Below are 576,716 nucleotides of genomic sequence, written 5' to 3'. Positions count from 1 at the left end.
TAACAGAAGTTAAGTTTTCTTGCAAGGACACATAATCTCATCCCTCAGCAACTAAACTAAATCAGACCAGATTCAGTCAGTCTGATATCAGTCACGTGACCCAGACAACTTTCAGTCAGTCACACACAAGCACCCAGCACTTTCTACATATATATATATATGCTTCTTTCATGGGCAACATATGTTTTTCCTTCTCAAGGGGCAGGAGTGGGGGAGCGAGTGGGGGTTGGTGCTTATTCAGCAGTCCCAAAAGTGACTGGCACAACCCTCTGGCAGCGCCTGCTAGGACCAGTTCCTGGACAACGGCAACTGCGAAGTCAATGCTCAGGGCAGGGGCAGCTCTCGGAGACCCCTGCTTACCCAGGGTGACAGTGCTGAGTGCCTCTGGGAGCGGTGCAGTGTGAGGGAGGGAGGGAAGCCTTCGTTAGCCTGGCAGCAGAGGCTGTGGGGATGGCCTGGCCCTTTAAATCAGCTGTGCCACTGGCAATTGGCCCATTTGATGGTTGTATGCCCTAGGCTGCTGAGCATTTCTAGTCCCGTGTGGTCTAAGAGAGAGAAAACTAGAGGAAGAGACAGCTGCACAAAGCATCCGGATGGATTTAAAGAGCATGCCAAGCACTGGATCCATGGCCCACCCTCCACAAGCTGGCTGTATGCCATGACAAAAGGGCACAGCACTGAGCCACAGTGCCTTGATCAGCTGGCTCAGTTCTCAGGGCTTGGACGATGGGGGCTAAACATTGAAGCGTGGACATTCAGATTTGGGCTGGAGCCTGGGCTTAGAGACCCCATGAGTGGGGCAGCTCTCAGAACCTGGGCTGTAGCCCCAGCGCAAACATCTAGGCTGTGTCTATATTAGCAAGCTCTTTTGAAAGATTTTTCGAAAGAAGGGGGCTCTTTCAAAAGCTGCCATGGAGTGTCTATGCACAAATAGTCGTCTTTCAAAAGTAAATTGAAAGAACATGGTGCTTCTTTCAAAAGGGCTCTTCCACGCCCATTTCAGGAAGAGCTCCCCCTTTCAAAAGCAAATGTGTAGATGCTCCACAGGGCCCTTCTTTCAAAAGATCAGTCCTCATGGCACCTGATTTTTCGCTCCCCAGCCTGTTCTTTCAAAAGAGCAGGGGCTGTGTGGACTCTCCCTTTCAAAAGAACAGATCACTCTTTTGATCCACTTTTTTGTGTGTGGACGCACTCGTTTGAAAGAAGTTCTTTCAGAAGTGCTCTTCTGGAGGGGTTTCTTTCAAAAGATCTTTGTAGTGTAGACGTAGCCCTAGACTGCAATTTGATAGCCCTGCAGTCCCTGTCCCAATGGCCATTTCTACACAGGCCACTTTCTTTGAAAGTGGCATGGTAATACACAGCCCGAAATATGCTAATGAGGCGTGGATGCAAAGTCCCCGAGCCTCATTAGCATACGGTCATGTGATTTGGAATCTGGAAGACCATTCTTCCAGACTGCAAAATGCTGTTTAGAAGAGTGGCCCCTGGGGGGGGCGGTCTTCCGGAAGGAAGTCCTTCCAGAGGCCCCTTCTTCCCAAAAATTTTTGGGAAGAAGGGCCCTCTGGAAGAAGGCCTTCCTTCCAGAAGCTCCCCCGGGGCCGTGCTTCTACACGGCATTTTGGAGTCTGGAAGAACGGTCTTCCGGACTCCAAATCACATGACCGTATGCTAATGAGGTGTGGGGAATTTGCATCCACGCCTCATTAGCATATTTTGGGCCGTGTATTACCGTGCCGGCCTGTGTAGAAATGGTCGATGAGTCTGAGCCAGCTTTTCTGGGGCAGCCGTGGCCTCATCAAAGGTCTTATATCAGAGTTTAGCTGTATCCTGGACAGAGATGAGCTAGGAGAGCCAGTCATTTAAATCTTTATCATTCAGTTTGCCAAGATATATATATATATCGATAGATAGATACAGATATAGATATATAGATATATATTCAAGTTCAAGTGAACCTCCATCTGTCTGCTGCTCCCCTGGCATCTCTGCTGGAATGAAGGCAAAACCCACAAGTTGCAGCTGTAGGTTTGTCTTTCTTGGCTGCTTTCCCAAGATTCCTCCATGGATTTCAGGCTGAGCAGCTGGCCGCCTCTCATGACAGAAAGTGCAGTTCAAAGCCTATACAACTCATTTAAAAGGGGCGGCACACATTCTCATTTATTGTCTTGGAAATGATGCTTTATCAACCTAAATTGAAAGTACCACAATTCTCCAATGCTTCCACAGCAAAAAAGAACTTATTAAACCAAAAAAAAGGTAGAGTTACAGGAAAGTCAAAATGATTAACGGGTGTCATTCCAAAATACTGCAGACCTGTTCCACACAGTTTATAGAGAAGGATAATAAAATGTCTATGATATATGTGATGTGTTAGCTAGTTACCAGCCACTTCTATAGATGGATATAGTGGAAATTTTTAGTTCTTTCTGTCTCAGAAAGTTGCTGAGCCTCAGAGGCCGGAGCCTTATCTGATGTGAATCAGCATAGCTTCCATGGTTTCAATAACACCACACTGCTACATGGCAGAGGATCTGCCTCCATGAGGTTTTGGGGTCAGCTCAAGAGTGTGAACAGCTTACTTCATGAGTCTGTTGCCACAGGCCTGCTGACTGGTAGAGATGCTCTTGAAACAAAATCACAGACCACAAAGGGGCCCAAATGATTGTGAAAACTTGGCTCCACCACCAAAGTTGTGCCTTCATTGAGGCTTACACCTAACCTTACAGTTCAGCAGCATTGGGCCTGACAAGGAGGCGCGATGCCGTGATGTCAGAAGTCAGAAAGAGGAGCCCGCTCAACACAGCAGATAGGAAAACAAAGGGAGACTAAGAGAGCAAGAGTTCAAAAAAGCAAAAAACCTGTTGCATGTTGAATGAAAGATGAAAGGAGAAATAGATAAGAAATAAAGCCAGAACAAGGAAGGTGTTGTAAGTCTCTCCCTTGCTGACTGAGCTAACCTTGTTATCCCCACCCTTGCTCTGGCTTGTTTATACCTGGCCCTGCAGATTTCCAAGACCAGCAGCTGAAGAAGTGAGTCTGTGCTCACGAAAGCTCATGCTCAAAACTTTTCTGTTAGTCTATAAGGTGCCACAGGACCCTTTGTTGCTGTTACAGATCCAGACTAACACGGCTACCCCTCCGATACTAATATATTTGGTGCTCCATGTCATTGAAGAGTTCAGATGAGCCTCAGAGGGTTAGTATATTAGTGACGGGAATGAGGCATTTAGAGCAATGTAAAGGAACTCTTTGCTAACTGTTCGCAGGGGATACTGAGGGCAGACACCAGAGGCAGATACACAACTGAGGAGAAGTTAAAGCAATAATGAGGAATGTGAGGTCATGCCAGAACAGGTGAAAAAGGAATCCTACTCCATGTAGAAGGGACAAACGGGGACGAAAAAATGCATTTGATACAAAATGTGAGGAGAACTGGTAGCACAGCAGGACAACGAAATGCTCCATTGGAAATTAGAGGCAAAGCACTCTTTTGCAATCAGTTTGTGTTATGCCTGTATTTGAAAATGATCCTGGAACTGCTGTAGCCCATGGGCCTGATTCACCATAGTGTGACCTCAGTTTTATGTAAGGGTCATTCAGTGGATCAGGCAGTGATGAATGAGGCTTTTTGACCTCAAAAGTCTGGAGGCTGACATCTAATAAGGCTGGCTGGAGGCCAACCAGAGAAATGCAGTTAGAGTAAAAAATAAGATGCATGGATTTAGAAATGACAATCATCCCCAAAATATCAGATAAGCTCTCATTAGCTGCGTCTACACGTGCACGCTACTTCGAAGTAGCGGCACCAACTTCGAAATAGCGCCCGTCGCGGCTACACGCGTCGGGCGCTATTTCGAAGTTAACTTCGACGTTAGGCGGTGAGACGTCGAAGTCGCTAACCTCATGAGGGGATTGGAATAGCGCCCTACTTCGACGTTCAACGTCGAAGTAGGGACCGTGTAGACGATCCGCGTCCCGCAATGTCGAAATTGCCAGGTCCTCCATGGCGGCCATCAGCTGGGGGGTTGAGAGATGCTCTCTCTCCAGCCCCTGCGGGGATCTATGGTCACCGTGGGCAGCAGCCCTTAGCCCAGGGTTTCTGGCTGCTGCTGCCGCAGCTGGGGATCCATGCTGCATGCACAGGGTCTGCAACCACTTGTCGGCTCTGTGGCTCGTGTTGTTTAGTGCAACTGTGTCTGGGAGGGGCCCTTTAAGGGAGCGGCTTGCTGTTGAGTCCGCCCTGTGACCCTGTCTGCAGCTGTTCCTGGCACCCTTATTTCGATGTGTGCTACTTTGGCATGTAGACGTACCCTCGCAGCGCCTATTTCGATGTGGTGCCGCGCAACGTTGAAGTTGAACATCGACGTTGCCAGCCCTGGAGGAAGTGTAGACGTTATTCATCGAAATAGCCTATTTCGATGTTGCTACATCAAAATAAGCTATTTCGATGTTGGCTTCACGTGTAGACGTAGCCATTGTGTCTGAAGAGAAGACCTTTAAGCATGGGTGGAGGTTGCTGTGGGTGTAATTTACCTGACCTTCAATATGGCACAAACAAATGCATTATAGTTGCATTTATATAGTTACTTTTCATCCATATAATACAGTGAAGCACTTAGAAAAAAACGACACACCCCCACATGAAAGCTGCATCTCTGACAAGTGACCAAATAACTAGTTGGGGATGAACTATTTGAAGAGCATACTAGCTCAGAGACAAAAGACTGGTGTTTCTAAAGGAGGCAGCAGGCTTATTAGGGCCCAGGGCTGTATACACCCATCCCTTATTTAATGAGTACTTTACTTATGAGTACTTGCTAAAATGAGGAACATATATACCTACCTTAATTCACTATAGCCGCGTCTACACGTGCCGGCTACTTTGAAGTAGCTGCGCCAACTTCGAAATAGCGCCCGCCACGTCTACACGTGGCGAGCGCTATTTCGACGTTGACATCGACGTAAGGCGGCGAGACGTCGAAGTCGCTATCCTCATCAGGAGATGGGAATAGCTCCCTACTTTGACATTGAATGTTGAAATAGGGCACGTGTAGCCCATCCGCGTCCTGCAACATTGAAATAGCGGGGTCCGCCATGGCGGCCATCAGCTGAGGGGTTGAGAGACGCTCTCTCCAGCCCCTGAGCTCTATGGTTGCCACATGCAGCAGCCCCTTAAAGCTCCCCGCCCCCTGCCTTCCTGTGCAGGAAGCTGAGAGAGCGTGCAGGCAGCAGCAGTAACACGCAGCCAGCCTGCATGCCTCCCTGCAGCCCAAAGACACCCCCCCCACTGTGATGGCCGCCTTCCAGCCCCGCAAAGCGCCCCCAGGGCACCCCCCCCCAAGGGGAGCCAGGGCTCCCAGCCTGGCAGCCAGCCCTGGAAGAGGCAGCTGGGCCCCTCCTGGACGGAGGCCGAGATCTGGGACCTGCTGGGGTTCTGGAGCGAGGAGGAGGTGCTCCAGGTAATGGGGAGCAAGAGGCAGAACGCGGATGTGTTCACTCGGCTGGCCGAGGGCCTGGCCACCCGGGGTCACCCTGCCCGCACTCCTGATCACATCAGGAGTAAGGTCAAGGAGCTGCGGCAGGGTTACGCCCGGGCCCAGGATGCAGCCAGCTGATCTGGGGCTGCACCCGCCACCTGCCCCTTTTACAGGGAGCTCAGGGAAATCCTGGGCCCCCGGCACACCTCCTCCCCTCCGGCCACTCTTGATACCTTGGCCGACGAGCCTCAGCAGGGCCCCGGAGGTGGAGTCTGCCCTGGAGGCAAGCCCCTCACCCCAGGGCCCCCCCAGGAGCCCATCCCTGGGATGCCGGAGGAGGAGGAGGGGGAATCCTCCTCCAGCGACGGGGGGGCTTCACATCATCCTGGCTTCCTGGAGCTCCAGCAGGGTGTCCGCCCAGAGGGTGTCCCCCAACTGTGGGAGCGGACCGTCAGGTATGTACCCCCCCCGGTGCGCACCCTCGGGGTTGAGGGGCAGGGACAAGAGACTTGACCAGGGCCCTCCACACGCCCAGATTACCATGGCCCCAAGGACAGCAGTGGCATGTCCCTCAGAAGAGTGCATCAGCCCCTGCCCCCCGCAGCATGACAGTGCCATGCCCCATCCCTGGGGATGGGGGGAGCGGAACCTAGGGTCCCCCGGGGGGGGGGCGGGACACCCATCAGCAGCAGCAGCATCTCCCAGGGACGGGGATGGGGAACCAGCAGCAGAGGGGTGGGGGGACAAGGGCCACGGCTCAGGGGCCACACTAACGGCTGTCTCCACGCTTCTTCCCCCTCCTTGTGTTCCACAGTTGCACCATCGGAGGGCCTGGAGAACACCGGTGAGGTGTCAGTGGTCCCGGAGAGCCCACCGGGGCCATCACTGCAGGCCAGCCCCTCAGCGGAGGACCGACCAGCCCCAGGGCGGGGCCGATGGCGGACCCAGCACCACCACCGGACGGCGACGGACCCCCAGCTGCTGGCGACCCTCTGGTGACAGCTGGAGGTATCAGAGCAGCGCCTGCGGGTGGACGAGCGGTGCCTGCAACTGCAGGAGCGGGCGCTGGCCTGGCACCAGGAGGCATGGGGGGCCTTTATGCGCACTTTTGAGCACATAGCAGACTACCTGGCCCCCAATGCTGTGCCGGCCGCTGCTCTGCACGCCCTGCCTGCTCCACCCGCCGTCCCACCGCCGTCTGCCACCGAGGGGCCTTCCACTGAGGGGAACCTGGGGCTGCTGACATCCGCCGGCCATATCTGCCAGTTCTCCCAGCCCCCAGCCAGCCTCGGCCAGGGCTGAGGCCGAGGCGAGGGTCGTGCCTGCCAACCCCAAGTGCTGGACAGTAGGGGGTGCGGGGCCCAGGATGTGGCCCCCCCTCCCCCTTTGTACATATCCCCATTATTTTGTATATAGTTTGTATTAGACCCCTGTTATTTTATGATACCTGCCCCCGCATGTAAATAGTTCTCCCCTTCCTTGTGTTCCACTATTTATCATATAATATATATATATATATTTGTAGTAATAATATGAGAATTCACCGTTTTGTGGTTTCAAGAACAGCAGGTCTATTTTTATTTGCAAGAAAAGTGGGGGGGGGTGCTCTTGGGTGCTCTGTGGTGTGGGCGTAGGGGCAGGGAGTGTTGTGGAGGATGTGGGGGTGGGGGGACTGCCAGTGTTCACCCCACGGCCTGGTCAAAATGGGCCCACAGGGCCTCCCAGCCCCGGGTCCCCTCGGGGTCCACCTGGCGACTGGGGGCAGCGGGTGGCTGCACGTCAGCCCTGCCAGCCTCCACAGCCCAGCCCTGAAAGAATGCCTCCCCCTTGCTTTCCACCAGGTTGTGGAATGTGCTGCATGCGCCCACTACCTGGGGGATGTTGGTGGGGCCTGCATCAAGGCAGGTGAGAAGACACCTCCAGCGCCCTTTGAGGTGGCCAAAAGTGCACTCAACTACCTGGTGCGCATGGTTCAGGAGCGTGTTGAAGTGCTCCTGGCTGGCTGTGCATGAGCCAGGGCCGGAGGGGGTACACCGCGTCTGCAATGACGCAGAGGGGCATGGTGGTGTCCCCCACAGGGATCTCCCGCTGGGGGATGTAGGTCCCCACCTCCAGCCGGCGGCACAGGCCCGAATTCCTGAATACCTGGGCGTCGTGGGTGATGCCAGGCCAGCCACCATAAATGTCCAGGAAGCGGCCCCGGCTGTCCACCAAGGCCTGGAGGACCACCGAATGGTAGCCCTTCCTATTGAGGAAGCGTCCTCCGCTGCGCTCCGGAGCTCAGATGGGGATATGGGTCCCATCCAGAGCCCCAAAGCAAATGGGGAAGCCCAGGGTGGCAAACGCCGCGATGGCAGCATCCGGGTCCCCAAGCCGCACGAGCCTGTGGAGGAGCAGGGCATTGATGGCGCGGACGACCTGCAGGGGAAGGACATGGGAGAGCACCAATGAGGGGTGTGCAGGGTGTGTCTGGCCCTCCCCCCCACCAGGGCTCCCCTCCCCGCCAGGGCTCCCCGCCACCCCCAGGGCTGCCTCCCCCTCCCCGTGGGTCCTCTTACCTCCATGAAGACAGCCCCGACGGTGGCCTTGCCGACGCCAAACTGCTGGCCCATGGATCGGTAGCTGTCTGGAGCGGCCAGCTTCCAGACAGCGATGCCGACCCGTTTCTCGCTGAGGGCTCGCCGCATGGTGGTGTCCTGGTGCCTCAGTGCAGGGGCGAGCCACTGGCAGAGCTCCAGGAATGTTTGCCTGCTCATGCGAAAGTTCTGGAGCCAGTGGTCATCGTCCCACTCGCCGAGCACCAGCCACTCCCACCAGTCGGTGCTCATGGGGTAGCTCCACAGCCAGCGGCGTGTGCGGCGTGGGGGGGGACAGCAGGGTCTGGGGTTGCTTCCTCCTCCCCTGGGGGCAGCTCCTCTTCCACAAATAAAAGGTGATCAGCTGCCTTCTGCATGGCATTAAGCAGGGCAAGCACTGCTCCTGCAGGGGCGGCTGGGTGGACCTCTGGCTGCTGCTGCTGTTGGGGGGGTCCGTAACTGCTTCGCTGAGGTGTGCATGCCTGTGGCTCTGCAGACCGCGTGCTGTGCAGGCTGAGTGTGTCTGGGAGGGGCCCTTTAAGGGAGCGACTAGCTGTTGCCCCGGACGTGCTAGTCCGCCCTGTGACCCTGTCTGCAGCTGTGCCTGGCACCCTCATTTCGATGTGTGCCGCTTTGGCATGTAGACGCTCCCCTGCAGCACCTCCTTCGATGTGGTGCTGCCCAACGTCGACGTTGAACGTCGACAACACCAGCCCTGGAGGACGTGTAGATGCTATTCATCAAAATAGCTTATTTCGATGTCGCTACATCGGAAATAAACTATTTCGATGTAGCATTCACGTGTAGACGTAGCTTATATGAGTGAACTTCCCCCTCTTCTATGAGTGGGGTCCCTGGCTATGTGGGCAGAGAGATCCACAGCTGGAGCCATCTCCCTCCCTTCCCTCAGACATGCAGCTGTCTGACAGCCCTGTGGCTGTGGGGAAGAGAAGGAGAAGGCTCTTAGCCTGGTTCTCTCTCCTACAATGGTGGGAACATGAAACTGACCAGCCATCAGCTGATCAGTTTTCCGGCCCCACAAGCCATGGGGAGACTGGAACCAGCCTGCCCCTGGTTCTCAGCTTCTGCCACTGGTGGTTCCTGGCTCCACTCCCCTTGCAGGAAAATTCAAGTTTTGCAGGGGTTGCAGGAACAACCCCTGGGTAACTCCAGGGTTTACTGTATTAGACCCCCCGCCCCATCCACTCCACAGACCTCACCCTCAGTCAGGTTTTAACTGCCCTCCCTCCAGTCCCAAACTGCCTCCAGGCTTAAACCTGCCCAGCAGCCCCAAACCTCCCCCAGCATTAGACTCTGTCTGCAGCCCCAAACTTCCCCCAGTCTTAGGACCCCCCCACACATCCCTCAACTGCCCCAGCCTCAGACACACCTCCTTCTCCCGCAGCCTCTTCACCAGGACTGCTAGGCTGGGTGGCTCCCCCAGCCCTCCTGCTCCCAGCAGTTAACTCCAGTGTTAAGGTTTCAGCACCTAGGCATAAGGTAACTGCTATCCCTAGTGGTAGAGATAGCTGCCATCTCCAGCAGTTATCACTATTGGAGTGTCTGAGGCTGGGGCTGTTGAGGGATGCGTGGGGGGGTGTCTAAGACTGGGGGAAGTTTGGGGCTGCAGGGAGAGTTTAAGGCTGGAGGAGGTTTGTGGCTGCTGGGCTGGTTAAAGCTTGGAGGCAGTTTGGGACAGTAGGGGGCAGTGAAAGCTGACTGAGGGTGAGGTCTGCAGGGCAGCCGGGGGGTCTAATTAAACTCTGGAGTGACCCAGGTTTCAAACATCTTCAGAGCCAGGCGCAAACGGTACGTTGCAAAATGCAAGATGAGTGGTGGGAGAGTGAAGCTGATGAAGTCCAATACTACACTGCCACCAAGAACTCCAAGACGTTCTTCAGTGCTATCAAAGCTATATATGGACCTTCAAAGCCAAGTACTACACCTCTCCTGCCTGCAGACGGCACGACCCTTCTGAGCAAGAAGAACATCATCAACAATAGGTGGAGAGAGCACTTCAGCAACCTTCTCAACAGACCCTCCATTGTCAACTCTGTGGCCCTAGACCAGATCCCTCAAACCCACAATAGACAGTCTTGACCTGCCCCCTACAATGGATGAGGTCAAAAAGGCAATCAGCCAGACCAGCTCTGGCAAAGCCCCTGGGATGGACAGTATCCCTGCTGAAATTTTCAAAGCGGCTGGACCAGTGTCACTTGAAGCCTTTCACAACATGTTGATCAGCATCTGGGAGGAAGAAGACATGCCCAAAGGATGCTTCCTAATTACGTGAGGGGAACTCTCATGAAAATTGCACTAGGAATTGTCTTTTGCTGGAAGACTATACAACTATGCAGCTGAAAGAAACTGTTAAACGTTTCAGAAGGGCCCTCAAAAAGAGGACAGAATGTGCAGCTTCTGCTGGAGAAGATGGTGAAACTGAACTGTCCAGTAAATGACTATTTATCAGTCATGTGCATGATATTCCAGTTGGTGGAAGTTTTGTGTTTGATTTCATCTTTCCCCTGTGTTCTGCCTAACTTGTGCCTATCAGTTTAGATTTAATGTGGGCTGGATATAAAGAAGCATTACTTGTGGGAATGGTAATTTAAAAATGCAGCTTCACCCCAGCCTCTCCTTCAAACAGCCTCTGTATTAGTTCTAGAAAGATTTACTGCACGAAATGGCAGTGAGACATGCTGTTAAGGGCCCAATTCTGATCTCAAAGTGTTATTGTACGTTCAGAGGAATTCCACCAAGGACAGTGGAGTTACAGCATAGGAAGTGGGACTGGATTCAGTCCCCAGTTGGTCAGGCAATTTGAACAAGAGAAATGCTCTTAGACATGTAGGTCTAGATTCTGCTCTCAGCTGATTCTCATTAGCTGACACCAAGGCAACCTAGTTGATGGCAAACTAGAGCTATCTGTCTGCAGTTAGTCAGCATCAATCTTAACCAGATATCTCCTGCAAGACTTATCCAGCTTTAGAAACAGCTTAATAAAGCACATCTATCACTTTTTCCACGTTGAAGGTAGGCCAGCTCTGTCTTCATTTAACTTAAATATATCTTAACTACGATGCTCTTCCCCTAAATAGCCATGTCCCCATCGATCTTTTATAAAGGCTAAGTCTTTTAGAACTCATTTCCTCTGTTTCCCTGTCCCCACCATCCCCACACTCCTGTGGCTGAAAGCAGTTTGTCCCTCCTGCCCACAGACTGTAAAAAGGCAGCTAATGCCTCCAAGCTGCTGCACACTGACATAACCCAGATGTCTCCTGTCCCTTGGCTACTTCATGGGCAGAAAGGTGTGTTTCAGTTCAATGAACGTGTCTGGGGTGCAGTGGGGATGCCCTTCTCTCCAATTCTACATCTGTGGCTCCAGTAAGGCCTCCCACAATTGTAAGCCCTGGTGGATACCACTCCCTGAACTCCTGGTACTGTACTGTGTCCCTTGGGAGCAGAGAGGAAGTGGGGGCACACAGAGAGAAAATGTTGCATCCCCTGAGGAGACAGGTAGAAGGTTGCTTCCCAGACTTCTTCTGGGATAGTGCAGGTCCACAGTGCCTGCTCACTCCTTGCAGGCAGATGAAACAAAAGAGACCTTCACTTCAGCAAAGGGGTCTATGTAACTAGGATGTTTGGGTGCGGGTGGGGGGTGGAAATCTACAGTAGTCCCCCGAGTTACATGAGGGTTGCACTCCTGTGTAACTCAGATTTTGTGCAAGTCAGGGGGGAGCTGGGAACCAGGCAGCAGCCTGGCTCTCTACTCCCCCAGGCGTGCAGGAGCCGGGAAACTGACCAGTGCACCAGCGCTGATCAGTTTCCTGGCTCCCAGAGTGGTGGGGAGCAAGGAACCTGGTTCCCGGTACCCCACTACTCTGGAAGACAGGCATGGCTTCTCCCTGTCTTCCCCCAGCAGGGGTAGCCAGGGACTGGAACAGGGTCAAAATGGCTGTTAGCTGTAGCTGTAGGTAGTAGCTGTATTTGAATAGTTTGGCACCAGAGATAGAATGTAGCGTATGTATGCAGAGCAGGGATTTCCAACAGTTGCCAGCTGGGCAGTTTCCAGTTGCATGTGTCTATTAAAGAAGCCATTTGCAGTTTCTTAACACTGCTGCCTCAGGCAGATATCTCCAGGTAGTCAGTTGTGTCCAACGATGACATCTTGAGCTTGCACAAGCTTGTTGGTTGTAGACTTGCATGTGGCTGAGGAGTCCAAGCCTTGAGCAGCATGGGCGTTCACAGTGGCGGCAAGGGAATTGTCCTGGCTCTGTCTGTGCAGCAGCTGCTGTTGCTTTCTTCCTCTCACAAGCATCAATAAGGCGTACGCATCCCTGCTCTTCAAAGTTGTCATACGCATGTCGTATGATAGCACGCCAGCCTGTTTGGTCTTTTGCATGCTGCTCTAGCTGATCTGGTTTTAAACCAGCAAGAGCAATGTTAGACTTCATGCAGTCTTTATACCTCTGGCAAGGCCTACCTTGATTCCTTTTGCCCTGGGAGAGGTCACCGTAGAGGAGTTGCTTAGGGATTCACGACTCCTCCATTCGTATGACGTGCCCTGTCCAGCGAAGCTGGGCTTTCAGAATCACGGCTTCAATGCTTGTGGTTCCTGTTCTGTCAAGGACTTCCAGCTTCGTAACTCTGTCCTGCCATTGAATGTGTGGTATTGACTTCAGGCTGCGTGTGTGGACGCGCTCCAGCAGTTTTATATATTTTCTGTACAAGGTCCAGGTTTCACAGCCATACGGGAGACTGGTTAGGACTACAGCCTTGTACACTTTCAGTTTCATGGACTGTCAGATATTGTGCTGATTCAACACTCGTGGTCTCAGACGTCCTAGTGCCCGGCTGGCCTGGCAGATTCTGGCACTGATTTCTTTGTCAAGGGAGCCATCATTGGCTATCACACTGCCAAGGTACTTGAACTCCTCTACTGTTTTTAACTCTGTTCCTTCAATAAAGGTTGAAACGGGGAGAACAGCAGATCCGGGAGCAGGTTGAAACAGTACCTCGGTCTTCCTGGGCTGATGGTCATACCAAAGAGGTGAGTGGCATCAGCAAACTTGTTGACAATGAGCTGGAGATCAGATTCCTTGTGTGCCATAAGTGCACAGCCATCAGCAAAAAGGGCTTCAAGGATGAGCCTCTCAACCATCTTGGTTTTAGCATTCAGATGACGAAGGTTGAAAAGTGACCCATCAAATCTGTATTTTATGTAGACTCCGTGGTCCAGGTCCCTAACTGCCTGGCTGAGCATGCACGTGGAAAAGAGGTTGAATAATACTGGGGCCAGCACGCATCCTTGCTTTGCACCATTGGATATCACAAATGCATCTGAGGACTCACCATTTGAAAGAACAAAGTCAGTCATGTCATCATGGAACAGGTGTATGAGGTTAACGAATCGTCTCGGGCAGCCAAGTTTTGACAGGATAATCCACAAGGCTTCTCTGTTGACAGTGTCAAACACCTTGGTCAGGTCTATAAAGACAGTGTACAGATCCAAGTTCTGTTCTATACACTGTTCCTGGACCTGATGAACAGCAAAGATTATGTCAATAGTGTTGTGGCCTGGGTGAAAACCACACTGTGCCTCTGGTAGGTTCTCCTCTGAGATGCTAGTGATCGGACGGTTGAGTATGACTCAAGCCAAGATCTTCCCAGCAGTACAGAGAAGGGAGATGCCCCAGTAATTTCCACAGTCAGCTTTGTTGCCCTTGTTCTTGAAGAGCAAGATGATTGTGGCATCCTTAAAGTTTTTGGGCATGTCTTCTTCTTCCCAGATGCTGATCAACATGTTGTGAAAGGCTTCAAGTGACACTGGTCCAGCCGCTTTGAAAATTTCAGCAGGGATACCACTCATCCCAGGGGCTTTGCCAGAGCTGGTCTGGCTGATTGCCTTTTTGATCTCATCCATTGTATGGGGCAGGTCAAGACTGTCTATTGTGGGTTTCTGAGAGATCTGGTCTAGGGCCACAGGGTCGACAGTGGAAGGTCTGTTGAGAATGTTCTGAAGTGCTCTCTCCACCTATTCTTCTTCTGTTCTTCTTGCTCAGAAGGGTCATGCCATCTGCAGACAGGAGAGCTGTAGTACTTGGCTTTGAAGGTACATATATAGCTTTGATAGCACTGAAGAACATCTTGGAGTTCTTGGTGTCAGTGTAGTATTGGTTTTCACCAGCTTTACTCTCCCACCACTCATCTTGCAATTTGCAAAGTGCCGTTTGCGCCTGGCTCTGAAGGTGTTTGAAATGATCATGTTTGGAGACTGAGGACTGATCATTTTGCCATAGCAGAAATGTGTTCTGTTTTTCGTCTAAGATCTTCAAGATGGCCTCACCATTTTCATCAAACCAGTCTTGGTGAACTCTCTTTTTCAGTCCTAGTGTTGACTTGGCTGACTCCATCACCAGGGTTTTGAACCGGTTCCACTCTTGTGTTGGGTCTCCAGTCAGAGTTCCATGGGACGTCAGCACTTCATCAAGGCAGGCTGTGAATTTCTCACGATGACCCCTATGTTGCAGCTTCCCGATGTTGAAGGAGGGTCTAACAACCTTGAGCTTCTTGCGGTGCAGTGGTGTGATGTGCAGCATCAAGACTGATCTGCCGAGTCTATGATCAGTCTGGCACTCGGCTCCCTGCATGGCCCTGGTGATCTTAACATCTTGATTATCCTGCCTGCGACTGATGACATAGTCAATCAGGTGCCACTGTTTTGATCTCAGGTGCATCCATGTGGTCATGTATTTATTGGCTTGCCTGAAGAGAGTGCTGGTAATCGTCAGGTCATTTTCTGCACACAAGCTCAGCAGAAGGTGGCCATCGGTATTCATGTTACCGACACCATGATGCCCTAGCACCCCTTTCCAGTTCGTACAGTCCTGGCTGACCCTGGCGTTGAAGTCACCCAACAGGAGAAGTTTGTCACTGGGGGAGTTGCCTGGACACCCCATACACCCCCAAAAATGGCTATTAAACATTCATATATGCCATATAATTTTCCTTATAAATGCAGGTCACATTTCGAACTGCAAGGCTGACACTGCCAAGTAACAGCCTTTTAAAATGTGTCATTTTGTTTTGGCTGCCCCTCAAATCCTTCATCAGAATTATGAAAACCAAGGCTTGGGTTAAACTTTTCAGTCCAGGAGTCAGAGGATGAGAGGATGAGGACAGTTTAACAACAGCTCTTGGTGAGGTATATAGCTATGAACTCTTCTCCTGCTAATGGTAGTTGTGTGGCACATTGTCACAGTTGGGAAGGCCAGGTGGGAGGAGGAGGCTGTTTACCTTAGGCTTGGTAATAGGCCCACTGAGTCAATATATGGTACGGTATCACCAACCGTACATGTTCAAAAGCCATGACTTAGATTCCTCTCTGACACACACATATTATGAGATCTTTTTTTTTTAAATATTCAGCATGTGTGGGAAGGGTCTTCTTATTTTTGAGCCTTCAGGCTGCTAGTTTTTCTTCACAATGAGGACTATCACCTTTCTTTTTTAAAGGCAAGCTGATTCTCGCAACCTGCCATGATTGCAGGAGCGAGAGCTTTGCGGAAAATCTCTTAACATGAAAAAAAACTCAGCATAAACCTGAGCTCTCCTGGCCTCATAGTCACTTGGGCTGGTGCAATAGATTACCTGCCTTTGTTGATGTTCACTGCTGGAAATTACCCTGACCCTCCCATTCTTATTGTACACCTTGGTAAGTGCAGAATCCCATGGTGGCTTTACATACCCCTCTATCTCATGTACCCTGTACACCTGGCTGAGCTGATTGTTCATGGGAGTTACACTTGCTTTATGGGCTTTTGTATCTTTCTTTGAATGTAGTTGGGCATTTAAGGCCAGAAGGGCCTGCTAGAGCATCATATCCGACTGTCTGTGTACCACGGGTCACTAAACCCCATTTAATTACCCCCCGTGTTGAGCCCGATAACCTTCATTCACATTAAAGTATCACAGTCCTCAAGAGACTAAACCATTGTGTGTCACTGGCAGGGACTAAGCAGGACTGAAGTGCACCAGTTCCCAAGACCCTGGAACGGCAGGGAATTGATTTGGTGAGAAATACCGGGATGCTGACACTACACTAGGAAAGCAAAAGAATGAAATCCAAGCCCATTTTTTACAAAATGTCTACAGCTAATTCGCTGGCCCTGAGCCAGCTACTGCAACAATCAGGCTAGAAGAGTCAGAGTGGCTGCCCCAAACCCCTACCATGCCCCCACCTCCTTCTTCCTTTGGGTTTAAAGCTCTTTAGAGTATTTGATCCTATGCTGTTTCATCAGTAGTTTTGCTTTGACTTCTCTATTTCCTTGCCTCTGTCTTGAGTACCTCCTACCCTCTCAATAGTTTCTCTGTAAGGCAGTATCACCTCTTAGATCCAATAACCAACAATACAATAACTAACATAAACAAGATTATGGGGCAGCTCCTCAGCTGGCGTGAACCAGTGGCAGCCCTCTCAAGCGTCTTAGGTTTCATTTTTCTACGTTCCAGGTGAATCAGCCTCTCGTGTTGGCAATACCACCGTGGGCTTCAAATGGGGTCAGAGAGCCTCCAAATTACACTGGTGTTGACAAATGACTGCTCTGAGACCTAAATGCTAAAGCTCCCCTCTTTCACTGCCTGTTTCGATTTTTGTGCACCTCAGAGCCCAGCTGTGACAATGTTCCACACAAACAACTGTCGTTAGCAGGAGAAGCGTACATAGCCATATAACTCACCAAGAGCTGCCCTCAAACTGCCCTCAATCTCTCATCCTCTCTGTACACTTGCATATCTTTACCTTCTATTACAACTAAACTGACCAAAAAGTTACAGAAGGCTACAACCGGGACTGGAAGCAGTGTCTCTCATGGGACAGACCCAAGACATCACCATACTGGCTTTCAAAATGGCTGTGTCAAATCTACATACTTAACTGTCCTCTAATCTAGCCATTACAGTGTACCCCTGTCCTGTGTTAGAAAAAGAAACCAGGAGTACTGCCCTACATCAGTCCACAGCTAATAAAGAGTTCTGTAAACCACTGGGAAAATGTGCGCACGGTTCCCCTCTAACGGCTGATCTATGTCCAGGACAGTGCACTGAAACGATAGAAGGCTGTGCTGCAGCTGTGAAGATCAAGGGTTCAATGCATTTTTGTTTTTTCCCACTTTTCTTTTTAAACAATGGGTTTATGTAATTCACACAATAAGCAAACATCCTTTCACATCCACGGGTTTGACTGTTAACAGCCCTGTCAATTATTGTACAATGTGCGATGAACCACAGCTGCCTCCCACATCAACTATTTTTCGCACACTCCTGTTTCTGTCATATCAGTAAGATGTGCGGGTTGACAGGAATGATTGGTGTGGCCCCGCTCAGTCAGCAGAGCTCAGCTGATTTACGTCAGAGTAAATGATGCATCGGGGCCAAGGACGTAGTGAGTCAGGCCTGAAGACTGGTCTGGTGAACCCCAGTGGAAGTTACGCAGCGCTATTTAAAAAGAGTAACACCGGTGAAGATGCAAAGTCAGAGCAAGAATGTAGTGCGGGCGTCAAGACCAGAGTCTGTTCTCAGCGTAACACCAGGAAGTCAGATACATGTGCTGCACCACTAGTGGAATTTGAGTTGTGTGATACACAGCCAGGCCCTTTTTAGCTTGTGGCTGCCTCTGGGGTCCAAGGAGAGGTTTCCAGGGAAATGACAATAAAGCCCCAGACTATAGTTCCTTTCTGAAGAGACTTCAGCAAGCGGTAAGGAACTATCCCCATCCACTGCTGCCTGTGGCCCACACAGTCCTTCTTATTCCCCCAGGGACAGACTTCAGATTGATGGAGGGCGGTTTGTAGGGTCTGCAGGAACGTGTGGCAGGGAAGGGTGCTGTGGAGCCAGAGGGAGGCATGTGTATGCAGCGGGACCCCTCTGTGCATCTGTTTAGAAGGGCTAGTCCCACCCTGCACATGTGAGTGCATCAGCTCTTGGTGTTAGTGGGAGTCCTTGGTCAGCTCTTGGGAAGTTGCAGGATGTAGCAATGATTAATATGTGTCTGTTTACTCATACTGATGCCATATTGCTCGTATACCACCAATACGCATATAGAGAAACCTTTATTCCGTGCGATAATGGGTCACTTAAGCTGTCTCCAATGCAGCTTCACCTCTGAATGGATCAGATACGTGGGCATCATATGCATTCATTGTACTGCTATTACTGCAATGCTCTTTGGAAACAAATGTATCACTGCATTTCCTGCAATTTGTGCATCAATGGGGAGAAAACCTCAGTGCCAAAGAGGCCATGGAATGGATGGGTACCTCAGAAATAACACCCTTCCACACGGGCAGCACTATTAGGTCTGGCAGCAGGGCTTATGTGCATTCAGATCTGAGCCAGGCTAAACTTTTTTCTCCCCTTTCTCTGGCTCACCTCCATTCTTATCAGCCGCTCTCTGGCCTAAATCCCAATCCTCTGTCTATTTACCACACAGGTGTTGTCTGTCTACCTACTGCCCTGGTGCCATCGGCTGCCTTTATCTCAGCTATAGCTAACTCAGCACGTTCCTCTGTACGCTGGTTGCTATGGTTTGAGGCAGTCTGCCCTGTCCAAAAGCCATAAAGTGAGATGCTTTTGTAGCTTTAGGGTAAATATTGCCTCTTTCTTTTCTCTGTCCACTGCATCCTCAAAATTCACAGGCGCCTCCTCCCATGACAGCGTGGCCTGAACTTGAGGGCACAGTCATGTCCCCCTGTGCTCTAGCCCATTGGACGAAATCTTGAAGGGTTTTGTTCACTTGCACATTTGTTCACTTCAAAGGGCTGGTCTCAGCCAAGTAAGCTTAACCAAGCTTGAGCTGCCCCGTTGTCATATTGTCAAGCTGGAACGGCCAGCAGTCCCCTTATCACAGGTGGGAAGTGGAGGTAAGAGAAAGGAATGGCCATTGGAAGACTGCGGCTCATACACTAGAGTAGGGGGTAAAGACAGAACCTAGTTTAAAAGATAAATGAAGGGAAGAGTATTAGACAAACCAAAGACTCAACCCCGCCCCTGAAACACCTTTAAAGATGACTTGGCAGTGCCCCTGCCAGCAGAGATGAGAGTGATATTGTCTTTCTGTACTCCAGTGGGAGGGTTAATTCTCTCCTTCCGCACTCCGACCAGCTCGGTCTCATCCAAGAGCCTGCATCTCTTCCTGCAGCCCAGCCGCAGTCTGGTAAGAGCGAGTGAAGGTAGGGAAAGCAAACAGAAGAGAAAGAGAGATAGGTTGAGTGGGGGTGAGCTTTTGAAGAGGGGGCAGGCTGGAATGGAGCTTTGGGGCAGGGAAAGGCCTCACAGAACAAGTGGGTTTGTGTGATTAGACAGTTGCAACCCTACTACACTGCCTCACCTCCCAGCCTTGGTGTGGGGTGGTAGAGGCAGAATGGAACTGGTAGGGACTAGTGCAGCTTATGTAGGGTGCCACACCAGAACCCAGGAGGTACATAAGGTGGTTTTAACTTGCCCTGGGCCTACATGCAGTCACGTACATCACTAAGCTGTATCTTCTGTGCTGTGCCTCTCCCTAGGCGTCACAATGCGGCAACACTCTTTTGTTCCTCTAGTTAAAAACATGCAAGAACAGATTCCTGGCAGAGATTGCATATCAATCATTATAATGCCCTTCGCCACCTTCTCCTCCTTCCCAGAACGGAGCCCCATGTCACTTTGGATAACCCAATTATTTTGAAACACTTGACAGGAAGGAGCAGCAGAATACCAAGGAGGCATTCAAAGGTCACACGGTGGAAGTGGCATTTCTGTAAGCACGCACTGCACGCTAAGGGAACCTCGCTGTTTATATTACACCAGAAGATTTTCAAAATTAATTGTAATCAAAGAAGAAAAGTCCCATGAGTATGGCTAGTAACAGTACAATAAATGCATAGCCCTCTTACGTCCCTTTGGGTTATTATTTGCTGCTGCAGACAATGGGAATGGAGATTCACAGTCCTCCGCCTCTCCTCCCGGCTCTGTTTCACCTCATAGAAGTTGCATAGCTCTTATGGAAGTTGGCTATAAAGCATCGAATTTCTACCCTCCCACTAAACGGTGATGCATTTTTTTCCTTACGCGCTTCCTTCATAGCTATACCAGTCACTCACTGAGCGACAAGGGGAGTAAGCTAATCTCTAGTAGTGAACCAACTTTTGTTGGTGAGAGTGACAAGATTTTGAGATTACACAGGGACCTGGAGAAGCACTCTGTGGAAGCTTGAAAGCTTCTCTCTCTCACCAACATCCACTCTGTTTTTCTAATGTCCTAGACCCAACACAGTTACAAAAATGCTGCATATATCAGTCACTCAGGCTATATCTAGATTACAGGGATTTGTCATCAGAAGTTTGTGTCGGAAGATATCTTGCGACAAAACTTCTGTTGACAGATTGTGTCCAGACCACAAAGTAGATTGAAAGAGTAATTCGCTCCGTCGACAGAGAGCAGCCAGACTGCCCAGCTGCTCTACCAGCAAAATGTCTACCCAGAATCACAGCAGACAGGGTTACAGGTCACAATTTCCTTCTGGGAGTCCTGGTGAGATGTGTCCTTAAAGGGACCCCCGCCTGCCTCCAACACCCATTTCCTGCCTATGCTAAGGGTGTGCCTACCTCCTTACAGGACAGCACCGCTTGAGCAGGGCTCCACATCTTTCTGGGAGACAGCTGATTCCAGGAAGCCATGCCACCAGAGCAGCCCCTGGGCTTGTGCTGGCCTCACACAGAGATGCGGCAGCAGCTGCTGCACCTTCTAATGGCCATCATCCTCTTCCTCACAGAGGGAGAGCCTGAGACCACCCACAAGGACCTTGCCATGGCTGCAGGATGGTCACACCATCACCCACTCCCCTGGGTGCACAGCTGGATCTGGAGGCACTGCACCAGTTATGAATGGTGGGACTGGCTGGCCGGGGGGCAGTGAGATGACCAACAGTAGCTTCAGAACTTCCTCATGAGGAAGGATATCTTCCCAGAGCTGTGTGCCTGGCTCGCCCCCTCCAGAGACAGCACACATGGCTGTGGCCCGCCATCCTCCTGGAGAAGGAAGTCACAGCCTCCCTCTGGAAGCTCGCCACCCCCAACAGCTACTGTTTGGTGGGCAACCAGCTCAGCATGGGATAGTCCACTATCAGGGTCCCCCTCCTGGAGGTAAGGAACTCACGGGCTGCCATCCCTGCCCAGGGTGTGGGGTGTCCTGTCCAAGGTGGACCCTCAAGAAGCAGGGTTGGGGGTATGCAGCGTAGGGTTGAGGTGGGAGGGGAGTCCCATCCCTCGGGGACCATGCCACCCCACCTTCACACAGCCCTGATGCTGGGGGGTTGACCTCATGGAGGGGACTGGAGGGCTTGGGGGTGTGTGGAAGGGACCAGAGACCTCCCCCCAGGACACAGGGACTCCCTCCCTCAGTCTCTGATGTGTATGTTTGATCCCCTCCCTCTGCAGGGCATGATGGCCATCAACACTATCCTGCTGCAGAGGGTCACCCATATGGGAGACGAAGATGAAATTATGGACAGATTTGTGCCCTGGGGTTCCTCAGCTGTGTTGGGGCCATCCATGGGACCCACATCCTAGTCCACGCCCCGGAACATAGCATAGCCAAGTACATCAACCACAAGGAATATTTTTCAATGGTGCTGCAGGCCCTGGTTGACCACTGAGGCCAGGTCACAGACATTTACGTCGTGTAGTTGGGCCAGGCACACGACATCTGTGTGTTCTGCAACTCTGGCCTGTGCTGGAGCATGGAGGTGGACACATTCACTCCCCACCATGAGCTGGCGGTTGGGGATGTTCAGATGCCTCTCTGCATCATGGAGGGATGCAGCCTACTCCTTCAATGCTGTGGCTGATGAAACTGTACACCAGCCAGGAACTGTTCAGTGCCTGCTTCAACCAGACCAGGATGCAGGCTGAGTGCCCCTTTAGATGCCTGCTCATTCATCTGAATCTGGGGGCAGCACAACGTACACAAGCTTGTGGTGGCATGTTGTGCCCTGCACAATATTGTGGAGGGGAAGAAGGAAGTCTTCTGGGGCGGGAGGCAGATGCCGGATTCAGAGGCCACGTGTGTGAGCAGCTGGGTAGAGATGCCATCTGCCAGACTCATCAGAACAGATCCGCAAGGCCCTGAGGGAGAGCTTCTTCCATGACCCGCATTACCTCTCCCCCAGTAGGGGCCTTGGGCACACAGCCCTATCCCATATTCGCCATGACCCATCCTTTTGCCCCCTCCACCCTCCCTCAGCTCAGTCGTTTTTGTCAACAAATCCCTCTACTCTAGACATAACCTCACTGAGGGCTCTTGTAAATGAGTCATGGCAAATTCAAGAAGCAAACCTTCTGGCTTCACTTGCAATATGTTTCTTTGTTACTAAGTCACTGATTGCAAACATTATAAAGCAAGGAAAGTATCTCTTAGGTTTGGTATATGTCTGAAAGAGCAAACTGAAAAAAAAATTTAGCTGCAAATTCTTTTATATTGCTTAGACTATGAAAGCGTGGGGACTTGCAAAGAAGCAAGTGGTAATAAAATGTCTTAGGTAAAATTTTCGGAAGTGCTTGATTTCCATTTTCAAAATAGACTTTGCTAAGAATAATGGCATTCAGTAGTTATCAGAATCAAGCTGTGTACATGTACATGAGTCAAGCTGCATACATGTACATGTAATAGGTGAGTGAGATTCCTGCACCACTTCAACCCTAGGGTAGAATTCAAAAAAAAAAATCTAAGCAACTTAGAAGCCCACTGTGACAGACCCTTCCCATGCTTCATGGAAGATGGGTTGGGACTATAAATATCCATAAGATAGAGATTCTCTGAACAAAATATGGCTTGTAATCTATCATTTTTAGTGTTTGAATCTGTGTACCATATTTTTGTGCATATTTTGTTCATCTATGTGAAGTTGGAAAGAGGAAGTGTATGTCTGTTTACAGTTTCAAATGTGTTAATAACAGCCATTACTAGAGTTCTGGGAACAACCCAAAGGGCAGGGTTATCTTCACTCATGACTGAGAAATCAACCTGATGCCTTATTTGTCCTGTAGGCCTGGGAGGTAGTTGATCAAGAAAATCATGTGACCATGGCACTTGGTACAGGGCTCCATTTTGGGACTTCAGGTTTGTTGAGTTTTGGGTTTTTTTTCCCCATTGGTAGGAGCTTATTTAAGCAAGAGGAATCTTTCATCCCCTTTTGTCTTCAGCCTGCACCTTTTGGTGCCTAAATCCTTTAACAATCTCGCCTTTCATACTCTGTCTCATTGAAAATCAAATAAGATTTAGATTTCTAAGTACCTAAGCCATTTTTGAAAATGAGACTCGAGTGGTGGTACTGTGTTTTAAAAAAGTGGGTTATGCTTATTTAAACTAAATTCCATATTCCCTCAAATAAAAAATGGGTTAACTCCATTTACTAGTGTTTACCTTTCCTTTTACTACATTGCTGGATTTATACAGAAAAAACTATATGCTTTCGAAAATTTTACCCCTACTCTCCAGAGGACTGTCGATGAGAGTCAGACAGACACCCGCAATTTGTGTCTGTGACAAATATTCCCTCAGGTTGTCCAATGGCTATGCTAACTCTAGATTGGCTGGCCTATAATAAATTATGATCCATCGTTCAGTAAGTTTATAAAAGTATTAATCAGCCATTCGCTACATTTCACATGCCGAGGCTGTAACTTTTATAAGGTTGGTTTTCCTGAAGACAGCTGTCATTTCATTCAATTGACATGGAACTCTTATCACAGAGAGCATAGTTTTGACAAGAATCTGAACACAATAAAAGCCCCTCTGCAATTTTTTAAATTGTAAATGTACCCCCTCAAATTAAAAAAAAAAAAAAGAGACATAAGGGTCTTTCCCAAAATTAAAATAACTTCCTTTTTCATAAACATTTCGGTCAATAAACTCATGTGTTAATAAGCAATCAGAAGTCACATAACAACCTTTGCTTTGATTACAACAAATATGAATTTAACTTTTAGGTATATTTAATTAAATATATTTTCTACATTTGCAACATGTTAGACATTTAATGAAGACCTCTGCAATCTTAGCAATTACATTCTTATAATACATTCCATTTGTTTACAAATACATGTTTCTTAAAATAGAACTGTGCCAAAGTAACAGCTATATCAGAAAATACTATAATGATATGTGTATATAACCACAGAAAATAATGTTTGGCAATGCAAAAACAAATAATTTCAGAAAGTCCTTTGTAAACATAAAAACTATTCACAGGTCTGATGAAATTTTATATATGTTTCTCATAAACTTTAAAACATCGATTACATTAATTTTCTTATATTATGTCTCTCAGGATGCATCTCTACAGCAAAGTTATTTCAGAATAACTGTTACTATTCCGAAACAACTTTAAAAGCATCTATACAGCAAATCCACTACTTCAAAATAATTTTGAAAGAGCAGATGGCTTATTTTGAGCTCTGTAAACTGAATTCGATGAGGAATAGCCTATTTTGAAATAGATATTTTGGAATAGGGGCCATATAGACAGGGAAATAGGGTATTTCAAAATATGGGGTTGCCAGCCCTATATGTATGGATACTGTATTTCAAATTAGCTATTTCAATATGCGTTTTTGGCTGCGTCCACATTACAGAGATCTCTCGAAAGAAGCTCTTCCAGAAGATCTCTTCTGAAAGAGCTTCTTTCGAAAGCGTGTGTTCACACAGGCTGGTCAGCTGAGTGGTTGTGGGGGGCAGGGAGGTGGCCCCGGGTCCTGAGTCAAGTTTGAAAAGCAAGCCTGTCCCATGGTGGTACTACTTCATCCTGGGAAAAGTATGCCCTTCCTTTTGGAGCCCTGAAAGTTCTGCCTATCTAGAACCGTGGCAATGCCTGCATAGCTTGTCATGCCAATGAAGCATAATTAAACTGAATTTAAAGAAACTGAATTGATTGTCAGAGCCTGTTTCTTTGCAGGAGAATTATTACATTGATGTGACCAGAGCTGCATATGTATGTGTTGGTGACAGGGTAGTGGGAGGTAATATGCTAATACCAAATACGGTATTTGCTTCCCCTTCCTGCACCTTATTTTGCCTTTCTGCTGTGTATAGCAGAGACCTCAGTCTTTTCAAAATGTTGATATTTAATATCTATTTATTAGACAATGTTAAATCTCTGCTAGCTGGAGAGTGACATAAAGTGAATACTAAATCTGTCTATCTAAATAGATAGTCTCAAAGGGGTAGCTGCAGGGCTTTTTTTCTGCTGGAATGCAGCGAAACAGCATTCTGGCACCTTTTTTCTTGGCAGTGCCACCACCATTTTGGAAGGCAGCTGAGCTGAGCTCCCTGTTCGCCACATGTGATGGCAAACAGGGCAGCTGGGGGTGCACCCGTGAAGCGTCCCTCCTCCCACTCCGCATGTGTGGTTCCTCCAGTCCCCATGTGGCTTCTGTGGCGGGAGCCATGTGGCTTGGTCCCAGAGGCCAGGTACGGTTCCGGAGGCCCAGTGTGGCACTTGCATGACTCTGGTGACCCAGCGCACCTCTAGCTGGAGCGGCCCCTGCAGCGACGGGTCAGTAACTCACCGGCATTCACTTGTGGGGAGAGAGGAGGGCTGGGGGTACCTGGCTCTGGGGAAGAGGGAGGGCGTTCATTTAGAGCAGAGAGGGTGCCTGGTTCTGGGGGTGCCTGGCCCTCGGAGTGCCTGCCTCTGGGGGGAGGTGGAGGGTATTCATTTAGAGCGGAGGAGGCACTGGGGCTGCAGCGGGGGGTGACGCCTGGGGGCAGCTTGGGCCCCACCGCTGGTCTGTAGCTTTACCAAAAAAAAAAAAAAATCCAGTCCTGTAGCACCGTACAGACTAACAATTTTTTTTTAATTAGGTAATGAGCTTTCACAGGCAAGACCCACTTCATCAGATCTGAGGTGCTACAAATAGCTTGTTTTCTTGTGTATCTAAATATATGACTGCTTATGACTGCTTAGTGATAGCCCTTCAAGCAATTGTGAATATAGTTAGTAACTACGCTTCTAAAGACTCTTTCCAGTGTATGCAATACACATACACACACACTGCAAGGGCTCTCCTGGGGGGAGGATTTACCTTTCCTCTAGCTCTGTGAAAGGGTATTCCGACTCTCCATATGGTACATTAGCTGCTTCAAGTTCAGCCCACAAGTCATATAGTTCAATAGTCTGCAAATTCCCCTTGAGATTCTAATACCATGGCCTGCATTCTGCTGAGCTTGCACCAATTCTCATAGTCTAAGGAATCTCTAGGCTAAATCCAAAACTGCCAGTCCCTGGACCACGATTCTTGAAGCAGACCTTTACGGTTCTTGCAATACTGATTTTTTCAACACGTCAAGCTCTCGTGTCTTCTTATAAACTCATATCTTTCCTCTTGCATTCTGTTTGTTGACACCAGGTGTATCCTGCCTGGCTGCTTGCCCACAGCAAAAATCGCACAAATAGGTTCAAACAGGCAATGAACAAACCATGCTCTGTTTCTAGGTGATTCTGTCCTGTCAAGATGAGTCACGCCACCTGGCAAGGCTGCACAAAAAGTGCCCCAACACAGACCCCAAAACTAGGTATCCTCTCTGCTCTTTCTTCCCCTATTTACACAACAGAATGCTGTGAGTCAAGCCTCTCAGTATAGACACACTCCCTCTTCCATGCCACAACATGGTACGTTTGGGAACAGCATTATGGAATGCTGCCAGTGAGCTGGGCCTCATTCTGCAGTCCTCATGGTTACACTGCTACCCCCACAAGTTTTATTAGTATATTTAAAAAGCAATCAAATCAAATCACTTTTTTTTTAGTTAGAGAAAATGGTCGTGATTATTAATTGGCCTGCAGCAAAAATAATCTACTCTGCATTCAGTTCCAAGAAATCAATAGTGTAAGTGGTCAAAAAGAAGGGTAAACATGAGGTTAAAGAGGTACAGCACATATTGCCAATACAACCCCGATTTTCATGTTCATCTGGAAAAGGGAGAACGGAAACTATTACTACATACTTCCAACATGAGCCTCCTGGAGTCTCTTCTAGGCTGTCGGTTGTATGAATGAAGCTGGAAGTACACAGTTCAATAGGCATCTTGATTCATGCTCCTTTAAAGCAGAACTCCTACACTGTTGGGACATGGTGCAATACATTGCAGATGTGGGGTTTGATTCATTTTCTATCCTACAAATAAAACTACTACTATTTTTGTGCCCTTACTTGCTTGTACTGCGTACCAGCACCTTGTCATCCACAGACATGGGACTGGCTGGGGGTGGGGGTCAGGGAGCCAGCTGCATACTGGCTCCTTTTTTTTTCTTTTACAGAAAGGGCACCGAATAAAACCGATTAATGATCACATAGTAGCTCAGTAGGTAATAGCTAGGTTTCATCCTCAGCCCATCCATACAAAAACAAATCCTTCCCTTTACATACAGTTTTACCTTCTATTTACTGCAGTTTATCTGCAAAGTGGAAAAGGTTGGGCTAGCTTGGATTATGAAACCGAAGCAAAGCACATTTCACGAGTGAACGTTAAATAATGATCACTATGTAGCCTTGAAAATGTCTGACTATAAGCACATAAGAAAAAAAAGAAAACCAATGCAAGAGAGAGGAGATAAATTATGGCTGACAATAGGAGGTGAGCTGCACACTCTTTGAGAAAAAAACTAATAAATTAAAGATGACTTATGAAGGTTTTCTTTTTAGTGGGATAAATTCCGCAAATTGTCAGGTAAGTAGCTGCAAACTCCAGCCGCTCGACTGTTACAAGCATGGAGGATATTTGCCTCAGACTTGCTGCTTCAGTTTGCTTATGGATTTCAGACTCGACAGTAAAAACAACATATATATATATCATTGGGCTGTTGCTTGTGGTAAAGTTTGTTTCCCACTCAGATTTTCTACGCATGGTTTGACAAGAGTGTCATCTGTGTGGTGTTTGTACTTTAAACTCTACCCGGGTAGCTAACTGTGGTCGCTTATTATCCCCAGACACAGCACCTTATATCAAAAACCCAAACCTTTACTCACCAGATAGGAATCTATAAGAGGTGAAACTGTTTTCCAGTGGCGTTATGCTCATCTAGACAAGGCCACTGTGCTACGCCCTTCCCTTAGTAGATCAGCTCACCATGTCTCACAGAACTGTCTGCCCCTGCTCGGCATGCCATTTTATAACAACTGTGACTGGATACAAACAGAGATGTCCCAGAAGGAGGGCTGGGCCTGGAGCAACCCTCCATCAGTGCCCTATGCCCCTCTCAGTACCCTGGGCCCCTCCCCTGCCCCCTCAGCCCATCCCCCAGCAATGGGGCCAGGGGATTAATGGGGCCGGGGCTGCAGGCAGCTGCAGAGAATCTAGGTGCAGCGGGCCAGAAGGGCAGTGCAGTGGGGTGGAGTAGGCTGCAGCTCCCACTGCCTGTGTGGTGAGTGTAGGGGAAGAAGGGGGAGTGTGTTCTGCGGCTGCTGCCACACCACACAAGCCCTGGCCCCAGGTAATCCCCCAGCCCTGGGTAGTCCTCCCTCCTCCCACCCATAGGATGGCTGGGTCAAGTACATGGAGCCCCCATAGAGCTGTCCTACTAACGGGACAGCTCTGGATACAAGAGAGTAGACTCGGGCCCCCAAATACAGGCCTCAGCCACTTGCACTAAGGAGACCTCATTTAACAATGAGCTACTGCAAAACAAAACAGCAGAAATGTAGCACTTTAAAGACTAACAAAATGATTTATTCGGTGATGCGCTTTCTTGGAACCAACCTGCTTCTGCCCCACAAAAGCTCATCTCTGAATAAATCATTCTGTTAGTCTTTAAAGTGCTACATTTCTGCTGCTTTGCTTTGTTGGAGTACAGACTAACACGGCTACCTCTCTGTTACTATTCAATAAGCTACTGGTAAGGTGTAGAGTTACCGAGGAAAAGCCACTAGAGGGAGCCAAGATCACATGAACCAAGCCAGCATACTACTTGAGCATTTTAGGAGTTTTAGTCGCTACCATATTCTTCCTTTGATTTTAAATTATTGTAAGGGAATCCCATATCTTTTGATTTAGAATTAGCTGTTTTTCAGATATTATTATCCATCAACATTTTCAAATAGGGTGCTGCCTACAATCTCTCCTCTGCCCAGATGTTCACAGTGTGTCCTGCGTCATAACATCACTGAATCTAATCCAACAGCTATCCTACTCCACAGGATTTAGAGCAATATTACAATTTGTTAAAAGATAGAAAGACTGAATTAGCTCCTGATCTTTCAATCTATGGGACAGATCATATAATACGGCTTACTCACAGGAGTAAGGTTGCAAAATGGGACCCTTACTGCTTTCTTTGGGACCATCCAAGATTTCTTTTGAGTCTTTTGATTCTTATATGTGTTGTTATTGTTTTATTTGCAGTGGCAGTGCCCAGAAGCCAACCAGTGTGGATGAGCAAGAGTTTACTTACAGACAATCCCTTTTCCAAATATCTTTAAAATTGTTAACTGATGTAAAAATAGATGACACAAACAAGTAGGTTGAGGAAGGAGGCAGAGTAGATGGAATAACCAATGTAATAGGGTATGTGCATTTTTTAGTCATCCATTAATCAAAGTTGCTATCAGCCTAACCATAATCAGATTGCAGTAACTGGTAGATGTTACAGAAGCGGTGAGTTTTGCAGAATGCCTTGAAAGAAATAGTACAAACATTCCTAATAGAACTCTGTAGAAGTTTGTAACATAGCCTGTGGAAGTAGCATCACCACATCCCTGGTTTTACTTAATTCTTCTCTATACTCACTCAATAATAGCACTGGCTTTTTGGCAGCAGTGCTGAATTATGAAGGCTCAGTTGTTTTTCTGTTTTGGCTCACACAGACTTATTCCTTGTCCATAACAAAATGCTTTTCCATCAGTCAGTTCCATGGTATGTAAATGAGGCCTTTTAAAAATTCATTTTAATGCTAGGCCCTGAAAACCCAGAGTCAGAAGAGGTTCTGAGAAAGGAAATAGAAACAGATGTCTGAGAGAAAGTTTTCAAATGAGCAGGTATGGCACCAAGTAGATATTAACAAAAAATAATGTTAGGGTGTATGTAACTGATACTGTGAGGAAATAATACATAACAAAGGCAAGAGAATGTTACAATAACATAAGAAGTATAGGAATAAACATGAAAATATTGCCACATGGGGTTAAGGGTAAGATATGACATCATTTCAATATTAAATAACATAGATGCTTTTGCTTAGAATAAGGTTTCAATTCACAATCCTTAGATTCATAATAAACACGACAAAAATCCTGATTTTGTTGTTCACAAAAATTAAATCAGAATGTCTAACATGTTCTTGGTGGGAGCAAGAGACAATTATCAAAAAACATAATAACGAAGAGCCTTGAATTTGACTGAAGTACTGTAGTTCCATAAATACATATAAGTTCCTCGATGCTTATTCATAGTATTGAGTATATAAAATCATCATGAATGCACTATTTATGAACTTAGTAAGGCTTTCATAAATGAATAATTTTCTGAAATACTCTTTATAAAGCCAACTCCCTCATTACCTTAAACTACAGTATACATTAAAGGGCATGTATCTTCTGTAAGCCCAAGGAAATGCTATACCAAAGCTGAAGAAAAGTAATACCCTTAGTTATTTGGATATAGCTGAACAAGAGCTGGATTTTGTCAGTGTTTTGGCTAGCTTGTGATGGAACCTTAGTGAAAGGAGTTTAAAGAACAAAAGAAAGAACACATCACCAGCTGGCTTCATAACAGACTATTCCACAACACTGTGAGTTTGTTGTAGCATAACCAACAACCTACAGTTCTTGAAGGACATATGTCTCCTCTCATGGCCAGCCGTTCCACAGAATGCTGCCACTAGGCCTGTGTGAACCCTGTGGGGTTTGGCTCACATGGGTTATACAAGCTGGACCATGAAGAATTTGATTCACTGGGACCAGCATTTGACCAACTGCTCTAGCATTATATAGTGGTCCAGGTTTATATACCACCCAAACCTCCACACTATCCTCCTGACCATCAGCTTCCCCACTCCCAGACAGCTTCCTCTTTAGTATTAGACATGTCTGAGGAAACGGCCGTGTGCACACTTCCTTGCTGGAGCTGAGTGCTCTGGGATCTTCAAAGGCTGCAGTGTGTGCTGCCCCCAGCAAGACTTTAGGGCATCCACCTAGGTTTTTAAACCATGCTCATCACTACTGGCTTTCTCTCATCCTGTGAACCTCTTCCAGAGGGAAAGAAGACCCCCTAATCACAGGGCAGTGACAGCTAGGAAATAGGCCTGTACTGCTGCAATCCCATAGGAACTCAGCCCAAGCGTAAAGCCCCCGTAACTATTAGCCTGGGATTACTAGGGGATGATTGGGTGTCAGACCGAATGGCCATGCTACACTGTGTTAGAAATGGGCCTGAGCTACCAGACTCAAGTTCAGATTTAAACCTTTGTGAAGTAAGCTGGTCTTTAGAGCTGTACTTTTCGTGCAGGTCCATCTCCTCTAGCTATAAATAAGTCACAAATGTACACAAAATGAGCCTCTATCAGAGCTGACTGTGGGCCCTGAATTTTTAAGCCTACCCAAGTTTTACATGTTCGGTCTTGAAGTGTGTTAACATTTTGGGTTGGGGAAAGGATGAAGAAAGGAGGTTGTGTTTGGGATACGGTATTGTCTACTGGGAGGTTTCCTCAGTGGTGGACCACCACCCACAGGAAAGTGTGGGTGGATAAACCTCTTCTGTACAGGCTGTTGAGTGAACAGAAATATTCCATTTACCCACACAGCCAAGATGCAGACGGTGCCAGAGTCAGCCAGCAGGGGGAGCCAAAGGCAAGAGTCCAGCTTTGCTCCTCCCAGCGGGTCACTAAAGAAGAAGGGAGGTTTAGCACCCCAGCATGGCTAGAGCAAAACAGGGTTAACCTTTAACGCACACCTAGCCTTGCCCAGATCATGTAGTGAAGGATAGATATAAATGTCCTGGTTAGGAAGAGGGGTTCTGGGGCAGGAAACGAGTTCTTAGTGGCGGGTAGACAAACTCTTTTGGAGGGGGAGAGAGCAGGGCTGCCAGCCCTCCTGGATTGGCTGAGAGTCTCCTGGAATTGGCCTTGGTCCCTTAAAGGTGCAGCCCAGCAGGACTAAGGCAGGATTTTTACCTGCCTTGGCTCCTCATGACTCAGGGCAGGAAGGGCAGCCAAGTGGGTCTCTGTCCACTGCCTCTCTCCCAAGCATTGGGTCTGCAGCTCCCATTGTCTGGGATCCACAGACAACAGCGTCAGCAGTGGCAGCCTACAGAACCTTCTGGCCACATGTCTGCCTAGGAGCTGGAATGCTGGTCACTTCCCAGGAGCCTGAAGCCAATGCCACCTGGCCAGAGCCCTCACCCAGCACAACCTCCTGTGCCCCACCCCCCTTCCCCAGCCCTGAGCCCCCTCCTGCACCCACACTCCCTCCCAGCACCTACCTCCAGAACCCCCTTTCTGCATCCCAATCCCCAGCTGACCCTAGAGCCCTCTCCCATACTCTGATCCCCTCAGACCCAACCTCCAGCCCACATCCCCCCAAACCCCAGCCCACACTCCAGCCCCTTCATCAAACATGTCCTGGCTGCCCGGCAGCATCAGCTCCCTCCGCAGCTCATGAAATACATATTGCACAAAAATGGCCAAAACACTGTCGTTGTGTCCAAATTCCACAATCCTTTTCAAAGGATGGCAGGGTACAGTGGGTCATGGGAATAGAGGGATTTTTTGTGGGGCGTGAGGGGCTTTTTTACGTCACCGTCCAAAGCAAAGTTTGAGGCTATACTTGCTTACTAGCAAGCTGGAGAGCAGAGGGCTTGGTCTTTTGTTTGTGCTACATTTTTTTTGTTGTTGTTTTATATTTATTAGTCTGTGATGCCTTTTTTATTCTATGATTTGTGTTAGCTCCATTTTGTCAGGTGCCTGGAACTGTAGAGTAGGATGCATTAGAAATAATATGGATGGCCCATGTTTTAAAAATAAATCTGACAAAAGGCACAATTTTAGTTTGATCCCAACAAGTTTTTTTAATAAGTATGCAGTTAAAAAAAGTAGAAAAATAACCTTGTTTTTTCAGTCTAACTGCAAAATTATGTTCCTTTTTTGGGTTGGAAAAGGGCACATCATCTGAAGTAGTAATTATATGCAGCTGTTATGCAATTGTTCATATTTCTATAAAAGACAGCAAATGGAGGTGTTTCTGGAACATTGTTATATGGCATGCACCTTTTGGCAAGAACAACAGTAGCTATTCATCTGGAGGTAAAAGTATCCCAGGCAGATTTTTGAACAGCCATCCCTGAAATGGATAAGGTGGAATTTCAAGTTTTCAACTTGTGGTAGAAGGCATTGCAATGGTATAGGCATAAACTTGTGTCAGTTCTACTTATTTCCAAAGTGCTGCAGTCAGAAAACACACACACCACCTCAGAATAAAGTTCAGGACTTAAACCTCAGAGATGTTGAGCACCATCAAAGTCTCACTGGTCAGCAACTCCGCTGATTTGTGATGGAGGTGTACAGAGAAGAGCAGTCCTGCAGCTGAGCAGGGAGGTACGCATGGGTAGTGTACGCACATGTTTTGTTTTGCTGGAGGAACGGAGCGTGCAATGTTGTGCTTACTGAACAAATGGATGAATTCAGCCCTCTCCCTTCTGATTTTGAAAGACACCTGTGTGATGGAAACAATGACTGTCTGGTGCTCAAGGCAGTCAGAAGATGAGACTGTGCAGACAATGAGCAGCCCCTTTGCACCAGGGAAAACCCTGCTCATGCTTTGTGGGGGCCAAGCCAAGGGACACTCTCTGAACCATCCTCCAAGGAGTGGCCATACAGCTGAGTCACCACTTGGGTGGATCTCTCCAACACCTCCAGCTCAACACACCTCAGGCCAGCCTGAGGTCAGATTTTGTGCCAAAGGAGAATAGTTGTGATCCTGGGACACACACTGGGATTGACCTCAGGTAACTGACCTGGCTTAGATGTGTCAGTCCTGGAGAGGGTTTGCAGTGGAGTATCCTGACCTGAGAGAGTTGTCTGTCTGTTACCTGTCAGCCAGGTGCACCAGGTCAGCCAGCCACTAACACATCTAAGCCCAATCCAAGCCTTCCAACAGGTGCTGATTTTTCTTTTTTCTTGGGGGTGCTCCAACCCCACTTTACCCCCACCCCTCTGCAAGTCCCCACCCTCATTTCATTCTGCCTCACTCCAATTCTTCTTCCAGCGCCCTGCTCGCACATTGCTCCCCAGCCTCCCCAAACAGCTTCTTCCAGCCACCAAAGAGCTGATCCATGGCAGTGCCGAGCGGCCCTGGAGCATCCACAGTGTGTGCCTGTACCTGTGCCTTTCCCTGGCGTTCCACAAGGCAGATCCCTGCTTGCCTGGCTGACTTCTGAAAATCCCTTTCTGGGGGGCCTAATTCTCCCTAAACATTGTCTTGGCAGCCCAGACAGCTGGGTTGGAGCTCAAATTAAGTACTAGAAAGGACATTCAAATTTTGGATTTGAATATGCCTCCAAAAGTCTGAAGGCTTTTCCAAACCACTGATGTATGGATGTCCCCAACAACTGCTCATCTCTCCACGTAGGTTATTATTATGTGCATTATGGTGGTACCTAGAGATATCCTCAAAATCCAGGCCCTGATTTTGCCAGGCCGCATACACGTAGCTATTCTTTCCCTGCCCTGAAGATTTCACAACCTCTGTACACCAGTCAGACAAAATGTGGAAAAAAGTAAATGAGTTTTCATCTAATTTTACTGCTGAGAAACAGAAAACATAAAGGACGTGCCCAAGGTCGTACAGGAAGTTAATGCCAGCAACTAAACCCTAATCTTTTGCAGCTCACATTTGATACCTATTCCCTTAGGCTGCGTCTACACTTGTATCCCTCTTGTGAGAGAGGTAGGCAAATGAGGTAAATTGACAATGCAAATGAGGTGCAGGTTTGCATATCTGACACCTCATTTCCATATTCTTATGTCAAAATAGCTTCTTTCAAAATAAGACAACTTGTGTAGACACTGCTTTTTCGAAAGTAAACCCCATCTTCGAAAGAATCCTCCTTTTATTAATGGGAAGGAGTCTTTTGAAGATGGGGTTTACTTTTGAAAGAGCAGTGTCTACACTGGTTTTCTGCTTTCGAAAGATGCTATTTCGAAATAAGAATATGCAAATGAGTTTCCAGATATGCAAATCTGCAAATTATTTGCATTTTTAATTTGCCTCATTTGCATACCTCTCTCGAAAGAGGAATGCAAGTGTACACAGTCTTGGGCCATTTCTACACAGAGCTAAAGATGCTAATGAGGCATGGCTGCAAATTCCCTGCGCCTCATAAGCATAACGTCAAATGATTTGGAATCCGGAAGACCATTCTTCCAGACTCCAAAACACAGTGTAGAAGCGTGGCCCCTGGGGGGCTTCTGGAAGGACGTGCTTCTTCCAGAGGTCCTTCTTCCCAAAAATTTTTGGGAAGAAAGGGCTTCTGGAAGAAGGACTTCCTTCCGGAAGCCCCCCCCAGGGTCTTCACTTCTGCATGGCGTTTTGAAGTCCAGAAGAAGAGTTCCAGAGTCCAAATCACATGACATTATGCTAATGAGGTGCAGGAAATTTGCGTCTGTGCCTCATTAGCATCTTTCGCTCCATATGTTAGCATGCCACTTCTGAAGGAAGTGGCCTGTGTAGAAACGGCCTTAGTATCCTTACGGTTCACATCGCCATAAAGAAGTGGTTCCCAACACGGAGTCTGCAGACCACCAGGGTAATGCAGGGGGTCAGAGAAAAAAAATAAATAAAAATGATCATAGAAAATAAGTTTTAAATAAATTGAAAACTTACAATCAACCATTTGTTGTGATGAGATGTGCAATCGAATTGTTGTGATTTTGGAAATGAGTATGCATCAGTTTAAAGATTAATTATTTACATTTCCTTTTTCATTTAATGACATGTACCTAGTGGCTAGAATTGGCTGTGATGAGAGTGGGGGTCCCTGAATGGTTTGGGGGTGTGAAGGGGGGTCTGCACTAGTGAAAAGGATGGGAGCCACTGCCAGAGAGCATGGGTTGGCTCTTGTCATTACAGGAAGAACTTCTGTCTCTTTCCCCTTTGGCAGCTGTTAGGCCGTTTCTACACAGGCCACTTTCTTCGAAAGTGGCATGGTAATACGCGGTCCAAAATATGCTAATGAGGCATGGATGCAAATTCCCCATGCCTCATTAGCATATTTCGGGCTGTGTATTACCATGCCACTTTCAAAGAAAGTGGCCTGTGTAGAAACGGCCTTGGTGCCTTCTGCATTTGACCTGTTTTTCTTCACTCTGAATCCTGGGGCCTTTTATTGGCTAGTAGTAGTCTATGATCTTGCCCCCTGTAAGTAAACCTGTGGCCTAGTCCTTGCCCTCCAACTTCTATTGCTGGGGAGAGGTTTCCTCGTCATGGATCAGCTTCACTGCAATATTTTCATATAGAATTAGGCTTGAATATTGGCTCAAAGTAGGAACATATTTTGAAACATGATGTTTATTGGTTTTAAATTGACAGGAATGTTGGCAGCATGGTTATTTGGTTTTGTTTAGCTGACTGAATTGTGCTTCCCTAATATGCAGAGTAGAAGGCTAGAGAAAACAGTACAACTGATGCATATAGTAGCCCACAAAGAAAATAAATGTTAATACAAAAGGGTCCACACACTGGGACTTCGTACAGTGCTAGCCATGACTATGGACCTAAATGCAGCAGGCGGCTGTTACAGTTCATCGGCAAAGCCTACTCATTTTAATTAATCTTTGGGGAAAAAACATTTCACACATGTATAGTGCCTTTGAATTTTCTGCAGCATGAGCAAAAATAATAATAATATAAAAACAACCCTGAGTGATCCCTAGTTTTTCCTTATTTTACTAGAATTGTGCATAACTACTTGCATTGAAATTCTCAGCTTTATTTATCATGGGATAAAGTCTGTCCTCACTGCTGAGTCTGAGCAGCAGGGATCATTCCATGTCCATTGAAGAACTATAGTACTGGGGCACTCAGAGCACGTGTCATGGGTAAGAAGGGGGTACTTGTTTAGATACCTTCACAGAGAATGCATTGTTTTGAGGTTTCCATGGCTCACACTCCCACTGACCTGGAATTGCCCAGAATGCTTCACTGGAAATAGCACCCTCCCATTCAGGCCTGGGAGCACAAGACATGTGCTGTCTCACTTGTTTCATTCCATCTTTCCTCAGCACTGTTTCCCCTCAGAAGTTCATAACTGGGTCTATCATTTCCAAGTGTCTTCTCCTAATCTGTAGCTATGATCTGAAATGGGAGAGCTGGCAAGAGACATGGGGCAGAGGACATGATTTACCACTCAAGCAATTTGGTGCAATCCAAAGGCAAAATGGCAGCCTCTTCAGAAGCACACGTGTGAACCGCATGTTTGAGTCTTAGATCGGCCGTAACTTAGGGTAACATGGTCGGCCATAACATGGTAACACTGTGATACCAATAACCATGGGGAGCTCTCCAGCCAAATGGAAAAGTCAGCCTCCTGGCTCAGTGGAGGTCAAGTGTGTTTCTAGAGTGAACTGCATATTAATGCAGAGATTGTCTCACTGATAGCTCCTCTCTTGTTTGCAATTGCACATAACTACCCCCTGAAGTATTGCAGCTGCTGTCCTGGCCATACAGAGCTGGAAAAGTACTCTTAGCTACTTGTGCTATTTGACCCTCTGAAATCAACAGTGGGGATCCATTCAACAGCATCTTCTCCAGATGTTATCCCCAGCCAGCAAGACAACATCACTTGTCTTCTTGGCATGAATCTCAGCCAACAAGCTACCAAAGCCTCAGTCTTAGACCTCAGGCAACCTAAGAAGTGGCATCATAATGAACGGATGAGTAAGAGAAGCAGGGCTAAATCACCAGGCTCGTTGAGCATTATTCTCTCAGGCACCTTTCCAACCCTCCTCCCTGGTCCTGAGGTTGGCCAAGGCCCAGTTCACCTCAATATAACTTAAATCAGTGCTCCAAGTTACACTTGCAGAAGTGGTCACCGAGAGCTGACTATGCCAACTTCAGACCATCCAGCACTTCTACATCTAGAGAATCGCCAACTGCTTCTTTGGGGCAGCTCTCTGGCTGTTGTGCTCCCATTTGGAGCCAAGCATCTGGCATTTCACTCCAGTATACAACACCAATCAGTAGCTTTTCTCCTTTCCAGTACCATGCTATGAAATAGACAAAACAATGAAGGCGACCCTTTCGGCATGTCTGCAGTCAATCCCTTCTCAAGTCATCTACAATAGGTTGACCTTAACTTTCTGCCATTATTTTTTGCCAACTTTTGGCAACTCTGATTATCAGTGTGGTTTAGTTGGACAATGGTGATATAGGTGCTGATTGGAACAGCAAAGGAGACCACCAAAGCCATATTTAATCAAGAGGACTGATGCAACATTTAATCTTATTTTAAAAAATTAAAAAAAAAACAAACAAAAACAAGTCTTTTACCTGGACTGTGACTGCCTTGGAAGCAAAGTGCTTTTAGCTTTATCTGGTTTGTGAGGATTTCACTGGAATCTTCACTAAAAGTTAATGAAACCTGTTTCAAGCAATAGCTTTCCTTCTAGGAAGAAGTATGCCCCTAGAAAGACAAACAGGAAATACTGGCACATGGATGTTTTCCATGATCATACAAAGTAATACAAAAAAAAAACCTCAGAGATTAAAAACTTTTCTGTCAAACACCACTCTCCTTCCCATTTAGGACATAAATAATTAACACAAAGGAAGAATTTAAAAGATGGATCTAGGTCATTTGAAAAGGTAAAGCAAATACCTTCAGCCATTTTCCTAGTAATTTAGCAGTCACTTCAGAAGACAACATAAAATTTACACCTTTAGCAGCAAAAAAAAGTAAGGTAATCTTCTATCAAAGGAGTCATCTTCTGTACATTGCCTCATTGTGGGTGTTTTTTCCTTTCTTTTATCCCATCTCCAGGTGTACCAATCTTGCTGTGCAATGGAATAATTAACTGCCGGGTTGCAAAGGAAGGTGATAATTTGCAGCACATTCTCTGCTTAGTTTCTTTAGAGAATTTAGTTGGAAAAAACCTCAGTTCTTCTCAAATGCAGTTTCAAATTTTGCTTAATGTCTTCTACTTTCATATCAGGAATGACTGATTTCCTTCCATTTTGTTTAAAAATAAACTGGTCTGGCCTTTGTACATTTCAATCCCTTGGAGAACACTTTTCCTGTAAGTGCTTTAGCAGATTTCAGACCAGTTTGTGGTATTCATTGAAAAGTGACTAGTAAATGCTCTTCATGTTTACTGTTATCATGGACTGACAGATGATGGGTTTGGAAAGGACCTCTTGGGTCATCTGTTTCAGCCCAGTTTGGCCATTTTAAATACATAGATCTAATCTCAGCTCAAATATGAGTAGTAAATTTATTTTTTAAGCCAAAACTGTTTTATCATCTGATTGCCTTTACCAGTGAACATAATGGCCTCATTCCCTACTCCAGTACACTCTTTTCATATTGGCTTATTTGATCTCAGAAGAATTATACTGGAATAAAACCATCTGGAGAGGGTCCAGAGGAGGGTGGCCAAAATAATTAGGGGGCTGGAGCATATGACCTATGAAGAAAGGTTGTGGGAATTGGGACTGTTTAGTCTACAGAACAGAAGACTGAGGGGGGACTTGATAACAGCCTTCAATGTACTGAAGGGAGGTTGCAAAGAGGCTGGAGAGAGGCTGTTCACAGTGGTCACAGATGGCAGAACACAGAACAATGATCTCAAGTTGAGGGTGGGAAGGTCCAGGTTGAACATTAGGAAAAACTTTTTCACTAGGAGGGTGGTGAAGCATTGGAATGGTCTACCCAGGGAAGTAGTGGAGTCTCCATCCCTGGAGGTGTTTAAGTCTCGCCTTGACAAAGCCCTGGCTGGGCTGATCTGATGAGTTGGTCCTGCGTAGGGCAGGGGGCTGGACTTGATGGCTTTTTTAGGTCTCTTCCAGCTCCATTGTTGTATGATTCTATGATTCTATGATAATGAAGGGGAGACTCATGGTATAATTGTATTACTTTATGTCTGGTGCTAAATGAGTGCCTTTATGAAGAATCTATTAAATCATTAAGTCCTTACTCCTGTTGTTTCTTCTTCATCCCCTTTACTAGGTTAGGGATGGATGGGGAAAAAAAGAAAGGTTTGTACCTCAGCAAAAACAATGTGACTTCAGTGCATCTCATAGGCAAAGAACTATCCAGGTAGAGGCGTCAGGCCAGGTGTACAGAAGCATTTAGACACCTAAAGATTTGGAGAAGCACCTAGTGGAATTTATGACAACACCTAAGTGAGTTATATGCATAATTCCCATTGACTTTGAATGGGAATAAGCTGCATAACTGTCTTTGGAGCTGTCATAGATCTCACTAGTAGCCTATCTGCATCTTTAGGCACCAAACCACCTCTGTCAATGCAGTCCCTTGTGACGCCACAATTGTCTTGTAGAGGATCCTCTGTGAATTTCAGCCTCTGTAAGAGAGTCGCCTTGTAACATCCCATTCTGTGTTCACACAGCTCATCCTGGATATTTTTACGCACTATTTATTTATGAGGTCTTAAAATGTACTTTATAAGTTCCTTTAGTTATAAACCACAGCAGAGTGTCTGAAAGAGGTGGCAATTCTGAACATGATGGATGAGGCTCCTCCCACCCCTAGCTCCCACTGGTCTGTTAATGAGGAGTCATTTGTTAATTTTCTCAGATAAAAATGACAGACAATTACCATTCTTTTCATCGCAGGCAAACAGATTCCTCTCAGAGCTTGCTGGCCCTCTTTTGATAGCAGGGATTATAAAAACTGGCACTTCAATGTTGTCTCTCTTTCAGAGCTTTTCATAATTTATCCTCTGCTCCTTTGAATTTTTTGTTTTTTCCTTTTCTTGAGGGTCAGCTCATTTTTTTATATATTTGCCCGTTTGCTGCTTAGAATACCGAGTCTGCATTTCCTTCCTGATGATGCTTTAAAGAAGAGGGATGATTTTGCTAACATTTTTTCTGGAAATGTTTGCTAAATTGGTGAGCATTTATTATTTAAACAAGTCTGTGTCAAGGAACTCAGTAGGTTTCCTTTTGCTTCTGATTATTTAAATGGAGATGAGGAGGGTTATTTCAAGTGCATTCAGTGTACATGGTACAGTGCTTCAGCTAACACAAGCCCACACTGGACCAAATGCTCAGTTGTGTTAGTGTTGGTTTGTGCTTTTCCCCTGGCACAGGACGGCCCTAAAGTGAGTTGGCTAAAGTTCTGGAAGATTTTCCTTGGGTAATAAGATGCTTGGGTGTTGCAAAACACTTGGCACTGAGTCTATACAACTCACCACAGCTGGTGCAAAGCGCATGACCATGATTCTTGTACCTACTGACATTCAGCTGTCGAAACAACCCCTTAAGGTCATAGATGGCACAATTTAGAATAGCCTAAAGGCTGCTCTATATTGTTTCAAGGAATTGGCCCAGTGCACAACAATTTAGAACTGAAGGACAGCTACATTAAGACCATTTTGAATAACTATTCCCATACACTTCCTCAAGCTTAGCCAAGTACTCCTTGGCCACAATCTGGGATCTGTTCCACTTGTCCCACTGTGACTGAATGCTGCCGCTAAGGTCTCCCTTCCACTCTGTTTGCAAAAAATAAATTAATTTTAGAGCTCACAAAAGGTGCCGGACAGAAAGTGAATGACTCACTTTGCCCACAGATCAGCTACAATAATCAATAACCTGTGGTTGCACACAACAGATGCCATCATCAAAACCTCAGCTGCACATTAGATCAGATCCTATGCATTGAAATCAATGGCAAAGCTTCCACTGACTTCAGTAGCGCAGGAATGGGGTCAAACTTCGTACTGGGTATACAATCTGTAACTCCAAAATTGCAAGCCCTTGAGCCAAAGGACAATGGCTGCGAGCAAGGGAACTGATAGGGATTAAACCCACTCAGGTTAGCTGCTAGTGACTTTCATGGGTCAAGTTTGATATCCCCTTCAGCAATGCACAGTAACATACACAACTGGGCCTTGCAACACCAGAGCGGGTCACTTAGTGGACACTTATACTGATGAAAATCTCCTTGAAGGATCAGGGCCTTCACTCCTACGTTAGGACCAGCAGAATTAAAACATCTTTTGCACACTACCTGGCTAGTGAACTGTGCAAGTTTCTCCTGTTTGTTTACTCTTTGGCATCTCATCTGAGATTGCCAGTAAGGTATCTGTCTGTTCTCGTATGGACTCCTACATGTTTGGGGCTGGACTAAGCCCATTTTACAGAGACCATCAAATAACTGTCAGGTGACAACAAACTCTTCCAGCTGGGCCAGATCTGAACACGGGTCCTAGACTTTAGATAAGACCTAAATAGGAACAATCCCTATGTTTGCACAATGGGACCCTGATCTGGACTGGGGCTTCTGGGAGCAACCATAATACAGGTTGAACCTCTCTGGACCAGTAACATCTATGGTTCAGCATGATTTTAGTTGACCACACCCATGCTAAGTGGACAGCCAGCTAAGTTTCTTGCTGTTCCACAAAGTTTGTTTCCAGACTTCAGTCCTGGCTCTCAGTGTTCTGTGCTGTTATTTAGCTGTAATTTACCCCTAAATGTCTTCTAGGAGCCCAGTAAGCAGCATAGAGTGTTGGTAACGCTGCTAGACAATACTGACCACCCATGGCAAATTCCCAGGGTCAGGTCCGAAGGGTGCCAGACTAGGAGAGGGTCTTACACAAATAAACAAAACAAAAATAAATATATCATGATAAAAGTAAAAAGCAATGTGGAAGATTATATATTTGATCAGAAACCACTGAGTCTTCCAGACCCCAATCTTTATATTACATACTGAGGCAACATAATGCTGCAAAATCTGTATGTGGAGTTTTTGTAAATCTGTTGAAGAAAAGAAATCCCCTATCCAATGCATAAGTTCAATTGTTTTTGTCCACTATTCAAACCAATCGAATTATACTCTTTTTTGAAACACACCTTTTTGCTCATCTTCACCTTGCAGACCTGTCAGCAGGTGACCCAGTTTCAGAAAGGTGGTATGCTCTGAGGCAGTGAGGGGAAATGTATCCTTTTGTAAGATAAATGGTGGCTACCTAGGCAGTAAATCAAAACCAGTAAGACCCCAAATGTCAGAGAGGATGTTGCTCATTGTTAGCACACTGGGAATTCTTTTTTTCTCTCAGTTGAATGATTTCCCACCCTCTCCCATCCCCAACCCCCACCCCTCCATTCCCTATCCAAATTCATCTACTTCTCTTACATATCCAGGTGGTAGGCAAATACAAAACTCCCCATATTTACAGAATCAGCAGAAGCATACATGCTCATACTTGCTTCAAACTAAAACATGCAGAAGCTGCAGACATACAATGTAACAAGGTGCAAAAATTATTCAGGGTCAGATTTAATTTAGGAGTAAAAATGTGAACTCAATTAATCTGTGTTAGAATACACTGTCCCCTGCTCCCCGCCTCAGCTGGATCTTGACAAATCGTGAGGAGATTAAACATTAAACAGTTTTCTTAATCTGTGTTCTATAAAGAATAATTAGTCATGACTTTCAAAGAAAACTGTTCCCTTTTGCAATGCGCATATATTGCTGTGCTGTTTCATAGTGAAGCTGTTTTAACTAAAGCTTAGTACTATGCAGACAAGAGGAACCAGGAGAGAGGTTCATATCTGACATGTCTTGTGCCTGGAGACTATTTCTTGCACAGGCAATGAGCTGGTGAATCACAGAAAAGTGTTCCCTATGCCTAACTTCTGTGAATTTAAAACCAGAGTGGTCACTTAAAGCAAATGTCAGATGATTAATTCCTTTCTTTCGCTCTGTAATTCCTAAGTGGCATTTGGTAATCACACATGGCTCCATCTCATAAAATATTGATGTCACAAGCATTTATTGCTACAGCAATCAGAGGAGGGAAAGGTTACTGTCTATGTATGTGCACATTCATATGTATGACTTCTGCCTATTCTTTGTGTCTCTCCCTTTGATTCTTCAGCACATGAAAAAGAATATGTAGAATCTAGCTGAGCACCAGCACACAGGGAGGGGAAGGCATTCCGGGTTAGCTTGCAGTCTTACCACAATGGCCCAGGGAGGGCAGGGGGTAATCCCAGCTGGGGGCTCTGAAAAAAGGCAGCCTAAAAATGATTGTTTAAATTTCAGCTGTTCCTTGGAGAATGTCGAGACCGTTTTTTAATGTGCTGGCTCAGACTGGTGAATGCACCAATGCACTATTATTTATACAGGTTTCTTTCTTCTCCTACTCCCAGGCCATGTCTACATGGGCATCTTCTGTTGACAGAACAGGGCTTCTGTCAACAAAACTCTCAGAGTGTCTACACAGCTAAGGAGCTCTATTGAGAGTTTGTCGACAGAACTGAGCTCTTCAGCTGGCAGTTATACCTCTCCCTGGTTATATCTACACTAGAAGCATCTGTCTACAGAAGTTACTGACAGAAGAGATGTTCTGACAAAACTTCTGTTGACAGATTGCATCGACACAGAAAAGCGGATCCATCTTTTGATCCGCTCTGTTAACAAAAGGGCCCCTGGAGTGTCTACACAGCTTTATTGTTGAGAGTTTCTGTTGACAAAATGCATTTTGTGTGTAGATGCTCCACGAGTTTTGTTGACACAACCCCAGTTTTTGTCTACAAAAGTCTCTACTGTAGATGTAGCCCTCCCATTCAAGTATCACTTCTCTGCTGACGATGTTTGTCGACAGAGTGCCCATGTAGACAGGTCCGTCGACAGACGGGGCTTCCAGCAGCCAGGCAGCCGTGTTTGCAAAGCTGCCATTCCGCTTCCTGTCACTAGAGGGCAGTGCAGTCTGGCAGTTCTCTGTCGACAGAGCAAGCTGTGAGTATATGCAATCTGTTGACAGAGGTTCTGTCAAGATTTCTGTCACCAGTGCCTTCTGTCGACAGAAGCTGCCCGTGTAGATGTGGCCCCAGTGAACACAGGGTAAGGTGAACCATCAGGGAGCTGTCTCAGTCTCCCTGATTCTGTGTCGGCCTAATCATTGAATGATTTAAAGCAGCCTAAAGGCTGCTCTAGCCTACAGCACTTGCATAAGGGCCCTAAAGACCTGGATCACTGTAGGACTGGCAAAAGTGCAGTGGATTTACGTCCCACCCTGGTATGTTTCTTCTCTCTCCTTTAATACCCACTATGCTTTGGAGAGAGAATGGGGCTATGGAGCCAGCTGCACTGGTTTTACACCAGCAGGAAGGTGAATCTGTATGCCACTGATGATTACCCCTTGTTGCCTTAGTGTCTCCTGAGCAACACAAAGAACCCTGACCATGATGGTTCTGTCCAGGTACATTTATAATAATGCATACAGTAGCTTGAATACTTGCTCATTTATTCATACCCGCAGCCAAGGAGGTACCCAACTTTGCACATCTTAGGGCTGTCTAAGCAGTTTGGTCTGTGCCACAAAGATTGTTGACGATCCTGCCAGACTTGAAATGGGAGTGTGACCACACTGTAGAGAGAGTGAAAATAAACTTCCATTAGCAGCATGTGATAAATATAGAATTAGAAATAAGCAACTGTTAATTTGTGGAAAAGTAAATGTAAAAGTAAACCCATAGTTTTGGGGGCTAGCAGCCTGGCTGCGAATGATCAAACTCCAGCTGTTTCATTACTGTGAGTTACCAAGGGGGGAAAATACTTTTAAAACAAAACCACGTGTGTGAAGGCCTAATCCATAATTCATGGAAATCAATGTCTTTCCACTGAATTCAGTGGCCTTTGGGTCAGGCCCAGAAAGCAAATTTAGCTTTCAAAGAGTATTTATGTAATTCACTATTATAAACCTAGACAAGCAACAGGAAGGAGGAGGACAATTTCCCTATTCAACTTTAGTCCTGACATTTTTAGTTCTGGACCTAGTCAGAGAGAATTTTGTTATTGAATTCACTGAAACCAAATAGAGGCCGTTATCAATGCACCCGGTACATGAAAAAGAGCAGGCAAACTTCTTAAACAATATAAGCGCAAACAAATGCATGTACCACGTGTACCAAGTGGACAGAACTCTCAGAAACAAAAGCTATTTAAATTCCTACCCTTCAGGGAAGTCCTATAGAACTAAGCAGAAAATCATAACTTTTTTATGTGCTATTTGGATCATTCAATATATTTTAATAGAAAATTACATCCTTTCTACAGAATACAATATTCTGGCTAAAATGCATAGACAAGTTATCAGTCTATTAAATTCAATATGCTTTTAGAGTAGTGTCCATGAAGCCTACAGATTAAATGCCAGTCACATTCAATAGGAATTTTCCATAAGGACAAATCAAAGCTTCAAGACAAAGGGGCACTTGTTTCTTTTATCTGGCCTTCGGCTGTAGTTCTGCTGTGCCTCTATAATGGCAAGTTAGCTTCAGCCTATGGACAGAAGGGGCCTGCACTTTTAAAAGTCCTGCTGGGAGGATTTATTTTTAGATGTTTTGTATCCTTGTTTCCAGAGTTGTCTGTCCAGGAGTTCAATCAAATATTGTTAGCGAAACCATAAAACAATAAGAAGCTTAAAAGTGCCACAAACTCCCAAACTCCCCTGTTAAGAGGTCTGGTCCTGCAAATACACTGGCCCCATTTTAGTTCTCAGTGAAGGACATCATAAAACCACCCCCTGCAGCCCAGTGGGCCAGCTTACCTCTATGATGTTCACTGCTCTGCATTATGTTCTGCTTTATTCTATTCATCAGTCATGCAAGGAACCTACAGGTTTGTATTCTGGAAGACATTGGGTTTAGCAGTTACTATGAGGCTCCAGAAACATAAACTTTGACAAAGAGTTATGAGGAACTGCAAGTAGAAGCACAAAAAACTCCCAAGCAGTCCTGTAGCATCTTACAGACTGAAAAACATTATTTATTAGGTAAAGCGCTTTTGTGGGTAAGATGCACTTCATCAAGTGGATCTTACCAATGAACGCTCGTTACCTAATAAATAAAGTTGTTAGTCGTTGATGTGCTGTAGGACGGTTTGTTTTTTGTTTTTTTGTTGTGGAGCTACAGACTAATATGGCTACCCCCTCTGGAAGTAGAAGGTAAGGGGCAGTTTGGGGAATATAACGTCAACTAACCACAGGGCAGGAGCTGAAACCAGCTTCTGGAAGTTTCTGGATGAAACCTCTGATGGCAAGAGTGCCATAGCAATGAACTGACGTATGAAAATGGGATGAAATCTTAGACAGACTAACCTATAGGAAAAGGTGAAGAGAGGAAATACAAGTAAGGCATAAGGAAAAAAATCCCTGTTGATTATGCATTAGACATGGTGGAGTCAGCTTAACATATTATGAATGTAGCATCCCAGGGAAGCTTAGAGGTGTAGGTCTTGGGAGAGGCCAGAGTGATGGCCATTGGGGAAGATGAAGAAGGTGAGAGTAATGAGGAAGATAATGGCTAACATCCAGGTTGTTCTGCAAGGGATGTTGTATGGACTTTTCAATGTACTTTCTGTATTATCTCTAGCTACCTGACTGAGTTAGTGTGTGCAACTTTACTAAATGTGTAAATGAATTATTTATTTGTAAATATAAAAGAGTTCCTATAGTGTAAGAGTTGCACCTGTGTGCATCGGGGTTCCCAGTCATAGAAGAACTGTAATAATTTAACTGGCCCTGATCTCAGGACAAGGCCTGTCAACCCTCAGGCTACGTTTGCACTGTGGTTTTTTTTTTTTTCCAAAATACATTATTTCAAAATGGCTTATTCTGAACTCGGTGCTGTCCAAACAGCACGAAAGTTTGGACTACGGGGCTGTTTTGAACATTCTGTTACCCTTCTCATAACAAGAGGTAGTGGAACTGGAATAGTGCACCCAAAATAGTAGTGCTATTTTAGGCACCATGAAAAGCTGTGGCGTTGCTATTTTGGGATACCTTTGTATCCCAAACAGCACCTGCCATGTAAACATAGACTAAAATTGGTATATGGGCATCTCAGGCTATACCCCGCCACAAATAGGCACCATTCAGCATGACTGCAGCTCTTGGATGAACAGAGGCCCAAGAATGTGCTATTGCTCAAGGATGTTACAAGGCAGGAAGGCGATAAATTTACAAAGCTTTTCAGGGATCTCCACGCGGTGGTGTTGCGTCACTAGTGGATTTATGTTTTTACCTTGGCCTTTTAAGTAGCTTGGGCTCTGTTTGTGACTGGACAGCAGCTGCTGCGATAGCAAAATAGTTGTATTTTAGGGTCATGCAGTACCGATGGCTTGTGTGTGGCTATAGCCAACTACCTCAGCACCAGTGGAATTTCAAAATCAGCTGATGTTAAACACCCAGAGGGCAGTTCACATCCGATAATTTCGAGGGAAATTAAATTTCGGCCTTGTCTTTGCATGGAGCGTTCCGAAACATTTTAAACCTAATTAACTGGAGTTATATTTAAATTATAAATCAAGATTTGTCTTTGGTTTTTAAGAGGTATCTTCTGTGCGTCTACACTCTGAGAGCCATGTACATTTGCCTGTATGAAGAGTAGGAGTGGTTATGAATTCCTTCTACACTAACAGGTGGTGAAGGTGATGCCAGATACTGCAGAAACGCTATTTTGTCCCTTAATGTGCAATCCAATATTTGAGTTATGAACTGAATAGCACATGGTTTCCCAAACTGAGGGGTGTACCCCCTGGGGGGGCGTGAAGAAATTCCGGGGGGGGGCATGAGGTGACCCAGCCCCAACCCTGTCATTCCCCCACCCCACCTGAAGATAAAGCCGGCCTTTTCTTCCAGCTCTCAGCTGCTGCCATTTTACGTGGGTGACCCGGCGCAGCTGCAAAAAAAAACAGGCAGCAGGCGAAGACCCACCTGCAAAGGTGAGCAAGTGTGAATTGGAGAGGGGAGGGGAGGAGGAGAAGAATGGAGTTAGATGGGGGGCTGGGGGTACCTGGCTCAGGGGAGGGAGTGAGAGTCGGGGACTGGGGGTTCCTGGCTTTGGCGGAGGGGAGGGACTCAGATAGCGGGTGGCGGGGATTGCAGGGTTTGACTCTCCAGCCCAGTCATTGTGGGGCTTGGGTGGCTTGGGCTGATAGCTGATCCTGGCAGTGTGGGGCTTGGGTGCAGTGCTGAGCCCTGGCGGCTGGCAGGCAACTGGATCCAGCGGCTGCAGGGGGGTGGGCGGGTGGCTGGTTCTGGAAGTGTGGGGTTTGGTAAGCTCAAATGGGCGGCTCTGGTCGCACAGGGATTAGGTGGGTGGGCAGCTGGGGCTGCACCAGTCACCTGCAAGGGGCCAAGAAAAACTATTTGTGCTTATTTTTAATTTTAAATAATATTGTTATGTCAAGTTTTTGTGTTTATTATAAATTACAAATTGACTTTTTTGTTACAGGGGGGTTGGATGATGGTAAAGAAGAGATGCGGGGGGGTGAGGGTTTCTCAAAAATCAAAAGAAGGGTGTGATGCCGAAAAGTTTGGGAACCAGTGGAGTAGCAGAACAATTTAGATATTGTCATGATAGATCTTTTCCTCAAGCTGGTGCCTCTTTTTGGCTGTGTCTACACATGTCCCCTCCTTTTGGAGGGGGCATGTTAATGAGGCAGGTCGGAAAATAATAATGAGGTGCTAATATGGATATGCAGTGGCTGCTTGACATGATGGTGGCCAAGTGCAATTCGAAAATGCCATTTTTGAAACACATGCCACCCATGTTGACAGGGGGCCTTTCAAAAGGACCCACTACCTTCAAAAGCCCCTTCTTCCTTCTGGGTTTTAGGAAGAAAGGGCTTTCAAAGTCCGGGGGGTCCTTTCGAAAGGCTCCTGTCTACACAGGCAGTGTGCATTCTGAAAGGGGCACTTTCGAATCGTGCACGGCTACCGTTATGCTAATGAGGTGCTGCATATTCATGTCAGAGCCTCATTAGTGTCTTCCAAATTGCCTCATTACCGTGCCCCTTCAAAAAGGAGGGGGCAAGGGTAGACACAGTCTTAAGAGTTTCCAATTGCTTTGCATTTAGCATTTCCTGTTATTAACTTTTACTGAGCACAAACACATTTTAGCAAGGCACATGTCTGGCATCCAAAATCCAAATTTTCTCATGCATAACTGAAGAGACCCACTTTTTCCTGTTAAAATCTCTAAACTTCTAGATCTGTGAACCAGTTGACATGAGAACATTTTCTGTCCATTGCAGTATACTGTTGTGCTGAACAATAACGCTCCACCAAGGGAACAAATGTCTACACCCAGTTTCTATGACCCAGCACAATTGGCAAAATCTCATTCCTGAGGTTGTGCAGTTCTTGAAGTGATGAGGCCAGACATTTATTTATTAATTTAATCAGCTGAAAAGTAGAAAGGCTTGAGTTATGACTTTTGCTTTCATGATCTTTTAAAAGCTTTTACTCTTCTCAAAGCACAGCTGATACTTCTCAAAGCATTACCAATAGTAATAATTAATAAAATTACTCTAGGCTGTTATCATGCTGCTGCTTTACATATTGTTATTACCGAATATTTGTATTGTGGTAACAGCTGGCAGCCCCAGACAAGCATCAGGCTGTATTGTGCTAGGCATTCTGTACACACAGCTAGGTGCTGAATCAAGAAAGCATTTAAGGCAGATGTTGAAAATTAAATTCCTGCTTAAGTGCTGGAATAGCAACTGCCTCCAAAAACCTTACAGTTCATTAGATTCTTTACACTATGGAATGACAACTCATCTCGTCCTACAGAAAGAAGTATAGGAAGGCATGTGAGTCGGGGTGAGGGGACCTATGAGTTTTCCCTTTCAGGGTTTTTCCTCAGCTTATCCTCCACTGAATAGATAAGAGAGATTACCTGACCCCGTCCCCGCTGTCTCTGACATCTTGGGACCAACACAGTTAAAACAATGTAAAAGAAGAGTTAAGTATTCCACCTGCTTTAAAAGTCATTTGTAAACAATGGAAAATGAAACACCAAAGTTAAAAAAGTCAATGCATTAAAATGTTATCTCTATTCAGTCTACTAAAACCCCAACTTTTATGGACAAGCAATGTGTTATGAACATGGACACTCAGCGTGTACAACCTTTCTGCAAATGATGAGAAAATAGAGCTCTGTGAATAACTGATGTTTTAGCTGGCTGACAACATCAAAACAACCAGCAAGCAATTGTTTCAGGTCAACCCAGAAACAGAAGTTTTGGCAAATCAAAAAGTAAAAAGTTGTGGGTTGAACAAAATGTTTTGTTTAGCTTAGTTTCATTTGGATTCTGAGCTTTTTCAATATTGGTATGAAAAAAAAAGTAAATATAAATGGAAGGCCATTTCAAAAAGAAGTCAAGTAGAAAAATATCAAAAGATTTAATTTCAAAAATAATACAAATTTTCAAAATGCTTTGCTCTGCCTGAGTCTACTCTTGCTGCTGAAAAAATATTCCAGTTGAAAAAAGTCACCCAGCTTTACTAGCGAGGGTAAAACAACACTGGCAAGTCCAACACTGATGATGATGTAGGGTCAGAAGCATGTATCGCTTGTTTTTAGAGGTATGTTGGTCCATTATTGGTAGCTCTATAGAGATAGAAAGGATGCTTCTGCACAGCACAAAATTAGACTTTGTAACATTGCTTAATGACTTCTTTGTTTCGGTCTTCACTGAGAAGTCTGATGAAGGAATGCCCAACACAGCAAATGCTAGTGGGAAAGGGGTGAGGTTAGAAGTTGAAATAAAAAAAGAACAAGTTAAAAATCCCTTAGAAAAATTAGATACCTGCAAGTCACCAGGGCCTGATGAAATGCATCTTAGAATGCTCAATGAGATGATAGAGGAGATATCTGAGCCTTTATCTATCATCTTTGGAAGATCATAGGAGACCGGAGAGATTCCAGAAGACTGGAAAAGGGCAAATATAGTGCCCATCTGTAAACAGGGGAATATGAATAACCCAGGAAACTACAGGCCAGTCAGCTTAACTTCTGTGCCAGGAAAGATAATGGAGCAGGTAATTAAAGAAATCATCTGCAAGCACTTGGAAGGTGGTAAGGTGATAGGGAACAGCCAGCATGGGTTTGTAAAGAACAAATAATGCCAAACTAATCTGATAGCTTTCTTTGATAGGATAATGAGCCTTGTGGAAAGGGGCGAAGTGGTAGATGTGGTATACCTAGACTTCAGTAAAGCATTTGATACCATCTCACATGATGTTCTTATCAAAAAGCGAGGCAAATACAATTTAGATGAGGCTACTGTAAGGTGGGTGCATAACTGGCTGGATAATCATACTCAGAGAGTAGTTATTAATGGTTCTCAATCCTGCTGGAAAAGTATAACAAGTGGGGTTCTGCAGGGGTCTGTGTTAGGACCGGTTCTGTTCAATATCTTCATCAACGATTTAGATATTGGCATAGAAAGTACGCTTATTAAGTTTGCAGATGGTGCCAAGCTGGGAGGGGTTGCAACTGCTTTGGAGGATAGGGTCATAATTCAAAATGATCTGGATAAATTGGAGAAATGGTCTGAGGTAAACAGGATGAAGTTTAATAAGGACAAATGAAAAGTGCTCCACTTGGGAAGGAACAATCAGTTTCACACTAGACTGTCAAGGAATGACTACAGCAGAAAGGGGTCTAGCAGTTATAGTGGACCACAAGCTAAGTATGAGTCAACAGTGTGATGCTGTTGCAAAAAAAGCAAACATGATTCTGGGATGCATTAAAAGGTGTGTTGTGAACAAGACACGAGAAGCCATTCTTCTGCTCTACTCTGCGCTGGTTAGGCCTCAGCTGGAGTATTGTGTCCAGTTCTGGGCACCGCAGTTCAAGAAAGATGTGGAGAAATGAGAGAGGGTCCAGAAAAGAACGACAAGAATGACTAAAGGTCTAGAGAATGCGCCCTATGAAGAAAGGCTGAAAGAATTGGGCTTGTTTAGTTTGGAAAAGAGAAGATTGAGGGGCGACATGACAGCAGTTTTCAGGTAGCTAAAAGGGAGTCATAAGGAGGAGGGAGAAAACTTGTTCTTTTCGGCCTCTGAGGATAGAACAAGAGGCAATGGACTTAAACTGCAGCAAGGGAGGTTTAGGTTGGACATTAGGAAAAAGTTCCTAACTGTCAGGGTGGTCAAACAGTGGAATAAATTGCCAAGGGAGGTTGCGGAATCTCCATCGCTGGAGATATTTAAGAACATGTTAGATCGATGTCTGTCAGCGATGGTTTAGAGAGTACTTGGTCCTGCCACTGGGGTAGGGGGCTGGACTCGATGGCCTCTAGAGGCCCCTTCCAGTCCTAGTATTCTATGCATCTGATGAAGCGGGTCTTTCCCACGAAAGCTTATGCTCCAAATCATCTGTTCGTCTACAAGGTGCCACAGGGCTTCTTGTTGTTCTCCAAGTTTAAATACAGTTTAACAAAACAAAATTATAAATGTACTATCTAGCACAAATGTAACTTGTAAACAAGAGTAATGGCAGAGCACAGTACTGTACCAATCAGTGCTTTTCTGCTTAATTACCAACATAATAGGTAGTCCGTCGTGTCCGACAATGACGCCTTGAGCTTGCACAGGCTCGTCGGCTATGGACTCGCATGTGGCTGAGGAGTCCAAGGTTTGAACAGCATGGGCGTTCACAGTGGGGCAAGGGAAATGTCCTGGCTCTGTTGGTGTGGCTGCTGCTGTTGCTTTCTTCCTCTCACGAGCATCAATAAGGCGTACGCATCCCTGCTCTTCAAAGTTGTCATACGCGTGTTGTATGAGAGCACGCCAGCCTGTTCGGTGTTTTGCATGCTGCTCTAGCTGATCTGGTTTTAAACCAGCATGAGCAATGTTGGCCTTCACGCAGTCTTTATATCTCTTGCGAGGCCTACCTTGATTCCTTTTGCCCTGGGAGAGTTCACCGTAGAGGAGTTGCTTTGGGATGCACGACTCCTCCATTCATATGACGTGCCCTGTTTAGCGAAGCTGGGCTTTCAGAATCATGGCTTCAGTGCTCATGGTTCCTGCTTTGTCCAGGACTTTCAGGTTCATAACTCTGTCCTGCCATCGAATGTGCAGTATTGACCTCAGGATGCATGTGTGGAAGCGCTCCAGCAGTTTTATATATTTTCTGTACAATGTCCAGATTTCACAGCCATACAGGAGACTGGTCAGGACGACAGCCTTGTACACTGTAGCTGCGTCTACATGTGCAAAAACCTTTGAAAAAAGAGGCCCTTTTTCGAAAGAGCGGGTGGAGCGTCTACACGTACAAACTCTTCTTTCGAAAGAAAACAGAAAGAACAGGCCTCCGAAATCGAAATCCGAACCCCAATCCCATATCAGGAAGATCTCTCCCTTTCGAAATAATAAATCGAAAGAGTACATGTGTAGACGCTCCACAGCCCACTCTTTCGAAAGACAGGTCCGTCATGGCGCTGATCAGCTGGAGTGTGGGGCCGCTCCAGCCAGCAGCAGTGGGACTCTATGGTCCCTGCTTTCAGCTGCCTTAAAGACCCATGCACACAGGAAACCTGTGGCAGGAAGCTGAGAGTGTGCTCGGAGCAGGCTGTACACGTGCTTCAGCCACACATTCGAGCACCATCATGGCCAGCAGGCAGCCCCCCTGCAAGCCCCACGGCCCCCCCCACTGAGCCCTCCACAGCCTCCCATGGCTCCCGGGGGAGAGAAAAAAATGAGCCCCCTCCTGGATGGAGCAGGAGCTGCGGGACCTCCTCGGCCTCTGGCACATGGGGGGGGAAGCGGTAGAATGCCATCGCCTTTGCCCGCCTGGCCACAGGCCTCCAGGCCCCAGGCCACCCGGAGCGTACCTTGGAGCAGGTACGCTCCAAAGTTAAGGAGCTCCATCAGGGGTATGCCGGGGCCACGGACCAGGCCGGACACTCCGGGGCAGGTCCAGCGACCTGCCCCTTCTACCGGGAGCTCCCTAGTATCCTGAGGCCCCAGGAGAGTTCCCTCACCACCGCCTTCCTGGACACCTCTGGGGAGGAGCTGCAACCGCCCGAGGTGGAGGAGCAGCCCGGATCAGGGACCATGGACTGGTCGAGTGAGGAGGAGGAGCTGACTATCCTGATCTCCTCCCTCTCCTCCAGCCAGGCAACTGAGGCCCGGGCATCTCCAGATGTTGCCGGGGAACCCTCTGGTACGTACAGGGAGGGGCGCACATACACCGGGGGGGGCGCAATACAATGGCTAGGCGCCCACACATGGGACCGCTGGTCCCGGGCCGTACACAGGCCAGCCCCCACATGGGATGGCACATCAGCCATGCCCAGCACCCACCCTCAGTGGACAGAGCTGTAAGCCGCGCAGGGGTGGCAGCTGGTTGGTGCCCAATGGCACCTGGGGCCCACATACTGCAGCCTGGGAAGGGCCTCCTGCAGGAAAGACCCCAGAATCACACCCAGGCTGGGAGGTCCGGTCTCGGGGGGGGAGGGGGGCGCAGGTCGGTGCTCACTGGGGGGATCAATGTTCCTTGTGGGGGTGGGGACCCCATGGGGTCATCTCGGGCAGGTACACCACGGCCAAGTCCCATCCATTTGGGGCACACTACTGACACGCTCTCCTCCTCTCCACTCAGCCACACCATCCGGGGGCCAGGACAGCCCTGCACCGTCCCTCGTGCTGGACAGCCCACCAGCAGCTCCTGTCCGGGCGCCACCCCAGGCAGGGCGCCATCAGGGCTGTGGCCAGAGGGCCCCCTGGAGACCCGAGGAGGACACAGCCACCCAGCGGCAGGCCGAGGTGGCCGAGGAGCACTTGCACCTAGCCTGGGCCAACATGGAGAGGCGGAGGGCGGCCTGGGATAGGATGCTGGACATGCTCCAGGGCATTGGCCAGGCCGTCTGGGATCTCACTGCCACCGTGGCCCGGCTCCTGGCCCTCCAGACGACTCCCAACCCTGAGCCCGCCCCTGCTGCCACCCCTGAGCCCGCCCCCGCTGCCCCCCCGAGCCTGCCCCCTCTGCCACCACCAGGCTCACCCGCCGCCAGTAGCTGCCGGTGGTACCCACACCTTTCCCCCCCACACCAGGGACCCCACTTCTGGGGGAGCAGGGGCTCCAGTGGCCGACAGGGCTCGCGGCCCAGCACACCTGCCCCAGAATGAGTGCCCCTCCTCCCTCTTCCAGGTTACATGCCCCCCTCCCCGCTCCAAGTTAGGTTCCCCCGTATGTAAATAGCCACAAAGCACACTTTTTTGGATAAAGTTTGTTTATTGTTCACCACCCCATGCTGTGCTCCTTGGTGGATGGTGGGTGGTGGATGTGTGGGTGCAGTGCTGGTGGGGGTGGGGGGTGGCAGGGAGGGTGGTTGACAGATGTGCGTGGGATGTGGGTGTGCATGTGGGTCAGAGGAGGCCTTCGGCAAAAGCCAGCCTGAGGGCCTCCCAGATGTGGTGGTCGTCCTGGTGGGCCTGGAGAATTGGGGCGGTGCTTGGCTGCTCGTACAGAGCACCATCCGGAGGGCCCCCCCCACGGGACATAGGCGTCCCCCTCTCCCTCCACAATGTTGTGGAGGACACAAGAGGTGCCCACCACCTGGGGCACACCGGGGACCCCGACCTCGAGGCATATGAGGAGACACCTCCATCGCCCCTTTAGGCACCCGAAGGCCCGCTCCACCACATTGCGGGCATGGCTGAGGCACTCATTGAATGCTCCCGGGTGGGGTCGAGGTGTCCCATGTAGGGCCTCATGAGCCACGGCTGCAGGGGGTACGCTGCATCTGCCACCATGCAGAGCGGCATGGTGACATTCCCTGCCACTGGGATCTCCCTCTGGGGGCAAATGTGCCGGCCCCCATGAGGCGGCAGAGGCCAGAGTTCCGGAACACCCGGGCATCGTGGGTGTTGCCAGCCCAGCCCACGTAGAGGTCCGTGAACTGTCCCCTCGCGTCCACCAGGGCCTGGAGCACCACCGAATGGTAGCCCTTCCTGTTCACATACTGGCCGGTGCTGTGTGGCGGGGCGCGGATGGGGATGTGCGCACCATCCAAAGCGCCGACGCAGTTCGGGAATCCCAGGTCCTGGAAGCCAGCGACAGTGTTGCCCACATCCCCCAGGCAGATGACCCTATGCTGCAGCATGGCATTGATGGCCCGGACAACCTGCAGAGGGGGAAGGGGGACACATGCTCTAGTGCGGGTGGGGCGGCCGTCACCCCCCACCTCGGGCCTATCCTGCACCCCTCCATCCAGCCCCTGGCCCGTGCAGCTCCCGCCCCCCTCCCATCCAGCCCCTTGCAAGGGAGGGTTCCCCTTGCCCCAGCCCCACCTTACCTGCATAAGGACAGCCCCGACAGTGGCCTTGCCCACCCTGAACTGCTGTCCCACAGAGCGGTAGGAGTCCGGGGTGGCCAGCTTCCAGATGGCAATCATGACCCGTTTCTCCAGGGTGAGGGCTGGCCGCATGCAGGTGTCCTGGTGCCGGAGTGCGGGGGCGAGCCGGTGGCAGATCTCGTGGAAGCTCTGCCTCGACATGCGGAAGTTCCGCAGCCACCTTTCCTCACCCCACTCCCCTAGCACCACGCGCTCCCACCAGTCGGTGCTGCTGGGGTAGGTCCAGAGGCGTTGGGGCACCCGGGGGGCGCCTGGCGGTGGCCCAGGGGGGGAAGCCGCATGGCCCCGGGGGGATCTTGCAGCCACCCGATGAGCTCAGGGGCAGCTGCGGCGAGGGTGCACAGCACTGCCAGCAGGGCGTCCGTAATGACGCCTTCCGCCAGCAGGAGCTGTCTCTGGGCTTCCATGAGCATGAGTGAGTGGGCTCTGCCGGGCAGGAACAGGCTGGGCAGCATTCAGCTCATGCGGAGGGGAGGGCAGAGGGAGGGGCCCTTTAAAGGAGGCGACTGTCTGCTGCCCCAGAAGGGCTTGTCGGCCAGGGGACCCCATCTGTGGTGTTTCCTGCCTCCCTTCTTTCGAAAGAGGGCTTGGAGCCGTGTGGACGCTCTCTGTCGAGAGACCAGGACAGCACTTGGAAAGAGCAGATCGGAACGCCCATCTGAAACATGGCGGCGGCTGCTGTCTTTTGATCACCTCTTTTTCGAAAAATGAACTTTGATTTTTGCCCATTTGAAAGGGCGCTTATGTGTAGATGCAGCTTGTCAGTTTCATGGACTGTCGGATATTGTGCTGATTCAACACTCGCACTCTCAGATGTCCTAGTGCCCGGCTGGCCTGGCAGATTTTGGCATTGATTTCTTTGTCAAGGGAGCCATCATTGGCTATCACACTGCCAAGGTACTTGAACTCCTCTACTGTTTTTAACTCTCTTCCTTCAATAAAGATTGAAGCGGGGAGAGCAGCAGGTCCCAGAGCAGATCGAAACAGTACCTCGGTCTTTCCTAGGCTGCTGGTCAAACCAAAGAGGCGAGTGGCATCAGCAAACTTGTTGACAATGAGCTGGAGATCAGATTCTTTGTGTGCCATAAGTGCACAGTCACCAGGTCTTTGCTGTTTGTCAGGTCCAGGAAAAGTGCATAGAGCAGAACTTGGATCTGTGAGCTGTCTTTATAGACCTGACCAAGGCGTTTGACACCGTCAACAGAGAAGCCCTGTGGATTATCCCGTCAAAACTTGGCTGTCTGAGAAGATTCGTTATCATACGCCTGTTCCACGATGACATGACTGGCTTTGTTCTTTCAAATGGTGAGTTCTCAGAGCCATTTGAGATATCCAGTGGTGTGAAGCAAGGATGCGTGCTGGCCCCAGTGTTATTCAACCTCTTTTTCACATGCATCCTCAGCCAGGCAGTTAGGGACCTGGACCACGGAGTCTACATAAAATACAGACTTGATGGGTCACTTTTTGACCTTCGTCGTCTGAATGCTAAAACCAAGATGCTTGACAGGCTCATCCTTGAAGCCCTTTTAATTACCTACATATGATAATAAAAAACAAAACAACAGTTTAAATACAAATGCATTGTGAATTTATCTTATGACATGTTATCCACGTATAATACTCTACAACGGTTTGTACATACAAAAGCTTTGACAACGGATTTGTTTACCCTTCTTTGGAGAATATCCATGGTCCAAAAAATTCCATAATCCAGTATAACCTATTTCCCAAGGTTGCCAGATTATAGAGGTTCAAGCATACATCCATCGTCACACAAGCCCAGTCCTCAGTTAAACCCACAGGGGCACACCCTGGCAGCTGTATGGCTTCCCGCTGTTTTCAGAGCAGAACTTGCACAGATCTGATGGTTGGATTGGAATTTGGTGACCAGTGTCTGCTTATCTCCTAATGCAAAATTTGGGTTTGGACAAAAGTACTTGCTCCAAGTCAGAGTTAGTGCATCATTTTCTTTAAATCAATAAACAGTCCTGGGGGTAGTCTGCAATTTTACTATGGCTCCACCTGCACCAGTTGCAGGATTCCCCAGGGACTACACAGAACTAAATGTGTGCACGTGTAGACACAGGCTCACTCTCTTCTTTTCTTATGCAGGAAATGGGGTTCGAAAATTACCATCACAAAAACGAAAAGCCTATTTTTACGTGTAATTGAAATTTCTGAGCACTAACAATTTCAGAAACAAACTAGCTTTGGTGCTTTAAATTCAGCAGATTAGATGCTTTAGAATCGGCAGGAAATGTATTGATTTTTTCAGCAAGTGTTCTATGAACTAGACAGTACTATTTCATAACAACAATCACAGTCACACAGGCGTGGTAGTACTCAGAGATGTATCACCACCAGCACCATAATTTCATGAAATTCCACCTGGCAGCATACTACACAAGCTCAAATACCACCCTGACCCCACCCCCAAAGTTGGATTTTCTTGCCTAATTATTTTGTTTTTAATCTATCTTTATTTTTGCCCTACAAGCAGTTTGACCTCAGAATAGCTACCTGGTATCATGCATGGCCTGCCTTCATTGTTTCTCTGCTTTTTCATCCTTCGGTAACAGAGAGAAAGCCGTGCTCATCTATAGTCTATGAAAACAAAAAAGCAGCCCAGTAGCACTTTAAAGACTAACAAAGAATTTATTAGGTGATGAGCTTTCGTGGGACAGACCCACTTCTTCAGATCATGCCTTTTTAAAGAGGCATGCAAATGAGGGAAAATGCAAATGCAAATGAGGTGCAGATTTACCTATGAGGTGCCTCATTTGCATATTCTTTCAAAAGAAGAAAAACAATGTAGACATGGCTCTTCTGAAAGTAAACCCCATCTTCAAAAGAACTCCTCCGTTGGGAAGACGGGTTCTTTCGAAGATGGAGTTAACTTTCGAAAGAGCCGCGTCTACTCTGCTTTTCTTCTTTTGAAAGAAGAATATGCAAAAGAGGTGCCAGATGTGTACACCTGCACCTCATTTGAATTTTCAATTTCCCTCATTTAAATGCCTCTTTTGAAAGAGGAGTACAAGTGTAGACACAGCCAAAAAGTGTTCTTTTAAAAGGAAAAAGAAAGAAAGTGGCGCTCCTTCTGAAATTGCTCTTCCTTTACTGTTTCAGGAATAGCACCTCCTTTCAAAAGCTTCTTTTGAAAAAAAAATTTGTGTAGACAATCCACAGTGCCCTTCTTTTGAAAGAGCAGTCCTCTTGGCGACTGATTTTTCGATCCCTGGCCCATTCTTTCGAAAGAGTGGGGGCTGTGTGGATGCTCTCTTTCTAAAGAGCAGATCACTCTTTTGATCTATTTTTTTGTGTGTGGACACACTCTTTTGAAAGAAGTTCTTTCGGAAGAGATCTTCTGGAAGGGCTTCTTTCGAAAGATCGCTGTAGTGTAGACATAACCTTATTGTTTTAAGTACCCATCTGCATCATTTAATTCCATCACTTCTAGTGATGCATTTATGTTGCTATCCAATAGTCCAGTTCTGGTCCCAATACACAATGGTCCTTTACTTCACACTGTTGAAATCAGTAAGAGTCTGTGCATGAAAAGGTACTGCCTTCCCCAATTCAGAATGACAGCTTCAGGTTCCCAGTTAGCATTTTGACATAAAGAATCTTTCAGGTTCTAACTGTACCATTCTCGTGTGAAACTTTGGCAGCAGAGTTTTTTACCAGAGTGAGTGTAAATGAAGAACAAGAAAGTTTGCTTGTCAGAGTCTTCACCAGGAATCCTCCTTGCAGCTTATTGAGCTGCTCAGAGAGCAGATGCTTGAGTATTTTTCATTGATTGCCCTTGCCACTTTGCCCATACCACAAGCACAGCGGTATCTATCAGAGGTCCCATTCAATCTGTCACATCCCCTCTCCCAGGGAATTGATGGATTAACTGCAACACTCATCTTGGCTTAATGATGATGTAGCCAATAACACCTGAAGTGAAACAGAAAAGAGGCAGCGGTGACCCAGACTCTACTGAACCACAACACATTTTTATTTATTTTTATGTCATTGCACTATTGAAGATATGCCATTACCTATAGCTGCTGCCCCTCAAGATTGCTTATATGTACATGCTTTATGTTTGTCTTGCTGGTTTTGTAAAGGGTCAGCTAAAGAGGAAATTCACACTGATACTAGAAATCCAGCTCCCTGTATCTATATTACACTGATGCCTGACAGTAACTTCCATGAAACATGTCCAAGTCTGCATTTGTAAGACAGTAATTCCAGGCCAGATCCTCTTTTCCCTTACTACATGCAGTGGTGCAGGGCCCTGCATCCAAGTTAAGCACTGAGTCAGATACAGCCAGAGAAGTTACTCCAGATTTATACCAGTATAAATGACAGCTGTGCTGGGCCCTTGGGGCATAAGTACCAGTCAGGATTCAGTTGTGTGGAACAAGCCAAATCAGACAGGTGTGAGTCCCAAGCACAGTAGGTGAGTGGGCTGGAATGATGTGATTGGCAGGCTGCCTGTCTTGTGCTACCCAGCCTGCAGAGGCCAAGGAAAAGCTGCTCCCAGACACAGTAGAAAGCACTTTTGACAGGCAGGACTAAACCCAGAATAACTCCACCAGAGACAAGAAAAATGAACACTCAAGCTGCCCAGGCTACCACAGAGAAGATAGCTCAGGATCAACTACACCCCTGAAAAAGGGAAAAATGTTTAATTTCTGTTAAATAACCCATTGAAAACATTGACTATATTGAAAATATTTCAAACGTCATAACGTTGAAGCCCGTTTAGACCATTTTATATATATATATACTCAGTTGCATATAGATCACATATTTATAGACAGGTAGTTTTCAAACTGTATCAGTAAGAAGCAAAATGGAGCAGTGAGCCAGGTATAGTCAATATATGAAAGATACATAATAAAAATCAATCAGAAAAATATATGCCTCAGGGGGCAGCTCCTGACCTGTGTAATAGCCCCTTTGGTTCTCCGTGTGAGCTTTTTACAAATCCATATAGAAGGAGTGCATAATTGTGCCAGGGTTGAATCCTGCCACCTCTGGGCTTGGCAGTTCATAGCCCCGGTGCCTCTGGGCTTGCTGTCTCCATTGTGAAAGTTAAAAAAACAAAATTGCTCAAGCCCCGGCATCTAATTGTTTGAGCCCAACTCCTGTATGTAAGTATGTGTGGATCCCACCCACCTCCAGGCCAAAGGCACAGCCAGCCTCTCATATTCTAGTCCCAGCTTACCATCTCATGGACTTTACTTTGTCTGGTACTAAAATAATAAACCAAACTTCCGGTCAAAGTTTCTCTGCAAACTTTGCCATTTTCTACAGCATCTGCTACATGATCTCACTGTCTTGCAGTCCCTCATTCTCTCTGCCCACTAGGATAAGCCAGCCCCTCTTATAGCTTGGTTGGCGCTAACAAGGATTCACCTGTCAGAAGTATAATTTGATAGTAGTTACATGCTGCTTTCATGCAGGATTCAAACATTTAGCGTCAGGGTGACTCAGAAGAGGCCAGCATTCAGGGCTAAGAACTTCCCATCCCATTACACTGAATGACAGAAATATCACTCTTGGATACACAGAAACTGTTTCTGAAGCATTAATCCACGGGCTGCTACACTGGTATCAGGAGTAATAACCAAAGTCCTTAAACCTACCTCTCATGGTTTGATCCTCCTCCCGATCGAATCCACGCGCCTCACTCATGATCACGGTTGTCACGGCACAGTGCTTAGCCTTTGCTACGTGACAAGACAGAAGCCGAGCAGGCCACAGGAGGCTATACTCTGTGTAATTTCGGAAAACATAAACATGTACCCAAACCCAGCCTACCTTCTCCTCTCTGCTATCGGCTGTAAGGAACAGCACCAGCAAATGTTAATCATCCGATCCATCTCCACCTCACTTTTTCTGAACCTACTCGAGTACTCTCTGTCCATGGGCTGTGCTCTACTGCTGGCCATGCACATCTGGGATGCCCCTCCAAATAGTAAAGCAGCATGGGCCACATTGCACAGGGCCCAGTTCCGCCTCTCCTGAGCCCTGCTGGAACTGAAATTCAGACTTGGTCCACAGACAACTTGGCCTTCTTCACAAAGCCGTACAGTAAACCCTAGGTTTAATGGACCCTGATATAATGGACTGCAGGGATAATAGATGTTGTCTGCCAGCCCCCCTGCCACCCTCAAATAAATGCCGGAGACTCATCGGAGCTGCCACTGGGAGTGGAGGAGCTGCTGGAATGGCTGGGGCTGCCGGGTTCGCTGCAATGGCTGGGGACACCAGGGCCAAGGGAGCCGGGGGGTGGGGCTGTGGTGGGGGCACAGGAGCTTTCCTCCCCCAGCTCTGTGTGCAAGGAGTATGTTGGCACTCAGCTGCCACTGCCTGCAATGATGCTGAGCAGCAGCCATGGTGTGGGAGGATGCTGCCTGCTGGCAGGCTGAGGGTGGCCACATTCTACCTGCACACGGGTGGCTCGGAGCCATGGGCTGGAGAAGCCGCAGCACTGAGAGCTGCAGGACGTGGAAGGAGCCAGGCTGGCATTCAGCTCCTCTCCTGGTAATTGGGAGAGGGAGATGGAGGTGTGAAGAGGGGAAATGGGGCAGGAGGGGAAAGGGAAGAGGGGGACAGAGGACAGGAGTGAGTGATAGGCTGGGAAGGTCAGTGCATCGTCATATAGTGTAACCACTCGTATATAACAGACTTTTGGCATTAACAGGCACCCCTCCCCCCATTAGTCTGTTAAATCGAGGGTTTACTGTAGTTAGAGACCTAACCCTTTCCCACCGTCTTTTCACCACCTACCAGCCAACTGCACTTCTTGTATCCTCAATTACTTTTTAGGGAAGTTTAACTCATTTATGGTGTTCTGGAAGTTGAGATCCCTTCTGTATCTGTAAGCAAGACTTTGAGGAAATTTCAGGCTTACTCATCATTATAATTCATCCACTGACCAAAGTGGGGGGGGTGTGGGGAGGGATAGTTCAGTGGTTTCAGCAATGACCTGTTAAACCCATGGTTGTGAGTTGAATCCTCGAGGAGGCCATTTAGGGATCTGGGGCAAATAGATAAAAAAAAAGGTGGGGGGACAGGCGGAGCTGGATGGTGCTTGGTCCTGCTAAGAGGGCAGGGGACTGGACTCCATGACCTACCAATATCCAGCTCCATGAGATGTGGATCTCACTCACTGTATGTACTATTGTACCAGGTGCTTTTCTAGGGCATAAGGACCAAAATTGCCTGCCTAAAGATTTGATAGTCTAAATAGTCAGAAGAAACTCTGTAAATTCTAGCCTGGGTTTTACATGGGACCCAGGACAGACTAGAACAGGACAGTCTGTTAGCTTCACTTAGTTTCAGGTCAAAAAGAGGCCAGGCCAGGCCAGCCGTATTTAATAAACCTACATGTTGCATCAATTAACATAAAGTTTTATTGTGCTAATTAAATATTTTCCAGTAGCCTCCTCAGCCACGCTCAGCACCTTAAATGTGCCTGACCTTTGGCCATTGTGAACAAGCTGGGAAAATGGGCTTCTCATTTCCAGGTGTTAAGTACTGGCCCCTCTTCAGAAGAGGCTTTTATTGAGAGCACGGAAATCACTTTCTCTAATAGCACGGCACAGCACCTATTCTTGTTTGTCTTTCTGCATCTCAGATTCTAAAGCCTAAATTGTATCTCATTTCCTCTCCTCCAGCTCTTCTGTCCACCTGAAAAGGAAACCTAGCCATCATCTAACAAAGGCTCGTTCTATTTTTGATGAGCCCAGGGAGAAAGCTAAACGGCAGAGCTAATAAAAGCCCAGCAGCCAGTCAGAACAGATTCTTTGCTTTTTTTTTAAAAAAGTATTCACCATATTCTGATGAATGCCAGCCTTTCCATCTCTGAACTACACAGGGGTGCTGACCCACACTGCTCAACTCAACAGACAGCAGTTGTCTTCCTGTTATTTACACCCCTGTAAAGCCACCTGCTGCCTTGACCTCAGATACTCATTAGAATGTGACTTAATTCACAACATTTTGAAAAATGGACTTAGATTGATGCTATAAATGGTTAGTTTCCAACCTGTTGGGATTCAGGACCTACTCTTAAACCTTGAGGGTCAACCCAAAGACTCCTAGGGACACTCCCAGACCCAGTGACCCCACACAGAAGTGGGGTTCAGCTATACAGTAAAAGCCTGGTTACCTAGCACTTGGATAACCGGCATTCAGCTAATTAGCATGCCTGGCCGGAGGCTGGCTGACTGGCTGGGGCCAGTTGCCACATGGCTGGCTGGCTGCTGAATGGCTGTGGGGAAGCAGAGCGGATCCAGCTGCCTGCTGCCTGGCTGGGGACGATTCCAGATACCCAGCCAGATGTGAATGGCTGTAAAAGTGACTGGGGAGGAGAGGTGGGGCAAGTTGAGTCTCCCCCTCAAAAACACAGCCACCCTCCCATGGCCCCTGGGGAGCAGAGGGTAATAGGTGGGGAATTTGGAGGCCTGGAAGTGAAATTGGCAAATTGAGAGGCTGGGCCAGGACTTGGGGAGCACGGGGGTGCGGCGATGCAGTAGGGATGGTCGGACATGGAGACAGAGGGGTTGAGGTAAGGAGCAGTGAGCTGATAGCTCTCCCAAGCACACATGCCCCAGCCCCAACACAGCACATGGGAGCAGCTAGTAAAGATGCAGAGGGACAGGGGTTCCTAAGGATCACATGGGGAGCGGGGGCAGGCAGAAGGGATTGGCAGTGAAGTGAGGGAAGATCCAGCCACTCCTCGGTGGAGATGGCTCAAGCAAAGGAGCTGGTCTAGTTTCCCTCCTGAGGGTGGTGGAGGGCCTAGACTGAGAAGTTCCCTGCTTGGTGCAGAGTGTAGCAACCTGGAGGTTAGCTGAGGACAGGACCATACAACTCGGCCTTTTACCTGACGTCCCACAGAGTTCCACAGAAAATTATAACCTTTCCCCAGGCTTTTGGATCATCTCATAGAACATAACAGAGACCCCCTGTCCCTGAGACGGGGTTTTGGAATGCAGCAGAGAATTGAATCTCTCTGACATTTTAAAAGAATGATTTTCACAGAAATTAGCACCATTTCCACAGAATGCTGTTAACTCTCTTTAGATGTCTAGGAGTTTAATCCCTATTAAAATCTATAGGAATTGTACACATACTTCACTATCACCGCTGCAAATCTGCTGATTGCCCAGCCCACATCCTCTGGAGGTGCCCAGAGTATTAGCCCGGTGGTCCTTTAGCGACAAGTCTGGTCCTGCAAAGCTTTCTCAGCATGGCAATCCTTGCTCTTACTTGGTGTCTCATTGTATCCGGTAATAAAGTCTACAGGAGCTTGTCTGTGCCAGGCCTAAGTAAAAATGGAGTGAGGATTTCAGGGCATAGCCCACAGACACGAATAGGGGGTACTGATGTGGTTAAAGACTTTGGGCATGAGGGACAGGACTGGCCTGGAGTTTGAAAACACAACTACAGCCAGTGGTTACATTAATCATGGTTACAGTCCAAATCTGTTCAGAAACTGTGGTCGACGCTTGCTAGGAATACGAAGTACACAGTAAGGATTCCGGCAGCACATTTGCGTTCTTAAGACGCCCCTGCCCACACTGAACAAACGTATTCTAGCTTCGCCATGCTCACCCACAGCTGTCAAGGCAAGCTTTGTCCCCACATGGACAGAGGCAGCAGTGTCTGATGTCCTCAGTTTTTCCCCAAGTGGAGGTACTGACTGAGGAGTGACATGCAAAAATGCTGTCCCTGAGTAGGAAGCCAGGGTTTTTAAAATAAGGCCCAGAGCCTCACGGGTATGCAGGCCCTGAATACCTTTGAGGAGCTAGGCCCAAGAGCCTAAAGTTAAACTCATAAATTGAAATATGAGGCACTTAAATAAGTGGTTTGATTGTCAAATGTGCCAAGCACCCAGCAGATGCCACTGGAAGGTGTCAAGTGATCCCACTTAAAAACAAAAGGCTATTTATTGAGGAGGCTAAATTTGTGTTCCTGTTTCTGTAACTCTCGAGCGCAGTGAGCAAGCACAACGTGGAATATAATCACACCCTCAGCTGAAACCTACTCCTTTTGCTCTTCTTCTCTCCACCTTTCCCTCGCTTTCTGTTTTGATTGCTGCTAACTTTCTGTCACACATTGCTCAAGCTTTTGATCACGTGTATGTGTTCTGATGGCACTGGAATGCAGGCATCCTGTCCAGTCACCTGGATTTAACGTTGACTTTCTGGAGCTCTGCTCCTGCTGCCGGAAAATACACTCACCTTAGTTCCCGTGAGCAGCTTCTTTGACCCCTCCCTCCCCAAAAAAATAGTGACTGGGCTTCTCAAGTCTGGCTCAGTGCTCAGGAGCTTCAGTGGAAATAAGCCACACACAAACATTGGGCCAGATACAGCTAGACTGGAAGGGGAGAATTTAGGCAGGGATTGTTTTCAAATATGAAACATTCCAAAACTTGGGTGCCCTGAGATATTGTGGGGTTGGTTTGTTGTTGCTTTGGAATTCACTTTGTTTTCTTGCTGTGTAGTATGTGCCACGGTAATTCAGCTGCAAGCAACATGTAGCTCCTCTTCCTTCCACACAGTGGAGAATTAGATCATACCTCTTTTCACAAGAGCATATACATACAGTCTTCCTGCCCTTGATTAGCATGATATGTTGGGGAAGAGTTACACATGACTGTTGTAAAGGAAAACCGTGCCTTGGTGATCTATTACAATTTGTAACTGCCGGGGCGGGGGGGGGGATGTTAACAAACTTGTGGTCAAGGGTGATCCAGTTGATATCATTTACTTGGACTTGAAAGTCTTCGATAAAGTCCCTCACCAAAGACTCTTACGCAAAGTAGGCAGCCATCGGATAAGAGGGAAGGTAATCTCACAGAGCAGTACCTGGTTAAAAGATAGGAAACAAAGGGTAGACAAAATGGTCACTTTTCACAGAGAAGAGATGTAAATAGTAGGCTCCTCCAAGGCTCTGTGTTGGGACCAGTACCGCTGAATATACTTTGTGAGGTAACCAACTTTGTACATGATAGTTAAGTCCAAAGTTGACTGCAAAGAGCTACAAAGCTGAGCTCACAAAATTGAATGAACAAGTAACAGAAAGGCAGGAGAAATTCAACATTACTATATGCAAAGCAATGCATATAAGAAACCATAATCTCAACTCTATGGGGTGTATCACTCGATAAACAGCCCTGTTCTGTGCATTGTCTCTGCAGCAGCTGGTACTGACCATTGCCAAAGGACAGGACACAGAGCTAGATGGACCCTTGGTCTGATCCAGTATGGCCATTCTTATGCTCTTTTTATCAGCTAGAAAATGTCTCTCTTTCTCTTTCACAATAGGTGGGTAGTCTGTTACTTATGACCTCACTGAAATATCAAGTGAACGCACATTTGGTTGAATATGATATTGCGCTGTTGGTGTTTCACTGTTCGCTTACAAGTTGAATCAAAAGAACGATTAAAGACAGCTAGAAAAGTACAGATTTGCTCTTTAGCATTGTCATCTGGATATTATTTTCTGATTACAAACCAAACTCCATAGACCTGTCTTTAACTGGGCTTCTCTTATGCACTTCATCATTTTGCAGGCCCAATCCTTGTCACTTAGGGCAAGAATTCCAGATGTGCTCTGCACTGGCCTAGCTCCATTCCCTTTAGATTCAGTGGGGGTTTGATCATTAACTTCAAAGTGAGCAAAAGTAGGAGCACCATGAATACTTTTAACAATCTCACTCGAAATGTCCATGCATCTGCAAAACTGGCACTGCGGCACACAAGTGAGCCTACAAAAAGGTAAGTACAAAAATGGGGTTGGATTTAAAAGTCTGTTGGTATCACTTCCTTCCCCTGACATGTGCCCTAATCTTGCAAGACCCTGTGTGATGCTCAGCAGAGATTGCAAGTGCTTTATAAGAGCCTCACAACACCCCAGTGAGAAAATTGTGATAGCCATTGCAGAAGCAGTCACTGGCACTTCTCGGTTCCCCCGAGTAGTTTGCCCAAAGGCCCCACTCCCAGTCCCCTCCTTCCTCCACAGCCCCACCCTTGCTCCGCCCTCCCCACCTCCCACCTTGTCCCTCCCTTATGCCACTTGCCGCCTGCCACTTGCTGCTCTCCACCGTCCCACCAACTCCTTCCTGAGCTGCCCAACAGCTGATTGGTGAAACCACTGAGCAGCTGTGGCTTGGGGGTTCTAAGCACCTGCTATTTTTAACCTGGTGTGCTCCAACCCCAGACTACCCACAGAGCAATATGCAGATGAAGACACCTGTGGGAGACGTCTTTGAACATGGGGGCACTATTGCACTGCAGCCACCACATGGTCCTTGATGGATAGAAGGCCCAGGTTCACTGGCATGGGATCCACTGGGAGTGGATCCATTTGGAGTTTCCTGTCTGCTGCAGCCTTCATCTGCCTTCACAGAAGAAAAGAGCAGCAAAAACTGTCCCACGCCCCTCCAACAACTACCAACACATCCTCTTTTTGTGCTAAGCTCTGCAGCTCCAGAATCCGGCTGGTCAGCCGTCAATGAAGTCACAAATAAGAGGGTGACATGAAGACGTCCTACTTGTGATCGAGTGATCACCAAGGAGACCCACAGAGATGACAGTTACGAGAGTAGCCAGTTAATTTTACAACTGGGGAGAATGAGGCATGGAGATACTGTGGCTCAAATCCGGGAAGGCGTTTAGGCGCTTAACACCCTTTGAGTTCAGTGGAATTTTGCCATGCAAATACCCTCACGGGTCTGGGCTCGTGTGACTTATCCATGTGATCACAGTGAACCAGCAGCAGTTCTTGGCGCAAACCCTCAAAGTCTTGATTACTGGGTCCTGGCTGTAGCTGCTAACCCTTATAGCAACGCGTCTCAAAACTGGGCCCACAGCTCTAAGCCCTGGAGTTTAGCTTGGATGAGCTAATCAGAGACTAGTGGAGGGTGCATGGCACCTCTCCATTTGGAAGGAGCTTTTCAAGCCCGTTCATGCCAGCTGTGAATGAGTTCCTCTTTGCATTCCATTTCATCACAATATAACGCATTAGGAATCTCTTTCTGCTAATGGAGTTATAGGAACAACAGTTGAAAGCCAACAGTGTTTAACACTTTGCTGGGAGTGAAACCAAATAGACACTGAGTTATAGGAAATATTAGTAGCAACGGTATGTGTGGCTGCTGGAAAATGAAATGAAAATGCATTTGCTGTTACCTGCTATGATACACAGTAATGTTAAGTTACTGTCAGTTCTGACAGAACCATACAACACATTCTGTGAGGCTGGGATAGCATGAAGTGCATTTATAAGTGTTGTTTTATGAGTTGATTATAGATGGTGTAGTTCGATGTAGTACCACTTCACTAGCCCTGGTTGGGCGCATGGATAAGATGCAAGAAATGTGCACAGCAGAGAAATACAATTATCTAGCAAGTGTCTGGCTGGCTATTCCGCGGTTACCATTGCTGAAGTGCTGCTGCCCTTTTTCATGCCACTCTAATGCAAAGCTTTTCAGGCTGATTGCAGAGTCTCTCCGCTGGCTCTGCTTACAAGTGTTTATTGGCAGAGCCCCAGAAATTCCTTTGGGATGCCATTTATCAGGCTGAACTGACCTGACAAGCTGGTACAGAACGAAGAATACAATGTTAAGCACCCTGTCAGAGTCACTGAGCCCTGAGTCTATTTCACTGTCAGCACTGGACCTTTGGAGACAGTCTAGTGACATCAAAGGAGTTACCTCTGATTTACCCCAAAGTGAGTGAGGTAGGAAACTAACCTACAGTGTGTCTGACAGAGGGGATGGGCCTCCCACTGCTCTCTCAAAGTCCAATTTAGGGTGAACATGCTGCATTAACTCCTTACTCAGCATCAAAGGGTCAGCGAGTAGAGCGGGTGTGTGGGCGCATGAACTGAAACCTATTTCCATATACCTGTGAAATGAAACTCCCACATTACACCCACACAATGCACAGCCGGCCTGTGGGTCTCTTTGCCTGTGGGTGTTATTAAGGCCAAGATTATAAGAGGGCACAAAAAAGAACTAGATGAATTCGTGGGGAATAGCATTGTGGGCTATTAGCCAGGATGGGCAGGGTATGAAATACTATGCTCTGAGTGTCCCTAGTCTGTTTGCCGGAAGCTGGGAATGGGCCACAGTGGGTGTATCACTTGGTGATTACCTTCAAAAGCAGCAAGAAGTCCTGTGGCACCTTATAGACTAATAGATATTTTGGAGCATAAGCTTTCGTGGGCAAAGACCCGCTTCATCAGATGCATGAGTGGGGGGCCGGGGGGAGTTTCAGTGGAGGGTTTAAAGAGGGTGTCTCAGTCAAGGGGAAGGACAGAGTTGACAAGGTCGGTTCAGTCAGGGAGGATGTGGCCCATTATCAGTTGCTAATGTGGAGGTGTGAACATCAAGAGCAGAGAAACCGGGTTTGTAATGAGCCAACAACTCCCAGTCTCTGTTCAATCCTTGGTTGATGGTGTCAGATTTGCAAATGAATTGCAGCTCAGCAGTTTCTCTTTGGAGTTTATTTTTGAATTTTTTTTTGTAGTAGGATGGCTACTTTTAAATCTGTTACTGAGTGCCCAGGGAGATTGAAGTGTTCTTCTTACAGGTTTGTGTATGTTACCATTCCTGATGTCTGTTTTATGTTCACTTATGCTTTTACGTAGAGACTGTCCAGTTTGGTCAATGTAAATTGCAGTTGGGCATTGCTGGCATATGATGGCATATACTATATTAGTAGATGTGCAGGTGAAAGAGCCTTTGATGGTGTAGTTGATGTGCTTAGGTCCTGTGATGATATCGCCGGTGTAGCTATGTGAGCAGAGTTGGCACCGAGGTTTGTTGCAGGGATTGGTTCCAGGTTTAGAGTTACTGTGTTGTGGTCTATAGTTGCTGGTGAGGATTTGTTTAAGGTTGGCAGGCTGTCTGTAGGCAAGGACAGGCCTGCCCCCCAGCATCAGAGTGGGGGATTGTTGTCCAGGATGGGTTGCAGATCACTGATGACGCGCTGGAGAGGCTTTAGCTGGGGCTCTATGTGATGGCCAGTGGTGGTCTGTTGTTGGGCCTCTTTTGTAGCAGGTGGTTTCTGGGTACATGTTGGGCTCTGACAATCTGTTTCTTCCCTTCCTTAGGTGGGTATTGTAGTTTCGGGAAAGCTTGGTAAAGGCCTTTTAGATGTTTGTCTCTGTCTGAGGGATCAGAGCAAATGCAGTTGTGCCTTAGTGCCTGGCTGTGTACAATGGATCGAGTAGTGTGCCCTGGATGGAAGCTGGAGGCGTGTAGGTAAGCATAGTGGTCTGTGGGTTTCCAGTATAGGGTGGTATTTATGTGACCATCACTTATTTGCACAGTAGTATCCAGGAAGTGGATCTCTTGTGTGGACTGGCTGGGAGTGTAGAGTCTGAGTAGACAGAGAGTCCCCATATCCAGATTATTACCTGTTCTGTTCATGCCCTCTGGATACTGTGCTAGACTCAGTATGGCCATTCTTATGTAGATTGAGTGCCGTAAATAAAACATGGCCTTTCGTTGCCATAACTACACATCAGAGTCAGCTGTGCTGAACTTTCAGTATTTTGTGGCAAGTAATTAATATTTGCACACATAACTAGCAATTACAGTGAACATTTTTTGTAAAGCTTCTTTTTTATTAAGTAAGCTATTATCAGCTTCCTCACATCTCTTAGGATATTGTCTGTCAATGAGTGCTGGAAACATTAACATAATCTACGCTATGTAAGAGCTGTCAGGAACGCACAGATGTGCTCAGTCACAGAGGCTGTCAGACACATGTTAAAACTCAAAGTGAAACTGCCAGCATATCCAGATTAGTACTATGAAACCTGACACAGCCGAGATATCAGCCACCAGAGGTAAAATTAACTATTTGTCTGATCCCCAGTTTCACACCTAGTCAAACATCTCACTCAAACAGTCAACGGGAATTTGGATATAGCACGATGCTCTACCTTTATAAATCTCTGCTCATGTAAGCAGAGAACGCAAGTACTTTGGCGGATAGGATTAAATTTCAAAGCCGTCTGGACAAACCTAAAGAAGGGATCTGAAGCAAATAGGATGAAATTCAAAATAGACATAGGCAGCATACTCCACTTGGGAAGGAACGCTCAGTTGCACGAGTGCATGGAAATGGCTGTCTAGGAAGGAGTACTGCAAAGGGGATCTGAGGATCACTGTGGATGACAAGTGAAATACAAGTAGACAGGGTAACACTTGCAAAAAAAGCAAATGCCATTCTGGGTTGTATTAGCAGCAGTTCTGCAAGTAAGATACAGCAACTAATTCTTTCATGCCACTTGGCACTAATTAGGCCTCATCTGGACTAGGGTGTCCAGTTCGGGATGCCACGTTTCAGGAAAGAATGTGGACAAATTGGAGAAAGTCCAGAGAAGAGCAACAAAGAAAATAAAAGATCTGCAAAATGCAACCTCTGAAGGAAGATTGAACAAAAAATTGGTTTTGTTCAATCTGGAGGGAAAAAAAATTGAGAAAGGACATGGTCACCATTTTCAAGTACATAAAAATGTTGTTACAGGAAAAAGGGAAAAATGTTGTTCTCCTTAACCTCTGAGGCTAGCAATAGGTTTAAATTGCAGCAAAGGCGATGAAGGTAAGGCTTTGGGAAAAGCTTCCTGTCAGGCTGGTTAAGCACTGGAATAAATGGCCTAGAGGGGTTGTGGAATCTCCATCACTGGAGGTTTTTTCAAAGCAGGTTAAACAAAAGCCTGTCACGGACAGTCTAGGTCAGAGGTTTTCAAACTGTGGGTAGCGGCCCAGTACAGGACTGTGGAATGTAAGGCACTGGGTCACTGCACTCAACACCCAAAGACCCTGGCAGGCAGATAAAGCTGGGTCATGACCCACACTATGAAAACCATTGCTAATCCCTAGCAGGTCAAGCAGCACATGGTGTCCTGGAACCGGCCAGCAGCAAGTCTGGCTCCTAGGCAACGGGGTCCATGGGGCTGCAGAGTACCAGCTCTGCCCTTCCACTGGTCAGTCGTTGGCCTATGGGAGCTGGGGCTGGGCAGTGCCTGCGGTTGAGCTGGAATGGGCAATAATTTTGGGTGGGAAGCCACCTAAGGAAGTGGTAAGCAGGCCCGTCCTGAAGAGTTTTGGTGCCCTATGCAGCCCAAGCACTTGCAGGCTCTATCCCCAGTGGAGTGGAGGCAGTGATGCCATGGGGTGGGGCTCTGCTCTAGGCTGTGTGGGCAGGAGGTGTGTGTGGTGGGGAAGGAGACAGACAGGGAGACTCTTGAGGGGAGCAGACCTGCTGGGCAACACAGCTATCTAGAGCTGTGGGCTGGCAGACGTGGGTGGGAGAGGACTGGGTCACGGAGACTGGGGGCAACAGGGCCAGGAGGTGGAGCAGATGGCTGGCACAGGAGGATTGGGCCCGCTGGAGCCGGCACTGCCTACAACCGGTGGTGGCCTGAGATATACACGTCATAGGGCATGGCTAAATTAGGAGCACCATTGGCGCCCCAAAATTAAGGGTGCCCTACACAGCCCCATATCCCTAAGGACGGCACTGCTGGTAAGCCATCAAGGGACACACTCTTCTGCGATATTAATGGAGGACGTACAAGGTCTGGGGTGGAGGTTGGGTGCAGAAGGGAGCTTGGGTGTGGGGTCTGGGGGGGCGTTAAGGAGCGAGTGGTTTGTGACCTGGGACAGGGGATTGGCGTGCATGAGGGAGGGGATACAGAGCCCAAACAGGGACTGTGACCTGGAGAAGAGGTGTAGGAGGGGGTACAGGATATGGGGGTGGAGTTATGACCTGGGGCAGGGCTGCAGGGATTTGGATTGTGACTGGGGTGCAGAGGATTTGGTTTATGTGGGGAAGGGGTTTAGGAGAAGGGTGGTGGAGGGTTTGGGTTGTGACCTGAAGCAGGGGTGGAAAGGGAGCAGAGAGTTGTGGGAAGAGAGGGGCTGGGCTGCCAGTGGCAGTTGCTGATGGGGAGGCACTTACCTGGGCAGCTGTCGGCCGGCAGCCCAGCAGGCTCCTCAACCAGGCTTCCTGCCTGTCACACCCTCACATGTTGCTACGAGCAGTCGACTGCAGGGGCCATGTGCTTCTCTGAAGGCTGCAAGCCTGAGGGGAGGTGGGGAGGGGTACTTCGTATGCTCTCCATCCTGCAAACGGGCAGCTCCCATTGGCTGCAAACTGACCGATGGGATCTGTGAGTTGTTCTGGGGACAGGAGCAGTGTACAAAGCCTTTTCCTCTGCTCCTGGGATTGCAGCTTTCAGAGAAGCACATGGTCCCTGCATTGGGCACCTCTGAGTGGTGTGTGAGGGCAGGGCCAGCAAGCAGCCTGGCTGAGGATCCTGCTGGGCCATGGACTAGAGCTGGCAGGCTGGATCTGGTCCACAGGCTGTATTTTGCGTGCCCCTGGCCTAGGAGCTGAACCTGATTGTGGGGTATAGCACCATCCACAGTGCCAGGACAGGCAGGAAGCCTTCCTGTGCACTGCTGCTGGCTCGGAGTCACTGGAGCTAAGCTGTTTCCCCGCCCCCACCCCGTGCCCCAATCATGAGTCCCCCCAGTCCCAGAGCTCCCTCCTGCACCTTGTCCTTGGCCCCACCCCAGACCCTGCATCCTCAGCCCTGAGCCTGTATCCCCCCCTGCATCCCAACCCTCTGACCCAGCCCTGAGCCCCCTCTCACACCCCAAAACCCTGTTCCTCAACTTAGTTGGGTTGCAGGCCTCAAGAATTTTCTTCAGTTGAGTCTCCAGAAAGAAAGTGCGAAAACCTCCGGTCTAGATAATGCTTAGTCCTGCCTTGAGTGCAGAGGACTGGACTGGAGGACCTCTTGATGTCCTTTCCAGTCCCACCACTTCTATGAGTCTATGATCCTCTCTCCAGCATCTAGACAAAGTATGACAAACTATTCCCCAATCTCATACAACAAAGCACCAGTTATAATCTGGTATATTGTTAAATGACCAGGAGTCACTGCCAAAGGCAGAGCAGTAGAGACACATGGGAATGGACAGTGGGTCTAAGGAAAGTTGACATACTGGCCATAGTTGTTTACTGCATAGTACCTGCCAGAAGGTTCCTCTGTTGTGCACTCAAGTTCCTACCCCATGCTATAAAGAGGTTAAAGCTACTTTTAAAGAATGTTAGAAGAGAGGCTAACGTTGGCAAAACAATTTAGTTCTGGTATAACGGTAGTATCAGGAATAGCGGAAAGTTGAAAGTTTAGACGTAATAACAAAATTAACACTCATGATTCCCATAGTCTCTGAGTGCCTCACGAATTGAATGCATTTATCCTCTGTGGTGTAGGTACTCTAGGTACCGCTATCAATAGCATTTTGTGGATTGGGAGCTCATGCCCAGAGAGGTTCAGGAAGTCTGCTGTACACCAGCAAATTGGTTCTGGGTCTTAGGACAGCATTGTAAGCACTGGCCCATCCTTCCTCTCATTTTAGACCCCTCAGAATTAAATATCAATAAATGTGTCCATTTAACTCTGGTATTTGAAAGTAAAATTAACAAACGTTGTTGTTCAGCCTGTGACTATTATTGAATAGCTTTGTTGTCTATTCCTGTTTCCACCCCAAACGTACTTCAGCTATTTCACTTGTTTCCTTGTCCAATGGACCATGTGCACTATTGAGCTAAACATTTTTCTGAGGGTGTTTTTCTAGGTCAGGGCTACAGTTATTGACAAAAAGAGCAAGGTAAAGTTCACTCAGCCTCTCACTGAAACTTGTAACTTCCACAGACAGACTGCTGGCTCTGGCGTGTCATAAACAAGCACTATTTATTCATTTCACCATTCAAATGAACTTATCTGTCCATAGTTTAAAATGATGATATTGCAGCAGAAATTAATTATTTGAAATATCTAATTGCTGTAATAACACGCTGTAGCCAGTGAGTGGGATAATCATGTTCAGCACTTGTGCAGCAGTAAATTAATGAGGATTAGATATTAGCAAGAGCATCCTTATGATGCTCTTATGGAAACAAATATAGTCCATCGGTTCATACTGTATTTATCTTTATCAATACCCTTGCCTTTTTGCAGATGGGTGAAACAGACACGGAGATTAAGTGAGAAAATCAAAGCCAGCACTTGGGAATTTTTGGAGCCTGGTCCCACGCTGTCTCTCACATATATGGACTAGGCAGTGACTATCAATTGATTCATTATTGTGCTGCATAGCTAATTCTCAATAAATGTGCTGCTAGTAAGATGGTATTTAAAATGGCCTGTAATCTCATATATCTCCTTTTCAGTCTGCATGGCCAGTCCAGATAGCCTTTCTGCTTATAATTTCTGACCTAATACTCTTTCCCGCATACCTAAAGTTTCCACTCAAGTCTATCAGTTTGCTTGCTTCACCATATCACACATCTGCTCTTTCGTCATTGTCCTTCCTACTACAACCCTGGATTTCTCTTTACAGCTTGTCTCCAACCTCACCAGCTCTTGCATTGTTCTCTGCAATCTATCTCCCAGAGCCACCTTCCTCTCCTGCTAAGCACACCAAACCCCCACCTTAAATCCTTCCAGTGGTTTCTTCTTACCATACCAGATTCAGCCTCCTCATCCTAATAGCCGCGTCTACACGAGCTGGCTACTTCGAAGTAGCCGTGCCAACTTCAAAATAGTGCCCGCCACGTCTACACTTGGTGAGCGCTATTTCGAAGTTGAAATCGACGTACGGCGGCGAGACGTCAAAGTCGCTATCCCCAAACAGGACATGGGAATAGCGCCCTACTTCAACGTTGAACGTCGAAGTAGGGCACATGTAGACGATCCGCATCCCGCAACATCGAAATAGCGGGGTCCGCCATCAGCTTGCCCTGCACAGCATGAGATCCACAGAGCCGACAACCAGTTACAGACTCTGTGCACACAGCATGGACCCCCAGCTGCAGCAGCAGCAGCCAGAAGCCCTAGGCTAAGGGCTGCTGCATGTGGTGACCATAGAGCCCCACAGGGGCTGGACAGAGCGTCTCTCAACCCCTCAGCTGATGGCCACCATGGAGGACCCTGCTATTTCGAAGTAGTGGGATGCGGATCGTCTACACACGCCCTACTTCGACGTTGAACATCGAAGTAGGGCGCTATTCCCATCTTCAGACGGGAATAGCGATTTCGACGTCTCACCGCCTAACGTCGATTTCAATGTTGAAGTAGCACACGGCGCGTGTAGACACGACGTGTGCTATTTCGACGTTGTGCTGGCTACTTCAAAGTAGCTGGCTAGTGTAGATGTATCCACAATGTTTGTTGGCTTCAGTATGTCTGTGGTACTTCTCATGGTATGATTACACTGTGCATCCTCTAGCCTAGTGTGGACAGAGTTTAACTAAACTGGAGCACAGTATATGCCAACTGAGTAGCAAAAAGCAAGCACCAAAGTGACCCCAGGTGACCTATCACTCCTTAGCTCAGTAGAGTTCCTTTCTGAGTTCTTTCACTGAAATGGTGTTAGTATGTGAACGTGACACAAAGTGTGACCCCTGAACATACTGGCTTTGAATCCGTTACTGATCATTCAAAAAGATGCTAAGCTAAAGTATAATGGAGTATAGGGGAAGAGGAAGCATGTTGACACAGTACTTGGTTGCTATCTCCATTTCTTGCAACAGTCACCAAAGGCAGTTCAACTTGTCTTCAATCTTTTGGCAGCCTCAGTCCCTTGAAGTCAAGCAGATACCCTTAGTGTACAGGAACCCCTAGGAGATGGCATTCACTAGCATACAACAATAAAGTTGGTGCAGCACCAAACCCTGTGGAAGTTCATTCTTCTGCACTCTCCAGTTGCTGGTTTTGCAGCCCAGAGCAAACAGAAGATGTTTGCTCAGAGCGTCCCGCTAGGAGGAACGGACAACTCATACAGCAGATGAGCATGTGCCTAATAAGCACAGCTGTCAGATGAAAAAAGAGTTCCCATGTTCTTCTTCAGTTGAATCCCACCCTGAACGTAAGTTAGTGGTATCAGTGTTTCAGTTTGGTTGGGGAAACCACCCGATTATCACTCAAAAGCTTTTCTTTCATGGGCATAATTTTCAGTGGGATCATCCACTGCAAGAACTGGTAGCTACAGCCCAGGGGTGATACTGAGCTTCTGCTGGTGGCTAGAGAGTGGTATTTACCTACGTTTGCTAAATCTGTCACCTGGGGTTTTCATCATATCTTGGTTATGAGGATCTCCTGTATGATGCAGAACATGAAGCTAAGACAGTTTTGGTGATGCAATGTCAATGCTTCAAGCTTTCCTGATTTTCACTGAGTTCAGTGTAGGGCGACCATATCTTACTGTCCCTGTGAGGGGAGGGAAGGCTCCTCCCAGCTCTGTCAAGCCCTGAGGAGCTGGGAAGGAGACAGTAGTTGCTGGTGGTCCCCGGGAGCCTGGGGAAGTGGCAGCCGCCAGTGATATCCTGGAGCCCTGGGGAAGCTGCAGCTGCCAGACGCCCTGGGAAGCAGCAGCCACAGGTGTTCTCTGGGAGCCCCAGGGAAATGGCAGTTGCCAGTGATCCCCCTGCTTCCCTGAGGCTTGGGGAAGTGACTTCTGCCAGCAGCGGTGCCTGCCAGCTGCTGGCAGAAAAGGTGGGAGAGGGCCCAAATACGGGATAATTTACCCCGTTCCAAAAAATAAGTCTGGATGCCTTTTTGGCATCCCAAATATGGAACCGTCCTGCCCAATACAGGATGGACGGTCACCCTTGTTCAGTGACTTTTCTATTTCTTCCCTAGAGAACGAGTGGAAATGTTCATCTTGATCAAGCAGGGGTTATTGCTTGTACTGACCCCTCTCTTTTGTGATTGACACCAGGAAAATTTTAGCTTTGCCTGTTTTAGCAATTTTGGTCAGGGATATGGTGATGTTGTTTGGAGCAATCTTCTATTGACATTTATTTGGTGGGTTTTTTTCGTAACCCAGGCTTCCTCGTGATTGTCCACGCTTTCTACTTTTTCAAGCACTGCTGCCATCAAACCTCACATCTTCCTGTTGTACTGAATCTTGTCTCTTGTTTGGGCTGCAACCTCTTTGGTGTAGGGAAAGTATTTTATATTTGGTGCAGCTCCTGCAAACTGTTACATCTCTAAAGCCAAAGGACTACTCATGTGTTTAGCTTTAAATATATGTGGAACTCTTTGGAGGACCAGAGCTGGTGATTGTGAAGTGCATTGTAAATTATTAGCAACATATACACATAATCTTATTGTAGTAGATTTCCTCCTCTATTGGGAGGAAATAAATAGCCGGTACACATTTTGAAATACCAATTCCTTTAATACAGATTTATTTGGTGATGAGCTTTCGGGGGACAGACCCACTTCTTCAGATCCAGTGGGTCTGTCCCACGTAAGTTCATCACCAAATAAATCATTTTGTTAGTCTTTAAACTGCTACATTTCCGCTGCTTTGTTCTGTTGGAGTACAGACTAACATGGCTACCTTCTGTTACTATTGAATACAGATGTTTAATTACTGCAAGATGGTTTTATTAAAACCTCCCTGTGCTTCTAAATGACCAGTGATCTTTCTACTAGTGTACAAGTCTCACTGTGGGAACTACTGGTTAAAGCATTAGCTTCCATGGACTTGATGACAGACATCTGATTATGTCTTTGATCCATGTCAGACAAGAGCACATTTCTTGTTCAGGTTAATGCAAACATTTTGGACATTATGATAGATTTGACTGTTGTAGATGAGCAATAGAGGAGAAGGCCAGTGTTTTTCCTTTATATGCCTAAGCTAAAGTTCCAGAATTTGTTTTGTTGTTTTATTTTGTTTTAACAAGTGAAGAGAACCGACAGCTTTGCATACGGGAACAGTTTCACTGAACTGTAAACAGGAGATGCTTGAAAGCTTGTCACACAATCTCCTGATCAGGAGCGAACAAACTGCAAGCCTCCAGCTCCAGAGGGCAGACACACACACGGTGTAGATAAAGTTAAAATATTGTTCCTGTCACTCATTTACTAACTGACGGGCTAGTGAATGGACCCTTCTTCAGACTCATTATTAACATAAGCATGGGTGGATTACTAGACATTTTCCTGAGTAGGCGTTAGCCAATGGAACAAACACCTTCACAATGCATAACAAAAGTCTGCTTTTTATTTCAATACCACAAAGAAAGACTCAGTGAAATCCCTTTCATCTTGTGTGCATGGCTGGGGCAGCAGCTTTTACCTCTTCCTCCAACAGCCAGGTAGGTTTTGCACACAGTGCAGTACAATAGGTGTACATCCTGACATACAAGGCTAACAATTCCATGTCTGATGTCTGAACCAGACTGTACAGCCAGTATATAACAGAAGCCACTTCAAGGCAGGGGGTGCAGCAACTCCTGTTCCAACAGCTAGGCTAAGTCTACACGACCACATAAACTTGATTTTATTAAATTTGATTTGATAACGCTGGGTTTTATAAATTTGACTTTGAGTATCCTCTTTTCCCATAACGTCAAGTCAGTGCAGCCACACTAGAGTGGCCAATCATCAACTGTTGCAGCAGTGCATTGTGGAACCTATCCCACAGTTCCCTCACCCCTGCATTCTGTTCTTCCCCGCCAGGCCCTGCTGCATCCCGTCCCCCCCCGCCCCCCCTCCCACTGGCAGCCCTCACCCTGCTGAATGGTTCCCGGTCCCTACAGATGGTGGGAGCTGGGAAATTGACCAGCACTGCTGTGCCTGGCTGAGGGGAACCGGGAGCCAGGGGTACAGCAGGGAGCCAGGTGCTGCTCTGGTCAGTTTCCTGGCTCCCGCAAGAAGCCAGCTGCAACAACGCCCGTCTGCCTCTGGAGGCTAATGAATTCGATTCAAAGACATGGTGCTTCCACACTGGCCTTCAATGAAACTGTTTAATTTGAACTTGACAATACACCCACCCAGTTCCCATGATATTATGCTATCGATATTAGTGCTCCCTAAAGCGACCCAATGGCATTTATAGGGAAGACAGTCACTTGGCACAATCAAGCTAACTGCCTTAAATGCAAACTGATCTTGTAGTGTAGACATAGCCCTAGGTGCTCATTCTTCCAACGCCTTGCAGGCATATTTTGCATGATTTTTGGCAGATGCATTCCATCCCACTAACAGACCGATGTTATGTCTACACTAGGCAAAGTAAGTCGACCACAGATACGCAATTCCAGCTCCGGCAACTGCACAGCTAAAACTGATGTATCTGTGCTTGGCTAACTTGGCTGTCTATACTGGGTAAGTCTGATGGGAGAGTTTATCCCATTGACCTCCCTTACGCCTCGCATCTTGTGTGGAGTACAGGAGTTGACTGTGACCCCTGAGAGGTTGATTTTACATGTCCATGTTAGGCACACGAAATTGAACCCTGCAAGATTGACCCTGAGTGGGTTGATCTTCTGAAGTAGCCTAGATGGGTAACCAAAGCCATAATTCATGGTGTGATTTTTAACCCCCCTCTGCACTGAGCAACAGCACATGTTGCATGACGCAGGAAGAGCCACTTAATTTGCAGAATATATCAGATGGTTATCCCCATAGTAGAGTTAGTGGAATGCTGCTTTAGTGGATGCCACATACAAAAAGCCCTACTTCTAGTGATTGTACCTTGCCTAGGATTGATGAATCATATTGGTTTTCAGTAAAGCAGCATGTGATGGTGGGAGTCTCTTCAAGGTTATTGCTGTGAACACCTGCAAAAAAAAATCCTCAGAGACTGATACAAAAACCCCTAAACTCCCTCCCCACTTCTCTCAATCTATCACTAGACAGGGATAAGGTGGAGGGATTGGAGGGACAGAGAGATTCATTTTACTCAGCTGTTCATGAGAGTGTGTTAGAAATGTGAAGCATGTTAGATAGTGCAACTGGAATGATAGGAAATAACGTTAACAGAAATTCAGCTGCACACAAGTCCAAAGTTCTACTTCAATATCAATATTTTGCCAGAGGACTTTACACACTGAAATGTTCATTATATGCTGAAATAAATGCTGCAGCACAGAAAGGTGGAAGAAACTATTTTACTAGGAGGGTCATGAAGTGATGGAATGGGTTCCCTAGGGAGGTGGTGGTCTCATCTGAGAACTGTCTTTCAAAATTAACAGATTGCACACAGGCAACATCCTATCAAAGTTTGTCACTTTATGCTCATGTTTCTTAAAGATAACTCAGTATAGGTCAATATCAAGGAGAGTAGGGGGAAGAGGTAGCTCAGTGGTTTGCACATTGGCCTGCTAAATCTAAGGTTGGTGAGCTCAACCCTTGAGGGGGCCATTAGGGATCTGGGGCAAATAGTTTCCTTTTAAAAAAAGGATGGGGCTTGGTCCTGCCAAGAGGGCAAGGGACTGGACTCGATGACCTCCCAAGGTCCCTTCTAGCTCTATCAGACATGTATCGCCCTATATTTTGTAAACATTTCTACTGTATTTTGTTGCATTTTTCTTGTGCTATTTAATCTTTGTAGAATTATGTGAGTCCCAATAGAAATAAGAACTAGTTTTTAAATACAGTGGGAAGAAAATGAGTACTGTAAAAAGCCAGAGACGACTCCTCTCCAAAGTAGCATAGCAGCAAAGGAGGCATAATTATGCCCATAACAATACCGTAACCTTTCACTTTACTACATTATAATTTACATGCCAACAATATCCTCTGCATTAGGCAAGGCCAAATGGGAATAACAAAAAATAAAACTGATATTTTTTACTGCTAAATAGTGGTAGAGAAATGCTGCAGCTCCAGTTTAAGTACTGGGTCAAAGGAAATGAGCCCTCGTTTACCGTCAACAACCAAATTTGTGCTAACAAGTATTGGACGGCTATGACTTCCTCCTGCTCCCATTTTACCACATAACATACACCTGAGACCTGCTACTCATTTATTGTTCTACCACTACTATGCTGGTTTGGCCTGTTCTAAGGCCATATTTTAAAAATAAATTGCTAGAGTCTTAATGCTCTTAGAATCATAGGGTTGGAAGAGACCTCAGAAGGTCATTGAGTTCAACCCCCTGTTCAAAGCTGAACCAATCGCTACTAAATCATCCCAGGCAGGGCTTTGTCATGCCAGGGCTTAAAAAACCTCTGGAGATGGAGATTCCAGCACCTTCCTTGGTATCCCATTCCAGTGCTTAGCCACCCTCCTAATGAAAATGTTTTTTTTTCTAATATCCAATCTAGACCACTGCAACTTCAGACCATTGCTCCTTGTTCTGTCATCAGTCAACACTGAGAACAGTCTCTCCATCCTCTTTATATCCCACCTTCAGGTAAGTGAAGGCTGCTGTAAAATGACTACCCCATCCCCGGCACCACTCTTATCTTCTATAGACTAAATAAGCCCAAATCCCTCAACCTTTCCTCAGAGGTCATGTGCTCCAGTTCTCTAATCATTTGTTTTCACCATCCACTGGACTCTTTCCAGTGTGTCCACATCCTTTCTGTAGGGGGAGGCTCAGAATTGGATACAATATTCCAGATGTGGCCTCACCAGTGTTGTATAAAGGGGAATAATCACTTCCCCAGATCTGCAGGCAGTGCTCCTACTAATAAAGCCCAATATTCCACCAGCCTTCTTGGTTACAAGGGCACACTGTTGATTCACATCCAACATCTCATCTACTGTAATCCCCAGGTCTTTTTCTGCCGACCTGCTGCTTAGCCACTTGGTCCCCAGCCTGTAGCAGTGCTTGGGATTCTTCCCTCCCAAGTGCAGGACTCTGCATTTATACTTGTTGAACCTCATCAGATTTATTTTGGCCCAATCCTCCAATTTGTCTAGGTCACTCTGGACCCTGTCCCTACCCTCCCATGTATCTTCCTTTCCTCCTAGTTTAGTGTCACCTGCGAACTTGCTGAGGGTGCAGACCATTCCCTGATCCAGGTCATTAACACAGATACTGAACAAAACCTGCCCCAGAACCAACCCTTGGGATACACTGCTTGATACTGACCTCCAACCAGACATGGAGCTGTTGCTCACTACCTGTTGAGCCCAATGATACAGCTGGTTTTCTATCCACCTTACAGTCCACTTATCCAACCCCTTACTTGTTTAACTTGCTGGCAAGAATACTGTGGAGACTGTATCAAAGGCTTTGCTAAACTGAAGGTATAGCACATCTACCTCCTTTCCCATATCCACCGAGCCAAAGCGAGCAGTCAGATTGGTCAGGCATGACTTGCCCTCGGTCAAAACACATTGACTATTCCTGATCACTTTCCCCTCTTCCAATTGCTCCAAAATGGAATTCCTTGAATAGCCCCTCCATGTTTTTTTCCCAGGGACTGTGGTAAGGCTGACTCGTCTGTAGTTCCTCAGATTCTCTTTGCCTTTTTTAAAGATGAGCACTACATTTCCTTGTTTCCGATCATCTGGGACCTCCCCCAACCACCATGAGTTTTCAAAGATAATGGCCGATGGCTCTGCAATCACATCAGCCAACTCCCCAAGCACTCTTGGGTACATTAGATCCAGCCCCATGGATTTGTGTATGTCCAGCTTTTCATAACAGCACTTAACTTGCTCTTTCCTCACTGAGGGCCACCCACCTCTTACCCATACTGTGCTGCCCAGGGCGGCAGTCTAGGCCCTGAGCTTGTCTGTGAAGACAGAGGCAAAAAAAGTATTGAGTGCTTCAGCTCTTCCCACATCATCTGTCATTCAGTTACTACCCTCATTCAACACCTGCCCTAATGACAATCTATTTATACTCTTCCCCTTCTTGTAAACTTCCAGTTTGTGTTTAAACACCACGACTTCCCTGGTAAGCCAAGCTGGTTACCCATCATATTTGATTTTCTTACTGCACATCAGGATGACATGCTCCGGTGCCATCAGTAAGGCTGCTTTAAAATACAACCAGCTCTCCTGGGCTCCTTTCCCTGTCTTGTTAGTGCCCCAGGTGATCCTGCCGATCAGTTCCCTGAGGAAGCCAAAGTCTGCTCTTTTGAAGCACAGGGTCTGTATTTTACTGCTCTTCTTTCCTCCTTTGGTCAGGATGCTGAACTCGACCATCTCATGGTCACTGTTACCCAGGTTGCCACCCACATCTATTTCCCCTTCCAATGCCTCCCTGTTTGTGAGTAACAGGTCAAGCTGAGTATGGCCCCTGGTTGGTTCCTTCAGCACTGCTAGGTCACAATAGCTGAGCTCGCACTATCCATGCTGTCTTCCTTCTGAGAGGCTCCTTAGCTGTTGTCCTTATCATGCCCTGAAGAGTGAAGGGGAGAAAAGAGAGAAAAACAAAAATAAAAAAAACAGCCCCCCAACATCTGTGGAGCTCCCACAAAGTGAACTCCCAGGCAAACTCCCTTTGCTAGCTGCATCTCTGTTTGCTATTCACTCAATTCACATTAGCTGCCTTTTTGTATAAAGCTGCTGGCTGGAAGCAGGTGCCCTGGCTCGAAGCCTTGCCTCCAATCCACCTGACACTCCCAATTCACGCTTTGAAAAGTGTGACTGTTTGAACACAGACAACCAGATGGTCAGACGGTCTGTGCAAGTAGCACCAGGCAAACAAATGGTCATGGACAGACAGGCACTTGGATGCTCATCCCACCAGTTCACAAAGCAGCCCCAATCCCCAGTGCCACAACCTGCAAAACAGGAAGGGGAGGAAAAAATCAAACCAGTGTAAGACAGGTTAGTGTTATCTGTACGATTTACATTTAATCAGGACGAGGTTTTATTGAGTGTGGCACAAGCTTGGAGGCAAACACAGCCTCTTCCCCAGAGTTTATGCATGCAGGCTCCGATTCTGCAAGCACTTGGTCACTGGCGTCCCTGGGACGGGTCACCTGGGTAAGGTGATGCTCATGTGTCTAGGCGGGAGTAAGCCCTCGCTTCTATTTCATTGCAGCCCTGCCCCAAGTCAGGGGCACCAAGTCTTAGTTTTTTGTGGAGCTTCTGCAAGTTCCCATCACTAGCTGCCATCATGAGTGGTGAGTTGTATGGGCCTGTGGTGTTCATGCGCCACCGACATTCAGTAACGTGGGCCCAGGCCCATAGATGTTCGGCTTCTATTTTCAAAGCTGGACTTTCCCTAGGATGGACCGTGGCAACCACCCCAGACCCTCACTGTGGGCGCCCCACACTTCAGTGGGATGTTGGGCCCAGGGCAGCCTAGCGGGACTAGCTGAGGACCTGCTGCTGACGGCAATGAGCAATATGGCACCAGCTCACCTTGTCCCACTCCATCCTGCTCTGCTGGCCCCTGGTGCTGCTCAGGGGAGGGTGGGGTAGCTGGAAAGGGCTGAGGGCTTTGGGGAAGGTGTGGAATAGGAGCAAGCAGTGGGTAGAAAGTGGCAGAGCAGGGGTCCCAGCAGGGGGGAAGAGGTGGAGCGGCGGTGAGCCCACTCATCTCCCAGGACACCTTAGACCCTCCATCCCCCTGAAACACGAGACCCCAAAAGCACAGGGCATGGAGCAGTTGCCCCAGTCTGTCCTATGGACAGGATGGCTCTGCTTGAACCCACTCTTTTACCGGCAAAAGTTATATACCATGGTGCCCGTGGCTGCTGTCACACCACCACAATTCCCAGGAAGGGAGGAGGACAATGCTAGAGCAGCCCAGGGAGCTGGATGCTAGGCCAAGAAAGCCCCAATGCAATGCTTGTGGGACTAACAGACCAAGGGGCTCAGGAGCATCTCTTTACCACTGAAGAGAACAAAGGACTAGATTCTGCAGCTCTACATGTGTGCACTTTTTTTTTGGTAGGATTTGACCCAGACATTCCAGGTGGAACACGAAAGGAGTGATGAATTTTCCAGCCAAGTTTTTCAAGTCAGATGACACAGCAGATATAGTTTAAATCATGATTTTGTACTATTCATGGTTTTTCAGGTGGATCTGTCATGACTTAGAGTAGGGCCATGTCGCAAAAAGTGCTTGAAACTTGTTAAACACCGAGGAAAACATGGTCTCTGTAGCTAAGCACCAGGGGAGCCACCATCTTTAACCTCAAAGAAAGCAGAAGGAACAAATAGCCAATGCCTCTCTTCTGCATTTTTGCACTGCTTCTCAAGTAATGTCTAAAAATATGTCAGTAAAAATCTGTGGCCTTTTTCAAGTGCCGTCTGGCAGATGGGTAAAAATAATTTTGTGTCATTACACTTGCAAAGGATTTCACTCCTCAGGATTAATTCAGCCTGCCCTTCTCTTGTGCAGGGCTCTTCATTAATCAGAAGAGGAGGAAGGTGAGGGAAAATTAATGCCATGAAATACTGTGAGTCTTCTTAATCCAGAAGGGAGAACAGGCTAAATAAATGTTTATGCTCCAAACAGGGTTGCCAACTGTCAGTAAATTTATGGACAATCTGTGAAAGATCAGCTAAAATTTGCCATGTCGCTAAAGCCCATAAAAAATTGAGGTGTCTGTAAATTTTGTAAAAAATGCAATAAAATTTCAAAAAATAGCTATTATTCTATGGCAATTAAATTTCTTCTGTCCTGCATCAGACATTTTACCACGGAACAGCAGAAATTGGACGTTTTAATTGTTTATTTAGCTCAATGATAGAGGTCATGTAATGTGAATCATGTAACGGTATCTACATTACCCTGCCAAGTTAGTGTCAGCAGAGTGGCAGCATGACTAACCAAAAGGAAGTGAGTTAAAAACATATCGCTCTTGTGATGTATGAATGACAATGATCACTTTTCACTTTGGGCCATTCATGTTGTCTTAATATAGCATAAAAATTACATCAGTAGAAAATTTGTCCGTACATTTTTCCCATTTGTGTCCATAAATGAAATGTCTGTGGGTTAGCAACCCAGGCTCCAAACTCTGTCACAGCAACAACATGCATGCTTTAGTCTCTGTTATGTCTTCCCACATCTAAACAAGGCAGCATCAGCTTTATGTCGCACTGGGAGAGGGAGAACATTTACACATTTAATCTGTTTGGGGCAGGGACTGTCTTTTTCGTTAGGTGTATATATATAAACACACCATTCAACCTGTGTTACCCATCCCGCTCTGTGTCCAATCCACACTGAAAGTGTGACTATTACAGCTCCCAGCTATAGGCCGTGGCCCTTTAGTATGATGTTTTTAGCTCTTCAGAGCCCCACTTGAATTCCAGGTCATGACCCAGATGACACTCTTGCCACTACAAGGCGAGCAAAATCAGGCCTGGTTGCTTGAATGGGTGTCTAGGTACTACCTCAAATCAACTCAATCATGTTCATTACTTTAGCCATGCACTTCAAAAGCAGATGTCCAGAGGGGAGCCATTTTAATGGTATGTGAAATGCGGGCAAATATACTAAAGCTGGAAGAGGGATAAAGAGAATATAATTCTGGTATATCAGGAGACACTGGAGGGCTTTGGTTACATGGGAATTCTGTGGTGTGTGTTTCTGACGGAACGCATGGAGAGCTCAATAACTAAGTCCCGAAACACATACTGTGCAGTTTTCCTAGCATGTAAATGGCCACTTTCTCCTATAAACATGGGCATGCTCTCACTGGATAGATTTCCAGCCATCTCCCACTTGGACAGGCTTGAACAACCATCCAGAATTGTCACATTTTTGTCCTCAAGCTTTTCAGCACCAGCGCCCTGGGGAGAGGTTTGAAACAGATCGAAGCATTTATAACTGTGATCCCATCTCAGAGCTTCAACGTGGCTCAGGCAGATCTCAAAAGTCTGAAATAGGAAGGAAGCCTTGGGCAATGACCTTGCAGTGCTAAGCAAGATGGCTGAGTAGACCCATGCCTGGCAAGGAGAACTGAGTTGGGCAGCTGGCTGAGTCTCCTGAACAAGAGCTGTGTTGTCCCAGCCAATGGACCAGGCAATGAATTACCGGAACCTACTAGCTCCTGAGATGGGCCACAGTAGCCATCAGTTACAGAGCATGTTTGGGACGTGATTTCATACTGAAAAGGAGAAATAAACACCAAAAAAGGGACTTCCTAAATAAAATCCATGTATAGTAAATAGCATACACAGCTTTAAAGCGTAAGCAGGAGTGTGGCTGTCTTCTTCACTCCTGGCTCCACCAACCCATGGACTGATACAGTGATTTACTCTCCTACTTTCCCTATGTGCTTTTGCAAAACCATGCATTATTTTGTCTTCGTTTCAAGGGCTTTCTATATTAGCTGCAATGATGATTTACAAGGGATGTACTGTGAACAGTTTCTCCTGTGAACAATAAAGTTTTAATGAAACCAATGAAAATTATCTGAATTTGGAAAAAAAAACATTTAATTGATCTACAAAAGAAACTGCACAAAACTTTCATGAATGCAACAGTACAGATAGAACTGAAAGTGCAACATTAAGAATGTTTTAAATACAAGCTGGGGGCTGAAGTTACACATGAGTATAAATTTTGCCTTTAGTTCGTCTTGTCCTCATGATCTTTGGGGCTGAGTGAAACATATCAAAATTCTCAGGGCTCAAAACGGCTGTTGTTCTAGGGGCAAGTATCTTTAGGGCCTAGTGGTTAGCTCTCAGAACTGCAAGGAATACTATCATGGGGATGGAGTAGATAGGCATTCCTGATGGTCCCAGTAGACAGTACTGTGTAGGGAGTGAAAAACATGACTGGATCCCGAAGTACAGTAGAACCCTGAGATACACACATTCAAGTTGTGTGCCAGCTCAGGGTGATGGGCAGCTTGTGCCTGTCTCCAGGCTGCCCACCACTCAGGACAGCTGAGAAACTGACCAGCCCTACTGCGCTGGTCATTTTCCTGTCTCCTGTGAATAGTGGGTAGCCCAGAGGCTGGCTGGTCAGCTTCCTGGCTCCCCATGAGTAATGTGAAATTTGACTTACGTGGGGTTGTGCGGGAATGCAACCTCTGTGTAAGTTGGGGGTCTACTGTATGGAACTGCAGAGCTTGTGGCCTAGCATGGATTTCTTTTGCAGGAAGACCCTGGGGTTTAATATAACTTCCACAAGTTGCCAGTACTTCTCTCAGAGTTTTTTTCTATGCTCTCTTTTGTTGTGGTAATGCTGTCCTTAGCCACATCCCTACTTTCCAGGCTACTGAGGCAATGTCCTTGGCCATTGCCATGATGTCCTGGGATTGCTAGATTTCACTGAATCATCAGGAACAGCTGTCACCTGGCTTTCTTTCTGTGTTCTTTAACCACAACCTCCTGAGCATTTCTGTTCCCCCACTCTTCACCCTCAGGTTAACCAGCCTGTCAGCAGTAGAGGCCCAGTCCTTGATGCTCTAGCTGGTGCAGGTGCTGGGGCTGTGGGAATAGGGAGAAAAAGCCACTTATTGTTCACATACCAGATTACTTATTTTCCTTAAGTATATGTGTGTATACATTACCTCCCTGAGTTTTGTCCCATTCTTTGGGGGAAGCTCTGAGATGTTGAATTGTCTGCATATAAGGAGAATGTTGCGTGAATTTGGATTTCAGTGTACATCTGCTTTCATGTTACTGAGGTTGGGTGTGGTGGTCAGACCCATGTTCCAGGTTTGCTCTAGCAGTCTGATCTGTAAAGTACTATGCAACAGTTGTTGGAGACAGGCAGAAACTGGGGAGCAGTAACTTCAGGTCCATGAACAAGAGATCAAACTAGTTTAGTACCAAGCAAAACAAGCCTATTTCACTTTGCAGGAGGACCCCAGAGTTGCTGATAAATGGCAAATTGACACATAGCTATGGGCTGTGTTGTGTGTATACAAGTGTTTTCAAGTAGGATTGGCTCAATGTGATCCAGGTTAAAATCCCCGGCTATGTCTAGATTAGAGGGATTTGTTGAGACAAGTTTTTGTTGGAACATATCTTGACAACTTCTGTTGACAGATCACAGCCAAACTGCCAAGCAGATCGCAAGAGGAAATAAAAAGGAAAGTCCTCCCTTACAAATGCAACAGTTCAGTGGGTTCTCAAACTTAAACCTCATTTCCTATGGAGTATTGAAGAGTGGCCTATAATAATGATATCTACAACCAATACAGATTTTGAACTTGTATTTTCCCCCAAAATGTGAAATCTAGGAGACATTTGATGAAAATAATAAAAACATTTTTATTTTTTTTCAAATAATGCAGAATTCATCTGTGGGACTCAATTCCGTAAGATATCACTGAGGCCAGGGGCCTTTCAGGAGTCAAACATAGGACCAGATAAATTAATAACAAGAGCATTCCAGTAAATATTTTAAAAAAACAAAACCAAAGCCCAAGAGCTTTGGGAGGGATATAAGCTAATCTCTGTTTAGGAAATGGAGAAAAACTGTCTCTACACAAGGCATATAGTTATTTACTGAGTAGTTTTATACCTTGCAGCAGCTGGCGCTGGCTATTGCCAGAGACAGGATACTGAACTAGATTAAACATGGCAGGTCAGATCAGGTCTGATAATTACTATGTTTCCCGGTCAAATCACTATTGCCCAAATGTCACCACCACTCTTGAGCTTTTTAACCTGTACCTGCTTTGACTCAATTCTCAAGTCTTCTGCACTTCACACAGTATCCCCTTTTAGGTGAGACCCCAAAGGGTGTGGGAGTTTCTCTGAATGATATTCTTCAGAACAGTCCAAGGTAAGATTTATCAAGAATGGGAAGAAAAAATAATTGAAATGTAGCTTTGTATGACACAGCTTCTCCTACGCTCTGGAGAAATTAAGCCAGGTTTGATACACTAAAATCGTTCACACTGATGAATGATACATCCTTCTGTTTTATCAGAGAGCTTTCTTTTCCCACCTGTCATTTTCTCAGAAGACAACTCACAAGCACTTTCTTGTTGCTTTGTCCCAGGGTCCTCAATGCCTCTCCTTCAATGCCATGCTCGCTTGCACCTTTTACATTCCTTTAATATCCTAGAGCTGCTTTAATACTGAGACACTATTCAAAGAATGGTTTCCCTATATGTGGACCTCAGCACCATTCTCATTCGCAAAGTGCATTGTATATATTAAATTCTTCTTATGCTTGTTGACCTTGTTTCCCCATTTTCTTACCTTCCAAATAATTCACTGATGGGGTACACACACCGTAGGTCAACTTTCAGTCCATTCCCTCTTTTCTCTGACTCCAACCCTACTTGCAATAATTTGCTAAAACCCAACTTTCTCTTGAAGAAAGAGGATGTATTTTCTCCCTTATGATGAGCCCCTCTGATAAAAAAAAAATTGTACTTTTGGACCTTTTAATTGAGGGAAGTCCCTATGGACTACCTTGCATAGGAGGTCAGACTAGTTGATCACACTGATCCCTTCTGACCTTATAATCTATGAATCAAGTCTTTATGAAATGTACATAAGAGATATCACATCCCCCATGCCACTTACACACCATTTTACACATGAAAGATTAGATAAACTGCTCTTCTTTATTATGAAAACTTTAATAAAGTTAAGTTACATTTGATTGTTTCATTTTCATTCTAGATGTGCCGCTGTACAGTATTAATCACTACACAAAGTTAAAAAGAGAAATCTGAATGGTTCTTCTCTTACAGATCCTCCTTCAATTTACATTTTATTTAGCGACTATTGAAAATAACATTTTAAATGTTGCAAAAACTTGAGGTGCATCAGTTCAAACACTGAAGGGTTTGTCCTCAGGAAACAGTAGCATTATTGTCAGCAGGAGGTTAAACTGCAAGTATTAGTAGGACCAATCAGTGCATCAGATTGTGACATTCCACTTTCTCACAGACACTTAAAAAAGCTCACTGGAATACATGACTTATAATGGAAAGGTCTAGTGCTAACTTCTTAGCAATCCACTCAGGGTTTATGATATACGAGCATTGGTAACTGATCTAATTTTATTTATAAAGGGGTAAAGGGACAGCAATATGCAGTATCCCTGTTTACTTTTCATACTTAGAGAGAATTGCTCAGACTAATCCAAGCTATATGGTATCAATAACAGACTTCAGCAATTCACAGGTCTGTAATTAGAGTACTAAGGATATCAACATGATCCCTTTGTGTCTCCTCTGAATACCCAATGTGTGTAAAAGATGTTCAAATCTCTTGGAAACGGTAAGGAGTTCAATATCTTCAGTAATCTTCAGGGATAAGCTGAGATAACAGCATGATGGCAACTCACCTCTGAGAATGAGCATACATATTTGTTCTCCAAGTTTCAGTAAATCATTTAGTAAAATATAAATAAAATACATTTCACAGTACATCCAATTTTGTAGTGAAGCTGGATGAAATTAATGGATGGATTTCCTGACAAACATTTCACGAACTATAGACATAAAAAGTGACTTTAGATTGGGATGCCCTCTTCCCCAACATTACATGTGACTGCAAATCTTGTACTGTGCAAAGCAAGCAGTAGACAATTAGGTGCCAATCCAGCAAGCAGATAGGCACATACTTAATTTTATGCTTGTAATTAGTCTGAGACACTTCAAAGGAAAAGTTCATGCAAATGAAGTAGATATAAGCAGCGTTTCCCAAAGTGTGGTACACACACCACTGGTGGTACGCGAAAGGATTTCAAAGGGTTTGTGTCAGAAAATAAATTACTAAGAATCAGGAGATAAGCACTGGGACTGCACTGGGAGAGGGTGTACTCTGATGAGGCTGAAGTTTGGGAAACACGGATTTAAAGGATCAGGCCTTTAAACAGTAAATAACTTATGGCAGGCAAAGAAAGCCATAGGGAAAGCACTTGCATTCTGACTATCATGAAAGAATACATGGGTAGAAGATAGGAATGATGGGGAGAAATGAATTGTATAAAAGCCCTTTCCCACTTGGATCATTTCTGTTAAATGATGAAAGCAGCAGGGCAGGCCCAGAGCTCTTCCTTAACAAGATTATATCTCAGCTATAAAGACAATTGAAGGGGCCATATTTTGCTAGAGTCCGTACATGAGGGACATCTGCATGGAGTTATCAGAACAAGATGCAATCAATGGGACATTTAGGCACCTACTGTAGTCCCAGTGGCCACATTACTGCAAATTTCTAGCCTTTCTATCCCAGCGTACACTGCCACAACTCCTATCACACAGGCACTGATAGTCTCCAGGAAATTTATATTGCGTAAGTGTTGCTCTGAACTCAGAACATTAAAATAAAGAGGAAAGGAGCTTTGATGAAAAGAGGGAAATGAAAAGTGGAAAAGATTACAGCCCCAGTGTCACTATGGGGCAACTTCCAATGATGTTATGAGTGGAGAAAAGGGAGCTAGAATCCCCTTCATACACCTCATTCTGTTCGACATTTTCAAGTTCATTCTCTGTAAGTCATAGACAATATATTATGTCCCCTAAAGGCTAAACAGGATATTTAATAAAGCTTTTATTTTCTGTTTAGTCAGAGTTAATTAGTACATATTCCCTCAGGAGAAAAAAAAAAAACTTTGAATTTTGTTCCATTAATTGTCTAAACTTCAATCATGTAAACTGATGCACATAATTCCAGGACAAGGAATTTAAAGAAATATAAATCTTAGCAGCCTGTGAAAAGGGAAAAAATTGAGAGGCAGTTTTGTAATGTACAAAGATAAACCAAATATGAGCCTATTATTTTGCAACCCTTCCTTCACACACGCTAACTTAGCCCACTGTTTTAATACAGTTTTGGAACAGATTGTGGTACATCTTGCTGTCTTAAAAAACAAAACAAACACAACAACAACAGTACTTGATGCTTTCAGGTCATTCAGCTAGAGTGCAGTTTTTGTGTTTGTAATTGTTCAGCACTGCAAAGTGCACAGAAAGGACATGAAAGTTGTACATTCTTAAAGCTGTCAATAACACTAAACATATGTGACAGAGGGATCAGCGAACTGGAAAACCTCCTGATCGTACAAGTCTTCTGGTAACTCCTCGTCTCCATCAGCAAAAAATGTGGGGAATGGAAGATTTTTATTGCAGTTTCGGTAAGCAGGCAAATTTGTATCTCTGACCTAAGTGAAAAAAATTTAATAAATCAAAGGGATGATTCAAAGATAGTAATAGACTTAGCCCACAGGAAACCACTCTTCTTAATTGTATGAGGGAAAAAAGCATTCAAGTTACACTTATTTTTCTAAAGAATTTCATGTCTGGTCATTAGTTAAAATTTCTGATAATATCAGCTCATTAATCTCATATTTTGTGCCTGAGCCATCAGACTCTGAAAATTTTAATTTAACCTCTGTAGCTTGTTATGGGATGAATCAAAGGCAAACGCTAAGAAATCAGAGGAAAAAAAAATACTCTTACGGTTTCACACTTAAGTCAATCTGAATATTTTTACAACCACATTTCAAGGTTAGTAAAATCTAAGATTAATCTAACAAAGATTAGAGAATTATGTCTGTATCTGCTTTTCTCTAGTGAGAAAGGTCCCCACTGTACCTGTGAATTTTTTTTTAAATGGGAAGATACAATTCTAAAAGTAGAAAAGAACTAGAGAGCCATGAAACTACTTTTTAGATCATCTTTTTTAAACCAACCAGATTTTAAATTGATTGTGTCCTTTGAAATGATGAACAACTGTACTTATTATTTCAGAAATTCAAGTTCTAGACATGGGGTTTAACTTTTTTTTTTTTTTTTTTTTTTTTTTTTTTTTTTTTACACACTTATCTAAACATATACCTTTATACAAATAATCACAAGAATTTTGGCCCTTGATTTAATACAATCATCAGTTATCGTTTGTCATTAACCCTCTGACAACCAAAATGCTAGTCTGAAACTACATTTACCAAAAGCGGATAAAATTATAGTATTGTTTAGATTTTTTATTCGATACACAAAATGTTTGTTATACGATATTAAAACGTAATTAAAAGCTATCACCATCAATTCTTCCAGGCTCAGAAAAAACTTGATGTCTTTTGTACTTAACATATAGTAACTGAGTAACAAAGGAAGTACAAACCCAGCTCTGCTAAGTCACATACAAATACAAGGTAAATATCTATATAATTGGAAGACGCAAGAACCTATATATTTTCTAAAATTGCTCTTTAATATCTAAGAAATGTATTACTTGATATCCCCCAGCCGCTCACTCACTTGCACATGCAATTCTGGCAACTCATGTGAATTGTATGCTCACATGCAAATGAGCAGTTAAATGCAACTGGCTATTTGCATGTGCAAATCTGGTCATTATGCATCAATTAATATTTTTCTCAACAAATTAGGAAGACACTTGGGCACAGAACAATAGAACTGTAACAGTGGAGGGACCTTGAGAGGTCATTGAGTCTACAGTCCTGCCATGAGTGCAGGGGTAACTATCGTCTCTAGGGGTGTATCTACACAGGCACAAATCTTCGAAATAGCCATGCTAATGGCCATTTCGAAGATTACTAATGAGGCGCTAAATTGAATATTCAGCACCTCATTAGCATTAGGACACTTTCGGCCCCGGCACTTTGAAAGCCCTGCTTTCGAAAGCACGCGAATTGGCGCAGCTACACAGGGGTCCTTTCAAAAAGGACCATCACTGATCGGAATAAGGCGATTTCAAAAGGTGCAGGGTCCTTTCGAAAAGGACCCCCACGTAGCCGAACCAAGTGCTTTTGAAAGCAGGGCTTTCGAAGCGCCGCGGCGGGAAGCATCCTAATGCTAATGAGGTGTTGAATATTCAATTCAGCGCCTCATTAGTAATCTTCGAAATATGGCTATTTCGAAGATTTCTGCCCGTGTAGACACAACCTGGGGGTGTGTCTACACTTGCTCTTTCAAAAGAGGTATGCAAATGAGGTAAATATAAAACGCAAATGAGGTATACATTTGCATATTTAGCACCTTGTTTGCATATTCTAATTTCAAAAGAGCTTCTTTTGAAAGAAAGCCAGTGTAGATGCTGCTTTTTTGAAAGTAAACCCCATCTTCGAAAGAATCCTTCTTCCCATTAAATAAAGGGAAGAAGGATTCTTTCAAAGATGGGTTTACTTCCAAAAGAGCAGCATCTACACTGGCTTTCTTCTTTCAAAAGAAGCTCTTTTGAAATTAGAATATGCATATTAGGTGCCAAACATGCAAATTTATACCTCATTTGCATTTTCAATTTACCTCGTGTGTGTCTCTTTTGAAAGAGGAATGCAAGTGCAGACCCACCCTAGATCTTTGTCCTGCCGAACCCCCTTGCCCTCCCCACCTGTTAACATGCTATAAAACTCAAGGCTCCCTTGGGCATAGACACAGTCTGAATTCTGTTTTGGGGAGGACAAGGGCTAGTGGTGCTTTGGTCAGGTCTGGGCAGCAGAGTCCAGCGTGGGAGTGCCTTCTCCACCCCCAGCTCACGTCAGCAGGCCACCCACTTGTCTGGGTTGTAGGGAGAGGCAGCCAAATGAATGAAAAAAAAATGTATTTTTATATAAAGACTCAAAGCAGGGACTCAGCTCAAAGTTTTTGAAAATTGCTCAGGGTGCAGGCACAGAGCAGATAGGAGATACGCAGGCAGGGGTAGCTCAGGAGTACACAGAGGGATGGCTCAGGGTGCAGGGAAAAGGATAACTAAGGGCTGTGTGCCAGGAAGGCTCCCACTGCAGTGGCTGCTCCCCAAGAGGCCCACACCTGAGCAGTTCTTAGTGGCTGTATGAGCAAAGGGACTGGGAGCTGAGGAGCATCTACACTAGAGCACATGGGGGAATGCCATGGTTGCCCATTCCAAGACACCACCAGCTAGAGGGACATCTGTTCCACATTGTTCGGTTCTGGCTTCTCACCTACAACCTGGCCAGAGGACTGGGTCTCCGGGAAGAGGGGTGTGCGTATGTGGGGAAAGGAGGTGAGAAGGGGAGAGGGAGAGAAGAAGTGGAGCTCTACCTGGACTGCCACATGCTCAGTAAGGCACTACAGTTTGGGGACTGTGCTCTCCCAACTGTGCCCATGGGCAGGGCTTCTGCTTGTGGAAAGCACCAGGGAGCCGAGCTTCAATCCCATGCAATTACCAGCTTCAGCCAGGGGAAGGGAGAAAAGCGTTGGCTTCAGTCCCGCACATCTCCTGGCTTTGCAGGAGCACTGCCTTCAGCCCCCCTGACAGAAGGGAGAACTGAAAGGGAATATGAAACCCGAGATGAGAACTGCTGCCTTAGACCATCCCTGAAAGGGGCGGTCTAACCTGCTCTTCAAAATCTCCAGTGATTCCATAACCTCCCTCCGCAATTTATTCTAGTACTTAATTAGTTTTCCTAATATCCAACTAAAACCAGCCTTGCTGCAATTTAATCCTATTGCTTCTTGTCTTATCCCCAAAGGTTAAGAGCAATTTTTCTCTCTTCCCCTTCTAGCAATCTTTGATATACTCGAAAACTTATGCTCCCTCTGTCATCTCATGTCCAAACTAAACAAATCCCATCTTTTTCAATCTTCTCTCAGACCTCATACTTTCTAGATCTTTAATGATTTTTGTTGGTCTTTGGATCTTCTCCAGTCTGGCTACGTCTTTCCTAAAATGTGGTGCCTAGAACTGGACACAACACTCCAGACTGATTAGAAAAGGCTCTCTCAGTTTAAAAGCAACAAGAATTCATTATGTAAGTGATATAATAATTCAGCATTCTCAAAGTTCCCGGCAGGATATCCTCTAACTCAGGGGTGAGCAAACTGGGGCTTAGGCCCCTTCGCAGTGGAGGGGGGGGATTTTCTAAAGGGGGGGGGCGCAGCATCCATCTCATTAAAAATGTTGAAATGTTTTACTGTTTTTGTTTGTGTACACATATTTATATACCGATTAATAACATTTTTGCATCTTACATACCTATTTTCTCACACATGCCGAAAGGGGTTTTGGTGTTTTTTTCATAAGAACATAACCTAAATTTGTCAGTTTGGATTACATTAGACAGGTTGGGGGGCCCCTGCTAATTGCAGGAACAAAAAGTGGGGCCTGATGTAAGAAGTTTGCTTGCTCCTGCTCTGTCTCAAGTGTCACGTTCAGAACTATTTTAAAAAAAAATCATTTTGAAAATTGTTTTTTTGTTCCTTTATATATTTGCTTTAATTATGTTGATGCCCCACACATCTCTCTCTAATGACACAAGTCAGACCATAACAATTTATGACAATATCTGCAACCTGATATTGAGGCTTACTGGTGAATTTATTTTAAACTAAATGTGGACATTGACTCTGCTAAGGCTCACACAAGTTTAACTTTATGCACTGAAAGCAATCCCATTGTCTTCAGTGGAGCCACCTGAAGTGTGTAAACTAAGCACATACATAGGTCTTTGCAGAACCAAGACCCAAATTTATAGAACAGAAAACTTGTAAAAAGGCTACAGTGAAAATGCTTTTTATAATGACCTTTCTACACATGATTTTTTTAAAGTCTAGTCTGACATTCCAATCTTGGAGGAAAATAACTAAGTAAGACATCAGTTGAGAAATATTTTCCACATGCCCAGAGATTGTACGAAATTGATGATAAAAAACTGGTATCTCTGGAGAAAAAGGAACTACATGCTCAAAGGGAATACAATCTCATTTAAAACAAACCTCATCATTTACATTACTATATCTGGAGTTATTTCTGAAAACTGTAATAACCCCCTTCATCTATGGAATTTAACTCAATTAAGCAGCATATTGCAACAAAGATAAATATGCCCAGCACAGAGAGTAAACTTGTTTTTTTTACTCCCCTCTTTTATAACAGATCATGCAATAACTTTAGTAATAGGAAGCCTGGTCTCAGTTGACTGGAACACATAAAACGGAACCAGTTGTTTATGGCAGAAATTAAAGGAGAGCAACCAAAATCCTGGCCTGAACAATCTGATACCAGCTGACACATCTTGACAATTCTTTTCTGATAGGAAGTTATTACTTTACTCAGAATGCTTGACACTACTTTAGCTCCCCGCCCCCAAGTCCCCCAGAGATTTATGGGTAGATTAAAACATTTTAAAAAGGATATTAAGAATATTCAAGCAGTACATAATTTGCTGTCAATATTTTTAAGAAAGTCACTCCACTAAGCTTATGGAATTCACTGGTTAAGCATCTTGAACCAGAGTTTCTGAAATGCTAAGCCAGCTTTGAACAACGCCAGCTTCTTCTGCAAGAGCAGAGATAATGCTATATTCATTTTAATTTATTCAAGTAATGCAGTTAAATTACTAGCTCACTCAAAGTTACGAAACCTACTGAGAGTTGAAAAATCATGAAAACCTGTTATTTTCTACTTCTAATGTATGAGGAAAAACTAGGCGTGAAAGTTCTAAAATCTTAATGGACAAGGTGACCTGAAAGTTAAATTCATTGCCTATAAATTTTATTTCCTTTGTTTCGTAAGTTAGTTTTAAATGAAAAATGTTTTCATAAGTTTTATGTAACAAGCACATTTAAGGTAATTTTAATTAATAAAACAATTTTAAAATGTTTTTGTGCATTTAACTGAATTCCAATTTCTACCCAAATGCAGCTTGAAACAAACCAAAAATTAAACCCAAAAACAATCTAGTAAATAAGAAATGCATCTTTTACTATTTTAAATGAAAAAAGACAAAATGAAGAATCTGAACACATGACTATTAAACAATATGATTTCTCATATCTGTATGAATATAGCAGTTTATTCTCTTAATTAGAAAAAATGTCAGCTGATATAAACCAACTTACTTTGGTAAAATAAAAAGAACAAATGAAAAGTTAAGATTACAATAGATAATACAAATCAAGGCTTCCCATTTGCTAATTTATTATTAAAATTTAATTATTTAAATCCAATCCACCATGACAGAAAGCCATGTTGGGACCCATACCTAAGGGCTTGGCTACAGAGCAAATGCTTTGTTGGTATAGCTCTACCAGGGGTTTTCCCTGGTGGAGGCACTCTTAACAGAGGAGCTTGAGGCACAGTAACACCATCTCCGTAAACTACATTACCTACGTGGACAGAAACATTGCTCTCTCAGCATAGTTTCATGAAGGTTGGGGTTTTACTGGTACAGTTAAAATCATGGGGGGGGGGGGTGGAAAGGGGAGGAGGAGAGGGATGAAGTGGATGTAGTAGATGTGATTTTTCCCTACCCTTCCTTCAACCCATGCCTATATCTGCTATGGAAAACGATACAGTGAAGAAAAAGCCTTAGATTTAACACCCTATGATAGAAACTGCAGGCTCGAATTTTAGTTAGGAAGTGACAATAACTTCTTAAATGAAAGGAGTTTCCAGGATTAAAATGCAATTTTCCTTGCTACTGAGTCAGGAATTGGTTTCTCATGTCAAACTGGTGCTCATGAGAGACTCTCTTAGGTGGGCTTGGAATTACCTGCTGTTACAAAGGATGGGTTTTTGCACAAACGGTTGCTCCAGGATGTCATATTTCTTTTCTGCCCCATACTTCACACTGTTTTCCAGTCACACAGAAGCTCCACCATATAGCTATGAAAGCTGCAGTGTGAGCGAATAATGATTTGCATTTTATGTCTTACTAGAAGATTTAGCAGGCATTGTTCAGGTCCTTAACTCAATTTTTGTTTTTTTGGAAAACAATGAAAATGTACATGCTTCATTTAAATCACTGCTCTGCTTTATGGACTATCATTATGAACTGCTTTGAATTCCAAGATGGTAAAGGGAATTTAGAAACGGATGAGCCACTTGTATCAGCACATGAATATTCAGTTTTATTTTCTACTGAAAAGTTTTAAATCACCTTTTCTTTTTATCGTAGTATTTAAGATCTGCTCCTAATTGTTGATTTGTAAAACATTCTCAAATCTCTGCCCAAATAGTTCTGTTTGGACTTAAGACATTTATATGCAGAATATAATTTTAAGTGGCATTTTGCAGATAGTTTCTTTTGTGTATTCAGGTGGGTTCTTATGAACTGCTGTATGTTTCAGAGAGACCTTTGTGCTTTTCAGCAGAATGCAGCGATACAATTTTTCTTTAGAACACTCTCTTTGGAGATATCACAGGTTCAAGGAACACGAGCCACATTTGATGTAACAACTGTTTTCCTTTGATTTGCTAGCTTAGCCAACACCAATACTCCTTTTGTGTTCTCTTTCAGCATTTCACATTCAGCTTTTTCAACAACAGTGAGGTGATTGTGCAAGTCTTGCTGTTGATGTCATGGTATTGTTTCTGTTTGTCTTTAAAAGGTTGTCTGGTGGATTCTGTTCTAGGTATGTAAAATCAAGGAAGGAATTTAAAATTTTTCACTTTCTGGATGTGCTTAGCTGTTAAAAGGCAATGTTATGATTCTCTTTTCAAGAGGGCCTATCAAACTGTTTCTTTCACGTTCATAAGAAGAGAACACAGAGGACTTTAAATACTATGCTGCTGAATGGTACACTAAATCACAGACTAAAACAAAAGAATTAGCTGCATACTACAGCAGACACATGCTATTGTAATTTAGGTATAAGTTCCAGTAAAGCACTCAAGACCCAGACACTAAGGGACAGGAAGAGCAGCCTTAGGATATCCTGCCCGAGTAAAAATGGCAAGAAAGAAGAGCCAACTCTACATCTTTTTTGTTCTTCGCTGCCCTGTGAAGTAGCAATGCAGGAACTCAGCAACAGCATGCTTCAAGGTGGAGACTGATCTATCTTGGGAAATATAAATATCCAGCAGGCAGAAAGACAGTGGTTCAGAAGACCACAGACTAGACCACCCTCCTCACAGCTTCCTGTAGCCCGACCCTTTCTCTACAGGAGGCATCCTGTTGGGCAGGCAGCCTACAGACTGTGCATCACTCCCCCAGGGGGCCCAGCACACTCGCTCAGGACTCCATGAACTCCATCACACGCAAAGCTCAGTTGGTTAAAGGATCGATACCTTATTTATTTTATTATTTCTATGTATTTATAGCAACAGAGACACTGCCTGAGCGGGTGGGGGTGGGAAATAACAGTAGGGTCTCAGCATTCGCGAGGGTTTGGTTTTGAGAACACGCAGGAATGTTGAATTTCATGAGTACCATTTTACCCTGGCTGCAGGAGTGGAACTCGCTGGGCTCCTGGGCAGCAGTGGGGAGAGAAGACTGGCAGCGGGGCTGTGGGGAGTCGGTTGGTGGCTGGGCCATGTCCCTGGCTGGAGGCAGGGTTGGGCACCCAGCTCTATATAGGCCAGGCTGGGACTGGCGGCTGGTGCTGTGGGGCATGTCAGCACTGCCACAGCTGCTGGAGCAGGACCCCCACCTGGAGTGATGGTCAGCAGGGGGCTTCAGCAGACCCCAACAGAGGGGCCGGGTGAGAGACCTTCCTCTGGTGGTACCACACCGGAGAGTCCGGTGTCCGCAAATAACTGAATTCGCGAATGTTAAACTTGCGAATGTCGTGATCTTGCTGTAGGATGCAATCATGCAACTGAAGACCATGTCATAATAGATACACACAAAGGAGCTGAACTGAGGCCACCATAATCCTGGCACATCCTAATTTTTGAGTGCTTGACTTTGCAACCTGATGGTAAATTTAACGTAAAAAGGGAGGAGGGTTTTGTGTTTAAGACACATACAAATTGGGACTTCAGGCCACTAACCATTAATTCTTCTAGCGGGAAAAGTGATCAGCCCAATCATATATGGACAGATTAAACCGCAAGGCTTGTCTGATTCTTGTTTTACTACTTACATGCTGTGGCCTTATCCCATGAAGTGCTGTGCAGGTACAGGGTCTGCTTGCACGAAGCAGCTTGTAGGATTTGGGCCTTAATGGCTTCCTTGATGCTCATCTAATGAACCTTTAACAGCCATTATCTTTATAGATTATAAAGAAGGAAAAACGCCATTCTGATGCTCTAGTCTGACCACCTGTACGATACCTCCTTAAAGCCCATACCTTGAAGGTCTGCTACAGCATATTATTTTTAAAGACACCCATACTGATGTAAAGATTTCACATTATGGAGAATCCACTACATCCTTTACTAACTCAGTTACTTTGGTCAATCACCTTTTATTTAAAAAAAAGAATTGCCTCTCGTGTATCAGTCTAGCCTTAGTTTCAAACCCAGGACTACAAAGGAGCATACATCCAAAGCACACACTCCACTACTAGAGTTACATTCAGCATCTTAGCAGACAGGTATAGGTCTAGTTTGTTTGTCATTAGAACTGCTACTGTAACATTTTTATGTACATTACAACACTCTTTGTAGGCAAGGTACTGTTCTCCATTAACTGAATTCTACTGGGTCATCCTACGCACAGAAAAATATCCAAAGCTTTGATTCACAACGGCTGTGTCTGTACTGGGAACTAACTTCAAAGTTAAGCACTACATCGAAGTAGCCAGCAGAGAGTCTATACACATTTTCCCTTATTTCGAAGTTAACTTTGAAGTAGGGAGACCAACTTTGAAGTCCTTACTCCATTCCCAGGAATGGAGTAGTGCCCTGCTTCAAAGTTTAACTTCAAAGTAGGGTGTGTGTAGATGTTCTACTTCGAAGTAATCAACTTCATAGTTATTTTTGTAGTGTAGACACATGCTGTGTTTTCTACCCGAGATTTAAGAACTGTTCCACGGACGATAACAGTACCAAACACTAATATCCTGTTAGCTTTGAGTAACCAGTAACACTTAGGTGATATAATTTAATTTAGAAGTGATCTCATGTCCCTCTATTTTGCATTGCTAACTACAGTATTATACTTCCATTTTACATCTTTTGTCTTTTTTTTTTAAACTGAGGAGTGAATATAATAGTTCAGACAGACATGAAAGGGTTTTTACATGCAGAAAGTTAAAACTGGTTGGGTTAGGATTTTGTCATTAAGTCTATAAAACAGAAAGGTAATGGGACTTTGCAGCTACTTAGCATATTGTATATATACATTATTCATGAACTGTCAAGCTTAGTTGACAATATAAACAGAAATACAATTCAATTTCAGATATCCAACAGCATAAAATACTTAAGCATCAAATTTGATGCCTATATAGGAACTGATTAAGTCATGCTCACATTTGCAGTTTAATAGGGCTCCAGGCTACATCAGTGCTAGCAACTACAGCAAAAAAAAAAAATGCAGATGGTCTGGGAAGCAGAAAACTTGTTTTAATTACACAAAGTACATCTGCAATATCTTTGCTTTTGTTCTCACTTTTCTGAGTGAAAAGGCTCACTTGGTAGAGAGTTGTGGCTATAGCAGTGACAGAACACACAATTAACTACTATATCACTCCTAGCCTTGTAGCATCCTTAACAGAAGAACCATGAGGGATGCCCTTGCAATCCCATGACCAGGGGTCAGCAACTGAAATCGCAAAAAGGGTCATTTTTTTAAATTCAGTTACAGAAATCAATACTTGAAGAGCTGCAATGCACAGGAATACAAGTCTGTTCTTAATAAATAACATCAAACCCTGCTTTTTATCACCCCTATTTTAAGAATGGCTCCCACAGATTGAGTTGTATCAGTTAAAAAGTTAAGTTACCCCCATCCCCAGGCTTAACCCACCTCAGCCCCCAAATCTGCCCCCACCTCCAGGCTTAACTCCTCTCAGCCTCAAACCCTCCCCCAGCCCCATCCCAGGTTTAACCCCTCTCAGACCCAAACTCCCACTCCCAGGAAAAACTTGCTTCAGCCCCAACCTCAACCCCAGGATTAACTCACCTCAGCGCACGCAGCTCCCCCGCTGCTGCTCCCCCCCTCACCACTGCCCCCTTCTCCTTGCTGGAGCGGCGCAGCTCTGGCAGGAGCAGGCTAAGCTGCGCCCTCCCCACAGCTCTCCTGCAGACTTAGCGCTTCCCCCACATGCAGCATGGGTGACACTGCCTGCCCTACTGGCTTTCTCTTCTGGGATTCCGGGCTCTGCTGTGGCTTTCTCCTGCACGGCTTCCTGCCACAGCTGACAGCTCAGTGCCTTTGGAGGCTGCCGCTGCTTAAACAAAAAATCTAAATTCAGTTGGTTTAATGGCAGGCAACTGAATTTAGTTTTTCTGTTTGAGCAGCAGAAGCCTCTGAAACTGTAAGAGGAGTCAGCGGCAGCAACGCTCAGAGCCGCAAGTGGCTACATGCAGCTCTGGAGCCACAAGTGGCTGACCTCTGTCATGAGGCATCAAGAGGAAACAGAAAATTGAATGCCTGAGTCATGCAGCCTCTCAAGAATAAAAAAATATTAGGAGAAATGCACTTTAGAGTACCTGAACCACCTTAACTTTGCACGGTATCAGTACAGGCAAAGTTCAGGTTGTTCTGGTTCCTTAACTGTGTATTGTTTAAAATACTGGGATTTCTCAATTCTGAATTTCCTGATTTACAATACTTTGAGATAACTGCAACATCCCAGCAACATTTTTAAACTTAGATTGGGTTAAATTTGAGAGTATCTATCAGCAATAAATGTAGGTTTTTGTTTTTTCCCTTAAAATATGGCATATCTAGAGGTTTCTATTAACTTTACCCTCCAACAATGGCAGTACAATTAGAGTTCATTACTTTTTGAATTGCAAAAAGATAAGACAATTCCTTCTTCTTAAACCTATGTTTGAGGTTTGCTTATTGTTTGCAAAAATCCATGCTTTCACTATGTGATATTTTAAAAGTAACAGTATAGTAAGTACAAAGGCTGTTGATTAATCACAGTTAACTCATGAAATTAACTCAATCACAAATAAAATGTGAGTATCAATTGAAGTGTGTAAAATATTTGTGGATATTTTCCCATATTATTAAATATATTTGATTTCAATTACAACTCAGAATCTGAACACACACTGCTCACTATATTATTTGTGTATACCTGCACCGTAAAAATGATAGAAGAAATAGTATTTTTCAATTCACGTCATACAAACACAGCTGTGCAATATCTTTATTGTGAGAGTGCACCTTAAAAATAATTTTTTTCTTACATAACTGCACTCTAAAACAAAATAATATAAAACTTTAGAGACTACAGTCTATTCAGTCCTACTTCTTGTTCAGGAATCAGTAAGAGAAACAAGTTTTGTTTTCATTTATAGGAGATAAGCCTGCTCACTTCTTATTTACGCCACCTGAAAGTGAGAACAGGTGTTCACATAGCACTCTTATAGACAGCACTGCAAGATATGTACTTGCTAGATGTGTTTAGCATTCTTGTCCTTTTAGTCTTCAACCACCATTCCAGAGGACATATGCCCACACTGATGATGAGTCCTGCTCAACAACAATCCAAAGCAGTGTGGACCACCACAACTTCATTTTCATCATTGGAGTTAGATGCTACCAGCAGAAGGCTGCTGATCTTCCATGGTGGTTTGCGTTCTGCAGTTTGTGTAGGCTCCAAAGTAATATACCATTTTATTTTTCAATGCAGTTCTCTTTTATACACAATTTTACATTCATAAGTTCAACTTTAATGATGAAGAGATTGTACTACAGTAGTTGTAATGGAGGGAATAGAAAAATACCATTTCTTTGGTTTTTACAGTGTAAATAGTTGTAATAAAAATAAAGTGAGCAGTGAACACTATATTCTATGTTAAATATATTTAAAAATGTAGAAAACATCCAGAAATATTTAGATAAATGGTATTCTCTTATTGGTTTACAAAGCACACAGTTTGTGATTAATTTTTCATCACTTGACAGCACTATAAAATATATTATTAAAAAGGAAATACAGCTTAATGCATAAAGGATGAACTAGGAACTACAAAACAGTAAGAAAAAAGGCTGGTAATTTCCCTTAAAAGATAACAAATTAACTAGTGTACAGGGCAAGGGGGAGAACTTCACCATCTCGAGCTCCTAACAGAAGAGATTCTGCCTCTTTTCTTCTCTATTATATCTATTGAACAGCCAATAGTTCTAGTCCCTGTATATCAGTAAAAGAATAGGTATTACCTGAAGTAGGTTGCTTCAGTAATCACACAATCAGTTTGTAACTATTCAAACTCATGTGTATCAGAAAAGTTCTTGTATTCTTGCTTAGAAAATTTTTGAAGTATCTTCTTGCATCTAAATAAGGATCCCAAGCTTTTCTAGCTGACTGGAAAAACTACTCTGTCAAAGTTACTTACTGGCATGGCTCAGTGTGAAGCGTAAAAGGTAAGCCCCTTTCTAATTAAACCAGGAGTGCATAAATATTCTGTTTTAAGACTTTGCTGTTTTACCACTGAAAATAAGACCTGAAAAATTCAAGTGATTAAGTCTTATTCTGGACCTACTGTGGAAACACGGATCAAAAAAATTATCTATAAGATGCACTACGAAGTGGTTTAGTGGTTGCCAAGCAACAGATATGGGCTCTGGAGCCCTGTCTGTCTCCTCTTCTCTTAAGAAAAAATGTTACTATTATGTTCTTCTGTACTCTGAACTCAGTGAAGCGGGGGGGGGGGGGGGGGAGGGGGACGCGGCGGCAGCCACCAAGTAGTTTATTCTCATTCAATAGGGCCGTTACATTTGGGTTGTAGCCGAATCCAAAGCAACCTGTAAAAGGTGTGACCCAGGAAGGTGATGTTTGTATTATTTGTACTTACTGTATCAACTAAAACAGTGGTTCTCAAACTTTTTGGTCCACAACCCATCCCACTCAATACAACCCTTTCATGGACCACCAGCCAACCACCCATGATGACAAAATGTATTTGCTTATCTCTAAATACCTTAAATACTAAATTATTCACATTAGGCTACTTGAGCACAAAAACACTAATATGTAGCTATAATGTAAGGGGGTTTATATTTAGATCTTATTGTGTATATCATGTCATTTTACCAAACTTAATTTTAAATAAAGGAAAATATTAATTTATGTTTAAAAAAAAGAGTATAGTAGCATTGCCTTTATTTATGGCCAGGGTGGGGAACCTTTTTTGCATCTCAGGTCACTGACCCACGAGGGGGGAGGAATCAGTCATGGGCACACAAAGGTGAGAAGCAAAAAACAAAACCAAAAATGCATTAATGTTTACTGATGTGACCCCCAACTGAGACACCGCACTCTGCTCAGGCTCCAGCCCCATGGAGAGCACAGGGTAGGGAAAAATCAAAGTGCAAGGCTTCCCACAGGAGAGATTAACTTTTCTGTTGTACTGAGGCCAGTAGATGTTGTGGGGCCTAAAATGAGGGGTTTAGTGTGTTTGAGGGGGCTGCTGGAGAGTGGGATAGGATGGAGGTGCAGGTCCTGGCCAGGAGAGGGGTGCAGGGTAGACCACAGAAGTGTGCTAGCAGGTGGTGGTCTAGGCAGGAAGGTGTCTGGGCAGGAGGGGTTTGGGGTTCTGGGCAGAAGGGAGAGTGCAGGAGGGGGTTGGCAGTGGGGAGTGAGGGCAGGAGGTAGCGTGCAGGAGAGAGCTAGGGGTAGGGATCTGGATGGCAGAGAAGGTGGCACATGGGGGCTGAGGGTGGAGAGACACAGGGTGGAACGGGGAGCACTTACCTGGCTATGTGCGCCCCACCACTCCCAAGCATCACCCCCTGCCCCGTACTGCTTCCATTGGTCGGTCAATGGGAGCAGCACTGAGAGCCTCCCACAAGCAATTTCCTGCACTACCATTCTCACCGCTGCGGGAAGGGGGAGTGGCAGCGTGCAGAGCTGCTTCTTTTCCCCATGAGCTGGATCCAGCCTGCGAGGCTTGGGGCTCCCTCCTGCAGCAGGAAGCAGCGCTGGTGCTCCAACCTCACAGTGTGGGGCAAGCGGCTGGAGAGCCACTATGGGCTCCCCACTGCAGAGGATGGAGAGCCCTGAACCCACGGCCCACCTGCAAAGTGGTTGCCAACCACTCGTGGTGGTCCACAGACTGTACTTTGAGAACCACTGAACTGTGCTTTAGTGTCAAACTAATCAGATATTGAATGCCAAAAATAAACATTTTAAAAATACTAAATTTGTAGTATTTATGATTGCAATGACGTTAGCGTGAAACAGTTCTGAAGTGTGAATTGGCCCTGTTCTTCTCAATCTAGTGTTGACCCTGAAGTCTAATGTCTTGAAAAGATTGCAAGTACAACATGTACTTACTTGCCCAATTCACAACATGTACCTGCAGACCAGGCCCAGCCAAAGACTTTGCATAGCTCAAGGCAGCATGCTGACAGCAGGCTGAGCATGGGGCCCAAGGCAACCATCTTGCTGGACTTGCTTGCTGCAGACGTGAATCTTGATGGAAGTTAAGGTTATTCCTCTGCAACTTACCGTATTTTTAAATTCAAGTGTGCAGTTACATGTAATTTGCATATGATTAACACAATCTGCACACAAACTTGGATATTTCCACATGTAAATTCCCAAAAGAAGGAAAAATATCAAAGCACTCCTAAAAAAAAAACTTTGCTTCACATTTTCCCAGAGTAAGACACAGTAACATTACTAACTACATAAGAGACATTTTACCTTCGATCTTTATACGCGCTTCCAACCCACATCAGTAGGTGTCATCTATCATGGACTTACATCATAAAGTATAAAAGAAAAGTCCTTTTCTAATTAAACCAAGGATTCAGCCTGAAGACTGAGCAGACAGACTTTGGTGAAAATCTAATTCAGTGGTCTATTGACTGAATTTGTCATCAGTGAAACAGGTAATGTAACAAATTTCTATCCACTATCTGTAGAAGCTACTTAGAGTGAAATCTGACCTTAAAGTTGACAAAAGCCTGTTGCTAGCAGAAAACAAAATATAATATGCTGTTTCAATATCCTCATAAAACAAGGATTGAAGAGGAAAAGAGTCTTACCCCATTTTTACTGCCCCCAGACATTTACTGAAGATACACTGTTATTAAAACAAGACAAGACGAGATGAGACGAAAGCAGCTCTCTCTATAAAACCAGAGCTGGAACCTTGTTACAGTTTATATAGGCTGTGGGAAGTAACCTCAAAATGTTCTATACTGATCTAATAAAATTGTTCTGGAATTGTGTGCACAACAATAAGGGATGTACTGTCAAACTATACAAGGAATACTGATGACTTTCTAATATGTTTTTCCCCTAAATAGAAGGATTTCCTTTTTTGTTTATAGAAAGCTGAATGTTCTTGATTGTATGGTTTCTCAGCAATCTGTACCTCTCATAGGCCCATACAAATCCATCCAGCACACCAGATCTCAACTGCATGCTTGGGGCCGAAGAACTCCATGGATTGAAAAGTACCAATTATTATAACTGTTCTCTAGTTCACAGTACCATGTACATTTCCTTTAGGATTATTTATATATTAACATTTTCAGCTTTCTATAGCTTCTGAATGCATCTTTAAAGAAGAGATTGAAAAATATAACACCCCTGCACCCCTGGCTCGGTCAGTTGCTACATTCAGACATGTCCTTTCAACGTAAGTGAGCATCTAGAGTATTTTATCCTAGTAAAATCTTTCCTGGCAAGTACTGGACTAATGAAAATAAAAAAAAAATATATAGCCTTTCAGGGTGACAGAACTGTGTTTCTTTGAATTATGATTTAAAAAATAGTTTTCAGTATAAAAAAATTATACTGCTAAACCTATTGTAGCATAGCAATAATCCACTGCTATGTTGTGCATTCATAGGCAACTAGAGAGCCTACATGCCTTCAACTGCCTAATGAATATCCTGCCAATGCACAATTCTGTACAATTAATCACAATGTGAAAACAGTTTTTTAAAAATTGAAAACCAAAAAATATACTACAACAGTATTATAAAGGCTAAATGAAAATAGAAAGTATTGTAATGTGTTTCTCTAACTATTTTTATTACTGTACAGTATTATCACTTTCCTTTCCCTCACCCATGTTTTCTCTCCACTGCATACCCAACAGACTAGCTGACTTTTAGAACGGTCTGTAGCCCAAGCACCACTAACCTTCCTCAAAGGAAAAACCATTAAAACTATTTAATCCCTTCTAATTTAAGAATTATAGGGAGTAGAAGATTTGCACCAAGATCAAGTGTGGAACATCAGGTGGAATTTTCAGGAGTGCCTGGATTCTAAACTTCCGGGAGGACTAACAGATTTATAGGAGCATAAGATTTTGTGGGTAAAGACCCACTTTGTCAGCTTATGCTCCAAAAATTCTGTTAGTCTATAAGGTGCCACAGGACTTCTCATTGTTTCTGCAGACACAGACTAACACGGATATCCCTCTGATACTTACTTCCAGGAGGATCGACCCAGAAAGAAAAACTGATGCACACGCGAAGGAGAAGAAAGGGCAATGAGAAGTTATTTTTTCCCGTCACAGAAAATGAAACATATTCCTTTTAAAATGAGGGAGTTAATGTCTTTCTTTTTTAAGTAAGCAAGTAGGTATTTACACTGGTCCACAAAACAGTGAAGTATGTACCACAAATTCAATGCCCATAATAGAACTTGTATCAGAAACATCAACCTAATCACAATATTTAAACCTTCTGAATTATTAACATCAAAATTTGTCAAGAAGTGGATTATTTAATTTCCTCTGTTGCTGCACACTGGAAGTATATATTGCATAATAACTAACAGTTGTCCAATTGTTATTGCTCTCTCTCTGGTCAATGATCTTAAAGGATGTGTCTGCAGAAGTATAAAACACCTGCAGTCGCCTGGGTCAACTGAATTAGGTTTACAGGTTCATGCTCTGAGGCTGAAAAGAGAATGCTGTACAGACATCTGGGCTTGGACTGAAGCCTGAGCTCTGGGACCCACTCGGATGGAGGATCCCAGAACTCAGGCCCTGGCCCAGATGTTTACACACTGATTTTTTTAGCCATACAACTTAAACCCCATGAGTCAGAATCAGATGACCCAGGCCAGCTGTCAATATTTTACTTCTATTTATACACCCCAAAGATCCTTGGGCAACATCAGGAAGAAAAGCATTAAGACAAGTCCATTTTGAAAGAGCCTTTAAAGTCAAGTGGGTTCTAACTTGCCCATGCCCTGTCTTTTATTTCACTATTATGGTTCATAGAATTATGTATGCATATTTGAAATACACATGTTCAAACTATTACAGGTAAATCAGACTAGATCAGCACAACGGCCCATCTAGCACTGGAACCCATGAACCCTGAGAAGTTCTCATGGGAGTTTGAGATTAACTCCTTAAAAATGCTATAGAAAATGGCAATATTCTGTGCATGTTAACTGGGGGGAAAAAAAAAGTCCCATAATAATTAGCTGCCCCAGTTCCACCTTTACTGCTCTTCAAGGAAGCAGCTCAGACGAGAGACAAAAAGACAGAATTCCAGCTCCTGCTTGATCAGTCTCTTGACTGTAAATATACCAGATTGCTCTGAATCTGATGCCAGTAGTAGTAGGCATCCTTCAGTCTATGTAGACTATGGATCGCGTCCTTCGTAGTTCCATTTGGGATCAATGAATCTGATGCCAACTGTACTTGATTCACGATCAGTGCAGCTCTTAGAACAAATACCATGACAAGCTCACTAACAAATCCAGCTGTTCAGTTTAATAGTGATAGACCAAAATGCACTAGATCTAAGTGACTTCTTAGAGAATCGTATTCAATATGTGTTAATGTGCTGCAGGCTAAAAATCAATAGGCATTTCCATCTTTCCAAAGCAAAAAAATTCTGAATAAGAGTTTATCATTATCTCTAGTTATTCAATAAATGAAACAACTTGAGAAACAAACCTACCTTTACCAAACAATTTTTGTGACCCGGGACAGAACCATTTACATAAATAATGTTGTGCTTTGTGCTGATCCTCCACACCTGCAAGATGAGAAAAGCATTGAAACTCAAAAATTTTATTGTGGCTTCAGGATGTTTAAATTACTACTGATAGACAGTTAAAAGTTGCTCATAAGAAAACAGATGGTTAATTTAAGACATTCTGCAAAGACCCAACATTGTTATCAGCATCTTCAAAAATGATCCACAGATGTGGATAACAAAGTTCCCAGATGATGAGAGTGGGGGTGGGGGGGGGGGGAGGCAGTGCCTGCAGAGAACAATTCCTTGCAGCACACAAAGCTGCTCCCTCCCCACACCAGGTACAGCCCATGGGCTGTATAAGGCCTGTGGATTGCCTTGACTGGGCCTGAGAGAGTTTGCCCCTCCCCCCTGTACTGGGGAGCTGGTACCAGTGCTCCAGCTACTGTGTCCCTCTGCCCTGAGCATCACAGGCTGGATAAAGGGAAGCTGCAGGCCAGATCCAGCCCACGGGCTGTAGCTTCCTCATCCCTGTCATAAAAGGTAGGAGAATGTATCTCAGAAAATACTGTATATGCATGCAAAAGACAAGCATGCCCACATTCAATGCCCAAATGAATCACAAAGGCTATGTCTACACTAGCCCCAAACTTCCCATCTGCTCATGGGAATAAGGGAACTTCGAAGTAGGCAGGGTCCTTTAGAAAAGGAGCCCCATCAGGACAAGCTGCGCCAATTTCGAAGTGCCATGGCCACCCGCATGCTAATAAGGCGCTGAATATGTATTTCAGCGCTTCATTAGTAAACTTCATTAGTAAATTTGCATGGCCATTTCGAAGTTTGGGGCTAGTGTAGACACGGCTAAAGGTATTAGCAGCAGCTGGGAATCTGGGGAGAAGATGTTGAACTGAGCCTTTTACGTTGTTTGACTAAAATGTTGGGGCAAGTTTAGGACAAACTTAACTTTGAGCTTGTACCTCCCAAAGGTATTTGGCGTGTTAACCACTGAAGTCAATAGGAGCCTGTCCATCCACTTCAATGAGCCTTCTATTGGCCCTTGAAGCACAGATCTCCTCCAGCAACCATAATTTTACTTGAGTCTCTCTTCCCATTATAGTGAGAGCTATAGCAAAAGCCTTGTGAGACAAATTAGCAGGACAGGCAAGTGTCATGCAAGTGTTATTGCAAACACCTGCTAATTTTTAAGCACTTGTGAAAATGCAGAATTGAACAACTTCAAAACCTAAGTTCTCTACATAACCACTGAGAAAGCACAGCAGACAGCAGCAGCACCAACTTCTTCCCACCACAACACTAAAATGCTTCCTGTACTACCTAAAGAGGTCCATCTGTACCAGTGAGCATGTCTTTGTGCCCATGCAGTGCTGTGAACCTGTGTACACCAGGAACTTGTCTGAGAAAATAGCCTCATTTAATGCAGAGTAATGAACAGCCATCAGACTGTAAGAACTACTTACACTACTGACCTGTCTCTGAACTAGAGATGATGAAGGCTCAAAGTGGTCAGCTAGAAGCCTTCACAAATACTTTTCCTGCCTACCTTGCAGGAAGACAGTGAGGAATACACCACATGAACTGCAGCTTCACCTAAAAGTCTCATCCCACCTCCAAAAACCCAAGCCCTTAGGATGCGTGCAAATGTGGGAGCGGATTAGGTGCCTTCTTTTAAAAGCTGCAAGGTAAGGAAAGACACCTGATGTTTGTATGGTTTTGGCTTTCTCATGATGCAGTTATGCTGACCTAATCTGACTTCTGACTGAAATTATATTGCATTTTAGGGTGTTCCCCCTTTTCAGTCCAAGCAGCTAGTCAAAGACTGTGGCCCCAGAGATGTTCCAGCCGGGAGCAGAAATTGACAATAGTAAAGTACTTCTTGATGCAGTTTATTTATAAAGAAAGTACAAAGTCTTGTGTCACTGAACACAGAATTAATAAATTTTTTGTGCTCACAGCACCAACACCCAAAAACCTTTCCCCACTTTTCTTCTAGGATCAGACACCACACTCTGAGATGCTCTGTCTCTCCATTCACTGTGTTCTCAGTTTCTACATCTTGTGCCTCCCTTTTCTGATCCCCTCCATGCAAAAACAAAACAAAAAAAACCTAAAACACAACACTCAGCAAAAAGTGGATGGGTTGACATGCTGTTTTTTGTCTTTGGCCATATCTACAGCAGAGAGCTTACAGTGGCACAGCTGTACTGTACTGCTCTGTTACTGGGAGAGAACTCTCCCACTGACATGATTAAACTACACCCAATGAGCAGCAGTAGCTATGCCCACACATTCTCTACTTTATTTAGCACTCACCTTTAATCCAAAAGCTGTCCTGTAGATATTACCCATTTTCCCAGGCATTTTCTTTCCACGGAAAACTTTGCCAGCATTCTGTGTCAAAACAGGGACAAAAGTTACTTATTTACAAAAGGTATTGTTGTAAATTGAAAGGGGCAGGCTCACCAACGCAGGAGGTGGACTCGGTTGACGAAAGAAGGAAGGAAGGGGCAGTTGCCACAGGGCCTGGTGTTTCAAAATGGCCCCTTTGAAAGGACATAGCAGCGCTGCTCCACTGCTTCATGCAGCTATGTGCGGGAGGGTGCCCAGCGCCACAGTTTGAGCAGTGCTAAAATCGAACTGCCCCAGGCCCCGCCATTGGCCCGGTCCTTTCCAGGGGGTAGGGGTGGGGTGGGCACAGAGCTGGGCCCCCTTCTCTCTTTGCTTTGGGGCCCACGATGGCTATGGACCATGCTGGAAAGGGGTGGCAATTGTAAAGCTTATTGGAAAAGTTCATGGAGGTACGGGAAATCACAAACAAACAGAGAAAGCTATATTTGGTAACACACACTTGACTGACACCAAGAGAAATACATAGCTTTGAAGATCTCCATTGCCCATTAGCATTTGTAAATGCCTCCTACTGGTGTACAAATTTGTGAGTTAGCAGAAATAGTGTTGACTCACTACAACACAGCAAGCTGAGACTTCCAATGCATCACACAAATATACTGTCAAGATACACTGAAACAATACAGGTCTTCCTGCCTTGACAAACAGGTTTCCAGATGCAAGGCAAAACGCTGACCTCCATTTCTGCCCTTTTACACTAGGTAAAATGGTCAAAGGTGTGTCGCTAAAAGCCCTCTAAAAAGAGGATTCCTCAGCCACAAACGCAGCGAAGGCACATTTAAGGCTGCTTTCCAAAGCCCCTTTGATAAATCCTGGAGTAGCAGGTGTGCCAGATAAGCCATGAACCCAGAAAATCAACTCTAACAAGATTAACAGGGGATCTGCCCGTATTCAACATTTAAAACAAAAACTACTGTAAAAATTGTCCTTAATTGATAGGCAAATATGATCCAGTACCATGAAAATCACTTTGCCCTGGTCATCTTATCTTCACCCTTTACTTCCTAGTTTCCCATCCTAGTTCTATTTGTGTTATGAAATTACAGAATTACAAAAATCCAGGTGAAATTCAAAATATTCACATAAAGATTTGCTTCAGGTTTCTTAATTATTAGTATTAGCAGCTAAACCAAGTGTTATATTGCTATAAAAATCAAATTTTCCAGCATTGTAAGTGTTATCAACTTATGCAGTATATGCAATACTGTCATTTTTTGCTTGCAGTTCTCTGATGTGCCATTAATGGTTTCATTCATTCTTCTGAAGATTTTTTTAACTCATTCCAGGAAATTAAAAGAGATAATCATGTCTCAGTGAAATGGCTTTGTTGGTTTCAGCTTTAGGTCCCTTGCAGACAAATAACACAATTGTTTCTGATACGACTACTTCGTTTGGTCCCAGTGACATGCCAACCTCACAGGTCCAAAGTTTCTATACTAGATACATGTAAATGTTATAGTAATTAGAAATCTTTTAACGGTAAGTACAGACAAACTATTTATGGAATGGACTCCATAATAATGAGGAAGCATATAAAGAAATCAATTAGCACACTTTTTATTTGGCATTGAATGCCATAGTTTCAAAGATTTGTTAAATAAGGACTATACCAGCTAAAGTCAAAAAGCCAGCTGAAATTCCCCTGTAAATCCTTCAAGTCAAACTGTTAGCTGAATCTTTGGAAGAAAAAGCAAAATGCCAAATGCTTTCCAATCTGACATCAAAATTTTTGGCATGTCAGAATGGTTACATAAATGAAATTATAAAGAGATTAAAGACGCCTCTTAGCGCTGATTCAAGAGTGGATTTTATTTCCTTACTTTCCTATAAAATATTTTAAACAACATCTACTAGCTAATTAAAAATTTATAAACAATATTAGCTATTGCGCACCAAGATCTAAGCAAACCACTATTGCCTCAGATTATGAAAAAACTTCTACAGAAACTTCATTCCATACATTGTCCACTATGTAACTCTTATGTATTTTTCTCTGAAGCATTAGGTGCTGTCATACGGGGTACTGAACTAAATTCTAGCACAGTGGTTCTCCAACTTTTTGGCTTGTAGCCCACCCCTCTCAACAGACCTTTTTGCGGACCACCAGCCCATCACTGATTATGACAAAATACCTTTGTTTATCTTTAAGTACTTTAAACACTAAGGCTGTGTCTACACTAGCCCAAAACTTCGAAATGGCCCTTTTAAAGTTTGCTAATGAAGAGCTGAAATACATACTCAGCGCCTCGTTAGCATGCGGGCGGTCGCGGCACGTCGAAATTGACGTGGCTTGCCGCCGCGCGGCTTGTCCAGGCGGGGCTCCTTTTCAAAAGGACCCCGGCTACTTCGAAATCCCCTTATTCCTAACAGCAGATAGGAACAAGGGGATTTCAAAATTGCCAGGATTCTTTTGAAAAGGAGCCCTGTCTGGACGAGCCGCGCTGCAGTGAGCCGTGTCAATTTTGAAGCGCTGCGACTGCTGGCATTCTAACGAGGCGCTGAGCATGTATTTCAGCTCTTCATTAGTAAACTTCGAAATGGCCATTTCAAAGTTTTGGGCTAGTGTACACATAGCCTAAATTATTGATATTGGGCTACTGGCTATAACATAAGGGGGCATATACACCTGGTAAGAAAGCAAATAATAAAAGTCAAAATAATTAAACAGATTAAGCACTTTAACTTTGTTAGTTTACCAAACTTCGTTTGAAATTTAAAAAAAAAAAAAAAAAAAAAATTATGTCCAAAAAAAGGGTTTCAACATTGTCTTTATTTATGGCAGGGATAAGGAACCCTTTTTTGGGTCAGGAGCCACTGATCTACAGAAAAATCAGTCAGGAGCCACACAAATGATAGGCAACCCTCCACCACAACCCCTCGCCCCTCACTGATGTGGTCCTCAACTGAGATACTTCACTCCCTGCAGCTCCAGACCCACAGTGTGGGAGGGAGGGGGTGGGGAGGAGGCAGGGAGGACCAAACTTCAGGGATTCCACCAGGAGAGATTAACTCCTTTGGGGTCCAGGGATTAGTAGATATTGCGAGCCACCTCCCCAGGTATATAAATGTTACTACAAATACACAAAAACACTAACATATTTCAACATTTTTAATGAGATGGATGACCATGAGATCAAGCATCAGATCGTACTGCACCCTTCCTTACAAAATTACATGCCCCCTCAAGGGGCCCCACACCCCACTTTGCATACACACCTGAATTAGAAGGATAACCAGTCTGTTTTAGCAAGTTTAGATACTGTGAAATGGTTGTTTTGAAACACACAACTCTTCTTCCCCACTAAGCGCTGCTGCAAAGAATGGTAGTAGGGAATATCTAAAATGAGATACAGTAGACCCCTGACCTACATGATTTCAACTGACATGTTTCTTGCAATAATGTGAGTCAAAATTGTGAGTGGCAGGAAGCCAGGAACCAGGCAGCAGTCTGGCTCCCAGCTCCCCTCCACTTGCAGGAGCGGGGAAACTGACCAGCGATGCTGCACCTGGCTCTGGGCTCCTTGCCACTCACAGGAGCAGAGAGCCAGGTGCAGCCAGGACTGGGGGACCCAAACGCAGCAGGGCTCCTCTCCCACCCAGTCCCGACTTACATGAAATTTTACTTACACATGTAGGTTGCGTTCCTGGGCACCCACGTAAGTCAGGGGTCTACTGTACATGAACAACAAGAAGTTCTGTGACACCTTATAGACTAACAGATATTTTGGAGCATAAGCTGTCATGGGCAAAGACCCGCTTCGTCAGATGCATGAATGGGGAGAGTGGTTCAGAGGAGGATTTAAAGAAGGAGTCTCCTCTGAACCCCCCACACTCATGCACCTGACGAAGCGGGTTTTTGCCCACGAGAGCTTATGCTCCAAAATATCTGTTAGTCTATAAGGTGCCACAGGACTTCCTGCTGTTTTTGAAGATACAGACTAACTCGGCTACCTCTCTGATACTGTAAATGAAGTTCAACTACTTACAGAGTTGGATATTGCCCCAGGTCTTCTGTGTGTTTTAGTTTGTCCATGGCTGGCAGGTTGGCCTTTAAAGCCCCACCTTTTCATGACTCCTTGAAATCCTTTACCAATTCTGAAAATAAACAAAGCTAAATTAAAAATTGCTTTGAAATTGATTACAAAACAAAGTTTCTGGCAATGGTAACTACAAGTCCAGTCTCCCTCATGATCTTTTAGCTTAAGTAACACTCATCAACCAAAACACAGTCTTAATCTTAACTGATTATATCCTATCACTTGTGTTGCTTTGGGGCATCAGAGGAAAGTCTGGGGGACCAAAGAGGAAAGTCAGCTAAGCAAACGATTAATTTAAATCAACGCATGTTTTTTGCTATGCTGGCCCTCATCTCAATACTGTAAACTGTCACTGATAATGAGTTTAGAAACAGAAAGAATGAAAGCTAAAACTGGTAAATGAAATGGAGACCTCATGTGAGAACACTACAGAAAGGAACCCTACATCTCAAGTAAGAGCCTGGAGGGCTCTATGCCAAGCGAACAAAAAAAAAAAAAAAAAACAAAACATTTTCGTTCCCAAACTATTGTACCACACAAAAAATCAGCTCCTGAAAATGCAGTTATAAACACCAGTGAAAGTAATTCAAAAATGTTTACATCATCAGATCTGAAATGAAGCAAGAAATATAGTCTAGAAATTAAATATTTCTAGTGGTCCTTTCTTTAATCTTCTCTAATCCAAATGCTAATTTTACACACCTTCAAGTCCACTTTTACACAGAGCTCAAAAGACCATGTGGTCAGATTTCAAATGAAGAATCAATTCTTTTTACCAAAAAGGAAATGGAACTAATTTGTTTAACCATCAACATGTTACTGTCCGGAAGCTTTTGGAGAAAAAGGATACACCTTTTTAGCTTGAAAACAGATGCATTACCTTTTGTTCAATCAATAAAAAGGATCATAACACAACCTCTAAATGAGGTGGAGAACTCTGAATGATGCCTTCCCCATCACCCCTTTATACGAACACTGACAGCTGTTTACATTTCTTCTTATGCTTTGGAATCCAGAGTTAGGATTGTATTTTATGCTAATGGTAAAAACCTGTGAGCACAGTGTAGATTTAACATCCAACATACGGCCATATATGGCAACTTAGTTACAGTTTGAATATAATACACTTTATTCTTAAATATAAAACTGTTCTAAAATCTGGCTTATGAATTAAATAGGCAGTTCTCGGAACAGAAAATCACGTGCACTATGTATTTACTCATCAATGTATTGCAGCGATAATGTACAGGACCTGTGGACGTGTGCCAGATATAAAGAGGATAAAATTTCAACTATATTAGAGTGGAAAAAAAACATCAAGAGATACACTCATTTAAATTTAGTCCTTATAACTACAGGCATGCACTTTTCATAGCCCTCAGGCAAAAATATCCAGCAGCTCACAACTTTGTTTGGCGAAAATTTACACAGTAACAGTTTTTGTTTTGTTTTTTTTATTTCTGGTACAAGGAGGCAACTTCAGAATATATTTGTAATGATATTAGATTGAGTATCTCTCAATTTATCTTTATTCTGCACCAATGTTAGAAGAACAGCTGAGAATTTTTGACTTAAAAGAAACACAAGGATTGGGAATACTTGAAGACTCGCACGTATGTACCACAGAAGTTTTCTGTTCTTTTCTTAAGGCATATATTATGTGTTATTGACAATGTTTCAGTAGACCACTTCTGGCATCCTAGTAGGGCTTAGTAAATATCCAAATACGAAAACAGCTAAGTCTCACTGTAAGTCAACAGTGACTACACAGAGATCGGAATCTAATTTTGAGCAGCAGAAATACATTAATAAAAACCAAAATTCAACAGCTGAAAGAACCAGGACCAAAGCAAATGGTCCTGTCAACTTCAATCAAGCAGCATAATCGCATGGGTTGTAAAACTGAATATTCATTTTAAATATTTCATCCAGAAAGACAATAGTCTGCACACAAATTATTTACTCGGCTGTAAAATGTAATTTTCAAAAAATAAAAATCAAAAAGCAATTCCACTGGGGGGGCAGCACTTCAGGAATAATAATTTACACTGGTCCAGTGTCTACCAGAAGACACGTTTTCAGCAAGTGCTGCTTGTATTATGGGATAATGTTACTCATATTTAATAATTTATCCAGTGCACTAGAGCATACTACACTCATCTATCTTTTGCTCTCAGTTGTAATCTAATTGTTTCCTTATGTGTGTACAGTAAAGGCTGGGTTATATGGAACTGGATAACCGTCATGCTCAATTAACTGGCATCTGCTCCGCTGGTGGCCGGTGCTGGGTAACTGAGCATATGACCCTGGGTTTGGTGGCTGCAGGGTCAGCTGCAGGGCCAGCAGAAGTGGCAGCAGAGCCAGTGGCTGGCTGCCATGCTGGGGCCAGCAACAGTGGGGCTGGATGTCTGGCTTGTGGCAATGGGAGTGGTGCCAATAATCCCACTCCACTAACCAGAACATCTGATTATCCAGCACCCAGATCCTTGGGGTGCCAGATAACAGAGTTTTTACAATACATTACTTTGAACAACTGTTCCAATTTTACAGTAATTTTAGTGAATAGAGAGGAAACATGAACTGACTAGAGAGTAGTGTTCCGATTCATTTTAAATTGCTAGTGTGTTGAACTGGAATATGAAAATATTCTCTACACTCATCCCTCACTATATGAGCACAAGTGGTTCCCAGCTTTCTGCTTGTAGGCGAAAACTCATATAAGGGACATTAAATTTCCATTAAAATACACGTGAATGTCTTTGATTGGGTCCTAGTGCTCCTATCTTGGCAAAGGAGTGGCAGCATGTAGCGCTGCTTTTGAAAGGTAAGTGAACCTTGGGTATGGAGGGAAGGGGATGGGGAGGGTTAAAGTCTGGTGGCAGTCTGGGGGCCATGAGCAGGAGGGAGGGTTAAAACCTGGTGGCGGGTTGGGTCTGTGGGGATGATGGGGGGGGGGTGGGAATTAAGGCTGTGGTGGGTTGGGTCCATGGGGTGAATGGGAGTTCAGGCTGGGTCCAGGGGGAGGTGTGGGGTTTAAGGCTGCAGCAGGTTGGGTGTGTGGGCCGGCAGTGGGGTCAGGCTGCATCAGGCGGCGTGTGCGGGGCCAGCAGGGGGGTCAAGCTGCAGTGGGTTGGCACCACAGAGTCAGCGGTGGGTTCTGGTTGCAGTGGGTTGGGGCCGTGGGGAGGGGCGTTAGGCTTGTATTAGCAGGGGGAGTTCACTCATCCAGTGAACAAAGGTAAGTATATGCGTCCCTCGCTTTCGAGGGGTGAGTGTATTCATCGAAATCTGAAAAATCCTTCTCTTACACAGGCTAAAGTAAAATAAATTCTTCTAGTTTCATAATGAGACAAGATATGCGTTTAGGGCATTGAGGTATAGCATGGCTCTTCCATCAGATCTTTTGGCACTGTGAAAAATGGAATGGAGACTTCTTTATTTCTTTGCAAGGACAACTTACCTTATAGCCTTTCTGGGCATAATGGCTATGGTTACACCACAGCACTCTGTCAACAGAAGTCACTGTTGGAAGAGATTTCCTGACAAAACTTCTGCCTACAGAGTGCGGCCACATATAAAAGCCAATTGGAAGAGCACGCCACTCTTTCGACAGAGTGGCTGGCCTATCCAGCCGGCTGCTCTCTCAGCAAAACAGGCACCGGGGAACACAGCAAACAGGGCTGCCCATTGCTCTGAATGCTCTGTCCATCAAGAGAAGTGCCCTTCACCCCCACCCTGCCAAGCGTCCACATAGCTTGTTAATTTAAGAGTCTGCAGGTTACAGCTGAAATAAAAGTTTAATAAAACCTTTACACTTTTCTTACGTGTAAAAAGAGGTTCAAAACTGAAGAGTGATGGTCAAAACTGAAATTATGTTTTACCCTCAACTAGGTACGTGTTCTCTCTTTTCCAAGACACTCTCATAAATCTACTGAATTCTGGTTTCCAGTTCCACTGAAGTCGACCACGAAAAAACAATTTTTAAACTATACCATAAACTTTATGCTATATTAAATGCAGATATGATCATATTCTAAAATGCAAGCAACTTCCAAATGACAATCACTGAGTGTGTAAACCAAAGCATTTTACCACATTAAACAACAAACAAGACAAACAAAGAAGCTAATGAAGTCCAAAATTCACTTTTTTTTTTTTTTAAGTAATTTCCGCAAAAAAAGAACCACTCTTGCTGCTGTCAAAGAAGAAAAAACATGAATGATGGCAAATTTATTTTTCTGCAAATACAATCTCTGTAAAACTAATATTGAAAAAACATGCAGCCCATTCGTTTCACATATCAGATCCCAAATGCATCAGGTAATTCTCTATTCACTAAAGTAACTAGCAAACTTCTAACGGCAGTTCCAACAATTTCAAAACTTGCAAACATATTCAAACTATTACTTTATGGACCAGATTGCTGAGAAATAGTGCAGAGATTTTTGATTGCTTTTTATTGTTTCTACTCCTTCACTAAGACGGAAGGTAAGATTGCACCCTTGCAATAAGTGCTTTTCAGATTAATTGCAAAACAAAGAGCTTTTTAGACTTAGACTTAGGTCTGCCTGTGCGTCTGGGCACATCAGGCAACAGTGCTCTCCAGAGCACTTTTCAGAAGAGAGCTTTTTAGAAAAGGAAAAATAAGGTTTTTCAAGATCTGTTAGATCTCAGAGTGCACTAAAATGCAAGCAATTTTAACATACTGAATTTTCAGTATTTTCCCACAACAGCTTATTTTTGAATTTAACTTTGTCAGGGATGAGAATAAGATTCATGGTAGTACTGCATACTATTAATTTGGTTTGCTATTAAATTTGAAGAATTATATTCCACAACGTTCTTTAAAAAGCTAGGTTAAAAGGAACAATTTCTCTAAAAAGACCGTAATTTTACATATTTTTATTAGAGTAGGAAGTGTTATAGTTACAGATATAATTTAGAGACCCTGAATTTTGGTACACCAATTACGGAGCATTTTTCAGTAACGGGGAAGAACATATTACTATAAAAATGTTAATGGCTTTCCACCAGCTGTAAAATACAATTGTATCTGCCACAACTGGATTATACAGTACTTAGGGATTTTTTCTTTAATATTGGATTTAAGACTCAACGGTCCTTAAAAGTATTGTGTATAAAGCTCTTAGTGAGCATAAAATACATTTTTTAAAAATAACAAGCTTACATGAAGAACCACGTATTGGCAAAAATTCTAAGGAACTATCAGTTTAAGTTTGTAACAGCATTAACTGGAATGCTGGAAAAAATACCCAAGCACAACAGTCACTGGCATTCTTCATCACTTTCAATTCGCAAACTATCAAAATACACAAAATTTATAAAAAATACTTGTTGAGTTTCCTTGAACTTTGATAAAGTAGGAACAACCTCTGTGAAGGACTAAGATTCTAAAAGCTATGCAAGAATGAAAAATATTTTGCATAAAATAAGTCATCATGGAAAACAAGGCACAGTAAACTCTTTCATAACTGGCATTCTATCATCCAGAACTCTCAAATAACCAGCATTTTAACCATAAATAAATTTTAGTTACGTTTTCCGTAAGTTAAGTATGGTGAAAGTAAATACAAATAAATGCAGCAAATGCAGTATAAGTCTGTAGCGTACAATATTGCTGTTGCTGGTAAATAAAGTATTCTGCATATATTTTTGGTTGTTTCTTCATATCTAATCTTATTTTTCTTTAGTGTTATGCATTGCTAGGTATACATCTCTATTATCCAGAATATTTGAATATCCGGCAACCTCCTGGTCCTGGGGCTGCTGGGTATGGAAGAGTTTACCGTAGATGGAGTATGTACAGAAAAAGCATATGGAAGGTGCGAGCTGAGCAAGAGAGTGAGAGGTCCTAGTCACAAGAATAACAGCAAACTATGGGTTAAACCTCTCTATTCCAGCACCCTTGAGACCTGAACGGTGCCAAATGAGAGAATTTGCTGAACCACAGGAGGTCAATATTGTCTAGCAGCATTACCAACATGTATACTACTTATTGGGCTCTTACAAGGCATTTAAGGGCAAATAGGAGCTAAATAAATAACAGCACACAACATTGAGAGCCAGGACTAGTGGCTGTAAAACATACTATGGGACCACAGAAAACTTGGCCATACCCATAGTAAGTGGACAGCTAACTAAAATCATGCTGGACCATGGATGATGCCTGATAAGAGTGTGCCAGACTAGAGATGTTCAACCTATATAGTTTTCCCCCAAAACAGAGTAGACACAGCAATTCTATTCATTATGCTACTGAGAAGGGAAGTGTGCCATTCCATCACCTTACACAGATACCTGAATTCTTGTAAAAAATGTCATAGCAATGACATAATTTGGCCTACATGCTGACAGAGTAATATTTTCTATAACAGCTTACAGTAGTGTTATGTGAGAGATGCTCATTGAACTCACTCTCATTCTCGAGGTTTTCCAGAGTCGGGAAGAATCACTGCCATTCCAAACTCCACTTGCTGCAGAAATATTTTTAATGACAACATGAAAGACAGTGAACCTTGATTTAATGGACCTCGATATAACGAACTTCAGAAATAATGGATGCTGTCTGTCAGCTCTCTCAAATAATGCTGGAGACTCACCAGAGATACCGCTGGGGCATCTGGGGCCATCGGACATAAGAGTGGCCACCACGGCGGCTGCGGCCACCGGGGCCAGAGGAGACGGGAGGGGTCAAGGGAAATGTGGCGAAGTGCAGGAGCTCTCCTTCCCCAGCCCTGTAGGTATAGAGCACATCCGTGCCCAGCCGTCACTGCCTGCAATGTCACTGAGCAGCAGCCATGGTGTCGGAGGCTGCTGCCCACTGGCAGGCTGGGGGCGGTCACACTCTACCTTTGCACAGGCAGCTTGGAGTCATGGGCTGGAGGAGCCAGAGCACTGAGAGCTGCAGGAGATGGAAGGAGCCTGGCCGGCATTCAGCTCCTCTCCTTGTAACTGGGAGAGGGAGATGGAGGTGTGAAGAGGGGAATGGGGCAGGAGGGGGAAAGGCAAGGGGGGGCAAAGGACAGGAGTGAGTGATGAGCTAGGAAGATCAGTGCACCATCATACAGTACAACTATTCAGATATAATGGACTTCCAGCATTAAGACACCCCTTCCCCTCATAAGTCCATTAAATCGAGGTTTTACTGTAGCTATAAACACATACAATGTAGAGTTTGTGTTTCCAGTCAGCGTTTCCAATCACCACGCTATCCTGGACCTTCTCAATCTAACAGCATGGGGAAGGAAGCATTACAACTCATTAGTAACCAGCATCTCCAAATCTCTTTCCATATTCACAGGGATCAACAATCACTATTATTATTTCTAATACTTTACTGCCCAGGAGCCCTATTCATGGACCAGAACCCCATTATGCCAGGTGCCGAGCAAAAAAAAAATCTATGTCCTAAAGTGTTTATACTCTAACTACAGGACAAGAGATAACTGTCAGATATGCATCAATGAGGAAATACAAATAAACAATGAGAAACATTGGTCAGTGTGACAAACCGTAGTCCCTGTTCACTAAAAGTGGTACCGTATGTTAAAGCTAATCCACATAAAATTGGAAGCAGGCCTAGCCAATTCAATTATAAATCCCATAGAACCAGCTTGGTGTAACTGGGTACTGACAGACATCTGACCTAGTTAAAGTAAACTGAAGTTTTAAATTAAAGCTAACTATTTCTCCCAGGACAAACAATTTGCATACCCAACACTATATAGCTCATGTATATTCGTATCAATGCATTCTGGCCATCTAAACAGCTAGTGGCAGCCCAAAACATTGTAGGCATTTTTCAAGAAATCTCCTTGCCCCCAGGAGCTCAAAGGTTTCCAGGATATTTTTATACCATCGTTCACTGAGCACTGCACTTATGAACGGTTGTTGAAGACGCACCCATTTAAAAAAAAACAACGGAAAAAACTTAGAATGAAACCAAAAGGATGGGAACATAAATGTTTTGGAGGCAATACTGGATTAAACTGAATAGAAGTAAGAAAGAGAAGTAAAGTGTATAAAGGGGAAATTGAATGCATTCAAAGTTAATTTAATGTTAGCCAGGGGGCCATGAGGCAATCTAATGATAAATATATAGTTACAGAGAAAAGGCCAACACAGATGAGCAAATGCACAAACACACAAAATAAAGGTAAAAAGAGGTACAGGAAGGAATTTATAATACATCAGATACAGAGGAGAACTGAAAAGATTACAGAATCACAGAGAGAACAAAATATGATAAGAAAACAGTTTTTAACTACAGTTAAGAATTTAAGTGTGATTTCTATACTAAGAGCTATATATAGAAGTTATGTAAAGACTACCAACAGCAGCCCTATTTTAATTAATTTAGCTAATTTTTAAATGGTGTCAGGCAAATAACTAGAGGCCAAAGATATTCTAGATTGCAACTCATAACTCTGAAGGTGGGATAGATCTGTTCCAAAGACTGAAGGAGGCCTGGAAACCAGTTCTATATTTAGCTTCCTGGTACTTCTAAGTAGCGTATAGGAAGATAAACTGTTAAATTGTAATAGGATAATTAACTTGCTCTCACTTCCACAAAAATTTTTTTCCTACATATAGATTTAAAAAAAAAAAAATACTGCTGACACAGTTATGGCACATAACACCATTATTAGATAGCAGCTTTGTGTACCTTGAAATGTACTGTTCCCTGGATCCTTGCTGTCTGGACATTTAGGACGACCCTTTCACTTCTTAGAAATTATTTTTAATTAATAAAAAAAAAGTACTCGGGGCTTTTACTAAATTGTTCTGAAAACAATCATCACCCATGTTCATTTAATGTACTGATAATTAAGTGCTTTGCTTTGTAAACAACCTGCTTTGTTCATAGAGCTAGTACTCTAAGATAGACACAGAGGTGACTTTAATATGCTGCCACGCCCAAACATAACACAAGCAAGGACTTACTTTCCTACTTATATCAAAATTTGATTCCAATTGATACCTCACCTATTATGGCCTAAAAGACTAGACATTCTAAGAGATTTATCTTCATGTACTGTCCAAAATTGGTAATGTTTATGGATGTTATAGGTATAAAGTTTCCTTTTTTTCCCTCCTTTTTTTTTTTTTTAAAGGCTAAGACCTGAGTTTACAAAACCAGTATCTACCCCCCCATGTACACATACTTCACCATTTGCTGCAATCATTACACATTTTGGGCAGGTGGGGGGGCAAGGAGGTTCTACAAAGCAAAAACAAAGGCTTGTTTACACAGGAAAATTGACTGGCATAGCTAAAATGGAATAACCTATTCTGTTATAGCTATGAAAGAGTAACTCTCCATGTGGGTATTATTCCCAAACAAAAATTATTTTTTCAGAGTAAACTAACTGCATAGAGAGTTAATTATTCTAATACAGCTATAGCTTATGCCACTATAGCTACTCCATATAGACAAGCCCTGAATTATAATGCTTTGTATTTTCAAATCATTGAATATTAACCACTTAAATCTCTCAACACTCCTATGGAAAGAGTTTGGGTTTTCCAGTTCACAAAAGGGTAAACGAGGGTAGAGACAAGAACTGTAGTACATCATGACACAAATACACTTTATGAAACAAGAAGGTTGGGAATTCTTGTCTAGACCAGCAGAAAAGTATGCATGTCACAGAAAGGATAAAACTGAGTTTTGGTAGCAGGATCACTATCATTTGAACCATAAACTGGCATCTATAATGGTGTGAGAGTAAACCTTTCCTCCCACCCTATAATGAAAGGAATATTGATGCTTGTTAGCAAAGAAGAAAGCCTGGTATGCGGGAAAAAAAACGAACAGACTCCATACTGTAGCTGTCTGGTATCCCTACTGCTCCCACACACTGCATGTTTATTGAAAATGCTGCCACTGGGATCATCCTCTAGCCTCTATATCAGATATATTGCTACTGACCACTAACGTCACTCTGCCAGCAATGGCAGCCTTGATTGCCCACTTATGAGCTTGTTTTTCAAGTACTGCTGAATTTTCTCCCATTGCCCATACGTGGGAAAAATTCCCCATCAATTATTGTAAACCTCCACTTTCTCATCTACAAAAACTACCTTTCTGCCCTAAAGCTGCCAAATTATTCATGTCTGGCATTAGGTAGGAAAGTGCCAAGCAATGACCTCAGTTTTTCTGCTAATCATCCTTCTAACCCAGGGGTCTGCAACCTGAGGCTCTGGAGCTGCATGCAGCTCTTTAAGGACTTCTTTGTGGCTCATGATGCTATAATTGCAAATTAAAAACAAAACAAAACAACAAAACTCCTCCTGATTATTTTCAATAAATGGTGAACATCTAAAAGCCCAAAAAATGAACACATATCTAAATACCAAATGATATGTGATGTCAAAACATTGGATAACTCCCCCCAGCATCCTTCACAGACAGAAGGTTCTGGGAGTGAAAGTCAGGAAGACAGGGTATAAACACACATGTAAAGTCTGAGGAAATAGAACATGTAAAAAATTTGTGAACATCTTACAATAAACATGTATCACTACAAATCATTGTGTGTGTGTTGTTCTTAAAACATGGGCTCCAAAAACTTTGATTTGATGTTATTTACTAAGGACCATCTTGTATTCACATGCATTGCAGCTCTTGAATTACTAATTTTTTAACTGAATTAAAGAAAAAAAAGGCTCTTCTTGCTATTTTGGTTGCCAATCCCTGTTCTAATCTGCCCACTTCAGCCACAGTGTGTGTTTCATCCAATAGTTATACCCCACCTGTCACAACTGAGAGTGCATTCAGGCAGCAACTGTTGTCTTTGTTACGTATCTGCACAGTACAGTGGTTCCCAAACTTTTTGGCATCATGCCCCCGCACCTCTTCTTTGCCATCATCCAACCCCATCTTTTAACAAAAAATCCAATTTCTATTTTAAAATAAACACAAAAACTTGACATAAAATGTTATTTAAAATTAAAAGTAAACACAAATAGTTTTTCTTGGCCTCTTGCAGGTGCCAGATGCAGCTCCAGCTGGCTAGCTGCCTGAGTCCCATCCCAGCCACCAGATTTGACCACGACAGACGCCTATCAGCCTGAGACCTGCGCTGCCATAGCCGTTCACCCCCAGGGCCAGCCACCCACCCATTTGCCAACTGCCTGAGCCCCGCGCTACTGGGACCAGCTGCCTGCCCACCAGCCACCTGTCCCAGCCATAGGCCAGCTGCCAGCCCAAGTCGCCTCAACCCTGCAATGCTGGGGCCAGCTGCCCAAGTACTGCAATTACCAAAAGACAGCCAGCCACCCAAGCCCCAGAAACCACATAAGTCACCCACCCGAACTCCTCCCATCCCACAAATCCAGGCACTACCAGACCCCCGATCTTACCCCATCCCCATCACCTGAGTCAGGAACCCCCAGCCTCCCATCTAATCCCATCCTCCTCCTCCCCCTCCCTCTCCCCCCCCCAGAACCCACACTCACTCATCTTTGCAGAAAGCAGCTAGCTGCCCATGGGTCTTCACCAGCTGCCTACATTTTATAGCGGCTGTGCCAGGTTGCCCATGTAAAATGTCTGGGGCTGAGAACCGGAAGCAAAGGCCAGCTCTTTCTTCAAGTGGGGAGAATGAAGAAAAAGGGCTGAATCAACTCATGCCCCACCTGGAATTTCTCCACGCCCCCAGTTTGGGAAACCTTGCTCTAGCATCATGGCAATATGCAAGAAATGTGCTAAACCAATGAAACTTTTACAAACAATCATTTGTACCAACTAAAACAGCCCTCTTTCATGTTTAGGTATGATGATACAGCTAAATTTCTCTAATAAGAATAGAATGGGGAAGTCAGTAAATAGTGATTGTGATTAACTATACAATTCACCTTTATATACTAAATTAGAAATGACTGGCATAAACCCAATTTTCACCTTTTTTTTTAAACTTCATCGACTCTGAAGTTTCTCACAAATGCTTTGCTGCCAGAAAAGAAGTTACTTGACACTTGAGTTTGTTTTGTTTTTTAAATAGGCGGAAGTCTGGCAAGAAGTCTGTGAGATATTGAGGGCAGGATGAAGGGAAAATAAAAGATTGTAACTGTCTGAAATATATCCAAACAAACTGGTGGTATGCAATCAACACAGTTTAGTTGATTTGGTTGCTCTGAACAATAAGAGGTTCCTGTGAATATTTTTTGGAAATCCAGGATTTGTGAATCTTTTGTTCTACTGAACAATTCATGTATAATTTTATTTTACTGAACGTTTAACTCCTCTGGAGGAGAATATTAAAAACATCTGCAACTGAACTACAACAAGCAATGGTGCTACCTCACATGTGATTTACATTAGTGTTCACATCATGCATATCCATTCTCTGTCGTCTCTCCATTTACTCTTCCTCTCTTGCAATGTTTTTGTAAGACTCCACTTCTCCCCTTCCCAGCCTGAAACCGTTTCCTAACAAAAGTGTTTTTCCCATTATATATTTCATTCACATATCTTTTTCCTTATCAAGTTACTCTTCTGAAGATTGCAGCAGTCTTTAATCATAGAAAAAGATCCTCTGGCCCCACTGTACACTGCAGTTCACCTTAATTAGAAAACCTACATTGGAATTTGACAAGAATTGTGAAGAACTGCAAACCATATAAATTAAGCCTAACTCATACCCACAACTATCTTTGACCTAAACTCACGAGAAAACATTACACTGAAACACTGATCACCTTTAATATAAATAGTGATACACCCTTATACTATCCCATATGAATGAATGTATCATCCACCTAACCTCAATTATCCTACAATTCATTTTTTTTTCCAACCTATCTTTGCCAACAATTAGGCTGGGTCTACACAGGGCTCTGCTCAGCGCTGCTGCTGGTAGAGCTATGCACAGTGAGCTTCTCAGGATTGCAAATGGCTGCTTATTTGCACATTCCCAAAGTTCATCAGACTTAGTGTTACGACAACAAAGAGAAAATTAAAATATCACATATCTGAAAGGAAAATACAACACATTATAAGGTTAAGAACCTACGTTTTGGCAGTGACATCCACAAACTGCCCTGGGCGGAAGTGAGCTGCATACAGCGGTGTACCTTAAAAAGAAAGGGAATAAACCATTCAAATAAGTGCTGAGACATGAACCATTATCTTGTCATGATCCACAATTGATAAAGAAACTAATTTACAATAGGATTTTTTTTATTTAAATCATGATTCTTTTACAAATTGGACATTAATGCTGAAAGTCCATTATATCTGAATGGTTATATTCTGTGACGACGCACTGACCTTCCAAAATCATCATTGTCCTGCCCTCCCCTTCCATTCCCCCTCTCCTGTCCCTTTCTTCCCCTCACTCCTCCATCTCCTTCTCCCAATCACCAGGAGAGGCTGAATGCCAGCCTGGCTCCTTCCACCTCCTGCATCTCTCAGCACTGTGACTCCTCCAGCTCCGAGCTGACCGCACGATGGTAGAGCATAGCCGCCCCCAGCCTGCCAGTGGGCAGCAGCCTCCAATACCACGGTTGCTGCTTAGTGCCATTGCAGGCAGCAGCAGCCAGGCACCAACATACTCCACAGACACAGGATTAGGGAAGGAGAGCTCCTGAGCCCCACCACAGCCTCTCCCTAACCCCAGCTCCTCTGGCCCCATTGGACCCCCTTGCCCCAGCAGCCCCAGCCACTCTGGTAGCTCCTCCTGCCCTGGCAGTGGCTCTGGAGAGTTTCCAGCATTTATTTGGGTGGAGGGAAGGCTGGCAGACAGCATCTGTTATATTGAGGGTTTACTGTATTGAAGTTTCCACTTCATGTATCTGACTAAGTAGGCTTCAGCCCACAAAAGCTTATGCGGAAATAAAGGTGTAACTGTTTAAGGGGCCAAAGACTCCTCGTTGTTTTTGATAATTAACTTATTTATACAATTTCACTCTAAATGTTCAATACCAAATAAATTCTTAAATTATCTTTACAAAGCCTCAACTTTATTTAAATCGTTTTAAAAACAAGATCAGGTTATTTACAATCACTCTACTCTACCAGTATCAGATTTGTCAGTGAATTGGGATGAGGATGATAGGACCCTCTAACTAAATCACCAAGCAGAAAGAATACCTGAATTATATATTTATACTACCTTAAGTGCGTATAAATGTGCTGGTCCAGGAAAAAAAAAAAAAAAAAAAGAGACAGACCAACTAAGGCATACCATCAAAATAAGAAAATTGGAGGATACTGCAGTAATGTTTTTAGTAAATATTTAGGACTCTGAATGATCTTAACCTTCAACCTCTGCTTCAGTAACCTGATCACACTTTCTCCATATACCAATGAATAGCCACAATAAACTCTAAGATCTGTTCATAAACCCTCTACTGGCTATGAAAGCCATATGTTTTAAAAAGACCGGTAGGAAAGGTTTTAATAAAACCAAATAGGTCTTCTATCAAAATGCTTAAAGCAAAATAAGCCACTCAAATTTACATACTAATGTAGAGTGAAAAATTTTAAAGTTTTTATGAAAGGTAAATCTCCATATCTTACAGTAAAACAAAACTTCTCAATGGAAATAAATGCCTAATTTTGCTGAATCATTTCTGCCTCAGATAATCTGAAAGAATGGCATTTCAAAAGGTAGCTAATCTTAACAAAGGGAGCGCAGAGTAAAACAGCAACTTTCCCAACCTTCTGCAAAATATTAATCATGGTGTCCTTATAAAACTGTCAAAGTCCTTTAGAGAAGTGTAATCACATTCACTTTAATGTTGATTTGCATTCTAGCCAGTTTGAATCATACAAATTTTCTACGGGGTGAAACCGATCTGCTGCAAAAGAAATGCCAAAAGAAGACAATTTTGTTCTCCACCCACAGAAACCAAAAGCCAATCTCTATTTTCCCCCTTTTCAAAGATTTGATTTGGCCCCAATGATAGAGGGGGTAACTTGTTTTTAAATTATTTTTCCTACCTAAAAATCTAAATTCACCTTAAATGTCCTCTGTTTATGTAAGTCTAAACTAAGATTAACTCATACATGTAATGTTTTCCAGCTCAAACAGATTACCTGGTTTAATTATAGCATTATCTGACACCTTAAATGTTGAAATTTTCTGCTTTCGTGGTACTCCAGCTTCTCTGAAAATCTCTAATGCTGACTCCGGTTTCTGGAAGAAAAAGCACCCAAAAAACAAAACAAATTCAGTGCACACCAGAAAAATGTTTACATCTGTCAACACTAATTAAAAAACAAGTATATATTATATTTTTTACTTTTCAGGAAATCTTTAAACTTTATATTTAATTACTGTAGCTTCATTTCTCCATGAACTTCGTATTTTCCATTGTTGGTTCTCACCTGACCCATTAATCTCATCATGTGCTCACTGCATATTTGGACTGTGTCACTAACACAGAGGCCTGTTAAAACTTCCCAGACTAGGAGGGTGGAGCCAGTCATTTTTTCCCAATGTACACAAATATTTATTATCGCTTTTTAACTTTTTTTTAATACATTTTAACTAATGTGGAGTATTTTAAAGTGTAATCTTTCATATCATTATAAATACACAGTTGTCTTAATGATACCTTTCTACAGTGCCACAATATGTATGCAGCGTTAGACTCTAAATCCCATAAGAGGCATAAGCTAAGACCCCGATCCTTCAGAGATGTTTTTAAAATATTTAACTATGTAAAAGTCAACATTCCACTGAAGCAAAGGGGGCTTCACACAATGCAAGGATCCACTGCATAGTCAGAGTATGAACTCCAAAAATAAAGTTTTATGCACTTTTTTTGTTTAAAATATACCAAATTAATCTCACTGACAAATAATCACCGGTTACAAATTAGAGCTTTTATTTTAAGCGGACACATTAGCAGCTGTCTTTTAGAAACATTAACCCTGAAAGAGTACCAGACAAATGGAAACCAAGCATATGAAAACTGAAGTTGAGTGTACAGAGCGGTTCAGCTGAGGTTTTTCTTCAAATGAAACCTCCTAGAAAGCAATTTAAACAACTGATAGCAGTGTCACACACGAATAATCCCATCTATGAGGGGGTCACTTTTAAAATGTTTTCTGACATTATACTTTCCTTAGTCAAAACACTTCTTTGAACTTTCAGACAAATCGATCTGGACAGTTAAGGCTATTTAGCTTCATTTGAAAACTCTGGATATTCTTCATGATTTTATTAATAATTTCATGTAAATACATTTTATAAGAACAGAAAAAACATATTACTCTTGGTTAGAAACCAACTAATAAAATGTATTTGACTTCTAATTCATTAGAGGTCAACTATACAAATATCTTTATGAGAATAGACACCTCCACTCATGTTGGAATGCTAATACAGGGTTCAGCAATCCATTATTAAAAAAAAATTACTGACTTGTATACAAATAGTAAAACATTTTAAACAAAGATTTTTAGAATAATCATGAATAAGCTATACAGTTTTCCCAGTTTTCCAAATATAGTTGTATTGGTCTGGTGATAGACCATCTGTGTCTTGAACTACAGTGCATGCAAAATAGGTCTCTCCTTTATCAGATGTATTTAAGATAAGGAAGTAAAATCCCATTTAACTGGTTAACCAGTTCCAAGTGTAAATCAGCATCCCTGGCCATGGCACTGCCACAGATGGTTGGTGGCGGGGGTGGGGAGAGAAGTGTGTGCTCCAGCATAGTCAGAGCAGTTCTCCATCCTCGGAGGCCTCAGGTGCGCTCCAACCTCAAACTAGGGAGCCCATCTTTGAAGTCCTCACTCCATTCCTGGGAATGGAGTAGTGCCCTACTTTGGAGTTAAACTTCGAAGTAGGATGTGTGCAGATGCTCTACTTTGAAGTTGCTAACGTCAAAGTTATTTTTGTAGTGTAGACACAGCCCTTTATGTTTGTGCCTCTTAAAATATATTTCGGCTTTTGCTTTTCTTTGTCACTGTTGGTAAGAACAGTGCTGGAATGTTTTTTCATCAGCTCCTTGCAGATTTCTCTTCTGATGGATATTTCATGGACTACTAGATCTAGATTCTCAGAGTTAAGTTACATTTTCCAGTTTTCTGTCCTTAATCTTTTGTTTTGCACTGAAGAGCAGTTTAAATTTGACATGTGATTGCTTGAATCCTGTATTTTCTATTGTCTATGCATTTTGTTACTGAGTTAACCAAGAGGATACTGTTGAGCAGCCAAGACTACCACACGTGCATTCCCTCACCATAGCGCTTCCCTGGTGCACCATCAGAAGTTTGATTATTTTATTTAGTTTTGATCTAATATAGTTAGGAGCCTGGGTGTAATTTCACTAACTGCAAAATATTTCTCTAGGAGGGGAAATGCACCAGAGAAAGATGACATGGAAACTGAAGTGAACATTGGTGAGATGCACATATGCAAACATTAAATGAAACGAAGATCTCTCAAAATATAAACCTTTTGCCCAAAAAACTTTGCAGACTTACATTTGGGATTTTGGGTAGACTCCCTACTAGAAAAAACTGAAGTTCAAGCCTTCAATAAACAGAACTGACCTCCAAATAAGTCACCTCAACGCTTTTTTATATTTATTTGGATCAAACAGACATGATCTCAAGAACAATGCAAAGGGAAGCGTGACACTGTTTTAGCACCATAATGAAGCACAAATATGTGCTCTTTCAGGCAAGCCCATATTTTGTATCATTGTTAAATCTTTTTCCATAGGTTTGAGAAAACTGCTAAATTGCTTCAGCCACTACAGATTGACTTGGACCTCTATATCAGGCATCTTGAGCTACTGAACAGATCAGTGGTTTGTGACACGCACAATAAGCTACATTCATAACTGCGTACAGTACTTTAATTTTAAAGTTTAACTCTTCTCTCAGGAATACTATATAAACAAATGACCAATCTAATAAAACAATAGCAAAATTAAACCCAAAATGAATAAAATGGGATGCAGTGGCCAATGAAATTATCCAAAGGATTATCAGTTAAAAAAGGACCACAGTAACTGTCCTATTCCAGTGGTTTAAACTTGAGGCCGACATCCCAAATTACACCCTATGCAAGTTTGTAGAGCTAAGCACCTGCTGCTGCCCCCATCCACTGCTACTGCATGTTCCCATTTCCTGCAGTTCCCTCCATTACCAAGAGAATATTGTGAATCAAAGCAGCATTCGAAAGTACAGCCTTCTACCAATTGCAAGGGGCAAATAAAGCTAATAGTGTTGAGTTCTCTCCCCAGAAGAGATTTTGGGGAAGCCTGAAGTGAAGGGAGGAATATGAGAATGGAGCCTTCCTCCTCTCCGTCCCTCACGCCTCCCAAAAAGTCCAATGGCATGTGAGTGTATGAAGGTGGGTGAGAAACAAAGAGGAGCCCCAGAAACATGTATGACTGCAGACTCACCTTTGATTAAAATTCTGTTAATATATCACTATTCTATTTGAAAGCATTTATAATTAGCGAACCTTAAAAATATAATTCTAACCAGGAAAAGGAAATACTACACTTACATGAAAAGGAGATGAGTTTTTACCTCCAACGATTAGAGTAGCTGTTAGTCCATTATACTCTTCCTTTGGTGTGTACTTCAAAACATGGCAGTCTTTCACCTTAAAAAATAAATCACAGTAAACAGGGTCTGAAAACAGACACCTGCTCATGTTCTAATTTAGATTCACAATACATATTAAACAACATGAGCAAAGTCACAGTGTCTACTCCATTTCATTTGTCTAATAGAAGTTCAAAAAAGAGAAAACTATTTAGAATGAACACACCAGAAAGCCTAATAGAATAAACGTAGGTAATATAGTAATCTTGAGTAAATCCTAAAAGTAAAATTATTTTTTTTTATAATTATGAAGTCATCTACTACATTAGCACAACTATCACAACTTTAGGTAAATGCAGAATTATCTAATACACAGGTTAAAATAAAGTTTCTATACATCTGTTTGAAATTATCCAAAAGTACAAAGTTTGGTTTAAAGTTATAAAAATACATATACCAATAAACTGCTGCTGGAACATGCAAAGGCAGTGGAAAACTGGCTTCAACAATTAGGCCTTTCGTAGGACGTCATGCATGGCACAAAGCTGAAAAAACTGCTCCTCGCCAAAGGCACTTAACCAAGAGTCCAGGAAACCCTCAAAGGGCCACGCTCAGGCTTCAGGGGGTTCCACCAAGAAGGGCTAGCATCAGATTTAATTGGACCCAGGGCAGAAAGCCAAAGCCTCGCTGGATGCCAAATGGGGGCGAAGCTCAAAAGGACCTGATCCTTGTTACCCAGGACAGAAGAGAAAGCCTTAGCATCTTAGCTATGCGAGGGCCCCTGCGGCATGGGGCCATGAGAAACTGCCCTGCTTTTTACCACCTAATGCTGGTCTTGACTCTTGTATTCAGAAGAGAAGTTGTGGTGGCACAGGAAGGCAGTGGAGTTTTACAGCGTGTTGGGGAGGCCTCAAAAAGATAAAAGGTTGAGAACCCCTCACATACACCACTTGTCCCTGCTTCATCCTTGTGGAGGTCATTACTACTTTTGTAAATTAGAGCAGCTCTGAGATTACTGACCATGGATCAAATCAATTCCCAGTTACCTCTAGGTGTGAGGAGCCAGAAAGAAGAAGAAAAAAACCCATGCCCATAGTGTCCCTCTCAGTTGTACCACAGGTTCCTGGGCACCTGACAGCCCCTGCCCTGAAAAGTTTACCATCCAGGACACAGAAGAAAGGATGCCCTAAGTAACCCAGAAGTGTGAAGCTTTGTGGGTTTCCCCCTTAAAAATCCTTCTCCCCAGTTGTGTCTACATGGGCACAAGTCTTCAAAATAGCCATACTAATGGCCATTTTGAAGATTACTAATGAGGCGCTCATTAGCATTAGGACACTTCCAGCCACTGCGCTTCGAAAGCACCGCTTTCGAAAGCACACGGCTCAGTGCGGCGACACGGGGGTCCTTTTCAAAAGGACCCCGCACCTTTCGAAATCCCCTTATTCCGATCAGTGAGCTATTTCGAAGATTTGTGCCCACGTAAACACAGCCCCCCAGACTACAGTTTCATTTCCTAATCTAGAATTTTTTATTCCAAATCTAAATTCAATATTTGAAAGGAGAATTCAAAGTCTCTCTCTTACCTGAAGTAATGTGACAGCGTGTCTTTCACCATTCTTGGTCCATAATGGAACCATTCCTAACTTTATTGCAATAAGGCCAACTCTCCTGGAACCTTTAGATCAAAACAAACCATGCTTGTAACTTAACACTAGATAGCAGAAAAAGTCAAAGTCTGTTCATTATCAGTGTGTGCTACATGATTTTCTTCCCCCCCATGGGGAAGACTGAGGGAGAAGGAAGTTTTCAAACTTTCTGGGCAGAGTGAGCATAGACAGGTTTCTTGAACATACTACTTTTGTGCAGAACTATTCATGGGCTCAGTATTAATTAAAACATAATTTTCCTGTTGAGATTGCTTCTGAAAAACATAAATATGATTATTTCACTAGATTTCCTGCCCTCATCCACCAAAAAAAATTTAGGTTTTCATTTATTCTTGCCTACTTTCTAACAAATCTACCCCTTTAAGGGTTCAGATGCTTAAAATCTTGGCTTGGATCACAGAACCCATAAGAATATTCAAGAAATAAATACTTTAACTGTGTGGGGAAGAAAGAACATCTCCAAGGCCACGTCTACACTAGCCAAAATCTTCGAAATGGCCATGCAAATGGCCATTTCGAAGTTTACTAATGAAGCACTGAAATACATATTAACATGTGGGCGGCTGCGGCACTTCGAAATTATTATAATAAGGGGACTTCGAAGTAGCCGGGGTCCTTTTGAAAAGGAGCCCCGTCTAGACGAGCCATGTGGCGGTGAGCCGCGGCAATTTTGAAGTGCAGCGGCCGCCCACATGCTAATGAGGCGCTGAATATGTATTTCAGCACTTCATTAGTAAACTTTGAAATGGCCATTTGCATGGCAATTTCGAAGTTTTTAGTTAGTATACACACAGCCCAAATGTGTTATATATTATTTAGATATGGCATCAGTCACTTAGTGGCCATTCTAAGTATATGAAGTAGTTTTCTGCAATGCCAGAAGCTACATTTTACAGGGGCATCTTGGTCAGCACCATTGCTGGAACAATAACCTAACTAACCATCAACAAATCTAGAAAATAAAATGTGTCATCTAAGACCTGTGTCTAAGTGTCCCTGTGGGCATGATGGGACTTTAACACACAAACTACCTATCATGCTACCTCTTCTATGCAGTGACAGGGAGTCAATCTGTGGTCTCTTGTGGGTCAGGAATACTACCAAGCCCAAGTGCCTTGCTTTGGAATCATATCATTCACATCAGTTGATAATTACATAGTACCATTTGATGTGCTCACAACAGTTACACTTCACAAATATAGAAGCAAGACAGGTTTGGAGGTCTGTGGCTGTAAGATGATGGCAAATATGTTGAAAGTGAAGATCCTCAGGTTAAGAGAGGAACCTGAAGACGAAAGAATCCCCTTTGCTTATTGCAGAGTAAAGTATGTGACTATAATAAAAACAAAATTTTATACTACACCAGTCTGATATTATTTGTACACTGCCACAGCACCATAACAACTAGAGCCTGAGCTGCATCTGCTCATATACTAACCTGGCTCCCATGGGTGCAGTGGCCAGGGTTCATCTTTCAGTGGACACAGTTTACTGGCTGTTTGAGCTCTGTATTCTTCTGCTGTTAATTGTTTAAGGAACCGGGTGTTCTCTTCAGAAAGATGTTCATCCCACCAGGTGCTACTATTAATATGCCTTATTATAAAACACCAGGATCCCCTAACAAGAAAAAAGGGGGTTATGAGGATGAAACCACAGCCTCTTGATCAGCCACACATAAGTAGCACAACAGACCTCTGTGGTTCCTTAAAAATCCAGAATTGATGATGGTTCTGTCTGTACCCACAGACTGAACCACTCATGCAAAATGCAGACCATCATCCACAATGATTAATGCAGATACTGCTTCAGCCCACTTCTTTTTATTCATTCCTCATAGCAAACACTGCAGTCATTATAGCAAGATTAAGTCACAACCTTTTTGCTTTCATTCAAGTTCCTATAGAGGCTAAACACTGGGAAAACATGAAATTGTAGAATCCAATTTTCATGGAAAAGAGATGTCAGGATGACATGCAATGCTGGAGGAGGCCATTCAGAGTGATAATGGTGGGTGTACTGATAGCAATGAAGGTATCAATGTCTCATACTTCTCTAGCTGCATTTTCCCTGAGCCATCACCAAAAGGCACCAACCATTGATATGCCAGTTTTGGCTCCATATCCAACTTTAAAGACAAACTGATGCGCTCCTTAGACCTTCTGTAGAATTCAAATGTTGCTGTAATGGCTCAATCAGTACTTCCTCAAATCACAAAGAAAACAGGGGTATTCTTAAAAACCAGTGATGTCCTTGAATGACAGTAACTAATGTTAACTGTGTCAGTGTACGAAAATCAGGCCAATTGCCACATATAGTCTCAGAATGGGATAGACTGCTTAGAGCTGTGGTGTCCAACCAATTCTAAACTAGCCATGTTATTCTGAAAATATTTTATTTTTCAAGCCCACTAGCCACACTTACCCAGCCAGCCAGCCAGCCACATGTAGCTAGTAGGTTGAACACGAAGGGCTTAGGAGGCAGCACAAAATACATTGCAACAAAACACCCACAACAGGCCAGTCAGCTGACTCAGGCTCTGGGACTATAAAATTTTCAGTGTAGAATTGGGGCTTAGGAATGACCCAGGGCATTGGGTCCCAGGACAAAGGCAGGGTCCCAGAGCCCAGGTTCCAGCCTGAGTCCAAATGCCTACCCTGACACCTTCTAACTCTGCAGCCTGAGCCCAAACTGCAGCGCAGAGGTCCGCAGAGTAGCTCCAGCAGCACTTCAGAGAACGCGTTGCCCAGAGCCTAAGGGCCGGGCCAACCCACTTCCACTGACGGGATCAGACGGACGATGCTTGTGCACCGGTTCCAGCCAGCGGCAGCCAAGCAAACCCTGTGCCAGCGTAGCGATTTGCTCGGGCCGAGCAGTGACACGCACCGTCCCTCGCTAGCCGGCGGGAGCCCGGCCGCACGCCGGGGCGGCTTAAGCACAGTCCCCAGTCGCACGCGCGACGTGAGGCTGCAGCAGAAGAAGGGCTAAAGGAAACCGCGAGACTGCGGGGCGCAGCGCTCTCCGCACCCCGCCCCTCGGGACATGGGCCGGCTGCGCGGGCCGGGCAGCGCAAGCGCACCCCGCGGGCACGGGCCACACGGCACCAGAGCGCAGGTAATCGAGCGCCCCCTCCCAAGCCCGCGCTGAGGCCGGGGAGGGGGTCTGCGCACGAGCTGGTCACGTGCGCAGGGAACCGGGCAACAGCCCCTCTCCCCCAGGCCCGGGGTGCGCGCGCGCGCGGGGCCGCTCGGAGCCCCCGCCCACCCAGGGCCGCGAGGCTCTGCTCTGCCCTCTTTTTCCCCGCTCCACACCTACCTGTTCCCGGCAGCGGTCGCCGCCTGTAAGGGGCCGCCCAGATTTCCCGCCAACAGGCGCGCACCCACCCGACACAGCTGCCCCCAGCCCAGCATGACTCCCTGCCCCGCTCCCGGGGACAGCCAGGTCCGTTCAGCAAACCCTTCCTCCCGCCCCGCGACGCGCGAACAAAGTTCCGGGCGCCGTTTGCCAACACACCCGGGGGAAGAATTTCGAAGGGCACCGGATGGGGGCGGGGCCTTGTCACGCCTCAGTCACACCCCGCCCCCCCCCCACCCAGCACGTGGGGGAACCAAACCTTACTTATTTAGTGGGGCATATCCCCCTGTGTTAGCCGACCTGTTTTTTCTGTCTTCATCCAGGCTACTGATAACGGGCCTTTTCCACCCTGACTGAACAGACCTTGTCAGCTCTGGCCCACCCTCTTAGTGGGACCCCCCTCTTTAAACACCTCTCTGAAACCACCCCCCCCACTCATGCATCTGATGAAGTGGGTCTTTGCCCACGAACGCTTATGCTCCAAAATATCTGTTAGTCTATAAGGTGCCGCAGGACTTCTTGTTCTTGAAGATATGGACTAACACGGGTACCTCTCTGATACTTATTCCAGTCACGCACAGCAAGTGGCGTAGGGGGGAGGGGGCGTTCCAAGAGAGCCACAGAGTGAGAGGGAGCAGCCAAGGGGCCAGGCCAGAGGAGGGGCGGGTGGGTCAAGGACTGCGTGCCCTGGTGGTGGGAGTTTGTCATTGCAGGTCAACCAAGTGCTGAGGCATCTCACAGGGGCAGCAGTGTGTGAGGAGGGGCCAGCCCATGTTAGGGTTGTTTGGCCAGGGCAGCTGGGTTGGCAGCACATTGCTGAGCTGCCAGGACTTTGCTCAGTGCCTTCCCTTCCGTTTTCTGCAGACACTGGTGGCCATGCCTGTGCCGAGGGTAGCTCGACTTGCTGGAGTCACGCTTTGTCTCTGTGGAGTCTAGGACAGGTGCACAAAGTAGAGGGTGGGCCCCATTTGGACGGGCACAAAATTTTATAAGGGCGGTGCAGTACGATTGGCTGCTGGGTCTCAGGCTGATCCATCTAATTAAAAATGTTGAAATATATTACTGTTTTTATGTCTGCATATGAACATTTATATTCCAATTAATAAAGTTTTTACATTCCACAGACTCATTTTCTTACATGTGTCAAAAAGTTTTTTTTTTGTATGAACAGAATTGAAATTTCCATCAGTTTGGATTACACTGGACAGGTTAGGGGCCCCCTGCTAATTGCAGGGATGAGAAGTGGGACCAAACGTAAAAAGTTTGCTCACCGCTGCTCTAGCAAGGTCCCCACAGCAAGGGCCTTGGTGCTGGGCTCCCACAGCTGTGCTGGGCAGCTTTCCAGCTAGGGCAGGCTGCAGATGCAGGACTCCAATCTGTTGCAATCAGTCTTGTCTTCACTTCTGTTCTTGTGGTTCAGGAGGGTTTGAAGAGAGGTTTTATAGCCCAGTCAATTTCAATCAGCATGGCCCTGACAGGAGTGGGATGTCACACCCCTAAGTCAAAGACTGGTTTGGAAGGAGAGCAAACCAATTTAGATTCCAACTGGAACAGTTTAACAGACTGAGCATGGGGATCAAGCTGTTTGTTTGTTAACAAGAATTGTTGCCACAGGTTCCAGCTCAGATGCTTCCCAGGGAAAGTGTAAGAACCACCGTAATGGACAATTATGGAAAAACTTCTCCATAGGAAGACGATTCTTCCTAATTCCTGGAAATGAAATTAGTGCATAATTTATGCCATGAGCATGATCATTTATATGCTGTATTATTCATATTACATCTAGCTAATGTAACTTTGGGTTTCCTACCCACATAAAGATCTAATACTTTCCTGAGTACTGCAAAGTATATGGAATCAATGAGATTTTGTGAGTTTCATGGGTTATCTATTTTATCAGTATGAAACCCATGGCTTGGAGTTCTTTTGGATAGTAAGATGTCAACAGAATCCACTTCTAAAATGTGTTTCTAGATGGTGACAAAGAAAACTGTTTTCTAAAAGACATTGCTTGAATAGCTCTCAGAAGGCTGGGCTAGGTTAGCCTGAGACCATCAGATACTTCAGCAGTTTTCTCCTTCTTTTTATGCCCATGTGAGAACTGCAATACTGAGCAATACAGAAGACTAGCTACAACATTACCCTGTACTCCTCAGATAGTATTTTATAGGGCAAACAGATAGTGTGGGATGAGCATAGTTGAAGAGATGTATATTCCCTAATTATAGTCAAAATCTGATGATGGAACTAAATTCCGTTGTTTTAATGGCTGGATCCCTCCTGCCACCCTGCTGGCCTTTAAACCAAATAAATTTAGGCACACTGTTTCAGTGGCAGCAGGGCAGGGAGCTGCAGAGGAGTCAGCAGCAGCTGGAGCTGCAAATGACTCCTTAGAGCAGCAAATTGCCTACCCCTGATCATTTTCTCATGGAACACTTATTTTCACTTCGCAGAACCCTGGGGTTCCATGGAACACCATTTGAGAAACACTGATTTAAGAGATCACTCTACATGGATTTAAAAATGATTTGCTGACACGGCTCTGTTGCTGTTTGATTCTGTGGGTAGTACTCATGTAAATGTTGCTAGGAATGATCATTTCACTGATACTTCAGCAAACTAGAAATGTGATCATCAGTGCTTTTTTTTTTTTTCGTAAAAAATAGAGGAAATGGTACCCAGCTGGCTCCACTCTCCTCCACTCCCCACCACAGCCAATCACATGGTTGCGGCTGCCAAGGTGATGCTCCCTTCTAAAATCCCCCTGCAGCATTAATTAGAAAAACTGACACTCTCCGTCTTGCTTGGATGAACTACTAATGCGACTCAGGTGTTTTCCTGGAGATCATCACAAGATCCATGCAGGTTGGACTGTGATCTGCAAAATTTGGCTAGAATCAGAATGATTCTATAGACTCCTCACCCCCATCCTGCTCCCTCATGCTTCATATTGCACCCCTGTTGGTGGTTTGCACTTACATATTTCATAATGGATTGGGTGGGGGGGTCTGCTTGTCTTTCTCTGTCTCACTCACATGTAAGGACGTAGTCTGTACCTCATTTTATTAAGGTAAATTCAATGGCAAAACTCCCACTGACTTCCACAGAGGCCAGGATCAGGTCCAAAGCCCTCCTTTCCATCCGAAATTTCATGCATCCCCTACAGACTTCCAGGTGCTCAGGCAGTCATCTCTGAATACTTAGACGTCATGTTCTCCCAGGGATCTGGTACTTATAGCATGGCAGACTTCAGTAGGATGAAAGAATGAGCAATGGCACTTCCCAAAGTGAATTTTCTGAGTGGTTTCATGAAGGTATCACCAAAATTTACTTGGTGTTTCACTTATCATCTCAATGGTGTCATTCTTTGTGCTGGCTACCAATAGAATTTGGGTCAGGAGCTCAACCTGGGGAGTCTTCTCCAGAGCTTCTGATGATGCTGAGAAATCTGTCCCATGGCTGGTAGGTACATAGTTATTTTATGCATAAATCTGCAAAGCCTTTCTACTTTGTCTTTATGGCCTCCACCATCCTGCAGATCAAACCCACAGTTTTCATCAGATTCACCACTTGGTCCACACCCTGTTCCTTGTTGTGCTGGGCCTGGGTGCTCTAGAGATAATTGTTTATGAGCAATACATTCCCTGTTCTGGAATTAATACATGTAGCTTTGTGTATATTCCTCTCACGTTCTCTCCTGTCCTTCACTAGCCATCACCTGAACCTGATCCGAAGGGTGCTGTCATTGCCATTTTTTTTTGCTCTGGTCATTTTAAAACAAGTGGTTCAAAATCTCTTCTTTTCAAACTGTGCACATTTGAGTTCTTGCACAGTATTAGTGTAACCCTTCTGCCGGAAGGAGTCAGCAGCAAGCAGGGCCAGGTTCAATATCTAGGGGTTCCTTTTCATCCATCTCACACAGAGCCAGCTCGAGCCCCCACTCAGTAGCCTGGAAAATTCATACACCCCTGGGCACCTCGGAGAGGCAATGCTTCCCCACTCGCAAGCACTGAGTCTGAGTGTAGAAAAGAAACTTGTAATGAAAGAGGCAGATCAGTCACCCGGCATAAGCTTGGGAAAATACCACACCCAGAATCCATAACCAACCCTCAAGTAACTGTCCCAGCTCAAATGGATTGGGCAGTTTCCTTTGCCTCTCAGGCTCACTAGTCCAATATTACAAGGGTACCATTCACACACACAGACTTCTCTGTGGCCCTCTTCAGATGCCCCACTTACAACCCTGTCCCATCCATGCAGGCCCTGTCACATCACCCTGATGCATTCCCTCACTGAGCCCGAGGCAATGCCATCTTTGTGGTGGTCCGGCATTCTGCTTGTTCCTGCCACCTGTCCCACCAGCTGCCCGCCAATTGCTCCCGCCAGCCACCCTGCTGGCTGCCCGCTACGTCTCCTAGTGGGCCCCTGCTGGTCTCTCCTGCGAGCTGCTCTTCTTGCTGCCAGCTGCCCTGCTGGCCACCTGCTGCTTCTCCTACTGGTTTCTCCTGCCAGCTGCCTGCTGCTTCTCTTACTGGCTACCCTCTCCTGCCAGCCACCTATCCACTGTGCTCTGCCAGAGGTTTGCCTTCCGTCTTTTGGGTTTTGCTATAGGCAAAACCCTGTGATTCCAGCTCTCTGTGCACTTCAGCTGCAAGTGATTTCAGTTCTCAGTCATTTCACGTCATAGTGCCTTCAGCTCTGGGCCTAGCCACAGCATCTCAGTATCCACCAACGTGGGTTCTCACAAAATAACTATAGACTCCAGCTTTAAATCTATCTTTGAACAGTGGCGCGGAGAACTAGTAAAACCAGTCTTACAGATGTATGGCCAAGAGGCTCCCAGCCAGCTGTGTCAACCACTATCCCTCCCCTCTTCAACCTCAAATACTTAGATGGAGGGCATCCTGAGCAATCCATATCTTACACAGAGATGATGACTGCCCTGTACCACCACAACAACTTCAAGCATTGGTGAAACTCCACAGTTCTTATAGTGGGTGATAGCATAAATTGTGACTTTACAACAATATGTGCATTGGCCTTGTAAGCCTAGGGCTGTGAGTTCAATCCTTAGGGGTCTGGGCCAAATAAATCTGTCAGGGATGGTGCGTGATCCTGCTGAGAGGTCAGGGGACTGGGCTTGATGACCTCTCAAGGTCTCTTCCAGCTCTATGAGGTACGTATCCCTATGTTGTCTTTAATAGATGAAACCTCATTGGTTCACCTGCTACCCATCGAGCTTTGTTAACAAGGCATTACATATGCTCACCTTTGCATATTCATGCAAATGATCTCTAAAGGACACATTCCCCAAATCCTTCAGCAGTATTGAGCTCCTGCTGGCACATTCCCTACATTAGCATCTGATGAATTGGGTCTTTGCCCACGAAAGCTTATGCTCCAAAAAAATCTGTTAGTCTATAAGGTGCCACAGGACTTCTCATGATTATTAATGTTGTAATTACATAGCAGAGGCTAATGTCCTGGTTGGAATTTCTGTAGAGCCTTGAATGAAGAAGCATGTTTCAATCTTCTGGACCCCAGCAAATCCCAGTATGTACAGGCTCTTGCATGCATGTTGCTCCCTTGTAAGTGGCTGCGCGCGCGCGCGCGCACACACACACACACAAAATATGCTGAACCTCAGCCTCAGAGCCCTACTAATTTGGTCAAGATGGATCACAACACCAGACAACAGAGCAAGTCTTGGAGGGAGCACCAGAGACTGACAAAGATTATATGGATTTTTGAAAGTGCAGCAGACATAGATTTGATCTGACAATACTCCTTTGGGTATATATCCTGGAAAGTGGGCAGAATAAGCTTGTATGTAACACTGAACTTGCCGGAATGGTTTGCAGAATGTCTGTCACCTTGACCTGGGAGACAAGAGACAGTGGCATTTTCCCCCTCGTACATTTGACTGTAGTTTATACATGCATTAAATGTCATCTTTCTCCCTATCAGATTTCTTTACCTTTAATCATCAGCGATAAAATGTATTTTGTAAAGAGATCATCCATGACTGATAGGCTGAAGGCTTCCATGTTTGTTAATCTGCATGCAACTGAGACATAGCCACACTTTCCCTCCTCCACCTACAACATGCTCTGATCCCCTTCGTATTCTGGAGATGGGCAACCCCATTGCCCTGACGTCACTCCCCAGAGAGAGTGCCAGGTGGATTGGGGCAAGCCCTCAACCCCACTCCCCAGCCGGAGTTCTGGGCAGGGGACCAGTGCAGGTGGGGGGTGCACTTTTCTCTACCTCTCCCATTTTGCCAGGATCCCTGGCCAGAGCATCCATTGCCCCAATGACTCTTGACTCACCCTCTTGTCATTGCCTGTCCACCCAAAATCGGGGCCCACCCAAGTGTCCCAGTCTGCCTATGTCACTGGTTAGCACACATGGGTTTGACAGTAAGAACTGATGGAACGACCTAACCTGACTAGTCTAGTTTTGCTCTCCAAGCTAAACAAAATTCAGTTAATAAATGGCAGCATAGAAGATAAGAAACACAATGGATTTTTCCGTAAACAGATTAAGGTTATTCATAGGGCAGATGCAAGAACTCGTTTATATATGTAGATATATATAGATATAGATTAGATATACATTCCCTGAAAAGTATGGACTGTACTGTTGTGGGCTAAGACGAAATTCTGCCCTTGACTGAGATGTGTAGGAAGCTACTTTCCTCCACAACGGACCCCAAAAGGGAAAGACGCCCACCTGAGAGACAAGTTGTTCCCTCCAAGAGGCTGTGTGAGGAAAATGTTGTGAAGGTCTCCCTGATGAATTTACTCCACTTTTTTGTTGGTGGAAAAGTGGTGTTCCTCATGGGATTGTTGGCAAGGATATTGTGCTTCCTCTTGTCCCATCCTCTTCATCATGCCCCCTTGTATGTATCCAGAACCACAGAGGGATTCAAGGTGATTCCAGTTCTGAAGCTAGAGGACTGATGGTGCCATGAAGATGACTGTATCTCCACCTTCTGTGCAGATGGGGATGGTCCACTCGCAAAAGGTCTCCACCACACATGGGAATGGATCAAAGAACTGGGTATTAATATTAAAGGAGTACAACAAGGGAGGCAGGCTACCATGCTTTCTGGCACCTCATTGCCATGTGGCTCAATATTGACCCAAGGATGGGTTAATGAATGAAGACAAGCTCCAGAGCAGGCTTGTATTTAGAGGGGTTCAAGGCAGCACACTGACGGGGTAGTAGATGCTATTGTTAGTTGGAGCATGGGGCCCTGAAGGCATGGGACCAAAAGCAACCACTTTGCTTTCCTTGCCTTAAGGCTGGGCCTGCTAGCACGCATGGTGCATTTAGCAGTTGCAAAGCAATCAAACATATATGCTGCTTCTTTCCATAGAATGGTTTACCTAATAGCATATCACCCCGTATCACCCCATTCCTGGTCAAACACGAGCCATCCTAACCTGAACTAAAAGATGACACTTGAAAAGAATACATGGGTAGTACCACATCTCTTTCCTTCTTCCCGTTTTTGCGTCTCTGCCTGTAAAGGGATAAGATTTCATCTTAATTCCATATTATCATATTTAATAAAAAAGGATGCATCTCCACCTTATGAATTGCCCAGGAGAGTCAGTCAAGTTTCTCTTTCTTAATATTTTTGTTTTCTTCTGTTCTACATATTGTCCTCTTCCTTCAGGAGAAGTACTTTAATGAATGACAATACAAAGGGAACTACTGAAACTACGTCTCACTTTTTCCCTCTCAGATAACATACTACTGTGCTAGTCAGAATCTATAGCTGTGTCTACACGTGCACAAAAATTCAAAAGAAGTGGCCCTTTTTCGAAAGAGCGGGAGGAACGTCCACATGTGTAAACCCGTCTTTTGAAAGAAAATGGTAAGAACGAGGCGCAGACTTTGAAATCCAAACCCTGATCCCATATCAGGAAGCTCACTCCCTTTCGAAATACTAAATCGAAAGAGTACACATGTAGACACACCGCTGTCCGCTCTCTCGAATACGGATCCACTGTGGCGCCAGTCAGCTGGCGCGTGGGGCTGCTCCAGCCGGCAGCAGCAGGGCTCTATGGTCCCTGCGTTTGGCTGCCTTAAAGCCACACACACGCAGGAAACCCATGGCAGGAAGCTGAGAACGTGCTAGGAGCAACCTCCTCATGTGCTCCAGCTGCACACTCCAGTGCCACAGCATGGCAAGCAGCCAGCTCCCCCCTGAGCCCCACGCCCCCCCCCCGAACCCCCACGGGACTCCCAGGGCTCCCAGGGGGAGAAAAAAATGGACCCCCTCCTGGACGGAGTGGGAGCTGTGGGACCTCCTCAGCCTCTGGAAGGACGAGGAGGTCCTGAACCACATGGGGGTCAAGCAGTGCAATGCCACTGCCTTCAGCTGCCTGGCGCAGGGCTTCCAGACCAGGGGCCATGCAGAGCATACTGCAGAGCAGGTACGCTCCAAAGTCAAGGAGCTGCGCCAGGGCTATGCCCGGGCCAGGGACCAGACCAGACACTCCGGGGCAGCTCCAGCAATGTGTCTCTTCTACAGGGAGCTCCGCGGCATCCTGGGGCCCCAGGAGACCTCCCCACCCCCGGCGTTCCTGGACACCTCCGGCGAGGAGCTGCAGCCAAAGGAGGAGGAGGAGCAGCCCAGACCGGGGACCCAGGAGAATGAGGGGACCATGGAGTGGTCAAGTGAGGAGTGGAGCCTCACCATCGTAATCCCCTCTTGCTCCTCCAGCCAGCGACCAGGAGCTGGACATCTCCGGACATCACCAAGGGACCCTCCCGTACACACAGGGAGGGGTGCACACCTACTCCACAGGGTGGGGGCAATGCAACAGCTAGTGGCCCACACACGGGATGGGTGGTCCCCCACATGGGATGTGACGTCCCTCGGTGGCACACCAGTGATACCCAGCACCTGCTGTCGGTGCCGGACAGCACCTGGGGCCCGCACACCGCAGGCTGGGAAGGGCCATCTGCAGAAGAGACCCCTGGATGCACCCCGAGGCTGGGAGGCCCAGCCCATGGGGGGCAGGTCAGTGCCCCCGGGGGATCAGTGTCCTTTGGGAAGGTGGGGGCCCCACTGGGTGGGCCACAGCCCAGTCCCCTCCATCTAGGGCACATTACTGACATGCTCTCCTCCTCACCACACAGCCGCACCATTTGTGGGCCGGGAGAGCTCTGCGCTGTTCCTCATCCCCGAGAACCCACCCGCAGCCCTGAGAGGTGTCTGGATGCCACCGCAGGCAGCGCGCCATTGGGGCCGTTGCTGGAGGGCCCCCGCTGGGCCAAGGAGGACCCAGCCAGCCAGCACCAGGCAGAGGTGGCCGAGCAACACCTGCAGCTCGCCCAGGCCGACATGGACTGGAGGTGGGCAGCCTGGGATAGGCTGCTGTCCACCTTGGAGGGCATTGGCCACGCTGTCTGGGACCATACGGCCGCTGTTGCTTGCCTCCTGGCCCCCCGGCTGCTCCCCCCGCTGGTCCTGCCCCTAGTGCTCCCACTGAGCCTTCCCCCTCCGCCCCCACTGAGCCTGCACCCTCCGCCCCACAGAGCCTGCCCCCCGGCCCCTACTGAGCCCACCCCCTCTGCCCCACCAGGCCCACTCGCCGGCAATACCTGCCGGTGCTACCTGCACCCTCTCCTCCCGACCGAGGACCCGCACCTGGGAAGGCAGGGGCTCCAGAGGCCGACAGGGCTCGCTGCCCACCCCTGCCCTGGAATGAGCACTTTGCTCCCCCTCCAAGTTAGGTGCCCCCCAGCTGCCTCCAAGTTAGGTCCCCCCACACCCGCATCCAAGTTAGCTTCTCCCCCACCTCCCCGCCGTACATAGTTACCAACAAAAATACTTAAATAAACGTTTCTTTATTGTTCACCACGCCGTGCTGTGCTCCTCAGGCGGATGGTGGTGGATGTGCTGGTGTGGTGCTGGTGGGGGTGGGGGTGGCGGGGATGGTGGGTGGCAGATGTGTGTAGGATGTGGGCGTGCATGCGTGTCAGAGGTGGCCATTGTCAAAGGCCTGCCTGAGGGCTTCCCAGATACGGTGGCCATCCTGGTGGGCCTGGCAGATGGGGGCAGCACCCGGCTGCTCATAGAAGGGGCCAGCCAGAGTGCCCCACCCTGAGGACATAGGTCTCCCCCTCTCCCTCCACAATGTTGTGGAAGACGCAACAGGTGCCCACCACCTGGGGCACGCTGAGGACCCCAACCTCCAGCTGCTTGAGGAGGCACCTCCACTGCCCCTTTAAGTGCCCGAAGGCCCACTCCACCACATTGCGGGCATGGTGGAGGTCAAGGTGTACCGTGTACAGCCTCATGAGCCACGGCTGCGCTGGGGGGGGGGGGGGGGGGGGGGGGGGGGGGGGGGGGGGGGGTGTTACGCCATATCTGCCACCATGCAGAGCGGCATGGTGACGTCGTCTGCCACAGGGATCTCCTGCTGCGGGACGAAAGTGCCGGCCCCCATGCGGCGGCAGAGGCCGGAGTTCCGAAAGACCCAGGCATCATGGGTGCGGCTGGGCAGCACTTGGCTCGTGCAGAGGGGAGGGCGGACGGAGGGGCCCTTTAAAGGAGGCTTCTGGCTGCAGCCCTGGAAGGGCTTGTCAGCCTTGGGACCTCCTCCCCCCACCCTCATCCACGGCATTTCCAAGAGGGCTTGGAACCGTGTGGACGCTCCCTTTTGAAAGACCTCGACGGCACTTCGAAAGAGCGGATCGAAATGTAGATCCGAAAAATGGCGGCAGGTGCTCCCTTTCGACAGCTGCTATTTTGACTGCCGAACTTCGATTTTCGCCCTTTTGAAAGGGCGCTCACATGTAGACACAGCTTATATGTGTCTCTGCCAAAAGCTCAGGAAGCAGTTAATTAATTTGGCAATATTTCAGGCCTGAAGATAAATTTAGGTTACAGAGTGAGCATCTGAAATGAAATGAATTAAAAACAAAAATAAAAAAAAGGATTATATGGAATGAGCTCAAGCAAGTGTATTAAAAACTGTACGTGGGCATATATAGTGTATATGTTAAATGCAAGGGAAGAATCGTGTGAATTAAAATGTAAATAATTCTTCTTGAGGATTTTGCTTGATGAAAAACATTGAGCTTAGTTAGACTACCCCAGTATTGTAAACATGGGTGTAATACAAGTTGTAGCATGGCAGAGAAATATGATTAGCATGCTCTCTCTGGCCAGAATAACAATAAAAATATAACAAGACCAATAATTAATAGCTAATGAATAATTACCAGTTTTAAGGGGTATATTGAGCTCTTGCTTCCTATGTTTTCTTTTCTGTTAGTCTATAAGGTGCCACAGGACCCTTCGTTGCTGTTGCAGATCCAGACTAACACAGCTACCCCTCCGATACTTGCTTCCTATGTGTCATTCATGCTGTAATCAAGGAGTGTTGCATAGGGACCCAAGGGCCCAAATTCCTCCAAGCATTTCTGCAGAGCTAATCTCAGAGCTGAGTGTGTCGTATGCCCTCATGGAATAGTCCTCTTGTGAAATGAGTTAATGGTCCAGCTCTCCACAGCCAACTGTCTGTAACGCAAACAGCATCACTGCAATTGATGTTAATTGGCACCTTCTCTGAGAGCTTCACTCGAGAGGCCAAAGACAAACTGGGCGTATAATCCTAACTATCTTCTTGGCCCTAGAGATATGGGGCTGGGTAATGCTAAGGAAAAATCCTAGGAGCAGTCAGATTGTGGGGGAAATTGTAGCTAAAGAGCAGCAGCGGTAAAACTGTGCCACTGTAGGGTCCATAATGCAGACGTAGACTGTGTTGTTATTGTATTGGTTAACAAAGCCAAATCCCAGGCAAGGGATGGACGTAGATGATACTTAGTAGTGAAGTGGGTTTTGAAAGCAGCTTGGGAAAGGGGCCTGCTTACATCTCAACTGTACATCTGTGATCTAGCTGGTAGTTTGTATCTGACCCTCACAGCTGAATGTATAAGAGGCCAACCAAAACCCTAAATCCCTCTGAATTTTGGATGAATTTGGCTCGAAAACTGAAGACTGTGGCTTGGACAAACCTCTTGTTTGCCTTGTACAGCTGGACAAAAGTAGTAGGTGTTTATGTGTACCAAGAAATATATGTAGAATGGTTAATATTCCACTCATCTTGGAAATGTTATTAGTTTCAATGATAGTATTCGTTTTTTTAAACTATTTGTTTTTTCCATTCTGTGTTTGATTATAGCTGTGTTAAAATCAATTAGCAGATATATTTTGCTTAGACAAAAACAAGGGAAATGAATCAAGGCTGCAGAGATTTGATAGCATGCATCAGAGAGGTACAGCATGTTGCTGAGATCAGACATTTGGGAGGAGGTACACTGAAAAGGCTCAATTTGCCTCTAGCGTTAGTAGGTGCTGCTGTTCCCAAGACAGCCAACTTCCGCCTCATTGCTGGGTGGGTAGGCAGCGCCTGGAGAGTCACATTCTGCCATCACCCCTCCGACCCTCCCACCCCAGGGTTCTAGCTGGGGGCATGTAGCCTAACTTGCGGCTGAAGTTCCATAGAATAATCACTGCCAGCAGCTGCCTGGAGGTGTACCAACGCGCAAAGACTTGAGCGCTTAAATGTTCACCGACAGCAGCCTCCAAAGGGAAGAGTTTGGCAGAAGCAAAGTTATTTTTAAAGTCAAGCACAAAATCTTTGCAGTGATTGTTTCACAGTAATTTTCCCAGCTCATGGGAGGCTAATTAGAAAGAACAATTTTTATTTTTTTTATTGTTTCCAAAGACAAAATGGGAGAAAAGGACAGTAGAATTTAAAACACAGTAATGTAGCATCAATGGCCATAATACAGAAAGACACATATCACATACAGATGTATATATAATACCACAGGCATAACAAATAAACACAGCAAATTCTGCTGATTTTTTTCAGTAGAAAGTAGAAAAGTTACTGAAAACAAGTAATTGACATAAAAATACAGCATATGGGCCAAATCTTTGTCTCATTTGCATGGCCGAGGCTTTCACTGATTCAGCAATATTCCATCCACTAGCCACAGTGGCAGCTAACAAATACCTTCGTGCAGGAGTCCAAGTTTGCCCATGTTCCCCTGAACAGTGCTGCCTCTTGCGGCTAGTCCCAGCTCCGATGGCACTGGTCAAATCACGGAACCCATGCATGGTGTTAAGGGAGAGATTTCCTAATGCATTCAGTGGCTTGTCAGAAATGAATGCTTGATTCTAAGTGGTTTCACCAACAGAAGATGGTACGATAAATACTACTAGCTTTCCTCCGTTGTCTCTTTAATTACACGTGGTGATGTCAGTATGGTTAGTTTGCCCTAGAATTTTAGTGGAAGGTAACTATGAGACAAGATGACAGAATTTGAACCTACGAATTTTCTTTGTTCTCTTATCAGGCCCACCAATGCTCTGGCAGCGGGAGGAGAAAGGGGCTATGTCCTAGTGCCTGGCATTTCAAAGAGGCCTGGAGCTCTGGCCACCACCACGGCCAAAGCAGCAGCAAGGGCAGCTGGAGTTTCAGGCCTCTTTGAAATGCTACACCAGTGCTACACCAGTGCTCCGCACACAGCTTTGAGGGAGACGAGGGGAGGGAGCAGCCTGCCCAAGGCCTCACGCCTTCCACCCTCGGTGCTGAGAACCAGGCTCCCATCCCACCTTGCCCTTAGGCCCACAGTGGCTGTTGGTCCCACTGTCAATGTCAATAGAAACAAATACTAAATAACCTATCAAAATGATTGACTGGCAGAATTTATGTTGCTGTTTGTTCTTCCAGAGCTGTATATTCATCATCTTTTGCCATTTTGATGGACTAGGGCCTGCTGCATTCAGGGCTAACAGGTTTAAGAAGCTCACCTATCTTACACAAATAGGCTGCATCTACACTACCCCTTCTTTTCAGAAGGGGTATGTAAATGCAATGGCTGAAACATGTTAATGAGGTGCTGATATGAATATGCAGTGCCTCATTTGCATAACACCAGCCACTTGCTGCATTGAAGGTGCTGCTTTTGAAATACAAAATAGCTGTGTAGCTGGGGTTCCTTTGACTGGAAGCCCTGTTTCAAAAGCACCCTTCTTCCTAAAACAGCACTTTTGATGTGGAGAGTGTCCAGGAACCACCCCACCCCCCACGAGCAGCATGCGGCTGGGGTCATGGCCGGAGCGCCCGTGGGTGGGAGGAGGAGGAGGACCTGGACAGTCACCAGCAGGACAAGGTGGCTGAGCAGCACCTACGCCTTGCCAAGGCTAACACAGAGTGGTGAAAGGCAGCCTGGGCTAGGCTCCTGGACAATCTTAAAAACATTGGTGGCATCCTGAGGGAGCATGCGGCCAACGTGGCCTGTCTCCTTGCATCCCTGCTGCTCCCCCCACCAAGCCCTTCCTATGGCCATACTTCCCAGTGCTCCCCATCCCCTCCCCACCCTGGCAAGGACCCCAGACCTGGGGGGCGCCAGGGGATCCTGGGGCCAACAGGGTTAATGGCCTTCCACCCCAGCCCTGGACTGATCCCTCTCACTGCCCCTCCAGGTTGAGAGCTCTCCCACCCTCCCGGTACATTGTTGTCTCCTCCCACACACAGTTCATCATTGTCAGTTCACAGTTTAGTAGTGTGTAGTTACAGTTTTATTTTGCAAACACCCCTGTGTGCCATGCTCTTCAGGGAGGGACGATGTGTGGTGGATGAGCAGTGGGGTTGGTGGTGGGGATCACTGGAACCTGCCAGTGAAGCTCCATCAGAGAGCCTCCCTGATTCAGAGGCCATCCTGGTGGGTCTGGCAAATGGGAGCGGCACTTGGATGCTCATACCTGGGGCAGGCCCTAGTGGGTCCCCCCCCCACAAGCTACAGTGAGTCCCTCCCCAATGTTGTGGAGGGCACAGCAGGTGCCCACAACCTGGGGCACGTTAAGTACATTGACCTCCAGCCGCTAGAGGAAGCACCGCCAGCACCTCTTACGGCACCCGAAGGCCCTCTCAACAATGTTGCAGGCCTGGTTGAGGTGGACATTGAATGTCTCCTGGGTGGGGGTCAAGGTGGCTTGTATACAGCTGCATTAGCCATGTCTGCAAGGGGTACGTGGCATCTGCTACCATGCAGAGCATCATGATGACATTCCAACCCCCCCAGTTGGGATCTTCTGCTGGGGGACAAAGGTGCTGGCTCCCACACTCTGGCAGAGGCTGGCGTTCCGGAGCACACGGGTGCTGTGTATTTGCCTGGCCCCTGGAGTCCATCAGGGCTTGGAGGACCACCATGGGCACGGATAGGGATGTGTGTGCCATCCAGGGCACTGAAACAGTTCAGGAAGCCAAGTGTGGCAAACCTTGTGACAGCAGCATCTGGATTCCCCCCCCCCCCGCCCCCGGCCCCTGCAGGCAGACAATCCTGTGCAGCAGCATGGCGTTCATGGCTCAGATGAACTACCAGGGGGTGGGGCAGCACATACATTCCCGTGAGGGTCTGGTGGGGTGACCTTGGCCCCCCCCCGCCCCCTGCCAGCTCTCTCCTTACCCCCTGCTGGCTCCCTGCAGCTGAGGGGCTCCCTTGCTCCAGACCCCCACACCTCTGGGGGGGGGGGTAGTGACCTAGGCCCAACTTACCTTCATGAGTAAGGCCCCGAACTGGTGTCCCACGGAGCTGTAGGAGTCTGGGGTGGCCAGCTTCCAGATGGCTATGCCGACCTGCCTCTTGAGGGGGAGAGCAGGCTGCATGCTGGTGTCCTGCTGGGGTAGCTCCAGAGGCACCGGAGGACCTGGAGGGTGGGGGGACCGGTGGGGTTCTGGGTGGGAGGGCTCCACGGCCCCAGGAGCACTGCTCAGCCATCCAAATTGATGGGGTGGGGCAGCTACAATGACTGTGCACAGCAGTGCCAGCACAGTCTCCAAGAGCAATGGGTCCTCAGCCAGGAGCAGCATTTGGGACGCCATGACGGTGCATGCCGAGCGCTGCTTGGCTGGGGGCAGCTGAGCAGCACTCACCTCATGCTGGCTGGGGGGGCCTTGGGGAGGGGCCCTTTAAGGGAGCAACTGATTGCATCCCAGGAAAGCGCTTTTCAGCCATGCGACCCTGGCTGCAGTGTTTCCGGCCCCCATCTTTTGAAAGATTGCCTGAGCCGTGTGGACGCTCCCTTTTGAAAGAACGCAGCCATCTTTCAAAAGGGTGGATCAACAGGTCGATCCGCTTTTTATGTGTGAGCGCTCTCTTTCGAAAGCCGGGCTTTTAAATGCCCTCTTTTGATTTTCACCCCTTCAGAAGGGTGCTTATGTGTAGACACAGCTCCTGTGTGTCTGAATAACAGATGTTGGTCAAGGAAAGGCAAAGTGAGCCAAGCTATCTGGGAAGTGAGGTGGAAACAGTGGCTGAATTATAAATGCGATCTGCACTAAAAGCCTTAATTCGTATCTTTCAGTACCATGAGGATTACCTTGTGAAAGAAATGCATTGCCCTAATCTTGTTTTGTTTCTGCTATGTATAGCACTTAATCGCTTCTCCACCCTTGCCCCCATCTTTTTGGTTTATAAATATTAGAGCACAATAGCCATGTCTAATGTTCACAGTACCACTGATATCAGGATGCCAAATACAATTATTATCTATCTTAGATATTTCTAAGGTGGTTGTATCATTGCACCCTCTGCACAATTACAGTTATGAGGAGGCACGCAGGCACAGTAGAATTTCAGCTAATGGCATGGCTTAATTATTAGATATACTATAACTCTTGAAGGATTCTGGTGCAATAGAAGATTTTCTGTGGCAGAAGACAGAAAGGGCCACTGGAGAGCTCCCAAACTATTTAAAGAGATATTACCAACTTCCACTATATTAAAATGGCCTTCATAATCTTTAGTGTGTGTACTTCATGGAGGCCCTGGGAAGATAAAACAGTGTTATTATCCCCATTTTGCATGAAGGGAACAGAGGCTTGATTAAAAGACTTGCCCAAAGGAGTACTGGAAGCCTGCGGTGAAGCAGGGACCCTTATCCCAGCTAGTATGCTAATGATGGGACAAGTTTTCATCTCCTTTATGCTACTACAAATTTGAAATGACTCCTTCAGCATCACAGGTGTAATTGCACAGGTGTGTAAAGTGTTATGCACACTTATGTACGTGGTAATAACAACCCTGATGTTAGTACAAGTCATGAGTGTGTGCTTGCAGGAGCTGTTCCTTTGCTCACTTTTCCCTCTCCCAACCTGCTTTTTTATCTTTTGCAGCCAACATGCTGACGCAACATCAGATATTTTTTTGCAGAATTTTTTTTTTTGTAAAGCTAAAGACATATAATCTCTTCTTGGCTCCATGATTGCAGCTCAGCGTGTAATCAGATTATGAATTGGCTGCTGTGTAATCAGTCAGAAATGTAGCCCATGCTTGGTGAGAACAGAATTTGAAGGCAAATCAGGAAAATGACTAAACTTTTTTGAGGAGATGTCGGGGGGAGGGCATACAAATAATCTTACTTAAATGAAATTCGTTTACATTCAAAGACATTGACATGTTTTTTTTAGACCCTAAATCCTGAAAAAAATGAAGACTCATTCTGCACCTTTATAAGGGAGAGGACACACTGTGTTAATTGCTTCTGGAACTGAGACTATTCTACAGAATCAGGACAACAAGAGGGGACAGGGAAGAGTGGTTCTGAGTGCTGTGGCAGAAGAACAATTCATATTAAAGTTGAGCGATTAGGTGGTTGTGGGAGCACGAGCACCTGGTGGCCGGGCCTCACTCGCAAGGCAGAATGACCATACACTCCATCTTGGAACGCTATCGTACAGCGGCGGGAAGGGCTGAAGCCAGGCCAGGAGAAAGAAATCAGAAAGTTGACAAGTAGTTGGAGAGTCCCCAAAGAGAACATCCTGACAAGCAGATAGCAAGCCCACAAAAAAGAGAACAGCTGGGGCTAGTAGCTGGAAGCCCCCCAAAGAGAACATCTTGGTTGTACAACATCAGAGGGTCCCAGGGGAGGTTCAGAAAAAGACCAAGGACAGAGGAAATCTTGTAACATGTTCTGACAGGCTGGGAGGACAGAAAGTCCAAATTGGGTAACAAACGCTTTAATTGGCCAGGTATCAAACCCCCAAGAAAGAAACAGTATAAAAGGTGATTTAGCAGGGACAAGGGGGTGGGCTCCTGGACACCAGGCGGAGGCTGGCAACTTCCAGTCCAGACAGCAGACCCCGGCCTGATCACCCGGACGTCACCACCACGAAAGGTCCCAACCAAGCCGTATCTCTGACTTGAAGGGCTGCGGTAACGTAGGTGTTGGTGAGATGTGGGAGCATTGGATGTTATTGGTAAGTCACATGTAATTATATACAGCTATATGTAACCTAGTGTTTAGCCTATGCCAAATAAATAACTATATATATATATAACGTGTTAAGTAATTGTAGTTACGAATAAATGAATAAATCACTATCGGTAAATACCACTAGCTGGTCTAGCTGGGGCTGTATAGAAAATTATTGGGACTTAGAACAGCCACAGGGCATTGTGGTGTTCACAATCGGAGTGTTATTGTTCCAGGTACTCATAATACTGTGGAAACCTAGGTTTTAAAGTGGATACATTGAATCACATATTGCTGCTACAGTATATCAGGCTGCTATAAAGGTGGGGTGGTTGGTCCCGGGCCACCCGACTCCCCCTGCTGTATCACACCCCACGCGCACCCACGGGACCCGGAGTAGGTCGGCACATCGTCAGTGGTCAGACGTCAATAATTTTAGACAGCGAAAAGCTCCAGTACTTCCCCCTGGGTGAAATGACACCCAGGTGGTAGCGATCCACATGAAGTACCCTGAGTTAAGGCTTTAGAAGGGGTTTGGTGGTGGAGAGGGCCTCAGGCAGGCTATTCATGTTGGAACAAATGCCCCTGGCCCCAAGGAAGGGGAGAGAGTAAACACTGAATGTATGCAACTGTTTTCTTATCCTACAAACCATTCAACTGACTTTAGAACACCTTCCAGTTCCAAATACATGAACAAGTTTAATTACCTGTGGGTGCATCTACACTAGGAACTAACTTCAAAGTTAACTTTGAAGTTAGGCACTACATCGAAGTAGCCAGTGGAGAGTCTACACACATTTTCCCTTACATCAACGTTAACTTTGAAGCAGGGAGCCCAACTTCGAAGTCTTTACTCCATTCCCGGGAATGCAGTAGCACCCTACTTCCAAGTTTAACTTCGAAGTAGGGTGTGTGTAGATGCTGTACTTTGAAGTGGCTTACTTTGAAGTTGTACTTCGAAGTAAGCAACTTTGAAGTTACTTTTGTAGCGTAGACACAGCCTATGTGTAATACAGGGCTAAATCTTCTCCTAAAGCTGCTTAAAAGACCAGGGATTTGCGCCCCGTGAACACGGAGGACAGTAAGGCCACTACCTTCTGAAACCTCACTTTACTCAGGGCAAAGAATACATTTGGCAACAGAAGTGCCCACTCTCAACAGTAGCAACAGGGGACACTGCTGTGACGTAAGAGAGTGCAGCCAGAAATAAGCACATGATGGCTGAATTCAGTGACTTGGTGAGGGGAGGGGTTTGAGTCCAAGGGTCCAAATCCATATGCCAGGAGAGCAACTTTAATGAGGCAAGATGGCGGGGGGGGGGGTAAGGTATGATGCAAACTTTACATTAGGTGCAAGAGGCAGTTGGCATAGGCGCCACTTCTGCCAGCTTTGTACCAACTCACAAATCCCCCACATCAGGGAAAGTTTTAGCTGGTCAGTAAGGAACGGAGCTCAGAAATTTGAGTGGTGCAACTGACGGAAAGAGGAGAGAATCTGCCCTTCTGTACACACAAGCTAGTGTCTGTTGGCCCTAAAAAAGGTTATTACCTCACCCATCGTGTTGAACTAATATTCTGAGTCTCCCATGGCTACAGTTACACACAAGAGTGGTGGGTGAAGCAGCAGCTTCAGAAGGCAAGCTCCCCAGCCTGTAGCCCTGCTCATCTACCACCCCAGACCCTGGCCCCTTCCCACTGTGCCATCATTTTCCCATTGGCTCCCTCTTCTCTCTCTGCTCACCCACTCCAGCCAAATCAACAAACCCAAATGTAGCACATGACATTTGCAAAAAAAAGAAAACTCTTCTACAATTTCTATAGCGAACAGAGAATGCTTTCCGCTGCATGCCAGATTGCGAAGCCTTCACACACAGAAGGTACTTACATAAAAGCACCAAATTTGGGAATAAAACATGTCAGTCACAGGTTTTTGTGGTATACACTAAAGCTTGTCAGGGATTTATTTGCAAAACCTTTGCGAGTCAGTAGTCCTGCAGAATACAGCATTAAATACATGATGCGGCCAATCTTTATTTTACAGTTTCTTCAGCAGTATTTCTAAGCTGATTTTATAGCTATCTATATACATTTTAAATTAACGTGAGGGATTGGTTTTACCAGGAAGATGGGAAGTGCCGTGAATGGGGCTGTTTTCCAGACCACAGGAAAGGAAGGGACAAAGGGAGGAAGGAGGTGAACGGGAAGGGCACAGAGAACAGGAACATGATACTGAGAGCAGCCACTGAGGGCAGTTGTAGCACCAAGAGAGTGGCCACCAGCGCTGGGCTCCACCATCTTGCCTTCCATAAAGGCCAAATAAGTAGCTCCCCTCCCCACCCCAGAGCCTGACCCCCCCCCGCCCCCCATGGAGAGACTACAGGCCACAGCGGGGTGGGGGATGCTGGAGGGGGACACTGCCCAGACAGCTTGCAGGCCACAGGAGGGACACTGGAGGCTGTGAGCAGCCCCTGGAATCTTGCCCGAATCAGACAGCCTACAGAACATGGGGGGATGCTGTAGGGGGTGGATGGAGAGGGGGCCAACCCTGGAGATTGGCCACCCCAGAGAGTCTGCAGATGGGGGGGCAGCTGACGGAGGGACAGCCCACTGAAGCCTCCCCCCACAGATAGCTGGTAAGCTTGGACGGGGAGCTGGAGGGAGGAGAGCCCCCCCAGGCCTGCCCCTCCAACAGTCTGCAGATGTAGGGGGCAGTTGGAGGGAGGGAGACTCCTGTGGAGGCAGCTCTTCCCCAGGCAGCCCGTAGGCCGTGAAGGGGCCACTGGAGGCATTGCCTTGACCCCACCCAACAACCTACAGGCCATGGGAGGGAGGGCCTGCTGTATGCCCTGACGGGGGGGGGGGGGGCACTGGATGCCCTGGGCAGGCCCCAGAATACCTCACCAGATAGGCTGCAGGATGGCGGTGGCCCCAAAGTGCTGCCCCTCAAGACCAGCTACAGCCTTCAAAAAAATCATCCCAGATTACTGCTTATTTACACTCATTGGCTGGTTCTACACATGCCACTTTTTCCAAATGCAGCATGCTAATAAATTGCCTGAAAAATTCTATTGAGTGCATGTAATTTCTGGTGCCTCATTAGCATACAGTCCCATGATTCGGCGTCTGGAAGACGGGGCTTCTGGAAGGAGGATTTCCTTCTGGGAGCTCCCCCGGGGGCTGCGCTTCTACATGCTGTTTTGGAGTCCAGAAGACTGACAGTATTTTTCAGACATGAAGGCTGGAGTGAGGGTTTTGGGGGAGGAGTGGGTGGCTTAGGACAGACAGTTGGGAGGTGTGGGGGTGCTCAAGGTCGGGGGGGGTCTCAAGGCATGAACTGGCAGTGCAGAAGTCAAGGCAGGACTCAGGGCTGTGCCTCAAGATGGGTCGGGGGGGGCTGGGAGGTGGGTGGGGAGCTTATAGCCCGTGATAGCAATGGTGGCACTGCTCTGGTGACAGCTCTTCACACGGGTCAAGGGCAGCATTCCCCAGCCAGCTGCTCATCCCGAGGGGGCTGGGCTTGTGCTCCAAAGCCAGCAATGCCTCCTGGGAGGTGGGTATCTTGGGCTGAGTGGTTGTAGGCAGGGTGGGGCTCTGCAGGCTGGCCCTGGCTGCCAGCTGTCTCCCCCGCTCCACACACCTTGCAGCCTATCACTGGGGTGTACAGCACTCTGGGTGCAGCCCTTGGCCTGCTGTTGCACCCCCTCACAGCCCCAGTCCTGACCAGCAGCTGGGCTGCCTTGCCATAGCCCATCCTTCCCGGGAATCTAGGAAGTGTAGGCACTTGTGGAAAGGCAATGGCTTCCCTTGCCTACACTACCCACGACTAAACATACAATCAATTAATATAGCCCCTTTCCACACTCTGCAAATATCTGCAGATTAATTTGTATGAATGTGGTTTTTCTGTGTCATTTTTTTCAACAAATTATTTATAGAAACAGAATTCGGCTTGTCACTCACAAACCATTCATTGCGACTATGGCTTTGGTTACATCCTAACCACAATTTACTATTTACACTGAGTAATTGGTCACGTTGGTCATGTGGTATTGTTTCTGCTCTTTGACGAGATCACGGAAACTTTTGTGAACAAGGGAGGGGCCTGAGTAAGTCGCTTGTGACACAACCATTCATGTGCACACATTATTCATGACATTCTGTTTTCAGGAATGTTCTCGCAAAGGAAAAAGAATCATTTATATGGATGTTTGCGAAAAGCAAATGTTTGTTGTGGAAAAAAAAATCAATTTTATTTAAACTAATGTTCCTGAAAATTATTTTTCTCCAGCTCTTGCTCAGCTCTGGTAAGGAGTGGGATGTAATTTATTTAAAAATAGCGGCCCTGTTGCAGCTCCGCGTGCAAGTGGAAGCTGGACTGGAAGCAAGTTCTAGACAAAAACTTGTTGTATGGGCCCAGCACTGACCAGGGGAGGTACTATGGGTGGCAAGCTGGCAAAATTTTGGGGAGTAATGGCACTTCGAAGTTGCGCAGGTACTTTGACATGCCCGTGGTTATGCAGCATTCTAGCAGTTTGAAGTGTGAAGCTTTAAGTTGCTGTGGGGGAGAATTAGCCTAATGAAGTGCTGCATATTCACCTCAGCACTTCATAAGTATTCTCCGATCAGGTTGATTACCATGCCCACTTTGAAGAAGGGGACTAGTGTAAACACTGCCTCTATGTATTAATCCAATGCATAAGTGGCTTGATCTAGAAAAATAGCAAAATTTATACACTCATCCCTCGCTATACGAGCACAATTGGTTCCCACCTTTCAGCTCATAGGGGAAACCTCGTAAGAGGGACACTAAATTCTCATTAAAATCCATGTAAAAGTCTCTGATTGCTTCCAAGTGCTCAGAGTGGCAGTAGGTGGCACTGCTTTTGAACAGTAAATGAACCTGGGGTGGGTGTTAAAGGCTGGGGGCAGTTTGGGGACATAAGTGGGAGGGAGGGTTAAACATGGTAGTGGGTTGGGTCCGTGGGGATGGGGGGGCGGGCTCAGGCTGCTGCAAGTTGGGTTAAAATAACTTTGGGTCTCTGGTATAGGGGTTAAGGCTGCAACAGTTTTGATCTGCAAGGCCGGCCAGGTTAGGCTGCAGTGGTCAAGGGATGTGGGGCCGATGGGGGTGGGGTGGGGCGGTGTTAAGGTTACAGCAGTTTGGGGTCTGCAAGGGCAGCCGGGGGGCGGGTGTTAGTTTTCAGCAGTTTAGGTATGTGGGGCCAGCAGGTGGGGTAAGTTTTGGCAGTTTGGGGTCTGCATGGCCACGGGGTGGGGGTCAGGCTGCAACAGGTTGGAGTGGTGGCTGGCAGGGGGCGGGTTTAGGGTTTGGAGTCTGCGGGGCTGGTGGGGGAGGGCTGTTGCAAGGTTTCAGAAGTTTGGTGCGTGCAGGGCCAGCAGCGGGGTTTAGGTTTCAGCGGTTTAGGTCTGCGGGGCCAGTCAGGGGGTCAGGCTGCTGCAGGTTGGGGCTGTGGGGCCAGCGGGGGGGGAGGGTCAGACTGCAGCAGGTTGGAGCCGTGGGGAGGGCGGGTTAGGCTCGTATTAGCAGAGAGAGTTTAGTCATCTAGTGAACGAAAGGTAGGTATATGTGTCCCTCATTTAAGCAAGTACTCGTAAGTAAAGGGCTCATTTAACAAGTGGTGAGCGTATTCTTGTTATACTGAATTTTGCAGTAACTGCAAGAGACATGCAGAATGTTCTTTTCTGCAAGAATTAGCTTGTTGCAAGGTTGGTTTCTTTTCTGTTTTCCCCTATATTTTACCCCTAGATACAAAGCATAAAGGTGATTCATATCTGTGCATGTCTGACCTAGGTCCTATATCTAACGGTCAAGTTATACTCTTTCAACCACATACTAACTTAAAAAGGGATGGTTATCATGGAGGGCATGCATCAGAGATCAATAACATCAAGCCCATGGGTCACACCCATTCTGTTCTGGGGCAGAAGTAAGGCGAGGGTCACCAAGGTGGTATTTCTGGGTGCTAGTGTTCTTTTTGCTGAACTTACCCATGAAGCCATGACATCATACCTCATGCATATTCAGGATGACCTCTTAAATGAATGTCACCAATCACATCTGTGGATGCAATCAATTCCTAGGGCACTAATGCCTAATTTGATATAGGTAAGATGGTGTTAAGAAGACATAAATGGGCCTATAATACCCCATGGCAAGCGGGAAAAGTAGGCTCATAAGATGCTCCTCAAAAGGTTTCTAAGATTCTTGCCTCAACTTAATTTCCTTTTTCCAGTACTAATCACACTCCTTGTTTTACTATCATATAATCTTCCCTTGCCGTCTGTGGAACAGAGCAGGTCTCCACTCTTAGGATCCTTGGGAGGGAATGAGTATTGTACTATATCGAGCTACAAACTGTAATGCAAACCATAATCAGTATACCATGCTAAAATAGTGAAAAAGTATGTAGTCTGCAAGTCTCTCTCTCTCTCTCTCTCTTATTCAATATCACTTAGTTTGCATTTTTGTATTAATTCAATTCTCTATTTTAAATCAACCTATTGTGAAAGAAAAATAAAGAAAAGTCTTGTTAAATTTACTTGTGTAATCATTAGGAATCCCAGGACCACCTGCAGTCCTGGAGTATTTCTAGCTCCATGGTGTTTAAAGTGATCGGGTTGTAGATGCGGGCTTTTAATCTTTAAGCTTAATTGGCAAATCTAACCTAAATTAGTAACTCCTTCCAAATATCCTTAAATCCCTGGTTACAGGCTGAGGCTGGCATGGTGGTGGTGGGGAGGTTCTGTTAGGCCCTGTGTTGGCTGGGAGAGGGGCTGAGGCTGGTAGAATGCGGGGTGGTGTGGTGGAACATGGTAGAACCTTGCCTAGACAGACAGTCAGAAGAACACAGCAAAAATAATATATATGCTAGAATGTGCTACAGATTCCAAAAGGAAAATTAAAAAGTCTAATTTTGATATTAAGCTATCTCTTTCTTTCTAGAATCAAAGTTGACAGCATCAGTAAACTTAAAGTGACAAGCTCAAAGAGGCAGTTTTATTAGCTAGCAAGTCTTAGCTGTAATATGATGGAGGGATCTCAGTGGTCCTAATTCTGTTCCATTCAAGCCTCAGTCTTGTAAATGGGCAGATCCACTAAGGTCCATGGGGTTCTGCACATCTGCAGCCTCCACCACCTGAAACTGCTTGCCCGGCTTTACAACTGTTTAGTTGTCCCCACGGAGTCATGTCTACAAGTGAGAGCAAAAGTTGGAGCAGCTGTTTTTTTCTCCATTACGTTATAGCTATAGGTCTGCTAACTAATGATGTCATACCTTTCCATTTGCTTCTCCAATTGCATTACCAAGAGAACCTTTGCTTGTTGGAGAGAAAAATAAAGAACCTGATTTCCAAGTGTTTAAAAATTATTTCTTTGACTTCTCCATTTGGAACTGGTAGCACCTTTCTTCTAAGACGACATTACATATGTTGCGTAACATGGCACACACTGTGATAGATAATTATTGCAACTGGAATGTAATGTCTCAGAGTAGCCGCCATGTTGGTCGATAGCTTCACACATAATAAGCAGCCCTGTAGCACCTTAAAGACTAAAACATTTATTAGTCCATGACCTTTCATAAGTAAGACTTGCTTCATCAGATGTATTTGCAGTAGAAATGGAGGATCCAGGGTTTAAATAGCAGGGAGGGAAGGGCCAGGGGCAGCAGGGAGGAAGGTAGATGTCAGTAGTAGGATCAGTTAATGAAGCAAATTAAACTGGATGTGTCCCATTCCTGCCGTTATCAAAGGTGGGGTAATTGCCCTTGTAATGCATAAGACAATTAAGATTTCTACTCAGGCAAAGGTGTTAAATTTGTAAATGAATTCCAATTCTGATGTCTCCCACTGTAATCGTACGCTAAAATTCTTTTGTGGAAGAATGGCTACTTTTAAATCCTCATGGTCCTGCAATATAAACCCTGGAGTGTTATTGTAATACTGATTCAGGGTATTACAGAGTATTACAACTGCTTTTTGCTCATGTAACTGGAAGCAGAAATAGAATTCATATCTAATTTATGAGCTATGAATTTTAATGTGTGCATTAAACCAATTGTGATGACAAATATCATTGACTATGCTGAACAGACTAATGGACAGAATTTTGAGACAGAAAACAGGGACTCAATATCAGAGTAGCCAGATAAAAGAAGAGATTTTAGATTACCGATTGGTCACAAGGGCAGGTTGCAGTCCCTGATAGGAGGCCCCATCAGGCATTAATTGATACATTTATGAATTAAGGAGTTTGAATGAGATTTGTCAGTGTTTGCCCAAAGGATCTACAGAGAACTCTGACCTGTCCAACCTTAAGACAGAACCATCACCCTGAAACCCTAACTGAGTTGAAGGAAATGTCAGAAATTTTAATCTGTGGGCTGTATTTGTATGTTTAATGATATTACTTATCACAAAGCCATTATTTCTCAAAGCCCTTTTTCCATTTCTTAAACTCTTTTTCCATAGAGTTAATTATGTTTTCACCCCTCATCTTATAACAACTCATATTATGATCATTTTGCATGTTGGAATCACTGTAGGTTGATGAACTGATGGGGATTTCTAGCTGATTTTGCAATACTGTGCATATGCCTTTCTAAGTATATATGTGTCCCATAGGAAGCCTTTGCAATACACTGGGACAGAAGAGTTTTCTCTTTGAAACCTGAAGTTTTCATTCAATCACTGGCAATGGCTATTTATTTTTCAGATCTCAAAATTTTATGCTTTTCAACCAACAGAAAGCTGTGTTGGTTCTGCAACTTTTTCATGAACCTTTTATGTACAGGCTCTGATATATGTAAAAATGATAGGCAATTTATACACTGTAGTATATGGAATCTGTTTCAACAATCATGTTCTCAAAGATGGGTTTTAGGGAATCATATATTACAGAACCTAAAGATACCACCACCTGCAAATGACCTCCTAACTTAATATAAGTAACCACTTTGGAGTAACTACAAAATCTCACCCAAGACCAGTGTTGTTGGTTTTTTTTTTTGTGTATGTGTGTGCTGGTACTGAGTACCGGCACTTTGACACCCCCAGTCATGGGAATGGCTGGGGTGGGGGGGCAGCTGGGGGAAGGGCAGGGAGTCAGCTGAGTACTGGCACCTCTCTCCTTTTTTTTCCCCACCCCCAAAGAAAGGCACTGCCAAGACTACCTTTAGTAGGAACTCAAAATTTTTGCTGAGCCTTACAGAGAAGTTTCACTGTGTCTGAAATCTGCAGCCTTGAACACCACATGGCTGGTATTTTATAAAGAAAGGAAGTGTTTGATTTGTGTCTCCCATGCCCAAACCAACGTGCACCGCTCAGAAGAGGACTGTTAGCTGTCTTAGACATTCACCACTTTTCATCTTTCTCACCCACTTCTAACAATTCCAAAATATGTCCCTTAAGGAGAAATGCAAACATGTAGATCAGTGAGTCCCATCCTGGCACCTTGTGTTACCATAGAAGGAAGGATCATGACTCCCCTTCACATCGCTACACCAAGAAAGGTCAGAGAGTTGAGGCCTTTGCCTCCCAGTCCACAACCCAGGCTCACCACCCTGTAGGCTGTCAGACCGATCCCCTCCACCAAACAGTGAGCAGTGTCCCACCCACTGAGCATTACTAACTGAACCTGGAATTTCAAAAAACCAATGGTAGTTGAGCACTATATGTCGTCATTTGACACACGGAATGCCAGGGTGGTTATGGTAAATGTTCAGCAGGTGAGTTAGGTGATTGTAATGGGTCCTTTTAGCTTTAAAACCTATGAATCTCAGTACTGACTTTGTTGAACAGAAAACCCATGCAACACCAATAAATAAGAGCATAGGAACTGCTAGACTGGATCAGACTAGCAGGTCGTCTAGTCCAGTCTCCAGTTATGGCCAGAACAAGATGCTTTAGAAACACAGAAATGCTGAATTCCAGTCCTGTGCTTGAACCACTCAGCTGACAAGGCTTCCTTTGGACGTTGAACAAAAAGACCAAAAGAAGAAGAAACTCAAGCGTGGGACAGCAAAGGTGTTTGAGTCAGGAATGATATGTGTGTTCCACGACAGGCGAAACCACTGTATTTTCTTGCAAAAATACATCCACAGAGGGAAAGATCTGCTGTACACGGGCGCTAGCTGATATCAGCGGACACAGACCCTAAATGCACAGTCAACCGTTAAATGAAAGAGTGGATTTAAGATCTATCGCCTGGGACATCTATAGACAATTTACACCTATGACCAAGGAAAATTGGCCACCAGATATCTCCGCTGTTCAACATCCAATCGCCTGAAGGAATATTCATTAGGCCGTTAGAGAAATCGCTCTGTAAGGACATAGATGGAATAGAAGTGAAATGTGCCGGGCACATAGCCACTCACTTCACTGATTTACATTATCTTCATTGTACGGTACCAAACCAGCTATCAAAGCTGATTCTTTGGAAAGTGGTTTTAAATGAAAGCAAGAAAACTAAAAACTATATATTATGTCAAAAATCCATGCTTTTAAACACATATTTTTTTTAAAAAAAAACTACAGCATACAGGTGGAATTACTCAAAGTATTCGCCACAGGCCTGAGTATATTGGAGTCAATAGCAACACTAGCACTGCCTTCACTGGGAACAGAGTTAGGTCAATAATGAGCTTTGGGAAAATGTCTCCCCCAAAATAAAACAAAATAGCAGAAATGTAGCACTTTAAAGACTAACAAACTGATTTATCTGGTGATGAGCTGAAGCGGGTCTGTCCCACAAAAGCTTATCACTGAATAAATCATTTTGTTTAGTCTTTAAAGCGCTACATTTGCGCTGTTTTGGTTTGTTGGAGTAGAGACTAACACAGCTACCTCTGTTACTATCCACCCAAAAATAGGTATTTTTGCCCAAATTTGAACATCATCTTTTAACAGTGTGTGTGTTTCACGTCTGTGTATTTTGCAAAACCAGAGGTTAAAACTCAAACACTAGAAATAAGAACCCAATTTTTTTTTAAAGGGAGAAATTCTAAATTTAAACAATTTATTATTTTCCTTCCCACCCCATTAAAAAAAGTGGCTCCAACAGTCTTCTGGTAGTCCCTGTATACAGGCAAAATCTATATGACTGAAGCCTTCAAGCTATTTGCTCTGTCAAAAATTAAGCCATGCAAAATCTGTCTTGGATAGTGCTCCAAGCAAAAATTTAATGTTGTGAGTGAAATGAAAAATAGAAACAAAATAAGTCAAAACCAAAATTGATTATAAGTCAAAAGGTGGCCAAAATGTTGCACATATACCAGTCAGTTAAGTTGCGGGTATCCAGATGGAACATGACATTTAAGCACATGAAGTCCTAATGGACCATATCTCCATATTAAAGGGAAATGCAGTTATACCCCACTCATGTTACACTAATCAGAAATGACCTTGGGCTCTAGACAAGTTACAAAGGAACCAAAGGCTGTCTCGGTTTGTTTCAGCACCTCTCTTATAAGATGCTGTCATTAGAAATGCCCAGGCTTTGGGCTGTGTGATTTTTCAGAAGTACCTTAGAATGCTTGGGTCATTTTTTCGGCTACAGAACGTGCAACTTTATAGCAAAAGAGAAATAAAGACAACAACTGCAAAACTGTTGTTTTTATTTTAAACATGCAAAATACAGTTCATGCATCTGCCATTTTGAAAAATCTTTCGTTTCACAGCAGATAAAACCAAAGATGTTTTGGCTATCAGCTCTCAAATGTTTCAAAATGCTTTACAGTGGAAAGATAATAAGAAATTTAGCAAAATTTCAACAAACCTGTATAAAAACCAGATACCGATAACTTTTTTTATTTCAAGGCGACATGCTGTAATGCAAAGAGTTAAGTTTCCTTCTTTTCATAAAAAGTTTTCAACAATAACAACTGCTTAACAGATTCAAGCCTTTAGGCTACACATGCAAAAAGTTAATTTAGTTAAAAATCACAAAAACGTGCTATTTTGTTGTTTGTTTTAAAGTACTGTAGTAGTAGGAGTAGCAGTTTTGAGCTCTGTAAAAGTGTGCAGGGAAGTTCATGGCGCTAGTGTCCTGGAAGACTCGTACTCTGACATACATTTTGGTTTAATCCCTTTGCCATTGTAATAGTCCACCACTTGATTGGGAACTTCAGCCAAAACGCTTTTTGCTAGTGCAGCTGGGGATGCCTGCAGGAAATGGTAGAAAACACAGTGTTAACCTGTCGCTGTGGAAAAGGTGCTGACTCGTCTTATCATCAGAGGTGCTGGGAGATCTTGGGCGTAAGTATGGAATAAACGCGGACCGATAGCTGTCAAAGTAAATGACATTATTTCAGGGCCTGATACTGCAAGTGATTCTGGGTCGTCAGCTGTGTTCTCTATAAGCTGAGCACTTGGGCAGCCACCCAGGAGAGATTCATGTGCTGCCCAGCTGATTGGCAGAGCACCCACAGCTGGCAGCATGTATTTCCATGGGTGGTGCACATCCATACATGCCTTGGTGAACATAATAAAATGTATTCCACCCATGGATGGTAAAAATTAGAGAGAACGCAGGTCGTCAGACCCCTGCACCAAGCATCACTGAAGTCATTAGGGTTTTACCCGGCCTGCGGTCATCACAGTTCTGAATGTGTAATGAGGATGTTACACTGCAGTTGCTGCACCACTGTATATTTTTGCTTGAGTGCTGTCCACAAGGAAGCCAAATCATAACTAATGGGACTGCGTGGTCAAAAATCAGACTACTGAACAACAAGACTCTCTCAAGTCTGTGTTAACTAGAATGCTGCCAAACTGAAGAGGGTTTAAAAGAATGAGAAGAGACAATTTCACTTCGCACCTTCCTTGATGTTCATTTATCCTTCGCTCCCAAGCAGTCTAGTCCAGTGTTTCTTAAACTTTTTGAGACTGCGGAACACTGAACAATGATATTTTCATGGGGAATATCTATGAAAACTTTCTTCAAAAAATTGTTGACAGACCAAACAAAACCAAAAAACCCTAAACAGCAACAGACACAGCAAAACCAAATGAAGTAATTTACTCAGGCATCATAGCAACAAAAAAGTAACATTGTATCTGGGTTTAATAACAGAAAATATAGACCATCAGTGTATTTTTCCAAACACTTGCAGCACACCCGTGAGTTGCTCATGGAACACAGTTTAGGAAACACTGGTCTAGTCCATACAACTCAATGAGTTAAGGTTCACATTAATGTTTAGCCTCCAGCCCTGCAAAGACTAATGTGTGCGGTTAACTCCATTGAGTTTAAAGTCAACCACATAAACGGGAAGCCTTTGTTTAAATTCCAGGGGAAGTTTTAAATTCAAATAAAAATGTTGTTTTTATTGACATTAAAACAAATCTGTGAAAAGCAACATTTCACTGATAGGCTTCAGGAAACCTTAAGAAAGCCCAAATGTGAAGTATGGGTTTAAACTCTGGCAGTGTCTCTGCAGGTGTCACATATTTTCATTCAAAGACACTTAAGTGCAGAGAAATTGTATGGCTGGGAACCTCTGCATGTGCATGGGACACATATTGTCACTAGAGATTACTTCCCTGAGAAAAGGCTGGCATATACAGTTGCAATTCCTTGTTGTAAATGCAGCTGGATTTCACCAAGGATATCCTGAAACTTCATGGCTGACAGCAGAGGAAATATCTGTGCACATTGTGGGGCTGTTATTAAGCTGACAAACCCAGGCCACAATCCTGCAATTAGAGCCAGGGGCAGACCATGGCACCCAAACTGAGTCCCACGCATTAAGGGGCCAACCATGTCATACTTTCCAATATGCATATTTCCAATACTTCTCTAGTTTTGACAAGGAATGCTAATTAAGAGGTCTGATCCAATTCTCATTAAAGTCTTTGTACAGGCTCCCATGCACTTCAGTAGAAATGAAATCTCTAAACCAGGTACAAGCATTACTGAACTAACAGCAATAGCAAAACACAAGCGCCAGAATCTCCCTTATTAAGCAAGGTGATTCTTGCAAATCAGTATTCAACAAATGATTTACATGGAGCTTGGCCCAGTTGTGAGTGCAGGGGGCTGGACTAGAGCTCTGGAGGTTCCTTCCAAATCTAGTGCTTGTCCCCTGGACATTTAACTTCCTTTCTTTGGTTAATAGATTCACTCCTCGTCACCCTTTCTAGGTAATATTTTTGGTCCATGAAATAAACTGCCCTGTCAGAAAAGAACAAATTACAACTCCTGATTTACTCCCCTTCTCCCTGTCAGTGGGCCAGGTGATTATTTCACCAGATATTTATCATTTGATTCCTATAGGACGTGTACTTTTTAATTACTTATACATATAAACATGCCAATCCAAAGGCTCAGAAAGTGCAAGTAGTTTAGATTAATTTACTAGTAACACATTATATAAATAATGAGGAAATACTGGCATTAATTAGAGGAAGCAAAACTAACACTATCATCTAGAATTTGAGTTCTTGTACTTTACTGGTAATGTAAAAAACTAAGACAGTAAAAAGATAAAAAATGAAAGGGAAATAAATTCAGATTACGATATTTGAACTGAAATCTGCAGACACAGTCAAGTGGTCAAATGCATGAGATACTTCTGCACAAACAGGTGAGGTAAAACAAATCCTTCTGCTGATAGTATGCGCAAGCGCGTGTGTGTGTATTTATATTTTCAGGTATAAGAAGTTACAAAGCCGTTTAGTATTAATCTCTTTTGAAAGATAATGTGGAATTTTCACAAGTGTTCAGCAATGGATTAACTGTTGTCACTGACATCAATAGAAACACTTACTTACTTTAGTGGAATAGCAGCAAATTTAGTGCATGGCTGAGAATTTTAGAAAATCTCACGCCAAATACACAATAGCAATTAGTACACTGACCACCACTTCTGGGCTAAATTAGCACAAAGGGACTCATATGAAGAACAGAAAAGCAAGAGAAATAACACATTGTGCATGATGCAAAAGCAAGTATCCACGGGTCCTTACATGGCTTAATTTTCAAAGCTGTAGTTCTGCAGTAGCTCCCTTCAGTGGGAGGGCTGCAATTTTCAACACTTGTGAAAATCAGTTCAGTACCAAAAACAGCATCCTTCTTCCCCACCACATTATCACCTGTTGTGTCTGTTAGTGTCATACGCTTTATGTAACAAAAGTATCAATTCTGTAAACACACCCCTTATTGTGGGTTAATTTAAGCAGGATTTTGCCTGGATGGACCATTCTAGTGGATCTTATTCCAGAATTGGGACCCTAGCTGGTACGTTTCTCAGTGTAGGCATCCCAGGCCTGATTCTCCTTGCTCTGGCAATGTGCACTCACTTTAAGACCAAAATGAGGTAAAGAGGCTTTTGTGGCAATGAGAATAAAACCTTACTATTTGGCCTGTGAAGCATATGAACACTAATGGCACTGCCTCAATGATAAGCAATGAACAATGAGAGCTCTTTTTCAGAGGAATTTAACAGAAATGATAAATTAATTTTCACTATAACATTTTTTCCTGCATTTAATGATATGCTTGAGCGGCACTGTAACCACAAACAACTCAAGATGAATACGTCTCAGCTAATGGTTATTACACAACAATCAACTCAGCCAGCTGTGGGAAAATACATCCCTCTGATGATAATTGGTATATATTACAAATGACATTGATTCAGTTCTAGACTCTCACCATGCTTAATCTTTAATTACAAAGCATAATACAAACACCACTCCTTACAGAGGTAGGGGCTAGGCTTCCACACTCTTCCATGATAGGTGTTATTAAGTCACAGTTGCAAAGCTTTATAATTAAACACAATGGAAAACAGAAAATGATCCACAGGCTGTACCTGAGCATGGCAAATTTGTCATGTGTTCAAAAGGCTAAAAAACTGAATGCCTAAAATCAGCAGTGTAGAATGCCCTTGGCTACACACAATTTCAGATTCTTATACATTCTGACAATCGTTCATGAGCACCACTGTTGGTATTAAAATGACTGTGAATATTAACAAAGGACAATACTCACTTCCTACATGTCTGACCCTGCAAACAACTTAAGTACCTACTCAATTTTAAGTTTATGAGTAATCCCTATCACTTAAATGAGACTACTTATCTGCTGAAAGTTATCAATATGCTTAAGTGCATTGCTGAAACAAGACCTGTCCCCAAGGGATCTCTTCATGCTTATTTTTACCAACTCTTCTTACAGACTTCGCCTCTTTCTCCTGTAACTATAGTGATCCAACACATTATTCCAATACTAGACTCATGATGTAGGTTTTCATTTAGGCTAGTATTGTTCAAATGAAGGCAGGGAAGGAAGCTCACTTTGCTACTAGAAACATTATCTTGGGTACTTCCTGTAATAAAGGCTACGTCTACACGTGCAGCCAACATCGAAATAGATTATTTCGATGTTGCGACACCGAAATAGGCTATTTCGATGAATAATGTCTACACGTCCTCCAGGGCCGGCAACGTCGATGTTCAACTTCGACGTTGCTCAGCCCAACATCGAAATAGGCACAGCGAGGGAACGTCTACACTTCAAAGTAGCACACATCGAAATAGGGATGCCAGGCACAGCTGCAGACAGGGTCACAGGGCGGACTCAACAGCAAGCCGCTCCCTTAAAGGGCCCCTCCCAGACACAGTTGCACTAAACAACACAAGATACACAGAGCTGACAACTGGTTGCAGACCCTGTGCCTGCAGCATAGATCCCCAGCTGCCGCAGAAGCAGCCAGAAGCCCTGGGCTAAGGGCTGCTGCCCACGGTGACCATAGAGCCCCGCAGGGGCTGGAGAGAGAGCATCTCTCAACCCCCCAGCTGATGGCCGCCATGGAGGACCCAGCAATTTCGACGTTGCGGGACGCAGATCGTCTACACTGTCCCTACTTCGACGTTGAACGTCGAAGTAGGGCGCTATTCCTATCTCCTCATGAGGTTAGCGACTTCGACGTCTCGCCGCCTAACGTCGAAGTTAACTTCGAAATAGCGCCCGACGCGTGTAGCCGCGACGGGCTCTATTTCGAAGTTGGTGCCGCTACTTCGAAGTAGCGTGCACGTGTAGACGCAGCTAAAGAGATTAACCAAGAGATGGTTTTTCTCATAAGCATTTATTTTTCACCTATACACTGGCATTTGTGCAACTGACAGTGATAAGTTAAGACTCTCAAGTTCTCAATAAATAGATTGAATGCCATATATAAGTTATATCAGTTCTTCTGATATGGACATAATATTGTGTATATCTATCTATACCTATTCAGAGATACAGAGAAACCAAGTTTCTCCTTTTTCAATGAGCAAAAAAACTTTCCAAGATTACTACCACATCAAATGTCTGAAAGTTAGCTTAAAACTACTAAACACAACAGATTCTTGTAATTTGCCCACAATTAACTGCAATGGTCAGCATTAATCCACTCAGTCAAGGATGATTTCAGTTCTGTCCTACAGTCACAATAGGTCACTAAAAACAGAAAAAGAAGCTGGCTTTGCCAGCTCCCCATGGAAATATACTTTCAGTTGACTGCAAATAGATCGAATAACAACTCAAATAACTCACCTCTCAATGCTTTTAAAATACACTGTGCCTAAAGTGAAAAGCTGCACACTGTGATTAGCTACACAGGGGAATTTTGAATTATAGCAGGTCACGATCACACCTTGTTAAAGCTTCTATTTAATAGCTGGCCTCGTAGAACTGCTGACAAGTGATAGATACATGGATAAATTCCAGGGAAGATGACTGGCAGGTGACTCCAATGGAACTATGACAGTTTACACTGGCTGAGGATCTGCCCCCTAAGATCTAATCTGATCTTACCTGAAGCTAATGCTGGAGAGGAGAGAGAAAACAGGTTATTCTGTGAGGGGCAGGGGCGTGAATATCACAACAGGAACTTGTGGGTGTAGGAGGGAGATGTGTTTCTCATTAAAATGTGGCAAAATGAGATTTGAAGGAAGAAAAGGCAAACTGAGAATCTCCTTGTGGCAACAAAATGTAAGCAAGAGACATGGATTTGGAGGCACAGAAGAATCCATAGAAGTAACAGTCCTACGACAATCCTAAAATCAATGTAACCTTTGATGGAGCTAATGCAGAACTCTGGTTCAACAGATTGTAGGAACTGCATGGAAAGGTCTATTCCATAAAAAAAAGAAAGTCAATTAATGGGATGGAGTGCAGTGTAAAGAACTAGTTAGAAAGGAATGGTGAAAATACAACTCCAAGGCTACCTTGCTACTAGAAGATCAGAAGCAGATTTACTTAGGGAGGAAGGAAAAGGGGAGAGACAGAGGAAGAAGAGGGAAAGGGTGGTAAATGAGCAGGAGAAAGAACTTGAGAAGTAAAGAGGAAACGTAGCTGAAGACAGATAAGAGAAAGTTGGTACACGCACGCATGCAAAATCTCCTCCTCTCTGCCACGGCAGAACACAGGATCCTGTGAAGCCTCGTTGTACATGGGCGAGATGCTTCTGTGACATTGTACCTAAGCCTCTCTGACCCAGAAGCAAGTCAGGGCTAATGCGGAGCATGAGCTGGTGACCAAGGATGGAACTGTGCAGGGCCAGGGCATGGATGAGTTCCACTGAATGTTGTGCCCCTGCATCAGTTTTAACAACTAAGTTTAAACTGACTGTATCCAATTTACCCTTTCCATCATGTATCTCCCCCAGCTACTGCATGCTGAGGAACACTGGGGAGTCAGGAAGCCATGCTTATACAGAACTTAGGAAGATGAGGCAGGTATGTGTGGAGGGGGAAGAAAGGCAACAAGCAATTGCTGGCCCATCCCATGGATGACCCTGCCTCTAACGGTTTGGGGGGCTGAATTCCAACAAGGAAACAAGCTGGTGTAAACTGTGAGAGTTCAAATTCACAGTTAATCCAGTCTCGAGGTGGAAATGACCGATCTGGGGGATAGTACAGGCCTCAGGGAACAAAGCCAAACAGAGACAGAATTAAAACAGAGGTTAAAAATAAAACTGGACAAATACAAATGTGAGGAGAAAAACTGAGAAATACAGAACTCAGGGCTCATATTGTGGTCAGGCGAGACATACCCAATGCCCCCAGTGAAACATAATTATTCTCCCTCCCGCTTCATTCCCCCTGCCCATGCATCTTAGCTTTATCCCTTTCCTTTTCCAAATAAAATGCTGCCATTTTGCTAGGACTGGCTCACTTGAGCTCTTGCTCCAGTCTAAACTAGGAGCAGCCTATGAAACAAGCCTCTCAAGTGAACAGACCAAAAATCCATCTTACGTGCTTGAAGTTCCTAAATGGCACAAACTGGACAATGTCTCGAAGAACAGGCTCGCCCTTGGGGGACCTCAGGATCCCGTCATCACCGTCCAGCATCTGCATATCACTGAAATCAGCGTTACCAACCCCAACGATGATAACTGACATAGGCAGGTGGGAGGCATGCACAATAGCCTCCCGGGTGTCAGCCATGTCCGTGATCACGCCGTCTGTCAGAATCAGCAAGATGAAATATTGCTGCGGGTTTGGAAAGGAGAGAAGAGCAGGAGGAAATGTCATTAGTTCTCTTAACCTTTAGCTGAAGCTGCTTTGCTTTTTCTAATAAATATTTATGGCAACCCAAAAGCACGGCTTTGGACCAAGTCTGTTTTCAAAAAAGCAACTATTTAGTGTACCTAGTGCAATCACACTTAGATCTAGTATTTAAGCATCTAGGGCAAGCTCAAAAATGATCACCTGGCTATCAAGCGGTTTTGCAGAAATCAGACTTTAACATGGCGAAAACAGCATGTAAAATTAGACAAAAATGACAGAAAATATGAAGAAATGCCCTCAAACCATATAAGAATTACAGATGATTAGCAGGAATGGTGGGCAAGCCAGGATTTACATTTGAGTGATTGGTCAATGAATGGAGCATAATATCTTTTCTGTGGGCTGTCATGTAATTCAGGAAAGAAAATATTCATCTGAGTACGTGGGTCCTTGGACGTGCCACCACAGGACTGCTTCTTATTTACATCATTCAGGGAGTAAGTTCATAAGGATCACTGCGTCAGGGTGTGGCACAGCTGCTGAGGGACACAGAGATATCCTTTGAGGATATCCTTTGGGCTCTCTTATATGATTATTCACCCAACTATAAACCAGTGATAATGCTGTGCATGTCTCTAGCACCTCCCTCTAAGCATCTCACACAATTCTGCTATCTCAACTATGCACAGAAAGGCTTTTAGACTCATGGGTTGGATCCTCTGCTGATGTAATTGGACATAGCTCCCTTGCCATCAGTGGTAACCATTTGACCTCCAGGGATCTATCTCAGTTCACTCTGACTAAGGCCAGGTACAATCTTTCCCAACATGACACCAAACCACAATGTGCATTATATCAGATGGAGAAAAACACGTTTTAGAACTGAGCTTGGTAATATGTAACACAGCAAATGTCAAGTACAGGGCCCTATGCAACCCTGATTCTACTTGTCTTATGTGAATACATTTATGGAGGCTGCTAAGATATAGCAACATAGAAAAATTATTCATACATATTAACATGACCCAGATCATGACTGCCTAGCAAAGATCCAACATAGGGCAAGACAAATAGGTCCTAGGATAGCTTGAAGTTTGCCACTATTCTTACCGATGCCTCCTTGGTGTTGGTCTCCTCTGAGGCTGATTTAGCCACCTTCTGGATGATGGGAGCAATGTTTGTTGGCCCGTAAAGCTGTAGTTTAGGAAGACAGCTCTGATATGCTTCAACAACTCCTTGTATCCCTTTTATAAGAATGAGCAAGCAGAGAAAATTAGGAAGCAACATAACAAGGAGCACATCAGTAGTACTGTGTTTGTTTAAATTGCAAAAGAAAGACCCTTTTGATGAATTTTTAAACCATCTGGGCAGTGCTAGCACATCAGGAATAAACTGCCTCAGTCAATTTATTCTGTACAGCCGTGAATTTGCAAGATTGTTGCAAAGAAGCTGTGTCCAGCTGCCCTGACCTCCTTTGGCTGTTGTGTAATATATAATTCATTACTTTGCTCTTCTTCTTACCAAGAGCAATTAGTATCCATTTGGCAGGGATTAGCTGTACTGTGTTGGAGTTAGCATGCACAATTTGCAAATACATTAGTACCATTGTTTTCAGTACAGACACTAAATGATCACTCGGGCAGCAGTAAATATTCATACTTAAGGAAAACAGACTTCAGTTAGGAAAAGATGACAGCGCTTTGACAGTTCTCTCTCCTTTTACAGAAAGATTCACTTCTGCTTCATCAAAGAAGCTACCAGCAGGCTCCTCCATTGCTAATACATTTGCCAAGAAACCCAAACATTTCCCTGGTGCTTAGGAAAAACTTCGTCAGAGTTAATTTGAATAATGATTCTCACAAGTTAAACCTCAATCTGAGGAAAAAGTAATAAAGAAAACAGGCACTTTGCTATCTTCAGCGAAATGTACTTCAGTCACTCGGGCTAAGTGAAAAACAAGCCATTTTTGGACATTATGTTACTCTTCTTTCTTCTCTGGGAAGCAGGATTCTAGGCATATCAAGGTTGTATTTACAAGCACTGCATAAAGATCAGAGCTCAGAAACTGGTATTTTCAGCTTCTTTTTATTGAGAATAAGAATCGCCTAGTGTGTTAATGCAAAGTGCAGTCATTTCAAATTGTAGAACTCCCAACACCAGTCTAGAGAATAAAAGATTCACAGTTAGTAAGAAAGTGAAGGACCGACAGACTTTGAAGAAGGACTCTGAACTGTGACATTATTTCTCTAAGATTTTTAAATGATCTTGTTCTAAGAGAAGCTCTCAATGGAATTCATGGAAACTAATCTTATAATCTACCCTAACAAATCAAATGAGGTTGTAATTACATTATACAGATAATATAGGGAATAGAACTCTGATCTTTAGATGGTTATACTCCTCCTGAATTTATTTCCCCTGCCACCTACAGCACTACCAGTTAAAAGAATGCTTTTTAATTCTTGCTGTGCTGAGCTGTTTAGACTGTAAGCCTACCACTACACAGTACAAACTTGTCATCAGTAACTCCAGAGAGAAGTTAAATTAGACAGCACAACACGTAGCAGGGCAGAATTCCTTGGTCTTAGAGGTCCCTTTGCTTTATACGTGGTTTTAAACTGGAGGAGGATCCAGTCCTGATATAGTTATTGTCTTTTCCACTATAGCCTGCAAACCTTTTTTAGATAAAAATACAAAACACTATTTGTCCATCTATTGTAAGTATTAACAAAAATATATCGAACTAGACAAAATAAATCCTCTTTGATGTAGATTGGTAAAAGGTTTCTCAGAGCCAAGATAAGGGAACATATTATATGAATATACCTTTTTTTTTTTTGGTATACATCCTTCGGCAATAGCCATCAGAAAATATTTACTTTCCTGGCACACTATAATAAAATGCTTTTCTGCCACTTGGATTGTTTTTCATCCTTGGACATCCCTTTTGTATTTTTAGATTGCCCAATTATCTTACATATAACTTACTTCACAGTGTAAATCAAGTTCCTTGGCAAAGTATGCTATTTATATGCAAAGAGCATTCTTGTGTATCCATTCACAAAGCAAGCAAAAATTATTGCTCAGATTGCGAAATCTGCAATTTCTGTGAGTATGGACAAAACACTGGAATTTAAATGCCTAGATTGTTCAAAGCTCATTTCTGCCCCAGAAAATGCCCCCATAAAATGTCATCACAAGTGTCATTATTTATTGTTTGCCCCAATGATTGCGAATAACTCTTTTTTTAAACTGCCAGCCTGCAAACACCCTGTGCACTCAAGAAGTCAAGCTGGGTTTCTCAAGCATGACCACCAATAATAGAAACTCTGACTGCAAGCTAATGGTGCTCTCTCTTACAGCTGTGTATCCTTACAAGTTTTCAGTGGTTTAATGGGCTTGTAAAGGTGCATCTGATTGGAATTTACTGAGAAATTCTGCTCTTTTACAATGAAGGAAATAATCCAGATCCTGCTCACTTAGCTGTGTGAACGTAAAATACTAATGGGATTAAAATAAAAATAGTACAGTAAACCTCTGAGATACATATAACCAAGTTGCACATGTCTCGGGTTAACACGACTGCTGCCCCTAACAGGAGTGGAAAACTGCTTCTGTTGGGGCAGCAGCCAAGAGTCAGGTTGTTGTCCCTGACAGGAGCAGGGAAACCACTGCTGTCAGGGGCAGCAGCCTGACTCTTGCTGGCCCTGACAGGAGCAGTTTTGGCAGGAGTGGCAGCCACTTCTGTCAGGGGTGACAGCTAAGAGTCAGACTGCCACCCCTGGCATGAGTGGCTTCCTGGTCCCTGGAGTGACGGGGAGCTGGGAGCCAGGGGCAGCCTGGCTCCCGGCTCCCCTCCACTGGCTGGAGCCAGGAAACTGAATAAGGCTGCTGCCCTGCTCAGTTTCCTGGCTCAGCAAGGGAAGGGGAGCTGGGAGTCAGGCTGCTGCCTCGCTCCAAGCTCCCTGCCCCTTTTGGGACCCAGGAACCAGTATGCCCTTTAGTTCTGGGCTCCTTACCACTCTGGGAGCCAGGAAGTAGACCAACCCTGATGGGCTGGTCAGTTTCCTGGCTCCTGCAAGCCCAGGAGAGCTGGGAACCAGGCTGCTGCCTGGTTCCCATTTCCCCTCAGCTTGTGTGAAAATTTGGATTACTGGGGGTTGCAGGAATGCAACCCCTGCATAACTTGAGGGTTTACTGTAGCTATTATTTTAGCTGCTTTCTTACACTCCAGTCCTGCATTCTAAAGGTTAACTAATCAGATGACTGAGACCCAAATACAGAACCTGATAAGAAAAATGAAGAACAAAATATAACAAAAACCACAGAAAAAGCCAACTTCAAACCACAACTGTGTAATGTCTCTTCCCTTCCTTCGCTTTTCACCAGCCCAGATACTGAGCTAGATGAACTATGGGTATGACCTAAAATGGCCATTCTTGTGTGTTCTCATGGGATGGCTCAATGTCCCACCTCTGCTCTACAATACTTTGCATAAAGGAAGCAAGCAAGCAGTGAGTTATGTCACTACAAATGCCATGACTGCCTTTGCATTGTTCATTGTCCTGACCTATGCAGTATTAGCCTTAACCATAGCTGAGGATCTGGGTAAAACCAAGGAACTACTGGAAACTCAGTTTTCTAGAGTGTCCAGTTATTTTGGGTGATTCAGTTTCTGGGCGTCCACCTTGACATGCTTTTTCAAAAAGTCTGATTTTCAATGTGTAGATGCTAAGCACTTTTTAAGATTCAGGCTCCTTTACAGCATTTCATGTGGGATATCACTAGCCGAAACTTCCAAACCACTAGCCACTTCACAGATGGCAGAAGTATAGCAATCCGCTTTCCTTCATGTGAGTGTTACCTGCACATTCTGGGTTGTCTTCATTAAAGTTGATTGCAAAATCATGCGAGACCTACACATTGAGAAAACAAAACAAAGAATAAGACTTTAGTTAAAGAAAAATTATTTTGTTACCTTTCAGCTCCCAAACATCCATTACATTCTTTGGCTGTGTCTACACTAGCTCCCTACTTTGAAGGGAGCATGGTAAGTAGGGTGTAGGGAGATTATTAATGAAGTGCTGTGCTGCATATGCAGCACTTCATTAAGCTAATTCTCTCCCGTGGCAACTTTGAAGTGTTAAACGTCAAAGTGCCGGCTCACGTGTAGCTGCGGCTAACCCAACAGTACTTTGAAGTGCCTGGGCAACTTTGAAGTCCCTTTACTCCTCAAAAGGACTTCAAAGTTGCTCAGGCACTTCGAAGTACTGGCAGGTTAGCTGCGGATACATGCGAGCTGGCACTTCCAAGTTGCCAAGGGGGAGAATTAGCTTAACGAAGCACTGCATATGCACTGCAGCACTTCATTAATAATCTCCCAACACCCTACTTACCAGGCTCTCTTTAAAGTAGGGAGCTAGTGTAGACGCAGCCTTTGTGTGTTAAACCAAAGGAATCTTTTGAACTTAGAGCCAATGAATGTGAAATGCAGAGTTGAGTCACAGCTCACACACATAGAGCTGGAGGAGACCTTGGGAGGTCATCAACTCCAGTCTCCTGCCATCTTGGCAGGATCAAGACCATCCCTGATAGATTTTATTTTATTTATCTATTTTTTTTTACTTTATTTGCCCCTGATCCCTAAATGGCCTCCTGAAGGATTGCACTCACAACTGTGGGCTTAGCAGGACAATGCTCAAAACACTGAGGTGAAGCTCCCTGCAGTGCTGAAAAGACAGGAAATTTTTCAGGAATCAAAGAAGTATCCACTGACAAAACAAACAAACAAACAAAAAACCAAAAAAAAAAAAAACCCAACCCAAACCAAACCAAAACAACAACAAAAAGTAACTAAAAAAAACAACTTCATCCTATGAGGAGTTCAGTAAATATGCTGGAAAAGAGACACTGCCAACATCAGTCACAAAAAAGTTGGCCTACATTTGAGTATGTGTTGAGAGACATTCTCCAGTTCAAAGATGAGACTTACAGACAGTCACGATACCTTGTAAAATCACTATTAAAATAACTTTGGGTCCCTGGTAAGCCCTGCATTCACACTGATGAGCAATTAATCACATGAAACAAATAGTATTATGGGCTGGGGGAGTAACTCTTCCCCAGTGTGAATTAGAAAATCACAATCTATCCTATTATGATGAAGAAAATATACATAAATAAACTAAAAAACTTGAGATAGAGTGAGGGTTATTTAAACCAAGGGTAGGAAAATTAAAATAAAAAAAATCCCTCAACCATCAAAGTTCTTCTAAACTTCAGTGGAGATGCTGATGCCATACCTCCCTCACAAAAATAGTTTTGCCAGAAAATACACACAGATTCTCTTCTCCTGGTTCCTTATGTACAAGAAATAACTGAAAGTGCAAAAAGCAGAGGGTTTTCTAACTGAAAGGGAAACCTGTGATGCAATGGCTTGGAAAAATAATAATACATTAAAAAATATTAGTTTTCTAGGTCCCTTTGGCTCTCTGTCACTCCCAGTGAGGCTCTGCAGGGACTGACATTTTTCTTCTGAGGCACCACTCCATTTCTGAGGCTGGTCCTTCCTCTCCATCTGCATCTTTCTCTGTTTCTGGACTGCATTTTCTTCCATCTGCCTCTGCCATTGTAGTTCTCATGCTTTCTACTCTAACTCCACTGCCTCATCACTTGGTGTCTGGGAGATAGCTAGAAGTGCTGGTGGCATACGGTTTGAAGAGAGAGTCAACATAGGAGGATAGGCCTATAGTAAGGGTATCAATATTTAAGATGATAGGACATCCAGGGTTTCCAGGTTTATGTATCTTGAGTAGCAGATAGAATATTCCTGATTCAGTTTCTGGGGCATTTATGTGGATTTGAGTCTGAACTGAGGCAGGGAGGTTCTGGAGCAGATGATGTAGTTTCTTTTGGTATTCCTCAGTGGGATCAGAGGAAAGAGGCCTGTAGAAAGTGGTGTTGGTGAGTTGCTTAGGACAATGCATCCCATGACTTCATGTTGACCAGGTAACCCTCTGATCCCTTCCCTGAAAAGGCTATTTCAAAGCATTCTAAGCACTGGTACCAGTGCAGGGAGCCTGAAAGCGGTTGCTTATGACCTCTTCCTCTAGAGGGCACGTCTTGCCAACTTTCTTCCTTGTTCTTCAGTCTCCCCTGTGCTGCCCTGTCTGATTCTTTGGCATGCTTTGCCCAGAGGAAAAACTCTTCACTTCTATCCAGGAAGTCTTTTTTTTTCTGATGCATCACAGGGTTATTACTTTGGTTTCTAGTTCCTTAACCTTTTCTTCCAGTATGGAGACCAGCCTGAAATTGTATGGATGAAGTCACTTCTGTCGCCCAGCACAAAGGCAAACATGGCTCTTGCCATGCAGTTCACCACAGACAATCTCTCACTATCCATACTTTCTACCTTGTAATGTAACAAGAGTTTCCTCACGTGACACATTTACTGCTTACAGAAGCCTGGAAAGCAAAACCCTGTGTGAGCTCTCTCTCTGAGGCAACTCACTCTGTTTCTCCTCTGCTGTTTGCATAATCTGACTGTTACCCTGTATTTCCCTGTATCCATTTGTTTTACCACTTGTTATCTCACATGTTATACCTAGACTGAAAACTTTTTAGACCAGGGACCATCTTTTTTTGTTATTTGTGCGTATTGTGCTGTGCACAATGGGGCAAACGGTCCTTCACTAGGGCTTCTAAGCTTTAAAATAAAGTTGTGATAAGAGAAGCTCTTGTGACACTTAAGCGAGCTATTTACATGCAAGAAGAGGAAAAATCAATATATCTTGAATAATTTAACATGAAAACTCACTATAATGATCAACATAAAGTTGTTTATAACAGCAAGCAACCAAAAATGTGAAGTATTAGAACATACATGCTCCAACAACCTATGAGGAACACTGGGTTTACCAGCGTAGGGTGAGTAGAAGTATTATAGTTTTGCTGGGATATCAAGAACTGATTTATGTTTCTAATGTAATGCAAAATTCCAGACTGCGTACATTCCATATGCTGTAATATGGAACCATATCTTATTGTATTTATAGGGAAGGCAGAATAATCGTTATTCACCACTCAGATTGCAATTGCGATTTCACTGCAGATATCTGCCCTTAAATTTTTCCATAGTCCCAACTCTACTGAAGCAAGAGAGAAGGAGACAGTGACTTTAGAAGAGTCTTCTAAGTGGGCCAAGACACAAAAAAGACCAAATTAGCAAGGACTGCTACACAAGTGACCAATCTTAATTTGGAGTCCTATTGGGTAGAATTGCTGTGTGTTGCAAACCCTTCTGCTTTACACCAACAGTTTGATCTAAATCTGCTTGAAGTCAATGGACTATCCACTAACTTTAATGAGCTTTGGACCAGGCCCCAGCTGCACTTGTTTTCTACATGCTGCAATGAGTAACCGTGTTATCTTTGTTCAATTTAACACAAGCTACATTGTTGAGTGGAAAGGTTTCAGAAAACCCATTGTGATGTTGGAGCTCCTCAGTCTGATGCCTCAAATAGGATGTGTTCCACAGGATAGGATAGTCACAGGCTACCATGCACTAACTCTTCTGAGTTGGTAACCTAGTGTTGGGAATGCAGGTCCAATGCACAATAGATTGGGAAATGCTTCAGGCAATTATACCTTGGGGAAAGAAACAATGCCAGTTGGCAGTAGAGAAGTAGGTGTGGTACTGTGATCTGCTCTCAAGGGATCAAATGGGTTGAAGGTATGATCTGATGGTGCTTGGTCCTGCTGTGAGTGCAGGGCACTGGGCTCAATGCCCTCTCAAAGACCCTTCCAGTTCTAGTGTTCTATGATTCCATGAAAATTTGCCAGAGTGAGGTATTCCTAAATGCCACAAAGGCCGACACAAAAAGGATGAGTATGGTATTAGTTCACTTCTATTGCATATATTGACATCATGGTACATAAACCTCTCCAAAGAATTAAGAAGTAACTTATCAATACATTCCACCTGCACCCACCACCCACAACAAAGAGTGTCACTGACTAACTGGGGGCAATGAATTCATACCTCCTAAGACCTGAACATCTGCAAGGCTTTCTGCTCCAGAAAATAAATTCTATTCCCAGAGCCATAACTTCTTAAGCACATCAGTGATGATTACATAACTTAGCCTTGTATTTCTTAGGTTTCTGCACAGAACAACAAGCCTCCAGGCAAGGACAATAATTTATAATCTGGTTACACCCATACTTCCTAGGGGCTTGCATTATGGCCACTTTAACTTTTACTGTTGAAATATTACATGGATTTTTGGAATATCAAAGACCATGGGATAATTGAAATTCGTCTTTGCAGTCATGATGGTTGCAAGATGATGTCATTATTAGAACTTCATGGAAAACTGTTTTCACTTCATAAGAAGTCCAGATTTCAAAACATTTTCCAGTCTTGAACCCGGGAAATACATCAAAATTGGGAACATTTTTATGACCTGAAAATCCCGCCCCCCCAAAAAAATCTAATCTAATCAATTGAAACAATTTGGTTTGAAATCTTTGAAGCATTTTATTTTAATTTTGAGCCTTAAACTTTAAACATGTTTTAAAAATAATATATGAACATAAATTTCCCAGTGAAAAGTTGTTTTGACATTCCCGCAAACTGATCCTTTCTAATAAACAGTTTCAGTTTTGACAAACTGGCATTTTTAGATGAAAAAAAATTTAATTGAAAAATTCCTATCCAGTTCTAGTCATTACACCATAATAAGGATTTCCTTAGCTCATACACCAATGTTGTTGTTGTTGTTGTTGTTGTTTTTGTTTGTTTGTTCTTGAGCTATGTGCTCTTGAAAAAGTCCTGAAAAGACCTTGGGTTATTTTTAAAAGAAGTGTACAATATAGGGACTGATAAAAAATATTGATTTGCCAACTATTTTCCTTCTCAAGCCGCTGGGTGAGATTCAGTATTGCAGACTGTGAGAGACAGTAGCTAAACATGGTTTTCGAAGCAAGAAATGACTGCTGTGCCGATGCACAGTCAAGAGCAATATCATATACATGAACCAATTACACAACTACAACTTGGCCTGACAGCTTCAGTCAGCACCTTGCAAAGATTCTACACGACGAATGAAGTACTTTGATTATTTCACTGTTTTTCAGCAACAGCAATGGCAATAGCACTTGGATTATCTAACAAAATGATTTGACAAATTCAGTGAAGGATGGGAACATGCTTTATTACTTATTCAAATACAGTTTGTCAAGGATGCATGAACAATAATGTACAGGGTGCATATAAACATAATTGGTGAGATGCTTAATATTTTTCCCTTACATATGAATGAACAATATTAAGCCACTGACAGACTAAAAGTGAGGCGTCACATCCAGAAGTGCATCAAATTTGCAAACTCTCAGGATGCTGTCAAAAGCAAAGACTCATCAATCAAAAGCTATTATTTCCAGGACACTTAGTGGTATAATAATCCAGCAGATGCACTAAATGCAACTCTGGCTAAGAGCATTTCTTGGCAAATGTTGCTTTTTAAAAAAATATTTTATAGTTTATTAAAGAGTATCTTACACAATTGCCATAGCCAGCAACCAGTTGACAAAGGAATTTAGAGTCACAATGGTAGGATCTCCGCTTCTTCTTTGGTTTGCCACATCCCCATTTACTAGAATTTATTTTTAGTTTTGGCCACGTTTTTTCCATATTTTTAGAGGGATGGAAATGCGATAGGCATGCACATTTTCCAATGTGATGGCTGGCTACTAACAGAAGTAGGATTAGGTTCATGCTTACCATAGACTAAAGGTGCACAATCCTGAATATGTTTTTGGTCCTGTGACTGCCACAGAGTTTTCGTCTACAGTCTTCACAACATACACGGTTTGGATGTTTCATTAGGGAATTTAGCTCTCTCTCAGGCACAACAGCATTTTTAAAAAAAAACTAACCACAGCATTCTCTGTTCTGCTCCTTATAGCTGGCTGTTCAGACACCTGCCTCTATTTATTTTATAAGTATTCTTAACTTTTGGCACTTCTCTCCTCAGGGAGTTGACACCATTTTAACTGCTTCTTTTCTACTGTAACAATGTCTGTTTTGTAGCGGCATATGATTTTGTGACCACTGCTCTGTCTCTTTGTCTTCTGAAACTTGAGCCTGATCAGTTTTCCTCATCCACCTTACAGTGTTCTTTTCCTCATTGTCCTCTGAATCCATATTTTTGCCATCCTCTGCTCTTTTTTATGACTCCTCTATGTAAGCACTATTCAATAAAAGGATGATCATTGCAGGATATTCCCTTGGGATAAACTGTACGAGCTCCAAGTGCTGTGTGTTCTTGACAGGGCCAGTGAATGAGGCTTCTTCAGTCTCTGAGAGATCAGACTGATTTTTCTCAAATGTGGCAGAAATATCTAGCTCCTCTTGATAAAGGTCATTGCTGTCTGGTGGCTCACTTATTTGTAACACAGCAGAACAGGCTGACAGAGCTGTGCCCTATAGACGAGTGGCTATCTGACAGGCCTACTCTAGTTAAAGTGGGAGCAGTCAGAGAGTTCTCTCCGTGACAGTACTAGCTCACTTGGGTTGGAAGGCAGATTGATGAAGAGAAGGCTTATTGAAGAAGAATGATCATACTGGAAAGCAACAGCTACACTTCTGGAGCTTCTGAGGCATGAAGTGTGTGCCCCTCATCACTGTTTCTGCTCCAAAGGATTCCTTCCCTCACCACAGAAACAGCTGTTCAAACTTTTTGAGCTGCTAGCAGGAAAACATTCAACTCTGAGTATTTTCATTTGGAGCTGAAATAACAAAAAATATTAGTCAGCCAATGGGACAGAGCAGAGGCGACCACACGATGGAAATACTGTAGAAATGGTGTCCAGAAACACTCAAAAGGGTTCTGAGCAGCCGGCACATTGCCCCTGCTCTGCACTGTCAATCTAAAGTAGAAGAGAGACAAGGAGGGTGAGATGATGCCTTTACTGCACTGATTTCTTTCGGTGAGAGACACCAGTTTTGAGCTGACTCAGAGCTCATCTTCTGGTATGGAAGGGGAAGATGCATTTTGCCAATAAAGAGTAATAGTTTGAACAATCATTTGAAGAAGTGGGTCTTACTCACAAAAGCTCATGACGTAATACACGTGTTAGTCTTTAAGGAGCTACAGGACTGCTTGTAACTGCGAAGGCTAACACGGCTACCTCTCTGAGACTAATAGTTAGCACGATGTTAATACAGCAATACAGCAATATACAGTTAATACAGCAAATAGGAAGATGTTAGGAGGTGGCGAATGCGACAGAACGTACTGAGGCCAATGACAGACTATTAGCAAGCTGGAGTATGGGGGGTTGGGATGGGCAAAGGGGTCAACTGCCCCAGGGCCAGCACTTCAAAAGGCTACCACAGTGAGCTGCGGGCACCTTTGAGGGCTGAAGGGGGCCAGCGTGGCATGCTCCAGGTGGCCACTGAGGGCTATTTGGCATCTGGGGGTATATCTACACTGCAATTAAAACCTCCTGGCTTGCCTGTGCCAGCTGACTTGGGCTCTGGAAGCTCAGGCCAAGGGGTTGTTTAACTGCAGCGCAGACTTTCAGGCTGAAGCTGGAGGTTCTAGGACTCTGTGAAATGGCGGATCCCAGAGCGAACATCAACACTGCCAATTAAAGAGCCTCTTAGCCCGAGTCTTACAAGTGAGCTGACGCAGGCTGGCCACAGGTGTCTAATTACAGTGGAGACATATTTACCTTTTCCCACAATCACCCTTATTAATGTATCCATTTTGAGACCTATTGCCTACCTCCTAGGGGACGCTGGTTTAAACTAATTTAGGAAAGGAATTAAAGAGGAAAGTAACACTAGGTATAACCTAGAACACAGCTATTATACAGTCATGCAGAAAATCAGGAAGATGGACTGAACAATGATTGACAATGAAGATGGATTGACAATGATTAATGTCATTTCCAGTGTTCACGCATGTGGTAGTTAAGATTTACAGATGTATACTCACACGGTAAAATTGATTTCCTCCTTCCTCAAAGTTATTTGCTCAGCACCGTGGTGATGGGGTGCTTGCTTTCATGGGTACTCATTCCAAGTTGGTTGCAAGTCCACCACCTGTTGCTGCAGTCTAATCTTTCTCTTCCTTGGGTTTTCATTTGACCGTCCTGTCTCTGACACTTTCCCATTGAGCAGATTGCAGATGTTCCTTTGGTCCACTGTGTTTTAATTTGAAGTTCTGTGCGCTTTGTGGCTCCTTTGCTCATGCATACACTCGATTTACAAATCACTGAATTTGCAGGTTTAAAAGTACTTCTCTTGACCTCATCTCCATCTCCTTTTTGTGAAGGTCTGTCGCTGTGCCATGGTGTCCATTTACTGCTAGAGGCACCTCCTGCTGGCCATCCTGAGAATTCACTCCCCAAGGCTTGCTATCTCTTCCCGGTGTTGTGTTCTCCTGCTGTCATGGTCTGTGGCTATACTCACTCCCACAGCTATATAGTCTCCTTTGGGCTGGTCAGTAAGATCCTCCTCTTCCGTGGAACTCACCTTCCAGACCCACTGTCTGTGTTGAATCTCCAACACCCTTGCTACTACCCAGTAGCTGGTAGGGGATGCCAGATCTGGTCTTGACACTGGGGTCCAGCCCAGACACCATACTTCAAGCAGCCAAGATCTCTGCTTGGTCTGACCCCTTGCTGCTGTTTTCCTGGGTTTCTTCCCATCCCTCTGGCTTCCTCCTCTCTCTGGTCTTGCCAGCCTCCCAATGCTTCCACTCAGGGAGTGACTGCAGCCTACTTTTCCACTTGTCTGCAGCACCTTGGTGCTCACTCATCCTAGGCTTCACATGGACTCCAGATTATTCCTGCCCAGCTTCTCCTCCAGCTGCACCCTATGGAGTTAATTGGCCTGCCTGGCCACCTTTACTCCTCCTAACCCTGTATGGGACAGACAACCCACCATGTATTGCTGTGTCTTGTATGGCCAATTCCTGACCACCACTAGGGCAGCTCTTGCTACTGTCTTTGAGACTTTCTGTGCAAACTGAGCTGCAATGTTCACCGTAAAAGCTGAATTTAATCAAGAGCACTTGTTTGTAAGATCTTCAGGAGTGTGCAGAATGTTCAGTGATGTGTTGCTGATGGACATGATGGCTCTCTCCCTGCCACGTAAAGCAAACTGCAGTGATACATGTATCGTCCCACTTAATCAAAACAGTTATGCATCTTGGGCCCTGTGATGAATGCACCTATGCACTATAACACATAGGTCTAGAAGTGCAAATTTCACACATGCCTGCTATGTATGTCTAATTCTAATGGAAGGGGAAGTCATTCTATATATCTGTTTTCCCAGTCATTATCTTTACCATAACGACTTTAGTTACTAGCTGCTGTTGCAAAGGAAATGTGATAGACATGTATGAAAAGTAATTGTTCATTTTGTGATTATCATGTCATACCTTATTTGATATGTATAGGCTGTTTCTTTTCTGGACAGCAGGAAATACTCGTTACTGTTTAGTTACAGGACACTGCACTTATTTGTTATTGTGTGCAGTTCATTTTCTCGCATCCAAGCTTTCAGGCTATGGGGATTCCTACTGAAAATCATATCAAGCAAATAGTGTTAGGAAAGCTGTAGACTTGCCCTAACACTGCTGCCTAGGACAAATACAATGTGTGCTATGCATAGGTATTGTGTTCTTATTGTAGGACAACAGTATTATTGGACATGAGGACACACTAGTATATTTTCCTGAACATATTGGTTCAAAGAACATAATGGAACTTACGGGACACAGAATTCACACCTGTACCCAAGACTTTTTTTATTTGGCTAGTGCTTCTCCCAGGAATTGTTGCTGTGATTGCAACGGTGTGTGTATGAGGAGGGTGGGGCAGGCAATGCAAAGTAGGGGGCATTCTGATGTGGAGTAAAGTGTGAACTTTCAGGAGTATGGAGCTCATAGACTCATGGGCTTTAAGGTTAGAAGGGACCATCCTGCTTATGTAGTCCTGCTTTTCAGGTTGTACCTGATTTATATCAGTGCAGAATCATAAAGTAGCTTTGTGTTCCTTATCAGCTCAGGAACATTGCTTTGGTTGCTTCTCACCCCAATCTATACACAAAACACAGAATTTAGATTCCTGTATCTCTGTTTTCAAGCCTTGCTCTTCTTGTGGTACCTTTCTGACTATATTATCCTCTCTCCGGATTTCATTTTCTTATGTTTGCCTCTTCGTGCCTCAGTATCAATCTAGTCCTCACTCTTTTCACATGGGCGAACTTCTGTCTAACATGGATATTTTCTTGCATCCCATTCCCTGCACTGATAACAGTCTGTTGGACACACAAAATTGCCACAACTCAGGGCATCACTATTATTTTCAGGAACAGTGTTGGCTTAATCACATCCTCTCAAAGCATCAGCTCCAGCCCCACCATTGAGGTGAATCTTCCAAATGTTGGGTCTGTAACATCAGAGCTTAACCAGCTTTAAATGTTTCCAAAATATTGCTCTAAAGTGTTCTGCAAAACCTAATCTGAATCTCAAAGGAAAAGACCCATTCATCCTCACCTCAGCTTCACAAAAAATACGGATTCCATTAAATTATTTTTGATTTAACGCCATTAATTCCGGACCACCTCTGAGCATTGTATATGTAACAAGGTAACATCTTGAACAGAAAGCCATCAGAATGAAACAAGATGAGGGATCTATTCACCCCAAGGTAAACCATCTCACCAATAGCAATAAGTTGTGTCATAAAAAACATGGAAATCAGAAAGATTCACCTATACACCTACTTTGAATTCTGGTGGTATCCTGGCTCCAAAACCAAAGGCGGGGAACATTTTATCACTGAAAACAAAATAAAAAAATAATTGTCACCAAGAAATGTACATTATTCCACTAAACATTTTTCCGTCATATTTATCCATGAAAAATGTATCAAAGCAGAGGAGCACAGAAAAGGCTGCTAGATCAAGCATGGCATTTTGCCACTTTTATTTAGGTTTGCAAAAAATCTCACGTTTTCCCCCTAACATTCAGAGCCCTGTTTGTGTTTATCACAGCATATTGAAACATAGACATTACCAGATTCTCAGCTGTTTTCTCTGAGCTGGACTGTTATACTCTGTATTATGTCATGCTGTTTGGCTTTCTTTTCCAATTACAGCCCGATATTTGATATGCTTACTGTAATATGCTGCTGATCAAGACCCTGAACCTGGAAAGATTTAAGCATATACATAATCTTATGCACTACAAATAGCCCTGTGGACTCTAAAGGCATTATTCGCAGTGTACACCAGGCGTTAGCAACCCCTGGCATTGGTGCCAAGAGCGGCCTGTGAGCCAATTTTCATCAGTATGTGAGGCAGGAGCTCAGCCCTGTCCCTCCTCCCTCAGCAGCCAGGAGCTTGCCCAAAACCACACCCCCTGTGGATTAACAAAAGACCAGCTGATGCTACCAACCACCATCTAAACAGTCAAGTTCTCCATCTTCATTTATTTATTAATGAAGCTGTTGTAAATAGGACTATTAGTGACTTTTAAAAGTATCACCACCACTCAGACAGTACACAGAGGTTGAAAGGTCAAATTTCAGCACTGCGCCCTTGGAAAGGTTGCTGACCCCTGGTGTGTACTGTTAGGCAAATAAGCAAATCTTTGTTGGACTGAATCTACAACTTCTCTGATGCTCTACTGACTAGCAATTCCTCCTTCATTTCTAAAACTGATAGCTGCCTGTATTTTGCTGGTCATTGTTGCCACCAGTAATTAAAGGGTAGTGATTGCTCTCTCTTTCTCTCTCCACCTCTATCCAGACCCAATAAGGCAACTCTATGAAACAACACAGGAGACTGTAATAAATGTAGCCTGACATAAAAATGCACTTACCCATCACACTAAGAAGAAAAAAAAATAGAGGCTCCACCACGTGAGACAAATAGAACAACCCCAGATTAAACCAGGAATGACGATATTCAGTGCCTTATGCTATAAAAAGGAGGTGTCAGTACTCAGATGGTTCCTCACCTCCTTCCCCCCAGCCAATCCCATGGCTGGGGCTGCCGAGGTGCCAGTACTCAGTACCGGCACAAAAAAGGCACTGACTATATTTAAAACTGGAACAGATGCCTATTTCAAAATGGAAACAACATGACCTCTGTGATGGAGGGGAAGTACAAGTGGCAGAAGTTTGTGACTAGAGACATGGGAGACAGGAAGCAGATCAAGAGAAGAGGGGAGTAAGCCAGTGAAGTGTAGGAAGAGGTAGGGGAGGAGTGGAGGTGAAAAATATTAATATTTTTGGAGATTCAGACCAGCTGGAGGATGTCTGTGGAGTGAAACTGTCTTGACGCATCCCACAAGTAGGAAACTGGGTACAGAGCGCCTCTTGTGAGAGAACACAGAAAGTGTAGTCCTAAATTCTGCCTTCTGCCCCATGATACTATGGACAGACAGCCTGGGCTCCTGCTAGTATTTTAGAAGCAATCTGCATATAGGTAAAGCCTGTGACAAACACAGCTCTTTCAGGTAAGAAGAGACAGGATAATCCTCCTTAAACTGGGAGAGATTAGTGAAGGAAACACTGTGCAATTATGGGTGTTCGTGTTTTGGGTTCATAGAACTGTCTAGGTAGGAAGTGTCTTCAGGGAACATGATTTAACACCAGTAGACCCGGGTTGTCGGCAGCAGGGATTGAATCTACAGCCATAGGGATTAAACCCTGTGCTCAATCATGTGAGCTAAAGGCCAGCTGGCGCTCAGCCAAGGCTGTAGAGAAGAAACTTCACTCACCCAAGTACATGGTCTCAGTGCCTCTGGGTTATAATGGTAGAAGGGGAATTTGCACATGCCATGAGCGTGTTCACCTGCAACATGATCCATAACGTCATTTCTGCCTCGCTAAGACGAGAAGAAAAGCTGCCAAGGGGCTACCAGGAGGCTCTCTTGGCTTCTGGAAAATTCCTTTAGATACAGGGGAAATATCAGGGCTGGGGAGAAGATCTGACAGAGGCAGGAGGGGCATTCCACCACTGCAGCTGCTGTGACATTATTTAGAACAGCCCTGCAGCTGCTCTATGATACAACAGGAGTTGTTTTGCCATCTAGACAGTGCTGGATTGAGGCTGGCCCAAGTGTTATTGAGCCCCACTGAGCTGCAAGAATATCTCTCTGTCTCTCTCCCCCACATCTTTCCAGTGTGTTTTTATGAAAAAGAAAAATCATTACAGAAGTGTTTGGGTCAGGGCAGGCTCTGTTGTAATGATTTTTCTTCCTCTTCTTTTTCATACATACATATCTGAAAGAAGACGTGTGAGTTACAACCAGAAGTGTTCTTGTTTGTGCTGCCTATTCTGTCACAAAGAGCTTTGGATATGCACATGTAAATTGCCAGCCACATTGTGACAGAGCACTGTCAAATACACGGGAGATAACTGCAGAAGAGAAAGAGAGCAATGCTATACAAAACCCAAGGTTAACTCTGAACTCAGGATTAATAATAAATAAATATTACTATTACTTCTCTTACTAATACAGTCTTACCTTGGGCAGAACCATTTAAAAACCATAAAAAAAACAAACACCTTGCCAAGTTCACTGCGTATTTCCTGCAGCTTTCCAGTCTACCTGTACCAGCAAAGACTCCTCTGGAACTCTAAGCAAGGCATCATTTGCAAACCTCGGCATCATTTGGCTTCAAGGAGGGTAAATATTATGGAATTCACATTTTACTAGGAGCAACCGGAAATCAATGGGAAGGTCGGCGATGACAAGGATCACATGCTTTGGAAACATATCTGCATTTTGCATAGTGAGAATTTTGAGCTCTGTGTAAAGAGGAAACTGGAGAAGCTAGTGACAAGCGCCTTGCTGTGCTGGCGGGTTAAATAGGTGCCATAATTGTGCCACTTCTGTGTGTGCGGAGATATGAGTACTGATATTTTAGTCTGCTAAGTAAAGGCATACTATGTAAGGGATATGATAGACCAGAGGGGGGCATAATATGGCCCATGGGCTGGATCTGGCCCACCAAGTCACTGGATCCAGCCCAGCGGGATCCTCAAACAGGCTACCTGTTTGCCCTGCCCTTGCACACTGCTCAAAGCGGCCAACTGCAAAGCAATGTGTTCTGAGCACCACTGCAAGCCTTGAGGGGAAGGAAGTAGAAGCCAATGAGAGCTGCAAGATTGTGATGGCAGTGGGGGGCTCACACAGCCTCTTCTACCACTCCAGGCTTGCCGCATTCCACTTTCAGCCGCGTGCAGGGATATGACAGGCAGAGTGCTTGGAGCCACTTACCTGAGCACCTCCTGACCAGAGCCTGCCTCTGGAACCCCACTCCATCCATTGCCACAAACCTCTTGTCCCCACCCACTGCCACACACCTCTCCCCAGGTCACAGCCTTCACCAGCTGCACCTCTGCTTCTGCATCCATAACACTGTAACACTCCCCAACCCTGCAGTCCAAACCACTGCCCACCACAACCATCTCTTTCACTCAACCTCCCTCTCAGACCCTGCATACCCTCCTGCAACCTAATCCCCTACCCCAAGCTCCCTTCTGCACCTAACCTCCATCCCAGACCCCACACGTCTTCCATTCACATAATGGAAAAGTGCTCTTCTTGGCCACTTACCAAATTCCTGGAATAGAATTCCATCAAAAATTATTGCTCACCCCTGCTCTAGACAGAGTAGATACAAATTAGGTTTAGGCTTTGACTTGAGTCAGAGGAAAAGTCAGGGCAAAGGTTGAGGCTCAATGTACACAGTGTTGACAAATATAAGGTAACACACATGGACAGGAATCACGCGAAGACCTCATACATTGCTGGGCTCTAAACTAACTGTAACCTTGCAGGAAAAAAGGGTTTGAGAATCGCTGTTTTGTGCTCAATGAAAACATCTGCTTAATGCACAGCAGAAGTCTTATTTTTTTTTAAATTCAGAATGTGGAGGAGACAAGAGGAAAAAACAATCCTGAAAATATGCCACACCTTTACCTTGAATGCCATGTTGAACTCTAGTCACTTCATTTAATGAAATAATATAGCAGAAAGAGAGTTCAGTGACAGGTGACCAGAATGAGAACAGCTATTTAATTGATTTGGATTGTTTTGTTTCGACAGGAGACTAATGAGAGGACATGAAAGCATTTTGTAAATGTGTAAATGTACAGAGAAAGTGTACGGGCCATTCAATGGAATTAAATGGCAACACAATATTATTAAAGGAACTATATTTTAAACAACACATCATTAACCTGTGGGACTTCCTTACACAAGCTATCACTCCCTGAGACTGAATTAATCTCATCAACTCTGGCCTTCCTCTTGATTTGGACTCCCTCCTTTTCATAAGCCTGTATAATTAGACCTCTGGAAACTCCACTATGTTGCATCTGACAAAGTGGGTCTTTGCCCACAAAAGCTTATGCTCCAAATATCTGTGAGTCGAAAAGGAGCCACAGGACTTCTCGTTGTTTGTACAAGCTATCACTGAAGCCAAGGGCTTAGCATGAATCCAAGAAAGATTAATTATTTATATAGGGAACAAGGATATCCCTCATTTTATTTATTTGGATAAAACTTACAAAAGACCGAAAACTTTATGCTTCAGGGCAGAAGTCACTTGAAGGAAAATAGGACAAAACTCTGAGTAAGTCACATGAACCTGCCTCCGAAACCAGTAGTACTGGCCATTGCTCTAGACACTGGATTAGCTTGTCCATGTGTTTGGTGATGCCTTTGTTCCTACCTTTTGGAACTCAGTGAGAGCTATCTATGTGCAGCATCTCTGAAAATCAGGCAACTCTCATGAAATATCTAAATACAGATCTGAGTACCTAATCTTAAGGCATCTTCAGAGGAAAAGTTTGCCTTTAACCTGACTGTGTGTCATGTTATCAAGCTGCAAAATGCGGCTAATACTTAGCCACCTCCTATGGTTGTTGTTGGACTACTTTTGTTAGCGAAAGTATTTTGGCTGCAATTCACCAACCTGCATACCTGCTGACTGGAAGTGTGTAGGGAGTTCCATTGATTTCAGCAGCTTCAAGTTAAACATGTGCTTTGAAACCTTCCCAGGAAAATGTACAACTGCATCAGCAGTATCATCGCAAAGCAATAGCACGGTGCTAGCAGTGGGGAGTAGGATGAGCAAAAAACTAACAACTAATTTTAGGATTCAGGTGATCTGTAGGCAAATGAATGCAGGTAGACTGTATATTCTTGTTTTTCCTGAAGTTGATTACACTGATATTATAAATGGAGTAATATCAGAAACTCATATTCACAGGCCTTTGACTTTCATGCAGGAAGTTTGTCTGATCAGAATTCTTAAATCTAAACCTCTCTCTGTAATTTTGATTCAGGGTCAGAGCACAGATATGTGAGAATATTTTCCAATACGTAGTCTGAGGGTGACCAAAACCAAATAATGTGCCTTTCATTTTCCAGTCTAGCTATTAAAAAGGAAACTGAACTCTCTCTGGTTCAATACATTTTCCCATGAGAAAATCAAGTATTTTTCTCACTGAGACATCTCAAATGGCCCAGTTGAAAGCAAACCATATATTTCACTTTAATTATAAAAAACATGAAAAATAGCCAAAAGGCAAAAGAGAGAACCATATTTACACTCTATTTAACTGTAATCTTTCATGTTTAGGGAATGCCTGGGAAGAAAATGAGCGAAAATGTTTCATCCCTAAACAAGATGAGTGAATAATGGTTTTGAGTGTATTATTATGTACTTATACCTCAGAAAGTCTTGATGTCAATAAATATGGAATGACAACAGCTTACAAGACTTTAGCAGTAGCTCTAAATCAAATCATAGAATGCGAAGACTGGAAGGGACCTTGTGAGGTCATCAAGTCCAGCCCCCTGCCCTCATAGCAGGACCAAGTACTGTCTAGACCATCCCTGATAGACATTTATCTAACCTCTTCTTAAATGTCTCCAGAGATGGAGATTCCACAACCTCCATAGGCAATTTATTCCAGTGTTTGACCATCCTGACATTTAGGAAGTTTCTCCTAAAGTCCATCCTAAACCTCCCTTGCTGCAGCAACCATCTGAAATATTTTAACACTTCCAGTTCCTGCATCATTACTGAAACTACATACATTTAGGATATCTGTAGCTCAACAGAGCCAAATTATGATAACCTGGGTTTGGGTCAGGTTGGTTCCAAGTGCTCCATGCATGTGTTGCAGCTAGAGAAAACAAGTGCCCTTCTTCAACTGCATCCCTACATTCCCACAGAGGTAGGGAAGGGGTAGCCCATGGGTCAGTGCTCAATCTCTGACAGCCATTGATGCTGCTAGGTACAGAGCTTGAGTTGGATGAGGACAAATGAAGGAGTGTGGCAGCAGGAGCGGTTCTTCTGCACTCAGAGACTCTGAGTGGTATTGTATTATTCTCTGGGAATCTAATTTTTAGTAGGTCCTTGGGTAAGCAAACTTCCATTGAGATTAATGGACCTCACGATTTAGCCAATAACACATAGTGGATTTCGAGAAGCAGTGGCCAGGGATTGAGATTTGTTCTTGTAATACAAAAACTGCTGTGAGGGCCCCAAAGAATGTTAGAAAAGGCTACTCTTGCACTGTTTTGGTTGCACATAAGCAAAAATTCTACACAGTCAAGAGACATGAACATTCCTACAAAACCAAGACATGAATATTCCTACATCACTTTTAGTTATAGCTGGATATGTAATGCAACCAATTTCAAAATGCTTGTTAGGCACCTTCAGGGAGCTGGAATCTGCTGAGTAAGAAGAAATGGATATTTATAAAATTGGGATTCAAGAGTCTGATGGTAATGGCAGTCTCACCTACAAGGGGCATAATTAATGAATGCGGGGAATACAGATTCCTGAAGCTACCCACGGAACAGCAACTACTAGTGAAGTATCTAGTAAATCCAAATCCAAATGCAAAAGCCTTAAACTTCCCTTGATTAGCACTAAAGAAGACTGAAAAAGCTCAGCAGTGCTAAAATACCAAATGAATTTTAAAATTTATAAACCAAGTAAAAAAGAGCAAACATCTATTGAGAAAAGCCTTTGTAAATGAGGTGGAAAATGGGTGAAGGAAAATGAAAGGTTATGAAATTAAAAAAAAAAATAGAAGATTGTCTTGCTAGCTATAGCCTAACAAAATGGCATGATCAGAAAGGTGAGACCAAAATGCAAGCCTCCTTGTTAGTTTACAAGTAAACTGGCAGTGGCCTGATTTATACTGACAGGTGTAAAACAACCTAGTTTAGTAAATGTCCTTCTCTGAAGAAATGGGACTACATAATTAGAGTGTGTGGGCTCTCCCTGACTACATCCACACAACAGCATTATTTCAAAATAATCCATTCTGGAATAGCTTATTTTGAAATAACACAGCTACACACAAGAATGAATTTTGGAACAGCACCCAACAATTTCAAAATAGCATGTCTGGACACAGAGTGCCTATTTCAAAATAGTGCCATTAGACACTATTACGGCTTATTTCAAAATGGCTCTATTCGGAGTCTTAACAGCACCTATTTCGAAACAGCTATTTTGAAACAGGCATTATTCCTCCTGCAACAAGGTTTATGAAATTCGAAATAATGCAACTGCTATTTCTAATGTATTTTGACATAGTGTGTGCATAGTGTAGATGCTCAAAACATTATTTTAAAATAACAGCTGTTATTTCAAAATAACTTTGCTATGCAGACATAGCCTATGAAACCAGAGGAGGGCTATCATGAATCTTTAAAATATTAGCAATATCCAGACTACCAGTCAAATGAGTCCTTAAGAAGATGTGCATGGGTCTCTGTAGTTTCCAAAGAGTTAACTCTAAATTGCCCTGGAACATCAAAGGAATTACACAATAAACTGATACCAAACCCAAAGGACAGCCTTGGAGGCTTAGAACTCCATTGGTCTTGCAGAAGCTATCCTAACCTTCAGAGGAAATTTCACTGACCAGTGAAAGCCTGTAAATAGAACAAATGCAATTTCACCGTTCTAGACTATATAATACTGTACCATGTAAAAAGAAATCATTGCTAAATACATATTGACTTTTTGTCTCTTTTTATTGCACTGTGATAAGCGAGAGTGGAATTATATTATCTGTAATGTTTCAGGGATGTGACATATGACTTTTCCTGCCAATGTTTTCCATCCATTTTAATTTTGTTTTCCTCCAGAATCAAACATGGAAAATTCATTGTGTCTTGGAGCTAGGGAGCCTAAGAGCATATTTAAGCACATATATATATATATATGCGTGAGAGAGATTCTTAATTTGCTCCTGGAAGAGAATGAATTTTCTAGGATGAACAGAAGTATTTGTAGTGACTCTTTCATGAAGTTGGATGGAAAGTGACATTCAGGTTGAGGAAAATAATAAAAACAGATACAGCAAAATCAAAAGTAAAATGTGTTGATAATTAGGTATTCAATTAGGTTCCTTAGCTAATATTAAAGAGAAAATTGCCTAAAACCCCTCCCCTGATTCTGGACTTGGAATCTATAAATGAAGGCAATTTTACAATATATTTGCATGCTGCAGAAGTCAAATTGTCACCACAAATCTCTGGATTCAGCCATATTTAGGGGCTTACATTCATTTCTGTACACTTTAAACACATTCTTTTTACCTTTATCATTTCAGTCAAATGAAAGCCAGCACACAATGACAGTTGTATCCATGTAAACAAAACCCAGCCTATTACTCAGAGGTTTGTGGGATGTAATACTGCCTCATCTTATAGCAAATCTAAACAATAAAGAGACAAACACCATTTCCAGTTACACCTGTGAAACCCCATTCACTCCAAAGAGATGATATAGATGTGACTGAGCAGGCAACTCAGCCCCACATCTTTCTATTATGCTATTCTGTGACAAAGATGTCCACTCTTAACATGGTAAAAGATTAAACTTCCATGACAAGTCCTGGAAAATTGTTTTCCCATGTGAACCAGGTTTCCAACCAGGGCAAATTTGCAATTCAGCTAAATCTTAATATAACTGAAGGAAGCTACAGGGCAGATTATAACTAATAAACGAATTATATGTTTAAGATACATGTAAGAAATTCATTACTCTGAAAGCACCATATAATTTGAAATTAGGAAAATGGGGATGATCTACAAAACCATTAAGTTCATTACATGCTGGTGGAATATGTATCAGACACAAAGCTGATGCCATACTTAATCAAAGCCAAAATGCTAAAAAGTACTGCTGCCCATAAAAATTTATGACATTACCTAGTCTCTAGTATGGAACTATCTATGGTACACTGTTGTCTACTGCATTGGTGTAAGGATCTGCACTTCAGGTCACTTTCTTTGGAGGGACTAACTACTAGATAAATTATATCTACTAAAATTTCTTGTTAATGATGACAGAATGCTAAGAATCTCTCAAGACTAATTTCTAATCCTGAGGAGAATAGGCAGATAGCACAGACCAAATGGGAGATCCCAGAGTCAGTTTCCTTCTGAGAGCAACTTTCGTTGTTCTGTCCATGGAGAAAGCAGTATGTGTTGTTGATATGAGCTAGTATTCGTGAACTCTGAAGAAGTCAATCTGATGAGGAAATTCAATGAGACTGCATGTGGCTGGCATATGGTGATGGGAGGACACCTCCAGGAAGAGGGAATAGCACTGAACAGGGGTGAAGATAAGAAATGAGAACTGAGATGTGGGCAGGAATGGAGCTGAATATGTTCCAGAGAAACCATTACAAAGGTAATCTTCACCCACTTTGATCACACAAATATCATTGGCACTTCCTGTTTTAATTGCAGAGATACACTGTGATGACGGTAGCCAATACAGGCTTTGTAGTGGTGACTATTCCATAGGTCCATGCAAAACATATGATGGCCAAACTCCTGAGGATGCAGTACAAAGAGGATTTAGTTTAGTATCTAGCATTTAATCTAATGACTATTTAAAAATACCATCTGTACCATGTCAGTTTCTAACCCAGAGTTACCATAGCATTTCCACATATGCTTAAAGCCAATTAAAACCAATTCCATAACTCCAGGCATGTGTTAAGGATTTTGCTTATCTGGGGAGTAGCAGAATATTATTTTTATCCTTCTTCGTTCACTTTCCTGGGATGTAAGTTTTATTTTATTAAAGTGGTGCAATAATGGTTTCATGAAGTATGAAAACGTCTTTTTCCCCCACTGGTTTCTAACTTTATTTAGTTAGTCTGATGATCTTTTTTTTTTAAACTAATAGCCTCCAGAAATATTGTTTCTGTAATTAAAGGGATAAACATATATGTTCAATAATTAACAATATTTCCATTTATTGGGCTGCATGGGTAGATTAATTTTTAACATTCATAGCGTTAAGTAGTCAATTTATGAAAAATTAAGTGTTGCATATGGTGAAAATGTACGGATTAAAAACATCCTTTGGCCACAGATTTAAGTATTTACTATCATATAATACTACAATCAAAGCCAATTTCTGCTCTCCTTAGCTGCGTCTACACGTGCACGCTACTTCGAAGTAGCGGCACCAACTTCGAAATAGTGCCCGTCGCGTCTACACGCGTCGGGTGCTATTTCGAAGTTAACTTCGACGTTAGGCGGCGAGACGTCGAAGTCGCTAACCTCATGAGGAGATAGGAATAGCGCCCTACTTCGACGTTCAACGTCGAAGTAGGGACCGTGTAGACGATCCGCGTCCCGCAACGTCGAAATTGCTGGGTCCTCCATGGCGGCCATCAGCTGGGGGGTTGAGAGATGCTCTCTCTCCAGCCCCTGCGGGGCTCTATGGTCACCGTGGGCAGCAGCCCTTAGCCCAGGGCTTCTGGCTGCTTCTGCGGCAGCTGGGGATCTATGCTGCAGGCACAGGGTCTGCAACCAGTTGTCAGCTCTGTGTATCTTGTGTTGTTTAGTGCAACTGTGTCTGGGAGGGGCCCTTTAAGGGAGCGGCTGGCTGTTGAGTCCGCCCTGTGACCCTGTCTGCAGCTGTGCCTGGCATCCCTATTTCGATGTGTGCTGCTTTGACGTGTAGACGTTCCCTCGCTGCGCCTATTTCGATGTTGGGCTGAGCAACGTCGAAGTTGAACATCGACGTTGCCGGCCCTGGAGGATGTGTAGACGTTATTCATCGAAATAGACTATTTCGATGTCGCAACATCGAAATAAGCTATTTCGATGTTGGCTGCACGTGTAGACGTAGCCCTTGTGTCCAATATAATTCTTTTCATGTATTTTTTCATATGACTACAACAAAGGTAAGTCATTGTATTTCTTCATCCACAGTACAGGTAACAAATAGATACAGAATGAGTTCTCTCTTGATTTTAAGATATTGGGATGGGAATAGGTTCCAATTAAAAACTAGACCTTATGAACTAAGCCTAGAAACTTTATTTCCCTCCTGAAAATGAAGTATGTCAGCAATTTCTTAGCCTCCTGAATGGAACGTCAATGGAATTTTTAAACTTGTGTTTACGGCTGCATCTATGACAAACTGCATGGTGCCCTTGGAGAAAAGGGGAGGGCTGATTCTAGGTCTAAGAAGTTTCATTTTTTGTGTATTCAGTTAGGATAGGTGCGTTTGAGTAATCCTAACATAAAAATTAAGGCACTAGTTATTTTAATTAATAACTGCGCATAATCAATAATAATTATTATATATTGAGCACCAATAAAGTTCTGCAGTCATGAGTATCTAATGACAAAACTAACCACAACTTCAATGAGAGCAGGGTCAGATCCTAAAGAGTTTTCAAATCTCTTATGAAGGTTGGCCCAGGTATTGGATTTGTGTTTTGGATTTTCACTATATATATTTTGCTCTGCTCTAAGCATACATTATTCCTGCACTGAGCTAGAATTATTTACTCTTTGCCCATTAGTAGCCATGAGGGATGTGGCTGGACACCTGAATTTTACAAATTGGTACTTCAGTATTCAGGCACACCTTAGCGCCTGGCTTATGCCAACATTTTTATGGCTGACCTGGAACAACGCTTTCTCAGTTCTCATCCCCTAGCACCCCTCCTCTACCTGCGCTACACTGATGACATCTTCATCATCTGGACCCATGGGAAGGAGGCTCTTGAAGAGTTCTACTGTGATTTCAACAGTTTCCACCCCACCATCAACCTTAGCCTGGACCAGTCCACACAAGAGATTCACTTCCTGGACACTACTGTGCAGATAAACGACGGTCAATAAATACCACCCTATACCAAAAACCCACGGACCACTATGCTTATCTACATGCCTTCAGCTTCCATCCAGGGCATACTACACAATCCATTGTTTACAGCCAGGCACTAAGGTACAACTGTATTTGCTCTGATCCATCAGTCTGGGAAAAACATCTACAAGACTTTTGCCAAGCTTTCCTCAAACTACAGTACCCCCCTAAGGAAGTGAAGAAACAGATTGACAGAGCCAGATGGGTACCCAGAAGCCACCTGCTACAAGACAGGACTTGCAAGGAAAACAAGAAAACACCACTGACCATCAGATACAACCCACACCTAAGGCCTCTCCAGTGCATCATCAGTGATCTGCAACCCATCCTGAACAATGATCCTTCACTCTCACCAACTTTGGGAGGCAGGCTTGTCCTTGCCTACAGACAGCCTGCCAACCTTAAACAAATCCTCACCAGACACTACAAATCACAAAGCAGTGGCTCTAGGCCTGGAACCAGCCCCTGCAAAGGTCCTTGCTGCCAACTCTGCTCACATGTCTACACCAGTGACATCATCACAGGACCTAACATCAACCATACCATCAGGGGCTCCTTTACCTGCACATCTACTAATACAATATATGCCATCATGTGCCAGCAATGCCCCACTGCAATTTACATTGACTAAACTGGACAGTCTCTACGTAAAAGAATAAATGGACATAAATCAGACATCAGGAACGATAATGTACAGAAGCCTGTGGGGGAACACTTCAATCTCCCTGGACACTCAGTAGCAGATTTAAGGGTGGCAGTCCTGAAACAAAGAAATTTCAAAAATCGAATGGAGAGAAAAATCTCTGAGCTGCAATTTATTTGCAAATTTGACTCCATTAACCAAGGATTAAACAGAGACTGGCAGTGGCTCGCATCTTACAAAGGCAGCTTTTCTGCCCTGGATGTTAAGATCTCCCCATTAGACTCTGACAATGGCTCCTATCCCCCTGTCTGAGCTGACCTGTTTTTTCCTCTTTTGATACCTACTATTCATAATGGGCCATTTCCACCTGGCTGAATAGACCTTGTCACAGTTCTGGCCCTCCCTTTTTCTGGGACCCCATTCTTTTAATACCTCCCTGAAACCACCACCACCCACTCATGCATCTGATGAAGTGGGTCTTTGCCCACGAAAGCTTATGCTCCAAAATATCTGTTAGTCTATAAGGTGCCACAAGACTTCTGGTTGTTCTCAAAGCTACAGACTAACTTGGCTACTTCTCTGATACTTGTCACCATGGAAGGAGGTTATTTCCGTAAATGAAAACAAGATGTTGGCATCTGGAGACAGATATAAACCTGCTTCATGTGTTTCAAGGATATCTTGAAATATAAAAATAGAAGATTATCTTTGAAGGTGAACAAGCAGAGAAATATAAACCAATAACAATTTTGAAATTTGAAAAACCTTACAATTAGTAAAGTGGACATCACTGATTATGGAATCATGGAACTGGGAAGGATCTCTAGAGGTCATCAAGCTCAGTCAGTCCCCTGCACTTATGGCAAATCAAGTGGTTTACAAAATTATGGGAGAGAGAACACACCAGAAAGGCAGCAGCATAGCCAAAATGGGCTGTTCCGTGATTCTGTGAGGTGACAAATATTAAACAAAAATACATTTATCTTTAATACTTTTAAGCTGCGTCTACATGTGCACGCTACTTCGAAGTAGCGGCACCAACTTCGACGTTAGGCGGCGAGACGTCGAAGTCGCTAACCTCATGAGGGGATAGGAATAGCGCCCTACTTCGACGTTCAACGTCGAAGTAGGGACCGTGTAGACGATCCGCGTCCCGCAACGTCGAAATTGCTGGGTCCTCCATGGCGGCCATCAGCTGGGGGGTTGAGAGATGCTCTCTCTCCAGCCCCTGCGGGGCTCTATGGTCACCGTGGGCAGCAGCCCTTAGCCCAGGGCTTCTGGCTTCTTCTGCGGCAGCTGGGGATCTATGCTGCAGGCACAGGGTCTGCAACCAGTTGTCAGCTCTGTGTATCTTGTGTTGTTTAGTGCAACTGTGTCTGGGAGGGGCCCTTTAAGGGAGCGGCTTGCTGTTGAGTCCGCCCTGTGACCCTGTCTGCAGCTGTGCCTGGCATCCCTGTTTCGATGTGTGCTACTTTGACGTGTAGACGTTCTCTCGCTGCGCCTATTTCGATGTTGGGCTGAGCAACATCGAAGTTGAACATCGACGTTGCTGGCCCTGGAGGACGTGTAGACGTTATTCATCGAAATAGACTATTTTGATGTCGCAACATCGAAATAAGCTATTTCGATGTTGGCTGCACATGTAGACGTAGCCTTAAAGATATAAATGTTAATTTGATTACACAGAACTTGATTCTCCTTTAATGTAGGTCCCTCGATATTACTCTGGTGGTCTAGAGGGCTCTGCAAGTTGGTATAAATGTAAAATTTTGTGTAAAAATTAGTCAAAAAACAGAATCTAGGACCATACTGAATACTCTCATATTTATATATTTCATCTACTGCTAAGAATAAAGGTTCCAGTTGCTTATCTTTATCTTTATTTAGCAAAACACTTACGTATGTGATTTAGTCTGATTGATTTAACTGGGGTTAATACATTTATTGTTGAATCAGGGAAGAGAAATAATGAAATATTAAAATATTCACATTATAAAAGAGAATTTGATTAGTGGTCAGAGGACACTAGAAATGCAATTCACAAGCAGCATAATATAAATTTGAACATTTCAAACACAGAGCCAGATTTTCAAATCAAATTCACTTCTTTTGCTCTACACTTCCGATCATGAAAAACGTATACTAATGTATGATTATTTACAACATTTCTCATAATTCAGCTCTGTAGATGGAAGAGAATTTTGAACAATGTAGCTTTATTTAAGACTGTATGAAGAGGCTCCTTTCAATCATATTCCAACACTTTCTCTTTACAAAGACAGCCATCCTTGGTATAATAATGAAATGCCACTCATGGCTGGTTGATAATTTTCCAAGACCATTGGACAATAAATCATTGAGGCCATCTGGCAGGACATTTTAATATACTAATATGTTTGTGGAGATATATTGGATTGCTCTGACTTACAGCTATGACCTTCACAGAGAGAAGCTATAAAATGTCATTTATTATTGCAATTTTATATGTTGACCATATACTCTAGCTGGAGTTATTAATATAACAAAAGTGCAACACAGCTAGTGAAGTCCAGAGGGTTTGAATTATAAACTACACGTGGTTGGATGGGAAATAATTTTCCCATCCTATCAGACTTTTCAGTACATAAAAACTTCTACTTGATCCAAATTGGGTCAAAAATCAAAATCTTGAAAAATGTCCTGAGCTGAACTTGAAAAAAGCATCACGACATTTCATCAAAATACTAATTTGATTCTTATGACGTCATTCAAATTTTGACTTTTTTCCTTTTAATCTTTTGTGAGTATAAGCTAAACTAAGTTTTGAAACAAAAAATTGTCTTGAACCAAGAAGCACAACTTGTTTTTTCAAAAATGTCAAAAGAGATTTTGATAATTTCAGACTTTTTTGCAACATTTTTTCAAGTCACGAAGTTTATCAAAACAAACCTTTTGCAACAAACAATTTCAGTTTGTACAAACTAGCATTTTTTGGTGAAAAATATTTAGCTGAAAAATTTTCAAACCCATTCATTTACAAATACTTAGCAGTTTGTTCACAGATATATTTAGGAAAAGAAAGTTGGGAATTGTTTTGCAAATTAGTATTCACATGAGTATACCTATTCTACCTATCTTAGGTTAGGCAGCTATTCAGATATCATCAGAGTGGCATCTAAACATGGGTTATATTTGTTAGGTATCAAGGTGATGTTTCTCATAGGCCGTTTCTACACAAGTAATACATGGCCCGAAATATGCTAATGAGGCATGGATGCAAATTTCCCACGCCTCATTAGCATACGGGCATGCAGTGTAGAAGCGCAGCCCCCGGGGAGCTTCTGGAAGGAAGTCCTTCTTCCGGAGGCCCCTTCTTCCTGAAAATTTTTGGGAAGAAGGGGCCTCAGGAAGGACTTGCTTCTGGAAGACCCCCCAGGAACTGCACTTCTAAATGGTGTTTTGGAGTCTGGAAGAAGGGTCTTCTGGACTCCAAATGATGTGACCGTATACTAATGAGGTGTGGGGAATTTGCATCTGTGCCTCATTAGCATATTTCGGGCCATGTATTACCATGGCCTGTGTAGAAATGGCCATAGTGAACAAAGCATAGCTGTATGGTCCAAGGAGCTGCAAAGTGATGGACGGCTTCCTAGGGTTTTATTTTTGTTCTTAAGTTAGGGTTTTATCTATATAGGGCCCCAGTGCAAAGCTAGGAATTTTAAAGTGATGAGTGATTTTGCCTCTCAAATGGTGGATACCCAACTTGAAACACCCTTAAATATGTCTAATTTCCAAAAAGTGTTGAGTATTCACCCTATTAAATATAAATCCCCTGGGAACTTCTAAGATTGAGGCACCCAAAATCATTTGTCACCGTTGACGATTTTGGTTCAAGTCTTCATTAGAGTTAAAAAAACTTTTAAAACCCCAACCTGTTAGACCAGCACAAAATGCACGTTGCAAATGGCTCTGTCTCAAGACATCAGCTACATTATTGCCCAGAATATCTGTTTGGTGGCGATACAGAAAGCAGAGTAGAGTCTGACTTTCAGAATCTTGAAAGGGGGGTCGCACTATTGGTATTTAGAAAGTACTTCTTTGGACGTGTAAACCTAGGAAATTGGATTCTGAAATCACTGAGGGAGAGAACAAGTATGAATACCACAATGCCTGCCCGCCTGCCCACCTGCCTTTTTACTGTCACTTTCATGACCATAACCACAGATTAAGTTGTGCATTAAATATCAATCATTTCCATAACCAGAAAATGAAGTCTCCCTATTTCATTTATCTTACTGGTCAAACCCACACATTTGTATTAAAAAAAAAAGCCATCATCAACTTTGCCAGTTTTAGTATGACTCAATTATATCAATTATTCTCACAGGGAAGAAAGCCCTGTGAAAATTTTCAAATGAAAGTATAGCTGTATTTTAGTACTTTCTTATAGTCATCTTTAACTTTCTCATGTGCCATTTTCACTAGCAATACACCTTACAGCAACATTTCCTCCTTGCACCTGTAGACTTGTTTCAGCTGATAGCCTGATTGCTAATTTTTAATGTGACTCTCATTGCTTCTAGTAATTTCTGAATGCTTTTTATAGAGCCTTATTTTTATTTTAACAAATGCTGCTATTTCATAACTGATCCACTACTAATTTTTCTTAGCCATTAATTATATCACCTCTGCTATTAATCGTTTCCGCCCTTTTTGACAATTACAAATAATGTTATGACTTGAAGGGATAACAATGCAAAAAATCAGTTTTCTACACAAATGAATGGCTACTCGATTTAAATATTCCAGTACTGTTTCAGGTCATTTCTATGACATGTGAAACATATAGGTAAAGCAACAATTCAGCTAGAGGCATGTTTAGTAAAAGTCACGGAGAGGTCATGGGCAACAAACAAAACACCCTTGACTAAATCTTACAAAAATATCCTTAACTAAAGCTTAGATGCCGGGAGAGGGGAGCCATTCCAGCAGACCCTGTTGCTCTGAGTGGGGGATGCTCTGGCAGTCGCTGGTATTCCAGCGGGGAAGGGGTAGGCTAGAAACCTGCTGCTGCTCCTGAGTGGGTGGGGTGGTGGCCTGCAGCCATGCTACCATTAGTGCTGCTCTGTTGGGAAGGCAGGGGCAGCCTGGGGCACCACCACTGCTGCTGTTGGGGAAGGTAGATACAGCCAGGGCCCCCACTGCTGCCACTCCCAAACTGCTGCTCCAGGTCAGTGCCTGGGGCCAGCTCCATAGGGCCACCCAAGCAGTGGCTGGTATGGTTAGTCCTGTGGCTACAAGAGCAGCAGCCAGACAAGCTGGATTCAGAACTGCCCTAGCTGGTTGGTCAGCCCTGGGGTCAGCTGTGCTAGCCACTGCCATTGTGGGAAGTTACAGAGATCCTGGAAAGTCCCGGAATCTGTGATTTTTGTGACTTCCATGAAAGACTCACAGCCTTATACATATCGCTAAGCGGGCTTTTGCATGAACAGGGAATGCTTCATTGTATTAGGGAGGTAACCACAGCACTTAACTGAGAGCTTTAGTTATTCAAGGTTCATTTATACTGGGCTGACCTGTACAGAAGTCTCAGTTACAAGAAGATCTGATTGTGATATCAGCCAAGCTGATCATAGCATATAAAAGACAATCTTGCCACTTGTTTTCTGGAATAGCTTTTTTCGAAATCCCCCTTCTAGAAAAAACCCTGTTTCCTTCTGAAGGAGCCCGGTCTATATGGCAGCTTTTGCTTCCAGAAGGGGATCTCCTGGAAGTGAGATCTTGAGGGACTATGCTAATGAGGCATGAAATATTTTAATCCGTGCCTCATTTGCTTGAGGTCATCAGTACTACATGGATGTTTTTATGTGCATATTTCTGTACCTGAAATTTAACAGTAAAGATGCTAACTGTCTGCTGTCAAAGGAATAGTTCCACTACATTAAGGGAAAATAATTCAAGGCTGCAGTTCAGCAAAGTGCTGCACCTGCTGCAATAAGCCTAAACTGGAACATAAAGATTATTCTGAGAACAGGACGGCTTTTACTCTTTAAAATTTAATATTTTCTTTTCTAAAATTATTACAGTATTGTAATTCATATCGTGCTCACAGCATGCTGGACAACGAAAAGCGCAAAGAAAAAATCAAGTGCAAAGAAAAAATCCCTGCAAGAGCCTAAACTGGAATATAAAGATTATTCGAGAAGAGGTTGGTTTTTAATCTTTTACTCTTTACTCTTCTCAAAATATTTCTGATAGAACGGTAGCTTTAGCAAAGAATCCTTGTGTAAAATTATTTTATACAGTCACAAAAAATAAAGAATACTTAAAGGGCGTTTACTAGGTAATTGCTAATGGCCAATCTACTTGACAGGGTAAGGAAAGCTATTTGAAATCACTCTACACAACTTTCTTGTTGAGTCAAGTAGAGTCAGATACAGATTCACAAGCATATCAGGAAAGATACAAACACTGCATTTATAAACCAGTGAGGCAGGTATATAAAAGGATTACCCTGCTCACAAATATGTAATTCAGCAAGCAGAAGCAGATAGAAAGGACATTTACTATACAGAGCAATCATACATCTAAGAGACAGATGCTCTCCAATAAACATGCAGAAACATTAGGTTAAAATAAATTAATCTCAGGTATGTGTCACTGTATTTGTAGCTTGAAACTTTTTTTACCTGTAAGGATTCCTGTTTGTGACAAACATTAAACTATTGCAGCTCGCAGCATAAAGTTCCATACTGTTAAAATACATTCTAGAGACAATTCTATTAGCAAACGTGGCCATTTACCTGTCATAGTCTTGGCAAATCTCCCCAACAGCAACCAATGCCTTCAAGTATTCATTAGGCTGATAAGGGTGGATGTAGTGCAGAGAGCAGCTGTTCCTGGGATCTCCATTTGATGCCGTGAAATCTATAGCTACCTGAAAAAGAAATAGTTGAGCCCTGTAGATGTTATATCTCCAGATGTGCCCCATTTTTGTTGTTGTTTTTTGTTTGTTTGTTTTTGTCATATGCTGTTGCTGGATACCATAGTTTTTAAACAAAAATGAAACTGATTCATCTGCTCTGCAATAACATTTCTTTTGTAACACCAGACACTAAAAATCAACATAAGCAACATTGTCAGAGTGGACGTCCTACAGCAAAATTTATTGTTTCTAGCTAACAAACTGTATGTGATGTGCGTGTCAGTAGTGCTACTGTTTAGGTCATATCTGGAAGCATAATACTGCTCTTTCCTGTACTAGAATGCTTGTTTTCTGGCTACCCTGTTAAAAGAAGTTATAAAATAAATTCAACCAAATCTGTCTTATGATTACTTTTATAAATAAAGTAAATGATGTTGTATGTCTGAAATTACATAAGTGAAAAAAACAATATATTACATAACTATTCCATTTAGGGAATTATATTCTAATATAAACTTAATTAATTAGCTGTAAGTTCTCTGAGCTTAATTAAATTATTTCCAGCCAGGTGATTCCCAGGCTATAAATCTGTCTCTAGCATAAAATCTGTATACAGTCAATAGCCCTAAACAATATTTAACCCTCCCCATTATGCAGATGGTGGAAAGCTTAATGGTGGTTTACAAGGCAAAACCATACTGAATGTGCTCACTGTGGGTTGTGGGAGGCATCCAGCACTGAATTATGTTTTAATTAAGTTTTTTAAAAATTCTGTTTTTTCTTTTAGAAAATCTCTTTGTACTTACTGATGATTATGACATTCCAAATAACATCTCAATCATAGGTGACATGAGCTGTAATGATGCTGATGGGTTTGCATTCTGAGATCTCTTCAGTGAACCAAGGAACCAAAAGATTTTTTAAAAAATAACCCTATAGTTAAAGCTATTTTCTGCTTCCCTTTCCCCACAAGACACAGTAGACAGTGGTATTCAGCAGATAAATCTACACTTATCTCAGTTCTCCTTTGAAATTCACCTTTAAGTGACTTTCCCAAGGTGACAAAACAAGTGTCAAACTTGCAACTAGCACCCAGAACATCCTAACTTCTATTCCTGTGCTCAGATAATGACATTTCCAGTTAGTTCCATGCAGCTCCCACAACGAGCTCTATCACAGACCAACATTCTCCATTTATATGAGTGGATTTCCGAGGGGCTTCAGTGATTTGGTAGTACAAATGAAAGGGACTAAATTTTGGCTCTTAGTTTTGAAAAGTTGGCCTGTGCCTTGATTTTTTAATATATACTGAACTTCTCTAATCTGGAACTCTCTCATCCGGCAACATCCATAAAGATTTTAGTTAGTCAGACAGCCACTTATTATGGATGTTGCCAAGTTTCTTGTGGTCCCATAAAGTTTGTTTCCAGCCCCCACTCCTGGCTCTCAGTGTTCTCTGCTGTTACTTAGCTGTAATTTACCCCAAATGTCTTCTAAGAGCCCAGTAAGCAGTGGAAGTGTTGATAATGGGCTAGAAAATATTGACCTCCCATGGTCCAGTAAATTCTCTCATCCAGCACCAGTCAGGTCCCGAAGGTGCTGATCCGAGAGGTTCAACCTATATAGGAATTATTAGTTTTTAGAAATTTTGGCAAAGGTTATCAAAGACGACAAGAGTTTTTGATGCCAACTTCTCATTAATTTCAGTAGCTGTGGGGCATCCAAACCTACAGCTCTGAAAATCACAGTCTCTGTCATTAGAAGTTGTAAGAGCCAATCAGAATTTTAAATCCTCAACCCCCCGAGACCCAGTTTCTTCTCTGCGGTTCAAAATGCTGTCTGTAGATTCTGTTTCATGTATGGTACCCCCTCCTCTTTACATCTTTAAGAACTGACTCCTTGATAGCTGACTGGAAGAAAAGATGTTTCGTCATACTACCAATCAGTCCTTTGTTTGATCAGCCTAGTAACTTCGCTGCTGTTTTGACAAAGTCCAGTCACCTTTATGACTGACATATGTGTTAGGAGCAACAGAGAGAAAGCTGTGCTAGCCTATATGCTATCAAAACAAAAAAGCAGTCCAGTAGCACTTCAAAGACTAACAAAATAATTTATTAGGTGATGAGCTTTCGTGGGGCAGACGAAGAAGAAGAAGTGGGTCTGTCCCACAAAAGCTCATCACCTAATAAATTATTTTGTTAGTTTTTAAAGTGCTAGTGGACTGCTTTATTGTTTTGATGTGTTAAGAGAAATAAACATAATTTAGATGGGAAACAGAATTACATATCAGTCCCTATTCCCTGTACAGATGTATTCAACTGTCTCACCAGAGATTTTGTTAATCCTTATTTTTCCCATTGACAAGGCTTCTCCTTGTTAGAGATAGCTCTGTGAAAACTAAGTTAATAAAGAGAAAATTCACTTTTTATCTTATATGCATAACATTTTGCACCTATTCCAAGAATCAAACTGTCATCAAGTTAGACCTTTGGCTGATGATCCTTTTAAAACCTTCAGTGCCACAGCTATTGGTGATTGGGCTATTAACAGCCACTTGATAAGCACAGCAAGAATACTGGCACGTGACACTCTTAGAACATTCTGAACAGCTGTTTGCACTGTACACCTTGAGCCAGATTCTTTGAGCCAGATTCTTACAGTAAATGGGCGTACTTCCATTGAAATCAATGGGGCTGTCGAGCTCACTTACTGCCCACATCTCCTCTAGGTGGCACCTATGCCTATTGCTTAATCTTACCAGTGTCCATATATGGCCTCCACTCACACTTGGATGAATCCCAACAACCTCATGCTCCTTGTAAAATGTGCTAGATCAAAGCCTATGAGCCAATATTTTCTAAATCATGAGTCTAAAAATGTCTGATTTATGTTTATATATCTAACTAAATGGTCTGATTTTCACAAATGCTAAACACCTCACAGATCCCTGCTGCTGATTAACTTCTGGCATCTGCTTTTGAATATCCTGGCCTTTGTATGCATACGATTATTTAGTAAAACCCTTATATTTTCTCTGAAATAAAATAATTTGAATAGATTACATGAAATGATTGCTGTTCTGCTCCTTACACAAATATTTTCTCATATAACAGAATAAGAAGGGGCAGATGCTATAAAGATGTGGTAGATGTTGGCTTTTTCACTGACAATCCCAAAATAGATTCATAATGAAATTGGAGTGACTTGCTCTGGAGGGAGCTGGAAAAATCCTTCTACTTGCAATGGAAACATTGGCTTTGGCTAGGTCATGTTGTACTATTTAACCCTGATTGCAGGGTGTCAGAATGAGCAGCAGGCTGAGAGATCGGGGCAGTCTCATGGTAGGAGTTTTATGGGGTGAAGGATGGCAGGAGCCATACTGAAACACATTTGTTTCCTGGAAATTGTCCCTGTAGTACAGATTCACTTAATGTCTGTGTATTTACAGACGGTGAATACCCTAATTTCCTCTTATGATGCTTTTATTAAACTTGCGATATGGCTGCACAGTGCAATTTTCACAGCAGGTATCATGAAAAGATACACATCCTCCATATACCATATCCTGGGTAGAAGAGGAATACTCTCTGACTTCCATCATTAACTACAACTACAGCTTCATCTGCAAATGTGTAAAGCACATCATCATCTGCTTTCTCTGAACACAGTAGGGTCTTTAAAAGCTTTTACACTTTAAAAACACATCTCTCGAGACACCAGGGGGTAGGAGGGGATGAGCCAGCGATGAGCTCTTTTCTTGCACTACTAATATCCTTCCACACAAAACAACAGTGCCACTCGAGCTGATGCGTTGGGTTACCAATGCTCAGTTTCTGACCATGCCTCTTGCTAAGGAGAGGATTTCCACAGACAACAGAAACAATATTTGCAATGGTTTCAAAACAGCAGCATGTAGCAGTTCTATTTTCTTGATGTTTCTAACTGACAATTTAAGACACTCAGGCTTGCATGAGAGGACCAAGGCTATGTGCCTGTGGGGAAGCTTTCTGATTCTAAATGAAAGAATTATATAAATTTGCTAGGCTAAACCCCTGCCAAAGCAGGATTTTTCCCTACAATATATTTGCTTGTGTTTGGCACCATGTGTTGGCACACCCACTGTTTAATATGAGTATCCCACTGCAAAAGATACACTCAGAAAGATTTTCTTAGCCTCTGTAAAAGTGTTTTTAAGGCAGTGATAATTTCCTACTTACCTTTCTTTCAGCTCTGGCAGCACATTTCCAGGTTGTCCTATCTCACAGGGCTGGAAGGGGCCTTCAAAGGTCATCCACTCCAGCCACCTACCCTCATAGCAGGGACTGTTTGCCCTACATCTCTAAATGGCTCCCTCAAGGATTGAGCTCACAATCCTGAGTTTAGCAGGCCAATGCTCAAACCAATGAGCATCCTTCCCTCAATTACATGCCTTGCTGTGAGCAGGATTTGAACCTGTGCAGGAAAACCATATTGGATTTCAAGTCCAATGTTTTAACCATTCCATCATCACAGCTGTGAGCCGACTGACTCAGAAGCTGTCCTGTACAAATTTTTGGTTACAGCTTTTAAAATGGGTGTTACAGACGGACCCTATCTGTCTTATCTCCTTTAGTAAAGAGAATGTCTACTGACTTTAAACCCATTAACTCTGCCAACTTCTACTGCTTGTTTCTCACACCTAGCAGGGAATACTGTCAGATCAGTGACACAGACCTCTGCAATAAAAGCCTCACAGAAGTAATCATGTGGAAACTGCATTATTGACCTCAGACATTGCTAGAAAAAAGCTGCTTTGCAAATCATTTTAAAAATAAAAAGTTTGTTTTTGGTTTTCTAAGATGTTTGTTGGAACCAGAAACTATGTAACCACAATGGATGAGCAAAGTATCCCACGAGCACACAGCATGATGTTACAGAAGCTCTCATTAGTGCTTTAAATTAGCAGATACACCAGACCATAGCTTTTTGTGCCCAAACCTATGCTTAACATCCTAGCTTCCCTCCCACTTTCAGATCACAGCTGCATTGTACTATCTCTACACTGCGTGAACTCAGTGGAAATGTAATTGATTCTAAGACAAAAAGAGGTTTGGGTGACTTACTATGAGTTTGTGAACTTCGCCTCTGTTTTAGCAAAGGAGAGGAAACTGAGGTTTATCAGAACACAGTCCTGTGTTGACATTAACATTCAATAATGGTGTACAAGGATTCACGAAACACTCTCCCCATCCTGGGAAGGTGGATTTCACAGATCCATAGTGATTCAGCAAGTCATTGTGAACAAATGTGAGCCTATGTGCCCATGTAATTAATGCAGAGTCACACATCTCTGAATATCTTAACTGCACACTACTGGATCAATAAAAGAGGCATGTGTTTTTTCATTGTTAACAAATAAAGCACTGACATGAATTCCAAAACAAAATTATCTGGAATAGTCTTAGTAGTGGTCCCATTACCATTGTACACTTTGGCTACGGATACATAACAATGTTATTTTGAGATAACAGCAGTTATTTCAAAATAACTTTATGAGCATCTACACTATGTACAGACTATTTTGAAATAAATTTAAAATAGCAGGCACATTATTTTCATATGAATTTGAATATGAATTTCACAACCCTCATTGCAGGAGGAATAACATCTATTTTGAAATAGATATTGCAAAATAGGCTCTGTTAAAAACACAGAATAGCACTATTTCAAAATAAGGCATAATGTCGTCCAATGGCACTATTTTAAAATAGGCACTGTGTGTCCAGACATGCTACAGGCTGAACCTCTCTAATGAAAACTCTTTCATCTGGCAACATCCATCAGCTGGCATGATTTTATCTTGCTTTTATGCACTTATCATAGGTGTGGCCAAATTTCCTGAGGTCTCATAAAGTTTGTTTCCAGCCACCCGTGATGGCTCTCAGTGTTCTGTGCTGTTATTTAGCTGTAATTTACCCCTAAATGTCTTCTAAGAGCCCAGTAAGCAGTGGAAGTATTGGCAATGCTGCTAGACAATATTGACCTCCCGTTGCTTGGCAAATTCTCTCATCTGACACCAGACTGGTCCTGAAAGTGCCGGACAAGAGAGGTACAACCTGTATTTCAATATAGCTAGGTGCTATTTCAAAATGCTTCAAAATATCTATTCGTTTATAAGGCGCCACAGGGCTTCTCGTTGTTTTCGCAAATCCAGACTAACACAGCTACCTGTCTGATACTTGTTCAAAATAATGCTGAAGTATAGATGTAGCCTTTCTGTGCATTTTTGAGTGCAAATCATTGACCGTAGACATGAATAATCCATTTGCACATTGCACATGCATGAATTGCACAACGATTAATATTATATTTTTGGTATAAGTTCAATGATTCAGTCACAAAAATGACAGCAGCAACAAAATCTCACATGCACAAACTAGGGTAAGGTGAAATAGCATTTAAAAATGGCGCTGTAGAAAACATTACAAAAACTGTTACATTATAGTGGATACTTCGACAAATATTACCTGTGGACTAGGACAGTGGGTTGGAAGTGGAAGAATTGAAAAGTCCAGGGATTTGATGTGGTTGATGTTAGGTGGGTACGTAATGTTTGGCTGAAGGATTGTTCATGTTTACTTCCCCCCTCCAGTATCATATCAAGCTCAGCAAAGCCAATATTTATATCCTCTGAAGTTTCTGGGCTTTGAAAGCTGCATATGTAGAGGCATTACAGGTGGAGCCAGTAGCACTGCTTATACTTCACATTACCCCACACTTCCCATTGGAATTCCCTATTTTCAATTCCTTATAACATCACCAAATTTCACTCCCATGGGCTGCCATTTTCCATGCCAGGTGTCTGGCTCAGGTGCATTATTTACTTACTGAATTTTGGCCTGTGGAAAGGGTTTCAGTGCTAATGATTAATCCTTTCCTAAGAATTAGATTAGGGAATATTATTACTTTTGCTCACGTTCAAATACCCTTCCAACCATTTCATTCAAAGCATGATGTCACAAGCACTTTCCAAGCAGAAATTTGAAATTTAGCAGGAAGATGATACTGAATCAGAACTGACCAGAGCCTGGGAGGGACAAGGGTGATCCTGTGAACTTCTCAGTGACAACCTACATGCACAGCTATTGACACAGACTCGAGGCCAAATCTTCAACTCTGATACAACAGCATAGCACAAATGATGTCACCAGCACTATCTGGCTCTCTGTATATGATCGTCTTTAATTGTCACTGTGTGAGCGTTACGGCTATCACATGCAAAATAAAGATGTTATGTGTTTGAAAATTTGATAACAGTTCATTTTACAGTCACAAAATATGTTACAAGGAGGGTTTGGCACTTTATCAATCAATTTACAAAATGGTAGGCCAGACCTCTTCTTCCTGTGAAAGTGATGAATTTAATGTTTAAAAGGAGTTCCCTTCATTACAGGAAAGAAAATTAGAGTAGGATGACACTTACTGTAAACTGTATTTGGCATCCACCCATGATGTAATCTAGGAAAGAATGCATCTTGTGAATCTGGAAATAAGAAAGCAGATATTCATATGAATTGTATATTGCTAAAAGACCTGGACTTTGAGACAGCTTGTTTTAGGAAAAATGGCACATGGATGGGGATGGCATAGCAGAAATGAGTGAGTGAGAGAGAGAGGGTGAGAGACTTAAAGCTAAGTTAAGAGAGGAACAAAGAAAGATGAGAACATGTCACATACTATTCTGAAACCACTAAAATTATTTACACACAGTAAGGACAGGACAGGACAGGACAGCACTCCTCTGCCTGAAGTCAATGAGGATTTTGCCACTGGTTTCAAAGGGAGAAAGAGCAGGTTTATCATCATCATCAGTATTTTTAAATTCAGACACATGACTTTGAAAGAACATGAAGGGAAACCTCTCAGATATCTGGTCATCCTGGTGAACTTTGATGTCTGAAAGTGGAATTGCATTGTATGGCATATGGGATTGTTTTCTGGTATTATAAAACGTCAGGAAGGAGTAATTGAGGAGTGTTGATTATTTGCACAATAGCTTCTCTACAAAGCTGTACTTTTTATTTTTGAAGGGCTCTATTCCTATTACTCATTTATTCCCCCTCAATACATTGTTTGATTCATTTTTCATGGATTATTTAAAAAAGACATTGAAATATACTAAATACACTGCAATATGTTCTAAAGTTTGCAACCTCCAATCATCAAGCTCATCTTAAAAGTCCCAGAACAAACGTTATGTTAAAGTGGAGTTAACACTGGAGCAATATACAAATTACAGGGATGTTTTAATAATCCCCAAAACAAACATAATGAACCCGGGAAATAAGAGGTAAGGGTAAGTTTGAAAGAAATTCCAGTATCTGAAGGTATGGATATTTAGGGCACTTGAGCAATCACAATATTGCTTGACAGTAACACAGTGTAACATTTACATGTTTAGGTTACAACATGTTAGCATCTGTAATCCCAGATGATATTAAATTGATTTATTATTCCCTCCATTGCCCAAAGGTGTCATCATGCAGGGCAGTTTAGGGTAAGAATATGTTGTGAGAGGGTAGTTTTTCATACTGCATTCTCTGAAAAAGAACATTATCTGTCAGCCTCTGCTGAAAGAGAAACTTTCAGTTATGAAAAACGAAGATGATTAATCTTAAGATATTTTCTTCAAATATAGACGATCTGGTCTGTGTCTGAAAGTTTTGTGTGTCTGAGTTCCTTCTTAAGATCATTGTCGGGGAGGGGCTGAGGTTGATCCGTCAGACATTAATAGATTTCCAAGGCCAGAAGGGATCGGTGTGATCATCTGCCTCATCCCCTGTATAACACAGTACATGGAACTATCCCAAATAATTCCTTGGGCTAACGTGTGGAAAAAAAAATCCAATTCTGATTTTAAAATGGTCTACGTGGTCTGATGTAGAACTCAACATGGTAAATTGTTTCAGTGGTTGACTCATCTCACCATTAAGAATTTACACCTTCTCTCCGGTCCAGATTTGTCTAGCTTCAATTAACAGCCCCGGGAGAGTGATACACCTTCTGTGTGAGACTAAAGAATCTATTTTAAATCTTTGCTCCCCATGTAGGTCCTTATACAGTATAATTAAACTAATTCTTAACCTTCTCTTTCTTAAGCTGAATAAAATGAGCTCCTTTAGTCTCTGACTTATTCAGCAAGATTTCCAATCCTTTAATGATTCTTGTGGCACTTCTCTGAATCTTCTTCAATTATTATTCAACATCCTTCTTGACTTGTAGACACAAGTCTCACTAGTGCCAAATACAGAGGAAAAATCACATCTCTATACCTTCTCAAGATTCCCTTCTTTATATAAGCAATGATCACATTATCCTTTTTGGCTACAGTGTCCAATTGGGGGCCAGGGATGCTGGAACATTTTGTGTAGTGATGGTCCAAAAAGCTACTGACCCAAACTTGTAAACCTTACATATAATGGAAACCACTTCAAGACGGAGTGGGGCTGTGGGTGGGGAGGGACAGTACCTTGAGGCGAGGCCTACACTAGACCTAAAGTCAACCATAGATATGCAGTTCCAACTACAGCAATTGCATAGCTGGAATCAATGTATCTATGATCGACTTATCTGGCTGTCCTAACTGAGGGAGGTCGATGGGAGAAACTTTCCCATCAACCTCTCTTATTCCTCACAAGAATGAGGAGTAAAGGGGTTGACTGTCAACCCCTGATAATTCTTTTTCACCCATCCCCACTAGGAGCATGAAATCATCCCTCCCAAGTAGTGTAAAGTTTCAGGACCTAAGCTGAGTCTTATATTCAGCTGATTATCCAACAGAGCTCCCAAATCTTTTCAGGGCCACAGTTTCCCAGGATAGAGTCCACAGTCCTCAGTATGGTCAGCATTCTTTGTTTCTGGTTGGATACACATACATTAAGCTGTCCTGAAACGCATATTATTTGTTTTTGCTCAATTTACTAAGCAAGCCACATTGCTCTGTGCTAGAGACCTATCCTCTTCATTATTTACCACTCCCCCATTTTATGTCATTTGCAAACTTTATCAGCCATCATTTTGTGTTTTCTTCCTGGTTATGGATACAAATGTTAAATAGCACAGGGCCAAGGACAGATTGCTGAGAAACCTGACTAGAATCATCTGCTTGACAATGACTCCTCATTTAAAACTGCATTTTAAACTTAGCTAGTTTTTAATCTAATGTGTGCTGATTTAATTATCTTTCATTCTGACTGCATCTACACTATCAAGTTCTTCTGGAAAATCCAGCCCTTTTTCAAAAGAACACGTGGAGCGTCTACACACAAAATGCGCTCTTTGAATCCGAAATTGAAAGAATGCAGCTTTTCTTCCAGAAGCTGTCTTCCATTCCCGGATCAGGAAGAGTGCCTTCTTTTGAAAAAAAGCATGTGTAGGTATTCCGCGGGCCTGTTTTTCAGAAGAGCAGTTTTCATGGTGCTGGATTTTTCAATCTCTGGCCCGTTCTTTCAAAAGAGCAGGGGCTGTGTGGACACTATCGAAAGACTGGATCGGTCTTTCAATCTGATTTTTTGTGTGTGGATGCAGTCTTTCAAAAGAAGTTTTCTTTGCAAGAGATTCTTCTGGAAGAACTTCCTTCGAACTATCACTGTAGTGTAGACAGAGTCTCTAGGTTTTTAACAGCAATGTAATAAAGCACCAAATTTCACACCTTATATAAGTCTAAGTACATAACACCTTTATCAACCAAACACTTTCTCATAAAAATTAACTTAGTCTGACAGGATCAATTTTTCATAATACCATATTGTCATCTACTATATAGTTTAGAAATGTGTGTCTGTCTGTGAGTCTGTTCAAGAACTTCTCCTAAACAATAAGAGCTAAGAGCACCAAAGTTGGTATGCAGCTTCCTCTTATAACTAAATCATGATCATAGTTTGGTTGTGCCAGGACAATGGGATGTGCCTAGAATCTGATTATTTCCCATTAAATGGAAAGGGAGGGGTCTGATAGTACAGACAGTTATGCTCTGCAATGACCACAGGAGTCAGTGAGCGCAAAAGACAGTTGTATTGTAGAGCAACCATTAGGGGGCAGTGGCACCAATAAGAGATCTGCATGGTGCAGGCTATAAGCCATGGGTAAGTAGCACCCCTTCCCCAAAGCCTGAGAACAAATCGTTCCCCCCTTAAGTCATTTTTATGACAGTTTTTGCTCTATTTTTTGTACATGATATGGCTAAAAAAGGACAGCCTCCCAGAACTCAAATAACTTCCATTTGTCTGTCCCAGGTGACAATTTTTGGCTCTACACTTTAGATTTTCTTTGCTGGTACCATTTCCAAAAATCTTTATTGATACATTATTAAAAAGTCGGGGTGGGTGGGGAGACAGACAAAGTATTTTTTCAAATGCAGGTACCTTGCATTGGTTAAGAATGACAATGCCTGAATTCTTGTAATTCTTCTTCTTTGCTTTGTACTTGGGGTTTATGCACTCCCACTGTACCTGTGAAAACACCAGTCACTGCATGAAAGACAATTCATATAAGCAAACTGAATTAATGACAGTTGCACTGTATGTTTCTATAGTTAAATCCCATCAAATGGTCTAAAGACAAAGACAGCTAAATATTAACTGTACAGGTAGCCTTCTTCTCATCCCAAACTGCAGGCAAACACCTACATTCTACTATGCAAATATATCCACGTATCCTTATACAAGTGCACATTTTTCACTAAGGGTTTTTACAAAGCGATCAGTTCAGAAAAAAGTTTTTCTTCATATGAACAAAAATGACTGGGGAAGTTGAGTGATGATCTACATTAAATACAATACTCCCTACGTATTAGTATAATACTGAGGATTTGCATTAAATAACGATTAGACGGCACTTCAGACCTGAGATTTAAGTACTATCTTTAATCCCTTTTGTTGTAAATAGATCCTGGAGAGTATGATAGTATATGCTGTAGGTACTACGAGAAAATAATAAGTTAAAAAGAAATTGTCCTAAGCACATGAAGGAAGGAGGTTAAATACCCCTGCCACCCAGGGGTAGTTGAAATATGATGCTTTATTGAAGCTGAAATGTTTTGCATTAGAAATTTCAATCTTAACTTAAAAGTGACTAGGTTTTGCTCGTTTCCGACAGACCAAAATTTCAAACTTTGAACTCTAAGTAGTACCTTCAAAAATATGCATACATGCCTCTGCAGAAGCATAACCCAGATTTGCACGTGCAAAATACCTGTCTGCATATGCCCCATTTTTCATGAGCTATTACTTGAGGCCTGAGATTAGAAAAAATATTGTCTTTAGTGTTATTTCAAAGGTGTTTTTTGAAAATGTGGAGAAACGTTCAAGGAAATGTTTGTGTACTGACATGGTTCCAGGCAACATGAAAAATCCATCTATAAGAGGGCAGTATTATATGAATAAGTACTGGTTGAACCTCTCTAGTCTGGCACCCTCAGGACCTGACTGGTGCTGAACAAGAGAATTTTCTGGACCACAGGCGATCAATATTGCCTGTCAGCATTACCAGCACTTCCAATGCTTAGTGGGCTCTTAGAAGACATTTAGGGATAAATTACAGCTAAATAACCGCACAGAACACTGAGAGCCAGGACTGGTGACTGGAAACAAATTTTATGGGACCACAGGAATCTTGGCCACATGCATGATAAGTGGACATCTGGCTAACTAAAATCATGCTGGACCATGGATGGTGCTGGATGAGAGAGTGCCAGACTAAAGAGGTTCAGACTGTATTTAGACAATTTTAACTGAATGTGGCTGTCTTGAAGTTACAGTGTTTTTTGCATATTTGTGGTAAAAATCCTTAATTAGGTCTTGACCCTGTAATATGCTTATGGATGTGAGTCAATTTAAGTGGATAGTGCCATTGACATCAGTAGTAAACAAAGCCCAAAGAGCAATTGTGACAGTGTTATTAGGGCCAATACATGGGGGTGTGATGGTGTGTATCAGCCTGGCACTGAATCAGAGCAGGCTAATCTGGCCCAGCTGGCCAAGGCGGCCCCTGCCCTTACAGCCTTGCCAGGCATGCTCCAGCTGCAGGCCCGCTACAAAGGCCTGTGCACCTGGTCAGTCTGGATTGGCTGCCGCCAGGGAAGAAAAGAGGGAACTGCCTACAGACCAGACCATGGAGGCTAGTCAGCCAGGGAGGACAGGGGAATCCCCAAAGCCAGAGAGGAACGCCACAGAGGACTGCTGGGACAGCAATGGTGGGCCCTTCCACCACTGGTAGGGCCTGGGCTGGCGCCTGATGGACCAGGGAGGGTCTGGCCCCACTGCCCCTTCCCAAATCCCAACTCAGGGTTTGCACTGTGAGGAGGCCCTTGCTATCTAGACACTGGCTGCTACGCCACATTTCCATGCAGAGAGGGTTTTGGTGTTGACTTGGGCTGCTAGTTTATGTTTCCCTTGGTGGGGGAAAGATGGGGTTCTGAACAAACCACCCCCTGACAGAGGGGTTAAACTCAGGACCTTCAGTACTGAAATCATAAGTGCCTTCATGTTGAGGTAAAGAGCCAAAATTCTGCAATGAAGGGCTGTGACAACTCACATCCTCTGTGGCTCAGTGCAGCAGGAGCCTGTAACACCCTCTCACCAGTGGCTTACCCAATTACTTTGAATACTAAGCATTTCAAAATCAGGATTTATTTTAAAATATCGTTTGGCAACGTGAGGAGTTTCCTTCACCAAGGGTTAGCTGTGCTGCCTGCCCTGCACTCCTAGCTGCACGGCTCCTGGAAATAGGTGACTTGGCTGATAATAGAAAAAGTTTAACAAGACGAATATTTCCAAGCTGTATGAAGTACAGCCGTCTGCTCCCCAGTTTGCCCTACAGCTCAATTATTTGTCTTGTGAAATGAATTTTCCAGCTGAGGTAACAGGCAGACACAGGACCACACGTTCCTGAGAAATTCTCCAGCAACTGCTTTTCTGGTCTCTGGAGGGTAGTTCAAGCTCCCTTCTCTCCTCCCCCCACAGTGTTCTCCATAACAGGAGATTATTAGGGTTGGCAACTTTCTAACTGCACAAAACTGAACACCCCTGTCCTGCCTCCTGGCCCAGCCCTGCCCTCCAGACTCCACCCCTGGGTCATTCCATTTCCTCTCCTACCATCACTCACCCTCTCCCAGGCTCACTAACTTTTACTGGGCTGGGGAAAGGTGGTGAAGGCTCTGGGGTGGAGCCAGGGTAAGTGATTTGGGGAATAAGAGGGAACTCCAGGATGGGCCTAGGAGTTAGAGTTTTTGGTGGGGGTGCAGGCTCCAGGTGGGGGTGCAATGCTGTGTGAGGACGGAAATGAGAAGTTCAGAGTGTGGGAGAGGGATCTGGGCTGGGGCAGGGAGTTAACCTGCAGGAGAGATGCGGGCACCTACTTGGCTGTGGGAAGGGGCTGAGGATGAAGTCTTCGGATTACAGATGGGGATTCTGGGCTAGGACAGGGGATTGGGTGTGGGAGGAGGTGTAGAGTGTGGAATCTCACTTATCATGGCTCCTAGGAAGTGTGTGCTAGGTCCTGGCGGCCTCCAGTGATGCATGTTGCCGTCATACCTGCAGCTCCCTTTGGTCATGGTTCCCCATCAACTGGGAGCTGTGGAGACACCAGCCAGGGTGGGAGCAGCAACTGGTGCCTCTCTGGCTCCCCACACATCTAGGTGTTACAGGGACATGGTGGCCACTTCTCAGAGCCACACATAGCCAGGGCAGATAAAGAATCTGCCTTAGCCCCAGGCTCTCACTGTGTTGCTGACTAGACTTATAATGGCCAGAGACACCACAGTCCCTTTTTGACCAGGCATGTCAGCCAAAATCTGGACACCTGGTAAACCTAGCATGAATAGAGGGAAGAAATGGGGTTGCAGTGCAAAAATATGGATCACTTGGCAGTATACTTTACATTAAAATGTCTTCACTGGGAGCAGCTATCCTATAGACTTATAAGATGTGTTTATAATAAGAAATTGCTCAGTTTACCAGTTGCAATAGAAGCATAGGTGTCCAGTGGACTGGACAAAATATAGAAGCCAAGAGTTCTGGTCCCAGTGCTGACACTGAATTTCACCAAGCAGACCATCACAAATGTCACCACTTGCCACTCTCAGTGCAAGGTGAACTACTTTGACCTTGCCCTCTCTACGATAAACTCACAGCAGTGTTGGCATTTAAAAAATAACGTGATAGTGCACACACAATTCTCCCTTGGAGATAGGATTAACCACACACAATAGATGTTAGTTACTTAAGGCACTTCAGTGCTTAATGCACTTTAGGAAGGTGTTTAGTTTCTTTGAAGATTTGGTTACAGAAGACTTCATAAAATACAATAAGTGTGTGCCCTTGAGCATGTCACTTAGCTCTTCTGGACAGCAGTAAAATGTGGATAATAATGCTCACCTTCCTGTGTAAAGCACATTGAGATCCATGATCTCTATTCTAGATAACTGCTAAGTATTATTAAAATACGAAATGAACAAGCAATGGAAACCTAAGTGATTGATATGTGTCACAAGCCAAATAAATAATCTTAGAAAATTCCTGGCAAGTGAACACACAGAAGGAAAGAATAAGTTTACATTAGGCAAACACAATAGCAGATTTTTTGTTTAAATTATTTTTTTCCTAAAATAAAAATAATTAAACTCCCAGATCACAGGTTGACTTAAAAATTACAATTTTAAATAAAACTCACCTCCTGCTTTACTTACCTGACAAGATCTGACCCCAGGACTCTACACTAACACAGCAGGAGTTTATTATACGACAGGTACTACAGGCTGAGCCTCTCTCATCTGGAACTCTCTTGTCCAGCAATATACGTAGGCCAGCATGATTTTAGTTGATGATCACTTATCATGGGTGTGACTAAGTTTCCCAAGGTCCCATAAGGTTTGTTTCCAGCCCCCAGTCCTGGCTCTCAGTGTTCTGTGCTGTTATTTAGCTGTAATTTACCCCTAAATGTCTTCTAAGAGCCCAGTCAGCAGTGGAAGTGTTGGAAATGCTGCTAGACAATATTGACCTCCTGTCTTCTGACAAATTCTCTCATCCGGCACCAGTCAGGTGCTAAGGGTGCCGGATAAGAGAGGTTCAACCTGTATTTTCTAAAATTCCCTATATAACCAGTTCCATATCATCAGCTCTTCTTGAGGGAACATAATCCTCAGCACAGGTCTTAGAAAATAAGTAAATGTGAATTGCTTCAAATATTTTACTTTAACCACTAAGACGGTTGGGTTTTTTAATTATACTCCTATATTCTGCTATGGATACAATATTTATCATCTGTATTAATGATTCATTTCCATCCTTTAAATTAACTTTTCAGCTAAAAGGTAACTAATGCAAGACTATATTCTGAGATTGTTAAGCGTTGTTAAACTTACATTCATCATTCTAATAGTGTACCACTTAACATTTACTTCTTCTACTGGTCTGATGATTCTGGGATATGTGAGCTCTTTTCTTCTCATGAAAAATAAGGCAATAAGGCTTCACCACTTCCTGCTAATTTATTGTAAGAACTGGGCAAAAGGTTTTATTATGAAAACCTAAACATAGACTTATTTTAGGTTTCTTTAAAACCTACAACCTCAAGCCAGTCTGAGAGAAACAGCTGAGTGAATCTGAGCTGTTTTAAGAAATCATGAACCAGATTTTGGTTTGTTACCCTCCTCCCACTCCCCAGTGATATTTGGCAAAATAATGCAGACACTTATAGGCAGTCATATGTCTAACCCTCCCTTCTCTGAAGTGTGGAACACAGATTCTCAGAGCAAGGAATACCACTCCCTAAAATAAAGGGCATTGATTGCTTTCTGAAATGTTCCTTCTCTGACACAACCAATCTCCCAGAAGTAGAATGAAAAACTGTCCCCCCCACTGGGACACCTCTTCCATACATACATACATCCATCTCTCCTGTAAAGGAGAGAGACAGAGTCTACATTAGCCATATGTGTAAAAATAATCCTAAATGTTTACATTTAAAGAACAGAATTTCTGAGCAACATACTTCCAGCAGTAGCTTTGTTCAGTGTGTCAGATAAATAAAGGTATCAGATTGAGAGGGTTCCATGTACCCTGAAGCCAGAGAAATTGAGACACAGCTTTTGTTTTCACCTAGCATCTGTGATCACATCAGATATACCTCACGAAAACACGTGTGTGGAATATGAATTGTGAAGCCAAAGAAGGTGGCACTTATCCAGAACAGTACATGGACCATCATCAATGTGTGTTCTCTCCAAATAATTTTTTTATTTCTTTATCTCTTATTTCCTTTTTCTTTTAGTGAACTGTTGCTGAAACAAAAAATAATGTATTAAATGTATTATTATGTGAATGTCCTATTTAATATGCCATCCTGTTGACTTTGGGTGAGCAATTTGCTTTCAGGGCAGATTCATTTCTACCGGCTCTCAAGGTTCCAGCTGCACCTCTCTAAGGGCCACTGCATTCCTTCATTCCCCTAGGAGGACAGGTGGTGTTTGCACACTACTGTTTACTGGGGGTGTGCACCATGGGGAGGCTGGTGGCCTTTAATCTCTGCCAGGGCTCCACAGGCGATTTGCAGGTGTAGACTGCAGTGAATATCAATGCATCTCCTGTTTTCTAGACCAAGATATTTCTGGAGCTGTACTGACTGCCTTCAGATTACTAGATGAAAAGGAGATGACTGATGCACTGTACTGTTGCAGCCACCCTTTTCTGCCTCCAAGGGCCAGGCTTCTGACATTGCAGACCATTGAGTGGATTTGACCCTCTGTTAAAAAAAAGAGAATGGGAGCTCTGTATTAAAACTGGGCAAACTGAGAATTGCCTTGGTACTTTAGTAGAGTCACTGACTGCTTTACTGTCTCACACTGGCTCACTTCTATGAGTGCAATAGAAACTAGATTATGTGAAGAGTTTAGGAGTTTGCATGTGGGGGAGGAGATGGGGGCTCAGAACTGGCTTTGAGGCCCCTTCCTGCACCTCCTCTGAATCTCACTTATTGGAATCCCCAGAGAGAGATGGCCTGGCTTTGTCTGACAGCACATTCTAATTAATGAGGGACACACAATGGAAGTTCTATGAGGGAGTTAAATAATCTTGTGGAAATGCCAGAGGAGATAGTATAGATCTAGGAAGGTTTCTTCATTCCTATTTTTTTTTCCTATGGTAAATACAGAGACAGATTTTTCTATTACATAATTTCTTTCACTGCAGTAGGGTCCAGGTGGCTTATGTTTCTAAGGCTTTTTTCCAATCCATCTGGTTCTATTGCCTCTATTTTCAAAACTGTGGGTTGTTTTTTTTCTTTTTTTTTAATTAGAGGAGGATTTCCCCCAGTTCACCCATGAACAGTTTTACTAATTAATCTTGATTATTTTTTTTTCCATTCTACTTTTTGAAATGGTCAGGTTGGTTAATGTATTAATACACTTTATAAAACAACTGCGCAGTATAGGCCCTGAGTCAAGAAAGCATCTTTATCTAGAGCAGCACTTAAGCACACACTAACCTTCAGGCATTTACTTACATTCCACTGAAATCTATGCTGTCCTGAATAAGTATAAAGTACGCATTTGAGTGCTCATCCTGAATTGGGGCTACTGAGACAAAAGCTATGGTTAAATTGTGGAGGGCCAGTCTTAGAATGATGAGACTCAAGAAAAGGTAAAATAGAAGGATCAGATATATTTTGCAGATATTTGTGAGCAGTAACATTTTTTTTAAACAATCCTGATATGCATTCTCCTCAGTAATGTATAGTATCTGATGTAAAAGTAGATGTCTTCTACCTTGGAGTACCAATGTTGTTCTGCGATGTACAATATCTGCCTATCACGTAAGAGAAATGAGATCTGGGAAATGAGTGCAATAATTTCATATGCCGGTGCCAGCACAATTCTCCCCATACTATGCTGGGGATAATAATAAACTCAGCAAAAGTGCTCCTTATTGTTTCTCCCCTCACAGCACCAAGTACCTCATTAATCCATTTAGGGGATTCCATGTCTCCTATACTCTCCCAAAAACTTTCTGGTTCATACAGTCTCTGGTTATTCTTGCATATGTCATTTTTTGGTGATAGAGAATCTCTCTTTTGCAGAAATTTCTATCAGGGATGCATACATATGACCATTATTATATCCTGCCCATCCACCAATAAACATTTACCTAAATCTGCTGGTTTCTCACCAGGCTAACCTTGCTAATATTATTCAGTTTGGTACCTACCTCATCTTTGTGAAAACTCTTTCACTCAAACTCACTTTATGATTAATTCTCATCATGCACCAGTGGAATCTAGTAAGTGCTCTAAACTGTATGAGGCCAGTTCAACCCTGGTGGAAGTCAGTCCAGCTTCATTGACTCAGTTTGGCGCTATGAGGATGAGTTCAGATCATGTTCCCTATTAAGGGTCCATTTACATTATTTATAAAGAGTTAACAAATGACTGATGTTAGAAGCATGCTGCAGACATGAGTCATGTTACAGAACACATGATTATAAACACACCCGCACAAAATATGATAGATTATGGCAACCTATTGATTTGCTGGCCTCTGTACCAATTGGTTAGCCATTTGTTAAACCCTATTTACAAATGGAACCTTAATATAAAGTGTGAACCCAGTCTGATTTGCACTTTTAGCTTTATTCCCACATGTCCATCAGAGCAGTCACTCCACCACCAGCAGTCGGGAGGTCCAACATTAATTCCCACACAGAGAATTTATTAACATTAATGAGTCTAGGATTATATAATAATAGGAAATGACAACTTCTCAAATTAGATATGCCAAATCGTTTATCATTTTCAATGACTGCCATCAACCCCAATTTGAGAGGCTCAAGATGACATAAAGAAGTAGAATTATTAATGAGGTAATAATTCAATTTTCTCTTAGGAACTGTAATTCATAAGAAACTGATTAGTTACATCATGACAATTTCCAGGCAGAGCTGGTGGTAGCCAAGGCAGGGCAAGCAACGGGGGGAAGGCAGAAGGAGAAAGAGAAAAAATGGCACTTGACCAGTAAAAGGTCTCTGGCCAGCAGGTGTGTGCTCTGACTATCTCTCCCCAGACAGTGGAACTGACCTACAGTTGCAGTCCAGCAGCTACTAGAACCTATATGCTGGCACTTGCTTGAATATATATTAGGAGAAAGAAGTTTGCTTGGAAATAGAATTAGAAAGAGAGACTAGTAATATCGGGTACGTAATTACAGTAAGAATGGCACCTCCTCTTTCTGCTGATTTCATTTTCAGAACATCTTGGCCAGATAACAACAGGCTATGCAGTGGCACTGAGGGGGTGGACCAGTTAGTTTAAATATCTGCCCAGAAGCAGACTGGCAAGCTCCTGGAGCTGAGCCTTGCTAACAGTGGAAACTTGTGATGGGGAGGTCAGCAGCTCCCGGAGGGATAAGAAGCTCATTCAGAAATTCCAATTAACTGTAACTCATCCCCAGATTCTGCTGGAACCATTTAGTGATTTTTTTTAAATTTAATGTAATGTCTTCTGGAGGAGAAACCCCCCGCTCCTGGCACTACGCTCTGCTGAGGAACATAGCTGGGAAATAATTCTAGTGTTTTAATGTACGAGCTGTTAGACACGTTAACAGCCTAAAATAACAGCATAACAAAGCATCAAAAGGGAAATTAGAGAGCCAACAACCCCCAAATGGGAAATATGCTGTAGAAGTCATTGAGGTCATGATTTTATCTCAAATGAAAATAAAAAAAGAACAACAAAATGGAATTTCAAGGCCATTTTCCACATATTTATACTCTAATATCAAAGGAAACAACATTACTCTCAAGATTATAAACTGCGCTTTACACACTGATGCACTGAGTTTTCTGGGTCCTAGTCCATCCTCGATTCCACCCTGTCCCTGCTACTCAAACATTCTCCTGTACCTCCTCTAAATAGAGTCTCTAATGACTCCATTCTGGCCAAATCTCAAGGCTCCCCATTTTCATCTTCCTTTGTCTCTCAAGTTGGCGCATACACCCCTGACCACCCGCTGATGCTTAAAATTCTGCCCTCCCCCAGCTTGTGAAGCTCTGTCCCCCACGAATCTCCTCCTACTTCTCCAGTGGCTACTCCAGTGTTTTGTTCAGTGGATCTTCAGTTGACCCTTCATTGGATGTTCCCCAAGGTTCTGCCCTTGATATGCTTTCGTCTCTCTAGGCCCCATCTGCTCACCCACGTCTCCACCTTTCCCTTTTCCACAACAACTTATTAATCTGGTTGCCTTCTGCTTCCCTCCAGGCAACCTGCACCTCAGCCTGCCAGGCATTTTCTGAGAGAAATCAAGGTGGCAGCACAAGCTTGACAGAGCCAAAATTAAATATTTGACTTCACCTCTATATCATGTTTCTACTCTCCTTTATACCTTCATTACTGTGAATTACACCACCATCACGGTGTCTTACACCCATTTTCTTTGCCTTGGTCCACTTTTTTGGCCTATAAATCCAGGCTGTATCTTAGTCTTGCAGCTTTCACCAATGTAATATGCCAAAGATTCTTCCTTCTCTTGTCTGTCTAGCCTGCCAAAGCTATTTCTCTAGGCTCTCATCATCTTGTTCTTCAATTACTGCAGTCTCTTCCCCTTTGGCCCTGGTGCCAGCTCCACTGCTTCCCTCAAGGCCATTAAAATTCTGTCACTTGGATCACACTGCAGACTCAGATACAAATAAATTTCCCCTCTATTTGCATCCCTCTGCTTGCTCTTCCTTCCTCTACAGTACGAAACACATTCACATCTTGTCCTTCCACGTTTAACCTCACCCTGTGTAAAAGACTAACTAAATCAAGCCCTCAACCCCCACCACTGATCTGCCAGCAATGCCACACTTCATCACTGCTTTGTCGTCTTATCCCTCTGGCACTAGTGCACTTTCTCTCATGACATCCCACCCCTCCACCCCACTCAACGGAGCAGTGAACTCCCTATTAAAACTGCACAACTACTGCTTTATCTTCTCTAAATCCCTTCCTCAAAGCCTAGCTTTGTTGAGATGCCTAAAAATCTTTGTCATGTGAATTGGTGATGCAAATGGTTGGCTGTGACTTATTTTTCTCCTGGACCTCTGTTCATTTGGCTGCCTTGGCGAGCCTCACTCTGTCTGTGTTGTCCACTTATTGCATCCAGTTTGAAACCAAGGCTAGGCCTACATTACAAGAAAAAATTGATTTAAATATGCAACTCTAGCTACACAAATAGTGTAACTGGAGTCAACATTTGTTAAATTGATTTTTGCTGCCATCCCCACAGTAGGAGGTTGACGGAAGTAACTCTCTTGCTCAATTCCCTTACTCCTCATGACTGCGAGGAGGACAGGCATCAACAGTGGTGCCCTGATCATTCAATTTAGTGCAGCCCCACTAAGGCCACGTCTACACGTGCTGCCTACTTCGAAGTAGCAGCGCCAACTTGGAAATAGCGCCCGTCACGGCTACACGCGTCGGGCGCTATTTCGAAGTTAACATCGACGTTAGGCGGCGAGACGTCGAAGTCGCTAACCCCATGAGGGGATGGGAATAGCGCCCTACTTCGACGTTCAACGTCGAAGTAGGGAACACGTAGTCGTTGCGCATCCCGCAACATCGAAATAGCGGGGTCCTCCATGGCGGCCATCAGCTGAGGGGTTGAGAGATGCTCTCTCCAGCCCCTGAGCTTGATGGTGGCCGCATGCAGCGGCCCCTTAAAGCTCCCCGCCCCCTGCCTTCCTGTGCAGGAAGCTGAGAGAGCGTGCAGGCAGCAGCATTGCCATGCGGCTAGCCTGCACGCTCCTCTGCAGCCACAGACACCCACACCCGACGCGATGGCCGCCCCCCAGCCCCCCCAGGGGACCCCCCCCCAAGGGGAGACAGGGCTCCCAGCCCAGCAGGCAGGCGGGGAAGCGGCAGCGGGGCCCCTCCTGGACGGAGGCCGAGCTTCGGGACCTGCTGGGGCTCTGGAGTGAGGAGGAGGTGCTCCAGGTAATGGGGAGCAAGAGGCAGAACGCGGACGCATTCGCTCGGGTGACCAAGGGCTTGGCCGCCCGGGGTCACCCTGCCTGCACTCCGGATCATGTCCAGAGTAAAGTGAAGGAACTGCGGCAGGGTTACACCCGGGCCTGGGATGTGGCCCGCCGATCTGGGGCCGCCCCCATCACTTGCCCCTTTTACAGGGAGCTCAGGGACATCCTGGGACCCCGGCACACCTCCTCCCCTCCGGCCACGCTTGATACATTGGCCAACGAGCCCCAGCAGGCCCCGGAGGCGGAGTCCGCCCCGGAGGCAAGCCCCGCACCCCGGGGTCCCCCCCAGGAGCCCACCCCCGGGGCACCAGAGGAGGAGGAAGTCCTCCTCCAGCGACACCAGCCTGAGGATCGTGCTGCCCTCGAGGAGCTCCAGCCGGGCGTCCACCCACTGGGTGTCCCCCGACCGTGGGAGTGGACCATCAGGTATGTACCCCACCGGTGCACACCCCCGGGGTTGAGGAGCGGGGGTAATAGATATGACCAGGGCCCTCCACATGCCCAGATGACCATGGCCCCAAGGACAGCAGTGGCATGTCCCTCAGAAGAGTGCATTAGCCCCTGCCCCCCAGCACGACAGTGCCATGCCCCATCCCCGGGGCAGGGGGGAGCAGAACCTCTAGGGTCCCCTGGGGGGAAGGGGGTGGGACACCCAGCAGCAGCAGCAGCATGTGATGGAGTGGGGGGAGTGCAAATGCGAGACTCAGGCTAGATATGAGAAACAAGCAGAATAGCTCCCAATGGCTAAGGATGACCCTGGGGCTACAACTGGCAGGTAACACCTCTGCCCTGAACAAAGAGGAGGGAGGAGCTGAGCTGGGTTTGAATCGGGGGCGGCAGTTAGAGGCTAGGGGAAGGGAGAGCTAGAAGGCAGCCAGCCTGAGGAGAGGGAAAGCTACACCCCAGAGGGGCACCCCGCGGGGTCTTCTCCCCAGGATGGGTTGGAAGGACCGTCTCTGACTGCTGTACTGTCGCTTCTGTGAGAAACTGGGCATCTGTTGCCTAATAAACCTCCTGTTGTACCTGCTGAGTGAGAGTCACTCCTGCCAGCGGACGGGGTGCAGTGCAGGGGGACCCCTCACAGCAGCATCTCACGGGGACGGGATGGGGAACCTGCAGCAGAGGGGTGGGGGGACAAGGGCCACGGCTTGGGGCCCACACTAACGGCTGTCTCCACTCTTCTTCCCCCGCTCCTGTGTTCCGCAGCTGCACCATCAGAAGGACTGGAGAGCGCCGGCGAGGTGTCAGTGGTCCCGGACAGCCCACCAGGGCCATCACTCCAGGCCAGCCCCTCGGCGGAGGACCAACCAGCCCCACGGCGGGGAAGACGGTGGACCCAGCATCACCACCCGATGGTGACGGACCCCCAGCTGCTGGCCATCCACCGTCGGCAGCTGGAGGTCGCCGAGCAGTGGCTGCGGGTGGAGGAGCACCGCCTCCAGCTGCAGGAGCGGGCGCTGGCCTGGCGCCAGGAGGCATGGGGGGCCTTCATACGGACCTTTGATCGTATCGCCGACTACCTGGCCCCCCATGCCGCGCCAGCCGCCGCTGCGCCCGCCCTGCCTGCTCCACCCGCTGCGCCGTCCGCTGTCGCACCGCCACCTGCCACCGAGGGCCCTTCTGCCGAGGGGGACCTCGGGCCAGTTGACACCCACCGGCCGCATCTACCGGTCCGCCTGGCCCCCAGCCAGCCCCAGCCAGGGCTGAGGCCGAGGCATGGGTCGCGGCCGCCCACCCCCAGCGCTGGACATTAGGGGGTGTGGGGCCCAGGACATGCCCCCCCTTTGTATATATTCCCCCCAGTTTTATGTTATTTTGTAAATAGTTTTTATATTAGACCCCTGTTGCTATGCTGATCCTTGCTCCCCCAAGTACATAGTTCTCCCCTTCCTTGTCTTCCCCTTTCATCTTATCCTTATTTATAATACATATATATATATATATAAGTTTGATTTTGCCTGTAAATAGTTAGTCTTGATAATAATAATAAGAGTTCTACAGATATTTGATTTGACGAACAACTGTCTGCTTTTATTTACAAGAAAAGGGGGGGGGCGCTCTTGGGTGCTCTGCGGTGTGGGCATAGGGGCAGGGAGTGTTGTGGAGGATGGGGGGGCAGTGGGGGGCCTGCCAGCGTTCACCCCGCAGCCTCATTGAACTGGGCCCGCAGGGCCTCCCGGACCCGGGTCCCTTCGGGGTCCACCTGGCGACTGGGGGCAGCGGGTGGCTGCACATCAGCCCTGCCGGCCTTCACAGCCCAGCCCTGAAAGAAGGCCTCCCCCTTGCTCTCCACCAGGTTGTGGAGTGTGCTGCACGCACCCACAATCTGGGGGATGTTGGTGGGGCCCGCATCAAGGCGGGTGAGGAGACACCTCCAGCACCCTTTGAGGCACCCAAATGTGCGCTCCACCACCCAGCGCGCGTGGTTCAGGCGCAGGTTGAAGCGCTCCTGGCTGGCTGACAGATGGCCCGTGTAAGGGTGCATGAGCCAGGGCCAGAGGGGGTATGCTGCATCTGCGATGATGCAGAGGGGCATGGTGGTGTCCCCCACAGGAATCTCCCGCTGGGGGATGTAGGTCCCCGCCTCCAGCTGGCGGCACAGGCCCGAGTTCTGGAATACCCGGGCGTCGTGGGTGCTGCCAGGCCAGCCCACATAAATGTCCAGGAAACGGCCCCGGCTGTCCACCAAGGCCTGGAGGACCACTAAGTGGTAGCCCTTCCTGTTTAAGTAGCGTCCTCCACTGTGTTCCGGGGCGCAGATGGGGATGTGAGTCCCATCCAGAGCCCCGAAGCAATTGGGGAAGCCCAGGGTGGCAAAGCCCGCGATGGCGGTATCCGAGTCCCCGAGCCTCACAAGCCTGTGGAGGAGCAGGGCATTCATGGCGCGGACAACCTGCAGGGGAAGCACATGGGAGAGCACCAATGAGGGGTGTGCAGGGTGTGTGTGGCCCTCCCCTGCCAGGGCCCCCCTCCCCTCCCCTCCCCTCTCCTCCCCTGCCAGGGCTGCCTCCCCCTCCCCTGTGGGTCCTCTTACCTCCATGAGGACAGCCCCGATGGTGGCCTTGCTGACGCCAAACTGCTGGCCCACGGATCGGTAGCTGTCTGGAGTGGCTAGCTTCCAGACAGCGATGCCGACCCGTTTCTCCACGCTGAGGGCACGCTGCATGGCGGTGTCCTGGTGCCCCAGTGCGGGGGTGAGCCACTGGCATAGCTCCAGAAATGTCTGTTGGGTCATGCGAAAGTTCTGGAGCCAGCGGTCGTCATCCCATTCTCCGAGCACCAGCCGCTCCCACTAGTCGGTGCTCGTGGGGTAGCTCCACAGCCGGCGGTGTGTCCATCGGGGTGGGGCGGGGTGCTGCAGGGTTGGGGGTTGTGTCCTCCTCCCCTGCGGGCAGCTCCTCCTCTGTGGCAAGGATGTGCTCAGCTGCCTCCTGCATGGCATGGAGCAGGGCAAGCACTGCTCCTACAGGGGCGGCTGTGTGGACCTCTGGCTTCCACTGCTGCTGCTGCTGCTGCTGCTGCTGCTGGGGGTCCATGACTGCGTTGCTCGAGGTATGCATGGCTATAGCTCTGCAGACCGCGTGCTGTGCAGGCTGCGTGTGTCTGGGAGGGGCCCTTTAAGGGAGCGGCTAGCTGTAGCCCCGGAAGCGCTAGTCCGCCCTGTGACCCTGTCTGCAGCTGTTCCTGGCACCCTTATTTCGATGTGTGCTACTTTGGCGTGTAGACATTCCCTCGCAGCGCCTATTTCGATGTGGTGCTGCCCAACGTCGACGTTGCCAGCCCTGGAGGTCGTGTAGACGTTATTCATCGAAATAGCCTATTTCGATGTAGTGTGCATGTGTAGACGTAGCCTAGGTGTGCTAACTCAAACCCAAGAAGGTCAACCACCAGCATGTTGATCTTCGGGTAAGTATACACCTACCCCTAGACTGTGAGCTCTTGTGTATAAGGACTATTCATACATACTATATATACACACTGGGAGGGCCCAATGCCTGATTGTAATTCCTAGGCACTAATCTAATGGTAATTACAAATACATAGCACTTAACTGTGGTATTTTTTTCTTTACTATTTGCAATCTCTTTGAAACATGAAAGCAATATACCTTTACTGATCTTCTAGTGCCCTTTCATGTCTACCAGAGTACAAGCTAACCCCATGTGCCCTCTTACTTCTCTGTGGATCAGGAGAGCTGATAACATCAGTATAGCTTTGACAACAGGGATCCAAATCTTGCCAGGTTCTGAGTGCTAGGAAGTCACTTTGCACTGCAGTATTGCTTTTCCTTTCAGGATCTCAGTATGGTCTACAAATAACAATTAATTAAGCCTCCCAGCTTCCCAGTAAATGAAGGTTATTATTCCCATTATACAGCAACATAAATTATCCTAGAGAAACACATTTTATATCCTGGATTTCAAAAGAACTGAGCACTTTTACTTCTACTGACTTCTATGGGAACTGCAAGTACCCAGCACCCATGAGATGAAGAGCCCTATCAGAAGATCTGCCCAAAGTCACACAGATTCAAATGCAGAGCAGAGGAAGGAACACAAGAATCCTGGCTCCCAATCTGGAGACTAACCTTTTCTCAACAAAGCAACAGTGTGGTGATTTCCAGACAGTATGTAATAACTTTTTTATCCTAGGGAATCATCAGGAGATTTCATGGAAAATCTTACGAGCTCTCATGACACTTGTAATGAAAATGGTTAGCTTACACAGATCATCGCTATACTAGAGAGAGGTGAACTGATTCAGACAAAATCCAAACTGAGCTGCTTTCTTTATCCATCCTTTCAAGTAATATTCTTTTTTGTTTTCACTCTTGACTTTCTCTGGGGTTTGGTCAAGACCAAAAGCAGGAAGATGGAGAAGCTATTCCCTTCAAATATAACCAAGATATTCTGGAAATCTTGTGAGAAGTAGGATCAATATTATCATAAACTTGCAGCTAGATTTCAGAATCAATAATTTTTCAGATAAGCTACCAAAAAGCACCTCCAAATCTTTAAAGTTCTGCCTATCACTGTTCTCCTGATCAAATTGCAGACTCAGCAATGAACTTTCATGAACTCTCCTGATACATTTAATAAAGACGCAGGCACGAATTCCATATTAACTTACACTCCATAGACTAACTTAAATTCCATTTAAGTCAATGAACTGCATGAGGCAAATGGTCTTGAACTTTGGCCAGTAAATTTAAGTCTCTGATTATATACGAATGACATTTTAAAAATAAAATAAAAATCCTAATGGTGCTGTTCTGATGGCTGCCATCTTGGACACATGCTGGAGAGTGGATAGAGACCTCCAAAGCTGAAAAATCCCCAACTGGACTCATAACAGACTCATATCCTCTGAAGATTAAAAGGGTGTCAATAACATGCACTTAGTAGTGGGCCACCATTTTTAGACGTTATACAAGGTTTGCACCTACCTGTCTGCCTTCCATTGCTCCTCGCATTTCCTTAAATGTTGAACTAAATTCTCCAATGAAGTCATGTTTGCCATTGGAATCCCAGTCCCAAACGATGCACTTAGTGAAGGAGAGGAAAGAACAGAGGAAAACATTGTTCTTTAGGCAAGAATTTTGTCAGCAAGGTGAAATTTCAGTATTCATTGATGAAATCAAAACAAAAAGCAGTCAAGTAGCACTTTAAAGACTAGCAAAATAGTTTATTAGGTGAGCTTTCGTGGGGCAGACCCACTTCTTCAGACCATAGCCAGATGAAATTTTATATATGGACACAAAAGTAGGCATACTGTAAAAACTCTTTCTTACCAAGACTGTAATGAACCGACATGTGAAATCTCAACATAACTTGCCAGAAGGGGGAGATGTTTATTGTATTATTGGCAGAAGAAAGTGACATTGCATGTTTCATGATAGAAATGATTGAACAGATCTTGTATTCAAGTATGAAAAAGCATCTTGAGTATAATTGTATATTAGTGTTCACACAATGTTCTGAGTTGTAATAATACTGAATACTTGGCTCTGCAAAGTGCTTTACAAACATTAATTCATCTTTACAACACCTCTGAGATGTACGTAAACATTATCGTTCCCATTTTACAGTTACTGTCAGAGAAACAGAAGTTACACTGAACGGTTTCTACAGTGGCTTTTGCATTTGTGTGCCTCTCTGTCAGGTGCCCATTTTGAGATCCCTAGTGCCCTGCTCATCATCCGCTGTTCCTGTTGCCTTCCACTAAAACTGTAGGCTCAGGGCTTATGAAAATCTTGCCCAAAGTGCCTCAGGTTGGCACACAAAAAATGAAGGCACCCACAATCAGATGTCGCTTTGCAAACTGTCCACTTAAGTGACATGCCTAAGCCAAGAAAACAAGTCAGAGGAAGAACTGGGGTTTGGAGCCAAGAGCTCGTGGCTCTAAACAGCACAGCTCACTAACTACTAATATGTGCATATTTTAGCATGAGTAACAAAGCCTAGCATAACTGCCAACCATTTCCATTTTAACTGTTTGTTTTCAGTCATTCATCAGGTTCATTTGTATATACAGTCACCCTGGTTAGCTTATAAGAGAATACCATCAACTGGAACTTTAGGACTATTATTTATTGATTTGCACCACAAAAATATACAAGCCCTCTCTTAGCAAGCACAGAGAAACATATTTGTTAAATAACACATTTTAAAACTGGCCCATCATCAGCAAATATTCCAATATGCGCTTAACAGATAGAAACTCACATTGTTCCCCATGTGTCATTAGGCAAACGCTTGTATATGTAGACAGGTCTTGCTGTGTGCTGGGAGGTCAATAAACATAAATGCTCAGGTCTAGGGAACCAAGCTGGCAAGACAGGGACCTGGCTTCAAATGTTGTTGTGAAGTGTTATTTTTAATCTGTATATCTCAGTCAGCTTCTTAAATGCCTGAACCCAGCTACCTTTATCTGTTTTGTAGAACCTGGGCAGGGAGGTAACTAAATTCATAGCTGAGATTTCACAGGCAAACATGTCACTATTCACTTTATCACTTAACTTCCAAAGATTTTGCGGCGGTTTGACCTTTCAGACTCTTTCCCATTTACAACACCTCAAAAGTGATGTGGTCTAGTGTAGTCAGGTTTCTTTGATTCACAAACAAGCTAGAGGTAGCAGTCATACAAAGAAGACTGCAGCATTTTCCTGTGTTCTTTCAGACTCTAGTCAGTGGGAATGGTTCACTGATGAGACAACCCCTTCCTCATGTTGAGTGTTCTGTCATTTTTACCTTATCAGGCAGAATTTTTTTTAACCTTTCCATGAAGGGGTCCCAAAGGGATGGAAAATCTTCAAATCAAACAAATAAAGAATTTCTGTCTCTATAAGGAACTGAATTGTTTGATGACAGCTCTGACAGAGGTGGAAGAAAAATCTCCTCTGTGTGCCTCTTTCTATACTTTGTTTTACTCAGCAACAATAGTGTAGAACTGGGTTTCCTGTTCTGATAGCAGGAATGTCTCTTGAAATGTCGCCTGAAACAGCATTTCCATCACTAGCAGATAAGACGAACCCTTTATAATAAAATTTCATTAAAAAAACAACAACAACAACTAAAACAACTCTGGTACATGTATATCAACTACAGCTTTTAGAGGCACAGGTGAAAAATTCAGCCATAACAATTTTGCAAAGAAGTTTTGAATTTTTTATTTTTTTCCTGTTCCACAATCTTAGAAATGGGCCCCCTTTCTGTTTTCTGTGAAATGTTGTGTTTTACTAAAATAATTTTCAAAATTTGGTTAAAAGTTTTTTCCATTTTTTTTTTTTTAATTTGCTGAAAACATGGATTTCAGAATGAATGCACTGATTCTGGTGAAAGAGAACACCAGATTCTGGAGCAGAAATGGGGTCTCACCCATGGAAGTTTCAATACCTAATAGATAAAATAGTTCCTCTTTAAGGTGCTACAGGACAACTTGCTTTTTTATTAGTTTTTCAGTAACCCTTAACCATAGTATTTTTGACTCCAGTTATGTCCTCCAAGCGCTACCTTTGAAGTGGCCCTGTATGACCTCACTCAATTCACTGCTTTATTGCTGGATCTGCTTTCCTTCTCTGAAGCACAATCACAGGTTACTGGAACATAAAATGAGTGAAGAATCATGTTGCTTTAGTGATTCCTCTATTGTCTGATTTTCATTAGAACTCTCAACAGAGGTTAAGAAAAGAGGAGCACTATTAGAAAAGATTTCAGGTTAGAATTTTAATTGGAGATTATCTACGTCAAATTACATTTCACACAGTCAATAAAACATGGATCCAGCTATTTGTTTGTTTCATTCCAAAGGTCTTCAAACTTTAGCTTTTGGGAAGCCACAGCCTCAGCAAAAGAGGGATATACCAGGCATCCTCTACAAGAAAACACAATATACTGCAACATACGCATGGCAGCAGCCTGGAACTCTCAATCTGCATTTGCCTAATGGCATTTAATACTTGACAGATCCATCACACTTCCTTTGTGTGATCACCAAGCTCATTCCCCCATCCCTCTCTTGAACTAGATATTCCACAGAAATACCACATGAATTTTATTAAGCATCCTACAACTCCAGACATTACTAGCATTCAGCCAGGCTGATTGCACAATAAATGTAATTAATTCCACAACTGGCTGCTCCAGGGGAGGAAAATCTTTTGTTTGAGTGGATTGAAAACATTCAAAATTATTGACATTTCAGTGATCAGCTTTCCCATTTTTTCCCCTAATTCCTCCCCTACCCCCTTCCAACACACTTTTTGGCCACCTTAGCTCATTAGCTGTCTCAAAGGTTGGAAATACCGGATGACATTCACAGCAATTAGAAGTTTCACTCATTTCTGTCTCATAGGCCTGGTCTATACTACATTTTTAGGTCAACATACGCTGCCCTGCATCAGACAAGCTGTAGCATTGTCTTCACTTAAATTTGGCTCCTGCTGACATAAGTGCCCCTGACTGCCAACTGAGTGACACTACTTACATCCTGATAGACGTAACACAGCATCACTGTAGACACAGCATTGCTTTCATCTACTGTTACTGTCACTGGTCCCGCAATGCCCCACCCTGCCAAGACAACTGATATAAGTGCTCCTGGCGAGGATGTGCACTGCCAATGCAAAGAGATCACACCTGTGGAGACTGTGTGCCGAGTAAGTTAGACTGACACAATTCTGACACCATTTTGGACATCATAATTAGACTGACATAATTTTGCAGTGTAGACATGGCTGTAATGGGTACAATATGAAGGAGCACTAAGTCTGAAAGGAATAATTTGCTATTATCTATGTAAAGATTAAACCGTTAGGGTAAAACAGAAATCTGTTTCCCCAGTTCCTGAACCTACCTACGGAATCAGAACTCTAAACCAACCAAAATTCTTTTAGGTAAACAAATGGAAAAAATGCACATGCATCTCTGGCATGGATGGGGAAGTGATAATCTGGACATTTACCAGATTCAGGCTATAACTTTACTCGCAAAACAGGTGTAGTTTTTTCACTGCATGATAACTAATTCCATTAGCAATCCCACTATGAAAAACTGACACCACATGTTGTAATTTTACCTTGAGTAGATAAGGTCAGTCACCGGCAGCAGTATAGTGCTAGCCTGCCCTAGCTACTTCATGGTAACCCCTACAAGTGCCTTCTCTCCATTTAGTGTTGTGAAGCAGTTTCTTTACCATGCATTAGTTACCCTCCTGGTAAAAACACCTCTGTGTCAGTGAAGACAAAGGTAGGAAATAATATAGTCAGAACTTCACCATAAAGTTTATGAATGGATCCAAAATAGGCTCACAAGGTTATTTGTTAAAGACTGACAGCGAGTCTCTTATAACTAAATTTTATTTAGAGATAGCTGGATTTTGGAAATGCACTTTTTCAGAATAGTTCACTTGAGTGCCTCGCATGGAGGAAATTAAACTGTATTAAACTAGAGCATAACACATACAAAGCCAACCAAAGGTCAGAAATTCAAAGTTAAGGTTTGCCAGGCTTAGTTTCTCCTAGTCACTTACATTTTGTAGCTGATCTAGTGTAATTTTCACACAATTTATCATAGACGTTAGCTTTGGCATCCAACAGGGAAGGGTAGAGCCCCACTGGGATGAACACTTAAAGACGTATTTAAGATTAGGGATGGGAGTGATCCCACTGATGCCCTGTTAAGCACATGTGTCAATATTTACCTGAATTGGAACTGAATTATCGTCACTGTCCACCAACAGTGCAAAGCACAGGGCTGGCACAGTGTCTGATATAGCTGAGGATCAAGCCCAGGAGTCAGCAAACTCCAGCACAGGTGCCAAGAGAGGCACGCAGGCAGATTTTCATCAGCACTTGAGGCGGGAGCTTAGCTCTGCTCCTCTTACCCCATGCAGCCGAGCACTTGCTCAAAGCTAAGCCACCTGTGGAGTTACAAAAGACCATCTAATGCTCCCAACCGCCACCTATGCAGTAAAGCTCTGCATCTTTATTTATTTATTAATGAAGCTGTTGCAAGTAAGACTATAAGTAATGTTGCCAACTGAACAGCTATGTTTTGTCAACAAACTCACGACAAAGTGCATTAGCTGTGTAGACGCTTGGAGAGTTTTGTCAACAAAAACCCAGTTTTATCAACAGAAGCTGTCCATGTAGCCATGGCTGAAGTGCTAAAATTTGACCTTCTGACCTCTGCGTACAGTCCGAGTCCCAGTGATAGTTTTTAAAGTCACTAATAGTCCTACTTACAACAGCTTCATTAAGAAATAAATCAATAATAAATGTAACTAAAAATAAAAATTAAAAAATGTCAGAATCAGGTGGAACATTTTGTCTCTCATGTGCTTTATTAATACTGTGCAATGCACTTGAGCTAGAACATGGTGATGAAGTCACTTACTATTTATTTGCAGTAAGCCTGCTATTCTACACTGGACCTAATCCTTTATCAAATACCTCAGGGACTTTGCTTTGTTTTGTTTTATTTTTTCCATTTTCTTGGTTTTTTTGTTATGACAATAGTTGAGCAATGTATTCAAAGCAAAATTTAAAGCACTTGAAATTTGCTTATTTTCAAGTTTTTGCAGTTTTCTGCTGAGATGCAAAGACAAATTCTGCTCCAAGTTACAAAGGTCTAAATCTATTTGACTCCATTTAAAAGGGAATAAGTCCAGATCACACATGCGTTACTGAACGAAATTGGCCAGAATTTGGACACATATTGGTCTAGAGTGTTGTGTGAAATCTTTCATCAAAGTCCCTATTTGGGTGTTTGAATGTTTATTTCTCATTTCAAGGTTTTACTGAGATGGTTACTTAGTGGGAATCAAATGACTGAAGTCACCTGATATTTCTTCTGGGTCCCTCACTGGCTAATCTTCTTTCCACCTCTGCTCATCAGAGTCAGCAAAAGATAATCGGACATGGTTTCTCAAAGAGCCCACCTGCATTCTTCTGAACTACTCAAAGTGAAATAAATCAGAGCAGAACAGTTCAACTGGTTCAGAGTTACTGAAAAAGCCCACGTGCAGATGTGGGAAGACAACCAGACAACAGGTTGCACTTTGTTTACTTGGAGCCTAGAAATATTTTTAGTGACGGTTTATATTCTGTAAAATCCTAGTATGTCTCATAGTTCATTGAGAGATAGATATGCACATGCTGAAATCCTGCCTGCATTGAAGACAATGAGAATTTTACCATTGATTTCAATGGAGGCATAATTTCACCTCTGATGTCTGATACCATTGTGCCACACCTTTGCATGATATTTAAAAGGACTGGGACCATAGTAGGCTTCTGTCATCTGCAGTTCAAACACATACAGGGACTGTAACATACACCCACAGGTGGGTTACACTTAGCTAATGGGTAAGTGATTCATCAGGTTCAGGAACTTGGGCACCAGGCAAACCAATAAGAAAATCAACAAGAAATGAGAAACATCAACAATTTAAGCTTGCTTGCTGGAATGTGTGGACCATGCTGACCGGCTTGACTGAAGATCTTCAGGCCATCAGTGACACCCGCAAGACTGCTGTCATCAACAAGGAACTGAAGAGGCTCAGAGCTGATATCGCTGCACTGCAAGAGACGCGGCTCGCAGATTCGGGATCTCTAAAGGAAAAGGACTACACCTTTTTCTGGTAGGGTAAAGCCCAAGAAGAACCCAGAGAGCATGGTGTTGGCTTTGCTGTCAGAAACACCCTTCTACAAATGGTTGATTTAGTCATGGGCGGATCAGAAAGACTTCTTTGGATCACGCTTCAAACTTGCGCCGGTCCTGTCCACCTGATCAGCGCTTATGCTCCAACCCTGTACGCCACACCAGAAGTAAAAGACAAGTTCTATGACATGCTTAGTGCTGCTGTAGTGCAAATACCTGCTCGTGAACAACTGTACATCTTGGGTGACTTCAATGCAAGAGTTGGAGCTGATTGGGCCTCATGGCCTTCCTGCTTAGGACACTTCGGTGTGGGAAAAATGAATGACAATGGACAGCCTCTCCTTGAACTGTGCACGTACCACAATCTGTGCATCACAAACACATTCTTCCAAATGAAGCCACAGCACAGAGTGTTGTGGAGACACCCACGCTCGAAGCACTGGCATCAACTAGATGTGGTCATCACGAGGCGTAATAACCTCAAAAACGTCCTTCTGACACGCAGCTATCATAGTGCTGTCTGTGATACAGATCACTTGCTAGTTTGCTCCAAGCTCAAGCTGAGACCCAAGAAGCTGTACCACTCTAAACCTGCTGGAAGGCCCCGCATTGACGCCAGAAAGACGGCAAACTCGGAGAAAGCTGAAAAGTTCAGAGAGACCCTCCAGGAAAATCTGCGCAGAGGCTCTGGGGGTGCTGATGCGACATCCAAATGGCAACATCTGAGGGATACAGTTTACAACACGGCCTTGTCGGTGTTTGGAAGAAGAGCTAGAAACACGAACGACTGGTTCGAAGCTAACTCCGATGAGATGATTCCAGTCATTGAAAAGAAACGCGCTGCACTCCTAGAGTACAAACGCTCACCAAGCCAGAGTACCCAGCAAGCACTTAGAGAGGCCAGAAGAACAGTACAGCAGACAGCCAGGCTATGCAGCAGCATCCAGACCTGTGCCGACTTTGGTAATCTCAGAGGAATGTACAAGGGTATGAGGAAGGCATTAGGACCCACCCAGAACAAGATGGCACCTCTGAAATCCAAATCTGGTGAAGTCATTGCTGACAAAGCCAAACAGATAGAGCGCTGGGTTGAGCACTACTCCAAGCTGTACTCACGCGAGAACGTTGTGGTTGACGCAGCCCTCGATGCCGTCGAGCTCCTACCAGTAATGGACGAACTGGATCAAGAACCTACTGTGGATGAACTGAAGAGAGCCATTGACAGCATTGCAGCAGGAAAGGCCCCTGGTCAGGATGGTACCACCAGAGGTAACCAAATGTGCTGCGGACACACTCCTGGAACCCCTACATGAGCTACTGTGCCTGTGCTGGAAGGAGGGTGAGGTTCCACAGGATATGCGCGACGCTAACATTGTAACGTTGCATAAGAACAAAGGAGACAGAAGCGACTGCAACAACTACTGTGGAATCTCCCTCCTAAGTGTCACTGGTAAACTGTTCACTCGCATCATCCTTGGCAGACTCCAGAAGATTGCTGAGAGGGTGTACCCCGAATCGCAGTGCGGATTCCGCGCAGAGAGGTCTACCGTTGACATGGTCTTCTCTCTAAGGCAGCTGCAGGAGAAGTGCAGGGAGCAGAGAAAGCCACTCTACATAGCCTTCATTGACCTGACCAAGGCCTTTGACTTGGTCAGCAGGGATGGTCTGTTCAAACTGCTCCACAAGATAGGCTGTCCTCCACGGTTACTCAAGATGATCCAGTCGTTCCACGAAGACATGAGAGGAACCATCCAATATGACGGCGCATTATCGGATGCTTTCAGAATCAGGAGTGGCGTCAAACAAGGATGCATGCTTGCTCCGACATTGTTCGGGATCTTCTTCGCACTCCTCCTGAAGCATGCCTTTAGATCTTCAACAGAGGGCATCTTGCTGCACACAAGATCTGATGGGAAACTGTTTAACCTTGCAAGGCTGAAAGCTAAGTCTAAGGTGCGAGAAGTCCTCATCAGAGACATGCTGTTCACAGACGATGTCTCACACAGAAGACCAGCTTCAAAAACTACTGGATCAGTTCTCCAAAGCGTGCAAGGACTTTGGGCTTACCATCAGCCTAAAGAAGACAAACACACTCGGTCAGGATGTTGCTGAATCCCCATCAATCAGCATTGACAACTATACGTTAGAGGTCGTCCACGAGTTCGTTTACCTCGGGTCCACCATCACTGACACCCTGTCGTTGGACACTGAGCTAAATAGGAGGATCGGAAAAGCAGCCACAACTCTGTCCAGACTCAGCAAGAGAGTGTGGAATAACGACAAGCTGTACACTCACACCAAAATGCAAGTCTACAGAGCCTGCATCCTCAGCACCCTCCTTTATGGCAGCGAGACTTGGACCCTGTATGCCCGCCAGGAAAAGAGGCTGAACGCCTTCCACTTGCGCTGCCTCAGGCACATCCCTAGAATATCATGGAAGGACAGAGTGACCAACACCGCCATCCTCGAGCAAGCTGGAATCCCAACCATGCACACCCTCCTCAGGCAGCGTCGGCTCCGCTGGCTTGGCCACGTCCACAGGATGAATGATGGAAGGATTCCAAAAGACATCCTGTATGGTGAGCTAGCCTCTGGCAAAAGACCTCCTGGACGCCCCCAGTTGCGCTACAAAGATGTCTGCAAGAGAGACCTCAGAGAGTTAGACATCGAGCTGGACAACTGGGAAGAACTAGCAGATGACCGCAGCAGATGGAGGCAGGGGTTACACAAGGGCCTTCAGAAGGGCGAGATGAAGATCAGACAGCTAGCAGAGGAGAAGCGAGCGCACAGAAAGCACAATAAGGATTTGCCACACACCCACTACATCTGCAAGAGATGCAGCAGCAAGGACTGTCACTCTCGTGTGGGTCTTCATAGTCACAATAGACGCTGTATATGAAGTCCTCAATTGAAACTTTGAAGGGCGTGATCCATAGTCTATGCAGACTGAAGGATGCCGCCTACTACTACTACTACTACTACTACTAAGTGATTCATCAGTATTTATGACACCTCATAACCAGTGACCCTCATAGTTCCCGGACACAGCTGAATATAAATTAGAGTTGTTAATAATAATCTTTTCTATGGATGCAAAAATGCACAATGGTGATCTCAACATCAGAAGGCTACGTTGGCTAGATCATGTGAGAAGAATGGGTGACGATCGTCCTCCCAAAGAAATCCTCTTCGGTGAACTGTCATGTGGGTTAAGAACAAGCAGAAGACCAAAGCTAAGATTCAAGGATACATGCAAAAACACTGTGAAAAAACTCAATATCGATCCAAAATCCTGGGAATCTACATCATCAGATTGAAATACCTGGCCATGATTGCTATGACAGGGCATATCCCCCTTTGATAGCATATGTGCAAGCCACGCAAAAGGACTTTGTCTTAGAAAGAAAAGCTCTGAGACTCAAGAATTAGAAAACAGACTGACATGCGGTTACTGCAGTTGACTATTCAAATCCAATATTGGATGGATAAGCCATGAGAGAAGCTGCAGGAGCAAACACTGCCTATAGATCCTCACTGCCACTGCTAACCACTGTCTCGCGAGACGAAAAGGGGCCATATATGCTTTATCATAATCTGACTGCACAAAAAGAAGGGGAGGGAGGAGTATTTGTATTTTGTCTGACAACAAAAATGGCATTCCTCTCTTTCAGGATCAGGGATCCAGTGAGCTTTTTGTTGATTACTGTTACATGACTCTGGGCTGAACGGCATTTCTCTCTCTACTCCAGTCCTTGCAGAAAGTCCTTCAGTGTAAAAGGGACGTTCTACAGCATCTTCAGCAACTGGAGTCTCCAAACCACTGCTTGACATGTTGAACGCATCAGTGGTAAGTAAGCTGGGGAAACCTCAGGGCTGGAAGCCACCTTTCAAAGACAACTCACAGCAGGCAGGAACCACCAGGCACCTTCAGAACAGATTACTTTAACCAACAACTTGTTTATTATTTGTTATGTATTGTTGTATTACTGCCAGGCCTGCTGACTGGGGGAGGGAAGGGAAGGAGGCAATTGCCCTGAGGCCTGGTAGTTCAAAGGGGTACAGGGCTCCTGGCCACCAATACTGTGGCAATGGCACGAGCCACAGTGCCCTTTCAATTGCTGCTGGAGTGCTGCACCAGACACACCATGTAACTCTGAGGGCTGACATGGGGCAGTGCCCCAGACCAGGTGGTGCTGAGAGCTGGCTGCCCTGGCCCCACCCCTTCTGCCTGAGGCCCCACCTATTCTGGGGGTGCAGACTTGCCCCCCCACTCCTTACCCAGGGGCCTGGGGAAGCTGTTACGCCCCACCCCACACTACTGCAGCACCTAGAAGCCTTAGCCAGGGCTATGAGTCTACCGTACGAGGTGCTGAGCTAACGGAACAAAAAGTCCGTTCCTTAAAATCACGTACAGTGGCATTTATAGCCTGGGGCCTGGTTTTTAGTAACTGGGTAGGTGTGCAGGGGTGCCTGCCCCCTTTGCACACACTCCACGGGCAGTGTGCATGAAAAGCCCCCATTTGCAATGCAGAACTGAACAGACAGGTGCCCAGCAAGTTCCACGTGCATCCAGAAGAGATTTGCACCACACCGTCTGAGAGCACATACCCCAGGTAGGTACATCATTGTCTACTCATCATGTGCTGGTCTACAAATGTATGGAATGTGAGGCTCTCGATAAATGTATGGCAAAGAGCTCCGTGTTAACTACAGATTCCCATCTCCCTGTGTCCTCAGCAAAAATGACCCCAAACAACACTAGATGGACAAACAGAAGTAGGAAAATTTTTAGATGCCCTGTTTCTATTCATAAAGAATTTGATGTCCAAGGCATGACAAAAGCATTATAGGCCACATCCTCAACTGGTGTAAATTAGCATAGCTGCTTTAATGCTAGTTGCCAATCTGGCCCTATTAATCTAGTCCCCCGCCAACACCTTCTGCTTCATTGTATACCATTCATGTTTCCAAATTATAACATAACAGACATATACACAATGGCTACTTTTGCAAACATTTCACTCAGATTCCTTCATGTTTAATTTTTAAGACTATTAATGTGTATCATTCAGGTTTTTTCAATACATATTTCCCCTCTTTTTTCCAGTCCAATGTGCAAAGGAACATCACTTACAATATCTTTGCAAGAGCTGGTAAGTCAGTCCTGTCTGAGCCCTGCTATTTTTTACATTTACTGTCAACATAAGCAGGACAAAAATTGCACTTCTCTCATTGGAGGCTATCTTACACACCACAGGAGGCATTTATTTTGAGGGTTGTCACACTCAACAGTGGTCACACTGCTGAAAACTAGTAACATAATTCAAGCATCTAGGAGTTAAAACTCTCAGTCCAGAAAGAGAAGTTACTCACCTGTGTAGTAACGATGGTTCTTCGAGATGTGTCCCCGTAGGTGCACCACAGTAGGTGTCGGGCTCACCCCGGCGCCGCAGCTCAGAAATTCTCCAGCAGTCTCTGTCGGGTCGCGCATGTGCCGATGCGCGTCGGCTCTTCACGCGCTTACGGTCACGTGCGCGATCCAGTCCCCATCAGTTCCTGATCAACCGCTCCGGACATCTCTGAAAAACACAAACAGAGCTCCGAAGTGGGGAGGGACAGGTGGGTAGTGGAGCACCCACGGGGACACATCTCGAAGAACCATCGTTACTACACAGGTGAGTAACTTCTCTTTCTTCTTCGAGTGGTCCCCGTGGGTGCTCCACAGTAGGTGACTAACCAGCAGTAACCCCCCCCAAAAGAGGAGGTGGGTACCCGATTTATGCACAGCTTGCCCTTGAAAGGACTGCTGTCGACAGGCGTGTATCCTCATCAAGCATCCTGTGCATGGCGTAGTGCCTGGTGAAGGTGTCATAGGAAGACCACGTCCCCGCTCTGCAGATGTCTCTCAGCGCGATTCCCTTGAAGAAGGCCATCGACGCCGCCATCACCCTAGTGGAGTGGGCCCTGGGCGGAACTGGCACAGGAGTCTTGCAAAGCTCGTAACACAGTCTTATGCATGACACAATGTGATTTGAAATCCTCTGCGAAGATAGTGCTTCCCCTTTTGACCTGGATGCAATGGACACCAGGAGTCTGTCCGTTTTCCGGAAAGGCTTAGTTCTATCGATGTAGACAACCAGTGCCCTTCTTACATCCAGTAAGTGCAACCGTGCCTCTTTGCTCCAGTTGTGAGGCTTAGGATAGAATGAGGGCAATACTATTGGTTCATTGATATGAAAATCTGAAGAGACCTTTGGAACGAAGGCTGGGTGCAAACGTAAGACCACCACCTCCTTTGAGAATATCGTGCAGGGTGGTGTGGACATTATGGCTGTGAGCTGACGTGATTGCCAAGAGGAAGGTTGTTTTAATGGTAAGTAGTCGAAGGGGGACCGCAGCCAATGGTTCAAAGGGCGGTCCTGAAAGCGTGTGTAGAACGAAGTCTAAACTCCATGACAGTGGTATTGGTTTCCAAGGGGGGGTACAGATTTACCAACCCCTTTAGGAAGCGTGAGACAACAGGATGGGCAAATATGGTTGATCCATCCTCTCATGACGAAAAGCTGATACAGCTGCCAGATGAACCTTTATAGAGGATAGAGAGAGTCCCTTTTGTTTGAGTTGTAGCAGTTAGTCTAGAATCATGGGTATAGTGGCGTCCTGAGGTGTCAATTGCTTGGAAGAGCACCAATCGGAAAAACGCGACCATTTGTGTTGATAAGTCTTTCTGGTGGAAGTCCTCCGACTACATTCAAGGACTTGCTGCACTCCCTCTGAGCATATAGTCTCTAGGGTGCCGAGCCATGGATTAACCATGCTTGTAGCCGGAGTTTTTGCGGGTGCAGTATTGACCCCCAAGCCTGTGTGAGAATGTCTGGCACTGTTGGTAGGGGAAATGGCCGATGCTGTGCCATGCGTAGAAGCAATGGGAACCATTGTTGCCGGTCCCAGGTTGGGACTATGAGTATCATGCGTGCTGTCTCCCTTTTGGCTTTCTCCAAGACCTTGTGTATGAGCGTTGTGGGAGGGAACGCATAAAGTAGAGGGCCCTTCCATGGGATCATGAAGGCGTCCCCCAAAGACCCCTGTCCCATTCCCGCTCTGGAGCAGTATCGGGGACATTTCTTGTTGTCGCAAGTGGCGAACAAGTTGATTTGGGGAAAACCCCATCTGCGGAACACTTGGTGAAGCAGGTCTGAACAGATCTGCCACTCGTGTGGGGGTGCAAAGTGTCTGCTGAGCTGGTCCGCCTTGACGTTGTGGACACCCGGTAAGTATGAAGCTTTTATGGTTATATTGTTGGCAATGCACCAGTTCCACAGTCGGACCGCCTCCGCACACAGTATACGAGACCTGGCCCCCCCCGCCGGTTTATATAAAACATGGTGGTGGTGTTGTCGGTATTTACGCCGACTACTTTTCCGCGCAGATAATTACAAAAATGCCTGCATGCATTGAACACTGCTCTGAGTTCTAATATGTTTATGTGCAGTGTCTTCTCTGCAGGGGACCATAAACCTTGAGCAGTTTTGTTGTGCATGTGTGCCCCCCATCCCATGTGGGAGGCATCTGTTGTAATGAAAACAGTGATTTGTGGTTGGCGGAAGGGCACCCCTGTTAGTAGATTCTTGGGGTCTGCCCACCATGCTAGTGACCTTCGTGCCTCCGTTGTGAGTGACACCATCTTGTGAACGGTATGGATTTATGGTTTGTATATGGTTGCCAACCAATGCTGCAATCTTCACATGTGCAGCCTGGCGTTTTGTACCACAAACGTGGTAGTCACCATATGCCCCAGTAGTTGTAAGCACGTTAGGACTGAGACAGTGGGGCTGTATGTTATTAGTTGTACTAGAAACTCGATGGCGCGAAAACGGGCATCGGGCAAATATACCCTTGACATGACAGAGTCTATCCGAGCCCCTAGAAATTCTATATTTTGCGTGGAGTCAGTCTTTGACTTTGAGAAATTGATGATGAGGCCCAGTGAGGTAAATGTGTTTGTGGTGATGTGTATCATCCGTAATACCTCTGCCTGGGAAGCTCCCTTTAGGAGGCAATCGTCCAGGTACGGGAAGATGAAAACGCCCTGTCTGTGCAGGTATGCTGAGACGACCGCTAGGGTCTTGGTGAAGACTCTGGGCGCTGAAGAGAGGCCAAATGGAAGGACTCTGTACTGAAAATGATCTGTGCTGACAATAAACTGGACGAAGCGCCTGTGCACTGGATGAATTGCGATATGAAAATATGCATCCTGTAAGTTGAGGGCTGCAAACCAATCTCCGTCATCTAGTGCCGTGATTATTGAAGCCATCGTAGTCATCTTGAAGCGCTGTTTGCGTAGATATTGGTTGAGTGCCCGTAGATCCAAAATGGGCCTCCACCCTCCTGTCTTCTTCTCTGTCAGGAAGTACCTGGAATAGAAACCTTTGCCTTGCAATTGCTCCGGTACCCTCTCCACTGCCCCTATGAATAGGAGGTGGTCCACCTCCTGCCTTAATTCCGATAGGGGAGAGGGGTCTCTGAGAAGGGGTGCGGTGGGAGGATTTGGTGGAGGTAATGATTGGAAGGAGATCGTGTATCCCGTGTTTACGATCTCCAATACCCACTTGTCCGAAGTGATGCTTTTCCATTGTGGGTAGAACGGCTTGAGTCGGTGATGGAACATGTACTGAGATTGGCACTGAGATACGGTCTTGGTTTCGCGACCCTCGACATACCCGTCAAACCTGCTGTCTTATATTTTGCCCTGAGGAGGTGTTGGCTTGTTGAGGTCGACGTCTAGGGGCCTTGTAATGTGGTTGTTGATGACGTCCCTGATCATACCCCCGTGGAAAGTGGGTACGTTGCGGTTGGTAACCATAACGGCGTTGTTGAGGATAAAACTTTTTCCTTCTGTATGGTGGGGTGTATATCCCCAAAGTCTGAAGTGTCGCTCTGGAGTCTTTGCTAGAGTGTAAGACTGAGTCGGTTGATTCGGCAAATAATTTCATTTTGTCAAAGGGAAGGTCTGCTATTTTTACTTGTAGCTCCTTGGGAATGCCGGAGGTGTGAAGCCATGACTCCCTGCGCATTACAACCGCAGTGGCTACGGCACGGGCCGCTGTGTCCGCTACATCGAATGCACTCTGGATGCCTGCTCGAGAAGCCGCATAGCCTTCTTGTACAATTGCCTGAAGGATCGGCTTCTTATCCTCCAGGAGGAAGTCCATGAGGGCAGTAAGCTTGGAGTAGTTGTCGAAATTGTGGTTTGACAAATGGGCAGCATGGTTAGCCATGCGAAGAACAGGGTAGACGATGAGCAGGCCTTTCTACCAAGGAGATCCAGTTTCTTTATATACTGGGACGTTTTGGATCTATGTTGAGAGGATTCGACTACTAGCGAATTTGGCTGTGGATGACTAAACAAGAATTCCATACCTTTAGCAGGGACGAAATACTTTTTGTCTGCCCTTTTGTTGGTAGGAGGAGCGGAGGCTGGAGTTTGCCATATGTTAGTAGCTGCCTCCATAATTGCATCGTCCAATGGTATAGCTATTTTAGAAGAGGACGGGGGCCTGAGGTTTTTAAGAAGCTTATGGTGCTTCTCCTGCACTTCCGCCACCTGAATGTCCTGAGATTGAGCTACCCTTTTGAACAGCTCCTGGAATTGTTTTAGGTCATCTGGGGGGCAAACGTCCCCAGGAACCACCGCTTCGTCTGGAGAGGATGAGGAGGCATCACTGTGGTATCTCTCCTCCAGTTCCTCAGGATCCTGGCTGTATTGATACGGTTGCCCTTTTGAAGCTTCGAGGTGAGGCTCAAAATCTTTTGATCCAGCCTCTGATTGGGAAACTTGCGGCGTTCCCCCAGGTGGAAGCTGTGCACTGTGGCGTTGAGGAGGAGTTGACGGAGATCTATGATGAGATGCAGACCTCCTATGTTGATGTCCCGTATAATGGTGGCGGTCATAGCAACAGGGACACGGGCCCGGTGATGGGGACCTGGACCACGACCCAAAGATGTAAGGGTGATGCAGAGAATGCTGTGACCATCGAGATGACACCGACGTATGGGGAGAGCCTCTGTGAGAATACTCATAGGGGTGTCTGCTAGATGATGGTGAGAAGCGTGCAACTTCATGAGATGGACTTTGGAGAAAAGGAGATGGACGTCTGTGGCAGGCTGAAGGTGTTGCTGCTCGTCGAATCTCCGGTGGGGATCGCGGCGATAACGGCAGCGCAATTACCTCAGGGGAAGGACTGCGGGGCCAGGTCTTTGCTTTAGCTTTCGCTCTTTCAAGCATCACTGGTGGTCTTCTCGGTGCCGGAGGGCTCGGCACCGTAGCAGGTGCCGTGCTAGGTTCCGCTGTCCTCGGTGCCGTCGTCCTCGGAGCTGTCATTCCCGGTGCCGCTCGGGGTGCTTTGCTTGGCCCCGTAGGGCTTCGTGCCGAGTGTTGCTCCGGTGCCGTCAGAGCCGACACGTTCAGTGCTGCAGTAGCCGGTGCCGGTCTGTCCAGTGCCTGCACGGCCCTCGGTACCATTTCCTTAGGAACCGTAGGCCCCTGCGCGGGTACACGCGCCGCGGCTTTCTCAGCAGAAGAAGCCAGCGTGCCCTGGCCCTTTGTTTCACTCGTCCCACTCCCAGAGGTAATGGGTAGGGATCGAGCTGGAGAAGCTTTTCTCTTCTTCTGCACAGAGGAGGTCAAAGAGGTAGCCTTCCTCTTGTGCAATCCTGAAGAGCCCTCCTTATGGGGCTTCTCTGACGAGGCAGGTTGAAGTGCTTTGTCAAAGAGCAGCATCTTTAACCTCATCTCTCTATTTTTCTGAGCTCTATTCGTTAATTTGGAACAATGGGAGCACTTCTGGGGAACGTGGGTCTCCCCTAGGCACCGGATGCATCTGCTGTGGCCATCCGAAGCAGGCATGGCCTCCCTGCAAGATTCACACTTCTTAAAACCGGGGGACGACATTGTTAGAATTTAACTCTCTGAGTCCTTAAGTGCTAACAGCACACTTAACAGTCTATTTGCCAAACAATAGCAATTGTTGGCCTTTGAAGGCTTGACAAAACTAGCGGACCCGCCCGGAGGCGGCCGCTCCGATCCTTAAAACAGTCTTGTACTTCTAAAACGAACTATAACCAGGGTAAACTAATACTATAATAACTATATAACTGCTAACTATTAATATTATATCTATTAACACGAATAAAATGAGTTTATCTGTCTTGGGTGTTGGCAGAGAGGATTCTGTCTGCAGCCGTTGGCGGTTGAGAAGAAACTGGCGGGGACCGGATTGCGCACGTGACTGTAAGCGCGCGAAGAGCCGACACACATCGGCGCATGCGTGACCTGACGGAGACTGTTGAAGAATTTCCGAGCTGTGGCGCTGGGGCGAGCCCAACACCTACTGTGGAGCACCCACGGGGACCACTCAAAGAAGAACAAAAGTTTATTCATTTCCCACCGTCAACCCTCAAACCCAGACAAAAAGCCTGAGTAACAACAGGAACTCAGAAAGTTGATCGATTGAAGTCAACCCCTTGAATGACACCTAGAAATGCATAGCAAGATTGTGGACTGTTTGGAGAAATGGTATAACTCACTCCCTTTCTGTCACAGCAGCACTGTGTCATTGCATGTCTCTATACTTCACTTGTAGCAATGACAAGTTTTTATATAATGTGATTGATTGCACTGTAATTTATTTTGTCAATCAGTGAGGGTGTTAATTATGTGTTACTCTTGGGCACTGCTATAAAATACTGTCTGGCATAGAGTACTAGGTTTAATGGCCCATAACTGGCCCATTTATTAAGTGGATGACACCACTGTATCAGTATTGATGATGGTGGACCTTCTAGGTTATGGATAATTTCTGTAAGAGTAAGACCATAGGGCAATCTGGACAATAAATCAATTCAGAGATATTAAGCAGCTGTAATTTTAAAAAATACTGTAAGACTCCAAACCATCTGTTGTTACAGCACACAAGAGTGAAAGATTTTAGATTCCTATATTACAGGCAAGCCACTGTGTGTTGAATAAGGCATACAATAGAAATGGAGCATATGGAGCTGGTGAAACTAAGATATGTACTAGCCTACTAAGGACAAAAGTCACAACCCCTATTAGCAATGTGGATTCTGCTGTTTCAAAGATGGAACTCCGATTGATAACAAAAGCAGCTGCTTAGACTGAACGAGCCCAAACCTGCAGCTCTTGTAACTTGCACTGTCACCAAACCTTTCCAAGGAGTCTAGTAACTTGCATGAAGTACAGAAAGGTGCTGATTTATACAGAACATGAGAGATTGTAGATGTGAGTAAAACACAGGAGAGAGGGAGGCAGAGAAAAAAACGTAAGTAGACCTAGGACACAAAGGGGTGGCGTGGAGAACTATAGAAAATGGGGGTCGGGGCAGTGGCCAGGAGAGGCAAAAACAAGAGAAGACTAGATGAGTGGATACATAGAGGAGAGGAAGACAAGGAGTGTGAAGGAAATGGACATAGGCGAAATGTGTGAGAATGAAACTTAACGGAAATAAGAAAGTGAAACAAAATTAATGAGAACATGCATCTGTGACAGATTCATCTGCATTCTGAACTTCTACAGCTCCTTCCTGGGGGCGTTATTCTAACAATACAGATCTCTGATCAACCTCAAAATATTACCACATTTAAATAAGTACATAACAAAGACACAGATAGAAAAATGCTTCCTCCTCCTGAAAAAGTTACCCTGGCCTCAGGCCCACAATGGGTTCAATGCTGCACCAATGACAACAGGTTGGTGCCTTTTTTGGGTAGTGCTGCAGTATACGCTAAGCAGCAAACTTTAAAAACATGGGTTCTACTTGAACTTACAGAACCAAGACCATACGCACAAGTGCACTGAGTGAAAAGCCCACGCTGCAGTGTTTGCATGTGGAACTTGAATAATTTCCTTTGCAGACCTGTAGTACTGATACGCATACACTTACCAATTTGCTAATCCACAAAGGTGCATGTTCTTGAAAACGTAGCCACATAAAACACAGCTAGAAGTAGGGGAGATTTCTAGGCATTGGAAAATGGTTCATTTCTTTATTCTGAAAGTGGTAAACTAAAAAAACACAGCTCTAGCAACTGATTAGTGAAAAAAACAGGTTGTGAAAATATGTGAAAAACAACTGAAGGGATGTAGGAGGAAACCACATGGGAAATCATATTTTGTTTAAGAAAAACAGCTTAGATTTAAGGCAGGAAGTTTAACTAATCCTTTTTCTGTCCATTAAAAGTTCCTGAAAATTATTGTTTCAAAAGCTAAACAACCTCCCCACCAGAAATGAGAATCTCACACGTAAATTATATTACAAAAATAATCCCTGGATATTACAAATATGTCAGTAAGGTAATCACATGTTCTACACGTTAACTTCTTTTACAGGCTTTCAAGATACAAGACAATATCCTGAAAGGTCTAAATATCATTCCATGATTTGAATTTAACCTTTATACAAATCATTAAAGATAATACTGCCAAGATAGACAATGGAAATTCAACGGGTGAGGTATAGTTAGTGTTGTACAATGATGTTGTTAAGATCCACAAGTATCGTTAAGGAAGATGAATGTCTAAATTAAAAGGTCACGGAATAAGATTATGCACTAAAAACTAAAGGAAGAGCAGTGTTAAAGGGGAACCATAGACACACCTGTTTTCAGGTATGAAACACACTATGGGAAAGATAAATTGGGGATTTGTTTTAGTGCAGAAGATTGCGTCTGTGTACACACACACACACCATAAGATTGATTAGAAACTTGGATTTGAGTATCCTGGGAAATGTTCACACACAAACCAGGGTCCTTAGCTTTTCCGTACAGGCCTGCCTGCAATAGGTACAGAAAATCAGATTGTTAAGTATGCTGCCCTTCGGAAGGAGTGTGCTGGCAGCAGCTGTCACAAGCAATTCAGAGCATGTCACAGACCTGGAGGTACTAGGTCACGCAGATGGGCTGAAAAGAGCAGCCTTATTTATTTATTCTGACAAAGATTTTGTAAAGCTCTGGATATGGCTGGAAAGGAGAGTAAGGACGGTAGCAGTATAACCAGAAAGTGAGAAGTGCAAAAAGCTCCCAATGCAGGTCCCACAGCTCTGAGACAATTTATAGACCAGATAGGAAATCCTGGCTGTTGAAAAGTCAGTGGGAATTCAGTAAGGCCTGGATTTTGCCCTACCACTTTCCCTATTAACAGGACACTTGGGCTACATCTACACGTGCCCCAAACTTCGAAATGGCCATGCAAATGGCCATTTCAAAGTCTACTAATGAAGCGCTGAAATGCATATTCAGCGCTTCATTAGCATGCGGGCGGCAGCAGCACTTTGAAATTGACACACCTTGCCGCCGCGCGGCGCGTCCAGACGGGGCTCCTTTTCGAAAGGGCCCCGCCTATTTCGAAGTCCCCTTATTCCCATGAGCTCATGGGAATAAGGGGACTTCGAAGTAGGTGGCTTCCTTTCGAAAAGGAGCCCCGTCTGGACGCGCCGCGCGGCGGCAAGGCGCGTCAATTTCGAAGCGCTGCTGCCGCCCGCATGCTAATGAAGCGCTGAATATGCATTTCAGTGCTTCATTAGTAAACTTCGAAATGGCCATTTGCATGGCCATTTCGAAGTTTGGGGCACGTGTAGACACAGCCTTGGAGAGTATGTCAAACACTCTCTCTATCTCCAAGCAGATAAATGTAAGCAGAGCAAGCAAGACACATGATGCTAGATTAATGAAGACTCATATGGAATTCAGCCACACAGACTGATTCCAGAGAGAGGAAGCGTCCATTTTCAGCAAAAGAAACAATATTTCTAAGACATAAATTATCTGATGCCACTATACACAGCCTGAATACTGAGAAAAATATGTCCAGGCCTAATGGGTCTGAGTCACTATTGTGACAAATCTGTTCCAAACATTGCAGTAGAGCGAAGCACGTAATGTGTAAACAGTAATTTATTTGATGAATTTTGTCTCTCTCTTCTTGGGTTATTCATGAACAGATGATGAGTTCCTTGAAATTATACATTTATTTCATTATGAATATTTTCTATGAAAAGCTTCTTCCTATCTTATAAGCACTCCACTGAAAGTACTTGAGATCTGAAATTCAAAACTTATCTGTGAATGGTTTGAGCAAAATTTGAATGTCTATGCACTACGCTCAAGAAAGTTCTTGGCTGCAGGACACTGCACTGACAGGCTCAAATTTAGGAATTTCAGAAAGTGACCATTGGGTCATTTCCAGAGATTATGAAGGCTGTTATTTGCTTGTTTTCTAGTGATAAACACAACACCAAGCACTCTGATAAAGCTAGTTTTGGGATTTCTTTAATTTTTCCATTTTGAACACCTCACACAAAACAGAAGATTAAGCTGAAACTGTGCAAAACAGTGAAAGAGGATCTAAACTGATGCTTTGGAACATTGACAGTATAGATTCTATACAGACTAAAATGATTAGTCTAACTGGCCAGTAGATACTCTTTGAAGATCTCCTACAGTGAACTGTTAACTAAGAATGATCAAATAATTAATCCTGCAAATTCCTCAAGGTGCCTTATGGGTCTACATTTTTCTTCCCAAGTAGCAGCTTTGAAAATAGCTCCACGTTCAACTATCTTCTGCCTTTGTAGTAAATAAACCACATAAAGGGAAATAGAAGAGTAATCGCCAAAAGACATATTCCTTATGCACAGACATTTATTAAAAATAATAATTATCAGGATTCTGAAAAAGGTAGAAAGGGGACTACAATGAAGGTCAGTTTTGGATTTACACTTAGTTGAAAGGCATGAGGATTGGAGCCACAGTTTTGGCTTAATGCATCAGGAGGGAGGCCAAAGCCCTATGAGATTTAGATCTGCATCCAAACTTGCTGCAAAGAGTTATTACTGCAACATAAACTGCTGTAGTGGCATTAAAGATATCAAAGTGCTTCTCAAACAAACAAGGATATTGACCTTGTTTATTGGTCTGAGTGCGACATAGGCAATTAAATTCTTCCTACTTAACTTTTCCCTGCTGTTCTAACCAGTTACCATATTAGTCTTTGCTTTCTACGCTGAACCATCATGTAATGCTCTTCCGAGCTTCTGAACAGTAGCCAAGTTTCACTCCAGAGGTGGGTGCATTTCAGTAATGGATGAAGCAATCTCATTGTTTACTTGGCTTGTCCCTTTGTTGGGTTTGCTTAGTTTACTTTGGGATTATTTGGTTCAAAACCAGTATAAAATGGAAGATATTTACTGTTTATTATTTTGACAACCTTCTTTCAGTTGGACAGAAATCAAGCCCAGGCTCTTTTTGAGGCTCTTGATGACTTGGCTCTCAAGAGTGATTAAAAATCATTATGTTTCCATGCCAAACACTGTATCATAAAGGACATTAATAAAACCCGCTTTCAAATGAAAGAAAGCTTTTTTATGACTGCACAGTCCTTTACTGCATTTAAAGTTAGTACATTTAGCAATACAGATAAGAGCAACTGGGATTCAGAAAAGGAAACACCTGACTGTTTGCAATGTCTCTAAAAATAAGTCAATCACGTATTTTGATATGGTTGCTTATCAGGATAATGCTGTCCAGGTGCACATACTGTGTTAGCTGCAGCATAATACAGATTACTATGAGAAAAGAAAATTATAGTTACCATGTTGGGGGTTATTTTTTATAAGGCAAGGTGTGAAACAGAGAAGTAATGTGATTTTGGGGAAAGCGTAAAGATATAATATCACTGGTTTTAATACACCAAAATACTCTCATTGCTTGGATGATTTGAAGCAATTGTACTGAAAGGTAGTGATTTGGAAAGCGTTTCCTTCATGAAAGCAAGTACAGTTGTTCTTTTGGAACTAGATTTTCAACCACTGACATCTGCCTTGCACTCACAAGTTATGGTGGCAAGGAGCTGCAAGAGCTGTGCATCAGCCCATGTTAGATATCTAAGTACCTGCTTTAAATGTGCAGTAAGGTACTTGCACATTGAGTAAATGACCTTAATTATGCCACAAATAATACAAGGTACAGAAAGAGAGGACTGGTTAAAGATGAGCAAATTATTTATCCTTGAATGTCAAGATTTTGTCAACTTAACGTGCAATTTCCTCTGCGTTTAGGAAAATGATATGGGTGTGGACATTCTTCTATCATTCTACTACATTAATTGAGGCACTATCATTAGAATAATTGTCAGTGGAAGAAGCAAGAGGAATCAAACATTTTTAATCCAGTGTAATTATGACCACAAACTGTTTCCTTTTAATGCTGGTGATTTATCTCACAATGATTGCAGGAAGTAAGGGACGCTAATGTAATACATGCACGTATATTTAACTTGGCTGGCAGTTAAGCTCAAATAACCACATGCCAGTGAGAAACAGGACTTGGCACAGATACTTTGAAGCATCCATGCAGAATAAAATTATTAGTCAATGTAGCCAGTGGATACGCTTTAATATCACCTCCACAGGAAAGGGTTAACTGATAATTATCAAAATCATTAACACTCACCACACTGAATAAAATAAAGTGTGAAAGCATCAAGACTTGTGCATGCCTTCTCCATTCAATCATTATATCTATATCTATATATATTGTTTGCACCTTTTCCCTATATAGAGTGCTACCTCTTCAGGACAGGGTGTTACTTTACACCTTTCTGCAAAGAGGCTAGTGCGCTGGTACCATTATATTATTAGTTCTTCAGCATAGAGAATCCAATTGGACTAGCTAGAGCTAAAAGGAGACAGGACAAGCATACTTCACATGCTAATTTCATACATTTAATTGAAAACCACAATATTTTGAAGGAAGACTCAAGAATGCTCAGACTCTAGGGAGATCCTATTATCGGGTCAGCTTAGAACAAAAGACTATCTTGAGTCAGAGTGGCATTTTCTTGATCTGTGACATTCATGCTCATTAGTAGGAACTTAAATCTGTGGTTATGTTGTAGCAAGAAGAACAAGAGTGCTTAATGTTATTCTGCCTTATTTGGTGCCCCTAACTGGCCACCATTTTTGGATCTCTTTGTCTTAATTTTTAATGAAAGTTGCAAGGAAAAGGAAGCTCTGATCATAGAAATAAATCAAAACCCACCCTGAAATGGAGCACTTACTCCAAATAATCAGTTATTGTGCTTTCCTTCTCTAGACTGTTTAAAGGTTTTGCTCATGTGAACTTCATTATAGGAAACCCTTAGTGATGATGCAGAGGTCTGGACTGCAGGTGGCACCATTATGTCGTAGGAAATAAAACCACATTATTCCCAAACACAGTGAGTCTTCATTATGCAGAACTTAGGAGGCTGCATGAGTTTCCTGACAATGAATAACTTGCTTATGGATCCCATAGATTGCAATTCTTTTTTAATGTATAGTACACAGTCCAATGTGAATCAAACATGGGAAATACAAATCTCTCAGGTGGCTTTTGAAAACTAAGTATTTTTCCATAATATGTATTAGCAAGAGCACCAGGGCCTGAGCCGAAGTCCTGTGATGTCAATGGAAATATTAGGGCATATCTTCAGCCGACAAACATTTGCATAAACTCCTTAACATCAGTGGAACAATACCCATACGGACTAGCTGGGGGTCTGAACAATTGATTTCACTGGGCTTTGTATCAGGTCCAGAGAGTAACCAGGGCATACTAGAGCTGCAAGTGAAATGATATCTCTGCCTTTAAAACGACTGGTAAAAGGTAGAACACGTGAAACCTTTTCACTGTAGCTGGTGGTTTATTACCAGAAAAAACAACACTGGAAGAACATAACATTTTGCCAAATGGTCCAAAAAAAAAAAAAAAACCTGACAGTCTACAATGTAATGATGAATGTACAGAAACAGAGGGACTATGTGCTCAATTTACAAATATCAGAGAGGTAGCCGTGTTAGTCTGTAGCTTCAAGAACAAAAAGAAGTCTTGTGGCACCTTATAGACTGACAGATATTTTAGAGCATAAGCTTTCGTGGGCAAAGACCCGCTTTGTCAGATGCATGAGTTGGGGGAGGGGTTTCAGAGGGGTATTTAAAGAATGGGGTCCCAGAAAAAGGGAGGGCCAGAGCTGACAAGGTCTATTCAGCAAGGTGAAAACTGCCCATTATCAATAGTAGGTACCAAAAGAGGAAAAAACAAGTCAGCTCAGACAGGAGGATATGAGCCATTGTCAGAGTCTAATGGGGAGATCTTAACAACCTGGGTTAAGTTTATGCTCCAAAATATGTGTTAGTCTATAAGGTGCTACAAGACTTCTTGTTCTCAATTTACAAAATGTACCACACAGTAGTTAGTATCCCCCAGGAATATATTGCAAAGGAAACCCCCAAATTTGGACTCTGTATGAGGCTGAGCAGTACAGGGCATGCTTGGAAAGGAGCTGGCAGGCAGAGTATAGCAGGCTGCTCTTATGCTCTAAGGCAGTGGTTCTCAACCTTTACTGCAGCCTGCACCCCTTTGGTTCTCAAAATATGTTCTCGCACCTCTCATCAAAAATTAAACATGTTCTCACACCCCTTATCAAAAAATCAAAAATGGAGATGGGGAGGCCTATCCACTTTTAAATGCATATTAAATATATGTTAAAGACTTTTATGTTATTACTCACCACAAATAACAGTGTAGTAGGCATACAAAAATATGCAAGTACTGCTCAGAGATGTTGCAGAGGTTTGCTGTGGAAGTAAACTGTAACCGAGGTGCTAACAGCAGCTGAGTTCATACATAGGTTTGATGAAACAAAGTAGTTGTACTTACATGCCTGTGCTTAATTTGTGTTTTCAGTGATTTACCTTCTACCAAATCTGGCACGTCTCGCACCTCCAGAAAAGGCATCACGCCCCCCCGCGTTAAGAACCATTGCTCTATGTCTACACTGCGTTAGCTGTGCCATTGCAAGGCATGCACTGTAGCTACTCTTTATTACCAGGTGAGACCCGTCCACCACAAACCCACCTCCCAAGAACGGGCTGTAGCTTTGTTTCTGGGACAGCATCTCTCTTTCTGAAGCACTATCCATACTAGCACTTCTTGTGATTTAAGTTTTTGTCCTTTGTAGGGGTGTATTTTTCACCTGCCTCCCCGCTCCCTGAGTGTCAAAAGTTTTAATGACGCAAGTGCAACGTAGACACAGCCTACGAGAGATGCTCATAAAAAGAGTGAACACTAATTCTGCACACGTTGTTTTGTTCCTTGACATATAGAAGAATTATGTCAAATCACACACTGAAGTGCTGTTGCTAGGATCACGAAACTTGGCAGCCTTGAGAGCCGCCGAGACATTTCTCCCATACTCTACTCACACAGAAAAAAGGAATCAACTTGTGATGGCAGTGTCTACACTTGCATTCCTTTTTAAATATCTTGTGCTTCATTTGCACAATCTCTTTTCAGAAGAGATTCTTTCGAAAGAAAAAAGGCAGTGTAGATGGGGCTCTTTCAAAAATAAACCCCATCTTCGAAAGAACCCTTCTTCCTAAACAAAACAGGACGGTTCCTAGCACTGTTTCAGTCTAGTTTGGTCAGATATTGGGATAACAGGAAACTTGACTGGGATAACAGAGACTTAGTGGGATGACTTGCATGACTGGAGTGCTGTCTTGAAAGGGTATAAACTGTTCAGGAAGAACAGGCAAGGGAGAAAAGGAGGAGGAGTTGCACTGTATGGCTGCGTCTACACGTGCACGCTACTTCGAAGTAGCGGCAGTAACTTCGAAATAGCGCCCGTCACGTCTACACGTGTTGGGCGCTATTTCGAAGTTGAAATCGACGTTAGGCGGCGAGACGTCGAAGTCGCTAACCCCATGAGGGGATGGGAATAGCGCCCTACTTCGACGTTCAACATCGAAGTAGGGACGTGTAGACGATCCGCGTCCCGCAACATCGAAATAGCGGGGTCCTCCATGGCGGCCATCAGCTGGGGGGTTGAGAGATACTCTCTCTCCAGCCCTTGCGGGGCTCTGTGGTCACCGTGGGCAGCAGCCCTTAGCCCAGGGCTTCTGGCTGCTGCTGCTGCAGCTGGGGGTCCGTGCTGCATATACAGGGTCTGCAACTAGTTGTTGGCTCTGTGTATCTTGCACTGTTTAATGAAAGTGTGTCTGGGAGGGGCCCTTTAAGGGAGCGACTTGCTGTTGAGTCCGCCCCGTGACCCTGTCTGCAGCTGTGCCTGGCTCCCTTATTTCGATGTGTGCTACTTTGCCGTGTAGACGTTCCCTCGCTGTGCCTATTTCGATGTTGGGCTGAGCAACGTCGAAGTTGAACATCGACGTTGCCAGTCCTGGAGGACGTGTAGACGTTATTCATCGAAATAGCCTATTTCGATGTCGCAACATCGAAATAAGCTATTTCGAAGTTGGGTGCACGTGTAGACGTAGCCTATGTAAGAGAGCATTATGATTGCTTGGAACTCCAGTACATAGAGGGAGAAAAGCCTGTTGAGAATCTATGGGTCCAGCTTAGTGGTGTAGGCAGCACTGGAGATGTGGTGGTTGGTGTCTGCTACAGGCCGCCAAATCAGGATGATGAGGTAGATGAGGCTTTTTCTGGACAACTGAGAGAAGTTTCCAGATCTCAGGCTCTCATTACCATGGGGGACTTTAAATTACCCTAACATCTGTTGGAAGACCAATACGGCAGTACGCAAGCAGTCCAGGAAGTTTCTGGAGAATGTTGTGGATCACTTCTTGGTACAAGTGCTGAAGGACCCGACCAGAGGTCATGCGTGGCTCAACCTGCTTCTTACAAAAAGGGAGGAACTAATAGGGAAGGTAGAGGTTGGTGACAACATGGGAAGCAGTGATCATGAGAGGGTAGACTTCAGGATCCTGATCGAAGGAAGGAAAGAGAGAAGCAAATTACTCACCTTGGACTTCAGAAAAGCAGACTTTGACTCCTTCAGGAACCTGATGGGCAGAATCCCCTGGGATGCTACCATGAAGGGAAAAGGGGTCTAGGAAAACTGGCAGTATTTTAAGGAAGCCCTATTGAAGGTTCAGAAAGAAACTATCCCGATGTGCAGCAAGAGAAGTAAATATGGTAGGAGACCAGACTGGCTTACTGGGGAAATCCTTGGAAAACTTAGGCACAAAAAGGGAGCTTACAAAAAGTGGTAACTGGGACAGATGTCTAGGGAGGGATATAAAAGTATAGTTCGAGAATGTAGGGCAGTTATCAAGCACGCGAAAGCGCTACTAGAATTGCGACTCACGAGGAATGTGAAGGATAACAAGAAAGGTTTCTACAGGCATATTAGCAAGAAGAAGGTGATCAGAGAGGGTGTGGGGTCCCTACTAGATGAGGGAGGTAACCCAGTGACAGATGATATAGGGAAAGCTGAAGTACTTAATGCTTTCTTTGCCTCTGTTTTCACAGACAAGGACAGCTCCCAGACTCATGCAATAAGTGATGCACTGTGGGATGAAGGTGGGCAGCCTTTGGTGAGGAAAGAACAGGTTAGGAGCTATCTAAAAAAGCTAACCATACATAAATCCATGGGCCTGGACCTAATTCATCCGAGGGTTCTGAGGGAGTTGGCGTATGTCGTTGACAAGCCCTTGGCCGTTATCTTTGAAAAGTCGTGGAGGTCAGGAGAGATCCCAGATGATTGGAAAAAGGCAAATGTAGTGCCCATCTTTCAAAAAGGGAAGAAGAATGATCCAGGGAACTATGGGCCGGTCAGTCTTACATCAGTCCCTGGAAAAAATCATGGAGGGGCTCCTCAAGGAAGTCATTTTGAGGCACTTGGAGGAGGGGAAAGTGATCAGAAATAGTCAGCATGGATTCATGAAGGGCAAGTCATGCCTGACCAATTTGATTAGTTTCTACGATGAGATAACTGGCTCTGTGGATAGGGGAAAATCAATGGATGTGATTTATCTTGACTTTAACAAAGCTTTTGATATCGTTTCCCACAATATTCTTGTCAGCAAGTTAAAGGAATGTGGATTGGATAAATGGACGGTAAGATGGATAGAAAGCTGGCTAGCAGGTCAGGCACAGCGGGTAGTGATCAATGGCTCAATGTCGGGATGGTGGTTGGTTTCTAGTGGAGTGCCCCAAGGTTCGGTTCTGGGTCCTGTTCTCTTCAACATATTTACCAATGACCTGGATGAGGGGTTGGATTGCACCCTCAGCAAGTTTGAGGGTGACACTAAGCTAGTGGGAGTGTAGGAATAGGGTCCGCAGTGACTTAGACAAATTGGAAGACTGGGCTGCAAGAGATCTGATGAGGTTTAATAAGGACAAGTGCAGAGTCCTGCACTTGGGCTGGAAGAATCCCAAGCATTGTTACAGGCTGGGGTCCAACTGGTTCAGTAGTAGTTCTGCAGAAAAGGACCTGGGAGTTGTAGTGGACGAGAAGCTGGACATGAGTCAACAGTGTGCTGTTGTAGCCAAGAAGGCTAACGGCATATTAGGTTGCATCAAGAAGAGCGTTGCCAGCGGATCCACAGAAGTGATTGTTCCTCTTTATTCGGCTTTGGTGAGGCTGCATCTGGACTACTGTGTCCAGTTCTGGGCCCACAGTTATGGGAAGGATGTGGACACACTGGAGAGGGTCCAGCGGAGGGCAACCAAAATAATTTGGGGGCTGGAGCATATGACCTATGAAGAATGGTTGAGGGATTTGGGACTGTTTAGTATTCAGAAGAGAAGAATGAGAGGGGACTTGATAACAGCCTTCAACTTACTGAAGGGAGGTTGCAAAGAGGCTGGAGAGAGGCTGTTCACAGTGGTCACGATGACAGAACATGGAACAATAGTCTCAAGTTGCGGTTGGGAAGGTCCAGGTTGAACATTAGGAAAAGCTTTTTCACTAGGAGGGTGGTGAAGCACTGGAATGGTCTACCCAGGGAAGTAGTGGAGTCTCCATACCTGGCAGTGTTTAAGTCTCGCCTCGACAAAGCCCTGGCTGGGCTGATCTGATGGGTTTGGTCCTGCCTAGGGCAGGGGGCTGGATTTGATGGCTTTTTTAGGTCTCTTCCAGCTCTGGTGTTCTATGATTCTATATTCTGGAGCAATGCAAGTTATCTCAGAGAGAGTTCTCTGTGCTACTGTGGAAAATTTGTGGCTAAACAGACAAATGGTTAATAAGCAATTGAGGAAGGAGGACTCAGAGGGTCCAAGGAACTCCATAAAGAAAGATGGAATCCAGAGAAAAGTCTACCAGAAAGTATAAGAGCATTAGTGAGTCATGCTTCCTCTGAATGGACACTAGGGTACCTTCCTCAAGGAAACCAGTATTTTGTGCAGTATTACATTTTACTCATCCACAGTGCTGCTGCACACTTTGCTTTCCTAACATCCATTAACGAGTGTTTGAACTGTCGGGGTGAGTCCCAAAGGTTTATGAAGGGACACCCAGCCACACAAAGGGAGATTGGGCTACTCGCAAATTGATCCCAGCTCTCATTCTGGCAGCTGAATTTCATTACAACATTACAACCCTCAAGAGTTAAGTGGCACAAAAGCAGTTTTTCAGAAAATGGGATCTTTTTAGCCAACTTTTAATGATTTTTTCAAGATCTTTATTTTAATCGAGGAGAAAAATGAAGTTGTATGCACATAAACACAGATCAATAGTGCTGCACAGTAGGAGGTGTTCCCTAGTGATTAAAGCACAGGATTTAGAGCCCAGCATTCCTATTTGGGGCAACTGATATCATATCTGTGTCTTTGTTTCCTAGTCTGTAAATGGAAATAGTGATACTTAAATTACCTCAGTACCCAATACCATATAATCCCTCATATGAGGAGTACTTCAAAAAGGGACAAATCTTCCCTCTCCTGTCTCCAGATGAAATTCCTTAAAGGGAATGGCTCCACTGATGATGGCTACCTCCTCACCCTGCCCCTTCAACACCCCCGTTTAGTGAAGTGAGCAGTTTGGTATTTCTGTGACATTTAAAGACCTCGTCTGATGTAGCTGTTGTTTACACTACAGTTTGAACCTCTCCAATCCAGCACCCACGGGACCTGACTGGTGCCGGATTACGGAGTTTGATGTATGAGACAGCTCAGGATTAGAGAGGTCCAACCTGTAGTTGTAAATAAAAGCCCTATTTATAATTATTGACCTATTTATGAGCTAGTGTTACCCTTAATTAGTGGTTAGTGCAGGATCCAGAGCATCTTGACTCTAGTCACAGCTCTTCTGTGGGACCATTGTGTGATTATCACTAACCCCTTGCACTCCTCTGTTGTTGCTTAGGCTGCACAGAAACATTCTGCTCCTTACTTCAGGCTACAAGCAATGTTGCTAACTCTCTGGAGTAACCATCTAGCCTTTGTGGCTGTAGAGAAAAGCTGGAAAATACATATCCTAGAGCAGGGGTCAGCAATATTTCAGGTGAAGTGCCCAAATTTGACCTTTATTGTATAATGCGATTGCCGGTGATACTTTTTATTGTCACTAATAGTCCTACTTACAACAGTTTCATTAATACATAAGCGAAGATGCAGAGCTTTACCATTTAGGTGGTGGCTGGTAGCATTAGCTGGTCTTTTCTTAAGCCACAGGCCACATGGATTTGAGGAAGCTCCCAGCTGCATGGCAGAGGCAGCAGGGGGACTGAGTTCCTGTCTTGCATGCCAATGAAAATCGGCTTGTGTGCCACTTTTGGCACCCGTGCTGGGGGTTGCTGACCCCTGGTAAACACTGTGAATAATGCCTTTAGTGTCAATGAGGCTATTTGTAGCGCATAAGATTAAGCATGTGCTTCAAAATCCTTGGGTGAAATGCTCAGAATAAGTGCAGAATATCATAATTCACCAACTCCCTGCATTAAGCTTTAATTCTAGTTCCTCCATCAGAGAGGGACCAGTTAATTGTACTGTTAACCAACATATTTTAGGGATAGTATTCACCATATTTCTGGTGATTATGTGCATGGTATTAATATAATATACACCTAATGGACGTTGAGAAGTTCTGTTAACTGAACTCTTATGCTTTTCCCACAATTCTGTAAACCTGTATCAAGTATTACTCAAACCTCTGTAAATCAGAAGTCAGTCTTGGCCTTAAGAAATAGGAATTTCTCAGAGCAAAAATCCATGAATACTTTGTACAAAGAACAGTTAGGCAGCATTTTCAAAGCTCATCAACACTTTGAATGTAGTATTCAAAATGAGATATGGGAAGCAGAAGTTGGTAGCAAGGACAAAGCTGGTACAAACTAATGTATTAAACTAAGCTTTAAATAGTTTGTACACGTTGAACTTCTCTAACCCAGAACTCTCTTGTCTGGCAAACACCGTAATCCAGCATGATTTTAGTTAGCCAGATGACTACTTATCACGGGTGTGTCCAGTTTTCCCATGGTCCCATAAAGTCTGTTTAAAGCCACCAGTCTTGGCTGTCATTGTTCTGTGCTGTTATTTAGCTGTAATTTTCCCCTAAATGTCTTCTAAGAGCCCAGTAAGCAGCGGAAGTGTTAGTAATGTGCTAGAAAATTTTGACCTCCTGTCATCCAGCAAATTCTCTTGTTGGGCACTGGTCACGTCCCAAGGGTTCTGGAGAAGAGAGGTTTAATCTGCAACGAATTTTGTAACTTGTGAAATCATACTATAGACACTACTAGCTGGCATGCATAGTCAGGTGCACAGGTGAAGCCAAAGAGGTGATACTCAGATCATTATTAACTTTAAATGAGTGTTAAGATTTGAAGGGTCAGATTAGAAACAAGTTCAGAACTGTGGATTCAAACACAAATACCAGCTGTTTCAGTTCTGTGTTTTGACCCATCTTTAGCTACCTGTTCCCTGAATATTATGCAAAGTCCCTCAATGACTCCAGTAAGATAGAAGCTAGAAGTAAAATAGAAAGAAAAGAATGGGATCAAGAGTTCCCAATTTTATTTGAGAACAGATTTGCAGTGGGACCAAGGAGGTCCTAGCACTTAAGTTGGCATGTTCTTTGGAGTCACTATTCTTACCTCTCTGTATTTACAGATTAAATCATTGATATCTGAAGCAGAAAACTTTTTTTTTCAAATATAGATCTGTTTTGACATTGGGCACTCACCTGGCCGGTGGTAAAGCCATGACCATGTCTCTGCTCTGAATCGGGAAGAAGAGGGGCTTCAACCTGGAACTCCCCCAACCCAGAGAAGTGTCACACCCATTGGGCTAGAGAATCAATCTCTTGTCTTCAAGTCCAGTGAAAAAGTATTTATAGACCATGGAACAGCTCCTAGCAGGATAGACTTGGACCTATTAGACCTGGGATGGAATGTGTTGGACCTAGTTCCAAATCAGGCTGAGCACATCTCATAAATTTTGAGGAAAGCTTCTGTAGATATTGGTTGCAAAAAAGCTGAGACAACGAGCCAAAGTTCAAGACCACAGAACTGATAGAAGTCAGTGGCTATGACATTTAAGCAAGAGTTTACTGAAGCGCTAAATCAGCATTCGGATAGCAGCAGCTTCAACTGTAGGTGCTGAGAGAATATTGTCATAATTTCAGGTTACTCAACTAGCTCAGTTCATTTAGTAGTTCATTCAAAGCTAAAAAAGTGATTGGGAATTGAGAAAACAGGAAAACTTATTCTTCACAAAACACAAGTAGGAGGATGAGATCTACTAGTTCTAAAATATAGAAAGACAAGGTGCCTGGAAAGAGTTAAATCCCCCAAGTATAGACAGTACTTCCTTTGCTTAATACACTAGTTTAAAACACAAAACATGTGTGGGTAATTGTATAAGAAAACATGTGTATTTAGCACAGCTACAACAGTTTTGTGTAGCTAACAAAACACTCAAAATGTGTCTTGTGCGTTTTAAGTAAATTCAATTTTCTATCTAAATACAGTTGACAACAAGTCACAAGTAAAATATTAATCATCTAATAATTAAGAAATGCATTGTTTACCATTTTCTATTATAACAAAAATGTAAACTAAGAATCAGAATAAACATAAATAAAGTTATATAGCTGCTTAAACAAACATGTATTGACATGGGATATCCTCCAGGTTAGCAAACAAAAGCATCCACTTTGCTGTAAAGTCTATATTTAATTGCAAATCAACATGTTTTCATGGTTACTAATCAATGAGGATCAAACTTTCTTTCACAAAATAACAAAAGTGTACAAATGCAAAACAAGAATAAACCTGATGATTAAATCTAGGTTTTCTGCCTGCCAGCTTAACTGTGCTTTACAATCCACTCTGGGCAAGAAAAGCATACCCAGTACACTTCCAAATAAGCAAAATGCTTTAAGATTTCCCAAATAGAGGAAATGAGGTTAGACTTGCTAACCCATCAGGCAAGGTGGAATGGGGGTTCATCTCTGCACTCCCAGACGGAGTGGTGCTGGGAGCAGCCAGCTCTCAGTGCCACCCAGAATGCACTGCCTTGGATTCCCTCCCACACCTAAGCCAGCCCTGAGAGCTATCTGGAGCATGCTGTGCAGCTCTCTGGTAGGGATTCATAAGGCCTGGGACTCTGGAAGCCAACACTGATGAATTGCCAGGTGAAGAAGGTACTTAAATCTATGAAACAGACAACAGTGGAAAAATAGTGTTTGATGTTCATTTTAGGTCCCCTGAAGCTGGGGCAGGCTGCCGCTGTGACTATTCTGCTTCCTCACCTACATGCATTTCTGCAGGGCACATGGGAGCATGTGCATTACGGACATAAGTGTCTCTAAAATATGCAGAAGAGTCCCCGCTAACAAATAAGAAGCCAAGCTACTTTATTTTGAATTTCCTTCTGCCCATTCAGTTTCAGGGAGTTGCTTTGGGCCTGGCCTCCAAGATAAACAAACAAAAACACATTAGCCATACAAACACGGACAGAGACATCAAAAACCCTAGGGGTCATTTGCTCTTGCCAGCAATAGTGCATATTTGGCTAACCCTTCCAATGGATTTCTGAAGCCACAAGGAGGAAATTCATTATTGTTATTCTACAAACATTAACCAAACATTCTTTGGTTTTCCCTATGTACTTTGCTGTCAGTTTTGGAAAGAGTACACTAGCAATGTCCCAGGGATCCTGGACACACTTCCAGTTGCAATATACTACAGTAATATATCAAGGAAAGCATGGTATACTTACTGTTGTGAAGGGCTGCTGTAGCTGTCTTATTCTACAGGGATTCATAGCAGATTTCTACAGCTATCTTCCCTCTGCACAGAGTGCCAGATGGAAGCACATAGCTTGTGACCTTTAATCACAGGATCACACAATGTGAGATACTTTGACTTAATGCATTTGTATTAATGAAATGGGCCAAGGTTTTCAAAAGTCATTTATTACTGTGGTTGCCCCAAATTCTGGGTGATACCAACAATCAAAGATTGTGAGGTATGCTAATAAGCGGGGCCTATAAGCCCAACAGACAGACAGAGAGAGAAAAAAAAGAAAAGAAAGTAATACCTATGTCAAAGGTAACACGCTCGAGTGCAGACCAGAAGCTGTGTGCATGTAGGAACAGCAGGCTGAAGTAAGCAACAATAGCCATCAGAGACAGCCTCACCTCTTAAACGAGTAATTTTTAAACATGGTCTGTGCTTAAAGTGTATCCCACAGAGAAAAAGCTAAGCTAAGATTGCTTATGAGGAATGTCCATTCACACAAATGTTCAAACCACAGCTAAGAGCCAGCTAAGGTATCCCTCTTTAGCGCATCTGCACCTCTCCAGACAGCACATTCACCCCTTCATCCATCTCCCGTGAAAATCTTTCCCAGACACCTCCTACAAGTACAACACAATACATATTCCTTCTTGTGGCTCCAAAATGGAAACTTTTCTTTCTGGCCACAGCAATGCCAATAAGCCTGGCAGATTTCACATTTGACAATAATTTTGATGGATAATATTGATATTTATTTTAAAGCTTTTTCTTCTATTTCTATCCATTTAAATTTTCACAGATGCAGAAAATTATGGGGAGGCAGTAAGTGTCCAGAAAACAGAGAGGGTGTCATACTTTAATTATTTAAATGACAGCAAACACTGATATTCAAAAACTTGACTCTATAACTATTAAAACACAAGGTATCAACATTACAGCTATGTCTACATTAGCACACTACGTCAAAGTAGCCTATTTCGAAGTAAGAATATCGAAATAGGCTACTTTGACGCGTATCATCTACACATCCTCCAGGGTTGGTGCCATCGACGTTCAACGTCGAAGTAGCGACGGAGAACGTCGAAAGGAGCCGCCCCGGAAGGAAACGCGGAGCATCCACACACACAAGTGCTCCCTGTTGAAATAAGGGGCCAGCAAAGCCTCAAGGCGCTCCCTTAAAGGGCCCCTCCCAGACACACTCTGCCTGCACAGCACAAGATCCACAGAGCTGACAACTGGTTGCAGACCCTGTGCACACAGCATGGACTCTCAGCTGCAGCAGCAGCCAGAAGCCCTGGGGTAAGGGCTGCTGCACACGGTGACCATAGAGCCCTGCAGGGGCTGGACAGAGCATCTCTCAACCCCTCAGCTGTTGGCCGCCATGGAGGACCCCGCTATTTCGAAGTAGCGGGACGCGGATCTTCTACACATGCCCTACTTCGACGTTGAACATCGAAGTAGGGTGCTATTCCCATCTTCGGATGGAAATAGGAATTTTGATGTCTTGCCACCTAACATCAATTTCAATGTCGAAATAGCACAGGGCACGTGTGGACGCAACGCGTACTGTTTTGACGTGGTGACGGCTACTTCGAAGTAACCGGCTAGTGTAGACGCACCCCACATGTCAAAATGTATTAAACACCCTTAAATCAAAGTTGAATAAGTTTGCAAGAAGCATTTTGCTTACTTTGCCTATGGGTAAATTTCAGTGATTAGTGATGGAAATATTTTTTCATCAGTTTGTGTGTGTACAGAGGAAGCAACATTTACCTATAAAAAAATCTAGTCTTTCCAAATCTAAACATTAACATCTATGCATCAGTAAACTGTATAATGTTATTTCTCTCTGGGGGAACATGAGATGAATAACTGGAGGAAGCAGGTGGCCAGAAGGTGTGCATGGGTTCAGAGGAGAGTGGGTTCAGGACCTTAGTACACGAACTTTTAAAGAGAATCTGACAAACCAAAGAACCAAGTTCCAGTAACTTTACTGAAGACTAGTGTGTACTAAATGCAAAGGAAAGAGAGGTAATTCAGCTCATTCCTGTTACTAGTGGGGCAGTCAGTTAGTTACATTTTTGGGATTTTGTAATTTACCTTTGCAGGTCACTCTAACGCTATGCGGTATAAAGGGTTTCATAATCATAAAGAAATTAAAGGTTCAAATGCTGTGAACAAACAAATGTAAGCTCCTACTAATGGGATGATTCCAAAGTTTAAAATGTGCAAAAGACAATTAAAATATGAATTTGTGGTGTAATTATTTTGGGCATGTTTTACATATTCATAAGCTTGCTCAAAGGGGCACATGGTGCATTCAGATGAGAAATGGTATTACCCTACACTGCAAACCAACTTGTGCACAGCAACATACTAGATACTGTATAACCCTGCCTTAGCTGTCCTAGTGTCTTTGTGGATGTAGGAGTTTACCATCAATGTAATTTATTCAGCCACAGCTTGAGGCTTTATGCTGAGTTCTCTGTTATGCATGAATGCTTGTTTGTAGTATTACAACAACAGTTGTAAAACCTGACAACACTAAATCCCTTATGTCAAATTAAAGCCTTTTGCTGAAATGGGGAACCATTATGGTTTTCACAAAGCGTTTCCATTATTAAATCCTGTATTGCCTTAATCATTTCAAATCCCATTGGACTCACCCATACTTGCATGCTTAAGTTGTCAGTTCAGATAAAAAATGTGTTTTCCCCCAAATAAACATATTTCCAGGCAGTAACTGTGTTGTAAAAATGATCTTGTGCTGGTATGAAACGCCATGCTCCAACACCTATATACAATTATCAGCAGGGTGCAAATGTCTTTTGCGTACAACTAAAAATTTCATTTTTTTTTAAATAAGCAGCTTAAGTTTACGAAAGGAATCTTTTTAAAAGCCAGATTTTCAGGAAATTATGTCAGTCACTGCATTCAAATGACATGCAACATATGGTCATGCATGTTTGTAGTGTTGAATTGTTGGGTCTTCTAGCATGTCTCCATGACTTCTCCACAGAAGCACACAGAATGCAATCACAGCAGCAGGGTACCTATGTAGCTAAGTCTGTAAATGTACGTATAAAACAGCAAACACAATTATTTCAAACTGAGCTGTGTCCACAGTTTCCTCACAGCCCTAATTTTTTTAGTAAGACCCAAAGATGCAACAACGCATTTCAACTGGTAATATATATGAGCAATTATCATCGATATGTGTGGGCTTTCAGATGACCAGGTCTGAGCCATCTAGGGCTCTACAAATGACAATCAACATGTTGAACTCCACCCAGACACCTACAAGAAGAACAGGTTGAACCTCTCTAATCTGGCACCCTTGGGATCTGACCAGTGCCGAACGAGAGAATTTGCTGGACCATGGGAAGTCATTATTGTCTAGCACATTACCAACACTTCCATGACTTACTGGACTCTTAGATGACATTTAAGGGTAAATCACAGCTAAATAACAGCACAGAACACTGAGAGCCAGGACTGCTGGCTGCAAACAAACTTCATGGGATCATGGGAAACTTGGCCACACCCAATCTGTACAAGCTTTGGAATGGCACAGTGTATTCAGGGCACATTACAGCAGTTTAGTCCTGAAGACAGCAAGGTATGAACAGTTGTGTCCAAGCTGACATCCAAAATTAAAAGGTCACATTACTCTTGCCAAGGGCACACATGGCTGCTCTGGTTACCTGGACAGAAATGATCCAGTTTCCAATAGATATCACACTCACAATTAGCATTGTAAATGGTAGATACATTGTTTCAAATTCCTTGAGATATCCTTCACCAATCCTTCCAGCTGCTTCTTTCAATACCCTAGCAATACCGCAACAGCTTGTGTAAATTGTCATAGCTTCACTTATTATCTGTCCCATTGTCTGTACCTTATTAAAACTGCAAGACAGTATACTCACCTCCAGCTAGATTCTAATTTCAGAGAGACATTGGCTTATTCATTCACTGGCACCTGCCAGGTCAAAAGCAATTAAGAAATAGAGCTGAGTGCCTCTGGTGTTTTTGCAATGCCACAGTCCATATCTCTTTATTCCAAAGGACATGTGAAATGGTGGGAAGGGATGACAAATAAGGCATTCTCAGTATCCCAAAAGAACAGATCTCTCTGGCCACTGGAGCAATTGCCCATCACTTCTCTGTAAATTGTCAGAAAGAAAATAAGGAAGATACTCAAGAAAAAATTCTGCACCAGATGTATCAATAAAATCTCAGAGCAACAGTATCAAAGGCAGCTAGAAGGTCTCAAAAATAATAGATACTTGAATATCATCCATCGAGCCAAAAAGATCAACAACCAGTGCTATTTTTGTCTCACTTCTATGACTGTAAGCTAAGTCCAAGGAAATCTGAGGAGTCCAGGAAACGCTAGAGATGACCAACCACAACCTTCTGTATGACCTTAAAAATGGAGGAGTATAAATAGATAGTTATCAGAGATGATTTCTTGTGAAAACAAACCCTCATAGTTTCCTTAAAGGGAACTGGCTTCCAGTTCTGTCCTCCACCACAACATGGAGACATGGCCAAGTTCTACCAACAACCAGCTTATACTTCCTTGTTGGTCTTCAACAGCTAGAAAGAACATAGATTCAACACACACGTGTGGTCTGAAGCATCACAACTTTGTTAAACTCAAGCAGACAGAATGGTTGCTCTTGGAAGACACTGATCGTCCCACAAAATAGCTCATGAGTTTGTCCACAAAGTAACAACAAAATGCTTCACACAGAGAAAAAATTGACTGTGTAAATCAGTGGCACCAATTTCAAACTATCAGCCTCCTTGAGAAATTCTGTTGAACAAGAGTTTGCAGATAGCACTGTGGACATGAAAAACCATTTCTTCTATACCCACAGAGAGAGAAATACATTTTTGGGAAATATATGTTGCAACTCGAATGGAAAATGTTTTAATGATATAGGATTTTAACCTGCCAGATTCCCTCCGAGAAGTAGACATGAACTCACAAAAGCAAAGAAACTATTAGTTAGGATTGCTTCAGCAAAGTGTTTAATTGGTTTTGTGGGTTTACGCTTGCATCTGATATTACTTCCATTTTGCAAAGCTGAGGGCAAAGGAAGGCTGTATTTTTCACCAACAGAAGCAAGCAGGCACTCCAACGTCAGAAGAAAATAAAGAGTTCATAATAAAAATTATGCACAGATTATGCCCTTGCTCCACACACTACACAACATCTGCAATGTTCGAAAGAGGGGTTCTTCCTTCTGTTCTCAGTGCTTGTGAAACCATGGGGCTCTGGCAGAGAACTGAAAGGTCCTCTCAGGCAAACACTGAACTTAGGCCTGTCATGGTCATCCCTGGGGAGAGAGCAAGATCCTGATTTTTAAAGCTCTCTCAGCAATTCAGCTTTTGCTTTATGTAGCAATTTCTCCCTCCATTCCCCCCTTCCCCTCTGAGTCAAAGTGATGAGCAGATTTGGGTTCTTGGAGAAGTGAAAATCAGCTAGTTTCCGTCTAAGTGTTCTATCTCAGACAGACTCTCCATTGTGTCATAACACATGCATCCCAAGTTGTTATTCTAAAAACTCTCACCATCTACACAGTCCTTTCATCTTCAAAGCACTTAAACATCAGTTAACCCAAATCTAGATCATTAATTAACCAGACAGCTAATTTGCTACATGTGACAGCTCTAGCAGTGATAGAGCCTGATGTGACTCTTACAGAGGTCAACAGAAGAACTCTGCTTGACTTCAATGAGGGTTGAATCAGGTCTGATGTATGAGGAGGATTATCATGGGGCAGCCTCTTCAATGCATTTGAGAATTTCTTCCTGGTAGCCTAATTTTTTTTTCCATAAGTATAGGCTAAGAGGAAAGAGGTAGGGGAAAAACCAGGATCTGTCTCATCTGTGTCCTGTGGTGAAGGAGACTAGAACACTGAGGAGAGTCAAGGAGCACAAAGAGCACAAACTACACTTTGCCACTATCTACTCACTGCCCTGGAGTCATGGTTCATTTCCTTCTCCTCTACAGCCCACCTCCAATGCTAAGTTAAATCATAAACCTAAGAGAAGAGGAAAGATCTGGATATCAGAGATATCAGTGAAATTATGCTGTCTGGTGACATGGCATGGGCAAACTTTTGGTGCACACAGCTGGGCTCAGTCAATTTTTATCGAATCCTGAATATAGGGTACTCTTCAACTATAGGATACAGCTGGCTGTATGCACGCTGCAGAGTAACTTGTTCATTTTCATTCCATTATGCAGGTTTCCCCACTGCTGGCACATCAATTACTGGGTCCCCCCTGCTCAAAGATTATAGAAAATACTTCAGCAGTCCTCAGCTTCTTCACACATATCAGTGTTCAGAATGCATTGCTGAGATTAATTAATCAAGACTGTAATCATTAAAAACAAATGGCTGAGTTAATAGATTAACCAGACTGGACAAAACGGGAAGAGTAGCTGCTATTGATTGCCCACTACCACCACTGACCTTGTGAGAAAGAGCCAATGGGTTTTTAAAATGCATAGCTCACGGTGGCACTCTTGTAACCACTGATATGCAGACAAGGAAAGGGAAAACACGAAAAGAAAGATAAATATTTAGAAGATTAGAATGCTAACATGTCCATATACCAGACCTATAACTTGGAGAATCAGGAGCTTTTGAACAAAGAGGCTGAAAGGTGCATTATGTTTTTTTTTCTTTCATTGTACTCAAAATAACTGTAACATTCTCTATGGGACCAGTTATTAAACATATCTACTTACATGAATAGTCCCACTGTCAGGTTTCTGTTGTATCAAATACATGTATGGACTCTGCCCATACCAACTGAGAATGATCCAAAAGAAATCCACATTTTCATTTTCACCAGTGAGGGAACCTTAGCTGAAACCATCAACAAGCATATTCTCTGTAACAAAGAAACTCCCCTGAACACTCACAACAAATTTACTTCTTTGGGAATGCAAGTAAAGTAAAAACTACCCATACCAGTGAAGGAAGAATCAAACCTCTGAGAATTACTTCATTATTTCAAGAACTTTAATCTCATCTACCAAAAGAGCATTTTTAGTGTAATAACTGCTTAAAGCATCTTGAGGCCTAAAGTATAGAAATCATAAGTCCTCATTCTCCACACCCTTATTTTTTAAGTTTATCATCAGAATGATTCCATTGGAGTCAATGAATTAAAGCCTTATTTACATCAGTGTAAGGCCAGATCAACATTGTAGCGGACGGTCACATTAAGATACAGTAAACCCTCAAAATATGTGGCTTCAAGCTGCACATAAATCACTTTAACACAAATTAAGCACAACTTGAAGCTGCACTGCAACTGTGAGCCTGCCTAGCTACGCAGGCTAAGAGCCCCTTCTCCCTGCCTTCCTCCAGCCATGCCACTGTCAGGCTGACAGTGGCACCACTGGAGAAAGGCAGGGAGAAGCAGCCAGAAAATTGACCAGCCCTGCTGCTGCCTGGTTCCCGGCTCCCTGCCACTTACAGGACCCAGGAAACTGACCTGCTCATGGCTGCTCAGTTTCCCATGCCCCCCAAGCGGCAGGGAGCTGGGAATCAATCGACAGCCTGGTCAGTTTCCCAGGTCATGCAAGCAGCAGGAATCTGGGAACCAGGCTGCCCCCTGGTTTCTGGCTCCCTGACACTCTGGGAGTCAGAAAACTGACCAGCCCTATTCGGTTGGTCAGTTTCCTGGCTCCTTCAAGCCCAGGGGAGCCGACAATCAGGCTGCAACCTGGTTCCTGTCTCCCCCTGGACTAGTGTGAAAATCTGAGTCATGTAGGGGGTGGCAGGAATACAACCCCGCATGTAACCTGAGAATTTACTGTACACAACTCCAGTTGTTAATTACGTAGCTGGAGTTGACGTACCCGAATTCAAACTTCCGTGACCTCTCCACTATGAGAAGTTGACGGAAGCAAACACTCCGATCAACTTCATTTACTCCTTCTAAGGAGCAGGAATACTGGCACCAACAGGGATGCCCTGTAAGTTAGATTTAGCACATAACCACCAGATGTGCCAAATCAAACTCTGGAAGATCAACTGCGGCAATGTCAATCTTCCTAGTACGGAAGACACACCTTAAATGAGCATGAAAGAATAAATTCAGTGAGATTATCTATATGTATGTATTTCTCAACAGGAGTAAAAGTTGCAGAAATGGTCCTAAATCAGGTTTGACTGATAGCATGCTGCTGGGTAAACAAAACTATAACCCTCTGGTAGGAAGTTACTTTTAGAGTATCTTCTAGCTATTGTTCTGGCTGTCAGTTTGATTCTACAGGGAATTAGAAAAACAACAAACCAAAACAAAAAGAATGAATGGGTATTCTTCACAGGAAAAGCATGAAATCACTAGTTTTTTAGATTGTCTTTTCAGCTTACTTTGCATTTTTCTTTTTTCTATCTGGCATTTAAAATCCTGCACAAATGTTATTGCTGTTAACCATACAGCATGTCTTGTTGCATTAGCCCTTAGAATCCAACATGACATATAAAACACAAAAGAGTAAAAGCACTAATGGATTTGTCAGACTGTATTACTTATTGCTTGTCATTTAAGCTTTCCTTTTAGTCTTCATCATAGGTTCCACTAGGTTAACTTCACCACCAGCTGCTTTCAGGGATTTTGAGTGCTTGTTGAAGGATTACAGTTTAAAAAATACCTACAATAGCAAGATTGTAGTCAGATATTGCAGATCACTGTAAGCTTATTGGTCTAGAAAACATTCAAATGGTAACATAGGCAAATATAAAACTAACATTATTGTTTACTGTTGCTTCTCATGGGCTAGTGCATCTGAAACATTTATGGACCTTTCAAAGAAAAATTGCTGATGATACAAACAAATCCATGAGATTCAGCAATTCGGAGCAGCCTAGAAGAAACTCAGGTGTGACAAATACTAAACAAGGCATACAAAGGAAAGCCTTAAAGATCCACACCACAACAGAGTAAAAGTTGACTAGAAAGAGTATCTTAGAAAGAAGATTAAGGCTAAAGTAATGAAATGATAATAGGAGGATAATTCTAACACTTGAATACGATAAAATCTACATTTCTAAGAAAAAAACAACCTTTGGAACACAATCATCTGATGATGATGGCGATCACTCATTACTTAGTATGATCATCTTCCATCTACAATGAGGCATGAACCACAGATAATGGTAACAGCTAGAACAAAGAGAAGATAGTCTTAAGCAGATAGTGTTGTTAACAATAACCGTATCATCTGAGCATGAAAATTTAGTTTTAGCAGCTTTAATAGATCTCTTGGATTGAAAAAAGTAGTGCCTTATTATTATTTTATAGGCCCTAATCCTGCAAAAAAAAAAAACCCTGTACCTGTACCATAATGCATCTCTTCGATGTTCCCGTACCACAGATGTGCATGATGCTCTGCAAAACGGAGACAGATGGAGTCTTTGGTCTGAAGAGTTATCACCCAAAAGATCTGATTCTGTAACTTTTGTAATGAAGAACATTACTTAATTCCATGAACAGATCCAATGAGGTCAATGGGACCACAGGTGTGAGAACCCTGCAACAGACTGACAAATCAAGAACCACTTGTGTGACAAACTGCTACGCAGCATAAGCGGCAGACTCAGGTCCCAAGATCACTGAAGGCAATCTTAGTTTCCTGTGCAATAATGTGAGGGCCTGTTCGTGTGAGTGACCTCTCAGTGGAGCTACTCACAATAATAACGCTTCGAATGCTTCACAATATGAGGGAGTTTTTCACATGCACGAGTGGCAGAAAGATGGCTAACTGCCATGAGTGCTTTTGAAAATGTATTCCCCCCAGTATGTATTATTGCAGAGAACCTAGGAAGGTTTTTCTTATTGTACACTGTGCAGACATTTCTCTGATTTCCCTCTCTCTTTAAGTTTAGGACTTTATTTCTGTCTACGTTTTGGTCCTCACTTCCTCACAGTTTTGCATGTGTGTCCTTTCAGACTTCTGTCAGTGCAGTCCCTTGAGGAGCAAATATGCTGTGCTCCAAGTCCTAAATAAGGGTGGAGGTAAGAGGTGGGTGAAGTGTTGAACTGGGGAAAAGGGAGGGCTGCTTCTCAGTGATGGCCCACTCCACTGAGAGTGATTGTGCTATTTATTACGAAACTGATGTAGTTATAGCTGTGGCTAACACCACACTACTAACAGGAGGAATAGGATTACACCCAAAAAGAAAAGAAACACCCCCTGGGGTTTTCCTAACTCCCAGTAGTTCTCTAAAATAGCCCACAGGTTGGTGGAATTCATTGGCTGTTATCTATCCTGATTTCTAAGAGCTGTTATCTATCCCCAAGAAGTGTGAGTTTTGAGTTTCAGGGGATAGGACTTAAGGATTAATAGGAGAAAGTGACATACAGACACAAACACCACTCTGTTCTGTAGAACACGAAGGTTCAGCGGACCACGCTTCCCAGCTGAGGCAGCTTGCTTTCAGAACTTCCTGGTCATTGGATCAAAGCCCTCTCGGGGGTCCTGCGGCATCTTTGCCTCAGCCTTACACGTGACCCTTACAGACTCATAAAACTAAAGACATACACACAGCAATACACATAGCTATGGCAGGGTATCAAAAGAAAAGCCAGAGATAAAACGCAACTGTTAACTTTTACTTACGTAGCTGAGCAGGTACAGGAACAAAACAATAAAACACTGCATCTGGCTATCTAAGCTATATTGTTACAAATTTCTTTGTGGTACCAATAGGTTTTCACACACTACTATATTTAACTCGTGAGCAGGCGGGAGGAGCGGCGAAGGGTGATCGGTCCTTGTCACAGACAGCATCCTGTCTCTCCAGGGTTCGGGAGTTCCTCCTCCTCCTTACTTTGTTGCCCCCTTTTATGATCTGCCGTTTGCTGGCTCCACCCAAGGCCTGACACATCACATCCGGGTTGCTTCTGCTTCTTTTCGCCTGCAGCCCCTCTCAGCCCCCTCCCCATTTTACACAACCATACATCCCATACTTCTTTTTCCCTTTTGAGGTTTGCAGCTGGTGCCTCTGGGCTGCTAGGTCAGAGGCCATGGCTCTTTTCTGTATAGGGTTTTCCTGTTTGTCAATTTTAGACTTGGCAGGGTGGGGGGGGAGGCTGCAGACAGTGCAGTCTGCAAGCAATTCAGTAAATTCCATTGCTAACTGGGTTAGACTTCCCCAATTCACTTGGTTCCTCAGTTCTTGGTCTGGAGTTTGTGGTTTAGCCTTTTGTGCTAAGGCACATTCCCTATCACAATTTAAAAGGGTCTCTGGACCCTGCCTCCACCCCACGTACCTCACCGCGTTGTTCAAGTGCCCATGTAATTCACCCTAACATGCCCGAGCGTGGCCGTTCACTTAAGGGTCACCAGGTAATTTTACACATCCCTGAAGAGCACACAGTACTTTTTGTATTTTACAGCATGTGGTCAACATTGCTTGTGCACAGCATACTCTCTTCGGTACCTCCCACCGTGTACCTTTACTTCTCATATGTCTACACGAGAAGCTTCTGTGGACGCAAGTCACTTTTGGAAGGGATTTCCCACCAAAACTTCTGTTGACAGATAGCATCTACACATACAAGCAGATTGAAAGAGCAATCTGCTCTTTCGACAGAGAGGAACCAGACTGCCCTGCCCTCTCTCCACAGAATGGCTGACCAGAAGCTCTGCAAACAGGGATGCCCAATGAACCTGTCTGTCAACAAAAGGGCCCTGGGGCATTTACACAGCTGTTTTGTTAACAGAACACTGTCAAGAGAGGTGCTCTACCTGAACAGGGAGAGGTATAACACTGCCAGCAGATGTACCAGGTTTTGTTTTCTTGTCAACAAAGTGCATTTTGCGTGTAGACACTCCGTGGTTTTTCTTGACAAAAGCCCAGTTTTGCCGGGAAAAGCCTCTCGTGTAGACATAGCCTTAATGTAAAGGAGGCAGCTTCTAGCTTATGTAACCAAAGAGCTTCTAGAATGAAAGGAACCTGGAACTATTAGAATGGCTGGGCAGAAGACAGACAGAAGCTCCTTAATATGCAATGCGAGGTTCAGAATGCCCCTTTATTTGAAGTGGAAGATAGACCACATTTTAGGTGCCAACTTTCCACAACTCACGACCTTCAGTGCAACTGCTTGATAATGTATAAAATGTAAATTAAATTGCTCTCAAAGGGATCGTGTTCTCCTTGAGCCTCGTAAATAAATACTCATTAAACTGATCCCTATTCTTTATAAGTTAGGGAGAAAACAAGTCCACTTCAGCTCAAAGGGCTCCTTTCTCCTCACCAATGAACACAGAAGTGTATAAAACCAAAAGGAATTACAGATCACCACAGAGATGTGACTTGACCCCAAAATGAAAAGCTGAGTAATTCAGAAATCTAATACTCTATTAACATATCTTTTGGGGTCCAGAGCTCTGCCTGTACAGTAAAACCCTGACTTACATGGGGGATGGGGGTGGTTTGCATTCCTGACTAACTGGGCTTGCAGGAGCCAGGAAACTGACCAGCCCTTCCTGGCTCCCAGAGTGGCAGGGAGCCGGGAGTTAGGGGGCAGCTTGCTTCCCATCTCCCTGTCACTTGCAGGACCCAGGAAACTGACCACCCCTGTGCTGGTCAGCTTCCCAGTTTCAAAAGCAGTGGGGAGATGAGAACGAAGAGGCAACCTGGTTCCCAGCTCCCCACTGCTTGTGGGACCTGGGAAACTGACCAGATTGTGGCTGGTCAATTTCCTGGATCCCCCCAGTGCAGGGCAGCTGGGAACCAGGCTACTGTTTGGTTCCCAGCCCCCTGCCGCTTCAGGACATGGGAAACTGACCAGCCAGTTTTCTGGGTCCTGCACATGGCAGGGAGCTGGGAACCAGGCAGCAGTCTGGTTACCAGCTCATCTTCCCTTGCAGATCTGGGAAACTGACCAGGGCAGCAGCCTTGGTCAGTTTCCTGGCTCCAGCTAGTGGAGGGAATCCAGGAACCATAGGCATCCTGGCTCCTGCTCCCCTCCACTCCTTGGAGCCAGAAAACTCACCAGGGCTGCTGTCCTGGTCAGTTTCCTGGGTCTGCAAGTGGAGGGGAGCCGGGAGCCAGGCTGCCACTTAGTTCCCAGCTCCTCCTTTAGGGACCCGGGAAACTGAACAGCTCACCAGAGCTGGTCAATTTCCTGGCTGCTTCTCCCCTGCCTTCCCCCCAGCGGCACTGCTGTCAGGGAGAAAAGGCTCTTAGCCTGTGAAGCTGCCTGCAGCTGCGAGCAGCTAGGTAGGCTGACAGACAGAGCAGCTTCAAGTGGTGCTTAATTTGCATCAAAAGCAAATCATGCGCCACTTGAAGCCGTGCATTTTGAGGTTTTACTGTGCAGACGTCAGCCTGCCCCAGCAATCAGAGCCAGAGCGCTCCTGCTGCAGTGTATTTGTGACTCTGGGGCTACGTCTACACGTGCACCCAACTTCGAAATAGCTTATTTCGATGTTGCGACATCGAAATAGGCTATTTCGATGAATAACGTCTACACGTCCTCCAGGGCTGGCAACGTCGATGTTCAACTTCGACGTTGCTCAGCCCAACATCGAAATAGGCACAGCGAGGGAACGTCTACACGTCAAAGTAGCACACATCGAAATAAGGGAGCCAGGCACAGCTGCAGACAGGGTCACGGGGCGGACTCAACAGCAAGCCGCTCCCTTAAAGGGCCCCTCCCAGACACACTTTCATTAAACAGTGCAAGATACACAGAGCCAACAACTAGTTGCAGACCCTGTATATGCAGCACGGACCCCCAGCTGCAGCAGCAGCAGCCAGAAGCCCTGGGCTAAGGGCTGCTGCCCACGGTGACCACAGAGCCCCGCAAGGGCTGGAGAGAGAGTATCTCTCAACCCCCCAGCTGATGGCCGCCATGGAGGACCCCGCTATTTCGATGTTGCGGGACGCGGATCGTCTACACGTCCCTACTTCGATGTTGAACGTCGAAGTAGGGCGCTATTCCCATCCGCTCATGGGGTTAGCGACTTCGACGTCTCGCCGCCTAACGTCGATTTCAACTTCGAAATAGCGCCCAACACGTGTAGACGTGACGGGCGCTATTTCGAAGTTACTGCCGCTACTTCGAAGTAGCGTGCACGTGTAGATGCAGCCTGGGTGTGCATGCTCACCTGTGCGGGTGAGCTGTGCACACTGCTGCAACAGGGAATGATCACTCAAAAGTTCCTGGGGCTTTTCCTGCTCCAGTGGCTGGCTGCACCTCACTAGTTCGGGGGATGTACAAGTGTAGCCTGAACACGCTGCCCTATGGCAAATATGGGACACCAGCCTCTGGGGATGGGGGCAGTGCTGCTGTCCCATGCCAGGGCTCCTAGGCGATGGAGACTGCTGCTCCAGGGTGAGGCACCAGGGACGGGGGCTCTGCAGCCTCCAGTAGGGAGGCACCAGGGGTGAAGTGGAGTGCAGGATCAGGGCTTCAGAACCCTGGTGTGGGGGGGAGAGGGGTTCCAAAGCCTCCCGGGAGGGGCAGGAGCTGCCCCCCTGAGGCGTGGGGGGCTGGGGAACGAGGTAGCCACCCCATTGTGGAATTCACCAACAGCAAGGGCTGCCAGGGAAGGAGGCAACTGCCCCACAGAGGAGCTCCCCTGCAGCAGGAGCTGCTGCTACAAGGTACAGAGCTCTGGGGAACAGGGCAGCCATCCAGTGGAGGAGCTCCCTGGCAGGAGAGGCTGCCACCCCAAGACACAGGGTGCCAGGGAACAGGAGCCCTGCAAAATGTGGGACAATTTACCTATTTTCTTTAAAAAGTCAGGATGCTTGTGAGACAGATTAAATAAGGGACTGTCCCTGTAAAAACAGGACGGATGGTCACGCTCTACAGGAGTCACTTTTAGAAGTCCTTTATGTCAATGGGAAGGACTCCACAGTGTAGATACTCTCATTACAAATTTGACCAAACACTGAATACTTCAACCTAAGTTTGTACTGTAAATAGGCCCTCAGTAAAATGAACTAAAGCTTTACAAACTGTCCTAAGAGGAATAAAAAAGAAAAACTGTTCTGTGCATCACAGCTAAACAGGAATAGAACAATAAAAAAAAAAAACCTCCATAAGGAAACCAAAATTAGCAGATTCTGTAAAAGAAACTGATGAAAGAGTTTTGAAGGAGTCTGTTTGCTAGCTGCCCTAATCTTATTGGCCTTGCGTGTCTTATCATTTTAACCACAACGACTCTTCTGAGCAAGTGTGTTTCAATGACAATTTGAAAGCTGTTGTGAATCTGAGACCTATTAAATGCAAACTTTTGAAAATGGGCAGTCCTGTGCTAATGTGTTTTTTGTGATGTTAATCCCTGTCCTTCAGGCTAGGAGTCAAACCACTAATCTCAACACACAAGCGATTTCAATAGCAGAGATGAAAAGGCGAGGACATGCAAGACTCTGCACAAGAGACATGGTACAGAGCATTGCAAGGAGAGCTGCACAGGCTCTTGTTAACACTTCCCTCATTGAGCAACCAAAGGAAAGAGGTTCCAAAACAACGTTGTAATGTATTCATTACTGGGCAAGTCCAATCAGTGCGCAGCAGTGGTAAGGCTCCCTGCCTACCTTGGCTCTGTGCTGCTTCCAGAAGACGCAGCGCATCCTTCCTCTGGCTCCTATACATGGGGCAGCCAAATAGTTCCACATGCTGCCCCCAGTCCAAGCACCAACTCTGCACCTCCTACAGGTTGAGAAAGCAGCCGATGGAAACTGCGGAGGTGGTGGCTATGGACGGGGCAGTACACAGAGCTGTCCGGCTATTCCTCCACCTAGGATCTGGAGGGGAAAGATATCATCGCATTTGGAAGCTGCTTGAGGTAAGCACGGGCCAGAGCCTGCACTCCTGACCCCTTCCCATGCTCCAATCCCCTGCCCCAGGCCAGAACCCTCCCTCACACTCTGACCTCCTTCACCCAAGCCTGGGGCTCCCTCTTAAACCTCACAGCCCTCATTCCTGGCCCCATGCTAGAGCTTGCACCTAGCTTGAGCTAGACCCTTAACTCCCCACACCCCAGACCCCTGCTTCAGCTGGGTGGAAAAGGGAGCAAGTGAACAAGGGTAGAGGGCGTGACAGAAAGAGGAGGGAGTGAGGCCTTGGACTATGGGATGGGGCACAGGGATTCAGTTTTATGTGAGCAGACAGGTGCAACCCTAGGCAAGTCTCTTCCATTTGTAAATTGTACACGAGCCTGTATCTTCCCCAGAGCTCTTCTGTTTTCCCCAGAGGATCCATTTAGAAATGGTTTTTAAGCAGAAAGAAACAGCGAGTACACATGCTAATTACCCAGCTTTAAATTATTTCTCCATCTAGTGTTTAATCTACTTGGTAAGTGGCTGCAGCTTATCCAAAATACACCAAAAACTTCCATATTCAATACCGTGAAGGACTTTTTCTAGGGTGTAACAGAAACACATCACTTTACAGGTTTTCTTTCCCTTCAGAAAACAAAGTCTTCCCTCCACCCCATAAATGTTCTACTTTATAACTATTTCAGCACAGGAACTTTAGCACAGGAAAAGTAGAATGTTTAGGCAATTTACACTGCACCCAAAATATACACAACATTACAGACCCCCAAAATTCCTTCCTCTGTTTTCTTTTCTGCTGTTACAGGTCCTAAGTTAGGATCCAAACAGAGAGCCAATGGAATGGTAGTTTTAGAATTAATATAGCTTGTGGGTCTATAAAAAACCTTCAGACCAGATTGTTATCTTAGTAGATGCTCAAATCTTTCACATACAAGTTCATCTTATTCCATTGATTGACACGAGAACTATGGAAAGGAAAGGAGGAAGGAGACGGAGGAAGGGGAATTGAAAGCGTTATAATGGAATGTGCATCCATAGGGGGAATGGGGTGGGCAGAACCCCACATGGGGCTACAACAGACCAAGAAGTCATAAAATGATCCTCAAGTGGGCTTCTCTAGAGAAAAGGTGTCCTGAAGCTTCTCCCAGGATTTAAAGAGAGTCTCTCCAGTATTTCAACATTAGGGCGCCAATTCAGCAAACCACTTAAAGATGTCAGACTTTAAGCTTGTGTATGAAAGCATCTTTATTACAATTATTGAGAGTTAAGCAGGTGCTTCTGTGCTTTCTGAAACAAGGCCTGGGAACAGAGATGCATGTTCCATTCTATCTTCTTACACAAACGCAAAACATCTAGTAATTTTCTTATCTGGGTGCAATAATTATGGTTAAATCTGGAACCTAACTAAGTACTCCCCTGCAATGCCCACTGACTTCAATTGTTCTTCAAGTTACCTTTTGGCCACCCCGCGATAACTCCTGCTTTCTCCTTTTCAGGCTCTACATGGCTCCCTAACACAGTTGGTCTGAAAAAGTGGGTCTGTCCCACAAAAGCTCACCTAATAAATTATTTTGTTAGTCTTTAAAATGCTACTTGACCACTTTTTTGTTTTGATAACACAGATACTTGTGCCCTGCCCTGAGTTTGAAAAATCAGATTTTTTGGTATTTTGGTAACTAATTCATGGATATTCAACCTATTGAAGGGATTTATACAAAAGGAACCCTACTAAGGTAACTGATCGATTGTTCTGACACTTTACATTACTGCCATCCCACATACGCTACAGTAAACATCTCCTCCACAGCTTTCTTCATTTGCATTAGAAAGCCACTTAAGCCAATACCCTTTTTCTTACGTGTAGTTTAAAACAGAGGCAGTACTTTTCCAGGGCTTATTCTGTTTCACCCAGACAGCTCTGTTACCATCTCAAAGTGTCCCCATAAGTATTTGCTCAAACACAACTGGTTTGACCACTGAAGAACTTGGGCACAAAGGGAAGGATCCCATATGACCCCAACTTCCTGACACTGTCCAGAGTAACTTGTAAATTTTCCTCCTTTTCACCATCTAGCATCTGTCTATCACCTTTGGGACGTGTCTACACTTATGGAAACTTCGAAATGGCCATGCAAAAGGCCAAATTGAAGAGTACTAATGAGGCACTGAAATGAATATTCAGCACCTCATTAGCATGCCGTCAGCCACGGCACTTCAAAAGTCCTGTGTTCCACTTGCCCACAGCTCATCCCCTCAGGGGTCCTTTTGAAAAAGACCCCCATGGGGATGAGGTGCAGGACAGAGAAATGTAGCACTTTGAAAGTGCCGCAGCTGGCAGCATGCTAATGAGGCACTGAATATTCATTTCAGCACCTCATTAGTACTCTTTGATTTGGCCATTAGCATGGCCATTTCGAATTTTTTCGTAAGTGTAGACGTAGCCTTGATGTTATAACCTCACCCATTGGCCTTCTTACACTCCCCCCACATCCTCTTCCCTTTTTTGCTACACTGTCATTCTCTTCCCCACACTCCTGACCTCTTTGACCCTCCTTTTGCCCCCCAAACTCATACTTCTACCTTATCTCTGTTGTGCAGCATGTCTGCCCCTAATAAAGAAAAAAACTCATGAAGCAACCACTAGCATTATCTACCTACTGATATGGTGATCATCATCACAACTACTTCACGACAGTTCTTCAACATCATCATTATTATTAAGACAATGAATCACCAACACCATAATAAATGCACAAAATATAAATAACCATATAATTCCTTGGCCTCTTTTTTCCTTAACCTTTTCCCCAACCATCTGTCTAGTGAATACTTAGATGGAAAGGTCTTCAGGAGAGAGATCACACTTTCTATTTATTTATATGACGTACACATTTTGGAGTGCACAGTAAATTAATAATGATAAAAGTCAACTTTCTCTGGGGAGTATACAGCTTCTGATACTGATACCAAAATAGAAGAAAGCTATGAGTTTGGGGTCAAGGGCTGATGAATAGAAACTCGTTTTTACCATGATTGGATCTTATTTAACAGCAAAGAAAATCCAGCTCAAACATTAAACCCAATTAAAAATATAAACACAAATCATTTGGGACAGAGGAAAGACTTAACAGATTTTTAACATTTCATATATGCAGGAAGGGGATAATTTATCTCTATCTGAGCCGCGTCTACATGTCCCGGCTACTTCGAAGTAGCCGCGCCAACTTCGAAATAGCACCCGCCACGTCTACACGTGGCACGCTATTTCGAAGTTGAAATCGACGTAAGGCAGTGAGACGTCGAAGTCACTATCCCCATCAGGAGATGGGAATAGCGCCCTACTTCAACATTGAATGTCGAAGTAGGGCACGTGTAGACCATCCGGGTCCCGCAACATCGAAATAGCAGGGTCTGCCATGGTGGCCATCAGCTGAGGGGTTGAGAGACGCTCTCTCCAGCCCCTGCGGCGCTCTATGGTCACCGTGTGCAGCAGCCCTTAGCCCAGGGCTTCTGGCTGCTGCTGCTGCAGCTGGGGATCCATGCTGCATGCACAGGGTCTGCAACCACTTGTCGGCTCTGTGAATCTTACGCTGTTTAGTGCAAGTGTGTCTGGGAGGGGCCATTTAAGGGAGCGGCTAGCTGTTGCCTGGGAAGTGCTAGTCCGCCCTGTGACCTTGTCTGCAGCTGTTCCTGCCACCCTTATTTCGATGTGGGCCGCTTTGGCGTGTAGACACTCCCCTGCAGCGCCTACTTCGATGTGGTGCTGCCCAACGTCGACTTTCAACGTCGACGGCACCAGCCCTGGAGGACGTGTAGACGCTATTCATTGAAATAGCTTATTTCGATTTTGCTACATCGAAATAAGCTATTTCGATGTAGCATACACGTGTAGACGTAGCTCTAAAGAGCACAAGGAAACAAAGGAACATTATTTAACAATATCAAAATCAAAACAGGCTGATTTTAAACTTGAGAATAGGTCTGTCAAAGAATGTATTACTTCTGTATTATAAAAGAAATGCTGCAAAGCTTTGTATTCAAGGCCTGGGGTGAAATTTTCTGCTGGTGTAAATGGATGCAGTTCCATTGACTTTAATAGGAGTAGGCATAGACTTAAATATGTTCTGAAGCATTTTTTGGATCAGGGTCATAATGCTGAATAACTTGTGGTTAACACCGCATTTCTGGAGAAGACCTTGTTTAACCAACATAATAGGGCCATTATTGAATAGCTACATACTGATTCTCCTCTGAATTATATCTTGCATAACCATATACATGTACGCAATGTGAGGGCACATTGGGTAAAAAAAGTAATAAGTAAATCGTAATTTTTTTTCTTACCCTGCACAAGGTAAACCAATATACAAGGTGCAAGTCCATGGAGAACCAGCTCCCTTACAGTTTGGAAGAAAAAAAAATCAGTGGTATCCAATAGCCTCAAGAAAATTCAAGAGATGCTGTGAATCTTTGCTAACCATACATTTCTGAGAGATGAATTTATCATACAGCACTAAGAAATCACAATGTGCAGGGCAGAGTTAAACATGTCATTTGGAAGCCAATACAAATCCATAACTGCAGCTAGCATCCAGCAAAGTGTTAGGCTAACAAGCACAATCCCAGGAAAAAAAAAAAAAGAAAGGAGAATTTTTGACTCACAACTAATCTCTCAGGCATAAAATCTAGTGAATTATCAATTGTATGCATCATTTCTAATAGATCAACATTAGCAAAGTAGAAGGAGCTGGTTGTTTACAGGTGTCCTTCATAATCTTGGAAATCCCCTAATGATCTGCAGGACCCTAAGAACAACTTGACTGGAAAACATGCTAACATGGTCCCTGCATTAATTCAACCAGAAGCATCAAGATGCACCACCTAAATGCAAGGCTCTCACCACCAGCTCACTGATGGCCTGTAAGTGTGGTGCTACATCACCACCTATTCCTTTTTAATCACCTCAGTTTGAATGTATTGACAACTGTATTAGTCTACAAGTTTCCTGAAAGGAAAGATTGTTCATATGTGGGAGTGGGTAAAGCAATGGTTAGCTGGCAGCTTTCTTATTCAAATATACTTGCAGGAGATGAAAAGTTCTATTTATAAATTCTCCAGCAGCATGTGTAAACTGTTCGGTGTACACATCCACTTTCTTCTCCTGGTTAGTATAAGAGCCACTGAAATTCTAATGACTTAAGTTTCCTTGGGAGAAGTCACATTGTCAGAAATGGCAATTAGGTAAACAACTTAGATTACCATTGCTGCACATCTTTAATTTGATTTGAATGATCATAAGGCAGCTCTGTGATCAGTACTGGTGTCAGAGGAGAGGACATTGTAAAGTTGCAATCTATCACAGACAACTGGAAACAAAGCTCGATTTTTTTTTTAAAGGAAAACTGTTCCAATGGTATGGACAGGCTTTTTACCTTCAGTCTGCGATCCTCATCTCCGCTGCACAGAGAATTTACAGACACTTTAAATGTTTTCCATGCTGGATTTAAGTTATTCATCACAACCTGAGAATGAGAAGAACAAAAGGAAAATGCTTGACATTGGTATGTTCAAAATACCAAACAATGACTTCCAATATGGTATGTTAATCAGAAAGGAGAAATGTGTAGGGAGTAAACCTTTAATCCATCAAATTAGGCATACCATATTGTTGAAAATGAATTTGTAGCAATCCACTTGACAAGCAAAAACTGTTTTGCTTAATGACATGTTTTCTACGAGTACTGTTGTACTTGGACTGCAACAAAAGAGAATTTGTACAGTTTAGTCTCTGATCCAAAGCCCATTGAAGTCCACAGGAGTTCTCCGACTGACTTCAGTGGGCTTTGGATGAGAACCTTAAAAAGCCACACCCTGAGCTAGCTAAATCCCACTGTGTAAAAGCCCCAAAAACGTTTGAAGTTTAAAGAATGTATACATTATACATGTGCTCTTCATTCATACAGTTATGAATGCTTACTAATTAGTTACCCAGGAACAAATCCTTCCCTTGCCCCTCCAACAGGTGGGACAAGCCCTCAATGCAAAGTCTTTGTGGAACTACTATGAAAAGATGCAGTGCGCTCATTCAAGGACCAAGACCCCTGCATGCCACAGGACTGTATTCAAGGCAAAGTACAAGTGGTGGAAACTACTGTGTCTGCACTAGCAGCACCAGACTGTAGCCCACTGTATGTAGGCATGGTGGGAGCACCTTAGACCTTTGCCATGCGCTATCAGTTTTCTATACATTTTTGCTAAGAGGAGGATATGGCACATGGTATGAACTGTACTAGGTTATATAGCATGATGGTAAGTACCAGTGCCATACTATTAGAAAACGAATAATATGTTCTGAATTCTGGATTCAGATTCTGGTCCAGGAAGCTGAAGACTCCAGGAAGTTGCTTTAGATGAGAAACTTAACTTAGCTAATATTTTAGCCTTCTAAAGTAATGTTTGTGTTCCTAGAAACACGACACAATTTTATTTTATTTGTAATTTATTTTATCCTCAGACATATCTGTTTCTACCATCCCTACTCAGTAACTCTTGAATCTCCATCTTTGTTGATAAACTTCTCTATGTTTTATCGTAAGTGTGAATTGTTAGTTGAAACAAATAAGCTGATGTGCACACTGTCTCTTTAGTAGCAACAGACTTGGCAACTACTGCATGCCCAATGACAGAAGGTTGAATGCTCTTCAAAAGGGCTCGAGAACCAGGGTACACCAAGTGTTACCTGGAAGGCAAAGGAAAGCTTGGCAGAATTCTAAAAAGTTTGTTTAGAGTGGTGAACAGACTATGGTGACAGGGAGCAGTCACCCCATCTAGCTCCAGCACATCTCTTTTGCACGTGTCTTTCTCAGGCTCAGGGGTAAAAAGGCCACCTATAGTTCTGAGTGCTCTGAGAAAGTGTCACTCCATCTAACAAGGTTATATGTTGTGAATTAAATGAAGCCTGCACCTTAGGTTCCAAGAACATTCTCTTCTTGCTCCCACCATCACACTTCAGGAGTTACTGTATGGAAGTCAATAGTTACCAAGGTGAGAAACTGGAGGGAAAGGAGTAAGCAGGACCTCGGTAAGTTGGTGTGGATGCTTGAGCGTGTCCTTTGAAATGGTAGACATAAAACTATTCCTTGATGCAGGCCAGCTGTGCCCTGGGACAGTAAAACCAGCCACTCACCTCCGTCCTGTGAACAAGCTGCTGCGTGGCATCATCATTCATTCGGAAAATCTCCAGAAATGGATCAGATTTGCTGAAAAAATCCTAAAATAAAATTCAGAGCACTTTACTCTTAAGACCAACTGGAGCATATCCACAGTGTATCCATCCCTCAGCCTCCCCGATAATGAAAAAGAAATGCTAATTCTGGATCAGTGAGACCACTGGTTATCCCACAACTATCTTTTATCCTTAATCTTCCCACCAGGACTTACACAATGCTTCTGTTGGTTCTCAGTTTGGCCATTCAATCATAATAATGGGCACTGTTTACAGTAATAGTGTGGCCTGCTTTTTCATTACCAATTACTTCCTCGCTTGTACACAACCTGACTCCTGATGAGTGCAGTCTGTCTAGCTGATTTATTTCTGTCCTAAATATGAATTTGGCTATTTATCACCAGTTTTATGATGTTTGGCAAGCTGGACCAGTTTTCAAAAGAGTTACACCACAGATGAATTTAGTCCTGTTTGGATAAGCCAAACAGAGGTTCAGTAGGTGGGACATAAGGCTATTGTCAACTAACATAAGCACAGGCAAGCTCTTTTCATGATGAAAAAAGAGTCCTCCGAAGCATTAAAGATGCGGCCTACTGATTTAACAATAAACAGAACGGAGGGAAAAGGGAAGCTGTTAGATGCCCTTAACTATGAACAAATCCAAATTATCTAATCATTAAAAATAACCCTTTTTGGAGCCTTCAGCTCAGAATTTCAGCTATGCCATTACATGCTGCATGCAGCTGGTTGCAAGGATGGGATGAAAAGTAGTTGCTGGATTCCTCCCCCCCATTCTGGATCCTGTTCCTGATGAAGTCTTGAACATCTTTTGGGCTACTCTAAACTATGCTGCTGTCTATAGCCCCCAGTCAGTTGCTACAGCTGGTGGAATATAGCGACATTGTGATCACGGCCCCTTTTCTCTCAACCACAATCTCCAATCGGCCCCCTGCAGCAAAGAATCTTCAGATAGATGGTTAAACCAACTTTCAGACTGCAACACAAAGCAGCTGGAGCATGGACCAGGATCTGGTCTATTATTTGAAATTCACAAACTCAATGTAGGCCCTGATCCTGCAAAAACATAGGCATGTGAATAACTTTATGCACCTGAGTAACCTCACTGCAGTTAATTGAGGTAGTCATAAATGCACAGTAAATGGCGGAAAGGGTCTGCAGGATGAAGACCACCAAAATTCAGGTATTATAGAGTTTAACTAAATCTATCATGAATGAGAAAGCATTTATGGATCTTTGATGAGTAATTTCAAGGGAAACCAGACCCCTTGCCCAAAAAAAAGAATCCCCTTTAGTACTAAAGATTCAAACTCTAGTTCAAAGTCTTGAGAAAGCTAAAGAATTGGCTTAAGCAGAGAGCCTTAAATATATTATTTTAAAACTATACTGCTTTAATAATCTAGAAAAGGACAACATTTTTAATTTATAAATTTTAGCTTATGGTGTCTCCTTAAATACATAACCAAAGTCCAATTCTTTCTGAAACTATGAAGTAAACATCACTAAACATTAAAGATCCTTAACGACAACTCAGAAAAATTTTATGCTGAAGAAGCAATTTTTTGCAAGTTTTTAAATCAAATTTTGTTTCATAGTTAATTTTCCAGACATTTCAGTTCTTACAGTAGGTCTCACAGAATGTTCGGCTTTATTTTGTAACAACATTAGAGTAGCCCTCTTTCTAGAAGATATACAGTGCAATGAAGGTTTAATGTCTGAGTGCTTTAATAATGGTAAATGATTTTAACAGAACCATGTGGCTTATAGTTTCAGAAAAAAACAGCATTTCAAATTCTGAAGACAACATGAAAAATCTTCAGAAAGCTTGATTTTCCAACCATAGTTGCTAGGTACTTTCTGAAAAATCAGGCCCCTTTGATAAGTCTTAAACTGAAAATCACTAGTCACTTTTGGAAATGAGGTTTATAACTGCATTACTAACAAAATACTATGCTAAAAAAATCCTTGAACAATATAATACTAAAAGTGAAATTGTTTTATATTTTTGACACATCACACTGTAAGCATCTGTTTTCTGAAGTTAACTCTGCCTGAGTGCTCAAAAGAGATCACAGCATTCAATAAATGTAGCTGCTTGTTAGGGTAATTGTGAGATAGACACTAATTTAATACTGGATGAAACTCTCTAATCCAGCACTCTCTTGGTCCAACAATATCCATAATCTGGCATAGTTTAAATTAGTTAGATGACCAATTATCATGGGTGTAGCCGGGGTCCCAGAAAGTTTGTTTCCAGCCACCAGTCTTGGCTCTCAGTGTTCCGCGTTATTATTTAGCTCTTAGCTATTGCTAAATGTCTTCCAAGAGCCTATTAAGCAGTGGAAGTATTGGTAATTCTGCTAGATAATATTGATCTCCTGTGGTCTAGCAAATTCCCTTGTTCAGCACCAATCGGTCCTGGTCAGGTCCCAAGGGTGCCAGACTAAAAAGGTGCAACCTGTACAAGCATTCTGGAAGTTACCGTTCTTCTGTGAAAAGTTTTCATTAGCTCTCTTGAAACAAAACTCGGCCATCTGAGCTACCTGAGTTTCGGAAGACAAACAGCAGTAACCCCTTCCAAATGTATACATTAATCTGTTCAGTTAGGTCAAACTTTGGTATCTGCTGCTTTTTTATAGTTTTGCCTGAGATGCCACAACAGTATCATTGAAGAGTAACTGATAGTTTCTTGCATTTACTCATGGTGACAAGCATCAGAGAGGTAGCTGCGTTAGTCTGTATCTTTGAGAACAACAAAAAGTCCTGTGGCACCTTATAGACTAACAGATATTTTGGAGCACAAGCTAACCCTAACCCTAACCCTAACCCATGCAAGCTTATGCTCCAAAATATCTATTAAGCTATACGGTGCCACAGGACTTCTCGCTGCAGCTACTCAGTTGTCATGAAGCTTTATGGAAATATCTCCACCAATGATTAAACTAGCAACAGATCCTTTTTATCTGCCAAAACCCATGCCATTTACACTCTGTATTTCTACTACAAATCAGGTAGATTTCTAAACATGTGGCATTTTAAAAAGGACACTAAAGACTCATGCCACAGATGAACAATGTCCAAACCAGCATTGGTGTTTTCCTGTTTGGATCGTTGCCACCATTTTGTGAATAGCTCTATGAATGGTCTTGTGTTCCTTACTATTCAGAGCACTTGCAGAAGGCCTGGGTTCCCATCACACTTGCCAAAGGAGGCCACTGTAATATTTTAAGTTTTATCATCATCAGGTGTTCACCTGTATTCATCATTGTGGGGTTATTACCAGCAAGTAGGGCCTAGACCACAGGGCCAGCACCTCAGTCTGATTTTGACTGGGATGCTGCAGACCAGTAACATGTCTCTGAGTCCTGGACTATCCCTTTCCTACGTGGGTTTTTGCCTCTCTCAGACTAAAGAGGGACTCATCAATCTCCACGCCACTATTTCCCCCACTCCACACCCTGTCCTCACACCCAGCTAAGGATGCTCCATGTGCGGAAAGGGAGTGGGGAATGGACATGTCAGATGAGGAATGAGTGGGATGGGGGCAGAGCTGAGTCAGGACACATAAATCATCCCCCTTCCCAGCCCCATGAAGCTTAGCTTGAATAAGTTATGAAGCTTGGGCCAGAGCTGTTATTTCTACAGGGTCCATTCTATGCAAGGGTTCCAGGGACTGCCAGGGCTATGAGGTGTCCTTTGCTGACATAGTAGGGGAGGGGGCTGTCTGTGGCCATAACTGGATTCCAGGGTCTCCATCAGGTTCTCAGGTAGGTCCCAGACAATTTTTTATGAGAGGAAAACTAAACTCACAGAACTGGATGAGAAGAGATGATCTAGCCCTAAATCAGGGCTTGATAATGTAAACATAAATACTATATTCTGTATGTGACATCAGTCCCTTGGCTAGTGATTGGTCAGTTTAGAGGTCTCTAACTGAACCCTAACGACATGAACCATTAACTGAAGCATATGGATAATTGCGCCTTACACAACAGTTTGGGCTTGTCTACACTATCTCCCTACTTCGAAGGGAGCGTGGTAAGTAGCATGTTGGGAGTTTATTAATGAAGTGCTGCGGTGCATATGCAGCACTTCATTAAGCAAATCCCGCCCCCCCCCCCCACAGCAACTCCAAAGTGTTAAACTTCAAAGCACCAGCTCGCGTGTAGCCACGGCTCACCTGCCAGTACTTCAAAGTGCCCGGGGGACTTTGAAGTCCCTTTACTCCTCAGAAATTTGAGGAGTAAAGAGACTTCAAAGTTGCCCAGGCACTTCAAAGTACCGGCAGGTGAGCCGTGGCTACATGTGAGCCGGCGCTTTCAAGTTTAGCACTTCAGAGTTGCTGCAGGGAGGGAGATTTGCTTAATAAAGTGCTGCATATGCACCGCAGCACTTCATTAATAAACTCCCAACATGCTACTTACCACGCTCCCTTCGAAGTAGGGATGTAGCATAGACCCGGACTTTGCTATGGCTAGGAAGGTGCCATTACAGGATACTGACTAAGCCATCTTGGTTATACGAAGCCTGCAACTACTAAACACAGTTCAAATTAAGTGAGATCCTTTCAAGCTAAACAGCCAGTTACACTTTCTAAAACTGTTTGACTTTTAAATGAGAACATCCCTGCCCTATTAATTCAGTAATATATGCTAAAAATAACGTCTGAGTAACCTTAGAGATATAGGCATGCTTTTTTTAGAAGCATGCACTGACTTTCATACAAACATGAGCTGTGCATGCAAAACAGTTGATGGACACACACAAGTCATGATGGCATGTATACTGGCTGTGACTTGCATGTATTCATCAGATGTTCTGTATGTATTAAAGTGTGCATCCACTTTCACAAACCTGGGGTAAACTGTTGCAGCAACCGACCCAGGCTTAAAGGACCATAAAATGTAACAAAAATCAAGTTGCATCAAGGCACTCATCCTTTTCTTGTATATGAACTATGTGACTTGCTAAGTAAACAAATTCCTGGCATGCTAACAAAAATAAGTGATAGTATTCACACAAATAATAATCTTCTTCTATTAATTTCAAGGTTCTTTATGAAACTGGATAATTGTTGTTACTCTAGTTTCCTCAAGGAGAAACTGAGGTTCAGCTATCTAGAGCCATATCCTCATTTGCCAAGTGCAAATGGACATGTGTCTAAAGACATGAATGGACCTATGTTGATTCCAGCTAAGATAATGCTCCAAGGGCTTGTACACAGAAGAACATCCAGGATAGTAAATCTGAATTAACTAAAGTTGTGGTTTTGAAGTGGATTAATTACATCACACGGACTCTCCATGGCTATGTCTACACTAGCACACTACGTCGAAGTAGCTTATTTCGAAGTAAGGACATCAAAATAGGCTACTTTGACGCATATTGTCTACACTTCCTCCAGGGCTGGTGCCATCGACGTTCAACGTCGAAGTAGCGATGGGGAACATCAAAAGGAGCCGCCCCCAGAAGGAAATGTGGAGCGTCCACACACACAAGCACTCCCCGTCGAAACAAGGGGCCAGCAAAGCCCCAAGCCACTCCCTTAAAGGGCCCCTCCCAGACACACACGCCCTGCACAGCACAAGATCCACAGAGCCAACAACCGTTTGCAGACCCTGTGCATGCAGCATGGACCCCCAGCTGCAGCAGCCCTGGCCTAAGGGCTGATGGCTGCTATGGAGGACCCCGCTATTTTGAAACAGCGGGACGCGGATCGTCTACACACGCCCCACTTCAACGTTGAACGTCGAAGTAGGGCGCTATTCCCATCTTCAGATGGGAATAGCGATTTCAATGTCTCACCACCTAACGTCGATTTCAACATCGAAATAGCATGCAGCATGTGTAGACGCGACACGTGCTATTTCAACATTGTGCCAGCTACTTTGAAGTAGCCGGCTAGTGTAGACGCACCCCAGGTGAGCAGTGTTATTCAGTAACAAAGTCTTGCCTTGATTTAGTTTAATTCACTTTTCATTTCACCTTGATCAATTGGCCCTCTGGCCCTTGTGTAAATTGCACTGATTCTAACACAACTTCCATTTTTCTCATATGCTGGCCTTCCTTTTCCAAGTGTCATGTCTTTTCACAATAAAATCTTCCCATCTCCTTGGAGGTTAGCTGAGGGGTCATTTCAGTTCCTGTGAGTACCACTGAGACAATTAGTCAATGAACCTCACTATATGTCTGCAAAAATCCCGCACTATAACAAAATCCTGCACTTCAATCTGCTGCCTGATCAGCTTATTGGGGACTCAGTCATGGATTGAAATTCTGGAATTCTTCTATCACCGTCTCCTTCACACATTTGCTGCTCTTCTGTCTGCATCAGTCTCTGTGTTTCACTGTCATACAATACTGATGGTAGTACTGTTGAGTTAAAGAGGATGGTACAGGTTGCCTTGTTGATTTTTCCTTACAGGGCATGGTTGATAGACTTGTATGTGTGCCAACTTTCTCTCTTTCTGAGTTCACACATGTTAATTTCTTGGCCCAAACAGACATATTGTTCACCTTCCTTTATTTGTTCCTTTTTTATTGTTATTTGGAATTTTGGAAAGGTATCAGACCACATAAATGTAACTAATTTCAGTTAATTTCAGTCCAACATGGCTACTTTTGAGTTCTCACTGCATTTTCTGTAGTTCGGTAATATTTTTGGCAATCAGCACAATATAGTCTGTGAATTTGAGATGGTTTTATTGTTCTCCATTGATCTTGATTCCACCCTTTAAATTCGTCTGCCTTATTGCCATTTCAAGGCAGTATGTGAAGGTTTCTGTAAAACTGAGTCTCCTCGTTTCACACCATTCTTGACTGGGATGTGAAGGGGGTAGCAAATAAAGTTATATCTATAGTAGACTCAGAATTTGCTTCCTTTGATATAGTTTGTGTCAGTGTGGTGCACTGCAAGAGCTTTCAAAACTGCATTGACCTGTACACTGTCAAACACTGTCACATAGTTGATGAAGGCAATACATAAAGGGAATTTCTATTCCTTTGAGTGTTCCGATAGCTGGTTTATAGTGAAAATATGGTCCATTGTGCTGAAATTCCTTTGAAACCCTGCCTGCTCTCTGACGGTGCTTGTCCAGACTCTGTGAGAGTCACTTTGTTATTATTTTGGTGAACAGCTTGTAGACACACGAGAGCAGGAATATTGGATGATAGTTATTTAGATCTTCACAATCACCCTTCTTGTACAGAAGAATAGTGTTGGACTCCTTCCAGCCAGATGGCATTTTCTGCATTTCCAAATAATAGCTAAACCTCTGAGCAAGAGTTTCCCAGAGGTTTTGGACTCCAGCTTTAGAATATCATTCCACCTTTACCTAGGACGTTTCCTTCTGCCATTTGGTGAATCGCATGTCAAATGTCACTGACAAGGACTGGAAGTACATGCTTATTGGTCTGTTGACATGTTTGTAAATTTATTTGTGATTCAGACAATTCAGTGTAAAAAATTTTTGCAGAACATTTTCACTCCTGTTCTGTCAATCAATCACTTTCCATTCTTATTCTTCATTGCCATTGTTGTTGACCTGTACAGTGTCAATTCCCTTTTCCATTTTTGAGGCTTGTGATATCTTCAGCCACCTTTAGCAGTCTTTCAGTTTGGTGTTTCTTGAAGACTTTCTTTAGTTTTCTTATCAACTTGCAAAGGAGTGAGTATGCAAGTTTTTCACCATCATTTTGCTTTACCTTCCTTTTCTCTAGCAAGTTCCACATTTCCTCCAATTCTTCCATTTTCTCTTTCTGGTCTTTCTTTCTTGGCTAATTTCATGCATAACCTCAATGTATCAGTGCAGTTTTTATAATCCTCCTCACAGTTATAGATAACTCTCTAGTCTTCCTTGGTAATGTTCACCTTCAAGACTGCCTCATCAAGTATGTTGGCCACTGTCTCCAATTTGTGGTCTGTAGCATTTTCTTCACCACCTTTTCATTGAAGTTGACCCACGCTCTGAGCAAGTGATGGTCACTGCCAGTGCTAAATGATGGTACTATTGAGGTGTCCTGTATAGTGTGCTGCTTATTGATCAGAATACAGTCCATCTTGTTCTTTTAGTTTTGTTCTGGGTGCAATCTATGTACACTTGCTCGTGGCCTTCTTCTTAAAACAGGTGTTACCAAATGAACCTTTCTTTAGTCTTCACGTGTGTTGCCATCATTCTCCTTGTGGACTCTGTTCACCAATGCCATACCAGCCAATGAACTTTTCACCTACTTTCCCTCTTTCAACCTTGGTGTTGAAATCTCTCATCACAATCCTACATGTGGATATCTGAGCTAGGGACTCCTCAAGCTCCTGGCAGAATTCTTCCACATTGTCATCTTTGCTTGTGCTTGTGGGGGGCATAGCTCTAAATAATCTTGAGGGTGATGTTCTTGTTCAGTTGAATGTTTAGCACTCTAATGCATAACATCTTAAACTTGCAGGAGATGATTTCTGAAGACTTTCCTTGTTGGTGATCAAGCTGATTTTGCTATAGGTTCTTGGGCCTTCTCTTTTTTCCAACATCTTGATACTTTCTTCTTGCTACTTCACTTCCCTCTCCTTTTTGTTGTTACATTTCACAGAGGTCAAGGATCTTCTTGCCTTCTCCTTCTCTTCTCGCCTTCTCAGTTGATTGAATTGTCTCTTGTCATTATCCTGTAGTTATAGGTGCACACTAACAGGACAGTCCTTTTTCTGGCCCCTGAGACAGCCTTTTGAATTAATTATGAATGAGAGTGTTCACACAGGGGCTTAATACAGGTGCCTAAGTATTCCACTTCAAATTCACACCTTTAATTAATTAAGATTGATTTTCCTGAATATACCCATGAAGGCAAGCTGTAAGTGTCTTTTCTAAGGTAATACATTGAATCATTGGCTGGATTGAGAATAAAACTGTCTCCTGACTCCCAGGCCATTAAATCTTTCAGTCCACTAGGAGACTTGATTAATTAAATGATTTTTACTAAACAGATCCACCAGATCAGACACCAGATATCAAAAAAAGCAGGTGCCATGATGATCTTGTCATGTCGCATAAGGACCCATTGTTAATTTAGATATGTCCCACAGAAAGATACCCTGTGGTAACAAGGCTCTCCAACATTCCCCTGAATTGAGTATAGCTCAGGTGCTGAAGTGGAGATTGCATTCATACTCTTAACTGGCTTAATAACAGTAACAATCATGGCCCATTCAGAGATATTTTCACCAGATTATGTGGTAGACTGATGGGAAAGAAACACCTGGCACATGGCACCTTCCCTTTTCCTTTTGTGGGCATAACAGCCGGAATGACAGCTGAAGTGAATGCTATGGTTTTAAAAAATTATTTTAAAAAGCAGTGATGAGGATTGGTTTCTTAAATCCACTTTTGACACTGAAATGAATTATCTGATTTTCACTGAAGACCCACCAACTCCCAGTGAGGGAATAATTCATCGTCCAGATGGGACTCATCCTTTATGGTCATTAAAGAGGCTAAATAGAGGGATGCTATTAACCCTTGTGGCCTAATCAGATTCCAGCATTGCTGATTATATTCTGCCTGCCTACATTGTTTGGTAGTTCCAGTTAATATGCTATTATTCCTCAGTTATTATCTGATCCACTAAACACGGTGCACATACATAACTCTACTCTTATTGATATAATCAAACCAATCGCACTCATACTCACATATGCACCTATGTATTTTCAGGATTGTGTCCCAAACTGCAGTGTGGTGTTACCATACGTTACTAATTAGGAACAGCGTAACAGCCAAGAGGGGTCTGCATTCTAATGGTGTTTGTAGGGATTCAGTGCAACAGTGGTTATCAGACCTTCAATTATCTCAAAGTCCCCGTTATCCAAAGCAGGGTCGTGGCCCCAGGGTATCCATTAATTACAATGATGTTCCCTCCATTACCTTAAATAATCGCACACCTCCTATTACATTTGACTATTAAAGGTTGTGATTTATATACAAAGTTATCTGGGTTCTCTTGGGTGAAAGGTGCCATATAGAGGTAAAATGTTATACAGTTTGAACTTCTCTAGTCTGCTACACTCTGCTCCAGCAACATCTGTGGTCTGTCATGATTTAGTTAGCTGGATGTATTCACTTATCATGGATGTGTCCAAGTTTTTGACTGACCCATAAAGTTTGTTTACAGCCTTGAGTCCTGGCTCTCAGTGTTCTCTGCTGTTACAGCAAACTCTCTTTCATCTGGTATTCATTCAACCAGAACTCTCAGATATCAGGCAGAAACATGCTGCTTTCTTCCCAAGTCCCAGCTGGCTCCCAGGGGCTGGAGCCGCCAGTTTCCCCTGGCCCCAGCCAGCTTCCTCTGGCCCCAGAGCTGCCAGCTTTCTGGCCCTGGAGCGGCGGCATTCTCCCAGAACCAGAGCTGCAGGCTTCCCAGCTCTGAAGTGGCTGGCATTCCCCTGCACCCCAGGCAGCTCCCAGCCCTGGGGCCACTGGCAGAGCCCTGCACCTCAGGGCTGCCAGCATTCCCCTGCACCCTGGGGCTGCCCCATGCCCTGGACCTGCAAGTGTTTCCCATGCCCTGGCGCACCAGCATTCCCCCTGTCCTGACTGGCTCCCAGCTCCATGCCCCAGGGCTGCTGGCAGAGACCCATGCCCCAGACCTTCTGTCGCTCCCCCACACCAGCCAGCTCCCAGCAACTGGGCCCACCAGCAGAGCCCTGCACCCCAGCGCCACTGACAGAGCCATGTGCCCCAGGGCCCACCAGCAGAGCCGTGCAGGCACAGCCCTGCATGCCAGGGCTGCTGGAGTTCCCCCAGCCACAGAGTTGGTGGAGTTCCCCAAACTCAATGCCCCAGCCTCCCCAGGGCTGGAGCTGCTGGTGGGGCTCCGCACTCAAGCCAGGCCCCAGCCACGGGGCTGGCAGGGTCCCCTGCCTCTCCATTAAACAGAGTACTTTAATATCCAGCAACCTTCCAGTCCCAGCATTGCCGGATATTAAAGAGTTTACCGTATTTACCTCTAATTTACTCCTAAATTTCTGCTCGGAGCCCATTAAGCAGTGGAAGTATTGAAAATGATGCTATACAATATTGACCTCCTGTGGTTCAGCAAATTATCTGGTGTTGTACCAGTCAGGTCCCAAGGTTACCAAACTAGAGAAGTTCAACCTATATAATTAATAACAGTGGGAACTACTGATGGATAAAGATGTACTCTGTAGTCTATGCATAGATTTCTGACTGAACTGGAGATGGTTTTGAGAAACACATAAGAAGGAATCTGTTTCTCACATTTCAGATACATTTTGCTGAATATAAAATATATACATTGTCCAAGATTGCATGAAATATTCAAGCACTATGTTAAGATGCCTACTTTGAATGCTACATCTTGATTTCTTGTAAAAGGCTCACTTATCTTAGCACTTCTGATCAGTGGCATTTTAAATAAATGAGGTCTCAGCATAATTAAATTGTCTTGGCTTTAATTACATTCCCTTGAGTTTTTTTAATTACTTTGCAACTTGAGGAAAGCCTCATTGGAAGCATTGATCTGAAATCTCTGATGTGTTTAATGACGTCAAGCAACAACAACAACAAAAAAGCTGTGGGGGAAAATCTTATTAAATCATATTTGCAGGCATTCTTATATCTTTCAATGAGGTTAATACCAAACAGCTTACCTTGTCATCTAATTTCCGTGCACTGAATGAAAGTTCAACGTAGTCATCATTACCGGATAATTCTTCAGCAATCACCTAAATGAGAAGCTACATTTGAGTTTTGCATGTATTATAAAAGAAAATAAAATTAGGAAAGATGCCATTTACCAGCCTGTGGACTATAGACCCTATCAGCTGGAAATTGACAGTCACCCTCCAAGAAACCAGACGCTTAGCTAGCAGAGCTAGCAGAATAGGTCAAAACAGCACACTTCCCTCTGGCAACGTATTTCGCCTCTCACTGAGTGGAAGCCGTTTGAGTTGTAAATTTTTAAGCTATTTCTATGCAACCTGCCGTAAGAAATGAAAAGACATGGAATGAAATTACCTGCAATTAATTACCATGAAATTCAGATCCGTATAATACAACATGATGCTTCCACTATTCTATTTTACACAATCCTCCTGAGTCAACAGTGCTGCTTGAAGCCTCTTTAAACTGTTTCAGCAGAATCTGCTGGGACTTTTAGTTACAAAATGTGTGTCATATAAAACTGGTATTTGGTCATACAAGTTATTTACAAGCAGGGGTGTGTGCACACAAATCCCTACTTGTGCAAGAAAATACAATCACACGTGCGCACACACATTAATTGTATCTATGTAGGTTATAAGTGCTCTGTATGACTGTTTTGGTGTGCCTTATAGGGAAGGACCCTTGGTCCTGGGCTATAAGTTGCTCTCTTTTAAATTAAACAATCCCAGTTCTTTCAGTCTTCCCTCATGGCTCACGTTCTTTAGACCTTTGATCATTCTTGTTGCTCTTCTCTGGACCTTATCCAATTTCTCCACATTCTTCTTGAAATATGGTGTCCAAAACTGGACACAATACTCCTATTGGCTGTGTCTGGACCATTCCCCAACTTTGGAGGGAGCATGGTAATTAGGGTGTTGGGAGATTACTAATGACGTGCTGCGGTGCATATGCCGCACTTTATTAGGCTAAATCTCCCCCACGGCAACTTCTTTAGTAATCTCCCAACACCCTAATTACGATGGCCCTTTCGAAGTTGGGGGCTAGTCCAGATACAGCCATTGCAGTCTAATCAGTACAGAGTAGAGTGGAAGACTGACTTCTTGTGCCTTGTTCACAACATTCCTGTTAACTATATATTCATTAGGAACCTTAAAGGTAGCACCAAAGATTATAGCACAGCTATCTGTGAGTTTTTCAAATTCACTGAAGAATACATAACTCAACAGGAGTCAGGTGTAAAAACAAACTGAAACATTAACATTAGTAAATTCCCCATTTCACAAAGGCTCCATTTGTGAGCCTGGGACCAAGTTAATTAAAAATATTTCATTCTGATTTATCACGTTGAGACATCCAGGTTTTCACGAAATTATTTCTGTTTCAGTTCAATTGTTCTAATTTGAGGAACATCCATCTGCTTTAACGTACCATTGGGTAGGAGCCAAGATATGTAAGCCTTTACCCCTGTTATTAATAGTAAAATTGCAGTGATATTTTAACACCCATGCAGAGAAGTAGTTATCAAAACTGTCTGCAGAAAAGCTAACAATATGAACCTCCTTCTTTACTTTGCTGTCCTGCTAGGTTTCTGAAGTGGAACCTTACATATTCCTGTGGCTTTGCACTTATGCAACATCTCTCTGAGGATCTCAAGGGACAGCTGATATGTCAATCAGCCAAGCCTCGCAAGAGGCCAGTAAAGAAGGGAGGCTGCGGAATCCAAAGCTTAAGTGACTTGTTTCAAGTCAGGCAGCTAGACAAGGGTAGAGAGAGGAATTCATCTTGCAAATCCTGATTCCAGTTACTAGCTACAGCAATTTGGCAACAAAGATTGTCAAACCAGGAGTTGCACTGTGGTGGTCCAAACCCTCACCTCACTATCCTCAGCTCTCCTTATTTTAAATATATTTATATTTCAGCCTCACATGGAATTCCTAACAAGCACCCATCTTCCATGTACTAGGATCTGTCTGAACACAGAACAGAAGTATGGACCTGATTCTGGTTCTCACTAAGGCCCATTACTGCAGTGGGTCTCACCCATCTTGGGCTCAGGACCCATTTGTAAGTGTCAACAGCCTTCCATGATCAAATAAATAGTCTGGGGATGGGGGGCGGGGGAGAATGGATTGTGTCCTGCAACTGGCATGAGAGGCCCTGAGGGACATTGGATCCTACCTGTGTGGTATGCTCCTCACACATACCTCTCAGCATCCTCTCCTGAATCTCCTGTCCTGTAGGACTGGTTGGACTTAGTTCTCTGCTCTGGGGTATGGCGAGCTCTGGGATCACAATGTGGCTCAAGGCTTGGTCCTGTTCCCCTAAAGAGTAGTGGGGAGCTAGGCCAAATTTGTGTGAGTGGCATTGTGTCCTGGCACACCAAGTCATAATGCAATCCACTCATACTTGCCCTGGTTGGCCCCCTGTGTTCAAGGCCAAGAAACATCAAGGCCAAACCTGAGCTGTGTTCAAACACCAGAAGTTACAAAACCAGAAACAAGGAGCTAGGCCAGTCAGCCCCATTGGGGCTCCAAGAGCTGTGATGTTACCCTTTTAAACATTCCCACAACTCAACTTTGGGATACAAAGCACAGGTTAAGAAAACCTGCTTTATGCTGCTCTGGCGTTATAAAGGGGCCGTAACATCATGTAAATGTAAATCAGGCCCTATATCCTTATTCATCATCTTGTTATCTCCTTAAACAGTTTGAACTTCTCTTGTCTGGCACTCACTCATCTGGCAAGAACTGTCATCCGGCATGATTTTAGTTAGCTGGATGACTACTTATCATGGGTGTGGCCAAGTTTCCTGTGGTCCCATGAAGTTTGTTTCCCGCCACCAGTCCTGGCTCCCAGTGTTCTGTGCTGTTGTTTAGCTGTAATTTACCCCTAAATGTCTTATAAGAGCCCAGTAAGCAGTGGAAGTGTTGTTAATGCTGCTAAACAATATTGACTTCCCGTGGTTTGGCAAGTTCTTTTGTTTGGCACCAGTCACATCCCGAGGGTGTTGAATTAGACAGGTTCAATCTGTGTTTGATTCTGAGTGAGGCAGAGCGTAGGTTTTGTCTTTATTTCTATGTTTGTATAGTCTTCAAAAATGGCTGGTTGAGTACCCTGTTCTCCAGGGAAATGTACGTACTCCCCAGTATCACAGAAAACTCTTTTCATATCTGGCTGCCCCGGTTGCTGGATAGTCAAATATTCTGGATAACAGAGAGGTATACCTAGCAATGCATAACACTAAAGAAAAACAAGCTTATATATTAACAAACAAACACAAATTTATGCAGAGTACTTTATTTACCAACAACACTAGTATTGTACACTGCAAATTTATACTGTATTTGCTGTATTTATTCATATTTACTTTCGGTATACTGTAGTTATGGAAAATGTAACTAAAATTTACTTATGGTTAAAATGCTGGTTATTTGTGAGTTCCGGATGATAGAACGCCAGATATGAAAGGCTTTACTGTAATGAGAGTTTTCAAGGGGGGTGTGTGTGTGTGAAAGCTGTAGATAGTATACTGTGTATATGTTCCCACAAACACATACACCCTCGCACATCTCTTCTGTACACAGGTAATGTGGCAGATTATAATAGTTTACTCCCTTCTAACATTGTACAGCTAGTTAAAGGCTTTACTGCAGGAAATTGAGTGTTACCTGGCAACCTGGCCAGGGAGTCAGAGAGGCCTGAAAGGTTAGATCTGCGTCAACACCCCATCCAAACTAATTAATTTTTTTTCCTGCACCAGGTTACATTATTTTTAATCTCTACATCACTCTATTGGTGAGCCACTGCTTTGGCATGAAAAGTCAAAATCGATCAAAAAGTTCAAAGCCATGTTTGAAGTGAAAGTGTTCACCAAAGAAATGCTCCCCTAATCTTACAAATATATATGCACATACTTAACTTTATGCACAGTGAAGTCAATGGGACAACTCAGACATATAAAATTAAGTCTATGTAAAAGGCTTGGAAAACTCAAGCTTAAGTACATTTTAAAGGCTGTAAGGCTTGGATTAGAAATAATTAAATAGTACAGCTTCCTTTCTCTGTGCCTTTATCTGCAAAATGTACTTTATAACATTTAAAAAAAAACAAAACAAAACTAAAAACCTTTCTAGTCATTTGTAGATCACCAGAAACAGACAAATAAATCAGAAGGAACAAAACATTTTTTCAGTTAGAGATCATACGAACAACTCAGTATGAAATAGTCACACTAGATATTTTTAAGCATGAGGAAAATATATCTAAGTCTTGCTTACTGTTATGGATGATTTCCCTGCTGTGTTCCCCTGTTTCAGTAGGGATTTGGAGAGTTTTCTTTGTGAAACAATCTGTGTCAAAACCAAAACAAGGGGGAAAAGTTAGAAACTGTAGTATTGTAAATACCTGGATGTCGATTTGATTTGTGTGTTCTTGCAGCTATTTGCATTCACATCTGGGAACCATCATCAAGGATGAGAGCCCCATTTAGCAAGGCACTGTACAGACATGTAACATAAGTGACCAGACCTTGTCCCAGGGAGTTTACTGTCATGACACGACAGGCAGGATGCAACAAGGGGACAAAGGGGATCAGGAAAGGTTGTGGGAGACAGGACAGAATTAACACACTTGAGCTGAAAAGTGAAAGCAGCAGCTTATCATTTGCTTAACTTATGACAGAGGAAAGACATCAGGTAGAAGTAGGCTTTTTAAAAAAGATTTAAGAGACAAGGTAGCAGTTTAAGATTGCCCAGGAGTATTTACAATCGTGGGGAGGAGTGCACATGGGAAAAATAATTCTACACAATTAACCTACCAAACATTACAATAATATCAAGTCTCTTTCTATGACGAATCACAGTCAGTTTTAAACAGGATACCAACTATTTCAAAAACAACTTTAAATTCAGACATAAACAGGCTGCATCACAGCTTGTGTTCCCACTTTGTCTCTATGGGGGACCATGCTTTGTCTGGAACTCTGTACACAACACCGACACAACTAGTGAGTGACTAATGTATATCACATAAACATTATTCCAGGCGTAACAGTGAGATGTATGTTTTCTACAACCCCAACCAGTGAATTTCCAAAACCTTGAGATATTTAAAACAAGGCTAGTTAAAAATATGAGAAAAATATGTTGTAGGGAAAATTCCTGTGCTAGTTCACAGTAAGGAAGTGATGTGGTGACAGACTGTAATAGATGACTGAGCTCAGGGGTATGCAAAGCAGGGGGGTGGGGGTGGACCACCTTGGAGGAGCCTGAAATTTCATAAGGGGGGCACGGCATGATTGCCTGCAGGGTCTCAGATTCATCCATCTCATTAAAAATGTTGAAATATGTTACTGTTTTTCTGTATGTGTATTGATATTTATATATCGATTAATCAAGTTTTTACATTCTACATACTTATTTTCTTACACATACCAAAAGGGTCTGTTTATTTATATACATATTTTTAACATAACCAAAATTTCAATTAGATTACATTAGACAGGTGGGGGGGGGCGGGGCCTGCTAATTGCAGGGATGAAAAGTCAGCCCAACATAAAAACTTTGCTTGCCCCGACCAAGTTTATTAGGTTGTTTCCATTGTATGAGTCTATAAAAATGTTTTTCATTAGAAACATCTAAAACAAATTATAAAATATTCGATGTACACAAGATTATGCTAATTAGCAAAGAACTATTATTATTCGCCTTGAAGTGGCTCGTAGGAGCTCCATTATTTATTCAGAACCTTACTATGCTAGGAGCTGTACAAACACAAGGCAAAGAGAAGGTTCCTGCCCCAAAGAATTTACAACCTGCTATCAATTTTGCAGAAAACAAACACAGAGCATGGTGTTGGGATTAAGAACAATTCTTTCCCACTTTTTACAACATATTTTTAAAACATTATGTCCATGACCTTTAAAGTGCAGTAAGCTAGGAATGGAGACAAAAGTCACTTTTATGAAAAGCATGCAAAAACAACAATTACCCACTGAAGAGACCATAAAGGAAAGGGAGAGGTTTACGCCTGCTCAGCTGATGTTCTGGGAATGTGTATGGATTAGAACAATATGCTACATTAGTAACAGTAATTATCATAACAGTTTTAATCAGCACAAAGCATACGAACTTCGAGAATTATATACTGCAAAGTACAATGGCAACCTGCACAAATCATACACTATTTTTCATTGTCTCAGTGGGAGGCGGACTTCAAGCAGTCGCGGTAGTGGATAAGGAAGACTGAAGGCTGGCACCCATGTTTTGCTTTGCAGAATCACTTATTATCCCACTCTCACACAAGCAACTAGCACTAAGGCAATGCAGTTCTTTCAGATGCAATTTACCGAACAGCGCCCCAGTGATGTGGGATGTAACTGAGGTAAAACAACTGCCTTAACAGTGATAACAGCAGCTGTTCGTATGGGTGCACCTAGAGAATGCTTAGTTTCATTTCAAGAAGTGGAGACCGTCAAAGAAGTTGCTGCCATTAACTCTTTGTACATACATGTATACACACACACACGCACGCACACAGGCTGAACCAGCATTCTCTGGTTCCCAGGACCACGGATGTTACTGGACCAGAGACCCTGGGATGTGAGATTAGTAGAGGGAGCTCAGCTGCCTTGGGTAGGGGAACCCAGCGGGGCTTGTGTCCCTGGCCAAAGGTAATAGCCTGCTGTAGCCCTGTGGAGCTGGGACTGCACACAGTGCCTGTGAGACTAGGGCCAGAGCCAGCCACCTGGGCCAGGCTGGCAGCCCAATGGCCAGAGCCACCAACTGTGGGGCTGAGGTAAAGTACAGCACCCTGGCCAGGGCTGGAGTTTGCCTCCGCAGGGCCAGGCCATGGCCACGCCTGCAGCCCAACTGGCATGGAGCTGACACCCACGGGTCATGGCCTTGGCCACATCTGGAGCCAGCACCTGTGGGGCCTGAGCCATGTCTGGCAGCCTGGCCAGGGCTGGAGCCAGCCTCTATGGCCAGCAGCCCAAGGTGGTCAGGCTGAACAGAGCTTGAGGTCTGCGCAGGAAATAAGGGGCCCCAAGACTACAGGCAGCGGGCAAAAGAAGAGAGAGCAGCAGGGAGGAGCAGCTGGAGCAGGGGACCTCCCTTCGTCTGGCAAATTCCCTCGTTCTGGACTAGTCAGGTCCTGAGGGTGCTGGACGAGGGAGATGCAACCTGTATAATAATAATAATAATAAATATATTTATATATATAAATATATATATATGCATGCGCACACACACACACACACACACACACACACACACACACACACACAAGAACAGTCATGTAGCACTTTAAAAAGACTAACAAAATAATTTATTAGGTGATGAGCTTTCATGGGACTTCACAGCCATACCAGAACAGGCTCAATATATAAAGCATAGACGTCCAAAAAGTGTTATCGAGGTTGACAAATCAGAAAATTTGCTATTATTTTTGGCAAATCAGATAGAAGAGAAAGGAGGGGTGTGGGCTGAGGAAGTAAGGGTTAGGTCAAACATCAAAGTATGTAGAAGAGTCCTTATAATGCATCAGGTAATTGCTGTCCCTGTTCAAACCAGGTGCTAATGTGTTGAATTTGAATATCAATGTTAGTTCTGAGCATTCCCTCTGTAGACGGCTGTTAAAGTTCCTTTTCTGCAAGACACAAACTCTCAAGTCTTTAACAGACTTGCCCACTCCATTAAAGTGCTAGCTGACAGGTTTGTGTATTTGGAGATTTTTCATGTCTGCTCCATGTCCATTCATTCTTTGGTGAAGGGTGTTTGCAGTCTGCTCTATATACCAAAGTGTGTGGGCATTGTTGGCACAGGATGCCAAATATGATGTTAGCTGAGGAACAGGAAAATGTGCCCGTGATTCTGTAATTAACATGGTTAGGTCCAGTGATGGTGTTTCTAGAATTGATATGTAAACAAAGTTGGCAACAGGGCTTGTTGCAAGGAAAAGTTCCAGCATTAGTATTATTGTGGTATAGCCTGTGGTTGATAGTAAGAATCCTCATAAGGTTAGGAGATTGGGCAATGTAATAAAATATAATTTAACTAACACATTACATATAACAGTTTTGTTCCATGACCATAAAGATCACAGATGAAACTACTGTGTGGAGACACAAATTAAGTAGTGCGTTAGGATTCTTGTGTTCTACTCTTGATTCTTCCAAGGATTAGTCAATCAACGTTCATCAGTGTCTCAGCCTACCTGCCAGCCAAATGGGCTCAGGTAAAACTCATCCATCTCCCATGGGCTCTGTGAGTTCAATTAACTCTTTTTTGAAGACCTGTCAGAGCTCCTCAGAGGTCAAGCACTAAAGACACCCAAAGTGTTTTTAAATTAGGGCTCTATCCATAATGGAACAAAGGGAAAGTATCTCGTGAAGCAGGAGAGCAAAATACAATTAGAATACAGTAGCACCTGGCTTAACTGGGATGATTTTAAGAGAGTAATTACTGTAACTCTTCTTTCCCAGTGCTTTTTGTGTAAAAAAATTAAAAAAGAGAATCAGTACTCAGACGGCTCCCTGCTCCCCCTCCATCCCCTGCCCCCTCCAATTCCCGTGGCTGGGGCTGCCAAGATGCCGGTACTCAGTGCCAGCAAATACCAGCACAAAAACACACTGCTCCTTTCAATATGCTTTTCAGTCCCTTTAATCCCTTAGATGTACTACATTAATCTCTAGTTTATGATAGAACTTGGGTGGAAAACAATCACCCTCCACATGCTCAAGTGCGGTAACTCAGTTATCCTCACCCAGCCTCCTTTAGGAATCCCAGCCTTTTTTCCTTGAACTTTCACCCCATTCAAATTTCTAGCCCTCCCTTTGCTCCTTTGCAAATTGCTCAAAGGACCAAGATGCACTGCACATAAAGCAGCTTGAAACTCTGGGGTCTCCACTTGTGTTCAGCTACCTATGTCAAAATACAGTGAATAGTTTATTTTGATGTTCCTATTATTAGCCCATTTTAATGAGACCAGCTCTCTAAGCTATTAGTGTCATTTTGCTGCAGCAAACACTCTGCATATGTAAATATGTGTATGCGTGTGTGAACACCCACACGTTGTTAATCAAGTGGCCAGTAATATGGATCCATCTGGCAGATCTATGCCTGCATCCTTACCTCAAACAGTAATTAACAATTAAGATTTGCTGGCTGTCATTTAAATAATTGTCAAAAAATCAATTTTTACTTGCAGTAAATTGCCTTTTTTATTTACATGCTAAAAGAGTAGCTGTTAGTGGCTGGAATGTTTTTTTTTTCGGTTGGAAGCTTCCATCAATTATGAATCACATTTATTGCTTATCTACAGATATAACATTACTTCCCCAGCAGAACCATAAAAGTTGTTAGGTATCCTGGCAGCTAGCAAGCACATTTCAGCCAACTGGAACACATGAACATAGGAAGCAGCTGCTTAAGTTCATAGTTCCAAGGAGATGGTTGAACTCGCAATATGGCCAAAGGCAAGGCATTTATCGAGTCTTTTGTTTGTTAGATGTCTTTGATTTGACTCCTGCTTCAGCAATTCACAACTGAAAACTTTATGGGAAGATGTGCTTCGCAATAGCAATGTGGAGAAGTGAAAAATCTTCTCATTGCACAAAATCGATATGAGGGCAGAGTGGATCTCTTAAATCCCGTTTTCCCCAAAAGACTTTGAATACCTTTTCATGAGGTCCCTGATACTATACTGAGAGCTGGAAAAAAATTTAGCTATGTAATGAAGTTATGCAAATTAGGAAAAAGCTTCATCCAGATCCTGAGATCTTCAACATTAAGGCCAATATCTAAGATCAGCTGAACCGAAAAAACTCTGCTGAAGACACCGTGAATTTGCATTTCTGTAACTGAGTTGAACATCTGGCCCAATATATTAAGGATAGAGATGAGCCCAGACCAAAATTCTGGATCTGAGGGTGATTAAATCTGGCTCTATATTTTGTACTTTGGTACCATCTCCAGTTTAATATGGTACAAAAGCTGCTCTCCTGGGCGTACCTTTTTTTTTTTAAATAAAAACTGTGGCCAGTATTGAGCATATGACTGTGCAAATATCTGGCCCCAGCAATGACTGTGCATATACCAACTTCCTATAAAAAACCCTGGCAATGTACATCAGGATTACCCTGCATTACCTTTTATTTGAGCTTTGGTTCTGTCTTGACAAGCAGTTACCAAGCATACCAAGCCATTAGGCTGCGTAATGGTAGAAGTGGTTTTCAGACTTGCACAACTTGACTAGGATAAACATCCAAGATGGTTTTCATTTGTGACTTATGCCAGGATAGGAACTCAGGTATCTGGAGGTTGAAAGACTAGATAGGTGTGTCAGCTAAAGCTCATAAGCTACCCATAGTAAAAAGAGAAAAATCAAGTAGCTGGGGGATGCACAGGCTCCTGACTTATCCTTTTCTCATATCATAAACAGCAATACAGATTGAACCTCTCTAGTCTGGCTTTCTCTCATCCAGCAACATCCGTAATCTGGCATGATTTTAATTAGCCAGACAACCACTTATCATGGATGTGCTCAAGCTTCCTGTGATCCCATAAAGTTTGCTTCCAGCCACCAGTGATGGCTCTCAGTGTTCTGCGCTGTTATTTAGCTGTAATTTACTTCTAAATGTCTTCTAAGAGCCCAGTAAGCCGTGGAAGTGTCACTAATGCTGCTTGACAACATTGACCTCCCATGGTCCAGCAAATTCTCTCGTTAGGCACTGGTCAAGTTCCAAGAGTGCCAGATTAGAAAGGCTCAACCTGTACTCACAGAAAGCACCTTTACACTGTCTACACTAGCCAGTCTTCTTCTGAAGAAGTGAGTTTTACCCATAAAAGCTCATAACCTAATTAAATTTGTTAGTCTCTAAGTTGCTACAGGACCTCTTGTTATTTGTTAAACTAGTGTGTGAGTGATTATACATACACACTCATGGCTTAGCAGCTAAAAGAATACAGTAAACTCTTTCATATCCGGCAGCCCTGGGACCAGGAGGCTGCCAGATATTCAAATATTCTGCGTAATAGAGAGGTATACCTAGCATGCATAACGCTAAAGAAAAACAAGATTAGATATTAAGAAACAAACAAAAATATACACAGTGTGCTTTATTTACCAACAACAGTAATAATGTACCCTGTAAACGTATACTGTATTTGCTGTATTTATTTGTGTTTACTTTCACTTTACTGTACTTATGGAAAACGTAACTAAAATTTACTTATGGTTAAAATGCCGGTTATCTGAGAATTCCAGATGACAGAATGCCGGATATGGAAGAGTTCACTGTTGCATGCTTTCACTGTCATTTTCCTCCACACATTTAATTTTATGATAGACATACACCATGTGCCCCAATCAAAATAATTTGTGTCGTGGATGTATCATCCATGTTTAGATCAATAATTCATTAAGACATAAAAGAAGTGACCTATACAGGTTCACACTTTGTAAACCCTCCCTATTGAATGTTTTTTTCCTGGAGAAGTACTCTCTCTCTCTCACCACTGTTCCTATATCCATCCCTACTTTGTGGCTCATGTTCTCCATAACACATGCAATGCACTTCAAGATTGGATCAGAACCCGAAAGCACTATACAGCATGTTTACAGCAGAATTAAAGCTTTTTTTTTTTTAAGTGCTATAGGTTTAAAGAATGACAACAATCATCCAGTCAAAACCGGATATTGGACGGAGAGGGGGAAAATGAAAATGTCCGCAACCAAAATATAATAGGTCACAATAACATTGTTGAAAGGGGTTTCTTGATACTATAAAATGGCTTGAAATTTAATTAATTTAATTTCAAACCTGTAGCTCTTTAGGGAAAAAAAAGCTTTAATTAATTAATTTTTCAAGGCTCACTGCCATAATTTATATAAAAGATGAAATATGTGAAACAAAGCATTAAAACTGTGACAAGTATTCCGATAGCATTAGACTCTGAGTTTCTTGCCGTAGTGGAAACAATATGACCTCAAAGATCATGCAGAACATTTCAATTCCAAACAATGACTAAACCAGGCCCCCTGAAGATTAAAGAGAGATTTTAAATGGTTAGTATAAGAAAGCTAACAAGAGTGCTTCGTGGGATAATTTTACTGCACTCTGAGCTAGTCAGAATAAAATGGCATTCATGCCCCACAAGATACATTATTCAGCCTATTAACGAAGTCAATTATTTCATTCTGAAGAGAGCATGGGCCAGATTTTTAATTATATATAGGTGCCTAAATATAAGGACAGGCATCTATTGGGAACTAAGGTCCTATCTTTATTTTTTGGAAGCCTAAATCACTTTAAAAATCTGATCCTATGTCTTTTGAAAACTAAGAGTCGGCTTCAGTCTATTGGTTGAGTAGTCTTACACAGAATATTTCTATTGAATAGAATTTAAATGAATTCAGGTAGACTCATGGGTCTTTTAGTCTTTTCCAACTTGAAAGCAGTGGCTGAAAGTGGATTCATTATCTTCAAGTGCTGTTCATGACATATGGTATTAAAAGCATGTGTGAAGTAGTGACAATTATAAGAAGCAAGAGCCTTAATAAAATGTGAGGGGACAGGGAGTACTAAATCTGAAAATATTTGCTTCCAGTTCCACGCGCAGGGCCAGATAGACCGGCAGAACTTCAGAGTCTCAATGTGTGGATGAGACGATGGTGCAGGGAAGAGGGGTTTAGATTTATTAGGAACTGGGGACACCTTTGGGGTAGGGGGAGCCTATACAGGAATGATGGGCTCCACCTAAATCAAGGTGGATCCAGACTGCTGGCATTAAACATTAAAAAGGTCGTAGAGCAGTTTTTAAACTAAGAGGTGGGGGAAAGCCGATTGGTGCGGGGGAGCACCTGCATCGGACGGAGACTTCTCTTACACCAGGCTACATAGATAGGGATGCCCTAGAAGTTAGTCAGATAGGGAACGTGGGGAATAATATATGGGCAAGATCAGATGTGAAACAATTGCATATAAAAAAATCCAACGTGTCTGCGAAAGGCGGACATATAAATAGTGGTAGTTTTTTAAAGTGCTTTTACACAAATGCCAGGAGTCTGTCTAATAAGATGGGTGAACTGGAGTACCTCATATCAAAGGAGGAAGTTGACATAATAGGCATCACAGAAACATGGTGGAATGAGGACAATCAGTGGGACACCATCATACCGGGATATAAATTATATCGGAAAGACAGAACGGGTTGTGCAGGTGGAGGAGTGGTACTATATGTGAAGGATAATATAGAATCAAATGAAGCAAAAATCCTAAAGGAATCAAAATGTTCCATAGAATCATTATGGATAACAATTCATTCCTCTAATATGAATATGACATTAGGAATATATTACCAACCACCTAACCAGGACAGCGATAGTGATGCTGAAATGTTAAGGGAGATTAGAGAGGCTATCAAAATAAAAAACACAGTAATAATAGGAGATTTCAATTATCCCCATATTGATTGGGTGCATGTCACCTCAGGACGGGATTCAGAGATTAAATTTCTTGATGCCTTAAATGACTGCTTCTTGGAGCAGCTAGTACAGGAACCCACAAGGGGAGAGTCAATTCTTGATATAGTCCTGACTGGAACGCAGGATCTGGTCCAAGAGGTAACTGTTACTGGACCGCTCGGAAATAGTGACCACAATATAATAACTTTAATATTCCTGTGTTGGGAAGAACACCGCAGCAGTCAAACACTCCGGCATTTAATTTCAAAAAGGGGAATTACACTAAAATGAGGAAGCTAGTTAAACAGAAACTAAAAGGTAGAGTAACTACTAAACTAAAATCCCTTGAAGCTGCATGGAAACTGTTTAAAGACACCATACTAGAGGCCCAACTTAAATGCATACCCCAAATAAAAAAACACAGTAAGAGACCTAACAAAGAACCACCATGGCTTAACAGCCATGTTAAAAAGGCAGTGAGAGAGAAAAGGGCAGCTTTTAAAAAGTGGAAGTCAAATCCAAGTGAGGAAAATAGAAAGGAACATAAACACTCCCAAATTAAGTGTCATAATGTAGCAAGAAAAGCCAAAAAAGATTTTGGGGAAGAGCTCGCCAAAAATTCAAAAAATGATAGTAAAATGTTTTTTAAATACATTAGAAGTAGGAAGCCCGCTAAAAAAGCAGTGGGGCCCTTGGACGATAAAGACATAAAAGGAGCGATCAAGGAAGACAGTGCCATTGCGGAGCGATTAAATGACTTCTTTGCTTCAGTCTTCACGGCTGAGGATGTTAGAGAGGTTCCTAAATCTGAGCCAGCCTTTTTAGGTGACAAATCTGAGGAACTCTCCCAGATTGAAGTGACATTAGAGGAGGTTTTGGAGTTAATTGATAAGCTGAATAGTAACAAGTCTCCAGGACCAGCCGATATTCACCCAAGGGTTCTGAAAGAACTCAAATGTGAAATTGCGGAGTTATTAACAGTGGTTTGTAACCTATCCTTTAAACCTGCTTCGGTACCCAATGACTGGAAGACGGCCAATATAACGCCAATATTTAAAAAGGGGTCTAAAGGAGACCCTGGCAATTATAGACCAATAAGTTTAACGTCAGTACCAGGCAAATTAGTAGAAACAATAGTAAAGAATAAAATTGCAAGGCACGTAGAAGAGCACGAATTGTTGGGCAAAAGTCAGCATGGTTTCTGCAGAGGGAAGTCGTGTCTAACTAATCCATTACAATTCTTTGAAGGGGTTAATAAACATGCGGACAAGGGGTACCCAGTGGACATAATATACCTAAATTTCCAGAAAGCCTTTGACACGGTCCCACACCAAAGGCTTTTATGTAAATTAGGCGGTCATGGGATAGGAGGAAAGATCCTTTCATGGATCGGGAATTGGTTAAAAGACAGAAAACAAAGGGTTGGAATAAATGGTAAATTTTCACAATGGAGGGGGGTAACTAGTGGTGTTCCCCAGGGGTCAGTCCTGGGACCGATCCTGTTCAACTTGTTCATCAATGATCTAGAAAATGAGGTAAGCAGTGAGGTGGCAAAGTTTGCAGATGACACCAAGTTGTTCAGGACAGTCAAAACCAAAAGGGATTGTGAAGAACTACAAAAAGATCTCAGCAAACTGAGTGATTGGGCAGCAAAATAGCAAATGAAATTTAATGTGGGTAAGTGTAAGGTAATGCACATTGGAAAAAATAACCCAAATTACATGTACAACATGATGGGGTCAAATTTAGCTACGACAGATCAGGAAAGGGATCTTGGAGTTATAGTGGATAGTTCTCTGAAGACATCCACGCAGTGTGCAGCAGCAGTTAGTAAAGCAAACAGGATGTTAGGAATTATTAAAAAAGGGATAGATAATAAGACAAAAGATATCATACTTCCCCTATATAAAACTATGGTACGCCCACATCTTGAGTACTGCGTGCAGATGTGGTCTCCTCACCTCAAAAAAGATATATTGGCATTAGAAAAGGTTCAGAAAAGGGCAACTAAGATGATTAGGGGTTTGGAACGGGTCCCATATGGGGAGAGGATAGAGAGACTGGGACTTTTCAGTCTGGAAAAGAGGCGATTGAGGGGCGATATGATAGAGGTTTATAAAATCATGAATGGTGTGGAGAAGGTGAATATAGAAAAATTATTTACCTTTTCCCATAATACAAGAACTAGGGGACACCAAATGAAATTGATGGGTAGTAGGTTCAAAACTAATAAAAGGAAATTTTTCTTCACACAGCGCACAGTCAACCTGTGGAACTGCTTGCCGGAAGAGGCTGTGAAGGCCAGGACTCTATTAGGGTTTAAAAAAGAGCTCGATAAATTTTTTCAGGTTAGGTCCATAAATGGCTATTAGCCAGGGGTAAATTATGGTGCCCCAGCCTTCAGTACAAGGGCAGGAGATGGATGGCAGGAGATAAATCATTTGATCATTGTCTTCTGTTCTCCTTCTCTGGGGCAACCTGGCATTGGCCACTGTCGGCAGATGGGATACTGGGCTGGATGGACCTTTGGTCTGACCCAGTATGGCCATTCTTATGTTCTTATGTTCTTAGATTCATGGCATACTGGAATGCAAACATCTGTTCGACATTGGCTGCAGTTGTTCTCCAGGGGTGCTGCTTGCTATGACAAAATGCAAAGGGATACAGAGCAGTAGTTTGTTTGTTTATTTATTTATTTTCAGAGCAGTGGTCATGTTAGTCTATAGCTTCACAAAACAAGCAGGCCTGGAGCACCTTTAAGGCTAACAATTTTATTTATTTATTTAGATACATGTGAAGAAGTGGGTGCTCACCATGCAAGCTCATTATTTAATAAATAAAACTGTTAGCCTTTAAGGTGCTACAGGACTGCTTGTTTGTTTGTTTGTTTGTTTATTTAGCATTTCTGTTTTTAACTACACCTTCAAATTAGCAGCACTGCTATGGGCACCTGCGTGGCCCCACAATATGCTAATATTTTTATGGCCGACTTAGAACAATGATTCCTTAGCTCTCATCCCGTTACTCCTCTTCTACTTACGCTACATCGATAACATCTTTATCATTTGGACCCATAGTAAAGAGACTCTGGAAGAATTCCACAGAGGTTTTAACAACCTGCACCCTACCATCAATCTCAGCCTTGACTATTCTACATGAGAAATACATTTCCTGGATACCACAGTGCAAATCACTGATGGCCACATAGACACTATCCTCTACCAGAAACCCACTGACTGCTACGCTTACCTACAGGCTTCCAGTTTCCATCCAGCTCACACCACACGATCCATCGTTTACAGTCAAGCACTTAGATACAATTACATCTGCTCTGATCCTACTGTCAGAGAACAAAAACTACAAGATCTCTAGCAAGCATTTATAAAACTGAATTACCCACCGGGAGAAGTAAAAAAACAAACTGACAGGGCCAAATGAATACCCAAAAAACAGCTACTTCAAGATAGACCCAAGAAGATCAACAACAGAACACCACTCGTCATCACCTATATCCCCCTCAACTCAAACCCCTGCAATGCATCATTAAAAATCTACAACCTATTCTGGATCAGGATGCTACACTCCAGAAGGCTCGAGGTGACAGGGCTGTCCTTTCCCAAAGACAACCTCCTAACCTAAGGAAAAGTCTCACCAGCAACCACAGACTACACCACAGTAATACGAGTCTTGGAACTTTTCCTTCAACAAACCCTGCTGCCAACTTTGTCCACATTTATTCTGGGGATACCATCACTGGACCTAACCATGTTAGTTACAAGATCAAAGGCATATTCTCATGCACTTCAGCAACGTTATATATGCTAGTATGTGCCAACAATGCTCTGACGCGATATACATTGGACAGACTGGGCAAAACCTTTGCCAAACAATTAAATGGACACAGAGCAGACATCAAGAAACTCAATACACATAAGCTGGTCAGTGAACACTTCAATGGAGTGGGCCATTCTGTTAAACACCTGAGAATTTGTGTCCTGGGACACAGATAATTTAAAAACAGATTAGAGCAAGAGATATCTGAGTTAGAGTACATATTCAAATTCAACACATTAACACGTGGTAGGAACACAGACATCAACTACCTCACGCATTACAAGGACTGTTTCCCTTCCTTTGATGCTCATAATTATCTCAGACAGGACAATTAACACCCCCCCCAAAACCTCTCACCCCCTCCTTGAATCCTATTTGATTTGTCAGTTTTTATTGCAATTTTTTTTTGGTCCTCCTTATAAATGTCAGTCTGCACTGGAAATGAAATTGATTTGAAGAAGTGGGTCTGTCCCACGAAAGCTTATCACTGAACAGATCATTTTGTTAGTCTTTAAAGTGCTACTTATCTGCAGCTTTCTAAGCCAGAACACTCTTGTCCGGCAACATTTGTAATCTGACATGATTCATTTTAGCTGGACAGCCACTTATCATCGGTATGGCCAAGTTTCCCCGTGGTCCCATAAAATTTGTTTACAGCCACTAGTCCTGACTCTCTGTGTTCTGTGTTGTTATTTAGCTGTAATTCACCCCTAAACGTCTTTTAAGAGCTCAGTAAGCAGTGGAAGTGTTGGTAATGTGTTAGACATTATCGACCTCCTGGGTCTGACAAATTTTCTCATTGGGCACCCATCAGGCCCTGAGGATGCCGCAAGAGAGCGTTTCGACCTCTGTGTAGCTATTTAGGGAGCAAATATTGGGTCTGATCCTGAAAACAGTTATGTGTGAGGAAAACAGGTTGCTACAGGTCATGAAATCAGAGAGCTGGGTCCTGAAACCCAGCTGTGCTGGGAGCTTTTTTACAACAACTTAATTAGTTCCTAAGCACTGAGAATAAAGCAGAGTAAAGGTTTTGACTGAAATGTTTTGACAAAAAATGCAGATTTCCATGAATTTGTATCAATCTTGACAAACTGTTTCAGAGAAAGTTTTTTTTTCCAAAATGAAATATTTCAAATTATCAACTCACAATAAAATTTAATTTCAATATGTCCTTAATTTTTATCCTTTAAAATTTTTAAAATGTTTAAAAAATGCTCAAAATCAAAACATTTTGGTATGGTGAGAATAAAATGTTTCATTTGGCCCCCAAAAATATTTTTTTAAAACTTTTCAACTTGCCACAAATTTTCAAAAAAATCACTGTCAGTTAGTCTCTGAATGATTTCCTTTCCCTCCTGCCCCCAATTTTTCAGATATGATAGAGAACTGAAAATTCCAATATTCATCCAGCTCTAATTAAGATCATTACATTCACAAATGAGTATAGTTACTTTGAACAACCAAGTGTCAGCAATATTTGAAAAATGCAGACTCTGCAAAGAATAGCTCAGGGCTTGAACTGGGACAAATCATGGCAGGTGAATGAAATGGCACTTTTTTTTTTAGTCTGAAGTTTTTCTCCAATATCTTGCCTTTTATTTGAAAAATACATATACTGACTTTATTGCTATGGAGAACATTTTGACAAGACAGATGTGCACCTGAGTTTACAGAAAGCCTGAAACAAGTGTCTGAAACTGAGAGATGTGACCTGCCCTACTGGAGAGTTAGTGCAGATGCCCAAAGATTATAAGTTAAAACATTAACGTGTTTAAAAAAGCAGTGAGGCAGAAGACCAGTCATATGAAGATCTACTCACAGTGATGTTTCATGCTGGTGGCATTGATGAGGGTTCCTAAAGCAAAACAGTGCCAATTTCTTTTATCTCTGTCTGACAGAAATACCAGAATACCCATGGGGAGTAAGTAAGAGGGTAGAAGCAGAACCTAGGGGAGCTCCCAAACTCTGCCCCTTGTCTTGACCAACAGGAGCCAGCTCTGCTCTGGTGACCACGGTGGAACCAGATGACTTCTTCTCTACCTCTGGCAGCACTGCTCCTCCCTCTGTGAGGGGTTAGCTGCAAACCTAGGCAGAGCCTGCTGCATTGCTTGCGCTCCATTCATATTTAAGCTTTTCTAAGCAACCATGAGGGTGAGAAACATGATTTTTTTAAAACAAAAGCTGACATTTTTATCTCAAAATCTGACCTGGGGAACCGTAGCCTAGCAGGCCTATAGTCACTGCCTTTCTTGTGAGGAAAAAAAACAAAAGAAAACAAGAGGAGCCGGTACTCAGCTGGCTCCCCATCCCTCACCCCCAGCCAATCCCATGTTTGGGGCTGACGAGGTGCCAGTGCTCAGTACTGATGCGTACCGGGATGAAAAAAGCCCTGCCTATAGTACAATCCAGGCCAGCTCACAGGGAGTAAGGGCACTTGGAAGTAGCGCAGGTACTTGGAAGTGCCCATGTCTATACGGCATTCCAGTGCTTAGAAGTTTGACTCTTCCAAGTTGCCGCAGGGAGAATTAGCCTAATGAAGTGCCACATATTCATCACAGCACTTCATTAGTATTCTCTGCTCAGGCTGATTACCATCCCCCCTTCAAAGAAGGGGGCAAGTGTAGACATAGCCATTCAGCAGGACCAACAGCCACTGAGGGCTCCGGGGCAAGAAGGGTGGGGGGCCTGGCTCCACACACTCCAAAGGAGCAGGGCCAAAAGGTGGAAGGGGCAGGGCCTAGCACAGTCAGTGGTGCTGGGCTTCCCCTCTCATCCACCTCCCAGAGCCGTGCAGAGTGGCATAGTATGTCATTTCAAAGGGGCCTGGATTTCTGGCTGTTGCTGCTGCTGAAGTAACAGTGGTGGTGGCTGGAACTCTGAGCCCCTTTGAAACACCAGGCTGCTGGTCAACTAGCCCTTTAGCCCACCTCCCTCATTGACAGGCCTGCTCCTATCTACCTCAAAGTAAATTCCTTTGTGGGGATGAAATTTTCCAGACTTGGTCTCTTCCCAACCCTGAATAATTCTGGAAAATTTTAGTCAAATAAGCTCAACTGTATGCTGTAAGTCAGGCTAGAAATACCTTCCAATTAGCAATTTTACACTCACGTAATTGAAACTCGGACTGTCCCTAGAAACATTAAATTTTGATTATTTAGTATTGTGGGTTCCCGTAATAAGCAAGCAGAAAAATATCCAATCTTAAGCGGGTTCTGGATCAAGGAAGTTTTGCGCTTTGGGGGTTTGCGCGTTACTCACAAAAGTGACCTAAAAAAGTTGAGAATATATTTCAACGCCAAGATCCATTTATTGATAATATCTTGGGATTCTCACTACAGCACCATGTAAAATGTTGACAGGAATTGGCATGTGTTTGTTGGTGGTGACTTTTGCAACAGGATGAGAGTTCTATTATAAAATGTTAGTTCTGTGCATTAAATGTAGGGCTTGTCTGCATGATAAACCCGGTGTGAAACCAGAGCCTGCTCATTGGCCTCATCATTAAGTTCCTGTGAAGGCCCAAACTGTAACAGTTCCAGAATGCACCTCAGCGTACAACTGCCACTTCAAAGCAGCAGTGCTAAGCCACATTCTGGGACTTTTGCTCCACTGTATCAGCACCCACATGGGACATTACTACACAGCAAGCTGGTGCGCTGTCAATTCACATGGTGGCTTGCCATGCAACAACTTGTCTTGCAGACAAGCCCTTAGAAATGAAGTAATATTTGGTGGGAAACTTAACTGCAGCAGTACAACACAGTACACCCCACATATGTAAGTTGTATAAGAAACTTCAGCATTACTTTTTATACTATATAATGGGCAGCATTAAATTTGACCTTTCCACATCAACCCTTAGAATCACCTAGCTGTTAAAAGATCAAGGTATATCCTGTCCATCACCTTTCCCAAATCCACAGAGCCAGTTAGTTACCTCATCATAGAGGGCAACCAGGTTGATCAGGCATGACATTTGGTGGAGTCTGGACCATTTGACAAGGTATAACTTGCCCTTGGTAAATCCATGTTGACTATTCCTGATCACTTTCCTCTCCTCCAAGTGCTTCAAAATAGATTCTGTGAGGATCCCCTCCAAGATTTTTCTGGGGAATGAGGTGAGGCTGATCAGTCTGTAGTTCCCCAAATTCTCCTTCTTCCCTTTTTCAAGACGAGTAACTATTTGCCTTTTTCCAATTGTCTGGAATCTCCCCTGATCACCAGGAGATTTCAAAGATAATGGCCAATGGCTCTGCAAACACATCAGCCAACTCCCTCAGACGCATTTGATCAAGCCCCATGGATGTGTGTATGTCTAGCTTTTCTAAATAGTTCTCAACCTGTTCTTTCTCCTCTGAGGGCCACGCACCTCCTCCACAAACTGAGCTGCCTAATGCAGCAGTCTGAGTGCTGATCTTCTCTGCAAAGACAGAAGTTAAAAAAAAAATATCCAACATTGAGTATTTCAGCTTTTTCCACATCATCTGTCACTTCGCTACCTCTCTCATCCAGTAAGGGTCCCACACCCTCCCTGATCACCTTATTGAGAACAGGCCTGGAGAAACCTTTCTTTTCCTTTTCATATCTCTTGCTAGCTGCAAATCCAGTTGGGCTTCGGTCTTCCTGATTACACCCCTGCTCGCAGAAGCGATATATTTACACTCTTCCTTAGTCAAGACATTGGGTCATTCATGATTCTGCATCTCATTGCCCTCACTGCTATGCTGGGCTATTGGTTTAGTGCTGAAGCATGGAAAGCAATGCTACTAGCCTCACTTCCTGAAGTTTCCAAGTCTTCCATCCAAAACCCAATATTGCTTCTAGCATATGACATCTGACAAGATCACATCTCACGGCAACATAGTGGCAGGCTGTGCTTAATTTGTGCCAGGGCTTGCCAGGACTGAACCCTGGCCCATCTAGGGTTGGAAACTCAGAAACCTGGCACCTTTAGGGGTGGTGCATCAGTTAGGAGCATAAAAAAATTGCTGCAGCCCCAGCATAGATTGAAGCAGTAGCAATGTCCTTCAGACAGACCTGACTGTCTCTGAAAAAAAGTGTCTCTGCTTAGAGCAAGCAGTCTATTACTCATAATCACAGCCTTCCCCCAAGAGTTAAATCATAACATGTTGTAGGGACAGAGAAGTGGTTGGGTTAGTCTGTATTCTATCAAAACAAACTGGCAGCCATGTAGAACTTTAAAGACTAACAAGACAATTTATTAGGTGATCAGCTTTCATGAAGTGCATCTCTCCCACAAAAGCTCATCACCTAATAAATTATTTTGTTTCATCTTTAAAGTGCTACATGGCTGCTGGTTTGTTTTCATCACATACCATCTTTGACTAACATGATTCTGATAAATCTTGCTCTGGGAAGGGAATGCTACTAGGGTTAATGTGAAAGTGCAAGTTTAGTGCACATGTAAAAGATAATCTAAACGCAGATTCAGTAGTGACTAATTTCTTTTTGGTCAACCTCTACCTGGAACCCTACGTGCTAGAACTAAGGGTACTGAGGTGTTGCTGCACCCTCTATTTTAAAATGATTTTTATTAGATACCAGATTTTAAACAATGTCTCAGTGGTTCTTAGCACCTGTGCTACATACATTATTCCAACACCCCTGTCTGGAACAAAGATTGGAACATGGCACATTTCTGGGGAGAAAAAACCCTCCTTCTTTTAGCCTATATATAAGGACCCAAAGCCTATCTTCTGTTTCATATAACATCTCCTATTTGTGATGGGAAAAAAGGTGAATTGATAGACAGGCACAAAAATCATAATGTTTTATGCACCCATTAAATTGCAGTGTAGCAAAAAATCCATGTCAAAGTTAGCTGAAGAACAGCAGCCACCCCGTTATCATCCTACAAAATACAGTAATTACAGAAAACTGCTAAGTGTTAGAATAAGTGCTGTATGTAGAATCTCTCTTGCAAGATTTTCAATCCTGGTCTCATATTTAGCTCCATTTGGATGTCAATTCTGTGGTTAATATCATATTTTCAAAGCACTTAATGAATTATGCAAAATTCAAAACACAAAAACATCCCAGCTCTGTTATCAGGACCCTCAAGACTACATTTCTGTGGTCAGATTCCATGTTGTTATTATTTTTCTTGATTACCATTAAAAGTAAAATTGCACCATACCCAACCCAGCTGTGTGTTATTTATAGAGGCAGGATCATTATAAGGGCATGCTTTTGCGAATAGCAGCAGCAATGAAGTTTTTGCATTTTAAAACCAACTGAAAAATAAAAACGTTTAATACATTGTTTTTTTTTATATTTCTCTTTCCTCTCTGGGGTAATAGAAACAGTTCTTCTTCTTTGACTGCAACCACAATATGCCCTCAAGAGCACCGCCAAAAAAACCATGGGTAATCGTGCATTTTAAAGATCTTAATTATCCACCATCCATCCCTGTTAATCTCCCAAAATTACACATTTATATATTTCTGATTTATAAAACCAATGGAACCTTTTTTTTTTTTTATATATATCTTGCTATACATTTATCAGGGCAAATACTCAGCTGAGAACAGGATGGGGGGGTGGAAAAAAGGGAATCCTTTTTATGATCATACGACCAAAACAACCCCAATGTAATTTAGAGCATCCACAAGGTTACTATATATTACACCAGGTTTATCTGTCCCCATGGGCCCTGACATTTGGTGTAGCCTGGACCTTTTGTCAGGAAACACATATTTTCTCTGAAATGTATTTCTATGACCACCCCTAAATAAGTCATGCCTGGCAGGGCTGACAAAGCAGTATCCAAAGTAGGGAAATCGCTCCAATACTCTAGGGGACTTGGTGATGTATTTTCAGCAAGGAACTCCCGAGAACCGCTTCCAGCACATTGCTGATGGTGCTGTTGATAAAACTGCCTCTAATCAGAGGCAAGGTGGGTGAGGACATATCTTTTATTTGATCAGTTTCTGTAGGGGAAAGAGAGGTGCACAAACGCTTCCACAGTGAGCTCTTCTTCAGGTAACCATTTGGATTTTCCTGACTAACCATTCCCATTCTAGCCTCCTTGAGATTCGAAGGACAAGTTTGTGATTTAAGCTTGCTCACCATAATCCTCTACTGCTTCTGCTTTTCCTGAGCAAAAGCAACAATGAGGACTAGGAGGAATTCATAGGGTCGAGGTGTGGGGTGGGGGTGAGGAGGGGAGTGAAAGCAGTTATGTTTTCTGAGGAAAGCCATAATGTTCTTGTCACAGGATTAAGCAGAAAGGCTACAAAGTGTAATCCAAACCAGAGTTTCACAAAGCTCCTTGCCAGCTCTCAGTGTAGGACATGTTACTCCTAACCACAAAATGTTCATTTACATTCAACTTAGCTGGTGCGTGATGACTTAACAAGACTAAGACACTCCTTAGTACTGTTATCAGGAATAAAGCTGGGATCCGATATACCTCAGCCCTTCACAGTGAAAAGCTGGCCACTTAGAAATGAATCCTGCCAGAAGCAGTTCATGTCTCCTGTGACATAAGCAGGCCCATGTTCGTATGGCTCATTTGGGACCTGATTCTGCCACACGGGCTCATGCTGGCCCCTATTCTGACAATACTGGTCCATCTGCATTACTTTAAGGAATTTAGCAATCCCATTTACTCATCCATGATGTGAGTTAAATTAAGTATGCTCCTAAGCCTTTGCTGTGTGTTCCCTGTGGTCATATGAGTATTAATTTTTTCTCAGAGCTGGGCCACTAATTTTAATGAGGCATCTTGAGTGATGCCTAATTGTGTAAGAGTGATGGATTAAGAGACATATATGTCTTCCATCTAACAGGTGCACCTGAAGAAGGTTCAATTCAACACCACCTCTCTGACATTTTACCCTTAGTCCTGTAGAAAGCACTGAAGTGATGAAGAAGAATGATTTTATCACATTTGATGAATTTCATTCAATGGGCTTTTCAGCAAAGTAATACAGTATGAAGACTAACAGAAAAGGGTCAGGGGGAAGGAAAAAGAAGACACCTACTTGTCCAAGAGTGCATTCCATGCCACCAAGAAAATCAGCATCTTTCAATCCATTGTGGTTGCTGCTAATGTCATGGACTTCAAAACGTAGCCGCTGAACCTCTTCAAAGTAGAAGTCTACCGTGAATAACTTGGAGAAGATTGGATTTATACAGGTTCTAATCACTTCAGTCCTGTCAACCTGCCAAAAAAAAGACGACTGGCATAAGCAACTTCTTACTTTGTCAGTGAGAGGCTACCACAGGAACCAACTTGAAAGTAAAATTTAAAAAAAAATCATGCTGCTTAAATGAATCAAGAATGTTTAAAGAGATGGTTTTGATTTTTTTTTTAATTTAAAAAGTATTTAATAAGCTAATTGGTCAAGTTTAGGAAGCTTTACACGCGACTCAGTGGCGTTTCTCTATCTGTCTGTCTAGCACTCCTCAGGAAGTGAATAAGCAGACAAAAGAAAACGGACAGGGGAGCAAGTTAATGGAAGAGACAGATGCATTGGAGCAGCCACAGTGCTCTGTTGTCTAACTCAGAAATGCAGGAGAACATGAAACTTGCTAGCCACAGAAAGTGACAGAGAGCTATGCCTGCTGCGTCAAATGCAAAGAACACACAAACAGCACAAATAATGAAAAATAAATCAGGGTCTCTGTATACAGCTTCACAGCAACTCCCTCGTGGTTAATGGAACTACCCCCAGGATGAAGCTGGCTTTTCTGTCCACAGGTCGAAGCTGTCAAAGCGCTCTCATTTTTATATTCGCACAGTTCCTTTAACCTTGAACTTTGTAGCTTCACTGGGTGGCTTTATATTCACAGGCTTTTTTAAAGAATTAAAAGGATGGAGACTTTGTCTAAGGGGTGTGTTATCACCTTTGGTCATTTCTTCTTACCTTTCGGCTCTCATGTAACAAAGATAACAATACTGGCTGCTGCCCTTCACCACCCCGGTGTAACTTTTAAGCCTCGCTCTCTCTCTCAAGCACACACACACAAATTGGCAAAATTAAATACCTCATCTCAGCAGAGAGGCCGTGGGCTGTAAGATACGTAACAAAAGTCATACCTGTAGAGCACAGGACCTAGAGTTGGGGGGAGGAGGGAGGGGAAATGAGCAGCCCATGGGCCAGACACTGTTTGCCACTGGTGGGCTGCCAAAAGTATTATTTACTTGTGTGTCCACAGGTACTGCTCCTCGCAGCTGCCACTGGCCACAGTTTGCTGCCACCCAATGGGAGCTGTGGGAATTGGCACAGGCAAGCCAACAGGAGCTGTGAGGGGCAGTATTGAAGGCCATGCAGGTAAATAATATGCCTGGTGACCTACCATTGGCAAACCCTGGTGAACTGTATCCAGGTCACTTATTGCTCACTCCTGACCTAGAGATTGGGCAACCCAGAAATATTCTCTTTATGACCAGGTAAAAAGTTTGGGGTAACTTACCCTGCGGCTATACAGATTAACTGCTCTGTCGATAGCTAACGGATTTCAGTTTCCAGTGCCATCAGGGTAGCATTTGAAAAGCAGCAAAGTCACACAGGAAAATTAAATGACTGGGGGTGGAAGGGAAAGGAAAGGTTTTTGAGGCATTCACTAGGAATTACTTGCACAAGCCAGGGCTGGAGAATCAGGCCCTTGGAGAGAAATATTAAAAATATATCCATGCTTTTCTCACTGTTAAGTCACACACTGATGCAATCCCATGCCCTTTTCCCTAAATTTGTGCAAGAAGCATGATCAGATCTAAACATATTGCTGTGTCTCCATAAGAAAGCTCAGAAAGTACATTACACATACCTATAACTACAATAGCTGGCGTGACGCTATATTGCGTAAGTGTCCAAGGGCAGAGCTAAAAAGAGACAGCTCAAGGCAGTGCACTGAATGCAACTGGAGAGATATGGCTGGAAACAGTAACAATAAGAATGTGAGTGTTATTTGCAAAAAGAAAACCTCTGGTTTTCCAGGCCTGTGCTTGACAGAAATCCTTCCTTACTATATATTGTATTACAATAAAGCCCTACCCCCACGCTTCCCATGTTATTGAGATGATGTATCATGCCAGCATGGCATGTCAGAACATTGCATTATGCAAAAAATCTATATGGAGAAAAGCAATGTCAATAACACCACAAGCCATATAATTCTTAATGAGCTGCCAGCTCCTTTCAGCAGCCAGCACTTTACAATAGACAGCCTTATTACTCTAACTTGTCTCAGGTTTAACTTTGTCAGCATATTTCACAATTATGCTGCACCGGTAGGCACGGGAAGCAGGGGTGCAGGGCATCCTATGCTTTGCTCCCAGCCCTCCACCCACATCCCACTCCCCAGCCCCTCACCTGCGGTTTGGGTCACTCTTGGCCCTGCATCGGGCCCTGTGGTTGCTCCAGTCTTGGTCCTGCACCTGCCCCAGCCACAGCCTCCGTCCCTTCCCCTGTCGGGATGCCTCCTTCCTAGAAACAGCCCTGCTCCTGGCCTCACTGGGTGTGGAGAGGGGGAAGGGAAAGGGTTGGACAGGGAGCTTTCGGCAACATCACTATTAAAAGTCTTCCAGTGCCACTGACTGCATCTGGATTGGAAAGGCATAAAAGCGTCCCTAAAAGTGGTTGGAAACCGCATTCTTCACCACTTCCTGGCTTTGACTGTTGTGTTGTACAGCTGTGTACCATTAGAGCACATGCCACTCCAGAGAAACAACGAGAGGTGAAGTGATTCAAGCAGATATAGTCCAATCTCTCCAGGATCCTTTGGCAGCAAAGGGTAAAGGCAAGACTGTCACTAACTAGAGCCTTTGGGGAATCTGCTCTGTTTCCAGTACAATATTCCAGCAGGTAATTTAATTTCAAAACATGGAAGTTCTTTTAGTAAGTGCTCAAGCAGTAGAAAAGATGCAGGAAACTAGTTAACAGTCTCTCATAGGTGTTGCAACTTCTGGCTGGTATCAGTAGCGGCCATCTTCCTGCAAGAGAGCAGCGTCCCATAGGAGATGTCGGGTAAGGTTTACTTGTCTTAGGCTGCAACACCTCACCTGTAGGCCCTGCTGAATTCAGGTGCTGGAACACTTAGCAACACTCTCTACACTAGCTGGGCCCACACTCCTGCCAGGCTTGAAAGCTGTTGCCCTCTAGAGCTCAGTCCTGCTTCCACTCAATAACAAAACTCCCAGTGTCCTCCATGGGGAAAAGAGACCCTGTACCCTTTTTGCCCAGGCCAACAGTCTCCTGAGAGTTTGAAAGTTTAAAGGTCTTCTGAGCATAAATACTATATGAAGTGCATTTGCAAATAACAGATTGAATGATACCTTTCCATTGCTTTTGCAGGAGATAGCTCTTAGTCTAGGAGCAGTGTGCTGCGAACAAGCGTGCTTGTATTTAGGACCTTTCTTGCTACCAAAAACAAACATTTGTCCAGGTGGCTGCAAGTTAATGAAGAGGCTGCTGTGGTGGGAGAACATTTGAAAAAGTTGGGATGCTGAAATCCAGGCCCCTTTCTTCTGTCCACCTCCTCTCCCCCTACCCATCCCAGCTGAAGCCAGGAGCAAAGCACTGGTGCGCAGGCCCAGCAGCCCAGACTCTGAGCACTAAGCTGGAAGTACAGCCCCTGGCGTGTGGGTCTGTTGCCAGGAGCCCAAGGATCCTGCAGAACCCCTCGCACCCCTAGTTCCTGTGCCTATGAGAAGCTGTGCTGCTTCTCAGTAGGGTTGCCAGCCTTCTAACTGCAGACAACTAAACATCTTTGCCTCCTTCCTCTCCTGTGACCCTGCCCCTGCCCGAAGGCCCTGCCCACTCGCAACCCCCAGCTCTACGGTTTGCTTTCCCCCACCCTCACTCTCACGCTCCCTTTCACTGGGCGAAGGCCGGGAACTGGGCTGTGAAATGGGGTGAGGGCTTTGGCTGGAGCTGTACAGTAGAGCTGGGCACAATGGGTTTGGAGTGTAGGACGGGGCTCAGGGTTGGGTAGATGATTGTGGCATGGCCTCCAGGCAGCTCTGACCTCAGCAACTCCCAGGAAGGAGGGATATGTCCCTTTGGCTCTGAGGTAGCCGGGTAGCTGGAGGACTCAGTGCACTGCCCCTGCATCACGCAGCTCCCATCGGCTGCAGTTCCTGGACGAGCCCCACGTGTGAGAGGGCAGCCTCCTCTCTCACTTGGGTGTTCCCCACAGTCTTGAACCCCGCTTGCTTATCAACACCTCAGAACTTTATTAATGAAGCTGTCACCAAGTCCCTGTCACACTCGCTGGCCCTCAGATTTGTCGGACTCTAGCACTTGTGGAGTACTATCAAGCAAAACATTGGGTGTGCAAGGGTGGGATGAATTTTCTAAAGAAATGAATGGCAGGTGTATGCCAGGTTGATCCATGGCAGCAGCTCTGCCTGTTGTTAAAATCTATGTCAATCAAAACAACTGTACAGCTGCCAACACAATGACTAAACGCAGTCTGTCCCATGTGCCAACCACCCACTCACTTCATCCCTCTCAGTCACTGAGCACAGCCCCATTCGCTGTCTCTCTCTGACTGGGTCCTGGGACACAGCACTGTGTGTGGCAACCCTGATTGCTTGGCAGGCCCAGTTGGATTCTGGTGCCCTGCCAGGCTTGTCTGTGCACTTCTGAGGCACCTAAGATTAGCTAAAGCTGCTTTATCCCATGTACCCCAACCTCTCGGAGCCCAGGGTGGGGGGAAGCATCTGCAGCCTCTGTCCTCTGCTCTTCAAGTGCTGACCCTTCCAATCCCCTCAAGGCTCCTTTGTGCACGCCAGCTGGGTCTGGTCAGGGATGGATTCCCAAACACGTCTCTCTACAATGTACTTGTTTAGCAGTGAATGTGAAACTATCAGGAGTGTTGTCCACTTTCTGGTCTACCTACAAACCTGTGCTGGAGGAATTAACCCCTGTGTAACCTTACTGCAACCAATATAAACACAATCAAACCAAGAGATGAACATATAGGCCGTGTCTACACTTGGCCAAAATTTCGGAAGAGCCATGCTAATGGTCAAATCGGAGAATACTAATGAGGTGCTGAAATGAATATTCAGCGCCTCATTAGCACGCTGCCGGCAGCAGCACTTTGAAAGTGTCACATTTCGATCGCACATGGCTTGTCTACACGGACCTATCAGCTGACAGGAATAAGGAGATTTCAATGTTTGCAGGGTCCTTTCGAAAAGGGCTCCATGTAGACAAGCTGCGTGCGATCAAAACGCAGCACTTTCGAAGTGCCATGGCTGGCAGCATGCTAATGAGGTGCTGAATATTCATTCAGCACCTCATTAGTATTCTCTAATTTGGCCATTAGCATGGCCCTTTCGAAATTTTGGGCAAGTGTAGATACGGCCATAACGTGAGCAAAACAACACTGGCACCTCCCACATCTTTTACACCCCACACAGGAAATCCTGAAAAGCACCAAGCCAATGATACACAATTGTGATTAGAAATAGATCAGTTCAATGGGCGATGAATTCTATGCTGCTGGCTCCTGCCGGAGACATGCTCCCCATTTTGATTGGTACATTGTATTTAAAAGTATTTTCAAATTTAAAGCAATTTTTCTTTTCGTAATTTTGTATCTATAGCTTTGTACTCGCTGCTCTCAGCCAGGAGCAGAAAAGGAAGAGAAAGGGAGACGGATTGAGGTGGAGCTTTCTCATCATCCCCTAGATTAACAGGTGGAAAAGGAACCCAATTCAAGCAAGAGAAACCAACAAGAGCCAGTTCAGACAGCAGGCAATGATGACTGACAGCTCAGGCTCTAACATGATTACAGACACAGCTTTTTCTAAGTGTCCCTGCTGAGCTTGGGGAGCTAGACAGCTGAGCAGGTTACTTATGACGTGAAGCTTTTCACCTGCAGGTCAAGTATTAAAATTTCACAAAGGTTAGTTGCAAGTGAACATCACTACCACAGGACAGCTGTTTGATGGCTTACATTCTCCACTCAGTCCCTAGTAAATGGGTATCCATGGCACAAACTCACCATTATCTCAATGGACACTAATGGGCACCTTTGCTGGTAGTCTCAGTGGAGAGGTAAAGAGATGAATATTTCTAGTGACTGAACTGTCTTATAATCCCTATGGAAGAGTCTTCTGCATTAAATATAAAGCATATTGGTAGGATAGTGTGGAAAAATTTCCCCTTGGCTGCTAATGTTTATACCTTGCATTGATGTTTACAGGAACAGAAAAAAGAAAAACAACAACAAGAACTGTGTTATCCTGAAAACTTGTCTCGTTCAGGTTGGTCTAATAAAAGATATGACCTCATCCAGCTTCTGTCTCTAAGGTTTGTACCTGTCTCATGAGCAAAGAGAAAGCTTTGGCCTGCTGAACTGAAATACTGGCACCTTCCATGAGCCCTGCATTTACTTGCATAGTTTAAAAATAATGTCTGTGGAAGGGGTGAGTTGTAAACATGAAAATCTCATTAAGAAAAGCCAGACTACGTTGTCCCATGTTTTTGTACATTACTTCTTACAGTGGGGTGTCCTCATTCTGACTTGTGCCTTTGGGTGCTACTTAGTATAAATATTAAATAAGTAAAATAAATCACCTGTAGATAGATTAAGTAACAGTAAATGGGTACTGGCCCCCCTTTTGCTCTCTTTGGAAACTTAGGCTGAGTCTACACTTGCCACAGAAGATCGAATGCTTATGTTCGATTTTACAGGCGCCAAATGGCGCATTCCAGGGTCAATGTCGACCCTGGAACTTCTTTTGAGTGACACAGGATTAAGGAAGATCGACAGGAGGAGCACTCTCATCAACTTCTGCGGTGAAGACAGGCACAGAAGTCCATGGCTGCGAAGTCGATTGTTGGTGCGCAACTGGCGCACCAAATATTGCGTAGCAGCCATCAACCTTTCAAGTAAGTGTAGACGCAGCTTTAGTCAGCTTGTATCTTTTCCGTAAGACACAGTCCATTAGTTAAGCACCTTTTTCAGTATATGTTACAGACCAGAATAAAATAAAGGGCTCAACTTTCACCGCAAGCCTTTCTAAAAATATTGATTCAGTCAAGCAAGTCACATTCCTCCAGCATGGGGGAGATGATAAAATGGACGAGGATGAAGTGATGGTATTATTTTTATGTCATTTGAATTTTAACAAGACTGAAGCTTTTCCTGACACAGTAACTTATGCAAAATTCTGATACAAGTGTAAAGCAATTTACACTTTGCTTGGTGGCTCATGAGTATGCTTTTTATTAGCAGTGCTTTCACACCACCTCATCTCTATTCCAGAAATGAAGAGTCATTGAAAAGGTTACCCTATTGTACAGCTTTCGTTTTCATATTAATTGAAGTTTGGAAACAGTGAAGAGGAGCAATAAGTCTTTAACTCATTCTTAACCTAAGGATTGAAAAGCAACATATAACAACCTTAAATAAACAGTCAACGTATAACAACCTTAAAAAAACAGTCCCATGGTACCTAGAAACTAACAAATTTATTACATCATGAGCTTTTGTGAATAAAGCCCATTGCCCATGAAAACTCATAAACTAATAAATTTGTTAGTCTCTACGGTGCCACAGGACTCTGTTGTTTTTGAAATTACAGACTAACATTGCTTCCCCTCTGAGACACAACAATCTTGGCATTGCTACAACACCTTTGGTCTATAAACATGCTGGAAATGAACTGCTCACAGTAAATTATTTCCAACTATCTACAGGTGATTTACTTTACATATTTCATATTTATATTAAATAGTACCCAAAGGCACAAGGCAGAATAAGGATACCCCACTGTATGAAGTACAGGTTGAACTTCTCTCATGCAGACGTCTCTCATCCAGCAACATCTGCAATCCTGCTTGATTTTACTTCGTCGGATGACCACTTATTATGGATGTGCCCAAGTTTCCTGTGGTCCCATAAAGTTTCTTTACAGCACCAGTCCTGGCTCTGAGTGTTCTGTGCTATTATTTATCTGTAATTTACCCCTAAATGTTTTCTAAGAGCCCAGTAAGCAGTGGAAGTGTTGGTAATCTTCTACACAATATTGACTTCCTGTGGCCTGACAAATTCTCTAGTTTGGCATTGGTGAGGTCCCAAGGATGCCAGATTAGAGAGGTTCAACCTGTACTGTACAACACCACGGGAAAACATTGCCAAAGCACAAGATGGTCCATGGGGTAGGAGTAAAAATGTTTTATTTTCTCACTTTCAAAGTGCTGGAAATGGGGCTTTGATTTACAGAAAGTGTTGAGCAGCTACCACCTGAAAGTCTTTATGGTGTCTCAAGTTAGGAACCCAAAAACTAAGGCAACAAAATGGCTGGCTACTTGAAAATTTAGGCCTGTGTTTTTAACCAGGTTCTGAGGACATCGTTAGGTTGTATCTACACTATATCTTGTAACTAACTCTGTGGGCCACTATGTCCCCAGACTCTATTACAACTGCTAGGGTACATGTTACCTAGTTTCACTTGACCATTTGTTCAATCACTCAATTAAGGAGAAATAACCACTGCACTCAGCTAAGCACCGACCTCTTTTCTGTCCTGTCCACGGTTTCACCATCTCTTCTCCAACAGAGATCAGCATGTTAAATGTAACAATAAAATATTACATACATTCCCCATTACACACACAAAGAAAAAAAAGTACTTTTCGTTCTGCAATCTCTTTAATCATCCTCTGCTGAGAAGACCTGAACTTAAGCTTAGCTGATGCTCTAGCATAATCATAGGATCACAGAATACTAGAAATGGAGGGAAACTCCAGCAGCCATCAAATCCAGTCATTAGGTGGTTCATAATCTGAAAAGAAGTAATGCTTTTTAAGTGTACTGTGTAACGATCTCATCATAGCTGACTGTTCTATCTAAGGCAGGGGTGAACTAAGTGGGGGACAGGCTCCCTCAGGGGGGCATGAAATTTCCTAATGGGGGCACAGCATGATTGGATGCTGGATTTCAGGCTCATCTGTCTCCTTAAAAATGCTGAAATGTGTTATTTTTTGTGCATGCGTATTCATATTTACAAAGTTTTCACATTCTACATGATTATTTTCTTACACGTGCCAAAAGAGGGTTTGTTTGCTTTTTTTCATGTGAACAAACCCAAAATTTCCATCAGTTTGAATTACATTAGACAGGTTGGGGCACCCTGCTAATTGCAGGGATGAAAAGTGGGGTCTAACGTAAAAAGTTTGCTCATCCCTGATCTAATGTACCATGGCTGCTGGAGGAAGCATGGCACTACATCCTAACAGACGGGTGACAGTGTGTGTGGTGGGGGTGCGGGGGGCGGGGGGAGTGCAGAGAGAAAGTGGCTTTATGGAGTTCTAATATAAAGCGAAGAATCTGAAATTAAGACAGGAGAAACTGCAGTTTTCTGTTTCTTTAGCCTTGCTCAGAAGCAACACTTTGGTTGACTTTTAATTGTTATGCTGATGCAATCTCTATTCTTCACAGTTAGCACAGAAGCTTCTACTGACTTGCCACTATTCTGGTGAGTCTGACTCAGCTTTGACTTGCCAATATTTTTGCAAGTGTGCTGTTCAGTGAAAATGCCACTGATTTTAACATCTAACAGAAACTACACTGTATAATTTACTTCATAAGCCTCATTCTCACAGTCACATTTTTATTGTTTTTCTTGGTAAACTATTTTTCTTAGAATGACATTCTGTCCCTGTGGGAGTACTTAGGAGCTTTGCAATTGACTGAATAGGGCCAGGTTTTCATCCTAAGACTTCTGAGTAACCCTAACATTTTCTTTTCCATTAGCATCAGATTCATAAACTTACCTCACACATTCAGTCACCTACAACTAGTCCTCTCCAAGTTGCACTGCTGATTCTCTTTTGCCACTTTACACTCTGGGAATGTGGACGACAAATTAGGAACTACTCATACTATGTTACAAGTAATTTACCAAATCCACTTCATCAGAAAACCAAATACAGAATAAGAGCAGGCTTGCAACTGGCTTGCCAAAAATTGTTTTAATGCTTAAATAGTTAATATTCATTTCATAATGATAGCACTTACAAACCACAGACCCCAATTCTGGTAAGCACCATTTAAAAACACATGACAAAATTTCTAACACTGTGGGGGCTATGTATATCAGAGCTTGTATGCCTTTTCTCTATCAACTATAACATCCTTTATCAAGCTTTTTTTTAATAAAATATCCCTTTTTAAAAATAATAAGTACCCCCAGTACCCATAATTTTCAGACTTGCATTTTTTCTACCATTTCAACACTTTTGTTTAAACAACTTAATCATAACTGGTTGGTTGGAAGAAATTAACAATTGGCAATAAACTTGCCATCGTACTTATGGTTGTGCAAAAAGGATAAATAAATAATAGATGAGCATAAAAGAAGTCCTATTTTGTTATTCATTAAAACGTTGAGAAACACTGAGTTAATGTACCCTCTGGAAAAGGTCTGTGTATCCCCAGAGACATATGTACCCCTGGTTGAGAACCACTGGACTATAACATGGACAATCCTGATGACAAAGTAACAATGTTCCTAGGCTGGAAAAAATAGTGGAGTTTATTTTAGCTCCCTAACATGCGGGGGGTTGTGTCTCAGATTCACAACTTGGGATCTAGTTGGATTTTCAGTTGTTTCTTCTTTCCAGATAGCTTCAATAGCTAAGAGGAGAGCTGACCCCACAGCAAATGGAGTAAATACACATAACTCCCATTATAACTGGATTTCAAAAATGTATAGGTCAAGATTTTTAAAGGGTCTAGTGATCTTTTAGGTGCTATGATACTTTAAAGGGGCCTGACCTTCAGAGAGGGGCGCTCTGCACTTTTTGAAAGGTGTCTCCTTCTGGACTTGCCAAACAGTGCTTCACTTTTGAAATCTTGGTTGTTGTACACTGTATAATTCAGAGACATCTTTCTTTTTAACCTTGACTATCTTTTCTTGCTGTGGCAGCACTTGATGCAGGGTGGAATATTGATTCTCACATCATGCTCCCTTAGCACCTGACGATGTATTTTGTTGAAGTACTCTCCAATAAAATGTCTGTATTAGGCACTGTGATCCTGAGGCCATTGTCTTTCAATACTTACTGCTAACAAAGTATCTTCAAGGCATCTATTAAAAGAAAAAAGGGAGGAGAAAAATGAAGATAATTGGCCAGATTCAGCACACAGTTACAATTTTGTAACCCCACTGAAACTGTCCATGTGCGACTGAGAGCAGAAAATGTTCCTGTTCATTATGCTTCAAGCACAGACCAATACAGGGAAAAAAAGTCTCACCAGTAATATGATCAAGCAAGTGCTCAGAGCATGGAACAGTCCTTCAAACAAAGCAAATATCTTAACCTGCTTGCTTTTATTTGAATTCATACAGCAGCTAAAAATTATCCCTCCAGTCAAAGCAAACAATGGAGTTTGTGCTGGTAGCTAGAAACCTCTAAATTCCAATAAAATGGAAGCCTACCTGGTAAGAGGAGAGCAAAACTAAAGAAAAGAGCTGGTGTATGCAGATTAGATGTGTGTATCAAAATATGTGTTAATTTAATGCTCGTTTATGTCTTCTACTACTGAAGTTTCTGCCGGCCTGTTGTAATTAGGTGGGAGTTTCTGTGCTGCTTTGAAGAGTCTAAACAGACTCCAACATGTCCAAATTTTGTCAATATAATTGCAAGTGTGAGGTTCAGTGAAAATGCCACACAAACCCTTCACCTCATTGACAGCAAGCTTCCAGATGGTGTAAAGATTGCCTATAGAATGAATGGGAAGCATTTCAATCTCAGGAGACTGAAGGCTAAATGCAAGACCTCCACCACCTCAATCATGGAGCTCCAATATTTAGATGACAACATGGCTGCTGCTCTTCCTCTCACAGCCCTTCAGACCACCTGAAGCGCCTTCGCTGAAGCATACGAGAATCTTGGCCTCACACTGAACATCAAAAATACCAAGGGGGTCCACCAAGCCTCGGCGACAGGACAATCGCATGTACGTTCTACTGAAGTCAATGGAGAACTGCTGGAAAATGTGGAGCACTTCCCATACCTTGGAAGTCATCTTTCTGCTAAGCCAACACCGATGCGGAAATCCAGCATCATCTGAGCCATGCAAGCTCTGCTTTTTCTGGCCTGAGACAAAGAATCTTTCAGAACTAGGACATCTGTCTCAAGACAAAGCTCCTTGTATACGATGCAGTGGTTGTTCCAACGCAACTGTACTCATGTGAAACCTGGACAACATACAAGCATGATGTGAAGGCACTTGAACGATATCATCAATGCTGTCTCAGAAGAATCCTAAATATCTCTTGGGAGGATAGGCATATGAACACTAGCATCCTGGAAGAGTCGAACATGTTCAGCATTGAAGCCGTTATCATTCATCAACAACTTTGTTGGACTGGTCATGTGGTTTGAATGTCTGATCGGCACCTCCCAAAACAGATTCTGTTTTCCGAGTTGGAGGAAGGATAGAGGAATATTTGAGGGCCAATGGAAAAGACAGAAGGACATGCTGAAGGCATACTTGAAAAAGTGCAGCATCAGTGTCCACACTTGGGAGAACCTTGCCAAAGACCATCCACTTTGGAAAATGATAATTCATTAGGGGGTGGCACAGTTTGAAAGGTCCTGCTACAGTGCAGATGAAGAGAGGCAGAGAAGAATACAAGAGTGTCAAAAACTGCCCCATGCTCCTCCAACAGCTACCCACACCTGCCCCTTCTGTAGTAAGATCTGCAGCTCCAGAATTGGGCTGATCAGACATTAAGGGACTCACAAATAGGAGAGTGACATGAAAACATCCTACTCTTTATTGAGTGACCGCCAAGACAAGAGAATACAAAATTGACTGGAAGGCCACCACAGGTCATGCTGGCAGGAGGAGTGAAAGAAATCATATGATCAGTGAAGTAAAAATCTTAACTGGACTAAACTGTACCACAGAATCTCAACAGCTGCAATTCCATGTACCAATAATAAGTATATAGCAGTAGAGATATATTACTAACAACCAGCTCAGAATGGTGATAGGGAAACACTCAATGAAAACCTCAGTAATAATGAGGGATTTCAACAATCCCATTATTGACTGGGTACATGTCACTTTAGGATGGGATGTAGACAAAGTTTTTTGACACCTTAAATATCTGTTTCCTGGAGCAGCTAGTCCTAGAACCCACAAGAGGAAAAGCAATTCTAGATTTAGTCCTAAGTACTGCACAGGATCTGGTCCAAAAGATGTATATAGCTAGACATAATAATAATATAGCAAGCATAATAAAATATCCCTGTAGCAAGGAAAACACCGCAGCATCCCAACACTGTAGCATTTAATTTCAGAAAGGGGGACTACACAAAAATGAGGAAGTTAGTGAAACAGAAATGAAATATTACAGTGCCAAAATGAAAATCCTTGGAAGCATCATGCAAATTGTTAAAGATTCCATAACAGAGGCTCAACTTAAATGTAAATTAAATTATAAATTAAAAAACACAGTAAGTGATCCAAAAAAGTGCCACTGTGCTTAAACAACAAAGTAAAGAAGCAGTGAGACAAAAGTCACCTTTTAAAAAGTGGAAAGGGAATCCTACTGAGGAAAACAGAAAGAAGCATAAATTCTGGTAAATAAGATGTTAATATATATATATATATATATATATATATATATATACACACACACACACACACACACACACATATATATATATATATATATATATATATATGAAGGCCAAAAAGAACCTGAAGAACAAATACCTCAAGACTCAAAAAGTAACAGCAATGTTTTGAAAGTACATAAGAAGCAGGAAGCCTTCTAAACAATTAGTGAGGCCATTGGACATCCAGGATGCTAAAAGAGCACTCAAGAATGATACGGTCATTGCTGAGAAACTAAATGAATTCTTTGCATCTGTCTTCATGGCTAAGGATGTGAGGGAAATTCCCAATCCAGAGCAGTTCTATTTTAGCTGACAAATCTGAGGAACTGTCCCAGATTGAGGTGTCATTAGGGGGAGTTTTGGAAACAAAACAATAAGAAATTACTAGGACCAGATGGCATACACTTAGGAGTTCTGAAAAAACTCAAATGTGAAATTGTGAAACTACTAAATGGAGTTTGTAACCTGTCATTTAAATCAGCTTCTGTACCAAATGTCTGGAGGATAGCTAATGTGGGGTCAATTTTTAGAAGGGCTCCAGAGGCAATATTGACAATTACAGGCCAGCAAGCCTGACTTCAGTACTGGGCAAACTAGTTGAAACTATAACATGCAAATAAAATTGTCAGACACATAGATGAACATAATTTGCTGGGGAAAGAGTCAACATGTTTTTTGTAAAGAGAAATTGTGCCTCACTTATCTATTAGAATTCTTCGAGGGAAGTCAATAAGCATGTGGTCATGAGGGATCCAGTGCATATAGTGTACTCAAATTTCCAGGAAGTCTTTGACAAGGTTCTCACCAAAGTCTCTAAGTAAGCTGTCATGGGACAAGAGAAAAGGTCCTCTCATGGACTGATAACTGGTTAAAAAATAGAAAGCAAAGGGTATGAATAAATGGTCCATTTTCAGAATGAAGAGAAGTAAAAAGTGGCATCTCCAGGGGTCTGTAACAGGATCTGACCTGTTAAATATACTCATAAACCATCTGGGAAAAAGGATGAACAGTGAGGTGGCAAACTTTTCAGATGACACAAAACTACTTGAGGTAGTTAAGTTCCAAGCAGACTGTGAAGAGTAACAAAGGAATCTCATAAAAGTAGATGACAGGGCAACAAAATTGCAGATAAAATTCGATACTGACAAATGCAAAATAAAGAACATTGGAGAACATAATCCCAACTACACATATAAAAATGTCAGGGTTTAAATTACCTGTTCCCACTCAAGAAAGAGATCTTGATGTCATTGTGGATAGTTCTCTGAAGACATCCACTCAATGTGCAGCGGCAGTCAAAACAGCTAACCGAATGTTGGGAATTATTAAGAGATAGATAATAAGAGAAAATCTCACACAGCCTCTACATAAATCACACACTTCTTGAATATTGCAAGCAGATATGGTCACCCCATCTCAAAAAGAAGACTGGAATTGGAAAAGGTTCAGAAAAGCATAACAAAAATGGTTAGGGGTTTGGAACCACTTCTATATGAGGAGCGATCAATAAGATTGGGGCTTTCCAGCTCAGAAAAGAGATGACTTACCAGGGATATGATAGAGGTGTACAAAATTATGACTGGTGTGGAGAAAGTAAAGTTTTATTTATTCCTTCTCATAATACAAGAGCTAGGGGTCACCAAACGAAATTAAAAAGTAGCACCTTTAAAACAAACGAACACAGTATTTTTTTTTCACACAACGCATAGTCAGCTTGAGTAATGCCTTGCCAGAGGTTGTTGTGAAGGCCAAGACTATAACAATGTCCCCAAAAGAACTAATTTAACAGAGGAGAGGTCCATCAATGACTGCTGGCCAGGATGGGTAGGGATGGTGTCCCTAGCCTCCGTTTGTCAGGAGCTAGGAATGGGCAACAGGGAATGGAATCAGGGGATGATCACCTGTTCAATTCATTTCCTCTGGGACATGTGGCATTGGCCACTTTTGAAAGACAGGATACTGAGCTAGCCTTTCCTCAGCTGGCAAATACTCTTGGATGCCCCCTCAGGTTGCATGAATTATATGCCCCAAAACATATGCTTAGGACTGATACTAGTCTTTGTATAACATAACATTTAAAATCAAGACCATACAATCAAATACAACACTGACTATTGCTTATTTTTGACAACTGGATGTGTCGGGCTTCAATCCAATCTTCTCTCATCTAATATTATTTCTATACCCTCTGCCCCCTGCTTGTCTTTATGCTAACACTGATTCCTTGCTGAGGATGTGTGGCATCCCATGGCATCCTTCCTGATGGTGATCAGCTGGAGGTATTATATATTACATGGCACAGCTTTGAGTACTATTAGCCACAGTAACAAATTAGCAGCACAGTCTGACAGGATTTGCAATCCAGTGCACAGCTCTATCCTAGGCAAACATTTGTCGCTTCTTTATAAATAGCGTATTTTAATCTACAGCCTTTACAAAAACTCAAGAATGGTCCCTGGGGCTGCAATTCTTGATTGACAGAGCATTCAATCCCATTTTTATTTGGTGGCACATTATAATACTTGCACTCACTGGCTTCAGGAGAGAAGCAAATTTGCTGTTTATTTCTGTGCCAAAAGGAACAGAATTTTACCAATGAACAAATACAGAGTAATTTTTTTCACCAACATTATTATTAATTTATTATTTCCCAACAAGCTGAATATTTTAAGACAGGGGGTTAACAAAGAGGTGCACTTGTGTACCAAGAATTAAGCTCTTTATGGGGAAGAAAATTCCTGTTCAGATATAGACTTACTCCAGCTGGATTCTGCAGTTTCTTACTTTGAAAAAAATTCTGCTTTCACCTTGCTATTTGCTGATTCATTACACAGTCTGTAGTCCTTCTGGGAATAAGGAAACGCTGCCACTCAGCTAATTTTAGAGACGGGATTAGAAGAGTGCCAGATGCTTGGAGAAGTCTCTTTTCCAGAGTCCACCAGCAAGTAACCTCGGTTTTACAACCAAAGTAATATACTTGCAGTTACAGGTATGTCTTCATCGCAGAGTTATCTCAGGGGACTGGCACCCAGGTTAGTCTATGGCAGGTGTGAACCAGTATCTTACAAATTCTGACCTGAGTTGCTGTGTCCCCACTGGTGCTGCACTCTCCCTGTAGCTAAGACTGTGGGGGCATAGCCCCTGGTTCTTAACATTGCAGTAAGTTGAGCCAGTCTGTGATTCTTTCCCAGTCAGTTGTGCAAGAATTTGTCCATCCTTCTGAGTAGAAGGAGAGCATTACTGGAAGGCTTTAGAGTAGTACTAACATTCAAGGGAGTGACCCTGCATGTAAACTACAAAGCATGCAGGTTATCTGCTTGCACAAGAACAATACCTAAGCTCTAACTTGTTCCCACACTGAGCTAACTAGCCCATATTTAAAGCACCAAACTCCAGTGAGAAGGTCTGCACGTGGTTACTTAGTGGTTGGGGCAATACGTCAGTAAGAGCTTGAGTTAAGTTTGCAGTGAAGACACACCACATATTTCATTGGAACAATGGAGTACAAAGATGCCAATCACACTATTCCAAAGTGAAAATCAAAGAGCCCCAATGCATATTTTCACTTACTTCCTGCCTCTGCTATTTAACAGGTGTATTTCAGAGCTGGTTCCCAGTATCGCTGTCAGCTGTATCTGAGTTCTAGTAAACTCATTCATGTCAGAAATGGGCATTGTATGGCACCACTGGCAGTGAAGATATGCTCTCTCTCTACTTTACATCTTTACAAAAAGCAGCCTGATAATCTGACTAATTTTTGAGGATTCCTAGTCTACACCAATGCCATCACCATTGTATTCTTAAATAGTTCTCTACAATAATTTGGCTTGGTATTATACAAGTGTTGTAGATGCATCGGCTGCTTGTAACAGAGTGTATATTGTGCCATTCTGAGCACCTGTTACTAGGGGGTAAACATGTCCCTACAAAGTCACAGAGTTTTGGAAACAAACTTAAAAAGAAAGAGTGAAGCTGTTAGATGATCCTTGACTGACCAGGCATTAGTACAACTACATTACACTGAGTGGAGAAACCATGCTAGGTCAATAACTACCTTATTAATTGACTATAAATAGTGATCCAGTAATTTATTTATGCTGATAAAGATTTTCTCATTTGTACACTCGGGAAACTGAAGCATAACTAATATGGATTCTCATATGGGTTTATGAATCATGTCAATTGATACAGGCCCAGTCAGTCTGTCAGCTTAAGAAGTTCATCGGCTAATGATATGCTTATAATTAAAGATTTATTAATTTGCTTCTAATGTCATAATTCAAATGCTAAATCAATTATGTCACTGATGCATTCAAAACCGGGAAACAAAGTGCACAATTATATAGCACATACTGCACAGTACCACAGACTCCAAACTCCCCTTCCACTGACCAAATCAATGGGAGCCTTTTCACTGCCTTCAATGAGCTCTGGATCAGGACCTGAAAGGATTGTCCAAAAAAATCCACTTTTCAAAACGTACTTTGTGAACCCCGTCCCAGATGTTCTGAGCTCCATTTTGTTGTTTTACAGTGAAACTAAAGCACTGACAAGCCTGTCATATGGGCCCCTTTGCTTACAAAACAACAGCTGTGTAAAGTCCTGATCCATTTCCCACAGAAAACAGTGTGAGCCTTTTCCCCATGAGCTGTATTTGCATTTAAGCCCGATGATCCATGCCAACAGATCCCCAATGTGAGCAGCCAACCAAGTAGTAATAGAAAATATCAGTATCTTTCCCAGATTACCATCCTGCATGTCAGCCCTGGGGCTGTTCCTGGTGCATTGGTTTGGGGTTGAAGGCATGAAATTACCAACAACCAATGCAACTCACAATTCTTTTTACTTTTGAAAACCAGGTTTGTGCATGCAACCCTTGAAACCAGGTGTACAATTGATGGCTTTGACATTAAGTTGTCAATGTTTTCTAAGCCTTTCCAGAGTGTTTGTTTTCTGAGTTAGACCAATATTTCTTTATACAGGTTGAACCTCTGTAATCCAGAACTCTCTCATCCGGCCATATCTGTAATCCAGCATGATTTTAGTTAGCCGGACAACCACTTATCCTGGGTGTGGCCAAGTTTCCTGTGGTCTCATAAAGTTTGTTTATAGCCACCTGTCCTGGCTCTCAGTGTTCTCTGCTGTTATTTAGCTGTAATAAGCCCCTAAAATGTCTTCTAAGAGCCCAGTAAACAGTGGATGTGTTGGTAATCTTGCTAGACAATGCTGACCTCCCGTGGTCTGGCAAATTCTCTCATCCAGCTCCAGTCAGATCTCAAGGGTGCTGGATGAGAGAGATTCAACCTGTACCAGAACAGGGACAGCAGTGGTCAGTCACATACCACATACTATTAACTTTTGCTATATGCTGACTTTCTAAACAAAGACCACAGTAGTTGATTCTCAGGGCAGTTTTTGGAGCTTTATTAACTGAAGCCACCCAAACAGCACTCTAAATTTGCAGCTACGGTATGCCATTTGTCTAATGTGCAGGGGCATAGTGATAATTTTATAAATGGTACATTGTACACAGTACATCAGTACCTTATGTACCATAAAGCAGCCTAGGGCAAATGCATGCCTAGCTCCCTTAGGCCTCTTTGGACAACTCATCCCAGAGATTTACAAGGTCTTGATCCAAAGGCAAAGAGGTGAGAGCCACATGCGCATCACAGCAAGGCTCTGAGCTCAAAGAGGAAGTCGCTTAATCTCTCAGATCTGACACATACTCTTCAGTAACTGACTTGAGAGGCGAAGTGATCTTATCATGGCAACATTTTAACAGCCTATGCCAAACTCTTAAAGGAAACCCAGGGCAACATTTCAAAAAATGTATTTGCCATTTATTAACATGATTTGAATTTAGGCTTGCAGCAATGAAGATCTAATGATTACATTAATTGATTAAATAAAGCTTTCATTGTAACTACTTCACACAGGATGTTGTATTAATTTTGATCCAAGAGAAAAGTCTGGACGTCATTTGATTATAGTTTCAAAGCCCTTCCTCACAATCAATCCTTCTAAACGTCATTGTGCTCACATGTGATTATAGTTAACTTGTCAGCCCAGTAGATTTTTCATTTATTTCCAAAGCCATTTCTTTGTGGTTTAGGAACTTGCTAAACTGCAAAATTGTAGGTAGACATTTCTATAAACTCGCAGAGAGAATACTGTAGTTTCCAAATACATTCCAAACCTCTCCTGCACCCCTATCCCCTGTACTAGCACTGAGCACCCTCCCACATCCAAATTCCCTCCCAGAGCATATGCCTCACACTCCCTCCTGCATCCCAACCCTCTGCCGAAGCCCTGAGCCCCTTCCTGCATCCAAACTCTCTTCCAGAACTTGAACCCGTTCATACATCCTTGCCCCATAGAATCATAGAATCGAAGAATTCTATGGCTGGAAGGGACCTCAGGAGGTCATCTAGTCCAGCCCCCTGCCTAAAGCAGGCTCAACCCCAACTAAATCATCCCACCCATGACTATGTCAAGCCGGGACTTAAAAACCTTTAGGGATGGAGATTCCACCACCTCTCTTGGTAACGCATTCCAGTCCTTCACCACCCCCCGGTGAAAGAGTTTTTTCTAATATCCAGCTTACACCTCTCCCTCTGTAACTTCAGACCATTGCTCCTTGTTCTGTCATCTGTCACCACTGAGAACAGACTCCATTTTCTTTACAGCCCCCTTTCAGAAAGTTGAAGGCTGCTATCAAATCGCCCCTCAGTCTTTTCTTTTGCAAACTAAATAAACCCAAATCTCTCAGCCTCTCCTCACAGGTCATGTGATCCAATCCCCTAATCATTTTTGTTGCCCTCTGCTGAACCCTCTCCAATGCATCCACATCCTTTCTATACTGGGGGGCCCAGAACTGGAGGCAATACTCCAGAGGAGGCCCCGCTACAGCAGAGTAGAGGGGAATAATAACTTCTCTAGCTCTGCTGGAAAGGCTTATCATAATGCACCCCAATATGCCATCAGCCTTCTTGGTTTCAAGGGCACACTGTTGGCTCATACCCAGCCTCTCACCCACTGTAATCCTCAGGTCCTTTTGTGCCGCACTGCTATTCAGCCAGCCAGTCCCCAGCCTGTAACAGTGCTTGGGATTCTTCCATCCCAAGTGCAGGGCTCTGGACTTGTCCTTGTTGAACCTCATCAAATTTCTTTTGGCCTAATTCTCCAATTTGTCTAGGTCCCTCTGGACCCTATCACTACCCTCCGATGTATCTACCTCACCCCCTATCTTAGTGCCACCTGCAAATTTGCTGAGGGTGCAATCCATCCCCTCATCCAGGTCATTAATAAAGATGTTGAACAGTAGTCCTAGAACCGAACCTTGGGGCTCTCCACTTGAAACCGACAACCAACCACACTCTGAGCCCCTGACCATTACCCATTGAGCCCATCTGTCAAGCCAGTTTTCTATCCATCTTAAAGTCCACGTATCCAGTCCATACTTCCTTAACTTATGGGCAAGAATATTGTGGGAGACTGTACCAAAAGCTTTGCTAAAGTTGAGGTATATCACACATCCATTGATTTCCCTCTGTCTGTAGATCCAGTTACCTCATCATAGAAGCTAATCAGATTGGTCAGGCACAAATTGCCCTTGGTGAATCTATGTTGACTACTCTTGATCACTCTCCCCTCTTCCAAGTGCTCCAGAATGGATTCCTTAAGGATTCTCTCCATGATTTTTCCAGGGACTGAGGTGAGGCTGACCAGTCTATAGTTCCCTAGATTGTCCTTCTCTCCTTTTTTAAAGATGGGCAGTACATTTGCTTTATTCCAATCATCCGGGACCTCTCCTAATCTCCACAAATTTTCAAAGATAATAGTCAATGGCTCTGCAATGATATCTGCCCATTCCTTCAGTACCCTTGAATGCATTAAATCTGAACCCATGGATTTGTGTGCATCTAGCTTTTCTAAACATCTCAAACTATTCTTTCCCCACAGAGGGCTGCCCACCTCCTTCCCATACTGCATTGCCTAGTTCCGTAGTCAGGGACCTGACCTTGTCCATGAAGACTGAGGCAAAAAAAGCACTGAATACTTGAACCTTTCACACATCATCTGTCACCAGGTTACCTCCTTCATCCAGTAATGGCCCCACACTCTCTCTGACAACCCTCTTATTGTTAACATACCTGTAGAAGCCCTTTTGTTGACCTTCACATTCCTTGCTAGCTGCAGTTCCAATTGTGATTTCACTTTCCTGATTACCCCCCCCCGGCATTCTCCAGCCATATATTTATACTCTTCCTTCCTCATCTGTCCAAGATTCCACTTCTTATACACATCCTTTTTGAGTTTAAGCTTGCCAAGGATTTTCCTTGCAAGCCAAGAAGTAGGAAGGGATAATAATCTGCAGGTCTGATGATTTCTGGAAGTGCTTCTGTCACATCCTGAATTCTAGCTCCTGGTAAACAGCAAACTTTCCAAGATTCCATATCTGGACAGCAGATGGATGAGTCAGTTCCTCTTAGGAGGGAGTCCCCGACCACCACCATCTGTCTTCTTCTCTTGAGGGTGGTGGTCGTAGAACTGCCATCCCTAGGACTACTCATCCCATGCCTTCCAGCCAGTGGGATCTTCTTCTCATCCCTTCTCTGAGAGGTCTCTGCTGCAGCATTCTCCACTATATCACCCGTGCAGAGAGTTTGAAAGTGCTTGCTTACCACTACAGGAACTGGAGATAACTGAACTGGGTTTCGTCTTCTGGAGGTTACATGCTTCCAGTTTTCTTCCTCGGTTTCTACTTCCCTCATTGGTTGCTCAGTGCATGCTGTGCCTGCAGCACTAAATGATGCCTTCTGTCAAGTACGTCTTCCCCTTCTCTGATGGACTGAAGGATCGATGTGTGTGCCCCAAGTCCTCTAACCTTTTCTTCCAAGATGGCAACCAGCATGCACTTGGTACATATGAAATCCCTTCTGTTTTCCGGCAGGAAAACAAACATAGCACATGCAGTGCAGGTCACAACAGCTGACTTGTAAGTAAACTTGTCACTATCCATTTTTTTCCCTTTCTTCAGTGAATTCAGTCAGAAGATATTAGAGCTGATTTCAACGGCAGAAGAGAAACAAAACTATACAAAAAAAATCATATAATAACATGGGGCTCCCTGCAAGGCAAACTCCCTGTTAGCAGCCCCCTGTTTTCAGCTCCCAGCTGTTCACACTCCCACTGGTCGCTAGCCTCTGGCTTGTAAAGCCTTCTTTACTTTGGCTGTCCCTACCCCGGTGAGTCACAGCAGGAGGGGCTCACTCTCACTCACTCTCTCTCTCTCTCTCTCTCTCTCACACACACACACACAAACACACACACACACTAACTGCCACAGTAACTGGAATTCAAATTCAAGCAGACAATCAGCCTAGCAAACTCAAATTCAGATTCAGAAATTCAAATTCACGCAGACAATCAGCCCACCAAACTGAAATTCAAATTCACACTATCAGCTGAGCAATCCAACTCACCCACAAGTAACTGAGATCAGTCCTCAACTGAGCCCCAGCCCTGAACCCCCTCCCAGAGCCTGCATCCCGTCTTGCACTACTGCCACTCTGTACTGAAGCCCCTGCCATACCCAAACTCCCTCCCAGAGCCTGCGCCTGTTCCTGCATCCTGACCCTCTGGCCCAGGCTCGGCCCAGAGCGCCCCCCAGGACCCTTCCATATGCCATACTCCTCATCCCCAGCCCAGAGCTTGCACATCCTCACACACCCAACCCACTGCCCCATCCCAGTGAGAGTGAATAAGGGTGGAGGAGAGCAAGTGATAGAAGGAGGGGTGATGGCATAAGAGGCGGAGGGGCAGTGAGCAGGGTAAGGGCATTTGGATTTGTGAGATTAGATGGTTGGCAACCCCACCCTGAATACAAAGGGGCCCTGATTTCGGTCAGAGCCTCCAGAACAGTGTTTCTCAACCTTTTTTCATAAAGTGCCCCTTTGTTTAAAAAAAAAAAAATTAAGTATCCCCAGTACCTCCAGTTTTCAGACACACAATTTTTTCTCTACCAGTGCAACACATTTGTTTAAACAACTTAATCATAACTGGGTGATGGGAAGAAACTGCGAATAGGCAGTAAACTTGCCATTGTACTTATGATTGTGCAGAAACGATAAATAAAATAAAAAATAAGATGAACATAACATAAGTCCAGTTTTTTCATTCATAAAAAAGGCCAAGAAACACTGAGTTAATGTACCCCCTGGAAGAGCTCTGCATACCCCCAGGGGTACATGTACCCTTGGTTGAGAACCCCTGGTAGAATGCCATTGTAAAACACATACTAGTAATAATAATCCTAATTATTAGGAGGGTGAGGGTGAAAATTACCCTAATGTCCTCTTGTGGCAAATATCAAACAGAGGGAACAAGAATGTCCTTTTGGACAATTACTAGGCACTCTTACACAGTAACAGCATTTAAAATAGCAGCCATGTGTGCAGAAGGAATAAATATTCACAAAGCAACAATAAAACATCTTCTTGCATTACAGAACATCTTTAGCAAACTCCAACCATCATTCAGAACAATAAACAGGGAACAAATGTGCCCTCTTCAGCAAACAAAAAGAAACAATGACCTCTGGGAATCTAGCCCACTGCACTGGGAGCCAACAAAACCACTGGCAGCTCTCTTAGTAGCAATTATTACTGGCACTTCCGCAGCGGACCACACTGTGGCCACAGAATGGCTTCACTTTGCTATGAGAATGTGATTCATTATGCAACTTGAGCCTGGATCTGGCACATTGCTTCAACTGTGAGGCGCTCCATTGATGAGAGTCCATCTGGGTTCAATCAACTGCAGAGACAGAGCATTGGTCATTAGGCCTGAGACATACTTAAATCTATCCACAAGCTATTCGGACTGAAGAAGCATGTCTGATGGGGCTATTCAGCTCTCTTTGCAGGCAGACTGACATTTCTGACACATCTGAAACAATTTGCCTGCTCCCCGCCAGGTACAAGTGATGGTATTCATGATCTTATGGTGCGACATTATGGTCAGTCAGGAAATGAATACAAACTGCCATGGCTGCAGGAGAACAAAAGCTGGGCAACACTGCTGGCGGTGGGAGGAGAATTTGTGTGATAGAATCTGCTGAAAAAACATTGTTCAGCTCAATATCTTGTTGCCATTCATTCAGGATAAAAGACAGCAGTACGACAGAATAATTACCACAGACAAAAACTACTCTATTCTGCTTCAAATGGAGAGAAACCAAGTGAGGCAGACACCACCACAGATAAGACATGTCAATACAGAGGAAAAACACAATACAAAAAACATCTGGGCTTCAATCAATCAGTATCCTCAGAAAGCCAACTCATTTTACATAGGAATTAGTTACAAAATAGCTGCCACTTCTAATAGCATCTTTTATTATTTCTTGAGGACAACCTATTTCTCTCTCCCCAGAAGGCATGATCAAGCAGCTCAGAGAAAATATATTTATGCACACATGCTCAAAATCAGAAGGGTGAAAAAACCCAAATCATCCACTGAGACCTGCAAGTCATACACAATTTTTTACTATTATATTTATCTTCAGTATTCAACCTTTAGTTTTATATATTGATAATAGGGCTATGACTACACTAGCTATTTTTTTTGACAAAATTGGAGTTTTGTCGACAAAACTAACTATATGTCCACACACAGAATGCGTTTTGTCAACAGTCTGTCGACAAAACTCAGTACTTCCACCGACAACCTTCTGCCTCTCCCAGATGAGGAAAAGTGCCTTTGTTGACAGATTCTGTAAACAAAAAAAGCTGTGTGGATGCTGGGCATTTGGGGGGGACCTTCCACCAATAGACAGGGCTTCCAGGACACTGGGCACCCATCTGCTGTGCTTCCTGGTGCCTGTTTTATCAAGAGAGCAGCTGGGCAGTCCAGCCACTCTGTTGATGGAGCGGATCACTCTTTCAATCCACTTTCAGTGCATGGCCACACTCTGCGACAGATGTTTTATCAGAAAATTTCTTCCAACAAACGTCTGTCGACAGATGTTTGTAGTTTAGCCATAGCTAGTAGTTACTAGTTGACAGCCCAGCTTTGGCAGTCAAAACTGGGTTCTATTCCTGGCTCTACCATCCTGTGTTAACTCTGTGCAAATCACTTACAGCCAAATTTTCAGATGTGGCTTCGCATTTTAGATGACAATTTTGGAGTACACAACAGCTGACACCCAAGGCCTGATTCTCAGAGCTGCTAACAACAAAAGCTCCCATGGATTTCATCTGGAATTGTAAGAACACAGCACTTATAAAGATTAAGCTTGAGGTGTTTAAAAGAAGCTGCTGAAAAGTAGCAATCTACATTTTCAGGTTTTCCCTACAAGAAAACACATCACTTTTCTGTGTAGTTACCTACAAGTTTTGTCATGTTGAACTGTGTTATGGAGATTTTTTTAAAGGAGCAACAAATCAATGCTGCATATTTGTCTCTCCTTTTCCACGCTGCTGACACTCACAACCTTGTTATAAGTCTTTGTGACTTTCGGCATTTTTCATAAAGCCCCAATCTCTCTCATGTAGAGCTCTGCGTGGATACATATCTGCATCCGCAAAAATTATCTGCATATATCTGCATCCACATCTGCATCATGATACCCATGGATATTAAGCAGATATCCACAGATTTGCAGGGTTTTACTCATGAAATCAAGAGGTTGTCTGAGTATGTCACTTTCAATACCACAGTGAAACATCCCTCAGAGCCCCAATCTGTAAGAGTCTAGCCCTAATGTTTACAATGAAAAGCTTGACAATGTGAAGTGAGTGCCCTATGGAAATTCAAAAACCACAAGGCAACGAAAAATAACCCTTAAAAAACCCTCCTGATTGTTAAACTTGATGCACAGTTGAGGGCACAGGGTTGTCTCACAATATTTCAATGTCTGACATTGGCAGTACTTCCCTTTACATTGGCACGTGAGGACCAAACTCAGGATTTCATGCTGTTAGAATCAAAGGTCTTGATGATCTATCTAAAAGTGTTATTACATTTGGCGATGTAAATGGCAATATCCAGGATTTAGATGACACATTTACTCAAAATTAAGCTATAAGGTTGATGACATAGAACACCTGCAGAGAGCCACTGAAAAGAGATTTGTTATACATTAATGCCTCTCCATTACCATTGAAATGGATATAATACTCATTTACAACCACTTTCCTGCCAATAGCGAACAGGCTTGTAACTTTCCACAGACATGCAAAGTTTAATGCACTTTTTGGCACACAGCTCATTTATCTGCATTTCAGAAACAGTTTAGTGAAGGCAAAAAATCTCCTGCTAATCCATTTTGGCATTAGAAATAGCCAGTTGGCTCCTTCGGCTCTAAGATCATCTTTGTTTATCCAGTGTGTGTGAGACACTGTGGCTGCACTGACTACCTATATGTCATGTTGGCAGGGATACTTCATGAGTACTGGTGACAGCTAAGAAATGAGTATTTGGAGATTGATCCTGCATTGTGTGAGAACTCTGACCCTGTACCTGCAACACACTTGAAGATGTGCTCAATTTTAAGAATGTGACCACTTATTTTTGACTTCTTTGTTGGATTGGAGCCATAGTGCTTAGTGTCTTCTACAGAATCAAGGTGGAGAGGGGTTTTTTTTTGTCTGCCTAAATTAACTCTAAAACCATAAACCTACCAATCTGCAAAGCTGTAAGAAAGTCGAGACTTCTTAGTTCAAAACTTGTGGTCACAGTTTGTTAAAGATGCCTTTTTTGGTGCAGTCATTGAGATGTCAGCATGACACTAGGCAACATGCTCCTGGGAGTCTAGCCTCATCCAGTTTCCTAATGAGGCAAGAAGACCCCTTTGGATACCCTCACAACAGTACCAGCCTTGGGTGTGCCTCTTCAGCACCTTCTCCCAAGGCACACACTTTCCAAACACAAAAGAGAGGCTGCATGTCCCACACGGCTTTCAAGATCAAGAACGGGAAGGGTGACAGCCAAATTTGAATGAGTGGCATTGAAAATTTGCAGTGTGTTAAAAGTTGCAGTGTGTGTTGAAGTTGCAGTCTCCACAACACAACTGCAGCCTGCAATTTTCTTATGGTTTTACCAATATGTGTACAAGCCACGACCCTGACTAATCTTTTGGTATGTTTCATCCGCATCTGCCACCTTTTTTCTGTTTTGTTTGGAACAGCCCTCCAAAAAGAAACCGCATCACAACACCACCACCATCACATTTCTTCAAAGGCTGGAAATGCTCACAAAGAAAAGGAGCTTGTAACATTAAGTACAACAGGCCCACCTGATGACCTGACCATAATGACACACATAAAAATAAGCCTTATCTGAAGACCGCGATTGAAATGACAGAGATGATTTTTAGGTAAACAATTTTTTCTACAATAAACCAGGCAGCACGTGTTTTATTAAAATACCTCCTACGTAATAAATACATAACAATGATCTCTTCAGATTAGACAAGGATCTTCAAAGCAGGTTTATTTTGATCTGGATTGTCATGATGAGGTAACTGGGCTGCCTTGTTACATGTAATCTAACAAATTCTTTTTCCTCAATCTATGAGCTTTATCTGGTCTTCGAAGAAGTGCTCTGTTGTTAGTTTTGCAATGCAGATTTCTTTTTCATGGGGGAAGGAGGTGTTAGACAAGGGAGGGATATTGCAAAATGTTGTAGAGTTTGTATCTACCTTAATCTCTCTAAGTAGGGTAAATTCTTAGGGCTAAGTAGGTTCCTGGGGATGAATCACTAGTATGTCAATGGAAATTCCTGAAATGGGATGGGAGTGCGGGAGGGATTTCTTCTGTCCAAAAATTAGTGTATATGGTATAAATCAGGGGTCGGCAAGCCCCAGCATGCATGCCAAGAGTGACGCACAAGCTGATTTTCATCAGCACCTGAAGCGGGAGCTCATCCCTGCCCCTCCTGCCCAATACAGACAGGAGCTTTCCCAAAACCGTGCCACCTATGGATTAACAAAGATCAGCTAATGAGACCAACCACCACCTAAACGGTAAAGCTCTGCATCTTGATTGATTTATTAAGGAAGCTGTTGCAAGGACTATTAGTGACTTTGAAAAATATCACAGGCACTCAGAGGTCAAAAGGTTAAATTTTGGCTCTCGGCCTCAAAAAGTTTGCTGGCCCCCTAGTTGAAATAGACTAACAGAAAAGTTTTGAGCATGAGCTTTCGTGAGCACTGATGAAGTGAGTCTGTGCTCACGAAAGCTTATGCTCAAAACTTTTCCGTTAGTCTATGAGGTGCCACAGGACCCTTCGTTGCTGTTACAGATCCAGACTAACACAGCTAACCCTCTGATACTAGTTTAAATAGTGCAAGCTACTCTAAGATTTATCCAAACTGCTTATCACTGGATTTACTCCTCAATGGGAGGCCAGCATATGAGGCACTTAATAGCCGATGATGCTTCACAGACAGGTGACGTATATTAATCCTCACCTCATTCGATCTCGCATCTGTATTTTTTAAATATTAGTAATACTCCAGAGAAACAGTATTGTGCAGTCACCATCATCTGTCTTTATCACAGAAGCTCAGTGGAATGGGTTCACTGAGTTAAATCCCTCCATTCTTGTCAGGTACACTCATTTTTTCATGTGATTTCTGAATTGTAACATGACAATTAATACAAAGCCAATGCAAAATGAATTATAAATTACCTAGTTCCTTGCCTTGCATTTTTATTTGTCACATGAAAATATAAATATGCACAAACTCCTAAAGCATCACTAATCATTATATCACACACTATAGTTGCTAGCACATGTGTAAACGATCTTTCTCAAAAGATCTAAGCTGACTTACATTTTATAAGACAATTCATGTAAAAAGCTCCAGATAAAAGTGACGTTTACACAGTGACCCTCGTCTACTATTTTAACCCTGAAGGAAAGAATGAGAACCCATATTGGTGGGAGGAAGATGTGAGCTGTCCTTGAATTAAACAAGGAAATTCAAAATAGCAGTGGTACATCTTGGAAGATGTACTATATAGATCAGTGAACTCAACAGGCTTTTCAGGCTTAGGTTTCAACTTTTACCTTTAGACTGTATTCTGAATCCTAAATTTCTAGAAGAGAAGAGAAGATCATGCAGCTAATTGATTCAAAGAATCATACAGAGGTATGAAATTTCAAAGTCACAAGATGAGGGGGCCATACTTTAGTCCTTTTTACACTGATGCAATCCCTATGAAGGCAATAGTGCTGCAGTAATGCAAATGAGAAATTAATATGGTCTCCAAAGAATGTTAAGTATCACCTTCGACGGTACTGTTCGCTTCTGTATCATAACTCCACCTTTGGTTTACATCAAGATGGTGACACTGCAAATAAAGTCAAATGCTAGAGAAAAATGTGGAGAAATATTGGGGAGCCAGAGGGGAGGTAAAAAAATGTCACTCTTTTAGAAGAGAGGAAAGTTACTTACCCTCTACTTTGGTAACAAAATGAAAATCCAAATTGTAAGAGTGCTAATTTCAGCAAATATTCCATCTCACGAGAGAAATAAGAGGTATTTATGCTTATATGAAAGGACACACAAAGACCGAGGTTCCATTTAGGAAATTGCATATGGAGATTTTCTCCTACGTACTGGGAAAGTCAGTGTGCTACATATCCCTAAAAAGGATCCCTGGGAAGCGTGTGACTGATAACACAAGAAGATAAGCTCTGTATTACCAAAGTTATGCTATATTTTTTGGTAACAGAAAAGGTTGTTGGAATTTGCATTAGCTATATCATGTGGGCCTTGACAAGCAGAGAAATAGGCCATCACGGCCTCTCGTACAGCACTCACACATTCATACTAGATGTAAATACAAGATAGAATTAACATAATAAGCACATTTCAACTCTAACTTGTATTTTCAATTAAGTAAAATCTTGTTGGCTCTAGGAGAAAGCTTCTTTTCAAATGCACACTGGGGTTGACAGTGTTTCATAAAACTTCAGAGGAGCTGGGAGCCTGCACTCCCTCTCTCCTGACTATCAAACAGTTACCCACACCGTCTGTTAGGTACATCTGTCATTACCAACCTTCAACTTCACCACCTCTATTTACAACTTCACACATTTTTAATTCATGTCACATTCCAAACTGTGTACACACTCTGTGTCCCTCCATGCCCCCTAAATCTCTACTGGTACAAGTAACCAAGGAGATTCTTATTAGACCAAGAGTCAGATCCTTGCAATAATGTGGCAACTTTGTGTTTGTCCTACCAGCTTACATGGCCACTTGAATGCTCTCCAGCATGGAAGGCTCAGTACGTGGCAGCTAGAGATGGTTGAACAGACTATGCCTTACCCTCCTTTTTCAGACATGCAAAATGTTTACACTTTTTTTTCCAGTTTGTCTCTCTGCAACTGGAGCATTTAATCCTCTGGATACAATGTATGCTGGGTACCGTGGGCATGCGGTGTGAAGAGAAGCATACAGAATCATAAGACCATGGGGTTAGAAGGAACTGTAAGGGTCACCTGTCCAATCTCCTGCAAGACACATGATGTGGTGTGGTAAGAAAGTTTTATGAAAATGAAATTTGACATAGGCACACAACTGGCCAGGAGCAGAGTCACAAGTGAATTACGAAGTTCATCCTGAAGGAATGGTGGTAAATTCTGTAATTTATTAATATAGTTTTTCATTTGTGTTGCCTGTGTAGTCAACTTGTATGTAAAAAGTAGTGCCAGCCTTTTACAAAAGAATGATCTTTTCTCTTATAGCCTAAATTATGACCCACAGCCTCAATCCCAGACCTTCGATTTTAGATTCAAAAGCAGAAATGTCAGCTCATTTAATCAAGTTTTCATTCCCTTTAGTAGTCTCTCTGCTTTCAGAGTGCCTGTCTCACCGAAGGAAAAAGAGAAGTCCATTGTGAATACATTAAACATCAGTTCTGAGCCTCTGTCTGTATGATAAAAAGGCAACTCAAATGATTACTTTTAATGATGATCTACAGCACCAGAAGGTTAACAATATAGAATGTACTGGAAATCAACATATATTTTGTTTTCTTTTGCCATTTTCATTTTCTTTCTAGCATGCATTTTGGGGGGAGACGGAGGTGGTTCAGTTTTGTTTGACTTTTGTGATTGTGTGCTACATATTACTGTGGTGCAGTTATTTTATTATAACTACAGGAGATCACCTTTTTCTGGCACATTTAAATACTATTGGCCATATTCTGATTTCAGTGGCATTGGCAAATCCAAAATAATTCCAGAAATGTCAGTGGAGTCAATTCAGCGTCACAGAGAATAGAATCCAGCCTTAAGTGTTCCGTTTGTTTAGCTCATTACATTTAAACCATAGAAAAAATTGCAATGATTGAAAAAGATATTAAAGTTATCAGAAATCCACATTAATGAAATTAGAAATTAATTATGCAATTATAAGACTATCTACAACATCCAAAAATGAAGCCAACACACTCCTACCCCCACCACAAAATCCTCAGTACAGATGCCACAAATACTTTTATCATTAACCTTGTCAGGTAAACCCTTGCAGAAAATATTTAACATTAGGTAAAGCGAGAAATGGTCTCAAATCAAACACCCTGGATCTGAAAACCTTGGAACATTGTGAAAATTCACAACCTGATTTAGAGCTACATTTTGTGGCTCACATCAATCTGTAATAACATGCCATTTTGGCTACAGATGAGGTGACTATGTTTACCAAAATCAAAATCAGGAACACATCTGTGGTGTTAGATTTTAGGTCACAAAACATTCATGCAACAATACACTTCTAAAAAAAGGGTGTTGGCCCTCTGACTGCAAACTTCTAATTCAGCAGCAACACAGGCATATTTCTTTCAGGATGGAGAACTTTTTTCCAGTGTGACATAATATACTGAATAAATCTACTGTGAAATTCTGAAACGTGTAATCGAAACTCACTTTGAACAGCTCCAACAGCATTTACCCTTACTTGACATTTCTCTTCAATCTAAACACTGTTTATCAGAATGCACACTCATTCAGTGGGACTGTTTGGTCACAGTAAACACAGAGCAAATTCTGTTCAATATACCAATATGTATTAAGCAAGAAAGCTGTAATTATTTTTTTAAAAATAAATATGCTTTGATTGATGGAATTAAAAACCAGGATATCTCCAAGAATTCTATGGATACTGGACTACTATGTAAAAATACAGGACTACGTTAATATCTGTGAAACACAGGATCACTTCTGTAGTGGAGCTAATGAAGCTGACAATTCTATTTTCTACTCTGTTTCTATCCAGACACTATTGAACATTTTAACCTTATAACCTCCTTAAAGGTGAAAAAATACATTAAGTGCCAGATTTTCAGAGGGACTAACCACCTGCAGTACTCATTCAGTACCACTGCAGTAGTAGATTTTCTTAACACATAATCTCAACACTAGCCACATTCATATTCTTCTTCCCACCTGCAAAGACAGTTAATTCTGTACTCTTTACATAGTGTGACTTACACACACACCCCTAAAGTACAAGCACAATAGACACAGTAATGACAAAATTCCATCCACAGTCTACATTCTAATGCACAAACACCACCTCCCTCCTGCCCCACTCCTGTGTTTTTAATTCCCATTATCTTCAAAGAATCAGACGCACAGTGACAGGGACGTAGGAAGGAGATAGCCTTTCAGTTATTTAATCTAACAACAGTATTATGTGACTCCTGCAATGTTTCCACCCACTTCTCAGAGATAAATTCTTGCAAGCTGTAATAAATCCTAAATATCAGTTTTTAATGATCTTTGGAGTTATTTACAGTTTACTTGATAACCATCCCCTGCCCCCCCACCCCCCCCACACACAGAGAAAACAAGGGTTTAAAGGGTTAGAAATTCAGCTGACAATTCAGTTTCCAGTTGAATACAGCTTGTGTGTGGATCAGAGGTCAGTTAAATTCTGTCCAAATGTAATTCCTGCTACTATATATTTCAGCTGGATTTTGCACCTGCACCAGGGCTTCCCATGTACTGTTCTAGAAGATATGAAAAAAACTGCAGTAAATGAAAAAGTAAAATATAAAGAAAATCTATGTAAATACAACAATTTTTCTTTGGAAGACTAGAATAACCCTCTCTCCCGCACCCCATGGAAGAAAATTGATTTAACCTCATTTATTGCTCTCTAGGAAGCAATCGTTCAGCCATGAGCTTCCTAGGGAGCTTCCGTTAGCTATACAAAAGCTCAAAATGTCACTACATTTACAAATGAACTACTCAAAAGGCTCCAATAAAGCACAATAAAGGCTCCAAGGCTCCAAGGCACCACTAAAAGCAGTGGACTGCGGGTTTCTTCCTCTCACAACTCATGCTTTATTTTTAGAATCATATGCATTTTTCTATTAATGCCATTCGGTGCAGTTGGCTTTGGAAAATGAAGCAGTCCCTTGCTGAATCTTGGGCACACCATGTGTTTCGTTCAGAGATTGATGCTCAAATTCTGTTTCTGTGGGTTGATTTTTCATTCCCTGTGATAGTCAGTGGTAGCTAGAAGTATGATTTACCTGTGAATCTGGCTGAAACCAGAATGTACTTTGCCTCAGGTACAGATGTGCAAATAAATTATTTTTGGGGCTCATTACCTGCACCAAAATAAAAACAAAAACTAAAAATCATTTCAGAGAGATCTGATATGGATATTTTACCAGTTTGACCTGAAACGAAATATTTTCTTTGCAGAAACTTTTAATTGCATTTTTATTAAAAGAAAAGGAAATTTGGAAATGTCATTCACAAAACTGGAGCCTGTGTGTGTGTGTGCTGTCACTGGCCTGGTAGTCTCATAGACTATGTCTACACCTGAGCGCTTTGTCAACAAAACTCGGGGAACATTCAGACTCCCAAGGCATTCTCTCGACAGGATTTCAACATGCACTTCTGTCGACAGTGTTCTGCTGCTCCCCCCATGAGGCAGAAAGCATCTGTTGACAGAGATCTGTCAACAGAAAGCCAGCCTGGACATTCGGGGGGGCGCTCTGTCAACAGACAGGGCTTCCAGGACACAATGCACTGTTTGTTGTACTTCTGATTGGCCATTTTGTTGAGAGCATGGCCGGACTGTAGACAGAGTGGATTGCTTTTTCGATCCGCTTGGCAGGCTGGCTGTGATCTGCAGACAGCCATAGTGAAAGCACTCATATGCGATAGGGGAGACCTGAGTTCTACACTCCCCCTGGCATGAATAGGAGAAGGGAAGTGAGCTACAATAGTCATGAGGCCAGAAAGAGCGAACAAATGATTCTCTGTCTAGCAAAATGATTAGTGGACTTTCCTAAGGGGAGGTCAGTAACTATAGAAGTGATAGCATAAAGTAGAGCGGCTTCAGCTGGAGAGGTTGAGAGGAAGCTGCTCCAGAATACTGTCCTGACTAGTGGGCAGGACAGTTACCTGATATGTAAGAAAACCGAAATGCAAATCCCTCTGAAACGCTCAAAATAGGCTCTTGAACCCAGATTCCCGCACTTTGCAGAGAAGGGCTCTTACCAAATGGATAACAGACATAAGAGTGCAAATGATCCCTAAGTCACTTTGAGACTTGAACCCTATGTTTTTACTAAACTAATGTGGTGAATTCAACACCTATTTGCAAAGAGTTTGGGTCAACCTGAAAAGGTATTTTTCAGCATATAAATTATTCATCCAAAAACTTGCACCCAGGTCTAGCCTCAGCATAGTTGGAAGCACACAAATAACAAGCTGTCCAGTAACATCTGAGAAACTAACAAATGTATTAGATCATGAGCTTTCAAGAGCCACTTCCTCAGATGAATGGAGTAGAAAAATAGAAAGCAAGACCACTCCTGTGCTGCTATAGAAACCCTGGATTCTATTTTTCTACTCCATTCATCTGATGAACTGGTTCTTATCCATACAATAAAATAAAATAATGAAATAAATAGTAATAATACTAATAATAATAATAATAAATTTGTTACTCTGTAAGGCTGTGTCTACACAGCAGCCTTATTCCAAAATAAGCTATTCCAAAATAGCTTATTTCAAAAGAATGCTCCTACACACAAACATGCATTTTGAGATAGCATTTAGCTATTTAAAAATACAGCATCTACACACAGAGCCTATATTGAAATAGAGCCATTGGGCACACTATTGCTTATTTTGAAATAGGCTCTCTTCCCTCTTTTACCAGCAGCTATTCCAAAATAGCTATTTCAAAATAGGCACTATTCCTCGTAGAATGAGGTTTACCGATTTTGAACTAATGTTTTGTTGTGTTATTTGTTCAAAATAACTGTGTTATGTAGACCTACCCTAAGGTGCTACAGGACTGCTTGTTATTTCTGAAGCTACAGACTAACGCAGCTACCCCTTTGGGAGTGCGCAGTACATTTGAGCTCTTTCCTGAAGTCACATAAGGTATCTTTCAGTCAAATATTAGCTATTGTTTGAGCCTGGAATGTGTAATCCAGGAGCAGCCAGTATCCCCTCACCAGGACCTTGAGTCTTGGAGCAACACCTCCTCCCCTACCCGTCTTAAATTATTAAAAAGCACAAAGCCACAGTCATCAGCACACAAACCCAAAACATGTGTAGTCCCTATGCAAGGGAATGTGTCTCACTCTTGTAGTCCGTGAATGCCATTGAAGAGATATGGGTGCATGATTTCTATTAACATCAATGGCAAGTGACTATTCAGACCCCTATGTGGCTATGAAAATCTCAGACTTACTGTTTTGAACATAGCACATCCTGTGAGGACAGGCCTGCTGTATCTGTTCAACCTATGCAAGTGTAGCAGGCAACACCTCCACAACTGAATAACTTGTCTCTTAATCATGCATCTCTGCGTTATGCTAAATGGCATTCCAGATTTAGGCTCTGTATAGTCACATCCAGATGCATAAATCTGCTTGTTTTTGAAGGGCTGACAGAGCAGCTGCCAGCTGAACTACTAGGAGCCATTTTTTCCATTACTCGTTCCCCTGTATATTTTTTGATAGGAAGAATCTGCCTGCCTATGTTCATGCCTTTGGGGAATCACTTGCAGTGGTATGACATTTTCTGATTGCAGCAAGTAAGCACTGCAGAACTTAGTTTTGCTGTAAGCTTTTCTGGGCCAGTGAACAGCTGGGTCACAGTTTTCAAAAGTGACTATGTCTGAGTGCCTCCATTTTTGGGTACCTAAGTGAGACACATGGGAGGTATCTGTCTGAGGACAAGTGCTTAGCACCTTCTGAAAGTTGGGCCACTTCAAGGTATTGGGTATAGTAACTTTGGAAAAATCTTGGACTTTTTCTCCTGCATTCAATGGGCTTGAGTCACTTGGGACTGAGTTTGTTCCCTGGTGATGCTGTTGTGCCTTGAAATGGCTTTTCTCAGGATAGGAGAGCAGCCATATGCGAAAGCAATGGCACTTGTAGCATTAGGCAGGTGGCATGTCTCAATCCATCATCAGATGGCATCCACAGCAGTCAAACTAGCTGTGAAAAGGCACAATGCCAGCCGAGTTAGTAGGCATGAACATACAGAGTGAAAACACCTTCCTATAACTGAAGACAAGGAAACTTGCACTCATGAGTTGCATATGGTGGTTCCTCTACTACTATGTGGCTTAAAACTGTTGCTATGATGGGAAGGGGCGTTGCATTAAAAGGCACTGCACTTCCTCCCAGCCTCACCCCCTTCTATCTGGTAGCAATCCATCAATGAGTAGAAAAGAAATAAGCTTCTTGGTGTTCCTCTCTTTCTGTATTTGCATGTCTGCATGTCTAAAACTACACAGGTCACCCCTAAGCAGTGGCGACTGGGGAGAGTAACTCTAGGGGGTGAACCAGCCATGTACCCCGCTCTGCCCAGGAAAGGGCCAGAAGAAAACCCCCTCTGTCCCAAGCCCCACCCCCTGCTCATCCCTCCTTGGCTCCCTCCCAGACCCTGCCCACTGCCTCTGTTGAGTGCCGGGGTGGTCCCACCTCTCCCCTGGAGCAGCATAGTTCTAGAGCAGGACAACCCCCACACGCCCTGGAAGTGACATGGCATTGATGGTGAGCGTGGGGTAGAGCTGGGGATGCATCTGAACTCCGAGCATCCTCACACATTGTCCCTGCCACTGAATTTTAGTCCTAGAAGGTTACTCTCCAATGTTTATGAACATCTTTTAAGGTAGGTATTTGCCTGTGGGGGGAGACAGGGCTTCCAAAGGAGCACAGTCTCCTCGCAGATTATAAGCACAGGCACGCACAAAAGGAGAGAGAGGGCTTACACGAGGAGCGCCCTGCTGGGCAAGAAGAATTGTTCCATTTCTATCCAGCAAATAGCTGCATGTGATGGAATTGCTGTTAAAGCAAAGTAACAAAACAGATTGTACAATGCAAACCAAATATGTAGAAAAATTAAACTATTGACCCAAAGACAGGAAAATGAGACTTTATAAAGTACTAGCTCCACGTCATTTATTAATGGTGAGAGGCTACACACCTCTATATTGAGTCATCTACAGAAAATCCATGAATAACTACTCAATTTTTTATTGAGAAAAAAATTCCAATTTTTTTTTTGCTGAATAGAACAAAATAATACCCATATTATGTCAGCCCAATGGTCCATCTAACACAATATCAGGTCTCCTAACAGTGGACAGTGCCAGATGCTTCAGAGGGAACGAACAGAACAGAGCAATTACTGAGGGATCCATCCTGTTTCCCAGACCCAGCTTCTGTCAATCAGAGGCTTAAGGATACCCTGAGCCGGGGCTGCATCCCTGACCATCTTGATGAATAGCCAGTGACAGATCTGTCCTCCAGGAGCTTATCTAGTTCTTTTTGCCCTTGATAATTCTGGCCTTCACAACAGCCCACGAAAACATGTTCCATAGGCTGGCTGAGTGTCATGTGAAGAAATACTGCCTTTTGTATATTTTAAACCTCTCTACTAATTTAATTTTGTGAGCCCTGGTTCTTGTGTTATGTGAAGTGGTGAGTAACACATTCACTTTCTCCACACCTTCCATGCTTTCATAAACCTCTAGCAATCCCCACTCTTTTCCAAACTGACCAGGCCCAGTCCTTTCACTCTCTCCTCACACAGAAGTTATTTCATACCTCTAATCGCATTTGTTGCCCTTCTCTGTGCTTTTCAAAGTTCTAACATATCTTTTTTTGAGATGAAGTGATGAGAACAACACACTGTATTCATGAGGTGAACGTACCATGAATTTGTATAGTGGCATTATAGTGGTGTGTTTCTGTCTTATCTATCCCTTTCCTAATGATTCCCTAACATACTAGGAGGGTTTTTTTTTTTTGTTTGGCTGGTTTTATTTATTTTTTTTTTTTAACTGCGACTGCACATTGAGCAGCTGTTAGCAGGCATCAACAATGACTCCAAGATCTCTTTCCTGAATGGTAACAGTTAATTTAGATCCCATCATTTTGTATGGAGAGTTGGGGTGATGTTTTCCAATGTGCCTTGCTTTGCATTTACCAACATTGGATTTCATCTGCCATTTTGTTGCCCAGTCATCCCATTCTGAGAGATCTCTTTGTAGTCAGCTTTGGATTTAATTATCTTGAGTAGCTTTGTATCATCTGCAAATTTTTCCATCTGTTTACCCTTTTTGTCAGATCATTTATGAATATGTTGAAGAGCACAGGTCTCAGTACAGTTCATTGAGGCACCCTGCCATTTACCTCTCTCTGCCATGGAAACCCATTACCTCCTTTCTTTTAACCAGGTATTGATTCATGGAAAGACCTTTCTTCATATCCCATAACTTGTTACTTCATGTACGAACATTTGTTGAGAGGCTTTCTGAAAACTCAAGTACACTGTGTCCACTGGGTCACCCTTCTCCATGTGCTTAATGACCCTGTGAAAAACTCCAAGATCGGCAAGGCACAATTTCCCTTTACTAAAGGCATGACGATTCTCTCTGCCCTCCCCTCCTCCACCACACTGAGTTCATCTATGTGCCTGGGAATTCTCTTATTTGTTATAAACAATTTGCCTAGTTTGGAAATCAGGGATTACAGATCTATAATTGTCAAAATCATCTATGGAGCCTTTTCAAAACATCTGTCACTGCAGCAGTAGAAACACATACCTAAGGGACATGGAAGTCTTTAGCAAAAGCCTTGTATATAGTAAATGCAAATGGCATGAGCAGACAGGTAAATGTGATTAAGAATTCTTTTTGTAAAATCTGGTTTAGTGCTGAACTTCCCATTTTTCTGTTTTTTAACCATGAGAGTTAATTATGTACAAATTTGGGGCATAGTGGGAGTCTGAAAAGAGTTTATTGTTTCTCACTTTAAAATAAAATAAAGAGCCTTTGGGTGATGGTAGAAAATGGAGAAAAATGTTTTTAGATTGTCCATGTTAGAATCTAAATTTAGGCGTTTTCTTTAAAATGTAGACTCTACTCCTGTCCCTACTTCTAAGCCAATAAAAAAATTCTCTAAGCTTTTCATTTGTATTTTATAGTCCCATCCATTTTCATCTTTTTTTATGCCTTTGGGACCCAATCCTGCAAGTGTCTCATTATGACCACTGAAGCTAACAAGGCACATTGTGGGTGTAGGAATCCATCCCTTTTGATTAACACTGGGATTTATAGGTTGAACCTCTCTAGTCTGGCACCCTAGAGACCTGATGGGTACCAAACCAGAGATTTTGCCAAACTATGGGAGGTCAATACTGTATACTAGCATTACTAACACTTCCACTGCTTACTGGACTCCTAGAAGGCATTTAAGGGGAAATTACAGCTAAATAGCTGCACAGAACACTGAGAGCCAGGACTGGTGGCTGGAAACAAACTTTATGGGACTGCTGGAAAGTTGGTCACCCCCATGATAAGCGGTCATTTGGCTAACTAAAATAATGCCAGACCATGGATGTTGCCAGACCAAACAGTACGAACTGGAGAGGTTCAACCTGTATCTGTGTTTGCACAGCACTTAGCATAATAGGCCCACAAGCCTAACAGCACACTTCTGTGCTCCCAGAACATAAATGTTTAATAATAAAATATATAAAAAGGGAGCCTGTGAGGGCCCAATCCAAGGAAAGCCTTTAAGCTACATTTAGCTTTAAGCACATGCTTAGTTTTAAGCATGTGCGTAAATCAATCCCATTCAACAAAGCACATGCTTAATCACCAGTAAAATCAATAAGATTTAAATGTTTACTCAACATGCTTTACTAAATAGGGATGGATATAAGCACATGCCTAAATCTAAGCATGTGCATAAATGGTTTACTGAATTGAAGGTAATGGAATAAGCATTATATAAATCTATAAAGGAACTATCATTAGTATATCATGGAATTGTGTTTTACGATCTTTCAAGTCAAGCTTTCAAAACTCCACTGAGCACAAAGATGAGAGGAGAAATATCTGCCGATCATGGAGACACAACAATAAAATCTTTTTTAAAAAGCTATGAAAAAAGAGCAGAGATAAAATCAGCTCTTTAGTTTCCAAGTGAATGTCCTCTTCATTTAAATGTGGCCCTATTCTAAATCACATGATGAAAGTATGCATTAATGCTTTAGGGAGGGAGATAGAGTTCGGCCTTTTTCTCTCTCAAAAAGCCATTGAAAAATAAATTAGATAAAACTATATTAAGTTCACCTAGGTTACATTCTGAATATAAATTGATCTTGTTTGTTCAGTGTTTTATTAATAATAGTAATTGCCTCAAAGCTATCCTCATACGCTACATCCCAAAAATTTCATATGTATTTATTTTCTTCAGCATTTTGATATTGCCATTTTTAAAGGACGCTCATTCATCACTTTTATTCTGTCTAATCTACCTACAAGGCTTTTATCCCATACTTTTCCTTTATGCACCTTATTTGCAAAATTTCAAAAGCCAATAAACAAGTTCTAGCTTTCCCATGAATGTGCCCCGCCAGCCCCCCAAAACAAAACTGCTGCCCAGCCAGCACATGCATTTTTATTTGCTGCTTCTGATTGCTGGTTGGTTTGTTTGTTTGGTTTTTGGGGGTGGGGGGGTAGTGTTTTGTGGCGTGAAGAATAAGTTTCACATTTCAATCTGAAGACAGCTGGAGTAAAAACAATGCTAAACATCTCTGAGGAGTGAGACATCTCCTGAGAAAACACTGTTGTATACCTGACGGTGGTAAGCATTCCACTGTCCCTGTAAAACATGCTGCAGTAAACGCACAAGCTCAGGGATGCACAGAATGGGGTGGCTTGTTAAGCGGGTCAACTCCATGGAGGGCCTCAAAGATAACATTTGAAACCTTGACTTGCTGACTGCCTATCATTCTTTTCAGTTATCTTGAACCTATTCAACGTTTACTAATAAATTTTAAATTCAGACTGTATCTCTAAAACTTCAGGGAACCAAATCAAACCAACTGATTCTGAGCCAGATTGTGTCTGTCCTTGTATGAGTTCCAAGGGAAAAAAAAGAACATTTTTCCTCTTATATCCCTATTGAAGTGTTAGATCAGAGTCTGCAACCTGCAGCTCTTGAAAGACTTCTTTGTGGCTCTCAATGCTATAATTGCAAAATAAAAGAACCCTCCTGATTATTTTTGACAAATGGTGAACATCTAAAAGCCCAAAAACTCAGATCTAAATAGCAAACAATATGCAATCTTAAAATGTTGGAGATCCTTCCCTAGGATCCTCCAGCGAGAGAGAGAGAGAAGGTTGAGTGAACATCTGGAAGACAGTGGTACAAACACACACATATCAGCTGCGTCTACACGTGCACGCTACTTCGAAGTAGCGGCACTAACTTCGAAATAGCGCCCGTCACGTCTACACGCGTCGGGCGCTATTTCGAAGTTAACTTCGACGTTAGGCGGCGAGACATCGAAGTCGCTAACCTCATGAGGAGATAGGAATAGCGCCCTACTTCGACGTTCAACGTCGAAGTAGGGACCGTGTAGACGATCCGCGTCCCGCAACGTCGAAATTGCTGGGTCCTCCATGGCGGCCATCAGCTGGGGGGTTGAGAGATGCTCTCTCTCCAGCCCCTGCGGGGCTCTATGGTCACCGTGGGCAGCAGCCCTTAGCCCAGGGCTTCTGGCTGCTTCTGCGGCAGCTGGGGATCTATGCTGCAGGCACAGGGTCTGCAACCAGTTGTCAGCTCTGTGGATCTTGTGTTGTTTAGTGCAACTGTGTCTGGGAGGGGCCCTTTAAGGGAGTGGCTGGCTGTTGAGTCCGCCCTGTGACCCTGTCTGCAGCTGTGCCTGGCATCCCTATTTCGATGTGTGCTACTTTGACGTGTAGACGTTCCCTCGCTGCGCCTATTTCGATGTTGGGCTGAGCAACGTCGAAGTTGAACATCGACGTTGCTGGCCCTGGAGGACGTGTAGACGTTATTCATCGAAATAGACTATTTCGATGTTGGCTGCACGTGTAGACGTAGCCATCGTGTGAGGAAATAGAATATGCAGAAAGTTTGTGAATTTCCTGCAGTAAATATGTATCATATTACAAATCATTGTATGTGCACTGTTCTTAAAAGAGGGGTTACAAAATAGTATGGTTTGATGTTATTTATTAAGGACCAACTTGCATTCAAATGCATTGCAGCACTTGAATTAATGAGTTTTTTACTGAATTGGAAAAAATGGCTCTTCGTGCTATATTGGTTGCCAGCTCCGGTGTTAGATCAATCCCAGATTTCTCACATGGGAAGTGCTAGGATGACTCCAAGTTAGTGCCAACAATAGCATTAGTTTTTGCAAAGCGAAGTGGGAACTGGGGTCAAACAGCTCATGTTATAATTCAATTGTGGACTCACAAGAAGTGAAAGGGGTAATAAAAGAAACAAGTACGGTTTTATCTTACCATTCTTCCCCACCATTTGCTATCTTTTGACCATCTGTTGTGCCTCAGAACAAAATTCTAATGTTCCAAAACCTGAAGGGACCAAAGTGATCATCTACTCTGACCTCTTGTAAGATGCAGGCCATAGAACCTCCCGCAAAATAATTATTAGAGCAGATCTTTAAAAAAATCCAATCTCTTTTTGCTTATAGCCACAATTTTTAAAAAATTACTATTGATGTTAGGTACCTCAATTTTTGGGTGCTCTAGGAAGGCCTGATTTTTCAGAAGGCTGGTAGTCTACTCTTTAGGAGGTGTCTCCAGTTGAAGCGGGATATCTCTTGCTGTTCAAAAAAACAGAATTTCCATCCTAGGGGAAATCCAATACTTTGGCATCTGTTTTGGCATGAAAAGACAAAATATCAAAAATTATCGCAGAACAAAAGGTTCCAATTTAGATTTGAGGTGTTGAAATGAACATATTTTGTCAATTTGAAACATCTTGGCTCAAAATACTGATTCAAAACAAAAACCTTAAATTTAGAATATTCCCTTCATAATATTTTGTTGAAACTAACCTATTCCCAAGAAAAAAAATTGATTTTATTGACTCTGCTCCCCCTCTGCTCCCTTTTCAGGATGTGGGGAGGTAAAAACCTTCCAGTCAAAAAATTTCAATCAGTTCTAATATCCACGCACTGTCTTGCCCATGGAACCCTCTTTCCTGTGTGAGGCCTCCAAGTACTACTCCAAGATTGTTGTTTTGTTTATAATACAGTGCAGCAAAGCTTTGAATAAAAGATGGGTCTCCAGATTTCTCATCCTGTTTTCATCTCAAGACGATCCCTCCTCTCCACCAAGTCCAGTGTCCCAGGCCAGAAGTCAGCCTTCCCACAATGACCTGAGTCTAAAATATTATTTTCTCAAGAGACCTCTTCCTGATCTACATTACACAAGATGAACCTCGAAAGTTAAGTTCATCCGTATTCAGGAAAATTCTCACGGAAGGGTAGCTCAGTGTTAGAGCATTGGCCTTATAAACCCAGGATTATGAGCTCAGTCTTGGAGGGGGCCATTTAGGGACTGGGGCAAATAGATTTAAGGCCAAAAAAAGACCTGTCAGAGCTGGTGATAAGTCCTGCTATGAGTGCAGGGGACTGGACTTGATGACCTCTGAAGGTTCGTTGCAGTCCTGTGAGATAGGTATATCTCCATATATTTATTAAAACACGTTTAACTTTAAGTCAATAAGATTTATGTATGCACCTATGGTTCTGTACATACTGAACAGCTCAGCTGAATATGGACGGTCTGCTGAATTAGACTTTAGCTGGAAATGAACGTATTTTCACCCAGGTGTCATTCAGAGGCAGTGCACATCATACACATTAGCTACTGTTGTTATCAAGAGCAGCCAAAATAGTTAATGTTCGGGCAATGCCTAGATTACATTATAATTTGATGTAATTGAGATTGAAGTTCACTTATTTTCTACCTTTCATAGCACTTTGCACACCTTTCCCTCAAATAATCACAAAGTTTAGAGTATGCTGAAATATATTCTCCTGTAAACAACATAAATCAATGCTTGTCCAAGGTTAGAATGGGGTCATGCCAGAAAATGTGTAAGTCAGAAAACAGCCATGATTCTAAATAAAAATCCTCGAAATATTTCCAGTGCTTGAATTTTGATCAGATGTGCAGAACAGCTATTTAAGCTTTTGTCTGAGGCATTTAAAACAACACAACACCACACATACCACACCCACCCACACCTCTTTATGTGATACTGCTGATTTGACCCAGGCACAGCAGAGTGCTTCTGAGAAGACTGTTACAAACCACATTACTTTTTAATAAATGAAAGATGAAATATTTATTCAGTCTTTTTCTAGGACCGTTGATTGCGGAGAATACCCACTGTATGACCCGAAGCCCGCTGACAGGGTTATGTCATACTTTGCTACATTTCTCAGACTTGAGAAAATAAGGCAGCAATGTGGAGCTGCAGAAACTACAGTCCAGCCAAAAGGCTGAAAAAGAGCCCTGCAAGAACAAATGTTTCATACAAAAGGCAAAATCTACTGCATGCATTACCCTGTGTGATATCTGCCACTATCTTCAGGAGGTCAAGCTGGGCCTGTTCACAGAAGCTCAGAGCGCTGGCACTTTCTTCTGTGCTCAATAATCTGAAATATTCATTTTTTTTAAACTAAACCACCAGCCTTTGGGTTGAAAATATTACATTTAAAATATGAGCCAGCAGTTCTCTGGTGGTTCTGAATACCTCATGCAACAATAACACTTAGAGCTGTGAACTGCACTAGTAGTGTCACTGGGGTTTTAAAACTGAAATCTAGCAATGCTAATTTAAATATCCGTATTGTTAAACTCTTTCACTGCTTGTGAAAGCACTCAAGGAAGGAGAGGCCCAGATACATTATGAAGACCTGAACAATTTACTGCAATATCTCATTTGGATGTTACATGTAGCTGGAGCTTGGGCTGTGAGCAGAGCTTGGCAGGCATCAATTTCCTTTTTACCATGTTGATCCATAAAATGGACAAACCAAAGCAAACAAAGGAGCCTGAGAACTATTCCTGGCCCATCAAGGGGAAATCAAGTGACAAAGGTTATGGGGCAGCTGAGAACCAGGAAGAGGGAGCTGAGCCCATGTAGGTCCACAGAGCCCAAGCACACTTCTGAATTGTATGAGCTATGGTGACATTAGTGAGTTCTGCTGACAAAACCCCTTTTTATCAACAAAACTGATGGAACACCCACACAGAAAACGTGTTTTGCCAACAGTTTGTCGACAAAACTGAGCACTTTTGCCGGCAGCATTCTCCCCCTCAGCCATGAGGCATAAGGCTGCTGTTGACAGAGATGCTGTCGACAAAAAAGCCATATGGATCTTCTGGGTAGGTCCTTCTCTAGACAGACAGGGCATCCAGAACAATGGGCAGCTCTGTCTGTTGTGCTTTCGGGTGCCTGTTTTGTCGAGAGAGCAGCTAGGCAGTTCGGTCGCTCTGTCGATAGAGTGAAGAGCTCTTCTGATTGGCTTTTGTGTGTGGCCACACTCTGTCAGCAGAAGTTTTGTTGGGAAATCTCTTCCAAGAGTGACTTCTGTCACCAGAGCGCTGTAGTGTCACCAAAGCCATGAAGTTCATGCCTCCCTCAAGAAGTCCAGTGTTGCACCCCCAACCACAGCCTGAGTCTCTTTTGCATCACGGTAGGGTTGAATGATAGGTAGGGACCCATCCGTGCAACAAACCTCATTGCCAGCTCTGCCCACATATCTACACCAGCAGCACCATTACAGGACCTAACCAGATCAGCCACACCATCGTGGGTTCATTCAGCTGCACATCTACCAATATAATTTATGCCATCATGTGCCAGCAATGCCCCTCTGCTATATACATTGGACAAACTGGACAGTCTCTACGTAAAAGTATAAACGCACACAAATCAGATGTCAGAAATGGCAATATACAAAAATCCGTAGGAGAGCACTTCAATCTCCCAGGCCACACAGTAGCAGACTTAAAAGTAGCTATCCTACAGCAAAGAAATTTCAGGACCAGACTCCAAAGAGAAATTTCTGAGCTATAACTCATCTGCAAATTCGACGCCTTCAGCTCAGGCTTAAACAAAGACTGTGAATGGCTGGCTAAATACAAAAACAGCTTCCCCTCCCTTGGTGTTCACACCTCCAGATCAACTGCTGGTAGTAAGCCTCATCCTTGCTGACTGAGCTAACCTTGTTATCCCCACCCTTGCTCTGGCTTATTTGTACCTGGCCCTGCAGATTTCCAAGACCAGCATCTGATGAAGTGAGTCTGTGCTCACAAAAGCTCATGCTCAAAACTTTTCTGTTAGTCTATAAGGTGCCACAGGACCCTTCGTTGCTGCTACAGATCCAGACTAACACGGCTACCCCTCTGATACTTGGTGGGACTGAATGTGACTTTTTAAGTAGAACTTGATTTGTGGGCAAGTTTTAAGCATAGCACTGCTGGTTCTCCTACCCCACAATTGACCTCCTGACTGCATTTTACATCTAAAATCAGAAACAATTGTCTAACCAGATGAATGAGACTTCCATATGCTAGCTGGACACAAGTGGCAGTATTTTTTCCTCACTGTCAAACTGAATACACATTTAGCTGGGTAAATGACACTCATGTCTCATGACGTATACTAGAAAACAGCAGTAACCCGTAGATACCGACCCCGCTACACCACCAGAATGTATCATTAAATGCCAGTTAAATCAAGCTTCAGTGCTTAGCTCTGGTACAATATCTACTCTTGAGGCTAGGCTTAGGCTTTAGAAAAAGTGATCAGAATGATTATGGTTTCTGTCCATTACCAGGTTTCATTTCTTTTTTGTTAAAAGAAAATGCATTTTGATGTCCACAAGATGAAATTCCTAGATTCCTGTTGGTTGTATTACAATAGAAACCCTCTACCAGGACCGGTGCCCAGAAGTGTGAGGTATTGTACAGCACGTAGCAAGAGACAGCACCCGCCTAGAAGAGCTTATAATCAAAACAGAGGAAAAGTGGAAGGAGAAAGAGATGCACCAACAGAAGAAAAGACTTGTGCGAAGCCATAGAGCAGGCTAATGGCAAAACCAGAGTTAGATTCCAGGTCTCCTTACTCACTCAGTGGGTAGAACATTTGGCCTCGTAAACCCAGGGTTGTGAGCTCAATCCTTGAGGGGGCCTTTCAAGGGCCTGGAGCAGGTGAAATTTAAAAAAAATCTGTCAGGGATTGTGATGGGTCCTGCTGTGTGGGCAGGGGACTGGACTTGACCTCTTGAGGTCCCTTGCAGCTCTATGAGGTAGGTATATCTACTGTACTCTACTTCCTAATGGATACTGTCATATCTAAGGACAGATAACTAGTGCAAGCCAGCCAGTTTTCCAAGGCCATCTGTTTGTGCTTGGGAAGGACTTACAGATGTTTATGCGGAATGGGCAGATAGGCCTGAGATAGGTTAGAGATCACCCAGAAGATAAGAGGCAGGTAAGCAGCAGAGGGAGACGTTTGGAGTGGCTAGGGACATAAAGCAAAACATACTGGCTATGCCTACACTAGAGAGTTTTGTCGACGAAACTCACGGAGTGCCCACACTAAAAATGCATTCTGCCGACATACTGTTGTCAGAACGCGGCAATTTTGTCAACAGCCTTCTGCCTCTCCGCCACGAAGCTGAATGCCTTTCTTGACAGAAACTGCTGCCAAAAAGCTGTGAGAATGCTTCAGGGGGCCCTCAGTCGACAGACAGAGCTTCCGGGTCACAGGACAGCCCTGTCTGCTGTGCTTCTGGTTGGCTGTTCTGTCGAGGGTGCAGTCGGACAGTCCAGCCACTCTGTCTCTACACTTACCAGGTCAGATTCTGATTTCAGTTACACCAGTGAATATCTGGAAGAACTACTTTAACTCTGGGTTGACACCATTATAATCAAGATCAGAACCTAACTTTAAAATGTCATCTGAGTTCCAAACATGCTCCTCCAATGTTGGGTAGGAAATAAAAGAACCTGTTGGAAACAAGGAGATTGGCTATAGCCTGCAGAGGATGGTTAGAAAGTCTTTTTATTTCTCTTCTCTGTTATACAGAATTAGCAAAAACAGCTAGCTAATGGTAGCTAGAAAATGCTACTTCAAAACACCTGCCAGGTCTTATATTTTTGAAACACACTCTTTATCAAATACCATTTGCTATATATTGGATAGGATTTGTGGGCATAATAATAAATTGGGACAGCCTGGAGATGTTTGGGGCCCTAAACAGTCATTTAGTTTGCTAGCACCATCACCAACCCTTCCCAAACCTTTCACGTGATCTGTGAGAACTTTAGATCCAAATCCCATTGGCAACTTTAGTTCTCTTTTGGACCAAAAATTATATATTTATCTAGGGGACATGGTAACTGTTTTCAAGTACCTTAAAGAGGGTTACAAGGAAGAGGGAGAAAAATTGTTCTCCTTGGCCTCTGAGGATAGGACAAGGAGCAATGGGCTTAAACTGCAGCAAGGGAGGTTTAGATTAGACATTAGGAAAAACTTCCTAACTGTCAGGGTGTTTAAACACTGGAATAAATTACCCAGGGAGGTTGTGGAATCTCCATCACTGGAGATATTTAAGAGGAGGTTAGATAGATACCTATCAGGGATGGTCTAGATGGTGCTTGGTCCTTCTGAGAGGGCAGGTGACTGCACTCGATGACCTTTCAAGGTCCCTTCCAGTTCTAGTGTTCTACGATTCTATGATTCTAAAAGGTGTATATTCTCCATAACCTTACTTTCTGAGCACACAACTATCTGACCTACTCATTGTAAAAGCGGGAAAGTTTAAGGGTTCTCTCTCCCTGTGTTTTAAACACACTCAGATTATATTCATCATATTAAATCACAGGAAAATTAGAATAATCCAGACATGCTATTTCCTAAATTCCTAACCCAGGAGAAAAGAGGCCTTATAGTAAAATTGCCAAAGAAGGGTCACCTTACCAACTGCAGTACTTGAAAAGATGTCACAATGCCTTCAAAGCTTGGAAGCACTGTGCACATCATCATCCTGGAATGTATCAAGAAACAATGAGATTCACAATTTAGAGAAGAACAATCAGGGTTTAGACCACTGATTCTATGTGAAACCATGCTGTTGGTCTCAGACATATTAGAGAACACCGTGTGCAGTGGCAAGAGTCTATTGTGATCAATTTTACTGATTTCCAGAAGGCTTTGACAGGGTGCACAGGAACAGTCTTTTGAAAATCACAGCTTATTATGGAATACCAAGAAAAATAATTAAAACAATCAAGGATCTATATGCTAAAGCCAAATATGCCATCAGAGATGGGACAACGTCAGACAAGGGTTTGCAAAGATAACTTTATTAAGGCAAGCAAACAACTTCCACAAACTGCAAAAGATTTGAAAAAATAGTATATGACTGGCACTGATACTAACATGGGAATATTTTACATCAGCATCATGTCTGTCCTTTATGGAGTAGAGTAATGGAAATCTCCAACAGAAACTGATAAGTTGATGAAAAAAGACGTGCCAAAGATCCTCTGTATTCATCTGAAAAAAAACTCTTGCAACATCAGAAATTCTAAGGCAAGCAAACCAACCTAATGCATCAAATGTGGTGAGAAAATCATGATGGACATATTTGGGACATACTTTAAGGCCATTACCAACATGACTGCCACAGCAACTGATAACATAGACACTAAATGGAAAAAGGAAAATGAGCGTAAACCTTGAGAAAGGTTGTGCAGAACAACAGAGAAAGAAGTCAGATTAATCAACTTAACGCTTGAAAGCTGGAACAGATGAGCACAAGACTGAATTAAAAGGCAGAAACTAGTGGGCAGCCTATGCAGCTAAAGATGCAGGAAGATAAAGAAAACATTGTTCAAATTCTGTCCTTGGATGTATAGGTATAGGTAATGCAGATCTCATTAACTTGAAGAGATACACATCATTGGCAGAATTTGAAAGACTGAAGGTAGATAGATAGGAAATGTTCAGACACTCATGAAATCCCTGTCTTTATTTATTCATTCCTATGACTTTTAATCTAAAAAGAGAGTATAGTTTATTATTATTAGGAAATGGAACATACTGTAGATGGCAGAGAATTCACTAGAGATTTCAAATCTCACTTCTAGTTAATTACAGTAATACTCAATCCCTTTGGTTTTCACAAACTCTGTCCATGGTCAATATTTATCGAAGTGATTCAAATAATTTACTTCAGTTTTGTCTAGAACTGTTCACACCTTATCTCCACCAAAGCCCAGGGCAATTTTGATATTAATATTACCAGTAGACTGTTAGACAGATAGTACATGGCAATCAAAGAACAATTTCTAAAACAACCATTTTCTTCTTAATAAAAAACTAAAATATGTCTTATCAGTGAGATAAAAAGAGTAAGGGACCACATTCTATCTTGACATACATGTGTAAGTCCCATTGGGGAAAACAGATTCGTTCTTTTATCATTGAGGTCAACAGACAATTTGCTATAAATTTTCAAAGGTAGAAAATCAGTTCCTATTTGTCTAAGATAGTTATGTGCAAAAACATTGCAATCATCAGGACATTTGTTAAAATCTTTCCCTTAATTTAGGATTGTGCTTCAAAACAAAACTAAAATGAAAGCAATTACCATTCAGGACTAGTTTAGCTGTATCTTCTGGGGTAGCTTCACAGAGTAAGATTGACAGCATGGTCATGCAACCCCTTTTGGGATGTTTACACTGCAACATAAGGCCAGAGTTCATGGGACTCAAGTCATGTGACTCACATAGGGGAACGTTGGCCTCCAGTGTCTACGCCGTATTTTATGGCTAGGTTAACAACTTTCTGACCCATGCTCAAACATAGGGCTCTGGTGTCCACACTGCAGTGCACAGCCCCAACTCAAAGAAACCATAGCCCTGAATCCCTAGAGCAGGAGTCTGTAACCACCATAGCAAGAGCAGCCAATTTTTTATATTTGATAGAAGCTCAATAATTCAAGAGCCGCAATGCATGTGAATATGAGGTGGACCTTACTAAATAATGTCAAAACCTACCTTTGGAACCCTATTTTAAGAACAGCGCACACAAAACAATTTGTAATGCGATACGTGTTCACTGCTGGATGTTCACTGTTTATCGAAAATAATCAGGAGAGAGGGTTTTTTGTTCCCTTTGCAATTATAGCATCAGGAGCCATAAAGAAGTTGTTACAGAGCCACATGAGGCTCTGGAGCCACAGGTTGCAGATCCCTGCCCTAAAGCCACTCCCCAACCCAGTGAACTGTAGCCATTCTAGCCTTAGGAATGTGGTTGACTCTGGAGAAACTTTAGTGCCCACCCTGAAGACTACCAGAAATAAACGACAATCAGTTTGCAAACCCAAGAGGCTGTCTCAGAGTTATGGCCCTACCACTTTCACAGCTGGGAAAAATTCATTAGGAACCACGAAATAAACTTTGCCCTGTGAAATCTGACATCTCCTTGTTCCTACGAGCATGCCACCAAAGGGGACTACCTACCTCTGGCTGGGGAGGGGAAGGACAGAACCTGTCCCCACCTTGCAAACAGTTCTGGCAGTGGCGGGGGGCAGACCAGACCCACATCCAGGTGTCTCTTTCTGGCATTCTGAAAATTTGGCAACCCTAGTGGCCTGGCCTCCCATGCAACTGGGGAATGAGATGCTGCCCAGAGCAAGCCGGCACAGCCGCAGGGCAGCCATGGCTGCAGCCGGGAGCCTCCATGCACCTCGCGGGTAGCCTTGTTTAAGTGGCTGCTACAGGCCGGTTCCCCCCAGGGAGTGCGGGGCAGGCAGTAAATGCACCAAGCCTGGCTGCCAGTGGGCAAGGAGCCCAGCAGGTTTGCTCCCTTGCACCTGCACTGGACGTGGGGGGCAGGGTAAGCCCAGGCAGAGCTGAGAGAGGCTGTGTCTGGTCTCCCCGGGCTCACCGGCGGGGGGAGGGCGTGTATGTGGTGGACCCACCGTGTCCCCGTCTCTCCTATCTCAGGGGGACTTGTGCCTCTAGTAACTGCTTGCGGTGGGCTGTGATGTGGCTGCACAAGAAGAGCGGCAGGATTGCGGGGGCGGGGGGATGCTCACAGTACTGGGTGCAGAGCCAGGACAGTAACTTGGGAGGTGGTGCAGTGTGTAGAGCCACGAGTGTCTGTGGAAGAGCTGGTAGTGCTGTGTGCAAGTCGTGTGTGTGTGTAAAGGTAGGGTGTGTATGATGGTGCTGGGCCTCTGGGCAGCCTGTGCGTTTGTGTGTAGATGCTGAGGGTATTGTGTGTCAAGATAAGGAAGTGTGTACAGGCAGGGTGTAAATGGTGGTGGTGCTGTAGCAAGAGGCGGCTGTGTGTAGGTGCTGGTCGCCCTGTGTGTGCAGGTACAGGGGGCGTGAAGGTGGGGTACTGTAGAGAGGGAGAATATGTGCAAGTGGGGCAGTGAGCAGGGGCGGGGTGTGCAGCTGTAGGGTGATGGGGGGGCAGCACGTGCTGGTGGCACTGTGTGTAAGGACAGGCGTGCGTAGCGGTGCTGTATGTAAGGGCCGTGTGTGTGTGCAAGCACTGCTCGTGCTGGGTGCAGGGTGTGCTGGTGGAAGGGGAACTGTGTGAAGGGGCAGGGGTGAGTGTGGTGCTGAGCACAGGGACAGGGAGGGCAGGTGGTGCTGTGCACCAGGGCGTGTGTGGACTTGCAGCACCAGTAGAAACAGAGGCTGCCAGCTGGGGGTGGCTGTGGGTGCTCTGCTAATCAGTCGGGCGGTACCTGATTCTCTCCTAGGTGAGGCCTAAGTGCTCAGCTGGCAGGGAAGGCTGAGGTCCTGGGAGGAGTTTGCAGGTTTGAACCCCAGGGTCTGGCCCCCGTAGGGCCAAATCCAAGTGTGGGGAGGTAATGGCAGGGCTCATGGCCCACTGGCGGCCAGGCTGGGTGCGTTTACTGCCTGTTGTGTGCTGCCTGGAGGGAACAGGCCGATAGCAGCCACTTAAACAAGGCTACCCGCGAGGTGCACGGAGGCTCCCAGCTGCAGCTGCGGTAGCGCTGGGTGGCTCTGTGAGGAGTCTCACCCGCCGGGGATCCCCAGCAGCTGCATGGGAGGCCAGGCCACTAGGGTTGCCAGATTTTCAGAATGCTTATGAAGGACAATGCCCTCCCCCTCCTTCAGAGCCAGGCACCCCCAGGCCCCCGCTTTAACCCAATCCCCCTCTTCTCCCCCAGAGCAAGGCATCACCAGACCCCTGCTCTAACTCCAGGCCTGTCCTCCAGAGTCAGGCACTCCCCCAGCCCCCTGTCCTAACCCCCTTCTCCCTCAGAGCCAGGCACCTGCTCTAAACCCAGTCAGTATAAGCAGTGTGGTATTATTATTGTTATTGTTATTATTAATTATTATTATTATTATCATCATTATTTATGTATTTTCCCTTTTTCTACGAAATAACTAGTATGAATATATAAGGGGGTGCAATTTTAAATTCTTGCCTCAGGTGCAAAATTAGCTAGTTACCGCACTGCCAGAGGTTGCTGCAGCTGGAAACTTGTGGAGTTGGATGGTATCTTCCTTGTGCTGCTGGGAGGGCCCCATTAAAGGGGTCTTCCTACCTCCAACCGGACAAGGGAAGCGCAGGACCTGTCCCTTTCCTGAAAACTGCTCTGGCAGTGGGAGGGGGGACTAGACAAGACCAGACCCACCTCCACCTTTTGGAACCCCCTGTGGCCCCCATTTCCTTTTGGGCAGAGACATCATAGTTGTAGCATCACCCAGTTTCAGGTTTTGCCAGCTGAAAATGTAAAGTTTACCAATTTTCCAATCCTATGGCCATGAAATTGGCTATCTGGACCATGAATTTGGCAGGGCCCTACGGATAGCATACCTGCAGATTGGTGATCAGAAAAGAATGGGTCAAAAGTGAACCTCTGTCATTTGCTGGGGTAGGGGGGATGGGTGGGGTGGAATGAAGCTTCTATTTTCAATAGTGTGCATTACAAATTGTTGGTGTTGTCAGGACAAAGGGAGCTATCCTATAGAATTGCATCCAAGGACTTCAGCCAAGCAGGGCTGTGGCCCAATGCAAAGCCCTAGGTCTCAGACCTGGGGCTGTGGCTTCACTCAAACTCAGACCCTCCTGTTCTGCAGGGTCCTGGGCTCATGGGTTTGAGCGCTGGGTCAGCATAATTGCCATGTAGATATGCTCTCCTAAATTAGATACATCTGACAAAGTGGGTCTTTGCCCACGAAAGCTTATGCTCCAAAATATGTTAGTCTTCAAGATGCCATAGGACTTCTTGTTGTTTCCTAAATTAGATCCTTTCTTCTTACATTAATAGCTTTCAGTACTAGATCTGATTATAAACTACTCACTAAACTAAAGGGTTTCAGGGATGTAAAGCTTTGGGGAACCAGCAATTATACTAGGTCTGGCGATGGGAGGGAGTCATTCCTGGCCATGGAGGGAGGGAAGAGGGCAATTGCCCCCTGGGCCCAGCTTTTCAAAGAGGCCTGGACTTCTGGCCACCACAACAGCTTCTTTGGCAGCAGTGGCAGATGGAGCTCCAGGCCCCTTTAAAATGCCGCAGCAACATTGTTCAGGCCGCCTATGGCTGTAAGGCAGCGGGCGAGCCCAGAGCTGTGGTCTGGGCAGCACTGAGGGCTGACTGTCCTTGGCTCTGCCTCTTCTGCTCCTGATCCTCCCCCTTGTGGAGTGTGAAGCTGGGCCCTCCTCCGATCTTGCCCTGGGGCCAAGAGCATGCGTTGGTGCCTCTGAATTGTAGAATAACTTACTTACAGAACTTGGAATCAAAACCCAACTGGTGTAAATCAAGCTGAAAATATGGTGGTGAGAGCTCTATAAGCAGTCATCTCCAATAATGGCTTTTAATTCTGAAAAACTTAAAAACACACTGCAACTGATGTTAATTTTAGTTTTGTTTTCTTTTCAGAGATAGATCTATGTGTTCAATATAAAGAACGCGCACACACACACACACACACACACACACAGAGGAATATTTTTAAAAGAAGGACAATTTCAGTTTTGTTCATTGTGAGTGACCATAACACAAACCAGTTCAGCTAAGGAAGATAAATTTTAAAACTACACACTCGGATAAAAACATGGTAGAAACAGTTTAACACCTAAAAAGAGTGCTATAAAAAGAAATGTAAGCATCTGACCCAATCCAGTCCCAAATGTATGTACAGACAGTATTAAAAAAAAAAAAAAGGATATTTTCTCCCTCAGGAATACCAAACACTCTTCTTCATGAATATGTATAATTAGATGTTCTCTGTGAGTGAGAAGTAGTAATTAATTCAGTGTTAAACATCACAACCTATTACTTGAACTCCATGGCAACCAACATTACAAAAAGAGAAAATGAATTTTCAAAGCCTATTTTTAAATTATTACATTTATACATTTTTCAAAATTTCAAAGTGGCCTTGCACTATTTTTAGATAAAGACAATAGAAGTTAACTTTTTCAAGTACCAGAGAATAAGCTCATTAATGATGGAGGTTATGTTTTGTTTTTTACTCAAAAGAATGCAATTTTTTTTGATGGTGCAGAACTGAAAATATACGACAAAAGGTGACTAACATGTACAGTTGTCTCACTCTGATAAGCAAAGCACTTCAAGGAGCATATTTTTAAATTATGCCACCTGGTTTCAACTTATCACTAACACCAGGTCTTGGATGTGATTGGACCATAAGAGAACATTCTGAAATTCTGCACTGTAATAGTCTGGCTAATGATTTTTTTACCTTATGTCATCTGGTACCTAATCAAACTTACAACAATATGTGGAAATGTTCCCTCGACTGCATCCATTAAGGATGGGCACTAGCTGTAGAATAGTATTGCAGATTTCAAATTGACTTGCTCTGGGGTGTTCAGAGATGACATCACCCTACTTACTTTCCCTAGAACATGAAAAACCGTTATTTGCCACTGCTTCCTAACCAAACAAACCCAAAGGGAGTCAATGATCTTGATAAGGCAGTAGGACTTCTGTGGTCTGCTCCCGCTATTGCCAATTCAATCAGTGATCAAAGAATAGAACCCTATTGTCTGTCTAGCATCACAAAAAGGCGGTGGGCTATTCTTTGTCAACACCAAGGTTGCAAGACTATTCTGGTTTCCCTAACATGTAATAAGTTGGTGCTCTCTGCTTCCCTCTTTTTATATGGGCAGATTCAAGCAAAAATCGGCAGAAACTAAGTAAATGATCAAATCTCTGCTCCATGCCCCCTCTCTCTCCCTGGAGCCAACAGAAGAAACCCTTACACAGGATACAATGGAGGTAAGGAACATTGAGCATGTGAAGCAGGTCTTCATGGCCGCATGCCCCAAAGACCTGGTGGAATCCACTTGAAACTTAATGTTGCTCCAAGATCCACACCTACTAGCCCCCTCAAAGAGGTAGGAGGCAAGGCCTGTGGCAGCATGGAAGCTAAGGGTGCACTACAGAGAGGCTCGCAGGACATCTACCCTGTTGCAGATGACTCGAGAGCAAGAGGAAGACAAACTCCTGGAAGATTGCAGAGTACTCTACCCACTCATCCCCAAGGGCACATTTTCTCCTGCATTTCTCATTACAAAATTCTGAGGGTTTATTTGTGTAGGTTTTTATGCCATGAAAAATAAAACAGGCCTATGTTACATTAGACCTACTGAAGGAAATCATTACCTTAGGGAAACCTTCAGCATCAGGAAGAAACAAATAACTACTTTTGCTGAGCAATCTATTCTACCTTATATTAACTGTGACACTGACTACCTTTCTCAGACCTGAAGAAGAGCTCTGTGGAAGCTTAAAATTTTGTTTCTCTCACCAACAGAAGCTCATCCAATAAAAGACGTTACACCACCCACCTTGTCTTGTTAATATCTTGGGACCACCATGGCTACAACTACACTGCAAAAAACAATTACATGACATTTAAGGGAATTATCACAGTGAAAACATCATAATTTCTATCAAGACATAACTTGCTTGTGTAATTGTTATGGGTTTGGTTGGTTTTTTTTGGATATTGTATGCAGTGCTGATCTTGGAAACCAAGATATTTTAGGTAACTCTGCACAGAATTCCAAAATAACCCATTCAGTTGAAACAATTCAGTTCAGAACTCTGAAACAGTTGACTCCTCCCTGTAAGCTTTGATTAACATTGAGCTGAAAGCAATTCATTTTTTAGAAAAAGCGTCTGATGTAAATCTGGAGTTAGGGCACTGCAGTTAAAATAGACTTACTCCAGACTTAATACCAGGGTAAACAGGATAAGAATTTAGCCCTCAATATTGCACTGAAAACAGCCACAAATCAGGATGAGCAATGGAAACATTATGGTGTTATAAGAAAAGCAAAAATAACTTCACTTCTAAAGATAATTATTATAATGTTGCTGTCTTAAAGACATACTTGGAAGCCAAGAAATTGTCATAATAGAAGAGACAAATTACCAAGCAAACAGTAGAGAAGATGTGTCAGGGAACTCTGAATTAGTTCAAGCCAAGAAGGTGCAATCAAACATTTTCAGTTGCAAGATCCAGTCACACCAGCGCATTTTATGGCTGGATGAAAGAAGGTTGGGGTTGTATGAGTGACATGGCTCACCCTCTCACACCGTCAGTCATATTAGGCAAACAGGCTGAGTTACGTGGAAATGGAAGGAAGGGATAGAGCATCAGAAAAGAATAAGCAATAGGAGCCCCACAACTAGGTTGCATTTTGAGAAGCAGGAGCAGAATGAGGCAGTAAGGTGGGAATTAATGAAGAGGGGTGAATGAAGCTAGAGAGAAGGTCCAGACAAAACAAGAAGGGTGTGGAGGAGAAGAGGCTGCTGGAATTAGGAAGAAAAGGCCTGATCGGAGGAATAATGTCCTTAAAATGAGGAGAGGACCAAAGAACTGATTTGGGTGATGTTAGATGAGAAAGACCTAACCGAGCTGGAAAGATAGATGTAGAGAAATGGTTGTTTGCAAGGAAAAAAAATCTGAAAGAGACACGTGAAGCAGCAGGGCCAGAAAGCATTCCTGACGCAATCAGCTCCAGGTGATTTGTTCAGACAAGAGGCCCTTATTAGACAGCAAAAAGCCTCACAGTATTCCACTGTCATTGTGCAACACTGTAGTAGCTTTTATACCACCTTATACATCAGAGACAACTTTATGCTTCAAGACATGAACTGTGTTCACTGCCTGCTGAGCAATTTCCCTTCAAGGAAAAGTGCTTTCTGCTAAGAATCTAAGTTCTAGTATGTTCACTACCACACCAACATTCTCACTTTTTAGACTGGGCAACTCAACCGGACCCTAATTTAGGAAAGCACTTAGTGCAATTTAAGTAGATACCTGCGTGCTTTCCTGAATAGGGGGTCTTTATCACAGCCTGATACAAGCACACTGTGAAAGACAGCACTTATCTTTTACTCAGAGCTGAGGTCTAATCCAGCCATCCATGGGCCTTTGTAACTCCTTCTGAAGCCAGTAGTAGCTGGGTGCACTCAGGGATTGCCAGAGGAGGGTCTAACATGTTCTGGTAGAGGAAGCTTCCTCTGATAATGACAACAGCTGAGTATCTATATGATCCAAATGTTCACCCACGAAGGAATGCTGCACTAGAGATTCTGTTTTTCACACCAGTGTTGTGTAATGAAAACAGCCCTGTGACTCTAGAATAATCTGAATTTATTAACGTACAAAAAGTCCATCATGCCCCAAAACAGTATTTTTTCAGATTTTGAGGGCAAGTTAATATGGTATTTCTGTTCTATTTTGTAATGTACAGTCAGAGAGGGTTTAAAATGTTATTTTTTACCCTGCCTGCTGCTGCCAGTTTTTTTCCAAGACAAGAAAGAGATCAGACATTAATGGGCCCATTCTTGTGAGAACAAGTGACTGAGGGTCCCCAGCAGGATATTGGATACGACAAGGAAGCATGGGGCTAGCTAGGTTTATGTCAACTTGCCTTTCAAGCAGATCTAAAAATAAGAGGAGTTGCTGCAATTAGCCACTTATTTGCATTCAATTTAAAAGTGAGACTTCATAAACAAACCCCGTCAGCAAATGTTCAAAATGCTTATCAGAATTCCTTTTTCTGATGAGCTGTTCAGGGAAATTGGGTTAGAATCCAGCAACTTGATAGCCTAGTGGAATAACTGGTCATACTATTTCATAACTTCACTGATAATACAGATACAGATATTACTGACCTCAGTGGCGCTACGAAAATTTACATCGGCTGAGGACTGGCACATTTATAGCCTCAATGCCAAACTCTCCAGTGCCTTGACAGGAGTAAGAAGACACAGAAATAAAGTTCTCAGCCCAGATTTGTCACTTTGACTATTCAGATACTGAGACCCTAGTATGCAAAACATTAACAAGTGAACAAACAGTTCATGGCATAAAGAGATTTCATAACGATTTATGTACTACCAAAATGTCTCTCACTTGTCCATAGTGATTTTGCCATCTGAGCAGATGATATATAAAACCAAAATAGCCTAAAAATGAAAAAAAGACCTTCCAACCAAGAAAAAGACACTCACATCCAGAGTCTAGCATCACTTTGTGGCCTGTACACAAGAGGTAGACACAGTAGGATGAGCCTACCTCAGTGTATTTTACATGGGCTCAGTCACAGTGATGCTAATTCCCAAGTACCTTACTGTGTCCCTTGATAGTAATTCCACACTTGTGATCAGTTAGTTATTAATGCTCACCTACGTCTCCACTTAGTTACCAGTAAGAAATTCCCCACTATGAAAAAGATGTATAGGTACATACTGGGCTGAACATGGTAGTCCACAATGTCACTGTGTCACATGTCTTTTCTCATGGCCAGTGGGTTGTACCAACTATGATTTATGAGCAATGTGTTTGATTAACAGTGTAAGAAACTACATGTTCTACGACAATCACTTCCTCTTTAATAAATAAAACTGCCCTTTTTTCCAGTTAGAGCAGCGTTTCCCAAATGGGATTCCACGGAACCAAGTGAAAATAAGGGTTCCATGGGAAAATGATCAGGGAGTGGCAACCTGCAGCTCTCATGAGTCATTTGTGGCTCCGGATGCTGATGCTACTGATTACTTTGAGGCTCCCTGCCATGCTACCACTGAAACAGTAGAACTAAATTTAATTGGGTTAATGGCTGGCAGGACAGTGGGAGGGATCCGGACATTAAACCAAATGAATTTAGTTCCATTATTTCAACAGCGATGGGGCAGGAAGCAGCAAAGAACCCCTCACTCACAAGGTAGCCAGCATGCATGCAATGGGAGCAGGGCAAGGGAAGCCAATGGCTATCCAGGAGGGGAGACAGATAGGTCCTGTAGTTCCTGTGTCATCCTTGCCTTTCATTGGCTGTGACTGGCCTCTCGCACTGCCATAGGGTGGCCAATGAAATCAGGCCCTTGGGACTAGAGTCAGAGCAACAGCAGTAGCTAAGGCAGGTTCAGCCACCTTGTTGGATGAGGTAATGGGAGGAGCTAACTCAGATGGAGTTTGTTCCAGTGGTGTTAGAGGGGGGACCTCTTTGGGTGGATGGGCTAGTCCTGGGGGCTGGATTGGGGGCTGAGGTGGGTTAATCTTGGGAATGAGGGGGAGGGTTGGGGGCTTAGAGGCGTTAAGCCATATAAAAAACTCTTATTAGAGAGTTCCGCAAAATTCTTTCAAGTTTAAAAAGGTTTCATGGCCAAATAAAGTTGGGAAATACTGAGTCCGAGGTTTGCATGTATCTTATGGTAAAATATGCCCAACCCTGTTTCATTAAGAATGAGTGGATATAGTGACATGGCACTAATTACCCTTAAGAAAATATAACACAACAGCACCATGGCAAACCAAAAGGAGGACATAGTTCAAATACCCAATTAAAAGCCATAAAGTGACTCAAATTCCTGCTTCTCAAAAAGCTGGAAATTCAACTCCCTTTCCCCCAAAAGCCACCCAGTCTCTGACTGCTTGGCCATCAAGAATCTCTGCAATTTGTGTTTACATTTTCACAGAACCTTTGCAAAGCATACTCTCCTGAAAGGTGAGCCTTGATAGGAAACCATCATTTAGATTCTCAAAGTGGTCACATTTTATGACTGCCATAGTCTGCAACCCCTCTCTTTCTGTTGGTAGGTAGTTAGCTCCATTTATATGGTTTTGTCCTCCCTCTCTCTGCCTGAGGCACTGGCTCCAGATAATTTGAGTGAAAACAGTTTATACAGTTATGAAAAATGTGTCAGGTAAGAACAGCGGACAATATGAAGAGTAAAAATCCTTAAATACCCTTTTGTAAATTAACAGAAGCAGATATTTGGTCTAAATATTATTTCATTCCATTAATCACTAGAATCCTACCTTTTACTGCCTCTACCCTAAGGGGCCCAGATTTCCTAAACCAGTTTGCAGGCTATTGTTTTAAAGGTTAATTTGAAATCTCCACTGGTGTTTAGAGATCTTCCTATCATTCAGCAAAAGTGCCAAAAGCAATAAGCCATTTTTGAAGTCAGCAGAAAAGAAATTATTTGAACTTTCTCAGGGGATGTTCTCAAGGGATGAGAAATAAAATCAAGATTAGGTTTTAGTCTTCTCCATTAAATAGAAGCTATTCACTCATGGGCTGAAATATGTAACAGAGGACCATCAATATTTTTACATAAAGTGTTGTTCAGATTCTTTCCCTTTGTTCTGATACACAATGGTAGGCAGATTTGATATAAGGGGTTGAAGAAATATAGGTAATCTCCTTAAAAAGAACAGCACCTATTTCAAAGTTTTGGTGATTTGATATTGATACATAAATCAGTGATCTGAAATGTGGCTTCAGTGGGAAACTTACAAGAGGGGTGGGAGACAAATGTACTAAAATGAAGGAAGAATAGTAAGCAACTTCCTCCCAAGAAAATAAAAACAGATCATCTACAGGGAAAGATTATTTCCCTGGCCCACCGCTCTGCCTGTACCCTCTGTGAAAACCATCACTCATTTTCCATTTTCTATTACATCTTGTCCCCAACTTTTAAGGTTTGTGTCCTCACTCATACAACCCTTCCCCTTCTTTCTTATCTGTGTGACATTTTTATTGCACAACCCACCCTCCCTTCATTCTGTGAACAGTGCCATCTTGGAAAAGCCATATTTAAACTACTCCCACTTCGCCCCTTAGGGCTTATTTTCACTTATTTTGACACGGTGGAGCTATCTGTAGTGATTGATTCACCAGCACTCAATTTATCATGCCCGCTTAGACGTGATAAATCAAATCTCCAAGCGCTCTCCTGTCGACTTTTGTATTCCACAAGGATGAGAACAGTAGCTGGCATTAACAGGAGAGCTGCTCACACTGACCTTGCCGCATAGAAGGTGCAGAAGTAACTACATATGTGTGCAGCTGAAGTTGCAAGGTTAGATTGAACAAAGTGGAGGGGGAGAGGGGCAGAATTATTTTGGACACAGCTTTACCCATGGAACACCGCACATAAATTAAAGCATGAAGTCACTAAGGTTTCTCCTCCACAGGGCCCAGTTCCACTGTCATTCCTACAAAACAAACACTGGCGAGGCCAGTCAGCAGTCTGGAATAACTGATTTTATTTATTTATTTATTTTAAAAAACAGCAAAATAGTTGGAATCACAAGGTTGCAAAACAAACTTCCCTGTTGTCATCCTTGACTTCGTTCTTCCATTCCCCTTCTGTTCACCCCACGTGTGTTTTGTCTCAAAAGTAGCCAAGACATTCCAGATGCAAAGGCTTTTTCCCTAAGTTTACTTTAAAAAGTTCACAAGAATTAGTCAACATGGTTGAAATGTATTTTATTTTGTTGTACAAAGTTCACAGCTTTGTTTTTAAATTAAACTTCTTTAAAGTTTTCAAGCTTTTCCACAGACTGAAAGAACACTTGCAGTAAATGAAAAAAATTAATAGGGAGCACTTACAAGGAGCCTTAAACAAATTGGTTGGGATGTAATTGCACAGCTGGGCTGCGTCTACACGTGCACGCTACTTCGAAGTAGCGCCACCAACTTCGAAATAGCGCCCGTCGCGTCTACACGCGTCGGGCGCTATTTCGAAGTTAACTTCGACGTTAGGCGGTGAGACGTCGAAGTCGCTAACCTCATGAGGAGATAGGAATAGCGCCCTACTTCGACGTTCAATGTCGAAGTAGGGACCATGTAGACGATCCGCCTCCCGCAACGTCGAAATTGCTGGGTCCTCCATGGTGGCCATCAGCTGGGGGGTTGAGAGATGCTCTCTCTCCAGCCCCTGTGGGGCTCTATGGTCACCGTGGGCAGCAGCCCTTAGCCCAGGGCTTCTGGCTGCTTCTGCGGCAGCTGGGGATCTATGCTGCAGGCACAGGGTCTGCAACCAGTTGTCAGCTCTGTGGATCTTGTGTTGTTTAGTGCAACTGTGTCTGGGAGGGGCCCTTTAAGGGAGCGGCTGGCTGTTGAGTCCGCCCTGTGACCCTGTCTGCAGCTGTGCCTGGCATCCCTATTTCGATGTGTGCTACTTTGACGTGTAGACGTTCCCTCGCTGCGCCTATTTCGATGTTGGGCTGAGCAACGTCGAAGTTGAACATCGACGTTGCCGGCCCTGGAGGACGTGTAGATGTTATTCATCGAAATAGCCTATTTCGATGTCGCAGCATCGAAATAAGCTATTTCGATGTTGGCTGCACGTGTAGACGTAGCCCTGATGGCCAAGGCATTGTACTGCTAAGCTCAAGATAGGCTGAGTGCTTTATGGCACAGGCATTCTTAATAGGGGCTGTTAGAGCAGAGGACAAAAGGATTAGATAGCTTCAAGATATATTGCACTGAAGCTTGGGCTGGACACTTGCATGCAGTGCAGTTGCAGATGGCATATCAGTAAACAGTACAGCTCTGCTATGCCATGTAAGACTTGCCATGTAAGACATGTGTATGTATGTACATTATTATGTAGTTTACAGAGTTCTAGGCATATTACTTCTCTCCTGTGGTAGAACACACCAGAGCAACCTCTGAGGCAGAAAAACTATATTGTGACTCCTGGCAGGTTTTCCTCTCATCTGGTTCTGTCAACAAATGGGGTTGGGGACCCTTCTCTGGGAAATCTCTGGTCCATCCATTGGGTCTGGAGAAAGGGCTAGAGAGAAAGAAAGAGGTGGTGACAATGCTTTAGCATAGCTTTTCTGTCCTGTGTTTTCACTGTGCCTAGAACAATGGGGTCCTCGGTTATGACGGGAGTTCCTAGGCAATACAAGTACAGTATAAATAAATCATAAGCCTGAGCGTGAGACAGATCCATAAGCAGATCTTAGAAGGATCCCACCATTAGACCGAGAAGCATGACTGCTAACCCAGTATTGCTATGAATGTGCATTAGAGCATATCTTCGTAGAAATACACACACCAGAATATGGGGTCCTGTACAGACAAGTACACCTTTGAGGCATTTGCCTGAAAGCTGTCATTAGGATGAGAGAGAGATATGGAACATACCTGAAAGGATGTTAGTTTGCTTACAAAGCAGCTGTTTTATGACTGACTTACAACTAGTATTTAACAGGTGTGGGTTATTATAAGTGCAATAATGTCTTTCAAAATACTCAGCTGTATTTATTTTTCAACATTTGCCTGCCTGACAATGTTAGCTGGTGACTTTCCCCCATCTAAATTGCAGTCCAGACAGTATGGAGAGTCAAAACTCATCCCTTTCCTCAGATTCAGCTTTTAAACAACAACAAACACTGAATGAAGTTCAACTCGAGCTCTCTGTCTCCAGATTTGTGCTTCCTCTTTACTGCTCACCTCACAGACTAGATCATCCCTCCCTCACGCGCCAGAATGCTTGGTCAAACCAGCAGCCTTAGAAGCCTGTTTCCTCCTCTTTCATTCTCTCCAGGCTACACACTACTGGGCAGTGCTGTCTTTGGTTCCTGTCTCCAGGACACAACATTAATCACTTCCTCACTTGGACTACATTGGATTTTATGACCTAGTGAGATCTGAAAGTTGATAACAGCTTGCAGCTTATCTGCATAAAATTCAGTACACTAGAATTTCAGAGTTATGAACACTAACTAGAGTTTGACCAGTCAACCACATGTACAACTTAGAACCAGAAGTATGAAAACAGACAGCAGTGGAGATAAAAAAAAAAAAAATCAAGCAAATACAGCACAGTAATGTGTTAAACATGAATTACTAAAAATAAAAGGAAGGTTTAAAAAAAGATTTGATTAACTGTTTCTGTGGTTGTTTCATTTAAATTAAGATGGTTAAAATGGGCATTTTTCTTCTGCGCAGTAAAATTTCACAGCTTGGCTAAGTCAGTATTCAGTTATAAACATTTGAAAGAGGACCCATGATATTTTGTTCAGAGCTACAAACAACTACTATTCCTGAGGCATTTGTAATTCTGAGATTCAACCCTAGGTGCTGGAACAAGGGAGTGAGGGATACTGCTGCATGCCCTGACTTCCATTATATCTGGGTTTACAGTTTGATTCAATGGTTCTCAGCTTCCCCACGACACAAATTGTTCCAGCACCCCTGGGTTCTGCTGTCTTTAGAAAGAGAAGATAACGCATGTGGAAGCTTTTATCTTATTCAAAGTAAACTGAAAATAAATTTAAAACTTGGAGGGAAAATTAGCTTCAAGAAAACTTCACTAATTATTTGCAATATCCAACACACAACATTATGAGGGTGTATAGCCTATGACTTCAGTGACTGCAGGGTGATAATGACACATACTTCTGCAGATTTGGCGTTCCATCCACTAGAGACTCATAATGTACAATGTGGGGGAGGATCACAGGAAATGTACACCCACTTGGCATATCATTATACAGGTAATGATCATAACAGCAATCTTCATGAAAGCTATAGAGCAGGGGTGGGCGATAATTTTTGATGGGGGGGCCATGCCAAGATTTTGGTAAGTGGTCAAAAGCTGTACATTTCTACAGAGAAGGTGCAGGGTCTGGGATGGAGGACGGATGCAGAAGGGGACTCAGGGTAGGGGAGTGGGGTGCAGGAGAGGATGTGAGCTCTGAGAGGGACTTTGGGTGAAGAAGGGGGTTGTGTACAGGCTCTGGGAAGAAGCTGTGCACTGGGCCAAGGCGTGGGCAGAGGGTGAGTTGTAACCTGGGCCAGGAAGGGGTTGTGAGCTGGAGCAGGGAGTTGGGGTGTGGCAGGGGTGCCAGAGGTAGGCTCTGACGTGGGGGTGCTTAGCTAGGCAGCTCCCAGATGGCAGCCCAGCAGGACCTCAGGTAGGCTCCCTACCTGCCACAGCCCCAGACTGCTCAAAGTGGCTAGCTGCTCCCTGTGCCTTTTTGAGAAGCATGAAGGGACTGGGGGGAAAGCTTCACATCCTACCCTGCCACTAGCATGTGGCACACAGAGGCCACTTGGAATGGTTTGGGACTGCTTACTGCCTGAGGGTCCCAGCAGGGCAGGCCAGGTCGTGGGCTGGGTTCAAAGGCTGGCGGGAGGAGGGGAGCAGATTCAGGCAGAAGGCTGCATCTTGCCCACCCCTGCACCAGAGCTTTGTTATTTTCCCCAAGCCAGCTCAACTTCAAGCACAGTGAGAAATCTTGAATTGGATGAGCCACTAGCTACAGCTTCAGGGTGGTCCTGAAATTTGTCAGTGATGAGGTTATTCTGTATTTGTGGTGCAGCTGTGCCGAGAGGCCCAGATCCAGAACAGATTCTCGGCTCTCTGCACAGAGTTAAAGGCACAAAATATGAGACACCAGAGGTGACTTTGGAAGGGTCCCAGGGAAAGCTGAAGGCGGGCACCAGTCACGTGCTCCCCACCCCCAATTCAGGAAGAGCTGGGACAACCTCCTTCTGCTCCAGGCCCCTCCCCTCCCCACCTTTCCCCTTCCCAAGGCCAAGGCAGTTGGGGAGACTAGTAGGGCCAGCACTGGCCGCAGGAGTCTGCACCGCAGCAGTGGGGAAAGCACAGCAAGCCCTCCCCAGCTCATACTGCTCTTTTCACCCTGCTGCTCCACTTCCTGCTTGGGGATGCCAGGATGGTCCCAGTCCACCCCCCGCCCTCCCAGCAACATGGACAGAGTAGTGTGAGTTGGAGCTACCTTGTGTTGCACCTGCCTCGCCCTTGCCAGAGAGGAAGTAGGGAGGAGAAGGCCAGCCCCTCCCACCATGGGGGCACATGTGCACCCCCATTTATCACCAACTTGAGGCACAATATGTAGATACAGGAAGCCAATGGGGCTATCTACAAGGTAACAGCATAACAGTGAGATGACAAATGCTCAGTTCTGCTGGGCACTCTACCATAACGCTTCAAAAATGAATTAAATAGTAGAACTGAGGTTACTATGTTTCATCAAGCAACCATCCAAGAATGGATTATGACATGAGGAGATTGCTCACTTGTGGCTCCCTCAGGAGCTCGCCTGTCCAGCTGCTAACTCACATTTAAGACTGCTGAAAGTATACAAATGCTTTCCTCCTGTTATTTTTCCTTACAAGCAATTGCTGTTCTTGTCACAGGGATGCTCTATATGCACAAATGTGAGAGGAAGAGAATAGAAGATCCATGGATAAGAGGGCCGACAAGGCATTTTCTATTTCTATTCTGTAGCCAGCACTGTGAAAAAAAATTTGAAAACTCCTGCCATCATGTATTCAAATTCATCTGAAATTAACCCACTGCACATTTAAAAATACCCTTCAACTCAGGACAAAAATATTTTAAATATGGAATGGAGTTTTTTTTACTTGCCTGGGTTTCAAAGGAGGAAAAATCAATGTGACAATCTGCTCCTTGATTAGAGAAGACAGCCCCTAACATGAATTAGAAGTTGTGGAATTAGGCAGCTCTCCATTACCTGACAAGTTTCCCTTTATTTTTGATTTTGGAAACTGGAGATGTGTAATAACCATGGACAAGGTAAAGAAGGTAATCCTCAGATTGGTTCCACAAATACAGAAGCAGCCAGGCTTTCCAACATCAGCACTTCTTGTACAGAAAGCACAGTGTTTTGTCAGGGGAGTTGTGGTGTTCTCTTTGCTCTGATTTGCACTGACTGCCATTATTATCTCCCTTGTCCTCATTCTTGGGAGCCTGTATAGCTAAGACTGCACGTTTCCTGTTATTTTCATACCAGGCTTTCTATTTTACATATCAGTTTAACATTTTCCCCACCCAAAAGGAAATAAGATGGGAGCATATTACATAAAAGTCATCTCCAAAAGAGTGTGATAGTGTATTTGCAAACTGTGTTTATGTATCGTTGCCATACATATTGTATTTTGCAGAGAAAAAGAGAAAAACTACATTAAAAGAACACTATTAAAGGTGCTAAGTCAACAGCTAAGGTCCTAAGTGCAACCTTAATTTGGCTTCCTCATGCATACGTATTATGATACAGTTTTTAATGACATGAGGAGTTTTGCCTCATTCAGAGCACAGAATAGACAGTGTTCCCTGACCAAGCAGCTATTCAATATTTTACTTTTGTCCTCATTCTTCTACGTGCAGTCCCATGCCATGCCTTATTTACTTCACACTATTCAAACCCTGTTGACAAGACAGAATTATGAATTTCCCCTTGGGCTTTTCTATGTTGCCTATCGCTAGAGTATCTGACCACTTCACAAATATTCATGGATTTATTTTCCACAACTTGCCTGTGAGACAAAAAGCTTTTCTCCCCATTTTGCAAATGGGAAACTGAGGCAAGAAGAAATGAAGATCAGAAGTATCTACTAATTTTGGGATGCCTGGTACCTGATTTTTCAGAGTACTTGGCATTATGTATATTTCCAGAGCACAGTTCCCACTGACTTCAATTGCTGCAGTGAGCAATCAACACATCTGCAGATCAAACTCCAGTGTTTCAAGCTGGGCACTCAGGAAATGAAGAACACACAATGAATAATACTTGTGAAAAGTCTGGGGGAGCAACACACCTGCCCCCACCAAGAGATTATCTTTAAGAATAAAAGATTTTTAAAAAATACTAAATTTAGAGCTCTTGTAATCTGCTTTCTGAGTTCTGTGTATTTAAGGTTTATTTTTTGCTACAACCTTGTGGGCTATGCACTTAATATTTTTAATGAAAATTAGAGATTCACACGTCTACAGGAACTGGGGCTTTAAGAAAAGCAATATATTTTGTAAGGTTCGTAATAAAATATAAATTGGCAATACTGCATGCCCCATAATCGGCCAGTGAGCAGGACTGCTTTATGTGCATTCTCCTCACCAGCTCCCTTCTGGAGCTACTGTTTCAGCAACTGCAGCCCTTCTAATTCACTTTCATGAGCCACAAGATCTGTGAACGCACGAATCCAGTGGATCCTCCCCCACCCTGTGCCTGGCCTATTCTAATCATGGCCAGTGTGTTAGTACTATACAGGGATGGGGAAAAAACCCTTTCTACCTCCTCTAGGAGATGCAAATGTGCCCCAGACAGCACCATGGGTAGATTTCACCCCTAAGAGTTTAGAATTAAGCCCAGGGTATGGACCTTCTGTAAGACCAATATAATGTAAGAAAACTTTAATCAGTATCCATTTCAAATTTAACAACTATAGCATCTCACAAAGACCTGGCTGGCTTCCAATGAACACATCCTGGAAGACCATCTAAACGATTCTGGGCATGGAACATTCCAAAGAAAGCTATGCACAAATTAGCAAAACTGACCTTTGAGGGAAAGTTAAAGAAGCTGGGCATGTTTAGTCTTGAGAAAAGGAGAACAAAGGTCGGTCTTCATGACTGGGAAGACACACCCTTTAATCTCCTTTTCTCAAGATGTGCAGTGCCCAGAACTGGATGTAGTACTCATCTGAGACCTCTCCAGTGGTGATGAGAAGAGGATGATTACCTGCTATGTCTAACATACCACATGACTATTAATACACCCCAAAATTATATTAGCCTTTTTCACAACTGTATCGGTGTGGAATCACATTCAATTTTGATTCAGTATAAGCTGAATATATTTTCCAGCAACACCTTCTCCCAGTCAATTATTCCCCATTTTATAGTTGTGCATGTCATTTTTCCATCACAAGCACAGCACTCTGCACTTGTGTAACTGAATTTCATCTTGCTGAGTTCAGATAGATTCTCCAATTTTCCAAGGTTATTTTGAATTCTAATCTCCTCCTTCAAAGTGCTAGAAACTCCTCCCAGCTCGGTATCAACTAGTATTTTATAAATACACACACACACACACACACACACATATATATGTATATATACAAAGTTTTATTTTATCCATCCCTCTCATCAGAAAAGGGAATTTATGTAATTTGTGAATCCTGATTGTAAAATCTTGCCCCATAAGAGCAAATGCTAGGATTCTGAACACACATTCCTTTTGGCAATGCACACATGGTCACACAGCACAGCAGCTTTAATGTTAGCAGTGTATGGTAAGAGGAGGTGGACCATGGGAGAACATAAGAGTAGTTCTCCGCATACCATATACAAGCTAATGCAGGCCCCAAAGTATTAAGGCTAACTTATAAAGCCAGAGGGGCCATATTCTTAAGGGCTTAACAACCATTGCTGCAGCTTGGTTTTTGCCACCTTCTAAAACACTGAGCCCTTGGAAGATCTGGCCACTTATTTTGCTTTCTAAATGGAAGATGAACTCTTTTGAAAACTGAAGCTTCCTGGTTTCTTCCTGGAACCCCATTATCCCAGCAATTGCCTCTCCACCCATTCCTTTTGCTAGTGGTGTGGTCAGGAGGGGGCACTCACTCTGAGCTCACTCAGTAGGAAGTAGTAGCAGCAGCTGTGGGCGTACTCAACATGGGAATTCGCTCCGTCCTCTCTTTGCCAAAATCTGAGTTTGTTAGCATTCCTGGGGGAGAGTCTCTCTTTTCTGACTGTTGTGAGCTGAAAATTGTCCTGTGGGCACAGGTGCTATAACATTTTGTGTTTAATTTATAGAATAGACATCCATAGGACAGGCTGTTTCAGGCTGACACAGGTATTTTATTTTGTATTCATTTGAATTTTTTAGAAAAGCAACAGAATCCTCAAACTGGAATCAGCTGTTTCATCTCAACTGGTGCCTTGCCCACTGAACTACAGCCCCAGAATTTTTCTTCTGGTTCAATCACTGTGTGTATCCCATTTCTTCCTTTTAGTTTCAGTTACTTATTAGCTTCCTCTGCCATTTAGAATTTTCCATGAATTCTGTATAGGAAATAAAGTGTTAATGATCATCTTGGAACACCATGTTCTCTCCCCTGTGCTGCCAGCTGCTTCATGCCAGCTGAATGACAGTGAAGGAACAGAGAGAGCAGAGGAGGAGGAGAGAGCCTGACACAGTGGTCTCAGTGACAGTAAAAGACTTTGCATGGGAAACTGCTGTATAAAAATCACGCAGAGAAGACTAATTACTTGTGCATACAGTAGAACTGAGACCATGCCTGGAATGCTGTGTTCACTTTAAAACTGCTGTTGACAAACTGGAGAGGGAACAGAATAAAAACAGCTACGAGAATGAATCATGGTCTGGAAAAGGTTCCTTAACAGTGAGACAGCAGGGAGGATAGTTTCATCATACGCCTGGGCAAAGGGGTCAGGGGGCTGCTCCATGCCACAGGAAAGGGGGAGGGGTAGCCTGGATGGAACAGATGCGGCCAGGGGTACCCAGCCTTCAGCACGTCCCTGACCACAGCACCTCAGTGCTGTCTGGAGCACCATGGTGGCCAGAAGCTCTGGGCCCTTTTGCATTGCCATACCCCTGGCAACAGCCCCCTTTGCGCTCCCCAGGTCTGCAATGTAACTCCGTAACAGGTTTCAACCATGTAATTTATGCAACAGACAGTTAAAACCTGAGTTCATCCTGGCCTACAAATGCCCACCGATGGGGTAAGGATTCCTGACTCTGAGTAGACAAAGGCATAAACAAGCTGAGAAGTAGCAGCTTGATAATACAGACTATGAATGAGGTGCATGTTTTTTAAACAGTGACGTAATTCAGTGTTTCTCAATCCTTTTTAATAAAGTACCCCTTTTTCAAAAAAAGAAAAAAAATAGAAGTACCCCCATGACCTGCAATTTTCAGACACACAATTTTTTTCCACGTTTGCAACACATTTGTTTAAACAACGTGATCATAACTGGTCAGCTGGAAGAAACTGCTCATAAGCAATAAACTTGCCATGGTTCTTATGACTGTGCAAAAATTGATAAATAATAAAATCAGATGAACATAAAATAAGTCCATTTTTTTAATTCATAAAAAAGGTTGAGAAACACTGAGTGACTGTACCCTCTGGAAGAGCTCAGCATACCCCCAGTTGAGAACTACTGATATAATTTACCACTGGAACAACTCATCTAAAGACCTGGCAGATTCTCCATCATGTGAACTCTTTAAATCATGACTTTATGTCCTTCCAAAAGATATGGTATAGCTCAGACAGATATTATAGACTTACTGCAGGAATCATTTCCTGAAAATTCTATAGCCTCTATTATTCAGACTAGATGAGTCCCTTCCAGCCTGGAAAAAAAAACAAAACAAAAAACTATGAATCCATGATTCCTTGCAGCCCTAGCAGTGTGCATGATCCTAAGTGGTTCAGGTAGGAATGCAGAAGTGAATGTCACATGAGGTGTGCAAACCGTGGCCATTTGCTGTTTCCTCCTTGTTCTCACTGGGGTGAGTAAAAAATAAACCCCCTAGTGGCAGAAGTGGAGATGAAGAACAGCATCATGATTCATTTATTCCAAAAGCCACCCCAGGTCACAAATTACTCACAATTAACAATAACAAGCTTTCAAGAGCACTTTATACCTTTTTCTTCCCTCATTAAAACCCAGCTTCCACTGAGAGAGCAATAAATGGTAGCAATAGGAATTTGGCATTTGATTACTTTTCTTCTACTGTTGGTGAACTAGTGGGCTAAAGAACTCATGCTTTTGTATCTGTCCAAAAGTACATTTTTATCTATTCAAATGGATGATTAGGATATTTGAATAGTACAAAGCATTAAAATGGGGAAAACAAGAATGGTCGACAAACTGATAAAGACCCAATTACTTTATTACTTTGCAGTCACAAAAAACCACCCACTTTAATTCCTCATTTTTAAAAAGATAAAATTCCAATAAATATTCATATGTTTCATATTTTAGACAAAGACTGATGAAAAGTCCTCAAGGAGACAAGCATCAGCTCTTTGCCTAGAACACCTTTCGACAGTCCAGAAAACTAAATTGACCTAATCCTGCCTTTGCTTATTAATAGCCTTCAGGAAATAATACTGTTGGCTGTGTTTTTATAAGACAGCTTCTTGCTTGCTTGCTTGTTTTATTTAATCTCTCATGGAGGAATAATTTGGGGCCAGGAGAAAATTTGTTTTTCTTATTATTTTAATATCCTTTCTTATTTCTTTCACAGGTGTACTTACAGACCCCAACAGAGCATCGTGCCTCCATTGTGCAAGGTACTGTACATAAATATAATTAAGCATCTGTGCCACAAAAATCTGACAGTTTATACATAAAACAAAACCAGCGGTAGACTGAATAAATTTACCCATGAAAGGTCATTACCTAAGAAATAAATATGTTAGTCTTTAAGGTGCTACAGTAGTACTTGTTATTTGTGAAATTACAGACTAATGGCTACCCCTCTGAGTCTATGAGGACAGAACATAAAGAGCGGATCCTGACCAGTTTAAGAAGTGTTATTACATCAACTAACTTGACACAGCTAAGCAATTTTGTTATGTGTAAGCATCACAAAAGAGGTGCTTCATTGGGGAAGGGACAGTTATTGATGGTACATGCTTGTGTGTTTCTGTTTTGTCAGCAAGGTTTATGAGTTCGTTATAAGGAAGGGAAATCTTCATTACTGATTTCTCTATTTGTTTTCCTTCTCCACACTTGTTTTCTTGCTTTGCATCTTCATTTATATTACTTCTAACCAGGAAAGGATTAGATTTTTATCAGCAAATGTTGGTAAAAACATCTACTGCACACACAGACAAATATTTCTATTAGGTCTGTCAATCACAGTTAAACAAAAATTAATCAGAGTTAAAATTTTAAATAAGATTAATTGCACTGCTAAACAATGGAATATAAAATTATTAAATATTTTAATATTTTTCTACCTTTTTGAATATCTTGAATTCTATTATAACACAGAACACAAAGTATATGCAGTGCTCCCTTTATATTGCTTTTATTATAAATATTTGCATTGGAAAAATGAAAAAAGAAATAGTATTTTCAACACACCTTATGATAGTGCAAACTCTTTAATGTGGAAGTGTAACTTACAAATGTAGACCTTTTTGTTACATAACTCTGTTCAAAAACAGAACAATGCAAAACTTTTGAGCCATAATTCCGCTCAAGTCCTACTTCTTGTTCGGACAATCACTAAGACAAACAAATTTGTTTACCTTTGTAGCAGATAATGCCACTTCTTTCTCATTTATAATTTCACCTTGAAAGTCACAACAAGCATTCGCATGGCACTCTTGTAGCTGACACTTCAAGGTATTTACATATGAGATGTATGTTTCTTCGGCATTCAGCCATCATTCCAGATAGCATGATTCCATACGGATGATGCTTGTTATAATAATAATGTGTTAATTAAACTTGTGACTCAACTCCTTTGAAGATTACTGTATGTCTCTTGCTCTGTTTTACTCACATGCTGCAGCACACTTCATGTTATAGTAGTCTTGGATGATGATCTGACACATGTTCTTTTTACGAATACTTTCACAGCAGATTTGACAACATGCAGAGAAGGTACCAATGTAAGATCACTCGAAATAGCTACAGCACTCATCCAAAGGTTTAAGAATGTGAAGTGCTCTCCAAAAATCTGAGTGGGATGAAATGTGGAGCAGGCTTTCAGATGTCTTAAGAGAGCAACGCTCCAGTGCAGAAACCCCAGAACTCAAACCACAAAAAACAAAAACGAAAAAAACAACCTTCTGCTGGTGGCATCTGACTCAGATGATGAAAACGACCATATGCTGTTTTGGATCGTTATCAAGGATAACCTGCCATCAGCATGGATGCATGTCCTCTGAAATGGTGGTTGAAAAAGACTCACGCTGTGATGGGATCTTTACAAGTTTTTCTACACAAACAGAAGATCTTTAATGATTTCATAACCAGCTCATATTACTGCCCACATCGAAATCCCCTTATTCCTTTTCGAAAAGGACCCCCTTGGTGACGAGCCGCAGGCAAGCGAACTGCGGCACTTTATAAGCGCCACAGCCGGCAGTATGCTAGTGAGGCACTGACTATTCATTTCAGTGCCTCATTAGTATTCCTCGATTTGGCCATTAGCATGGCCATTTCGAAGTTTGTTTGTAAATGTAGATGAGCCAGAATGAGGTTTACCACTTTCTAAATAAGCCAGCTGCTATTTTGAAATTATTACAAAATAGCAGTTGCATTGTGTAGGTATTCAGATAGTTGTTTCGAAATAACAGCCGTTATTTTGAAATAACTTTGCTGTGTAGAACTACCCTGAGTGTGAGGACAGCTACTTATCAGTAAGGGAGATAGTGCTGAAAATATTTTAAGGTTTAACTGTGAGAAAGTTAGCATCATGATGGAGAAAGGGTTAAATCTAAGGGTGGATCCTTTGGACTCCCCAGAAAAGTAATAGGAGGAGACAGGGAGTGGGTAAAGAAGGAACTCCAAAAAATAGTATTAGATAAAATAAGGTAGCTTTGCAAAGCAAGGCAAAAGTCTGTTAAATGCCATAAATAAATAAATTATTGGCAGAGCACAGCAAAGATCTCTTAAATGCCACTGAAGTTTTCAAAAAATAAGACACATTGGCAGCCACGAAATAAGAGTATCTATTTTTATCTGAGGACAAGAAAGTCCAAGTCAAGACAGCAGTTCCACAAGAATTGTTTCTGGCGGCTGAAATATTGCAAACAAAATGTGCCACCTTCAGGAATGAATGCAAAAAGCATTAAAAAAAATCCAAGATTTAGGGGAAAAATTCCGGTCACATCAGAAAAAAATTACTATTACCTGGTTCCATAAGTGCGAAGTAAAAAGTAGCTGTACTTCCAGGACTGTATTTAGTGAGTACAGATTTGCAGATAAAATATACTGCATTAAAAAATGAGTGCAAAGCTCATAAAAAAAAGTATAAAGTCATTATCCAATAAAGTGGACTAAAAATGTGTCATTCTGAAAAAAATAAATTAAAAGTTACAGTTCCTAAATTTATCTGCTAGTAAAATCTTTAAAAAGTGATTTGTTAAACAACAAAACACTGACAGGTAATTTTAAAAAGATACATCCAGTTAAAATAAAGCTTTTGCGCAAATTAATGCTACAAAGCACAATAGGAACTAAATGGTCAGGGGTATTAAAAACAGCAAAGCATTAAAAATACACTGAAGTGGGTTTTTAAAACATGCTTGACTTAATAATAAAACCCAGTCCATTATGCCTGTGGAAACTGAAGTCAAACTGACTTCCTGCTGCACCAAATGGAAACAGTCTAGGGGAAAATCTCAGCACATGAACAGAACCAGTAATTAATTCACTAAGGATTATATATCTCATTGAACTAAGGTGACATTTTCCAGTTATGTATTGCTCCCTCTGCCTGTGTGTTCTTCTCCTTCCCCTCACCCAGCATTTGTCTCGTTTATTTAAACTGCAAGCTCTTTGGGGTAGGGCCTGTCCATTACTCTGGCTGTAGCCGCACTTGGCCAAACCTTTGAATTGGCCATGCTAATGGCCAAATCAAAGAATACTAATGAGGTGCTGAACTGAATATTCAGCACCTCATTAGCATTTGCACGCTTCTGGCTGAGGCGCTTAGAAAGCACATGGCTTGGTGCGACTACATGGGGGTCCTTTTCAAAAGGACTCCGCACATTTCAAAATCCCCTTATTCCTCTTGGCTGAGGGGAATAAAGGAATTTTGAAATGTGTGGTCCTTTCGAAAAAGACCCCTGGGTAGCGGCGCCAAGCCATGCGCTTTCAAAGCGCCATGGCCAGAAGCGTGTGAATGCTAACGAGGCACTGAATATTCAATTCAGCCCCTCATTAGTATTCTTCGATTTGGCCATTAGCATGGCCATTTCAAAGGTTTGGCCAAGTGTGGCCATAGCCTCTGTGTTTGAAAAGTGGTGAGCGCAATGGAGCTCCATTTCTCATTTAATCCCTAGACACTACTGTAAAAAACGTGGCTAAAATATGTGCCTTGGAATTATTGGAAGCTGCCCTCTGCTTTTGCATCACTATATCATAAGTGCATTAAAGGGCTGATGTAATTTTGTATACTCAATTTAAATTATTTGGACTCTTAAGTACTAATCTTGGTCTACAAATCAGACACTTAGCCATCCAAGTGACCTAAACTGTCTTATAATATTTTCACCTGCAATTTGTGGATGTGAAGATAAAAGTCTTTGAATATATCCTGGCTGAAAAATTGACATTATATGTTAAGAAATGTACATTTATTCGTGATGGCTATGGCTACACTAGTGAGTTTTGCTGATAAAATCCCAGTTTTGCTGACAAAATTGGTGCAATGTCCACACACAAAATGCATTTTGTCGTCGGTACGCTGACAAAAGTCAGCACTTCTGCCAACAACCTTCTGCCTCTCCCAAAGGAGGAAGAGTGCCTTTTGTTGACAGGTTCTGTCAACAAAAAAGCGGTGTGGACACTCTGTGAGGACCTTCTCTCGACAGACAGGGTGTTCACGACAACGGGCAGCCCTGTCTAACGTGTTTCCAGGTGCCTGTTTTGTGAAGAGAGTGGCAGGGCAGTCTGGCAGCTCCGTCCATAGAGCTGAGCATTCGTTCGATTGGCTTTTGTGTGTGGCCGCACTCTGCTGACAGAAGTTTTGTTGGGAAATCTCTTCCGACAGCGACTTCTGCCCACAGAGCACTGTAGTGTGGCCATCATGCATTTCTGTATTTTTCCTTGATCTGTTGGCAGGTCTGTTTTGACCTTGGAAGTGGAAAGAAACCAAGAAAATTCAGTGTAACAGGAACCTGATAGACAATGTATCCAGCAAAAGTCATCTGAGAAATCCTACCTTTTATGCTACTAAAAGGCTATTGCTTAAAGAAGGGCATAAATCCAGAAGATTTACAAATAATTTATGGAGGAACAGAGTAGCACAGAGTTTTCTGTGTAAATTATGCATATTTATTATTCATTAAATCCTCGTTCCCCCTCCTGTGTATATTGCCCAACTTGTCATCTCTTATTCACATACCACAGAATGCACAATTAAAATAAAGGCAAACTTATACAGTATATATAAGAGAAGGTGGTATTTACATTTACAGTCTCAATATTGATTAACAGGCAACACATTTCAGATGCATGTTTTACAGAGCGGTTTGTACTGAGAAGCTTATTGTTAGAAATGTTTATTTGCTCTCCTCTTGCTGAACATCATGACCGTAGCACTCAAAGGCTATGTCTACACTAGACAGTTTTGTAGACAAACACAGAGGTTTTGTAGACAAAACTCGCAGAATATCTGCAAAAAAAAGCATTTTGTTGACAGACCTGTTGACAAAAAAGCTGTGTAGATGCTATGCAGGGGTCTTTTTTCAACAGGGCAGATCAAAAGATCAATCTGCTTTTATGTGTATATGTGATCTGTCGACAGAAGTTTTCTCTGGGCATCTCTTTCATCAGTAACTTCTGTAGACAGATGCGTACAGTGTAGATGTAGTCCAACTGAGTGTATCTTAGAAAGAAACATAAGAGACCTCAGTTCACTAGAGCAACATCTACACATCACCATTATTTCGGAATAAGCTATCCTGGAAGAAATTTTCCAGAATCGCTTGTTTCAAGAGAGCATGTCTACACACAAACAGTGTAACAAAATAGCACTCAGCTATATCAAAATAGAGCGTCAACACACACAAGAGAGCCTATTTTGTATTAGCGTCCCTGGAAGCACTATAGCTTACTTCAAAAGAGCCCCTATTCCCTACCTATATAGCCCCTATTCTGAAATATTTATTTCTGAATAGGTGATATTCCTTGCAGAATGAGGCTTACAGAATTCAAAATAAGCCATTCGCTATTTCAGATTGATTTCAAAATAGCAGTTTTACTGCATAGATGCTCACAAAGTTATTTCGGAACAGTGGCCATTATTCTGAAATAACTTTGCTGTGTAGGCACACACTAGGTGCACTGTCCTGGTTTTGAAATGAGTGAAGGGGGACACAGAGAGGACTCCTCTCATCATCTCTTTTCTTCTTTCTCCCCTTCCTTTTCATTCTTTCTTCCCTCCCCCTCTTATCTGCTGGTATCTTTTAAGTTGGGAGAGTTCCCCTCCAATCTTAAGTCTGAGAGGAAAGGTGCCCTTTTGGAAGGGGAAGCATGGCAAGGAGAAAATAGTCAAATGGTGAAAGAAGAGACTCTCCATCACCCCTTCTCAGCAGAACCAAAAAAAGAGAGAAAGAGTAATCTAGTTATTAGGCCACTACCCTTTGACTTGTGACACCTGTATTCAAGACCCTTCTACACCATGGTCAGGCAGGTCACTTAGGCTTTTTGGAATTATTTTGGGGCAGTTCTCTAGCCTGTGATCATCTAGTCTGGACTCCGTATGACACATGAGTCTCTGCCGGTATTGGAATTAAAGAATCTATACTTCAGTTCCATACCTGTGCAATGGAGATAATAGCACTTCCCTACCTCACAGGGCAGGAGTGTGAGGTGCTTAGGTACTAGAGTGATAGGAACCATATAAACACCTTAGCTTGATGGATAAACAACATCTTGTGCTCAAGGCACTAAGCTTGCATTCAAAAGATCAGGGTTTAAGATCTGGCTCTGCCAGACAGCGACTATGACCTACATTTTTAGTTCCTCACCTGTAAAAATAGGATAGCAACACTCACCTACCTCAGAAATATTTGGAGGATAAATTCATTAGTGTTGATTAATACAGCTGGTCAAAAACTCAGAAAATGGCGTTTTGTCATAATGCAAATATTTCTGTAGAAAAAGTCCATTTTCAATTAAAATTTTCAGGCTTTCATAGAAAAAATGAAAATAATATATTTTTTCATTTTTCAGGGAAAACTCTGTGGCCTTCAGCATCATTCAGTTTTTCATGATAGATTTTCAGGGTGTCTTACAGCCACGCAAGACTAATTCTTCCCCCACAACATTCACCATCTAAGTTACAATAGCAGGTTGTAGAAGAGGTAGAGCAGAAGAAGGGCAAAGTTCTCACAGTCAACAATTCTAGGGTTTTCTGCCATGTTACGTACATGCTGTGATAACACCATTTTTAAAGAGGTAAATGTCTGCTAAGTTTGACTCAAAATCCAAAAGCCAACACACAATCTCATGTAAATCCAGGGCGAGTCCTGATCAGGTGTGAATACACTGAGGTCAACAGAATGATGCCAGTTTACACCAGCAAAGGATCTTACTCAGTAGCTACCTTTGTTCCAGACAATTTCTAATCCCAAGTGTCCCTATTATGATGCTCATGCAGTCTCTTCCAAGCCTCTGCAGCAGATTAGTTTCAGTTGATAGCCAAGAGAAAAGCAATTTAAAACAGGGAGTGTGCATCACCCAATGCTCCACCTGAACTTAAGAGAAACTGTGTGGGTACTCAGTAATTCTGATAATCAGACCATAAATCTTTAAGGTGCTTATTGTTACAAAGAACTATTAAAGAGGTTTCTTAATTAAGAGTTTTGCCACTCGTGTGGCTTGCCCCCAAATTTATCACATTAATTTTCTAAATAAATAAGCAAGACCTTACTATAAGTGCAATAAAACTCTAGTGCACAGCCCTCTACTATGGATCTACTTGGAGAACTTTGAAAATAGCATTTCACTGGATGAGTAGTTTGGAGTGCTGTGTATTTACGGATAGGACTGCAGTACTCAGCTGCCTGGAACAAAAGCAAGATAGATGCCTGAATTATTTAACCTTCCTAGCAGCCAAAAGAGAAATGCCGTATCACCAAATATACAGTGTTCTCTTCTGCTTTTGATTTCATGTTCATGCTACTCCTTAAAAACAATTGCACTTCCAGTTCTTGCAACCGTCACTGAAGCTAAAGAAATCTGATTTTAATTCAACACAGAATCACTGATGTTGGTTTGTTAAAACTCATTTTCCAGCATGAAAAGTCAATCAACAAGAGAAGTGCTGTACAACTGAGTCAATGTGAATTTCACTCTGGCTACAGCTACACCTGAAGCATCTGTTGACAGATTGCGGCAATACACTGAAATGGATCGAAAGAGCGATCTGCAGACTGCCTGGCCTCTCTCAACAAAACAGCCAACCAGGAGCACAGCACACAAGGCTACCCTGTGTCCTAAAAGCCCTGTTTGTTGATGGAAGACCCCCTCCAGAGCGTCTACACGGTATTTTTGTCAACAAAGTCGGTCAACAAGGTGCTCTTCCTCATCTGGGAGAGGCAGAAGGCTGTCAGCAGAAGTGCCAAGTTTTGTTGACTGTCAACCAAATGCATTTTGCGCATGCGCATGAAGCGAGTTTTGTTGACAAAACTCTGCTTTTGTCAAGAAATCTCACTACTGTAGCCATAGGGCACAGGAGTCAACCCTACAAATACCACCTTAAAATCAGATAGAGTGTGCAGCTCCGAATACCAGCGTGTTACTACATTCTCCCCCACAGTATCCAAAGCACATTTGTTTGAGTTTGCCAGCTACAGATCAAAGCTTAAAAAGCAGTGACACTAACAGTGAGAGATTTGCAAAAAGATGATCGCCAGAGACCCTCAACTGGCCATTTCACCATGTCCCTGCCCCTCAAGACCATTTGAAGTGCTCTGTGTTTACAAAGATTATATAAACAAAGAACCAATATGAAACATACAGGCTATGTCTACATTAGCCAAAATCTTTGAAATGGCCATGCAAATAGCCATTTCGAAGTTTACTAATGAAGTGCTGAAATACATATTCAGCGCTTCATGAGCATGCGGGCGGCCGCGGCACTTCAAAATTGATGCGGCTCGCTGCCGTGTGGCTCGTCCAGATGGGGCTCCTTTCTGAAAGGACCCTGCCTACTTTGAAGTCCCCTTATTCCTATGAGAAGATGGGAATAAGGGGACTTTGACGTAGGCGGAGTCCTTTCGAAAAGGAGCCCTGTTTGGACAAGCCGTGCGGCAGCGAGCCGCATCAATTTTGAAGTGCCACAGCCACCCGCATGCTAATGAAGCACTGAATATGTATTTCAGCGCTTCATTAGTAAACTTTGAAATGGCCATTTGCATAGCCATTTCGAAGTTTTTGACTAGCGTAGACACAGCCATAATTATGTACATTCATCATCATTCTCACAGGACCCAAAAAGTGTCTCCTTACATGAACTGTCCCCATAAAATGATGGCTAGTACCTGTAACTGAAGTCAATGGGATTACTTGCATGAATAAGAACTATAGCACATACATAATTATTTTAAGTGCCCAGTGGCAGTGTCGATCTTTTTGTTTGTCCTGATCTGTAACTAGCTCTCCTAGGCCCAACTGCAATACAAATAGTAATATTTACATATATTTTGTATGGAATGCTGCCCCCAAGGAATTCAATAGGATTTTTGCCACTGAATTCAATAAAGCCAGGCTTTCCCCTAGCTCCAGAGTCAGAAACCAAGAAAAGCAAGAAAAGCCATTTTTTTTTCAAATTTGGAAAAAAACGAATAATAATAGAGCCACAAAGCATGTGAATATGAGACAGTCCTTAATAACATCATACCATACTTTCTGCAACCCCTATTTTAAGAACATCTTGCACACATATCCCACTATGCACTGCTCATGTTCAAGGGGGAGTTATCCAAAGTTTTGAGATCACATATCATTTGCTGTTTAGATCTGAGCTGTTCACTGTTGGGCTTTTAGATGTTCACCGAAATATTGAAAATAACGAGGGTTTTTGCTTTGTTTTGTTTTTTTAACTTTGCAATTATAGTGTCAGGAGCATATGGCTCCAGAACCGCAGATTGCAGACCCCTAACCTAGCTATATATAGCCATGGTTCTGCTGAGCAGTAGGGTATCAAGACATTTTCTTAGTGTAATCTGTTTTATTTACATTACAAGCATCTGTTCTTGAAGAGAGGTGGTCAGAAGCATGGAACTCACAACCCCAGTACCCAGTTCCCAGGAAGCAACTCTATTCCCAGAACTGGTTCCAGTGGAAGACATGAGCCGGACAGCAAACTCCCTTGCTGATTGGAGCTGCTTCCACCTAGAGCCTTCATCACAAACCCGGCGATAACAAAGAACATCTTCCAAGATTATACCAAGCTCTCATGCTAAGAAAAAAATCTTGTGAGACTGCATGCAGCACGACCACAACTTGGCTACTCCTGTCATAATATCTCACATACAGGTTTGGTTCATCTAAGCATCCATTTGCTTGGCAGTCATGGAAAAAAAAAAACTCAGGTGTGGGACAGCAAGTGATGGAGGGAGTGGGGATGGAGCTTGTGGGGGGTAGGACTTTGGGAGGGGGCAAGGCGGAGATGTTTGGTTTTGTGCCATTGGAAAGCTGACAACCCTAGGTGGTATCCTAAATCCAACTTTCCCCGCTTTTACCTCTTAAGACATATACTGTCTCATCTTTAAAGCCCCTCTCTGTGGAACGTTTCTTAGATTACGCAAGTTAAATCGGAATGGCTTCTTAGAACTCACCCAGCATGGATTCTTGGGAGCATGCTTTGAGATTCACCACAACAATAAACTACTCATTTCTTCATGCAAATGTAAATCCATAAAAGAACACAGTCAAATGTGAGAAACAGAATATCTGAATATGAAAACTCACTTTTTCTGTTTAATCCTATACATGTACAGAGCAGTATGTTAAACCTTGTAAATAGTTAAACCCAATGCAATTGCTTCTCCCCTGCAAAAATCCTAACCTGCAGAGAAAACACACTTGTTATTTGTTTGCTATTTGTTTCATGGCAATTTGCCACAAATCAATGTGATCCATTTTATCGTGCACTACTCTCCTGTATGCTATGATAACAGGAGTCCTTGAGCAGTCTTTTCTGAACCATGTGTTTAAAATTAAGCACTGCGTGGTATGCCAGAATAAGGAAATGGAATTACTTGAAGTACTGTAAACAACATTTGTTCCTTGTGACCAGAGCTAATGAAAACTATAGGTTTTCTTACACAGTAGGTGTACAGTATCTGCACTTACAGTTAATTATCCTATCATCAACCAGACAAGACAAAGTGCTCCAGAACATAAGAGGAAAAAAAATACTACATACACAAAAGAATGGCCTAGATGAGCTAAGAGGCCTTCTTCATCTGAAAATGTTGGTCTGCTTGTGACAAATACACATTAACAGTAATAAATACTAATTTCTTGGATCCATGATTAAGAGAGCACACTTTTGAAAATTTCATTTTAGAGTCAGTAGAGTCTACAGAGGGTTTGTTCACAGGATTATACAAGGGAGAAAGGATGAGCTGAGGGGACCACGAGCTTTCTGCTCCAAAAGGTCTTTTGTATTTTAGTGATTTGTGGGGAATCATCTAATGTAGTACCAAGAGGGATGAAACCTCACGAAAGCACTCTGGATAACAGAATTTAGAAAGACCTCATTACCTAGGGAATAAGAAGCAAAACTTACCCTTTCACTGCAGCACTTCATTAGTAATCTCCCAATACCCTAACTACCACGTCCCCTTCGAAGTCCAGAGCTAGTCTAGACACAGCCAAAAGGTATCAGGAACAGAGCTAGTCAGAAATTGTTTGATGAAATATTTCATGGTCAGAAGATGTCAGCTCACCAAAACTGAAACAGTTTTGCAGGAACATGCCAGAGTCACTAAGAGCTAGGATTTGAAATGAGCTTTCCTATATCTTAGGTGAATACCGTAGCCACTAAGACACGAGCTGTTTGTTTGTTTGTTTGAAACTTAAAAAAAAAAAAAAAATCAAATGATCTGAGTTAAAAGAGGAAAATAGTAAATTTCAAAAAATCTTCCAAGATGCCGTTTCTACACAGGCTACTTCCTGTTGGGAAGAAGGGGCCTCCGGAAGAAGGACTTCCTTCCAGAAGGCCCCCCCCCAGAGCCGCGCTTCTACATGGCGTTTTGGAGTCCGGAAGAACAGTCTTCCGGACTCCAAATCACGTGACGTTATGCTCAAGAAGCGTGGGGAATTTGCATCCGCGCCTCATTAGCATCTTTCACTCCATATATTAGCATGCCACTTCCAAAGGAAGTGGCCTGTGTAGAAACAGCCAGAGAGAAAAGCTATTTTCTATTCAACTCTACCTGGGAACACACAGGAAATTAAATCAGTGAAGGCATGCATACACTAACAAAGATATTTACTTTCAGAGGCCCAAGACGGTTAATAATACAACACCGCTTGTCATCACCTGTAGCCCCCAACTCAAACCCCTCCATAATGAACAACATGAAGATGCCATATTGATATAATCCAGTGGTGCTGACAGCTGCTGCATGCCTTGGGACAAGATGGGAGAGGGGCCTGGCTCTACACCTCTACACCCCAGGGCCAAGAGCAGATGAGGTGGAGCCAAAGGCAGTCAGCCCTCAGTGCTCCCTGGGTTATGGTGCTAGGCACACCTCAACTCCGTTACAGCTGCAGGCAGACAGCTGTATTGACAATCTACAACCTATACTGGAAAATGATGCTTCACTCTCACAGGCCCTAGGTGACAGGCCTGTTCTTTCCTACAGACAGCCACACAATCTCAAGAAAGTTCTCACTAGTAACCACACACCACACTACAGAAATACTAATCCTGGAACCTTTCCTTACAACAAACCCTGTTGCCAGCACTTTGTACTAGAGACACCACTGCTGGACCTAACCACGTCAGTCACATGATCAGGAGCCTATATTCCTGGACTTCCATTAATGTGATGTATGCCATCATGTGCATTGGACAAACTGGACAATCACTTCACCAAAGAATGAATGGGCACAAATCAGACATTTGGAATCTGAATATACATAAACCAATAAGTGAGCATTTCAACACGGCAGCACACACTAGTAAAGACTTAATGGTGTGCATTTTAAAACAAAGAGATTTTAACACCAGATTACAAAGGGAGACATCTGAATTGGAATTTAAGTTTGATACCTATCACCATGGACTCAGGAAAGATCTCAATTATCTTACGCTTTATAAGGACACTTTTCCAATCTTTGATATTTGCAGTGATGGTTGGCATCCTACTTATCTTAACAGACACTTGCAGAGGATTTTTTCCTCTTCCCCCTCTCTTCCTTCGACCCATCTAGATGATTCATTAGGTTTTTTCATTCACTTTTTTTTTTCCTATCAGGCTTTTATTCTATCAGTTCTTTTCCTCTCAGTTATCAATTATTCTCCAGATCTGAAGAAGTGGTTCAGTCCCATGAAAGTTCATCAGCTAATAAATAATATTGTTAGTCTTTAAGATGCTACAGGACTGCTTTTTTTGTTTGGTAAAGATATTTAGTTTTACACACAAGTTCTCCCACTGAAGTAACAGAATTGTTATATCCTAAGGCCAAAAAAGTACAGACCATTAACTATTCTCAGTGCGACACAAGGTTGATTTTTTTCCCCCTGAAGTCAATGGGACTTCACACATGCTTACAGTTAAACACATGTAGAAGTGTTTGCTGGATCAAGATGCAACAATTACACACCCACGCAAAACATCCCTGAGAACTCTCAGATATATATTTTATGATGAATCATCCTAATTAAACTGTTGAGTTGTAATGTATAAGTGACTAACTAACTAAACAAATAAACCTGCAAATTCTTAGCCGCCTATTGAAATCTTCTCGTTCCTTGCCACTCAGGACTTTTATTTATATCACCCTAAACACAAAATATGCTGAGACACTCTGTTTCAAAAGCAAAATATTCTGAATTTCTCCCAAATGCCTGCGACATACCCACTTAGCATTGTGGGACATTGATGCACATCTACACCCCAATAGTCGTTGGACAACCCTTATTTACATAATATTTCCATACAACACATTTTCCAACTAAATAGGTGACTGCTGTTGAAGGACTATATCCATTACCAGCTATGTTCAACCCCTCGTTACATATCAGCTATTCTATTAAATGTTTGCTGGTAGCTCACCATGTGAGTTGGATGTCTGATCAGCACCTCCCAAAACAGATTCTGTTTTCCGAGTTGAAGAAAGGATGGAGGAGATTTAGGGGCCAGCGGAACTGATATAAGGACATGCTGAAGGCACACATGAAAAAGTGCAACATCGGTGTCAACACTTGGGAGACCCTTGCCCAGAACCATCCCCAAGGGAAAGCAGTAATCCATGATGGGATGGCACAGTTTGAGAGGTCCCACCACAGTACAGACGAGGAGAGGCAGAGAAGAAAAGTGTGTTAAAAACTGCCCCACACCCCTCCAACAGCTAGCAACACCTACAACTTCTGTGATTAAGACCTGTGGCCCCACAATCAGACTGGTCAGAGATCAACGGACTCACACATAGGAGGGTGACATGAAGACATCCTACTCCTTACTGAGTCACCACAAAGAGAAAAGAGACACGCCCACTGACGGGGTGAGCAAAGGGAACAACTGTCCCAGTGCCCACAGATTCAAAATTATCTAGGGCTCCCAGCTGTTGCAGCCACTACTGTGGTGGCCGGAGCCCCATGCAACAGGTGGCGCTAAGGGCTAGCATGGAGCACTCTAGGTGGCACTGAGGAGTGGCTGCTCCAGCCCTACCCTTTCCACCCAAGACCCGCTCATTTCGGGAGCACAGAGCCAGCCCCCACCTTGCCCTGGGGCCTGACAATTCTGTCAGCCCCCTTGAATACATATGTGACAAATTTCTGATAACTTAGGATATGTCTACACAGCAATTAAAACCCACAGCTGGCCCATACCAGCTGACTTGGCCTCATGAGGCTTGTGCTGAAGGAATATTTAAACATGGTATAGATGTTCAGATGTGCACTTGAGCTGCAGATATCTAAGTGCATTGTAGACATGCCACCCACCCCAGGAACTCACCCTGGCTGTATACTGACTGAGGAGCACACTGGGACACAAACAGAAAATATATATATTTAGGAAAGCTGCATTCTGGTAAGAATTAATGGCCATCATTTTTGTGCTATTAGAAGTGACAACCCCATTGTTCCAATGTTGATAAGGAAAATGGCTGCCTATGTAGATCTCATACCCCTTCCTAAAGTGATTATTTCACTGTATTCACATATTTCATAAAAACACGTAAAACTAGAGTTAAGGGCCAGAGACCCACAGTCATGCAGGAAGAAAATTGCCTGTGCAATTTTAACTAGGCCCTACCCCATGTATGTATGCTGTATGTTAAAGTCTTTAATGCATAACATGGCTGCATACTATTTTTTCCACAGGCTCTCTTCCTCATCCAGTGCACAGGATAGACCAGGTTCCCTGGATGTGAGTTTTATCCTTAGTGTGTGCTCATTCCATTCTCTGCCTCATGGGTTATTAAGTGTTCTCATCACTGTAACTTGGTTCCTTACAATCCTTATTTATTTTGACAGCATCCTTGTAAAGTGATGTGCTATTATTATTCCCATTCACATGGGGGAACTGAGGCACATAGCTTACAGCCTAAATTGACTCCCATATCATTCCCCTGTTTTCTGCATCATTCTGACTTTATGGAAGGAAAAACTCCCAAGTAAGCGAACCCTTTCAGGATTAAAACCTGCCTCGTGTTTCGCTACCTGCTGCTGGGAATATCTTCACCACACAGGAAAGGGAGGAGGACTCAAGAGAATTAACATCACTTACAAAGAGGCTCCCTTTTAATAGCAACAAGACTGGTTTTGAATAAAAGCCCTTCTCTCTCTTTCTGCTTCCAAGAGTCACAAAGAGAGAGATTAGGGTAATTCTTGATTCCTGCAGCAGGAAAGAGGAGCTCATTGGCTGTGGCCCATGCTAGACAACCCTGTGATTTTATCATCTCAGTGGCTTAGTATTCAGGAGGCGTCACAGAGACTGTAAAAATGGGAATACAGTGCTTCATACAATGCCTTCATCTGTAATCTGTTGGGTTCAATGGGTAAAATTTTCAGAAGCTCATAAATCACACTGAAAGCCACATAGATGCTTTTGAGTTTTTACACAGTAAGTCAGGTGCTTTTTACCTAGAAATATTTGTACGCATTACCTGTTTTAACTAGAGAGGCGAGCCAAGTTTGTGGTTCCAGTTAGGAGGAGAAACTGACAGTGGATTCAGGTGTTTCATAAACTCATAGACTACTAAAAGTGGAAAGAACCTCAAGAGGTTATCGAGTCCAGTTCCCTGCATTCTCAACAGGGCCAAGCACAATCTAGGAGGGGAAGACAGCATAATGTTTGGATAAGATATGAGATTCATATTCACTTGAGGACAAGTGTCTGGTCTTTTGGGGATTAGAAGAAAACCTTGTATATGGTGAAATAGGTTTTCCTAGAATCATTGAACACTAGAACTGGAAGGGACCTTGTGAAATCAAGTTCAGTCCCCAGCACTCACAACAGGATCAGGTACCATCCAGATGATCCCTAACAGATGTTTATCTAACCTGCTCGTAAATATCTCCAGTGATAGAAATTCCACTACCTCCATAGGCAATTTATTCCAATGCTTAACCACCCTGACAGGAAGCTTCTCCTAATGTCCAATCTAAATCTCCCCCGCTGCAGTTTAAGCCCATTGTGCCTTGTCCTATCCTCAGAGGTTAAGGAGAATAATTTTTCTCATCCTCCTTTAACACCCTTTAATGTGCTTGAAAGCAGATATGTCCCCTCTCAGTCATCTCTTTTTTGCAGAGTAAACGGGGGTGGGGGTTTGTTTTTGTTTTTGTTTTTTTCCAATTTTCCAACACGGATCGTGTTTTCTAGCCCTTTAATCATTTTTGTTGCTCTTCTCTGGACCTCCACCAGTTTCTCCACAATTTTCTTGAAACGGGGTGCCCAGAATGGCACTATATATATAGCACAATCTTTTTCACTTTACTGAGAACATACCGGAACACACTAGGAATCGTATGAGAGACAATGGCCGGAACTCCAACCCCATTCAAACGCCAGAGCCAGGGGGAAGCTTCCCCCTTTTCCCTCCTTCCCCTCCTCCCATTGGTGGGTTTAACTTCAAATTCCTGAGTGGTTTCCACCTCTGTCGTTTAAGCTGCCTGATTCCATAAAAGTACTTTATGCCTTCTACCTTCCTGAAATCGTGACAGTTATTTGCCTCAACTTCCACAATCCAATCTAAGCCAAAACCATATGGCACAAATTCAAGAGTTCTGGGCACCATCCACATGCAGTATATTCACTTCTTTGTTTAAATCTTTATTCTTTACTGTTGGTTTAAATATTGTTTTATTTCATCCTGAAGCTGAGATTAAATAAATAGCAGAAAAATAAATGTTTTTAACAGACTTTTTTTTTCCACTGGAGATCTTGTTAAATGCTTTGCCCTATAAATGTAAGAGATGATCGTGATCTCTGCCTCTTGGTTGCTTTCTACAGCTGTACATGATTAGTAATTTAGTGCTTCAAAACCTGAAGTGCTCCACAAAGCCTTGTTTGAATCAATCCCTCACTGAAGCACTCATAAAATGCAAAGTGCCTTAATCACTTGAAATTGCCATACCCAGGCCCAGAATCCAATAGCTTCTAAAAAAAGAATCAGGTGCTCTTAGAAGTCTGAAGCGGCCTTTTAATTTAAACTGCTCTTCACTATTTGTGCCCATGAATCCTGATATTTTAACGCATCTCTGAATCAAAGTTCTCTCTTCTGCAGAAGTATTTGTTTCATCCACATGTTATTACATCATGTCTGATATGTCAGCTATGCTCTCTGGGGCAGAGAACTGTCATCTTTGTTATTTGCCTGACTAGTGCCTACCACCAGGGCACCATCACTGTGCAAATAAAAAATAACCACCATACCAGGTAAAAAAAATTTTTTGTGGCTGGGGGGAGTGGAGAGGTGGCTACGTGTTTTTCCAATCGTCATTGTTCAGTCAGGACCAATTTCCTTCAGAACTGTAGTACTTATTAACTGTTTGTTCCATGCAAAAAATCTCTCATATTTCAACCATTCAAAGAGTTTACTGTAAAAGGATACAAGCATTCAGTAGGGCTGAAAATAAGTTCAGTACCAGCTAAACCTAGAACAAATACGAAATAAATAAAAGACAATTATTTCATTTGTGTGAATGTAAGCAAATAAGCAAAGAAACTATTCAGTGTTGGAAGAATGCGTACACAAAAAAACAGTAGCTTGATACAGCCGAAACAAAACTGGAGAATAAGCAGACAGATTGCTAATGCAGGTCAGAAATAAGTTAGGAGTAGACTTGATCAACCATTTTCATCTGAAAATTTTTTCTGGAAAAAAAGGGGACAAATTTGCTGTGACAAAGGTTCCCAGTTTTCAACCAGCTCTACTTAGGAGATACAGGCAGACATTAAAAAACAAACACACACCAGAGTTAGCATGGGCTGTCAGCATGATTGAGAGTCATGAATACAGGGTCGAGAGTCGGAAACACCTGAGCTCTAGTTCCAGCTGTTGCAATGACTCACTGGTTGGAATGGAGCAAATCGTGAATGAAGACAGATGGGGAGGGGTTGAGGGAACTGTTTGCTGCTAACCAGCACTACACAGAATTTAAACTGAAAATGGCTTTTTTGCAAGGATTTTTCTATTTAGCACTGGTGAGGCCACACCTGGAGTATCACGTCCAGTTCTGGGCCCCCCAGTATAGAAGGGATGTGGGTGCTTTGGAGAGGTCCAGCAGACAGTGACCAAAATGATTAGAAGGCTGGAGCACATGACCTATGTGGAGCGGCTGAGGGACATGGACTTATTTAGTTTGCAGAAGAGAAGACTAAGGGGCGAGTTGATAGCAGCCTTCAATTTCCTGAAGGGAGGCTCTAAAGAAGATAGAGAGAGCAAGTTCTCAGTAGTTGTGGATGTCAGAACAAAGAGCAATGGTCTCAGGTTACAGAACAGGATGTGCAGGTTGGATATTAGGAAAAATTATTTCACCAGGAATAATTCAGGAGAGTGGTGAAGCACTGGAATGTATTACCTGAAGAGGTGGTGAAATCTCCACTCCTAGAGGTTTTTAAGTCCCAGCTTGACAAAGTCCTGACTGGAATGATTTAGTTAGGATCGATCCAGCTTTGGACAGGGGGTTGGACTTGGTGACCTCCTGAGGTCTCTTCCAGCCCTAGGATTCTATGACTCTAGGTGAGTGGCAAAAAATGGGCTTTCAACAAATAGTAAGTTTCAACCTTTCTTATGAAGATGAGGAGCAGTTTGTGACACTACATGTCAGACAGCTTGCAGGGGTGTGATGTGCACCTGATACTCTATCATCAGAGCCCCTAATCTGTGGATTTCCACAGAGATACACCTTGTCTCCCACTCTTAGGGTGTTTCTAAGGTGAGAGATTGTGAGAAGGCACAGACTGCCCTTTTCATCTGTTTATCTAAAGGTGTCTTGCAAATTAAATATCATTTATCCCCATATTACAGATAGGGAAACTGAGGCTCGGGGTCACCCAGCAAACCAGTGGCAGGGCTAGGAGCAGAACCCACATCTTGTAAGTCCCAGTCCTGTACTCTATTTACAAGGCCACATTGCCTCCCAAAAGCAGCATCAATAGGCATGACAACACCCAGATCTATGTCACCTTCATATCAGAGGCAAATGTTGCTTTGTCCCACCTATCCAAGGGCCTGTCTGAGATCAGCTACCAGATGGCAATCAGCTGGCAGAAGCCTGAGAAGACTAAAGTGATGCTAGCAGAGATAGGAAAGCATGTCCAGAAAAAACTGCTATATTGAATAATCTTCTATCGAAGGCATCTGCCTTGAAATTATTAAGACAATCTGCAGCCTTAGCACTCCCCTGTATTCCTCACTGCTTCTGGACATAGAAACAGCAACAGTCATAAAAAGGTTCTTTCCTGTGTTAGACAAGATGACTGTGCTCCCTCCTGTCACATTCTGATTAGTCACAGTCGTCTATACATTCATGAACTACAGGTTGCAAGATTAATCATCATTGCTTACAAATTAAACTGGTTATCTAAAAATACTCACCCAGCTCCACTTGGCTCAAAGCCCAGCAGCGTATCTACTCAGCAACACAGGGCCACCAAAAGCACGTTACCCTCGCGCTCTGCTCTCTTCAGTGACTCCCTGCGGCATGTCAAAGGTTTGGCCTGAATTTTCATGACCCCTTGGCCCAAGTTATCTAGAGGCCCACTTCACTTGGCCTTGTTTTAACTTACTAGAATAATGTAATTGTCTGCTTGCGTTGGCAGAAGACAGAACTTCCACAGCTGCTGGCCCATGAATCTGGAAATCAAAACCCACTTCTGTAACAAGCCTTTTCACAATAACACCAAGAAAACATAAAAAATAATGCTCAAATAAAAAAAGCCCAGCCCCTGTGGACTGCAGGATTAGGTTAGGCCAGTGTTTCTCAACCAGGGATAAATGTATCATTTAGAGTCTACAAAGGTTTTCCGGGGGATACATCAACTCATCTAGATGTTTCCCTAGTTTTACAACAGGCCATATAAAAACACTAGCAAAGTCAGTACAACCTAAAAGTTCATTCAGGCATTGACTTGTTTCTATTGCTTCATATGCCTTACTCTGAGAAATGGAAGTACAATATTTCTATTCCAATTCATTTATTTGATAAGATGGTGAAAGTCAGTAAGTTTTCAGTAGTAGTTTTCTGTGATATTTTTGAATGTTTTTGTAAGTAAGTAGTTTTCAAGTGAGGTGTAACTTGGTGGTGTGCCGAACAAACCTGACTCCTGAAAAGGGTTCAGTAATAAGGCCAGGTTGAATAGCACCTGTTTCAAGACCTCAAATTAACTTAGGACGATGTTTCTTAACCAGTGGTATGTGTACGTTTAAGGGTGTGCGAGAGAAGTCTGGGGGTACTTATTTTAAAGGGGTACTTCAAAAAAAAAAAAAAAAAAGGTTGAGAAACATTGGGTTAGGCTATGTATAGGGAGAAGATCAAGTAAATCCCAAGAAGAAAATAGGAAAGCTTTATAAAGAGAATGTGTAAGACCGATACAAAGGATGGTAGAATAACTAACTTAATACAGTATCAAGGAAAGAATCAGGCAGCTATAGAGTCATGAACAAGTCTAAATGTGGGAAAGGCATTAAGCAGTAAAATACAGCACTGGGATTTAGCACAAGGACAATGACCTTGGACAGACAAATGAAATCATACAACATAATATGTATCCACAAACAAATAAGCATTGTATAGAGAGGAATGCTACTAACACATGGTTTTTACATAGCAAACAACAATATTAGCAAATGAGAACTATTCAGCTGATCAACAGAATACAAACTACAGAGGGAGTAAGACGAATTAGGATTTTTGGGAAGTAAAGGCACTTAGAAGTAGTGCAGGCACTTCGAAGTGCCCACAACCACAGATATGCCGGCACTTTGAAGTCTGACACTTTGAAGTTGCTGCAGGGAGAATTAGCCTAATGAAGTGCTGGCATATGCAGTGCAGCACTTCATTAGTATGCTCTGATCAGGCTGATTACCATGCCCCTTTCGAAAAAGGGGGCTAGTGTAGACATAGCCTATGTGTATGTTTGTACCACAATCTTCCTGACTTTCGTTCCTGAATCTTCTCTCTCTTTGGAAGACGTCAGGGGGGTTACTCAACCTTTCAAGATTGTGTATCATTTGCTATTTAGATGTGAGTGAGTGTTTCATTTTGGGGCTTTTAGATGTTCACCATTTATCGAAAATCATCAGGAGACTTTTTTTTGTTTTTAACATTGTAATTATACTGTTGGGAGCCACAAAGAAGTTATTAAAGAGCCACATACAGCTCCAGAGCCACAGGCTGCAGACCCCTGGTCTAGAGCGAACACATTAGTGTGGCTGACTCTGCAAGATGTTAATTAATAGGCAGAACACACTTGTTTTTGTGACATGCACAATTTTTAAAAGGAGGGAAACCAACTTTTCAATATAGCAATTATTGTTTTTAAAATGGAAATCATGTTTCCTAATCTATTAATTAGAATGAACCAGCTCTGTAGGCTGATGTATACATCTGCTCAAAATTCACTCTTAAGTGCCCTCCTATAAAATGGATATAACAAAACTGTTATAAACAGAAAATCTTCATTTATGGCTATGACACAAACTGTGGCACCTAAAACGGGCTGAAAACAATGGAGATTATTTTCCCCGTGCAAAGCATCCAGATTTCCGTAAAAATATACGATATATATTAAAAGAAAGCTTGGCAGAAAACCACACCAACCAGACCACTGATGGCACAATGCCTTATGGGAATTGTAGTTCCATTGTGCTATTTCCACCTTCTCCTATAGAAGCTAGGCTCCTTGGCTGAACTATATCTCCCTTCTGCACCACAGTGAGCCACAACCAACCATTATGGGAAATGTAGTCCATGCAGGGAACTCAGCCCATAGCAGATAATGGTGGCATGAGGCACCTGAAATACAAATCCTAGAATGTACCATGGTAAAATTTCCTAACAAAAAAGAAAAAAAAAAATCAGGTTTTAGGTGTGTGGTTTACTGATGAAGCCCCAAAGTTTCCCATATGAAGACTATTTATACAAAATTTTTTGTTGAGTTAAAAACTCAATTGTCCACCAAAATGACTCAGATTGAAATTTTTAACAAGCTTTCATGGAAACTAAATCTGAGACATTGAAATTGGTGGCTGAAACTCTATTTACAACAAGAAAAAAAGATCTATTCTAATTTGGTTTTAGAGTCATTGAAGGTTTATGGACTCAGGTTCAGATCTGGTTAATCACTACTTATATGGGAAACATTCGAGGAACACCCAAAATGAAGCAGGAAGTTAAGCTGCCTCATCATACAATTCAGTGCTTCTGAATCCTTCAATACTCCCCAAGGAAACCCCCTCCTATCTAGATGGGACCAACCTGCTAACAACAATGGCTATGTCTACACTATCCCCCACCTTTCGAAAGGGGGATGCTAATGAGACACTTTGGGAGATGCTAACAAGGTAGTGCAATGAATATGCAGCACCTCATTAGCATAATGGCAGCTGTGGTACTTGAAAAGTGCATGCCGCTTTTGATCACGTGTGGCTCGTCCAATTAGGGTCCTTTTTGAAAGGATCCTGCACACTTCAAAATTCCCTTATTCCTATAGCCAAATAGGAATAAGGGGATTTTGAAGGGTGTGGAGTCCTTTTGAAAAGGACCCTGTGCAGATGAGCCACGCATGATCGAAAGTGGCACTTTCAAAGTGCCATGGCCACCATTATGCTAATGAGGTGCTGCATATTCATTGTAGCAACTCATTAGCATATCCCAAAGTGTTTCATTAGCATCCCCCTTTTGAAAGGGGGGCTAGTGTAGACATAGCCAATATGTAAGGAGAAAGATGATCTGCAACACTCTCATCAAAATACCTGTTCTGGATCCCTCCCCCTTATTGAAAACCTCTGAGCAAGGCGAATCCTGTTTCATTCTAACTCTCCAACTTCCTGTTTACCACAATTGGCCACACAACTAAAGTCAATTCAAGAGGTTTCTCAAAGTCACATGAGGTTTGCATGTCTGTAGTAGCTGTTGTGAGAGATGTCTCAATTACGGTCTCTGGTGTAATACAAATTACATTTAAACTCCATGTCTGTCTGCTTGTGATAAAAGTGCCACCCTCACCCTCACCAAAGTTTAAAATATTAAACAGATGGATTCTTAAAGTGCTAGAAAAAATGGAAGAGGGGATCAAAGGTGGACAAATGGATTTTTATGAGTTTGGGGTCAGGATGCTACTGCAAAGTAACTCCTTTCCTGCAGAAAGGTACCATTTCTCTTTTTAACAGATGCCAGTGAAAGAGAATCCCCTAAGGAGCCAAATAATGTATTTTAACTTCTAAGAAAAGCCATAACACATTCCCACACTTTAGAGACTCAGATCTAATTTTCAGATGAAATTCTAATTTAAGGTGAAAGGGAAAGCCAAAGCTTTCACTTCCTTAGGACACAAACACTCCCCTCATTTTTAAGAAACAGCAGCAGCATGCTTCTTTCTTGTCTTTCAGATTAGAAATATCAGCTCTTCACTTCCCTGACTTTGCTCAATGCCTTTGGGAAACATTTCTGGAGGGCCTGAATAGTCAGGTCACACCCTGCCACCCAAGTACATGTGCACAGCTGAAGTGTGAAGGACAGATGCATCAGTAATACACATCACTTGCTGGGGGATGCACTATAACCAAGTGACTATCTCTACATTGTGAATGAAAATATATCTTCAGTTGTGAAAATAAAATGTGAGTAACCCCAGAATTATAGCTGGTGTCCTGTAAACCAATAATTATTCTTTGCACTGTTCATCTCAAGACCACAAGGCACTATGCAAATTATGAATTAGAGAGTGAGGCCTAAACAAATAAGGTGTCAGACTAGGGATTCACTGCCTGGTTCTGCCCCAGATTTCCTGAGGCAGATCTTCACTTGGTGTAGTTAAGTCATTCCCCACAGACTGTGCGACTTTGGGCAGATCACTTAGTCTGCCTGTGCCTCAATTTCATGTTCATAAAACAAAGATACTATTTCCTTTCTCCCTCCCTGTACCTCTTTTGTCTGTTGAAGCCCTGATTCTGCAAAGGCTACACGTGCTTAACGTTAGAGACGGAGATAGAAAGTTAAGCATGTGCGTAAGTCTTTGCATAATCAGGGCTTTGTATGCTGTAGGCTATTTGGAGCCATACACTGTCTAGTACTATATGTTTATAAAATACGTAGCACAATGTGAACCACTGAGTCACTGAATTGTCCATATTGTGATTTCATGTTACAGCAGACAAAAAGTTTTAGGATGCCCCTTTCAGCTAGCCATAAAAAGAAGGAAGAAAGTAACCACTTGGATCTGTTTCTCTCTCTCTCTCTCACACACACACACACACACACACACACACACACACAACCATGTTCTAGTGGATGCCATACTGAAAAGAACATTACAATGTGAGCCACACACCGCTCTCAGGTAATACAGATACAGTAGATATTATTGAACCTATTTTGTAAATGGGTAAATGACAAGTTATTTATGTTGCTCAAGATCAGACTCAGAAAAGAAACAGAGGAGTCTTTCTTACCATTCCAGATACTACCAACTAATAATCTTACCCTGGGAACTGTTTTACCTAAACTATGTCTGGGGTGGTGTATTTTCAACTGTTTTATATGAAAACAAATATGCAGCTAGTGAACCGGATACTTGTTTAGCCTCGTTTGAAAACTTAATATTAGAAAACTTGTAGCCATTTTTATTATGCTGTTCAACAGTTTAAATTCATGGCTTTCACAATAAACTAAACTGAGCGGCTCTGAGAAAAACTTGCAACACCTAATGAATCATGGAGTCAGAGACATGAATTAGACACCACTGCTGCCGGCAAATATTTGTAAGTGTATCGTAGGATGCTTAGACAGGCTGATGGAACATCAGTTGCAGCAAAACAGTTGTCTTAATAAACATGTAATTCAAGTGCCATTTTCCTGCGACACAGTTCATTAATTAGTAATATAATTTGTTTCCCATAATATTTTTAACATAATATGATCATACAAAACAATGGTGATTTTTCTTTATTGTTTCTCAATGTTTTATGCATTGCAACATATAAATATTAGGATATTCAATAATCAGGTTTAGGGCTACGCTGTCAGACAGTATAAAACCAGTCCACAGTTTTAAACCAGCAAGAATACACCAGCATTTGCCATTTTGCACACAAATCAGGCAGCTGAGTACCCAGTCCAGTTACAGGTGGAAGCTCTATAATCCAGAACACTCTCACTCAGCAACATCTGTAATCTGGCATGATTTTAGTTAGCCAGCTGACCACTTACAATGGGTATGGCCAAGTTTCCCGTGCCATGAAGTTTGTTTACATTCACCAGTCCTGGATCTCAGCGTTCTGTGCTGTTATTTAGCTATAATTTACCCCTAAATGTCTTCTAAGAGCCCAGTAAGCAGTGGAAGTGTTGGTAATGCTGCTAGACAATACTGACCTCCCATGGTCTGGCAAATTTTCTCGTCCGGCACCGGTCAGGTCCAGTGAGTGTCAAACTACAGAGGTTCAACCAGTACTTTAAGTCCCATTTAAACCTTCAATTGGCAAACAAGCTTTGAGCTCATCTTTTGCACCAGGAAGCTTTTGCATAGGTTGAGCTCTTACCTCCTTCAGATTTATGTCACTGAAGTGATTGAAAATTGGATACACTACTAACATGTTATGCAAGGCATAGCCTTCCTTTCTTTGTTAATTAGGCAATTCTCTTAAACATCAACAATGATACTTTGCTTTTACAACCATACCAAGATCTCTGTGGGTTTACTTAGAGTGCAATTTAAAAGGTCTGGTAGACTTTTCTAAAAATGATACTAGCTGACAATATAATTTAAGATTCTGTTTTGCTTAGTATACTCATAAGTATGCCTGTGGTAAATCGTACCCTGAAACAACTTCTTTCTATGTGATGGCAAGTGGGAACAGGGGGAAATCCATCTATAAATACTCATTCAAATTAAAAAATGAGCTTGGATTTCGATTTGCACAGCTCTTCTTGTGTTTGCTTCCCAGACTCATATATTTGAACTTCATGAGCACAAATATTCATGAGCTTTAGCTCAAATAATCACACGGTTGAATTTTAACGGTACAATCAGTTGTAAAATTCAGTTTGCATTATGCTGGCTAGTTTCATGAGTCAGGTTTATTTTTGTTTATTGTTTGGGTGATTTATGTCCTAAACAAAATAGAATGATCTGGGATGACCACTAAAAAAACACAATACCATGTGGGCTCATTAAGTTAATCGATTTAAATTACTGGGTAAACTGTTGTCAAAATTCAACCTAAAACTATCTCTACACCAAGAATTCTCCCCTTTAGAAGTTCATAAATAACTGACAACAAATGAATTGCAGAATTTCATATTCTGTCCACAAACAATACAGAATAAGAAAGAAAAGAAGTTTGCCAAATTATTGGCTGCAACCTATTCACTTCACTCCATTAAATACCACTTATTAAACTTTCCTACTGAATGAGGAAATTTTACTAAAGATTAAATTTCTAGTACATGTTTCTCTTTCTTATTTCTAAGAACTTGTCTTATTCTGAATTATCAATTCCATTACATTTAGCAATTAAGAATATAGATTTGGACAGGGTGAGAGACGGGTATAATTTTAAAATGTCAGTTTGTAACTTTTGGAGTTTCTTATTAAGTGAAAAAGATGGACTATTCATCTAGCACCAGTATAATTTAATGTTACGTAGAGAAAAATCTTCATGCATTTTGTCAGGCATTTTTCGTTCTGTAAAATGGCACAGAAATAGATTTTAATGCAGCAGCAGATGAGGAAAAATAATTTTACATATGTGTTGCGCACACACAAAGTGACTCTAGAAACTATTAACAACAAAGAGGGTTGTTGGGTTTTTTAACCACCTATTGTACAATCAGCTACAATGGTATTGCAAATCAGCAATATGTGAAGAGGACATTTTGTGGAAAAAAATCCTCAATTGTAATACTCTGCTTTAATGTTTTAATTGTATTGTCTAATTATTTGTTGTGTAACCTCTGCCACTAACCAAAAATTACAGATTAAGGCTTTGAAACCTCATGAACAATCTTACTTTAAGAATGTCCTTTATTGTGCCACTACTTGCTGGTACTGAGTAATGGCACCTCAGCAGGCCCAACTGTGGGTATGACTGAACACCAGTTCCCCCTCCTTTTTTAAAAAAAAAAAAAAAAAAAAGGGGGGGGGGCGCGGAAAAGGCACAGTTCTTAAATTCATTCTACTTTAAATTACTGTGCAGGATCAGGTGAACCAAAGAGGAATCCTCAAGCTGACACAACAGGGGTTACTTTTTGAAAATAAAATCTCTGGTATTTCATTATAAATATCACTTATGTGAGAGATTTTCTGAGGAGCAAATGGCAGGGAGGCATGCCACAGATTTATTATGAAGCAGTGGAAACAGTGAGTAATGAAGAATTATTTGGGAATTGGATGGATTCCTTTGCTATTCGATTGCAGACTATTTAATGTTTGTTGGGGCTTTTCTGCTTTTAAAAAAAATAAAGATGCAGAATTTTGAAAGAACGTACAATTTTATGGGTATTCTCTGGTCTCCATCGAAATACTTTTTGGCTATAAAAAACAAGTTTTTCTTTGCTTTATTTGCCCAGGGAGTTGTGGAAGGGAGGGGAATAGTTAAATGACCCTGACTTCTTATCTAGGCTCAGACAAGGGATAGCCCAAGAATTCTTTAAGGGCCTGATAAATTCCTGGAAAAACTCCCATTGTCTTCACTGGGTTTTGCATCGGGCTTAAATGATTATATCTTTCCAGTATTGTTGTAAGCCAGCATTTCTCAAATTGGGGATCCCAATCCAAAAAGGGGTTGCAAGGCTTTGGAGGGGAGTCACGAGATCAATGGTAGCCATACAGGCAGGTTTTCCCAGACAGGACCCCACACAAACAGATTTTTGAAATACAAATAAATATTTGAGCTTTTCCTGGCTCATCCTTTTTCCTGGCCTGCAGAATTGCACAGCTGGAAAGCAGTGTCTGCTGGCCACCCCCCACACTCCCAGCTCTGAAGTCAGCAACATAGAAGTAAGAGTGGCGTGGTAGGGTTGCTTTGCTCTGTAGGAAATCTCCTCTGATGCTAAGAAAGCTACCAAAAGTGGGGAGGGAGGGGAAAGGTCATGAAAGCCTTAAAAAATTTTCAAAAAGAGGGGAGGGAAGCAAAGGAATTCCAAGAACTAGGCCCACAAAGAGCAATTCCAGGTCCCAAGACAGAACAGTCAGTGGGCCCCCACACATGCGCACGAGCTGCAGATGCAGCCCACCAGACAGCTGAGAGATACCATGGCTGCTCTGGTGGGTGCCCAGCCAGCTGCCAGCTGTGAGGCTGGGTGTGCTCTTCCCACGTGGCCAAGGCTTCCGCATCCCCACCCAATAAGGTGGTCAACCGTGTAACTGCGCAAACTCAAAGACACCTGCCCTGCCACTGCCCTTTCCCTGAGGCCACGCCTCCGTCCCACCCCTTCCCTGAGGCCCCACCCCCACTAACTCCATTGCCACCTTCACTCACTCTCTTCCACCCTAACTCGCTTTGACAGGGCTGAGTCAAGGGGGGGAGCACAGGAGAGGGTGCAGGCTCTGGGAGGGGGGTCGGGTGTGGGAAGGAATGAGGGGTGTGAGCTCAGGGCTGGGGCAGGGCACTGGGGTTCACGAGGGGGTCAGGAGATCAGTTCTTACCTTGGGTGGCTCCAGAAAGGGACCAGCACACCCTTCTGGCAGCAGCTCCCGGGGGGAGGAGAAGTGGCAGGGGATCTTTGCATGCTGCTGCCTGCAGGCACCGCCCCCAATGGCCATGGTTCCAGACCAACTGCAGTTGCAGAATTGGCACTTAGGGTGGGGGCAATGCACAGAGACCCCCTGCTTCCCCTGGGGCTCCAGGGACAGGACAGCCACTTCCAGGGACAGCACGGAGCCAGGGCCGGCAGGAAGCCTGTTTTACTCTGCTGCACTGCTGGTGGCAGCCAAGGACTCCTGGGCCCATCCCTGGGTGGTGCCCCCTCCCCGACCTTCCTGTTGCCAGGGAAGCTGGGGGCTTGTATGCAGTGTTGTGGTAGCTCTTCTTCCAGTCTGGGAATGGCATTCAGAGCACCATAGTGAACTATAAATACATAAAGCTCTCTGCAATCTTGAGAACTTGTCGCTCTCACCAACAGACATTGGTGCAATAAAAGTCACTACCTCCCCCACCCTGACTCTCTTACACTTAGTGCATTACACCCTAGTACTTAGCCTGTGCTCTAGAGCATGAAGTAAAAAGCTCATATGCATTTTGTTAACCACCTACCTCAAACCATTGCCCATGTGACTGCATTTTGAGGATGACACAGGGATCTGGCTTGGAGAGGGCATCCCGGTCTGATATGCTTTTGCATGCAACTCGCAGCTCCACTTTAGTCAGGCATGGGCTGCTAAAGATTCCCAGGGTATTGGCTGCTGATTCATAGATGTTGCTCATTTTCTTCATTCTCTTTTCTGTGAAGAGAGAAGAGAGTCAATCAAAACCAATTTACTCACAGCGCAATCCTTCAGTTCATACAGCAGCCAATCCTATTCTGTGCTGCTCAAAGAAAAAGACATCCGATATCATGGGTGAGATTCATAACAAAGTCAAATGAAAATGTCTAAAACAGTGGTTCCCAAACTTTTCACTCATGCAGACCCACAATCATCCCCACCAAACTGTTTGTGGGCCCCCCCACCCATCAAAGCCAATTCTATTTTTTATGATCATTTTTATTGATCTTTTATTTTTTTTTCATGGACCTCCTGCAATACCCTTGTGGATCCCCAGGAGAGTGCAGACCCCAGATTAGGAACCACTGCTCTAGAGTGTCTCTAAACCCTGGGAAAGATCAAAATATATAGTAATAAATAATCCAAACACTTTCAAGACTTTCACATTTATGAACAATTATCCATGATTATTAAAGTAGGGTCTAAAGGACAATGAAGTAAGCAGCCCCACCGTGGTAGGCTCTGTGCAAACACAGATGGCCCTGCCCTGAAGAGCTTATAAGCTAACTATACAAGACAGAGGTAACGGAAGAGGTGGGACATACCAGCAAAGCATACAATGTGATGGCACCAAACAGTGTGTTACTTCCAGTTTATTTTGGGTTGTGCGTTTACTTAGCTGGGGGAGTCTCTAAATGGATAGGAAAGAGAAGAATAGGTGTCTGAGGGGACAGGGTGATGGCGAAGCAGGTCTGCAATAAAACTGTGGGAAAGAGACTGTGAGGCAGGGGAACAGGGATGCAAAGGGTTGAAGCAAATAGTCAAATCAGTACAGGGCAGAGAAAGTCCAGTCCAATAAGAAGGGTCTCAACTGAAAGTCATCACCATCACCCCAGAACCTTAAGAAGCTTCAAATGTGAAACTTCACAACTTCAAACCATCTCTACATATGGCCGTGTGGTTGCCCTTTACAATAACAAGATGTTATGCAACCAAATTTTTGTATTGAGTCTGGAAGCCATTTTAATGCCTATTGTGGCTATTGGCCCCAAATATTGTGCTAGGGGGGCTGTGTCAGGTATCTAATGAACGCTAATGATGCCCTGAATCTATGTATGTGACTCACATGTCTGTATAATGTATGTAAGTAAAGTTATAGATTTTAGCTACGTAGCTGTGTTAGAAAATCTTTCAGAGCTAGCTTCACAATAGGAGGTGCGAACGCAGCCACAGCCAAGACATTGGGCTGAACAATAGGGTGGAAACCAGGTGCTCAGACACCAAATCCACATTCCAGATACTTGTGAGTTGTCAATGGGATGTAGCACAATGGTTAATTGACCTGAACTGAAACAAAGGAACAGGTCCATTTCAGAAATTTGAGACTGTCTCCTGGGATTCATTCAATGGCCGTTTGCCAAACCAGCCCACCTGAGTCAGGTGGGGGCGGACCCTCAAGGGACTATGGGAAGAAGAAAGGGCTTTGTCCCTGAAGAGAAAGAGAATACAAGGAACAACACAAGAGAGGTCCATTAACAGGTGTGTTGTGAACAAGACATGAAAAGTCATTCTTCCCCTCTACTCTGCACTGGTTAGGCCTCAGCCAGAGTATTGTGTCCAGTTCTGGGCACCGCAGTTCAAAAAAGATGTGGAGAAACTAGAGAGGGTCCAGAGAAGAGCGACAAGAACGATTAAAGGTCTAGAGAATGTGACCTACGAAAAAATGTTGAAAGAATTGGGCTTGTTTAGTTTGGAAAAGAGAAGACTGAGGGGAGACATGATAGTGGTTTTCAGGTATCTAAAAGGGAGTCATAAGGAGGAAGGAGAAAACTTGTTCTTCTTGGCCTCTGAGGGTAGAACAAGAGGCAACGGGCTTAAACTGCAGCAAGGGAGGTTTAGGTTGGATGTTAGGAAAAAGTTCCTAACTGTCAGGGCGGTCAAACAGTGGAATAAATTGCCAAGGGAGGTTGTGGAATCTCCATCGCTGGAGATATTTAAGAACAGGTTAGATAGATGTCTATCAGCGATGGTTTAGATAGTACTTCATCCTGCCATTGGGGCAGGGGGCTGGACTCGATGGCCTCTCGAGGTCCCTTCCAGTCCTAGTGTTCTACGATTCTATGAATAGTGTGGACTTAGCAGTGTTCATCTTGGATCCTTTGTCTTTTGGTCTCCAAAGATCCATGTGCTAGCATGTGGACCCCAGGAGGCCATATCTACAATGCTTTGATAACTGAAACTATGTAACCTGAAATGAACTTTCAGAGACTTTCAAGAATCGGCAAATAATATTGCTGGCCTGCACCTGAAGTTATGACTAATATATGTAAAGTATCACTTTAACAATTCTTTTCTTTAACCCCGTTCTTCCTTTTTTCTTAATAAATCTTAAGATGCTTAGATATAAAGAATTGGTGAGCATATTCTTTAAGATCTATGTGTATATTGACCGTGGTCTGATGCTGGGCCCTTTGGGGTCTGGAAGAATCTGTGTAGTGTTTGGTGAAACAGGTTTAATAACTTGAATTTGTGGGTCATTGGTCTGGGCTGGTATAGCAGCTGAGAAGTCTGTGGGTTTGTGCGGCTTCTGGCTGGCCAATGGGGTTGGCAGAGCGCTGTTGTGGCTGGTTGGATTTGCCTTAGTGAGAAGGAAATCCAGCCTGGGGCTGTAAGTAGACCGGATTTTAAGCAAAGGTACTCTGGATTGATTTCTCTAGTAGTGCCCAGAAACCCCATCCCATTACACACGGTATCACATTCCCCAGGCTGACAGGCTCATCGGCTGTAATTCTGAACGGGCCCTCAGAGTCCCTCAGTTCAAATCAATACAAAATTTTAATCAAATTAGTTGTCCTTGGTTCAGTTCCCATTTGCCTGTAGGTGACCTAACAAACTGTACAAACTCGCTTTAATAATTCCTCAAAACGCTACAGAGAGAAGGCCCTTACCACAGAGCCGCAGTAATACACATAAAGTCTGATTTATATTCATTCTCTGCTTCCCACCCTCCTTGCTACAGTTCAGTGTTAGAGCTATGGCACAGGTAGCAGAGCAGAAGCACTTATAGTGGTAAAGTCTCATTATTGTGGATTGTATACTCTTCCGGCTGTGGACCAGATTTCAAGACCTGTGCTGTTGCATGTCAGGCAGTGGGTTGCGGGGGGTAGGCTTTGTGCGTTGCCCTGGCCCAGCACAACCTTGCAGCTCCCATTGGCAGCAAACTGGCCCATGGGAGCAGCCTTTTCAAGGCAGGCAGCATACAAAACATCCCCTCCCCTCCTCCACTCTCCACCCCCAGTTCATTGCGTTCAGAGCAGCACATGGCTCCAGCAGACAGCCACCCAGTGGCATGGGGGAGTGAGTCAGGCATAGGTTCAGCCTGAGGGACCTGCTGGGCTGTACGGCCAGCAGTCACCTAGATAAGCACCTCCCAGACAGAGCCTGCCTTTAGCTCCCCAGGCCCTCCCTTCCCCTCCAACCTTCTGGCCCCTCCCTCCTGCAGCCCTACCTCACATAATCTGAACACTGTACATCCCTCCTCCAGCACCCATATCTCCTCCCTGAGCCTGCACCCCAAATCCCTGCCCCCAGTCACAACCCAAGTCCCTGCACTCTCTCCTGCACCGCTCCTCCAAGTCAGAATATCCTCTTGTACCCATATCCCCTCACAGATCCCACACCGCAACCCCCTGCACAAGGCTACAGCATCCTCCTTCAACCAAACTCCCTCTCAGACTCCATACCATCGCCTGCACCCCAACCCCCATCTCTCTTCTGCACCCAACTTCCACCTACTATCATCATCAGAGAGGTAGCCATGTTAGTCTGTACTCCAACAAACCAAAGCAGCAGAAATGTAGCACTTTAAAGAGAACAAAAATAAATCATTTTGTTTGTCTTTAAAGTGCTACATTTCTGCTGCTTTGGTCCAATAGTATCATGGGAGAGTGCTGCCCTTAACCACTTAAATTCTTGGAGTAGTCTCCCCATCAAAAATTATTGCCCTCCCATCTTAAGAGCTTGTTCAGTGCCTGAAAAAAATGGAATCTAAGGCCACTAGCTTATTACAAACAATGAAACAATTATCACCACCCATACTACAACTCAAGTTTTTTTGCCAGCAGCATAATAATGAAGCAGTGGTGTCAAAACTATGATATGAATGGCTGTATCTATAAAGGAACGTTAGATCATTTTAATTGTTCAGTCATGTCTGAACTTCACAAGTTAATCTGTCCTCACAAATCTGGCTCCTCTAACATGTGACTTGCTATCTTCAGGGCTTTTTCCCCCCATGGTAACAGCTGTAAACAAGTAATTTCACACTCTGCTAGAGGGAAGGATTAACTTTACCAGATTATCAATATGTTTCCAGTGTCCTCTTTAAATCTTCCTCACTACCTCTCATGTAACACTCCTATTTTCAACAGTTAATGCCTGCAGATAATTGTTTTGATAAAAGCAAACATTTGGTAATTTTGGAAGAGAATTAAAATTATCCTTCTTTCACTCAGGAGTCATTAAAAACAAATGAGTGCCCATCCACAGTGACTCCATTAATCTAAAAGGCACAATTAATTAGAATCTTTCAACATTCAGAATAAGGAGAGGACAATGATGAACCAATGCAGAATTTTGAAAGAATGCAAATTGACTTTAGGAACATGTGTCTAAGTGGTGAAGCAGAACTGTCTCTCTCACTAATGAGAGACGTATGGTGTCCGTCTACAAGTCCTAAAAAGCATTATTTTCTATCCTTGTCATTGTTCTAGCTAGACATGGGCAAAAAAATTGATTTTTCATTTCATGGTCTCTTCCAAAATACTGGGGGGTAAGTACCAGTTTAGGTCAAATTGATAAATGTGAAACACTTCAGTGATTTTTTAAAAATCTATTTAAGGTAAACAAAATATGTTTCATTTGATCCAAAATAGGGTTTGGAGGGTTACTTGGCACATATAAGCTGTGTCTACACGTGCACGCTACTTCGAAGTAGCGGCACAAACTTCAAAATAGCGCCCGTCATGGCTACACGCGTCGGGCGCTATTTCAAAGTTAACTTCGACATTAGGCGGCGAGACGTCGAAGTCGCTAACCTCATGAGGGGATCGGAATAGCGCCCTACTTCGACGTTCAACGTCGAAGTAGGGACCGTGTAGACGATCCGCGTCCCGCAACGTCAAAATTGCCGGGTCCTCCATGGCGGCCATCAGCTGGGGGGTTGAGAGATGCTCTCTCTCCAGCCCCTGCGGGGCTCTATGGTCACCGTGGGCAGCAGCCCTTAGCCCAGGGCTTCTGGCTGCTGCTGTGGCAGCTGGGGATCCATGCTGCAGGCACAGGGTCTGCAACCAGTTGTCGGCTCTGTGGATCTTGTGTTGTTTAGTGCAACTGTGTCTGGGAGGGGCCCTTTAAGGGAGCGGCTTGCTGTTGAGTCCGCCCTGTGACCCTGTCTGCAGCTGTGCCTGGCACCCTTATTTCGATGTGTGCTACTTTGGAATGTAGATGTACCCTCGCAGCGCCTATTTCGATGTGGTGCCGCGCAATGTCGAAGTTGAACATCGACGTTGCCAGCCCTGGAGGACGTGTAGACGTTATTCATCGAAATAGCCTATTTCGATGTTGCTACATCGAAATAAGTTATTTCGATGTTGGCTTCACGTGTAGACATAGCCATAAAGGGCTAGATGGCAGTGGGGGACCTCCCCAAAAGCCCCTTTAGAGCATTCACCAGGATGTAGAGGCTCCAGGTTCAGTTCCCCCTATTGTCTGTGGAGAACAGATTTGAAGTGGGGTCTCCCACATTATAGGATGGAATCTTGGCTATGGGACCAACCTATCTGTCTCTGCTGTCCAAGCCATTCCACGTTGTACAAATAATTGAATAGTCACTGAAGCAGCAATTTGAACTTGGATTTCTCACGCTCTAAGCGAGTGCTCTAGCTACCCAGGTTGAAGAATGATTTACACTCTTTTCCAAGGTCCAGCAATTTCTGCTTTTCATTATGAAGTTTTGTGTGCATGTGTTGTGCTTGTTTGTACTAAAACTATATGGCTAAATTTGTGTCAAATTCATGAATAGTGTTTGGGTAAACTGAAATAGCTTCACTAAGATATTTGTCCAACAAAATTCCGCCAGTTCTATTTACAACCCAATGATCCAGTAATGCTCTGCGTGGTCACTAGTCTTTTGCAACTCTCTGGCTACGTCTACACGAGCCCCAAACTTCGAATGGCCACGCAAATGGCCATTTCGAAGTTTACTAATGAAGCGCTGAAATGCATATTCAGCGCTTCATTAGCATGCGGGCGGTCGCGGCACTTCGAAATTGACGCGGCTCGCCGCCACGCATCTTGTCCAGACGGGGCTCCTTTTCGAAAAGACCCCACCTACTTCGAAGTCCCCTTATTCCCATGAGCTGATGGGAATAAGGGGACTTCGGAGTAGGCGGGGTCCTTTAGAAAAGGAGCCCTATGGGGACGAGACGCGCGGCGGCAAGGCGCGTCAATTTCGAAGTGCTGCGGCCGCCCGCATGCTAATGAAGCGCTGAATATGCATTTCAGCCCTTCATTAGTAAACTTCGAAATGGCCATTTGTGTGGCCATTTTGAAGTTTGTGGCTCGTGTAGACACGACCTCTGGGTCCTATGTGCTTCTAAGCAAAGAGACTGAGGTAGAACCTAATCACCGTTTCTAGCTCTGGGTCTATAGGGCACACTCCTAGACTCGCACTTCTTGCCTAATTGCCCTACCTTGGATCATGCAGTGCCACCACCCAGCTACCCCAAATTCCACAATCAGTGTCTGACACCCTTAGCCACATACAAAGGGTCCCTCAGAGTCCCTCTTTTGCTATGAGCACTCTGGTTTCATCTGGGGTTAATCCAGAAGCCCGGCACATCAGAAATGCAAAAAATTAAGTCTTAGGAAAGGAATTTCTTAACCACCCTCACTTTACTCTTCAAAATCACTTTATACCCCCAGCTCTTTGAAAAATAACAGAAATACTGAGATGTACCTTCCCCTGTTCTGATCTCACTCCATCTGTGTGTCTGAGGTCAGTCAATATTTCGAGCCCAGCGGCATTCATCCTGCCCATTGTCCCCTGAACATCCTGCATGGGGCAATGCTCAGCACCCCACTGCTTAGAGTGGTATCGCTTCTGAAGCGGGCTCTATTTCCGTTGCCCAAGTACTTAGATTGACTCTTTAATGGATTCCCCCAGTGAGGCTTGTCACGTGCATTGTTTTCTAGGGACCTGCTAATAGATAAAATAACCCCAGATTGCTGATTTGATGGTTTCTCTGTGATAGCCCTTCTAGACAGGGCAGCTGCCTAGAATGCTATTCAATAAAATGCCTTGGGCAAGTTAAAACCCGCATTCAGCAATATAATCCATAATGGAGTTCCAAATCCAATGGAGCTCACGATTTGATACATACATATCCCAAAGTCATGATTGAGGGGGGAAAACAAACCTGTGATCTGTGACAGCATGAGCAATTAAAGCTCTAGTTCAGGAAAGCCTTAAGTATATGCTTAAATCTCTCCCTATTCAAGAGGGCAAATGCTCAAGTCAAATAGCATGCCACAGAATGCTACAACCTAAACTGAAAAAAATGGCAGAACACATTGTTCAAGTTTATAGCATCTGCTGGTCTATATTTAATTTGTCATTACAACCCTCTTTGATGGGGTCTGAAAACAGCACATTTAAATGCAGTTGTGGACAGGGATCTAAACAAATTAATATAGGTGACTTTTAAAAGTGAACTGTACATGACATTTTAAGAGAGTTTGGTTTGGACAGCTTCCAAAAATTTGAAGTTGGGATGGGTTTATTAAATTGCTTCTAATTTTGATTCCCCCTTGGAATGTTAGGTATTAGCACAGATACTCTAAAACAGTTGCATCACAAATAACAAATATATCAGCAATAGTGTCAGCTTAACAAACATATTCTGCAATTTATTGGCACGTGGATTGCATCACTGAATGGGATTCTCTTCTGGTAAGTGGAGGGTGCATCATAAGCTGACTTACACAACTGTGGTTTGAAAACAAGAGGAGGTAGACCAGTCACCTCTCTGATGAAGCATGCAAACAAGCCAAAAATTTGTGAGCCACTTTGTATGGAAGAATATCTCTAGACAGTACAGGCTGAACCTGTCTAGTCTGGCACCCTCAGAACCTGACGGGTACTGAATGAGAGAATTGCCAGACCACAAAAGGGCAGTATGTTTTTGAGGGTTAGTGGATAAACCAAACACCTCACCTGGAAAAAGTGCAACCAAAAAAAACTCCAAAACAACATTTAGTAACTTTTAACAAGAGATTAAATCTAGGAGTAACTAACAGACCCAGTATACTCTATTGTATGGCTAAACATCACACAAGATATCACGGCCACTGTGAGGTCAACTGGCATTTTGCCACCAACTTCCAAGACTTTTTCTTTATTTCTTATCCCTTGTATGGTTTAGGCAGTTATGGCTGAGTGAAGACTGCAGGGGAGATCTCCCAAGGCCCAAACAGCTAATCACCACTTAAGATCAAGTGAAGTTTTTCCAGAAAACTGCCACTTGTGTTTTCTGAAATGTCTTTGTGCCCCTACAACCCAAGCACCCTCAGGAAGTTGTGTCCAACCTCACCCACTAGATTTCAAGATATTTTTATCCCTCTGCAATTCCAGAATTTAATTTGGTTTTAAAATCAGTTTAATTTGACATCATACACATTTTACATCACAGTGAAATGTCACCCTTTGTGCAGTAATGGGTTGGTGACTTCAAAACCAGGAAGAATATAATTCTGGGAGTAAGAGATGTATTTTTCCTCCTCCCCCAGCAATCATACATTTATTTTTCTGAATGGCGAATAACTGTCAAGTTCTCTCTCCTTTTTAATATCTGAGCCTTTTCTTCAGTTCTTACAAGAACTAATTTATCAACGAAAAAGATCAAGTTGCTGCTTTAGTCTTTTGTTCCATTATATACTTCTCTTTTTATAATCACTAGTTTGGGTTGCTCTACTGATGTCATGTTACCAGGAAACGGGGGACTCATAAAATATATTTTGAGCCTATAATATGTGGCTAAAAATGTATTATTTTTATGGTTCACTTCGAAGTTAGCCGCTTATGCAATTTGATAGTCAATTATACAGATATCTTTGATAGAGGAATAAATTACAGTATTTGTTTTTTGCTTGCTACAAATCTTTTCTCTTCACTTCATTAGTACTTCTTTATTCCTTCAAAGTTTATACATTTTTTGGTCACTGATGAAAAGATATCTCAGAGGGGAAGAGACAGAGTGGATACCAAAGACAAGTGGACTAAGTGGTACGTGAAAGTGTTCCTCTAGAGTCACACCATGCTGAATTTTTTGTTTGTTTGTTTGTTTGTTTACTACCATATTCATTCTATTTCATTTACTCTTAGGAAGACTAAAATGGTGCGTTAGTCAGTGACATGCTACCAATGTTTCAACCCAAAACACTGATATGAGCTTTCCTCATTAGGCAATGGTAAACCACATGGCTCCAGGAGACAGGAAATGCAGGTGAAGACATGAAGAAATACTTAATAAATTTTCCTGTGTGAAGATAATTTTTGCCTCTAAGGAAAAAGGCAACACCAACTCGCAAACAAACTTACTGATATAATTACAAGTATATTAACTGTATAATGCCATGAATGCTTACACTTTAAACATTTCAAAATAGTCTGATATATATTTTAATAACAGCATAGCACAGAGTTTAGCTTATTCACTTTGAAATCAGGAAAGCTGGGGAAACAGTGAGGATCTTGGACTATGGGTTAATTTTCCCCCCCTCAAGAATTATTTTGAAAATACCCAGCATCTGGTATAATCAAATGAATACTAGAAGAAAATTTGTTCTTTAGAACTACATTAGTGAGCACTGGGGATAAGTCATCTCTGGCAGGGATAATTAAACAATTAGACCCAGATCCACAAAGGTATTTAGTAACTAAATCCCAGATGTAAGTGCCTAAATCTCTTGTTTTGTTTCCATGAGATCCACAAAAACAATTATTGAACCATGTTGGTATCTAAACTCACCCAGCTCCCTCAGTGTTTTAGGGTTAAAGTTTCCTAGTCACCTACGTTTCCAATTCTGGGCATGTGCACATCTGCCTCTCTCCATGGTCTGGGCACCCATCTCCCAGGAAGACCTAGAGCAGTTAATGAGCCTGCAGATGACAGGTGTTCAGCCACCTCATTCATGTCCAGGACCCAGTCTGGTATGTTGCCGCTGGGCAATCAAAATCCAGGGAGTGAAGGGAAGCTGGCCATAGCAATGCTCACCTTACAATTTTAGTCTAGAGGCAAGAGCGCTGGCTTGAGATGTGCCCGAATGCCTGCTTCCCTGCAGAGAGATGCTTAAAAACAACAAGAAGTCCTGTGGCACCAATAGACTCAGATTTTTCGGAGCGTATGCTTTCGTGGGCAAAGACATAATATGCTTAAAAAGTCATTGGGACAGAGAGATAGAACGACACACACTTTGTAGGCCGGCAGTTAGAGTACACACATGGGAGGTGGTAAACACCAATCCAACAACCCCAGCTCCAATCACTCCAGCAGTATTTATCCAAAGCGGAACAGCTTTAAACAAGGGAGCCTGAGGTACCCCCACACCAGAATATCCCATAGGTCAGTGGTTAGAGCACCCAAACCTCCTCCTCCCCCACCTGTTTTCTAGAGACCAAATACCTAACTCATTCCACCACAAAGTGGTTTGGGCACCAGTTGCGGAGGGCTAACAGAGGCAGGCACCTTCCTGTAGTCTGGATTTTGGAATCTATCTCAGGAAAAGAGTGGGGCTTAACACACAGTGCCATAGCTGGCTTCTTTCACTGACTAGCTAAGGCAGCTCTGAACCTATTTGGCTGGCATTTGTGGGTGGTATTCTTCGGTGCCTACCTCTCCTCATTAACTATATAAGGAGCCTATAGGCTGAACTCATTTTGGAGGATCCCACTATTGTTCCAGTGAGTTCACAGGCATTTAAAAGTTTGGTGCCATAATGCTCACTGTTGCAACACCAAAGTACCTTCATTGGTCCCACTCCAACTGCTGAGATTAGGAGCACTTTGTCTTCTGTGTTTGTATAGCATCAAGCTCAATGTAGGGGTTGGTCAATGACCAGGACAACTAGGTGCTATGGTAACAGTAGAGACACAGTGAACTTTTATTAGATTGCCTCAATGCTTCCTTCAATAGTGTGGGGATAATATTTTCTGTAGGACTTCCTCCTTCTGGTACGTGGAACTTCAAGAACTGTGTCAGTGGTGTACACTCCAGTTTTAAAGGTCCTGTAACCATTCTGGATGTAGAGTTCAAACAAACTTGAAAGCTAGAGCTGGAATTGGGTGGACCCTGAATCTTAAAAAGCAGGGATTATATAACTTCTAAACAAGAGGCCTTTGGAATGCAGTCATAAGCCCAAGTCCACAGCAGTCTTTTCATTGATTTACATGGGCTTTTCATCAAGGCTGGTGTTGCACTGATTATATTGTTACTTTATATTTTTGTAGTTAATGTTGTCCAGCTAGGGTTACTGTTGTTAAATTAAAAGGCAATATTGGCTGATTGGATTTCAACAGATTTGCTGAATCAGTGGTCTTTAAATACTTTTAGATCATAGTAAATAAGGTTGCGCACATATTCTGAATATTAACACACATATCCATTTTTCAATATATGCCATATGTCAAGGTGAATTACTGGCTTTGGGTCAAGTTACAGAGGGATTGTTGAGCATCATCTGACTCTGACTACTACCCCACACTACTCATCCATGTGGACACTAATGATACCTTCACAAATCAGAAGTGACTACTGGGCCCTGAGAGTACTCATAAAGGAGTTTTTTGGCATCAGGCTTGGACCCATTGGCACATATCCTCTCCCCATGTCTCCTTAGCAGTTCTTCTCCTTGGAACAGCATTCTGTGATCAAGGAAGCCAAAGCCCTCCCAGTGACACCAACTTTGCAGACAGGTGTTCCCTTACAGGATGTATCTGTGTTTGTCTGGAATCCCTAGCCTTGCCAGAAGGACCAACATGAACACCACCTACATTAACAAACTGCTTTACATGTACTCCTAGAGCCCTGTGGTCATTTCTGATCTGCTGAAGGGCATACCTCACAGGATCATTAGTGTCCACATGGATGAGTAGCATGGGGTAGTAGCCTTCTCCTATCGAGGACGGGTTTGGACACATATTTGGACACAGACTGGCTAACCTATTAAGGAGGGCTTTAAACTAGGTTTGAAGATAGCAGCTGACTAAAGCCAGCTGGTAAGTCAAAAACATGGAGTCCCAGGGAAAGGGTCAGGCTTTGAGGGCAGTATGGGCCACAATAGCAGGGATCGTAAGAACATAAGAACAGCCATACTGGGTCAGACCACAGGCCCAGTATCCTGTCTCCGACAGTGGCCAATGACAGGTGCCCCAGAGGGAATGAACAGAACAGGTAATCATCAAGTGATCAATTCCCTGTTGCCCACTTCCAGCCTCCTGCAAACAGAGGCTATGGACACCCTCCACGCCCATCCTGGTTAATAGTCATTGATGGACCTATCCCCCTTGAATTTATCTAGTTCTTTTTTAAACTCTACTATAGTCTTGGTCTTCACGACATTCTCCTGCGAGGAGTTCCACAGGTTAACTGTGCATTGTGTGAAAAAATAGTTCCTATTGTTTGTTTTAAACCTGTTGCCTATTAATTTCATTTGGTGACCCCTAGTTCTTGTGTTGTGAGGAGTAAATAACAATTCCTTATCTATTTTCTCCACACCAGTCGTGATTTTATATACCTCTGTCATATCCCCCCTTAATCATCTTTTTCCAAACTAAGAAGTCCCAGTCTTATTAATCTCTCCTCGTATGGCAGACACTCCATATCCCTAATCATTTTTGTTGCCCTTTTCTGAACCTTTTCCAATTCCATTATATCTTTTTTGAGATGGGGCGACCACATCTGTACACAGTATTCCAGATGTGGATGTAACATGGATTTATATAAAGGTAATATGACATTTTCTGTCTTATTACCTATTCCTTTCTTAATGATTCCCAACATTTTGTTAGCTTTTTTGACTGCTGCTGCACACTAAGTGGACGTCTTCAGAGAACTATCCACAATGAAGGAGAGATAAGGCAGCACTGGGATGGGAAGTATCATATCAGTATCTTAGGTGTCTGTATACAAATACAAGAAGGTTGGGGAATAAGCAGAAAGAACTCATGCCAGCAAATGAATGTGACTAGCACATGACAGAGACTGGTGGGGTAATATGTATGACTGGAATACTAGTACAGATGTGTACAGTTTGGTCAGGAAGGAAAGGCAGAAAAAAAAAAAGAGGTGTTGCCTTATATACTAAAAATATATACACTTGGTCTGGAGTTTGGATGTAAAATTGGGACAGGTCCTCTTACAGAAAAGACAGGGAACAAAGAGTAGAAATAAATGGTTAGTTTTCAGAATGGAGAGAAGTAACTAGTGGTGTCCTTCAAGGTTCTGTACTTGGACCAGTCCTATTCAACCAGTTTATAAATTATCTGGAGAAAGGGGTAAACAGAGGGATGGCAACATTTACTGATGATACTAAACTGCTCAAGACAGTTAAGAACAAAAAACAGACTGTTAAGAGCTTCAAAAGGATCCCACAAAATTAGGTCATCCTGTATGGCCATTCCTACTTGTTGAAAGTCTCTGGGTAAGGATAAAAAGAGGTTAAAATGAGGGTGATGCTATAGTAGGATTCCTACTACACTCTACCTAGCCAAGAAGAAGAGGTGGATGAGACTTTCTTTAGAAGACTGGTAAAATTATCTAAGGCATAAGATTTGGTGGTGATGGAGGACTTCAGCTACCCAGACATCTGTTGGGGAAAATAACAGCAGGGCACAGATCATCCAACAACTTCTTGGCATGTACTGGGGACAATTTTTTATTTCAAAAAGTGGAGAAAGCTACTGAGCAGGGATACCCATCTAGGATTTGATTGTGACAAACAGGAGAGAATTGGACTGAGAACTTAAAAGTGGAAGGCAGTTTGTGTGAAAGTGATCATGAAATGATAGAATTCAGGATTCTAAGAAATGGTAAGATAAAATAGGAAAATAAAGAATGGATTTCAAGAAGGCAGAATTTGGCAAACTGAGGGAACATCCCAGGGGAAGTGAGACTAAAAGGAAAAACAATTGAAGATAGTTGACAGTTTTTCCAAAGAGACATTATTAAGGGCACAAGAGTAATCTATTCCACTATGTAGGAACTTAAACAACCCTGGCTAAACCAGAAGATCTTGAATGATATAAAAATCAAAAAGGAGTCCTACAAAAAGAAAAAAATAGGTCAAACTGCAAAGAATGGATGTAAACAAATAACATGTATGTACGGACAAATTAGAAAGGCAAAGGCATAACATGAGCTCAATCTAACTAAAGTCACAGAAGATAACAAAACATTCTACAAATACATTAGACAACAGAGAAAAACATAGGACAGTGTAGGCCCATTACTCAATTAAGAGGAAGAAATAACAACAGTACTTAATGACTTCTTTGTTTGGGTTTTCACAAAGAGGTTGGCAGTGACTGGACACCTCAGATAGTGAATGCTAGTGAAAACAGAGTAGGCTCAGAAGCTAAAATAGGGAAAGAGCAAATTAAAACTTCTTAGGTAAGTGAGATGTTTTCAAGTCATCAGGGCCTGATTAAATGTGTCCCAGAACACTCAAGGAGCTGATGAAGAGATCTTTGAGTTACTAGCTATTATCTTTGAAAACACATGAAAGATTGGAAAGATTCCAGAAGAATGGAAAACAGCAGGTATAGTGGCTATCTACAAAAAGGAAAATCAGGGCAACTCAGAGAATTACAGGCTGGTCATCTTAATCTCTGCACCATGAAAGATAATGGGGGAAATCATCAATTCCTTAATTTGCAAATGTCTGGAAGATAATAAGGTGACAACAGTAAGCATGGATTTGATTTGTCATGAACAAATCTTGTCAAGCCAACTTGATAGCTGCGCCCTTTTATTTCATTTTATTTTTTGACAGGGTAACAAGCCTTATGAATAGGAGGAAAGCCGTCAATACGGTATAACTAGACTTTAGCAAAGCTTCTGACACAGTCTTGCATGATCTTCTCATTAAGAAATTAGGGAAACACCTAAACAAAGTAACTATTACGTGGGTGCATAACTGGATGGATAACAAGTGGGATTCTATAGGGATCAGTTCCAGGGCTCGTCCTCTGCAATATCTTTGTTAATGATTTAAAGGCACAGGAGAATAGGGGTATAAAGTTTGCGGATGATACTAGGCTGGGAGGGTTTGCAAGTGCCTTAAAAGATAGAATTATAATTCAAAATTATCTGGACAAACTGGAGAAACAGCCTGAGTTAAATAGGATGATATTCAATAAGAACAATTGCAAACTATTCCACTGAGGAAAGGACAATCCTTTACGTGCATACAACATGACTGCTTAGGAAGGAGTACTAAAGAAAGGGATGTAGAGGTCATAGTGGTCCACAAGCTGAGTCAACAGTGTGACACAGTTGCAAAAAAAAAAACCAGGCATGCTCTAAGCCAGGCAGAAGAGGTAATTCTACTCTACTCCACACTGATTAGGCATCAGCTGCAGTATTGTGTCCAGTACTGGGTGCCACATTTCAGGAAAACCATGTACAAGCTGGAAACCACCCAGGCTGTGTCTACACTACCTCCCTACTTCAAAGGGAGGATGGTAAGTAGGATGTTGGGAGTTTATTAATGAAGTGCTGCAGTGAATATGCAACAATTCATTAAGCAAATTCCCCCCCATGGCAACTTCGAAGTGCTAAACTTCAAAGAACTGGCTTGCATCTAGCCACGGCTCACCTGCCGGTACTTCGAAGTGCCTGGGCAACTTTGAAGTCCCTTTACGCCTCAAAATTTTGAGGCGTAAAGGGACTTCGAAGTACCCTGGGCTCTTTGAAGTACAGGTGGGTGACCCACGGCTAGATGCGAGCCGGTACTTCAAAGGTTAGCACTTCAAAGTTGGAGGGGGGAAATTTGCTTAAAGAAGTGCTGCATGTGCACGGCAACACTTCATTAATAAACTCCCAAAACCCTACTTACCATCCTCCTTTCAAAGTAGGGAGGTAGCGTACACAAGCTCCCAGAGAATGGCAACAAAAATAATTACAGCTCTAGAAAACATGACCTATGAGGAAAGGCTGAAAAAACTGGTCTTGTTTAGTTTGGAAAAGAAAGATGGAAAGGAGACATGGTAACAGTTTTCCAAGTATCTAAAAGGTTTTTATGAAGAGGAGGAAAAAAAACTATTTTCCATAACCTTTGATAAGCAGACAAGAACAAATGGGTTTAAACTGCAGGAAGGGCTGTTTAAGCTAGACACTAAGAAAAACTTCCTAACTGTCAGGTTGGTTAAGCCCTGAAATAAACTGTCCAGGGGTTTTGTGGAATCTCCATCAATGGATATTTTTAAGAGCAGGTTAGACAAATGCCCATCAGAGACGGTCTAGATGGTGCTTGGTCCTTCCATGAGTACAGGAGACTGGAAAGGATGACCTCTAGAAGTCCCTTCATGTTCTATGATTCTAAGTTCTGCTCTCAGATATGCATGGAGCGCTCACTGAATTTCATGGCAAATGCATGCTGTACAAGAGAGAAAATGGAATACTGTTGCACATCGTAATAGCACCATGGAAGAGCCACTGATATGGACTAATGTCTCTTTTTATCTTGGCTTTAAAGATTAATAATGTAGTTAGGTTAAATATTTTAAAAAAATCTGTTCAAATATCCATCCTAAATGAGGACCAATCTCCAACCAAATTCTCTAACTGTATCTAACCTCAAAAATTTAGCATCTTTAAATCACACCCCTGCAGTTCCATCAGTGATATTAATGGCAGAGACTGTTGTGTTCACAACCTTAGCGCTTTTACCGCCAGGTCATCTAATCCCCTTGACTTAAGTGACAAGAAAATGTACCAAAAGCACCAAGACCATTGGGCAAAATGTTTTGTTTGTCTAGGGTTAATTTAGGTCCCTAAATCGATAGTGGAGTTAATGGGAGATGCAGGTGCTCAGCACTTCTGCAAATTAGGCCACTGATTTAGGGGTCTTACTATTTATTTAGGCCTAAGCACTCAGATTTGTACCTGAAGTACATGGAAAACTAGTGTGATATTAAGTATGTCTCTGCTCCCTTCTAGCATCAGGAGAACCTAAAGATGTTTATGAATTGACTGCTGCCATCAAGCTAAAACTCAAGGAATAGATTCTTGGGCTTTTAGATGTCCATACAGCACCTGGCCAGGTCAACTACTGGAACTTCAGGGATTGGACCTGGGATCTATGAACCTAAATGCATGAGCCTTTATGGCTTGGAATAAAGGGCCAGATCTTTTAGTTTGAAGTTAATATTAAACTGCCAAGCCTCTATATGGTTTAGTCATTAAGGGTGGGGGCAGAGGAAGAGCGAGTTGATTAGTGTTCTCTGGTAGCAGCCAAACTGACATCATTTAACATTCCAGAACATGACTTGCAAGCAGTGTTCCCTCTGATTTTCTCCATCCTTGGGCAGAAAAAGTTTTGTTATGTGCACCAAGGCATGCAAGGATGCGCAATACCAGTAGAAAGAGATGCTGCCAACTGTGGGCATCTGTGGACACTCTGCTAATCAGCTGGGTGGCACCTGAGTCTCTCCTGGGTAGCCACCCAAAAGTTCAGCTTACAGGGAATACTGCTTGCATAGTAGATTAAAACATATTGATATGTCATGTTCTTAATTCAAAGCTATATATACACTATGTCACAAAATTAGAAAAGGACTTTCTATGTTTACTGTGAAATAAACCCAAAATAATTATCTGAAGCCAAATTTTAAATTTTCCTTTGCCTGTTCTGCCTCATGCTGCTGTCCTGCACATGCAAAACAAGTGAGAAGTTTTATTTGCAGCTGTCTGGGCTATAGCATCCTGGTTAGGCAGGCAGAGAAATATACATACTCTGCCTGCATTCAGTCTAAACTGGGTGTGCTGAAAGAAGCAAACAAGTGGGCAGGGAACAGAAAAGATACGGCGATAAAGAGGTGCTTGCTGATGTGTCGTGCATTTTGAAACTGGGCCTGATATTTGGAAACCCATATTCTAGAGCAAGGACAAGCAGATGGATTTAGAGTTTTGATGTTCCTTGCCACCATATGTTGAGGGTTGTATTCTGAATCTTTTGTGCATCCTGGAAGTGAAGAAGAGGAATTAGAAGGAGCTGATAGCAGCTGTTGGCTTCTGCTTTAGTAAACGCAAAGGCTGTGTTTCAAAAAGAGCTAAATGACGCATCCTGGCTGTGTAACAGTGGGGGAATACTAATCATGGAGCTGTATGAAACGAGGCCTGTTGATGAAAATCCTCCATATTAGCACCAGAGCTGAAAGCACTAAAAGTTGCCGTGGTAACTTTTCCCATTTATATATATTTGTAACTCATATACAGTAGAGAATCTTAGCATTCAGAAAGTATGAGCAGCTGATCTTGAATTTCTAGACTATTAGGAGTTGAAGCTCACGTATCAACAGAAAGATAGTGACAATATATGAAAAATGAAGATCATAAATTTAAGTTACTGCTTCAACGCAATAAAGCCCTCCAAACCAGTAACAGACAGGCAATCCACCCCTTTTAGTGTATTTCACTGAGATTTTACAACTTCTTCTAATTTGCAAGGACCACAAACAATAAAATTTAGTTTCTAAAATGTAATTTCTTTAAACTGAATTAATATAGACAAGCTTTCTACTTGGACGGATCCAATATCTATCAAGCTAAATAGAAATACACCCACTGACTTCTGTAGATTTTTAGATCAGGCCTTAGGTGATAGGTGACTCCAAAAAAAGTAATAATGTAGCCAACAAATAAATAGAAATATATATGCTTTCATACAGCACCCAGTAAGATCAGATCCTTTGTCTTACATATTTAGTTAATTCACCCTATAATCACCAGGCACCATGAAAATGACCAGGACATTAGAACATGTAAGGCTCCAAAGCACAGTCAACGAACATTTAGATGTTAATAATTTGCAGCCTGGATCAAACCTTATTTAAGCATCCCATTGAAAACATTCAATGGGTTTTGTATAAGGTTCTTGGATCCTTCCAGGTGCCTGTTGTACTTTCCACAACCACAAGGCCTCAAGCGATACAAAGCAGAACCACTGGGAGATACAGAAAAAAAGGATGTGACCGTACTAGATAGAAGAAGAAAACAATTTAACAAATTGCTCTGATCATCTAGTGGGTAAACTCCAGCCGAATACATGTAATCTGTTACTTTTGGGGGTTAATATGGATCAGGGTAGTTAACATTTTATCTAAAAATATAAACTTAGCAGATATTACACAGACTACCACTGCTCAGCTTTGCCAGTACTTGCACCAGTTGACTGGAGTAAGTCCTCAGTATTAAGAACTCAGCGCCCATCAATTTCCCGGCTTTTGTTCCAAAGGGGAGCCTGAACTGTGTCAAGCCAGGTTTGTGTGTACTTGGGCTCTTCTGTATCTTAGAACATGTGCAGTCGAGCAATGGGGGGAAAAGAAATGAGCCACCAGCATGCTGCCTCATTAAGGCCCCGATTTACCAAGTTAATAAAGCGAGTGCCAAATTTTGAGCTTCGTTAGGCACCTGCTTAAGTTTCTCACTGAATCTGGTAGGGCTGCCCATCATTCTGGTTTGGCTGGGACTTTCCCAAAATAGGCCTCAACCTCCTGGCTGCTACTGAAAGCCATCCAGGAGATTTTAACAGGCTGCTCCCCTCCTGCACCCAAACTCCCTCCCAGAGCCCGCACCCGTACCTGTGACCCAACCCTCTGTCACAGCCCAGAACTCATCCCACACCCCAAAACCCTCAGCTCGATCCCCCCAGCTCAGAGCCTGCACCCTCCTGGCCCCCCACCCCCGTCCCTGGCCAGTGCAAGAGAGTGAAGATGGGGGCAAGTGAGTGAAGGAGGGAGGCAGGATGGAATGAGCAAAAGCTGAGCCTCAGAGAAAGGAGTGGACTGGGATGTGGCCTCAGGGAAGGGGCAGGGCAATGGGTTCAGTTTTGTGCAATTAGACATTAGGCAACAATAGACTCTGGGCCCAAGCTAGGCAGGAAGGAAGCTGACAGAGTACTAATCTTGCTGAAAAAATAACCAGCACCATCATAGCTGGCACAAGGCACAAGCAGACTAAGGTATTGCTTTGTGCCCCAAGCAGCTCAGGGAGGCTCCTGTTAATTATCAGCATGCATTATGTGTGGGCAGAGCACACATATTGCTGATTAGGGCCACCAGTGGGCTCTCACCCTCTCCAAGTACTACCACTGCATACCAGTGATTACGAATCACCAACAACCACAGAAAGAAAATCTTTCCTGTTGTACTTGTTACCTCCCACTGTAATTATAACACAACATCGCTTTGCACTGCAACTCTTTCCTGCAGATCTGAAACTGATTCACTATTAATGGAACCCTTTAACAGCCAGAAAAGCCAAAGAACAGAAAGATTAAGAGATTTATTTGTTCATTCTCTCTTTGTGTTTGTATTGATATAATGGGAATGCAAGTCTGCTCTCATATACTGCGTACGTAAAGATTGTTTTAATGTGTATTTGGAATCAGGCTCTGACAAAAAACTCACATCTGGCCTGAAGTCTTTATGTAATATGAACATCATAAATGCTTTTCAAAAATGACATGTAAAGGACGCTAAAGACCGAATATTTGCAGCAGAGGGTTACTTTTTACAAGTATGTTAATGTATTTCTACCTATTTTGATTTATAATAACAGCACATATTTCAAGTGAGGCTAATTAGCAACCTCTATTCTATTTATTATTTTCTTTTGTGGTCTAGATATGACTTAATTTTGAGAGGTTGGGGACAGAGCCAAGGATTCATGCCTTCCAGCCCCTTCTCTAATCACCACAGAAGACTAGATCCTAAATGTAGCAGATGATTTACCCTTTAGATCCTAGCTCTGGTCAAGTTTTATAGTTAAATAAATTGTTACAACAATTAGAGTTAATAATTGCAGAATGCAGAAGTGTCAACACTCAGCCGGGGTCTACACTAGCACTCCTCTTTCGAAAGGGGGATGCTAATGAGACACTTTGGGATATGCTAATGAGGAGCTGCAATGAATATGCAGCACCTCATTAGCATAACGGCAGCCATGGCACTTTGAATGTACTGCTGTCGAACACCCGTGGTTCATCTACACGGGGTCCTTTTTGAAAAGACCCTGTACACTTCGAAATCCCCTTATTTGGTTATTTTGGTTATAGGAATAAGGGGATTTTGAAGCGTGCAGGGTCCTTTCGAAAAGAACCCCATGTAGACAAGCCATGCGTGATCAAACGCAGCACTTTTGAAGTGGCGCAACCACCATTATGCTAATGAGGTACTGCATATTCATTGCAGCACCTCATTAGCATATCCCATAGTGTCTCATTAGCATCCCCTTTTCAAAAGGGGGGTGCTAGTGTAGACCCAGCCTAAGCTGGATATAAATAACCACTTAATGAGAGAAGTTGGTAGGTTAAGCAGATGCTTCCAAATGAGAGCAAACGCTGTGGAAAATATTTATGTCCCTCTTTTGATTCTCTGTGACTCAAGCTACCATCCAAAAAGATTATTTCAAGTGACAGTTACTGAAAAAGTGAAGAAACTCATCGCAAAATGAGCAACAGCAATAAAGTCCGTAAACAAGGAGGATCAGGAGAATCCTTGATTGTGTTATTGCAAACATCAAACAGTTCTTGTAGCATAGGTAATTCAGTCTGGCAGGAGGGTAGAAGGTCTAAGAACAAAGTGCCAAGAGTGTAAATGGAAATATATACACACTGACAAGTCAAAAGGATTCATCCTAGAATCGGCTCGTTCAGTTGTACGGGTATAAAAAAAGGCCACTGAAAGGAAATGAAAACATCTGATATATGACAAAATAAGATATAAGAATGTATCACAGGTACCTAACACTTTGTTTCATCTAAATGAGCGAAAACTGCACGAACTGCTAAGGAATTGCTCCTGCAAAGACTTATGTACATACTTAATTTTATATGCTGTGAGAAGTCCTATTGAAATCAATAGATTTACCCTCAGTATGTAATGTCAAGGGTGTTTAAGTCATTGCTATATCAAGGCCGAAAGATGTACTTAAAATTACAGATACAAGCTTAAGATTTTATCTTGTTACCAACACATATACTAGACACCACTTTTTTCTCTCTTCTGAACCAATGCAACAATTGGTTCGACCTTGTGCTCTGGTCATATGTTGAAGCTCAAAAAATTAGAATGTATTAAAATGTAGAGGAAGGAGAAAGTTGTATTTCAAATTGGTCAGAAAATCTGAACATCTTTTACAGAGATAAATGTAGATAAACTGGTCATTACTAGTAGGAGACAATAGCAGGTAAAGGTAGTAGTTGTCCAAACCAGACTTTCAGCTGGTGGAGGGAGAGGAGAAAGAGGGTCAAAAGACTAGGTAGGTCTGGTCTTCCAAAGGATTTAGATTTTTCATGCAAACATCCAAACTCTGATTTACATTGACTGCACTGAAATTGGTTACTAGAGTTATATCCACCTTTCTTGGCGCAAAGCTGGGTCTTTTAATGCTGTTTATATTATTACAAGTATTCCTCTCATAGTCAAAGTCTAAGTTCTAAGAATCAGTACTGTTCTCATTCTGCGTCATCGCTGTGGCATTTGATCATGATAGTTCAGTGCATCTTTTGGGTAATGTTGCAGGATCCTGAGATACAACAACAATAGCCACTATTACGCTTTCAAATGCAGTCTTGCTTCCCTGACTCTGGCTGTGAAAAATCTTCATTTAAAGTCCATTATTGCCTACTCCAAATATGAGTCAAATCTCATGATTTCTGAGAACCTGTTTAAAAAATATTGGAGTTCTTTTTATTTGCCTTCTAGTTTCTGAGCCTTCAGTATTCACTTTCCCTCCAATGATGAAAGCTACAACTCAACGTTTTTAAAAAAATTAAGATTTTCACAAAACATGATTCCAAGCGTGGAGCTTCAAGACTAGTGCTATTATCAAGAGAATCCTATTAAAACCTGGTTGTTGGCAATGCTTATATCATATACCTCCCTGACTGATTCCAAGCTCTTGAGAGTCAACTGCATTGCTTTTTCAAGCATTTGAAAACTATCATGTCCCCTCTCAGTCTTCTCTTTTCCAAACTAAACAAACCCAATTTCTTTCCAGTCCCCGCTCATAGGTCATGTTTTCTAGACCTTTAATTATTTTTGTTTTTCTTCTCTGGATGCTGTCCAATTTCTCCACGTCTTTCTTGAGAAGTGGTACCTTCAGTTTAAAATAAATCCTACAGTAGAAGAGGGGTTCTGCTACTACTAACTGAGGGATGATAAGAATTAATGGATGAGATCCTCCCAGTTACATTTTGGCTTCTAGATTTTGAATTATAATAATCTGATCATTTATTCCAATGATTGCATTTGTTTATATGGAATAACAGCATGATAACCCTCACGTCAGCTATTTTAGATATACGGTAACTATTTATTTAAAGCTGCACGAAAACCACTATCCTTTCCTGCCCTTAACCCTGCAGAGGCCTTTTCTAAAAAAATAGTTGATGGTCATTTAAAGATTTTGACTAGATGAAATTTTTAAAAGAAATGGAAAGAATTAGTCAAGTAAGTCCCATTTTCAGAAGTGAAAGTCATTGAAAGTCAACAGGACTGAATCTCTTAAATGTGTAAATCACTTTTGAAAATAGGAAGTAAAAGCCTTTTTGAACATTTTAGCCTCTAAGTTTCTAGGCAGATAAAGTTTCACTGGGTCAATTTTGTAATAGAGACACTGCTGGGAAAGAGAAATACTTCTGAGCCTTTTGGAACATCTCCATAATTGGATTGTCCCTAAAACTTTTTTTTAAAGGGAACTGATAAATACATATAGCAGATTTGTTCTTCCTCTGCAATCTGAATGTCACTATCAATCTTTGTTAGCAGGTACCAACAACAAAAGGGGAAAAGAATTCATCTCTGCTGTTTTGTACAGTTGCTAAACAATGCTCCTGAAAGTACATAAAATCCAATAAAAACACAAGCCATGTTATTGGCAGAAGTTCCACTGCTGACAGCCAATCCAATTACTGCACAGAGAGGGCTCTAGATATTGTTGATATTGACATTAAACACAACCCTACTTGGTAGAGGAGTAGAACATGAAAATTCACATTGAACAATCAAGGGCTCCACGCAGATAGCACTTTGGTTGTACATTGTCTCTCTGCTACTTTGATCAGCATTTAAAGACAAACCAAAATAAAAGGTCAAAAACTAGTCACTGCAGAAGGGTTGATCAAGATAGCTAAAAACACAAGTGGATCCATCAATTTAGATTTTAAAAGCAGCCCTGAACTTTCTCACCAATGCCATAATCACTGTCAAAGTGATCTTCCCCTACCCCTCCTCAGCTGCTTTATAGATCATCATTGGTCTGTGAAGGAAGTTTAAAATTAGAAAATATCACTTCACAGCAAGCTTTTAGTTCTTCAAAATGGTACTTTAATATTAAAGACAAGAGGGCAAGTGTCAATGAAAGATCCTTCTCTGTTCATTTGGGCTATCTCTACACAGAGCTCTACCCAGCACCGCTGCCAGCAGAGCAATGCAAATCAAGCTTCTCAGGATTACAAATGGCTGCCTATTTGCATACTCTCAAATCGCATTACCATGGCCACACGAGAGTTCGGTGCCAGCAGAAGTGGGTGCCAGCACTGCAGAGGCTGTGTGGATGTGCTTCTGCCAACTAAACCCCTCCTCTGTTGCCAATCCCTTATGCCTCACATCCACATGGCCTCTGCAATGCCGGCACCCCCTTCTATCGGCACCATACTCTTGCATGGCTATGGTAATGAGCTTCTGGAGTATACAAATAGGCAGCCATTTGCACTCCCGAGAAGCTTGCTTTGCATAGCTCTGCCAGCAGCTGTGCTGGGCACAGCTCCATATAGACCCAGCCCTGGAGGAGTAGCGGGGGCCTGGAGAAGCAGGTGTTGCATTTTAAGTGGAAACATGCGATACTGTCTGAGGAAGTTGCTTAGCATTAAGCTTTTAAAGCTGTACTTTACATAAAGCACAGCTGGTGAGTTTAAGGTATTTGATGCACCAGAAACAATGCTTCCTGAAGAGAGAAAACCCTACACTTATCCAGCATTAAGGGCCAGACTCTCATTTGTACAAAGTGGTAGTGAAAAAGAGGTTTTGAAGTGGTGAAAATGTAATTTAAAAAGGAATATTATTTCCAAGCAGCCAGCAGGGATACTCAATTTTTCTTCAGAAGAGCAATGTAATTTTTTTTCTTTTTTGAGTTGGAAGGGGAGAATGAGAGAAGAACCACAGATCAGCTCAGAATAGAATAACAATCACAGAACAGGAGAGGACCTCAATAGGTCATCAAGTCCAATCCCTTGCATTCATGACAGGAACCGAGTACCATCCAAACCAGCCCTGACAGGTGTCTGGAGAACCTACTCTGTAAAAATACCTCCAGTGATGGAGGTTCTACAACCTCCTTTGGCAATTTATTGAAGTTCTTAAATACCCGGACAGTTAGGTGGTTTTTCTTAACGTCCAGCCTTGCATAATAGGGAGCTCACAAATTCACAGCTGTGCAGCTACTACCACTTGTGCCAGCCACAAAGTCAACATGAGGTTGATTAAATCTCTAGTGACCACATTTTCAGAATCAAAAGCTGGGAAACACTTTGCATCAAGTCTTTTAGTGTAGCAAAATACCTGTGTCAGAGACAAAAATTCACCCTTGAAAAATGTGCTGGTGCTGCTATTGTGAACTTCAGACTCAAGGGCAACACTTACATATTGTTTTCTGAAAACACTTTTCTAAATAATTTAGTGCCTTGCTGAGTTTATATTAAACACTGCACAAATGCCATTAACACCCACTTTGAGGAAAAGAACAGCCTTAATAGGACAATATAGTTCTTCAACTCTTAACTGAACACTCATTCCATAGGACTGCTCATTTCTGCCGAACGCAGAACCAGCTTTACATAGGACACCAAGGGCAACAGTCTTGAACAAATAATTCTTTACTTAAAAAAGCTTTGATTAATCAAATGAAAAAATAGGGTATTATAGGCATTCTAAATACAGGGCAAATTTGTTCAGACAAGGACAACAGATTAAAAGGTGAGATTTTTTTCCCTGAAAAACACAGCGCATAGCAAGAAAAAAAAAAAGAAGAAGGTCTCTATCACTTAGCTTAAACCCAAAAGAAAATGGAAGACCTCCCACAGAGGTTATGATTATTTGGGTAACAGAGGTCAAAACTGTCCACAGTGGTATAGTAGTAATGACTTCCATTACGCTGGCTGTTGTGCAAACATAGCAAGGAGACAGCTCTTGAAAGCAAACACTTACAAATGAGAATGTAACACCTGCTCACACCACAACTGCCATTCTCCACTTCATGTTCCACAGATATGCGACACTCAAGTGAAAGAACCTTGTAACACCATATTCACATATCCACTCTCTCGTAACAGAAACGCCATGCTAGCCTCTCTCACGCAGAGTACCACTGATGACTAAGTTGTGCTCCAAGTACACAGAACTTCACAGCACTATAACCAAAAAGAGTGTACACCATAAAAAACTAAGCACAAAAAGCATTCTGTACCCTATCCAGATCTCTATGTCTGTATCTTAAGTTTACACTAGCAAATAAATATGCTTTATAGCTATAATTGCAAATAATATAGATGCACAAATACTACAAATAAATTCCCTCACATCAGCAATTGGTATCCAGATGACAGAGTATCTGGAATGCACAGGAACTTCAGAAACACAATAGATTTTTGTCCCTAACTGCTCACTGATCCTGTGCACATTTCTGACTGAAATGATGTCAAGTGCATTGGTGGCTTTAAAAAGACTTTAATTCACACAGCTGTTTGTGCTATACATGAAAGCTCTTGGGTGACATGAACCTACACAAAAATTCTTTTCTACAAAATGTAAGGTGGCTCTAGGAGCAGAGCTGAAAGGTTCCTGTGAGTCTGGAACCAAAGATCTTACTGTCCTTCTCCTTTCTAGGTAAAGGCCCACTTCTTATTTCTGTGTAGCCTAAACTTCAGACTGGTACAGATATATTACAACCCCCTGCCCCCGCCAGCTAGACTAAAAGAACAGCAATACGATTAATAGAAGTGTGATTTCCCACTATATTATTGAGGTGCATTCTCAATAATAGGACCTCAAATAAACTGAAGACCTCAAAAAGCTGACAAGTCACTCTGTCTGCTACAGATATGTTATGAGTCATCAAACGCAGCTCCAGGGACTCTCAAGGAAAGTATTCAGAACTTCTTTAAATCATTCGGAAAATATACGTTTCACATACGGTCCTGTCATTTTGTTTGCCACACAGTATTACTATTCAGTATTGACCTGACAATTGATGTATGATGTGCCCTCTATCCCACAATAAGGATGCAAATTATATGTACTTTTGCCTGGCGCAAATATTGGGTTACACAAACATCCTGGTGCTCATGTGCAGAAGTGCTACTTCTATAATAATGCTGAATCCATACCCAAAGCAGTTATTTTTCTCAACTGTCCCAACTTTACAGAAAATACATCAACAGATGACTGACTAGGAATAATAAATCAGACTAACACAACAAACAAGCTGTTGGTTTGGATGATGTATTACACTAAATATTCCTCTATATGAGCAAAGAATTGTTATTCTAATGATGTGTTTGTGTAATACATAATTAAAGTGAGACATATCAGTGATGGATACCTCAGAAGTCAGCTTAATTCAAGAGAGAAAGAATCCAGATGGAGATTCAGCGATTACAGGAAGAAACCCCACGTACACATCTGCCTAGCTGTAAGACTCCTCCTTAGCACCAAGTAAAAAGGTGAGACTAAAGTAGACTTTCTGACACTACTTCCAGTGTCTCCGAGTTTGATCCTGTCCATGGACATGGGCATTTCTAAACAGGTTGGACAGTAATAATGGTTCCTCGGGCATTGAGAGGGCCTGTTGCTTTTGAGAAACTGGCTACTGTGCAGTGTTTCTTAGGCAATTATTGCATCCAAATGGGCTTTTGTCTTTCATTTTCCCTTCCTTCCTCTTCCCCTGCCCACCAATTCTGTGAAATATATGTTCTTTTCATCTGCAATTACACCTGAAACTGCTAGTTTCATCAGACTTAGACTACATCTACACTACAAGTTAACATCGATTTTAAGTCATTTAGCCCCGTTTTACCAACTGGCTGTCTTCACTTGGTGGGACACGTGTGGTGGCAGTGGTGACCCCTTCAGCAGATTCCCTGGCACAGCTCCTTCTGCTCCGGAGCAGCCACGCCACACCTGCTCAAAGCTGCCCAGCTCCTTTGGCCCTGGCGCGGCTCTAGCCAGGAATGTATAGTTTCTGCTGCTGCGACGTGGCTTCCCTTGCCCTCATGTGGCCGCAGGCTGGCGTGGTTTCTCCTGCCCCAGGTGGCGTGGCTTTTCCTGCCCCAATGTGGCCATAGGCAGGTGCAGTGTGACCCCTGGGAACCCAGCACCTGAAGCAGAGGCTCCAATGTGTCACCAGAATATACAGTTGGGGTAGCTGGGGGTGCCTATCCCTGGGGGAGGGCATTCATTTGGTGTGGAGGGAAGAGAAAATGCCAGGATCATAACCACAAGTGTGGCAATCCTTGAATTATTATTGAACTCCACTGCTCTAGTCTGGGGAAACCTAGATTAGGTCACACAGGAAAACTAAACCAAATAAATTATAGTTGTGGATTTAATGTGCATTAGTTAAAGCACATTAAACTTCTGTGTGGAAGCTCTCATTCAGAAGTAAAGTGGTCTTGGATCAATTTTGTTTAATTAACCACACCCTTAATTAATTCAGCTTAACCTTCCCGAGTATCCCTGTCTACACCCACTCTTAGAGGGTTGAAGAAACTGATCCTTTCTATCATGATCTGAGGAAGAAATGAAAAGAGACAAAACTGCAGTGATTTGGGCAGATGCATATGGCTTGTTAAAAAGCCATTCATATTCTTCAGCACTGAGCAAAAATGGTGTGCAGAGCAGGAAAGGCAGGAGTATCTGTAAGGTCTGAATTGGTAATAAGAGTAGAATTCTCACTCTACCTTTTGAAGAGCTTATCTTCTACACAAGAGAAGAGGAAATGGAAAGGAACCAGATTCTTTGTCGTGAAAGTTCTCCAGGACTTTTCCCCTCTACCTCTTCCCTGTTCAAACAGATTCACTTAAGAAGACAAGCCACCTATCAGCTCAGTTTAGGGAGGTTCCCCCTTCACAAATTTGCATCAGATAGACTGCATCTATCCATGCTCCTTCCTCCAGAAGGAACATGGTAATGAGCAACCTTGAATATGCTAATGAGGTATGGATGTAAATTTCCTGTGCCTCATTAGCATACAACCATGTGATTCTGAGTCTGGAAGAAGCTCTTCTGGATTCCAAAATAGCTGTATAGACATGCAACCCACGGGGCTCTGCCAGAAGTAAACCCTCCTGCTGGAAGCCTCCCCTCTTGAGGAAAAAGGGGCTTCTGGAAGAAGAATTTCCTTCTGGGAGATCCCCACAGGTTGCACATCTACATGGCTATTTTGGAGTCCGGAAGAGCTTCTTCCAGACTCCGTATCACATGGCCATATGCTAATGAGGCACAGGAAATTTACATCCACACTTCATTAGCATCTTCCAGGCTGCTCATTACTATGCCCCTTCCAGAAGAAGGGGCCTGCATAGATGCAGCCATAGAGTTTTCCCACATCCTACAACCATTGTACTTACATTCCTTTAATTCCTGGTTGAATATCTCCCACTAGACATCCAATAACTGCCCCAGAAAGCTCACTGATGTATATCACAGAGGAGAAAGGCAGCTTATTATTAGAAGAAAAATAAAGATCCTGCATCCACTCATTTTATTATTATTCTACTATTATTATTGAGTAATTCACTGCAGTCTGAGAGCACTTTTGAACTCAGGATGTATGGTTTCTGGTGATTTCTCCCCCTCAGAATTTTGTTTGCTCAAAGATCGCCTTGGCAAATAAAATATTTCACCTTGCTCTTATATTCCAAGTGCTCAAGATGGATTATACTTTATCTCTGCAATATTTTAAAATTAAAATTGTAATTAAAATAGCTATTCAGTTGTAAAGATCTTGATCTTTCTTATGTTGCTCCTGCTCATCTGTCTAGATCTGCTGCTTTTTACAATTAGTATTTTCTGCCGTGGTAACCAGACTATTTTGGGAATTCTGAACTTTGTTATTAGTGTCTCCATTTAGAACTTCTGTGCAGAGACCAGGACTTTTCAGTTGTCCAAGATAACCAAAGTCCAAAATTTTGCATCAAATTATTAAGGAATGTTGACAAAATATGGGGTCAGAGATGGTACAAATTAGATGTTTCAAATTAAAATCCGTAACACAGGAGGCATCAAGTCAAGTCACAGGTCCGTATAACAATGAGCTGAAAAGCTCTAGAAATAGGTTGAAATGTTGATAGCCAAAATTACTGAAATGTGCTTTGATTGATTAATTTTAATGGGATGAAGTTGCCATTGCTTCTTGAACATTCTCCACCTGGGGATCCCTGTATGGTAGGGGCAGGGACTGGTGACATAGGCAAGGACTGAAAAGAAGAGAGATCTACCATCAGATTTGCTATGACCACGGTTTCACATTGAGACCCACCATGACACCACCACATATTCATCCGCCTGATCCTGAATGATGTCCTCACCTACATCCTGAACAACAGCTGAGATGTGAGACTTGGGTTTCTACTCTCACGCCCTTCTGTGTGTGTCATTTCCCCTTTTTCTGCTTTAATTTTTTCTTTTTTTTCTTTCTTTTTCCTTTTTGTCTCTTATCTAGTGAGTCTGGTGAGCCAGCCAAGGGCCAAGACAACTTAAACTTTTGCAACTCTGTGGTTTGAACAGAAAGGCAGCTAAAAACAATGCTTTCAGTAGCTCAGTGTTGGCACCAGCAGTGATAACAAGTACTTGCTGCAGGCACACATGAAAAAGTGCAGTATCAGTGTTGACACTTGGGAGAACCTTGCCCAGGACCATCCCCAATGGACACCAGTAATCGTGCGTGGGTAGCACTATTTGAGAGGCCCTGCCACAGTGCACACAAAGAGAAGCAGAGAAGAAAAGAGGGTCAAAAACTGCCCCATGCCCCTCCAACAGTTATCAACACCTGCCCCTTCTGTGATAAGATCTGTGGCTCCAGAATCAGGCTGATCAGCCTTCAATGAACTCACAAATATAGGAGGGTGACATGAAGACATTCTACTCGTATCGAGTGACTGCCAACAAGTTAGTACAATTTTATCAGACCTTAGTGAAGCTCAGCAAACTGTGTGCTGGGCCAGTTTCTCTCTAGCAGCAAGAACATCAGAGACAGAAAATACATTTCCTATCTTTTCTATTCTTTTCACTCCATTTATCTTATAACTTTTTCAAGAAAACAGGATTAAGCTCCCATAATAGCAGTAACAGCTCCAGGCTGCCTAAACTGACATTTTCTCTTTTTCTCGAAAAAGTACAGTTAATACCATCTAAAAGACAGTCAGCACAGGGGCCTTCCCATATAAATCCCCTCTACAACCACAGGAAAACAGTAACAGAGGGAAAGCCGCGCTAGTCTATATACTATCAAAACAAAAAAGCAGTCAAGTAGCACTTTAAAGACTAACAAAATAATTTATTAGGTGAGCTTTCGTGGGACGGACAAGAAGTGGGTCTGTCCCACGAAAACTCACCTAATAAATTATTTTGTTAGTCTTTAAAGTGCTACTTGACTGCTTTTTTGTTTTTACAGGAAAACAGAATACTGATAAAATGAAAGCTTTATTTAATACCCTACATGTTAAAACACCTTAACTATTTAGCCTTCTTTTTCTGTGTTTTCAATTACAGGTATAAAAAAAGAGTTTTAAGTAGTGATTAAACAGTAAGGTACGCTGCAATAACTTGACACAAAACCCTACACCACCTTAGCTATTTAACATAACTGTGAAGGGGTTTCATTAACATCTTATCCTACGTTGGATCCAATACACCTATTTTTCAGCACAAAAGACTTCTTGACTCAGAACTTCAGAAATAAATTGATAGATATAAATTGACTGGTAAACATGTATGCATGTACAAATGAGACACTGCAGATTAGATTAGATAGATAGGTATCTCTCTCTCTCTCTACCTACCTACCTATCATACATATATTGCCTTTGCACAGGCAACCACTCTAAAGGGACACAGCAACCAAGAAAAGCAACAATGCCATTGTTATGCATGATATTGTGTCCTGATATTCATGCCTGTAACATTATTATTATTCAGGAAACTCAAAAACTCAAAACCCCAGAGCACTTTCATCTTCAGTAAATGATCCCAAATCTTAGAGACTGGTTAACTGTGTAAAAGACCTAGGAATACACCCTTCAGCTTTCACGGTCTCTCTCATCTACAAGAGCTCAAACATTCCAACATTTGAGTATTACAAATGACTAGAAAGAAATACATAGCATAGAGGGCTGCTCAAAAATTAACCATCAAAACCATTTTTCATTGGAAAATTGCATTTTTTAATAAAGTAAGTTTTTGTACAAAAAATATCGTTTCCAAAGCCAGTTCTGATTTTTTCATCAAAAATACTGCCTAAAATATTTTACTCAAATATATATTTAAGATGTCATCCACAATTTGTGAGTATTCATAATTTGTCAAAAAAAATCACAATTTTAAGGGTCGAAAAAAAACCACATTTTGACTGGTTCTGATGACGTAATTATAGTCAAGAAAATTAAGCTCACTTTATACTACCCAAAAGGCAGAGAATCTACACGTATAACATACGTAACTACTCCACTGTGTAGGAATGATAGAAGTATGGCAAGAGACCTCCCTGGCTTAACCAGGAGATCTTAAAATGATTTAAAAAGCAAGCCCTACAAAAAGTGAAAACTAGATCAAATTACAAAGGACAAATATAAACAAATAATACAAGTATTTAGGGGCAAAATTAGAAAGGCCAATGCACAAAATGAGATCAAGCTAACTAAAAACATAGCATGTAACAAAAAAACATTCTACAAATACATCAGCAGCAAGAGGAAACCAAAGAGAGGGTAGGCCCATTATTCAATGATGAATGAAAAACAACAACAGGAAATGGCAGAAATACTTAATTACTTCTTTGTTTCTGTTTTCACCAAAAAGTTTGGAGGTGACTAGGTACTTAACATGGTGAATGTCAGTGAAAAGGGGTAGGTAGGTTCAGAAGCTAAAGTTAAAAAAAAGAACAAGATATAAATTACTTGGGAAAGCTAGGTATCTTCAAGACACCAGGGCCTGAAGACATGCATCCTAGAATACTCAAAGAGCTGACTGAGGAGTTATCTGAGCCATTAGCTGTTATCTCTGAAGAGCTATGAAAGATAGGAGAGATTCCAGAAGACTGGAAAAGGGGCAAAGATAGTGCCAGTTCATAAAACGAGAAATAAGAAAAACCCAGAGAATAACAGAAGACCAGTCAGCTTAACTTCTGTATCAGGACAGGTAATGAGGCAAATAATTAAGGACTCCATTTGCAAACATATTGAAGATAGTAAGGTGATAACAGTCAGCAGGGATTTTCAAGAAAAAATAGTGTCAATCTGATAGCTTTCTTTGACAGGGTAACAAGCCTTGTAGAGGGGTTGGAAGTGGTAGATGTGGTAAATCTAAACTTTTGATAAAGTCTCACATGATCTTCTCATTAACAAACTAGGAAAATACAGTCAGTATCAGGTGTGCAATAAAATAGTGATGGTTCACTATAGTTAGCCATTGGACAGCTAACACCACTTTATTTAGTTGCACCTCTCCAATAGGCTGCAGATCACTGTTCCCAGCCAATGGGAACTGCAGGAAGCAGCACAGGTCAGGACACTGCTTCCCGCAGCTCCCATTGGGTCGGAATGGTGGGCATGACAATAGTTTTCAAGTATCTACAAGGCTGTTAACAAGGAGGAAGGAGAAAAATTGCTCTCCTTAACTTCTGATAAGACAAGAAGCAATGGGCTTAAATTGCAGCAAGGGAGGTTTAAGCTGGACATCAGGAAAAGCTGCTTGTCAAGGTGGCTATGCACTGGAATAAATTGCCAATGGGGGTTGTGAAATCTCAGTCAGTGGAAGTTTTTAACAGCAGGTTAGACAAATACCTGCCAGGGATGGTCTAGGTAGTGCTTGGTCCTGCCATGAGTGCAGGGGACTGGATTTGATAACCTCTCAAAGTTCCTTCCAATCCTATGATTCTGTAATTTTATATGAACGATCCTAGCACACACCATCATGCTGCAAAATATAAAGCTAATAGAGCAGAGGCCTGAGTCAAAAGTAATTCAACTGTCACCCTGCATCTCTGTAGTACTCTTGCCTGATATTTCAGACTGACAGGGCTAAACCAAATCTTCAGGGAATCTTGCAATTACTCAGTGCACAGAGCACAGAAATCAGAGTTACAAAACTAAATGTTCTGTAGCAGTTTTGCATATGAGAGTTATTTATTGATGCTAAAGTTCCCTAAGTTAAAGAGATGGAGACAATGGGCCCAAGCCTCATGTCTGGTCAAGCTGCTCAATAGAGGTACTTGGAAAAGAGGGAGACAGTGACCCAAAGCCCATTCCCACAATCCTTTTAGGTCTCGGGATAATTTAGATTAGAATATATCAAAGGAATCCTCAGCTGTCCTTTTTGTTTAGTTCTCATGCCCTGGACCAAGATGAGGCCAGAATACATCTCTATTAATTTCCACTTAGTAATCCTTTACTATGTGGTTAACATAATGGATTACTTAAGAATGTGTCCTTTGCCATTATAACAATACTAGTGAATATTCGGTTAAGGTCGACTCCAGAATGTAGGACCCAACTCAAGAATCTTCTAAGTAAGAGAATCTCAGAGGGGGAGCAATGTAGATCTGAAAATTAATCTGAAGAAGTGAGTCTTACCCACAAAAGCTCATGACCTAATAAATGTGTTAGTCTTTAACGTGCTACTAGACTGCTTGTTATTTGTCAAGTAAGAGAGGTTTAAAAATCACAAAAGAATGGTAATTGGTGAGGCTCTCGTATTGAAATAGTTTTGGTTAAGGAATTGTGTGTGTCTGTTGTGATCTTTTTTTTCCTTCCCAACGGAACTGAATCATTGCCCTGAATCCACGAAATTGCTATTACACAACCTGCAGTTCAGCCAGCAAAGCAGTTTGCATGGGAGTGAAACCAAATATTTAAAGAAAATGAGGAAATATTTGTATTTAAAAATGGCTCAGTTGGTTGTATGACCTTACAAAACCTGGAGCCCCATTAAAACTCTGGTACAAGACAGACTTATCACTACACCATCAGCATCAGGATTGGGCATTAAACAAGAGAGATTCATCTTGTATCAAGGATGAAACACAGAAAACCCATCTACCCAAAGGTGCAGGCTAATCTGAACCACTGTAAACAGGACGAGGTTTATCTCAACATTTCTACCATCTATCATCACTGTATCCACGCCCCTCACAAGATTCAATTCCAAACATTGTAGAGAATTTTGCTTTCCTTCCTTCTCACCCATAATAATCAGAAGAATCCATTTGCTTTGCTTGATTTTATTGCTCCTGATGATTTGATGGTGGGAGTTGGTGTGCTGTTGTGGAAAGACTAGGTCAGTGAAGTAATGTATGCATTTTTATTGGTGACTTTACTAGCCATTTTAAACTCCGCGGGAGAGTTTTCTCTCCCATACTCACCTTGATTGTTCCAGTGGAAGGTAGCTGTTGTGGGAAGTTGTGGTTGCAGAGATGCTGATTCCCCAAGACAACCTTGTCCAATATTATTAAGTTCTCTGAGCATCAGAGCTGAAACCTTGAACTTGGCTGTATAGTCCATAGGAGGAGGCTAGTGAATGGAGCACAGGAGTAATGGGCTCTTGGAAGCTTGTGTTGTCAAGTAGGCAGTTTACTGCAGTCTAAACTAATCAGAGATTCCGCAAGGAAGGCAGTTTAACTCTTTAGAGCAACTGCAATAAAGGAGCCTATAAGTCACAAATTTAAGGACCACCATGACTAAATCTCAGCAGACAGGGCTCAGAGTTTTTTCTTCTGTCAGCCACAGCTTGAAAGAAGTATTTTTAGCTTGCTGGATTCACAGTAGTAATGAGGAGTCAAGAAGAAAGCCTGTGCATCAGCTTAGCAAACTGTGAGAAGACACCCCTCAGTGGAAAAAGTTCACTTGCCAAAGCATTTCCTTCTCCCTGCCAACATGGCACACCTATTTTGGGTTCATCTTCAGCCATGTAGTAGTCACTGGTTGTGCTGGGATCTCCCATACGGTGCTGGGCTCATTTTAAATTTTCAGGTTCCTTACAAAAGTACCAAGACTGGTAATCACTCCACTGATGCAACTGTTCCTCCTGTGTACTCAGAACCTGAACTGGCATTTGGATGATGGATGGGCCCTACTAACATGCCTCCCAACTTTTCAGTTGGCTACAGTGAGACACAACTGGTTACCACCAGTCCCTGGGGAGCCATCCCTACCGTAGCTACTGGCCCCAGAACCTCGCCTGCCATGCCTGTGCCATACTGCTCCCCCACCAACCAGGTTAGCCAACCCTTGTGTAGTTTCACATCTACTATCCCTGAGCATCTAGGCAGCTACTCAACATGCCTGAGGGAGCAGAGCATGCCACGGAACAGCTGAAGCCACTGCCTTCTCTTGTTCATCCCCTGCTAATCATACACACCCTGCATAATGAGCATCCAGTTGCAGGCCACACTGACTGCTGGAAATGTTCTATTTCACCTGGGACAAGGAGCTGGGGGCAAAGGGGTGGGAGGTCACAGTAGGAGAGTCCTGTGAAACCCCAGACCTGTAGGACACCTCTGAGACAATCTCCTCCACTGGATGTGATAGAGAGACAGTGACTCACCCCAAAGGTAACGCCATCCACTAATTTTCTCTCTCTGTAGAAAGGAGTCCACAACCCACATTTTAATTTACAAAACTACCCAGGACACCAGTGCAGGCATCACAGGCCAGTTGGTCATTTAGGCCATGTCTATACTACAGCAATCTTTTGAAAGACGTTCTTCTAGAAGATCTCTTACGAAGAGAATTCTTTTGACAGAGTGCATCCACACACAAAAAAGCGGATCAAAAAAAATCAATCCACTCTTTCTATACACAGTGTCCACACAGCGCCCCGTTTCAAAAGAACGGGCCAGGGACTGAAAAAAGGGCCCACGGAGCATCTACACATGCTTTTTTTGAAAAAAGCTTTTGAAAGGAGCCGATCTTCCTGATCCAAAAGCAGAAGATGGCTTCCAGAAGAAGAGCTGAGTTCTTTTGATCCAAAGTCGAAAGAGTGCATTGTGTGTGTGGATGTTCCACAGACTCTTTCGAAAAAGGGCCAGATTTTCCAAAAGAACTTCCTAGCGTAGACGCAGCCTTAGTGTAAACTGGCAAAGCTCCATTGAAATCAGTGGCACAGCTTTCATTTACAGTAGTCAAGGATCTGACCGCATGTCTCCTCCTGCCAATACAGGGGCTGTACCCCCACCCCCTATTCTTGTGTGACTGGTAAAATATATCTAGCAGCCAGTTCCAAATCCCCCTCTGTCACTGTTTCTCTTTGGAGTGGCAGCAAAGCAGACACTGCAGTCCATTACTGTGGCCCACCTAGAGCCATCCTTCCTGTGATCTCTTGATGGCTCTAGAGACAGATGTTTGCACCAGACAAGGGTAGTATTTTGCCCAATGTATTTTGAATGAGGAAAGCACAGAAACCTAACATACACCTTTCAATTCACCCAACTGTTCAAAAGTGTTTTCTGAGCCCATTACTGTAACTATGACAACAGTACAGTCAGCAGAGATGCCATAGGCAACCATAGGGCAAAAGGAGCTTTGATTTAGAGGCTTGGAGCGTGAACCAAATAAGGTGCTCTGGGCTCTCACATCACTTCAGCATGTCTCAATGGTGCTCAACATCTGGCAGGACTGAAACGAAACAAAAACTTGTAGGGAAATAATTTCTCTTGCCAAACACCTTCTCCTGACTCTAACCTTCCACATATGTTCTGCTTCCTTCTTTGTATACAGTTTGCTTCACTAGACTTCAATTGTATTGGCACAGAGAGATCTATCCTATTTCTGCTATACACTGGCCATATTCCCAACCTTGCCTTGTGGCAACACTTATAACTCACAGTGCCAGTTTTCCATACATGATTTGCTACTCCGGAATTAGAGTAAGCGGATAAGAAGTGAACATTCAGAGGACACAATTACACTGATGTTCTCCAGCTCTAACAAGAATCAGTGCCATTTCACATACAATGTAATTCATTGAGGCAGCCAGAGAGAGGAGTGGAGCTACTATGGGCTGCTAAGTGACTGGTCTTGGGTGAAGATAACTTGTGGAATGATGAATTTACTGTCACAATGCCTGCATCCTGCTGCAGAAAAGGAATGATAACTATAAATTCTGTAATCACAATATTGCTGGGGACTGATCGTCCCCACTCCAACAGGAGGGGAAAACCTGGAACATTTCTGCAAAATTCTCCTCCTGAGATTTATCACCAGTTCTGTCTGGACAGGAATTTCTTATTCAGTGTCATGAATGTTCACTTTTTGAGGTATTACTCAAAGTCAGGTCATGAAATCCAGTCAGAAGTGAGAAATACCAACATGTGACTGGTCTCGGATCTGCAACACGGATTGAATATCAATACTTGAGTAACAGCCAAAATTCTCAATATATTTCATTGACTAAATCAGAGAGAACAGCAATGTGCTGCATGGATAAACCACAACAGAAAGAAACATAAAAATACATTAAGTAGTTATTCATTGCAAACTACTTATTCAGGTATAAGCATACTAAAAATGGGGAAGGGTCTCGCTCCAGCATAGATAAGACTCAGGAGGCTACATCTATGCTAGCGAGTTTTTTTCAAAAAAGCCTGGGCTCTTTTGAAAAATCCCACAGAATGACTACATACAAAATGTGTTCCTTTGATATTAAATCAGAAGAACACAGCGCTTTTTCGGGTGGCCTTCTTCCTTTCCCTGATGAGGGAGAGTGCCTATTTCCAAAAGATTGTTTCAGAAAAAAACGTGTGTAGACACCCTAGGAGCCATTTTTTTCAAAAGAGCAGCCTCATGGCATTGGATTTTTCAATCCTGGCCCATTCTTTTCCAAGAGCAGGGGTTTTGTGGATGCTCTCCATCAAAAGAGCGGATCTTCTGTGTGTGGACATGCTTTTTCAAAAGAAAATTTTTTTTTTTGGAAGAGATCTTCCCAGAGAACTTCTTTCTAAGGATTGCTGTAGTGCAGACATAGCCTAAGAGAGTGTCTGCATTGCAATACAAAACCTGTGGCTGGGCCAACTCTGCTCACTTTGCTTCACATTGCAGCACTATAAAATCTCAGTGTAGACAGCCTGGCTCAGGATGGAGCATGGGACCTAGCCAGATCCTGGGTTCTGAGACCCTGTAAGGAGAGTTAGCCTGAACACCTACACTGCAGTTTTCTAGCTCGGCAGCATGAGCCCACAGTGCCCAAGTCAGCTCTCACAGGCCTAACTCGGATGTTTTATTGTAGTTATACATATCCCTGGGCCTTGAGTCTCCTGTTACTTACACAGACATTCCACTGACAAACATCAGGAGAATCCCACTGAATTAAACTGAATTGCATCAGTGTAAGTGAGAGGGGCCCTAACAGTCAAATTCCACTCTTAGAGACAATGGATAAATGGGAGTTGCACCCACGCATGGGGAGGCACACTTTCCCTCTCAGTTGATTTTCTAACTGAATAAAAATGATTTTTCTACTAGATCCTCCATTGCCTAAAATAAGCCCTTTATTATAGTTTACATTATCATTCCTTGATCTGAGGGCCAGTGTTATAGTACGTTGGGTTTAAAAATTACTAAAATCCTTTCAAAGGTTAAGATTTAAGTTCAAGTTACACTGGGGTTGGATATTAGGAAATACCACTTCACCACGAGGGTGAAGCACTGGAATGCATTACCTACAGAGGTGGTGAAAACTCCATCCCTAGGGGTTTTTACATCCTGGCTTGACAAAGTCCTGACTTGGATGATTTAGTTAGAGTTCATCCTGCTTTCAACAGGGGGCTGGACTCAATGAGCTCCTTAAGTCTCTTCCAGCCCTAGGATTCTATGACTCTATGACTTAAGTTATTATGACTCTTGCACTGCAGTTACACAAAAGTCAATATGAAATGATGCTTCATTCCTTGTAATTCCTCTGGGAATTACAATGATTGATCTTCTTCTAATTTAAGATCCTTTTCAACATTTTAAATTGCATTACTAGATCAATATACAAAAACCCTGCTCTATGAGAATGCTCTGAATAGTTTTCCACCTAAGGAAATACCTAATAAATTGCATTCAGGCTTACATTTAAACAACAAAAGTTGTAACATTGGAAACCGATAGTTCAAGTTGCAAATCAACCAGCATTTAAGAAATAACTGTTTACAGAAACTAGTCAGGTGACTGGACTATGCAGAATTATTTCCTCTTAATGGTTAGAAGTCATCCAGTGATAGGGGGAGAAGGGAATAAAGTTAAAGCCAAATTCAGCCTTAAAGGCCTGATCCAAAGAATGACAGAAAGGTGGCCACTGACTTTTCAGCAAGTGTCAGATGAGGCCTTTTTAAACAAAGGACATCACTGGTCTTATGTAGACAATATATCAGGGTTGAATTAGACTGAGAATGCAACAGAATAAGTCAGCTGGGGAACAGGGGCATGTCATTTTCTGTGTGTGACGTCTTTTAGGATTTTTACAAAGCAAACTGAATAGAAATTCCATCACATGGCATCATCATATTGACACCCACATAGACCATCAACAGGTTGAACATTTAGATCTATCACACAGACCACTGCCACCGGAGTTAGCAGAGAAACTGATAGGAGTAATAGGCTGTCCTCTTCTTGGTGGAGCAGCACTAGATGGGCATGATACATGAGTGGGCTTCTCAAATATTTGGTCACAGAAAAGGAATGGTGAGACTCAAAGCTTGGGTTCCATTCCAAACTCTGGAGGGGAGCGTGCTCGGGTGGACCCAGACTTTTCTGATCAGTTCCCTCAAGCTTGACCCCTGGAGCCTTATCCACACCAACCTGCCCCTCTCACATTCCTGTCTCTTCCCAAACCTCATCTCCTCCCAGTCATATTCTTCCAACCACTCAACCTCAACACCTCAAGCCTCTCAGTACTGCCTCTGTTTCTTTGCCTAACCAACCTCAGTTCTCATTCCCAGCTCCTACTCTGATTTGCCCCCTCACTCCCCAGCTGGTTCCCAGCCCTTATTTCCTTCTCCAGGCTTTGCATGAAAGCCTCCCCACCTGCCACCACTTCCCTGACTCCTCATTCTATCTTTCCCTTCCTTGGTTCCTCAGCCCAGTCTCTTTCCCCAGCCAGTCACAGTTCTCACCCTATACCCCAGATCCTTGTCCAATCTGTTACCCCTCCCCCTACTGCCCTCACACCCCTCTAGCCGGCTCCTAAATCTAGTTGCCTTGACCAGCAGTTCCCAGTTTTCTAGCTCCTTCCAGCATCCCCATTTTCCTCACCAGTTCCCATCCCCACCCCCATCTCTCTGCCCAACCATTTACAGCCTCACCTCCGACCCCTGCTCCCTATCTCCTTGCCCATCCAGTTCGAACCTCCGCTGCTCACCCCGTCTCTCAGGCTGTCTCCTCGCCCAGCTACAGTTCCTTTCCCCTCAGTGTGGAGCCAGAGCATACACATTCACCACGTGAAGATGATGCATGTAGAGTACGGAGCACTAGGAGCTGTTGATGTAAGGGTTCACAGGTCTAGAACATCTCTTCATTGGGGAGCTAGACAAGCAGCACCCAACAATTACTAATCTAGGCTAACCACACCACAAATGTACTGGGACAAAAAACCACAGTGACAGAATCCTGTGTCAGCTTGATTGACGCACGTCAACTTTTGAAACCAGAAAGTAGCCCAAGGAGACATCTGAGCAATTATGCAGATTCTGGCTGGATAATTGTATTAATCTTGTCTTTTTGTCCCATCTTGCTCCAAACAGCTTGACCTTGGTATCCATCTCCTGATGCGGCTATGTAACTTGTCCAACCGCAGGTCCTCAGAGATTACTTATGTGGCCCACCCGTGACAGTGAAAGGCTTAAGCATTCTCAGTGAGGACAAAGCTTCAGAGATTTTAGCTGCTAAAGTTGAAGTCTCTAGTTAGCATGTGCACACTGTAGTTTTTCAAAGGCTTAAAACTCAGCCAAATTTGGGCACGTTTTCACTGGGATGAGACACCTCTAGCACAAGGGCCAGTCCCTGCTGGGCCAGTGCTCTGTAGCATGGAGGTGCTAGTATTGTTCAAAAAAAGTTTGCCTGAGGTGGCACTTGGGAGCATTTGGAAGCTACAGCCAACCCAAAATTTGCCTCTTCCTCCTTCCCCACAGTAGCTGCCACTTTCTGACAACTCAGCTCTGAAGAAAGAGTGGAGACAGCAGCAGCTGCTGGCCACACACCAAGCTCCAGCACCAGCAGAGAAGTAAGCACAGAGGTTGGCAGAGATGCCTCAGAGCAGCCCCCAGGACATGTCAATCCGCCACTGGTAAACTGCCCAGAGGAAGTGGCGGGTCAGTGGCTCCCTATAGTGGCTCAGACTGAATCACTTCAGCCCAGACTCCTGGGCCCTGCCCCTCTGACTGCTGTTTCCCAAGGTCCCTGCCTGCCCTGAAGCTGGTCCCCGACACCTGGCTGATTCTGACCAGCACTGTTCACACCGCCTGGCACCAGCTTCAGGCCCTCAAGGTGGGGAAGAGGTTGGGGCCACGAAAAGGGGAGGGGCCTCATGGCAAAGGAGGCTTCAGCTCACCTCAGCTCCCCCACTGGGAAGACGCTGTCACCTTCCAAAATCTTACGCTTGAGGAAGACACCTGGCATTTAAACTTTAAGCCCATATGACTCAGGCTTTAAGGCCAGAGGAGACCATCATGATCATCGAAGTAAAGTTTGGTAAAGTTGTGCACAGCTAAGAGAAGGGCTTTCCACTGAGACATACTGGGCAACTTTAATAATAAACAGCATCACTTACCCTGCCTATTATAGCCCCATGCAAAATCAATTGATATGCAAAGGAGAGATCAGCTTTCCTAGGAACATTGAAATTTAAACAGTCAATCTGCATTTGATGCATGTAGCAAGAAAAGCAATGCATGCAAGAATGGTTTTCAAAATCTGAAATTATTCAAAATATGTCTGTGACTCCATAAACCCTTAATTATAAAAAGTAGCTGTTTAGCAGAGGCATTTCTTTTTTCTGTCCTCAATTCAGCTGAAGAAAATAACCAAACATAACTGAAATTCATTAGCACTTTCAGTTTTTAAACAACATTTTGAACTAACTTTCATTATCTTTCAAAATGAAACGTTGCCTGTCCCCCTGTCTGAAATAACTGTCTGTGACTCATCAATTTGCACAGGACTCTCTGAAATGCTCTCCATGTTTTGAAGAAATTAAGTGCCTAAATTAATCCACATGTCTTCCTACGGGGTTTTTTAATTATTCATTTTTCCATGAAAGTGGTAGGTTACAGGTCTAGAGTTATTTATAGATGCAGAATCAGACTACAGGACAAAAAAGTCACTCATTTTTTCCCAGAACAAACTCGATACTGTCTGGGTGAAGTGCAAAGTATATTCTAGCACAAAATCAAAAAAAAAGAAAAACCTCAGGCAATCACATTTTACAAGAACACAGAAATGATCCCCTAATGTCAGAATGAAACTTGGCAGCTCAATCAGCACCTTCAGCCTAGTTAGCACCCTTATCCACAATGAAGCGCTGATACCGTCAAATTGTTCTGACAGGGGATAGACGCAAATCATATCAAACAGGATGATGGTGACAGGATGTAACTAAACCTTTCACAATCATTGTAAAACTCCACCAAGCTGTGATTTAAAAAAAAAAAACAAAAAAAAACAAAAAAAAACCCAAAACAAAAAAAAACCCACACCAATCAGTTGTACAGTTAGGTCTCTTTATGAACGGAAAGATGTGCTAGCAATGTTCAACTAGAAATGCAGTATAGTATACCCTTTGATATTCGGAAACACTGGGGAATGGGGATTCTAGTTTTTCAAATTTTCTGATTATACTATTGGTCAGAAATTTTCAAACATTACATGTAGTTGGCAATTTGAACATGTACACAACTTTATTCTGCTCTTGCACACACAGCATCAGTGACCAATCCCAGATGCACAAAGATTCCTTGGCTCTCCCTACTCTGACCTCTATATGAGCTATACACGACACTCTGTCTTACTGGTATTAAATGTACCATATATCACATGATAAGCTAACCTTTTTACACTGAACGCTACAACCAGAAATGCGTTCCAGATCATTTTTGTACTTCTTCCAGTTAGTAAAGAAAAAAAAAAATGTATAATGCCATTCATTAAAATTTTCCAATTAACTGAGAATTCCATTTAGTAAAGATCTGGATAACAGAGAGCATATTTTATCAGGATAGTTTGCATTTGAATAACATTCATCAATATCCCTGTACATTTTTAAATGTCAGATTTCTTGCTTGGCATATTATGTAACCCACTGGCAAGTGCTGTTACAGGTCTCCCAGTGCCCAGGTTTTAGAAAGAGTGTCTGCGTTACCAGCTCATTGCACGAGATGTAGAACAAAACATGCCACTATTTTGGTGACTAGGGTTCACCCTTACGTGTATAAGCCACATACTTCAGAAAAATGAACTCACTTCCAGCTGCCTCATTCCTGACATAAGGTATTGTCACACTTCATAAGAGAAGCAGTGGGACAGCCAGGTTGATCCCAAGATTACAGAACTGATGTTATTAGGAACCATTATAAAAGTTTAATTTATACTGTCTTCCAAAGTGAAGGTAATGCCAGGGAGAATCAAACTGTACATGCACAAACCTTAATGATCTATGAGCGTAGTTACTTTATTCAATATCAAGTGAATAAAAAAACTGGGGAGATTAAATTGTCATTGTACTGTATAAAAACAATTATCTCATGAATGTAAAGCACTACTTTTATACTTAGAAGATAATTTGTCCACTCTTTACGGTAACAAAAATCATACCCTAGAAATACGGGATCAAATACAGTGCAATATCCTCCCATTGACTGCCAGCAGAGTCACGCTCACTGATATCAGCTAGGAATATAGCCCCATAAAGTTAATCTCATCTTAATTTACAAGTATAACATTCAGTTTCTGGACTGTTATTTTTCAGCAGTAAAATTATTCTCTTGATGTACATCGCTCTGTACCTCTCCCTCATATTCACCCTTAGTCACTGCGATTTGCTCTAGTGCTCCACCCAGACTGACACCTGTGCATGCTTTAACCTCCGAATACTCCCACAGGAACTTTACATCAGATCACACACCCTACTGAGAGGGAACGAGGTTTTGAGAACAAAACACACACACACACACACACACACACACACACCCCATTCAAAACCATCTTGGGGAAGTTGGCATTCTAGAAATTGACAACATTTCCACTGGATCAATAGCTCTTTTTATATAAGCATATTTCTTATGTTTCTATTAAGTTGCATACACTCTACACCAGTGTTTCTTAAATGTTTTGAGACCACGGAACACCAAACAATATTTTTTATGTGTAACACCTATGAAAATTTTCTTCAAAAACTTGTTGCCAGAGCCCACCCCCCCCCAAAAAAACAACCCAAACAGCAACATATACAGCAAAAACAAAAACAAATAATTTAATCAGGTATTATACCAATGAAAAAATAGCATCATATTTGGTTTTAACAACAGAAAATATAGACCAGCAGTGTATTTTTCCAAATGCTCGTGGCACACCTCCAAGTTGTTCATGGAACACTAATGTTCCAAGGAATATAGATTAAGGAACACTGCTCTATACCTTCATGCAGTATTCACAAAGCTTTTTTATAAATTCAGCATGTACGTTGGAATGTTGTATTGCTATTTACACTTTTTCATTTATATTTACTATAAAATCATAAAGACATGGTCACTGGCACAACATGTGGTATTATCAAAACAAAAAAGCAGTAAAGTAGCACTTTAAAGATGAACAAAGTAATTTATTAGGTGACCTTTCGTGGGACAGACCCACTTCTTCAGACCATAGCCATACCAGAACAGGCTCAATATTTAAGGCACAGAGAATCAAAAATAGTAATCAAGGTTGACAAATTGGAAAAAAAAATTATCAAGGTGAGCAAATCATAGAATTGCAGCGGGGGGGGGGGGGGGGGGTCAAGAATTAAATTAAGCCAAGTATGCAAGAGCTCCTAAAGTGACGCAGAAAATTCGCATCCCAGTTCAGACCACGTGTTAATGTGTCGAATTTATGAGGATTCTCACCAAACAGCCACAGTCTATACCACAGGAACACCAGTCCTGAAACTTTTCCTTGCAACAAAGCCCATTGCCAGCTTTGTCCACATATCTATTCTGGAGATACCATCACTGGACGTAACCAGTTTATTCACAGAATCACGGGCACATTCTCATGTTCCTCAACTAACATCATATATGCCATCACGTGCCAACAATGCCTAGATGCTTTGTATATTGGACAGACTTCAAACTCTCTTAGACAAAAAGTTAATGGGCACAAAACAGACATAAAAACACTCCTGATCCACAAACTGGTCAGCCAACATTTTAATGGAGTGGGCCATTCTGTTAATGACTTAAAAGTCTGCATCTTACTGAAGAGTAATTTTCAAAACAGTCTTGAAAGAGAGGCTGCTGAACTCTCTTTTATATTCAAATTCCACACATTAACATGTGGTTTGAACTGGGATGTGAATTTTTTGGGTCATTATAGGGGCTCTTTTGCATATTTGGCTTAATCTAACTCTTGACTCCCCCCGCCCCGCCCCTCTACTCTCTGATTTGCTCACCTTGATTTTTTTTTTCCTGATTTATCAACCTTGATTACTATTTTTGGTTCTCTGTGCCTTAAATATTGAGTCTGTTCTGGTATGGCTATGGTCTGAAGAAGTGGGTCTGTCCCACAAAAGCTCATCACCTAATAAATTATTTTGTTAGTCATTAAAATGCTACTTTTCTACTTTTTTGTTTTGATAGTATATAGACGAGCAAGGCTCTCTCTCCATTACTATGTGGTACTAATGAACTAAACAAGCCATGAAGAGCTACAGTTTGTAATGTGTACAGCTGTTACATGTTTAAGGTCACACTGGGCATTAAAATAGAACTGAACAATTCAACTAACGGTATTATTATCTAAACAAAAAAGCAGTCCAGTAGCACTTTAAAGACTAACAAAATAATTTATTAGGTGATAAGCTTTCATGAGATAGACCCACTATTCTTCAGAAGTGGATTTATCCCACAAAAGCTCACCACCTAATAAATTATTTTGTTAGTCTTTAAAGTGCTACTGGACTGCTTTTTTGTTTTGATAGTATATAGACTAACAGGGCTCTCTCTCTGTATTATTATCTATTATTAGAATCTTTGCAGTTAGTTACCACATGACAACTCCCACAGAAAGGTCCCTTCAACTTCAGAGCCATATGTAAGGCACTCCATTAAAACAATAAGGCCATTGCAGCATATAGGAGTGTTAAAGAAAGAATATGCCTTTAATTGATGCTGTGCATTTTGCACTTGTGTGCTAGCTATAGCATAAGTAGTCACAAACAAATGACCCTGTATGAAATCTACCAAAAATTTAGGATTGCTTGCCCTGCTCAGGGGCACACTATGGGGTTTCCTGTATACTGCCCTTATCTAGATTAATATCGAGTTACGTGTGCATTCACACCACTTTGGCTATATTCCAGAAAACCAGCTCTAACTCTGAAAGGATGGAAGCTTCCACAGCATGTTCAAGCAAAGCTCCTCCAGTGGCAATCACTGACACAGAGTCATTTGTGGACTAGAAATCCAATGATTTTTTTTTTCTGCTCAACATCCCAAACATGATGTCTTCTCATCTAAGAAAGCCATCCATTTGCCTTTGCTGGTCATTATCTTCTTCCCTCTCTCTCCCACAATCTTCAACATAGGGATCCTTTCAGTCTTTCCAGACTTCCCCCTTCCAGAGGTGCCAGGGCTATTACACTACAAAAGGAGGTTGTTACAAATGTCTAAATGTAGGCTCAGCAACCATGGCAACCTGCAAGAACCAAATTGCCTTACCTACAACTGATTCCCTGCTATGCCTCCTAACTACACCCTAAGCCAAAGTTCTGCCTACTTCATTATAGAAGACAGCACAATTGCAATCCAACTGCTCTGCTCCTGCACCTACCTAACATAGTAGGCAAAGGTATAGACCATGCAAGTAGAGAGCTATACTGCAGTTTTGCTCCCATTATCACGTTCATACACCTCACTGAGGTCAGGGTGACTTTGATACAAAGATGATTAAGCAGTACCTTTACAGTTCATTCATTTAAGTCAAGGAAGGTTGGTTTTGTCCAATGCCACATCCATTGGGATTCAAGAGACTGAGTCAGGTCTGGGTCCCCAGCCACACATTTCCTGAGTGATCCTGGTCAAGTCACTAGATGCGTTGTGTCCCTGAGATCTCCACTTGTAAAATGAGCATGGTCCTTCGTGCATAGAGGAGTGAGGAAAGGCTGAAATTCAATACCAATTGCAAAGCGGTCATATGGCTGTATGCAATGGTGACAAGGTTTACGCAAGCACAGTAAACCCTCAAAATATGCGCAATCAAGTTGCACGTGTCTCTGGTTAACACAACTGCCTCGCAACTGCGGCCCCCTAACAAAAAGTTGCTTGAGGCACTGGTTCTTGCAACTGGGGGAAACGGCACTGCAAACAGCTGTCTGTGCGCCAGGCACACAGCTGCTAGAAGGTGGGGGCCATGTGGCTGCCCCCCCTTCTCCCAGTTGCCCGGTCCCACAGACCTCCCAAATGTACGTGAAATTTGATTTACGTGGAGGTTGCCCAGGATGCAACCTCCACATAAATTGAGCGATTACTGTACACTATGTTGATCAGTGCACTTATGTCTAAAATACAGAGTGTGTGTACAGTTGAGAGGCACAATTATTATGTATATTGTGAAAGCAGATAGGAGTCCCAGTCACAGCCTAGGACAACAGTTTTATGCTTGTACTGTACAAAATAAACATTATAAACAATTCCCCCAAAGAGCATACCATCCAAGCATAAGACAAAAAACAACAGAAGGATATAGCAGACAAATGGGGGAGCACAAGGAAACAATGAGATAGTATTAGTCAGCATGATAAGCAATGTCACTAGGAGACTGTATTAGCAGGGCCAGAGAAGAGGATGTTGCAGTAATCAAGGTGATGATAAAAAGGAATCTTGGCTCTTTGGATGAGTAACAAAGGGTTAATCTTAGAGATGTTATGTGGAACGAATTGGCAAAACTTAGACCATTTGAGGAACAAGAGGGAGGCCATATGATAGCCATGTCAAAGGCCCCAGTCATTGACAGGGAGAACAGAGATGCTGTCCACAGTGATTAAAATGGAATGAGGGTGGGGGGAAAAAAGGCAATGTGTTTTGGCCATGCTGAGCACAGGCCAACATGTGGGTCATCCATAACGGGATGGCAGAGACCTGGACTGAGATTTGATTTGGACAGAGGAAGACAGGTCTAGAACAGAGAGGCAGTACTGAGTGTCATCATCCTAGTGCAGACAAGTTCTCTATTGTTTTTACCATAAAATAGGTGGATTGGGTCAACATTGTAGCGCCTACTCATGGTAGACCTCATGGTAAAATTACAGACCATTGTCTGCTCTATGGCTTTACAGAAGGACAGCTAACACAGCAACAGCTATCCTGCAGCAAAAACACACTCTTGTTGGTTGGGGTGGAGAGTTGTTTTTGTTTTTATTTTCTTTAAAGCGACGGAGACAAAGTCATTCTGATAAAAGGTGAATTTGGGTTTGTGGATTTGTGATGAGATTACCACGAGACTGGAGGTAACGGGAGAAGAAAAGGGAACCCGTAAAGAATCCGAGCAAGGGAAAGCCAAAACAAACACACAAAACAAATATACCTTCTTTTAGAAAGTCTCATGGGGAAAGAGCATTCCTAATGTTCAGAAGACCCTTTTCTTGGACCCTCCCCAAACTTGAAGACAGCAAACAAAGTCTAGCTGGGGTCCGGAAAGTTCCTTCAAACCTGAGATGGGCCACAGCCCATAGCAGCTTGTATGGTTTCTTGTCTTGTCCTGTCCTGTCCTACTTGGTTTCTTCCTGTCTAACAGCCAGCCCCAGAGTGGAGCTGCATCCTGGATTAAACACAGGTTTGCTTGGACTTCTGTAAGCACCAGACTATTCCGTAAAGGGATACTATTCCGTAAAGGGCAGTACATCCCACCAGAGTGACCAGGGACACAGCCCTCTAGAAACTACACGAAGTTGGGGGCAGGAAGGAGGAGGAAGCACCAAAAATAAACCACCTTGAAGGATCAAGATACACAAATGTTGCTGGGCTTTACAAACTGTAAGCCTCGCTGTGTTGGTGCCCCTTCTCTCCCCTCAGCCCCTGCCAGATTTACAACTGGATTTTTCCTCAATGAAACAGTATTTTCAAGCCACTATTTAAACGCAGCAAAAAAAAAAAAAAAAAAAAAAAAAAAAAAAAAAAAAAGAACCCAGCCACAATGAACAATTTTTCAGTCCATTTTCTATCTTCATCTGTGAAAAGGCTCTAACACAAGCAGTGACTCAAGAGGCCTCAGGATTTTCTGCTGCTCTTTCATTCTGCCTGGTTTATATTCTTCTTTTTTTAAATCTCTGTCATCCATTCTACACTTTGCCATATCTAGGAGTCTCAGGAAGAGATTTCCTACATAACTCACAGGCAATGGGTTCCACAGCAGTAAGCAGATATTTATTCTCCAGCTCAAAAACCACATACACTGCCTTCCTTAAAGTACACCAGGCTCACAATGCAGCCTCCAACAACGTCACAGCTAGTTTTTGCACAGTTTTTGCAGAACATGAAGCCATGTTGAATTGTACTTAGCAATATAAACAAGAACCTTGAAAACAGTATTATGCAAAATATTGAGATAGACTGTGAAAATTACAAATTCACTTTCTTAGCAATGCCTCAAAATTCTTCTAAAATTTGCTCTCATTATTTGATTTTTAAAAAGCCGTTTTCCTCTTTTCTGAGAAGAGATTATTAAATTAGAACAAGATTAACATTTCCTCTCCCTGCAATCAAGTTATTTGGGATTCAGGGAATCATAAATTTGCTTGATGGAACTGTGCAATTCAGTTACTTGATTAAAATACTAGACTGATGACAAATAGGGACACTAAATATCTTACACTGAAGCTTTTATATGCCAGCCCTTTAACTTCAAAACAGCATTCAATAGGGATTGTGAATTAATTGATCAAAATGAACTGCACAGTTGGGCTAGACGCAGCTGATCTAATTAAGGTAGAAGTGTTTATTAAAAACAAACAAATGATGTCTAACATATCCTCCTCATCTTCAGAGCTATTTCAGTGGTTTACATGAAGACATCTTCAAAGCAAACAGTTAACCCAAACTATTCCATATCATGAGGTTAAGCCAGCGATTTCAGAAAAATAAATACACTTGCAATGGCATAAAGATGAGGATCAAGTTACAAAATGAATTTTTAACAAGGCTCCCTTTGCCAATATAGATCCAATACAATTATACGAACATCATCACAGACTGGCCACAGACACTTCTACCACCAAGAGCTACTTCAAGGAAACTGTAATAAAATGCCTGTGCCTAGCCCACATTAGCCTAGAGTGCTATGGGTAATCCAAACCAGGCAGCAATGCATTGGTGCTCAACCAATGTGGGAGAATTACATAAAAATCTCAGTGCAAATCACAGTCCATGTGTACTTCAATGACCTTCAGAGGAATTACAGAGCAAATAAATATGATCAGCTGTAATTAGCCTTATGCTGGAATTCCTTCGTTAACACCAAAAGGGGAGGACGAGACACCAGAACAAAATCAACTTTAGAATGCTATTGAGAGCCAAGAACAAACTCGCTATTCTTAAAATAGGGTAAAGTTCAGCTTTTGGTAGTGCTATGTTGGTGATACAGAACATGGAGCCAAACTTGACACCAGTTGCACAAGATCAGGAGTGAGGAAGAGGATTTATGGAATCTCCTGCCCCTACTTTCCCAAACTAACCATACAGCAGTAGCTCTAGTAGAAATCTATAGAGGAAAAAAATATTCAAAGGCTCCCTACTGGTTCCAGTTGGCAAACAGGTGATGGAACAGAGATGAAGATATAACAGGATAACCAGTTGCATATGTTACTGGATATCCCGGTGAAGCCAACTGAGACCAAAGAAAGGATACTACTGGAGCCCATCAGTATATTCCAGATATGCCACTATACACTGGTATATTTAAGGCATTTGATAGTTTTGTATGACCTTCTCATTCACAAAGTAGAAAAATACAATCTAGATGGAGCTACTATAAAGGTGTGGTTGGAGAGCCATTCCTTGAGAATAGTTATCAATTGTTCATAGGCATGATAAAAGGACATAATGAGTGGGGTTCCGCAGGGATCAGTGTGGGGGTAGGTTCTGTTCAATACCTTCAACAATGGTTTACATAATGGCACAGGGAGCACACTTACAAAGTTTGCAGATGATACCAAGCTAGGAGGGCTTGCTTTGGAGGATAGGACTGTAATTCAAAATGGTCTGGACAAACTGGAGAAATGGTCTGAGGTAAACAGAATGAAATTCAATGAGGACAAATGCAAAGAACTCCACTTAGGAAGAAACAATCAGTTTTACCCAGGCTGTGTCTACACTACCACCCTCCTTCAAAGGAAGGGTGGTAATTAGGGTGTTGGGAATTTACTAATGAAGTGCTATGTGCATACGCAGCACTTCATTAACCAAATTCTGCCCCCCACCCCACCCCACGGCAACTTCGAAGTCTTAAAATTTTGAGGAGTAAAGGGACTTTGAAGTTGCCCCAGCACTTCCAAATACTGGCTGGTGAGTGACGGCTAGACGCAAGCCGGTACTTCGAAGTTTAAAACTTTGAAGTTGCCATGGAGTGGGGGAATTTGCACAATGAAGTGCTGCATAGGCAGCACAGCATTTCATTAATGAACTCCCAACACCCTAATTACCATCCTTCCTTCAAAGGAGGGTGGTAGTGTAGAAAAGCCCATATACAAAAGGGAAAATGACTGCCTAGGAGGGAGTATTAGTGAACCCCAAGCTAAACACGAGTCAAGAGAGTTATACTGTTGCAAAAAAAGCAGACAACGTTCTGAGATGTAACAACAGAAATGTTGTAATCAGGACACACAAAGTAATTTTTCCACTCTACTCTGTGCTGATTAGGCCTCAACTAGAATATTATATCCTATTCTGGGTGCCACATTTCAGGAAAAATGTGGACAACTTGGAGGACCAGAAAAGAGCAACAAAAATTATGGAAGGTCTAGAAAACTTGACTTATGAAGGAAGATTTAAAAAACTGGGTTTGTTTAGTCTAGAAAAGGGAAGACTGAGAAGGGAGTGATAACAGAATTCAAGTACCTAAAAGGACGTTAACCAGGAAGAAGGAGAAAAATTATTCTCCTTATTCTCCAATGACAGGACAAGAAGAAATGGGCTTAAACTGCAGTAAAGAAGGTTTATGCTGGACATTAGGAAAATCTTTCTGTCAGAAAGGTAAAACACTGAAATGCATTGCCTACGGAGCTTGTGGAATTTCTAAGAGCAGGTTAGATAAAAATCTGTTAGGAATGGTCTAGATGGTGTTTGGCCCAGCCATGGGTGAAGGGGACTAGTTTTGCTGACCTCTCAAGGTTCCCTTCTGTTCTATTATTCTATGATCAGGTGTTTCTACTAGGAATGGCATTTAGCACTCAAGAAAGGGGAATGGGAGGGTAATCTGCTTAAACTACTTGGGTACTCCACAATGCAAAGGAGGCCTGGTCTCATGGAGAAGAGGGGTGGTCAACCCTCTATCCGGTTAATGTGTGTATTCCATGAACAAGTCAAGACCACACACTAATGGCTGGGTGAATTTTTAAAGCTATTCTCCCACTGCTGGTCTAGCCCCAGCGCATCCTCCATCACACCTTTTTCCATCCTCTCCTGTGCCTGTCCTATAGCCTCAAGACGTATGTAGTGCACAGCAGCAGCAGCAGCACACTATTTCCTAAGCTAACACCTCTCCCCAAACACACACACATAAAAGGTAGACACAATGTCAGCCTATGGTATATAATAGGAGTTACCCCAGAAGCTGAGCCAAGTCTTCTGCAGTACAGTAAATCCACCTAAAACAAAGAACAGGCACATGGGAATTCATTCCACCAAGGCCACGTCTACACTAGCTCACTACGTCGAAGTAGCCTGTTTCGAAGTTAGGACATCAAAATAGGCTACTTCAACACGTATCGTCTACATGTCCTCCAGGGCTGGTGCCATCGATGTTCAACATCAAAGTAGCGACGGGGAACATCGAAAGGAGCCGCCCCAGAAGGAAATGTGGAGCGTACTCACACGTACACACACACACACACACACACACACGCTCCCCGTTGAAATAAGGGGCCAGAAAAGCCCCAAGCCACTCCCTTAAAGGGCCCCTCCCAGACACACTTGCCCTGCACAGCACAAGATCCACAGAGCCGACAACTGGTTGCAGACCCTGTGCATGCAGCACGAACCCCCAGCTGCAGCAGCAGCCGCCAGAAGCCCTGGACTAAGGGCTGCTGCACGCGGTGACCACAGCGCAGGGGCTGGACAGAGCGTCTCTCAACCCCTCAGCTGATGGCCGCCATGGAGGACCCCGCTATTTCGAAGTAGCAAGACGCGGATTGTCTACACAAGCCCTTACTTCGACGCTGAACATCAAAGTAGGGCTCTATTCCCATCTTCGGATTTTTTATCACTACACAGAAGCATCATCCCTCCTAAAAATCATCACTTTCTTAAAAAAAATAGCCCTGGCAGTAGCATGTCCTCAGTCCTGTAATCCACATATCATTTGACATGCTATTTACTTAACATAAAGAGCTTTTTGTTCCACAACACAGAAGAGCTTGTCGCCAAACCTATGTGTAAGCCACGTCTCCTTACATGGGCTCTGTCTCCCTCAAGCAGCACCTAGACCACCTAAAGACTGATGAACCTGCTGCAGCCTTGCCTAAAGAGACCAGTGGCTTTCAGTTCATATAGTAGATGCTCATGCACGTAGTCCCTGAGGTTTGATCCAGCCTGCTGACAACTGGGATCTTCCAGCATTGCACATGCTTGATGCACTACAGACCTCAACACATCCTTCTGTTATAGAAAGACTTGTGTCAGGGAAAGTCTAAACAAATGGATATTGTCACACAGCTATTATTGTATATAATACGGCTACAATACCCACTTTGACATTAATTCAACATAGGCATCCCACTCCTAAAAAGTCAGGCCTTATGAACTTACAAGTTTTGTGAAATTTCAAAAGAATCCAAGCTGCATACGTCCTGAGTCATGGGCTTTTATCTTTCCCCTATAATTTGCCGTTCCCTAGAGTAAACTGTTTTGTAAAAGAAACATTGATTTGGAAGGAAACTGACTTGACTTTACATTAATCAGCAAAGTGCAGAGACTGCAGAACAGATCTTCAAAAATACACTTGTGGAATGAAATGTCAGTACAAGAGGGAGGGGTAAAAACCTCTTGTTGCTTTACAAATAAGAAGTCTTTACTGGAGACCTTTTTTCAAGTTTTATTATCCAATTTACAGCAGCCCTAACAACAGATTGGGTACGAATTAGAAATAAGGGCTCTGAGATTTTTTTTTTCTCTCCAACAGCTGCCAACTACAGCAAGATGAATTAATGTAGGAGTGATGGTCCAGTCCTGATTTATAGAACGGACGCTAAGTCATCAAGGATGGCCTCACTTGACAACAGAGAAGTAGAGAGGACTTGACAGCTCATCCTCCCTCCCTCCACTCCAAATTCCCTGTTTCCCCATTCTGGATCTCAGGCCAGCCTCCCTGTCCTGTACACCAATCCTACCCTTCCTCAGTCCAGGCTGCAAAGAGTAACCGAATTAAAAGTACTTTATGGTGCCCACCTTCTCCCCTTCTTCATGTCTGGCTGAACAAACCCAGGATAAACTGCACCAACTGATGCTCTTTCCCCATCCCAGAGTTTGAGGCCATGGGTATTCTTCCCTCCTGAAGTCGGTGTTTGCAGCAGCAAACTTTTCCCCTCATCCAGAGGCCCTTGATAAATACCACTCTCCTCTGCCATTTGTCTTACATCCTTAATGGTTCCAATCTCCAGCTCCCCACATTACTGTGAAGGGGGGAGCAGCCACAAATGGTAGCAGTGTGAATTATAGAAATGTAAGGCTGGACGGGACCTCAGAAAGTCATCAAGTCTAGCTCTCTGTATTGATGCAGCACAAAGGAAACTTAGACCATCACTGACAGAGGTTTGTTCAACCTACTCTGAAAGGCCTCCAGTGGGGGGGATTCCACATCTTCCTTTTGAAGCATCTTCCAGAGCTCAACTCCCCTTATAGTTAGAAAGTTTTCTCCAGTACCTAAACCTATATTTCCCTTGCAGCAGATTAACCCATTCACTACCTATCCTACTCGCAAGCTGTGTCTGCACTAGCCCCTGCCTTTCAGAAGGGGCATGATAATGAGCGAGGTGGGAAGATGCTAATGAGGCACTCCAGGAGTATGCAGCACCTCATTAGTGTAACAGTGACCACAGCAATTTAAAAGTGGCACTTTTGAATCATGCGCTGCCCATGGAGATGGGGGACTTTCGAAAGGACCCCCCCAGTCTTTGAAAGCTCCTTCTTCCTATCTGGTGTTAGGAAGAAGGGGCTTTCAAAGACTGGGGGGGTCCTTTCAAAAGGCCCCCATCTCCACAGGCAGTGTGCGATTCGAAAGCAGCACTTTCAAATCACTGCAGCCTCCATTATGCTAACAAGGTGCTGCACATTCATGGCAGCACCTCATTAGCATCTTCCAACCTCACTCATTACTATGCCCTTTCCGAAAGGAAGGGGCTACTGTAGACACAGCTTCAGTGAACATGAGGAAGAATTCATCAGAGACCTTGTTATAAGAAGAGGAAGATAACAACATGCTATCATTTTTTCAGACACCAGAAAAGCACATCAGTACCAGCTAGCAAAAAACACTGTAAATAGAAGCTTTACTTCTTTTTGTGAGATGATAACAACAATATAAATAATAACCATAACGTCACACCTATATGTGAGGCAAATCAGGGTCCCAGAGAGTTAGGCACTCTACACACATAGCAAAACAATTGTTCCTCCCCAAAAACCTTATACTCTTATGCCACAATTCTGCTATGAAATTTATAGGTAAAGTCAGAAAGGACCATTAGGAAAATCTAGTGTGACCTCCGTGTCACAGTACAGTAATTTCTGCAAGACACTTCGTAACTTCTATTGAAATACACAGCATCTCTTCTAGAAAAGACATCCAGGCTTCAAGTACTGTAGAATCCACCACTTGCCTAGGTAAGTTGTTCTAAAGGTTAAAAGCATGTGCTGATCTCATAACAGCCTATAGATGTGACCTACAGATGTAATTTTTCAGTTAGCTTGTTCTTCTACTCATTTACTTTACTGCCATAGCATAACTTAGTTTTATTGTAAGTTTTCTTGCCAGAGATTTGATTTTGCTCCTTGTACCACAGAAAAATGTTAAGTATGGCTGTCAGAGGATTTAAAAAATTAATTGGGAATAATAACAATGCTAAACAATAACAGAATTTAAATAATGTGGCTGTTTTCTACATTTTCAAATATGTTGATTTCAGCTACAACAGAATACAAAATGTACAGTGCACACTACATATTTTATCAAATATTTGCACTATAGAGAAGAAATATTTTTCAATTCACCTATTGCAAGCACTGCAGTGTGATTTCCTTATCATGGAGGTTGAAATTACAAACGTAGAATTAGATATATAAATAACTGTGTTCAAAAATAAACAATGTAAAATTTTAGAGCCTGCAAGTCCATCAAGTCCTACTTCTTGTTCAGCCAGACACTCAGAGAAACAAGTTGTAGGAGATGTTGCCATCCATTTCTTGTATTTAATGTCAACTGAAAATGAGAACAGGTGTTTGCACGGCAATGCTGTAGCAGTCGTTGCAAGACTTGAGTCCATGCTGATGACAGATTCTGCTTAATAATGATACAAAGCAGAGCAGACTGACACATGTTCATCATTTCTAACACCTGAGTCAGATGCCACCAGCAGAAAGCTGATTTTCTTTTTTGGTGGTCGAGTTCTATAGCTTCCACCTCAGAGTGTTGCTCTTTTAAGACTTCTGAAAGCATCCTCCACACCCCATCCCTCTTAAATTTTGAGCAGCACTTCAGAATCTTAAGCCTTGGGTTGAGGGCTGTAGCTACTTTTAGAAATCTCACATTGACACCTTCTGTGTGTTTTGTCAACTCTGCAGTGAAAGTGTTCTTAAAACAAACATGCACTGGGTCATCATCTGAGACTACTTTCACATTAATCACGTTGATCAACTTCCTCCCTTGCATAACTGTGCTAATCAAAACACATCTGCCATTTTCTGCGTGCAGCCATGTCTTTTCATTATAACATCTTCCCATCTCTTTGGAGGTTGGTCTAGCAGTCATTTCATTTCCTTCAGGTGCTGCTCTGTGACAGCTGCATTCGGGTATAGGACTTCTCTTTCCCGTCATCTGCAGCATCTAGAATTGGTGCATAAGCACTCATGACAGTTGATTTTTGACAAGCTTCAAGAGGAGAGTCATGAGACACTCATTGATGTGACAAGGACTTCAGATAGGATATCTGTCAGCTTGTTCTTGATGGCATATCCAATTCCTTCAATTCCCACTTCTTCACTTAGCTGTCCTTCTGGTCTATGCATTTCTGCCAGAGCAGCTATATTCTCTCTACTTCTCGTAGAGAGTCTTCTCCTTCTGCGTCCAAGGATCATTGGCCATTTTGACCACTGTGATAGCTCCATCCTTGTCCCATCAAATCATCCAATTAAAATCAAGGTGTCTATACTTTAATAAATGGAGATACACATTTCATAGAACTGGAAGGGACCCTGGGAGGTCATCAAGTCCAGTCCCTTTCCCTCTTGGCAGGACCAATCACCATCCCCCCTCCCTTTTTTTTTTAAATCTATTTGCGCCAGATCCCTAAATGCTCCCCTCAAGGATTGAGCTCGCAACCCTGGGTTTAGTATACTTCGTACATAAACAGTCCGAGTTGTTCTAAAATGACAGTTCCGTGGTTTGAGCATTGGCCTACTAAACCCAGGGTTGTGCCTTCAATCCATGAGGGAGCCATTTAGGGACCTGGGACAAAGACTTTAAAAAAAAAAAAAAAAAAAAGTGGGGGGATGGTGCTTGGTCCTGCCAAGAGGGCAGGGGACGGGACTTGATGACCTCCTGAGGTCTCTTCCAGTTCTCCGAGATGGGTATCTCCATATATTTATTTAAGGGCAGAAGGTCACCATAAAGGGCTGATGCAAAGCTTATTGGAGTCTGTGGAAAGATTCCCATTGACATCAATGGGCTTTAATTCAGCTCTTGAAGGCATGAAGAAAAGCTGAATTGTTGTGTAGTTTCTTTCAGCCACTGTTTTAAAGCCCCAACTTACTGGTGAACATGACCTTACTTCCACTTTAAATAACTTAACATTTGAATCCAGGATGGAGAGGATTAAACACAACACTTCTTCCTAACCCATGGGAATGGAACTGCTAGACATGGAATGTGAGAACTGCTGGACATTCCAGTCAAAACCACAGACTGTTCTGTGACTTTCTCTGTCCTGCACTGATCGCCTGTGTGCTGCAGCTCTCTGCTGCTCCTGTACTCCGACTCCTCACCAGTTTCACTCCTCCCTGGGCCTGTTCCATTCACCTCCCCTCTCCTTCCTTCATTTTTCTTACCATTCAGCTAACCCCCACTCCTAGGGAACCCTTCCTCTCATCTGCCCCCAAATAATCATGTAAATAGCATGATCTTTGCTGCCATCCGACTATCCACTCTGCTTGTGTGGTCTATTCCTTGCCCCAACCTAGTCCAAGACCTGGGCACTACATTAATACAAAGAACAAGCAACTTGCCCTCTTCTAGTTTGAGAGCAGTGAAGCTCAGCAATAGCATAGTCCTCCCACTCTTCTCTGTACAGAATTCCATCTTTTTAAATAATAAACAAGGATGCTTCTTAGCCTCAAAAGGTGTTTACCACTGTGTGCCCATGTCTTTACTGTCAGTTACAAAACTCAGACTACACTTTAAAAAGGCAGTCTCAATATGCACATTACATGATTTAAGCCACGATCCTAAACACCCTGCATTCACTTGGCTGGCCGTCCAGAAAATGCCAAAGTTCTAAAGGTTATTAAGAACCCATGGTGGATTACAATGTAAGTGGGAAAGTTAGCAGTCACAACAGATATAATTCTAAAGAGGAGGAAATCGAGGACATGATTTAAAAAAAAAAAAAAAAAAAAAAAATCACAAACCCCTACCAAAGACCTGACTGACCCTTTGTGCTATTAACAAAAGAACAACTTTTTTCACCCCCTCCGCACAGAGAGAAAAAACTCACAGGCAAAGAAAAAGGAAAGGGAAAGAGAGATTAAGTTATTGGACTTTGTCAGAGATATAATACAGAACCACTTGTAAGTCTAGAAAGAAGCATTGCTATTTACCTAAAATTGCCTTTCTATAGTTCTTTAGAGTATTGTACTCAGAATGGATGTTTAATACATCTGAGATCACAGCTGAAAGTAAACAACATGCGTGAGACAAATGGCACTAAATCTCTTCATAAATAGTTGATTCTTCCACGGCTGCTGAAAGTGTCTCTTCATCGCTATAAAATATTGGTAGCCACCCCTTCCTCCCAGCATGTAGTTTGTCCAAGCCAGAAATCAAAAGGAATACTGTCAGCTTAGGCCCAAATTTTCAGTTTAGCTTAAATAATTTAAAATATAATCAACATGTTTTTAAGATAAAAGGATGTTTTGTGCTATTGAACCTGGGCTGGGACTCGGATCTGAATTCCAATTCCTTATTCTGCTACAGACTCTTTGTGTGGCCTTGGGCAAGTTTCTTTGCGTGTCTCAATTTTCCATTAGTAAAATGCAGGTAATAATGTCCTACTGCAGATGGGTTCTACCAAGGTAACTATGTTAATGGTGCTAGGTTCACAGACCACACACATGCCTGTAAGAGGAGTCTGAATGAACTCTCCAACATCTAGTGGTGAACTGGGAGAAAGACTTCAGAAGCAGGCCATATTTGCATAAACATACCCACTCCACTTAGCTGTTCAGCAGATGGAGCTGCTTTGCCAAAATGATCAATTTTGGCTGGTGTTGGGTTACAACTCATTTCAATATTGAGTGCTGGAGTAATGAAGCGTTACCCTTATTACATGAAGAAAAGGGAGGCAGAATGGTACTCAGCACACTTGGATTCGAGGGTCTCCATAAGCCAAACCTCGCTTGGTAAGCAGGGGATAGGGAAGTTATAGGCCAATGAAGGTGAAAGGGTCATGTAGGTCCTGCTTAATAAGAGTTCTAAACACTATTTGACCATCCCTTCCCAGTGTTGAATAATTAGCTGATTGAACAGGAACCACAACTCTCAGTTGAGTCCAGTGATTACTACTGATGAGAAGGTCTAGGGACCAAGCCTCAGAACTGATGTAAGATCAGTGGCGAAGAAGCAAAAGGCAGCAGAGAGACAGCACCAGCAAAGGGATTCCCTACTAGCCAGTAAAATCACTCAGCACAAACCCACAGCACTGCACTCTAGAAGTAACAGCGAGTGGCAAGCCGCAGAGCTAATACCAAAGATAACAGTGCCAGAGGTGGAAGTGGGCAAACAAGGGTGGCTGAGAAAACAGCAGCAACAGCGAGCCAGTTGCGGAGATGTCAGTGACAGCAGCAGAGGCACTGCTCAATAGTCTGCCGACCCCCTGACTTTCAGGGGTGGGAAGCGAATGCACTGCTGAAGCCTGGGACTTTGCTAATCCAGGGACAAAGGTGGGAGGGCAGGTGCAGCCAAGGGAGGATGGGATAGCGCAGCAGTTTGAGCATTGGCCTTCTAAACCCATGGTTGTGAGCTCAATCCCTGAGGAGCCCATTTAGGGGTCTGGGGAAATACATTTTTTAAAAAAAATCTGTCAGGAATGGTCCTTGGTCCTGCCAAGGGGGCAGGAAACTGGACTTGACCTCTCAAGGTCCTTTCCAGCTCTATGAGATGTATGTATTAGTATAAGGTTATTCATTCATCAGCACATGCACATCACAGACCGAGGCAAAGGATATCCCCCAACATCCTATGGAATGGCCATTTGCTTACAGTCACCAACTTTTCTGCTGTGGTTTGTTCCCCTATTAATGCTGCATTCATTTTCCCTTTTACTAAAAGCTTTCCTTTGTTACACATGGACTCCGTGCTTGCAAGTGGGGAAGTACTGCCTGCCAGAGGTGCCCAGGGGTGGTAGTTACATCTTCCCAGATTATCATGTCCAGGCTTGAGCTGGTTCAGTTGGTACAGTTAAAGAGGGACCTGTCAATAATGCACCAGCCCTTGTTGCTACCAGCGCCTCCTGGCCAAAGAGTTATGTCTCTAGAGACAAGAGCAACACCTACAGGATGGTTGTGACAAATAAAAGTTGGTGAAATTCTGACATCAAGGGAAATTCCTCCTTTCCAACCTTCCTCACTTTTTTTTTCCACTTCAATTCTGGCAACTGCCTATTTATTGCCTTAGGGCTTAAAAACTTGGCCCCAACCCACAGCCCACATAAACAAGCCATAGAGGAGAGAGGAGCCAAAATTGATCCCCTGGAGCCATTATGGAACAATACCAGGGCCTCCTCCACCCTAGGACACTTTGGTGCTTCTCTTGCTGCTCATTGTGGTCTAAAGGAATAGGAAAACTGTGCAGATTCTCACCTGTTTCTCTGATGCCAAACAGCAACCAGCACAACAGCAAAGTTGCTCAGAGGTTTGTGTTTCTCTGCTGCTGGGTCAGGAGAAAGAGCACAAAGTCCCGCTCCAGCTCTTCACTCCCTGTCCACTACCCTCTCCCGCACACCGCCACCCCACAGCCTTCCCAGCACCAATGAAGAATTCTGGGCCATTGTTACATCAGCTACCCAGAACTAATTGAGAGGGGGACAGAGGCAATGAAACCCTCTCACTTTCCCTCAGTTGCCGCTTCTGAAAAAGTACAAGCAGCAGAGGCATCATGGCCAACCACCACAAAGCAGGTGGACACAAAGAAACGCACCAAGATGATGGCCATGTAAACCTATAGAGAATGCAACTTTTCCCTCTTTTCCAGTGGTCAGGTGGGGATGAGGGAAGGGAAAACTAACTCAACCCAGGACCAGAGAAATTCAATTCCTGCAACAGCCAGAAAAAGACTGAACATGCCATGAGCCAAGGAGCAGGAAGAAACTCTAGTTTAATCCAGACACCACAAAAGAAGCGCAAACCTCAATCAGGAAAGGAGAACAGCAGCCCTCCTAGCAACAGAAGGCAGGGGTCCTTGGATTCTCCTCAGAGGCTGCCCAAGGGCCTTGACAAAGAGGGTATTTTCCCTTCTCTAATCTTTTCAAATAGCAGCTTCCAGCTAAAGGTTTAGAGTAAAACCCTGATTTACATGGGAGTTGCGTTCCTGCAACCCCCACGTAACTCAAAGTTTCATGCAAGTCGGGGTGGGGAGATGGGAACCAGGCAGCTGCTTGGTTCCCAGCTGTCCACAGCTTGCAGGACCAGGAAAACTGAACAGCCCACCAGGGCTGGTCAGTTTCCTGGCTGTTTCTCCCTGCCTTCTCTCAGCCACGTGGCTGTCAACCTAACAATGGTGCCACTGGGGGAAGGCACAGAGAAGGGGGTCTTAGTCTGCCTAATCTAGAATAGTATAAGTGAAAGGCTAGGAAAAAACCTGTTCATTTTGAAAATTTTTTAGCAGCGAGAGTTTTGCAGAACTTTAAAAACCAGCCATTTGGCAAATGCTAGAAATTAGATCCTTTGATCTTTTCATGAACAAGAGGAATAAAAAAGCAGTTACTGATCTTTATAAACAAACAAACACACTTTTAAGAACAGAAAGAACTTTATGGTTGGAAATATTTTAACTTTAATTTCATAAAACTCTTCAGTTTTTTTTAAATTCACACCTAACAAGAAATAAGCATGACAGTACAACTCACTCTCACCTGAAACTACGTCATTGTGAACCTTTTTTTTTCTGTCAGGGGCTACTGACCCACAGGAAAAAAAAAAAAAATCAAGTGCAGGCCAAGTAGATGCAGAGGTTTATGGTTTCACCCAACAATGGTGGACTGCAGCCAGCCCCACAATCTGTGCAGAGGCTCTGGGTGGGGCCTGAAATGACGTGCTGAGGATAGTGGAGGGGGCTCTAGGCTGGGGTAGAAAGTTGGAGCATCGGAGGGAGGGAGAGCTTTAAATGAAGATGTGGATTCATGAGTGGGCTGCTGATGAGGGGTTTGGAGTGCAGGAGGGGGCTTTAGACTGAGGCGAAGCTGTTTGGAAGGTAAGAACACACACAGAGCTGAGGCAGAAGGCTGGGGTGAAGAGGCAGGGTCTGGAAGGGAGCCGAAGTGAGGAAGAGGGTTCAGACCTGGGGCCAGGAGTTTGGTGTGTGACTCTGGCTGGGCAGCACTTACCAGAGGTATCTCCTTGTCAGCGGCACAGTGGAGCTGAGGCATGTTCCACGCGTGGCCTGACACCATGCTCTTCCCAGAAGTAGTGGCCATTTCCATCCCGTAGGCAGAGAAACCAGGCATCTCAGTGTGGTCCTTGCCACCTGCACCCACAGGAGCTACCCTACAGGTCCCACTGGCCTTGGTTCCCACCCAGTGGGAGCTGCAGAGTGGCGCTGAGGTGGGGGCAGCATGTGGAGTTTCCCTAATCTCCCCTGCACCAAGGGGCTGCAAGAATATACCGGGGCTTCTGGCCTGAAGTGCAGAGATATTCCATGGGCCAGATGAAATGCAGCAGCAGGCCAGAGATTCCCCACCCATCATAAGGAATAGCTTTCTATTCATCTTCTTCCCTTCCTGCCATTTCTTGTGGTTTGCGAGCAATGTATCAGTCACAGCAGAATTATTATGGCACTTGCCACATCTTGCACTTCTTCAGGACCCAAAATTTCCATGGACATCAGTAGGAGTTTTCAGTGCACATGAAACACAGGATCAGACCCTAAACGTGAGGTCATAGACTCAGACTTCAAAGCCAGAAGCGACCATCATGATCCCCTAATATGACCTCCTGCACATTGCAGGCCACAGAATCTCACACACCTACTTGCTGTAGTAGGACCACAACCTCTAGCAGAGTTACTGAAGTCCTCATTTCTTGACTTAAAAGACATTTAATTACAGAGAATCCACTATTTACTCTAGTTCAACCCTGAAAGAGCCCCACATCCCCTGATGCAGAGGAAGCCTCACAACTCCATGATGTCTGCCAAACGTGACCTGGGAGAAAATTCCTTCGTAACCCCAAATATAGTTGACAGCCAGATACTAAGCCTGTGAGCAAGGCCCAGCAGCCAGACACATGGAAGAAATGCCTATTTCAAAGCAACAATAGAGACTACATGCTTTAGAGCTCAGCAGGTGTAAATGGATTTAACTCCTGCGACTTCAATGGAGCTATCAGTTTATACCAGCTGGAAATCTGGTGCTATATGGGAAACAACACTGACAGATATATATACTAATCTCAGTCCACATACGAAATTCCCACAGATGTTAAGTAGGGAGTTACATACAGCATATAAAATAGCTTTAGTTCTATAGCACTTACCATCAGCAAAGAGCTCTACATACATTAGCTACTTGACCCTCACCCTCTGAAGTGAGATGACTTGCCAAGAGTCTCTGACAAATAAGGAAACGCAAGCAAAGAGATTTGCCCCAAACCTCCAGAGAGTCAGTGTCAAAGCCAGGTTAAGGGCTATGGAGTTGTAGGTTCCTAGAGTGAGATGTGAGCCCTAGCAAAGCCAAGAGAAGTTTTGCCATTGCCTTAAGTGAAACCAGGGTTACACTTTACCCCTTCTTCCAGACCAGTGGCTTTCAAATCTCAATACCCTGAACCTGCAGCAGAAGAGAAAAATGTTCTGAACCTCTCAGCCACATAGCCCTTAGGAAAGAGAAGGGAGTTAATCAATTCATGAACATAAAGTGCTTTGAAGAGAATGGGACTATTCAGATGCGTAAAAAAAGACATGCATGTGCCTTTGGCTACATCTATACTACAGCAATCCTTCAAAAGAAGTTCTTCAGGAAGATCTATTCCAAAAAAACACTTTTCGAAAGATCATGTCCACACACAAAAAAAGCAGAGCAACAGATCGATCCACTCTTCCGATAGAGGGCATCCACACAGTCCCCCACTCTTTCAAAAGAATGGGTCAGGGATTGAAAAACTCAACACCATGAGAACCACTCTCTCAAAAAAAGGGCCCCCGGGGCATCTACATACTGAAGAATCTTTCAGAAAAACGCACTCATCTAGGAGAGGAAGAGGGCTGTGTTCTTCCAATTTAATAGTGAAAGAACACCTTGTGTGTGTAGACATTTTATGGGATTCTTCGAAAGAGCCCCCAATATTTCCAAAAAGCTTGCTAGTGTACATGTAGCTTAAGTGTTTTGCTGCATCACGGTCTAAGACTGCCCTGCAAAATATAACCAGGAAGAGAGAAATGATCTACACGCAGTTCAGTAACAAGGTGTGGAGCAGATACTGTAACAGTGGGCGTAAGGTAATGAATTCAGCCAGATGTGCTGCCAGAGCACCCTGTCTTAATTACAAGACAAATTGCACTGATAGAGCTAACTGATGCTTTGCTTCAAGAATACCTTCATCTATGTGTAAGTGCCCTGAGGAGCACAGAGACCAATCCTGACCAGTGTTCCCTGTAAGATGAGCACTTGGGCGGTCGCCCAGGAGAGATTCAGGTGCTACCCAGCTGATCAGCAGAGCGCCCACTGCCACCCATTGTGGACAGCATGTATTTCTACTGGTGGTGCTGCACATCTGCACGTGCCTTGGTGCACACAACAAACTTTATTCTGCCCAAGGATGGAAAAAATTAGAGGGAACGCTGACTCTGACCACTGGGTGCATGTTCTTCTCACACTGCAAGGGGCTCAGCTACACACGGGCATTTATCATATGCAGGCAGCTATGTGGCAGGCACAGCAAGACACCTGCAGCTTGTGGCTCTCAGCAATTACTTTGTTAAGAGAAACAAAGTGAGCGTAACACTAACTGCCCTGCATGAAGCTCACGGTAATACCTACTACATCCCCTTTTCACAGGGGTCAGCTCCTGTATTTTAACCCAGCATAAGCTCTTACGAAGGGTGTGACTTGACCCTTAACTAAGCAAAAAGCCCTCAGATGTACACCAACTTTGCCACCACACAGAGGCATGTGATCTAACTTCCACCTTATTTGTCCTCACAGAAATCTGATCACTACTGGTATAGAAATATTTGTTCACTTACAGTAATTATATCTGCTTTAAAAACTATTAAAGCTCTTCATTGAAGGGAAGAGATTGGTTACATAATAATCAGTTTATACCAGTTTAATTTCTAGTCTAACTTATACCATCTCTGAGCCCAGAAAACCATGATTGATAAAAGGATTATTTTAAAACTTAACTTTCCTGGCAACCACTTCTGGAACAATTTTAGGGCAATTCTCTCCTTAATCTTCTCATTTCTTTCTATAGTCACAGGACACTGACCCTGCTGCAGACCTAACAAACCCTTTGGTTATGGTGTCAACATATACGGCTGCACTCTGTGTTTTAAATGTGTAGCTCATATATTTTGTGGTGGAGGTAACCTGAATCTTCCACTGCACCTGTCTTCCTTCCTTCTTGCTTTAACTGCAGGATCAGTGAACCATTTCTAGTCGATCAAATCCTGAAAATTCTCTCCAAGCCATTTCACTCAAAACCCCAGTCCAGCCACAGAAACAGAACTAGTGCCTTTCACAGAATTAATATGTTTACCTAACAGTGTCAGAGGGCAGCTAGGAGAGCATAAAGCAGCATTAAACAAATATTCACATGCTAAATGGATTATTAACTGCAGGATACCTCCGCGATAAAATATTACCAAGGTATATAAAAGCTTAATGCAATTTCATTCGAAAACATACTTATTAAATACATAGACCGTGTAGTAACAGTTTATGTGCCGTGATATGTCTTACACCTAAGGTGGCAATAAAAACCCCAGTCATGTAGAAATATGAAGCAGTATTTAGACAACATAAAGCTGTTTGTTACCATGCACATTTTTCAGTGGCATCACTTTCACTTATATCAATCACACTTTCTCTTTGAAAAGAAATTCACTGTGGGCCAGACTGTGCCAGTCTGACTCAGGTGGGATTATCAGGAGTAAGTGAGCAAGGCTGGCAAGACCTGACCAGATTACATCTATAGAAAGTTAAAAAAAATATATAAAAAGAGGAGAAATTGGGAAATGAGTAGATTGTGTGATCATGCTGCCAATGGCAAGACGTACAGAGATTTGTTTTAATAATCCAGCATAACCCAGAACACTAAAAGTATCACAGGCAAACACAAGTAATGCGGGAGCACTCAAACCAAGAGTTTGCCATTGAAAAACAAGTTTTTATACCTAAATTCCTTGCATTCACTGTTAATCTGTAGTTTTATCATATGCAGGCAGCTACATAGCAGGCACAGCAGCATTGAGTCACTTAACTTTTTATTTCTTTTCCTTCAAAGGCACTCAAATAGTATTACCAATAGCTCTCTGACACTCTACAGAGGAGGACATATTTTTGTACAAAAATGAAGTCTGAAAAAGTAGACAGCAAACCTGATTGAGACAGGCAAGTGTTTTCAATAAATTTACCCTGAGAAATTGTGGTATGAGATAAGAACCACCAAAGTATCGTTTTTCTGCAGTAGAAACTAAAGAGTATAGATGGGAAAATAAAGCCGCTTGTACCACATTATGACAGAACTGAAGGGTTTTAGAAATTATTCAGTCAGGTTCTCCAGTAAATAAATTGTTCATGAGAATGAAATGGGAAGTAATAGCCCTATAAAAAGACAGCACTAGACACACCATTGAACGATTTATTGAAAGTAACTCAAGACCTTGAGATAGTACAGGCTCTGATCAGATTACTTACATTTATTCTGGAAATAATTAGCACACGACAGATGTTTCATCCGCCTTGCTGATTCCTGTTATCTGATGCTTGTTACAGCCAAAGTGCGCACTGCTTTTTCAGTAACACCTCTTAGGAGCAGAGCCCACAGTGTCATGAGAAGTAATGCAGATGCCACTCAGATTTTACCTATCTCCAGCAGGACAACAAGGGGGTAGCTTTCTCTGAGGATGTCACATGGCATTCGCACGCGTATAAATCAGCTACAGCGGGTTCACTTTTGATCATCAAAAACACCTTGTCATTACCTAAACTACCACACTGGAAAGCACACTCAAAACCACAAAAGTAATCGCACTATGAACTAGCATTGCTAAGCTGCTGATGAGCATAAATCTCAGCATCAATAGTAAAGACTAAACTGAGGCTTCCTAAAGTCGTCTGTTACCTCTCCTGATCTCGTCCTGGAGGAACATTAGGGTCTCTGGTCTGTAACACTGTATGGGGCACCCTGAGAAGGGCAAGTGTACCAGCTCAGACAGGGTCTACCACGATGAGTTACTTCTCTTCGAAGGTTTGTAAATACAAAATGGGTCAACTCCCGTTTTTTCTATATTCTTTCCGGGAGAAACTCTAGTTCCAGTGAAGACAATGAGAGTTTTGCAGAATTTCACCCCTTGACCCTCGATTAAAACAAATTTATTTTCTTCCTTCCCTTACTTGGTATTTGGATATTTCGTGCAAAGATCCATTAGCTCTGAAATTGGTCATTGTTTACTTCTTATTGCAAGGCCCATGTGTGATTATCATATGAACCTCTCCTTGTTCTCCCAATCCCACTTCCACTTGTACATTATGTAGCAGATCTACACAAAGTACTAAGACAAAATATGCATCTTTCCCTATACCACAACTTCCACTGAGCCCTGTCCGATACTACTTGTCAATTTCTTGAGCACATCCCTTGATGGCTTTTGTTTATGGTGCCAGATTTTCTACAGTGGGCTTTTAGCTACCAGTTTAACTAAACCGGCAAACCCTCTTGAGGCAGACATAATTTACACTGTTGCAGGGTGCTTTGTAGATTACCCTCATGCTACAGACGCTCACTAGCAGATCTGCACTCAAGAGTAAAAATCCAGTTTAGACAAGAACTTGAAGTCTAAATCATAAGATGTGCGGGAGTTACTATGTAGTGTTAGGAAAATAAGATTCAAAAATATAAATGGCATTCAACTGAGTCTTTATACTTCTGTGTGTTTATGATTTTTCATATCAGGAAATACTGGATGTGTTAAACCTCAGTAAAAAAGCAACACTAACCATTTTCCTTTACCAATACAGAAACTGAGGATAATAATACAGATAAAACGAAGACTTTGATCACGACAAACCATTAACCAGTTAAATAATTTAATCTCATGCACAAATCAGATATGAGCAGTGGCATAGGGGAGAATCCATTGGGGATATTTAGTGACTGATCACAGCAGGTGCAGTCCTTTCTTGGGCAAAATTCCCCCAGCAGTCAACTTTACAGAGAGTTTGGATTTCAACTTTATTTTTAGCTTTGAGATTTGACATGTCTTAAGTTTTCTGAGTCAGAGATGAAGCTATTGTTTTAGCTACCTCTGGGCCTACCTGGCCATAGGCATCTCTTTAAGACACTCATTTGACTGCATTCAACTAACACACACTATTCATAAATCCCACCCAAAATGGTTTCTCTTTTATGGGCACTAGTTTTTATTGACAGACTATAAACCATTCATTCTGTCAGTAATAGCCCATAATGGTCAATATTTAATGTGTAATTATACTAACAACTGTATTTTGAACGTCTCTCTCCTGTCTTTAGGTGGACCATTTGCTTTAAAAGTAACCATTTATTACACATCTAAATGGACGAAATTTTAGCCTCTCATTTCTAATTACAAGCTACACTGGACATTTTAAATTGCAGTTATAACAAAAACGTAAGACACAAATTTAAGAAAACAGCTTCATATATTATCCTTACAACAGGGCCACAAAGTGCCTGATTTTGCCAGAGAAGATGGCTCTGATTAAAGCTATTTCCACCACCCAGGCTCTCACAGTTCAGCAGAAGTTTCCAATTCATAGTACAATTGTGGGTTTCATTTTTGCCCGGAAGACAGCAAAGTCTGGGTTATTTTTAAAAGAAACAGGTAAACTGTGTGAGCCTTTATAACGTTAAAGCAAAATTCACAATGGAAATTTTCTTCTGAACCTCTTAAAAGATATGAATGTTAGCATGGTCCTTAAAGTCGGCATGCCCATAAGTAGAATTGAAATGTAATGACAGATAAACAACTGGCATCAAATTTAAAAGAAAAGCTAGATATACCCTCTGGTGTACCCCATACATCCTTAAAGGCAGAAAAGGGAAGCGAAAGTACCATCTACAAGGCACTAGCTCATTCAAACAGGCTGCTATGGTGCCAATTTCCATTTGTACAGTTGCTTCCAAACACTGCACATGTATTTTTGTACACCTGAAGTTAGCATAAAAATAAGTTGTAGCTGAGTGGAGCAAACTGAATACAGCTGCTTCCTTCGAAGTGAAATGCAACCCAGACTGTCAACCCCAAGCTTAAAAACATGACAAATTTTGCACAAACACAAAGGAACTTACTCTTGAGAGTCACCAGGTGATTGACTTATTCTCCATAATAACACTCCCCCATAGTGAACTGTATCCTAGTTACACTAATCCCCATTCTCTCTCACTTGCTCTTAACCATACTTATACTATATTCTACACCAAATAAACAAACTATTTTTCATTTCTTTGATCATCACATAAAGCCAAGCCCTATTGGCCAATAAGCTTGATGAGAACTGTTACTTTTATCTTCTTCACTGAAACTTAATGATCCCATAAAGCTTCCACTGTAAATTACGTAAGCCCATCAAAGCCTCTGCTAAATGTTTATTGTCACACATGATCTACTGAGACAAAACTTGTACCAGGAGTCAGCAAATGATCCGTGCCCCCATCAACTAGCAAACATAACAATAAATAGCAGGTTTTTTTACAGTAATTAACAGAAGACCAAGCAAGAAACAGCTGCCTAGGTTATTTAAAAGCTTGTTAGTTACAGGTTTGCACCATTATCTATACCAGAATACAGCTATAAAAATATTGTGCATCTTTTAAGATTTCTCTAGTCTGACTGACATATTAACTCACATATTTCCTTACAGTGAAACAAGCAAAAACCAAAATGAGCCTCAAAGAAAAGGAGCTTGCTGCTACACTGCTGGTAATTTGCAGAAAATTAGAAAGAGGCTCACAAAAGCAAATTAAAATATGATAAACAAACATACAATAAACTAGTATATGTCAAGCATCATAAAAGGCCACTAGCCCAGAGTCACGATGGCCAACCTAGGAGAGAGATGCCTGCTTGTGTTCCTGAAAGGTGCGGGGGTATGTAGCCTGGCTGACTGAATACTGTCAATATGGGTAATCATCAAGAGAGAATCCACAGAAAGGAAATTGCAATACAATGTGGAGACCTATGCAATGATTCCATTAGTGGCATAACAGGGCTGGATCCACAATGCACAGGCAAATCTTTAAGGCCCAAAACAAAAAACAAAACAAAAAACTCTCATCTGGGACCCATCAGGCCTCCATCTGTACAATACACATTTTATTTTATTCTCACCTGGATTCCTGGTCCTCAGCTTTGCTGCCCCTGCATCAGTGGCTGCCTTACCCCCACACAGTCCCTTAAAAGAGCCCTCCACAGCATGCATTTCTGACCCACCAGTGTGATTTCCATGGCTTGGTGACACATTGCACCATCCAATAGTGTCACCAGAGAAGCCAAGCAAACATTACATTTCATTTCATTTCACTCCCTTGGAGGACCTGTGCTGGACACAAGGAGGATGTGGAGCCAGAGGTAAAGGGACAAGGCAGAACGTCCAGAACGGGGCGGGGGGAAAGGAGGAGGGTTGATGGAGAAAGTAGCAAAGTCTCATTTCCTGAACATTTCTTTTTCCTGGCAAAGCAGTGGAACCCATGGGCAGAACTGGTGAACCACTGTGATTCGGGCAGGAGGACTGCAGGGGTCTCTGCACACAGGGCTACTCTCCGGTTCCTCTGGGGCAGTTGCAAAGAGACCCCTTCAGCCCTCTTGCCATATTACACCCAGCCCTGGAGAGATCAGTCTGCGGACTGGGGCTGTACAAAGCTCTCGGAGGGCCCGGCCCCTCCTAGCACCTAGGAGCGCGTCCCGGGAGCTCGGCTGGAGCGCACGGGGGACACACTGCACTTTGTAAAGCGGCCCCAGGGAGCTGCGCAGCTGCAGCCCTAGCGCGGGGCTCTCCCAGCCAGAGCCAGACGCGGATGTCACGCCCTGCACTGGAGGGGGCTGCTGGAACTCTGCACACTTCAGAGGCGGCAGCCGCTCCCCGAGCCAAGGGCGCCGTTTGCAGCCAGGGCTGTGCGTTAAGCGCCACGCCCGCACGTGCAGCTTGAGAGCCTCCCTCTTCAGCTGGTCCCGGGGATTCCCTCGGGATCGGATCCAGCTGAGACCCCTGCAACGGAGGCAACACCTGGGAACCTCGCTGCCCGGGCTGGAGCGCGCTGCACTCTGCAGGGGCAATCACCCCGCAGGGGGAATCCCCACACATCCCCAGCCCAGCTGCTGCAGCCGCGCCGCGACTCTAGCTCGGCTGATGCTCCGGCGCCCTCTAGCGCCTCGCCGGTGTCGCCTGCGTTCCGGCATCTCCTGCCTTACTCCTCTCTGACCCCCATCCAGGCACCCCTTCATTTCCCACCACGACAGCTTGTTGCACGCCGCCTTCCCATCTAGTTCAAAGGGGAAGTTGTAGGAGAAACTTGATCTCAAGTTCCGGCCTGATAATTGTCCTTTACGTCTCATTTTTTTAAGCTGCTTGAGGCAGACATACACACATACATATTTCATGGAGCCAGAAGGGACCTTGAGAGGTCATAGAGTCCAGTCCCCTATCCCTACAGCAAGGCCTAATCGCACTCCCTAAAAGATTTGTCCCAGATCCCTAAATGGCCCCCTCAAGGATTGAGCTCACAACCCTAGGTTTAGCAGGCCAATACTCAAATCACTGAGCTATCTTTCCCCTACCTCAGCCATGTGTTGCGAGACAGTAAAAGTGACCACTGATGACTGAGACACATTTTTGCATACATACACACCCATCATTTAAACAACTGTTTCAGATGTATGTGGAGGGGGCTAGTTTTTCACACCTGACTTCCTATCCAGAATTCACTGTTCCATTACGTATTAGGATGAATCAAGATAACAAGCTGTCACACAATACCTGATTCTTGGTAATTATTGTCAGACTGTCTGTAACCAAACCAACAGCAGGCATTCTAAGGAACACAACATATAAATTCCAGCTCAACTGAAACAATTCCTTCCCTCAGGCAACAAACTGTAGATCCCTAAAATCAGGTTTGCTTGCTTATGTGTGATCTTCCACAGAAAAAGAGAAAATCTTTTCAGAACTGAAGTCAATGAGAGTGCTGCCGCTGATCCCACCCGGGGCAGGATTTCATCCAAGAGATTACCTCCAGCAGAGAAAGCGAGGTTAGATTTTGTGTGTGAACTTTGAATTAGGACGCTTACATAATTGTGTTCCTGTATTGTGGTAATACAGGTGGGTCTTCTGTAGTCATTCAATAGTATCTGTGCTGCAGGGTTGGAGTACCTATGGGAAAAACCGGGCCCCATGCTCTAACTCCTGCTCCCCAACCTCCCAGAGCCCTGCAAAGTGTTCAGCTACAGTATTCAAGCTCAGAGGGAGAGGAAAGGGCAGGAACACAGTAGGGGGACAGTCTGGGTAAGAGGCGAGGTGGCAGTGGGGCCCTGATGGCAGAGGATTGGGAGTGCAGTCCAGCAGCTGCAGGGCTTAGTGCAGTCTTGTGGGACTGTGCTCTTAGCTGCCCAGGTTCTGCAGTACTCTGTCTCTTCCCCCAAATACCCTTCTCCCTTCCCCAGGTGCCGCTAGGTTATTGACAGCCCCTCTATTGGCCACAGAACACAGCCCAGCAGCAGAGGGGCCCACCAAGATTTTCAGTGGTCCAGCAAATTCCCTGGTTTGGAACTAGTCAGGTCCCAAGGGCAGCTGGACCAGGAAGGTACAACCTGTATGTATAAACTACTCATATTCTATTGTGGTTTAAGTCAGTGGTTCTCATCCAGGCATATGCACACCCCTGGAGATACATTAACTCATCTAGTCACCTTGTCTCTCAGCAGGCTATCTAAAAATTGTTAGTGAGGTCAGTACAAACTGAGATTTCGTACAATGACTTGTTTATACTGCTCTGTATACGAAACGCTGTACAATATGTATATTCCAATTGATTTATTTTATATATGGCATACGAAAAATTAAAAAGTAAGCAATTTGCAAGAATGCTCTGTGAAAGGTTTGGATTTTGAACGTATGATTTTGAAAATAAGTCATTTGAAATCCCACAAAAGACTTACTCACAAAAGCTCACTGCCTAATAAATAGATAGTCTTTAAAGTACTACAGAATTGTTTGGTTTTTTTGAAGCAAGGTGAAATTTTGAGCACACAAGACAAATTGGACTCCTGAAAGTGGTACAACAGTCTGGAAAGGTTGAGATCAACTGATTTAGGTTGTCCACAAAAATCCTTAATAAAAGACTTTCCAGATTTATGCTACAGTTGATTTTAATGCTATATGTTCTCTCTCTCTCTCTTCACCCGCCCATGACTCTGATGCAGCCATCCTCACCAGGACAACACTTAAGCATATACTTAAAATTAAATACATGCACAACACCCTCTAAAGACATTGTAGATTTTTGCAGTGCCTTTTTTAAAAAAAACAAAAAAAAACAAAAAGAGGTGCCAGTTCACAGCCAGCTTCTCCCCTCCCACACAAGTACTGGCTCAGAAGATGCACTGGTTTTTCAACTAGACCTACCTCCTATTGAAAGTCAAACTTGAGTACTGTCCTGAATCTGGGACAAGAAAGCACTACTGTGAGTAGCGTTTGTAGGACTGAGCCACCAAATGTCACTGAAGAACAGAACAACGCTATTTACCAATTTGTAATAAGCAGTGCTTTTTTTTGTGCTGGTACTTGCCAGTACTGAGTACCAGCACCTCGGCAGCCCCAGCCATGGAAGGGGAGGGGTAGGAAGCCAGCTGAGTAGGTGACAGAGTAGAAGGAGAGCTAGCAGTTAATGTGTCACATCACCTAAAGCCTAGCTTATACTGCAAAAATAACTCATTGCTGACAATTGATGTCAGGCATGGATGCAGCTGAATTGATACAGAACACTTTAGCGGTAAGTATAGACAAGGATGCACTGCCTCACCATTGGAGCAGCAGTTGTTAAAACCTTCTCAGAGCTGCACCCGTTGCCGGCAGTGAGTAAGTTTCGTAGTGAAGACAAGCCTGCAAAGAATTAAATTATTTAAATTAATACTTTAAACCTGTGCATTACAATTTTCTGTGCAAAAATACAGCAATGTAATATGGTTGACAGAGTCAGGACACAAAATTAAGAAAATCACAGTTATGGTTCCCACAGCAACCATAAGACAGCTCTTTGTACATATGCTACCTACTTCTCTGTGTTTTTAAACTTCACATTTGGATAGAGCTTCCTAGGTGATGCAGCATCACACATTATATCCTCTTAAATGTTATGCCTTCAGATTTATGTGAAGCGCTGATGAGTAAAATGGTTGCTTTAGGAAACATACCTTGGAATACTCTGACTTTTATGCATTCAAATTCTCAACCCTACCATTGCATTAATTTAGTAGACTTTTTTTCTTCTGCATCTGCTTGCTGCCTGAAGTGTGGGAAAAAACCTAGACAAAGGAAAATTGTGACATCACATTCAAATGATTGCACTTATTTTTATTTGAATATACTAGGAGACATTCAAATATATACACAAATGTATATGCCTGTCTAACAGACAGTGGGCAAATATGAGACATATGCTATATAACAGAAACGCCTAGGGAAACTTGACATGGTGTGCCAACTATTATGTACTATAACTGGTAATATGTAGGGTCATGTTTATTTATTGTGGGATACATCTGGCTTTATGTTTTGGATAAGATACAGTCAGAATTACATTTGCCTGTATATATGTGGAGTGCCAAAATTGGAAAATTGTTTAAAGTTACTCAAAACATGTCTAGGTTATGATTGTCTGCTGACGGCTTTTGGATGCCTGATTCTTTTTAATGGTATTAAGCTTCCATAATTTACCTAATTGCAAGATTATGCAATGTGGTAAAATTGAATCCCCTCCCTCCAGACCAATTTCTATCCTCAGTCATGCAAATTGGTAACCTTTGTGATTTTTGTCCCAGCTAAGTGAATTGCCGACACTACGGATGTTCATATTAAAAATCTCATTTGGAATTTTACTGATCTCTTTTCCCTAACTAAATCAGAGAGTTGTGTTTGAATTTAGTTAGTAAACACTCTGCCCTCTGCAGCCCCAGTTCAGGAAAGCACTTACCATAGAACCATCCCCATTCAGCACAAGAGCAAAGGGATTCCAGCACCCAAATCTCCTCATTGCACTGAAGATCTCAAACCTAGTGTGTATGTGCACGATGTGATATTCAAAGGCAAATATCTTTATGGGACGAGATTCTTCGTTAGCATAAATCTGCAGTGCTGCTTTGGAGTTAATGGAGCTACAGCAATATGTACCAGCTCAGATGTTGTATCTGCTCCATTATTTCTTAATGGAAATTGTTTTTCAAAGACATTTGCCTTTAGGCAAGATTATTGTAATTTTGCGGGAAGCTTTACAAAAATAGGCTTTGAGTTTCATAGTTTGGCATACAAAGGCTTTTTCCACACTTGATGAATTTGAATTTACAAAGACTTTCCCCCCAAAATTCCCATAAGCCAGCAACAAAATTGAGAAATTTCACTCCAAAAGGTGTCCCCCTCTCCAAAAAGTACCAGAGGGGTTGTCGTGTTAGTTTGTATCTGCAAAAACAATAAAAAGTCCTGTGGCACCTCACAGACTAACAGATTTAGTTTATAAGGTGCCAAAGGACTTCTCCTTGTTTCTCCAAGAAGTGAGTTCTATAGGAAAGGGGATTATACCGAAAATATTCTTTTCAAGCAAACATGGCTGTTGTGTGGCTACTGTAATGAACATGGGCAAGATTTATTTATTTTACCTTTTCAGAATTTCAGAAACAAAACTACCTTTTTTTTTTTTTTCAGCCATAGTCTCTGAAGCTCAGCAAGTGGCTCTGATGTACTGTGCAACTCATTGGACTCCACCTGCATATGTTTGCTATCAGGTATTCTAGCAATAACACCAGAAAAGATGAAGTAAATTAGCAGAGCACTTCATGGATGTGCGCTCACAATGTGGTGTGGAGGCTTTTTTACACCATGAAGTAACATTCTAATGATAATACAACTATGTATATAATCTCTCTCCTATGTAAGGTTTCTGTCTAAACATCCACAAGGTTCTTTGGGGCACAAACCATTTTTTTAGCTGTTTGTATAGCGCATTGCAAAATATAGTCCTGGTTCACAATTAGGACACCCAAGCACAACCATAATACAAATAATGGCAATAATAATATGGCATTTCAATATATGAATCACTACCTTTTCCTCGGCTTTTAAACTGCTACCAATTGCTCTCTTATCTGAGCATTTCTGTCTCAATACCCCACCAGCACCACCTCTTCCTCTGCTTAATAAACATTTTTTGTTCTCTCTGACCCCCTCCAGTACATTTATGTCTTTGATGTATTGGTCTGACTTTTTAACAAGTGAGCACCTAAAAGACTTCTACTTTGCAGCAGCTCTGCTGCAAAGAGGAAAAGAGGACTAGGTGCAAAGTTATCTAAATCAATTGCACACACAAAGCCAATTGTGTAACAAAGATGTGCCATCCCCTCAGTCCTTAATCAGCCAAAACTCCCTACTGAAGTCAACAGGGCTGACTAAGAGCTTGAAGATCAAGTCCCATTTCTCTCTTTTAATGACAAGGTTTAGTTTGAGCTTTAAAAACATCAGCTTATATGAACTAAGCAAATCCATAACTCACTTCAATGAGAGCAGAATTTCGCTTTGTGTTTAATCTTCTGCACACACAAATTAATCATATAAGTGTCTGCCCTTATGTAGAATACCAAATAATTAAATCTTGCCAGGAAAGATTTAACAAATAGCATGCATGTTCAGGGCTGCAAGTTTTAAAGCAACTGTGGAATTGACAGTGGAAGATTTACGGCCCTGCAAATATACTGAATTGATCTGACATTATTGAGTCTACCAGGTGCTTTTGGAAGAGTATGCAGAAAACTCCAGCAACTCTTTCTTGGAGTTGATTTTGAAAATAGCACTCACACCATTGCAACTCACTATGTAACTTCCAAGTACAGAAACTAATCCAAAAGGCAATTTTATGAACTAAAATTACAGGATTAAAAAGACAAGTCTTGAGAACAAAAATATTAACAGACCACATTATCCTGCTCCCTTACTTTGGTAAATGTAATTGGCTTGCCCTTATGTAAGAGAAGGAAAAGTTAGAATTCAGGAAATAAAAAAAAAAAATCTGATTAGCTGTTACTGAAGATTTTGTTATTAAAAAATACTCAGATTAATATTTTCCAGTTAAAACAAGGATTTAGATCTGCTTGTACCAACAGGGCAAGAAAAACTCATTTTGACAATTTTCAAAATTCTTATTTCCAACCTCATCTTGAGAGTGGGCAGGAGTATCCTACATGTGTGTTGATGATCCTATGGTACTGTGCTACTTCTTGTCTTGAGTGCTGCTGCTATGAAGCATATGCATCATGTATTATATGCAATTCATTATCTATGTATGAGCCATTTCGGGTAGCACTATTCTATTCTAATATGAGCCATTGTTCCACATGCTCTCACATGTTAGCTGTACCTCCTCAGGAACTTCAGCATCAGATCAGGTACACATCTCATAGACGTGGAAGGGACCTGGGGAGGTCACAGTGTCCAGTCCCCTGCCCTCTCGGCAGGGCCAAGCACCATCCCACCTTTTTTTTTTTCAAATTTTTTTGCCCCAGAGCCCTAAATGGCCCCCCTCAAGGACTGAACTCCCAACTCTGGGTTTATCAGGCCAATGCTCAAACCAGGCAGGGGAGGCAGGCAACAAAGAACCCCTAAAGAGAAGGGAACAGAGGCTCCCTCTCTATGAAATGTACCTAGCGAAATAAAAGTGGGTCAGAGAATGATCAAGCAAATACTGACAGACATTCTTCAGGAACAGCAATAAACTTTTGCATTAGGACCCTTTCCTTTGGGGGGCTGTGGACCGCCCCGCATCGGCATCCGGCTGAGCTGGGTTTAATTTTTCAGCCCAAGACACAATAGTCTTGCCCTCTCCACGCTTCCAGCATTTCTGGAGTCAGCCTGCACTAGTACTTAAACTGCCTCCCGCTTGTCCTCTGCGGAGCCCCCTTTCCGTTTCGCTTTCGGCACTCGCCAACCAGCCGGCTGCCCCGGAGGAGAAGGTGGGGATAAACACGCACCAGCACCCAGAGCGTATTGATCCCGTTAATCATAAACCCCAGCGCAGCCGCTGAAGTATTAATCTCTTCTCCCCAGTAAAAATAACACAGACCCCCGCGTTGGCGTGGAGCAAATTATAGTCATTTCTCTTCCCATCAGACTAGCCCATGGGGGGGTTACACGGTGTGACCCCCCCCAAGGCTATTCGGGGAGCCACCACGGTGACACCGCATGGAGATGCCAGGGGCAGGAGGTCCCAGCTGGAGAAGCCGGCACCTAGGTCATTTCCAGGCTCAGGGTACAGCGCGCTCGCGCAGCTGTTCTCCCCAGCTGGGGAGAGGGGAAGAGGAAACTGACGAAAGTTTCGGGCTGTTTCTGTTCCTGGAGCCTAACCGCGGATTTTAAAGGAAGTGGGAGCCCCGAGAGCCCCTGGGACAGAGGCTGCTCACCTACCTGGGCGGAGATGGGGAGCAAAGCGCTGGCCCCAGGTGGTAGTGGAACAGGGCGAAGGTGTCCCCTGTTTTGTTCTTTGAATTCGGGCTCCCGGGCTTGGCTGGCTTAGAGAGAGGAGACCGCGGAGGAGCTGCTGCTCTGGGGGCAGGAGCTGGGTCCCTCCGGCAAAGCCGGCTCCATCCTCAGGGCGTCGGGGAAGCTGGGAGCGCCGATGGCCGCGGCGAGGAGATGGAGCGATGTGTGAGCTGGAAGGCAGCAGCAGCTTCACACGCGGAGAGGTTTCCACCTTCTGAGCAGCCCAGGCGTCTTCTCCCGAGGCAAATGCTGGACTGAGAACCCTACTCAGGCGTCCCCTGGTGGTTCCGGCAGGCACAGCAGCATCACCCCACCAAGACAATCCCCTTCACATGACTAAAGCTCTCTCTGCCCCTCCAGCAACTTCTCAGTCCACAAACCCCACGGCTCCCAGGGGCGCATGTGGCAATGTAGGTACGCTCCGTTAAAGCTCTTCCAAGTACATCGTCTAAAACGCCACGGTTTGGGGCCCCTCAAATACCTGTAAAGAAGAAAAACACGCTGAGCATTCAGATTTCTAACTAAGATGACTCAAACACGAGTGCCAGCTCCAGTCACATGTATACAAACTCCTGACTCCTTCAGCACTCCAATCCAGATGCAGAGCTTGCATACACAGAGGGAACCTGTCTTTCTAGGGACCAACAGATTGTGCAAAACTACCCTGCTGCTGGGGTTCAGGTTGAAAAAGAGTTCTGAAATACAAACCTTCCCCCTTACAAGATAGGCACAGTGAGGGTGCATGGTGTCTCCTCTACCCCTAACACTGACAGCTGGGTCAGAGGTTTTAAGTTACCTGCACCTTCAGTTTCTTTTCTTTAATGGTCAGTGGAGGAAGAAATTAACCACCCTAAGCCTATCCAAATCCTTCCCAAAGGACTGATTCAGCCAGGTGTGCAAAACAGCCACACAAAACTTGCTGTATATAATCAGAAGCAGCAGAATTACAGAACAGAGTCCGTGTATGTTACTGTCTCCAGGCACATAGACCGGGAATCCTGGCACAGATAAAACAATCTAAATGCCAGCGGGAACAAAAGACACTGTTCAGTTAAAACAATGGCACTGCACTAGCAACACCTTCAGTAAGTAAAGGTGGGCCCTTTCAACCTGCAATACGTTTGGGGTGTAGTGGGGGGGAATAACTTTTTATTATGCATATTTTTCTCACATCCACTCTCTGAAGCTCCATGTACACACACCACACAACACAGACAATATTTACAGCTGAATCTGTACCATGTTGTTCAAATCCCAATCTGAAATTTTTTGGAGCACTAGAATGTTCACATGTGGGTTTAAGTCTGGGACTAACAAACAAAAAAATCCCACTCACCCATCTAAAAGAAGAAAGTAAACCCTAGGGTGGGAAAGACCTCAATTTGGCAAGGTAATTAAGAATGTACCTCACTTTATGTGTAGTCTCAATGATATTTCTCACATGCTTAGTTCATTTTGCTGACCTTGGGACCATAATCTCCATATAGGGCCCTAAAGCTGGGTAAGCAGAAGATACCTATAGAGAGGAAGGATGATCTTGTAGCCGAGCTAAGAGATGATGCATTGAGCAATGGTAAGTTGATTCCTGCTTCTGCCACAGACACCCTGTGTGACCTTGTGTGACCAGGCACATAGTTCCTGACCCTGCAAACACATAAGCACACATGCAACTCCATTTGTATCTGTCAGTAAAGCACATGTTTAAGTGCTTGCAGGATCAGGCTGTTAGTCCCTCTGGCCCAGCTATGCAAAGGTATTTAAGCCTAGCTGATTTAGGAGCTTAGATCAATTTGAAACTTTAGCATCCAAGTGTCTAAGTCACTTCTGAAAATGAGGCTTACAAATCAGTTAGGTGTTGCACCACTGAGCAGAGCAACACCTAAATACTTTTACAAATCTGGACTTCTGATTTGCCTCCGTTCCTCATCTGTAAAATCTGAGTTATACTTCTGATGTCACAGGAGTACTGGGAAGACATATGCATAAACCTCTTGTAGGCCACTTCAGCTACTACCTTGATGGAGGACCTATAAATACAGAGACAGATACTGCAATGATTTTCCCCCCCAATGTGAAAAGTAGATATCAAGATAACTACAAAGAAGAATTGAAAATAAATTTCTCCAGTGATGCAATTCTCCAATGAAAGAAGACCTGAAACAGTTACTCCTATGCCCTGAAGATGTGTCAATTGTTTGTAGAAGTGGCAAATCCTGCCAGGCTGCTCCTAAACACTCTGAGGTGTGAAGTACAGAAAGCAAGCCGTGTAATCATATTCCATTACCAAAAACCAGAATCATCATCACAGGCCTTGCACATTAAAATCAAAAATACAGCAACTTGTAATGGAGCTGAATTCCTCTGCCAACAAGCCTCAGCTCTCTAATTAGAAGCACTAGCATAACACAGTCAGTGTTTGCAGAAGCAATGTTAAAATGTATACTGTAAACCTTTCTTTTTCTCAGAGCACATACAGGGCAAATTAAAAGCAGCATTTTAACTGTGCATATTATGCAAAACACGCTGACCTAGTATTCATTCCTAGCATAAAAATCAAAGATCAATCATTGTATTTATGCACTCACAAAAATAAACTTAATTTACTTGTATAGCACAGTCAGATTTGCATACAATTCATCAAACCATAATCTGTTGTTATAATCAGTGATTTCCCTTGTCTTTTCCACTTACCTCTTCCTTGTAACTATCTGTCATTGAAAAGCTGTGTTGTCATCCTTATTCCTTATTTAGATTACCTAATGCATGACAGTATGGCAATACAACTTGTCCACTTCTCAAGATAACCAAGAAAACTCCATCTTGGTTTCATTTTGATCACATAAGTCTTGAGTTTAATAACATAAGGGCAGCTGCATCCTATTGTCCTATACCAGTACTGATGGAGCCTCTCACATCAGAGAGGAGGAAAGCCCTGGCATATTGCCAAGAAAGGAAGGCGAAAGAATTGTGGATTTACTAACACAATGTATGTTATTCCAGAGAAACCACAGGGAACAACAACAGGCAGGACCACATAAAGAAATAACATACTGCATGCTCCATTTGGGATCCTGACTTTGTTGATTCAGGAGGAACAGTTCAAAATCAGATTTCTGCTTTCTTTTGTTTTCATCTTATATTCCACCGCTCAAAGCAGGCTCTGCTTTCCCCCCACCCCCCAGATCTGTATATAATAAGCACTTCACTATCACCCTGTGGTTATTTATACCTCCCTAATATGCTCCTCACCCTTTTGTCTGCTTGCCGGCATTAACTGCTAAGCCTCCAGCTAGTGTTGCTGAAGAAACCTCAGTTGTTGAAGCTTATAAGTGGGACAATTAATTGTTGAAAAGGAGTGAGATGCTGATAGTACTGCCTCCTCCAGGTGGCATCAACAGATCTTCGGTATACAAAGAGGGTGTGTGTGGGTGTGGGTGTGTGAGAAAGAGAGAGAGGAAATTGTTTCTCATTTAATAGAATTGTGGTGAAACAGCTGCTTGTGCTAATGACTTCAAATAGTTATTTAAATTAATTATTTAAAATAATTAGTATTAGTATCCATCAGTAACATTCCTACCAATGAGACCAGCAGGATATAAGAAGCTTTGGCCACATATTCCCTGTCACTAGCTAGCCACACATCAGAAACCAGGATGAGAATGTACGGCCAAAGATCACAGGCCTCTGCAACTTAAGCAAAATGAGATCTTGTTTTAGTTTTGTTGGAAGCAGGGTTATACCCCTGTGTTTAGGCCCACCATGGGAGACTGAGACAGTTACAAAACCATAAACATGAGCAAATCTGATTTAGTTCACCTGAGAGAGCACAAAGGTACAATCCAAGTCTGTACGTTAAAGTAGAGCCCTATAGCAGATGCAAAATTGGTACCCCCATCCACATGTATAAAGACAATCCACAGATATCCACATCTACATCCATGGATGTGGAGACCGGCAGATCTAAAACAGATATCCTCAAAATGTACAGGGCTCTAGATACAACATTTGTATCTGCATTTGCAAAAATGAACCACTGATATGGATACCTGCAGATACAAAGCAGATATTCATGGATTTGCAGGGCTCTACTTTAAAGGCCATAGATTCAGACAACATGCCAGGCCTCCATCTCGTACCCTGAGCTCATGCCACAGGACTGTGCTGTGCTGAAGATGACACACACAGCTGTGGGTTTCTGTATAGGTGAAATGTGAAGATCTCATGGGGCTTCTAAAAAACATAGTGATGTCCCAGTCAGTGATCTCACTTAAACAGGTTCCAGAGTTCAAAGCCATATGTGCTCAGTGACTGACACATCATCAGTATACAGTCTCAGCCCCATCATTATTCAGCTCATTTATATGTACACTTCTTTGGGACCCTTTGAGTTGGAAAGGGGCTAACACAAAACATGGTTCTATCCTATTTTTAGAATTCTCTCTTTATAGTGAGACATTTTGTACCTGTAAGCTACAATATCAGGTTATGCAGTCTCCCTGAGTCAGCAGTCATAACAGGATCTAATCCTAATGACACATCCGGCTGCGCAAAACAAAGATGAAAACAGGTCGAGGAACAATATTTTTTCCTCTTTTCCTGCTTTAAAAGCATTTTGAAGAGAAGCAAGTGTCTTCTCAACCACTGGTCTGTTACTCCTGTTATCCTATGACACATTGGCATGTTTCTCCTTGGACTGAGAGTCTCAGAGACCAAGACTGTGATTTTCAGAAGCAGATAGTGACTTTAAGAGTTTCAGGTTTTGGATGCCTGGCAATCATATCTCTCTAAAGGAGACACGTTAAAGAGGTTTGTAATCCAGAGATTGTTGAGCACTCATCTTCTCAAAGCAAGGTTCCTTTATTGTGTCAAACTGAGCACCCAAAAATAGAGGCACCCATATGCACAAGTTATTTTGGAAAATCTTGGTGACAATTCCTATTTATGCACAAAATTTACAATGTACATCAGGGTGTTATAAGCTTCTCTAGTGCCTGCCCTGGAGTTCAACACTGATCTAAATGTGAGGGAGGAGACCACTTCCACCTGTGAATTTAAAAACAATACTAAAACCTGTTGTAAGGGCCAACGTGATTAATTCCAAAAACAAAATATTTGCTCTTCAGACATATTATTATGAGCCTCACAGTCACAAAGTCATCCCTATTGGGAGGTGTGGAGACCTGGGCATTCCAATCAGAAATGATACTGCTCTCAGTTCTGCATACAGGGCCTAGATAGTTCAGGGTTAGGCATGCTAGAAATGTACACACAGACTTCATTGTATTCAGAGAGGAGTTGAATTCCACCCAGTGCAGGAAATTATCCTAACCCTCTTTTCAATTTGGCAATCAAATTGTAATTAGCAGCTCCCTAGAATTGCTGCCAGAACATCAGCGCTTGCACAACACTTCGATCAACGGAATACAACATAGAAAACAAAACAACAGGAGATTTTTGAATTAAGGAGCTGTGATTACATCCTGAGGTCACTGTGCTTATATAAATCAATGAAGTTTGCTATTGTGGCATCAAAGCATCGTCTGACCCTTTTACTTGGTTTATAGCTCCACAATTAAAATCTGACGTGTTATTTATTCTTTCCATCAGTATTTCCCAAACTTTTGGAAGTGGAGTCCCACTTCAGGAAAATTAAACCAACAGGCTGCGTCTACACTACAAAAATAACTTTGAAGTTGCTTACTTCGAAGTGCAACTTCAAAGTAAGCAACTTCGAAGTTGAGCATCTACACACACCCTACTTCGAAGTTAAACTTCCAAGTAGGGCACTACTCCATTCCCAGGATTGGAGTAAGAACTTCAAAGTTACTCCCAGCATTGGAGTAACTTAACTTCAAAGTAAAGGAAAAAACGTGTGTCGACTGTCTTCTGGCTACTTCGAAGTAGTGCCTAACTTCAAAGTTAGTTACAAGTGTAGACACACCCATAGTGTTCCTTGAGGGTTACAGTCCTTAGGCATTGTCGTCACCACTAGAATAAAGTTGTTTTTATTGAGGTATAACAAATGTTCATTGTTATTTACATTGTAAAATTCCAGTAGAAATAAGGCACAGTAGTTTCACCATGAAGTAAACTAGGGCAAAGTCAACCAAGGTTGGAGATACATCACTCACATTATCCAGCCACCATCTAGAAAACAGTTTAGGCACCTTGTCTCCAGAGGAACTGGTTGGAAATTTTCCAGTGAAATATTTTTCTGTAAGAAAATTCTCTTATGTGAAAATAAGAAAATTTCCATGGGGAAGTCTCAATTTTGTTGAGATTTGAAAAAAAAAAAAAAATGAAAAAAGAGCCAAGCTGAAAATTTGAAATATCTGTTGTGGTGACATGGTGCTGCAGCCCTGGACTTGGATCTTCTAATGTCTGATTATTTTTGTTTCTAGTCCATACTCTACACAAAAAGGCAGCATTGCACCTTCCTAATGTAACATAGTACTATGTTCAAGAGTCAGTTTAGGCCTGTCCTAGAAGTAAATTTTGCAAACCTAAATATCAGCAACACTAAAGCATCTAGCCAATGGCCAGCACTAGTGATGCCTACTGATGCAAAGCGCTGACAGCAACAAGCAGATAGGCAATTAAAATCACCTCTTCGGCAAGACTGTTTATTCTTTTATTATTTGCCTTAATTTAGCTATAGCTGTGAAGACAAGTCAGGAAAAAAAATGGGGAAAAGAAGATGCACTGCATCCTTAGTGCCCTTAAAAAAGCTAGCTGTGGAGAAAGTGAGAAAAAGATAATGGAAAACAGAGGTAGGAAGAGCTGGTGATCCTGAGCTAACTGAAATAGCTCCTGTACAGCCTATTAAGTTTGTTGATACATTTTTTTTGCCTGAGATACTACCATTACAATTACCCCAATATTGTGTTCGTTTTATATACAGCCTGCCTTATAGCAGTAGTACACCTTCCAAAGGGACAAGAATAAATATTAGCCTCCTTCTGGGAAAAAAAAACAACAAAAACCCCAGGAATCTGTCTTGGCCTGGAACTTAGGAAATGAGAGCCCAGCATCCCAGATCTCCCGGACAAGTTCCGTGATGGGATTTGATGAGAGTGATGCCCACTGATGCGAAAACATGCTGCTGCTTTTTTAGAGATGCCATTCAGAGGCACAGACTAATGCAGTCACAAGAGGGAGGAGGGCTTGCCAGCTAGTTATTATTAAAAAGCACTGGATATCTCAGCTTTGACCATTGCAGCTCGCAGGCCAATTGCATCCCATAGAGAACTACAGTGAAGTTGAGCACTCCATGGATCAAGATGGAGTATCACTGGTTGGGACCTGTATGCCCTGTGGGTTCCAAGCCCACTGTGAAGTTGAAGACAGATATAAATGATACAATCCATTTTATACTGATTAGGAGCAGCACTCAGGCTCAGGCCAAGTTAACAATATGACCCAGAGATGGACAATTATGGGACACTCTGGTATAGCTCCTCTAACACATGGTCTCCCAACCCGAGGGGGTAGCAAAGAGGAGTCAATACGTCAGAATTGCCTTGACCTTCCCATATCGCTAAAGGGGAGGCTGGGTTCTGATTAGATCCCAGCCAGAGGGAAGGAAAGCCAGCAGGGTCCAAAACAATGGGGTAAGTGATATGGCAAAGGTTGACAAACACTCCTCTTGCCTATGCCTGATTTCCTGACACACCAGTAAATTTTCAACATGTATAAAGGTGCAGCGCAATTACAATTTGTTCATCCACGGGTTAAAACATACGAAGAGAAAATTCAGTGCAACTCATGTTATTTCAGCCATTGCCACTTGCCCTCTTTTCTCCCCACTCAGAGCTTTTTAGCTACTCCACCGTGCTTGCATTTCTAGCACTTTTGTCAAATAGCAACTGATTATCCAGTCTCATGCTATTTTCCTGGGAGAGAAAAAACTATAAAGCTTGTTTAAACAGTAGTGATCTGGTGCTTTTTTTTTTCTCAACAAAATTGGCAGAGAGGGAGAAAAAGCGTCTTTTATTTTAAAAAGTTTGCTTAAAAACTCCCAACTCCTTTGTGCTCAAGTTTCACACACAGCAGGAAGTATCTCTGTGTATCAGTAATAAAGAGTCTCTGCTGATGGGGTCAGAGCTGTTTCCTTGCAAGGTATGAGTGTGTCTGAATGCAGCTATACACTTGAGATCTCACAGGATATTTAATACCTCATATTTCCCATATCCTATAGTTTACACTATAATTTCTTCTAGTCTTTTCCTGAGTATATGTATACAAAAGAAGGTACTGGAATTAAATAAAGAGGTATCGTATCCATTGTCCTTAAATGGCTTGAACTTTCATCATTTAGATACCTACATTAATGTGAGCATAATCTGTAACAGCCAGAAATCTAGGAGATAAGGTCACTTCTTCTCTGTCACTTGGTAGGATGTCTCACCTACCAACCACAGGCTGTACAAGGACTATGGTTTTAGGCCTCATTATTGAAGCAAATGTTTTAAATGAGGCCAAGAGCTTTTCTCCAAAGCACAGTTTTGCTAATGTCCCCATTCTCCCTGAGAGAAGTTATTTTGTGTTACGTGCACGTGCCAATGGAAAATACAAACTTGTGATTTGTTTCAGCATTACCTATCTTTTTTTAATCCTTCTGTAGGCCAAAGACACCTCTGGTGTAACTTTCTGGCAATCATGCTATGAAGTTATGCTTTGTCTCTGGCTGTAATTCTTGTGAAGATCATAGCCTCCTCCCCACCTTTGTTTTGATGTGCATGTTGAACCTGTCTAATCCGGCACCCTTGATACCTGATTGGTGCTGAACAAGAGAATCTGACGGACCACAGGAGGTCAATATTATCTAGCGGCATTAGTGACATTTTCACTGCTTACTGGTCTCTTAGATATTTAGGGTAAATTACAGCTAAATAACAGCACAGAACACTGACAGCCAGGACCAATGACTGGAAACAAACTTTATGGGAACACAGGAAACGTGGCCACACCCATGATAAGTGGTTGTTTGGTTAACTAAAATCATGCCAGATTATGGATGTGGCTGGATAGGAGAGTGTTGGACTAGAGATGTTCAACTTATACTAGTAGCGGTAGAGGACTGGTAGGTAGAAGATCGTTGTGAAGGTTAGATATTAAAATAGACAAATGTTTGCACCACTACTATGGATCTTTCTGAGTTTGTGTGAGAGGGGGAAGAATCACCTGGGCTCTTTTCTCCTCTTCACCAACGAAACTCGAAAACCACTGAGCTTCTCTATAAAGCATCTGGGACAGACAGGGGAGAAGAACTTAATTCTATCGGTTACACTTGTGAAGCAATTAAAGAACCAGGAATAGGCCTGCTTATGTCGGGGGTAGTGCATACACAGAGCAATCACAAGCTGACAGCTGCTTAATTTCATCTAGTCAGTAACTGATGCAAAAGGATGGCTTGGTTTTGATTTCTCTATTTTGCAGTAATGTCAACAAACTTACTTGGATCACTACTGTAGCTGCTCCTAGTCCTTACCCAACACTCTTCAAAAGAGATGGTGGTTGATGTGGAGCAGATTGCAGGAGGCGGATTCCCAGAGGATGAGCTGGGAGTATGGAGAGCTGTTACGAAGTTTGTGAAACTCTTGGATACAAGAGAAATCTATTACCCTTATGTGGAAGATTCTACTGATTTCTTAAAATATAGGATCACGCTGAAATGTGAAACTAAATCCTTATTGTTGCAAATGCTGTGCCAGCTGTTAGATTCATTGTGAATAACTGTGGTATTACAATACTGCCTAATGACTCCCACTGAGATTTGTGCCCCATTGTGCGAGGCACTGTACAGAGAGCTGGTATGAGACAGACCCAAACAGACAATATGAACAAAGGGTGAGAGAGGACATAAAGTTAGAGAGATGGGTACGACGAGCCCACATGGCTTAACACATAGCAGCTAAGTGTCAGAGCTGAGAGAAGAGAGCCCAGATCTCTTTCCTCCTTATCCAGTGCCCGCCCACTAGACGACATTACCTCTTCAAAAGAATCCATCTTTGAAATGGTTCCCTTGTGCTCAAAAAAGTAGGCAGGTTTACCTCTAAGCACTTGCTTCTCACTCAAAACATAAGAAGTTCTAAAATATGAAGGCAATAATAACCCTCTTTTTTAAGTAACCATATTTTACATGTTAACTGGTCCAAAATGACCCAAATTTTCCAAAGTGGGTGCAATAAGAATACCCATAAAAATGCATGTGCATATGCTGGATATGCAAAAATCCTACACTGGTGTAAGGACAAAAAACAACCCCCCCCCCAAAAAAAAAGCAAAAAAACCCAACAATATGTAATCCAGCCTGTGAAATGAAACTTTAACTGATGACTTGCAAGGCAGTATATTTTCTAGTGCACTCATCTGTTGACTCGGCCATCTTATCAATGGCCAAAACTTTTTCCTTAGTAAACACATAGGACTCAAAGATATCCAGGAAAGAAATGAAGCATGACAAGCACGGCCTGATCCTGTCACACACTCATTGTGGACAGACACCCTGTATTGTTATGTTAATTGAGTTATGCAGACAGATGGGCATCAAGCCATGGAGACCACATTCATGGATGCCAATGCCAGAAGGAACCACTGTGATTATCTTGTCTGACCTCTTGTATGACACAGGCAACAGAACTGTCCCAAAATAATTCATCGAGCCAATCTGGATTTCAAAATTGTCCATGATAGGGTCAGCTAGAAGTTTTGTCCCAAGACAGAGTGAAATGGAAGAGATTTGTAGATGACCTATGCTACACCCGCAGTACATGGGTTTAAGTCGAGTCAAGTCACATTTAACACAGTACAGCTTGAACCTCTCTAGTCCAGCACTTTCTCGTACAGCAACATCTGTAATCCAGCATGATTTTAGTTAACCGAAAAAACAATGAAAGCGGTCAGTAATGCTGCTAGACAGTATTGACTTCCTGTCGGCCATCAAATTCCCTTGTTCAGCACTGGTTAGGTCCCAAGGGTGCCAGAATAGAAAGTTTAGCCTCTATTGTACTGTGTTTACTTTTTTCTCCTCTCTGCTGCTGCGTGATCATGTAATTCTGGTTCCAAATGATATCCGTGGTTGAAAAGTCATGTAGTAATTCTGGCATTCATAATGCTGAGGTTCTACTGTAATGTGTTTATGACCATCTTTTTGTGACTATGGTGATAGAAAGATAGCTGTATTAGTCTATATTCTATCAAAACAAAAAAAGCAGTCCTGTAGCACCACGAAGACTAACAAAATAATGTATAAGGTGATGAGCTTTCATGGGACAGACCTGATCTGAAGAAGTGGGTCTGTCCCATGAAAGCTCACCACCTAATACATTATTTTGTTAGTCTTTAAAGTGCTACAGGACTGCTTTTTTGTTTTGTGACTGTGGAATTTTAACATTGAAATTTTTGGAAGGAATATAAACTCTCAAGCTTCAGGGCATAAGCCCATCAATGAATAATGAAGGGTAGGAAGAAACTTTGTGTTTGGCATATTATTTCACAGCCATTCACCCTCTCAAGTACCTGCTCCTAATCCCTCTTCTAGACAAGAGCCTGGAATATCATTGAACATTGGTCTCCCCTGCTCTGGCAAGTGCTGAGTTCCCTTATTTAAGATTTGCCCAGCCATGCTGCCTTTTACACTATAGAACTGTAGTTCTAAAACATAAAAAAGGAACACATTGTTCGTTTAGCAAAAAAAGATGACAATGCCTTTCTTAGAAGCATTACTCTTCATGTAGCTTTTCCAACACATAACGGAGACACATTTCCAAAAGTGGGATCTGTGATGTTTCCATTTTTCAGACACTATGTGTCATAAATAAAAGGACGAAGGAACCCTTAGATTTCCAAGAGGAAGGCCTCTCCTTTGTACTCCTAGCTATCTCTGCCTAACACTGCTGAGCTCATATTTTTCTGTATAACTGCTCAAGACCGTAGCTGAAGGTAACAAGAGACAAACTTCAAGGTTACTGTAATTTTATACTCATTTTTAATGAGAAAGGGTTATCTCCCAGTATGCCCTTTTTCACTTTTTTGCAAGTTAACAGAACATTTAGAAAAGGCTTACCCTGATGGACTTTAAATGCCTGGTTACTTCTGCAGAAGGCATTAAATGATTTGCTAAAAGCAATTTAGAAAACAGCCTATCTAAATAAAACATTACCCAGGATAACTTACTAACTTATAACTGGCATGAAATCCTGAGATGTGTGCATCTGTGCCTTAAGTCAGCTCTGATGTTCCACACAGAAACTCTGCAACTGATAAATCAGAAGCCAGGGGGTTTATTTTCTTTTGATCCCTTTTTGTCTGCCCTGCATGTTTCCTGACCCTTTTGGCACATTATGTTTCATGTACACCTTCCTTCCTTTTTTCCATTTTTCCCCCGTATCTGTTTTTCTTTCCATGTGCAAACCAATGTTTTCTTTTTCTGTCTCTCTAACTTTGTTCTATTTTTGTTTTGTTTTGCCCAGGAAATCTCCAGGACTATAAAAGTTATCGCTAATCACATAGCTTCTCATTCTATTAGTAACCTTTCATTATGCATCTCCAGCACTGTTGAAGTAGATTATGAAAATAATTACCTCTTTGTGAGAGAACAGCAAGTTGGCTTGACTCCAGAAGACAGGTGTTTCCAGAAAGAGTTCTCAATAAATATTCGTGTTCAGTCTGCATTAGTCTGAATAGCAGGTATCTATTTACCAAACTTTTAGTATGCAACAGCTTTCCTTTTCCATAGCAAATACTACATTATCATTGATGAATCACTGGAGTCAGCAGTTCCCACTGAAAGATTTGCACATGGTTATTGGATGGAGTCCCACATCATCTGTTATCCATAAATTCCTTTAATGGGTCAACAATAGCTATAGATGAGGGGAAAAAAAGAAAAGGCAGACTTATTTATTGTTCCGTAACCTAGTCATAAAATATGCAGTTCCTGGAACATCATCTGCAGAGACTTTCCCAAGTTCTAAACTAACCTCCATCACCAAAAATCTGTGTCCATCAGGGGTAATCCAGGAGTGCAAAACACTCCCTGGTAATGACAATTTAGTGACTCAATTCTCTTCTTTTAGAAGTGTCATTCTTAGGGGTTGGAAAACCTTTGTTTTCCATCCTGTAAGGGTGAGGGTAAATGAATTAATCCTCCACAGATTTAATGAAAAAAAATATAAAATATTGAAAAGACCAAAAAAGGAAAATAAGATAGGATCGCCCCACACGTGAAGGAACAGCAGCCATCAGATCTAACTAGAGGTCATTTTGTTCCCCCATTTAGGCCAAAGCTGTCATGCTCTAAGTCACATAATGGGTTTCTCTCCCACTCCTTATTCACTTTGAGAGGAATATGACTAGTCTCAAAGATTCCTCTTTAAGAGCCAGGTGGAAAGTGATCAAGCTGTGCATAATTTAGTGTTTGCACAATTAGTTATATAAATGCCTGTCTTTATGTATGTCTTCTGTATTGTTGTAGCTATATTGGTTCCAGGATGTTCCAAGCGAGTGAGGCAACATCGTTTATTGGATCAACTTCTGTTGGTGGTAGAAACAAGCTTTGGAGCTACACAGAGCTCTTCTTCAGATCTGGAAAAGGTACTCAGAGGTTATGGTTACACTGGTGAATTTTGCCGACAAACCCTGGATGTCAAAACTGGTGGAACATCCACACACAAAATGCATTTTGTCAACAGTTTGTCGACAAAACTCAGCACTTTCTCCAGCAGTGTTCTGCCTCTCAGCCAGGAGGCATAATGCTGCTGTCAACAGGTTCTGTTGACAAAGAAATCTGTGTGGATGCCCTTGAGGGCCTTCTCTCGACAGACAAGACATCCAAAACAATGGGCAGCCTGTTTGGTGGAGAAAGCAGCCGGACAGTCCAGGCGCTCTGTCAAAAGAACCAAGTGCTCCTCCAATTGGCTTTTGTGTGTTGCCACACTCTGTCAACAGAATTTTTGTTGGGAAATCTCTTGCTACAGTGGCTTCTATTGACAGAGCACTATAGTGTAACCATAGCCAGAGCACACCAGCGAAATACATGGTGGAATAGACTGTTTTAACATAAACAGGTAACACATACCGTAAGAAAGCATTCAAGGTGATGTGGTCCATTTACACCTCTGCAGTTTTGGGACAAAAAAGCGAGTTAGTGTGTTAATGTTATATTAATCTAGCCATCCAGTGTCTTTATTAAAACCATAATTTTCAATGTCTAGCAAAATTACGAATTTAAACTCCCAGGCTCATCTTTTGAAAGTGTTGCACAGGTTTCCTTTGAAGATGAGGACTGAAAGGCAGAAATGTAGTGATCACCTTAGGAAAAGTGTTTACCCGCACTTAATATGCTGATTTTATATTTTATCATGTTTCCGTGTGGGTTCATTTGAGAGGGTAGTGATTATCTGGTTTCACACACATCATGGCGGTTGGCGCATTTGGTGCACTAGGCAAGATTTTGTGGTGCATTTGGACAGATATTCTCCTCACAACTTGTCTCTTTAAACAACAGAACTTGGTCCAGTAAGAGATATTACCTCACCCACTTATATCATTATATATGTTACTTAATCTAGATCACTATCTGTTTTGATTCACCTTGAGTGTAATCTGGCAGAAGTACACAATATCTGTCTAGAAAAGACTAGTAGCAAGTGAAATGGAGATTCCAGATGCATTGTACCTACCCTTTCTGAATGCAAACCATGACTCTTGTAAGAAGCCAAGGGATTTGAAGATACTCCTAAAACTGCAGGAACTGGGATCAAACTGACTAATCACAACCAGAGATTTCCAAGTGTCTTCCCAGAGCCTTATGAAAAGAAAAGTACAATCTTTCCTTTTCTCAGCTGAACTTCAGTTCTCCATGATGTCTGTCCCTCTTCTACCTCCTAGTTGGTGACTTTTCCCAAGAGGATGGAGCTACAGGCCTTTCTATATTTTAGCATCTTGCTCTCCACTATCTCTGTTTATCAAAAAGGCCCATTTTTAGGTTCAGTATTTGAGTTTTTTGACACCTTTTCTACCGTTCTACTGAGGAATGTTTTTCCCCCACACACTGTATTACACTACAGACTGTAGAAGGTGATACTTTCACGTACCAAATGCATGTTGTTCCCCAGTATTTTCTGTCCAGATGGGTTCTCCACCCAGTATGTTTTTACTTTTGCTTAGAGCTTTTACATGAATTAGAGGCATGGAAGCCAGGTACATACCACTTCTGAATCAAACATTTTTAGGTGTTACTTTCAAGTTTTATTAAGGTTTATTAATTCTAGTTGATGCCTTGCCAAAAGCATTCTTTGGAGAATGGCAAAATAATTAGTGGCTACCCAATCTATTTATTTTTTCTGGAACCTGCACAAATTGAATATTAAGGGAAAGTGTAATTCATTATCCATGAAGAGTTCACAACCCACATACATTGCCGCCTGTACATGTCTATTTTCAGTAATCTAGTCAAATATTCTGCATGCTAACGTCCTTCATATCTGAAGCATGACATCTAGAGATTGCTGTGGAAGATTGAGGTCAAAGATGACAAGTAACCCTAACTTCAATTATGTGCAATGTAAGTCTACATCTTATTATCTCTGCTGCCCACAGCAGTGCCAAGGTATAACATGATCCCTTGACTTGTGATAGCAGCACTTACCAAAAACTTTTAATCTCCAATGTGCTTTCCATGTACTAACTCACTAATCCCTGCCACAGCCTATGAGGCAGGAATGAGTTAGCAGCACAGACAGGAAAACTAAGGAAGACACTATAAACAATGCCATGGAAGAAATTAGTATCAAAGCCATGGTTAGATTTTAAGAGTGCCTGACTTCCAATCCTGTGCTCAGACCACCAGTCCATGCAGCTCTCATTTTTGATATATTCTTTCTTTATAGCCTGACACTTCATCAGATAATACTGGCAATTTCCAAATTTTCCTTTTCCCAGATAGATAGCCATTTCATTTGCAAGCAAATAAATAATTCATATTTACTTCTGTGGCACGCCATGTCTGAATACTTTAAAGTGTCTAACACAGAGGTAAAAAAACAAAAAGATACAGTCAAGCTCCAAACATTCAACACCACCAAAACATGTACACAAAAAGTCCTCAGATATACAATAAATTCTATCCCACCCTTTCACATACATACCCCGTGTCACCCCCCTACTATGCAACACAATATATTTCCTATTCCAAATGCAACCCACCTTTTAAGAAAAAAACAGGCCAAAATGATAAGACTCTTACCCAGAAGGAAGACACAAATGGTCTCCTCTCGAATATATGACACAGTCTGTTTCAGATTCAGATGCTCTTGATGGAGAACTTTGGCTGCGTCTACACTACAAAAAAACTTCAAAGTTGCTTACGTCAAAGTGCAACTTCGAAGTAGAGCATCTACACACACCCTACCTTTAAGTTAAGCTTCGAAGTAGGGCACTACTCCATTCCCGGGAATGGAGTAAGGACTTCAAAAGTTGGGCTCCCTACTTCAAAGTTAATGTTGAAGGAGGGAAAAACGCGTGTAGACTCTCTGCTGGCTACTTCGATGTAGTGCTTGACTTCAAAGTTAACTTCAGTTAGTTCCTAGTGTAGACACACCCAGGTCTATGTTGTAAAGGGCCATTTCCTTAGGTCTATACTGGCTGAAGAAAGGTTGTGTTTGGTTTGTGTGTGTCCTATTAATATTCATACTTTTCCAACAGGAGCTGGAACAGCTGCCTCTTCTGGGTTGAGCCTCCTGTTATTTCACTAGCTAGCTTTCCAAAGATTTCCCATCACTAGAGTCACTTGTATTTCTCAAATGAAAAACAGAGTGCCAGAGGGAACTTGCCCAAGCTCTCCTCCCCACACACAGGGAAGAGGCAAAGGACAGGTAGGCAGGGCTTGAGTGAGCAGCAAAGCACATACTACATGGGGTGACCATATTTCCCAAAGTCTGGAGGAGTTTGCATTGCTGCTTGCCTGAACCCCACCTGATCTTTGTCAGAACCCTGCCTCTCCCAGTGTCTACCCATATGGGACTGGAATCACCACAGAATCATTGGACTGAAAGGAACTTCAAGAGGTCATCACGTCCAGGCCCCTACACCCATGGCAGGACCAATCACCATCTAGTTCATCCCTGACAGGTGTTTGCCGAACCTGCTCTGAAAAATTTTTACACCATCTCCCCGCACAGTCCTCTGCTCCCCATTTTTTGTCAAAAAGGGGCATTTGTCGGATTAAGTTGGCAAATGCAAGCAGAACAAATGCACATTTTTACCAAATTTTTGGACAATCAGGACCGGGCTTAAAAATGGGACAGTCTTGGGTAAAACAAAACATATGGTCCACCCAAAGTTAGGACATAGTATTATCCATAAACAAAATAACTTTTATGACTGAAAGATAGGCTCTAACAAACTCTTTTTTGACACTCTCTCTATCTGTTATGTATTTTAGAAACTTTGTGTGTGCCTGTCCATCGGTCAGTCTGTTTAAGAATTCCTCCCTAGTAAGAGGTAGGCCCACCAAATATGGTATGCTGCTTCCTCTTGGCATAACTTAAAGCAAGGTAAGGGTGTGGTTGGTTCAGGACAATGGGATGTCCATGGAATTTGATTGTTTCTCATAAAATAGAAAAGGAGGTAGTCTCATAGGCAGGACAGTTATAGTGGATAATGACCACAGGAAGGGCAGCAAGGGGCCAGTGATGGGCACAGGTACAGCTATAACCCACAGGACCAGCAGGGGGCAAGGGTGGAGAAAGGATCAGCTATCTACTATATATTTCAGAGAGTTGGCCTGTGTGTCTGTCTGTCCCCCACCTAAGAGATACATACCCTTCCCCAGCTCTGCCTGCTGCAGCTGTAGCCGCCATGGACAGCAGATTTTCACTTGGCCCCAAACTGTTTCAGTGAAAGAGGCCTGGTTTTGTTCTCTTTCCTCTGAGCAACCTGCATACTGAATCCTTCATCCTCAGCCCTGCCCCAGAATGATGTTTTAACTGAAGAAAAACAAAGCTTAAGGATCTGAGCAATGCCAGGCAAATCTTCTAGGAATTCATAAAGGAGCAGTATTAAGCTGTGTCTACACGTGCACGCTACTTCGAAGTAGCGGCACTAACTTCGGCGAGACATCGAAGTCGCTAACCTCATGAGGGGATCGGAATAGCACCCTACTTCGACGTTCAACGTCGAAGTAGGGACCGTGTAGACGATCCGCGTCCTGCAACGTCGAAATTGCCGGGTCCTCCATGGCGGCCATCAGCTGGGGGGTTGAGAGATGCTCTCTCTCCAGCCCCTGCGGGGCTCTATGGTCACCGTGTCCAGCAGCCCTTAGCCCAGGGCTTCTGGCTGCTGCTGCGGCAGCTGGGGATCCATGCTGCAGGCACAGGGTCTGCAACCAGTTGTTGGCTCTGTGTATCTTGTGTTGTTTAGTGCAACTGTGTCTGGGAGGGGCCCTTTAAGGGAGCGGCTTGCTGTTGAGTCCACCCTGTGACCCTGTCTGCAGCTGTGCCTGGCACCCTTATTTTGATGTGTGCTACTTTGGCGTGTAGACGTTCCCTCGCAGCGCCTATTTCGATGTGGTGCCGCGCAACGTCGAAGTTGAACATCGACGTTGCCAGCCCTGGAGGACGTGTAGACATTATTCATCAAAAGTTGCTACATTGAAATAAGCTATTTCGATGTTGACTTCACGTGTAGACGTAGCCTTAGAGTGCAACGATTCTTTCGCCTGCTTTGCTGTTCACTACTAAGTCTTTAAATACTGAGAGCATAACCTTGATGTACATTCGCTGGATAATAACAAGAAAATAGTGAAGAACTTTGCTTATCCTGAAAAAACATTTTCAACAGAGAGGCACTCATGCAAAATAGGGTTTCCTCGAATTAACGCTCTTTTTAATTTCAGCAGTTTAACAAGTTTTGATGAATTATTAATTATTCTAGAGGAATTAAAAACACTTAGGGTTTTTTGTTTGTTTTTTCCATTACCTAGGAAATGTTAGGTATTGATTGGCTAATAAAACAGGCAAATGCTGTTTAAAGTAAATTATTAACTTTTTTAATTTCAATTAATCCAGCTTCAAAAGCACATACCAAAGTAGGAATATCAGATAATAGTTATAATAAAGATTCAGTTAGCTCCTGTTTGCAAAATTGCTATCATAGAATGGCCATCTGTAATTTTTAAGGCTTCCTTATCCAGTATATTGTGTATAAAATTGAATTAGAATTTGATTAAATTCTGCTTCACATATTTAGGGTTGGCAGGTCTAACAGGAAAAAGCCTCTTATTATTCCTTGTAAATATTAATTTTTAATACCTCACAATCAGACATTACAATCTGAACGGACTTGAAGACTGAGATTGGCATATCCTGGAGAATGGGATCTGGCTTGTGCTCCAGGAATACAAGGATCATATTTGGCAGCTCATCCTTTTTTGTCTGCTGACTTAAATTATCATTAGTAGTAGCAATATTATTAGAGTTGTACCTAGATGCCCTAGCTAAGATTCAGGCTGCCCATGACATGCATCCTAAGAAATAGCCTATGACCTGAAGAGTTTGTAAGCTAAATAGGTAAGACAGGTAGAAGCAGAAAAGGGAAATAAAACATCAAAAATTGAAGTGACTTGCCAATGATACACAGCAGGTCAGAACCCAGAAAAAAGTTGTCAGTTCTCCTGGCTGCCTGTTCAGTAGCCTAGACACTAGACCACATTGCACTGAATAAAGGCAAGCTCATTGTTATGAAGCTCTGAACAAATGACATGAGGGGAGACATTCCTCTCAAGGACACTTTGTAGTGTACAAGAAAGAGAAGGTCCATGATCATTTGAGGTATAAGCTCCTTGCAGCCAAACACATTCAGAGATTTAGGAACCTCAGGATCAATCTAAGAAGCCTCAGATTTAATGCCACCAGGAAGTCAATCAGCATTTGGGGGTTTTGTTAAGGACCAAACTGCAAAGCTTTAACAAATGGAGATCTGGAATGATTGATCTATGACTCACTTAAAGAACTTGTTCCAATCTTTTGAATAATGAAAACCAGAGAAGGGCTTCACAAATATTTGATTTGGATCCTAGCTGAGGGAAATTCTAACAAAGCCATTTGCTGGAACGTTGATAACTCGGTTTCATAACCCTCCTGACGTTTCTTGGAGCTGTTCTGGAGGGCAGGTTGTGGTTGATAGCTGCATGCACCTAATCCCTTGCTCACAATTAATCACAGCAAGATGTTTATGGCTATATTAACAGACTAATAGTGTGCATGAGCATGAGTTGACCACCTTTAAAAAGAAGATTTTCACAGGGGAGAATTTCAGCTGGTTATAAATATTTTGCTGTAGGCTTATTTTAAGGCTAGATTCTGCCTGTAGGTACAGCCTTGACCAAAGGACGATGCAAGATGAATATCTCAGGAAGCACTGTAGGGGGGATGCACCTCTAAGCCACAATTCTTTGGAGTTGATAGGTGAGGTGGGAAGTGTAAATCTGTGCAGCTCTTAGAAAGGGTGATGTTTATTTCACCCTTCAGACATAGCCATCTCATAGATTCATAGAACACTAAAACTAGGAGGGAACCTCACAGCAGGACTATCTCCTGAGATGAATACATAGGGTGGATAAATCCAACACTTGACCAACACCATCTCTCCTACCCACCATCTTGCTTGCTTGTGTGCATATCTGTGGGGACCGTGCTTCAGAGCAGGACCCAAGATGTAGGAAAGGCTTAGAAGAACCCTTGATGCGTCCGATTCTACTATTACTTATAGCAGGGAGAATTCTGAGTAGCTCCACTGAATTAAATCGAATTACACCAGGCTAATACAGCAGGGAAAACTACAGGAGACACAGCAGAATAAAACCAGACAGTGGAATCCTATGCTAGAAATCCAGTTGTCTTCCTTTTGCTTGCCCCACGATATTTGCTTGACACAATTCTAATCATGGGGTTTTAATGGAAGATGTGAGGCTGCAGAATGTAGCCATAGGCTTAATTTCCTAGAAGAGAGAGTCAATATCTAATTTATTTACTTACGTAATTTATATCTGGGCATTTCCAGCTCCTGCACTCTCATAGGATCTGAGCATCCTAATTGTCTCTTCCAACTCAATTGTTTAAAGTGGCTAAGAAAAGCTGCCTCCTTTTCATGCCTTCCTTCTGTTGAGAAGCTGTTATTTTTCTGTGGGATGCTTGCATGTCAATAAATTATAATTGAAACATGTTGGAGAGGTGTTTAAATATATTTCTCCTTTCAGCTATTTAAAAATAACTAGCCATGTGTGATGTGTATTTCTGGAGGATATCAGGCAATGTTATTTTTTGGTGGTACAGCATGCCTCTTCCCTATCAGTAGGCAGACAGCTATACTGGGGTGAATGTGATGTACCCCGGATGATCAGAGGAGGCATGACAATACAGAACAGATTAGCTTTAGTTCTAATTAAAAGGAAAACAAAAGCCAAATATTTCATGATTTTTATGATCAGGAATATTATTATTTTTTCACTGATCTGAAGCCTAATCCTGCTCCCACCAGACCCAATGGCAAACCCCCAGTGCTTTTGGTCTGAGCAGAGCATTCCCCCCCAGTTAGTATTTATGTGGTCTCAGGATAAGAGAGAACAGGGTTCTTATAAGTTCTGTCTACAATATCAATATCAGCATGGGGAAGCAGCACAGAAAAGCTGTAATGTGAGAGCTAGATTGTCATTAAATGCCTGTGGGTGTATGGAGGAGGAGGGATGTAATACAAGCACAGGACTATGTTATGATTTGCGCTGAAGATCTTAATATAAATGAAGAAGGAAAATGTGTATTAAGGGATACAATGTGTCTGTCCCTTATGTGGGTCACAAGGGTGGCCAGGGGGAGAAGGAACCTCCTCCATGAATGATGGCCTAAGGGCCAGACACAATTGCAGTCCCAACCTCAAAAAGAGAGGACAAGGAGAAACTGGAGCTAAGGCTATTCCCTCCTCAGCACCCCCCTTAGCACGAATACATTAACACTGTGCCACAAAGAATGGATTAGCAGATGCTCTGCTTTTTCTACATTAACCAGAATAGTTCTCAGTGCTAGCCCTGCACCCTCCTGCTGTTCAAAGTTCTGCCTTACAAACATGACTAAGTCCAAGTGTGGAGAATTTTAAATTTTAAAAATTAAATGGAAAAGATGCCCAAAGGAATCCCTGAATGACTCCAACACACCATGTACACTAGTATCTCAGAGAGCCACAAGTGGCAGATTCACACAATGGTTCCAAGAGCATTAGTAAAGTGCAACGTAGGCTGCAGCAAGTTCCAGCTTAATGGCTGTTGGGTGGTCTGTGCAAAGTGAGAAGGTGCCATCTGTCCCACTCTTAGGGGACAAAGGTTTATGCCACACACTCCTATTGGAAGTCTCAGCAAAGGGGCCAATGGGGGCCTAGGCCATGGAGACCAAATTACACACTGATCCTACATTGTCAGGTCTGAGAGAGACTGGCATGATGAAGGAGCTTTGGTGGTTCAAGAAAACATCCTGCCATCTTTGATTGTACAAAAACACGCCATTCTAGTCCAGACGGTTGAAACGCAACACTGCTCCAAATTCATTCCTGAGGAAATGCCACTGATTTCAATAGATTCACAATGGGAATGAGTTTGGCCCAATCAGAGAACAAGAAATAAAGCTGTAGCTGGAGAAGAATCTGTCCAGCTTCAGGAAAAGCGATCAGTCTGTATCCAGAAAGAGCTCATGTAGTGTTCATCAAAAGCCACATACGGTGCTAAAACTCAGACATATCATCATCCTCATACAACAGCCCTTGGGTTCAAGGGCCACAGAGCATGTATTTTTCATAACACTTTATACCAGCAGCCATGTGAATAAGGCACAAGGAGTCAAAACCTCATTTACTAAATCAAAAGTTTTGTCTCTGACTTTCCAAGGAAACAAAAAAGAATGCTGCTGCTCAGCTCTGGGGAAAATGTATGGAATTCATATGATAGATTTTTCTGTCACTGTACAGAATGATAAATCAGAACAATAGCCAAGATCCCAACCATGAATAAACGTCAGAGGTCAAAATTTATAGAGCTATTGATTTAGTGTACGGCCAGGGGGCTATAGAGACGGTAGAGAATGGAGTCCTGTAACAATGAATTTTATATCAACCAGAACACAGTTATGCCAAACTAGGAGAGAGCTGTGCCTAATGGAGAGCAATTTCTGATAGGCACATAGCCTCAAAGTACTACAGCAACTAACGTCATTCAACAGCAGCAACAAAAACCTGTCAACTAATCAAATTTCACCCGCCCCCAAGTATTTATTCCTGAGGTTCATTTTGTACAGGATCCCACATAAGCAATCTCATGCTACAGCAAAGTCCCTCTAGTACCGAGTTGCGGGGGTTCAGGACTCCCATCTGACTACCCGGAAGCTGACTTTATAGAATGATGCCCCCGTCCTCAGATGACTTTATTAAGGCAGCCCCGTTTAGTTCTTCCACTCCAACATGTGTATCTGTTTGAAATCGAAGCAGGATGTTAACTCAGTATTATACTTATTTGCTTTGCAGTGACACGCAGGGATCACAGTAAAAGCTCATGGGTGCTGTTCAAACACAGCATAGATAACAGTTCCTGCCCTGAAGATTTTATGGTCTAAGGATATTTCTGACACTTAGGTGAAGTCTCCTGCACCCTACCATAACCTGCTCCTCTTTTAAGAATTACTTGAACTGGGACAGCTTCCTCCTAAGGACTGTAACAGCAACGAAGGGTCCTGTGGCACCTTATAGACTAACAGAAAAGTTTTGAGCATGAGCAAGGGTGGGGATAACAAGGTTAGCTCAGTCAGCAAGGGTGAGGCTTACTACCAGCAATTGATCTGGAGGTGTGAGCACCAAGGGAGGGGAAGCTGCTTCTGTATTTAGCCAGCCATTCGCAGTCTTTGTTTAAGCCAGAGCTGAGGGCATCGAATTTGCAGATGAATTGTAGCTCAGAAATTTCTCTTTGCAGTCTGGTCCTGAAATTTCTTTGCTGTAGGATAGCTACTTTTAAGTCTGCTACCTTGTGGCCTGGGAGATTGAAGTGCTCTCCTGTGGGTTTTTGTATATTGCCATTTCTGATGTCTGATTTGTGTGCATTTATTCTTTTACGTAGAGACTGTCCAGTTTGTCCGATGTATATAGCAGAGGGGCATTGCTCGCACATCATGGCATAAATTATATTGGTAGATGTGCAGCTGAATGAACCCACGATGGTGTGGCTGATCTGGTTAGGTCCTGTAATGGTGTTGCTGGTGGAGATATGTGGGCAGAGCTGGCAACAAGGTTTGTTGCATGGATGGGTCCCTGAGTTAGAGTGACTGTGGTGCGGTGTATAGTTGCTGGTTAGGATTTGCTTCAGGTTGGCAGGTTGTCTGTAGCATGAGATTGCTTATGTGGGATCCTGTTGCTTACCTCAAATCTGCCCTAGATATAATTGTTTTGACTCAATAAGAAAGAAGACCTGATAAACCTGGAAAGGCAGCGTGATGGGGAAGCCAGGATGACACATCTGATTCTCCCATAGGCAACGTGTCACTTTAGATGTTTTGGTGTATTAATTTCATACAATTGAGGGTTTTTTCCCCCATTTGTTTCAATGGGAATTTATTAGTAAAGAAGAAGAAGACGCTTATCTGAGAAAGCAGCAAACAGGATTGTGCACTGGGTTTGGAGCCCTGGCCTACAGTACAAATAACTAAGAGAAGGCCTTAATAAGTTAATTTCTCATTGAAGTCAAAAGTGAATTGAGTGCTTATTAGTAAAGAGGTCTTCAATAACTATTTCTTTCCAAAGGTCTATGCAGAAGTCACCATGTATTTCAAATGCGCTTTACTAGTTTTTCTGCCAGGGAATAATCAGGACAGCATCATTATAAGAACCAACACACTGTAGTTACGTTTCCAAGTCTCTTTGCATTTAAGGTGGAAGAAAAAGCTTAATTTATCTGTGCAATCTAGCAGCACTCATTTGAAAGGTCACACTTTACCTTTCTGTTACCGAAAACTGTGGTTTCCCCCTGCATTCAATTTGTTTTTAATTTTACATCCCTTTCAGCATTTACTCAAACTTTCATGATGTGCTCTGCAGAACACTAATATTACGTAATGCATTTCGGGGAGTTCAGGCTCACTGAACACATTTCTCTTCTCTATGCAGTCTTTACACTTCAGGACCATGGCATAGTATAAACAGCTAATTCACCCTCTATGAACTCAATCTGTGTGAATTTCCATATTCATTTTACAGTTTCAGTATAAAATGACTAGGCCCAAAGAACACATTTATTTTTATCAGGTCATGAATAGAGCAGATGAAATTATCTGCTTTTGTGTGACAACAAGTATAAAATTTAAAGAACACTGATGAGCTAAGCAGTGGTAATTGCACAGGTATATTGGGCCCAATTCATCCTTGGTATAATTCAGGGAAGCCAGAGAAATGCCATCCTAAGTGAGTTTTCCCCTTCCCAGGGCCGGCTTTAGTGAGGGGTGATCAGGGTGATTGCCATAAGCACAGATTTCCAGGGGCAACAAATCAACATGGGGACGCCAGGTTTACTTTTCTGCCACTCAGGGGATGTCCAAAATGCTTTTTTGTCCTAGGTGGCAAAACACATAGGGCTGCCCCTGCCCCTTCACATGTATCTCATGTTGCCAGCTGCTCCCAGACTGAAGAGACACCACATTTTGCATGCTGCCTTACACTCAATTTAGAATCTTGACTTTATTGTGAGCATCCTGTGGTCATTAGAACTATATGACCAGCTGCAATATACCAAATAGTGCAATTATCAGAGGGGTGGGGAGGGAACATCCCCCAATATCTGCTCCATAGAGGGGACCATATAAACAAACCACCACTCAGGCACACTGACCCACGAGAATGCCAGGTCTTAGTCACCTCCATGGCACCATCACCGCATCTTCCTTGATCTTCAGCCAATTGCATACTAGGCAAAGCACTCACTAAAAGTTAACGCAGTTTGATGGCTGTTCTAAATTATGGGTGCCACTGGTGGTCCCAAAGGTTGTTGGGGCTGCTGGAAATCAGTGTGACACACAGAGAAGACCCTGGTAATGCACCGCAGCACAGAGGGTGTACGGTGTACTGTGCTACCCCCTTCCCCTGCCCAGCTCCGGCTCTGCAGTAGCAGCACCCATGTCATGGAATCTAAAGAGTACAGCTGCTGGTAGTCACATCTTGCTGTCTTCTGCTTTACCCCATGTCACACTAGAGTCTGAGACAGCCAGTGGACTATGAAAGCGACTACAAAAGAAAAAGGCAGCACATGGATGCTGCTGTCAGTTCAGGTAAGAAGCCCTCTTTCTGTGATGCACCTTCCTAAGACACTCAACAAAGCAAGCCCCTGAACCATTTTAATCATCACACAAGTAGCTCTGCTAAAGGCCAGACATTGGTCTTGAGGCATGACTATAATCAATGCCTGGACAGTGTGCAAGGAGACTCCAGACCCCTGAATGTTCTTATGCACACATGGGCCAACTACAAGTGCAGCTCTTGTGTTCCACTGAGGAAACAACGCAAATATGAACCCTACACTGAAGCCCATCGTTCATTTACTTACATACTACGAAGCAATAGAGATTCTAACCTCATCTGAATGCCTGGAGTATGGTACTTAGTTGCATAACTGCACTAGCGACATCCAGATGCATCCAGCATAACGTACAGGTTGACATGTATGAGCTAGAGCTTTTGCTTATGCATTAAAAGGAAGTTTCTTTAGAACTAGCCCAGGTCAATACATTTGCAGATGGAACAATCCATGATATTATAATTCCTGACATGGAAAGGTAATCCCATCCCAGTCATACCTGAAAAAAAAAAAAAGATGGACTCTGTCAGAGACATCTGCCTGCTCAAGGTTTTCCATTAGAAGAGGCAGTATTATGTCAAGGGCATGGAAGTCTACTATTCTTGGGGCCCCCTCATATTGTGAGTCTATGACAACCTGCAGACTGCTCCCAGTTGTGCACTCACACAAATTCCTACACAGGCTGGCAGTGAGGCACACCCAGTTGCGGATACACAAACACCTCAGCCACTAATGAACTAAGAATAGAGAGGCTCTAGTTAGCCCTGCTCCCCAGTTTACAGCTGCACTGTCTTTCCATGGTGATAAGTCTGAGAGGCACAAATTTCTTACCCAGTTCACCCTGCCCTCAAGGTGAAAAGAACAATGCACTAGTTATTTTTCCTATGCAGATTCCCCAAGCACTTCTAGCACAGAACACTGTTTGAGGTAAAAAATATAAAACACATTGCTAACTCTAGAAAAATGGATTTTAAGTGATTTTAGGTAACGAGCATATAGACCAAAGCAGAGTACCTAAGAAATAAAACAAAACAAAACAAAACTAAGCTGTGTGTGCATTTGTATTTTTCCACTAGCGAATCTATCCCAAAAGACCTTTAACTGTTAATTTAAAAAGACTGTTAATAGGGTCAATTGAATTATGCACTACAAAAATTTGTCTCTGTAGCATGGATTTTATATTGGTCAAATGCTTGCTGCTGACTTTAAAGATTTTAGTAAAAATATTTAAAGTCTAGTTTTTTTGATAATCCAAATGTAAATCAACACTGATACCTTCTTGAATCTCCAGAGAGAAAGGTAGCTGATCTGGTTAACAAAAAGTCACCTAGCCAATGTGTTTTCACCCAGGCTATGTCTACACTACAGTGATCTTTCGAAAGAAGCCCTTCTGGGAGATCTCTTCCAAAAGAACGTCTTTCAAAAGATGCGTCCACACACAGGACCTGTGTCCACACTTGCATTCCTCTTTCAAAAGAGGCATGCCAATGAGGGAAATGAAAAGTGCAAATGAGGTGCAGATTTACATATCTGGTGCCTCATTTGCATATTCTCCTTTCAGAAGAGCTTCTTTTGAAAGAAAGTAAGCAGTGTAGACGGGGCTCTTTCGAAAGTAAACCCCATCTTCAAAAGACTCCTTCTTCCTGAAACAAAATAGGAAGAAGTGTTCTTTCGAAGATGGGGTTTATTTTTGAAAGAGCCCTATATACATTGCTTTTTTCTTTCAAAAGAATCTCTTCCGTAAAGAGATTATGCAAATGAAGCAGGAGATATGTAACCCAGCGCCTCATTTGCACTTTCAATGTCCCTCATTTGCATTCCTTTTTCAAAAGAGAAATGAAAGTCTAGGCACAGCCGAAAAGAGCAGCTCAGAAGAGCGATCTGCTCTTTTGGAAGAGAGCATCCACGCAGCCCCTGCTCTTTTGAAAGAACAGACCAGGGATCAAAAAAAAAAAAAAAAAAAAAGGGGGGGTGGGGCCTGAGGAGTGTCTACACACATTTTCTTTTGAAAGAAGCTTTCGAAAGGGGACGCTGTTCCTGAAAAGGGAAAGGAAAGGCATTTTTGAAAGGAGCACCACTTTCTTTTGATTTACTTTTGAAAGAACTCTTTGGCCGTGTCTACACGTGCCCCAAACTTCGAAATGGCCACACAAATGGCCATTTCGAAGTTTACTAATGAAGTGCTGAAATGCGTATTCAGCGCTTCATTAGCATGCAGGCGGCAGTGGCGCTTCGAAATTGATGCGCTTCGCTGCCACGCGGCGCGTCCAGACGGGGCTCCTTTTCGAAAGGGCCCCGCCTACTTCGAAGTCCCCTTATTCCCACGAGCTCGTGGGAATAAGGGGACTTCGAAGTAGGCGGGGCCCTTTCGAAAAGGAGCCCCGTCTGGACGAGACGCACAGCTGCAAGCCGCGTCAATTTCGAAGCGCCGCTGCCGCCCGCATGCTAATGAAGCGCTGAATACGCATTTCAGCGCTTCATTAGTAAACTTCGAAATGGCCATTTGCGTGGCCATTTCGAAGTTTGGGGCACGTGTAGACATAGTAGGAGTAATAGGGGTGTATCCCACCAAGGGCTTGAAGTGGTAATAACAACCCAAATACAGTAAACACTTTCATATCTGGCACCCCCAGGACTGGGAGGTTGCCGGGCGTTCAAATGTGCCAGATGGTGGAAAGGTGTCTTCCCCTGGTCCCCAACACAGCTCCATGCTTGCCTGCAAGGGGAATCTCATCTTGCCCCTCCTGTAGCCAGGTGGTCTCTCTCAGCTCCTTCTTCTCCACCAAGTAGCATGTTGGCAACTCCTCCTGCTCGCAGCTTAGCCAGTGAAGCAGCTCCTCCTGCTGCCAGCTGCACTGCCGGGCTGCTCTTCTCCTTCCCTGGCACCTTCTTCTCCCAGGCAGCCCATGTCAGTGCCTCACCTTGCCATTCCTGCTCCTGTCGCACCTGCCCCGAATTGTGGGGCTCTTCCCCTCCCCTGAGGTCACTGCGCTGCTCTCCAGCTTCCTCTGGCTTCAGTTCCAGGGCCTGGCAGGACAGAACTACTTCTGCATCATGGGGGCCAAGACAGACGCTTCTTCATCTTCCTCCTACCCCAGGGAAGATGCACACCATCCAGCCCAATTACACAGCAATAAGATTTGACTAAGCCAACAAACCTATCTATTAGCAGAAATGTTAGTGGTCTTCTATACACTGTCTATCACAGCTAATATTATATCACACACAAAAACGTATATTCTATTAAGACTAAATGAGCCTTGTACAAAGATCTAGTGCTTACACCACAATATGGTCCTGACACAGACTCATCAGATAATATTTATGCCTCAATTAGAGTTGTTAAAGGGATGAAAAATGGATAAATCCAATAAGAAGACAAAAGAAATAACTCTGCATAAAAAGGAGCTGTGTGATCTATAGGTCTGTGAAGTGAAATGTTAATAAATTAGTAGTAATAACTGGAATTCCTGTGCCTCTGGAAACCACATTTAATTTATCTAAGGCTTCCAAGAGCCAGTAATTGGCAAAATGTCATTTGCCGTACCAGGACATGAACAGAGGCATTTACCAATCAGTGCTTACTCAAAGCACTATTCCAAAGCCCTCTTTCACTCTCAAATACCAGTCAGGCCCTAACTGAAGAGTCAGTTGAACCAGTCAGCTTCACAGAGCAAGGATGCTTGAGAGTCTTTCATCTCTTTAATTTTCAGCATCAGTTCTATAGTGTTTCTAGCAACTGTCCTTCCTCCATCCCTACTGTCAGCAACTCCTTCAGAGAAAATGTAGTTTGATAATCGAGTAGGCATATTAATTGAGGAAAAGACCTACCTGGCTTTGTTCTCTGTATTCCAAATAATACAAGAATGCTACATGTGTAATAGAATTTCACATTATGTCTAAGGAAATTGGTGGGAGAAAATTTTACATATCCAAAGTCTTTATATTAACTTTGTTTTGCTCTCTACCATGTTTCTGTATGTTGCCCTTTATATGTGATTTTTTTCTGGGAAATATGGGAGCAGGATTTCAGTAGCTTAAACAGGGGGTATATTGCTGCTGCACACCAAAAAGCATGACAGAGAACAGAGTATCCAGATCTTTCAGACAACCCTCTTCCTGAGTCTGTTACTGACTGATCATGTGATTTGGGAAATCACAGTCTTCGGCCGTGTCTACACTAGCCCCAAACTTCAAAATGGCATGGCAATTTCGAAGTTTGGGGCTAGTGTAGACATGGCCTCTGGGAGTTAGTTCCCCCGCTGTGAAACAGGGAGGGAAATACTTATCAGATGGCAGTGAGCAATCTGAGATTTTGGATGATGATGATTATTCCTTTATTATTAATTATTATTACTTCCTTGAAAATCAATGAATCCTTTTAATCTTTCAGCCTTATGATCTATAGGCCAATTCCTTGCTCTCACATCCAGATATTGCCGCACACAGAAGCCAAAACCTGCCCCAGGAAGGCAGCTGTGGAATCTCCCAGTATAGGGTATTTTTGAGTGGCATAAACCCTACATAACTAGCCCTGCACTACCTTAGCTATCACAACACTCAGGCACAGTGGGCATAGCCAGACCACTTGTCCTCCAGCAGATTGATGGTTAGGGGACCCTTGCTGCCAATGTTACTTAGTCTTTAGTCTGGACCAAAATATATACCATCAGGTCCATAAAATCTTCTTGGTGTGTTTCTCAAGCTCTGTGATCTTCCAGCTCAAAAGCTTTAGCAGACAGGCCAGCAGATCTCTGAAATTTCAAAGAGGACATGCACGGAAAACAGAACCATGACCACAGTCAGCACGGTCAGAAGAATCAACAAATCCTTAGCTGATGTAAATTGCCAGAGCTCCACTGAAGTCAGTGGAGCTACGCCAGTTTATGCCAACTGAGAATGTAACTCAGAGAGTTTTCTTGTTTCTAAAGATTCTTCACTGGGCTCTGACTTTACCATTTTTCTCACTCTTGTTCAGCACAGATTTCCTGGACGGAAAGGCAGAAAGAATGAACCTGTCAACTAACAGCCAAAGGAAAACTGACAGAACAGACAGTGATAACAGAGAAGCAGCAGCACTTGATAAAATTAATGGAGACAAGAGGACCCTTTCCTTCCTTATTGCTTTGTTCGTCCTGGCTTCCCATTAATTGGGGTCAGAGGCCAGCTCTATAATTCTAATTGTACACCAATAGTCTATTGTACACACTTAATACCTGCCTGTGCCATCAGAATATTAAAACTTATTTTTGTCTGCTTCATGGGCAAGGTCTGTTTTTCTCCTCATAACCCCGCTCCGCTTCTCTCTGATGCTCTTTCACCCCAGGCCATTCTCAGGTTGGCATAGTTCAGTTTCTGGACTCACTACTCAGTAACTGTGTTTGTAAAGGCATGAGGGACAATCCTAACCCTCCAGTGCAATTGTGTCTGTTTTCACAAGCTTGTGAAACACTTTGGGAGTGTTGTAGAGTACTGTGACTGATGTTCTAAAGCTGTCGGTAGAAACCAATGAGTTTCTTTATTAAGATAACACACTGGCCCAAATTCAGACTTGTCATAATCAGTAACAGAGAGATAGCCATGCTAGTCTATACACTATCAAAACAAAAAAGCAGTCCAGTAGCACTTTAAAGACTAACAAAATAATTTATTAGATGATGAGCTCTCATGGGACAGACCCATTTCTCCAGATCATAGCCATACCAGAACAGACTCCCACAAAAGCTCAACACCTAATAAATTATTTGTTTGTCTTTCTAGTGCTACTGGACTGCTTTCTTGTTTTGTCATAATTAGGTGTCATTCTCTCCATAGATTTAAGTGGAGTTATGTCTGATTACACCAGACATAAATTGGGTCTTGGAACATAAGTTCTGTCACATTTTTTTCCTAATTCTTTCTTACCTGTCCCTGCTCTTGTCAAAAGTCCTGGACGATTAATAGAGATTAAACCAATTGAGTTCTAAAGAAGCTACTATAAAAAGCCACTGAATGTAGCAAGAAATTATATCCCCTGTATAGGATTTCTAAAGTATCCAACAGAACTATTTCAAAAGCTTGATGTACGTATTGCACTGTCGTGTAAACACAGACTTACTTAAGGCCACAGTCCAAACAGAGGAACAAGACCTAAAATGGTATAACTTGAATCTTCTTCCTACATTCCTCCAAACGTGTAATTACCACAGTTTGCATTCCCATAGGGTGTACCATACTTACGGCTCAAACCAAGTGGGACAAATAGAGAAACATCAGATTGAAGCTGGGAGCTCCAAAGGGGCATATCCTAGAAGCAGCACTACCAGCCTTTAAAGAGATTCCTAAAGGAGTTTAAACATGGTTAACAAAGGGCCAGAAGAGTACAGAAACGAAAGCAACTACCAAAAGGGTGTAAAATGCATAAAACCAAGTGCTACTTTAACGTACATTTTATTATGGCTGCTCAGTACATTTGTTCCACCAACTAAGATTCCCTCAGCAATATGTGAGTCTACCTTTTATGAACTGAGATGGCCCTCATCTCCATAACACTCCACAACCATTACAAGGTTTCATGCTTACAGCACTTCTTCAAGGTAGGGTAGTCCTAGCTCTTTTGGGGATTTGAAGTACAGCGTGGATTAAGTGTCTTGTCCAAGGTCATAACAAGGGAAGTTTGAGTAAACAATGAATTGGCTACAAATCTCCTGACTCCAAGTTCAAAGCCCTGTCCATTATATCAGCATTTCACAGCCAATGGGTTGTGATGCCCCTGAGGAAGGGGCTTGAAAGGCAATGGGAGGAGTTGGGGGTCATAGGGAATTGAACATTTTACTACAGTCAAAAGCAGGGGTCAGCAATCTTTCCAAGGTGGAGCACCAATATTTGAACTTTGGACCTCTGTATACCGTCCAAGTGCAGGTGACGCTTATTGAAGTCACTACTAGTCCTACTTACAACAGCTTCATTAATAAATAAATGAAGATGCAGAGCTTTACCATTGAGGTGGTGGTTGTTAGCATCAGCTGGTCTTTTGTTAATCCACAGGCAGCGTGGCTTTGAGCAAGCTCCCATCTGCATGGAGGAAGGAGGCCAGGGCTGAGCTCCCAACTTGTATACTGATGAAAATTGACTTGCAGGCCACTTTTGGCACCCATGCTGGGGGTTGCTGACCCCAGCCTAAAAAAAAGAGAAAATCTCATTTCCTCTGCCCAGTTTTGCCCTTCCAAGTTTGATATTTTCTGACAGTGTAGTGAAATAACACACAAATTCTATAGAGTTATCAATCTACACACCACTACGGACACACTAGATTATCAGTTTTACACTGCAGGATGTTAATAATCTTACATATCCTGAACTGTCCCCTCATTTTTGAAAATCTGAGCAAAATGGAAAAGGCATGACTTTGTGCATGCCAGGTTTCAGAAATCTTAGTTCTCTCTCTCTCTAGCGGATATCAGATTCATGTTATGCTGCAGTCATTTCAGTCCTCCATCAGCAGGCAGAAGTTTTTTCCATGTGTTGCCATCTCAACACACTAAATATTTCTGCCATGCAGCAAATGAATAAAATGTATGAAGTAAAGCTTCTCTTCAATGAAGTGTGTATTTTGCTGACGATGGGTATGTTAAGATGGCCACTTTTGGATGTTAGACCTATAGATACGCATCTCACGAACTCTGTTAAGGTAAACTAAATCTCACGTGTAGCAACACTTAGCACTGGGGAAACAAATTCAGAGAAGGTGCTCATTCTGGGACATATTTCAGGACTTAATCTGTTTCAAAAGTAATAAAAATAATTAGGGAAGTATGCCATAATGTGAAAAATCAATTAGGTGAGATTATGCAAGGGTCTCACTAAAAACCAATAAACTGATAATAGTTTTTTTCCTGTGGGCAAGTAAATCAGGCATACCGTCCTTGTGTCTGTCTCATCTCAGACTTCTCCTCTACTCCCAGTAAAAGGTAAGAACTGTGAACACTGTGTAAGGTAAGGGACTGCATGGACTTATTTTTGTCATCTCCAGGAATGGAAACACCCATAGGGATAAAATGGACACCATGCTGAACAGTCTTTCAAAACTTAGATTTTACAACATTAAAAATAGTTTAATATAGGGTGACCATATTTCCCTATGCTGAATACAGGACACCTGGTAAAATTACTCGTATTCAAGTCAATTCAAAGGCAATCCATCAGAACTACACAGTACAAATGTTCAAATTAGCATCAAGTTGACAGCTAAACAGTGACACAGAAAGCCACTGCAGGCCATTGGGCAAGGTGGGATGGGGCCTGGCTATGCCCTGGAAGGGGTGGGACCAAGGGAGGAAGGGGCAGGGTGTGTCCCAATCAGAAATGCTGCACTAGGAGATTCCTCTATAACTCCAACACCCAACTCAGCTGGTAGTTCTTGGCAGACTCCCACAACTTCTATGGAAGTGGTTGGAGATTCTCAGGGAAGTTTTTCATATTTCAAATATCTGTCTGGATGGAAACTGGAGGACCAAAAAGCAGGTCATGTCCCGGAAAACCCAGATGCATGGTGTGCCTGTCAAACATCAGCATCCCTTGCATGAAGTGGCCATATACTTCTTTAAAAGAATAAATCTGTTATTTATCCAGGAACAAAAATATTGTGTCTACATGACACTTGTACTAGCCAAAATTAATACAACCTTCTAACTTGGTAGCCTCCTGCCACCTGCTGCCTCCTCCTTAATTTCCTGGAAGAGCAAAAATGAAACTTCGTCTCAGAGATGCTATGTCAATGCTAAATTTTTCATCCTGGGAGCACGGCCAACCTCAGGCAGATCAGCATCAAGAGCCAAATGAAAAGCATGAGACAGGCTTAGAAGAATGAGATTAAAGAGAAGTAATACTATTCATGTTGGGTCTTTTTATGTGTCTTTGCTTACTGAGCCCTGAGGACACACCCAGGTCCTGCTTTCAGCCTTTTATCTGCAAACCTGAGGACTTGAAACACTTTTTACATGAATGCTGAGGGTGCATCTACACTGTAGATTTCATGTTGCCATAGCTGTGCCAGCAGAGCCTCTAGCTTAAATGCAGCAAACACGTACAGGAGTTTTTTCTGTTGACATAAAAACACCTTCCTCCCCAAACAAAGCCCTCTTAGACACCTAGCTTGAGCAACCATGCCTAGCAGTCAGACATTAGGATTCAGAGACATGGGTCAGAGCTGGGGTCAGGAGTCCAGGAGCAAGCCAGGTCTCATTGACTCAGACTTTAAGGGCAGAAGAGACCATCCTGATCATCTGGTCTGACGCCCTGCACACTACAGGCCACAGAACCTCACCCATCCCTCCTGTAACAGACCCACAGTCTCTGAGTTACTGAAGTCCTCAAGTCCTTAAAGATGTCAAGTTATGGAAAATCCATCATTTACACTAGCTGAAACCAGCAAGTGTCCCATGCCACAGAGGAACCCAGCTCCCAACCCCCAAGGTCTCTGCAAGTCTGACCCATTGAAAATTCCTTCCCAGCCCCAAATATGGGGTTGATCAAACCATGAGTATTCTGGCACAACCCACCAGGCCAAACACCTGGGAAAGAATTCTCTGCAGTAACTCAGAGCTGGGGTGACTACGTTTCTTTGTGCTCAATATGGATACCTGGTAAAATTACTTATGCTCAAGTGAATTCAGCGACAATCAGTCAGAACTATGCAGGACAAACATTCAAATTAACATCAAGGTGACTGAGCCCCTGTTAAAGAGAAATACTGGGTGGCTGGAGTCTTTATTTATCTTCTGATCTTTAAGGTTGGCATGAAGAGATGTCTCTCTCACACACTGGGATGGTGGTGACGGACGAGCCTGACCCAGCTTTCCCTGACCAGTGCTCTCCACCCTCCAAGCCTGGCTGGGGCCTCGGGATGGATCAGCTTCTCCTAGTACTGGGTGCTATGTCTTCTTGAGGCAATGTGTGGGAGGGCACACATGGTGATAGGCCCCTCCTCCTCATTTTTTGTCAGTCAGGGGTAACACCAGAGCGTGGCCAGCAGCAGCCTTTCAGCACTGTGTGGGAGAAAAGTAGGGGGGTTGGGGTGAGAGGTGGGATGAACTGGCCTGAGTATTCAGGAGGTCATCTCTTTCCTCCCATGCCCTCCCCATACCCTAGTGCCTGGAAGCAGCTTGTCTCTTCCTGCCTGCACAGAGTTGAAAGGCAGCTAACATCTCCACACCGTTGCTGGCCATCAACATAACACAGCCACATCCTGTTCCCTGGCTAAAGCCCAGACCAGAAGAGTTGAAATCCTAAGGAAGCATGGCTCAGAGAATCAGTCTGCAGCAGTTTGAGGGAACCTGGCCAAAAAGGTGACTCATTGTGCTCATCAGGGTATAGGGAAGCCCCACACACCCTGGGGGCAGGATCTAGGGTGGGGGCAGTCTGTGAAGTGGAAGCTCTGCCTTTGACGAGGAGACAGTTGCACAGCCTGCAAGGTTGGGACACAAACAGGTTGGAAATGACTTCTTCTCTACCACTGAAGATCTTAGCTGAGTGTGTTGAGGGAGAAGCTTCCCCATGCCAGAACCATGTGGGGCTTTGGCACACTTAGGGCTTGGCTCCTCCTGGCCAGCACTCGGGGACATACCGTCTTCAGCTTTCCCTGGGTGTCAGCCCAGCCAGCATTAGTGCCTGCCAGCCAGGGCATTGGTGAGCTGAATGATCAGACCATGGGCTGGTTCTCAACATCCAAACTTCTAAATGTATATTTGAATCCCATCTCTAGACCATGACAAGTTATCAGCCTAAACTACAAGCTATAAAAGGTTGTTCCAGTGGCTGAAACGGAAGGGCTTTGTGAGATCTTTAAATCATTGTGATAAACCTCTCAGGCTATGGCTACACTATAGTTGTAATTTCAAGATAAAAATGTATCCTGAAATAGCAACTCTACAGCTAAACCCTGCACTCGAAATAGGAGTATTTTTAGTGCAGTGTTCCGGTTCTGGCACCCCTTGTATGAAGGGTAGCAGAAACGTCAACATAACCACTTATTGTGAACTTGAGTGTCAAGTTCAGAATAAGTTAACCTGAAATAAATTATGTAATCTGCATTGCGCAAATTGCATAAGTTATTTCAAGTTACATCTACAGTATAGCTGCAGCCTCAGTGTACTAGGGATATGAAAAATAGCCAGATGCCCAGACTGAGTTTAAGACACCCTTCCCCCCACCACCTCCCCCTCCTCCAATGCCAGAATTCAGATATCAGAAATGGCAATATACAAAAACCCATAGGAGAGCACTTCAATCTCCCAGGCCACACAGTAGCAGACTTAAAAGTAGCTATCCTACAGCAAAGAAATTTCAGGACCAGACTGCAAAGAGAAATTTCTAGCTACAACTCATCTGCAAATTCGACGCCTTCAGCTCAGGCTTAAACAAAGACTGTGAATGGCTGGCTAAATACAAAAACAGCTTCCCCTCCCTTGGTGTTCACACCTCCAGATCAACTGCTGGTAGTAAGCCTCATCCTTGCTGACTGAGCTAACCGTGTTATCCCCACCTTTGCTCTGGCTTATTTATACCTGGCCCTGCAGATTTCCAAGACCAGCATCTGATGAAGTGAGTCTGTGCTCACAAAAGCTCACACTCAAAACTTTTCTGTTAGTCTATAAGATGCCACAGGACCCTTCGTTGCTGTTACAGAATACAGAGAGTGGTTTACCACTACTGCCACTTATGGCAGCCTTATGGTCTTCACCATCATCCCTGAAAGTACATCTCGTCCTCACAGATACAGCCCCAGCAACCTTCATCCTTCTTTCTCTCAACATCCTCTTTGTAGGTGCCTAGATAGTGTGTTGTGCATACAGTTAAGTTCTGCCTTCTGCTATTAGTATGTATGAGGATGACTTTAAAGAGCAGAAAATCAACTGGTGCATGGATATGGAAATATTTCAAAATGTATACTTAACTCTCCACTCTGGTCGCCTTTTGATACTTGAAATCTAGCTGAACCTTTATTATTCTCTATTCTTTTGCTATGCTGAGAGGAAGTTCTGGCAACCTCTGTATTCCAAGAATTGTATTTAAAATAGAGTTTATTATTTTCCACAGGCCGAAGTGAGCAATTAAAAATAAAATTAACCTTAAGGAAGAAGAAAGGGGAAATGGCAGCATTCTTGGAAGGGCTGGGAGAAAGTTCCTGGTTTAGATAAAATAAGAACTGACTCATGCTTTCTCTCAAGTAACTTTGAGGTTCAAAATAAGTTCTATTAATTCTTCTCCCTTTATAGCTTTATTTATTATTTCCATAACCACTAGAACTGGAAGCATACACACTGACAAACTGACCTTATTTCAATGCAATATAGGTATATTCTGTGTAACAAACATATATAAAATAAGAAAAAGCTGTGTAAAAGAAGCTTTGACTATAACTACATAAATTTATAGAGCAACGAAGGGTCCTGTGGCACCTTATAGACTAACAGAAAAGTTTAGAGCATGAGCTTTCGTGAGTTAACTCACTTCTTCAGATGCTGGCTCTGGCTTATTTATACCTGGCCCTGCAGATTTCCAAGACCAGCATCTGAAGAAGTGAGTTAACTCACGAAAGCTCATGCTCTAAACTTTTCTGTTAGTCTATAAGGTGCCACAGGACCCTTCGTTGCTCTACAGATCCAGACTAACACGGCTACCCCTCTGATACATCAATTTATGTCACTGGAATCTTCAGCTTCAAAATTGCTAATGAGAATTCAAAAAACACAAAAAATTAAGTGATATCCAACATTTAATTAAGAAAAGAACAACACTTCAAAAAGACATTTTGAAGATAAAGCCATAAAACCTGAAAAAGTAAAATATGACTACATATATTATATAGTTTAGAAAAGCCACATATGAAAAATTATGGAAAGCAATAACATTAATAAAACCACACAGGTGAAGTTAGTAGCATTATAAAATAAGGTTTAATTAAAAACAAGATGCTTGCACATTTCAAATAAGGATTAAAAAGAAAACTCTGGAAACTAGTTCACAAATGCACAATTTGTGTAGAAAATTGTGTCACAAAATTCAGCTTGGCAAGAAATTTTGCCTCACGATTCTCAATTCACATCTAACAGAAAAACTACATGCTGTTTAGGCTTTACAAAATTCAATTTTTAAATGGATAAATCAATAAACATTGATTTCACCATACACATACAAAGCAAAAATATTTCCATCGATTATAGTGGGAATTTACAGATAAGCCAAGTAAGACAAATTCTGCTTGAAGACTTAGATTTGGATTTGAGCATAGTTAGGTTGCATATTTTAACAGCTAATGTTAACACTTTGTGTTTTATTGGTTATAAAACTTTAATGTTGAGACTCACCATCATTACGTTATTCTCTGACCTCTCACCCCCCATTTTATGACACAAGCCCCACAATTTCCTGCAACTGTGGAAGATTTAAAATGATAAAAATCAGGAAAAACCTTTATCAACCTGTAATTTTTTGTAACTGTGAAAGTTTAAAGCTAAATTTAAAATGCTTGAAATAAACAGTAGCTGTTGACATTATTTTACAAAAAGCATATTCTGCTGAGGCTAAATTAAATTATATATAATTTATCATCTAGAGGAATTAGCCAGCTCAAAACCACACTGTACCAACACCACAGATAACTGCCTCATAGAGCTCACAATTCTAAATTAATGGCCAGGTTCAGAAATAATTGTTTTAACAGGCACCTACTTGTGCAGTATATTAACGAAAGATGCAGCAGTGGAAGGACTTCAATTCTATTTCCAGGAATAAGAGGAACTTGCTGTAAGCACAGAAATTTGCAGAGTAAAGGTTCCCTTCACATGAGGTCCATCAGTCCACACACTTCTAGCATTTAAACCTAAAACTATTGACTTAATGAAATTCATTCTAAGAATGAATGTTCACTGACTGAGTGGGAAGTAACAAGAATAGAGAGTCATTCTAACAACTGAATTGAGCTCACAAGCAGATCTCAGACTGCACTCAGTACCTCACAGAAAAAGCAAGGGGAGTGATTAAGATTATTCAAATAAGGAACAGCTGAGAAAAGAAATATTTGGTCCTGGCCGCAGTTCCACAACTCATTCCTAATAGACTGATGTTACTGTTACATTACTCCTTGCACTGCTATCTTTTATCAAATGCTAAAACTGCCAGTCTTTTCACGGCTGGTAAGTTATTGGTATTAGCAGAACCTCAGGCACTGAGACCACTGATAGCTTTACAGTTAAAAATAGTAAAAATACTAACTAGGTGGCACCACCAGGTGTTGCCTGAAGCCTTTTTTTTTTTTTCTTTAATAAACTACGTGGAAACATTTTCTCAAGGTCATTGCATTGACAAGCATCATATGTGGCTGCTGGTACTTCAAATGCAGTGCACTAAAACTATCTGGCCAGGCAACAACAACCAGAAGGAAGCTCTGGTTAAGCTCAGCAGCACACCAGCGAACAGTCTCTGAAGATGCAGTAGGGTGTATTTCTGGGTTGTAACAAGAGCCACTGGAGTCAGGGAACCAGTCTGGTAGGATTATCTATTTATGTATTAATTTGCAGTTAATGCAGTCCTCTGGAAGAGTGCTGTGTATATTTGGTGAATTAGAATAGGTTAGTTATAAGGAACATATGAATCAGTATATTTAACATTTTAGGTATAGATTTAACTGTTTATTTCCTGGATTGCGGGTTTAAAATTAATGATACAAACTGCATGTGAACAGTCTTAACTCATTTTTTAAAATAATTACTGTGAGATGGAATTATAGAAGAATGGCAGCTCAGCTATAGCTAAGATTCAGAGTCATGTTCTTTTTAACAGCTGACTTTTGTAAGTGTTCTAAAACATAAAGCGTGTTCTTTCAGGTTAGTAAAACGTATATTTTCTCCAAAATGAACCGCTTTTGGTCAAGCCACAGAATGTTCTAAGGAATCCCACATTTCTTCCAACAAAGGGAGAGACAATATTGTACCTTTCAGCTGAAAGTTCAGCATTGCCTACGTGAAATGTTATAACTCAGGAATTTTAATCTACATACAGCAGTTCCATTTTTTTAAATTTTATTTTTATTTTGCTGAGCTTTCCCATGAACAATTCTGTTCTGTTTACTGAATATTTATTCCCTCACTTAGAAATTACCACGCCAAAGCAGATCAGAACTCCATCTGGTCAGCTATTCCTCCTCTGAGCAGGGCCAAGGCCAGATGCTTTGGAGAAGGTGCAAGCAACTCTTATGAATAATTATATAACACTCAGATCACAGGGGGAATGTATTTCTAGATTCAGAAATGAGCTTCTTGGGTTTTCACTTTTCAGGTTTTTTAGCACTAGTACTTATCCTATCTTTCAAACAGCCCTACTGAGATATCCTTTCACAGACACTGCCACCACCAGAAGACAACGGAGGCCAAGCCTCGACTACACGAAGCCTAGAACAGAACAGGAATGCCAGTGTAGACCCTAGCTCAGACATAGCACACAACAGAATGGCTGTTTTGACTAGTGTAAGGACATTGCACCTCCCGCTGTGCTTGCTCTGCAAACAGAAGCACTCTACCCACATAGCTGCACTGATGCTGGGGGTTTCATTAGCATAGCTGTGTCAGGCAGGGGTGTCCTCTTGTCACATCCCTGACCAACACCTCTATGCTAATGTGAAGTTTTAAGAGTGGACCAGGATTTGGGCATGTCTAACTGAAATTTAAGTTGAGTCCAGCTGCAAGAAAGCCAGGGGTCTCCTGGCAGTACCAGGGTTGCCAGCTGGGAGTCTCCAGGCAGCAGCCCAGCTTTGAATGAAGAACCCAGGCAGCAGCTGGGTTGGAATCCAGGGGCAGGGAGCAGGGGGCTGCTAGGATCTGAAAGGGGCAGGCACAATCCAGCTGGGAGTGGGGAGCCCAGGGCATAACCAGGCTCTAACTGGAGCCCCCACTTTCCCCCTGACATCCCAGCATAGAGCTGTGAAATTGACAAGAAAGACAACCAACAGCTGATGTAAGTCACATAGGCTGTGTTTATACTAGCCCCCACCTTTCCAAAGGGGGATGCTAATGAGACACTTTGGGATATGCTAATGAAGTGCTACAATGAATATGCAGCACCTCATTAACATAATGGCAGCTGCAGCAATTCAAAAGCGCCACTTTTGAATCACATGCTGCCCATGTAGATACGGCCTTTTGAAAGGACCCCCCCCACAGTCTTTGAAAGCACCTTATTCCTATGTGGTTTTAGGAATAAGGGGCTTTCAAAGACTGGGGGGGTCCTTTCAAAAAGCCCTATCTACATGGGTGGCATGCGATTCAAAAGCGCCACTTTCGAATTGCTGCAGCTGCCATTTTGCCAATGAGGTGCTGCATATTCATGACAGCACCTCATTAGCATCCCCCTTTCGAAAGGCGGGGGCTAGTGTAGACATAGCCATAGTGTCTTGATGGACACTGTGTCACCCTAACCACTCTGCATCAGGGCTGACAGCCTTGCCGGGCCCCTGGGCAAAGTGAGCAGGGGGGTGGCTTCATACTCCCAAATGTGGTGGGATCTTGTGCCGAAGGGGTGGGGCTGGGTAGCCAGCACTCAATGCTGCCTGGAGTGCACTGTGGTGATGCTCTGGCAATGCTTTAAAGGGCCCAGCACCCACCACTGCTGCAGTAACGCACGGTGGTGGCCTGGGCCCTTTTGAATTACCGAGCCCTGTAGCCAGACAAATGTCTCCCCCTTACAAGCCAGCTTGCTGCCCCTCCTGAGGTGCCCCACAAGCACACAGGGCACGGAACAGCTGCTGACGGCACAGTCTTAGATGTCTCCCACAGAGGCCCAGATGTGCTAGCTCATCGTGACCCTGAGAAACAGAAAGTATAGATAAAAGGGCTAACAGGCCAACTGTCAATAGGAGGGCCTCAGGAAATTACCCCAGCTGGCATTGATGGAGTGATGCGCCCACACAGCCATCCCAGAAGAGAAATCTCTGCCCTTGCAAAAGAATGTCCTGTACTACCAAAATTGCTTATCTCCTGTCTTACAAGTGCAAATTAAGTAAGAATTGTCCTTGTAAAAACTGGCGTCACAAAGACAGACCAGTATGATCTGACATCATAGATAAGAAAGAGAATACGTGATCCAAGGGGTACAAAGATGGGCCCAGCAGCACTCTGACTCTGATTGCATCTTCACCAACTATCTGCTGTTTGGGTCAGGTGATTGCCTCCCGAGGTCTGCAACTGGGAACGCCCAACCTCATATTCGTCTTTCCGCAGAATTGAGTGACCGATCCTGGCTTGGCTACGCTGCTATCGAGAGACGCAAGGAGGGTAAGACGTACCCACATTAAGGTCTCCTTTTGCTATACACAGTTAAAGAAATAGAGCTCTATAGATAGATGTCGTCGTATTAAGATGTCGTTGTATTGGATTGTAACATAACCTGTTAACACCTGTATTCTGCTAGCATATAAGAAGTAGACAATAGCCTTTTGTAACCACACGCTTATAACTGTAGCTTAATAAACTTGTAACTAGTTAAGATCTAAGCCTGACTGCTGTTACGCTCTGTCACTGTAACACAGCCAGCACAATAAAAAGAACTTTAACCGTTTGGTTACCACAGCCTGGCCACAGGTGAGAGTGCTAAGATCCTAGCATAGAGTCGTGCCGCCTCCACGGGGCAGACTCCTGGGGCGCCCATCAGCCAATCCTGGTTGCCCGCTGCGATGGGACAGTGTGTCCTAGCAGTTGAAGTCTCGGGTGTGGAAAGGCTCTCAGTGCTACCATTGGGGCACCCGTCAGCCAATTTTGGCTGCCCGCTGCGACGGAGCTCCCTGCTCTAGCAGTTAAAGGCTCAGATGGTAACAAGGGCATAGTTGGTACCTCACCGCACATTACCCAGCCATCGGCTAACAAGCCCCAGGGCAATTGTCCTCTTTCCCCCCCATCCCCATCATCCGGCCTGCCACACAAACATAAACATTATGTCCATGCTGTAGCGCACTTACATTGGGGGTATGAGGCTGTGGTGTGGGCACTAACATAATTAAGTCGATGGAAGTTGCCTTATGTTGCACTAAGTCAGGCCATGTGTACATTACCTCTAAGACTGACCCACTCAGGGTTGATCTTCTAGGGTTTGGTTTCACGTACCTCGTGGGGACATGCAAAATTGATCTATTGGGAGTTGGTAGTCAACCCCTGTGCTCCTCGCTATCATGAGACAAAAGGGGGGTCAACGGATGAGTTTCTCTCACCAACCTTCCCTCAGTGAGGATGGCCAGGTAAGTCAATTGCAGATAAGTCTATTCTAGCTACGCAGTTGCTATAGCTAGAGCTGTGTATCTGCAATCCACTTACCTGCCCAGCATAGACCAAGCCTTAGTAATGTAAACCAAGCCTGAGATATCTACTGAGTCCTCCTGATTTTTCACCCCACTACCAGCTGCTTGCATAAATTCCAGTGAGTGGAGCTATGAAAGTGGAGGATGAGAGGCAGTCTAATTCCTTGAAGGGTCAGTCCTGAAGCATCCTGTGCAGCCAAGGGGAAGAACTGTGGGAAGCCCAGCTGCCTTTCTGCAGTCCTGTGGGATGCATGATGGAGTGGAAGCCATTGCAAGGTGTCACACAAGAGGGATGAAACTTGTGAAATGTGTAATTGTGATGAATGGGGAGAGTAGAGAGGGCAGAGAGCACCATCACATACAAGCAGGAAAGGAAGTTCTCTTGGGAGCTACACAGAGTCAAAGCTTCATGTCCAGGGATTTTTGTATTTCACACTTTAAAGTATACATATTTTAGGAAGACTTTTGTGTCTCTCTTCCCACCTGGTGTTGTTTTCTGCATCTGTGCTTTTTCTGACATATCAGTTCTGTGCAATTATTCTTCACTTAATTTTCTTGAGGTGCAGTTAAGAATTACTGAGACTGTGCGATGTTATATTTCTGACTCATTTGAAGGGTCTAATGCTATAATTGATGGCAGGAGAAAAGAGGAAGTGGGGAGTTTTAAAGGGGATTATTATGGAGACTTGCAAAGCTGTGTTTCAATCTAGGAAGTGGAAGCCAGCTCTGTCTCTTGGTTTTGCTACTTCTGGTGGCACTGTCACTTACTTGGTGAGAAACTGGGGCAGCTGCTCTGCTTGGAACATAATTTGTTCACATTCTAATCACAATGCAGAGGACAGTGGGTAATAACAGACAAGCACACTCAGCATTATGCTCACATGAAATATTCAACAAGAAATTATTCCCTGGAGTTGGACAAATGCTTTCAACAGTTCTCGCCTAATATTAGCTTGATTGTGAAACTATATTAATTTGACTGCGTTCATATCCCTCTTCTGTTTGGTTTCCACGCATATTTCAGTGCACAGGAAGGAGTGGTCATAACACCAAGTTAGCCCCAGAAAGTACATTTTAAAATTTGAGAATATTTATTTTACCAGAGGCATGGCTCCAATCAAAGAACAGAAACGCTACCACGAGTCCCACGTGTCCAATCAAAACTCCCTCACTCAGACCAAGTATAAGATATGGAGCTAACTACTTAGAATAACCTACAAGCCAAGAATTATTTGCGATAAGCTACCTGGCAAATAATTCAGTAGAGGGACTGGCTCGCTGGGAAATCAGATGTCGCTTGTGAAAAATTTACTAACAGAAAAAGAACATAATTTGCCAAACCATACATACAGATAATTCACTAATGACCAGATAGCGTCATCCTTTCTCATGTGGCATGATAGCTTAGGCCAAGAAAAGCCCTATTTACATAAATGGAATTAACTGAAGTTGGGGGCAGGCCTGCTGGTGGGGGGTGCAGGAGGAAAGGGAGCAGTTGCCCCAAGTCCTGGTGATTCAAAAGGGCCCAGGGCTCCCAGGCACAGCCACTGCTACTACAGGAGCTGCAGAGGCCAGAGCCACAGGCCCTTTAAATTGCTGCTGAAGCACTATGTGAGATGCTCCTCACAGCTCTCAGGACTGACTGGAGGGGTAGAGGGGTCAGCGCAGTGCACTCCGGGTGGCATTGAGGGCTCGTTGCTCCCAGCCCTGCCCCTTCCCCGCCCATTCGAGGAGCACAGAAGCACTTACCACCAACTTTCCCATGGGGCTGGGAAGTCTGTCAGCTCCCCTGGAGGGAAGGAGGTGGGATGGGTGTGAGTGAGTGAGAGAGAGAGAGAGCTCAAAATCCTGGCTTCATTTAAGTCAATGCCATTTTTGCCATTGATTTCAGAGGGGCCAGGATTTCATCCTGAAATTCTAGTAGCAAGAGAGAGAGTTATCCTGCAATGGGAGTGTGATCAGTATCTGGAGATAAATGGCGTGAAAGTGGGAGGAAAAATGCAATCATCGTTCCAAGGGATATTGTTTTGCTATTTTTGAAAAATATTCTTTTAATTCTATAGGTTACCTCTGAAATCACACAAATGCTGTTTTCCTGGATTAAGACAGAGGACTGACAGCTGTACACCTAAAACACAGGACAGCTCAGAGGCCTGAACGCTTAAATATTTAGGAATCTCAAATTATAATCTGAGGTTTCATTCTCCCCTCCACCAAGAAAACCTCTCATGCCTGGGCAAAATAGGCAATTTAAATATGATACATCAGCACACAGTGCACACCTGATTATAGTTGCTATACGGCCTGCTGATGAGATGGCTTTATGAAATCCTCAGAGAATTTAGTCTGATCATTTTGACACAGCTCTCAGTGGAGCATATTAGGAAAGTGCCATATGCTTCACACATCTTGGAGTCTTCCCTTATGTAAAGGCCAGAGCTGAATTAACAAAGAGAAAACAAAAGTCTTTGTTCATCTCTCACACATTGGCTACGTCTACACGGGAAGCCAACATCGAAATAGGCTATTTTGATGAATAACGTCTACACGTCCTCCAGGGCCAGCAACGTCGATGTTCAACTTCGACGCTGCTCAGCCCAACATCGAAATAGGCGCAGCGAGGGAACGTCTACACGCCCAAGTAGCACACATCGAAATAGGGATGCCAGGCACAGCTGCAGACAGGGTCAACGGGCAGACTAGCGCTTCCGGGGCAACAGCTAGCCGCTCCCTTAAAGGGCCCCTCCCACATACACTCAGCCTGCACAGCACGCGGTCTGAGGAGCCATAGGCACACAGACCCCGGGCGCCGCAGTCATGGACCCCCAGCAGCAGCAGCAGCAGCAGCAGCAGCAGCAGCAGCAGCAGCTAGAGGTCCACCCAGCCCTCCTGGCAGGAGCAGGGCTTGCCCTGGCCCATGCCATGTGGGAGGCAGCTGAGTACCTTCTTGCCCCAGGGGAGGAGATGCCCCCAGGGCAGCAGAGCTCAACCCCTACCCCTGCAGCATCCCGCTCCACCCCCGGCCTCACACGCCGGCGGCTGTGGAGCTACCCCACCAGCACCGACTGTGGTGGGAGCGGCTGGTGCTTGGGGAGTGGGATGACGACCACTGGCTCAGGAACTTCAGGATGAGCCGGCAGACATTCCTGGAGCTGTGCCAGTGGCTCACCCCCGCACTCAGGCACCGGGACACCGCCATGCGGCGTGCCCTCCCTGTGGAGAAATGGGTCAGCATCGCTGTCTGGAAGCTGGCCACTCCGGACAGCTACCGATCCGTGGGGCAG

At 43.2% G+C, this 576,716-nt stretch overlaps 2 protein-coding genes across 4 annotated transcripts; both read right to left on the bottom strand.

The window, feature by feature from the left end:
• Nucleotides 1–66,793: 66,793 nt before the first annotated feature.
• MRPL3 (mitochondrial ribosomal protein L3) lies at nucleotides 66,794–145,032 on the bottom strand. 3 transcript variants are annotated; one of them, XM_074988289.1, is made up of 11 exons: nucleotides 144,881–145,032; nucleotides 143,007–143,185; nucleotides 141,485–141,576; nucleotides 139,861–139,959; nucleotides 136,425–136,524; nucleotides 134,398–134,458; nucleotides 121,313–121,421; nucleotides 117,231–117,308; nucleotides 114,882–114,959; nucleotides 68,258–68,355; nucleotides 66,794–66,809 (listed from the first exon to the last, which is right to left on the bottom strand). In XM_074988289.1, exons 1-10 carry the CDS (start codon nucleotides 144,973–144,975, stop codon nucleotides 68,287–68,289), a joined length of 960 nt encoding a protein of 319 aa, XP_074844390.1. In that variant the 5' UTR covers nucleotides 144,976–145,032; the 3' UTR covers nucleotides 66,794–66,809; nucleotides 68,258–68,286. The 3 variants fall into 3 exon arrangements, with proteins under 3 accessions (XP_074844390.1, XP_074844389.1, XP_074844388.1); XM_074988288.1 differs by lacking the exon at nucleotides 66,794–66,809 and having other exon boundaries at nucleotides 68,151–68,355; XM_074988287.1 differs by lacking the exons at nucleotides 66,794–66,809; nucleotides 68,258–68,355 and adding an exon at nucleotides 93,762–96,329.
• Nucleotides 145,033–174,867: 29,835 nt separating this feature from the next.
• Nucleotides 174,868–528,928, bottom strand: CPNE4 (copine 4). Its single transcript, XM_074986114.1, has 17 exons — nucleotides 528,662–528,928; nucleotides 524,019–524,098; nucleotides 446,888–447,075; nucleotides 342,896–343,075; nucleotides 321,869–321,940; nucleotides 317,576–317,650; nucleotides 305,863–305,946; nucleotides 304,109–304,198; nucleotides 247,027–247,125; nucleotides 229,944–230,030; nucleotides 226,004–226,063; nucleotides 218,420–218,553; nucleotides 198,540–198,594; nucleotides 187,599–187,650; nucleotides 183,845–183,978; nucleotides 182,480–182,716; nucleotides 174,868–175,396 (listed from the first exon to the last, which is right to left on the bottom strand). Exons 3-17 carry the CDS (start codon nucleotides 447,065–447,067, stop codon nucleotides 175,265–175,267), a joined length of 1,671 nt encoding a protein of 556 aa, XP_074842215.1. The 5' UTR covers nucleotides 447,068–447,075; nucleotides 524,019–524,098; nucleotides 528,662–528,928; the 3' UTR covers nucleotides 174,868–175,264.
• Nucleotides 528,929–576,716: the final 47,788 nt, after the last annotated feature.

Source organism: Carettochelys insculpta, chromosome 2 (genome assembly GCF_033958435.1).
Source record: "Carettochelys insculpta isolate YL-2023 chromosome 2, ASM3395843v1, whole genome shotgun sequence".
NCBI lineage: Eukaryota > Metazoa > Chordata > Testudines > Carettochelyidae > Carettochelys > Carettochelys insculpta.
The sequence above is the reverse complement of the archived record's forward strand: the minus strand, read 5'-3'. Positions and strand labels throughout refer to the sequence as shown.

Excerpts from the sequence above, each read along its gene's own strand:
- MRPL3 (XM_074988287.1), bottom strand. The coding sequence starts at position 144,975 with ATGCTGGGCTGGGGGCAGCTGTGTCGGGTGGGTGCGCGCCTGTTGGCG. Across the intron at positions 136,525-139,860 it reads AAAACTCATCTCCTTTTCAT|AAACCGGAGTCAGCATTAGA; the intron begins GTAAGTGTAGTA and ends TTTTTCTTCCAG. Across the intron at positions 134,459-136,424 it reads TAATGCTATAATTAAACCAG|GTACACCGCTGTATGCAGCT; the intron begins GTAATCTGTTTG and ends TTTCTTTTTAAG.
- CPNE4 (XM_074986114.1), bottom strand. The coding sequence starts at position 447,067 with ATGAAGAAAATGAGCAACATCTATGAATCAGCAGCCAATACCCTGGGA. Across the intron at positions 317,651-321,868 it reads CAGGGAAATCATCCATAACA|GTGATTGCTGAAGAATTATC; the intron begins GTAAGCAAGACT and ends CTTCTCATTTAG. Across the intron at positions 198,595-218,419 it reads ATTTGCCAAGACTATGACAG|TGATAAAATGTTCCCCGCCT; the intron begins GTAAATGGCCAC and ends TTTTGTTTTCAG.